Source organism: Eleutherodactylus coqui, chromosome 7 (assembly GCF_035609145.1).
Source record: "Eleutherodactylus coqui strain aEleCoq1 chromosome 7, aEleCoq1.hap1, whole genome shotgun sequence".
Taxonomy (NCBI): Eukaryota; Metazoa; Chordata; class Amphibia; order Anura; family Eleutherodactylidae; genus Eleutherodactylus; species Eleutherodactylus coqui.
In genome coordinates, this window is record NC_089843.1 from 208,973,361 (window position 1) to 209,550,076 (window position 576,716).

The window sequence follows — 576,716 nt, forward strand, 5'->3', positions numbered from 1 at the left end:
CACGCCGGCAGCCCATTGCTTTCAATGGAGCGGCTGTATTGCCGCTCCATTGAATTCAATGGGCAAACATCGTTCTTCTCTGCCACAGCTGTGCAGAGAAGAATGATTTGTCTTCTATATGTTCTCAATGGGGTCGGCGCTGCTGCCGCCAGCCCCATTGAGCGCATATAGAGAAGAGAACAGGAATCGCAGATCGCAGATAGGTGCGATCTGCGATTTTTTGTTCTATAATTTTTCGGACGAGCGCATAAAAAGCGCTCATGTGTCCGATACCATTGCGAAGCAATGGTTTAAAAAAATCGCCGGACGCATGCGCATGCGCAAATCGCGGCAAAAAACGCCCGTCTGACTAAGCCCTAATATAGCCTTTTGATATCTTATCTTACCACACCTTATGTAATCTTACTTTATTCTACCTTATGTTACCTTATGGAATCTTATATTACCATACCTTATGTAATCTTACTTTCTTCTACCTTAACTCACTGTGTGGTATTTTATCTTACTATACATTAAGTAATCTTACTGTACTCTACCTTGCTTTATTTTATGTTATACTAGCGTACCCGTCGCGCGTTGCTGCGAAGACAGACAGACATACATACATTCGTTTTTATATATCTAGATGACGGCAGCAGCGACCACTGAGGTTTTGTAGGCCGCTGCTTCCCCCTTGCAGGCTGAATAAAATAGCCGTTGTGTGGAACATCCAATTTATCCGGCTGCTGTGGCTTCTTGGGAAGATAGCCTAGTACATGTTTGCCCACTTCCAACTCCAATGGAGACTGACTGTAAATGGCTGGCGTGCTCTAGTATTTATGGTTCCAAGCTGTACGTGTCATTGCATACAGTCTGTCTATCTATCTATCTATCTATCTATCTATCTATCTATCTATGACATCAGGAAATGAGAGAATTAGATTCCGTACGTAAAATTTGAACGCTAATTCTTTGGCGCTTTGAATTGAATAATCGAGTTGGGACCCATTAACTTTTCCTATTTATTACATAATCAATGCTCGAGCCAAATTTCAAGTTTCTATGACATTGGGAAATGAGAGAATTAAATTCCGTACATAAAATTTGGCTGCTGTGGCTTCTTAGGAAGATATCCTAGTACTTGTTTACCCACTTCCAACTCCAATGGTAATTGGCTGGCGTGCTCTAGTGGTTCCAAGCTGTACGTGTCATAATAGAGCCTTAATGACATCACAATGCAGTTTATGAGAACATGTTGGGGCATGTTCGCGCGTTGCTGCGAAGACAGACATACATACATACTACGTTTTTATATATCTAGATGACGGCAGCAGCGACCACTGAGGTTTACCGCTGGGGTATGTCACTCTTATTACTAATGGGGGGAGTGTCACTATTATTACTGCTGTGGGATGTCACTATTATCGCTGGGGTGAAGGTGTCACTATTACCGCTGGGGTATGTGTACATGTGGCAGAAATGGGCAGGGCTCTTTCAGAATAGACCGGGTGCAGATTTTGACTGCTTTTTAGATGCGGAAATGCTGCAGAATTTTCCACAGAAATCTCCGCTGAGCACATTCTGCAGTATTTCCGCGTCCAAAAAGCAGTCAGAATCTGCACCCGGTCTATTCTGAAACAGCCTTGTCCTTTTTAGAACGACGGGGGTAAAATCATACGTTGTGATAAGCCCCGCCCCCTGACGTGTTGGCACTTTGCGATACATAAGTGGGTTTTGGGTTGTAGTTTGGGCACTCGGTCCCTAAAAGGTTCGCCATCACTGGCCTAGTACATGTTTGCCCACTTCCAACTTCAATGGAGACTGACTGTAAATGGCTGGCGTGCTCTAGTATTTATGGTTTCAAGCTGTACGTGTCATTGCATACAGTCTATCTATCTATCTATCTATCTATCAGGGTTATTGCATACAGTCTATCTATCTATCTATCTATCTATCTATCTATCTATCTATCTATCTATGACATCAGGAAATGAGAGAATTAGATTTTGTAGGCCGCTGCTTCCCCCTTGCAGGCTGAATAAAATAGCCGTTGGGTGGAACATACAATTTATCCGGCTGCTGTGGCTTCTTGGGAGAATATCCTAGTACTTGTTTACCCACTTCCAACACCAATGGTAATTGGCTGGCGTGCTCTAGTGGTTCCAAGCTGTACGTGTCATAATAGAGCCTTAATGACATCACAATGCAGCTTTATAGAACATGTTGGGGCATGTTCAAGGGCGTCCGATGTTGATGACATCAGTGATGACATCACAATAGCAGGTGGCTTACTTATTCGATCTACGTGGGGGGGGGGCGTAACTTTCGACGACGCTCGCGCGCCATTTATCGTAGGATATTTGTACTATGCCTATAATCTTCCCAGGAGTGTACTCAACAACTTCCCAAAGTTTCATGGCGATCGGATGAATGGTGTAGTAGCGCATAAAGGACAAACACGCACGCACGCACGCAGACAGACATACATTCAATTTTATATATATAGATTATCTAACCATACCTCATCTAATTTTTTTCTTTTCTACCTTGTTACCTTATCTTACCATACCCGATGTAATCTTACTTTATGCTACCTAATATAACCTTATAATATCTTATCTTATTATACCTAATGTAATCTTACTTTCTTTTACCTTATGTTACCTTATGGTATCTTATATTACCATACCTTATATAATCTTACTTTATTCTACCTTATTTTACCTTATGGTATCTTATATTACCAAACGTTATGTAATCATACGTTATTTTACCTTATTTTATCATACTTCATTAAATTTTACTGTATTCTACCATATTTCACCTTTTATCTTATCTTACAGTACCTTATGTAATCAAACTGCATTCTACCTTTTGTTACCAAATTTATGTAACCTTACTTTCTTCTACCTTACGTTACTTTATGGTATCTTATATTACCATACTTTATGTAATCTTACTTTCTCCTACCTTAATTAAACTTGTGATATTTTATCTTCGTATACCTTATGTAATCTTACTGTATTCTATCTTGTTTTACCTTTTGTTATCTGATCTTATCATACCTAATGTAATCTTTTTCTTTTCTACCTTATGTTGCCTTATCTTACCATACCAGATGTAATCTTACTTTATTCTACCTAATATAGCCTTCTGATATCTTATCTTAGTATACCTAATGTAATCATGTAATCTTACTTTCTTCTACCTTATGTTACCTTATGGTATCTTATATTACCATACCTTATGTAATCTTACTGTATTCTATTATGTTTTACCGTATGTTATCTTATCTTATCATACCTGATGTAATCTTTTTCTTTTCTACCTCATGTTACCTTATCTTACCTTACCTGATGTAATTTTACTTCATTCAACCTAATTTAGCCTTATAATATCTTATCTTACCATACCTTATGTAATCTTACTTTATTCTACCTTATCTTACCTTATGGTATCTTAAATTACCATACCTTATGTAATCTTACTTTCTTCTACCTTATGTTACCTTATGGTATCTTATCTTACCATACCTTATGTAATCTTACTTTCTTCTACCTTAATTCACCATGTGGTATTTTATCTTACTATACCTTATGTAATCTTACTTTCTTCTACCTTATGTTACCTTATAATATCTTATCTTACCACACCTAATGTAATCTTACTTTATTCTACCTTATCTTACTTTATGGTATCTTATCTTACCATGCCTTATGTAATCTTACTGTATTCTACCTTATCTTACCTTATGGTATCTTATCTTACCATACCTTATGTAATCTTACTTTCTTCTACCTTAATTCACCATGTGGTATTTTATCTTACTATACCTTATGTAATCTTACTGTACTCTACCTTGCTTTACCTTATGTTATCTCATCTCACCATACCTCATGTAATCTTTTTCTTTTCTACCTTATGTTACCTTATCTTACCATACCCGATGTAATCTTACTTTATACCACCTAATATAACCTTATAATATCTTATCTTACCATACCCGATGTAATCTTACTTTATTCTACATTATGTTACCTTATCTTACCATACCTTACATAATCTTACTTTACTATACCTTATTTTACCATATGGTATCTCATCTTACCAAACTTTAGGTAGTCTTACTTTATATTACCTTATTTTCCCTTATTTTAGATTATCTTACCATAACTTATGTAATATTACTGCATTCTCTCTTCTATTACCTTATGTTACCTTGACATAGCATATCTAATGTAATCCTACTGTATTCTACCTTATGTAACCTTATGAAATCTTATCTTGTCATATCTAATGTAATCTTGCTTTATTCTACCTTATGTTACCTTATGATTAGAGATGAGCGAACACGTTCGACCCCGCCCCTTTTTCGCCCGAACACCGAACTTTGCGAACACTTCAGTGTTCGGGCGAAAAAGTTCGGGGGCCGCCGTGGCAGCGCGGGGGGGTGCGGCGGGGAGTGGGGGGGAGAGGGAGAGAGAGAGGGCTCCCCCCTGTTCCCCGCTACTGCCGCCCGCGCCGCCGCGCATCTCCCCGCCCCCCGGCGGCACCCGGACCTTTACGCGCGAACACTGCAGTGTTCGGCAAAGCCGGTGTCCGGGTGCGGATGTGTCCGTAACGGACACGTTCGCTCATCTTTACTTATGATATCTTATCTTAACAAACCTTATGTAATCTTACGTTATTTTACCTTGTTACCTTATATCATCATACCTCATTATAGTTTACTGTATTCTACCATATTTCACTCTTTATCTTATCTTACAATACCTTATGTAATCAAACTGCATTCTACCTTTTGTTACCAAATTTATGTAACCTTACTTTCTTCTACCTTATGTTATCTTATATTACCACACCTTATGTAATCTTACTTTCTTCTACCTTATGTTACTTTATGGTATCTTATATTACCATACTTTAAGTAATCTTACGTTCTTCTACCCTAATTTACCGTGTGGTATTTTATATTACCATACCTTATGTAATCTTACTTTATTCTACCTTATGTTACCTTATGGTATCTTATATTACCATACCTTATGTAATCTTACTGTACTCTACCTTGCTTTACCTTATGTTATCTCATCTCACCATACCTAATGTAATCTTTTTCTTTTCTACCTTATGTTACCTTATCTTACCACACCTAATGTAATCTTACTTTATTCTACCTTATGGTATCTTATCTTACCATACCTTACATAATCTTACTTTACTATACCTTATTTTACAACATGGTATCTTATCTTACCAAACTTTAGATAGTCTTACTATATATTACCTTATTTTCCCTTATTTTAGATTATCTTACCATAATTTATGTAATATTACTGAACTCTATCTTGTTTTACCTTATGTTATCTTATCTTACCATACCTAATGTTATCATGTAATCTTACCATAAGTTAACATAAGTTAGAATAAAGCATCTTATATTACCATACCTTATGTAATCTTACTTTATTCCACCTTATATACCTTATCATATCTTATCCTACCATACCTTATGTAATCTTACTGTATTCTATCTTGTTTTACCTTATGGTATCTTATATTACCAAACGTTATGTAATCTTACGTTACTTTACCTTATGTTACCTTATTTTATCATACCTCATTAAATTTTACTGTATTCTACCATATTTCAGCTTTTATCTTATCTTACAATACCTTCTGTAATCAAACTGCATTCTACCTTTTGTTACCAAATTTATGTAACCTTACTTTCTTCGACCTTATTTTATCTTATGTTCTTATCTTACTTTCTTCTACCTTACGTTACTTTATGGTATCTCATATTACCATACCTTATGTAATCTTACTTTCTCCTACCTTAATTAAACGTATGGTACTTTATCTTATCATACCTAATGTAATCTTTTTCTTTTCTACCTCATGTTACCTTATCTTACCTGACTATTCAGCCTAATATAGCCTTTTGATATCTTATGTTACCTTATCCTACCATACCTAATGTAATCATACTTTATTCTACCTTATGTTACCTTATCGTATTTTATATTACCATACCTTATCTAATCTTACTTTCTTCTATCTTATCTCACCGTGTGGTATTTTATCTTACTATACATTAAGTAATCTTACTGTACTCTACCTTGCTTTATTTTATGTAATCTCATCTCACCATACCTAATGTAATCTTTTTCTTTTCTACCTCATGTTACCTTATCTTACCATACCCGATGTAATCTTCCTTTATGCGATCTAATATAACCTTATAATATCTTATCTTATTATACGTAATGTAATCTTACTTTATTCTACCTTATGGTATCTTATCTTACCATACCTTACATAATCTTACTTTCTTTTACCTTAGGTTACCTTATGGTATCTTATATTACCATACCTTATGTAATCTTACTTTATTCTAACTCATGGTATCTTATCTTACCACACCTTATATAATCTTACTTTCTTTTACCTTATGGTATCTTATATTACCATACCTCATGTAATCTTACTTTATTCTACCTTATTTCACCTTATTTTATCATACCTCATTAATTTTTACTGTATTCTACCATATTTCACTCTTTATCTTATCTTACAATACCTTATGTAATCAAACTGCATTCTACCTTTTGTTACCAAATTTATGTAAGCTTACTTTCTTCGACCTTATTTTATCTTATGTTCTTATCTTACTTTCTTCTAAATTATGTTACTTTATGGTATCTCATATTACCATACCTCATGTAATCTTACTTTCTCCTACCTTAATTAAACGTATGGTATTTTATCTTAGTATACCTTATGTAATCTTACTGTATTCTATCTTGTTTTACCTTATGTTACCTTATCTTACCTTACCTGATGTAATCTTACTGTATTCTACCTTATCTTACCTTATGGTATCTTATCTTACCACGCCTTATGTAATCTTACTGTATTCTACCTTATTTTACCTTACGGTATCTTATATTACCAACCCTTATGTAATCTTACGTTATTTTACCTTGTTACCTTATTTTATCAGACCTCATTATAGTTTACTGTATTCTACCATATTTCACCTTTTATCTTATCTTACAATACCTTCTGTAATCAAACTGCATTCTACCTTTTGTTACCAAATTTATGTAACCTTACTTTCTTTTACCTAATTTTATCTTATGTTCTTATCTTACTTTCTTCTACCTTATGTTACTTTATGGTATCTTATATTACCATAACTTATGTATTCTTACTTTCTCCTACCTTAATTGAACGTATGGTATCTTATATTACCATACCTTATGTAATCTTACTGTATTCTATCTTGTTTTACCTTATGTTATCTTATCTTACCATACCTAATGTAATCTTTTTCTTTTCTACCTTAGGTTGCCTTATCTTACCTTACCAGATGTAATCTTACGTTATTCAGCCTATTATAGCCTTTTGATATCTTATGTTACCATACCTTATGTAATCTTACTTTATTCTAACTTATGTTACCTTATGGAATCTTATATTACCATACCTTATCTAATCTTACTTTCTTCTACCTTAACTCACCGTGTGGTATTTCATCTTACTATACCTTATGTAATCTTACTGTACTCTACCTTGCTTTATTTTATGTTATCTTATCTAACCATACCTCATCTAATTTTTTTCTTTTCTACCTTGCTACCTTATTTTACCATACCCGATGTAATCTTACTTTATGCTACCTAATTTAACCTTATAATATCTTATCTTATTATACCTAATGTAATCTTACTTTCTTTTACCTTATGTTACCTTATGGTATCTTATATTACCATACCTTATCTAATCTTACTTTATTCTACCCTATGATATCTTATCCTACCATACCTAATGTAATCTTACTTTATTCTACCCTATGATATCTTATCCTACCATACCTAATGTAATCTTACTTTATTCTACCCTATGATATCTTATCTTACCATACCTAATGTAATCTTACTTTATTCTACCTTATTTTACCTTATGGTATCTTATATTACCAAACGTTTTGTAATCATACGTTATTTTACCTTATTTTATCATACTTCATTAAATTTTACTGTATTCTACCATATTTCACCTTTTATCTTATCTTACAATACCTTCTGTAATCAAACTGCATTCTACCTTTTGTTACCAAATTTATGTTACCTTACTTTCTTCTACCTTATTTTATCTTATGTTCTTATCTTACTTTCTTCTACCTTATGTTACTTTATGGTATCTTATATTACCATACCTTATGTAATCTTACCATCTCCTACCTTAATTAAACTTGTAATATTTTATCTTAGTATACCTTATGTAATCTTACTGTATTCTATCTTGTTTTACCTTTTGTTATCTGATCTTATCATACCTAATGTAATCTTTTTCTTTTCTACCTTATGTTGCCTTATCTTACCACACCTGATGTAATCTTACTTCATTCAACCTAATATAGCCTTATGATATAGTATCTTACCATACCTCATGTAATCTTACTTTATTCAACCTAATATAGCCTTCTGATATCTTATCTTAGTATACCTAATGTAATCTTACTTTATTCTACCTTATGTTACCTTATGGTATCTTATCTTAGTATACCTTATGTAATCTAACTGTATTCTATTATGTTTTACCGTATGTTATCTTATCTTATCATACCTAATGTAATCTTTTTCTTTTCTACCTTATGTTACCTTATCTTACCTTACCTGATGTAATTTTACTTCATTCAACCTAATTTAGCCTTATAATATCTTATCTTACCATACCTTATGTAATCTTACTTTATTCTACCTTATCTTACCTTATGGTATCTTATATTACCATACCTTATGTAATCTTACTTTCTTCTACCTTAATTCACCATGTGGTATTTTATCTTACTATACCTTATGTAATCTTACTGTACTCTACCTTGCTTTACCTTATGTTATCTCATCTCACCATACCTCATGTAATATTTTTCTTTTCTACCTTATGTTACCTTATCTTACCATACCCGATGTAATCTTACTTTATGCCACCTAATATAACCTTATAATATCTTATCTTACCATACCCGATGTAATCTTACTTTATTCTACATTATGTTACCTTATCTTACCATACCTTACATAATCTTACTTTACTATACCTTATTTTACCATATGGTATCTCATCTTACCAAACTTTAGGTAGTCTTACTTTATATTACCTTATTTTCCCTTATATTAGATTATCTTACCATAACTTATGTAATATTACTGCATTCTCTCTTCTATTACCTTATGTTACCTTGACATAGCATACCTAATGTAATCCTACTGTATTCTACCTTATGTAACCTTATGAAATCTTATCTTGTCATATCTCATGTAATCTTGCTTTATTCTACCTTATGTTACCTTATGTAATCTTACGTTATTTTACCTTGTTACCTTATTTTATCATACCTCATTATAGTTTACTGTATTGTACCATATTTCACCTTTTATCTTATCTTATAATACCTTATGTAATCAAACTGCATTCTACCTTTTGTTACCAAATTTATGTAACCTTACTTTCTTCTACCTTATGTTATCTTATATTACCACACCTTATGTAATCTTACTTTCTTCTACCTTATGTTACTTTATGGTATCTTATATTACCATACTTTATGTAATCTTACGTTCTTCTACCCTAATTTACCGTGTGGTATTTTATGTTACTATACCTTATGTAATCTTACTGTGCTCTACCTTGCTTTACCTTATGTTATCTCATCTCACCATACCTCATGTAATCTTTTTCTTTTCTACCTTATGTTACCTTATCTTACCATACCCGATGTAATCTTACTTTATGCCACCTAATATAACCTTATAATATCTTATCTTATCACACCTAATGTAATCTTACTTTATTCTACCTTATGGTATCTTATCTTACCATACCTTACATAATCTTACTTTACTATACCTTATTTTACCATATGGTATCTTATCTTACCAAACTTTAGTCTTATATTATATTACCATAACTTATGTAATATTACTGCATTCTCTCTTCTATTACCTTATGTTACCTTCTTGTATTTTATCTTATTTTACCCTATTATATCTTTTCTTACCATACCTTATGTAGTCTTACTGTATTCTTACTCATTTTACCTTGTGGTATCTTATTTACCATACCTTATGCAATCTTACTTTATTATACCTTATTTTACCTTATGGTATCTTATATTACCTAACCTTATGCAATCTTACTTTATTATACCTTATTTTATCATACCTCAATATATTTTACTGTAATCTACCATATTTCACCTTTTATCTTATCTTACAATACCTTATGTAATCAAACTGCATTCTACCTTTTGTTACCAAATTTATGTAACCTTACTTTCTTCTACCTTATTTTATCTTATGTTCTTATCTTACTTTCTTCTACCTTATGTTACTTTATGGTATCTTATCTTACCATACCTTATGTAATCTTACTTTCTCCTACCTTAATTAAACGTATGGTATTTTATCTTCGTATACCTTATGTAATCTTACTGTATTCTATCTTATTTTAGTTTGTGTTATCTTATCTTACCATACCTGTTGTAATCTTTTTCTTTTCTACCTTAGGTTGCCTTATCTTACCTTACCTGATGTAATGTTACTTTATTCAGCCTAATATAGCCCTTTGATATCTTATGTTACCACGCCTTATGTAATCTTACTTTATTCTAACTTATGTTACCTTATGGTATCTTATATTACCATACCTTATCTAATCTTACTTTCTTCTACCTTAATTCACCGTGTGGTATTTTATCTTACTATACCTTATGTAATCTTACTGTACTCTACCTTGTTTTACCTTAGGTTATCTTATCTAACCATACCTAATCTAATCTTTTTCTTTTCTACCTTATGTTACCTTATCTTACCATACCCGATGTAATCTTCCTTTATGCTACCTAATTTAACCTTATAATATCTTATCTTATTATACCTAATGAAATCTTACTTTATTCTACTTTGTGGTATCTTATCTTACCACACCTTATGTAATCTTACTTTCTTTTACCTTATGGTATCTTATCTTACCACACCTTATGTAATCTTACTTTCTTTTACCTTATGGTATCTTATCTTACCACACCTTATGTAATCTTACTTTCTTTTACCTTATGGTATCTTATATTACCATAACTTATGTAATCTTACCTTATTCTACCTTATTTTACCTTATTGTATCTTATATTACCTAACGTTATGTAATCATACGTTATTTTACCTTATTTTATCATACTTTATTAAATTTTACTGTATATTACCATATTTCAACTTTTATCTTATCTTACAATACCTTATGTAATCAAACTGCATTCTACCTCTTGTTACCAAATTTATGTAACCTTACTGAATTCTACCTTATTTTATCTTATGTTCTTATCTTACTTTCTTCTAAATTATGTTACTTTATGGTATCTTATATTACCATACCTTATGTAATCTTACCTTTCTCCTACCTTAATTAAACGTATGGTACTTTATCTTACTATACCTTATGTAATCTTACTGTATTCTATCTTGTTTTACCTCATGTTATCTTATCTTACCATACCTAATGTAATCTTTTTCTTTTCTACCTTATGTTACCTTATCTTACCTTGAACTTGATAAAGACCCTTGGATGGAAGGTTGAAACGTCGTGTGGGCACAATAAAGATTTATGCTTTTATTTAACCCATGGAGTGCTGCTCTCATACATACTTTGCTGCTGAAATTGTGATCCAGGATCTTTGATGAGCGTGCACCAGCTGGTGAGGACTGTATTCCCTGCATATTTGAAGGTGAAGTGTGTGCTGTGATCAGTGTTATATATTGGATTATCTTACCTTACCTGATGTAATCTTACTTTATTCAACCTAATATAGCCTTATGATATCTTATCTTACTATACCTAATGTAAGCTTACTTTATTCTACCTTATGTTACCTTATGGTATCTTATATTACCATACCTTATGTAATCTTACTGTATTCTACCTTGCTTTACCTTATGTTATCTTATCTTACCATACCTAAAGTAATCTTTTTCTTTTCTACCTTATGTTGCCTTATCTTACCTTACCTGATGTAATGTTACTTTATTCAACCTAATATAGCCTTATGTTACCTTATCCTACCATACCTAATGTAATCTTACTTTCTTCTATCTTATGTTACCTTATGGTATCTTATCATACCATACCTTCGCTAATATTACTTTCTTCTACCTTAATTCACCGTGTGGTATTTTATCTTACTATACCTTATGTAATTTTACTGTACTCTACCTTGCTTTACCTTATGTTATCACATCTCACCATACCTAATGTAATCTTTTTCTTTTCTACCTTATGTTACCTTATCTTATCATACCTGATGTAATCTTACTTTATTCTACCTAATATAACCTTATAATATCTTATCTTTCCCCACCTGATGTAATCTTTTTTTATTTTACCTTATAGTATCTTATCTTACCATACCTTATGTAATCTTACTTTCTTTTACCTTATCTTACCTTATAATATCTTATCTTACCATACCTTATGTAATCTTACTTTATTCTACCTTATTTTACATTATAGTATCTTATATTACCAAACGTTATGTAATCTTACGTTATTTCACCTTATTTTACCATACCTCATTAAATTTCACTGTAATCTACCATATTTCACTCTTTATCTTATCTTACAATACCTTCTGTAATCAAACTGCATTCTACCTTTTGTTACCAAATTTATGTAAGCTTACTTTCTTCGACCTTATTTTATCTTATGTTCTTATCTTACTTTCTTCTAAATTATGTTACTTTATGGTATCTCATATTACCATACCTTATGTAATCTTACTTTCTCCTACCTTAATTAAACGTATGGTATTTTATCTTAGTATACCTTATGTAATCTTACTGTATTCTATCTTGTTTTACCTTATGTTATCTTATCTTACCATACCTAATGTAATCTTACTTTATTCTACCTTATGGTATCTTATATTACCAAACGTTATGTAATCTTACGTTATTTTACCTTATGTTACCTTATTTTATCATACCTCATTATATTTTACTGTATTCTACCATATTTCACCTTTTATCTTATCTTACAATACCTTATGTAATCAAACTGCATTCTACCTTTTGTTACCAAATTTATGTAACCGTACTTTCTTTTACCTAATTTTATCTTATGTTCTTATCTTACTTTCTTCTACCCTATGCTACTTTATGGTATCTCATATTACCATACCTTATGTAATCTTACTTTCTCCTACCTTAATTGAACGTATGGTATTTTATCTTAGTATACCTTATGTAATCTTACTGTATTCTATCTTGTTTTACCTTATGTTATCTTATCTTACCATACCTAATGTAATCTTTTTCTTTTCTACCTTAGGTTGCCTTATCTTACCTTACCTGATGTAATCTTACTTTATTCAGCCTAATATAGCCTTTTGATATCTTATATTACCATACCTTATGTAATCTTACTTTATTCTAACTTATGTTACCTTATGGAATCTTATATTACCATACCTTATCTAATCTTACTTTCTTCTACCTTAATTCACCGTGTGGTATTTCATCTTACTATACATTAAGTAATCTTACTGTACTCTACCTTGCTTTATTTTATGTTATCTTATCTAACCATACCTCATCTAATTTTTTTCTTTTCTACCTTGCTACCTTATTTTACCATACCCGATGTAATCTTACTTTATGCTACCTAATTTAACCTTATAATATCTTATCTTATTATACCTAATGTAATCTTACTTTCTTTTACCTTATGTTACCTTATGGTATCTTATATTACCATACCTTATCTAATCTTACTTTATTCTACCCTATGATATCTTATCCTACCATACCTCATGTAATCTTACTTTATTCTACCCTATGATATCTTATCCTACCATACCTAATGTAATCTTATTCTACCTTATTTTACCTTATTTTATCATACTTCATTAAATTTTACTGTATTCTACCATATTTCACCTTTTATCTTATCTTACAATACCTTATGTAATCAAACTGCATTCTACCTTTTGTTACCAAATTTATGTAACCTTACTTTATTCGACCTTATTTTATCTTATGTTCTTATCTTACTTTCTTCTACCTTATGTTACTTTATGGTATCTTATATTACCATACCTTATGTAATCTTACTTTCTCCTACCTTAATTAAACGTATGGTATTTTATCTTAGTATACCTTATGTAATCTTACTGTATTCTATCTTGTTTTACCTCATGTTATCTTATCTTATCATACCTAATGTAATCTTTTTCTTTTCTGGCTTATGTTACCTTATCTTACCTTACCTTATGTAGTCTTACTGTATTCTACCTTATCTTACCTTATGGTATCTTATCTTACCATGCCTTATGTAATCTTACTGTATTCTACCTTATTTTACCTTACGGTATCTTATATTACCAAACGTTATGTAATCTTACGTTATTTTGCCTTATGTTACCTTATTTTATCATACCTCATTATAGTTTACTGTATTCTACCATATTTCACCTTTTATCTTATCTTACAATACCTTCTGTAATCAAACTGCATTCTACCTTTTGTTACCAAATTTATGTAACCTTACTTTCTTTTACCTAATTTTATCTTATGTTCTTATCTTACTTTCTTCTACCTTATGCTACTTTATGGTATCTTATATTACCATAACTTATGTATTCTTACTTTCTCCTACCTTAATTGAACGTATGGTATCTTATATTACCATACCTTATGTAATCTTACTGTATTCTATCTTGTTTTACCTTATGTTATCTTATCTTACCATACCTAAAGTAATCTTTTTCTTTTCTACCTTAGGTTGCCTTATCTTACCCTACCTGATGTAATGTTACTTTATTCAGCCTAATATAGCCTTTTGATATCTTATGTTACCATACCTTATGTAATCTTACTTTATTCTACCTTATGTTACCTTATGGAATCTTATATTACCATACCTTATCTAATCTTACTTTCTTCTATCTTAATTCACCGTGTGGTATTTCATCTTACTATACATTAAGTAATCTTACTGTACTCTACCTTGCTTTATTTTATGTTATCTCATCTCACCATACCTCATCTAATTTTTTTCTTTTCTACCTTGTTACCCTATCTTATCATACCCGATGTAATCTTACTTTATGCTACCTAATTTAACCTTATAATATCTTATCTTATTATACCTAATGTAATCTTACTTTCTTTTACCTTATTTTACCTTATGGTATCTTATATTACCATACCTTATCTAATCTTACTTTATTCTACCCTATGATATCTTATCCTACCATACCTAATGTAATCTTACTTTATTCTACCCTATGATATCTTATCCTACCATACCTAATGTAATCTTACTTTATTCTACCCTATGATATCTTATCCTACCATACCTTATGTAATCTTACTTTATACTACCTAATTTAACCTTATAATATCTTATCTTAGTATACCTAATGTAATCATGTAATCTTACTTTATTCTACCTTATGTTACCTTATGGTATCTTATCTTAGTATACCTTATGTAATCTTACTGTATTCTATTATGTTTTACCTTATGTTATCTTATCTTATCATACCTAATGTAATCTTTTTCTTTTCTACCTCATGTTACCTTATCTTACCTTACCTGATGTAATTTTACTTCATTCAACCTAATTTAGCCTTATAATATCTTATCTTACCATACCTAATGTAATCTTACTTTATTCTACCTTATCTTACCTTATGGTATCTTATCTTACCATACCTTATGTAATCTTACTTTCTTCTACCTTAATTCACCATGTGGTATTTTATCTTACTATACCTTATGTAATCTTACTGTACTCTACCTTGCTTGACCTTATGTTATCTCATCTCACCATACCTCATGTAATCTTTTTCTTTTCTACCTTATGTTACCTTATCTTACCATACCCGATGTAATCTTACTTTATGCCACCTAATATAACCTTATAATATCTTATCTTACCATACCCGATGTCATCTTACTTTATTCTACCTTATGTTACCTTATCTTACCATACCTTACATAATCTTACTTTACTATACCTTATTTTACCATATGGTATCTCATCTTACCAAACTTTAGGTAGTCTTACTTTATATTACCTTATTTTCCCTTATTTTAGATTATCTTACCATAACTTATGTAATATTACTGCATTCTCTCTTCTATTACCTTATGTTACCTTTACATAGCATATCTAATGTAATCCTACTGTATTCTACCTTATGTAACCTTATGAAATCTTATCTTGTCATATCTCATGTAATCTTGCTTTATTCTACCTTATGTTACCTTATGTTGTCTTACTGTATTCTACCTTATGTTACCTTATGATATCTTATCTTACCAAACCTTATGTAATCTTACGTTATTTTACCTTGTTACCTTATTTTATCATACCTCATTATAGTTTACTGTATTCTACCATATTTCACCTTTTATCTTATCTTACAATACCTTATGTAATCAAACTGCATTCTACCTTTTGTTACCAAATTTATGTAACCTTACTTTCTTCTACCTTATGTTATCTTATATTACCACACCTTATGTAATCTTACTTTCTTCTACCTTATGTTACTTTATGGTATCTTATCCTACCACACCTTATGTAATCTTACTTTCTTCTACCTTATGTTACTTTATGGTATCTTATCCTACCATACCTAATGTAATCTTACTTTCTTCTACCTTATGTTACCTTATGGTATCTTATCATACCATACCTTACCTAATATTACTTTCTTCTACCTTAATTCACCATGTGGTATTTTATATTACCATACCTTATGTAATCTTACTGTACTCTACCTTGCTTTACCTTATGTTATTATCTCATCTCACCATACCTAATGTAATCTTTTTCTTTTCTACCTTATCTTATCATACCTGATGTAATCTTACTTTATTCTACGTAATATAACCTTATAATATCTTATCTTTCCCCACCTGATGTAATCTTTTTTTATTTTACCTTATAGTATCTTATCTTACCATACCTTATGTAATCTTACTTTCTTTTACCTTATTATACCTTATGGTATCTTATCTTACCATACCTTATGTAATCTTACTTTATTCTACCTTATTTTACATTATGGTATCTTATATTACCAAACGTTATGTAATCTTACGTTATTTCACCTTATTTTATCATACCTCATTAAATTTCACTGTAATCTACCATATTTCACTCTTTATCTTATCTTACAATACCTTCTGTAATCAAACTGCATTCTACCTTTTGTTACCAAATTTATGTAAGCTTACTTTCTTCGACCTTATTTTATCTTATGTTCTTATCTTACTTTCTTCTAAATTATGTTACCTTATGGTATCTCATATTACCATACCTTATGTAATCTTACTTTCTCCTACCTTAATTAAACGTATGGTATTTTATCTTAGTATACCTTATGTAATCTTACTGTATTCTATCTTGTTTTACCTTATGCTATCTTATCTTACCATACCTAATGTAATCTTTTTCTTTTCTGCCTTATGTTACCTTATCTTACCTTACCTGATGTAGTCTTACTGTATTCTACCTTATCTTACCTTATGGTATCTTATCTTACCATACCTTATGTAATCTTACTTTATTCTACCTTATTTTACCTTACGGTATCTTATATTACCAAACGTTATGTAATCTTACGTTATTTTGCCTTATGTTACCTTATTTTATCATACCTCATTATAGTTTACTGTAATCTACCATATTTCACCTTTTATCTTATCTTACAATACCTTATGTAATCAAACTGCATTCTACATTTTGTTACCAAATTTATGTAACCTTACTTTCTTTTACCTAATTTTATCTTATGTTCTTATCTTACTTTCTTTTACCTTATGCTACTTTATGGTATCTTATATTACCATAACTTATGTATTCTTACTTTCTCCTACCTTAATTGAACGTATGGTATCTTATATTACCATACCTTATGTAATCTTACTGTATTCTATCTTGTTTTACCTTATGTTATCTTATCTTACCATACCTAATGTAATCTTTTTCTTTTCTACCTTAGGTTGCCTTATCTTAGCTTACCAGATGTAATCTTACTTTATTCAGCCTAATATAGCCTTTTGATATCTTATGTTACCATACCTTATGTAATCTTACTTTATTCTAACTTATGTTACCTTATGGAATCTTATATTACCATACCTTATCTAATCTTACTTTCTTCTATCTTAATTCACCGTGTGGTATTTCATCTTACTATACATTAAGTAATCTTACTGTACTCTACCTTGCTTTATTTTATGTTATCTGTATTCTACCATATTTCACCTTTTATCTTATCTTACAATACCTTATGTAATCAAACTGCATTCTACCTTTTGTTACCAAATTTATGTAACCTTACTTTCTTCTACCTTATGGTATCTTATATTACCACACCTTATGTAATCTTACTTTCTTCTACCTTATGTTACTTTATGGTATCTTATCCTACCATACTTTATGTAATCTTACGTTCTTCTACCCTAATTTACCGTGTGGTATCTTATATTACCATACCTTATGTAATCTTACTGTATTCTCTCTTGTTTTATCTTATGTTATCTTATCTTATCATACCTAATGTAATCTTTTTCTTTTCTACCTTATGTTACCTTATCTTACCTTACCTGATGTAATCTTACTTTATTCTACCTTATGGTATCTTATCTTACCATACCTTACATAATCTTACTTTACTATACCTTATTTTACAACATGGTATCTTATCTTACCAAACTTTAGATAGTCTTACTATATATTACCTTATTTTCCCTTATTTTAGATTATCTTACCATAACTTATGTAATATTACTGAACTCTATCTTGTTTTACCTTATGTTATCTTATCTTACCATACCTAATGTTATCATGTAATCTTACCGTAAGTTAACATAAGTTAGAATAAAGTATCTTATATTACCATGCCTTATGTAATCTTACTTTATTCCACCTTATATACCTTATCATATCTTATCCTACCATACCTGATGTAGTCTTACTGTATTCTACCTTATCTTACCTTATGGTATCTTATATTACCATACCTTATGTAATCTTACAGTATTCTACCTTATTTTACCTTATGGTATCTTATATTACCAAACGTTATGTAATCTTACGTTACTTTACCTTATGTTACCTTATTTTATCATACCTCATTATATTTTACTGTATTCTACCATATTTCAGCTTTTATCTTATCTTACAATACCTTATGTAATCAAACTGCATTCTACCTTTTGTTACCAAATTTATGTAACCTTACTTTCTTCTACCTAATTTTATCTTATGTTCTTATCTTACTTTCTTCTAAATTATGTTACTTTATGGTATCTTATATTACCATACCTTATGTAATCTTACTTTCTCCTACCTTAATTAAACGTATGGTACTTTATCTTACTATACCTTATGTAATTTTACTGTATTCTATCTTGTTTTACCTTATGTTACCCTATCTTACCATACCTAATGTAATCTTACTTTATTCAACCTAATATAGCCTTTTGTTATCTTATGTTACCACGCCTTATGTAATCTTACTTTATTCTACCTTATCTTACCTTATGGTATCTTATATTATCATACCTTATCTAATCTTACTTTCTTCTACCTTAACTCACCTGTGCTATTTTATCTTACTATACCTTATGTAATCTTACTGTACTCTACCTTGCTTTACCTTATGTTATCTTATCTGTGTGCATGTATGTCTAGAATTGTGTGCGTCTGTGTGCATGTATGAGTAGAATAGTGTGCGTCTGTTCATGTATGTGTAGAATACTGTGCGTCTGTTCATGTATGTGTAGAATACTGTGCGTCTGTGCTTGTATGTGTAGAATAGTGTGCATCCGAGGGCATATGTGTATAATAGTGTGTGTCTGTGTGCATGTAGGTGTACAATAGTGTGCGTCTGTGTGCATGTAGGTGTACAATAGTGTGCGTTTGTGTGCATGTAGGTGTACAATAGTGTGCGTTTGTGTGCATGTAGGTGTACAATAGTGTGCGTCTGTGTGCATGTAGGTGTCTATACATACTATACATACTATAGTGCATGTATGTGTATTACAGTGTGTGTCTGTGTGCATGTATGTGTATAATAGTGTGCGTCTGTGGGCATATGCATATAAAAGCGTGCGTCTGTGCGTATATGTGTAGAATAGCTTGGGTCTGTAGGCATATGTGTATAATAGCGTGCGTCTGTGGGCATATGAGTATAATAGTGTGCGTCTGTGGGCATGTATGTGTAGAATAGTGTGCGTCTGGGCGCATATACGTATAATAGTGTGCGTCTGGGCGCATATACGTATAATAGTGTGCGTCTGGGCGCATATACATATAATAGTGTGCGTCTGTGGGCATATACGTATAATAGTGTGCGTCTGGGCGCATATACATATAATAGTGTGCGTCTGTGGGCATATACGTATAATAGTGTGCGTCTGTGCATGTATGTGTAGAATAGTGTGCATCTGTGTGCATGTAGGTGTATAATAGCGTGCGTCTGTGTGCATGTATGTGTAGAATAGCGTGCGTCTGTGTGCATGTATGTGTAGAATAGCGTGCGCCTGTGTGCAAGTATGTGTAGAATAGCGTGCGCCTGTGTGCATGTATGTGTAGAATAGCGTGCGCCTGTGTGCATGTATGTGTAGAATAGCGTGCGCCTGTGTGCATGTATGTGTAGAATAGCGTGCGCCTGTGTGCATGTATGTGTAGAATAGCGTGCGCCTGTGTGCATGTATGTGTAGAATAGCGTGCGCCTGTGTGCATGTATGTGTAGAATAGTGTGCGCCTGTGTGCATGTATGTGTAGAATAGTGTGCGCCTGTGTGCATGTATGTGTAGAATAGTGTGCGCCTGTGTGCATGTATGTGTAGAATAGTGTGCGCCTGTGTGCATGTATGTGTAGAATAGTGTGCGCCTGTGTGCATGTATGTGTAGAATAGCGTGCGCCTGTGTGCATGTATGTGTAGAATAGCGTGCGCCTGTGTGCATGTATGTGTAGAATAGTGTGCGCCTGTGTGCATGTATGTGTAGAATAGTGTGCGCCTGTGTGCATGTATGTGTAGAATACTGTGCGCCTGTGTGCATGTATGTGTAGAATACTGTGCGCCTGTGTGCATGTATGTGTAGAATAGTGTGCGCCTGTGTGCATGTATGTGTAGAATACTGTGCGCCTGTGTGCATGTATGTGTAGAATACTGTGCGCCTGTGTGCATGTATGTGTAGAATAGTGTGCGCCTGTGTGCATGTATGTGTAGAATAGTGTGCGCCTGTGTGCATGTATGTGTAGAATAGCGTGCGCCTGTGCGCATGTATGTGTAGAATAGCGTGCGCCTGTGCGCATGTATGTGTAGAATAGCGTGCGTCCGTGCGCATGTATGTGTACCAAAACGTGCGTCCGTGCGCATGTATGTGTACCATAGCGTGCGTCCGTGCGCATGTATGTGTACCATAGCGTGCGTCCGTGCGCATGTATGTGTACCATAGCGTGCGTCCGTGCGCATGTATGTGTACCATAGCGTGCGTCCGTGCGCATGTATGTGTACCATAGCGTGCGTCCGTGCGCATGTATGTGTACCATAGCGTGCGTCCGTGCGCATGTATGTGTACCATAGCGTGCGTCCGTGCGCATGTATGTGTACCATAGCGTGCGTCCGTGCGCATGTATGTGTACCATAGCGTGCGTCCGTGCGCATGTATGTGTACCATAGCGTGCGTCCGTGCGCATGTATGTGTACCATAGCGTGCGTCCGTGCGCATGTATGTGTACCATAGCGTGCGTCCGTGCGCATGTATGTGTACCATAGCGTGCGTCCGTGCGCATGTATGTGTACCATAGCGTGCGTCCGTGCGCATGTATGTGTACCATAGCGTGCGTCCGTGCGCATGTATGTGTACCATAGCGTGCGTCCGTGCGCATGTATGTGTACCATAGCGTGCGTCCGTGCGCATGTATGTGTACCATAGCGTGCGTCCGTGCGCATGTATGTGTACCATAGCGTGCGTCCGTGCGCATGTATGTGTACCATAGCGTGCGTCCGTGCGCATGTATGTGTACCATAGCGTGCGTCCGTGCGCATGTATGTGTACCATAGCGTGCGTCCGTGCGCATGTATGTGTACCATAGCGTGCGTCCGTGCGCATGTATGTGTACCATAGCGTGCGTCCGTGCGCATGTATGTGTACCATAGCGTGCGTCCGTGCGCATGTATGTGTACCATAGCGTGCGTCCGTGCGCATGTATGTGTACCATAGCGTGCGTCCGTGCGCATGTATGTGTACCATAGCGTGCGTCCGTGCGCATGTATGTGTACCATAGCGTGCGTCCGTGCGCATGTATGTGTACCATAGCGTGCGTCCGTGCGCATGTATGTGTACCATAGCGTGCGTCCGTGCGCATGTATGTGTACCATAGCGTGCGTCCGTGCGCATGTATGTGTACCATAGCGTGCGTCCGTGCGCATGTATGTGTACCATAGCGTGCGTCCGTGCGCATGTATGTGTACCATAGCGTGCGTCCGTGCGCATGTATGTGTACCATAGCGTGCGTCCGTGCGCATGTATGTGTACCATAGCGTGCGTCCGTGCGCATGTATGTGTACCATAGCGTGCGTCCGTGCGCATGTATGTGTACCATAGCGTGCGTCCGTGCTCATGTATGTGTACCATAGCGTGCGTCCGTGCGCATGTATGTGTACCATAGCGTGCGTCCGTGCGCATGTATGTGTACCATAGCGTGCGTCCGTGCGCATGTATGTGTACAATAGCGTGCGTCCGTGCGCATGTATGTGTACAATAGCGTGCGTCCGTGCGCATGTATGTGTACAATAGCGTGCATCTGTGCGCATGTATGTGTACAATAGCGTGCGTCCGTGCGCATTTATGTGTATAATAGCGTGCGTCTGTGTGCATTTATGTGTATAATAGCGTGCGTCTGTGTGCATTTATGTGTATAATATTGTGCGTCTGTGTGCATGTAGGTGTATAATAGTGTGCGTCTGTGTGCATTTATGTGTAAAGTAGTGTGCATGTATGTGTAGATTAGTGTGCGTCTGTGCGTATATCTGTAAAAAAGCGTGCGTCTGTGGGCATATACGTACAATAGTGTGCGTCTGTGTGCATGTAGGTGTATAAAATAGTGTGCATCTGTGTGCATGTAGGTGTATAATAGTGTGCATCTGTGTGCATGTATGTGTAGAATAGCGTGCGTCTGTGTGCATGTATTTGTATAATAGTGTGCGTCTGTGTGCATGTATGTGTAGAATAGTGTGCGTCTGTGTGCATGTATGTGTAGAATAGCGTGCGTCTGTGTGCATGTATGTGTAGAATAGCGTGCGTCTGTGTGCATGTATGTGTAGAATAGCGTGCGTCTGTGTGCATTTATGTGTATAATAGCGTGTGTCTGTGTGCATTTATGTGTATAATAGTGTGCGTCTGTGTTGTGCATGTAGGTGTATAATAGTGTGCGTCTGTGTGCATTTATGTGTAAAGTAGTGTGCATGTATGTGTAGATTAGTGTGCGTCTGTGCGTATATCTGTAAAAAAGCGTGCGTCTGTGGGCATATACGTACAATAGTGTGCGTCTGTGTGCATGTATGTGTACCATAGCGTGCGTCTGTGTGCATGTATGTGTACCATAGCGTGCGTCTGTGTGCATGTATGTGTACCATAGCGTGCGTCTGTGTGCATGTATGTGTATAATTGTGTGCGTCTGTGTGCATGAATGTGTAGAACAGCTTGCATCTGTGCATGTATGTGTGGAATAGTAGGCATCTGTGGGCATATGTGTATAATAGTGTGCGTCTGTGGGCATATGTGTATAATAGTGTGCGTCTGTGGGCATATGTGTATAATAGTGTGCGTCTGTGGGCATATGTGTATAATAGTGTGCGTCTGTGTACATGTATGTGTATAATAGTGTGCGTCTGTGGGCATATGTATATAATAGCGTGCGTCTGTGTGCATGTATGTGTAGAATAGTGTGCGCCTGTGTGCATGTATGTGTAGAATAGTGTGCGCCTGTGTGCATTTATGTGTATAATAGCGTGCGTCTGTGTGCATTTATGTGTATAATAGCGTGCGTCTGTGTGCATTTATGTGTATAATAGTGTGCGTCTGTGTGCATGTAGGTGTATAATAGTGTGCGTCTGTGTGCATTTATGTGTAAAGTAGTGTGCATGTATGTGTAGATTAGTGTGCGTCTGTGCGTATATCTGTAAAAAAGCGTGCGTCTGTGGACATATACGTACAATAGTGTGCGTCTGTGTGCATGTAGGTGTTTAAAATAGTGTGCATCTGTGTGCATGTAGGTGTATAATAGCGTGCGTCTGTGTGCATGTATGTGTAGAATAGCGTGCGTCTGTGTGCATGTATGTGTAGAATAGCGTGCGCCTGTGTGCATGTATGTGTAGAATAGCGTGCGCCTGTGTGCATGTATGTGTAGAATAGCGTGCGCCTGTGTGCATGTATGTGTAGAATAGCGTGCGCCTGTGTGCATGTATGTGTAGAATAGCGTGCGCCTGTGTGCATGTATGTGTAGAATAGCGTGCGCCTGTGTGCATGTATGTGTAGAATAGCGTATGCCTGTGTGCATGTATGTGTAGAATAGCGTGCGCCTGTGTGCATGTATGTGTAGAATAGCGTGCGCCTGTGTGCATGTATGTGTAGAATAGCGTGCGCCTGTGTGCATGTATGTGTAGAATAGCGTGCGCCTGTGTGCATGTATGTGTAGAATACTGTGCGCCTGTGTGCATGTATGTGTAGAATACTGTGCGCCTGTGTGCATGTATGTATAGAATACTGTGCGCCTGTGTGCATGTATGTGTAGAATAGTGTGCGCCTGTGTGCATGTATGTGTAGAATAGTGTGCGCCTGTGCGCATGTATGTGTAGAATAGTGTGCGCCTGTGCGCATGTATGTGTAGAATAGCGTGCGCCTGTGCGCATGTATGTGTAGAATAGCGTGCGTCCGTGCGCATGTATGTGTACCATAACGTGCGTCCGTGCGCATGTATGTGTACCATAGCGTGCGTCCGTGCGCATGTATGTGTACCATAGCGTGCGTCCGTGCGCATGTATGTGTACCATAGCGTGCGTCCGTGCGCATGTATGTGTACCATAGCGTGCGTCCGTGCGCATGTATGTGTACCATAGCGTGCGTCCGTGCGCATGTATGTGTACCATAGCGTGCGTCCGTGCGCATGTATGTGTACCATAGCGTGCGTCCGTGCGCATGTATGTGTACCATAGCGTGCGTCCGTGCGCATGTATGTGTACCATAGCGTGCGTCCGTGCGCATGTATGTGTACCATAGCGTGCGTCCGTGCGCATGTTTGTGTACCATAGCGTGCGTCCGTGCGCATGTATGTGTACCATAGCGTGCGTCCGTGCGCATGTATGTGTACCATAGCGTGCGTCCGTGCGCATGTATGTGTACCATAGCGTGCGTCCGTGCGCATGTATGTGTACCATAGCGTGCGTCCGTGCGCATGTATGTGTACCATAGCGTGCGTCCGTGCGCATGTATGTGTACCATAGCGTGCGTCCGTGCGCATGTATGTGTACCATAGCGTGCGTCCGTGCGCATGTATGTGTACCATAGCGTGCGTCCGTGCGCATGTATGTGTACCATAGCGTGCGTCCGTGCGCATGTATGTGTACCATAGCGTGCGTCCGTGCGCATGTATGTGTACCATAGCGTGCGTCCGTGCGCATGTATGTGTACCATAGCGTGCGTCCGTGCGCATGTATGTGTACCATAGCGTGCGTCCGTGCGCATGTATGTGTACCATAGCGTGCGTCCGTGCGCATGTATGTGTACCATAGCGTGCGTCCGTGCGCATGTATGTGTACCATAGCGTGCGTCCGTGCGCATGTATGTGTACCATAGCGTGCGTCCGTGCGCATGTATGTGTACCATAGCGTGCGTCCGTGCGCATGTATGTGTACCATAGCGTGCGTCCGTGCGCATGTATGTGTACCATAGCGTGCGTCCGTGCGCATGTATGTGTACCATAGCGTGCGTCCGTGCGCATGTATGTGTACCATAGCGTGCGTCCGTGCGCATGTATGTGTACCATAGCGTGCGTCCGTGCGCATGTATGTGTACCATAGCGTGCGTCCGTGCGCATGTATGTGTACCATAGCGTGCGTCCGTGCGCATGTATGTGTACCATAGCGTGCGTCCGTGCGCATGTATGTGTACCATAGCGTGCGTCCGTGCGCATGTATGTGTACCATAGCGTGCGTCCGTGCGCATGTATGTGTACCATAGCGTGCGTCCGTGCGCATGTATGTGTACCATAGCGTGCGTCCGTGCGCATGTATGTGTACCATAGCGTGCGTCCGTGCGCATGTATGTGTACCATAGCGTGCGTCCGTGCGCATGTATGTGTACAATAGCGTGCGTCCGTGCGCATGTATGTGTACAATAGCGTGCGTCCGTGCGCATGTATGTGTACCATAGCGTGCGTCCGTGCGCATGTATGTGTACCATAGCGTGCGTCCGTGCGCATGTATGTGTACCATAGCGTGCGTCCGTGCGCATGTATGTGTACAATAGCGTGCGTCCGTGCGCATGTATGTGTACAATAGCGTGCGTCTGTGCGCATGTATGTGTACAATAGCGTGCGTCTGTGCGCATGTATGTGTACAATAGCGTGCGTCTGGTTGCATTTATGTGTATAATAGCGTGCGTCTGTGTGCATTTATGTGTATAATAGCGTGCGTCTGTGTGCATTTATGTGTATAATATTGTGCGTCTGTGTGCATGTATGTGTATAATAGTGTGCGTCTGTGTGCATTTATGTGTAAAGTAGTGTGCATGTATGTGTAGATTAGTGTGCGTCTGTGCGTATATCTGTAAAAAAGCGTGCGTCTGTGGGCATATACGTACAATAGTGTGCGTCTGTGTGCATGTAGGTGTATAATAGTGTGCATCTGTGTGCATGTATGTGTAGAATAGCGTGCGTCTGTGTGCATGTATTTGTATAATAGTGTGCGTCTGTGTGCATGTATGTGTAGAATAGTGTGCGTCTGTGTGCATGTATGTGTAGAATAGCGTGCGTCTGTGTGCATGTATGTGTAGAATAGCGTGCGTCTGTGTGCATGTATGTGTAGAATAGCGTGCGTCTGTGTGCATTTATGTGTATAATAGCGTGTGTCTGTGTGCATTTATGTGTATAATAGTGTGCGTCTGTGTTGTGCATGTAGGTGTATAATAGTGTGCGTCTGTGTGCATTTATGTGTAAAGTAGTGTGCATGTATGTGTAGATTAGTGTGCGTCTGTGCGTATATCTGTAAAAAAGCGTGCGTCTGTGGGCATATACGTACAATAGTGTGCGTCTGTGTGCATGTATGTGTACCATAGCGTGCGTCTGTGTGCATGTATGTGTACCATAGCGTGCGTCTGTGTGCATGTATGTGTATAATTGTGTGCGTCTGTGTGCATGAATGTGTAGAACAGCTTGCATCTGTGCATGTATGTGTGGAATAGTAGGCATCTGTGGGCATATGTGTATAATAGTGTGCGTCTGTGGGCATATGTGTATAATAGTGTGCGTCTGTGGGCATATGTGTATAATAGTGTGCGTCTGTGGGCATATGTGTATAATAGTGTGCGTCTGTGTACATGTATGTGTATAATAGTGTGCGTCTGTGGGCATATGTATATAATAGCGTGCGTCTGTGGGCATGTATGTGTAGAATAGTGTGCGCCTGTGTGCATGTATGTGTAGAATAGTGTGCGCCTGTGTGCATGTATGTCTATAATAGAGTGCGTCTGTGTGCATTTATGTGTATAATAGCGTGCGTCTGTGTGCATTTATGTGTATAATAGCGTGCGTCTGTGTGCATTTATGTGTATAATAGCGTGCGTCTGTGTGCATTTATGTGTATAATATTGTGCGTCTGTGTGCATGTATGTGTATAATAGTGTGCGTCTGTGTGCATTTATGTGTAAAGTAGTGTGCATGTATGTGTAGATTAGTGTGCGTCTGTGCGTATATCTGTAAAAAAGCGTGCGTCTGTGGGCATATACGTACAATAGTGTGCGTCTGTGTGCATGTAGGTGTATAATAGTGTGCATCTGTGTGCATGTATGTGTAGAATAGCGTGCGTCTGTGTGCATGTATTTGTATAATAGTGTGCGTCTGTGTGCATGTATGTGTAGAATAGTGTGCGTCTGTGTGCATGTATGTGTAGAATAGCGTGCGTCTGTGTGCATGTATGTGTAGAATAGCGTGCGTCTGTGTGCATGTATGTGTAGAATAGCGTGCGTCTGTGTGCATTTATGTGTATAATAGCGTGTGTCTGTGTGCATTTATGTGTATAATAGTGTGCGTCTGTGTTGTGCATGTAGGTGTATAATAGTGTGCGTCTGTGTGCATTTATGTGTAAAGTAGTGTGCATGTATGTGTAGATTAGTGTGCGTCTGTGCGTATATCTGTAAAAAAGCGTGCGTCTGTGGGCATATACGTACAATAGTGTGCGTCTGTGTGCATGTATGTGTACCATAGCGTGCGTCTGTGTGCATGTATGTGTACCATAGCGTGCGTCTGTGTGCATGTATGTGTACCATAGCGTGCGTCTGTGTGCATGTATGTGTATAATTGTGTGCGTCTGTGTGCATGAATGTGTAGAACAGCTTGCATCTGTGCATGTATGTGTGGAATAGTAGGCATCTGTGGGCATATGTGTATAATAGTGTGCGTCTGTGGGCATATGTGTATAATAGTGTGCGTCTGTGGGCATATGTGTATAATAGTGTGCGTCTGTGGGCATATGTGTATAATAGTGTGCGTCTGTGTACATGTATGTGTATAATAGTGTGCGTCTGTGGGCATATGTATATAATAGCGTGCGTCTGTGGGCATGTATGTGTAGAATAGTGTGCGCCTGTGTGCATGTATGTGTAGAATAGTGTGCGCCTGTGTGCATGTATGTCTATAATAGAGTGCGTCTGTGTGCATTTATGTGTATAATAGCGTGCGTCTGTGTGCATTTATGTGTATAATAGCGTGCGTCTGTGTGCATTTATGTGTATAATAGCGTGCGTCTGTGTGCATTTATGTGTATAATAGTGTGCGTCTGTGTGCATGTAGGTGTATAATAGTGTGCGTCTGTGTGCATTTATGTGTAAAGTAGTGTGCATGTATGTGTAGATTAGTGTGCGTCTGTGCGTATATCTGTAAAAAAGCGTGCGTCTGTGGACATATACGTACAATAGTGTGCGTCTCTGTGCATGTAGGTGTATAAAATAGTGTGCATCTGTGTGCATGTAGGTGTATAATAGCGTGCGTCTGTGTGCATGTATGTGTAGAATAGCGTGCGTCTGTGTGCATGTATGTGTAGAATAGCGTGCGTCTGTGTGCATGTATGTGTAGAATAGCGTGCGCCTGTGTGCATGTATGTGTAGAATAGCGTGCGCCTGTGTGCATGTATGTGTAGTATAGCGTGTGCCTGTTTGCATGTATGTGTAGAATAGTGTGCGCCTGTGCGCATGTATGTGTAGAATAGTGTGCGCCTGTGCGCATGTATGTGTAGAATAGCGTGCGCCTATGCGCATGTATGTGTAGAATAGCGTGCGTCCGTGCGCATGTATGTGTACCATAGTGTGCGTCCGTGCGCATGTATGTGTACCATAGCGTGCGTCCGTGCGCATGTATGTGTACCATAGCGTGCGTCCGTGCGCATGTATGTGTACCATAGCGTGCGTCCGTGCGCATGTATGTGTACCATAGCGTGCGTCCGTGCGCATGTATGTGTACCATAGCGTGCGTCCGTGCGCATGTATGTGTACCATAGCGTGCGTCCGTGCGCATGTATGTGTACCATAGCGTGCGTCCGTGCGCATGTATGTGTACCATAGCGTGCGTCCGTGCGCATGTATGTGTACCATAGCGTGCGTCCGTGCGCATGTATGTGTACCATAGCGTGCGTCCGTGCGCATGTATGTGTACAATAGCGTGCGTCCGTGCGCATGTATGTGTACAATAGCGTGCGTCCGTGCGCATGTATGTGTACAATAGCGTGCGTCTGTGTGCATTTATGTGTATAATAGCGTGCGTCTGTGTGCATTTATGTGTATAATAGCGTGCGTCTGTGTGCATTTATGTGTATAATATTGTGCGTCTGTGTGCATGTAGGTGTATAATAGTGTGCGTCTGTGTGCATTTATGTGTAAAGTAGTGTGCATGTATGTGTAGATTAGTGTGCGTCTGTGCGTATATCTGTAAAAACGTGTGTGCGTCTGTGGGCATATACGTACAATAGTGTGCGTCTGTGTGCATGTAGGTGTATAAAATAGTGTGCATCTGTGTGCATGTAGGTGTATAATAGTGTGCATCTGTGTGCATGTATGTGTAGAATAGCGTGCGTCTGTGTGCATGTATTTGTATAATAGTGTGCGTCTGTGTGCATGTATGTGTAGAATAGTGTGCGTCTGTGTGCATGTATGTGTAGAATAGCGTGCGTCTGTGTGCATGTATGTGTAGAATAGCGTGCGTCTGTGTGCATGTATGTGTAGAATAGCGTGCGTCTGTGTGCATGTATGTGTAGAATAGCGTGCGTCTGTGTGCATTTATGTGTATAATAGCGTGTGTCTGTGTGCATTTATGTGTATAATAGTGTGCGTCTGTGTTGTGCATGTAGGTGTATAATAGTGTGCGTCTGTGTGCATTTATGTGTAAAGTAGTGTGCATGTATGTGTAGATTAGTGTGCGTCTGTGCGTATATCTGTAAAAAAGCGTGCGTCTGTGGGCATATACGTACAATAGTGTGCGTCTGTGTGCATGTAGGTGTATAAAATAGTGTGCATCTGTGTGCATGTAGGTGTATAATAGTGTGCATCTGTGTGCATGTATGTGTAGAATAGCGTGCGTCTGTGTGCATGTATTTGTATAATAGTGTGCGTCTGTGTGCATGTATGTGTAGAATAGAGTGCGTCTGTGTGCATGTATGTGTAGAATAGCGTGCGTCTGTGTGCATGTATGTGTAGAATAGCGTGCGTCTGTGTGCATGTATGTGTAGAATAGCGTGCGTCTGTGCGCATGTATGTGTACAATAGCGTGCGTCTGTGTGCATTTATGTGTATAATAGCGTGTGTCTGTGTGCATTTATGTGTATAATAGCGTGTGTCTGTGTGCATTTATGTGTATAATAGTGTGCGTCTGTGTGCATGTAGGTGTATAAAATAGTGTGCATCTGTGTGCATGTAGGTGTATAATAGTGTGCATCTGTGTGCATGTATGTGTAGAATAGCGTGCATCTGTGTGCATGTATTTGTATAATAGCGTGCGTCTGTGTGCATTTATGTGTATAATAGCGTGTGTCTGTGTGCATTTATGTGTATAATAGCGTGCGTCTGTGTGCATGTAGGTGTATAAAATAGTGTGCATCTGTGTGCATGTAGGTGTATAATAGTGTGCATCTGTGTGCATGTATGTGTAGAATAGCGTGCATCTGTGTGCATGTATTTGTATAATAGTGTGCGTCTGTGTGCATGTATGTGTAGAATAGCGTGCGTCTGTGTGCATGTATTTGTATAATAGTGTGCGTCTGTGGGCATATGTGTATAATAGCGTGCATCTGTGTGCATGTATATGTAGAATAGTGTGCGTCTGTGCGTATATCTGTAGAAGAGCGTGCGTCTGTGGGCATATATGTACAATAGTGTGCGTCTGTGGGCATGTATGTGTATAATAGTGTGCGTCATGTATGTGTAGAATAGTGTGCATCTCTGTGCATGTATGTGTAGAATAGTGTCCATAATGTATGTGTAGAATAGTGAGCGTCTCTGTGCATGTATGTGTAGAATAGTGTGCGTCTGTGTATACAATAGTGTGCGTCTGTGTATATAATAGTGTGCGTCTGTGTATATAATAGTGTGCGTCTGTGGTGGTATACGTATAATAGTGTGCGTCTGTGGTGGTATAAGTATAATAGTGTGCGTTTGTGTGCATGTATGTGTAGAATAGTGTGCGTCTGTGCATGTACGAATAGAATAGTGTGCGTCTGTGCATGTATGTGTACCATAGCGTGGGTCCGTGCGCATGTATGTGTACCATAGCGTGCGTCCGTGCGCATGTATGTGTACCATAGCGTGCGTCCGTGCGCATGTATGTGTACCATAGCGTGCGTCCGTGCGCATGTATGTGTACCATAGCGTGCGTCCGTGCGCATGTATGTGTACCATAGCGTGCGTCCGTGCGCATGTATGTGTACCATAGCGTGCGTCCGTGCGCATGTATGTGTACCATAGCGTGCGTCCGTGCGCATGTATGTGTACCATAGCGTGCGTCCGTGCGCATGTATGTGTACCATAGCGTGCGTCCGTGCGCATGTATGTGTACCATAGCGTGCGTCCGTGCGCATGTATGTGTACCATAGCGTGCGTCCGTGCGCATGTATGTGTACCACAGCGTGCGTCCGTGCGCATGTATGTGTACCATAGCGTGCGTCCGTGCGCATGTATGTGTACCATAGCGTGCGTCCGTGCGCATGAATGTGTACCATAGCGTGCGTCCGTGCGCATGTATGTGTACCATAGCGTGCGTCCGTGCGCATGTATGTGTACCATAGCGTGCGTCCGTGCGCATGTATGTGTACCATAGCGTGCGTCCGTGCGCATGTATGTGTACCATAGCGTGCGTCCGTGCGCATGTATGTGTACCATAGCGTGCGTCCGTGTGCATGTATATGTATAATTGTGTGCGTCTGTGTGCATGAATGTGTAGAACAGCTTGCATCTGTGCATGTATGTGTGGAATAGTGGGCATCTGTGGGCATATGTGTATAATAGTGTGCGTCTGTGGGCATATGTGTATAATAGTGTGCATCTGTGGGCATATGTGTATAATAGTGTGCGTCTGTGTACATGTATGTGTATAATAGTGTGCGTCTGTGGGCATATGTATATAATAGCGTGCGTCTGTGGGCATATGTATATAATAGCGTGCGTCTGTGTGCATATATATGTAGAATAGTGTTCGGCTGTGCGTATGTCTGTAGAATAGCATGCCTCTGTGGACAGATGTGTATAATAGTGTGCGTCTTTGGGCATATACGTATAATAGTGTGCGTCTTTGGGCATATACGTATAATAGTGTGCGTCTTTGGGCATATACGTATAATAGTGTACGTCTGTGCATATATGTGTAGAATAGGGTGCGTTTGTGTGCATGTATGTGTACAATAGTGTGCATCTGTGTGCATGTATATGTATAATTGTGTGCGTCTGTGTGCATGAATGTGTAGAACAGCTTGCATCTGTGCATGTATGTGTGGAATAGTGGGCATCTGTGGGCATATGTGTATAATAGTGTGCGTCTGTGGGCATATGTGTATAATAGTGTGCATCTGTGGGCATATGTGTATAATAGTGTGCGTCTGTGTACATGTATGTGTATAATAGTGTGCGTCTGTGGGCATATGTATATAATAGCGTGCGTCTGTGGGCATATGTATATAATAGCGTGCGTCTGTGTGCATGTATATGTAGAATAGTGTTCGGCTGTGCGTATATCTGTAGAATAGCATGCCTCTGTGGACAGATGTGTATAATAGTGTGCGTCTTTGGGCATATACGTATAATAGTGTGCGTCTTTGGGCATATACGTATAATAGTGTGCGTCTTTGGGCATATACGTATAATAGTGTACGTCTGTGCATATATGTGAAGAATAGGGTGCGTTTGTGTGCATGTATGTGTATAATAGTGTGCGTCTGTGTGCATGTATGTGTAGAAGAGCGTGCGTCTGTGTGCATGTATGTGTAGAAGAGTGTGCGTCTGTGTGCATGTATGTGTAGAAGAGCGTGGGTCTGTGTGCATGTATGTGTAGAAGAGCGTGCGTCTGTGTGCATGTATGTGTAGAAGAGCGTGCGTCTGTGTGCATGTATGTGTAGAAGAGCGTGCGTCTGTGTGCATGTATGTGTAGAAGAGCGTGCGTCTGTGTGCATGTATGTGTAGAAGAGCGTGCGTCTGTGTGCATGTATGTGTAGAAGAGCGTGCGTCTGTGTGCATGTATGTGTAGAAGAGCGTACGTCTGTGTGCATGTATGTGTAGAATAGCGTGCGTCTGTGTGCATGTATGTGTAGAATAGCGTGCGTCTGTGTGCATGTATGTGTAGAATAGCGTGCGTCTGTGTGCATGTATGTGTAGAATAGCGTGCGTCTGTGTGCATGTATGTGTAGAATAGCGTGCGTCTGTGTGCATGTATGTGTAGAATAGCGTGCGTCTGTGTGCATGTATGTGTAGAATAGCGTGCGTCTGTGTGCATGTATGTGTAGAATAGCGTGCGTCTGTGTGCATGTATGTGTAGAATAGCGTGCGTCTGTGTGCATGTATGTGTAGAATAGTGTGCGTCTGTGTGCATGTATGTGTAGAATAGCGTGCGTCTGTGTGCATGTATGTGTAGAATAGCAAGCGTCTGTGTGCATGTATGTGTACCACAGCGTGCGTCCGTGCGCATGTATGTGTACCATAGCGTGCGTCCGTGCGCATGTATGTGTACCATAGCGTGCGTCCGTGCGCATGAATGTGTACCATAGCGTGCGTCCGTGCGCATGTATGTGTACCATAGCGTGCGTCCGTGCGCATGTATGTGTACCATAGCGTGCGTCCGTGCGCATGTATGTGTACCATAGCGTGCGTCCGTGCGCATGTATGTGTACCATAGCGTGCGTCCGTGCGCATGTATGTGTACCATAGCGTGCGTCCGTGCGCATGTATGTGTACCATAGCGTGCGTCCGTGCGCATGTATGTGTACCATAGCGTGCGTCCGTGCGCATGTATGTGTACAATAGTGTGCATCTGTGTGCATGTATATGTATAATTGTGTGCGTCTGTGTGCATGAATGTGTAGAACAGCTTGCATCTGTGCATGTATGTGTGGAATAGTGGGCATCTGTGGGCATATGTGTATAATAGTGTGCGTCTGTGGGCATATGTGTATAATAGTGTGCATCTGTGGGCATATGTGTATAATAGTGTGCGTCTGTGTACATGTATGTGTATAATAGTGTGCGTCTGTGGGCATATGTATATAATAGCGTGCGTCTGTGGGCATATGTATATAATAGCGTGCGTCTGTGTGCATGTATATGTAGAATAGTGTTCGGCTGTGCGTATGTCTGTAGAATAGCATGCCTCTGCGGACAGATGTGTATAATAGTGTGCGTCTTTGGGCATATACGTATAATAGTGTGCGTCTTTGGGCATATACGTATAATAGTGTGCGTCTTTGGGCATATACGTATAATAGTGTACGTCTGTGCATATATGTGAAGAATAGGGTGCGTTTGTGTGCATGTATGTGTACAATAGTGTGCATCTGTGTGCATGTATATGTATAATTGTGTGCGTCTGTGTGCATGAATGTGTAGAACAGCTTGCATCTGTGCATGTATGTGTGGAATAGTGGGCATCTGTGGGCATATGTGTATAATAGCGTGCGTCTGTGTGCATGTATGTGTAGAATAGCGTGCGTCTGTGTGCATGTATGTGTAGAATAGCGTGCGTCTGTGTGCATGTATGTGTAGAATAGCGTGCGTCTGTGTGCATGTATGTGTAGTATAGTGTGCGTCTGTGTGCATGTATGTGTAGAATAGCGTGCGTCTGTGTGCATGTATGTGTAGAATAGCAAGCGTCTGTGTGCATGTATGTGTAGAACAGCGTGCGTCTGTGTGCATGTATGTGTAGAATAGCGTGCGTCTGTGTACATGTATGTGTAGAATAGCGTGCGTCTGTGTGCATTTATGTGTATAATAGCGTGCGTCTGTGTGCATTTATGTGTATAATAGCGTGCGTCTGTGTGCATTTATGTGTATAATAGCGTGCGTCTGTGTGCAGTTATGTGTATAATAGTGTGCGTCTGTGTGCATGTAGGTGTATAATAGTGTGCGTCTGTGTGCATTTATGTGTAAAGTAGTGTGCATGTATGTGTAGATTAGTGTGCGTCTGTGCGTATATCTGTAAAAAAGCGTGCGTCTGTGGACATATACGTACAATAGTGTGCGTCTGTGTGCATGTAGGTGTATAAAATAGTGTGCATCTGTGTGCATGTAGGTGTATAAAATAGTGTGCATCTGTGTGCATGTAGGTGTATAAAATAGTGTGCATCTGTGTGCATGTAGGTGTATAATAGTGTGCGTCTGTGTGCATGTATGTGTATAATAGCGTGCGTCTGTGTGCATGTATGTGTAGAATAGCGTGCGTCTGTGTGCATGTATGTGTAGAATAGCGTGCGTCTCTGTGCATGTATGTGTACCATAGCGTGCGTCCGTGCGCATGTATAAAATAGTGTGCATCTGTGTGCATGTAGGTGTATAAAATAGTGTGCGTCTGTGTGCATGTAGGTGTATAATAGTGTGCGTCTGTGTGCATGTATGTGTATAATAGTGTGCGTCTGTGTGCATGTATGTGTAGAATAGCGTGCGTCCGTGTGCATGTATGTGTAGAATAGCATGCGTCCGTGCGCATGTATGTGTACCATAGCGTGCGTCCGTGCGCATGTATGTGTACCATAGCGTGCGTCCGTGCGCATGTATGTGTACCATAGCGTGCGTCCGTGCGCATCTATGTGTACCATAGCGTGCGTCCGTGCGCATGTATGTGTACCATAGCGTGCGTCCGTGCGCATGTATGTGTACCATAGCGTGCGTCCGTGCGCATGTATGTGTACCATAGCGTGCGTCCGTGCGCATGTATGTGTACCATAGCGTGCGTCCGTGCGCATGTATGTGTACCATAGCGTGCGTCCGTGCGCATGTATGTGTACCATAGCGTGCGTCCGTGCGCATGTATGTGTACCATAGCGTGCGTCCGTGCGCATGTATGTGTACCATAGCGTGCGTCCGTGCGCATGTATGTGTACCATAGCGTGCGTCCGTGCGCATGTATGTGTACCATAGCGTGCGTCCGTGCGCATGTATGTGTACCATAGCGTGCGTCCGTGCGCATGTATAAGTACCATAGCGTGCATCCGTGCGCATGTATGTGTACCATAGCGTGCATCCGTGCGCATGTATGTGTACCATAGCGTGCGTCTGTGTGCATTTATGTGTATAATAGCATGCATGTATGTGTAGATTAGTGTGCGCCTGTGTGCATGTATGTGTAGAATAGCGTGCGCCTGTGTGCATGTATGTGTAGAATAGCGTGCGCCTCTGTGCATGTATGTGTAGAATAGTGTGCATCTGTGTGCATGTATGTGTAGAATAGCGTGCGTCTGTGTGCATGTATGTGTAGAATAGCGTGCGCCTCTGTGCATGTATGTGTAGAATAGCGTGCATCTGTGTGCATGTATGTGTAGAATAGCGTGCGTCTGTGTGCATGTATGTGTAGAATAGCGTGCGTCTGTGTGCATGTATGTGTAAAATAGCGTGCGTCTGTGTGCATGTATGTGTAGAATAGCGTGCGCCTCTGTGCATGTATGTGTAGAATAGTGTGCGCCTGTGTGCATGTATGTGTAGAATAGTGTGCGCCTGTGTGCATTTATGTGTAGAATAGTGTGCGCCTGTGTGCATGTATGTGTAGAATATAGTGTGCGCCTGTATGCATGTATGTGTAGAATAGCGTGCGTCTGTGTGCATGTATGTGTAAAATAGCGTGCGTCTGTGTGCATGTATGTGTCGAATAGCGTGCGCCTCTGTGCATGTATGTGTAGAATAGTGTGCATCTGTGTGCATGTATGTGTAGAATAGCGTGCGTCTGTGTGCATGTATGTGTAGAATAGCGTGCGCCTCTGTGCATGTATGTGTAGAATAGCGTGCATCTGTGTGCATGTATGTGTAGAATAGCGTGCGTCTGTGTGCATGTATGTGTAGAATAGCGTGCGTCTGTGTACATGTATGTGTAAAAAAGCGTGCGTCTGTGTGCATGTATGTGTAGAATAGCGTGCGCCTCTGTGCAAGTATGTGTAGAATAGTGTGCGCCTGTGTGCATGTATGTGTAGAATAGTGTGCGCCTGTGTGCATGTATGTGTAGAATAGTGTGCGCCTGTGTGCATGTATGTGTAGAATATAGTGTGCGCCTGTATGCATGTATGTGTAGAATAGTGTGCGCCTGTGTGCATGTATGTGTAGAATAGTGTGCGCCTGTGTGCATGTATGTGTAGAATAGTGTGTGTCTGTGTGCATTTATGTGTATAATAGCGTGCGTCTGTGTGCAGTTATGTGTATAATAGTGTGCGTCTGTGTGCATGTAGGTGTATAATAGTGTGCGTCTGTGTGCATTTATGTGTAAAGTAGTGTGCATGTATGTGTAGATTAGTGTGCGTCTGTGCGTATATCTGTAAAAAAGCGTGCGTCTGTGGACATATACGTACAATAGTGTGCGTCTGTGTGCATGTAGGTGTATAAAATAGTGTGCATCTGTGTGCATGTAGGTGTAGAATAGCGTGCGTCTGTGTGCATGTATGTGTATAAAATAGCGTGCGTCTGTGTGCATGTATGTGTAGAATAGCGTGCGTCTGTGTGCATGTATGTGTAGAATAGCGTGCGTCTGTGTGCATGTATGTGTAGAATAGCGTGCGTCTGTGTGCATTTATGTGTAGAATAGCGTGCGTCTGTGTGCATTTATGTGTATAATAGCGTGTGTCTGTGTGCATTTATGTGTATAATAGCGTGCGTCTGTGTGCATGTAGGTGTATAATAGTGTGCGTCTGTGTGCATGTAGGTGTATAATAGTGTGCGTCTGTGTGCATTTATGTGTAAAGTAGTGTGCATGTATGTGTAGATTAGTGTGCGTCTGTGCGTATATCTGTAAAAAAGCGTGCGTCTGTGGGCATATACGTACAATAGTGTGCGTCTGTGTGCATGTAGGTGTATAAAATAGTGTGCATCTGTGTGCATGTAGGTGTATAAAATAGTGTGCATCTGTGTGCATGTAGGTGTATAAAATAGTGTGCATCTGTGTGCATGTAGGTGTATAATAGTGTGCGTCTGTGTGCATGTATGTGTATAATAGCGTGCGTCTGTGTGCATGTATGTGTAGAATAGCGTGCGTCTGTGTGCATGTATGTGTAGAATAGCGTGCGTCTCTGTGCATGTATGTGTACCATAGCGTGCGTCCGTGCGCATGTATAAAATAGTGTGCGTCTGTGTGCATGTAGGTGTATAATAGTGTGCCTCTGTGTGCATGTATGTGTATAATAGTGTGCGTCTGTGTGCATGTATGTGTAGAATAGCGTGCGTCCGTGTGCATGTATGTGTAGAATAGCATGCGTCCGTGCGCATGTATGTGTACCATAGCGTGCGTCCGTGCGCATGTATGTGTACCATAGCGTGCGTCCGTGCGCATGTATGTGTACCATAGCGTGCGTCCGTGCGCATGTATGTGTACCATAGCGTGCGTCCGTGCGCATGTATGTGTACCATAGCGTGCGTCCGTGCGCATGTATGTGTACCATAGCGTGCGTCCGTGCGCATGTATGTGTACCATAGCGTGCGTCCGTGCGCATGTATGTGTACCATAGCGTGCGTCCGTGCGCATTTATGTGTACCATAGCGTGCGTCCGTGCGCATGTATGTGTACCATAGCGTGCGTCCGTGCGCATGTATGTGTACCACAGCGTGCGTCCGTGCGCATGTATGTGTACCATAGCGTGCGTCCGTGCGCATTTATGTGTACCATAGCGTGCGTCCGTGCGCATGTATGTGTACCATAGCGTGCGTCCGTGCGCATGTATGTGTACCACAGCGTGCGTCCGTGCGCATGTATGTGTACCATAGCGTGCGTCCGTGCGCATGTATGTGTACCATAGCGTGCGTCCGTGCGCATGTATGTGTACCATAGCGTGCGTCCGTGCGCATGTATGTGTACCATAGCGTGCGTCCGTGCGCATGTATGTGTACCATAGCGTGCATCCGTGCGCATGTATGTGTACCATAGCGTGCATCCGTGCGAATGTATGTGTACCATAGCGTGCGTCTGTGTGCATTTATGTGTATAATAGCGTGCATGTATGTGTAGATTAGTGTGCGTCTGTGTGCATGTATGTGTCGAATAGCGTGCGCCTCTGTGCATGTATGTGTAGAATAGTGTGCATCTGTGTGCATGTATGTGTAGAATAGCGTGCGTCTGTGTGCATGTATGTGTAGAATAGCGTGCGCCTCTGTGCATGTATGTGTAGAATAGCGTGCATCTGTGTGCATGTATGTGTAGAATAGCGTGCGTCTGTGTGCATGTATGTGTAGAATAGCGTGCGTCTGTGTGCATGTATGTGTAGAATAGCGTGCGTCTGTGTGCATGTATGTGTAGAATAGCGTGCGTCCGTGCGCATGTATGTGTACCATAGCGTGCGTCCGTGTGCATGTATGTGTACCATAGCGTGCGTCCGTGCGCATGTATGTGTACCATAGCGTGCGTCCGTGCGCATGTATGTGTACCATAGCGTGCGTCCGTGCGCATGTATGTGTACCATAGCGTGCGTCCGTGCGCATGTATGTGTACAATAGCGTGCGTCTGTGTGCATGTATGTGTACAATAGCGTGTGTCTGTGCGCATGTATGTGTACAATAGCGTGCGTCTGTGTGCATTTATGTGTTTAATAGCGTGCGTCTGTGTGCATTTATGTGTATAATAGCGTGCGTCTGTGTGCATTTATGTGTATAATAGTGTGCGTCTTTGTGCATGTAGGTGTATAATAGTGTGCGTCTGTGTGCATTTATGTATAAAGTAGTGTGCATGTATGTGTAGATTAGTGTGCGTCCGTGCGCATGTATGTGTACCATAGCGTGCGTCCGTGCGCATGTATGTGTACCATAGCGTGCATCCGTGCGCATGTATGTGTACCATAGCGTGCATCCGTGCGAATGTATGTGTACCATAGCGTGCGTCTGTGTGCATTTATGTGTATAATAGCGTGCATGTATGTGTAGATTAGTGTGCGTCTGTGTGCATGTATGTGTACCATAGCGTGCGTCCGTGCGCATGTATGTGTACCATAGCGTGCATCCGTGCGCATGTATGTGTACCATAGCGTGCATCCGTGCGAATGTATGTGTACCATAGCGTGCGTCTGTGTGCATTTATGTGTATAATAGCGTGCATGTATGTGTAGATTAGTGTGCGTCTGTGTGCATGTATGTGTACCATAGCGTGCGTCCGTGCGCATGTATGTGTACCATAGCGTGCGTCCGTGCGCATGTATGTGTACCATAGCGTGCATCCGTGCGCATGTATGTGTACCATAGCGTGCATCCGTGCGAATGTATGTGTACCATAGCGTGCGTCTGTGTGCATTTATGTGTACCATAGCGTGCATCCGTGCGAATGTATGTGTACCATAGCGTGCGTCTGTGTGCATTTATGTGTATAATAGCGTGCATGTATGTGTAGATTAGTGTGCGTCTGTGTGCATGTATGTGTCGAATAGCGTGCGCCTCTGTGCATGTATGTGTAGAATAGTGTGCATCTGTGTGCATGTATGTGTAGAATAGCGTGCGTCTGTGTGCATGTATGTGTAGAATAGCGTGCGCCTCTGTGCATGTATGTGTAGAATAGCGTGCATCTGTGTGCATGTATGTGTAGAATAGCGTGCGTCTGTGTGCATGTATGTGTAGAATAGCGTGCGTCTGTGTGCATGTATGTGTAGAATAGCGTGCGTCTGTGTGCATGTATGTGTAGAATAGCGTGCGTCCGTGCGCATGTATGTGTACCATAGCGTGCGTCCGTGTGCATGTATGTGTACCATAGCGTGCGTCCGTGCGCATGTATGTGTACCATAGCGTGCGTCCGTGCGCATGTATGTGTACCATAGCGTGCGTCCGTGCGCATGTATGTGTACCATAGCGTGCGTCCGTGCGCATGTATGTGTACAATAGCGTGCGTCTGTGTGCATGTATGTGTACAATAGCGTGTGTCTGTGCGCATGTATGTGTACAATAGCGTGCGTCTGTGTGCATTTATGTGTTTAATAGCGTGCGTCTGTGTGCATTTATGTGTATAATAGCGTGCGTCTGTGTGCATTTATGTGTATAATAGTGTGCGTCTTTGTGCATGTAGGTGTATAATAGTGTGCGTCTGTGTGCATTTATGTATAAAGTAGTGTGCATGTATGTGTAGATTAGTGTGCGTCTGTGCGTATATCTGTAAAAAAGCGTGCGTCTGTGGACATATACGTACAATAGTGTGCGTCTGTGTGCATGTAGGTGTATAAAATAGTGTGCATCTGTGTGCATGTAGGTGTATAATAGCGTGCATCTGTGTGCATGTATGTGTAGAATAGCGTGCGTCTGTGTGCATGTATGTGTAGAATAGCGTGCGTCTGTGTGCATGTATGTGTAGAATAGCGTGCGTCTGTGTGCATGTATGTGTAGAATAGCGTGCGTCTGTGTGCATGTATGTGTAGAATAGCGTGCGCCTGTGTGCATGTATGTGTAGAATAGTGTGCGCCTGTGTACATGTAAGTGTAGAATAGTGTGCGCCTGTGTGCATGTAAGTGTAGAATAGTGTGCGCCTGTGTGCATGTATGTGTAGAATAGTGTGCGCCTGTGTGCATGTATGTGTAGAATAGTGTGCGCCTGTGTGCATGTATGTGTAGAATAGTGTGCGCCTGTGTGCATGTATGTGTAGAATAGTGTGCGCCTGTGTGCATGTATGTGTAGAATAGTGTGCGCCTGTGTTCATGTATGTGTAGAATAGTGTGCGCCTGTGTGCATGTATGTGTAGAATAGTGTGCGCCTGTGTGCATGTATGTGTAGAATAGTGTGCGCCTGTGTGCATGTATGTGTAGAATACTGTGCGCCTGTGTGCATGTATGTGTAGAATAGTGTGCGCCTGTGTGCATGTATGTGTAGAATAGTGTGCGCCTGTGTGCATGTATGCGTAGAATAGTGTGCGCCTGTGTGCATCTATGTGTAGAATAGCGTGCGCCTGTGTGCATGTATGTGTAGAATAGCGTGCGTCTGTCTGCATGTATGTGTACAATATTGTGCGTCTGTGTGCATGTATGTGTAGAATAGTGTGTGTCTGTGTGCATGTATGTGCAGAATAGCGTGCGTCTGTCTGCATGTATGTGTACAACATTGTGCGTCTGTGTGCATGTATGTGTAGAATAGCGTGCGTCTGTCTGCATGTATGTGTACAATTTTGTGCGTCTGTGTGCATGTATGTGTAGAATAGTGTGCGCCTGTGTGCATGTATGTGTAGAATAGTGTGCGCCTGTGTGCATGTATGTGTAGAATAGTGTGCGCCTGTGTTCATGTATGTGTAGAATAGTGTGCGCCTGTGTGCATGTATGTGTAGAATAGTGTGCGCCTGTGTGCATGTATGTGTAGAATAGTGTGCGCCTGTGTGCATGTATGTGTAGAATACTGTGCGCCCGTGTGTCATGTATGTGTAGAATAGTGTGCGCCTGTGTGCATGTATGTGTAGAATAGTGTGCGCCTGTGTGCATGTATGTGTAGAATAGTGTGCGCCTGTGTGCATGTATGTGTAGAATAGTGTGCGCCTGTGTGCATGTATGTGTAGAATAGCGTGCGCCTGTGTGCATGTATGTGTAGAATAGCGTGCGTCTGTCTGCATGTATGTGTACAATATTGTGCGTCTGTGTGCATGTATGTGTAGAATAGTGTGCAATTGTGTGCATGTATGTGCAGAATAGCGTGCGTCTGTCTGCATGTATGTGTACAACATTGTGCGTCTGTGTGCATGTATGTGTAGAATAGCGTGCGTCTGTCTGCATGTATGTGTACAATATTGTGCGTCTGTGTGCATGTATGTGTAGAATAGTGTGCGCCTGTGTGCATGTATGTGTAGAATAGTGTGCGCCTGTGTGCATGTATGTGTAGAATAGTGTGCGCCTGTGTGCATGTATGTGTAGAATAGTGTGCGCCTGTGTGCATGTATGTGTAGAATAGTGTGCGCCTGTGTGCATGTATGTGTAGAATAGTGTGCGCCTGTGTGCATGTATGTGTAGAATAGTGTGCGCCTGTGTGCATGTTTGTGTAGAATAGTGTGCGCCTGTGTGCATGTATGTGTAGAATAGTGTGCGCCTGTGTGCATGTATGTGTAGAATAGTGTGCGCCTGTGTGCATGTATGTGTAGAATAGTGTGCGCCTGTGTGGATGTATGTGTAGAATAGTGTGCGCCTGTGTGCATGTATGTGTAGAATAGCGTGCGTCTGTCTGCATGTATGTGTACAATATTGTGCGTCTGTGTGCATGTATGTGTAGAATAGCGTGCGTCTGTCTGCATGTATGTGTACAATATTGTGCGTCTGTGTGCATGTATGTGTAGAATAGCGTGCGTCTGTCTGCATGTATGTGTACAATATTGTGCGTCTGTGTGCATGTATGTGTAGAATAGTGTGTGCCTGTGTGCATGTATGTGTAGAATAGCGTGCGTCTGTCTGCATGTATGTGTAGAATAGTGTGCGCCTGTGTGCATGTATGTGTATAATAGTGTGCGTCTGTGTGCATTTATGTGTATAATAGCGTGCGTCTGTGTGCATTTATGTGTATAATAGCGTGCGTCTGTGTGCAGTTATGTGTATAATAGTGTGCGTCTGTGTGCATGTAGGTGTATAATAGTGTGCGTCTGTGTGCATTTATGTGTAAAGTAGTGTGCATGTATGTGTAGATTAGTGTGCGTCTGTGCGTATATCTGTAAAAAAGCGTGCGTCTGTGGACATATACGTACAATAGTGTGCGTCTGTGTGCATGTAGGTGTATAAAATAGTGTGCATCTGTGTGCATGTAGGTGTATAAAATAGTGTGCATCTGTGTGCATGTAGGTGTATAAAATAGTGTGCATCTGTGTGCATGTAGGTGTATAATAGTGTGCGTCTGTGTGCATGTATGTGTATAATAGCGTGCGTCTGTGTGCATGTATGTGTAGAATAGCGTGCGTCTGTGTGCATGTATGTGTAGAATAGCGTGCGTCTCTGTGCATGTATGTGTACCATAGCGTGCGTCCGTGCGCATGTATAAAATAGTGTGCATCTGTGTGCATGTAGGTGTATAAAATAGTGTGCGTCTGTGTGCATGTAGGTGTATAATAGTGTGCGTCTGTGTGCATGTATGTGTATAATAGTGTGCGTCTGTGTGCATGTATGTGTAGAATAGCGTGCGTCCGTGTGCATGTATGTGTAGAATAGCATGCGTCCGTGCGCATGTATGTGTACCATAGCGTGCGTCCGTGCGCATGTATGTGTACCATAGCGTGCGTCCGTGCGCATGTATGTGTACCATAGCGTGCGTCCGTGCGCATCTATGTGTACCATAGCGTGCGTCCGTGCGCATGTATGTGTACCATAGCGTGCGTCCGTGCGCATGTATGTGTACCATAGCGTGCGTCCGTGCGCATGTATGTGTACCATAGCGTGCGTCCGTGCGCATGTATGTGTACCATAGCGTGCGTCCGTGCGCATGTATGTGTACCATAGCGTGCGTCCGTGCGCATGTATGTGTACCATAGCGTGCGTCCGTGCGCATGTATGTGTACCATAGCGTGCGTCCGTGCGCATGTATGTGTACCATAGCGTGCGTCCGTGCGCATGTATGTGTACCATAGCGTGCGTCCGTGCGCATGTATGTGTACCATAGCGTGCGTCCGTGCGCATGTATGTGTACCATAGCGTGCGTCCGTGCGCATGTATGTGTACCATAGCGTGCATCCGTGCGCATGTATGTGTACCATAGCGTGCATCCGTGCGCATGTATGTGTACCATAGCGTGCGTCTGTGTGCATTTATGTGTATAATAGCATGCATGTATGTGTAGATTAGTGTGCGCCTGTGTGCATGTATGTGTAGAATAGCGTGCGCCTGTGTGCATGTATGTGTAGAATAGCGTGCGCCTCTGTGCATGTATGTGTAGAATAGTGTGCATCTGTGTGCATGTATGTGTAGAATAGCGTGCGTCTGTGTGCATGTATGTGTAGAATAGCGTGCGCCTCTGTGCATGTATGTGTAGAATAGCGTGCATCTGTGTGCATGTATGTGTAGAATAGCGTGCGTCTGTGTGCATGTATGTGTAGAATAGCGTGCGTCTGTGTGCATGTATGTGTAAAATAGCGTGCGTCTGTGTGCATGTATGTGTAGAATAGCGTGCGCCTCTGTGCATGTATGTGTAGAATAGTGTGCGCCTGTGTGCATGTATGTGTAGAATAGTGTGCGCCTGTGTGCATTTATGTGTAGAATAGTGTGCGCCTGTGTGCATGTATGTGTAGAATATAGTGTGCGCCTGTATGCATGTATGTGTAGAATAGCGTGCGTCTGTGTGCATGTATGTGTAAAATAGCGTGCGTCTGTGTGCATGTATGTGTCGAATAGCGTGCGCCTCTGTGCATGTATGTGTAGAATAGTGTGCATCTGTGTGCATGTATGTGTAGAATAGCGTGCGTCTGTGTGCATGTATGTGTAGAATAGCGTGCGCCTCTGTGCATGTATGTGTAGAATAGCGTGCATCTGTGTGCATGTATGTGTAGAATAGCGTGCGTCTGTGTGCATGTATGTGTAGAATAGCGTGCGTCTGTGTACATGTATGTGTAAAAAAGCGTGCGTCTGTGTGCATGTATGTGTAGAATAGCGTGCGCCTCTGTGCAAGTATGTGTAGAATAGTGTGCGCCTGTGTGCATGTATGTGTAGAATAGTGTGCGCCTGTGTGCATGTATGTGTAGAATAGTGTGCGCCTGTGTGCATGTATGTGTAGAATATAGTGTGCGCCTGTATGCATGTATGTGTAGAATAGTGTGCGCCTGTGTGCATGTATGTGTAGAATAGTGTGCGCCTGTGTGCATGTATGTGTAGAATAGTGTGTGTCTGTGTGCATTTATGTGTATAATAGCGTGCGTCTGTGTGCAGTTATGTGTATAATAGTGTGCGTCTGTGTGCATGTAGGTGTATAATAGTGTGCGTCTGTGTGCATTTATGTGTAAAGTAGTGTGCATGTATGTGTAGATTAGTGTGCGTCTGTGCGTATATCTGTAAAAAAGCGTGCGTCTGTGGACATATACGTACAATAGTGTGCGTCTGTGTGCATGTAGGTGTATAAAATAGTGTGCATCTGTGTGCATGTAGGTGTAGAATAGCGTGCGTCTGTGTGCATGTATGTGTATAAAATAGCGTGCGTCTGTGTGCATGTATGTGTAGAATAGCGTGCGTCTGTGTGCATGTATGTGTAGAATAGCGTGCGTCTGTGTGCATGTATGTGTAGAATAGCGTGCGTCTGTGTGCATTTATGTGTAGAATAGCGTGCGTCTGTGTGCATTTATGTGTATAATAGCGTGTGTCTGTGTGCATTTATGTGTATAATAGCGTGCGTCTGTGTGCATGTAGGTGTATAATAGTGTGCGTCTGTGTGCATGTAGGTGTATAATAGTGTGCGTCTGTGTGCATTTATGTGTAAAGTAGTGTGCATGTATGTGTAGATTAGTGTGCGTCTGTGCGTATATCTGTAAAAAAGCGTGCGTCTGTGGGCATATACGTACAATAGTGTGCGTCTGTGTGCATGTAGGTGTATAAAATAGTGTGCATCTGTGTGCATGTAGGTGTATAAAATAGTGTGCATCTGTGTGCATGTAGGTGTATAAAATAGTGTGCATCTGTGTGCATGTAGGTGTATAATAGTGTGCGTCTGTGTGCATGTATGTGTATAATAGCGTGCGTCTGTGTGCATGTATGTGTAGAATAGCGTGCGTCTGTGTGCATGTATGTGTAGAATAGCGTGCGTCTCTGTGCATGTATGTGTACCATAGCGTGCGTCCGTGCGCATGTATAAAATAGTGTGCGTCTGTGTGCATGTAGGTGTATAATAGTGTGCCTCTGTGTGCATGTATGTGTATAATAGTGTGCGTCTGTGTGCATGTATGTGTAGAATAGCGTGCGTCCGTGTGCATGTATGTGTAGAATAGCATGCGTCCGTGCGCATGTATGTGTACCATAGCGTGCGTCCGTGCGCATGTATGTGTACCATAGCGTGCGTCCGTGCGCATGTATGTGTACCATAGCGTGCGTCCGTGCGCATGTATGTGTACCATAGCGTGCGTCCGTGCGCATGTATGTGTACCATAGCGTGCGTCCGTGCGCATGTATGTGTACCATAGCGTGCGTCCGTGCGCATGTATGTGTACCATAGCGTGCGTCCGTGCGCATGTATGTGTACCATAGCGTGCGTCCGTGCGCATTTATGTGTACCATAGCGTGCGTCCGTGCGCATGTATGTGTACCATAGCGTGCGTCCGTGCGCATGTATGTGTACCACAGCGTGCGTCCGTGCGCATGTATGTGTACCATAGCGTGCGTCCGTGCGCATTTATGTGTACCATAGCGTGCGTCCGTGCGCATGTATGTGTACCATAGCGTGCGTCCGTGCGCATGTATGTGTACCACAGCGTGCGTCCGTGCGCATGTATGTGTACCATAGCGTGCGTCCGTGCGCATGTATGTGTACCATAGCGTGCGTCCGTGCGCATGTATGTGTACCATAGCGTGCGTCCGTGCGCATGTATGTGTACCATAGCGTGCGTCCGTGCGCATGTATGTGTACCATAGCGTGCATCCGTGCGCATGTATGTGTACCATAGCGTGCATCCGTGCGAATGTATGTGTACCATAGCGTGCGTCTGTGTGCATTTATGTGTATAATAGCGTGCATGTATGTGTAGATTAGTGTGCGTCTGTGTGCATGTATGTGTCGAATAGCGTGCGCCTCTGTGCATGTATGTGTAGAATAGTGTGCATCTGTGTGCATGTATGTGTAGAATAGCGTGCGTCTGTGTGCATGTATGTGTAGAATAGCGTGCGCCTCTGTGCATGTATGTGTAGAATAGCGTGCATCTGTGTGCATGTATGTGTAGAATAGCGTGCGTCTGTGTGCATGTATGTGTAGAATAGCGTGCGTCTGTGTGCATGTATGTGTAGAATAGCGTGCGTCTGTGTGCATGTATGTGTAGAATAGCGTGCGTCCGTGCGCATGTATGTGTACCATAGCGTGCGTCCGTGTGCATGTATGTGTACCATAGCGTGCGTCCGTGCGCATGTATGTGTACCATAGCGTGCGTCCGTGCGCATGTATGTGTACCATAGCGTGCGTCCGTGCGCATGTATGTGTACCATAGCGTGCGTCCGTGCGCATGTATGTGTACAATAGCGTGCGTCTGTGTGCATGTATGTGTACAATAGCGTGTGTCTGTGCGCATGTATGTGTACAATAGCGTGCGTCTGTGTGCATTTATGTGTTTAATAGCGTGCGTCTGTGTGCATTTATGTGTATAATAGCGTGCGTCTGTGTGCATTTATGTGTATAATAGTGTGCGTCTTTGTGCATGTAGGTGTATAATAGTGTGCGTCTGTGTGCATTTATGTATAAAGTAGTGTGCATGTATGTGTAGATTAGTGTGCGTCTGTGCGTATATCTGTAAAAAAGCGTGCGTCTGTGGACATATACGTACAATAGTGTGCGTCTGTGTGCATGTAGGTGTATAAAATAGTGTGCATCTGTGTGCATGTAGGTGTATAATAGCGTGCATCTGTGTGCATGTATGTGTAGAATAGCGTGCGTCTGTGTGCATGTATGTGTAGAATAGCGTGCGTCTGTGTGCATGTATGTGTAGAATAGCGTGCGTCTGTGTGCATGTATGTGTAGAATAGCGTGCGTCTGTGTGCATGTATGTGTAGAATAGCGTGCGCCTGTGTGCATGTATGTGTAGAATAGTGTGCGCCTGTGTACATGTAAGTGTAGAATAGTGTGCGCCTGTGTGCATGTAAGTGTAGAATAGTGTGCGCCTGTGTGCATGTATGTGTAGAATAGTGTGCGCCTGTGTGCATGTATGTGTAGAATAGTGTGCGCCTGTGTGCATGTATGTGTAGAATAGTGTGCGCCTGTGTGCATGTATGTGTAGAATAGTGTGCGCCTGTGTGCATGTATGTGTAGAATAGTGTGCGCCTGTGTTCATGTATGTGTAGAATAGTGTGCGCCTGTGTGCATGTATGTGTAGAATAGTGTGCGCCTGTGTGCATGTATGTGTAGAATAGTGTGCGCCTGTGTGCATGTATGTGTAGAATACTGTGCGCCTGTGTGCATGTATGTGTAGAATAGTGTGCGCCTGTGTGCATGTATGTGTAGAATAGTGTGCGCCTGTGTGCATGTATGCGTAGAATAGTGTGCGCCTGTGTGCATCTATGTGTAGAATAGCGTGCGCCTGTGTGCATGTATGTGTAGAATAGCGTGCGTCTGTCTGCATGTATGTGTACAATATTGTGCGTCTGTGTGCATGTATGTGTAGAATAGTGTGTGTCTGTGTGCATGTATGTGCAGAATAGCGTGCGTCTGTCTGCATGTATGTGTACAACATTGTGCGTCTGTGTGCATGTATGTGTAGAATAGCGTGCGTCTGTCTGCATGTATGTGTACAATTTTGTGCGTCTGTGTGCATGTATGTGTAGAATAGTGTGCGCCTGTGTGCATGTATGTGTAGAATAGTGTGCGCCTGTGTGCATGTATGTGTAGAATAGTGTGCGCCTGTGTTCATGTATGTGTAGAATAGTGTGCGCCTGTGTGCATGTATGTGTAGAATAGTGTGCGCCTGTGTGCATGTATGTGTAGAATAGTGTGCGCCTGTGTGCATGTATGTGTAGAATACTGTGCGCCCGTGTGTCATGTATGTGTAGAATAGTGTGCGCCTGTGTGCATGTATGTGTAGAATAGTGTGCGCCTGTGTGCATGTATGTGTAGAATAGTGTGAGCCTGTGTGCATGTATGTGTAGAATAGTGTGCGCCTGTGTGCATGTATGTGTAGAATAGCGTGCGCCTGTGTGCATGTATGTGTAGAATAGCGTGCGTCTGTCTGCATGTATGTGTACAATATTGTGCGTCTGTGTGCATGTATGTGTAGAATAGTGTGCAATTGTGTGCATGTATGTGCAGAATAGCGTGCGTCTGTCTGCATGTATGTGTACAACATTGTGCGTCTGTGTGCATGTATGTGTAGAATAGCGTGCGTCTGTCTGCATGTATGTGTACAATATTGTGCGTCTGTGTGCATGTATGTGTAGAATAGTGTGCGCCTGTGTGCATGTATGTGTAGAATAGTGTGCGCCTGTGTGCATGTATGTGTAGAATAGTGTGCGCCTGTGTGCATGTATGTGTAGAATAGTGTGCGCCTGTGTGCATGTATGTGTAGAATAGTGTGCGCCTGTGTGCATGTATGTGTAGAATAGTGTGCGCCTGTGTGCATGTATGTGTAGAATAGTGTGCGCCTGTGTGCATGTTTGTGTAGAATAGTGTGCGCCTGTGTGCATGTATGTGTAGAATAGTGTGCGCCTGTGTGCATGTATGTGTAGAATAGTGTGCGCCTGTGTGCATGTATGTGTAGAATAGTGTGCGCCTGTGTGGATGTATGTGTAGAATAGTGTGCGCCTGTGTGCATGTATGTGTAGAATAGCGTGCGTCTGTCTGCATGTATGTGTACAATATTGTGCGTCTGTGTGCATGTATGTGTAGAATAGCGTGCGTCTGTCTGCATGTATGTGTACAATATTGTGCGTCTGTGTGCATGTATGTGTAGAATAGCGTGCGTCTGTCTGCATGTATGTGTACAATATTGTGCGTCTGTGTGCATGTATGTGTAGAATAGTGTGTGCCTGTGTGCATGTATGTGTAGAATAGCGTGCGTCTGTCTGCATGTATGTGTAGAATAGTGTGCGCCTGTGTGCATGTATGTGTAGAATAGTGTGCGCCTGTGTGCATGTATGTGTAGAATAGTGTGCGTCTGTGTGCATGTATGTGTAGAATAACATAAGATAGAATATAGTAAGACTACATAGGGTAGAATAAAGTACAATTTCATAAAGTATGGTAGGATAAGATACTATAAGGCAAAACAAGGTAGAATACAGTAAAACTATATAAGGTATGGTAAGATAAGATACTATAAAGTAACATACAGCAGAACACAGTAAGACTACGTAAGGTATGGTAAGATAGAATGCCATAAAGTAACATAAGGTAGAACACTGTAAGAAGGTAGAATGAAGTAAGATTACATAAGGTATGGTAAGATAAAATATTTTAAGGTAATATTAGGTAAGTAAGATTACATCGGGTATGGTAAGATAAGGTAACATAAGGTAGAAAAGAAAAAGATTACATTAGGTATGATAAGATAAGATAACATAAGGTAAAGCAAGGTAGAGTACAGTAAGATTACATAAGGTATAGTAAGATAAAATACCACATGGTGAATTAAGGTAGAAGAAAGTAACATTACATAAGGTATGGTAGGATAAGATATTATAAGGTAACATAAGGTAGAATAAAGTAAGATTACATCGGGTATGGTAGGATAAGGTAACATAAGGAAGAAAAGAAAAAGATTACATGAGGTATGGTGAGATGAGATAACATAAGGTAAAGCAAGGTAGAGTACAGTAAGATTACATAAGGTATGGTAAAATAAGATACCATAAGGTAAGATAAGGTAGAGTACAGTAAGATTACATAAGGTATAGTAAGATAAAATACCACATGGTGAATTAAAGTAGAAAAAGGTAATATTACATAAGGCATGGTAAAATAAGATACCATAAGGTAACATAAGGCAGAATAAAGTAAGATTACCTAAGGTATGGTAAGATAAGATACCATAAGGTACATTAAGGTAGAATACAGTGCGACTACATAAAGTACGGTAAGCTAAAATACCCGAGGTAACTTATGGTAGAATAAAGATTACCTAAGGTATGGCAAGATAAGATACCATAAAGTAAGATTACATCAGATATGGTAAGATAAGATACCATGAGGTAGAATAAAGTAAGACTACATAAGGTATGGTAAGATAGAATACCATAAGGCGACATAAGGCAGAATACAGTAAGACTACATAAACTATGGTAAGATGACATACCATAAGGCAAAATAAGGTAGGATACAGTAAGATTACATAGGGTATGGTAAGATAAGATAGCATAAGGTAAAACAAGGTAGAATAAAGAAAGATTCCCTGCGGTATGGTAAGGGAAGATTACAATAAGGTAACATAAGGCAGAAGAAAGCAAGATTATATAAAGTGTGGTAAGATAAAATGCGATAAGATAGACTAAAGTAAGATTACATAAGGTATGGTAAGACGAAATACCATAAAGTAAAATAAGGTAGAATACAGTAAGATTACATTAGGTATGGTAAGATAAGATACCATAAGGTAAGATAAGGTAGAATACAGCAAGATTACATAAGGTATGGTAAGATAAGATACCATAAGGTAACATAAGTTAGAATAAAGTAAGATTACATAAGGTATGGTAAGATAAGATACCATAAAGTAACATAAGGTAGAATACAGTAAGATTACATAAGGCGTGGTAAGATAAGATACCATAAAGTAACATAAGGTAGAATAAAGTAAGACTACATAAGGTATGGTAAGACGAAATACCATAAAGTAAAATAAGGTAGAATACAGTAAGATTACATAAGGTATGGTAAGATAAGATACCATAAGGTAAGATAAGGTAGAATACAGTAAGATTACATAAGGCATGGTAAGACGAAATACCATAAAGTAAAATAAGGTAGAATACAGTAAGATTACATAAGGTATGGTAAGATAAGATACCATAAGGTAAGATAAGGTAGAATATAGTAAGATTACATAAGGCATGGTAAGACGAAATACCATAAAGTAAAATAAGGTAGAATACAGTAAGATTACATAAGGCATGGTAAGATAAGATACCATAAGGTAAGATAAGGTAGAATACAGTAAGATTACATAAGGCGTGGTAAGACGAAATACCATAAAGTAAAATAAGGTAGAATACAGTAAGATTACATAAGGCATGGTAAGACGAAATACCATAAAGTAAAATAAGGCAGAATACAGTAAGATTACATAAGGTATGGTAAGATAAGATACCATAAGGTAAGATAAGGTAGAATACAGTAAGATTACATAAGGCATGGTAAGACGAAATACCATAAAGTAAAATAAGGCAGAATACAGTAAGATTACATAAGGTATGGTAAGATAAGATACCATAAGGTAAGATAAGGTAGAATACAGTAAGATTACATAAGGCATGGTAAGACGAAATACCATAAAGTAAAATAAGGTAGAATACAGTAAGATTACATAAGGCGTGGTAAGATGAAATACCATAAGGTAAGATAAGGCAGAATACAGTAAGATTACATAAGGCATGGTAAGATAAGATACCATAAGGTAACATAAGTTAGAATAAAGTAAGATTACATAAGGTATGGTAAGATAAGATACCATAAAGTAACATAAGGTAGAATACAGTAAGATTACATAAGGCGTGGTAAGATAAGATACCATAAAGTAACATAAGGTAGAATAAAGTAAGACTACATAAGGTATGGTAAGACGAAATACCATAAAGTAAAATAAGGTAGAATACAGTAAGATTACATAAGGTATGGTAAGATAAGATACCATAAGGTAAGATAAGGTAGAATACAGTAAGATTACATAAGGCATGGTAAGACGAAATACCATAAAGTAAAATAAGGTAGAATACAGTAAGATTACATAAGGTATGGTAAGATAAGATACCATAAGGTAAGATAAGGTAGAATACAGTAAGATTACATAAGGCATGGTAAGACGAAATACCATAAAGTAAAATAAGGTAGAATACAGTAAGATTACATAAGGCATGGTAAGATAAGATACCATAAGGTAAGATAAGGTAGAATACAGTAAGATTACATAAAGCGTGGTAAGACAAGATACCATAAGGTAACATAAGGTAGAATAAAGTAAGACTACATAAGGTATGGTAAGACGAAATACCATAAAGTAAAATAAGGTAGAATACAGTAAGATTACATAAGGTATGGTAAGATAAGATACCATAAGGTAAGATAAGGTAGAATACAGTAAGATTACATAAGGCATGGTAAGACGAAATACCATAAAGTAAAATAAGGTAGAATACAGTAAGATTACATAAGGCATGGTAAGATAAGATACCATAAGGTAAGATAAGGTAGAATACAGTAAGATTACATAAGGCGTGGTAAGACGAAATACCATAAAGTAAAATAAGGTAGAATACAGTAAGATTACATAAGGCATGGTAAGACGAAATACCATAAAGTAAAATAAGGCAGAATACAGTAAGATTACATAAGGTATGGTAAGATAAGATACCATAAGGTAAGATAAGGTAGAATACAGTAAGATTACATAAGGCATGGTAAGACGAAATACCATAAAGTAAAATAAGGTAGAATACAGTAAGATTACATAAGGCGTGGTAAGATGAAATACCATAAGGTAAGATAAGGCAGAATACAGTAAGATTACATAAGGCATGGTAAGATAAGATACCATAAGGTAACATAAGGTAGAATAAAGTAAGATTACATAAGGTATGGTAAGATAAGATACCATAAGGTAAGATAAGGTAGAATACAGTAAGATTACATAAGGCATGGTAAGATAAGATACCATAAGGTAACATAAGGTAGAATAAAGTAAGATTACATAAGGTATGGTAAGATAAGATACCATAAGGTAAGATAAGGTAGAATACAGTAAGATTACATAAGGCATGGTAAGACGAAATACCATAAAGTAAAATAAGGTAGAATACAGTAAGATTAAATAAGGCGTGGTAAGATGAAATACCATAAGGTAAGATAAGGCAGAATACAGTAAGATTACATAAGGCATGGTAAGATAAGATACCATAAAGTAACATAAGGTAGAATACAGTAAGATTACATAAGGTATGGTAAGACGAAATACCATAAAGTAAAATAAGGTAGAATACAGTAAGATTACATAAGGCGTGGTAAGATAAGATACCATAAAGTAACATAAGGTAGAATACAGTAAGATTACATAAGGCGTGGTAAGATAAGATACCATAAGGCAAAATAAGGTAGAATACAGTAAGATTACATAAGGCGTGGTAAGATAAGATACCATAAAGTAACATAAGATAGAATACAGTAAGATTACATAAGGTATGGTAAGATAAGAGACCATAAGGTAAGATAAGGTAGAATATAGTAAGATTACATAAGGCATGGTAAGACGAAATACCATAAAGTAAAATAAGGTAGAATACAGTAAGATTACATAAGGCATGGTAAGATAAGATACCATAAGGTAAGATAAGGTAGAATACAGTAAGATTACATAAGGCGTGGTAAGATGAAATACCATAAGGTAAGATAAGGTAGAATACAGTAAGATTACATAAGGCGTGGTAAGATAAGATACCATAAGGTAACATAAGGTAGAATAAAGTAAGACTACATAAGGTATGTTATAAGATACCATAAGGTAAGATAAGGTAGAATACAGTAAGATTACATAAGGCGTGGTAAGATGAAATACCATAAGGTAAGATAAGGTAGAATACAGTAAGATTACATAAGGCGTGGTAAGATAAGATACCATAAGGTAACATAAGTTAAAATAAAGTAAGATTACATAAGGTATGGTAAGATAAGATACCATAAAGTAACATAAGGTAGAATACAGTAAGATTACATAAGGCGTGGTAAGATAAGATACCATAAAGTAACATAAGGTAGAATACAGTAAGATTACATAAGGCGTGGTAAGATAAGATACCATAAGGTAATATAAGGTAGAATAAAGTAAGACTACATAAGGTATGGTAAGACGAAATACCATAAAGTAAAATAAGGTAGAATACAGTAAGATTACATTAGGTATGGTAAGATAAGATACCATAAGGTAAGATAAGGTAGAATACAGTAAGATTACATAAGGCATGGTAAGACGAAATACCATAAAGTAAAATAAGGTAGAATACAGTAAGATTACATAAGGTATGGTAAGATAAGATACCATAAGGTAAGATAAGGTAGAATACAGTAAGATTACATAAGGCGTGGTAAGATAAGATACCATAAGGTAAGATAAGGTAGAATAAAGTAAGACTACATAAGGTATGGTAAGATAAGATACCATAAGGTAAGATAAGGTAGAATACAGTAAGATTACATAAGGCATGGTAAGACGAAATACCATAAGGTAAGATAAGGCAGAATACAGTAAGATTACATAAGGCGTGGTAAGATAAGATACCATAAAGTAACATAAGGTAGAATACAGTAAGATTACATAAGGTATGGTAAGACGAAATACCATAAAGTAAAATAAGGTAGAATACAGTAAGATTACATAAGGTATGGTAAGACGAAATACCATAAAGTAAAATAAGGTAGAATACAGTAAGATTACATAAGGCATGGTAAGATAAGATACCATAAGGTAAGATAAGGTAGAATACAGTAAGATTACATAAGGCGTGGTAAGATAAGATACCATAAAGTAACATAAGGTAGAATACAGTAAGATTACATAAGGCGTGGTAAGATAAGATACCATAAAGTAACATAAGGTAGAATACAGGAAGATTACATAAGGCGTGGTAAGATAAGATACCATAAGGCAAAATAAGGTAGAATACAGTAAGATTACATAAGGCGTGGTAAGATAAGATACCATAAAGTAACATAAGGTAGAATACAGTAAGATTACATAAGGTATGGTAAGATAAGAGACCATAAGGTAAGATAAGGTAGAATACAGTAAGATTACATAAGGCATGGTAAGACGAAATACCATAAAGTAAAATAAGGTAGAATACAGTAAGATTACATAAGGCATGGTAAGATAAGATACCATAAGGTAAGATAAGGCAGAATACAGTAAGATTACATAAGGTATGGTAAGACGAAATACCATAAAGTAAAATAAGGTAGAATACAGTAAGATTACATAAGGCATGGTAAGATAAGATACCATAAGGTAAGATAAGGTAGAATACAGTAAGATTACATAAGGCGTGGTAAGATGAAATACCATAAGGTAAGATAAGGTAGAATACAGTAAGATTACATAAGGCGTGGTAAGATAAGATACCATAAGGTAAGATAAGGTAGAATACAGTAAGATTACATAAGGCATGGTAAGACGAAATACCATAAAGTAAAATAAGGTAGAATACAGTAAGATTACATAAGGCATGGTAAGATAAGATACCATAAGGTAAGATAAGGCAGAATACAGTAAGATTACATAAGGCATGGTAAGACGAAATACCATAAAGTAACATAAGGTAGAATACAGTAAGATTACATAAGGCGTGGTAAGATAAGATACCATAAAGTAACATAAGGTAGAATACAGTAAGATTACATAAGGCGTGGTAAGATAAGATACCATAAAGTAAAATAAGGTAGAATACAGTAAGATTACATAAGGTATGGTAAGACGAAATACCATAAAGTAAAATAAGGTAGAATACAGTAAGATTACATAAGGCGTGGTAAGATAAGATACCATAAGGTAATATAAGGTAGAATACAGTAAGATTACATAAGGTATGGTAAGACGAAATACCATAAAGTAAAATAAGGTAGAATACAGTAAGATTACATAAGGCATGGTAAGATAAGATACCATAAGGTAAGATAAGGTAGAATACAGTAAGATTACATAAGGTATGGTAAGATAAGATACCATAAAGTAACATAAGGTAGAATACAGTAAGATTACATAAGGTATGGTAAGATAAGATACCATAAGGTAAGATAAGGTAGAATAAAGTAAGATTACATAAGGCGTGGTAAGATAAGATACCATAAAGTAACATAAGATAGAATACAGTAAGATTACATAAGGTATGGTAAGATAAGAGACCATAAGGTAAGATAAGGTAGAATATAGTAAGATTACATAAGGCATGGTAAGACGAAATACCATAAAGTAAAATAAGGTAGAATACAGTAAGATTACATAAGGCATGGTAAGATAAGATACCATAAGGTAAGATAAGGTAGAATACAGTAAGATTACATAAGGCGTGGTAAGATGAAATACCATAAGGTAAGATAAGGTAGAATACAGTAAGATTACATAAGGCGTGGTAAGATAAGATACCATAAGGTAACATAAGGTAGAATAAAGTAAGACTACATAAGGTATGTTATAAGATACCATAAGGTAAGATAAGGTAGAATACAGTAAGATTACATAAGGCGTGGTAAGATGAAATACCATAAGGTAAGATAAGGTAGAATACAGTAAGATTACATAAGGCGTGGTAAGATAAGATACCATAAGGTAACATAAGTTAAAATAAAGTAAGATTACATAAGGTATGGTAAGATAAGATACCATAAAGTAACATAAGGTAGAATACAGTAAGATTACATAAGGCGTGGTAAGATAAGATACCATAAAGTAACATAAGGTAGAATACAGTAAGATTACATAAGGCGTGGTAAGATAAGATACCATAAGGTAATATAAGGTAGAATAAAGTAAGACTACATAAGGTATGGTAAGACGCAATACCATAAAGTAAAATAAGGTAGAATACAGTAAGATTACATTAGGTATGGTAAGATAAGATACCATAAGGTAAGATAAGGTAGAATACAGTAAGATTACATAAGGCATGGTAAGACGAAATACCATAAAGTAAAATAAGGTAGAATACAGTAAGATTACATAAGGTATGGTAAGATAAGATACCATAAGGTAAGATAAGGTAGAATAAAGTAAGACTACATAAGGTATGGTAAGATAAGATACCATAAGGTAAGATAAGGTAGAATACAGTAAGATTACATAAGGCATGGTAAGACGAAATACCATAAGGTAAGATAAGGCAGAATACAGTAAGATTACATAAGGCATGGTAAGATAAGATACCATAAAGTAACATAAGGTAGAATACAGTAAGATTACATAAGGTATGGTAAGACGAAATACCATAAAGTAAAATAAGGTAGAATACAGTAAGATTACATAAGGCATGGTAAGATAAGATACCATAAGGTAAGATAAGGTAGAATACAGTAAGATTACATAAGGCGTGGTAAGATAAGATACCATAAAGTAACATAAGGTAGAATACAGTAAGATTACATAAGGCGTGGTAAGATAAGATACCATAAAGTAACATAAGGTAGAATACAGTAAGATTACATAAGGCGTGGTAAGATAAGATACCATAAGGCAAAATAAGGTAGAATACAGTAAGATTACATAAGGCGTGGTAAGATAAGATACCATAAAGTAACATAAGGTAGAATACAGTAAGATTACATAAGGCATGGTAAGATAAGAGACCATAAGGTAAGATAAGGTAGAATACAGTAAGATTACATAAGGCATGGTAAGACGAAATACCATAAAGTAAAATAAGGTAGAATACAGTAAGATTACATAAGGCATGGTAAGATAAGATACCATAAGGTAAGATAAGGCAGAATACAGTAAGATTACATAAGGTATGGTAAGACGAAATACCATAAAGTAAAATAAGGTAGAATACAGTAAGATTACATAAGGCATGGTAAGATAAGATACCATAAGGTAAGATAAGGTAGAATACAGTAAGATTACATAAGGCGTGGTAAGATGAAATACCATAAGGTAAGATAAGGTAGAATACAGTAAGATTACATAAGGCGTGGTAAGATAAGATACCATAAGGTAAGATAAGGTAGAATACAGTAAGATTACATAAGGCATGGTAAGACGAAATACCATAAAGTAAAATAAGGTAGAATACAGTAAGATTACATAAGGCATGGTAAGATAAGATACCATAAGGTAAGATAAGGCAGAATACAGTAAGATTACATAAGGCATGGTAAGACGAAATACCATAAAGTAACATAAGGTAGAATACAGTAAGATTACATAAGGCGTGGTAAGATAAGATACCATAAAGTAACATAAGATAGAATACAGTAAGATTACATAAGGTATGGTAAGATAAGAGACCATAAGGTAAGATAAGGTAGAATATAGTAAGATTACATAAGGCATGGTAAGACGAAATACCATAAAGTAAAATAAGGTAGAATACAGTAAGATTACATAAGGCATGGTAAGATAAGATACCATAAGGTAAGATAAGGTAGAATACAGTAAGATTACATAAGGCGTGGTAAGATAAGATACCATAAGGTAACATAAGGTAGAATAAAGTAAGACTACATAAGGTATGTTATAAGATACCATAAGGTAAGATAAGGTAGAATACAGTAAGATTACATAAGGCGTGGTAAGATGAAATACCATAAGGTAAGATAAGGTAGAATACAGTAAGATTACATAAGGCGTGGTAAGATAAGATACCATAAGGTAACATAAGTTAAAATAAAGTAAGATTACATAAGGTATGGTAAGATAAGATACCATAAAGTAACATAAGGTAGAATACAGTAAGATTACATAAGGCGTGGTAAGATAAGATACCATAAAGTAACATAAGGTAGAATACAGTAAGATTACATAAGGCGTGGTAAGATAAGATACCATAAGGTAATATAAGGTAGAATAAAGTAAGACTACATAAGGTATGGTAAGACGCAATACCATAAAGTAAAATAAGGTAGAATACAGTAAGATTACATTAGGTATGGTAAGATAAGATACCATAAGGTAAGATAAGGTAGAATACAGTAAGATTACATAAGGCATGGTAAGACGAAATACCATAAAGTAAAATAAGGTAGAATACAGTAAGATTACATAAGGTATGGTAAGATAAGATACCATAAGGTAAGATAAGGTAGAATAAAGTAAGACTACATAAGGTATGGTAAGATAAGATACCATAAGGTAAGATAAGGTAGAATACAGTAAGATTACATAAGGCATGGTAAGACGAAATACCATAAGGTAAGATAAGGCAGAATACAGTAAGATTACATAAGGCATGGTAAGATAAGATACCATAAAGTAACATAAGGTAGAATACAGTAAGATTACATAAGGTATGGTAAGACGAAATACCATAAAGTAAAATAAGGTAGAATACAGTAAGATTACATAAGGCATGGTAAGATAAGATACCATAAGGTAAGATAAGGTAGAATACAGTAAGATTACATAAGGCGTGGTAAGATAAGATACCATAAAGTAACATAAGGTAGAATACAGTAAGATTACATAAGGCGTGGTAAGATAAGATACCATAAAGTAACATAAGGTAGAATACAGTAAGATTACATAAGGCGTGGTAAGATAAGATACCATAAGGCAAAATAAGGTAGAATACAGTAAGATTACATAAGGCGTGGTAAGATAAGATACCATAAAGTAACATAAGGTAGAATACAGTAAGATTACATAAGGCATGGTAAGATAAGAGACCATAAGGTAAGATAAGGTAGAATACAGTAAGATTACATAAGGCATGGTAAGACGAAATACCATAAAGTAAAATAAGGTAGAATACAGTAAGATTACATAAGGCATGGTAAGATAAGATACCATAAGGTAAGATAAGGCAGAATACAGTAAGATTACATAAGGTATGGTAAGACGAAATACCATAAAGTAAAATAAGGTAGAATACAGTAAGATTACATAAGGCATGGTAAGATAAGATACCATAAGGTAAGATAAGGTAGAATACAGTAAGATTACATAAGGCGTGGTAAGATGAAATACCATAAGGTAAGATAAGGTAGAATACAGTAAGATTACATAAGGCGTGGTAAGATAAGATACCATAAGGTAAGATAAGGTAGAATACAGTAAGATTACATAAGGCATGGTAAGACGAAATACCATAAAGTAAAATAAGGTAGAATACAGTAAGATTACATAAGGCATGGTAAGATAAGATACCATAAGGTAAGATAAGGCAGAATACAGTAAGATTACATAAGGCATGGTAAGACGAAATACCATAAAGTAACATAAGGTAGAATACAGTAAGATTACATAAGGCGTGGTAAGATAAGATACCATAAAGTAACATAAGATAGAATACAGTAAGATTACATAAGGTATGGTAAGATAAGAGACCATAAGGTAAGATAAGGTAGAATATAGTAAGATTACATAAGGCATGGTAAGACGAAATACCATAAAGTAAAATAAGGTAGAATACAGTAAGATTACATAAGGCATGGTAAGATAAGATACCATAAGGTAAGATAAGGTAGAATACAGTAAGATTACATAAGGCGTGGTAAGATAAGATACCATAAGGTAACATAAGGTAGAATAAAGTAAGACTACATAAGGTATGTTATAAGATACCATAAGGTAAGATAAGGTAGAATACAGTAAGATTACATAAGGCGTGGTAAGATGAAATACCATAAGGTAAGATAAGGTAGAATACAGTAAGATTACATAAGGCGTGGTAAGATAAGATACCATAAGGTAACATAAGTTAAAATAAAGTAAGATTACATAAGGTATGGTAAGATAAGATACCATAAAGTAACATAAGGTAGAATACAGTAAGATTACATAAGGCGTGGTAAGATAAGATACCATAAAGTAACATAAGGTAGAATACAGTAAGATTACATAAGGCGTGGTAAGATAAGATACCATAAGGTAATATAAGGTAGAATAAAGTAAGACTACATAAGGTATGGTAAGACGCAATACCATAAAGTAAAATAAGGTAGAATACAGTAAGATTACATTAGGTATGGTAAGATAAGATACCATAAGGTAAGATAAGGTAGAATACAGTAAGATTACATAAGGCATGGTAAGACGAAATACCATAAAGTAAAATAAGGTAGAATACAGTAAGATTACATAAGGTATGGTAAGATAAGATACCATAAGGTAAGATAAGGTAGAATAAAGTAAGACTACATAAGGTATGGTAAGATAAGATACCATAAGGTAAGATAAGGTAGAATACAGTAAGATTACATAAGGCATGGTAAGACGAAATACCATAAGGTAAGATAAGGCAGAATACAGTAAGATTACATAAGGCATGGTAAGATAAGATACCATAAAGTAACATAAGGTAGAATACAGTAAGATTACATAAGGTATGGTAAGACGAAATACCATAAAGTAAAATAAGGTAGAATACAGTAAGATTACATAAGGCATGGTAAGATAAGATACCATAAGGTAAGATAAGGTAGAATACAGTAAGATTACATAAGGCGTGGTAAGATAAGATACCATAAAGTAACATAAGGTAGAATACAGTAAGATTACATAAGGCGTGGTAAGATAAGATACCATAAAGTAACATAAGGTAGAATACAGTAAGATTACATAAGGCGTGGTAAGATAAGATACCATAAGGCAAAATAAGGTAGAATACAGTAAGATTACATAAGGCGTGCTAAGATAAGATACCATAAAGTAACATAAGGTAGAATACAGTAAGATTACATAAGGCATGGTAAGATAAGAGACCATAAGGTAAGATAAGGTAGAATACAGTAAGATTACATAAGGCATGGTAAGACGAAATACCATAAAGTAAAATAAGGTAGAATACAGTAAGATTACATAAGGCATGGTAAGATAAGATACCATAAGGTAAGATAAGGCAGAATACAGTAAGATTACATAAGGTGTGGTAAGATAAGATACCATAAGGTAATATAAGGTAGAATAAAGTAAGACTACATAAGGTATGGTAAGACGAAATACCATAAAGTAAAATAAGGTAGAATACAGTAAGATTACATTAGGTATGGTAAGATAAGATACCATAAGGTAAGATAAGGTAGAATACAGTAAGATTACATAAGGCATGGTAAGACGAAATACCATAAAGTAAAATAAGGTAGAATACAGTAAGATTACATAAGGTATGGTAAGATAAGATACCATAAGGTAAGATAAGGTAGAATACAGTAAGATTACATAAGGCGTGGTAAGATAAGATACCATAAGGTAAGATAAGGTAGAATAAAGTAAGACTACATAAGGTATGGTAAGATAAGATACCATAAGGTAAGATAAGGTAGAATACAGTAAGATTACATAAGGCATGGTAAGACGAAATACCATAAGGTAAGATAAGGCAGAATACAGTAAGATTACATAAGGCGTGGTAAGATAAGATACCATAAAGTAACATAAGGTAGAATACAGTAAGATTACATAAGGCATGGTAAGATAAGATACCATAAGGTAAGATAAGGTAGAATACAGTAAGATTACATAAGGCGTGGTAAGATAAGATACCATAAAGTAACATAAGGTAGAATACAGTAAGATTACATAAGGCGTGGTAAGATAAGATACCATAAAGTAACATAAGGTAGAATACAGGAAGATTACATAAGGCGTGGTAAGATAAGATACCATAAGGCAAAATAAGGTAGAATACAGTAAGATTACATAAGGCGTGGTAAGATAAGATACCATAAAGTAACATAAGGTAGAATACAGTAAGATTACATAAGGTATGGTAAGATAAGAGACCATAAGGTAAGATAAGGTAGAATACAGTAAGATTACATAAGGCATGGTAAGACGAAATACCATAAAGTAAAATAAGGTAGAATACAGTAAGATTACATAAGGCATGGTAAGATAAGATACCATAAGGTAAGATAAGGCAGAATACAGTAAGATTACATAAGGTATGGTAAGACGAAATACCATAAAGTAAAATAAGGTAGAATACAGTAAGATTACATAAGGCATGGTAAGATAAGATACCATAAGGTAAGATAAGGTAGAATACAGTAAGATTACATAAGGCGTGGTAAGATGAAATACCATAAGGTAAGATAAGGTAGAATACAGTAAGATTACATAAGGCGTGGTAAGATAAGATACCATAAGGTAAGATAAGGTAGAATACAGTAAGATTACATAAGGCATGGTAAGACGAAATACCATAAAGTAAAATAAGGTAGAATACAGTAAGATTACATAAGGCATGGTAAGATAAGATACCATAAGGTAAGATAAGGCAGAATACAGTAAGATTACATAAGGCATGGTAAGACGAAATACCATAAAGTAACATAAGGTAGAATACAGTAAGATTACATAAGGCGTGGTAAGATAAGATACCATAAAGTAACATAAGGTAGAATACAGTAAGATTACATAAGGCGTGGTAAGATAAGATACCATAAAGTAAAATAAGGTAGAATACAGTAAGATTACATAAGGTATGGTAAGACGAAATACCATAAAGTAAAATAAGGTAGAATACAGTAAGATTACATAAGGCGTGGTAAGATAAGATACCATAAGGTAATATAAGGTAGAATACAGTAAGATTACATAAGGTATGGTAAGACGAAATACCATAAAGTAAAATAAGGTAGAATACAGTAAGATTACATAAGGCATGGTAAGATAAGATACCATAAGGTAAGATAAGGTAGAATACAGTAAGATTACATAAGGTATGGTAAGATAAGATACCATAAAGTAACATAAGGTAGAATACAGTAAGATTACATAAGGTATGGTAAGATAAGATACCATAAGGTAAGATAAGGTAGAATAAAGTAAGATTACATAAGGCGTGGTAAGATAAGATACCATAAAGTAACATAAGATAGAATACAGTAAGATTACATAAGGTATGGTAAGATAAGAGACCATAAGGTAAGATAAGGTAGAATATAGTAAGATTACATAAGGCATGGTAAGACGAAATACCATAAAGTAAAATAAGGTAGAATACAGTAAGATTACATAAGGCATGGTAAGATAAGATACCATAAGGTAAGATAAGGTAGAATACAGTAAGATTACATAAGGCGTGGTAAGATGAAATACCATAAGGTAAGATAAGGTAGAATACAGTAAGATTACATAAGGCGTGGTAAGATAAGATACCATAAGGTAACATAAGGTAGAATAAAGTAAGACTACATAAGGTATGTTATAAGATACCATAAGGTAAGATAAGGTAGAATACAGTAAGATTACATAAGGCGTGGTAAGATGAAATACCATAAGGTAAGATAAGGTAGAATACAGTAAGATTACATAAGGCGTGGTAAGATAAGATACCATAAGGTAACATAAGTTAAAATAAAGTAAGATTACATAAGGTATGGTAAGATAAGATACCATAAAGTAACATAAGGTAGAATACAGTAAGATTACATAAGGCGTGGTAAGATAAGATACCATAAAGTAACATAAGGTAGAATACAGTAAGATTACATAAGGCGTGGTAAGATAAGATACCATAAGGTAATATAAGGTAGAATAAAGTAAGACTACATAAGGTATGGTAAGACGCAATACCATAAAGTAAAATAAGGTAGAATACAGTAAGATTACATTAGGTATGGTAAGATAAGATACCATAAGGTAAGATAAGGTAGAATACAGTAAGATTACATAAGGCATGGTAAGACGAAATACCATAAAGTAAAATAAGGTAGAATACAGTAAGATTACATAAGGTATGGTAAGATAAGATACCATAAGGTAAGATAAGGTAGAATAAAGTAAGACTACATAAGGTATGGTAAGATAAGATACCATAAGGTAAGATAAGGTAGAATACAGTAAGATTACATAAGGCATGGTAAGACGAAATACCATAAGGTAAGATAAGGCAGAATACAGTAAGATTACATAAGGCATGGTAAGATAAGATACCATAAAGTAACATAAGGTAGAATACAGTAAGATTACATAAGGTATGGTAAGACGAAATACCATAAAGTAAAATAAGGTAGAATACAGTAAGATTACATAAGGCATGGTAAGATAAGATACCATAAGGTAAGATAAGGTAGAATACAGTAAGATTACATAAGGCGTGGTAAGATAAGATACCATAAAGTAACATAAGGTAGAATACAGTAAGATTACATAAGGCGTGGTAAGATAAGATACCATAAAGTAACATAAGGTAGAATACAGTAAGATTACATAAGGCGTGGTAAGATAAGATACCATAAGGCAAAATAAGGTAGAATACAGTAAGATTACATAAGGCGTGGTAAGATAAGATACCATAAAGTAACATAAGGTAGAATACAGTAAGATTACATAAGGCATGGTAAGATAAGAGACCATAAGGTAAGATAAGGTAGAATACAGTAAGATTACATAAGGCATGGTAAGACGAAATACCATAAAGTAAAATAAGGTAGAATACAGTAAGATTACATAAGGCATGGTAAGATAAGATACCATAAGGTAAGATAAGGCAGAATACAGTAAGATTACATAAGGTATGGTAAGACGAAATACCATAAAGTAAAATAAGGTAGAATACAGTAAGATTACATAAGGCATGGTAAGATAAGATACCATAAGGTAAGATAAGGTAGAATACAGTAAGATTACATAAGGCGTGGTAAGATGAAATACCATAAGGTAAGATAAGGTAGAATACAGTAAGATTACATAAGGCGTGGTAAGATAAGATACCATAAGGTAAGATAAGGTAGAATACAGTAAGATTACATAAGGCATGGTAAGACGAAATACCATAAAGTAAAATAAGGTAGAATACAGTAAGATTACATAAGGCATGGTAAGATAAGATACCATAAGGTAAGATAAGGCAGAATACAGTAAGATTACATAAGGCATGGTAAGACGAAATACCATAAAGTAACATAAGGTAGAATACAGTAAGATTACATAAGGCGTGGTAAGATAAGATACCATAAAGTAACATAAGATAGAATACAGTAAGATTACATAAGGTATGGTAAGATAAGAGACCATAAGGTAAGATAAGGTAGAATATAGTAAGATTACATAAGGCATGGTAAGACGAAATACCATAAAGTAAAATAAGGTAGAATACAGTAAGATTACATAAGGCATGGTAAGATAAGATACCATAAGGTAAGATAAGGTAGAATACAGTAAGATTACATAAGGCGTGGTAAGATAAGATACCATAAGGTAACATAAGGTAGAATAAAGTAAGACTACATAAGGTATGTTATAAGATACCATAAGGTAAGATAAGGTAGAATACAGTAAGATTACATAAGGCGTGGTAAGATGAAATACCATAAGGTAAGATAAGGTAGAATACAGTAAGATTACATAAGGCGTGGTAAGATAAGATACCATAAGGTAACATAAGTTAAAATAAAGTAAGATTACATAAGGTATGGTAAGATAAGATACCATAAAGTAACATAAGGTAGAATACAGTAAGATTACATAAGGCGTGGTAAGATAAGATACCATAAAGTAACATAAGGTAGAATACAGTAAGATTACATAAGGCGTGGTAAGATAAGATACCATAAGGTAATATAAGGTAGAATAAAGTAAGACTACATAAGGTATGGTAAGACGCAATACCATAAAGTAAAATAAGGTAGAATACAGTAAGATTACATTAGGTATGGTAAGATAAGATACCATAAGGTAAGATAAGGTAGAATACAGTAAGATTACATAAGGCATGGTAAGACGAAATACCATAAAGTAAAATAAGGTAGAATACAGTAAGATTACATAAGGTATGGTAAGATAAGATACCATAAGGTAAGATAAGGTAGAATAAAGTAAGACTACATAAGGTATGGTAAGATAAGATACCATAAGGTAAGATAAGGTAGAATACAGTAAGATTACATAAGGCATGGTAAGACGAAATACCATAAGGTAAGATAAGGCAGAATACAGTAAGATTACATAAGGCATGGTAAGATAAGATACCATAAAGTAACATAAGGTAGAATACAGTAAGATTACATAAGGTATGGTAAGACGAAATACCATAAAGTAAAATAAGGTAGAATACAGTAAGATTACATAAGGCATGGTAAGATAAGATACCATAAGGTAAGATAAGGTAGAATACAGTAAGATTACATAAGGCGTGGTAAGATAAGATACCATAAAGTAACATAAGGTAGAATACAGTAAGATTACATAAGGCGTGGTAAGATAAGATACCATAAAGTAACATAAGGTAGAATACAGTAAGATTACATAAGGCGTGGTAAGATAAGATACCATAAGGCAAAATAAGGTAGAATACAGTAAGATTACATAAGGCGTGCTAAGATAAGATACCATAAAGTAACATAAGGTAGAATACAGTAAGATTACATAAGGCATGGTAAGATAAGAGACCATAAGGTAAGATAAGGTAGAATACAGTAAGATTACATAAGGCATGGTAAGACGAAATACCATAAAGTAAAATAAGGTAGAATACAGTAAGATTACATAAGGCATGGTAAGATAAGATACCATAAGGTAAGATAAGGCAGAATACAGTAAGATTACATAAGGTATGGTAAGACGAAATACCATAAAGTAAAATAAGGTAGAATACAGTAAGATTACATAAGGCATGGTAAGATAAGATACCATAAGGTAAGATAAGGTAGAATACAGTAAGATTACATAAGGCGTGGTAAGATGAAATACCATAAGGTAAGATAAGGTAGAATACAGTAAGATTACATAAGGCGTGGTAAGATAAGATACCATAAGGTAAGATAAGGTAGAATACAGTAAGATTACATAAGGCATGGTAAGACGAAATACCATAAAGTAAAATAAGGTAGAATACAGTAAGATTACATAAGGCATGGTAAGATAAGATACCATAAGGTAAGATAAGGCAGAATACAGTAAGATTACATAAGGCATGGTAAGACGAAATACCATAAAGTAACATAAGGTAGAATACAGTAAGATTACATAAGGCGTGGTAAGATAAGATACCATAAAGTAACATAAGGTAGAATACAGTAAGATTACATAAGGCGTGGTAAGATAAGATACCATAAAGTAAAATAAGGTAGAATACAGTAAGATTACATAAGGTATGGTAAGACGAAATACCATAAAGTAAAATAAGGTAGAATACAGTAAGATTACATAAGGCATGGTAAGATAAGATACCATAAAGTAACATAAGGTAGAATACAGTAAGATTACATAAGGTATGGTAAGACGAAATACCATAAAGTAAAATAAGGTAGAATACAGTAAGATTACATAAGGTATGGTAAGACGAAATACCATAAAGTAAAATAAGGTAGAATACAGTAAGATTACATAAGGTATGGTAAGATAAGATACCATAAGGTAAGATAAGGTAGAATACAGTAAGATTACATAAGGTATGGTAAGATAAGATACCATAAAGTAACATAAGGTAGAATACAGTAAGATTACATAAGGTATGGTAAGATAAGATACCATAAGGTAAGATAAGGTAGAATAAAGTAAGATTACATAAGGCGTGGTAAGATAAGGGAAACACATGGTAGAACAAAGTAAGGTTATATAAGGTAAGATAAAATAGAATAAAGTAAGATTACATTAGGTATGGTAAGATAAGATACTATAAGGTAAGATAAGGTAGAGTACAGTAAGATTACATAAGGTATGGTACGATAAGATACTATAAGGCAAAACAAGGTATAATACAGTAAGATTACATGAGGTATATAGTAAGATAAGGTACCATAAAGTAAGATTACATTAGGTATGGTAATGTAAGATTCCATAAGGTAGAATTTTAAGGTAGTGATTTTCTTCAAGCGGTTCAACCAATTTATAGGTTATTATGACATCATCATCATTGTGAGGTCACAGCCAAGTCATAGAATGTTATTATGACATCATCACTGTGAGGTCACAGCCAAGTCATAGAATGTTATTATGACATCATCATTGTGAGGTCACAGCCAAGTCATAGAATGTTATTATGACATAAGGTGTGGTAAGATAAGATACCATAAGGTAGAATAAAGTAAGATTACGATGCTTATGATTTACACCCCAGGTGTATGTTGCTATGCGAACACGTAATTTCTAGGAAACGCAACTAGAACAGACTATCAATATCTCTGTCTGGACTAAGGAATCTAAGGGAGGAGATAAGGTGCAGCTTCCCCCTTATGAGTGGTGGGCATCGCAGGTGAAGCATTGCACATCTCAGGACCTTGCTAAGTCTTGAGAACTTGTGCAGGAGTATATTTCAGGATACCAGCATAAGACTGAACCCGTTAACCATTTCACTGCTAGCTATTTTCTATGAAGGTGGATATGTTAATATTAAATAAAGGGACACTTTCAGCAAGTAGCAGCAGAATAAACTAAGTTGTGCTGTTCGGGGGGGCCAGGGTATGTGGTTTTTATACTCACCTGCGCCTCGGGTACCATGGTGTCTACCCCGTGAAGTCCATGTGCAATCTGAAAGGTTGACTCTTTTCAGATCACTGTGCACGCACTCACCCACAGACTTTTATAGGAGAACGCACTCATAGCAATGTAAAAAGGGTCGCATTTTCAGACCGCACGTGGCAGATAGCATTGCTTACAAACCATATAGACTGTCTGAACAGCCACGAAGGACAGCGGTGAGGATGAGAGAGGGAATGCCTGACAGCGCATGGTGGGGCTATTAACTCCATAGACCCCTTATGTGCGCTCCTGTCTACATATATACTGCATGTACACTCACATTCACCAGCTACACATTTAAGCCCCTGGATTCTGATTATGACACCTATGTATTAAAAGAGTAGAATATTCGTTAATTGTAGGCGGTTTACATTTGAAATAACATATATTAACCCCTTAATGACGCGGCCCTTTTTTTTTTCCATTTTCGTTTTTTCCTCCCCCCTTTAAAAAAACCATAACTCCTTTATTTATCCATTGACGTCGCTGTATGAGGGCTTGATTTTTCCGGAGTACGATTGCTACGATACAAAACTTGTATCCTTTTTTTTTTTTATTATACTACTTTTTTTTTTTCAAAGAAATTTAATTTTTTTCAATTATTTTCTTCCGTCATTTTGTGCGCGCAATAACTTTTTTACTTTTCCGTCGACGTAGTTGACCAAGGGCTCATTTTTTTGTGGGATGTCCTGTAGTTTCCGATAGTACCAATTTGGAATATATACGACTTTTTAATCGCTTTTTATTGCGTTTTTTTCTGGGAGACAGGGTGACTGAAAAAGTGCATTTCTGGCGTACTTAATTTTTTTTTCGGACGACGTTCACCGTGTGGGAAAAATAATGCACTACTTTGATAGATCGGACTTTTACGGACGCGGCGATACCAAACATGTATTTTTATTTTATGATTTAGATTTTTTAATAATCGGTATGGCAAAAGGGGGGTGATTCAAATTTTTATAAGTTTTTTTTATTTTTATTACAATTAAAAAAACTTTATTGATTTTTTTTTTACTTTACTTTAAAGTCCCAGAGATGTCACAGCACAATCACCGCCCAATCTACCGCGTCCCCCTCTAGGCTGATTCTGTTCTCTTCCCAACTTACTTGCAGTATTGGATGAAGTAGTGTCATCTCCGCTGGTCTCAGATCTATGAGTCTCCTTCTATTCTCCTCTGTTATTCTTCATCTTCTTCAGGGAATTTCTTTCATCCGTTGGAGCTTTGGAATCTCTGACCTTTCAAGCCTGGAATACACAAGAAGTGATTTTCTTCAAGCGGTTCAACCAATTTATAGAAGGTTATTATGACATCATCATTGTGAGGTCACAGCCAAGTCATAGAATGTTATTATGACATCATCATCATTGTGAGGTTACAGCCAAGTCATAGAATGTTATTATGACATCATCATCATTGTGAGGTCACAGCTCCAGTATTCTACAAGTGCTTAAAGAGACAGTACAGAATTAATAACACGTGGCTGCTATCTTCCAGAAACAGCTCCACATCTGTCAGAGGATTGTTTCTGGTATTTCAGCTGAGTTCCATGGAAGTGAATAGAGCTGAGCTGCAATACCACTAACAGCCTGTTGACAAGTGTGGTGCTGTTTATCTTAAGAAGGTAGCTGCATTTACTCTAATCCTGGACAACGCCTTTAAAAGCTCTTCATGTTAGTCAAACAGTGGTTGGTGAAGGAACTTCTTGCAAAACCGATTTACTGCAGACTGCTGTAACATGCCATCTGCACCTTAGGAATATTTCCAAAATCTGTCCGTTACTCACCACGGACACGCTAAAGACACTCATTGTCGCCCTCATCCATTCCTGACTCGACTACTGCAACTCGCTGTTCATTGGCCTTCCCCATACCAGCCTATTCCCTCTCCAATCCATACTGAATTCGGCAGCTAGACTCATCTTCCTACCTAGAGCAGCACCGATCCTCTGGAACGCTCTACCCAAAACATCCGGACAATCCCCGTTGCGCGGAACTTCACGCACCTCTTCATGGAAGCATACCAAACCTCCTGATCTAGTCCCCCATCCCCACAGTACACCCCCTAAACCTGCTTATAGCTTGCAACGTTTGCCTATCATATACACTTCCCCGGACATCCTGACGCCGGCATGACGAATATCACGTCATCTTCCCCCCCGGCCTCTCCGATAGGCCACAGGCCATTTTTTTTCTTATCTGTACTGCGGATGGGCAGGCCGTTGCGGTTTGGACGGCCCTGCAGCGGGGACGGAGGGGTGCGGTTTGGACGGCCCTGCAGCGGGGAAGGAAGGGTGCGGTTTGGACGGCCCTGCAGCGGGGAGGGAAGGGTGCGGTTTGGACGGCCCTGCAGCGGGGAGGGAAGGGTGCGGTTTGGACGGCCCTGCAGCGGGGAGGGAAGGGTGCGGTTTGGACGGCCCTGCAGCGGGGAGGGAAGGGTGCGGTTTGGACGGCCCTGCAGCGGGGAGGGAGGGGTGCGGTTTGGACGGTGCCGCAGCGGGGAGGGAGGGGTGCGGTTTGGACGGCCCTGCAGCGGGGAGGGAGGGGTGCGGTTGGGACGGCCCTGCAGCGGGGAGGGAGGGGTGCGGTTGGGACGGCTCTGCAGCGGGGAGGGAGGGGTGCGGTTGGGACGGCCCTGCAGCGGGGAGGGAGGGGTGCGGTTGGGACGGCCCTGCAGCGGGGAGGGAGGGGTGCGGTTGGGACGGCCCTGCAGCGGGGAGGGAGGGGTGCGGTTGGGACGGCCCTGCAGCGGGGAGGGAGGGGTGCGGTTGGGACGGCCCTGCAGCGGGGAGGGAGGGGTGCGGTTGGGACGGCCCTGCAGCGGGGAGGGAGGGGTGCGGTTGGGACGGCCCTGCAGCGGGGAGGGAGGGGTGCGGTTGGGACGGCCCTGCAGCGGGGGGGAAGGGTGCGGTTGGGACGGCCCTGCAGCGGGGAGGGAGGGGTGCGGTTGGGACGGCCCTGCAGCGGGGAGGGAGGGGTGCGGTTTGGACGGCCCTGCAGCGGGGAGGGAGGGGTGCGGTTGGGACGGCCCTGCAGCGGGGAGGGAGGGGTGCGGTTGGGACGGCCCTGCAGCGGGGAGGGAGGGGTGCGGTTGGGACGGCCCTGCAGCGGGGAGGGAGGGGTGCGGTGTGGACGGCCCTGCAGCGGGGAGGGAGGGGTGCGGTGTGGACGGCCCTGCAGCGGGGAGGGAGGGGTGCGGTGCGGTTTGGACGGGGGCGCTGCAGCGGGGAGGGTGCGGTGCGGTTTGGACGGCGCTGCAGCGGGGAGGGAGGGGTGCGGTTTGGACGGCGCTGCAGCGGGGTGCGGTTTGAACAGTATCTTATCTTCCCACACCTTATGTAATCTTCCTTTATTGTACCTTATGTTATCCTATCTTACCCTATGTGATCTTACTGCATTATACCTTATGTTATCATATCTTACTATAACTTATGTAATCTATATATATAAAATTGAATGTATGTCTGTATGCGTGTCTGTCTGTCTGTCCTTTATGCGCTACTACACCATTCATCCGATCGCCATGAAACTTTGGGAAGTTGTTAAGTACACTCCTGGGAAGATTATAGGCATAGTACAACTATCCTACGATAAGCGTCGCACGCGAGCGTCGTCGGAAGTTACGTTCCCCCCCCCCCACGTAGATCGTTTGATTTCCATCACTGGATGTCTGCCAGTTAAAGCTGCATTGTGATGTCATTAAGGCTGTATTATAACACGTACAGAGCCACGTAGATAGTTCGATTTCCATCATTGCCACTTATTCTCTCACTTCCCGATGTCGTAGAAACATGAAATTTGGCACGAGCATTGACTATGTCATAAATAGGAAAAGGTAATGGGTCCGAACTCGATTATTTAATTCTATGCGCAAAAGAATTAGCGTCCAAATTTTACGTACGGAATCTAATTTTCTCGCTTCCCAATGTCATAAAAACTCGAAATTTGGCATGAGCATTGATTAGGTCATAAATAGGAAAAGCTAATGGGTCCCAACTCCATTATTCAATTCTATGCGCCAAAGAATTGGCGTCCAAATTTTATGTACGGAATCTAATTTTCTCGCTTCCCAATGTCATAGAAACTCAAAATTTGGCGTGAGCATTGATTATGTCAAATAGGAAAAGCTAATGGGTCCCAACTCCATTATTCAATTCTATGCGCCAAAGAATTGGCGTCCAAATTTTACGTACGGAATCTAATTTTCTCGCTTCCCAATGTCATAGAAACTCAAAATTTGGCACGAGCATTGATTATGTCATAAATAGGAAAAGCTAATGGGTCCCAACTCGATTATTCAATTCTATGCGCAAAATAATTAGCGTCCAAATTTTACGTACGGAATGTAATTTTCTCACTTTCCGGTGTCATAGAAACGTGAAATTTGGCACGAGCATTGATTATGTCATATATAGGAAAAGTTAATGGGTCCCAACTCGATTATTCAATTCTATGCGCAAAAGAATTAGCGTCCAAATTTTACGTACAGAATCTAATTTTCTCGCTTCCCAATGTCATAGAAACTCGAAATTTGGCACGAGCATTGATTATGTCATAAATAGGAAAAGTTAATAAGTCCCAACTCAATTATTCAATTCTATGTGCAAAATAATTAGCGTCCAAATTTTACGTACAGAATCCAATTTTCTCGCTTCCCAATGTCATAGAAACTCGAAATTTGGCACGAGCATTGATTATGTCATAAATAGGAAAAATTAGTGGGTCCCAACTCGATTATTCAATTTTAAGCGCAAAACAATTGGCGTCCAAATTTTACGTACGGAATCTAATTTTCTCACATAGAAACTTGAAATTTGGCACGGGCATTGAATATGTCACAAATAGGAAACGCTAATGGGTCCCAACTCGATTATTTAATTCTGGGCGCAAAAGAATTGGCGTCCAAATTTTACGTACGGAATCTAATTTTCTCGCTTCCCAATGTCATAGAAACTTGAAATTTGGCACGAGCATTGATTATGTCATAAATAGGAAAACTTAGTGGGTCCCAACTCGATTATTCAATTTTAAGCGCAAAACAATTGGCGTCCAAATTTTACGTACGGAATCGAATTTTCTTGCTTCCCGATGTAATAGAAACTTGAAATTTGGCACGAGCATTGATTATGTCATAAATAGGAAACGCTAATGGGTCCCAACTCAATTATTTAATTCTAGGCGCAAAAGAATTGGCGTCCAAATTTTACGCACGGAATGTAATTTTCTCACATACAAACTTGAAATTTGGCACGAGCATTGATTATGCCATAAATAGGTAAAGTTAATGGGTCCCAAGTCGATTATTCAATTCTAAGCGCAAAACAATTAGCGTCCAAATTTTACGTACGGAATCTAATTCTCTCACTTCCTGATATATATAAATAAATGTCTGTCTGTCTGTCCTTTATGCATTACTACACCATTCATCCATTTGCCATGAGACTTTGGGAAGTTGCTGAGTACACTCCTGGGAAGATTATAGGAATAGTACAACTATCCTACGATAGGTGGCGCGTGCGAGTATCGTCGACAGTTATGCCCCCCAGACAAAGATCGTTTGATTTCCATCTCAAGCACGAAAGCAAAAGGCATTACGAGCGACGGGATGAGTGTTCAACCAGAAAATGATGCATCCGCCGAACGTTTGGCAAGACAATTGCTGGATATGGAGAATGCTGAGGTAAAATGAAAGCTGTGCTGTGATTGGTGGCTATTTCTTATACTGCTGAGGTAACATGAAAGCTGTGCTGTGATTGGTGGCTACTTCTTATACTACTGAGGTAACATGAAAGCTGTGCTGTGATTGGTGGCTACTTCTTATACTACTGAGGTTGCATGAAAGCTGTGCTGCGATTCGTTGTTATATATTATACCACGGAGGTAACATGAAAGCTGCGCTGTGATTGGTTGCTATATATAATACCGCAGAGGTAACATGAAAGCTGCGCTGTGATTGGTTGCTATTTTTTATATTGCTGAGGCAGAATAAAAGTTGCGCTGTGATTGGTTGTTATTTCTCTTACTGCTGAGGTAACATGAAAGCTGCGCTGCAATTGGTTGTTATATTTTATACTGCTAAGGTAACATGAAAGCTGCGCTGTGATTGGTTGTTATATATTATACTGAGGTAACATAAAAGCTGCGCTGTGATTGGTTGTTATATATTATACCACTGAGGTAACATGAAAGCTGCTCTGTGATTGGTTATCTAGATATATAAAAACGAATGAATGTATGTCTGTCTGTCTTCGCAGCAACGCGCAACAGGTAAGCTAGTTTTATTATATATTATACATTATGTTACCTTTTCTTACCACGCCTTATGTAATCTTACTGTTTTCTACCTTATCTTTTCTTATTGTAGCTTATCTTACCATACCTTATGTAATCTTATTTTACCAAGCCTTATGTAATCTTACTTTATTTTACTATATGTTACCTTATATTACCATTCTTTATGTAATCTTACTTTGTTCTACCTTATGGTATGGTATCTTATCTTACAATACCTAATGTAATCATACTTTATTGTACGTTATGTTATCTTATAATACCTTTTGTAATCTTACTTTATTCTATCTCATGTTACCTAATGGAATCTTATCTTACAATACCTAATATTATCTTACTGTATTCTACTTTATGTTATCTTATCTTACCATACCTTATGTAATCTTACTTTATTTTACCATATGTTACCTTATATTACCATTCTTTATGTAATCTTATTTTATTCCACCTTATGATATGTTATATTACCATACCTTTTGTAATTCTACTTTATTCTACCTTATTAACTGGAAAATCTCTATAATTATCTTAAAAGGTATTCTAACTAAAAGCATTAAAGGGATATTTCAGTCCCAACAAGTCATCCCCCATCCACGGGGACAGGGAATATCCAGCCATTTGGCAGCTGACCAACCAATGGGACCGCTATTGATCACCAGAACGGGGGCCAAGTCCACACCTAAATGAAGGAAGTGCAGATTGGAAAGCACAGGCCGGGCAAGCACAGCGCACCCCACCCATCCAAAAGAGAGCGGACGATTCAGGAATTTTGGGCGTTGTCAATGAAATGAACACAGACCAACACAGCCACACATCATGCCATGGACAGTGGCCAAACCGCTAGGAACAGGAATACACCTTTTAAAACATTACCAAATTTAAAATATAAATATCCCATACATACCCTCCCCCCATATCCCACAACCCCCACCACCTCCCTCCCTATCAAACAAAGCCCCACTACCTCTCTCCCTATCTCACAAACCCGCACCACCCTCCCTATCCCACAAACCCATACCACGTCCCTCCCTATCAGACAAAACCCCACCACTTCCCTCTTATCACACAAGCCCCTACAACCTCCCTCCCTATTCCACAACGCTCCACCTCCTCCTCCTATATCCCATGAAACACCACCTCCTCCCCCATGTACCTTTTCAAGCTTCACTTCTAATTATTTACTATCACATTTCCAATAATACTGAATTCCTGTAATATTGTTGTGTAGGGAATTGACTTTCCAGCAATTGCACTACTACAGCCAGACTTGGCGCAGGTTACTCTGGGTAGCAGGGTCTAGGGACCACAGGTTTTTACCTCTTTAAACCCTGTACAGGGATCTGGACTTTTCTGCTACAAAACAACAAACACTGGAGTCAGTACTGGATAACAAGCAGAGATAAGCATCCAAGCAAATTAGAATCAACAAACAGAATTGGGATCAGGGCGATGTCAAACCAGGGGTACTGCAAGTCACAGATTGGGAGATGGAGTAGTTAATCCAAATACAAAAAAAATTGTTGGTGAATTGTTATTTTTGGAGACACTATTAACATTGGGGCCAATAATTAGGGCACTATTGCTACCTTATGGTATCTTATCTTACCATGCCTTATGTAATCTTACTGTATTCTACCTTATTTTACCAAATGGTATCTTATTTTACCATACCTAATGTAATCTTTCTCTTTTCTACCTTATCTTACCATACCTTATGTAATCTTACTGTATTCTACCTTATCTAACTTTATATCTTAACATACCTTAGGTAATCTTACCTTATTTTCTTATCTTACACCACCTTATGTAATCATACTGTATTCTACCTTTTGTTATCAAACCTTAAAGGGGTTGTCTCGCGCCGAAACGGGTTTTTTTCTTTTTCCATAGGCCCCCCGTTCGGCGCAGGACAATCCCAATGGATGTGTTAAAAAAAACAAACATATTACTTACCCGAATCCCCGCTCTGCGACGTCTTCCTTCTTCCTACTTCTTCCTTCACCAAGATGGCCACTGGGATCTTCACCCACGATGCACCGCGGGTCCTTTCCCATGGTGCACCGTGGGCTCTGTGCGGTCCATTGCCGATTCCAGCCTCCTGATTGGCTGGAGTCGGCACATGTGACGGGGCGGAGCTACAATGACCAGCTCCCCGGCACGAGCGGCCCCATTCACCAGGAAGAAGACCGCACAGCGCAAGCGCGTCTAAAAACGCCAGAAGAAAGCGAAATTAGACGGATCCATGGCGACGGGGACGCTAGCAACGGAGCAGGTAAGTGAATAACTTCTGTATGGCTCATATTTAATGCACGATGTATATTACAAAGTGCATTAATATGGCCATACAGAAGTGTATAACCCCACTTGCTTTCGTGAGACAACCCCTTTAAGTAACCTTACTGAATTCTACCTCATTTTATCTTATATTCTTATCTTACCATACCGTATGTAATTTTACTTTGTTCTACCTCATGTTGCCTTATCTTACCATACTTCATTAAATTTTACTGTAATCTACCATATTTCACTCTTTATCTTATCTTACAATACCTTATGTAATCAAACTGCATTCTACCTTTTGTTACCAAATTTATGTAACCTTACTTTCTTCTACCTTATTTTCTCTTATGTTCTTATTTTACCATACCATATGTAATCTTATTTTCTTCTACCTTATGTTACCTTGTGGTATCTTATATTACCATACCTTAAATTTTACTGTATTCTGCCTTATTTCACCTTTTATATGATCTTACAAAATCTCGTGTAATCAAGGTGATTCGACCTTTTCTTAGCAAATTTATGTAACCTTACTGAATTCTACCTTATTTTATCTTATGTTCTTATCGCACTGTCTTCTATCTTTTGTTACCTTATGGTATCTTATATTACTATACCTAATGTAATCTTACTGTATTCTACCTTATGTTACCTTAAGGTATCATATATTACCATACCTAATGTAATCATACTTTATTCTACTTTATGTTGCCTTATGGTATCTTATCATATGTTATGTAATCTTACTTTATTTTACCTTATGTTACCTTATTTCATCATACCTCATTAAATTTTACTGTATGCTAACTTATTTCACCTTTTATTTTATCTTACAATATCTCATGAAATCAAACTGTATTCTACCTTTTGGTACCAAATTTATGTTACCTTACTGAATTCTACCTTATTTTATCTTATGTTCTTATCTTACTGCCTTCTACCTTATGGTATCTTATATTACCATACCTTATGTAATCTTACTTTTTTCTACTTTAATTCACCATATGGTATTTTATCTTACTATACCTTATGTAATCTTACCTAACTATCTATACCTTATTTTACCATTATCTACCATTTACATTATTCTACCTTATGTTACCTTATCTTACAATGTCTTGTGTAATTTTACTTTATTCTACTTTATGGTATCTAATCTTACTATACCTTATATAATCTTACCTAACTATCTATACCTTATTTTACCATATGGTATCTTATCTTACCATACTTTAGCTGGTCTTACTTTATTCTTCCTTATTTTACTTTGTTAGCTTATTTTACCATAATTTATGTAATTTTCCTGTATTCTACCTTGTATCACTTTATGTTATCTTATCCTACCATATCTAATCTAATCCTACTTTATTCTACGTTATGTAACCTTTTGGTATCTTATCTTGTTATATCTCATGTAATCTTTCTTTAGAGTACCTTATGGTATTTTATCTTACCACACTTTATGTAATCTTACTTTCTTCTTTCTACCTTATGGTATCTTATTTTACCATACCTGATGTAATCTTACTTTATTCCACCATACATTGCCTTATTTTACAATACATCATGTAATTTTACTGAATTCTACCCTTTTTCATATCTTATCTTACCATAACTAATGTAATAATACTTTATTATACGTTATGTTGTTTTATCTTACACTACTTTATGTAATCTTACTTTATGTTATGTTATGGTATCTTATCTTACCATACCTTATGTAATCTTACTTAGGTAGGTAATAGGTATTCTAGCTAAAAGTGTTAAAGGGATATTTCAGTCCCAACAAGTCATCCCCCATTTACGGGGACAGGGGATATCCAGCCATCCAGTAGCCACCCAAACAACAGGACCCCTATCGATCACAAAAACGGGGGCCAAGTCCGCTCCCTAATGAAGGAAGTGCAGCCTAGAAAGCACAGGCTGGGCAAGCAAAGTGCACCCCACTCATCTAAAAGAGAGCGTCTGATTCAGGAATTTTTGACATTGTCACTGAAATGAACACTCCGACCACACTGCGCTGGCCCAACCTGAACCCCTCCTAAGCCCACCCCCACCCGATGGCCGAGCGGGCCCCCGTACCTACTAACTGGCGGGGGCCCCAGCGCCAGACCCTCACCAACAAACCAGTCAACCATCATGCCAAGGGCAGGGGTCAAACCGCTAGGAACTGGAATACACATTTTAAAACTTTACCAAATTTAAAATATAAATATCCCATACATATCCTCCCTTCCATATCCCATAAACACCCACCTCCCTCCCTATCCCACGAACCTCCACCACCTCCCTCCCTATTAGAGAATATCCTACCACCTACCTCCCTATTCCACAAACCCCCACCACCTCCCTATCTCACAAACCCCCACCACCCCACAACCCCCCTCTCTATCCCACAAACACCCACCATCTCCCTCTTAATCTCACAAACCCCACCTCCCTATTTCACAACCTCCCCACCCTCCCTATCCCACAAACCCCCACCACCCTCCCCATCCCACAAACCCACACCATCTCCCTCCCTATCAGACAAAACCCCACCTCCCTCCCTGTCACACAACCCCCCCACCTCTCCCTATCCCACAACCCCCCCACCTCCTCTTCCTATATCCCACAAAACACCTCCTCCCCCCATATACCCTTTCGAACTTCACTTTTAATTAGTTACTATCACATTTTCTATAATACTGAATTTCTGTAATATTGTTGTGTTGGGAATTGACTGTCCAGCAATTGCACTACTACAGCCAGACTTGGCGCTGGCTACTCTGGGTAACAGGATCTAGGGACCACAGGTTTTCACCCCTTAATCCTTGTACAGGGATGTGGACTTCGCAGCTACAAATCCCTAGGTTGCATTTCAGAGTAGTCGCTGACTGGAGGAGCAAACAGACAATGAATACAACAAGCCCTGGAGTCAGTCCTGTGAAATCAGTAGAGACAGGCATCCGTCCAAATCAGAGCAAAGAAACATAATCAGGATCAGGTCAAACCAGGGGTACTGCAAGTAACAGATTGGTATCTTATCTTACCATGGCTTATGTAATCATACTGTATTGTACCTTTGCTTATCTTAATTTACTATAAATTATGTAGTTTTACTTTATTCTACCTTATGGTATTTTCTTACCATACCTTATGTAATCTTACTTTATTTCACCATATATTCTTATCTTACAATACCAGTAATTTTGCTGAATTTTACCTTATATCACTTTTTCTTATCTTATCTTACCATACTTTACGTAATCTTTACATATTCTACCTTATTTTACCTTATAGTATCTTATCTTACCATACCTTATGTCATCTTCAAGTAATCTGAATTATGTTACTTATATTATCATAACCTATGTAATTTTACTTTATTTTACCTTAAGTTATCTTATCTTACCATACCCTATGTAATCTTTCTTTATTCTGTCTTACGTGTTTTGGGCCCAAAATAATAACTAATACTGACATTTATCAGTGAGTGTTTTTATGCATGCGGTTTGCTGTAGATGGTGGTCCTGGAGTTCAGGATGGCATGCTAGTGTGGCATACTTTTTTAATACAGGGCTATCCACTGTTTATTCGGTGTGGGTTGAACTCCGGTATGTGTGGCGCACATATCTATGGCGGTCATTCTTGGTATCAGTTCATATTGTGTGGACTCGGTTTGTCAGCAGTCACCCCCCCTCCACCCCCACCCTGGGTTGAATTGAGTAGCTGATCAATCAGTCTGCGCATTAACATTTTTGCTTCTCTATATTGCAATCTGGCTTGCATTGCATGCTACCTCGTTAAACGGTGATTGAGCCTTTCCTGCAGAATATATCTTCTCCCTCTCTGAGTTTAAGTCTTTTAGATTTTTTCCCTCACCTGTGTGGTTTTACTGTATTCTACCTCATGGCATCTTCTTACCATACCTTAATCTTACTTTATTGCACCTTATGTTACCTTATGTTATCTTATATTAACATACGTTATGTAATCTTACTGTATTCTACCTTATGGTATCTTATCTCACCATAGCTAATGTAATACTACTTAATTCTACTTAATGTTACATTATTCTACCTTATCTTTAACATATCTTATGTAATATTACTGTATTGTACCTTATGTTAACTTATCTTACTATACCTCATGTAATTTTACTGTCTATGTTCTTTCACCTTTCAATCTTATCTTACCATACCTCATGTGATCATATTTTGTTCTACCTTATGTTACGTTATGGTATCTCATTTTACTATACCTTATGTAATCTTCCTTTAATCTACCGTATGTTATGTTATCTTACCATACCTTATACAATCTTACTTTATTCTACCTTATGTTATCTCATCTTAGCACATCTTCTGTAATCATACTTTCTTCTACCATATGATGTTATTTTACCATACCTTATGTAATCTTTATATATTCTACCTTATTTAACCTTATGTTATCTTATCTTACTATTACGCAGTCTTACATTATTCTACCATAACATAAGGTAACATAAGGATTACAAAATGCATGGTTAGATAGGCTAACATAAGGTAGAATAAAGGAAGTTTAGATAAAATAGGATGTGATTAGGTAGCACAAGGAAGAATAAAGTAGCTTTCGATAAGATAACATTAGGTTAAATAAACTTAGATTACATAGGGTATGGTAAGATAAGAAAAAGCTAAATAAGGTAGAATTCAATAATATTACATGAGGTATTGTAAGATAAGGTAACAACATATGGTAGAATAAAGTAAGCTTACATAACTAATGGAAAGACAAGATACCATAAAGTTTCATAAAATAGAATAAAGTAAGATTACATAAGGTATGGTATGCTAGCAAAAGCTGTGCTGTGCTTCCTTCATTTGGGTGTGGACTGGGTTCCCGTTGGTCGGGCTGCTGCCAGTTGGCTGGTTATCCCCTGTTCTGTGGCAGGGGAATGACTTGATGGGACTGGAATATCCCTTTAATGCTTTCAGCTAGAATACCTATTAAGATAATTATAGAGGTTTTCCAGTAAATAAGGTAGAATGAAATAAGGTTACAAAAGGTATGGTAAGATTAGATATCCTAAGGTAACATAAGGTATAATAAAGTAAGATTACACAACCTATGGTACTATAAAATACCATAAGGTACAATAAAGTAAGATTACATAAGACATGGTAAGATAAGACACCTGAAAGCAAAACAAGGTAATACAGTTAGACTACATAAGGTATGGTAAGATAAGAAACTATAAGATAACTTAAGGCAGAACACAGTAATACTACATAAGGTATGGTAAGATAGAATACCATAAGATAACATAAGGTCGAATACAGTAAAACTACAAAAGGTAGAATAAAGTAAGACTGCATAAGGTATGGTAAGATAACTTACCACAAGGTAAAATCTATATATATAAAATTGAATGTCTGTCTGTCTGTCTGTTTGTCCTTTATGCGCTACTACACCATTCATCCGATCGCCATGAAACTTTGGGAAGTTGTTGAGTACACGCCTGGGAAGCTTATAGGCATAGTACATTTATGCTACGATAAATGGCGCGTGCGTGCATCGTCGACAGTTACGACCCCCCACGTAGATCGTTCGATTTCCATCATTGCCACTAATTCTCTCACTTCCCGATGTTGTAGAAACATGAAATTTGGCACGAGCATTGATTATGTCATAAATAGGAAAAGCTAATGGGTCCCAACTCGATTATTCAATTCTAAGCGCCAAAGAATTAGCGTCCAAATTTTACGTACGGAATCTAATTTTCTCGCTTCCCAATGTCATGGAAACGTGAAATTTGGCACGAGCATTGATTATGTCATAAATAGGAAAAGCTAATGGGTCCCAAATCGATTATTCAATTCTAAGCGCCAAAGAATTAGCGTCCAAATTTTACGTACGGAATGTAATTTTCTCACATAGAAACATGAAATTTGGCACAGGCATTGAATATGTCATAAATAGGAAAAGCTAATGGGTCCCAACTCGATTATTCAATTCTAAGCGCCAAAGAATTAGCGTCCAAATTTTACGTACGGAGTCTAATTCTCTCACTTTCTGATGTCATATATATATAAATGAATGCATGTCTGTCTGTCTGTCTGTCTGTCCTTCATGCATTACTACACTATTCATCCAATTGCCATGAGACTTTGGGAAGTTGCTGAGTACACTCCTGGGAAGATTACTGGCATAGTACAACTATTCTGCGATAGGTGGCGCGCGTGCGAGCATCATCAACAGTTATGCCCCCCAGACAAAGATCGTTTGATTTCCATCTCAAGCATGAAAGCAAAAGGCATTACGAGCAACGGGATGAGTGTTCAACTACAAAATGATGCATCCGACGAACGTTTCGCAAGACAATTGCTGGATATTGAGAATGCTGAGGTAAAATGAAAGCTGTGCTGTGATTGGTTGCTATTTCTTATACTGCTGAGGTAACATGAAAGCTGTGCTGTGATTGGTTGCTATTTCTTATACTACTGAGGTTGCATGAAAGCTGTGCTGCGATTCGTTGTTATAAATTATACCACTAAGGTAACATGAAAGCTGCGCTGTGATTGGTTGCTATATATAATACTGCAGAGGTAACATGAAAGCTGCGCTGTGATTGGTTGCTATTTTTTATATTGCTGAGGCAGAATAAAAGTTGCGCTGTGATTGGTTGTTATTTCTCTTACTGCTCGGGTAACATGAAAGCTGCGCTGTGATTGGTTGTTATATTTTATACTGCTAAGGTAACATGAAAGCTGTGCTGTGATTGGTTGTTATATATTATACCACTGAGGTAACATGAAAGCTGCGCTGTGATGGGTTGTTATCTAGATATATAAAAACAAATGAATGTATGTCTGTCTGTCTTCGCAGCAACGCGCGACGGGTAAGCTAGTAACATATAATAAAGTAAGATTACATAAGGTATGGTAGGATAAGATGCCATAACGTAACATTACATAAGGTATAGTAAGATAAGATACCATATTGTAAGATAAGGTATAATAAAGAAAGATTATGGTAAGATAAGATACTATAAAGTAACATAACGTAGAAAAACTAAGATTACATAAGGTATGGCAAGATAAGATATCATAAGGTAACACAAGGTAGAATAAAGTAAGGTTATATAAGGTATGGTAAGATAAGATGCCATTAGATAATAAAAGGATTACATAAGGTATGATAAGATAAGATAACAAAAGGTAACATAAGGTAGAATAAAGTAAGATGACATATGGTATAGTAGGACAACATACCATAAGACAAAACAAGGCCAAATACAGTAATACTACATATAGGATGGTAAAATAAGATATGATAAGGCAAAGTGAAATAGAATACAGTAAGATTACACAAGGTATGGTAAGATAAAATACCATAAGGTAACATAAGGTAGAATAAAGTAAGATTACATAAGGTATGGTAAGATAGAATACCATAAGGTAACATAAGGTAGAATAAAGTAAGATTACATAAGGTATGGTAAGATAAGATACAATGAGGTAACATAGGGTAGAATAAAGTAAGATTCAAAAGGTATGGTAAGATAAAATACCATAAGGTAACATAAGGTAGAATAAGGTAAGCTAACATAAGATATGGTAAGATGAAATACCATAAGGCAAAACAAGGCAGAATACAGTAAGACTACATAAGGTATTGTAAGATAAGATACCATAAGGCGACATAAAGTAGAATAAAGTAAGATTACATTGAGTATGGTAAAATAAGACACGATATGGCAAAGTTAGGTAGAATACAGTAAGATTACATATGGTACCATGAGGTAGAATAAGGTAAGATTACATAAGGTATGGTAAGATATGATACCGTAAAGTAAAATTACATCAGATATGGTAAGATAAGATACCATGAGGGAGAATAAAGTAAGGTTATATTAAGTATTGTAAGATAAAATACCATAAGGTAACATAAGGTAGAATAAAGTAAGATGACATAAGGTAAGATAAGATACCGTAAGGTAACATGAGGTAGAATAAAATAAGATTATATATTGTGTGGTAAATAAGATACCACAAGGTAAAATAAGTTGGAATACAGTAAGACTACATAAGGTATTGTAAGATAAGATAGCATAAGGCGACATAAAGCAGAAAAAAGTAAGATTACATTAGGTATGGTAAGATAAGACACCAAGAGAGAACATAAAGTAGAATAAAGTAAGGTTATATAAGGCGTGCCAAGATAAGATACAATAGGGTAACATAAGTTAAAACAAAGTTAGATTACATAATGCATAGAAAGATAAGATACAGTAAGGCAAAATAAGGTAGAATGTAGTAAGATTACATAAATTATGGTAAGATAACATACCATAAGGTAATAAAAGGATTACATAAGGTAAGATAAGATACCTAATGGTAAAATAAGGTAAAATACAGTATAATTACATGAGGTGTCGTAAGATAAAGTAAAATAAAGTAAGATTACATGAGGTATGGTAAGATAAGATATCATAAGATTATATAAGGTAGAATAAAGTAAGATCACATAAAGTATAGTAAGATAAGATACCATAAGGTAACATAAGGTAGAATACAGTAAGATTACATTAGGTATGGTAAGATAAGATACCATAAGGTAACATACGTTAGAATAAAGTAAGATTACATAGGATTTGGTAAGATAAGATACTATAAAGTAACATAACGTATAAAAAGTAAGATTACAGAAGGTAAGGTAAGAGAAAGCAAAAATGGATCAATAAAGTAAAATTATATGAGGTATAATAGAAAAAGAATAAATAAGGTATGGTAAGATAAGATACTATAAGGTAGAATAAAGTAAGATTACATAAATTACGGTAAAATAAGATATGATAAGGCAAGTGAGATAGAATACAGTAAGATTACACAAGGTATGGTAAGATATCATAAGGTAACACAAGGTAAAATAAAGTAAGATTACATAAGGTATGGTAAAATAAGATACGATAAGGCAAAGTAAGGTAGAATACAATAAGATTACATATGGTATGGCAAGATAAGATACCATAAGGTAACAAGGTAGAATACAGTAAGATTACATAAGGCATGGTAAGATAAGACACCATACGGTACAATAAAGTAAGATTGTATAAGGTATGCCAAGATAAGATACCATAAGGTAACATCAATTAGAATACAGTATGATGATATAAGGTATGGTAACATAAGATACCATTGGGTAACAAGGTACAATTAATTTAGATTATATAAGGTATAGTAAGATAAGATACCATAAGGCAAAATAAAATGGAATGCAGTAATATTACATAAGGTATAATAAGATAAGGTAACAGGAAAAAATAAGATAGACTACAATAAGAGGACATAAAATATGGCAAAAAACGGTGGAATAAGGTACTTTATTCTACCTAATCTAACCTTATAATATCTTATCTTATTATACCTAATGTACCTTATGTTACCTTATCTTACAATGTCTTATGTAATCTTACCATAAGGTAACATACCTTATTTTATCATATCTCATTAAAGGGGTTGTCCCGCGCCGAAACGGGTTTTTTTTTTTTCAACCCCCCCCCCCCCCCCCGTTCGGCGCGAGACAACCCCGATGCAGGGGTTAAAAAAGAAGACCGCACAGCGCTTACCTGAATCCCCGCGCTCCGGTGACTTCTTACTTACCCGGTGAAGATGGCCGCCGGCATCTTCTCCCTCCGTGGACCGCAGGGCTTCTGTGCGGTCCATTGCCGATTCCAGCCTCCTGATTGGCTGGAATCGGCACGTGACGGGGCGGAGCTACACGGAGCTACACGGAGCCCCATTGAGAAGATAAGAAGACCCGGACTGCGCAAGCGCGTCTAATTTGGCAATTAGACGGCGAAAATTAGACAGCAACCATGGAGACGAGGACGCCAGCAACTGAGCAGGTAAGTGAATAACTTTTGATAACTTCTGTATGGCTCATAATTAATGCACAATGTACATTACAAAGTGCATTAATATGGCCATACAGAAGTGTATAGACCCACTTGCTGCCGCGGGACAACCCCTTTAAATTTTTACTGTATATTACCATATTTCACCTTTTATCTTATCTTACAATACCTTCTGTAATCAAACTGCATTCTACCTTTTGTTACCAAATTTATGTAAGCTTACTTTCTTCTACCTTATTTTATCTTATGTTCTTATCTTACTTTCTTCTACCTTACGTTACTTTATGGTATCTTATATTACCATACCTTATGTAATCTTACTTTCTTCTACCTTAATTAAACGTATGGTATCTTATCTTACTATACCTTATGTAATCTTACTGTATTCTATCTTGTTTTGCCTTATGTTATCTTATCTTACCATACCTAATGTCATCTTTTTCTTTTCTACCTCATGTTACCTTATCTTACCTGACTATTCAGCCTAATATAGCCTTTTGATATCTTATCCTACCTTATCCTACCATACCTAATGTAATCATACTTTATTCTACCTTATGTTACCTTATCGTATTTTATATTACCATACCTTATCTAATCTTACTTTCTTCTACCTTAATTCACCGTGTGGTATTTTATCTTCGTATACCTTATGTAATCTTACTGTACTCTACCTTGCTTTACCTTATGTTATCTCATCTCACCATATCTAATGTAATCTTTTTCTTTTCTACCTCATGTTACCTTATCTTACCACACCTAATGTAATCTTACTTTATGCGATCTAATATAACCTTATAATATCTTATCTTATTATACGTAATGTAATCTTACTTTATTCTACCCTATGATATCTTATCCTACCACACCTAATGTAATCTTACTGTATTCTATCTTGTTTTACCTTATGGTATCTTATATTACCAAACGTTATATAATCTTACGTTATTTTACCTTATGTTACCTTATCTTACCATACCTCATTAATTTTTACTGTATTCTACCATATTTCACCTTTTATCTTATCTTACAATACCTTCTGTAATCAAACTGCATTCTACCTTTTGTTACCAAATTTATGTAAGCTTACTTTCTTCTACTTAATTTTATCTTATGTTCTTATCTTACTTTCTTCTACCTTACGTTACTTTATGGTATCTCATATTACCATACCTTATGTAATCTTACTTTCTCCTACCTTAATTAAACGTATGGTATTTTATCTTAGTATACCTTATGTAATCTTACTGTATTCTATCTTGTTTTACCTCATGTTATCTTATCTTACCATACCTAATGTAATCTTTTTCTTTTCTATGTTATGTTACCTTATCTTATCATACCCGATGTAATTTTCCATTATGCTACCTAATATAACCTTATAATATCTTATCCTACCATACCTAATGTAATCTTACTTTATTCTACCTTATGTTACCTTATGGTATCTTGTATTACCATACCTAATGTAATCTTACCATAACGTAACATAAGGTAGAATAAAGTATCTTATATTACCATACCTTATGTAATCTTACTGTACTCTACCTTAATTCACCGTGTGCTATTTTATCTTACCATACCTTATGTAATCTTACTGTACTCTACCTTGCTTTACCTTATGTTATCTCATCTCACCATACCTAATGTAATCTTTTTCTTTTCTACTTTATGTTACCCTATCTTACCATACCCGATGTAATCTTACTTTATTCTACCTTATGGTATCTTATCTTACCATACCTTACATAATCTTACTTTACTATACCTTATTTTCCCATATGGTATCTCATCTTACCAAACTTTAGGTAGTCTTACTTTATATTACCTTATTTTCCCATATTTTAGATTATCTTACCATAACTTATGTAATATTACTGCATTCTCTCTTCTATTACCTTATGTTACCTTGACCTAGCATATCTAATGTAATCCTGCTGTATTCTACCTTGTAACCTTATGAAATCTTATCTTACCATACCTTATGTAATCTTACTTTCTTTTACCTTATGTTACCTTATGGTATCTTGTATTACCATACCTTATATAATCTTACGTTATTTTACCTTATGTTACCTTATTTTATCATACCTCATCAAATTTTACTGTATTCTACCATATTTCACCTTTTATCTTATCTTACAATACCTTATGTAATCAAACTGCATTTTACCAAACGTATGTAACCTTACTTTCTTCTACCTTATGTTACCTTATGGTATCTTATATTACCATACTTTGTGTAATCTTACGTTCTTCTACCTTAATTCACCGTGTGGTATTTTATGTTACTATTAGAGATGAGCGAGCGTACTCGGAAAAGCACTACTCGCTCGAGTAATTTGCTTTATCCGAGTATCGCTGTGCTCGGGTCTGAAGATTCAGGTGCCGGCACGGAGCGGGGAGCTGCAGGGGAGAGCGGGGAAGAACGGAGGGGAGATCTTTCTCTCCCTTTCTCCCGCACGCTCTCCCCTGCTCCCCGCTGCGACTCACCTGTCAGCCGCAGCGGCATCCGAATCTTCAGGGATGAGCGGAGAGGTACTCGGATAAAGCAAATTACTCGAGCGAGTAGTGCTTTTCCGAGTACGCTCGCTCATCTCTAGTTACTATACCTTATGTAATCTTACTGTACTCTACCTTGCTTTACCTTATGTTAGCTCATCTCACCATACCTCATGTAATCTTTTTCTTTTCTACCTTATGTTAGTTACCTTATCTTACCACACCTAATGTCATCTTACTTTATTCTGCCTTATGTTACCTTATCTTACCATACCTTACATAATCTTACTTTACTATACCTTATTTTACCATACCCGATGTAATCTTACTTTATTCTACCTTATGTTACCTTATCTCACCATACCTTACATAATCTTACTTTACTATACCTTATTTTACCATATGGTATCTTATCTTACCAAACTTTAGGTAGTCTTATATTATATTACCATAACTTATGTAATATTACTGCATTCTCTCTTCTATTACCTTATGTTACCTTCTTGTATTTTATCTTATTTTACCCTATTATATCTTTTCTTACCATACCTTATGTAGTCTTACTGTATTCTTACTCATTTTACCTTGTGGTATCTTATTTACCATACCTTATGCAATCTTACTTTATTATACCTTATTTTATCAGACCTCATTAGATTTTACTGTATATTACCATATTTCACCTTTTATCTTATCTTACAATACCTTATGTAATCAAACTGCATTCTACCTTTTGTTACCAAATTTATGTAACCTTACTTTCTTCTACTTATTTTATCTTATGTTCTTATCTTACTTTCTTCTACCTTATTTTATCTTATGTTCTTATCTTACTTTCTTCTACCTTATGTTACCTTATGGTATTTCATATTACTATACCTTATGTAATCTTACTTTCTCCTACCTTAATTAAACGTATGGTATTTTATCTTAGTATACCTTATGTTATCTTACTGAAGTCTATCTTATTTTAGTTTGTGTTATCTTATCTTACCATACCTGTTGTAATCTTTTTCTTTTCTACCTTAGGTTGCCTTATCTTACCTTACCTGATGTAATGTTACTTTATTCAGCCTAATATAGCCTTTTGATATCTTATGTTACCATGCCTTATGTAATCTTACTTTATTCTACCTTATGTTACCTTATGGTATCTTATATTACCATACCTTATCTAATCTTACTTTCTTCTACCTTAATTCACCATGTGCTATTTTATCTTACTATACCTTAAGTAATCTTACTGTACTCTACCTTGCTTTACCTTATGTTATCTTATCTAACCATACCTAATCTAATCTTTTTCTTTTCTACCTTATGTTACCCTATCTTACCATACCCGATGTAATCTTCCTTTATGCTACCTAATTTAACCTTATAATATCTTATCTTATTATACCGAATGAAATCTTACTTTATTCTACTTTGTGGTATCTTATCTTACCACACCTTATGTAATCTTACTTTCTTTTACCTTATGGTATCTTATATTACCATACCTTATGTAATCTTACCTTATTCTACCCTATGATATCTTATCCTACCATACCTAATGTAATCTTACTTTATTCTACCTTATTTTACCTTATGGTATCTTATATTACCATACCTTATGTAATCTTACTTTCTTTTACCTTATGGTATCTTATATTACCTAACGTTATGTAATCATACGTTATTTTACCTTATTTTATCATACCTCATTATATTTTACTGTATTCTACCATATTTCAACTTTTATCTTATCTTACAATACCTTCTGTAATCAAACTGCATTCTACCTTTTGTTACCAAATTTATGTAACCTCACTGAATTCTACCTTATTTTATCTTATGTTCTTATCTTACTTTCTTCTAAATTATGTTACTTTATGGTATCTCATATTACCATACCTTATGTAATCTTACCTTTCTCCTACCTTAATTTAAACGTATGGTATTTTATCTTAGTATACCTTATGTAATCTTACTGTATTCTATCTTGTTTTACCTTATGTTATCTTATCTTATCATACCTAATGTAATCTTTTTCTTTTCTACCTTATGTTACCTTATCTTACCTTGAACTTGATAAAGACCCTTGGATGGAGGGTTGAAACGTCGTGTGGGCACAATAAAGATTTATTCTTTTATTTAACCCCTGGAGTGCTGCTCTCATACATACTTTGCTGCTGAAATTGTGATCCAGGATCTTTGATGAGCGTGCACCAGCTGGTGAGGACTGTCTTCCCTGCATATTTGAAGGTGAAGTGTGTGCTGTGATCAGTGTTATATATTGGATTATCTTACTTTACCTGATGTAATCTTACTTTATTCAACCTAATATAGCCTTATGATATAGTATCTTACCATACCTAATGTAATCATGTAATCTTACTTTATTCTACCTTATATACCTTATGATATCTTATCTTACCATACCTAATGTAATCATGTAATCTTACTTTATTCTACCTTACATACCTTATGATATCTTATCTTACCATACCTTATGTAATCTTACTGTATTCTATCTTGTTTTACCTTATGTTATCTCATCTCACCATACCTTATGTAATCTTTTTCTTTTCTACCTTATGTTACCTTATCTTACCATACCTGATGTAATCTTACTTCATTCAACCTAGTATAGCCTTATGATATAGTATCTTACTATACGTAATGTAATCATGTAATCTTACTTTATTGTACCTTATGTTACCTTATGGTATCTTATCTTACCATACCTTATGTAATCTTACTGTATTTCATCTTGTTTTACCTTATGTTATCTTATCTCACCATACCTAATGTAATCTTTTTCTTTTCTACCTTATGTTGCCTTATCTTACCATACCAGATGTAATCTTACTTTATTCAGCCTAATATAGCCTTATGTTACCTTATCCTACCATACCTAATGTAATCTTACTTTATTCTACCTTATGTTACCTTATGGTATCTTATCATACCATACCTTAGCTAATATTACTTTCTTCTACCTTAATTCACCATGTGGTATTTTATCTTACTATACCTTAAGTAATCTTACTGTACTCTACCTTGCTTTACCTTATGTTATTATCTCATCTCACCATACCTAATGTAATCTTTTTCTTTTCTACCTTATCTTATCATACCTGATGTAATCTTACTTTATTCTACCTAATATAACCTTATAATATCTTATCTTTCCCCACCTGATGTAATCTTTTTTTATTTTACCTTATAGTATCTTATCTTACCATACCTTATGTAATCTTACTTTCTTTTACCTTATTTTACCTTATGGTATCTTATCTTACCAAACGTTATGTAATCTTACGTTATTTCACCTTATTTTATCATACCTCATTAAATTTCACTGTAATCTACCATATTTCACCTTTTATCTTATCTTACAGTACCTTATGTAATCAAACTGCATTCTACCTTTTGTTACCAAATTTATGTAACCTTACTTTATTCGACCTTATTTTATCTTATGTTCTTATCTTACTTTCTTCTAAATTATGTTACCTTATGGTATCTCATATTACCATACCTTATGTAATCTTACTTTCTCCTAACTTAATTAAACGTATGGTATTTTATCTTAGTATACCTTATGTAATCTTACTGAATTCTATCTTGTTTTACCTCATGTTATCTTATCTTACCTAATGTAATCTTTTTCTTTTCTACCTTATGTTACCTTATCTTACCTTACCTGATGTAATCTTACTTTATTCAACCTAATCTAACCTTATAATATCGTATCTTATTATACCTAATGTAATCTTACTTTATTCTACCCTATGATATCTTATCTTACCATACCTAATGTAATCTTACTTTATTCTACCTTATTTTACCTTATGGTATCTTATATTACCAAACGTTATGTAATCTTACGTTATTTTGCCTTATGTTACCTTATTTTATCATACCTCATTATACTTTACTGTATTCTACCATATTTCACCTTTTATCTTATCTTACAATACCTTATGTAATCAAACTGCATTCTACCTTTTGTTACCAAATTTATGTAACCTTACTTTCTTCTACCTTATGCTACTTTATGGTATCTTATATTACCATAACTTATGTATTCTTACTTTCTCCTACCTTAATTGAACGTATGGTATCTTATCTTACCATACCTTATGTAATCTTACTTTATTCTACCTTATGTTACCTTATGGTATCTTATATTACCATACCTTATGTAATCTTACTGTATTCTATCTTGTTTTACCGTATGTTATCTTATCTTATCATACCTAATGTAATCTTTTTCTTTTCTACCTCATGTTACCTTATCTTACCTTACCTGATGTAATCTTACTTTATTCAGCCTAATATAGCCTTTTGATATCTTATGTTACCATACCTTATGTAATCTTACTTTATTCTAACTTATGTTACCTTATGGAATCTTATATTACCATACCTTATCTAATCTTACTTTCTTCTACCTTAATTCACCATGTGGTATTTTATCTTACTATACCTTATAAAACCTTACTGTACTCTACCTTGCTTTACCTTATGTTATCTCATCTCACCATACCTCATGTAATCTTTTTCTTTTCTACCTTATGTTACCTTATCTTACCATACCCGATGTAATCATACTTTATGCCACCTAATATAACCTTATAATATCTTATTTTACCATACCCGATGTAATCTTACTTTATTCTGCCTTATGTTACCTTATCTTACCATACCTTACATAATCTTACTTTACTATACCTTATTTTACCATATGGTATCTCATCTTACCAAACTTTAGGTAGTCTTATATTATATTACCATAACTTATGTAATATTACTGCATTCTCTCTTCTATTACCTTATGTTACCTTCTTGTATTTTATCTTATTTTACCCTATTATATCTTTTCTTACCATACCTTATGTAGTCTTACTGTATTCTTACTCATTTTACCTTGTGGTATCTTATTTACCATACCTTATGCAATCTTACTTTATTATACCTTATTTTATCATACCTCATTAGATTTTACTGTATATTACCATATTTCACCTTTTATCTTATCTTACAATACCTTATGTAATCAAACTGCATTCTACCTTTTGTTACCAAATTTACGTAACCTTACTTTCTTCTACCTTATTTTATCTTATGTTCTTATCTTACTTTCTTCTACCTTACGTTACTTTATGGTATCTCATATTACCATACCTTATGTAATCTTACTTTCTCCTACCTTAATTAAACGTATGGTATTTTATCTTAGTATACCTTATGCAATCTTACTGAATTCTATCTTATTTTAGTTTGTGTTATCTTATCTTACCATACCTGTTGTAATCTTTTTCTTTTCTACCTTAGGTTGCCTTATCTTACCATACCTGATGTAATGTTACTTTATTCAGCCTAATATAGCCCTTTGATATCTTATGTTACCATGCCTTATGTAATCTTACTTTATTCTACCTTATGTTACCTTATGGTATCTTATTTTACCATACCTTATCTAATCTTACTTTTTTCTACCTTAATTCACCGTGTGGTATTTTATCTTACTATACCTTATGTAATCTTACTGTACTCTACCTTGTTTTACCTTAGGTTATCTTATCTAACCATACCTCATCTAATCTTTTTCTTTTCTACCTTATGTTACCTTATCTTATCATACCCGATGTAATCTTCCTTTATGCTACCTAATTTAACCTTATAATATCTTATCTTATTATACCTAATGAAATCTTACTTTATTCTACTTTGTGGTATCTTATCTTACCACACCTTATGTAATCTTACTTTCTTTTACCTTATGGTATCTTATATTACCATACCTTATGTAATCTTACCTTATTCTACCCTATGATATCTTATCCTACCATACCTAATGTAATCTTACTTTATTCTACCTTATTTTACCTTATGGTATCTTATATTACCTAACGTTATGTAATCATACGTTATTTTACCTTATTTTATCATACTTCATTAAATTTTATTGTATTCTACCATATTTCAACTTTTATCTTATCTTACAATACCTTATGTAATCAAACTGCATTCTACCTATTGTTACCAAATTTATGTAACCGTACTGAATTCTACCTTATTTTATCTTATGTTCTTATTAGAGATGAGCGAACACGTTCGGCCCCGCCCCTTTTTCGCCCGAACACCTAACTTTGCGAACACTTCAGTGTTCGGGCGAAAAAGTTCGGGGGCCGCCGTGGCAGCGCGGGGGGGGGGTGCGGCGGGGAGTGGGGGGGAGAGGGAGAGAGGGCTCCCCCCTGTTCCCCGCTACTGCCGCCCGCGCCGCCGCGCATCTCCCCGCCCCCCGGCGGCACCCGGACCTTTACGCGCGAACACTGCAGTGTTCGGCAAAGCCGGTGTCCGGGTGCGGATGTGTCCGTAACGGACATGTTCGCTCATCTCTAGTTCTTATCTTACTTTCTTCTAAATTATGTTACTTTATGGTATCTTATATTACCACACCTAATGTAATCATGTAATCTTACTTTATTCTACCTTATATACCTTCTGATATCTTATCTTACCACACCTAATGTAATCATGTAATCTTACTTTATTCTACCTTATATACCTTATGATATCTTATCTTACCATACCTAATGTAATCTTACTTTATTCTACCTTATATACCTTATGATATCTTATCTTACCATACCTAATGTAATCTTACTTTATTCTACCTTATATACCTTATGATATCTTATCTTACCATACCTAATGTAATCATGTAATCTTACTTTATTCTACCTTATATACCTTATGATATCTTATCTTACCATACCTAATGTAATCATGTAATCTTACTTTATTCTACCTTATATACCTTATGATATCTTATCTTACCATACCTAATGTAATCTTACTTTATTCTACCTTATGTTACCTTATGGTATCTTATATTACCATACCTTATGTAATCTTACTGTATTCTATCTTGTTTTACCTTATGTTATCTTATCTTACCATACCTAATGTAATCTTTTTCTTTTCTACCTTATGTTGCCTTATCTTACCACACCTGATGTAATCTTACTTCATTCAACCTAATATAGCCTTATGATATAGTATCTTACTATACGTAATGTAATCATGTAATCTTACTTTATTGTACCTTATGTTACCTTATGGTATCTCATATTACCATACCTTATGTAATCTTACTGTATTCTATTATGTTTTACCGTATGTTATCTTATCTTATCATACCTAATGTAATCTTTTTCTTTTCTACCTCATGTTACCTTATCTTACCTTACCTGATGTAATTTTACTTCATTCAACCTAATATAACCTTATAATATCTTATCTTACCATACCTAATGTAATCTTACTTTATTCTACCTTATCTTACCTTATGGTATCTTATATTACCATACCTTATGTAATCTTACTTTCTTCTACCTTAATTCACCTGTGCTATTTTATCTTACTATACCTTATGTAATCTTACTGTACTCTACCTTGCTTTACCTTATGTTATCTTATCTCACCATACCTAATGTAATCTTTTTCTTTTCTACCTTATGTTGCCTTATCTTACCATACCAGATGTAATCTTACTTTATTCAACCTAATATAGCCTTATGTTACCTTATCCTACCATACCTAATGTAATCTTACTTTATTCTACCTTATGTTACCTTATGGTATCTTATCATACCATACCTTCGCTAATATTACTTTCTTCTACCTTAATTCACCGTGTGGTATTTTTTCTTACTATACCTTATGTAATCTTACTGTACTCTACCTTGCTTTACCTTATGTTATTATCTCATCTCACCATACCTAATGTAATCTTTTTCTTTTCTACCTTATCTTATCATACCTGATGTAATCTTACTTTATTCTACCTAATATAACCTTATAATATCTTATCTTTCCCCACCTGATGTAATCTTTTTTTATTTTACCTTATAGTATCTTATCTTACCACGCCTTATGTAATCTTACTTTATTCTACCTTATTTTACATTATGGTATCTTATATTACCAAACGTTATGTAATCTTACGTTATTTCACCTTATTTTATCATACCTCATTAAATTTCACTGTAATCTACCATATTTCACTCTTTATCTTATCTTACAATACCTTCTGTAATCAAACTGCATTCTACCTTTTGTTACCAAATTTATGTAAGCTTACTTTCTTCTACCTAATTTTATCTTATGTTCTTATCTTACTTTCTTCTAAATTATGTTACTTTATGGTATCTCATATTACCATAACTTATGTAATCTTACTTTCTCCTACCTTAATTAAACGTATGGTATTTTAGCTTATTATACCTTATGTAATCTTACTGTATTCTATCTTGTTTTACCTTATGTTACCTTACCTGATGTAATCTTACTTTAGTCAACCTAATATAGCCCTCTGGTATCTTATCTTACCATACCTAATGTAATCTTACTTTATTCTACCTTATTTTACCTTATGGTATCTTATATTACCAAACGTTATGTAATCTTACGTTATTTTGCCTTATGTTACCTTATTTTATCATACCTCATTATATTTTACTGTATTCTACCATATTTCACCTTTTATCTTATCTTACAATACCTTATGTAATCAAACTGCATTCTACCTTTTGTTACCAAATTTATGTAAGCTTACTTTCTTCTACCTAATTTTATCTTATGTTCTTATCTTACTTTCTTCTACCTTATGCTACTTTATGGTATCTTATCTTACCATAACTTATGTATTCTTACTTTCTCCTACCTTAATTGAACGTATGGTATCTTATCTTACCATACCTTATGTAATCTTACTATATTCTATCTTGTTTTACCTTATGTTATCTTATCTTACCATACCTAATGTAATCTTTTTCTTTTCTACCTTAGGTTGCCTTATCTTACCTGATGTAATCTTACTTTATTCAGCCTAATATAGCCTTTTGATATCTTATGTTACCATACCTTATGTAATCTTACTTTATGGTACCTTATCTTACTATATACCTCATGTAATCTTACTGTATTATACCTTGTTTTGCCTTATAGTATCTTATCTTACCATACCTAATATAATCTTACTTTTTTCTACCTTATGTAGTCTTACTGTATTCTTATGTTACCTTATGGTATGTTATCTTACCACACCTTATGTAATCTTACTTTATTCTACCTTATCTTACCTTATGGTATCTTATATTACCATACCTTATGTAATCTTACTTTCTTCTACCTTAACTCACCGTGTGGTATTTTATCTTACTATACCTTAAGTAATCTTACTGTACTCTACCTTGCTTTATTTTATGTTATCTCATCTCACCATACCTCATGTAATCTTTTTCTTTTCTACCTTATGTTACCCTATCTTATCATACCCGATGTAATCTTACTTTATGCTACCTAATTTAACCTTATAATATCTTATCTTATTATACCTAATGTAATCTTACTTTCTTTTACCTTATGTTACCTTATGGTATCTTATATTACCATACCTAATGTAATCTTACTTTATTCTACCCTATGATATCTTATCCTACCATACCTAATGTAATCTTACTTTATTCTACCTTATTTTACCTTATGGTATCTTATATTACCAAACCTTTTGTAATCATACGTTATTTTACCTTATTTTATCATATCTCATTAAATTTTTACTGTATATTACCATATTTCACCTTTTATCTTATCTTACAATACCTTCTGTAATCAAACTGCATTCTACTGTTACCAAATTTATGTAAGCTTACTTTCTTCTACCTTATTTTATCTTATGTTCTTATCTTACTTTCTTCTACCTTATGTTACTTTATGGTATCTCATATTACCATACCTTATGTAATCTTACTTTCTCCTACCTTAATTAAACTTGTGATATTTTATCTTAGTATACCTTATGTAATCTTACTGTATTCTATCTTGTTTTACCTTTTGTTATCTTATCTTATCATACCTAATGTAATCTTTTTCTTTTCTATCTTATGTTGCCTTATCTTACCTTACCTGATGTAATCTTACTTTATTCTACCTAATATAGCCTTCTGATATCTTATCTTAGTATACCTACCTGGTGCCGACAGACGGAGTTCAGCGCGGCAGGCTGCAGTTCTCCTGAACTGCTCTGAACAGCTGTTAGTAGTATTCAGCAGCCGGGGATTTAAAATCCCCGCCTGCTGAATAAGATGCCTCTGAATGGTCACAGCCTGACCAATCAGAGGCCAGCCCTCACTCACACCCATTCATGAATTCATGAATGGGTGTGAGTGAGGGCTGGCCTCTGATTGGTCAGGCTGTGACCATTCAGAGGCATCTTATTCAGCAGGCGGGGATTTTAAATCCCCGGCTGCTGAATACTACTAACAGCTGTTCAGAGCAGTTCAGGAGAACTGCAGCCTGCCGCGCTGAACTCCGTCTGTCGGCACCAGGTGAGTATATATATATTTTTTATTTTTACACATTTCTGGATGAATTGCAGGAAAGGGCTTATATATTTAACCCCTTTCCGACAATTCATCCCACAATCGCCGGCAGCCCATTGCATTCAGTGGAGTCGGCTGTATTGACGGCTCCATTGAATTCAATGGGCTAACATCGTTCTTCTCTGCCACAGCAGCTGTGGCAGAGGAGAACTTGCTGTGTCGTTCCCATCATTTTCTTGAATTGCCAAGATTTTCACACATGAAAACCTTAGCGAGCATCGGCGAAATACAAAAATGTTCCGGTCGCCAATTGACTTCAATGGGGTTCGTTATTCGAAACGAACACCCGAACATCGCGGGAAGTTCGTTTCGAATAACGCGAACCCGAACATTTTGGTGTTCGCTCATCTTTACTTATTTTCCCTTATTTTAGATTATCTTACCATAACTTATGTAATATTACTGCATTCTCTCTTCTATTACCTTATGTTACCTTGACATAGCATATCTAATGTAATCCTACTGTATTCTACCTTATGTAACCTTATGAAATCTTATCTTGTCATATCTCATGTAATCTTGCTTTATTCTACCTTATGTTACCTTATGATATCTTATCTTACCAAACCTTATGTAATCTTACGTTATTTTACCTTGTTACCTTATTTTATCATACCTCATTATAGTTTACTGTATTCTACCATATTTCACCTTTTATCTTATCTTACAATACCTTATGTAATCAAACTGCATTCTACCTTTTGTTACCAAATTTATGTAACCTTACTTTCTTCTACCTTATGTTATCTTATATTACCACACCTTATGTAATCTTACTTTCTTCTACCTTATGTTATTTTATGGTATCTTATATTACCATACTTTATGTAATCTTACGTTCTTCTACCCTAATTTACCGTGTGGTATTTTATGTTACTATACCTTATGTAATCTTACTGTACTCTACCTTGCTTTACCTTATGTTATCTCATCTCACCATACCTAATGTAATCTTTTTCTTTTCTACCTTATGTTACCTTATCTTACCACACCTAATGTAATCTTACTTTATTCTACCTTATGGTATCTTATCTTACCATACCTTACATAATCTTACTTTACTATACCTTATTTTACAACATGGTATCTTATCTTACCAAACTTTAGATAGTCTTACTATATATTACCTTATTTTCCCTTATTTTAGATTATCTTACCATAACTTATGTAATATTACTGAACTCTATCTTGTTTTACCTTATGTTATCTTATCTTACCATACCTAATGTTATCATGTAATCTTACCATAAGTTAACATAAGTTAGAATAAAGTATCTTATATTACCATACCTTATGTAATCTTAGTTTATTCCACCTTATATACCTTATCTTATGTTCTTATCTTACTTTCTTCTAAATTATGTTACTTTATGGTATCTTATATTACCATACCTTATGTAATGTTACTTTCTCCTACCTTAATTCACCGTGTGGTATTTTATCGTACCATACCTTATGTAATCTTACTGTACTCTACCTTATGTTATCTCATCTCACCATACCTAATGTAATCTTTTTCTTTTCTACTTTATGTTACCCTATCTTACCATACCCGATGTAATCTTCCTTTATTCTACCTTATAGTATCTTATCTTACCATATCTTACATAATCTTACTTTACTATACCTTATTTTACCATATGGTATCTCATCTTACCAAACTTTAGGTAGTCTTACTTTATATTACCTTATTTTCCCATATTTTAGATTATCTTACCATAACTTATGTAATATTACTGCATTCTCTCTTCTATTACCTTATGTTACCTTGACCTAGCATATCTAATGTAATCCTGCTGTATTCTACCTTATGTAACCTTATGAAATCTTATCTTACCATACCTTATATAATCTTACATTATTTTACATTCTGTTACCTTATTTTATCAGACCTCATCAAATTTTACTGTATTCTACCATATTTCACCTTTTATCTTATCTTACAATACCTTATGTAATCAAACTGCATTTTACCAAACTTATGTAACCTTACATTCTTCTACCTTATGTTACCTTATGGTATCTTATATTACCATACTTTGTGTAATCTTACTTTCTTCTACCTTAATTCACCGTGTGGTATTTTATGTTACTATTAGAGATGAGCGAGCGTACTCGGAAAAGCACTACTCGCTCGAGTAATTTGCTTTATCCGAGTATCGCTGTGCTCGTCCCTGAAGATTCGGGTGCCGGCACGGAGCGGGGAGCTGCAGGGGAGAGCGGGGAAGAACGGAGGGGAGATCTTTCTCTCCCTCTCTCCCGCACGCTCTCCCCTGCTCCCCGCTGCGACTCACCTGTCAGCCGCAGCGGCATCCGAATCTTCAGGGATGAGCGGAGAGGTACTCGGATAAAGCAAATTACTCGAGCGAGTAGTGCTTTTCCGAGTACGCTCGCTCATCTCTAGTTACTATACTTTATGTAATCTTACTGTACTCTACCTTGCTTTACCTTATGTTAGCTCATCTCACCATACCTAATGTAATCTTTTTCTTTTCTACCTTATGTTAGTTACCTTATCTTACCACACCTAATGTCATCTTACTTTATTCTGCCTTATGTTACCTTATCTTACCATACCTTACATAATCTTACTTTACTATACCTTATTTTACCATATGGTATCTTATCTTACCAAACTTTAGGTAGTCTTATATTATATTACCATAACTTATGTAATATTACTGCATTCTCTCTTCTATTACCTTATGTTACCTTCTTGTATTTTATCTTATTTTACCCTATTATATCTTTTCTTACCATACCTTATGTAGTCTTACTGTATTCTTACTCATTTTACCTTGTGGTATCTTATTTACCATACCTTATGCAATCTTACTTTATTATACCTTATTTTACCTTATGGTATCTTATATTACCTAACCTTATGCAATCTTACTTTATTATACCTTATTTTATCATACCTCATTAGATTTTACTGTATATTACCATATTTCACCTTTTATCTTATCTTACAATACCTTATGTAATCAAACTGCATTCTACCTTTTGTTACCAAATTTACGTAACCTTACTTTCTTCTACCTTATTTTATCTTATGTTCTTATCTTACTTTCTTCTACCTTATGTTACCTTATGGTATCTCATATTACCATACCTTATGTAATCTTACTTTCTCCTACCTTAATTAAACGTATGGTATTTTATCTTAGTATACCTTATGCAATCTTACTGTATTCTATCTTATTTTAGTTTGTGTTATCTTATCTTACCACACCTGTTGTAATCTTTTTCTTTTCTACCTTATGTTGCCTTATCTTACCTTACCTGATGTAATGTTACTTTATTCAGCCTAATATAGCCCTTTGATATCTTATCTTACCATGCCTTATGTAATCTTACTTTATTCTACCTTATGTTACCTTATGGTATTTTATCTTACCATACCTTAAGTAATCTTACTGTATTCTACCTTGTTTTACCTTAGGTTATCTTATCTAACCATACCTAATCTAATCTTTTTCTTTTCTACCTTATGTTACCTTATCTTACCATACCCGATGTAATCTTCCTTTATGCTACCTAATTTAACCTTATAATATCTTATCTTATTATACCGAATGAAATCTTACTTTATTCTACTTTGTGGTATCTTATCTTACCACACCTTATGTAATCTTACTTTCTTTTACCTTATCTTACCTTATGGTATCTTATATTACCATACCTTATGTAATCTTACTTTCTTCTACCTTAACTCACCGTGTGGTATTTTATCTTACTATACCTTAAGTAATCTTACTGTACTCTACCTTGCTTTATTTTATGTTATCTCATCTCACCATACCTCATGTAATCTTTTTCTTTTCTACCTTATGTTACCCTATCTTATCATACCCGATGTAATCTTATTTTATGCTACCTAATTTAACCTTATAATATCTTATCTTATTATACCTAATGTAATCTTACTTTCTTTTACCTTATGTTACCTTATGGTATATTATATTACCATACCTAATGTAATCTTACTTTATTCTACCCTATGATATCTTATCCTACCATACCCAATGTAATCTTACTTTATTCTACCTTATCTTACCTTATGGTATATTATATTACCATACCTAATGTAATCTTACTTTATTCTACCCTATGATATCTTATCCTACCATACCTAATGTAATCTTACTTTATTCTACCCTATGATATCTTATCCTACCATACCTAATGTAATCTTACTTTATTCTACCTTATTTTACCTTATGGTATCTTATATTACCAAACCTTTTGTAATCATACGTTATTTTACCTTATTTTATCATATCTCATTAAATTTTTACTGTATATTACCATATTTCACCTTTTATCTTATCTTACAATACCTTCTGTAATCAAACTGCATTCTACTGTTACCAAATTTATGTAAGCTTACTTTCTTCTACCTTATTTTATCTTATGTTCTTATCTTACTTTCTTCTACCTTATGTTACTTTATGGTATCTCATATTACCATACCTTATGTAATCTTACTTTCTCCTACCTTAATTAAACTTGTGATATTTTATCTTAGTATACCTTATGTAATCTTACTGTATTCTATCTTGTTTTACCTTTTGTTATCTTATCTTATCATACCTAATGTAATCTTTTTCTTTTCTACCTTATGTTGCCTTATCTTACCTTACCTGATGTAATCTTACTTTATTCTACCTAATATAGCCTTCTGATATCTTATCTTAGTATACCTAATGTAATCATGTAATCTTACTTTCTTCTACCTTATGTTACCTTATGGTATCTTATATTACCAACATTATGTAATCTTACTGTATTCTATTATGTTTTACCGTATGTTATCTTATCTTATCATACCTAATGTAGTCTTTTTCTTTTCTACCTCATGTTACCTTATCTTACCTTACCTGATGTAATTTTACTTCATTCAACCTAATATAACCTTATAATATCTTATCTTACCATACCTAATGTAATCTTACTTTATTCTACCCTATGATATCTTATCCTACCATACCTAATGTAATCTTACTTTATTCTACCCTATCATATCTTATCCTACCATACCTAATGTAATCTTACTTTATTCTACCTTATTTTACCTTATGGTATCTTATATTACCAAACCTTTTGTAATCATACGTTATTTTACCTTATTTTATCATATCTCATTAAATTTTTACTGTATATTACCATATTTCACCTTTTATCTTATCTTACAATACCTTCTGTAATCAAACTGCATTCTACTGTTACCAAATTTATGTAAGCTTACTTTCTTCTACCTTATTTTATCTTATGTTCTTATCTTACTTTCTTCTACCTTATGTTACTTTATGGTATCTCATATTACCATACCTTATGTAATCTTACTTTCTCCTACCTTAATTAAACTTGTGATATTTTATCTTAGTATACCTTATGTAATCTTACTGTATTCTATCTTGTTTTACCTTTTGTTATCTTATCTTATCGTACCTAATGTAATCTTTTTCTTTTCTACCTTATGTTGCCTTATCTTACCTTACCTGATGTAATCTTACTTTATTCTACCTAATATAGCCTTCTGATATCTTATCTTAGTATACCTAATGTAATCATGTAATCTTACTTTCTTCTACCTTATGTTACCTTATGGTATCTTATATTACCAACATTATGTAATCTTACTGTATTCTATTATGTTTTACCGTATGTTATCTTATCTTATCATACCTAATGTAGTCTTTTTCTTTTCTACCTCATGTTACCTTATCTTACCTTACCTGATGTAATTTTACTTCATTCAACCTAATATAACCTTATAATATCTTATCTTACCATACCTTATGTAATCTTACTTTATTCTACCTTATCTTACCTTATGGTATCTTAAATTACCATACCTTATGTAATCTTACTTTCTTCTACTTTAATTCACCATGTGGTATTTTATCTTACTATACCTTATGTAATCTTACTGTACTCTACCTTGCTTTACCTTATGTTATCTCATCTCACCATACCTCATGTAATCTTTTTCTTTTCTACCTTATGTTACCTTATCTTACCATACCCGATGTGATCTTACTTTATGCCACCTAATATAACCTTATAATATCTTATCTTACCATACCCGATGTAATCTTACTTTATTCTACCTTATGTTACCTTATCTTACCATACCTTACATAATCTTACTTTACTATACCTTATTTTACCATATGGTATCTCATCTTACCAAACTTTAGGTAGTCTTACTTTATATTACCTTATTTTCCCTTATTTTAGATTATCTTACCATAACTTATGTAATATTACTGCATTCTCTCTTCTATTACCTTATGTTACCTTGACCTAGCATATCTAATGTAATCCTACTGTATTCTACCTTATGTAACCTTATGAAATCTTATCTTGTCATATCTCATGTAATCTTGCTTTATTCTACCTTATGTTACCTTATGATATCTTATCTTACCAAACCTTATGTAATCTTACGTTATTTTACCTTGTTACCTTATTTTATCATACCTCATTATAGTTTACTGTATTCTACCATATTTCACCTTTTATCTTATCTTACAATACCTTCTGTAATCAAACTGCATTCTACCTTTTGTTACCAAATTTATGTAACCGTACTTTCTTCTACCTTATGTTATCTTATATTACCACACCTTATGTAATCTTACTTTCTTCTACCTTATGTTACTTTATGGTATCTTATCCTACCATACCTTATGTAATCTTACTTTCTTCTACCTTATGTTACTTTATGGTATCTTATATTACCATACTTTATGTAATCTTACGTTCTTCTACCCTAATTTACCGTGTGGTATTTTATCTTACCATACCTTATGTAATCTTACTGTACTCTACCTTGCTTTACCTTATGTTATCTTATCTTATCATACCTAATGTAATCTTTTTCTTTTCTACGTTATGTTACCTTATCTTACCTTACCTGATGTAATCTTACTTTATTCTACCTTATGGTATCTTATCTTACCATACCTTACATAATCTTACTTTACTATACCTTATTTTACAACATGGTATCTTATCTTACCAAACTTTAGATAGTCTTACTATATATTACCTTATTTTCCCTTATTTTAGATTATCTTACCATAACTTATGTAATATTACTGAACTCTATCTTGTTTTACCTTATGATATCTTATATTACCATACCTTATGTAATCTTACTGTATTCTATCTTGTTTTGCCTTATGTTATCTTATCTTACCATACCTAATGTTATCATGTAATCTTACCATAAGTTAACATAAGTTAGAATAAAGTATCTTATATTACCATACCTTATGTAATCTTAGTTTATTCCACCTTATATACCTCATGATATCTTATCCTACCATACCTTATGTAATCTTACTGTATTCTATCTTGTTTTACCTTATGGTATCTTATATTACCAAACCTTATGTAATCTTACGTTATTTTACCTTGTTACCTTATTTTATCATACCTCATTATATTTTACTGTATTCTACCATATTTCAGCTTTTATCTTATCTTACAATATCTTATGTAATCAAACTGCATTCTACCTTTTGTTACCAAATTTATGTAACCTTACTTTCTTCTACCTAATTTTATCTTATGTTCTTATCTTACTTTCTTCTAAATTATGTTACTTTATGGTATCTTATCTTACCATACCTTATGTAATCTTACTTTATTCTACTTTATGTTACCTTATGGTATTTTATATTACCATACCTTATCTAATCTTACTGTATTCTATCTTGTTTTACCTTATGTTACCCTATCTTACCTTACCAGATGTAATCTTACTTTATTCAACCTAATATAGCCTTTTGTTATCTTATGTTACCACGCCTTATGTAATCTTACTTTATTCTACCTTATCTTACCTTATGGTATCTTATATTACCATACCTTATCTAATCTTACTTTCTTCTACCTTAACTCACCTGTGCTATTTTATCTTACTATACCTTATGTAATCTTACTGTACTCTACCTTGCTTTACCTTATGTTATCTTATCTGTGTGCATGTATGTCTAGAATTGTGTGCGTCTGTGTGCATGTATGAGTAGAATAGTGTGCGTCTGTTCATGTATGTGTAGAATAGCGTGCGTCTGTTCATGTATGTGTAGAATACTGTGCGTCTGTGCTTGTATGTGTAGAATAGTGTGCATCCGAGGGCATATGTGTATAATAGTGTGTGTCTGTGTGCATGTAGGTGTACAATAGTGTGCGTCTGTGTGCATGTAGGTGTACAATAGTGTGCGTTTGTGTGCATGTAGGTGTACAATAGTGTGCGTCTGTGTGCATGTAGGTGTACAATAGTGTGCGTTTGTGTGCATGTAGGTGTACAATAGTGTGCGTCTGTGTGCATGTAGGTGTATAGTAGTGCATGTATGTGTATTACAGTGTGTCTGTGTGCATGTATGTGTATAATAGTGTGCGTCTGTGGGCATATGCATATAAAAGCGTGCGTCTGTGCGTATATGTGTAGAATAGCTTGGGTCTGTAGGCATATGTGTATAATAGCGTGCGTCTGTGGGCATATGAGTATAATAGTGTGCGTCTGTGGGCATGTATGTGTAGAATAGTGTGCGTCTGGGCGCATATACGTATAATAGTGTGCGTCTGGGCGCATATACATATAATAGTGTGCGTCTGTGGGCATATACGTATAATAGTGTGCGTCTGGGCGCATATACATATAATAGTGTGCGTCTGTGGGCATATACGTATAATAGTGTGCGTTGTGCATGTATGTGTAGAATAGTGTGCGTCTTTGTAAGTATGTGTAGAATAGTGTGCGTCTGTGTGCATGTATGTGTAGAATAGTGTGCAATTGTGTGCATGTATATGTATAACAGTGTGCGTCTGTGTGCATGCATGTATGTGAATAGTGTGCGTCTGTGTGCATGTATGTGAATAATAGTGTGCGTCTAAGTGCATGTATGTGTAAAAAAATGTGCATCCGTGTGCATGTATGTGTATAAAAGTGTGCGTCTGTGCGCATATGTGTAGAATAGTGTGCGTCCGGGGTCATATGTGTATAATAGTGTGCGTCTGTGCATGTATGTAGAATAGCGTGCGTCCGTGCGCATGTATGTGTACCATAGCGTGCGTCCGTGCGCATGTATGTGTACCATAGCGTGCGTCCGTGCGCATGTATGTGTACCATAGCGTGCGTCCGTGCGCATGTATGTGTACCATAGCGTGCGTCCGTGCGCATGTATGTGTACCATAGCGTGCGTCCGTGCGCATGTATGTGTACAATAGCGTGCGTCTGTGCGCATGTATGTGTACAATAGCGTGCGTCTGTGTGCATTTATGTGTATAATAGCGTGCGTCTGTGTTCATTTATGTGTATAATAGCGTGCGTCTGTGTGCATTTATGTGTATAATAGTGTGCGTCTGTGTGCATGTAGGTGTATAATAGTGTGCGTCTGTGTGCATTTATGTGTAAAGTAGTGTGCATGTATGTGTAGATTAGTGTGCGTCTGTGCGTACATCTGTAAAAAAGCGTGCGTCTGTGGACATACACAAACAATAGTGTGCGTCTGTGTGCATGTAGGTATATAAAATAGTGTGCATCTGTGTGCATGTAGGTGTATAATAGCGTGCATCTGTGTGCATGTATGTGTAGAATAGCGTGCGTCTGTGTGCATGTATGTGTAGAATAGCGTGCGTCTGTGTGCATGTATGTGTAGAATAGCGTGCGCCTGTGTGCATGTATGTGTAGAATAGTGTGCGCCTGTGTGCATGTATGTGTAGAATAGTGTGCGCCTGTGTGCATGTATGTGTAGAATAGTGTGCGCCTGTGTGCATGTATGTGTAGAATAGTGTGCGCCTGTGTGCATGTATGTGTAGAATAGTGTGCGCCTGTGTGCATGTATGTGTAGAATAGTGTGCGCCTGTGTGCATGTATGTGTAGAATAGTGTGCGCCTGTGTGCATGTATGTGTAGAATAGTGTGCGCCTGTGTGCATGTATGTGTAGAATAGTGTGCGCCTGTGTGCATGTATGTGTAGAATAGTGTGCGCTTGTGTGCATGTATGTGTATAATAGAGTGCGTCTGTGTGCATTTATGTGTATAATAGCGTGCGTCTGTGTGCATTTATGTGTATAATAGCGTGCGTCTGTGTGCATTTATGTGTATAATAGCGTGCGTCTGTGTGCATTTATGTGTATAATAGTGTGCGTCTGTGTGCATGTAGGTGTATAATAGTGTGCGTCTGTGTGCATTTATGTGTAAAGTAGTGTGCATGTATGTGTAGATTAGTGTGCGTCTGTGCGTATATCTGTAAAAAAGCGTGCGTCTGTGGACATATACGTACAATAGTGTGCGTCTGTGTGCATGTAGGTGTATAAAATAGCGTGCGTCTGTGTGCATGTAGGTGTATAATAGCGTGCGTCTGTGTGCATGTATGTGTAGAATAGCGTGCGTCTGTGTGCATGTATGTGTAGAATAGTGTGCGTCTGTGTGCATGTATGTGTAGAATAGCGTGCGCCTGTGTGCATGTATGTGTAGAATAGCGTGCGCCTGTGTGCATGTATGTGTAGAATAGCGTGCGCCTGTGTGCATGTATGTGTAGAATAGCGTGCGCCTGTGTGCATGTATGTGTAGAATAGCGTGCGCCTGTGTGCATGTATGTGTAGAATAGCGTGCTCCTGTGTGCATGTATGTGTAGAATAGCGTGCGCCTGTGTGCATGTATGTGTAGAATAGCGTGCGCCTGTGCGCATGTATGTGTAGAATAGCGTGCGTCTGTGTGCATGTATTTGTATAATAGTGTGCGTCTGTGTGCATGTATGTGTAGAATAGTGTGCGTCTGTGTGCATGTATGTGTAGAATAGTGTGCGTCTGTGTGCATGTATGTGTAGAATAGTGTGCGTCTGTGCGTATATCTGTAGAAGAGCGTGCGTCTGTGGGCATAAGTGTACAATAGTGTGCGTCTGTGGGCATGTATGTGTATAATAGTGTGCGTCATGTATGTGTAGAATAGTGTGTATCTCTGTGCATGTATGTGTAGAATAGTGTCCATAATGTATGTGTAGAATAGTGAGCGTCTCTGTGCATGTATGTGTAGAATAGTGTGCGTCTGTGTATATAACAGTGTGCGTCTGTGTATATAATAGTGTGCGTCTGTGGTGGTATACGTATAATAGTGTGTGTCTGTGGTCGTATACGTAGAATAGTGTGCGTCTGTGTGCATGTATGTGTAGAATAGTGTGCGTCTGTGCATGTACGAATAGAATAGTGTGCATCTGTGCATGTATGTGTACCATAGCGTGGGTCCGTGCGCATGTATGTGTACCATAGCGTGCGTCCGTGCGCATGTATGTGTACCATAGCGTGCGTCCGTGCGCATGTATGTGTACCATAGCGTGCGTCCGTGCGCATGTATGTGTACCATAGCGTGCGTCCGTGCGCATGTATGTGTACCATAGCGTGCGTCCGTGCGCATGTATGTGTACCATAGCGTGCGTCCGTGCGCATGTATGTGTACCATAGCGTGCGTCCGTGCGCATGTATGTGTACCATAGCGTGCGTCCGTGCGCATGTATGTGTACCATAGCGTGCGTCCGTGCGCATGTATGTGTACCATAGCGTGCGTCCGTGCGCATGTATGTGTACCATAGCGTGCGTCCGTGCGCATGTATGTGTACCATAGCGTGCGTCCGTGCGCATGTATGTGTACAATAGCGTGCATCTGTGTGCATGTATGTGTATAATTGTGTGCGTCTGTGTGCATGAATGTGTAGAACAGCTTGCATCTGTGCATGTATGTGTGGAATAGTGGGCATCTGTGGGCATATGTGTATAATAGTGTGCGTCTGTGGGCATATGTGTATAATAGTGTGCATCTGTGGGCATATGTGTATAATAGTGTGCGTCTGTGTACATGTATGTGTATAATAGTGTGCGTCTGTGGGCATATGTATATAATAGCGTGCGTCTGTAGGCATATGTATATAATAGCGTGCGTCTGTGTGCATGTATATGTAGAATAGTGTTCGGCTGTGCGTATATCTGTAGAATAGCATGACTCTGTGGACAGATGTGTATAATAGTGTGCGTCTTTGGGCATATACGTATAATAGTGTGCGTCTTTGGGCATATACGTATAATAGTGTGCGTCTTTGGGCATATACGTATAATAGTGTACGTCTGTGCATATATGTGAAGAATAGGGTGCGTCTGTGTGCAAGTATGTGTACAATAGCGTGCGTCTGTGTGCATGTATGTGTACCATAGCGTGCGTCTGTGTGCATGTATGTGTACAATAGTGTGCATCTGTGTGCATGTATGTGTATAATTGTGTGCGTCTGTGTGCATGAATGTGTAGAACAGCTTGCATCTGTGCATGTATGTGTGGAATAGTGGGCATCTGTGGGCATATGTGTATAATAGTGTGCGTCTGTGGGCATATGTGTATAATAGTGTGCGTCTGTGGGCATATGTGTATAATAGTGTGCGTCTGTGGGCATATGTGTATAATAGTGTGCGTCTGTGTGCATGTATATGTAGAATAGTGTTCGTCTGTGCGTATATCTGTAGAATAGCATGCCTCTGTGGGCAGATGTGTATAATAGTGTGCGTCTTTGGGCATATACGTATAATAGTGTGCGTCTTTGGGCATATACGTATAATAGTGTGCGTCTGTGCATATATGTGAAGAATAGGGTGCGTTTGTGTGCATGTATGTGTATAATAGTGTGCGTCTGTGTGCATGTACGTGTAGAAGAGCGTGCGTCTGTGTGCATGTACGTGTAGAAGAGCGTGCGTCTGTGTGCATGTACGTGTAGAAGAGCGTGCGTCTGTGTGCATGTACGTGTAGAAGAGCGTGCGTCTGTGTGCATGTACGTGTAGAAGAGCGTGCGTCTGTGTGCATGTATGTGTAGAAGAGCGTGCGTCTGTGTGCATGTATGTGTAGAAGAGCGTGCGTCTGTGTGCATGTATGTGTAGAATAGCGTGCGTCTGTGTGCATGTATGTGTAGAAGAGCGTGCGTCTGTGTGCATGTATGTGTAGAAGAGCGTGCGTCTGTGTGCATGTATGTGTAGAAGAGCGTACGTCTGTGTGCATGTATGTGTAGAATAGCGTGCGTCTGTGTGCATGTATGTGTAGAATAGCGTGCGTCTGTGTGCATGTATGTGTAGAATAGCGTGCGTCTGTGTGCATGTATGTGTAGAATAGCGTGCGTCTGTGTGCATGTATGTGTAGAATAGCGTGCGTCTGTGTGCATGTATGTGTAGAATAGCGTGCGTCTGTGTGCATGTATGTGTAGAATAGCGTGCGTCTGTGTGCATGTATGTGTAGAATAGCGTGCGTCTGTGTGCATGTATGTGTAGAATAGCGTGCGTCTGTGTGCATGTATGTGTAGAATAGCGTGCGTCTGTGTGCATGTATGTGTAGAATAGCGTGCGTCTGTGTGCATGTATGTGTAGAATAGCGTGCGTCTGTGTGCATGTATGTGTAGAATAGCGTGCGTCTGTGTGCATGTATGTGTAGAATAGCGTGCGTCTGTGTGCATGTATGTGTAGAATAGCAAGCGTCTGTGTGCATGTATGTGTAGAATAGCGTGCGTCTGTGTGCATTTATGTGTATAATAGCGTGCGTCTGTGTGCAGTTATGTGTATAATAGCGTGCGTCTGTGTGCAGTTATGTGTATAATAGTGTGCGTCTGTGTGCATGTAGGTGTATAATAGTGTGCGTCTGTGTGCATTTATGTGTAAAGTAGTGTGCATGTATGTGTAGATTAGTGTGCGTCTGTGCGTATATCTGTAAAAAAGCGTGCGTCTGTGGACATATACGTACAATAGTGTGCGTCTGTGTGCATGTAGGTGTATAAAATAGTGTGCGTCTGTGTGCATGTAGGTGTATAAAATAGTGTGCATCTGTGTGCATGTAGGTGTATAAAATAGTGTGCGTCTGTGTGCATGTAGGTGTATAATAGCGTGCGTCTGTGTGCATGTATGTGTAGAATAGCGTGCGTCTGTGTGCATGTGTAGAATAGCGTGCGCCTGTGTGCATGTATGTGTAGAATAGCGTGCGCCTGTGTGCATGTATGTGTAGAATAGCGTGCGCCTGTGTGCATGTATGTGTAGAATAGCGTGCGCCTGTGTGCATGTATGTGTAGAATAGCGTGCGCCTGTGTGCATGTATGTGTAGAATAGCGTGCTCCTGTGCGCATGTATGTGTAGAATAGCGTGCTCCTGTGCGCATGTATGTGTAGAATAGCGTGCGCCTGTGCGCATGTATGTGTAGAATAGCGTGCGTCCGTGCGCATGTATGTGTACCATAGCGTGCGTCCGTGCGCATGTATGTGTACCATAGCGTGCGTCCGTGCGCATGTATGTGTACCATAGCGTGCGTCCGTGCGCATGTATGTGTACCATAGCGTGCGTCCGTGCGCATGTATGTGTACCATAGCGTGCGTCCGTGCGCATGTATGTGTACCATAGCGTGCGTCCGGCGCATGTATGTGTACCATAGCGTGCGTCCGTGCGCATGTATGTGTACCATAGCGTGCGTCCGTGCGCATGTATGTGTACCATAGCGTGCGTCCGTGCGCATGTATGTGTACCATAGCGTGCGTCCGTGCGCATGTATGTGTACCATAGCGTGCGTCCGTGCGCATGTATGTGTACCATAGCGTGCGTCCGTGCGCATGTATGTGTACCATAGCGTGCGTCCGTGCGCATGTATGTGTACCATAGCGTGCGTCCGTGCGCATGTATGTGTACCATAGCGTGCGTCCGTGCGCATGTATGTGTACCATAGCGTGCGTCCGTGCGCATGTATGTGTACCATAGCGTGCGTCCGTGCGCATGTATGTGTACCATAGCGTGCGTCCGTGCGCATGTATGTGTACCATAGCGTGCGTCCGTGCGCATGTATGTGTACCATAGCGTGCGTCCGTGCGCATGTATGTGTACCATAGCGTGCGTCCGTGCGCATGTATGTGTACCATAGCGTGCGTCCGTGCGCATGTATGTGTACCATAGCGTGCGTCCGTGCGCATGTATGTGTACCATAGCGTGCGTCCGTGCGCATGTATGTGTACCATAGCGTGCGATCGTGCGCATGTATGTGTACCATAGCGTGCGTCCGTGCGCATGTATGTGTACCATAGCGTGCGTCCGTGCGCATGTATGTGTACCATAGCGTGCGTCCGTGCGCATGTATGTGTACCATAGCGTGCGTCCGTGCGCATGTATGTGTACCATAGCGTGCGTCTGTGCGCATGTATGTGTGCAATAGCGTGCGTCCGTGCGCATGTATGTGTGCAATAGCGTGCGTCTGTGTGCATTTATGTGTATAATAGCGTGCGTCTGTGTGCATGTATGTGTAGATTAGCGTGCGTCTGTGTGCATGTATGTGTCGAATAGCGTGCGCCTCTGTGCATGTATGTGTAGAATAGCGTGCGTCTGTGTGCATGTATGTGTAGAATAGCGTGCGTCTGTGTGCATGTATGTGTAGAATAGCGTGCGTCTGTGTGCATGTATGTGTAGAATAGCGTGCGCCTCTGTGCATGTATGTGTAGAATAGCGTGCGTCTGTGTGCATGTATGTGTAGAATAGCGTGCGTCTGTGTGCATGTATGTGTAGAATAGCGTGCGTCTGTGTGCATGTATGTGTAGAATAGCGTGCGTCTGTGTGCATGTATGTGTAAAATAGCGTGCGTCTGTGTGCATGTATGTGTAGAATAGCGTGCGCCTCTGTGCATGTATGTGTAGAATAGCGTGCGCCTGTGTGCATGTATGTGTAGAATAGCGTGCGCCTGTGTGCATGTATGTGTAGAATAGCGTGCGCCTGTGTGCATGTATGTGTAGAATAGTGTGCGCCTGTGTGCATGTATGTGTAGAATAGTGTGCGCCTGTGTGCATGTATGTGTAGAATAGCGTGCGCCTGTGTGCATGTATGTGTAGAATAGCGTGCGCCTGTGTGCATGTATGTGTAGAATAGCGTGCGCCTGTCTGCATGTATGTGTACAATATTGTGCGTCCGTGTGCATGTATGTGTAGAATAGCGTGCGTCCGTGCGCATGTGTAGAATAGCGTGCGCCTGTGTGCATGTATGTGTAGAATAGCGTGCGCCTGTGTGCATGTATGTGTAGAATAGCGTGCGCCTGTGTGCATGTATGTGTAGAATAGCGTGCGCCTGTGTGCATGTATGTGTAGAATAGCGTGCTCCTGTGCGCATGTATGTGTAGAATAGCGTGCTCCTGTGCGCATGTATGTGTAGAATAGCGTGCACCTGTGCGCATGTATGTGTAGAATAGCGTGCGTCCGTGCGCATGTATGTGTACCATAGCGTGCGTCCGTGCGCATGTATGTGTACCATAGCGTGCGTCCGTGCGCATGTATGTGTACCATAGCGTGCGTCCGTGCGCATGTATGTGTACCATAGCGTGCGTCCGTGCGCATGTATGTGTACCATAGCGTGCGTCCGTGCGCATATATGTGTACCATAGCGTGCGTCCGTGCGCATGTATGTGTACCATAGCGTGCGTCCGGCGCATGTATGTGTACCATAGCGTGCGTCCGTGCGCATGTATGTGTACCATAGCGTGCGTCCGTGCGCATGTATGTGTACCATAGCGTGCGTCCGTGCGCATGTATGTGTACCATAGCGTGCGTCCGTGCGCATGTATGTGTACCATAGCGTGCGTCCGTGCGCATGTATGTGTACCATAGCGTGCGTCCGTGCGCATGTATGTGTACCATAGCGTGCGTCCGTGCGCATGTATGTGTACCATAGCGTGCGTCCGTGCGCATGTATGTGTACCATAGCGTGCGTCCGTGCGCATGTATGTGTACCATAGCGTGCGTCCGTGCGCATGTATGTGTACCATAGCGTGCGTCCGTGCGCATGTATGTGTACCATAGCGTGCGTCCGTGCGCCTGTATGTGTACCATAGCGTGCGTCCGTGCGCATGTATGTGTACCATAGCGTGCGTCCGTGCGCATGTATGTGTACCATAGCGTGCGTCCGTGCGCATGTATGTGTACCATAGCGTGCGTCCGTGCGCATGTATGTGTACCATAGCGTGCGTCCGTGCGCATGTATGTGTACCATAGCGTGCGTCCGTGCGCATGTATGTGTACCATAGCGTGCGTCCGTGCGCATGTATGTGTACCATAGCGTGCGTCCGTGCGCATGTATGTCTACCATAGCGTGCGTCCGTGCGCATGTATGTCTACCATAGCGTGCGTCCGTGCGCATGTATGTGTACCATAGCGTGCGTCCGTGCGCATGTATGTGTACCATAGCGTGCGTCCGTGCGCATGTATGTGTACCATAGCGTGCGTCCGTGCGCATGTATGTGTACCATAGCGTGCGTCCGTGCGCATGTATGTGTACCATAGCGTGCGTCCGTGCGCCTGTATGTGTACCATAGCGTGCGTCCGTGCGCCTGTATGTGTACCATAGCGTGCGTCCGTGCGCATGTATGTGTACCATAGCGTGCGTCCGTGCGCATGTATGTGTACCATAGCGTGCGTCCGTGCGCATGTATGTGTACCATAGCGTGCGTCCGTGCGCATGTATGTGTACCATAGCGTGCGTCCGTGCGCATGTATGTGTACCATAGCGTGCGTCCGTGCGCATGTATGTGTACCATAGCGTGCGTCCGTGCGCATGTATGTGTACCATAGCGTGCGTCCGTGCGCATGTATGTGTACCATAGCGTGCGTCCGTGCGCATGTATGTGTACCATAGCGTGCGTCCGTGCGCATGTATGTGTACCATAGCGTGCGTCCGTGCGCATGTATGTGTACCATAGCGTGCGTCCGTGCGCATGTATGTGTACCATAGCGTGCGTCCGTGCGCATGTATGTGTACCATAGCGTGCGTCCGTGCGCATGTATGTGTACCATAGCGTGCGTCCGTGCGCATGTATGTGTACCATAGCGTGCGTCCGTGCGCATGTATGTGTACCATAGCGTGCGTCCGTGCGCATGTATGTGTACCATAGCGTGCGTCCGTGCGCATGTATGTGTACCATAGCGTGCGTCCGTGCGCATGTATGTGTACAATAGCGTGCGTCCGTGCGCATGTATGTGTACCATAGCGTGCGTCCGTGCGCATGTATGTTTACCATAGCGTGCGTCTGTGCGCATGTATGTGTACAACAGCGTGCGTCTGTGCGCATGTATGTGTACAATAGCGTGCGTCTGTGTGCATTTATGTGTATAATAGCGTGCATCTGTGTGCATGTATGTGTAGATTAGCGTGCGTCTGTGTGCATGTATGTGTCGAATAGCGTGCGCCTCTGTGCATGTATGTGTAGAATAGCGTGCATCTGTGTGCATGTATGTGTAGAATAGCGTGCGTCTGTGTGCATGTATGTGTAGAATAGCGTGCGCTTCTGTGCATGTATGTGTAGAATAGCGTGCATCTGTGTGCATGTATGTGTAGAGTAGCGTGCGTCTGTGTGCATGTATGTGTAGAATAGCGTGCGTCTGTGTGCATGTATGTGTAGAATAGCGTGCGTCTGTGTGCATGTATGTGTAAAATAGCGTGCGTCTGTGTGCATGTATGTGTAGAATAGCGTGCGCCTCTGTGCATGTATGTGTAGAATAGTGTGCGCCTGTGTGCATGTATGTGTAGAATAGTGTGCGCCTGTGTGCATGTATGTGTAGAATAGTGTGCGCCTGTGTGCATGTATGTGTAGAATAGTGTGCGCCTGTGTGCATGTATGTGTAGAATAGTGTGCGCCTGTGTGCATGTATGTGTAGAATAGTGTGCGCCTGTGTGCATGTATGTGTAGAATAGTGTGCCCCTGTGTGCATGTATGTGTAGAATAGTGTGCGCCTGTGTGCATGTATGTGTAGAATAGTGTGCGCCTGTGTGCATGTATGTGTAGAATAGTGTGCGCCTGTGTGCATGTATGTGTAGAATAACGTGCGCCTGTGTGCATGTATGTGTAGAATAGCGTGCGCCTGTGTGCATGTATGTGTAGAATAGTGTGCGCCTGTGTGCATGTATGTGTAGAATAGTGTGCGCCTGTGTGCATGTATGTGTAGAATAGTGTGCGCCTGTGTGCATGTATGTGCAGAATAGCGTGCGTCTGTCTGCATGTATGTGTACAATATTGTGCGTCCGTGTGCATGTATGTGTAGAATAGCGTGCGTCCGTGCGCATGTATGTGTACCATAGCGTGCGTCCGTGCGCATGTATGTGTACCATAGCGTGCGTCCGTGCGCATGTATGTGTACCATAGCGTGCGTCCGTGCGCATGTATGTGTACCATAGCGTGCGTCCGTGCGCATGTATGTGTACCATAGCGTGCGTCCGTGCGCATGTATGTGTACCATAGCGTGCGTCCGTGCGCATGTATGTGTACCATAGCGTGCGTCCGTGCGCATGTATGTGTACCATAGCGTGCGTCCGTGCGCATGTATGTGTACCATAGCGTGCGTCCGTGCGCATGTATGTGTACCATAGCGTGCGTCCGTGCGCATGTATGTGTACCATAGCGTGCGTCCGTGCGCATGTATGTGTACCATAGTGTGCGTCCGTGCGCATGTATGTGTACAATAGCGTGCGTCTGTGTGCATGTATGTGTACAATAGCGTGCGTCTGTGCGCATGTGTGTGTACAATAGCGTGCGTCTGTGTGCATTTATGTGTATAATAGCGTGCGTCTGTGTGCATTTATGTGTATAATAGTGTGCGTCTTTGTGCATGTAGGTGTATAACAGTGTGCGTCTGTGTGCATTTATGTATAAAGTAGTGTGCATGTATGTGTAGATTAGTGTGCGTCTGTGCGTATATCTGTAAAAAAGCGTGCGTCTGTGGACATATACGTACAATAGTGTGCGTCTGTGTGCATGTAGGTGTATAAAATAGTGTGCATCTGTGTGCATGTAGGTGTATAATAGCGTGCATCTATGTGCATGTATGTGTAGAATAGTGTGCGCCTGTGTGCATGTATGTGTAGAATAGTGTGCGCCTGTGTGCATGTAAGTGTAGAATAGTGTGCTCCTGTGTGCATGTATGTGTAGAATAGTGTGCGCCTGTGTGCTTGTATGTGTAGAATAGTGTGCGCCTGTGTGCATGTATGTGTAGAATAGTGTGCGCCTGTGTGCATGTATGTGTAGAATAGCGTGCGCCTCTGTGCATGTATGTGTAGAATAGCGTGCATCTGTGTGCATGTATGTGTAGAATACCGTGCGTCTGTGTGCATGTATGTGTAGAATAGCGTGCGCTTCTGTGCATGTATGTGTAGAATAGCGTGCATCTGTGTGCATGTATGTGTAGAATAGCGTGCGTCTGTGTGCATGTATGTGTAGAATAGCGTGCGTCTGTGTGCATGTATGTGTAGAATAGCGTGCGTCTGTGTGCATGTATGTGTAGAATAGCGTGCGTCTGTGTGCATGTATGTGTATAATAGCGTGCGCCTGTGTGCATGTATGTGTAGAATAGTGTGCGCCTGTGTGCATGTATGTGTAGAATAGTGTGCGCCTGTGTGCATGTATGTGTAGAATAGTGTGCGCCTGTGTGCATGTATGTGTAGAATAGTGTGCGCCTGTGTGCATGTATGTGTAGAATAGTGTGCCCCTGTGTGCATGTATGTGTAGAATAGTGTGCGCCTGTGTGCATGTATGTGTAGAATAGTGTGCGCCTGTGTGCATGTATGTGTAGAATAGTGTGCGCCTGTGTGCATGTATGTGTAGAATAACGTGCGCCTGTGTGCATCTATGTGTAGAATAGCGTGCGCCTGTGTGCATGTATGTGTAGAATAGTGTGCGCCCGTGTGCATGTATGTGTAGAATAGTGTGCGCCTGTGTGCATGTATGTGTAGAATAGTGTGCGCCTGTGTGCATGTATGTGCAGAATAGCGTGCGTCTGTCTGCATGTATGTGTACAATATTGTGCGTCCGTGTGCATGTATGTGTAGAATAGCGTGCGTCCGTGCGCATGTATGTGTACCATAGCGTGCGTCCGTGCGCATGTATGTGTACCATAGCGTGCGTCCGTGCGCATGTATGTGTACCATAGCGTGCGTCCGTGCGCATGTATGTGTACCATAGCGTGCGTCCGTGCGCATGTATGTGTACCATAGCGTGCGTCCGTGCGCATGTATGTGTACCATAGCGTGCGTCCGTGCGCATGTATGTGTACCATAGCGTGCGTCCGTGCGCATGTATGTGTACCATAGCGTGCGTCCGTGCGCATGTATGTGTACCATAGCGTGCGTCCGTGCGCATGTATGTGTACCATAGCGTGCGTCCGTGCGCATGTATGTGTACCATAGCGTGCGTCCGTGCGCATGTATGTGTACCATAGCGTGCGTCCGTGCGCATGTATGTGTACCATAGCGTGCGTCCGTGCGCATGTATGTGTACCATAGCGTGCGTCCGTGCGCATGTATGTGTACCATAGCGTGCGTCCGTGCGCATGTATGTGTACCATAGCGTGCGTCCGTGCGCATGTATGTGTACCATAGCGTGCGTCCGTGCGCATGTATGTGTACCATAGCGTGCGTCCGTGCGCATGTATGTGTACCATAGCGTGCGTCCGTGCGCATGTATGTGTACCATAGCGTGCGTCCGTGCGCATGTATGTGTACCATAGCGTGCGTCCGTGCGCATGTATGTGTACCATAGCGTGCGTCCGTGCGCATGTATGTGTACCATAGCGTGCGTCCGTGCGCATGTATGTGTACCATAGCGTGCGTCCGTGCGCATGTATGTGTACCATAGCGTGCGTCCGTGCGCATATATGTGTACCATAGCGTGCGTCCGTGCGCATGTATGTGTACCATAGTGTGCGTCCGTGCGCATGTATGTGTACAATAGCGTGCGTCTGTGTGCATGTATGTGTACAATAGCGTGCGTCTGTGCGCATGTGTGTGTACAATAGCGTGCGTCTGTGTGCATTTATGTGTATAATAGCGTGCGTCTGTGTGCATTTATGTGTATAATAGTGTGCGTCTGTGTGCATTTATGTGTATAATAGTGTGCGTCTTTGTGCATGTAGGTGTATAACAGTGTGCGTCTGTGTGCATTTATGTATAAAGTAGTGTGCATGTATGTGTAGATTAGTGTGCGTCTGTGCGTATATCTGTAAAAAAGCGTGCGTCTGTGGACATACACGTACAATAGTGTGCGTCTGTGTGCATGTAGGTGTATAAAATAGTGTGCATCTGTGTGCATGTAGGTGTATAATAGCGTGCATCTATGTGCATGTATGTGTAGAATAGTGTGCGCCTGTGTGCATGTATGTGTAGAATAGTGTGCGCCTGTGTGCATGTAAGTGTAGAATAGTGTGCTCCTGTGTGCATGTATGTGTAGAATAGTGTGCGCCTGTGTGCTTGTATGTGTAGAATAGTGTGCGCCTGTGTGCATGTATGTGTAGAATAGTGTGCGCCTGTGTGCATGTATGTGTAGAATAGCGTGCGCCTCTGTGCATGTATGTGTAGAATAGCGTGCGTCTGTGTGCATGTATGTGTAGAATAGCGTGCGTCTGTGTGCATGTATGTGTAGAATAGCGTGCGCTTCTGTGCATGTATGTGTAGAATAGCGTGCATCTGTGTGCATGTATGTGTAGAATAGCGTGCGTCTGTGTGCATGTATGTGTAGAATAGCGTGCGTCTGTGTGCATGTATGTGTAGAATAGCGTGCGTCTGTGTGCATGTATGTGTAGAATAGCGTGCGTCTGTGTGCATGTATGTGTATAATAGTGTGCGCCTGTGTGCATGTATGTGTAGAATAGTGTGCGCCTGTGTGCATGTATGTGTAGAATAGTGTGCGCCTGTGTGCATGTATGTGTAGAATAGTGTGCGCCTGTGTGCATGTATGTGTAGAATAGTGTGCCCCTGTGTGCATGTATGTGTAGAATAGTGTGCGCCTGTGTGCATGTATGTGTAGAATAGTGTGCGTCTGTGTGCATGTATGTGTAGAATAGTGTGCGCCTGTGTGCATGTATGTGTAGAATAACGTGCGCCTGTGTGCATCTATGTGTAGAATAGCGTGCGCCTGTGTGCATGTATGTGTAGAATAGTGTGCGCCCGTGTGCATGTATGTGTAGAATAGTGTGCGCCTGTGTGCATGTATGTGTAGAATAGTGTGCGCCTGTGTGCATGTATGTGCAGAATAGCGTGCGTCTGTCTGCATGTATGTGTACAATATTGTGCGTCCGTGTGCATGTATGTGTAGAATAGCGTGCGTCTGTGCGCATGTATGTGTACCATAGCGTGCGTCCGTGCGCATGTATGTGTACCATAGCGTGCGTCCGTGCGCATGTATGTGTACCATAGCGTGCGTCCGTGCGCATGTATGTGTACCATAGCGTGCGTCCGTGCGCATGTATGTGTACCATAGCGTGCGTCCGTGCGCATGTATGTGTACCATAGCGTGCGTCCGTGCGCATGTATGTGTACCATAGCGTGCGTCCGTGCGCATGTATGTGTACCATAGCGTGCGTCCGTGCGCATGTATGTGTACCATAGCGTGCGTCCGTGCGCATGTATGTGTACCATAGCGTGCGTCCGTGCGCATGTATGTGTACCATAGCGTGCGTCCGTGCGCATGTATGTGTACCATAGCGTGCGTCCGTGCGCATGTATGTGTACCATAGCGTGCGTCCGTGCGCATGTATGTGTACCATAGCGTGCGTCCATGCGCATGTATGTGTACCATAGCGTGCGTCCGTGCGCATGTATGTGTACCATAGCGTGCGTCCGTGCGCATGTATGTGTACCATAGCGTGCGTCCGTGCGCATGTATGTGTACCATAGCGTGCGTCCGTGCGCATGTATGTGTGCAATAGCGTGCGTCTGTGCGCATGTATGTGTACAATAGCGTGCGTCTGTGCGCATGTATGTGTGCAATAGCGTGCGTCTGTGTGCATGTATGTGTATAATAGCGTGCGTCTGTGTGCATGTATGTGTAGATTAGCGTGCGTCTGTGTGCATGTATGTGTCGAATAGCGTGCGCCTCTGTGCATGTATGTGTAGAATAGCGTGCGTCTGTGTGCATGTATGTGTAGAATAGCGTGCGTCTGTGTGCATGTATGTGTAGAATAGCGTGCGCCTGTGTGCATGTATGTGTAGAATAGCGTGCGCCTGTGTGCATGTAAGTGTATAAAATAGTGTGCATCTGTGTGCATGTAGGTGTATAATAGCGTGCATCTGTGTGCATGTATGTGTAGAATAGCGTGCGTCTGTGTGCATGTATGTGTAGAATAGCGTGCGTCTGTGTGCATGTATGTGTAGAATAGCGTGCGTCTGTGTGCATGTATGTGTAGAATAGCGTGCGCCTGTGTGCATGTATGTGTAGAATAGCGTGCGCCTGCGTGCATGTAAGTGTAGAATAGTGTGCGCCTGTGTGCATGTATGTGTAGAATAGTGTGCGCCTGTGTGCATGTATGTGTAGAATAGTGTGCGCCTGTGTGCATGTATGTGTAGAATACTGTGCGCCTGTGTGCATGTATGTGTAGAATAGTGTGCGCCTGTGTGCATGTATGTGTAGAATAGCGTGCGCCTGTGTGCATGTATGTGTAGAATAGCGTGCGCCTGTGTGCATGTATGTGTAGAATAGCGTGCGCCTGTGTGCATGTATGTGTAGAATAGTGTGCGACTGTGTGCATGTATGTGTAGAATAGTGTGCGCCTGTGTGCATGTATGTGTAGAATACTGTGCGCCTGTGTGCATGTATGTGTAGAATAGTGTGCGCCTGTGTGCATGTATGTGTAGAATAGTGTGCGCCTGTGTGCTTGTATGTGTAGAATAGTGTGCGCCTGTGTGCATGTATGTGTAGAATAGTGTGCGCCTGTGTGCATGTATGTGTAGAATAGTGTGCGCCTGTGTGCATGTATGCGTAGAATAGCGTGCGCCTGTGTGCATGCATGTGTAGAATAGCGTGCGTCTGTCTGCATGTGTGTGTACAATATTGTGCGTCTGTGTGCATGTATGTGCAGAATAGTGTGTGTCTGTGTGCATGTATGTGCAGAAAAGCGTGCGTCTGTCTGCATGTATGTGTACAATATTGTGCGTCTGTGTGCATGTATGTGTAGAATAGCGTGCGTCTGTCTGCATGTATGTGTACAATATTGTGCGTCTGTGTGCATGTATGTGTAGAATAGTGTGCGCCTGTGTGCATGTATTTGTAGAATAGTGTGCGCCTGTGTGCATGTATGTGTAGAATAGTGTGCGCCTGTGTGCATATATGTGTAGAATAGTGTGCGCCTGTGTGCATGTATGTGTAGAATAGTGTGCGCCTGTGTGCATGTATGTGTAGAATAGTGTGCGCCTGTGTGCATGTATGTGTAGAATAGTGTGCGCCTGTGTGCATGTATGTGTAGAATAGTGTGCGCCTGTGTGCATGTATGTGTAGAATAGTGTGCGCCTGTGTGCATGTATGTGTAGAATAGTGTGCGCCTGTGTGCATGTATGTGTAGAATAGTGTGCGACTGTGTGCATGTATGTGTAGAATAGTGTGCGCCTGTGTGCATGTATGTGTAGAATAGTGTGCGCCTGTGTGCATGTATGTGTAGAATAGTGTGCGCCTGTGTGCATGTATGTGTAGAATAGTGTGCGCCTGTGTGCATGTATGTGTAGAATAGCGTGCGTCTGTCTGCATGTATGTGTACAATATTGTGCATCTGTGTGCATTTATGTGTATAATAGCGTGCGTCTGTGTGCAGTTATGTGTATAATAGTGTGCGTCTGTGTGCATGTAGGTGTATAATAGTGTGCGTCTGTGTGCATTTATGTGTGAAGTAGTGTGCATGTATGTGTAGATTAGTGTGCGTCTGTGGGTATATCTGTAAAAAAGCGTGCGTCTGTGGACATATACGTACAATAGTGTGCGTCTGTGTGCATGTAGGTGTATAAAATAGTGTGCATCTGTGTGCATGTAGGTGTATAAAATAGTGTGCATCTGTGTGCATGTAGGTGTATAAAATAGTGTGCATCTGTGGGCATGTAGGTGTATAAAATAGTGTGCGTCTGTGTGCATGTAGGTGTATAATAGCGTGCGTCTGTGTGCATGTATGTGTAGAATAGCGTGCGTCTGTGTGCATGTATGTGTAGAATAGCGTGCGCCTGTGTGCATGTATGTGTAGAATAGCGTGCGCCTGTGTGAATGTATGTGTAGAATAGCGTGCGCCTGTGTGCATGTATGTGTAAAATAGCGTGCGCCTGTGTGCATGTATGTGTAGAATAGCGTGCGCCTGTGTGCATGTATGTGTAGAATAGCGTGCGCCTCTGTGCATGTATGTGTAGAATAGTGTGCTCCTGTGCGCATGTATGTGTAGAATAGTGTGCGCCCGTGGGCATATATGTGTAGAATACTGTGCGTCCGTGCGCATGTATGTGTACCATAGCGTGCGTCCGTGCGCATGTATGTGTACCATAGCGTGCGTCCGTGCGCATGTATGTGTACCATAGCGTGCGTCCGTGCGCATGTATGTGTACCATAGCGTGCGTCCGTGCGCATGTATGTGTACCATAGCGTGCGTCCGTGCGCATGTATGTGTACCATAGCGTGCGTCCGTGCGCATGTATGTGTACCATAGCGTGCGTCCGTGCGCATGTATGTGTGCCATAGCGTGCGTCCGTGCGCATGTATGTGTGCCATAGCGTGCGTCCGTGCGCATGTATGTGTACCATAGCGTGCGTCCGTGCGCATGTATATGTACCATAGCGTGCGTCCGTGCGCATGTATGTGTACCATAGCGTGCGTCCGTGCGCATGTATGTGTACCATAGCGTGCGTCCGTGCGCATGTATGTGTACCATAGCGTGCGTCCGTGCGCATGTATGTGTACCATAGCGTGCGTCCATGCGCATGTATGTGTACCATAGCGTGCGTCCGTGCGCATGTATGTGTACCATAGCGTGCGTCCGTGCGCATGTATGTGTACCATAGCGTGCGTCCGTGCGCATGTATGTGTACAATAGCGTGCGTCCGTGCGCATGTATGTGTACCATAGCGTGCGTCCGTGCGCATGTATGTGTACCATAGCGTGCGTCTGTGCGCATGTATGTGTACAACAGCGTGCGTCTGTGCGCATGTATGTGTACAATAGCGTGCGTCTGTGTGCATTTATGTGTATAATAGCGTGCATCTGTGTGCATGTATGTGTAGATTAGCGTGCGTCTGTGTGCATGTATGTGTCGAATAGCGTGCGCCTCTGTGCATGTATGTGTAGAATAGCGTGCATCTGTGTGCATGTATGTGTAGAATAGCGTGCGTCTGTGTGCATGTATGTGTAGAATAGCGTGCGCTTCTGTGCATGTATGAGTAGAATAGCGTGCATCTGTGTGCATGTATGTGTAGAATAGCGTGCGTCTGTGTGCATGTATGTGTAGAATAGCGTGCGTCTGTGTGCATGTATGTGTAGAATAGCGTGCGTCTGTGTGCATGTATGTGTAGAATAGCGTGCGCCTCTGTGCATGTATGTGTAGAATAGTGTGCGCCTGTGTGCATGTATGTGTAGAATAGTGTGCGCCTGTGTGCATGTATGTGTAGAATAGTGTGCGCCTGTGTGCATGTATGTGTAGAATAGTGTGCGCCTGTGTGCATGTATGTGTAGAATAGTGTGCGCCTGTGTGCATGTATGTGTAGAATAGTGTGCGCCTGTGTGCATGTATGTGTAGAATAGTGTGCGCCTGTGTGCATGTATGTGTAGAATAGTGTGCCCCTGTGTGCATGTATGTGTAGAATAGTGTGCGCCTGTGTGCATGTATGTGTAGAATAGTGTGCGCCTGTGTGCATGTATGTGTAGAATAGTGTGCGCCTGTGGGCATGTATGTGTAGAATAACGTGCGCCTGTGTGCATGTATGTGTAGAATAGCGTAATAGTGTGCGCCTGTGTGCATGTATGTGTACAATATTGTGCGTCCGTGTGCATGTATGTGTAGAATAGCGTGCGTCCGTGCGCATGTATGTGTACCATAGCGTGCGTCCGTGCGCATGTATGTGTACCATAGCGTGCGTCTGTGCGCATGTATGTGTACCATAGCGTGCGTCCGTGCGCATGTATGTGTACCATAGCGTGCGTCCGTGCGCATGTATGTGTACCATAGCGTGCGTCCGTGCGCATGTATGTGTACCATAGCGTGCGTCCGTGCGCATGTATGTGTACCATAGCGTGCGTCCGTGCGCATGTATGTGTACCATAGCGTGCGTCCGTGCGCATGTATGTGTACCATAGCGTGCGTCCGTGCGCATGTATGTGTACCATAGCGTGCGTCCGTGCGCATGTATGTGTACCATAGTGTGCGTCCGTGCGCATGTATGTGTACAATAGCGTGCGTCTGTGTGCATGTATGTGTACAATAGCGTGCGTCTGTGCGCATGTGTGTGTACAATAGCGTGCGTCTGTGTGCATTTATGTGTATAATAGCGTGCGTCTGTGTGCATTTGTGTGTATAATAGTGTGCGTCTTTGTGCATGTAGGTGTATAATAGTGTGCGTCTGTGTACATTTATGTATAAAGTAGTGTGCATGTATGTGTAGATTAGTGTGCGTCTGTGCGTATATCTGTAAAAAAGCGTGCGTCTGTGGACATATACGTACAATAGTGTGCGTCTGTGTGCATGTAGGTGTATAAAATAGTGTGCATCTGTGTGCATGTAGGTGTATAATAGCGTGCATCTATGTGCATGTATGTGTAGAATAGCGTGCGTCTGTGTGCATGTATGTGTAGAATAGTGTGCGCCTGTGTGCATGTATGTGTAGAATACTGTGCGCCTGTGTGCATGTATGTGTAGAATAGTGTGCGCCTGTGTGCATGTATGTGTAGAATAGTGTGCGCCTGTGTGCATGTAAGTGTAGAATAGTGTGCTCCTGTGTGCATGTATGTGTAGAATAGTGTGCGCCTGTGTGCATGTATGTGTAGAATAGTGTGCGCCTGTGTGCATGTATGTGTAGAATAGCGTGCGCCTGTGTGCATGTATGTGTAGAATAGCGTGCATCTGTGTGCATGTATGTGTAGAATAGCGTGCGTCTGTGTGCATGTATGTGTAGAATAGCGTGCGTCTGTGTGCATGTATGTGTAGAATAGCGTGCGTCTGTGTGCATGTATGTGTAAAATAGCGTGCGTCTGTGTGCATGTATGTGTAGAATAGCGTGCGCCTCTGTGCATGTATGTGTAGAATAGTGTGCGCCTGTGTGCATGTATGTGTAGAATAGTGTGCGCCTGTGTGCATGTATGTGTAGAATAGTGTGCGCCTGTGTGCATGTATGTGTAGAATAGTGTGCGCCTGTGTGCATGTATGTGTAGAATAGTGTGCGCCTGTGTGCATGTATGTGTACCATAGCGTGCGTCCGTGCGCATGTATGTGTACCATAGCGTGCGTCCGTGCGCATGTATATGTACCATAGCGTGCGTCCGTGCGCATGTATGTGTACCATAGCGTGCGTCCGTGCGCATGTATGTGTACCATAGTGTGCGTCCGTGCGCATGTATGTGTACAATAGGTTGCGTCTGTGTGCATGTATGTGTACAATAGCGTGCGTCTGTGCGCATGTGTGTGTACAATAGCGTGCGTCTGTGTGCATTTATGTGTATAATAGCGTGCGTCTGTGTGCATTTATGTGTATAATAGTGTGCGTCTTTGTGCATGTAGGTGTATAATAGTGTGCGTCTGTGTGCATTTATGTATAAAGTAGTGTGCATGTATGTGTAGATTAGTGTGCGTCTGTGCGTATATCTGTAAAAAAGCGTGCGTCTGTGGACATATACGTACAATAGTGTGCGTCTGTGTGCATGTAGGTGTATAAAATAGTGTGTATCTGTGTGCATGTAGGTGTATAATAGCGTGCATCTATGTGCATGTATGTGTAGAATAGCGTGCGTCTGTGTGCATGTATGTGTAGAATAGCGTGCGTCTGTGTGCATGTATGTGTAGAATAGCGTGCGTCTGTGTGCATGTATGTGTAGAATAGCGTGCGTCTGTGTGCATGTATGTGTAGAATAGCGTGCGCCTGTGTGCATGTATGTGTAGAATAGTATTTGTAGAATAGTGTGCGACTGTGTGCATGTATGTGTAGAATAGTGTGCGCCTGTGTGCATGTATGTGTAGAATAGTGTGCGCCTGTGTGCATGTATGTGTAGAATAGTGTGCGCCTGTGTGCATGTATGTGTAGAATAGTGTGCGCCTGTGTGCATGTATGTGTAGAATAGTGTGCGCCTGTGTGCATGTAGGTGTAGAATAGTGTGCGCCTGTGTGCATGTATGTGTAGAATAGTGTGCGCCTGTGTGCATGTATGTGTAGAATAGTGTGCGCCTGTGTGCATGTATGTGTAGAATAGTGTGCGCCTGTGTGCATGTATGTGTAGAATAGTGTGCGCCTGTGTGCATGTATGTGTAGAATAGTGTGCGCCTGTGTGCATGTATGTGTAGAATAGCGTGCGTCTGTCTGCATGTATGTGTACAATATTGTGCGTCTGTGTGCATGTATGTGTAGAATAATGTGTGTCTGTGTGCATGTATGTGCAGAATAGCGTGCGTCTGTCTGCATGTATGTGTACAATATTGTGGGTCTGTGTGCATGTATGTGTAGAATAGCGTGCGTCTGTCTGCATGTATGTGTACAATATTGTGCGCCTGTGTGCATGTATGTGTAGAATAGTGTGCGTCTGTGTGCGTGTATGTGTACAATATTGTGCGTCTGTGTGCATGTATGTGTAGAATAGCGTGCGTCTGTGTGCATGTATGTGTAGAATAGCGTGCGTCTGTGTGCATGTATGTGTAGAATAGCGTGCGTCTGTGTGTGTGTATGTGTAGAATAGTGTGCGTCTGTGTGCATGTATGTGTAGAATAGTGTGCGTCTGTGTGCATGTATGTGTAGAATAGTGTGCGCCTGTGTGCATGTATGTGTAGAATAGCGTGCGTCTGTGTGCATGTATGTGTAGAATAGTGTGCGCCTGTGTGCATGTATGTGTAGAATAGTGTGCGCCTGTGTGCATGTATGTGTAGAATAGCGTGCGCCTGTGTGCATGTATGTGTAGAATAGTGTGCGCCTGTGTGCATGTATGTGTAGAATAGTGTGCGCCTGTGTGCATGTATGTGTAGAATAGTGTGCGCCTGTGTGCATGTATGTGTAGAAAAGTGTGCGCCTGTGTGCGTGTATGTGTAGAATAGAGTGCGTCTGTGTGCGTGTATGTGTAGAATAGTGTGCGCCTGTGTGCATGTATGTGTAGAATAGTGTGCGCCTGTGTGCATGTATGTGTAGAATAGTGTGCGCCTGTGTGCATGTATGTGTAGAAAAGTGTGCGCCTGTGTGCGTGTATGTGTAGAATAGAGTGCGTCTGTGTGCGTGTATGTGTAGAATAGTGTGCGCCTGTGTGCATGTATGTGTAGAATAGTGTGCGCCTGTGTGCATGTATGTGTAGAATAGTGTGCGTCTGTGTGCATGTATGTGTAGAATAACATAAGATAGAATATAGTAAGACTACATAGGGTAGAATAAAGTACAATTTCATAAAGTATGGTAGGATAAGATACTATAAGGCAAAACAAGGTAGAATACAGTAAAACTATATAAGGTATGGTAAGATAAGATACTATAAAGTAACATACAGCAGAACACAGTAAGACTACGTAAGGTATGGTAAGATAGAATGCCATAAAGTAACATAAGGTAGAACACTGTAAGAAGGTAGAATGAAGTAAGATTACATAAGGTATGGTAAGATAAAATATTTTAAGGTAATATTAGGTAAGTATGATTATATCGGGTATGGTAAGATAAGGTAACATAAGGTAGAAAAGAAAAAGATTACATGAGGTATGGTGAGATGAGTTAACATAAGGTAGAAAAGAAAAAGATTACATGAGGTATGGTGAGATGAGATAACATAAGGTAAAGCAAGGTAGAGTACAGTAAGATTACATAAGGTATAGTAAGATAAAATACCACATGGTGAATTAAAGTAGAAAAAGGTAACATTACATAAGGCATGGTAAAATAAGATACCATAAGGTAACATAAGGCAGAATAAAGTAAGATTACCTAAGGTATGGAAAGATAGAAAACCATAAGGTACATTAAGGTAGAATACAGTGCGACTACATAAAGTACGGTAAGCTAAAATACCCGAGGTAACTTATGGTAGAATAAAGATTACCTAAGGTATGGCAAGATAAGATACCATAAAGTAAGATTACATCAGATATGGTAAGATAAGATACCATGAGGTAGAATAAAGTAAGACTACATAAGGTATGGTAAGATAGAATACCATAAGGCGACATAAGGCAGAATACAGTAAGACTACATAAACTATGGTAAGATGACATACCATAAGGCAAAATAAGGTAGGATACAGTAAGATTACATAGGGTATGGTAAGATAAGATAGCATAAGGTAAAACAAGGTAGAATAAAGAAAGATTCCCTGCGGTTACAATAAGGTAACATAAGGCAGAAGAAAGCAAGATTATATAAAGTGTGGTAAGATAAAATGCGATAAGATAGACTAAAGTAAGATTACATAAGGTATGGTAAGACGAAATACCATAAAGTAAAATAAGGTAGAATACAGTAAGATTACATTAGGTATGGTAAGATAAGATACCATAAGGTAAGATAAGGTAGAATACAGTAAGATTACATAAGGTATGGTAAGATAAGATACCATAAGGTAACATAAGTTAGAATAAAGTAAGATTACATAAGGTATGGTAAGATAAGATACCATAAAGTAACATAAGGTATAATACAGTAAGATTACATAAGGCGTGGTAAGATAAGATACCATAAAGTAACATAAGGTAGAATACAGTAAGATTACATAAGGCGTGGTAAGATAAGATACCATAAAGTAACATAAGGTAGAATAAAGTAAGACTACATAAGGTATGGTAAGACGAAATACCATAAAGTAAAATAAGGTAGAATACAGTAAGATTACATTAGGTATGGTAAGATAAGATACCATAAGGTAAGATAAGGTAGAATACAGTAAGATTACATAAGGCATGGTAAGACGAAATACCATAAAGCAAAATAAGGTAGAATACAGTAAGATTACATAAGGCATGGTAAGATAAGATACCATAAAGTAACATAAGGTAGAATACAGTAAGATTACATAAGGTATGGTAAGACAAAATACCATAAAGTAAAATAAGGTAGAATACAGTAAGATTACATAAGGCGTGGTAAGATAAGATACCATAAAGTAACATAAGGTAGAATACAGTAAGATTACATAAGGCGTGGTAAGATAAGGTAACATAAGGCAGAAAAGAAAAAGATTACATTAGGTATGGTAAGACGAAATACCATAAAGTAAAATAAGGTAGAATACAGTAAGATTACATAAGGCATGGTAAGACGAAATACCATAAAGTAAAATAAGGTAGAATACAGTAAGATTACATAAGGCATGGTAAGACGAAATACCATAAAGTAAAATAAGGCAGAATACAGTAAGATTACATAAGGCATGGTAAGACGAAATACCATAAAGTAAAATAAGGTAGAATACAGTAAGATTACATAAGGCGTGGTAAGATGAAATACCATAAGGTAAGATAAGGCAGAATACAGTAAGATTACATAAGGCATGGTAAGATAAGATACCATAAAGTAACATAAGGTAGAATACAGTAAGATTACATAAGGTATGGTAAGACGAAATACCATAAAGTAAAATAAGGTAGAATACAGTAAGATTACATAAGGCGTGGTAAGATAAGATACCATAAAGTAACATAAGGTAGAATACAGTAAGATTACATAAGGCGTGGTAAGATAAGATACCATAAGGCAAAATAAGGTAGAATACAGTAAGATTACATAAGGCATGGTAAGACGAAATACCATAAAGTAAAATAAGGTAGAATACAGTAAGATTACATAAGGCATGGTAAGATAAGAGACCATAAGGTAAGATAAGGTAGAATACAGTAAGATTACATAAGGCATGGTAAGACGAAATACCATAAAGTAAAATAAGGTAGAATACAGTCAGATTACATAAGGCATGGTAAGATAAGATACCATAAGGTAAGATAAGGTAGAATACAGTAAGATTACATAAGGCGTGGTAAGATAAGATACCATAAGGTAACATAAGGTAGAATAAAGTAAGACTACATAAGGTATGTTATAAGATACCATAAGGTAAGATAAGGTAGAATACAGTAAGATTACATAAGGCGTGGTAAGATAAGATACCATAAGGTAACATAAGGTAGAATAAAGTAAGACTACATAAGGTATGGTAAGACGAAATACCATAAAGTAAAATAAGGTAGAATACAGTAAGATTACATTAGGTATGGTAAGATAAGATACCATAAGGTAAGATAAGGTAGAATACAGTAAGATTACATAAGGCATGGTAAGACGAAATACCATAAAGTAAAATAAGGTAGAATACAGTAAGATTACATAAGGTATGGTAAGATAAGATACCATAAGGTAAGATAAGGTAGAATACAGTAAGATTACATAAGGCGTGGTAAGATAAGATACCATAAGGTAAGATAAGGTAGAATACAGTAAGATTACATAAGGCGTGGTAAGATAAGATACCATAAGGTAACATAAGGTAGAATAAAGTAAGACTACATAAGGTATGGTGAGATAAGATACCATAAGGTAAGATAAGGTAGAATACAGTAAGCTTACATAAGGCATGGTAAGACGAAATACCATAAAGTAAAATAAGGTAGAATACAGTAAGATTACATAAGGCGTGGTAAGATGAAATACCATAAGGTAAGATAAGGCAGAATACAGTAAGATTACATAAGGCATGGTAAGATAAGATACCATAAAGTAACATAAGGTAGAATACAGTAAGATTACATAAGGTATGGTAAGACGAAATACCATAAAGTAAAATAAGGTAGAATACAGTAAGATTACATAAGGCGTGGTAAGATAAGATACCATAAAGTAACATAAGGTAGAATACAGTAAGATTACATAAGGCGTGGTAAGATAAGATACCATAAAGTAACATAAGATAGAATACAGTAAGATTACATTAGGTATGGTAAGATAAGAGACCATAAGGCAAAATAAGGTAGAATACAGTAAGATTACATAAGGCGTGGTAAGATAAGATACCATAAAGTAACATAAGATAGAATACAGTAAGATTACATTAGGTATGGTAAGATAAGAGACCATAAGGTAAGATAAGGTAGAATACAGTAAGATTACATAAGGCATGGTAAGACGAAATACCATAAAGTAAAATAAGGTAGAATACAGTAAGATTACATAAGGCATGGTAAGATAAGATACCATAAGGTAAGATAAGGTAGAATACAGTAAGATTACATAAGGCGTGGTAAGATGAAATACCATAAGGTAAGATAAGGTAGAATACAGTAAGATTACATAAGGCATGGTAAGATAAGATACCATAAGGTAACATAAGGTAGAATAAAGTAAGACTACATAAGGTATGTTATAAGATACCATAAGGTAAGATAAGGTAGAATACAGTAAGATTACATAAGGTATGGTAAGATAAGATACCATAAGGTAAGATAAGGTAGAATACAGTAAGATTACATAAGGCATGGTAAGATAAGATACCATAAAGTAACATAAGGTAGAATACAGTAAGATTACATAAGGCGTGGTAAGATAAGATACCATAAAGTAACATAAGGTAGAATACAGTAAGATTACATAAGGCGTGGTAAGATAAGATACCATAAGGTAACATAAGGTAGGATAAAGTAAGACTACATAAGGTATGGTAAGACGAAATACCATAAAGTAAAATAAGGTAGAATACAGTAAGATTACATAAGGTATGGTAAGATAAGATACCATAAAGTAAAATAAGGTAGAATACAGTAAGATTACATAAGGCATGGTAAGATAAGATACCATAAGGTAAGATAAGGTAGAATACAGTAAGATTACATAAGGCATGGTAAGACGAAATACCATAAAGTAAAATAAGGTAGAATACAGTAAGATTACATAAGGCGTGGTAAGATAAGATACCATAAGGCAAAATAAGGTAGGATACAGTAAGATTACATAAGGCATGGTAAGATAAGATACCATAAGGCAAAATAAGGTAGGATACAGTAAGATTACATAAGGCGTGGTAAGATAAGATACCATAAAGTAACATAAGGTAGAATACAGTAAGATTACATAAGGCGTGGTAAGATAAGATACCATAAAGTAACATAAGGTAGAATACAGTAAGATTACATAAGGCATGGTAAGATAAGATACCATAAGGCAAAATAAGGTAGGATACAGTAAGATTACATAGGGTATGGTAAGATAAGATAGCATAAGGTAAAACAAGGTAGAATAAAGAAAGATTCCCTGCGGTATGGTAAGGGAAGATTACAATAAGGTAACATAAGGCAGAAGAAAGCAAGATTATATAAAGTGTGGTAAGATAAAATGCGATAAGATAGACTAAAGTAAGATTACATAAGGTATGGTAAGACGAAATACCATAAAGTAAAATAAGGTAGAATACAGTAAGATTACATTAGGTATGGTAAGATAAGATACCATAAGGTAAGATAAGGTAGAATACAGTAAGATTACATAAGGTATGGTAAGATACTACAAAGCAATATAATGTAGAAAAAGTAAGATTACATAAGGTATGGTGAGATAAAGGAAACACATGGTAGAACAAAGTAAGATTACATTAGGTATGGTAAGATAAGATACCATAAGGTAACATAAGAATACAGTAAGATTACATAAGGTAGAAAAAAGTAAGATTATATTAGGTATGGTAAGATAAGATACTATAAGGCAAAACAAGGTATAATACAGTAAGATTACATGAGGTATATAGTAAGATAAGGTACCATAAAGTAAGATTACATGAGGTGTGGTAATGTAAGATTCCATAAGGTAGAATTTTAAGGTAGTGATTTTCTTCAAGCGGTTCAACCAATTTATAGAAGGTTATTATGACATCATCATCATTGTGAGGTCACAGCCAAGTCATAGAATGTTATTATGACATCATCATCACTGTGAGGTCACAGCCAAGTCATAGAATGTTATTATGACATCATCATTGTGAGGTCACAGCCAAGTCATAGAATGTTATTATGACATAAGGTATGGTAAGATAAGATACCATAAGGTAGAATAAAGTAAGATTACGATGCTTATGATTTACACCCCAGGTGTATGTGAACACGTAATTTCTAGGAAACGCAACTAGAACAGACTCTCAATATCTCTGTCTGGACTAAGGAATCCAAGGGAGGAGATAAGGTGCAGCTTCCCCCTTATGAGTGGTGGGCATCGCAGGTGAAGCATCGCACATCTCAGGACCTTGCTAAGTCTTGAGAACTTGTGCAGGAGTATATTTCAGGATACCAGCATAAGACTGAACCAGTTAACCATTTCACTGCTAGCTATTTTCTATGAAGGTGGATATGTTAATATTAAATAAAGGGACACTTTCAGCAAGTAGCAGCAGAATAAACTAAGTTGTGCTGTTCGGTGGGGCCAGGGTATGTGGTTTTTATACTCACCTGCGCCTCGGGTACCATGGTGTCTACCCCGTGAAGTCCATGTGCAATCTGAAAGGTTGACTCTTTTCAGATCACTGTGCACGCACTCACCCACAGACTTTTATAGGAGAACGCACTCATAGCAATGTAAAAAGGGTCGCATTTTCAGACCGCACGTGGCAGATAGCATTGCTTACAAACCATATAGACTGTCTGAACAGCCACGAAGGACAGCGGTGAGGATGAGAGAGGGAATGCCTGACAGCGCATGGTGGGGCTATTAACTCCATAGACCCCTTATGTGCGCTCCTGTCTACATCTATACTGCATGTACACTCACATTCACCAGCTACACATTTAAGCCCCTGGATTCTGATTATGACACCTATTTATTAAAAGAGTAGAATATTCGTTAATTGTAGGCGGTTTTCATTTGAAATAACATATATTAACCCCTTAATGACGCGGCCCTTTTTTTTTTCCATTTTCGTTTTTTCCTCCCCCCTTTAAAAAAAACCATAACTCCTTTATTTATCCATTGACGTCGCTGTATGAGGGCTTGATTTTTCCGGAGTACGATTGCTACGATACAAAACTTGTAGCCTTTTTTTTTTTTATTATACTACTTTTTTTTTTCAAAGAAATTTAATTTTTTTCAATTATTTTCTTCCGTCATTTTGTGCGCGCAATAACTTTTTTACTTTTCCGTCGACGTAGTTGACCAAGGGCTCACTTTTTGTGGGATGTCCTGTAGTTTCCGATAGTACCAATTTGGAATATATAAACGACTTTTTAATCGCTTTTTATTGCGTTTTTTTCTGGGAGACAGGGTGACTGAAAAAGTGCATTTCTGGCGTACTTAATTTTTTTTCCGGACGACGTTCACCGTGTGGGAAAAATAATGCACTACGTTGATAGATCGGACTTTTACGGACGCGGCGATACCAAACATGTATTTTTATTTTATGATTTAGATTTTTTAATAATCGGTATGGCAAAAGGGGGGGTGATTCAAATTTTTATAAGTTTTTTTTTTTTTATTACAATTAAAAAAACTTTATTGATTTTTTTTTTACTTTACTTTAAAGTCCCAGAGATGTCACAGCACAATCACCGCCCAATCTACCGCGTCCCCCTCCAGGCTGATTCTGTTCTCTTCCCAACTTACTTGCAGTATTGGATGAAGTAGTGTCATCTCCGCTGGTCTCAGATCTATGAGTCTCCTTCTATTCTCCTCTGTTATTCTTCATCTTCTTCAGGGAATTTCTTTCATCCGTTGGAGCTTTGGAATCTCTGACCTTTCAAGCCTGGAATACACAAGAAGTGATTTTCTTCAAGCGGTTCAACCAATTTATAGAAGGTTATTATGACATCATCATCATTGTGAGGTCACAGCCAAGTCATAGAATGTTATTATGACATCATCATCGTGAGGTTACAGCCAAGTCATAGAATGTTATTATGACATCATCATCACTGTGAGGTCACAGCCAAGTCATAGAATGTTATTATGACATCATCATCGTGAGGTCACAGCCAAGTCATAGAATGTTATTATGACATCATCATCGTGAGGTCACAGCCAAGTCATAGAATGTTATTATGACATCATCATCCTGAGGTCACAGCCAAGTCATAGAATGTTATTATGACATCATCATCATTGTGAGGTCACAGCTCCAGTATTCTACAAGTGCTTAAAGAGACAGTACAGAATTAATAACACGTGGCTGCTATCTTCCAGAAACAGCTCCACATCTGTCAGAGGATTGTTTCTGGTATTTCAGCTGAGTTCCATGGAAGTGAATAGAGCTGAGCTGCAATACCACTAACAGCCTGTGGACAAGTGTGGTGCTGTTTATCTTAAGAAAGTAGCTGCATTTATTCTAATCCTGGACAACGCCTTTAAAAGCTCTTCATGTTAGTCAAACAGTGGTTGGTGAAGGAACTTCTTGCAAAACCGATTTACTGCAGACTGCTGTAACATGCCATCTGCACCTAAGGAATATTGCTAAAATCTGTCCGTTACTTACCACGGACACGCTAAAGACACTCATTGTCGCCCTAATCCATTCCTGACTCGACTACTGCAACTCGCTGTTCATTGGCCTTCCCCATACCAGCCTATTCCCTCTCCAATCCATACTGAATTCGGCAGCTAGACTCATCTTCCTACCTAGAGCAGCACCGATCCTCTGGAACACTCTACCCAAAACATCCGGACAATCCCCGTTGCGCGGAACTTCACGCACCTCTTCATGGAAGCATACCAAACCTCCTGATCTAGTCCCCCATCCCCACAGTACACCCCCTAAACCTGCTTATAGCTTGCAACGTTTGCCTATCATATACACTTCCCCGGACGTCCTGACGCCGGCATGACGAATATCACGTCATCTTCCCCCCCGGCCTCTCCGATAGGCCACAGGCCATTTTTTTTCTTATCTGTACTGCGGATGGGCAGGCCGTTGCGGTTTGGACGGCCCTGCAGCGGGGAAGGAAGGGTGCGGTTTGGACGGCCCTGCAGCGGGGAGGGAGGGGTGCGGTTTGGACGGCCCTGCAGCGGGGAGGGAAGGGTGCGGTTTGGACGGCCCTGCAGCGGGGAGGGAGGGGTGCGGTTTGGACGGTGCCGCAGCGGGGAGGGAGGGGTGCGGTTTGGACGGTGCCGCAGCGGGGAGGGAGGGGTGCGGTTTGGACGGCCCTGCAGCGGGGAGGGAGGGGTGCGGTTTGGACGGCCCTGCAGCGGGGAGGGAGGGGTGCGGTTTGGACGGCCCTGCAGCGGGGAGGGAGGGGTGCGGTTGGGACGGCCCTGCAGCGGGGAGGGAGGGGTGCGGTTGGGACGGCCCTGCAGCGGGGAGGGAGGGGTGCGGTTGGGACGGCCCTGCAGCGGGGAGGGAGGGGTGCGGTTGGGACGGCCCTGCAGCGGGGAGGGAGGGGTGCGGTTGGGACGGCCCTGCAGCGGGGAGGGAGGGGTGCGGTTGGGACGGCCCTGCAGCGGGGAGGGAGGGGTGCGGTTTGGACGGCCCTGCAGCGGGGAGGGAGGGGTGCGGTTTGGACGGCCCTGCAGCGGGGAGGGAGGGGTGCGGTGCGGTTTGGACGGGAGCGCTGCAGCGGGGAGGGAGGGGTGCGGTTTGGACGGCGCTGCATCGGGGAGGGAGGGGTGCGGTTTGGACGGCACCGCAGCAGGGAGGGAGGGGTGCGGCTTGGACGGTGCTGCAGGAGGATGCAGCTCCGCGGAACGATAGATAATAAGGGGTATATCCCCCATAAGTGGCCCCTATAACCCCTCACACCAGGGAGCCCCCTGGGATCGGCGCTCCGGGGCTACAAGGGAACCAGGAACATCGCGGCCTACTTGTAGGATTCCATGTGCCGACTACGCTGCCATATCTGCGAGTGTACATCCAGCGGAGGTCCCCGGGGCTTAGCAGGGTTCAGCAGAGGGGTCTCTAGCCTCCCATTCCTGCCATCAGAGCACCGGAGCCCAAACGCGGCAAGAGCCCCCCGCTGAATGCCCGACTACACTGAGAGACAGGAGGCCAGCCGGTACTCACCGGTCCACTATGAGGGGACATCCAGGCGGCGCTGAGGTGGTGACTGGAGCCCCCGAGAGTGCAGTGAGTGGGGCTGCCGGGACTCTGAACGGGGCGCTGTGGCATCACTGCTGCAGAACTTCACATGTCGGCAATATAGTAAGAACTCTGCCCCCATCTAGTGGCCGGATATGGTATTGCAAGCACTGTATAACCACTGTATAACCTCAATACTATTGTCAGTACATGCAATACATATGCTATTCTCCTTATATATATATATATGGAGGAAGCACTTATCACTGCCTAACTCACTGACTGCCTGACTCAATGACTGACTCCCTCAATGACTGACTCACTAACGCAATGGCTGCCCACCTCACTGACTGACTAACTCACTGATTAGTGATGATGCGTGAAAAAAATATGCAGCATGTCCATTCTTTTCTTTCTCCATTGGGGCCGGCAGCAGTAGCGCCAGACGCATTGAAAGCAATGGTAAAAAATTGCGAACCCTGGTACGGCTGTGACAGCTGCGGCGGGGGATTCCTTAAGACCCGTGGTGATGCGAGGTTGTCGCATCCAGGAGTTTCCACATGTTTTCAATGGGGCCGCAGCGCAAGCCCCATTGAGAACAGTGGAGAAAATGGCGATCTCCTGCCTGCTGTAACAGCCACAGTGGAGATGAAGGGAACCGGCGCAGGGAAGCAAGGCTGTCGCATCCAGGGGCTTCCACGTGTTTTTAATGAGGCTGGCGGCAGCAGCGCTGGCCCTACTGAAAACAATGGCAGGACATCCCAATCTAATTGCCGCGGCTGTGACAGCCGCGGCGGGGATGAAAGGTGCCCCCATAGTGATGCGAGGCTGTTTACATGTGAAAACGCCTCACATTCAGGGGTTTTCAGAAGGATTGCGAGGGCGATATCAGACCGTGAATCACATTCCGATATCGCCCTCGCCAGTGTGGAGGAGCCCTTAAACACTCTCAAGCAAAAATTCTGTTCTGAGGGCTTATTTAGACAACCGTTTATCGGCTCGGTTTTCACGCAGGGGGTGGGGGGGAGGATGGAAGAGCCAGGAGCAGGAACTATTTGCAATGAGAGGGGCGGGACGGGGGCAGAGCTAAGCGGCGGGACCTCTGTGTCTCCAGCCGGCTCTCGCGATGTTATCACGAGAGCCCGGCTGGTTGCTATGGCAACAGGACGCCGGTATCTGGCTATAGTAAGCGATAAGGCATGGCAGGGAAGAAGCCCTGCCATGCATTATCGCAGCGATCTGAAGTGCTACAGTAAAAGTCCCTCAGAGGGACACAAGTGTTGTAAAAAAAAAGAGAAAAATAAAGTTCAAAAAATAAAAATGTAAAAAAAAAAACGTTAAAAGAACCTTTTTTTATGCTTTTTCTCATATTAGCATAAAAAAATGTTAAAAAAAATTTAAAACACCACATATTTGGTATCGTCATGTCCGTAACGACGCGTACAATACATTGAACACACTTTTTATCCTGCACGGCAAAAAGCGTTAAAAAAATGCTAAAAAACTGAGGCAAAATGCTAATTTTTAGGTACCAATAAAAACTACAGCTCGTCTCGCAAAAAATAAGCCCTCAGAGAGCTCCGTCCATGGAAAAATAAAAAAAAAGTTATAGGACTTTGAATGCAGTGAGTTTAGAAAAAAATGACATTTCCCAAAAAAGGGTTTTTATTATGGAAAAGTGGAAAAACCTAAAAAAATAACAATTTTGGTATTGTTGTAACCGTACCGACCCGCAGAAAAAAATGTGTTGTGTCATGTATGCTGCATAATTAACGCTTTACAAAAAAACCAAAAAATCTACGGCAGAATTGATGCGTTTTCTCTCCCTACGATCATAAAAAAAATAATAAAAGTTTTACAATATAGTCTATGTAACCAAAAATGGTACCAATAAAAAATACAGTTCGCCACGCAAAAAACAAGCCCTTATACGGCCGCGTCGACGGAAAATTAAAAAAGTTATGGCTTTTGAAAAATGGAGATGGAAAAATACCAAAAATCGCTTGGTTCTCAATGCCAAAATAGGCCGTGTCCTTAAGGGGTTAAATTGTTGTCTCAGCTGTGGTGGAGTGAGGCCATGGTCATTGGAGTTCTGCTGCTAAAGTGTTTTCGTTGTTTAATTCTGCTGTAATGCAGAGTGGTGCTTCTGATTGTTAGGTCGGCTACCCATGTCTATCGCCCTCATGTTATTCCGAGCAGACGCGGGCATCGCTCTGCTACTCCTGTATGAATGGACCCTTTGCTTCTACTTTCTATCAGCAATGCAGGAGTTAAGCCTCCTCGGTGCTCTCAGCACAGCTGCAGGGTAAATGGCTATTAAGAGATAGCAGTCTGCGCGGCCTGATCCCTGTACAGGGGCTAAAGGGTGAATACCGGGGAACTGGCAGGATAATGCCCTTAAATTTAGCCCAAAGTCAAACTGGTTGGTTGGCACAGTGGATCCACCCTCACTGTCCGCCACACTGTTGTCCGTCTATGTTTTCTTTCTCTTAGGTGCTAGAGTAAAGGCCCATTTACACAGGATGAATGTCGGCAAGCCGATGCCCGACACTCGTCCCTATGTGTCCTCGCTCCCGTGCTGCTGCGCAGGAGCGAATATCTCTGGCTCGCTCAGCAGGGGGGTGGAGGCGGCTGGGGGATATTTCACTCCTCCCTCTCCCTCGTTCTGATCTTGCTCCAGTTTGTCTGTCTTTTTTTAATTGGGGTGCCCAGAACTGGACACAATATTCCAGATGAGGTCTGACTAAGGAAGAGTAGAGGGGGATAATTACCTCATGTGATCTAGACTCTATCCTTCTTTTAATACATCTCAGAATTGTATTTGCCTTTTTTGCCTCTGCATCACACTGTTGACTCACGTTCAGTCTGTGATCTATTAGTATACCCAAGTCTTTTTTACATGCATGTGCTGCTGCTTAGCCCAATTCCTGCCATTCTGTTTGTGCTTTTATGATTTTTTTTTTGCCCAAATATAGGACTTTAAATTTCTCATTGTTAAAACCATTCTGTTAGTTGCCACCCACTGTTTAAGCTTGTCTAGATCTTTTTGAATCCTTTCTCTCTTCTCTAGTGTTAGCTATCGCTTCTACCTTTGAGTTGTTGGCAAATTTGATCAGTTTCCCCTCAATTCCCTCCACCAGATCATTTATCAAAATGTTGAACAACACTGGGCCCAGGACACATTCTTCCACTTAGATGTACAGCTATTTATGACCACTCTTTGAGTACCATCTCTCAGCCAGTTGTGAATCCATCTAACACTTGCCTTGTCAATCCCATATTTGCTCTTTTTTTTCAATAGGGATGGTACGAGATACTTTGTCAAATGCTCTACTAAAATCAGGATATACTATATCTACTGTATTTCCCTGATCAACTCAGTCAGTGATTCTGCCATAGAAGGGAATTAGATTAGTCTGGCATGACTTGTTTGTTACAAACCCATGCTGGTTCTGGTTAATTGCTCCATTTTTATCCAAGTACTTGCATACAAGCTGTTTATTAATTTATTCAAAGATCTTTCCTGTTATAGAAGTCAGGCTCACAGGCCTGTAGTTTCCTGGGTCAACCTTTTTGGCTTTTTTGAAGATAAGGGCGACATTTGCCCTTCTCCAATCTTCTGGGACTTCTCTTGCTTTCCAGGAATTTTCAAAAGATTATGGCAAGTGGTTCAGCAATTACCTCTACAGCTTCCTTTAGTATCCTAGGATGCAATTTATCTAGACCTGGAGACTTGAATTCATGTAAGTTATCTACGTATTCCCTCACCATCTCTCTGCTTACAGATAGCTTGCATTCTTTTATTCCTTCAATGGCACACGGAAGATCAGTTGATGTTACATTTATTTTCTGAAAGAAAACAGATACAAAATAGGAATTTAAAAGTTCTTCTCAACATCATTTTTAACCAACTCACCATTTTCATTCTGTAAACATCCTATAGCTTTTTTGACTTTTCGTTTGCTTTTAACATACCCCAAAAATCCATTTGTATTGCTGACCATGGACATGCTAAAGACTCTCGTTGTTGCCCTCATCCATTCCAGACTCTATTACTGGAACTCTCTGCTAATTGGCCTTCACCGCACCAGGCTTCCCAATCTCCAATCCATATTAAATGCGGCAGCTAGACTCGTCTTCCTATCCGCTTTCTAGATGCCTCTGCACTATGCCAGTCACTGCACTGAGTGCCCATGTATTACAGAACTTAATTTAAACTCATTATCCTCACTCACAGCACTCTCCATGGCACTGCGCCACCGTAATCACCTCCCTTCTGTGCATACATCACCCAGCTTACGCACTTCGATCTGCCAAGACAGTCAGACTATATGTCCCCCTAATACGAACCTCACATTCTCACCTCCAGGACTTCACCAGAGCAGCACTGACGCTATGGAACACACTACCCCAAGACATCCGGACAATCCCTGACGCTCGGAATTTCAGTTGTGCCCTAAAGACCCATCTCTTCAAAGAAGCATACCAAATCTCCTAATTTAGTCCCTGCCCCCAAATGACGCCCTCCTGTTCACTGTTTTTTATCCCTGCCTTCCAAAAAAAATTAGTTAAAGTTGTACAATACATTATATGTACACAAAAATGGTAGCAATAAAAACTACAGTTTGCCACAAGAAAAAAGAAGCCCTCGTATCACCATGTTGATGGGGAAAAAAAGTTATGGCTTTTGAAACATAAAGATGAAAATTCAAGTAGAGTGTTATACTACACAATGCCTGAGGAAGAGATCTAATCTGTTTGAAAAGAAAGCTTGTGTAATCTACTCAGTCAATGAAAAAGTCTGATCCAACAGCTTAATTTATTATCTGAAATCTATTCAACTTTCTGAGTTTTCTAAAAGCCCACATTGCTTTAGTTTGTCTATATCGCTGCGTCTTCTCGTGGCAATACCATGATTTTGTAGTGCTACAAAGTCGCATGTGGCACTACATGCGAGGATTTTTTTGGGAGGGCTTGAAATATAAGCCCTACCCTGGAAAAAAGCCCTAGCTGCATCTTATCCCCAGTCCCAGCACTGGTCTTCTTCATCTGTTCTGGCTGGGGATTGAAAAATCCCCGCCTCCTGGAAGCACTGGCTATGATTGGCTGATGTTAGCCAATCAGAGCCAGCACTTAATGAATGGCTGTGATTGGTTCATCAAGCGCTGGCTGTGATTGAGTAAGCATCAGCCAATCACAGCCAGCGCTTCCAGGAGGCAGGGAGTTTTCAATCCCCGGCCAGAACAGATGAAGGAGAATAGTGCCATGGACCCGGGGAGAAGATGCTGCTGGAAATGACAGCGCCAGAGAAGTGATGTATGTGTTTTTTTTTTTTCTTGCAGCCAGGACTTAGATGATCTCCTACTGTCAAAGTTGCATCGCACCACATGAAAATCATGTTTTCGTGCGATGCAATGCAACAGAGAGGAAGGCTCACGAGTCGCGGAGATATTGCTGGGCCCACAAGATTTTTGTGTCGGAATGTCGCATGCTACAAAACATCACACGTGTGAAATAACTCATTGGAAAGCATGGGCTTCACATACATAAGATTTGTAGCATTGTAGCAACACGACAAAATTGTTCGACTTTGTCATCCATGTGAAGGAGGCCTTAAGGAACCCATGCACACTGTGCTTCATCCACATACGGATCACTGCTAACTGCCAGTTGGCACAGAGACGACTTATTGTTTTAATTGGCAAGTCCAGGTACCACCTGGCAATCAGCACTCATCTACATGCAGTTGGGTGGATCAACCTTCAGTGTGTATGGGCGCCCTTATGAAAAATGAAAGTCAGTGATGAAACTATCATTTATCATTGATCAGGAATTATGATGCTGTAAAAATATCGATAGCACAATTAATAAGTGTGAATGTTGTTTATTGTGGTATTTGCACATGGCGTTGCTGTCTAGCGCACAGTCTGTTTTTGGGCTTCAGTGATGTGAAATGTGCTCTCAAAAATCATACGCTATTGAATGACAGCTGAGAGCTGCCTCTGATTGGTCCCTGCGCTCAGCCAATCAGAGGCAGCACTTACTCACCCATTCATGAATTCATGAATGGGTGAGTGAGAGCTGCCTCTGATTGGCTGAGGGCTGTAACCAATCAGAGGCAGCCCATTCAGCAGGCGGAGAAAATCCCTGCCTGCTGAATACTACAGAGAGCAGTTCAGGAGAACTGCCGGCCGGACGCGGCTGAACTCCGGCTGCAGAAAAAAGGTGAGTATACTTTTTTTTTTATTTTTACACATTTGCAGGATGCTTTTCAGGGAAGGGCTTATATTTTAAGCCCTTCCCCAAAAATTCATACAGCGCTTGCCGGCAGCCCATTGCTTTCAAGGGAGCCGGCTTTATTGCTGGCTCCATTGACTTCAGTGGGAGAACATTGTTCTCTGCCACAGTTGTGGCAGAGGAGAACAATCTTTAGTATATGTTCTCAATGGGGTCGACGCTGCTGTCGCCAGCCCCATTAAGTGCATATACAAGCACCGATTTGCGCAGAATGCAGTTACATGCATTCTGCGAATCGGTGGGTCATATAATTATCAGCACATCCGCATCCAAAACGGACATGTGACCGATTTCATTGCTATGCGTTGGGTCTATCAATCTGCAGATCGCAAGCGTGTCTGCAAATCGGACCCAAAAACGCCCGTGTGACCGAGGCCTCAGTATCAAAATTATACAGAGGTGGGAATCACAGCCAGAAGAAGTTTTCATGGCGGTCTGGGCCAGAGGAAAAAGATGGAGAAAGCAAACAGCAGAGAGGACATCACCTCTGCGCTTCTGCGATTTTTGTGCGATGCGATTTTAACATTAGAAAGGCCCATTGACATTTACAGTAAAAAAAACGCAGCGATATCGCAGCATTAAAAAAACGCTAGTGGGTAAAAGCCCTTACTGTGACTGGATAATACCAACATATTGTGTACAAACAATACCGCCACATTGTAAGTGAATATTACCCATAAACTCGTCAGATCAGGCAGATTGCAGAGTATCGCCACTATGCAGATTAGACACATTAATAAAATACTGTTCTGGTACAGAATAAACTATTAAATCTAGTGAATCACAGGTGATGTCCTCTCTGCTGTTTGCTTTCCCCATCTTTTTCCTCTGGCCCAGACCGCCATGAAAACTTCTTCTAGCTGTGATTCCCACCTCTGCATAATTTTGATGCTAAGACATCTTTAACTGATGCTGTGAGTTCTGGTCAGCAGCCCCATAGTTGGTCCGGGATACTTCTCCACATTGCTGGCGCAGAAATGCACATGTGTAATGCGTTCATCTGAAACTAGCCTAATTATTATTAATTATGCAGGTACTTCCAATAATCACAGATGCGATCTTTGTTTTCTTCTCTATCTGGGCTCAGACAGCCATGAAGACTTCTGCCAGACACAGTTTAGCTCGGAACACTTTCCTCATCCTGCACTATCCCTAGTTCCCCTATCAGTGCCTCATTATAGTAATAGTGCTTCTGTAGTCACATGAAATCATAGTGCCACCTCTGTGGCTCTACAAAATAATGGTGTCTCTGATAGTAATAGTGATCCCACTGTGGCCCTGATAGTAATATTGACCATGCTGTGGACCCTGATAATAGTGCCTCTACTGTTGCACCTGATAGTAATAGTGACCCCACTGTAGCCCTGATAGTAATAGTGACCCTACTGTGGCCTGATAGTAATATAGACCATGCTGTGGACCCTGATAATAGTCCCTCTACTATGGCACCTGATAGTAATAGTGACCGCACTATGGCCCTGATAGTAATAGTGATGCCACTGTGGCCCTGATACTAATATTGACCATACTGTGGACCCTGATAATAGTGCCTCTACTGTGGCACCTGATAGTGATAGTGCCCTCACTGCGGCGTCTGTTCAGATTTATGTGACAGCACCCAGATTTCTCCCTTCTTCATCCGGCAGAGACAAGGTTCCCAACGGCTCTAGCTGAACTTTCTAGAAAGAAAAAAAGCCCTTTACTGACTGTACCTAGGTTTGCCTGGTATTAGTGTATCTTGACGCCACCTGGAATTACTGTACCTGATTGGTAGACAGCTTCCTCGGCTGCAGGTCCTGGAATGTCAGTAAAAAATGTGTAGAAAAGGCATACAGCGGGGGCCACCGCTGCAGCCGCGCACCTCGAGCAGCAAGTGGCTTCCCCAGCAGGGTGGAGCAGAAGCCGGAATCCCTCGCCCGTGACTGCACAAGCGCAGTGCACCGCAGGCAGTAGGGAAGTGCAAGGCAAGTTACTTTGGCAGGAGGGGCTGTGAGCGAGCACTGATGCATCCGCCGGAAGGGAGCGAAGAGTCAGCGTCCGGCCCTACCCACTGTGCATTTTGTCGGGAGTGGGCGTGAGGGAGCAGTAATGGGGGGGGGGGCGAAATGGAGCGGAGCGCCGGGCACGAAAAGGTGTGAGCCGGCGGCTGCCTATGACCCTATGGCCAGGACCAAGCACACACGCTGCGGCGTGTGGATTTATTAGTGGCAGCGCTGCAGGCTTACACAGAGGGTTACTATTCTGCTTAGTCTTACATGATGACATGTAAATGCTGACATGTTACCACTGTAACATGGTAGCACTTGCATGTCATCATGTAAGGCTAAGCAGAATAGTAACCCTCAGCGTAAGCCTGCAGCGCTACCACTAATAAACCCATACCGTGCGACTAGGACCTTCGTGCCTTTACCGTATCAGAAGGGGGCTTTCCTCCTGTCACATCCCTAGCTTCCGGTGGCGTCAAGCTACACTAACACCGGCTTGCCCTTTCTCCCCATCCCCAGCTGGACACCCTAGGCACTGGACCTCAAGTTTCTAGCAGGAAATATGGCCATGGGCACAGCCTATAACCATTTCTGACAGTGTGATCTTATAAATAAGTTGTTATATAATCATGCAAACCTGAATCTAAGGGTAAAAAACAGTAAGCTCTGCCTTTATAAATATTTAAAACTACTTCTTGCCACAAAAAAAACAGATCAGTTTCTTACCAACACAGAAACAAATTAATGAATAGTGTATTCGAGGGGCCTTATTTTGTTATGCAAGGCTTGATTTCAATTAAGGTGGCTAATATTTTGAAACCAAAAAGTTGTGTTGCTTGGAAGGTGAATTTTATGCAGATGAACCTAGGAAGCTTCAGGTGTCCTTCAAGTCACTGCTCCAGTACCGACATCTACTTACAATTTTATGAGCTGTTCTCAGAGGTAGAGCAATTGGATTCCGTGCTTTAAAACAGCATCCGAAAGTAATTTGTTTTGCAAAATAGAGATAAACAGTAAAGAGATTTCCTTAATGGCAATCACATTTCTTCTACAAAATGCATGTGGCAGGTGCTAACCTAGAGGTTATTTTACATGTGCACAAGGATATGCATTCATATGTATGAGAGCATGCATAATTACTTACCATTTGTAGGAATATTAGAAAATAGTACATAGTGTGAATGCATTCATTTGAACTGGAAAATAAATGCAAGAAAAAAAGATTTTCTCAGACAGCTTGCACTTTGGTTTGGCGAATCAGTACTGCCTCCGAGAAAGAGGCCATAACAGTAACACAGTCAGCTTTCATCTGTCGCCGGTACTTAGGGGGCATCTGGGGATGGCATATTGTTATGGTGCATCTGTGGCTGGAACTTGCCGTATATGAACTTTGAAATTTATGAGGGCTTCTGTTCTCGGTACACTGTTACGGGAGATCTTTGGGACCACTCAAAAAGTTGTATAAGTTCATATTAGAATTCAAGGGAGGTTTGCGTTTACCTATTTTTTTTTTTCATTTCTACATTTCAGCAGGTCGGGAAGGGTATCAGAAAGAGCACCTAGAAGATGAGTGAGGAGACTCATGCTACTCTGGGAAATATGCAAATAAGGAAGCTGGAACAATACCTATGCAGTGCCACCTTTTGGAAGGCAGCATCCCTGCATGTCAATGTTAGACTCTTTATACAAGCCTTATAACAATAACTGGGAACAATGATAATGACGGCTTGGTTTTCAATTCCCAGTTATTGCTTTAAGGCTTGTATAATCTAACATTGGCTTGCAGAGATGCTGCCTTCCAATAGATGGCGCTGCAGATGGATTGTTCCATCTTCCTTAGGGCTCAGTCTCATGGGCGCATCCGGGCGCCGATGCGCCCGTGTTACTGCAGGATAAGACAGCCGCACTGCAGGTGTGTACGACTCTCTGCACCGCCGGAAGACAGAACACATGACCGACTCCATTGCCAGTCACGTGTTCTTTCTTCCGGCAGTGCGGAGAGTCGTCCGCATCTGCAGTGCGGACGGCTTCTTCGTGCAGTAACACGAGCGCATCCGGGCACATGCGCAGACCGGCTGTGCGGCGCGAGCACGCCGGAGCGGCCCCATTTAACGGGACAGAAGAGCAGACTGCGCAAGCACGTCTAATCGAGGGAGAAGAAGGCTTCGTTCAGCGCCATGGAGACGGGGACGCCAACACCGGGGGGGGGGGTAAGTATATAACTTCTGTATGGCCAATATTTAATGCATGATGTATATTACAAAGTGCATTTATATGGCCATACAGAAGTGTATAACTTCACTTGCTTTCGCGGGACAACCTCTTTAATAGCGGTCTACAAATATCTGAAGGGCTGTCACAGTGCAGAGGGATCAGCCCTATTCTCATCTGCACAAGGAAAGACTAGAAGGAATGGGATGAAGCTGAAAGGGTGGAGACACAAATTAGATATTAGAAAAAACTTTCTGACAAGGAGGGTGATCAATGAGTGGAACAGGTTACCACACGAGGTGGTGAGTTCTCCTTCTATAGAAGTGTTCAAACAAAGGCTGGACAAATATCTGTCTGGAATGATTTAGTAAATCCTGCACTGAGCAGGGGGTTGGACCCGATGACCCTGGAGGTCCCTTCCAACTCTACCATTCAATGATTCTATTCTATGACTACACTATTGCTTGCTGCTTGGCCTGACCTTTTGCTTGGACTTTGTTTCTGCATCTGTGTCACCAGCCCTGACCTTTGCCTGTCAAGCTACTACACTCCTGTTCACACGATCAGGTACTGCACTTGGGCCCTATGCAGCATCAGCAGCCACACCATAGGGACTATCTATGTGAGTAACAGCCTGGAAACTGCAGCAAAGACCGTATCCTGCTTGGTGAGGGGTCACGGGTAAAAACTAGAATTCCCCAGGTGCTACCTCCTCAGATAGCATAAAGCCAAACCGATGTGTGGAACATAGTATGCAAGGCAGAAAAAAGATGTCTATCCAGTTCAGCCTGTTTCCACCCGCCTTGTTGATCCAAAGGAAGGTAGAAAAAAACCCAATGAGGCAGAAGCCTATATACCCCATTTTGGGGGGAGAAATTCCTTCCCAACAACATAAAGGTGTAGTGTACAGAAGTTCATGTATGGAAGTTTCTGGAAGGTGCTGAATGCTGTATGTAGTTTCGTGCTTATGTGTCTTGTCAGTCTGTTTTATGTGGCATGAATATGAAGTGTATTGCCTAGCTGCAGCACTGAACTGGTTACCGTCTGGGTTATGTCTGGAAATGAATATAAATGTGTGAGCAAGATGCATGATTGGAGCTTTTGAGTCTTTAGGGTTTTCTGAGCGTTGCGTTTTGGAGAGTGTCTGGTTTTTGGCTTTTTGGAGCTGTACGAAGGGTGCTGTAGCCCACATGCAGGCACCTTCAACTTGCATGTGGTGAACATGGAGGAAAAGGAGAGGTGGCCTAGAAGTCTTTCCCTAGGAACCCTACCGTGTGTCTGAATGAGAACTCAGCCGTGCAGATTTTCCGCACTAAAGGTCATGTGAATGACCGGTAGAGCATTTGTGGTCTCCTACGGAGCATCTTTTCCAGGAGTAGTGTTACACAGATAACCTGGACTGTGGGCCCGGTGTCATCCTGTGTCTGCCTCCCTGTCCTCGTCACAGTTTTCTAGCTGCACTGGTGTGTTCTTCGTTTATTGCTTCACTCAAGGTCTTGTAATTGATACAAGTATTCTCAAGTGAAGTTCTCATTGTCGACCGTTCCCGGCAATGGCAAGTTTTAACTACTCTCCATGTGTGTGTACTTTATTACAACTGCAGCTTTACGGCGGTGGAAGGAACAGTGGCGTCACCCTAACATTTGTTGAAACAAGTAAGCAATCAAACCCCCTTTAATAGCCTTCTGTCGGCCTCTGGGACTCATTCCTGGTTACTCTCTGGGTGGGAGATGGTAGTGCAACCGTGACAAGGTCCTACTCTAATCCGCCATCTCCTAGGCCAAGACCCGCTCCTCGGGTGCTGCAGTGGCAGTCAGAATAATCCCTGGATCAACATTTCAAAGTTCCTACCTGACTCCAAGACCCAGATTAACAACCCCTCTGGTTATTTAATGTCTATATCCTGCAATGTCATAGCACTCCAAAAAAACATCTAGTCCCCTCTTAAACTCCTCCATTGATTTTTGCCATCACCACGTCCTCAGGCAGAGAGTTCCACAGTCTCACTGCTCTTACAGTAAAGAACTCCCTTCTATGATGGCGATGAAACGTTCTTTCCTCTAACCGTAGAGGATGCCCTCACAGTCCTGGAAATAAACATCATGGGAGAGATCCTTATATTGTCCCCTAATGTATTTATACACAGTTATTTGGTTAACCCTTAACCGTCTTCTTTCCAGGGTGAATAATTCCAATTTCGATAGCCTTTCTGGGTATTCAAATCCTCTCATTCCGTTTATTAATTTAGTCGCCCTTCTTTGAACCCCCTCCAGTACTGTAACATCTTTCCTGAGCACCAGTGACCAGAACTGTACGCAGTATTCCATGTGAGGCCTGACAAGTGCCTTATATAGTGGAAGAATAATGTTCTCATCACTCGCCCCTATATCTCTTTTAATGCACCCCAAGACTTTATTTGCCTTTGCAGCAGCTCACTGGCATTGATTGCTCCAGGTAAGTCTGCAGTCCACTAGTACCCCCAGGTCTTTTTCCATATCACTTTTCTCTATCAGTAACCCATTTAGTGTATATTGGTGACATTCGTTTCTCCTGCCCATGTGCAAAACCTTACATTTATCAATATTTAATTTCATTTCCCATTTTCCTACCCAAGCCCCCAGCTTTTCTAGGTCCATTTGCAGCTGTCTATTGTCCTCTGTTGTATTAATTATCTTGTATAATTTTGTATCATCTGCAAATATCGATATTTTACTGTGCAGTCCATCTATCAGGTCATTGATAAATATATTAAATAGTATGGGGCCTAATGCTGAACCCTGTGGCACCCCACTATCAAAAGTGTCCCAATCAGAGTACGAACCATTTATTACCACCCTCTGCTTTCTATCTCTGAGCCAGTTTTTTACCCAGACACACGTTTTCACCCAGTCCGAGCTGCCTCATTTTATATATTTACCTATTATGCGGCATGGTGCCAAATGCTTTAGAAAAATCTAGATATACGAGATCAATAGACTCTCCTGGGTCCAGCCTAGAACTTACTTTGCTGTAGATGCTGATCAATTTTTAATTTTATTTGACTTAAATTTTACATTTGTTATAGTCCTCTTAGGGAACTTGAGCTAGCAATTGTTTGATCGTTTCTACAATATACTGTAATGCTTCATTATTGCAATATTTTGTATTTTTAACCTTCACTTGGCAGCTCTGGGAGCTTTCACTAGGCTCAAGGCTACCATAGCAGCCACTGGCATCCTGCAATCACATAACAGAGCCCCGATGGTGTATTGGAGGGGCGACACCACCCCTTTGCTGTGGAACGGCAAGCTGCTCCCACTGCTGGTGTAATGCTTAGGGAGGACCATCACATATGAGAGACAATCACCTCTAGTAGTGGTACGAAGGACATTGACAGCCCAGCGATATGTTTAGCACATCATGCAGCCAAATCATGGCAGGGCTTCAAATTAGCAGTCACAAGATTTATCGCCAATGGAACATGTATGGGACCATCTTGGACGCCAACTTTGACAGTCTATGAGTTTGCACGATCTAGAAGCTCAGTTACAGCAAATGTGGGCTAATATGCTGCAGGATACTATACAGAACCTGTATGCCCCACATGCCTCCCGTATCACATGTTGCATCCAGGCTAGGAGTAATCAACCCGAGTTATTGGAATAATCAGGTCAGGAGTGATCAATTTTCCTTCTGTCTGTTTTCCTGAGCGTCCAACTTTCGCAACCATACGTAGTTATAGGAAAGACGATTGCATTGACCAGTCCGGTTTTTGTTGTAATGCTAATGTGCTTGCTTTTCCAGGTCTTTTCCACTCTTTGCATTCCATTCCTACCAAGTGTAATCCGTTTCTTGATCTCAGGTCCAGATTGCCCGTTTCAATCGATTTTGGATCCAAGGAAGATGAAATCTTGGATCGTCTCGACTTCTTCGCTGTTAGTTTTTATGTTCCCTGTACCGTTGCCTACCGCGGTCATGACTTTCATTTTCCTGCTGTTGAGGTACAGTCCCAGGCGTTCGCTTTCCTTTTGCACTCGTTGGATAAGGTATTCCAGGTCCCTTTCTGCCAGTAGGGTGGTGTCATCTGCATATCGAAGGTTGTTGACATTTCTGCCACCAATTTTGTCTCCGATTTCTAATTCATCCAAATTGCATCGCCTCCTGATTGTTTCTGCATACAGATTAAAAGGACTGGTGATAGAATGCAGCCTTGCCGTGCGCCTTTCTCGATTCCGATCCAATCCGTGTTTCCATAAGCCGTCCTGACTGTTGCTTCTTGATTTTTGTAAAGTGACCTTATAAGCTGTTCAGTATGTTCTGGGATGCCCATTTGCTTCAGACACTTCCAAAGCTTGTCATGTTCGACACAGTCCAAAGCTTTGCTGTAGTCGATAAAACACATGTACACGTCCTTCTGATACTCCCGGGTCTTCTCCATGATCCAGAGCAGGTTCGCGATTTGGTCTCTGGTGCCATGTCCTTTGCGGAAGCCACCTTGAATGTCCGGAAGTTCCTATTCAACAACTGTTGCAATGCATTTTTGTATGATCTTTAAAAGAATTTTGCTGGCGTGAGGTATGAGGGCGATGGGGCAGTAATTGGAACACTCTTAAACATGACCTTTTTTTACCATTCATCTTACCTTACGATAAAGCGTCCAGTCCTCCCCTCCCAGGGAAGCAGGAGTATCTGTTTTAAATGATTAAAGAAGGAGGTAAGTGTCCTTTACCCGCTGCGGACCCTATGTTTTCTTTGGCCACTTTTCCTATAAATATCCAGTTTGCATCCCCAATCAATACCATCTTGGAAGAATCTACTAGTATTAGCAAAATATACATCTGAGTGCGGACGTTATACAGATCGGTATCCACACCGCCTGGGCTGTGTATGCATCTGATTACCCTGGCTTGATTACTGTAGCATATATGCTATTGACACTTTTTATTCACTGCCAGATATTGTTTATCTGTTTGTCATTGCTAGTTACAGTATACGTCATCTATTTGAATACAGGTATATTATTGCACCTTGTGCAATGTATATATCATACGATTTTGTTACATCCGCTTTCTTCTGAGTGATTTCCACTTTATTTGGCTTGATTTTATTTACGGTTTAAATAAAGATGAGTTGTTCCTAGTGCATGCTTGCGCTGTGTAACATTATACAGGAGTTGTGTGTCAATTTTATAAGCTGTCAAAATATAATATAAATTTTCTCATTTTCAATTTCTGGACATTTTTTCTAATATTTTTCTATACAGTGCCGCACAAATGGTATCCAAATGAACCTTGTTGTTTTACATATTGATTTCCAAATAATAGAAATCCCACCGAATCTCCATCCTGTCAGTTTTGGAGTTCATTGATATATTCATAGTCAAAGCAAGGAAAATGTTCATTCCCCAGGCTGTGTTTCTTTGTCGTCTAACTATTCCCCAGGCCAAAAAATATTATACTGCAATTAATTAATTAAATAGTTTGAAAATGCATTTAAACAGGTTGTCTCATCATGGACAACTTTGTGAAGTTGAGAGCCGCTGAGGCAATTAGTCCATCTTCTGAGACCACCAGAAAGCAGAGGTTTTTTAGGGAATGATGCAGCAAGTGTCTTTTTTCCCATATAGTGCCCACTATGGGTAATATGTAATACTACATGGAGGGACATTTAGATGAACTGACGTTCCTGTACTGTGCTCGTACATGGGCTGGTTGAGTCCACCTTAGTGGGAGTCTCTACTCCTCAGTGACTTTCTGCTGTAGCTTACAAAGCAAGGGCCCAATGGGGACCCCTACTGTGAGGCCATATGCCATAGTAGGGCACTTGGAAAGGTGTTGCCCTAATAGAACAAACCCTTTAACTATCTATGAGTTAAAACATAGCTTTTTTTTTTTACAATAATTGAAAAATTAAAAAACAAATATACCAAAACACCAGGTCCTTTGTAGCAGAAGGTACACAGTAGCGCAAGATTAGTGGAGCAAAGGGAAATCGTCAATACGAGACATTGAAAGGATAATATACCATCAGTGGTATTCTCTTCCTTTTCCTGGCCCTGTTCACCGTAATATAGAAAACAGAGCACTCAGCCTAAAAAAAGATAAACCTTTCCAAGAAGTCTATCTGTATTGCATTTACAATTATTCCATTTGTAAGAGGGGTGAGTGGTTCCTCGCTCCCCTCTTACACATTTCAGCGTCTTACCGTAGTTGCTTGGACCTGTGGCTCTGATAGCTGTGCTAAGCCTTGCCCTCCTCTGGTCTTTGATGTGGCTGGAAGGGGGATGGGGGGAAGAATTGACAGGGTGCTTCAGATGGCACAGAGGAGAGTCCCCTCTACTGGCCAGTGCCATGACTGTAAATAGGGGAGATTACTCGGCACTCCAAGTACCAGAAAGTTGAGCGCACAGAAACACTGTCAAGTAGTCTCCGTACTCTTGGTGATATCAGCGCTGAAACAGCTAGTGGTCACTCTTGTGAGGAGACAGCTCACTGTAACAACAGTAATTGGGATAAATCCCCACTCACCACTTAAATACTTGGCAAAGTTTGAGTGGCACAGCAGTGGAGTTAAGGGGCCAACAGAAGCCTTACAGTGGTGGAGACTGTTTTCTGGAGGGGCAGCATAGCAGTTTTGCCAAGATGGGATGCTACGAGAGGACCTGAGTTTAGCAACAGACAGTGTTATATCATGAGGGCCCTGACAACCCCTGGGCCAAAGATGGAGAAGTGGTGCTGGAGGACAGAGTAGCCAGTTTACTGGGGCAAATGACCCCACAGCCTGTGAGAGTCTCCCTCCCCGCAGAGTCCCAACATTGAAGCATCGATACCAAAGTTGAAGTGCAACCTGACCATCAGTGTGAAAGAGAAGGGCCAGTGATATACAAAGGCCGAGACTTGGTGAAACAGATGCCATGTGGTCGTAAGTGCACTTCTTTTCCTGGGACTGTATTCTGTTAAATCCCTGATCAGGTGGGAGAAGTTGGACTTTGTGGAACCATTAAAAAGGGTTAATGCGAGCAAGCATAGTTAAATATGGTGCCATAGGTATGCAAGGTCTTACACGTAGCTGTTAGGTTAATGTAATATTATACGAATGTGGAATATTTATGCCAATTGTAATCTGGCAGTATGGCATCTGATAGAGGTTGGCAGTTTGAATCTAAAGCCAGATATGTGATGACGACCATTGTGAAATTATGTATACAACATTGTGTGTCCTGTGTGCTAAAGGCATAGCTCCTACAGAGTGTTAGAGGACAGGTCTGAAGATATGGAAACTGGCTGTGCTGAATTTGAGTGCAGTGTAGTATGGCCATCTTTTGCTATAACAAAAAAAGCCTTCAAGTGGTACACACTAGAGATGAGCGAACCTACTCGGTTCGGGTGTTTTTGGACTCGAGCACCGCTATTTCCGAGTAACTGACTCAGTGCTCGAGTCCAAAAACACCCGAACCGAGTAGGCTCGCTCATCTCTAGTACACATGTTTCTAGTTTCTAATTGATATATAGTACTCAAGTGATGAACTACATTAACGTGGCAACTATTTTCTTTTCTTTTGTAAGAAGGAACATTAGTTTCCTTACTATTCAACAATGCATTGCATGTTTAAAGTATTTATGTCACGGTCCAGAAATTGTATTCTAACGCAACAAATACGTCAACTTTCTGTTATTCTTTGTTTATTATAAAACCCAATAAAAGTTATTGAATATAGGAGTTAGAGATCAGCGAGTATACTCGCTAAGGTACATTACTCGAGCGAGTACTGCCTTAGCCGAGTATCTCCCCGCCCGTCCCTAAAGATTCGGGGGCCAGCGGGGGGAGAGCGGGGAGGAACGGAGGGGAGATCTCTCTCTCCCTCTCTCCCCTCCTCTCTCTCCTGCTCCCCGACGCAACTCACCTGTCAGCCGCGGCGGCCCCCGAATCTTTAGGGACGAGCAGGGAGATACTTGGCTAAAGCACTACTCGCTTGAGTAATGTGCCTTAGCGAGTATACTCGCTCATCTCTAATAAGAGGCCATTTTCATCATCTGCTTTGCTGCTACCACTTTCAAGTAAAGTATATGCTGATATGTTACACCGAATATGCTAATGATAAATTAGGTTTAGAGTAAATAGTTGGTTTGCTGTCACCTGAAGAAAAATACAGATGAGTGATGTTATGACAAAACATTTAAGTATAAAAGAACCCTTCTATGGCACATATGATTTTGGTAAAGTTAGTTTTGGTCTGTCACCGCCATGCCATCATGTATCCAAATGGTAAAAAGAAGCATCCAGGTTTACAAAGTAGAAAAATAGCCTTTATTCTCCCATGACATCAAAAGTCAGACAGCAACGTTTCGACTAGATGGTCATTGTCAAGCTATCCCCAAATGCAGAATAACCCCCCTTAAAAGGTCACTGCGGGGCAAACATCACCAATCACAAGAAAGGTAACCACCCCTTACTTAGACAAACATATAACATCTAGTCCAGACTGTTATCCTCCTGTGTTGTTGATCCAGAGGAAGGCAAAAAACCCCAAGAGGCAGGAGCCAATTAGCCCTTGGGAGTGAGGCCTAACAAGTGTAACTCATTAAAACATTAAAAACCATGTGAACATGTACCAATTATAGACATAGAGACATATGTTGCTTGTGCCGCCATGCTGATCCCTCCATGTCTCGTCACCAGCTCCCGGTGGCTCCTGATTGTACTGCGCATGCGCGGTCACATCAGTCAATTCTCATGATGCCGCAACATCTTGTGTGTGGCGTATATAATTAGCGTCGCTAACGCAGGGCGCGCCATTTTGTGTATGGCAAAATACACTCAGTTTATTAAGAAAATAATCCATATAACTTCAATATATTCCCGTATTTTTCCAACACACATGTGGTTTATTAGTGTAAAAAAGGGATTAGCAAAACAGTATTAGTGCAGCTAAACTATTCATGAAACTCTGAGATGGCATTCAGTACAATATAAAGATTGTGGCGCTTTTGGGATCGCTTCCTTTCTAAGTAATCTGGTACAGGTTTTGTGTGTGTTTCTCTATCTTCTGGCTCTGCTGGAAGTGGTATTAGGTGAGATATGCCTCACCTGTGGGTAATTTGTCAGGACTATTTAACCTGGCCTGGTACTTGGCTTCAGTGCTGTTTAATTTCAGTCTTCCTCTGGCTGTGGAGGAAGCCAGAGGTTTGTACTGGATCTCCTGTTTGCCAGAGTATTCTCAAAGCTAAGTACAGCGGTTATTATCTTCTACATCTTGTTTGCCGTGGAATTCTCCTATCCCCTGTAGGGTCAGCTAGTGGCCTAGGTATGTGGTCAGGTTTGCCCTTCTCAGGGCAGGATACCTGTATATAGGCAGGATGCTTCCCTGGGTAAGGTTCTTTAGAGACAAGGTTTTCCTTGTTGTGGTTGTCTTTATTGTTTACCACTGTTTGATGTGCATTTGTGTGAGTATTTCACTAAGGGTTCAGTAATACTGCATGGAGCACTAAAGAAGACAAGTGTACTGTGTGGGGGTACTGAGAAGAGCACTGATGCAGCAGGATGCCAAATTTGTGTGCACAGCTCAGTTGTGGCTGGAAAGAGTCATCATGGTGGTCTGGGTCCAAATAAAAAGGGAGAGTGGGTAACTGCACTCAGTGATGATATTTATTTGTGTTTCATGGGAGGTAACTGCGTTGTAATAATTTTTCGGATGCCATTATTTATTGCACTATTTTGAGGCATATTACCATGCATAGATACACAGCTGAACTGCTGTATCTAAGCCTCTCGACTTTTATCAAGCTTTTCTTATACATGCTGTCTCTTTTGTATATTTTTTTGGAAAGGGGGGTTGACATGCAGTATGTCTTGAGTTGGTGTTCCAGATCTTTGTAGACCTATGCAATGTCCCTGATTGCTAGTGCTGCAATTATAGGCAAACAGATTTACCCGTCCTGAAGACCAAGTCATGCACTTGACTTCACCTCCCTACAGATGTCCTCCTCCATTATCTGCTTTTGCTCTGAATGCAGCACAGAGGGCGCATTTTTGACTGTGTTCTTAGAGGGCCAGTGTGCATATCAAAATACCGTCCCTGCCAATAGTCTGTCAACCATGGATTTATCAGACATCCTTTCCCTATGGAGAGTGCCTGAGTAATGTGTTCATTTTAGTCTTGCTCAAGCTGCTTCTGAAGTTTGTCCTGATTTTCTGGCTCCTGACATTGGCTAGTCCTGACTACGTCCCCAACTCTGCTCCTGACTCCAACTTAATATACTGACTACGCTTCTGTCAGCTACCAGCCATGACCCCTGGCTTGTTTGACTGTTTGGAATGTCTTCTCCATGACTTGACTTCGGGCTTTGTTTTTGTGCTGAAGTGTGCCATCTGCCCTGACCTAGACTATCTGACTACGCTCCTGTTCACACCATCGGGTACCATGCCTTGGTCTAAAGTAGCATTAGCTGCCATACTACTTGGACCACTTCCTGGATATGGGCACCCCATAGCAAAGCCCATATCTCTACTTGTAGGTTTAAAGGGTGAAGACTATGGTACCTCAGGTGGTGCCTCAGAATTTGTCCCAAAGCCAAATCAGTGTGTAGCACATTTGGATCTACGTCCGTTGTTTCTGGCCAGATCTTTTACTCAGCAGATTGACTAAACAGCCACAGTGCAGGGCAAAAAAGTAAGCGAATGCTTACATTTAATTACCTGTCAGTCTCCCTTTAGCAGCAATCACTTCCATCAAACATTTCCTATAGTTGCAAATGAATTTTGCATAACATTGAGAAGGATTTTTTTTACCTTCCCACCCTACAATTTTGTTTCAGTTTATCAATATCTTTAGGGTGCCTAGTATTCACAGCCCTTTTCAGGTCATGCCATATTGTCTCAATAGGCGTAAGGCCAGGACTCTGACTTGACCATTCCAACACACAGATTTTCTATTTCAAGCATTCTTGAGTTACTCATCCAAAGTCTCTTGTCAGCTTGAGATCTTGGACAGCTGCCCTTACATTCTCCAGTAAAATGTTTATATACAACTTAGAATTCATTGTTCACTCAATGATCATAAGGCATCCATGCCCTGAGTCAACAAAGCAGGTCCAAATCATGATCCTCCTTCCACTATGCTTCACAGTTTGGATGATGTTTTGGTGTCAGTTCGGATGATGTTTTAGTGTTGATGTGCAGTGTTTTTTTCCCCATCCAAACATAGTGTTGTGCATTTGAGCTAAAAGGTTCCTCTTTTGTCTGATACCCTTGGGTTTTTTCCCGCTTCTTTCAGAATTGCCCATTGTGCTCTTGGAGTGATCCAAACAGGATGCACACTCTTCTGGAGAGGAGCAAGAGTCCGGAATTGTCTCCAAGAGTAGAGTTTACAAATAACTATTCAGAATACAATAGCAACCATTTCAGCCTTTTGAGTTCATTAGCCTGTGAAACATTGTAATTGTATTGTGCTTTCAGATATAAAACTGCAGGTGTTGTACAAGTGGCAAAACTTAATTATCCAAAATACAATAAAGGTAGAAATGAATTCTCTTTATAAAAGTCTCTTGTTTGCAGTGGAGAAATCAATGGAATAAAATACATAAAGTATTTTCACTTGCATTTAGCAGATTGCAAAATATCATTGTTGCTATATCAAGAGATACAGTAGCATTGCAATTAATTAATACCGTATATACCCGAGTATTAGCCAACCCGAGGATAAGCCGAGTCAAAAAACTGGTAAAACTTATTGACTCGAGTACAAGCCTAGCTATACTCCAGTATATACTAGGTAAAGAAAAAATGCAATACTCACCTCTCAGCCGGCATCTGTGTCCCCGGCGCAATGGTCTCGTCGGTGGTGCGGCAAGCTGCTTGAGAATTCTTTCCGCTGTCATCTCCTTCCTCGGCTTTGAATTCCCCGTCCGTCAGCGCTGTGTAGGTAAGCGCTGTGATTGGATCGAGTGCCAGCCAATCACAGCCGGCGCTCGAAAAAACCAATCACAGCCATTCAGTAATGTCATTCACTGTATGGGTTGAATGATCGAGTGACAGCTGTGATCGTCTGGAACTTGATCCAATCATAGAGCTTACTTACACAAACCTGACAGTGGGGGAATTCAAAGCAGAGCAGGGAGATGACAGCGGAGAGAATTCTCAAGCTGCTTACTGCACCGCTGGGGAGACCATCATGCTGAGGACACAAACGCCGGCTGGGAGGTGAGTATTGTGGGTTTTTTTTTTACTTCACTCAAGTATAAGCCGAGGGGGGCTTTTTCAGCATTAAAAAAGTGCTAAAAACTAGGCTTATACTCAAGTATATATGGTAATTATAAATGTAAAAATATAGTCTCATTTTGTCCACTCAAGAGTATACAATTGTATGTACTAAAAGATAGAAATATATTTAAAGTTTCTTTCGCGAACACGACTTCAAAGCATGTATGACTAACTTTTTTTTTTCTTTGGTACATATGTTTTCTAAGTTCTAAATTGGGGTTGACACTATTTTCAACAATAAGTAGGATCATGTTAGATTATCAGCGATATTACACATTTAATTGGTTCTGACAGTGTGCCTCAGCAGCAACATGGTGTCCTACTAAGTTTGAACCAAGGACATCTATCAATCTAAAACAATAGCATCAACCAGGGAAATCTAATTGAAGAGTTATTGAAGCTTTAATGATGTGAGAGTGAAATAAGGAAGCTTCAGGGCTTTACTTTTCCTTGCATTTTTCTACCTTTTAGATGAGCAAAATGAGTAATATTGCCAAAGGGTTTTATTGTCATTTTTTATCACTGTAGGCATGACATTCTGCAAATGAGCAATATGTGCTGGGAGATATATCATTATTGAGAAGTTTAATAGGTTGTACCAAAAATGGGATCCTGCGTAATGGTTATGGTAATGCTAGAATAGCAACATTAATTTATTGTTCAAATCCTTTTTTTTTTTTTTTAGTGATAATCCAAACAAAAAAAGCATTAAAATAATGTTTTCTCTAGCAATACAAAGTACAAATGGTAAAACGACTGTAAATGATCAAACATTTCTAATATTAGTATTTTGCTCTTATAGAAACTCTCTCGAGTCCAGAATTAATACCCCTCTTGTAGTCCTGCTGAATGATTACCAGATGAATGATTATGATCAATATTTCTGGGAACAATTCTTCTATTTATTGTGTTTCGCTGTCAGTGAGAGATGCATAGCTATCCGAGATACTTTATGGAACCAGTCAACTAATATAAAACTTTAATTGATGCAGTTCACCGCTATTGGTATGACAAATACACTAGAGATGAGCGAGCATACTCGTCCGAGCTTGATGCTCATTCGAGTATTAGGGTGCTCGAGATGCTCGTTACTCGAGACGAGCACCACGCGGTACTCGTCTCGATTAAACGAGCACTGACCATTGAATTCAATGGAGCCGGCAATACAGCCAGCTCCATTGAAAGCAATGGCCTGCCGGCAAGCGCGGGATGAATTGTCGGGAAGGGGTTAAATATATAAGCCCTTCCCTGCAATTCATCCAGAAATGTGTAAAAAAAATATATATATACTCACCTTGTCCCGGCAGAACGATGTTAGCCCATTGAATTCAATGGAGCCGGCAATACAGCTGGATGAATTTCTGGATGAATTGCAGGGAAGGGCTTATATATTTAACCCCTTCCCGACAATTCATCCCGCGATCGCCGGCAGCCCATTGCTTTCAATGAAGCCAGCTGTATTGCCGGCTCCATTGAATTCAATGGGCTAACATCGTTCTGCCGGGACAAGGTGAGTATATATTTTTTTTATTTTTACACATTTCTGGATGAATTGCAGGGAAGGGCTTATATATTTAAGCCCTTCCCGACAATTCATCCCGAGATCGCTGGCAGCCCATTGCTTTCAATGGAGCCAGCTGTATTGCCGGCTTCATTGAATTCAATGGGCTAACATCGTTCTTCTCTGCCACAGAGAACGATCTTTATGCTGACAGTGGGGGGGGGGGTCTCACTCTTGCCACTATTGTGGCTTAATAGTCGGACCTGGGAACTTGAGATGCAGCCCAACATGTAGCCCCTCGCCTGCCCTATCCGTTTCTGTGTCGTTTCCATCACTTTCTTGAATTTCCCAGGTTTTCACAAATGAAAACCTTAGCGAGCATCGGCGATATACAAAAATGCTGTAGTCGCCCATTGACTTCAATGGGGTTCGTTACTCGAAACGAACTCTCGAGTATCACTGAAAGTTCGACTCGAGTAACGAGCACCCGAGCATTTTGGTGCTCGCTCATCTCTAAAATACACCCATTCTCAAAATAATATCAAGCACCTAGAAGAAGTTGTTGGAATTGAATGAAACTTTGGTAGGTGTGTGACAAAGGTAGCATATGTAAAGGTTGTCATGAGACCAAATGTCCTTCAGCCAAGTGCTTGGAGATGTCTGACAGACACAGGGGCCTGTAACGATGGCGTCCCTGGTCTCTGGATGACAGACAATGAAACAGTTGGAGCTGTTAGTGCTTGTCAGACAATCAGGTGATTCTCTCTACTGGTGGCCTGTCGAGGGAGTCCTGAGCCCAATTGCCTTGTGTGTTTGCTCTCACGTATCCACTGGTCCCAACACCTCCTAACAGTCTAGTCCAGGGTTCCCAACTCCAGTCCTCAGGGACCACCAACAGGTCATGTTTTCAGGATATCCCATGGTAAGAACACCTGTGGCAATGTCTGAGGCACCGACAATAATTACATCACCTGTGCAATACTGAGGAAATCCTGAAAACATGACCTGTTGGTGGTCCCTGAGGACTGGAGTTGGGAACACTGGTCTAGTCAGAATAGGGAATTCATCGGTATAACCATCCAGCTTCTTGCATTCCAGTAATGCGTACCCTCTCAAATTCTAGAGGTGTCTAGTGGTCAACAAGCTCTACACAAGTGGAAGAAGAGGTCACTACATAGAAGGAGCCTCTGAGAACCACTTTTAGAGCCTCAGGAGGCAAGACTGTTTATCTAATCCCACCACCTCATATCTGCCTGAGATGTAACTGCATGCCAAATTTTGCAACAAAACTACAACTACAACTTTTTACAAAGAGTATAGAGGATTAGCAGCCATAGATTGAATTTTAACTATAAGTTGCCATGGGAGTCTTTAGGGTTATTTTATCTGCATAGCACTGCTATATTGACAAAGCATCTTTTATCAATATGTCATAACATTGATTCTGTTCAGTGGGCAAAACGTCTCTAATTTCCTCTTGTTGTTTTGACTTTTGTTGTGAAGTGATATTCTGTATACTGCACAAAAAGACACTGAACATAAAAACTCAACTTTTTCATTTAAACTTTTTAACAACTTTCAAATTGAAATTTATACAGCAAAAGCCAAGTGATATTACATCTGGAGGCACCATAGGAGGTTGATGAAGTAAATATAATAAGCACAGGATGAAACCAAGTTATTCTGATGAAACTGTTGAAGGCACAGTAGGATTGATTTAGGATTCATTGGATTCTACTTGGACTTTCCATGGCAAATTTTGTGCTGAAATTTTGGGCATTACTAGCATAAAAAATGATGGACAATATGTTTGATTTATGTATGTACTACTTTTCGTAAGTGTAAATCCGACTTAATTATATGACTAAGGGTGCATTCATTCACTGTCGTATGCGATGGCCCTCGATACCATCACACCAGCAGAGGGCAGTGTGCCGCTCCACAGCAAAGACAGGATTGAGGCGCTCACACCGAGGTCTCCAGACACAAATGCAGCCATTGTCAGTGCCCAAACAAAACCTGCATTTGCAGCAAAACAACAACTCCTTTTTGGGACTTGATTTTTCTGAGTGTATACAATTTATCTACAGCCAGTGGCATACTGTACTGCTCTGCTAAAGTGAACCTGTCATGTTTTATAGACATTTCATTGCATATAAATATGTGTATGTATTTCATTGTTGCAATGGTACAGATTATTATTGCATTATACTGTTACAATTATAACCGTTAAACCTCCATTGCAAATTTTGTTTATTTGCGAAATGTACAAAACGTTCAGCTGTTTCTTTAAGAATAATCAAACAAGAACAATTTAAATAGCTCCCCACAGCTAATATAACAAGTGGTTTCTCCACATTCAACACAAGATGAAACTTTTAATGACTGCTACAGTTTCAGAATGATTTAATCCACTCATGACAAGCATGTTTAATATTCTTTAAAGGGGTTGTCTCGAGGCAGCAAGTGGGTCTATACACTTCTGCATGGCCATAATAATGCACTTTGTAATGTACATTGTGCATTAATTATGAGCCATACAGAAGTTATAAAAAGTTTTTTACTTACCTGCTCCGTTGCTGGCGTCCTCGTCTCCATGGTGCCGACTAATTTTCGCCCTCCGATGGCCAAATTAGCCGCGCTTGCGCAGTCCGGGTCTTCTCCTCTTCTCTATGGGGCTCCGTGTAGCTCCGTGTAGCTCCGCCCCGTCACGTGCCGATTCCAGCCAATCAGGAGGCTGGAATCAGCAATGGACCGCACAGAAGCCCTGTGGTCCATGAAGACAGAGGATCCCGGCGGCCATCTTCAGCAGGTGAGTATGAAGACGCCGGACCGCCGGGATTCAGGTAAGCGCTGTGCGGGTGGGTTTTTTAACCCCTGCATCGGGGTTGTCTCGCGCCGAACGGGGGGGGGGTTTAAAAAAAAAAAAACCCGTTTCGGCGCGGGACATCTCCTTTAATACTTAGTAGACCTCCTTTTGCTAATATGATCTGCTGCAAAAGGTCAATGGCCTTCATTTCACTAAGAATCTTGGGTTTGCATGCCGCAACTTCTTCTCACCTTCTTCAAATCCCATCAAAGATTTCTATCGGGTTTGAGTCAAGCAATTGTGATGGCCACTATAATCTTTCAGGACTTATTCTAAAAACCAAGCCTTGGTGGACTTTGATTATCCTCTTGGAAGGTGCAATGATCCCCAAGCTCCAGCCACCTCACGGAAGGCATGATGTTTTCTCCTAGGATTTCCTGACACTTGATTGAATCCATCTTGCTTTCCACATGCGGCAGGTTTGCAGTGTCAGAGCAACCAAAGCAGCTACAGAGCATCACTTAGCCATTGCCATGCTTCACTGTAGGCTGGGTATTCCTTTCAGCGTATGCTTCGTTCTTCCTCCACCAGACAGAATCATAAAACTTCTGTGGATTAGTTTTGAGCATATTGAAGCAGATTTTTCTTGTGCTCTTGGATCAGTAGACATCTTGGAGTTCAGACCTTCAGCATCTAGTATGTGTCTTATTGTGCAAACGGAAACCTCAGTGGCTGCTGCCACCAAATCTTGCTGCAGTCACTTGAGGATTTATGACCACCTGTCTCCTCAGGAATCTGATGGCAGCCAGTGACAGCCTCTTTTTTCTGTCATGTCCAGACAGAAACTTTTTGGATCAATCTTTGACTTAGCCACATCTCTCTCATGCAATCAAACATCATAATCAGCAATGCCATAGCCAGTCTAGATATCTGATGTGTTTTATCTCAGGCACACCTGAGGCAACTAATGAAGCCCATAATTAGTTGCATCAGGTGTGATTTTATGAGAGTCTATTCAGGGGGTTGAATAATCTTGATACTACAATAGTCATTAAAAGTGACATTTTGTGTTCAATTTAGAGAAACCACTTGTTAGGCCTCCTGCAGATGGCCGGGTCGGATCCCGCTGTAAGAATTAGGACATGCCGCGATTTGTTTTTTCCGCGCGTGTTTTCACATGGTCAAAGTGCAGCTGTCTGTATAGGATTGCATTATCTAATGTAATCCTACGGCAGCGGGCACGGGCGGAAATTCTGCGGGAAATCCTGCCGTGGAATTTCTGCCCATGTGCAGGAGGCCTTCTATTAGGTTTGTTGAGCTATTTAAATTGTTCTTGCTTGATTATTTTTTTTTTTTTGCAAAAAACTGAAATTTTGTAATTTTGACAAATAAACCTAATGGCAATGGGGTTGAATAATTTTGATTGTAACTGTATACCAGTGCCCAACACAATAACAAAAAATGGCAGGTCATCATAGTGTCTTCTAAAGTGCATATAAGGGACTGTTACTTGTTGGTTGTGATATTCCAAATGGATATATTGGTTTATTAGAAAGTTGAGTGAAAGGTGCTCTATAAAAATCACATCATGCTAGACAAGCAAGATGAATTGTAAATAAAGTCCTGCGCTCATCAGAAGTGTGCAAATTAAATAAAGTAAGGGCACTTACTTGAGAAGGGGAGTCTTAATATATGATAGACCCAATCCTTGTGAAAGGTTCCAGGTGGCAGGTAAACCGAATAGTAGATAAGGTTCCAAAAAGTATACGGTATATTCAGAGATAGTTTGTCAGGTCCATAACATCCAATGGACAAACACAGTGATGCAACGCGTTTCACAAGCATAAAAGAATTCAATCGTCAAAGCTCACACCTGAGCAGAAGAAGCCGGAAGTTTGGGTCATCATATGTATCTATCTGTTAGAATGTCCTTGTGGCCTCAGATATATAGGACGAATTATTAATACTCTAAGAACTAGAATCAACCAGCACTGTTCCAATATATCTAATGGCTACCTGAAACAGTGTTTTGAGGCATTCTTTGAGCATCTCAGCAAAGATGTCACTCTGTTGAGAGTAACCCTACTAGAGAAAGTAGGATCTGGCCAGTTTTCTTGTTTAAAAATTAAAGAAATATACTGGATATTCCTCCTGAATACATTGATTCCTAATGGCCTGAGTGAGGTTTTGGAGGTTTTGGAGAAGCGTTTTTTAAAAATAGGATTTTATATACATAATATCTTTATATCTTAACACTAGTGATGTATCTTCCCGCTCGACTCTAAAGATTCAGGGGGGGGGGGGAGCGGCGGGGGAGAGCGGGGAGGAGCGGAGGGGAGATCTTTCTCTCCCACTCCCCACTCCCCGCCGCAACTCATCTGTCACCCGCGTGGGCTCCCGAATCTTTAGAGACGAGCGAGGAGATACTCGGCTAAGGCACTACTCACTCGAGTAATGTGCCTTAGCGAGTATACTCGCTCATCTCTACTTAACACGATTATTATATTTGTTATATCTGATTATTCTTATATTGATATCTTTTTACATATGAATACTATTTTACCCCATTGGTGCTTATATAAGTCCTTGTGATATATAATCTCTTGATGAAATTACATTAATATTATGTTTTTTATTTCACCACAGAGAAATGTAATGTATTTTACAATGTTTTTTACATTATTGTAATTCATTTTGATTCTTTTATGCATCGTTTTTAATCGTCAGAATCTTTTATCTTCCTCTCTTTGTGATATCTATAATTCTTTTTAATATATATATTACTATACTAGCATGTCAGTTCCAAATTTTATCAAAATTGTATTTGTTCTGTATGATTTCACTTTCATTTTTTCCATTTTAACAAATGTGTTTATTCTTGTTTATTTTCAATGTACTGATAAAGTTCGTCTCTATTTGCACGTCCGCCATGAGGGTACAGCGTGCGCGTTGCTCGGGGATGTCATGCACTTGTCCTGTCATCTCTCTGGGGTGTGCGCCTTTGCTTCCGTGCAGTGGAGCACATACACAAGCGCATATTTGGAGTGCAGCGCCAAACCTCCGACTACTTAAAGGGGTTGTCCCACGCCAAAACGTTTTTTTTTATTCAATAGCCCCCCCGTTCGGTGCGAGACAAACCCAATGCATGTGTTAAAAAAAAAAACCGTTTAGTACTTACCCGAATCCCCGTGCTGCGGCGACTTCTTCCTTACCTTACTAAGATGGCCGCAGGGATCTTCACCCACGATGCACTGCGGGTCTTCTCCCATGGTGCACCCTGGGCTCTGTGCGGTCCATTGCCGATTCCAGCCTCCTGATTGGCTGGAATCGGCACACTTGACGAGGTGGAGCTACGAGGAGCAGCTCTCCAGCACGAGCGGCCCCATTCACCAGGGAGAAGACCGCACAGCGCAAGCGCGTCTAATCGGGCGATTAGACGCTGAAATTAGACGGCACCATGGAGACGAGGACGCTAGCAACGGAACAGGTAAGTGAATAACTTCTGTATGGCTCATATTTAATGCACGATGTATATTACAAAGTGCATTAATATGGCCATACAGAAGTGCTGAACCCCACTTGCTTTCGCGGGACAACCCCTTTAAGCTCAGACACGCGCTTTGAGAATTGAATTCTTGTATGCTTAAGAAAGGTATGTTACACCGAAATGCGTTGTACCACTGTGTTTGCTATTGGATGTTATGGACTTAATAACCTATCTCTTAATATATACGTTTTGGATCCTTATCTATTATTGGGTTTATCTGCTGCCTTGACCCTTTCACAAAGGGCTGTTCGGGGCACAGATTGGGACATTCAAATGTTGCTGAAAGCAGCATTTAAAGGGTTTACAGCAGCAAGCAGCATTCACGCTGATCATGGCTGTTGCTGGCGGGTGACAGCTGTTGACACAGCTCCTGATCCCGCTTCATACAAACCCCTCATCTTCATGACTTAAATAAACGTCATGGTTTTTTAAGGAAGTAAACGCTGATCTTAATATGATTCTCCTAATATCTGAAGAGGTACATGCCCCTTTATCTACTAGGCACATCTTAGCACCTCCATGTGCCTCCACACCTGGAAAACTTTTGTGCAAATGCTGCTTGTGCTCAAATATGAAACCCTTCATCGATTCCCCCATATAGTCTCTTATGACATCTTTAACCCCTTAAAGGGGTTGTCCCACGCCGAAACGTTTTTTTTTTTTTCAACCCCCCCCCCCCCGTTCGGCGCGAGACAACCCCGATGCAGGGACTTAAAAAAAAAACAGCACAGCGCTTACCTGAATCCCCGCGCTCCGGTGACTTCTATACTTACCGGTGAAGATGGCCGCCGGGATCTTCTTCCTCCGTGGACCGCAGCTCTTCTGTGCGGTCCATTGCCGATTCCAGCCTCCTGATTGGCTGGAATCGGCACGTGACAGGGCGGAGCTACACGGAGCCGGCATCCTGCACGAGAGGCTCCATTGAAGAAAGCAGAAGACCCGGACTGCGCAAGCGCGGCTAATTTGGCCATCGGAGGCCGAAAATTAGTCGGCACCATGGAGACGAGGACGCCAGCAACGGAGCAGGTAAGTATAAAACTTGATAGCTTCTGTATGGCTCATAATTAATGCACAATGTACATTACAAAGTGCATTAATATGGCCATACAGAAGTGTATAGACCCACTTGCTGCCGCGGGACAACCCCCTTAATGCCACAGGACTTACGTTTTCAGCCTGGCTGGGTGATAGTTAATGCAATAGATCTATGCTCGAATTAATTTATTTTTGATTTTCCAATCATATCTGCTGGAAGTTGTTTTCGACTATTTACTACTCTTTCAACAAAATGTACTGTTTGTCAAAAAAACGCAAGCAGCTAGAAGGAGTTATCATTTTGCTGCAAAACCCGGCATGCAGTTACATCTCATGTAGATGTACAAATGATTAGAGTTGTGGCATGATTAGATGAATGGCCTTGCCACCTAACGCCCTAAAAGTGGTTCGACCCCTTGACCTTTAAAAAAGCTCTTATAGGCTACTTCTGTATATTGGACCTCTTTTTTTCCCCTTGTGTAGAGCTGATTGGCCGCAGCAGTCACGTGCTTCCGCCCAGCCATCTACCCTGAACCCGGGGTGGTGTGAGCTGCTCAGCTCTGAGGGGTGAATATTTATTTTTTTATTTCATAGTGGGTCCAGCTGCTGGAAAAGTTTTTCTAGTCCTGTTAAAACCATATAAATGATGCTCTGACCGGAGAACATGGTAAAAGAAAACTTAAATATTGTTTCACTTCTTCCAAGGAACATCTGGGACTCAATCCATGTTTTTCATGAATGTAAAAATCTGAAAAAGAAGGAAAATATATTCACCAGGAAAAAAAAGTTAGATTTAAAATGTTCGAAAAGTCCATTCAGCAGCTTTGAGCAATCTCCCAGAAAATATAGGGACAAGAATTGTTTTTCTTTCATTGGCAGCTATTGATCCAGGAATTTGCTGGTCTGTCTCATTAACACTTTTATTACCCTGTCAATCACACCAGCACTTGTGCTTACCAAAGGCTGAAAGGATTTACAGTTATTAACAAAACTGCTTGATGCCTGGAGGTGAAGAGAAATGGTAAAGTTCTAAAAGAAAAAAAAAAAGGCTGGAATTTTTTAAGTTTAAAGTTAAAACTAAGTTAAAAAGCCGTAAGGCAATACATTTTTAGCTGTTATTTGTATTTTCTAATTTGTAGATGGGAATCTATGGAAATAATTTATTTTGTTTTATGTGTTAAGTCTATTGCTCCAAGCAATGAATAAAGCGTAACTTTTATGCCTTGCTACATTTCTAGGCTGGTGTAATTACAACAGGTGCTTGTGCTACATTTTATTCAAGATGTTGCCTTAAAGTTTCAGTAAGATAAAATAATTTGACTGGTGGAGCATTGCAAAACTGCAGACACTGGGGTGCAATTTTTTTTTTATTCTTAGTTATAATACATTTTATTTGCTTTTAATTACTAATTTGTATTTTCTTGCATTGTCTTCCTATTGCCTTAAAGGGGTTGTCTCACGCCGAAACGTTTTTAAAAAAAAATTCAATAGGCCCCCCGTTCGGCGCGAGACAAACCCAAGGGATGGGTTAAAAAAAAAAAAAAGTTTATTACTTACCCGAATCCCCGCGCTGCGGCGACTTCTTTCTTCCTTTACCAAGATGGCCGCCGGGATCTTCACCCACGATGCACCGCGGGTCTTCTCCCATGGTGCACGTGGGCTCTGTGCGGTCCATTGCCGATTCCAGCCTCCTGATTGGCTGGAATCGGCACACGTGACAGGGCGGAGCTACGAGAACCAGCTCTCCGGCACGAGCGGCCCCATTCACCAGGGAGAAGGTCGGACTGCGCAAGCGCGTCTAAAAACACCAGAAGACAGCGAATTTAGACGGATCCATGGCGACGGGGACGCTAGCAACGGAGCAGGTAAGTGAATAACTTCTGTATGGCTCATAATTAATGCACGATGTATATTACAAAGTGCATTAATATGGCCATACAGAAGTGCTGAACCCCACTTGATTTCACAAGACAACCCCTTTAAGCTGCCTTCACATCTGCGTTGAAACCTCCGGCCGGAGGTTTTGTCGCAGATCCAGCACAAAATACCAGAAGAAATAGCGCTGCATGCAACACTTTTACTTCCTGTGAAATTCTGGGCAAAAATTGAATGGATCATTATTGTCAAATGGGGTCTGTTTGGCGCTGTTCAGTTCCAACATACGATGGACCCATTCGGCCAGGGGATTCCCCTTTCTTGCTCCTACAAGGAAGCAGGAAAATGGAACTCCCACCGCAGATGAAGATAGCCTTAGCTCTTACTAGGGTCTCCTCCTAGTAAATAATTTTGAAAGCTGTGCTAAAACACTTACTAAACTCAGAGTATTTGTTCGCTGAAAAGAGTTTTTAATTCATTGGCACATCTAGAAGGGTACCTGGAATACTAAGTTCATGAGCGGCATCACATGTCATTACAAATAATTGCAAGAACTAATAAAATCCCATGAGAGATTCAATGCATTCCACCCCACCATAAACCTGACATTAAGCTACTCCTATACAGAAATAAACTTTTTGCACACCACTGTAACAATTTCAAACATCTCAATACAGACATTCCTGTACCGAAACCCGATTGATCGGCATACCTCAGATGGGACAGTTCCTATCCCAATCACATCAAAAATCCATTGTCTACAGCCAAGCCATTAGATGCAACTGGATCTGCTCCAACCCAACAGACAGAGAGGAACATCTATACCATGTTAAAAAGACATTTTTAAATCGGGGCAACCATCTGACTTCAATTGATGACCAAATCACCAGATCCACTAGGATACCCAAAAATCAACTACTCTTATACACAGAGAAGAAAGAAAACGGTTGTGTACCTCTAGTAGTGACCTATAATTTACAGCTAGAGGTACTAAAGGAAAACCACAAAGAAATTACATCATAGGCTAGACAAGAATGACCGTCTGAAAACCATATTCCTGGCCCCTCCCCCCTCCCCTTTTGTGTTGCAGACAACCTCCAAATTTGAGGCACTTTATAATGCATTGCCCTCTGACACAAAAGGAACTTATCCTTGCAATGTAAGGAGCTGCAAGACCTGTTCACATGTACGGACCATGGACACGATACAAATCTCCGACATGCAGGACTATAAAATCCCAGGGACATAATAATAATAATAATCTTTATTTGTATAGCGCCAACATATTCCGCAGCGCTTACATAGACGGGGGGGAATACAGAAAGACAAAATACAAACATTACAGAACCACGGTTACATATAGTAATCAGTTGATGGAAACAATAGGGGTGAGGGTCCTGCTCCAACGAGCTTACATACTACAAGTAATGGGGTGATACAGAGGGTAAAGGGGCTGGAGATGTGCACAGTATGGCGAGGTGGAGAGTGAGCGATGCTATACACATAGACAATGGTCAGACATTTAGCCGTGTGACGGCAGAAACGCTGTGACTGCAGGAGCGGTTTATGATGGCTAGCAGGGATTGCAGTCAGTAGGTCAGGGAGCATGTTATCAGGCGGAGTACAGAGAGGTTTGTTTAGGGAATGCGGTATGCCTCCCTGAAGAGGTGCGTTTTTAGAGCACGCCTGAAGTTCTGCGAGTCCTGGATTGCTCGGGTAGCCTTTGGTAGTGCGTTCCAGAGGACCGGTGCTGCTCTGGAGAAGTCTTGGAGGCGGGAATGAGAAGTTCGAATTAAAGGGGCGCTCAGTCTGGTTTCATTAGCAGAGCGGAGAGCCCGGGCTGGTTGATGGATTGAGATGAGGGAGGCGATATAGGGTGGCGCTGCACTGTGGAGGGCTTTGTGGATGAAGGTAGCGAGTTTGAATTGAATTCTGTATTTAACGGGCAGCCAGTGCAGTGACCGGCACAGGACAGAGGCGTCCGAGTAGCGGCTGGACAGGAAGATGAGCCTGGCTGCCGCATTCAGGATGGACTGGAGAGGGTAGAGTCTGGTGCAGGGGAGGCCGATCAGCAACGAGTTGCAATAATCGAGCCGGGAGTGGATGAGGGCGACAATAAGCGTTTTTAACGTCTCCACAGTGAGAAAAGAGCGGATTCTTGCGATGTTCTTGAGGTGCAGCTGACATGTTCGGGCCAGAGATTGGATGTAGGGGGCAAAAGAGAGATCAGAGTCAAATATGACTCCAAGGCAAGGGGCGTGTTGTCTAGGAGTTATGGTGGCGCCACACACTGAGATGGAGATGTCAGGAGGAGGTCGGTTAGTGGAGGGTGGAAATACCAGTAAGTCAGTTTTAGAGAGGTTTAGTTTTAGGTAGAGAGAGGACATGGTGTTAGAGACAGCGGACAGACAGTTAGTGATGTTTTGGAGGAAGGGTGCAGAGATGTCACGGGCAGAGGTGTATAGCTGGGTGTCATCAGCGTACAGGTGGTATTTGAGGCCAAAACTCCTGATGGTTTGTCCAATAGGGGCTGTGTAGATAGAGAAGAGAAGGGGGCCAAGAACCGAGCCCTGGGGGACCCCAACAGCAAGGGGAAGAGGAGGGGAGGTAGAGCCAGCAAAGGAGACACTGAAAGAGCGGTCAGATAGGTAAGAGGAGAACCAGGAGAGGGCAGTGTCCTTTAGGCCAATAGAGCGTAGCATACTGAGGAGGAGTTTGTGGTCAACAGTGTCAAACGCTGCAGAAAGGTCGAGGAGGATCAGTAGGGAGTAATCGCCCCTCGATTTGGCTGTCAGTAGGTCATTGGATACCCTAGTAAGGGCAGTTTCTGTCGAGTGTTGAGGTCGGAAGCCAGACTGTAGGGGGTCTAGGAGAGAGTTCTCTGATAAATAGCTTACAAGGCGGGAGTAAACTAGGCGTTCTAGTAGTTTGGAGATGAAGGGGAGGTTTGAGATGGGTCTGTAGTTGGCAGCATCAGTCGCGTCCAGAGTCGGTTTCTTTAGCAGTGGGGATATGATGGCGTGTTTGAAAGAAGAGGGAAAGATGCCAGAGGTCAGAGAGAGGTTGAATATAGTGGTGAGATGGGAGATGACCACTGGGGAGAAGGAACGGAGGAGGTGTGAGGGGAGAGGGTCGCTAGCGCAGGTGGTGGGGCGAGCAGAGAAGAGCAATTTGGAGACTTCTTCCTCTGTTGCTGGTCTGAGTACAGACAGTGAGCAGGAGCTAGATGCAGTGCTGACAGGACTAGGGTCAGGGCTAGTCTGGGATTGGGAAGTTATTTCCTGACGGATGTCGTCTATTTTCTTTTTGAAGTAAGCAGCCAACTCTTCAGCACTGAGATCCGTCACTGGGGGCTGCGGTTTTGGGCTGAGAAGGGAGTGAAAAGTATCAAAGAGCCGTTTAGGGTTGTGCGATAATGAGGAGACTAGAGAGGTGAAGTAGACTTGTTTGGCATGGTGGAGGGCGAGGTTGTAGGTTCTGAGCATGAATTTGTAGTGGAGGAAGTTTGGTGCCGTTTGCGATTTCCTCCACAGCCGTTCAGCACTTCTAGAGCACCGCCGGATGAAGCGTGTATGAGGTGTGAGCCAGGGTTGCCGTGTTCTACATCGAATGGCTCGGGTTCTGGGGGGCGCTGCTTCATCCAGGGCATGTTTGAGAGCGGTGTTGTAGTGAGCGGCAGCCAGGTTGGGGCAGGAGAGGAGAGAGATGGGGGACAGAGAGCACTGTAGGGATTCAGCAAAGTCCTGGGTGTGAATGGCCTTAAGGTTCCTGTAGGTACTGTAGGTAGGTGGGTCTGGAGAGATGGTAGGGAGCGTGACAGAGAAAGAGAGGAAGTTATGATCCGAGAGCGGGAGAGGGGAGTTAGTGAAGTTGGAAACAAAGCAGAGACGGAAGAAGACCAGATCAAGAGTGTTGCCATCCCTGTGAGTGGGAGAGGCTGTGAGTTGAGAGAGACCAAGGGAGGAGGTGAGCGAAAGAAGCTTAGAGGCAGATGGGGACATAGGGTCATTAGTGGGGATGTTAAAATCACCTAAGATGAGGGTTGGAATTTCACAGGATAGGAAGTGGGGGAGCCAGGCAGCAAAGTGGTCCAAAAACAGGCGAGGAGCACCTGGGGGGCGATAGATAACTGCTACTCGCATGGACAGTGGGCGGAAAAGCCGTAGCATATGTACCTCAAATGATGGAAAAGTGAGTGAGGGTACAGGGGGGATGACCTGGTAGGTGCATTTCGGGGAAAGAAGAGCACCTACTCCTCCGCCACGCCTGTCATCTGGTCTCGGGGTATGGGAGAACTGCAGGCCATTGTAAGACAGTGCAGCAGGGGAGGCCGTGTCAGACTGCTGTATCCACGTTTCTGTGAGAGCTAGCAGGTTTAAAGATTTAGCAGTAAAAAAGTCATGGATGGTGGGGAGTTTATTACATGCTGACTGGCAGTTCCAGAGGGCACATTTAAAGGAGTCAGGGGAGGCTATGCATGGGCTATCAGTTGGGCTTGGGGATTTTCTTAGTGAGTCAGGTAGGGGGTGATAGCTAGGAGCAGTGGAGGGTGGGCCAGGATTGGGAGAGATATCCCCAGCAGCTAGTAGCAGCAGGATAGAGAGGGTTAGCAGATGGCTAGGAGATTTATGAGGGCGGCTGTTATTTTTGTTAGTGGCACTAGGGGGTTTGAGGCTAAGCAAGAAGGTAAAGAGTGCATGAGAGCTGTGCATAGGCAAGGACAGGAGAGAGGGGCTAATGTGTATAGAGTGCCCCAGAGGTGGGCACTTGAAAGAAGTTCTGAAACTGAGAGCAAGAATGAGAACAGAGGTGACAGCATTAGCGATAGCTTTGAAGTGCAAAGTATTTAGGCAGAGTTTGTGGCCTACCTGTCTCCTACCATGTCGAACTGGCATGGTCAAACTGTCTCATACTTTCTACAGCATACTTCATAACAGCATTATATTCGCGTGGCAGCCACCCGCGTGGCATGCATGCTTACACTGATATTATAGTAAAAGTTTAAGGTATGACTAGGAAACAGCTGGGAGTGGCTAATCTGGTTCCAATTGACTGGCCAGCTGACTTTAGCATTGCAAACCTAATGACCAAAAGGGGGGGGGGTGAAATTTATTGCTCTCCTTAGATAAGGACATTCACATGTTCCACGTCCGATGTTGTGTACCTGATCCTGTGCAGTAAATGTCCTGTTGGGGGCCATTATGTTGGAGAAACAGGAAAAAAAATGAAAGCGAGGATGATATCTCACCACCACACAATTAAAGAGAGAAAGACAGAATTCCCTGTGGCGGAGCATTTTTCTAGCCACAGACACAACATAGAACACATGAAAGTTACTATACTAAAAGCCATTTCAAATCTCAGCGTCATAGAAGAATTTGGGACTACAAGTTTATAACCATCTTTGACACTGTCAAGACCGGAATGAACCTTGGAGGGGGCTTTTTGCATCAGTGGAGAATATAAGAAATTCGGAGCAAAGATAACACGCTAGCCTGGTGACCCCCTAACATCAATTTAGAGACCATAAAACTTTTATATCCCTTATCAGTGGACTAATTATTTACTCCCTTGTTCATCCTGTTCTGTTATTATTTTAAGTGCAAATTAATCACACCATGTTTGTGCCTTTTTATATGTATGTATGTAGTGTGTGTGTGTGTGTGTGTGTGTGTGTGTGTGTGTGTATATATATGTAAAAGGTACCATATCTACAAGATTACTTGGTTTATCTTACTGAGAACAATCCCATTATACAAATAATGTGACATGACATTGCAAAAACATCATTCAGAGGAGAATTATTTAATGCTTTGTAGTCTGTTATGGAAGTGAATGACAATATCCCTAATAATATTGGCAATGTATGGCAGGGGCTTTGCACTGTAGGTATTATATATTTGGAAAGTGTATTACAGAGTAATGACTAAACTCTTATTACACTATTTTTATAGCCAATGTAAGGCATTATTTGGGCACTACACTGACATGCCAAAAGTTATGTGACTGCAGTATGTAAATTGATTATGAAGTGGTATTACCCCAAGTAATAGATTGGCAATGCCCACACCTGTGCAAGCTGTGAGGTGTTAACCTCTGAGTGAGGTTGAACACTGGCCAGCGTGCTGATGTCAAGGTGATATGAATTATCAGAGTTTGAACTAGGCATGATACTGGGTGCGAGAGAGATGGGACATTCCATTTCCGAAGTTGTTTAGGCATTTAGCATTCGTCAATCCACAGTGTTAAATATGTACTGGGAAAACCTCATTGAATGCATTACCACTAGAGATGAGCGAACGTACTCGTTACGAGTACTTACGCACCCGAGCACCGCCATTTTCGAGTACAGCAGTACTCGCGCGTAAAGATTCGGGGGGGCGCCGTGGCGGCACGGGGGGTAGCAGTGGGGAGTGGGGGGGGGGAGAGAGAGAGGGCTCCCCCCTGTTCCCCGCTGCTCCCCCCCGCACCGCCGCGCCTCTCCCAGCCCCCCGGCGCCCCCCGAATCTTTACGCCCGAGTACTGAAGTACTCGAAAATGGCGGTACTCGGGTGCGTAAGTACTCATTACGAGTACGTTCGCTCATCTCTAATTACCACCCCTCCATGGACAGTGCAGAAGCCACCCACAGGTGCTTAATAATCATGAACAATGGCATCTGGCTAGAATTGTCCATGCAAATAGACATGCAACTCATCAGAAATCACATCCACATTGAATGCAGAAGGCCCAACACACATATCTCATAGGTCAGTGCAGCAATATTTAGCCTCCATCAAATATGGGAGCAGTAGACCCACCACAGAGCTCCGTTAATACCATGGCACCAGATACAGTGACTCACTTGGCCTCATGAGATTGCTAACTGAGCCCTAGAGGTCTGGCAACATTTTTCATGGTCCAATGGTAAAATTGATCTTTCAGCATGTTGCTATATAAACGTTACAAATCTTTATAAAATTCTGCAAGGTTTATGTCTAGACTTACTTAAAGGAGATGTCTCGAGGAAGCAGTGAATTTTTTTTTTTTGCCCAGTCCCCCTAATTAAGCATACATTACTAAGCCCCCCTGTAAATGACTTTTCTAGCTGGTTTGTACTTACCGTTCCAGCGTTTCAGCAACTTATAAAAGTTTCCCCAAGATGGCCGCCGGCTTTTTTCCCGTCGCTTGCTGTAGCCCGACGTGCGCGCTCCTGAGACGCTACCAGCTGTGTCTCCATGACAACACGACGCCCCGCAGCCGCTGACCGGACCCCTGGAGTGAATACGGCCGACCAGTCACCCACCGCCAGGCAGCAGGTAACCGGCGCAGCCCCCCCCCCCCCCCGCGCTACCGCCCCGGCTCCCCCGCGCTACCGCCCCGGCTCCCCCGCGCTACCGCCCCGGCTCCCCCGCACTACCGCCCCGGCTCCCCCGCGCTACCGCCCCGGCTCCCCCGCGCTACCGCCCCTCGGCCCAGCGCTAGGCCCCGGAGCCTAGCGCTAGGTTCCGGAGCCCAGGTGAAGGCCCCGGAGCCCAGCGCTAGGCTCCGGAGCCCAGGTGAAGGCCCCGGAGCCCAGCGCTAGGCCCCGGAGCCCAGCGCTAGGTTCCGGAGCCCAGGAGAAGACCGGACTGCGCAAGCGCGTCTAAAAAAGCAAGCTGCCAGCGAATTTAGACGGAACCATGGAGACGAGGACGCTAGCAACGGAGCAGGTAAGTGGAATAACTTCTGTATGGCTCATATTTAATGCACGATGTATATTACAAAGTGCATTAATATGGCCATACAGAAGTGTATACCCCCACTTGCTTTCGCGAGACCTCCCCTTTAAAATTAGACATTATACGGGAACTATTTCTAATATTTAAAAGCTATTTGAAACAATTCACATTTTATGACAAAGGCCCCCTGCACACGGGCGGAAACTCTGCGGCGGGATTTCCCGCAGAAATTCTGCCCCTGCCCGCCTGCATAGGATTGCATTAAAGTTGTAAATGAGCGATTTAAAAAGTGTTGTACGCATTAAATTAATGGGCCGCAACACTGGATCCATGTCATATTCATTGAAATGTCATATTGCACTGACTTCTGTAGGTAAAGCTATTAGATTATTGACATATTTGTTTCACTGGAATACATGAGCTCTGTAGTTATTATTTTCTTTCAGAAGCTAAGAAACACATAAAACAAAGTGCTCTATTTCACTTGGCAACATTGTTCAAAGAAAACTACCTTTCAAATACAAGGAATGAAAAAAAGAATCTTCTAAGTAGGAGATTATGAGTAACGATTGACAATTCACTGACTGCATTGAAACCAAATTAGTCGTAAAGCAAAGTCCTAATGGTGTCAGTATGCTTAGCAGTTGGACGAGGCATGATCAAAGACTGCAATTGCTTTACAGTGAATTGCTGTTTCTTTTATTAAGTACTAGCTTACCCGTCGCGCGTTGCTGCGAAGACAGACAGACATACATTCATTCGTTTTTATATATCTAGATAACAACCAATCACAGCGCAGCTTTCATGTTACCTCAGTGGTATAAAATATAACAACCAATCACAGCGCAGCTTTCATGTTACCTCAGCAGTAAGAGAAATAAAAACCAATCACAGCGCAACTTTTATTCTGCCTCAGCAATATAAAAAATAGCAACCAATCACAGCGCAGCTTTCATGTTACCTCTGCAGTATTATATATAGCAACCAATCACAGCGCAGCTTTCATGTTACCTCAGTGGTATAATATATAACAACGAATCGCAGCACAGCTTTCATGCAACCTCAGTAGTATAAGAAGTAGCCACCAATCACAGCACAGCTTTCATGTTACCTCAGTAGTATAAGAAGTAGCCACCAATCACAGCACAGCTTTCATGTTACCTCAGCAGTATAAGAAATAGCAACCAATCACAGCACAGCTTTCATTTTACCTCAGCATTCTCAATATCCAGCAATTGTCTTGCGAAACGTTCGGCGGATGCATCATTTTGTAGTTGAACATGCTTGCTCGTTATGCCTTTTGCTTTCGTGCTTGAGATGGAAATCAAACGATCTTTGTCTGGGGGGCATAACTGTCGACGATGCTCGCACGCGCGCCACCTATCGTAGGATAGTTGTGCTATGCCAGTAACCTTCCCAGGAGTGTACTCAGCAACTTCCCAAAGTTTCATGGCGATTGGATGAATGGTGTAGTAATGCATAAAGGACAGACAGACAGACAGACATACATTCATTTATATATATCAGGAAGTGAGAGAATTAGATTCCGTACGTAAAATTTGGACGCTAATTCTTTTGCGCATAGAATTGAATAATCGAGTTGGGACCCATTAGCTTTTTCTATTTATGACATAATCAATGTTCGTGCCAAATTTCAAGTTTCTATGACATTGGGAAGCGAGAAAATTAGATTCCGTACGTAAAATTTGGACGCTAATTCTTTGGCGCTTAGAATTGAATAATCGAGTTGGGACCCATTAACGTTTCCTATTTATGACATAATCAATGCTCGTGCCAAATTTCATGTTTCTACAACATCGGGAAGTGAGAGAATTAATGGCAGTGATGGAAATCGAACGATCTACGTGGGGGGGTCGTAGCTGTCGACGACGCACGCGCGCCATTTATCGTAGCATAAATGTACTATGCCTATAATCTTCCCAGGAGTGTACTCAACAACTTCCCAAAGTTTCATGGCGATCGGATGAATGGTGTAGTAGCGCATAAAGGACAAACACACAGACAGACAGACACGCAGACAGACACATGCATACATTCAATTTTATATATATAGATTTGCCTGTTTTTACAGAGTCAATACATTTCACAGATTAAGTGTTAAAAATGAGTTGAAGGTTAACTTTAATATAAGTGGTAGGTAGGAAAAACTATACTTTACTGGTAGTAGTATTACAGATAGTGCCAGATACAGAACCGCTCCATAGACTTATATTGTTGCAGCTAAATCGTATTGGCAGTGTTTTGGACACTATTAGTCCTTCATCAGGCAGGAATGGCAGTGGAGACAAGGGTTCTTCTGAAGGGCATTATATTACTTAGGGGTTAAATTTAAAGGGGTTGTCCCGCGGCAAAATTGTAAATTTTTTCTCTGCCCATTCCCCCTCCTAAAGCATACATGATTATCTACCCATGGAAAGCGATTTTAAAGAGAGTTTCTACTCACCGTTAGATCGTTTCATGAAGTTATAAAAATTCCTCTTCCAAGATGGCCGCCGCCATTTCCCAAGGTACACTGCTGGTCTTCTCCCATGGTGCACTGCGGGTTTTCTCCGATGGTGCACTGTGGATGTTCTTCTCCATTGGCTGATCGGCACCATGTGACGGGGCGGAGCTAAGCGATGATGCTGAGAAGGGGAGGAGCCAGGACGCAGCTTGTGAGCAAGGACCTTCCAAAAGGGGATTCCGGTCTGCGCAAGCCTGACTGTTCGTGCGACCAGAGAAGAAGTTTGATCGTCGCCATTGAGACGGGGACGCCAGCACCGGAGGGGGTAAGTGTATAACTTCTGTATGGCCAATATTTAATGCACAATGTATATTACAAAGTGCATTTATATGGCCATACAGAAGTGCATAACCCCACTTGCTTTCATGGGACAACCCCTTTAAGAATCTATGTATTTACCATGATTTCACAGAGGCCAAATTCTGGGCCCAATGTAACAAGTGCTGATCGAAATTCATGTCCATTGGTGCTTGCTTAATTTTCCTTTACATGAGCAGAGAATCGTCTTATGGAAGTGAATGATCACTAATACAATTGTCCATACCCATAGGCCAACTATACTTCTCTCTTCTCATGTGGGGAAATGTACTGCTGATTTGCTCATTCAGCGGCTGATCATTGATCCATTAACATGATGTGATTGTCAGGCAAACGGGCATTCAGAGGAGCGCCCAATGGCCCGTGTAGAAGGACCATTGGGCTCAAAATTGAAAAATACTAGACTTTCCAATATTCTCCCATAGACTTGAATTTATGTTTTTATGCCAATGCATAGCCAATTCTTCTTTCAGTCTGTGCCTAAATGCAACTGCTACCAGCTATCTTAGCTGCTGGAACCCCGATCTCCCAAAGATGGGATTTCCATTGGTCAGACCCTCACCTATCAGACAAATGATAATATGGGAAAACTCCTCTATTTGAAATCCTTGTAGAGACCATGACTTTACAGATACAAATAGAGAGGGTGTTTCAATATTTTTGAAATAGGCAGTGAAGATTTTGGATTTTTTCAGTTCATAAAACCATTCTGTTTGAGGCATATTTTGTCAGTAAGCTCTGATGAGTGTGAGGACAGACAAGCAATGGAAAACAGCTATCAGGATCGGCGGTGATTGGGGTCTCCATGCCCGAGTCGCCGGTCCTGTCAGCCGGGCTGCTGGGGTGCAGCGCAGGTTAGCCCTGATGCTGGTAATCTCCCTGGCCGCGGTATTCATGGACGCCGCTGGGTTGCTAGGGACGCTGTGGGTGCCGTTCCACGCCGCGTCCTCATTGCTATGGCAGCCGGGCACGCCCGCTCTGTCTCTCCCTGTTAGCAGGATCCGGAGGCTGGTGCCCCCAGCATCCCTGATTGGATCTTGTTGCTGTCAGACTCTCCACCCCAATCAGCTGCTGGGGTGGGAGTTCTGACAGCATTTAAGCTGCTCAGTTTCAAGCATTATTGCCAGTGTATGTTAGGTATTCCAGCTGCACCCGTGTTTTCTTGTATTGACTTCCGCTTTGACTCTCTGCTTTTTGCACCCGGCTTTGTCTTTCGCCTGATCCTTGGTACTGCGTTCTTTCCTGTTGCCGACCCGGACTGTCTGACCTGCCTGTGTTGTTTGTCTCCATGTTTGCTTGTGGTCTGACTCCCTGCCCCTCTTCCATAGTGAGCCTAAGGACTGTCACCCAGTTGTTGCCCTGGGATTTAGCCCAGGGGGGCAAGTAGGTAGGGACAGGGGTGGCGGGCAGTTTAGGAACTTCCTGTACCCAGACCCTAGTCCCTTAACAACAGCAAATAAATAAAAAAATAAATCTTGGTATTTGTATAGCACCAACTTATTCTGCAGCGCTTTCAGGTAATTATTACTTATCACCCCCCACCAAGCTGGGTTCTCATTTTACCGACCTCGGAAGGATGGAAGGCTGAGTCAACCTTGAGCCGGCTACCTGACTCACACGGGGATCGAACTTGCAACCTTCATCTTAAAGGGGTTGTCCCGCGCCGAAACGGGTTTTTTTTTTTCAATAGCCCCCCCGTTCGGCGCAAGACAAACCCGATGCAGGGGTTAAAAAAGAAAACCGGACAGTGCTTACCTGAATGCCCGCGCTCCGGTGACTTCTTACTTACCTGGTGAAGATGGCCGCCGGGATCTTCTCCCTCGGTGGACCGCACGGCTTCTGTGCGGTCCATTGCCGATTCCAGCCTCCTGATTGGCTGGAATCGGCACGTGACGGGGCGGAGCTACAAGGAGCCGCTCTCCGGCACGAGCGGCCCCATTCAGAAAAGAAAAAGACCGGACTGCGCAAGCGCGTCTAATCGGGCGATTAGACGCTGAAAATTAGACGGCACCATGGAGACGGGGACGCTAGTAACGGAGCAGGTAAGTGAAAAACTTCTGTATGGCTCATAATTAATGCACAATGTACATTACAAAGTGCATTAATATGGCCATACAGAAGTCTATAACCCCACTTGCTTTCGCGGGACAACCCCTTTAATATTTAGCACTTTCTCAATGGATGAACTTTAGGAAGTTTGTTTGACTATACCTTGAATAGTAAAGTCAAAAGGAAACTCCTAACTCCAGATCTGTAATGTCTATCTTGTGAAAAACAACATGGCACTGCTAAGGCAGAAGTATATGACCTCAAAGGAAGAAGGAGGGGTTATATGCAGAAAAGAATTATGGAAATTTACAATAATTTACAAAATCAGGTATGCATAAAACAAATATAACAATGACTACAAGGCGTCAGCGGAAGCACAAGAATATGGAACACTCAATACAAATAACTGCTTATTAGCTGGAACAGCACACATATTGTCTAAAATAGCCTTATTAAGATGTTATGCCAGGGTCTTTGCTAAGATTTTCCCATATTTTTATCACTTGGGGTTATACACTTCTGTATGGCCATATTAATGCACTTTGTAATATACATCGTGCATTAAATATGAGCCATACAGAAGCTATTCACTTACCTGCTCCGTTGCTGGCGTCCCCGTCTCCATGGCTCCGTCTAATTTCGCTGGCTTCTTGCTTTTTTAGACGCGCTTGCGCAGTCCGGTCTTCTGCTCTGAGCACGAGCCGCTTCAGTGTGCTCGCCGCTACAGCTCTTCTGCGCATGCGCAGATGAGCTGTATCTTCTCGGGAGCGCGCTGGAGCGGCCATTCTGCTACCATCCTCTCTTAGAGGAAGGTGCAGAAACTTGAGCCGCCCAGCCGTGCCGCCCAGCCGCCCAGCAGAGCCGCCGAGCCGTGCCGCCCAGCCGCCCAGGTAAGTGATGGGTGACGGACTGACGGGGGTGACGAGTGACGGACTGCCGCTGTGGCCCCGGAGCCTACCGCTGGGCCCCGGGGCCTAGCGCGGGGGAGCCGGGGCCTAGCGCGGGGGAGCCGGGGCCTAGCATGGGGGAGTCGGGGCCTAGCGCGGGGGAGCCGGGGCCTAGCATTGGTTACCTGCTGCCTGGCGGTGGGTGACTGTGGCCCAAGAGCGTGTGCCGTGGTCGGTAGCCGCAGTGGGTCCGGTCGGCATCTGCGGGGCGTCTGGTTGTCAGGGAGACACAGCTGGTGGTGTCTCGGGAGCGCGCACGTCGGGCTACAGCAAGCGACGAGAAAAGAGCCGGCGGCCATCTTGGGGAAACTTTTTATAAGTTGCTGAAACGCTGGAACTGTAAGTAGAAACCGGCTAGAAAAGTCATTTACATGGGTGATTAGTAATGTATGCTTAAAGGGGTTGTCCCGCGCCGAAACGGGTTTTTTTTTCCCCACTTCCCCCCCCGTTCGGCGCGAGACAACCCCGATGCAGGGAAGTAAAGAAAGTTTACCGGAGCGCTTACCTTAATCCCCGCGCTCCGGTGACTTCAATACTTACCGCTGAAGATGGCCGCCGGGATCCTCTGTCTTCGTGGACCGCAGCTCTTCTGTGCGGTCCACTGCCGATTCCAGCCTCCTGATTGGCTGGAATCGGCACGTGACGGGGCGGAGCTACACGGAGCCACTCTCTGGCACGAGCGGCTCCATAGAAGACTGCTGAAGACCCGGACTGCGCAAGCGCGGCTAATTTGGCCATCGGAGGCCAAAAATTAGTCGGCACCATGGAGACGAGGACGCTAGCAACGGAGCAGGTAAGTAAAAAACTTTTTATAACTTCTGTATGGCTCATAATTAATGCACAATGTATATTACAAAGTGCATTATTATGGCCATACAGAAGTGTATAGACCCACTTGGTGCCTCGGGACAACCCCTTTAATAAGGGGGACTGGGCAAAAAAAAAAAATTCACTGCTTCCTCGAGACAACCCCTTTAACCACATACGTAGTTAAGGGATAAAAAGCAGCATCTAGATACTTTCACAATGTTAGAACCCATTCACATATTCAGACCCTATTGTATAGCCTATGAGGTGTAGAAAGTGTCCTCTAGGGGAGGGGCGCCAGCGACACACTGGACTCCAACCAACCGGTCTATTCACGGAAAACTTTTATTCTCCAACACAGCAAAGCATTGGCACCGTGTAGGGTGCTCCAGTCCACACAGGCATACGGCTAGTTTGTACCATACCAGGTACACAGAGGTTTTCCTCCTCAGGCTGTCAGGCATAAAGTCCATATGCACACGTACAATTCCTGGTCTGTGCTAGACCCTGGGGCTAGCAGCCCTCCCAGCTCCACTGAGCTGGCTCTCTCAGCCAAGATCCTCCCTGACTGTAGCTGAAATGCAGACTTATATCCCACCTCCTGACCACACCTGTGGGTGTTTTCACTTACCTCAGGCCCCAGAATGCCTGTCTGTTGCCCTCTACAGGCCCTTTTCTGTAGTGCACCTCTACAGAGGCTATTCACTTTAATGATTTATCACAAGGACCATAGGTCACAGATGAGAATAGGACATGCAACGGTTCGTGGTAATTAGATAATACACAAGTGGGTGTCTGTGTTCAATGCGAATTAAGCCCGATTTTCTCAGGCATGAGACTTGTAATGTGAATCCAGCCTTAAGGCCCAATGTCCACAGGCGGATTTTAATTGCGAAAACCATGCAGGGCACCCAAGTGGACGATACGCGTTTCAAGCCACCCATGGGAAAACATGGGCACCTGCAGCTGAATTAAATCATGTGAATTTGATTTGTGGATCATTGGATGCGGAAATCAAATCGCAACATGCTCCATTTCAATGTGGTTCCAGCATGGACGGCTTCCCTTGAAGTCAATGGAAGCCATTCGATCTGTGGCCCGTCCGCAATTGACATTGCAGGCAGGCCGCGACTTCCACGGGAAAGCAGGAGTTTTAAAAAAAACTACTGCACATGTGCGGCGGCATGGCAGAACTTCCACACACTTCCACAGTGAAGAACCGGACAGGTATGCACGTGGGCAGGTCCTTGGCCGGGGGCAGGGTCGGATTCCACTGCCATCTCCCACATGCAGAATCTGACCCGCCCGTGAACATGAGGCTTAAAGTGGTTGACTGCAGTTGTAAACCAGCAAGTTGCCAGAGAACTCTTAAAGCAGATATGAGACTTTATAAAAGTGTGGTAAGTCCAGCTCCTTTTGTTATTTTGCACAGTTAAAGCTATAAGGGAATTGTTGTCTGTTAATCGGACAACCCCTTTAATTTGTAGCCCGTAGTTTAAAGTTTCTATTTTTTTTAAATAAGTTAAAAATAATAAATACCAGAAAATATAATTCAGTTGTGACATTAATTATGGGAGCTGCTTTTTTCACCTGTTTGAATTTAAAGGGGTTGTCTCACGAAAGCAAGTGGGTCTATGCACTTCTGTATGGCCATATTAATGCACTTTGTAGTGTACATCGTGCATTAAATATGAGCCATACAGAAGTTATTCACTTACCTGCTCCGTTGCTAGCGTCCCCGTTGCCATGGTTCCGTCTAACTTCGGTGTCTTCTTGCTTTTTTAGACGCGCTTGCGCAGATGGATCTTCTCCCTTCGGCTGGTCTTGGAAGCATCAGCGTTTTGGCTCCGCCCCCTTGTACGCGTCATCGCGTAGCTCCGCCCCATGACGTGTGCCGGTTCCAGCCTCCTGATTGGATATCGGCCTCAAAGTTTTGTACACTTATCATAAGAATTAGGCATGTGAGAGGAATTACAGTGATCTTTGTGGCGAACCGTATCTGTGAACCCATGTAGTATAGATTATAAATGATGGATCGATGTGAATAGCGCACGTACCATTGGCTGTTTTTCCATCATTACACATGGTTTCCTGCACAGTTTATTAAACGTCAGAATCAATACGTTTCTTTTACCATGCCCTCCTGTTATCCGTTAATGAATTGATATCTGCTTTGCAGACAAAATAACACTCAGCAATACAAGAAGTTAATTATTCATCTATTAGTGGCCAAAGATAATTTCTAGCATATAAACTATGACCAGGTAAGGAATCTAGTACTTATGTTTCTGCTTATTTTGGGCTGCATCATTATACTGGATTTATGAAAAGTAGTTTTTATGCACTATAAAGTATTACAACTTTGTAGTAAGCTTTATATTTCAATTCTCTCAATTTTCAAGATTTATACTTGCTGTTAGTGAATGAAAACATTCATTCAGTTGATGAAAATCTATCCTGCTCACACAGATGATGGGCTCAGTAGGATACATAAGCTTTATTCAGTGTCCATATAGTGGAAAAGTAGTGAATTTATTCAGGCATTACATAAAATCCATACAGATGATTGCTTACGCCAGAGGCGTAACTTGAAGCTTCTGGGCCCCGGTGCAAAACCTGTAACAGGGCCCCCAACTATAATGCTTTATTCATAGTACTGGGCTCCCCATATGGAGAAGAAAGGCCTTATGGGTTCCCTAAGGCCCCTGGGCCCGGGTGCAACCACATCCCCTGCACCCCCTATAGTTACGCCCCTGGCTTACGCATTTCAGGCTTCTTACATGCTCTTGCTCCTAGCATGAGCATGTAAGAGGTAAACCTGGCAGGAGGAAACCCAGTTACATGTAAGTGAGTGGCTGGGCCTGTTGCTGTGAATTCTCACCTGAGGATTAGAGACTACAAGTTATTCTGGACCACTTTTGGCCTACAGATTGTAACATGGGTAGACCCAAGCATTATACCTTGGATTTATTTAGTGATCGGAGACTGTGACCCAGCCTGCCTGCTAAGCCCTGCAAATGCCTAGTATCAGAGTACAGTTTGCTGCACTGTGTATGTAGAATAGAAACTGTTACTAGTGAAGCTATAGAAACTATCTTTAAAGGGGTTGTCCCGCGCCGAAACGGGTTTTTTTTTTCAACAGCCCCCCCGTTCGGCGCGAGACAAACCCGATGCAGGGACCTAAAAAAAAATCCACACAGCGCTTACCTGAATCCCCGCGCTCCGGTGACTTCTTACTTACCGGTTGAAGATGGCCGCCGGGATCTTCATCCTCGGTGGACCGCAGCTCTTCTGTGCGGTCCATTGCCGATTCCAGCCTCCTGATTGGCTGGAATCGGCACGTGACGGGGCGGAGCTACACGGAGCCGCTCTCCGGCACGAGCGGCCCCATTCAGAAAAGAAGAAGACCCGGACTGCGCAAGCGCGTCTAATCTGGCGATTAGACGCTGAAAATTAGACGGCACCATGGAGACGAGGACGCCAGCAACGGAACAGGTAAGTGAATAACTTCTAATAACTTCTGTATGGCTCATAATTAATGCACAATGTACATTACAAAGTGCATTAATATGGCCATACAGAAGTGTATAGACCCACTTGCTTTCGCGGGACAACCCCTTTAATAAAAAATATTAAAGCACAATGCAAGATAAGGCTATGGGGACAGACAGAAAATTGGAGTCTGCGCTGCTGAATCCCTCTGAGTATAAACACAAGTATAGAAAGAACAAAACCGCTTACTTGAGGAGGGATCCCCCAACATGGAGACCCCTCATTGATGTGATGTGCCCGTAGATGTTGCACCACCAAGTGGATCTTCTATCAGGCTGGATCTTTCATGGAATCCTTGCAATCAGGACTCTTTCACCAATCTTCTTTTTTGGAGGTTTATTGGTATAAACACAAATACAGCAGACAAATAACAGACCCAATAGGTATGGGGTCTGGCGGGTATTGCAATGCGTTTCGGTGTACTTAGACACCTTTTTCAAGCACGCACTTACAGCACAAATGTGTAGTATTTATATAAAAAAACACAAATCACTTCTATCGAACGCTGCCCCATTCGGTCGCTTGCTGACGTCACCGGTGTTGGCCCCAGGATGACGCCGTCCTTGCGTCTCCCCATATTGGAACATGCTGTGTATTCCACTGTGCACGCATGCGCCCTCCCCCTGGGTCATGTAGTTACGTGATCCTTGGAGCAGGATGTAGCGCTAATGCGTTCCACTGAAGGCGCATGCACATGCTGAATACACTGTTTCACAGTCATATCTAAAACCGGAAAAAAACAGGCAACCTAGGTTGTCAGAGACATCCAAAGTACAATCCATACACAAGTTCATACTATACATATACCTTACTTTTGGCCTTTTAATAAATTATTGGGGATGTTTATATGCTAACTAGCTATAAAATATACCTATGTTATTAAATATTAAAATATTATTTAATAGTATACAATATAATCTGAAATTCATTGGATCTTTTTGGGTTTATACAGAGAGAACCATATAGGTCCAAGGGGCTTACGTGTCCCTATTCGTTCAGCATTCCCCAATGACCCAACATTCATGGGAGTATAGGAGGTATGAGGGGAAGAAGGAGACACTCTAGAGTGAAGGTACCTGCTTGCCCCCAGGTTTGTATCCCCATTTGCTTGCCTATTCCAAGGGAGAATAGGGGGGAGATGGAACAATACCTCTGCAGCGCCACCTTTTGGTTTCTGACTTGGCTTTCAATTCCCAGTCATTGTTACAAGGCTTGTATAAAGATTCTAACATTGACTTGCAGGAATGCAGTGGTGCTGCAGAGGTATTGTTCAATCTCTCTTTTTTGCATATTACCCAGAGGAGTATGAATAGCCTTCTAGGTGCTTCCCCGAAGGAGAAAAGATAGCGTTTCTAACCCACGTGTAAAAGAGGAACAGATAACATCCACAAAATGGCTAACAGATTGATACAGAGGGAGAGAGGACTCTGCCCACAAGGACTTGCAGTGAAAGGGGGTGAAGAGACAGTACGTCAAGGTAGAAGGTGTTCATCTTACACGGTAACAGGGTTACTGAAGGTTGTAGACTTGTCTAAAGAGGTGGGTTTTCAGGTTCCTTTTGAAGCTTTTCAAAGTGGTGGAAAGTCCGATGGGTTGACATTATGAGTTCCATAGTGTAGGTGACACACAGGAGAAATCCTAGAAATGATTATGTGAGGAGCGCATTATAAGTCAGTAGAGGATGAGGTCTTGTGAGTACTGAAGGTTATGAGCGAGGAGGTAGCAGGAGATTAGGTCAGAGACGTATGGAAGAGACATGTTTAGATGACCTTGTATGTCATCGATAATAACATGAACTGGATTCTCTGGGTAATAGGCAGCCAGTGAAGGGATTGGCAGAGGGGAAAGACAGGAGAGTAATGGGGAGAGAGGTAGATAAGCCGAGCAGCAGAGTTGATGATGAATTGGAGGGAAGCAAGGGCATTGGAAGGGAGGCCACAAAGACAATGTTTCAGTAGTCTAAATGAGAGATGATGAGCGCATGCATTAGCATTTTTGTTGACTTGGGGTTGAGGAAAGATCATATCCAAGAGATGTTTTTGAGCTGGAGGTGGCAAGAGGTAGTGAGGGCTTGTATGTGTGGTGTGAAGGAGAGGACAGAATCAAATGTAACACTAAGACAATGGACTTGTGAAACTAGTGAAAGTGTGGAGCCATTGATAGTAATGGATAGATCTGTGGAAATGTAGAGTGATTTGGGGGAAAGAGGATTTCAGTTTTTTCCATTTTAAGTTTTAGGAAGTGAGAAGAAAGGAGGAAGATATAGCCGCCTTGGGATCTTGGATAGCAGAGACATAACATGTAGGCCAGAGTGGTAGATTTGAGTGCCATCAGCTTAAAGTGGGCACTGAAAGTCATAAGATTGCATGAGGCTGCTCTGGAGGGGATTAATTGTTTTAATACAATGATGATGAATTGTAGGATCCTTGACATCGTTCTTTACTGTTTGTATGTATATGATCAGTAATTGTTGCAAATATTTCAAAAATTGTGTATATTATAAATGTTGTATAGCTCACGTTACACATTGGAGTATATGTATTGTACGTATGCTGCTATACCCAGGTGGCTATTTTGCATAATTATTAGATTGTTACTTTACATGATGGAGCTGCATTCCTCTATACATACATGGACATTGCACTTATGCCCCATTCACATCTGTGTTCGAGCTCCATTAGGGCTTTCCGTTTCTCTGTGCCATTTTTGGAATAGAGAAACTGAAGTTAAACTAAGGCCTTAGTCAGACGGGCGTTTTTTCGCACGATTTGCGCATGCGCATGCGTCCGGCGTTTTTTTTTTAAAAACCATTGCTTTGCAATGGTATCGGACACATGAGCGCTTTTTATGCGCTTGTCCGATAAATTATAGAACAGAAATCGCAGATCGCACCTATCTGCGATCTGCGATTCCTGTTCTCTTCTGTATATGCGCTCAATGGGGCCGGCGGCAGCAGCGCCGAGCCCATTGAGAACATATAGAAGACAAATAATTCTTCTCTGCCACAGCTGTAACAGCTGTGGCAGAGAAGAACGATGTTTGCCCATTGAATTCAATGGAGCCGGCAATACAGACGGCTCCATTGAAAGCAATGGGCTGCCGGCGTTCGTGGGATGAATTGTCGGGAAGGGCTTAAATATATAAGCCCTTCCCTGCAATTCATCCAGAAATGTGTAAAAAAAAAAAAAAAAATAAATATATATACTCACCTTGTCCCGGCAGACGAGTTCAGAGCGGCCGGCCTGCAGTGGGTGTGAAGGGGGTGTGAGTCAGACCTGCCCCTGATTGGCTCAGCGCTGAGCCAATCAGGGGCAGGTCTCACTCACACCCATTCATGAATTTATGAATGGGTGTGAGTGAGACCTGCCTCTGATTGGCTCAGCGCTGAGCCAATCAGGGGCAAGTCTGACTCACACCCCCTTCACACCCACTGCAGGCTGGCCGCGCTGAACTCCGTCTGCCGGGACCAGGTGAGTATATATATATATATATATTTTTTTAACACATTTCTGGATGAATTGCAGGGAAGGGCTTATATATTTAAGCCCTTCCCGACAATTCATCCCGCGCTCGCCCGCAGCGCATTGCTTTCAATGGAGACGGCTGTATTGCTGGCTCCATTGAATTCAATGCGCTGGACAGCTCCGGCCCGTTTCTAATGAAACGCGGCTAGGAGCAGATTTTTCGGACGATTTTTGGGCCCCGGTCACGCGATTTGCGGATGCGCATCCGTCATGCGATCCGCAAATCGCGCTAAAAAATGCCCGTGTGACTAAGGCCTAAATGTAAACAAATCTGTTCTTCCCCATTGAAATCAATAATAGAAAAAAAATAGAAATGCTTCAGTTTGAATCAGTTTCGTTTGACTTCTGTTTTTTTTTTACAGGACAGACAGTGCTGCAGACTGTGCTTTTTGGTCTTGTTAAAAAACAGAAGTGAAATGGAAACATTTTGGGTTTTTTTTCTTTCATTGATTTCAATGTGAAAAAAACCGGATAAGTTGAAATTCAGTTTAACTTCAGTTTCTCTGTTCCAAAAATGGAACAGAGAAACAGAAGACCCTAATATAACTGAAATACAGATGTGAAGGGAGTCTTACTTGCATGAAACAGGAGAAAATGGGGGAGGTGAACATCTGGTAAGTAGACTGACGAGGGAGAAATAGATAAGTATAGAATTTTTCTTTTTTAGTGACCGAACCCCTTTAAGGTGGATAGGCCAATGGACATTGGTAGATGGGACAATATGATTTGATCAAATTATATACCAAGAACCTTGCATTATTTAATGGGGTTAGAGTATTTATTATAGGTATGTCTACTTCTGATAGTAAATGTATTTTTCATGCTGCTGCCACTTTTTAGTTTTTGCTTCTATTATATCTTTAAGGTAACTCGTTGGCATCAGAAGTCCTGGATAACCCCTTTAATGAACAACATCCTGATTATGAAAAGCATCTAATCTCAGATTTGGGCGAACTGAGAATTATATGCAGGGATAAAGGGTTTTTCCAGGCAGCGCCTTCCAGGATACACTAGGGTTTGAGTGGAAGTGCCACCCTGTGTAGTGGCTGGTGCTTGTAACTGCAGGTGCATCTCTCATTGAAATCAATGGGAGTTGCACTTGCAACTGCAGGCTGGGGTCCCATTGATTTCAACGAGTTCTGTGCCCGTAATTACGAGTGCCGGCCACTACACAGGGGTCAGGGGAGCGCTTCTGCTCTGAACCAGGGTGTATCACCATGGGCACTGCCTAGAAAACCCATTTAAGTTTACTATTCATTGTTGCTCAGGATGAGTCCTTCATATTTCTACTATTTACAATTGTACATGTGTGATCCTTTTTTTTTTTTGGCAGTGTTAACAAACCCCATGAATATGTTGAAAGAGGACACAGCGAGATAACGAATCTGCTTCTTATTCTACACAATATCTTTGGAAATGCTTCTTATTCTACGCAATATCTTTGGAAATAGTGGTCTGCAAATAGCTGGATGATCACAGACACAGAAAATAATTAGTGCTTTGTGAATGAGTAGACCGTCAACAGTCAAGGCTGCAGAAGTACTCCTTGATTAATATCACTACTGAATAATTTCCACATATACTTATGTTTTTAAGGAGAGACAGGCTGTTAAGTACCTAATAGCTTGTGCATTTGCCTAGGTAGATTATTACTATGTAGAGGCCATGGTTGATTTGTGTGTAAAGAAAGTGGTTTGAAATTCATGGCATGTACTCATGTGCTGCAGAAAACGCACATAAATCCAAGAAACAGATGGAAATAGGGCTTATGAGAGGCCAAAGTGTTTTCTAGCAATGCTGTAAACAGAAATAATATTTTCTACCTCGATAAAATGTGCTAAAAGCAAAGTGAGAAATTATATGAATAAAACATAATTAAAATCTGCCAGACATGGCAGAAGATTGGCTTTCCAAATGAGAGCAGTTTTTTATCCTTGTTGTGGCTTTTATTATTGTTTTTAAGAAAAAATTGAAAATATGGGTTATTTTTTTTGATCAAATCATTTTTATTGCCATTTTTCTTATTTTTAAAAGAGAACCATTCAACAACTATACCGCCCCATCCTCCTCCTCACCAAGGTCAATACACTGGAAGACCTTGAATATGCATTCTTTAGAGTGATTGCAAGTGATCATATTGAAGTTCAACAGTAAATAGCAGGTCTTTATATATGAATTAACATATCATCGAAAATCTTGCATTTCTACCCCACACTTCAATAAAAGGGCAAGACAAGTAAAGCTAATAACAATCTTTAACTATGCCAATACACTTCTACCAGAGGCTGGCTTCCCCAGAAACCTGTATAGGCCATATTACCCAGAAAGAAGCCATGTTACCTAACCCAGCAGCTAACGTTCCTGACGCCAGCCATTGACACCAGACTGTAAGTGCCAAAAAAATATTTAATCAAATGTAAGCCTACTCTGTAGCCTAACCATGACCCATCCTTTACCCTGGTCTTACTACAACTGCTAGTTTTTGATATCCATTTTTGGATAACAAACAGCATGGAAAAGGAGGACAGTGGCGACGATCACCCATCATTGGAGGAGTCAAGCTTAACCACTGCTATAGTAGAGCAAGAGGCTAGCCCATCCACATGGAAGACAGCACCAGCCAAAGAAGTGGCAAGTGATGAAGCAGTACCTTGAAGAAGAAGGCAAGCATGGGTGCTTCCGTCAACTACTCATGAAGTTGATCAGCAAGTACTACCCTTTTTGGCAACCCATAGGAACACCAACTGGGCCAACAATTTTGGTCGTACTAGCACCCCACAGATTTGCACCCCAAACGACCTTCACCGGTTTATTCAAGGCATGCAGACCACCAAATGACCCTCAGGAGTACTCCAAGGCAATAAATCAAATACAATATAATAAGGGGAGACAAGCATCCCCAACTGCCACACCAGCACCACCACCTCACCACTACTTTCAGGGTCCTCATGAGGGTGGGTTTTATTATGGCCCTGAAAGTTCTGCTGCCTTTTACAGGTGGGAAAGTAATCATGCACCTGCCTATCAGGGTCCACACCCAGAAATTCCACCAGGTTTTGGATATACCAGTGGACAGTCACCTTTAACATTTTTATTTACATTTTTTTCTGTTGTGTATTAAATGATTGAGAATTGCTTGTTCTTTATATATCTGGTCGTTCGGTGTTTTCATTCTTTGACATAAGGCATAATAAATGCATTAGATATTTAAATTTATTTGTTGACTTTAAAAGATCACAAAATTTTGCACAAGGTCGGCTTGTGCAAAAAATTAGCTACTTTTAGATCTGTACGTCACTCTGCGCCAGTTTCCCAAAATGGGCACTTGGCTTGAAGAAGGGAGCCTGGTCACCCAGGTCCACACAAGAAAGTTGCAGAAATTCAACCAGAAATCTATACATGCTTCAAGCTGTCATAGATTTCTGTCTTGGAACGGTGAGGTGCCAACATGTGCCTGATATATGACGAGGCATGTGGCACTTCATATAGTAGGTGCATTGTGCACCAGCATTGAAATACTAAACTAACTAACTGGAATGGGAACAGGAAACAGAAAAAACTTAGCGACTTCCACGAATGGATTCCAAAAATAAACGGACAGCTCCCTTGGATGAAATGAAGTAGTCCGCAAACTGGTCTCAGACTCTGAGCAGATTCGCAGGATTTTCCTGATGGTGAGAAGTCAGCTGCAGATCACCCATGGAGTCTAATATGCAGTCATGAATCCTGCTGAAGTTGTGTAGAACCACACAAGCTTGTATGACAGCAGTCACCTCCTCTAAAATCACAGAGGTGAGGGGAAAAAACAAAGACATTCACAGAAAAAGCCAAAAATACAATAGCTGAAGGTCTGCAAAGCACACACGGTCGCCATAGGTACGATCGCCATAAGGCAGGCACAATTGCCATCGGCACAATCGCCGTAGGGCAGGCGCAATGGCCGTAAGCCCTGGAGATATGCAGTCAGCCAGACAATAAAGTGGGGGAGCAGCTGTTATTAGCAGGCTATTAGTATATGCAGTCACTCCTCCCCAATCTGGGCTGGGTTGAGTGGGTGACTGCATATTAGCCTGCCAAGAACAAGCTGCTCCTCCACTTTATTGTCTGGCTGACTGCATATCTCCAGGGCTTACGGCCATTGCGCCTGCCCTACGGCGATTGTGCCTGCCTTATGGCGATCGTGCCTATGGCGACCGTGTCTGCTTTGCAGACCTTCAGTAATTGTATTCTTGGCTTTTTCAGTCACCTCCTCTAGATACAGCTGAATAATACCCTGGAAAACTTGTCACTTACTTGTGAGAAGCCCGAAAACGCACTCAATGTACCGGTGTACCCTAGTGAGTCTGTAGTTTAAGATTCTCCTTCACATGTCAAGGTCATGTTGGGAAAAAGCACATGTTCCGAAAGTCAAAAGCCCTGACCATGATGAGGGGGTAGGTGGGCCAGAGGATCTAGGAAGGCTGTGGAGTTGTAGGAGTGCCAGTTTATGTGACTAAAGCTGTTGTCCCATTCTCGAATCCCTGAAGATGTGAGCATCTATGGGTCCTCTACAGGCCCCAATGTCCACAACTATAAATAGGATTTCAGAAAAGCATTCTAGCATCTTTACTTTCAAAAATACTACTACTAAATACTTACTGTGCATACAGGAAACATGAGTCCCCGATGATGACTATGGAGGGCCAAAGGTCAGGATGCCTAGGATGAGAGGCAGGGAGTTCTTCCTCCTCTAGCCTTGTCCCTCTACATAGGACAGGTGGCTGGTTGGGCGTTGGCAGAGGAGATGGGCCAGGTAAGTTGGAGCAGCTCTGCCTGTAGATCCTCGTCTCCCACACTTTGTCCATCTTATTGCCTTACTGCCAGCCCTTGACCAAGGCTTTTCAGCCACATCTATTGTTTCCCTCAATAAACTAAATCCAATGATGTATCAGACAAGGATTCAGCCCTTGTGAAGAGTGGAGGGCCTTTGAGGCAATCACAGCTGGAAACAGCAAAAAAACGTTTCTTGTCAACTTCATCTTAACTTATGCTACAACATAAATTAGCAACATTAGGAAGTGCTTACGCTTAATTTGGCTCAGAAGAGTTTGGTCTCTCTTCAGACTTTCCAACTCTTGGACTCAAATAGTAGAAATAGTTTAAGCAACTTAGTTCAATTGCAAAACATTAACATCTGCGTTAGGGCTTTGTTCAGGGTTTTCGTCTCTCTGGTCCATTTTTGGAGGAAGGAAACTGAAATAAAACATTAAAAACTGATCATTTTTTTCCCCCATTGAATTCAATGGGGTTTCAAAAAAAATGCAAAGCAAATGGAAAGGCTTCAGTTTGCTTCTGTTATGTTAGGTTTCAGTTTTTTTGGATAGAAAAATAGCGCAGTCTGCAGCGATATTTTTATATCCCAAAAATGGAACCCTGACAGAGTAAAAGCAAACCAAAGCCTTTCCGTTTGCTTTCCTTTTATTTTAATGCCCTATTGAAGTCAATAGGGGAAAAAAATTGAACTTTTTTTTTCCTTTCTCTACTCAAAATACAGAGCAAAGAGACAGAAACCCTGAACCGACCCTAACACGGGTGTGAGAGCAGCCTAACTTCTCTTGATGGAGCCGTACTTTACTTAGTTCAGGTGCGCAGTACAGCGATCCTCAGGGTGATGCTTTATAAAAACATGGCTGACTTCGACTTTACCCTGCTCTGGTGTGGTCAGCAGCCGACTTTGTTCCTACTGTATCTGACCCTCTGTGGTCACAGTCTTGATGTCTTTTAGCTCACACACTCAGTCACATTAGTCTAACCCTACTATGAGTTATATTCTAATCATTTGAGAGTTATGTTTAATCCTGACAATAAAATCCACATAAAGTATTCCCGGACAGATCTGATTGCTAATTATTAGGATCACCTCTTCAAGGAGGATAACAAAATTAATTTTCAAGTAAACACAGATCCTTCTAGAAGTGTTATCAAGTGGGAAATGGATGCATCTGATAACAGAATAGTAGGCCAGATGCAGAGCACACCATGGTCTAAAACCATCTCCATCAAAGTCTTTTTGATAACCGATCTATGTTCTTATGATCAAAGAGGGGCTTCACTCGCTTTTTGCATCTCGAACGCCAGGATTTCTGGTCTCAGGGAACAGCAACATTCCATATTGTTTCAAATTATCAATATTTTACCACCCCCCCCCCGTCCACCATTTTGGCATCTATAAATTGAGAAAACTATTCTTTGGGACAGGGCAGGCATATTATCGCAGTAGGAGGCTTCCATGGGGAGATATGATCTAAGTAAAATTATGTCCTGCAATTGTTCTTTCTTTTGCATCTGATTAGCCATTCACCTCACACATGTTATGTCTTACTGACGCTGGATTGGAGCCACAGGTGTAGTAGCCGTGCCAGTCAATGGAGAGTAGTCAATATAGCCGGGAGTCATTATTGGGAAGTCATGGTATGCAGTACAATGGATTGAGATGGAAGCGTAGTCAAATGGAAGCCAGAGGTCAGCAGCAGTAGGTATTGGTAAGCAGGATCTCTTAAAAGTCATATACCAGGCTCACATGCTAGGTAATGCAACTTTTCATGGATCTCCACAAAGGATCTCAACCAATCTAACTAATAGTAGGTCTTTTATTTTAATCCCTATTATTTGCATAACTATATTGCTTACTTTGATACCACGGAAAAAAGTTTGGGGAATATTACTGCTTTTTTTATTCAAGCAATCCCATATACATAAAGTGTCAGTACAGTGCAGCGTTTCAGCAAGTCTGCCTTCATCTAGTACAGTGATACGTAAAGTGCACAGATATATATATATATATATATATATATATATATATATATATATATATATATGCCTTCCTCCTACTTTTACTGTTTGCACAACAGTTGTACATAATTGACAATCACATTTCCAGGTAACTTGGTATACACAATGTTACAAGCGATAGCACACATCCGGCCAAAGTACACAATTTTGGAAATATATCACACGTGTACATTGATATTTAAAGCTTTGTTTGCTGCCTCCCAGTCATTGTTCGGATCCTGTCTTTGTCTTCATAGTCTGTATCTCTGTCTCTTGCCCTTCTGTGTGTGTGTGCTTGTTTATTGCCTTCCTCTACTTGCATCATTCCCGTCTCTGTGGTTTTTATTGCCCTGTCCTGTGTCCTACCAGGAATAGTCAGACCTGAGAGGAAAACCATGTGGCCATCCTTGTTAGGGCGGCTACCCCACTTTTAGGCAGGGGTACCCCTGCCTAAATGATCAGAAAAGGGTGAGATTTCCACCCTGACCACCAAGGGTCAGCTGCCAAGCCTAACCGGTAGGTTGGCATGGTGGGTTCACACTCACAGTCTGTAACATCCTCCTATTTTCCTGCATGTCCTTCTTTCCGTTTTCCTCTTTGTTCTCCTTCTTATACTTCTTCTCCTTATTGCCATTGTGTCACTTTGTAATGATTGCTGTCAGCACGACTGTTCGATAAGCACAGAAAGCACATGTGTTTTGCGTACCCCCACTGTAGACCGAACAGGAGTGCCACAGCCTTCAGATCACCACAAATATCCCAGTTATAATTTGAAAAGTTGATCAGCTTCTAGAGTAGTTCTATTGACGCGTATGCTGTTTTCATTCACACAGCATGAGCAATGGGAACAGAAGGCTTTGCGTTGCCATTGTTCAGCAATACAGCTTTTAGGCTAGCTTTGCCAGAATCTATAGCACTGCTCAACTACATAGTCGCAACCTAGCTCCAACATAAGGCCATTCAGAAACAAATGTCCTTTTCCAGCTCGTAATATGATGCTAATTTTGCATAATGATCAGGAAAGTGTGAAGTTGTACATTTTTGTAGTAAATTCCATTTCTGTAATCTGGAGACTCAGCGCTGAGCCAATCAGAGGCAAGTCTGACTCACACCCCCTTCACACCCCCTGCAGGCCGGCTGCTCTGAACTCCGTCTGCCGGGACAAGGTGAGTATATATATTTTTTTATTTTAACACATTTCTGGATGAATTGCAGGGAAGGGCTTATATATTTAAGCCCTTCCCGACAATTCATCCTGCGCTCGCCGGCAGCCCATTGCTTTCAATGGAGGCGGCTGTATTGCCGACTCCATTGAATTCAATGGGCAAACATCGATCTTCTCTGCCACAGCTGTTACAGCTGTGGCAGAGAAGAATGATTTGTCTTCTATATGTTCTCAATGGGGTCGGCGCTGCTACCGCCGGCCCCATTGAGCGCATATAGAGAAGAGAACAGGAATCGCAGATCGCAGATAGGTGCGATCTGCGATTTCTGTTCTATAATTTATCGGACGAGCGCATAAAAAGCGCTCATGTGTCCGATACCATTGCAAAGCAATGGTTTTAAAAAATCGCCAGACGCATGCGCAAATCGCGCGAAAAAACGCCCGTCTGACTAAGGCCTTAGGGTGAGTTCACGCGAGCGTGTTTTTGTGCGTGTATACGCATGCAAAAAAACACGCTTGTATTTGCAACAAAGCATTCCCTATGGTGTGTGCACATGTCCATACTTTGCAGGTGCGTGCCTGCAAAGATAGGACATGCGTGCACCATAGGGAATGCAGTCATTGTTTTCAATGGAGCCCCGGCTGCAGCAGCCGCGGCTCCATTGACAACAAGCATACAGCTGTGTTCACGCGTGTTTTTGCTCGTACCTAGATACGCACGTATGTACGCACCTAAGTACTCACAAAAACATGCTCGTATGAACCCACCCTTAGACAGTAAAGGGGTTAATTTGAGTATACCAGCAGACCTAAGGGTAAGTCCACACATTGCAGATTTGCTGCGGAATTTCATCTGTGAATGTACAGCATAATGCAGTGGTGGCGAACCTCTGGCATGTGTGCCAGAAGTGGCACGCAGAACCCTTCCTGCTGGCACGCATCGCCGTCGGCCTCTCACCACGAAAGTGAATACCGGATTCCCTGCCGGTATTCACTCACTGCACTGCTAGCAGTGCTGATCCTGGCCCCACTGTGATGTCAGTGTGAAGCCCGGATTCTCCTCCCCCCTCTCCTAACGTCTCCTACTTGGTTCCGCAAGAGCAGGGAAGGAGGCGCCCGGCAGCACTCTGACGTCAGTGTGCACCTGCGATCAGCGCTGCTAGCAGAGCCCCGGGCAGAGGGGCAGCGGCGCTTCCACGAGGAGGAGAGGGAAAGTATGTGGGTCTCGGGGGGAGGGAATGGGCGGCCCCTGTGGGGTATCATTATTACACTGGGGCAGCTGTGGGATGTCACTATAACACTGAGGCAGTTGTGGGATGTCACTATTACTACTGGGGGCTGCTGTGGGGTGTCGTTATTATAATGGGGGCTGCTGTGGGGGTGTTCTTATTACACTGGGGGCCGCTGTGGGGTGTCGCTATAACACTGGGGGCCGCTGTGGGGTGTCACTATGATACAGGGGGCTGCTGTGGGGTGTCACTATGATATTGGGGGCTGCTGTGGGGTGTCACTATGATACAGGGGGCCACTGTTGGAGAGTCACTATTGCCACTTGGGGGTGTCACTATTACCGCTGAGGGGGGGGTCACTATTATCGCTGGGGCCGCTGGGGGGTGTCACTATTATCGCTGGGGAGGGGGGGGGTCACTATTATCGCTGAAGTATGTTTACATGTGGCGGAAATGGGCAGGGCTGTTTCAAAATAGACAGGGTGCAGATTTTAACTGCTTTTTGGATGTGGAAATGCTGCAGAATTTTCCACAGAAATTTCCGCTGAGGACATTCTGCAGTATTTCCGCATCCAAAAAGCAGTCAAAATCTACATGAAGTCTATTTTAAATAGGTCCTGTCCTTTTAAGAAGGACAGGGGTAAAATCCTATGTTGTGATAAGCTCGCCCCCTGACGTGTTTTACCACACAACCACACAATTAACACAACTAAAACCATTAAATGAGTTGACTTAAAGGGGTTGTCCCGCGAAAGCAAGTGGGTCTATACACTTCTGTATGGCCATATTAATGCACTTTGTAATGTACATCGTGCATTAAATATGAGCCATACAGAAGTTATTCACTTACCTGCTCCGTTGCTAGCGTCCCCGTCGCCATGGATCCGTCTAATTCTGATGTCTTCTTGCTTTTTTAGACGCGCTTGCGCTGTGCGGTCTTCTCCCGTTCTGCTCGGTCCAGGCACGAGCGGCGTTTTGGCTCCGCCCCTTCTACGCATCATCTCGTAGCTCCGCCCCGTCACGTGTGCCTATTCCAGCCAATCAGGAGTCTGGAATCGGCAATGGAACGCACAGAGCCCATGGTGCACCATGGGAGAAGACCCGCGGTGCACCATGGGAGAAAACCGCAGTGCATCCCTGGGAAAGGACCGGCGGCCATCTTGGGAGAAGATTTTTTTAAAGTCCTTATTTCGTCGGATCAGTAAGTAGCAAGCGGCTTAAAAACCGCTTTACCTTGCTATTTTATGCCAGGGGGGTGACAGGGGGAATGGGGTAAGGTAAAATTTTGAGGTTTGCTGCGAGACAACCCCTTTAAAGTTTGCAGCAAATGTTAAACATTCCTAAGGCTAGCCTCACACAGTGTTTTATAGGTCTGTCCCTGCACTCCATCTCACATGCTGAAAATGGCATTGAGATGGAAACCTGGATGGAATTATAGCCCTTAACATTTGACCATTTTTGTACAGGTTTCACAACATTTCCGGATCTTTCAGTCTTTTTAGAAGGGTGGAAAAACCTCGTCCGCTGTGCTTTTCTATTCTAAAAAAACTGAAAGGTATGGAAACCTTGTGGAAAGGAAATCAAAGTAGTATTTGCTTCAAACATTACAGGCTGCGATTCAAGTTTCCATCTCAATGCCATTTTCGGAATCTGAGACGGAGATTGGCAACAGAGGCAAATGCATGTGAAAAGAGCTTAAGTGCCAAGTTAATGTTTGCTTGGAAAGTCCAAACAACATGTACCAATTACTAGCCAGAATTAAGCCAAAAAGCCAGTGTTTTTCAACTGGTGCATTTGTTTTTTGACAAATTTTTAATATGCATTTTTTTTTGGAATTTTTATGTCCTACCTATGCCAAAACTGCTGAAAAAAGTCAAACCTACAGAGCAGCTGCGATCACAAAAATAGGCCAAAAAAATCTGAGAAATGGAATAAAGTTAGCAAAAAACGGCACCGATTGTGGTGCATTTAAAGGTAACCTATCACCTCTTATAAGCAACATAAAGTAAGTTATAGTGCTTCCAGGATAAGGTCCCACTGAATCCAGGGTTATAACTTTTATGCATACTCCCTGTTCCCGTACTGTGACCACGAGAAGCCATTGTTTCATCTATCAGCATGCCTACTTCACTATTCTGTAAGGAAGTGTGCATGCATGGACTACATGGAGAGAGTCACACTGATATACAGAGCACAGACTTCCTGGCGTGAAAACGCAGGAATGGGGAGCCAGGTAAGTATAAAAATGACACCTATGGACACCATGGTGCTTATAGAAGGTGACAGGTTCCCTTTTGACATCTTCCTATTGACTTCCAGCTAACATCGGACCACAATGTTTTTTTTTTTTTCAAAAAGTTGCAAAAGTGCAAGGAAAAACACCACAATAAAATGCAGCATTTTTCCTAAAAAACACCATCTGTGAAACTCTAAAATGTATCATTTTTTTAGACACTAATGAAATAAAGGTATTCAGCCTATATAAAGTTAATTTCATGTATTTCAATTGTATAGAGTGAATTAATTTACATGCTCCAATAAAAATATTCCAATAAAGCTGATATCACCATTACCTGTGCGGGAAATGAGTTAACTTTTAGGTTCTCCTCTGTAATCGAAATATGATGTGTAGCCATCAGCCGGAACACAATCTCTGCCGTGTAAAATAAACACAAGGGACTCACAATTGTAAATCCACAGCTAAGAAAAGAGCGATATACTTCATTGTTTTCTACCTGAATCTAAAATACTATTTTTTGATGATTGCTGCTTCTCTTGCATGGAATCACCTGCAAAATACATCATACAGTTTCATTCTGAGAACAAGATGGAGAGGTAAAGGTCCCTTCAAGAAGATTAAAGCATGAATAATTGATTTGTCAGACAGCTAACATTAATAAGCTTCTTGCTTCTGCAACTTCTGAAGGATATTTTCCATCAATTGTTGCACAGAGGAAAATCAGAACAGCATTACGTTTCCCTGAGCGAACTGGTTATAAATTTTACAAAGTGTTGATATCGGTGTGTAAATGGGAGATTCAGAAAGAGATTACAAAATTAGATTATATAAACTATGGAAGGGAAATTAGGAGGAAGCCAATCACAGAAAAGCAACTAAACAGCAAAATATCAGAAAATACCATCATACATTGAAACTAGAGGTTAGAAAATGAAATATTTTATTACTCTGCATCCAGAATGCTAAAATATTAAAACAATATTTTTTTTTAAGATACAACTGTGAAAAGCGCCATTGATTTTTTTTACTTCATTCCTCAGTCAGAAGTGCTGCAATAGAATACAAAAGCCTTATAAATAAATTAATATATTTGAAGGAATAGTGGCAGACTTAAAAGTCGAAATGCTGACCTTATTGTTAGGATAAATGGGATACTGTATAAATGTAATAGGTTCTGATTTTGAAACTGTCACCTCAGTCATGTAATATGTCTTCATTAATGTCAGACATCGGTCTGGTTATTTGTGGAGGTAGAACCCAGAGAAACCTGGTTTTCACCCTTGAACCCTCCAAGTGGGATATGGTCTTTGCTGTGAGACCCTCAAGTCGTTATTCACACACAACTAGTAATATGGGTCAAGACACTGTACCTTAAAGGGGTTGTCCCGCGCCGAAACGGGTTTTTTTTTTTTCAATAGCCCCCCCGTTCGGCGCGAGACAAACCCGATGCAGGGGTTAAAAAAGAAAACGGGATAGTGCTTACCTGAATCCCCGTGCTCCGGTGACTTCTTACTTACCTGGTGAAGATGGCCGGCGGGATCTTCTCCCTCGGTGGACCGCAGGTCTTCTGTGCGGTCCATTGCCGATTCCAGCCTCCTGATTCGCTGGAATCGGCACGTGACGGGGCGGAGCTACAAGGAGCCGCTCTCCAGCACGAGCGGCCCCATTCAGAAAAAAAGAAGACCGGACTGCGCAAGCGCGTCTAATCTGGCGATTAGACGCTGAAAATTAGACGGCACCATGGAGACGGGGACGCCAGCAACGGAACAGGTAAGTGAATAACTTCTGTATAGCTCATAATTAATGCACGATGTATATTACAAAGTGCATTAATATGGCCATACAGAAGTGTATAGACCCACTTGCTGCCGCGGGACAACCCCTTTAAGGTCTGAACAGAATCATAGTCGAGAAACAGGCTGTAATTAGGACTGGCAGCACAGGTGTAGTAAGGAGGTCCAACATGAAGGTCAGGGAAAGTAGCAGGCAATAACGAAGTCCAGAATACAAAGCCGAGGTCAGGGAGCACAGAAGTCAAAATAGTCAAAGCCAAGCAGGGGTTAGAACCAGAACAAACTAAAACCAGGAGGTTTATCGAAAATGTTAGTAGAAGAACAATTGCCTAGGCATCATCCATCCTAGGGTGTGGATGCCTGATGTAGAGAGTGCAGGAACAGGATTGAAGGGGGACAGTTTTAGGAAGCATGTCTTCTGGTCTTCTAAGTAAAGGAGCACAAGCTCTTTGAGCAGTGGAGAGAGAAGAGGCAGAGGAGACATGGTAGGGAGGTGCCAGAGCCAAATGTGGAGGATCCTAAAAACGGCCTAGGTCAATACTGACTCCAGCAACCGGTGAGACACAACGGTAGTGCGCCCTATCAAATACCCATAAATGGACTTTGTGGTATTTTGCTGTAATTTATTACTTTTTAAAGTAGTTGAAAATGACAGTTTATTAGTTGACCATTGTAAGGTCACAAGTAACCAGTAACAATCCACAAACATATTGTACTTTCCTGTACTGTAATATTGAGAAGTTATGTATATACTTTTTACTAATTTAAATGAGATATAGATATATATATATATATTATTTTTTTTCTCCTCAGTTTTAATTTTCTGTTCATGATTATGGGAGCAACCATCTTGGCTAAACAGCTGTTTCATTCAAAGATATGATTTACAGCAGACGCATGGACCATAGGGTTTTGTAGACTGCGGATGTATATTTGACTTTTATGGAAGTGGGTATGCTTTGATTTCTGCAGACGTCCTTGTGCCAGTAGGGGTAAGGGGTCAGCTATGACAATCTCAAGCTGTGAATGTTGTAAAAGTGAAAGAGCTTAACAAAGCTAAACGTTTAAATTACTGTAAATGGTTGTTGACTGTGATTGCTGAAGGACTTTTGGACTCATTGCTGTACTTTATGTTGGACGAAGCATCGTTTCATTCATCAGGTCACAAGAATTCACAAAACACGAGGTACTGGTCAACTGAAATACCTCAGTCGTGAAACACCACTGCACAACTAGAAATATGGTATTGGTAGTTTGCAACCACCGTTGACTACCCTCAAATATCCATGTTCACTTTGAAATGATCACAGAGTCGGCCACGTCAAGGCTTCCAGGATAAGGATAACCCAATTTATTCCAAAAAACATGCTTCTTGATAAACGAGTTTCTATATATCTGAACCAAACTTTTTTAAGGCATAAATAGTAATAATGAAGTAGCTTAAGACAAAATTAATAATACTTCATTTGTCATTTCACTATCATTGAATTAGTTGGTAAACTAGACCATTGCCACATTATTTTGAAGGAGAAACCATGACTAGTGCTGTGGTGGCCTGTCTAATGTCCAAAGCAAATACGACACCATATAGCAAATGATTACAGTACCATATTACCATAGATTATATAAAGTGCAATAAAAAATATATATTAAATATACCCAACCCATAAAAGGTGTAAATAATCCGCATAGGCCCCGACGTACCTTACCAAGCCTCTACTTTCCTATGTCTCCCAGGTCTATTGCTATTCAGTTACTATAGGCTAGCATCAATATTAATGATTTGTTGTTGTGAAACCACTATTATTTCTTTATAGCTATATTTACTTTACATTATATTGTGTTCACATCTTTTTAGGCTAGTTTCACATTGCTGACATTAGTTTCCATTGTTTGGCTTCATCCTCAGAGCTGAACAATGGAAAAACTTGAAGTGCTGGAACAACACTGCCCAGACCCCATTAATAATAGTTTGAGAAAGAAGGATGGAGAAAACACAATTGTCCTAGAAGCTTGGATCCCAGATGAATGTCTCGTTGCCAAAAAGCCCCAGATAGAGTTGCAAAAATTAGATAGATAGTGGAGGTGCTACCAACTAGAGGAACCCACCAATGGTAGGCACGCCAGATATGTGAGGAGCAAAAGGAAAGAAATTGGTGGAAAGGCGTGACTCTCCAAAAAAGGTAATAGGATGTTATATCCAACTTCTCTTTTATAAAATAGATGAAAAACCAGCATAAGATACACGTTTCGGGGTGAACCCCTTCATCAGTCATGCTGGGTAGAACATCACTCTTGAGACTGGATAAATATGAATCCCAAAAGTTCTGGTGATACGAATGGCGGAAGAATCCAGGACTGGGGATACAAGGAGAAATGGAAGATGGAAGGCTGGCCCCAGTCACTGATATTTCCAGTCCCAAGAGTGATGTTCTACCCAGCTTGACTGATGAAGGGTTTCAACCTGAAACATGTATCATATACTGGTTTTTAATCTATTTAATAAAAGAGAAGTTAGATATTACGTTCTATTGCCCTATAACTTTTTTGGGAGAGTCACACCTATCCACTAGTTTCTTTCCTTTTGCTTCTTACATTAACTATAGTTTGACTTCTAGCATGCGGGAAAATTTGTGCTGAAGGCTTCAAACATAGCTTCCGAAGCAGATGTGAACCTAGCCGTACTATAAACATGTTTTAATGTACAGAGTGTATGGGATGTTAAATACTCTTGTATAAAAAGGTCTTAACGCATCATAGAAGTCATACCTTTATTGGCTAACCAGAAAAATTATATTTGCAGTCTTTCAAGGCTATTTTAGGCCTTTTCGTCAACAGAGAATTGCAGTTAGAGCTTCGTTCTTGGGGTAATTTTAAAGCTAAGACCCTGATCCTGATATCGTATTCATGGCACTCATTTAAAGTCACGGTTTTGAATGCTTTACAAATGTTTGACTGTGTGAACAACCTTCAGAAAAGAGATATGCAGAATACATAGTAATGTGCTGCTTAAGTGTTACAATGTTAATAGAACTCATACGGATACAGTATGTTGGAATTAAAACAACCAGTTCAATTGAATATGCCTTCCACATTTGGTAGCTGAAACTTGAATGTGCGTGAAACAGGAATCTAAATTCCTTGTGCACTAATTCTGTTAAATTTCCAAGGCTTAATTGGATATTTCACACTTCGTCCTTTTCTCCTTGACCTTATACCATAGCGGTCTGGATATTTTCCCAGCTTAATAAATGAGAGAAAAATACCCGATGTAAAATGTGCCTGCTGTATGACATGTAATGTGGCATCCATCATAATTAACCCAAACGCCTCTGTTACAGGGAAAGGTTGGGACCCCATCACATCTGGCTTCCTGTTGGAAAAATCGTATGTAGGTTTAGCTGATAACTGTGCTTTGAATGATCTCAAGGGAACTGGAACTGGCAAAAAGATGAATTATCTGTCACTCACAAGAAATGCCTTAGCAAGGAAAATAATCAGACAAACCTCGCCGTATTTTTTTTAAATTTCCCATTATTTATTTATTTCTTCTTTTTCGTACCCTTGAAATTGGTTTTCGCTTTGTACCTTCATTCAATCCGTAGGGAAAAAGCAGTAAGAAATATAATTAGGGAGCAAACTTCCCATTTCTCTGAGCGTTTCTATGAGAACAAATTGTTAGTTTTCTTTGTAATGTTACCCTGCCACATATGAAGCTGAATGTAATGCAGTAGTGCAATCAGTAGAACCCCATTATGAAATGATGAGTGTCTTTGGCTCCTTTTAGATGACCTGATTATCGTTTGAACAAGCAAGTGACGTCATCGCTAGCTTGTTCGCTCTCGTGCAGTCTGTTTTGACGACCAGATACAGCGTTGGCACGTTCAAACGAGAAATCGTTTAGAATCGTTCAGTCTTTCATGAGAAGGGCTGAATGAGCGCTGCTAAAACCCAATGCAGGGGCGTAACTATAGAGGGTGCAGGGGATGCGGTTGCACCCAGGCCCAGGAGCCTTAGGGGGCCCATAAGGCCTCTCTTCTTCATATAGGGAGCCCAGTACTATGCATAAAGCATTATAGTTGGGGTTTGCATTGGGGCCCAGAAGCTTCAAGTTATGTCTCAGTGCAGCATGGTTTAGGTATGGGTACGGGTACAGATACAGATAGAGGGGGGCCCAGCTCGCCTTTTGCATCAAGGCCCCTGAGCCTTTATTTACGCCCCTGACCCAATGATAAGTGAACGAGTCAACAATGTTTTTTATGCCTGCATAAAATGAACAGCAAACGAAAAGTGAACAATTATTCATTGTTCGTTCATTGGCTAGCATTTAGACTGATGATTCTAGTTCACTTTGGCTCATTTGAATGACTTTTTGATAATCATTCTGTCAGGGAAATTCTGCATATAGCACCAATCAGGCCCACCCCAATGCCCCGTTGCCGGCGGTAAAGAAGAAACACCACACACGGAGGTCTGGTATAGTTCCTCACACGGGGAAATAACTGCGCCCTTTATTACAGATTACATGGGGCTTTATACTCCTTGTCACATCACTAGAAATGTGTAATGGTTCTTATTGGCCCAAATCCACCGCTTAACCATATATGTGATGTCCGCAGTTCCGCCTGAGGCAGTGTTAGTCATATACGTAGTTAAACAGTCGTTATCTTGATACGGCGCTTCTGGGAAAACAGCTAAGCACGCGGCCTTTGTATCTGGTTCTGTATCATCTCTGAATTTCTGGACACATCTCTCTCAGCCTTGCAAAGCCTTGGGATATCTGATATGATTTTTAAGGCTACATATTAAGTTTTTCTCATTTTAGCATTGCATAGAACTTGCATACAGGTATAAAAGCATAAAAAAACATATGGCAATATATACATATACCCTCACAATTCCATCTAAAAGCACCTTTTGTAGTTTGGGAAACAATAGATATGATAGTTCGTTTTCTGCTTTCAGTATGTAAAGTGTGTTATTATCTGGGGAAAGTATCTTTTCTCAGACTAGATCTCTCCTCATATTAACAGTAACCCCTTCCTGCTCCATGACGTACCGGTACGTCATGGAGCGGCGGGGTATGTATGAAGAGAGGTTGCATGGCAACCTCTCTTCATACAGAGCGGGCGTCAGCTGTTTATAACAGCTGACACCCGCGAGCAATAGTCGCTCTTTGGCCGATCGCGGCTATTAACTATTTAAATGCCGCTGTCAATTCTGACAGTGGCATTTAAATCCCCCGAACGATGTTCGGTGGTCCTGCACAGCCCCCCCGCAGTGAGATCGGGGGAGCCGTGCAGTTGTCATGGCAGCCGGGGGCCTAATGAAAGGCCCCAGGGCTGCCTTACCAGACTGCCTATCAAGCCATCCCCGTAGGGTGGCTTGATAGACTGCCTGTTAAATTGCAGTATGACGTAATGCTATAGCATTACGTCATACTGCAGGAGCGATCAAAGCATCGCATGTTAAAGTTCCCCAGGGGGACTTCAAGGTAAAGTTTAAAAAAAATCAATAAAGTTTTTTTAATTGTAAAGAAAAAAAAAAGGTATAAAAGTTTTAATCACCCCCTTTTTACCATATCTATTATTAAAAAATCAAAATCATAAAATAAAAATATGTATTTGATATCGCCGCGTCCGTAAAAGTCTGATCTATCAAAGTAGTGCATTATTTTTCCTGCACGGTGAATGTCGTCCGAAAAAAAAAATAAAGAATGCCAGAAATGCACTTTTTTAGTTACCCTGTCTCCCAGAAAAACGCAATAAAAAGAGATCAAAAAGTCATATGTATTCCAAATTGATACTATCGGAAACCACAGCACATCCCGCAAAAAATGAGCCCTTGCTCAACTACGTCGACGGAAAAATAAAAAAGATATGGCGCGCACAAAATGACCGCAGAAAATAATTGAAAAAAATTAAATGTCTTTGAAAAAAAAAAAGAGTAGTATAGTAAGAAAAAACCTATGCAAGTTTGGTATCGTAGTAATCGTACTAACCCATAGAATAAAGTTATCATATCACTTTTGTTGCCGTTTGTGAACCGTAGAAACAAGACGCACTAAAAATGATTTTTCATTTTACTCCCCTTAGAATTTTTTAAAAGTTTTCAGTACATTATATGGTACAGTAAATGGCACCATTGAAAAATACAACTCATCCTGCCAAAAACAAGCCCTCTACAGCGACGTCGATGGATAAATAAAGGAGTTACGATTTTTTTGAAGGGGGGAGGAAAAAACGAAAATGGAAAAAGAAAAAGGGGCCGCGTCATTAAGGGGTTAAAATCTGTATCTATTCTTGAAGGAAATTTAGGTTTAAATTAAAACTCTAAAGCGACGGGGCAGTTAATCTTGTAACGAACTCCATGAATCTAGAAACTTTTCACTTGGTCACGAAGATACTGTGATGCCTATATTTGATTCTTCTGCTTGCTGCTGGTGGATGTTAATTAGAGACTTTACTCCTGTTTCGACCTGCTTTGAGAATACAACCTAAGCCTCTAAGGCAGAGGTTCCCAATAATTTGTGAGTAATATTCAACTTTGATGGTGGGAAGCCACATTCAAGTATAAGCATATGACACATGCAGAAACAAAGTCATGAAATTTTAATTTGTAGATAAATATTTCAGTTTGAAATTTGAAACACTGTTATTTTATCATTAAGTTATCATTGTTCTGGGTAGAGAATAAGCTGGCCATATTCTTAGTATGAATGTCATATTGCAACCAGTGTGCATAGTCATACCTTAAAGGGGTTGTCCCGCGAAAGCAAGTGGGGTTATACACTTCTGTATGGCCATATTAATGCACTTTGTAATATACATCGTGCATTAAATATGAGCCATACAGAAGTTATTCACTTACCTGTTCCGTTGCTAGCGTCCTCGTCTCCATGGTGCCGTCTAATTTCAGCGTCTAATCTCCCGATTAGACGCGCTTGCGCAGTCCGGTCTTCTCCCTTCTGAATGGGGCCGCTCGTGCTGGAGAGCTGCTCCTCGTAGCTCCGCCCTGTCACATGTGCCGATTCCAGCCAATCAGGAGGCTGGAATCGGCAATGGAATGCACAGAGCCCACGGTGCACCATGGGAGAAGACCTGCGGTCCACCGTGGGTGAAGATCCCGGCGGCCATCTTCGCAAGGTAAGTAAGAAGTCACCGGAACGCGGGGATTCGGGTAAGTACTATCCGTTTTTTTTTTTTAATCCCTGCATCGGGTTTGTCTCGCGCCGAACGGGGGGGGGGCTATCGAAAAAAAACAAACCCTTTTCGGCGCGGGACAACCCCTTTAAGGCTACTTTGATGAGCCACATAGTAGGGGCTAACGAGCCGCAGGTGGCTCCTGAACCATTGGTTGGGAACCACTGTGCTAAGGCAAGCACTATTGTTGTCAGTTGATCGTGCTCGATTCTCTACACTATGCTGCATTGGTTATAACTGTGACCATCACTTGCTATAGTCTGACACTGTCACCACTTACTGCAGTTTAAGAACTTGTGTCATTGATAAGGGGTAGGGTAATATCCTTCAGTCAATTTCTTCATACATTTCCAAGAGAAATATCAAAAGAATGGCAAAATGCAGAACCAATGACTCTTTGTGCATTTCGGTCTGTGGATACATAGTTGCTTCAACGGATGCTTCTGCCTACCGGCAGGTTTTTATGCGTGTAGAAAACCCCCCAAAATTCCATTTGATTCTGTGCATACATAAACAGTAAATGTGCAGGTTTCCTGCGTAGTTCCTGCATATTAACACACACTCATTGACTTCAATAGGCTGTTTCGGTACATACTACGTACAAAGGTAGGACATGCAGTGGTTTTTTTTTTTCACGCAACCACAAGCGTAAAAAATAAGTGCATAACACACTGCGGATTTCCATTCATATGAAAGAGCCCTTAGGGCTAGGGCTATATGGCAACTTTGGTCACAACACAGGTCACACAGTCAAAGATCATAGTATAGCCCTGCAGCTTGCCAATGTAATTGAATTCAATACAGTTGAGTTGGGGCTCACAGCTTACGACAACCATGACTCAAAGATCATAGGAAATCCAAAAATTGCTTTCCTGTTATCTGCCAGTTGTGGTATTGGTTATTTGTGAGTCACAATGCGACTGCATTGACTTCCATTAAATTGTGAGGTCGCATGGATAGACTGCAATTTTTAGCCTCTGACCTCCAAAGTCACCAGATTTGACACAGATGTGACAAAATCCACATTCTGAAGGGTTTCTTTCAGACTCTGCATTGTAAAATCCACTTGTGGATTTTTCCAACTTACTGGGCAAAATCCACATGGAAATCCACTGGTCTAACAAATAAAAATCTTTGGCAGTCACATGTTATTTCATTGAAATATGTATCAGGAAAATCCCATGCTGATTCCCGCCATGTGAATAGAGCCTAAAAGAAGTCCATTTAGAAACTAATTTAAATATTTAAATTCTTACCTTCTGCGGCTGGATTCTAAAGAGGGGGAAGGGAGTTGGATGCTAATTATCTATAGTTGACTGACAGTTTTTGCTAATGGCTACAACTCTCGTATAAATTCTTGTGATTTTCATTAATTGAATGCACACAAGTTTTACACACCAATTACCAGCTAATAATAACATAGTCATTGATTTTAGTCTATTAGATTTTAAATTGCAGTGTTCCCAAGAGTGTTTTAGCAGGTAATGAGTATGCCATTGTAAGCATTGTTAGAACAATAGGGGGTAGGCGCACATTCAGCTCAGCCGTTGACTCATTACATGTACAATGGGTCTGGAGAATCATAAAACATTATATAAGAGATAAAGGGGCATACCATCTAAAAGCTGTCATTGAAATATTTTTTTTGTGTAAATCTGAACTCATAAATAGGGAATATAAAGCTTATGGATAGCTGTTTTTGCAGTTTTTTACCCATGTCTACAGATAGTCCCCGACTTGCGAACATTCGACTTACGAATTGCGCAAGATACGAACAATCTGTCCTGCACAGTATGATGTCATGCTATGGCATGACATCATACTGTGCAGGGACCGGACAAGCCTGATAGAAGCCTGTCCGGTCAGATCGCGGCTGCTAGGCAGCCGGGGGCCTTCTGAAAGGCCCTAGGGCTGTCTATGCAGAGCGCCTATCAAGTCGTCCGCTTGATAGGCGCTCTGCATAGGCAGCCCTGGGGCCTTTTAGGAGGTCCCCGGCTGCCTAGCAACCACACAGCGTCCCGCGATCTCATCGTGGGACGCTGTATGGAGCCCCTGAACGTCGGGTGCTGGCTGTTTCTTACAGCGGGCACCCGGAGGCAGCAGTTCCGACGAGCCACGGGCTCGTCAGAACTGTTAACACTTTAAATACCGCTGTCAGAGCGGTATTTAAAGTGTTAACAGTTCCGACAAGCGGCACGGCTCGCGCTACTGCTCCAGCCGGGTGCTTGCTGTAAGAACAGCCGGCACCCGACGTTGTATGGAGCGGGATCCACCCGCGATCCCGCTCCATGCAACCATTTGTTTGACTTGCAAACAAACGGACTTGCAAACAGGCTCCTGGAACGGAACCTCTTCGCAAGTAGGGGAGTAACTGTATTTGTTTTGAGAAAAACTGATGGACATCGTAAACTTGGTCACAGATGCAACATATGCCATACGATCTGTATAGGGAAGGGTTGATAAAATACTCTCTAGTTATATTCCTCTAAGGGTGGATTCAGACATGGCTTAAAAATATGCTACAAAATCTGCAACAGCTTCATTATTGTTAGCCGTTTAGACGTTCACGACCTTCGGTGATCCTAAAGGCGAGCTCCCTCCATGATTTTTGGTTTTGCACTGCTTCTTTCAGTTGTGTGATCTCCATGCCAGTACCTTTGGCCGTCAGGTCTTTTGCCACTGAGCTGTCTAACCATCATAGATTTTTCTAGTGACTCTGCTCGCATTACATGGCCAAAATGCGTGAGCCAGAGCCAGTCATCTTGTCCTCCATGAGTCTGAGCCCGGCCATCTTGCCCTCCAGTGATATATTGGGTCTTATATGATTCAGGACTTCCCTGTTTGTTACTTCCGCCTTCCAGGGCATACACAGCAGCTTTTGCCAGCCCCACAGATCAATCTTCCTATCAGCTTTTTTCACAGTCCAGCTTTCACACCCATACATGGCTCTGGGGACAGATTTTGTCCATGTTTAGCATCGCGCTTCGCCCCAATGCTATCCTACGTTTTATCTCTGGCAGGCACAGGATGTGCCCAGCTAAATGGAGTTGGCATTCAATGACTCGGGTGTAGAGTGGCTGTTTCAGGGTGGCGTAAAATTTTTTTTATTCGTAACCCAGTAATGGTAAGTTACCTTCAACAGGCAATAAATACATCGTTATTGAAAACATCAAGTCACCGGTTGATACATGTGGCCACTCTCCATGTTTCAAATGCATAGCCTGACAGAAAAATAAAAAAGGAATCATAAAAGACAGGTATAAAAAAAACCAAAAAGACGAAAAATATCAGGTGTTCAAGGGGTTAATTCAGGCACATAAACTAAGACATACCAATTTTATCTTTATACCTCTGTGGCCAGCTATGCATTCATAACTTCTAGGCAGAGTTGGAAACTGTCCTTATAAGGGTCCTCCGGGCCTGGAGAAACAAAGTTGGCCGAATTGCTTCTCTGACTATCTGATGCACACTGTGTAATAGTATACATAGGTAGTCTACGACACTACATGCTGATCTGATTGGCCAGCACTGCTCTTGTGGACAGCAATGGTTAATCAAAGCAGGTGTAGCGTCTTAGCCTAATGACACATACTAATACACACTGTATGTACATCAGGCTGTTCGAGAAGAGGTGAGGCCATCTTTGTTTCTCCAGGTCACTTTAATTCCTGGACAATTTTGTAAGAACAGGTTGCTGCATTTGTGATTTTGTTGAATTCTGGGTTATTTTGCAGGTTATTGTGATTGGAAATATAATTTTTCAGTTCACAATAAACGCTACTGTCTTCATATGCGTTCCCTTGTGGCCAACTATACATTCTGAATAGAGATGAGCGAACGTACTCGTAAAGGGCGATTGCGCTATCGAGTATCGCTATTTTCGAGTACCTGGCTACTTGGGTGAAAAGATTCGGGGGGCGCCGGGGGGCAGCGTGGTGCAGCGGGGGTAGCAGTGGGGAACAGGGGGGAGCTTTCTCTCCCCCCCCACTCCTCTCTGCAACCCCCCGCTCCACCACGCCGCCCCCCATTGCCCCCCGAATCTTTTCACCCGAGTAATCAGGTACTCGAAAATAGCAATGCTCGATTGCGAAATCGCCCTTTACGCGTACGTTCGCTCATCTCTAATTCTAAACCATAGCTGCCTAGTGCAAATCTATTATTTCAACCTGCATGCCGCTATTTCTAGGCTTCATGACGTCATCGAGCCTTGAAGGGTCTCATTTCAAAGTTATATAGCATTGGTCTCTATTTCTCTTATCAAAATGGAGTTGTCATTTGTCCTGCCCTAGCGACCAATATATTTATTAAGGTACAATATAGGAAGAGAAACAGAAAAGCAGTTTTCTCCCTGCATAGAACCATAATGAAACTTTGATAAATCGCTACATTAGACTTTTACCTAGAAATAGTTCTAAAGCGCCTGTTCTTGCCTCTGGGAACATACATTTACGCAGGCCAAATTGCATACTGTCTATCAGCAGTAAAAAGGATGCATAAATATTTTGATCAGTATCTTATCAACCCAATGAGTTGTGCTATTAAGTATCATGCATGCAAGTATGATATTCATCTTAAATATTAATTAATAGATTAGCTGTGTGCTGTCTTATACAAATTACATTTTAAAGTGAGGTGAAATCTGGGACACTTGCAAATTTCGTCTGCCATCAAAGGAAGGCAAAGCCTAAGCATTCCTGTAGGAGAGGAAGCTATTTCCATGTTGATTAATATCACAGCTAATGATTGTTCCCCTAGGCTTCAATGATGCCGGAGAAAAACTCATTCGATGTCTGGATGACAGATAAAAGGAGCTTTGTTCATTGACTGAGAACCCAAAACACAAACCTCGCAGTGTTTGGTTTAACAGCACTGTCAGGAAATGTTACAGAAGGTAAATCTCTTAATTTAGCTCCATCTCACTTCTCAAGTTCTGTGATAAAAGTTCATGGGGTGTTGTATTTTTAAACACAGGCCAAAGTCAAAGTAACACTGCTTATGATGGAAAGTGTCAACTACGGTATAAAGACTAAAGAAAACGGAATGGTAAGGATTCCTGCCAGGAACGTCTGCCTACTTTAGAGTTACCGAGGCTTTGAGAATTGTATTTGCATTATGTTTGAAAAGAAATGTTCTCCGAGTATAATCAATATTTCTAATCCTATGTTCACACTTGGTTGACTTTCTCTCCCTGTAATGATACATTTCAGGAAAAAGACAAGACGCGTCCTTGTGAGTTTTCTACAAAAATGCTAAATATAAAATGAGCAAAGAAATAAAGTGCTTATCATATTAAATATTGTGCTGCAGATCTCCAGGCTAGTTGTGTCCTTACCACCCACTCTTGGCTGTGTCTCCTGCTGTCTCTGGAGATATACTTTAAAGCAGATATGAAACTTGATGTTTCTGGGCCCCGAACCACAATAAAATATCTAATATGGGGCTGCCCAACTACCATATGTCATTTATAATACATGCTTATGTGGTAGAAGGACTAGTGAGTTTAACGAGTTTTTCTGCCTATGAATGAGTCGAAAGGCTGGAGCTTTAGTAATGGTCTTGACCAATCACATGGACTGTTGCACAGAAGTGACTGGAAGGTAAACTGACAGGCCAATCAACTGTAGAGAGGTCTGCTAAATTATCTATTCTGGAAGAACATAATCCGAAATGAATATTCATGCCATTTTCATGCTGATGAAATTAAGGAAGTTAATTAGGAGCACATGATGAGAACATTGAATTTCCTCATTACAAAACACTGTTCTCACCAAACATACAAAATTGTGTACCGTTCAGGGCAACGGTACACAAGTAGGACATATCAGAGCTTGAGCAGATTTAAAGGAGGGCAAATAAAGTAATAAATGGAATGGGCAGACTACAACACCCAGAGAGGTTATCAAATTTGGAGTCATTCACTTTAGAAAAATGATGGCTGAAGGGCGACTCAACAACTATGTGTAGATATATCGGACAATACAGAGATCTCTTCCATGGTCTGTTAATACCCATGACTATTGCTGTAACAAGGGGGCACCCTCTACATCTAGAGGAGAGAAGGGTTCTACACCAACATAGAATGGGGTTCTTTACTGTAAGAGCGGTGAGACTATGGAATTCTCTGCCTGAGGATGTGGTCATGGTGAATTCAATAAGGAGTTTGAGAGGCCTGGTCGTCTTTCTGGAGTGTCACCATATCACATATTATAGTCATTAATTACTTCAAAAGAGTTTTTGATCCAGGGATTATTCTGATTCCCAGACTTGGAGTCAGGAAGGATTTTTTTCCCCCTGTAAATGAGGAAAATTGGTTTTGCACCAAACATACCTTCTGAATATATGACCAAAAAGTTCAGCTTTGTTCTCATCAGACTATAACATGTTCTTCCACATACTGTTGGCAGACTTTGTGTAGGTTTTGGCAAAACACAACTGGGCTTTGATGTTTTTTTCTTCGTTAGAAAAGGCTTCCGCCTTGCCATCCCAGCCCATAGCACAGAAATTTGAAGATTACGGGAGATGGTTGTCACATGCTCTACAAAACCAGTACTTGCCAGAAAATCTTGCAGCTCCTTTAATGTTGCTGTCGGCCTCTTGGCCACCTCCTGGACCAGTTTTCTTCTGGTCTTTTCATCAATTTTGGAGGGCTGTCCAGTTCTTGGTAATGTCACTGTTTAATGCCAAATTAAAACTGACTACTTTTAACCTGAGTTTAACACTTTTCAATCGAATTTTTCTGCCGCCCCCCCCCCCCCCTTCCCTGCATACTCCACAGCTTTTATTTATTTTGGGTGGAAAGGAGGTTGGTTGATTACTAAGGCCCATTTACACCAGCCGACGATCAGTACAAAATCAGTCATCGGCGATCGTTTTAGTGATAATCGGTGCGTGTAAATGTGCGCCCATGATGTGCTTTTCCAGCACTGCTGGCTGATTGTTAAATTCAGTCCAACCTAAAAATCATTGTTCACTCCTATCAGCAGTTCTCCACAAGGAGTGCTGATAGCATTGTCTCCCCATGGAGAACAAAGGATCTGAGCACAGATAATAGCCCTCGGGCTAATAACTGCTTTCATTGAAGGCTTCATTTGCACATCTAATTGGTACTTAAGTAGCTGAGTATGCAAAATGATCGCTCAAAGCTGTCAATCAAACTGTGGTTTGAGCAATCTTTGAGTGATCATCGGCCCGTGTAAACCAGCCTACAGTCACATTTCTTCCCAGTACTTAAAGTTCTTTACATTTATTGTCAATGTACTCACTGTCATTCTTCACCTTGCTCCCTCGGGTACGCACACTCCTGAGGAGCTGTGCTAGGAGGGACTAAATGCAGCATCCAAAATATTTGAAGAAAATGGAGACGATAGAAACTATCCTTGAAGAATGGGGTTTGGTCTAACCGTTCCTCCCTAAAATAGTCAACTAATTGCACGTTCAGTATTACACCAAAGAACTCCTTAAAGGGGTTGTCCCGCGGCAGCAAGTGGGTCTATACACTTCTGTATGGCCATATTAATGCACTTTGTAATGTACATTGTGCATTAATTATGAGCCATACAGAAGTTATAAGAAGTTTTTCACTTACCTGCTCCGTTGCTAGCGTCCTCGTTTCCATGGAGGCCGTCTAATTTTCGGCGTCTAATGGCCAAATTAGACGCGCTTGCGCAGTCCGGGTCTTCTTCTTTCCTCAATGGGGCCGCTCGTGCTGGATGCCGGCTCCTTGTAGCTCCGCCCCGTCACGTGCCGATTCCAGCCAATCAGGAGGCTGGAATCGGCAATGGACTGCACAGAAGCCCTGCGGTCCACCGAGGGTGAAGATCCCGGCGGCCATGTTCAGCAGGTAAGTAAGAAGTCACCGGAGTGCGGGGATTCAGGTAAGCACTCTCCGGTGTTCTTTTTTAACCCCTGCATCGGGGTTGTCTCGCGCCGAACGGGGGGGGGGGTTGAAAAACAAAAAAAACCCGTTTCGGCGCGGGACAACCCTTTTAATTTCTTCTGCCGAAACATCATTCCATGAGTGCTACACTGAAAATGTTGTCAGTGGAATCACCATTGGTATTCTCTCTCTTGCATACATATTTGTTGTGGGCGAAATTTCACCAAAAAGATCATCTGAAAAAAGCTGGAAATATTCAAATTCAGTTTTTGTCTGAGAACTTTGAGAAAGGATGAATCCCTGTTGTGTAACAGAGGATGAGAACTTTTTAAGATCTCCATTACGATAAACCTTCCGGCTACCTGTTACAAGTTGTGTATTACCCTCACTTTCTTCTTCATCAGTAGATTCAAATTCACTGGAACTAATATCACTGCATACAGGAACACTTTCTTCATGCTCACTTTCATCACTTAACTCTTCTTCACCTTCACTGTCCTCCATAATACACCTTACAATATCTTCATCACTTACACACTTCATCCCTGCCATTCTCCTACAAGCAGAACTGCAAGATAATAGCATGTGGTCACACAACTTCTGAGAATCAACTTGTGTTGTCTGCTGGCTAGAGCCGGTACTACAAGAAAGCCAGGAAAAGTCCCGGATAGGCTCCAACAGTGGAACAGGTGAACAAATGCAGAAAAAAAAAACATGTTGGATATCTTCTGACATCGGAGCGGTACAGGAAAATCATGATGTCAGACGAAGTCCGAGTTTAATCGGAAAGGGTTAAATGTGATTGGCTAATTCTGAACACAACCAAATCCCCAAATACAAGAGGATGTTCACACTTATACTACAACATTATTTTACTTATTCCACCTTAGATGATTTCAGTCTGTTTTTGAAGAGATTACGGGCCACACTGAAGATGCAAATAAACCTGAAATAATTAACCCTTTCCAATCCACTGTCAGACGTCTAAAGACATTCTGATTGAAGGCTGTGCAGCTCCGATGTCGGAAGATGTCTGGCAGGGTATTCTTACTGTATATTACTGGCTGCTCTGTTGTCGGGGGCCTCTCCAGCATGTCCCATACCGCAGTACTGGCTCTAGCCAGCAGATGGCGCCATTGTATAACGGCAGAAAGAGAAAGCCCCCTAGGGAACCCTGAATCCAAAATTGGATTGCAAAGGGTTAATCTTTGTTGGATTTTTTTAACATGACAAAAACATGGCATTTTAACAGCGGTGTGTAGACATTTTATATCTACTGTATGTCAATGCAAAATGTTAGTGTTTCATTTTTAAAGCATTTATAAAGATTTCTGACATTCTGTTTTCATTTTGTCATTATGGAGTATTGAGTGAAAAATGATGGGGAAAAACTTGCCCCAACATAACACAATGTAAAAAAGTGAAAGGGTCTGAAGACTTTTTGAATGTATTGTATATCATTATCCTAGTAAGCAGTAACACTATTGGCCTTCGCTGCAGCAAACCCTGAAAATATGGTATTTTTCTATAAAAAGGGGTTTTCGAGGAATATTTTCACTCATCTGTAAGTAGTTGCACATCTTAATTCCTAATGTGATCCTAGTGCTTGACAGCCAGTCATGCGGTGCGCTGGCATTAGTTTCATGATTCCTCTGCGGATTTCATATCTGTAGGGTAATCCAGCTATTCTATGTTTCCATCCATGACTGCCCAACAACTGCAGAAATGCAAATCTGCAAGGTGGACGGTTAGGACCAATTGTGGAGGCATCTAGTGAAACCATGCACGCTTAAAGGGGTTGTCCCGCGCCGAAGTCAAAAATTTTTTTTTCAACAGACCCCCACATTGTGCACAGTTAAAAAGAATCCATTTGTTATTTAAAAAAAAAAAAATTCGCTTACATGCATCCCCATTCTGCAGCTTTGAAGATTCTTCTTTTCTTCTTTCAAAGATGGCGCCACTGGTCTTCTCCCACGGTGCACCGCGGGTCTTCTCCCATGGTGCACCGTGGATTTTCTTCTCCAGTCTTGCATTCCACTGCCGATTACAGCCACTTCATTGGCTGATTGGCACCACGTGACGGAGGCGGAGCTACGATGACGCGGAGAAGAGGGAGGAGCCAGGACGCAGCTCGTGAACCCGGAGGGAGACAGAAGAGGAATCCTTCAGTGCGCAAGCCCGACTGTTCGTGCGATCAGAGAAGAGGCTTCATCGTCGCCATGGAGACGGGGACGCCAGCGCCGGAGTGGGTAAGTGTATAACTTCTGTATGGCCAATATTTAATGCACGATGTATATTACAAAGTGCATTAATATGGCCATACAGAAGTGTATAACCCCACTTGCTTTCGCGGGACAACCCCTTTAAGTATGAGCATATGATGTCCCCAGGCAAATTGGATGTAGCGAGCAGCGCCATCTAAAACAGTTCATGGATGGTGTGTTGTGGGCAGAATTAGCGCTAGCTGCAATGCCAGCACCAAGGCTGTTGTTTTTTTTAGGAGAGCAAGGTCAGAAGTGATGCAGCAGAAATCAAGCTTCTAAGATATTGTGCGTAGCAGTAGCAGACAGCTGAATGGAAGACACTAAAATTATGTAACAGGTGGATATATTGGAACATATAGGACTGATTTAGTTGTTTTTTGGAAATTGACTACAGCCTTGGAAATCCCCTTTAACAGTTCTCTACATCCTATCCAACAAAAAGTGAAACATTCCTACACGCAAAGGGTTACGTTTTTTCAACCCCCTTGCAAACTGATCTTTGAATATGAAATCTAAATGATTAAAGGGGTTGTACAAAAATTTCCAGTTATCCTCTATCCGCAGATTAGAGGATAACCTACTGATTGGCTGAGACCCCCGCCGATCTCAAGAATGGGACTGTCCCACTCTCCTATCACTTCTCCCTCCTCAGTGGTGTCCCTCTGAATGGAGTGCCATCTGCACATGCGCAGTCAGCTCTCCATTCATTTCAATGCGGCTGATGGAAATACCCAATCAGGTATCTCTGAACTTCCACTGTAAGTACGTGGAGCGCTGCTGTGCTTCATTCAGTCTTCTTCTCAATGGAGGAAGGGGGGGGCAGTAACCCCACAGTGAGGAGGATAGGGGATAACTTAGAAATTCTAGTGCAAATACTTTAAAACATTGATTCTGAGATGAAAATGTATCCATTCTGAATTAATATTAATTATGAAAAAAATATGGTATTAAAACAGATTATCATACAGCATCAATAATACACAGAATTATAAGGCTGGTGTAACATATTTTCGGCTTAGTCGGGCAATTTTAAAAAATGTCTGTATGATTCAAGTATTCAAGAGTACTTGATATTGCTTTTTTACTTCCAGCCTAATTTCTGAAGTATCTCTTCATTAAAGCTGAAGAGCGGCTAAAAATATTCAATAACCAGTCCTTTAAAATGAAAATAAGACCTTTTTCTCAATTGCTAAACCTATATGCATCTATCTATCTATCTATCTATCTATCTATCTATCTATCTATCTATCTATCTATCTATCTATCTACCTATCTCATATCTATGTCATATCTATCTATCTTCTTTTCCGATTATCTATGGCTATTGAATGGCTAAAGTCAAAGACCATTGGTCTTCACCAAGGCTCCTCTCAAATATGCGAGCATGTGCTGCCCTACAGATTGAAGTACTCAGATACCGAAATTCCAATTTACTAGGACTAAGAGCAAGAAAGAACAGGTTCAAAGATCATAACAATTCAATCACCAAGAAGAAAAATTATTTATCAGAGTTTAAATAAGGGTTTAGGAAACAGAAATAAAAAAAAGCAGAGCCCAACACAATATTAGAACGGTAAAAAATGATCAAAGAAATCAAGAAAAAAATACTAGATTTAAGCAATAGTGAAATGGGAAGGTCTTACCAATGACTGCAAGATTTACATAGTCTGTTCTCAGAGACATAACTTGTTATTCCAAGAGATCAGATAGGATGAGTACCAGAAAATAGCCTATAAAATGTAGGTTGCAGCCTCCGAGTGCCTAAGAATCAGATGCTATAACAATAAACCAGGGCAGAAAAACATTAGCAGACATTTCTGAAAATAATTCACTCATGTCTTTCACTCAACTACAACTATTTTGATCCTTTCAACTGCTCTTAGCCTTGAATGATCAATTTCCCCGTTTCAACTAAAATTTCTAAATATCCCACAATAAGTATATTAAAATCTCAAGGACCTAAGGGACTAATATCAGTACTTTATACACACCTATTATCAGCCAAAATTAGCCATAACCCGCTATCTATATATGATAAATGGAAATTCCACATTCCCACATTGTCATCAGAAGATTGACTAGATCTAATTGATTCCTATTTGCTTGTATTCCCGGCCAATAATAAGTTAATACAGTTATATATCATACATTAATCATATCTTACTCTTGTCTGACTACATAAAATGGGCAAAATTCCTATGTCAGCCTGCCACAGATGGCTGGAGAGGTACAAGGAATACCTAGTATAGGTAAAGACTGATGCCCTCTGACAAACTATGGGAGGTGAAGGTTGTGCCCTAAACTGAAATAGGGTAGGGGAAAAGCCTTACCTAGAAGCAGGGTGATCGTTCTGACAAGAACGGCCCCGCAGTCTTCACTTAGGGCCTGTCTATCCCTGACAGAGCACAGGAAAGGTGAACCGAAAACTTAATGCACACAGAGAACAATAAACGTAAACAGAAAAGACTGACCAGAGAGATAAATACAATACAAGACAGGAAGGCACTAGGCAACATGAAGACAGGAGAAGTACAAAACGTAGAGCGGGAAAGCACTTGGAAATGGAACACCAGCACTACGGTAATGAGACTAAGATCCAAGCTCAGCTAAATAGGAAGCTGATGCTTTGCAGCTGAACTGGAACACTGCAGAGATTAACCCCTGCACTGCTGAAAAGAAATGTACAGCAGTTCAGGTTACCGTGGAAACTGGACGACACCTACGTCTGCTGGAAGTAACCAGAGGCAGGTAGGTCTGAGACATAGGCCTAATAGTACCCATTCCTTACGCGCTCTCCTGCGCCTGCCGGTCCTTTGGAAAAATCTCTGAACAAGGCGAGGAGCATTAACATTCTCTGGACCATAATCTTTCCAAGCTACCAAAAAAGGTCTTATTTCTAACCCTTTCAATGTCCAGAATATCTTTGATCCCATAGGTATTCTCCACATTGATCTGGGTTGCTGCTGGTCTAGCAGTTCTGGAAAATTTATTGAAAACCAGTGGGTTGAGCAGTAAGACATGAAATGAATTAGGGATACGCAGGTAAGCGGGATGGCGTAATTTGTAGCACACGGGATTAATTCTATTCAACACCGTGAATGGTCCCAAAAAATGCGGAGCAAGCTTGCAGGAGGGAACCTTCAACCTGAGATGCTTGGACGAAAGCCATACCTTGGCCCCTGGGGCAAACAGAGGCAGAAGTCAGCGCTTGCAATCTGCAAACCTCTTCATCTGGGTGGTTGCTCGCTCAAGACTTTTGCAGATGAAGCCTTCTGCAAAACTTCTGCAGATGAAGCTGCTGCCAGAACCTCGGATTTGCAGGAAATGGGCAAGGGATTCCTGGGCTGCTGATCATACACGATGGACCTTTTTTTGGATTCACTAATATGCTGGTTATGAGAACACTCCGCCAAGGGCAGCAGACTGACCCAATCATCCTGATGAACGCTGGTAAAATGGTGTAGATATTAGTTAGAATCTGATCAGTAAACTCTACCTGATCATTGGTTTGAGGGTGGTAAATGGAGGAGAAGTGTAACGAAATCCCCATGAGCTTACAAAGGGCCCTCGAAAACCTGAAAGTGAATTACACCCCTCTATCAGAAACAATGTGCAGTGGAAATCCATGTAGCCAGGAGATATGCTTGACGAAATTCTCCGCTAGCTATCTGGCAGGTGGTAGTCGAGACAAAGGAACAAAGTGTTCCATATGTGACAAATTTGTGCAGATTGATCTGGTCGTTTGACCGTGCATAAAGAAGAGACAACAGAAATTCATTTTTTTATATGTATAAAGATAATGTATGATGTATTTTTAATGCATCAAATTCTCCAAGTTCAAAAAAGTGAGAGAAGACTAGCTGGTAAGAGAATTAATATTTTTGTCTTGTTCCTTAATGCCCTAAGTGATTGACAATACAGCATAATGAGTCAACAACGATGATAATAGTATATGTGGATAAGAGTAAATCATCCTCTTTATTGAAACAATCCATAACATGAAACACTTAAAAAGGCAGCAAATAACACCCATAGATAGTAGAAGCCAGTTTCACTCTAAGAATAAATACATACCATAGTAGTGGTTGCCATAAAGAATACTAACAGCACGTGGTAATCACAATTACATTCTGTTTGTAGCAACCACTGCTATTGTATATATAAATCTTAGTGAAGCTGGGTTTTATGGGTTTTATCGGTTGCCTTTTTAACTGATACATGTTATGGAGTGTTTCAATACAAGGGATTTATTCATTTACATCTGTGTTGTGTATACCATTATTGTAGGTGTTGTACCTCATCCAGCAGGCATATGCTATTCTGCTTGGTTATATGAACCCTACGATAATACAAATCCTGCATAATGAGCAATCTAATGGATAATTAGTAGAGATGAGCGAGCACCAAAATGCTCGGGTGCTCGTTACTCGGGACAAAAATTATCGCGATGCTCGACGGTTCGTTTCGAATAACGAAAGCCATTGAAGTCAATGGGCGACCCGAGCATTTTTGTATATCGCCGATGCTCGCTAAGGTTTCCATTTGTGAAAATCTGGGCAATTCAAGAAAGTGATGGGAACGACACAGCAACGGATAGGGCAGGCGAGGGGCTACATGTTGGGCTGCATCTCAAGTTCCCAGGTCCCACTATTAAGCCACAATAGCGGCAAGAGTGGGCCCCCCCCTCCCAACAATTTTTACTTCTGAAAAGCCCTCATTAGCAATGCATACCTTAGCTAAGCACCACACTACCTCCAACAAAGCACAATCACTGCCTGCATGACACTCCGTTGCCACTTCTCCAGGGTTACATGCTGCCCAACCCCCCCCCCCCTGCACGACGCAGTGTCCACAGCGCACACCAAACTGTCCATGCGCAGCCTTCAGCTGCCCTCATGCCATGCCACACTCATGTCTATTTATAAGTGCGTCTGCCAGAGGAACCGCAGGCACACACTGCAGAGGGTTGGCACGGCTAGGCAGCGACCCTCTTTAAAAGGGGCGGGACGATAGCCCACAATGCTGTACAGAAGCAATGAGAAATATAATCCTGTGCCACCGCCATCAGGAGCTTCACACGTGGGCATAGCAATGGGGAACCTATGTGCCACACACTATTCATTCTGTCAAGGTGTCTGCATGCCCCAGTCAGACTGCGGTTTTTTATAAATAGTCACAGGCAGGTACAACTCCGCAATGGGAATTCCGTGTGCACCCACAGCATGGGTGGCTCCCTGGAACCCACCGGCTGTACATAAATATATCCCATTGCATTGCCCAACACAGCTGAGGTAGTAATGTCGTGCTTAATGCAGGTGGGCTTCGGCCCACACTGCATGCCCCAGTCAGACTGGGGTTCTTTAGAAGGGGAAACAGATGCATTTACAACTCCCTGTGCACCCACAGCATGGGTGGGTGCCAGGAAGCCACCGGCGGTACATAAAAATATTCCATTGCATTGCCCAAAACAGCTGAGGTAGTAATGTCGTGCTTAATGCAGGTGGGCTTCGGCCCACACTGCATGCCCCAGTCAGACTGGGGTTCTTTACAAGTGGACAGATGTAGTAACAACTCCCTGTGGACCCACAGCATGGGTGGGTGCCAGGAAGCCACCGGCGGTACATAAATAAATCCCATTGCATTGCCCATCACAGCTGAGGTAATGTCGTGGTTAATGCAGGTGGGCTTCGGCCTACACTGCATGCCCCAGTCAGACTGGGGTTCTTTACAAGTGGACAGATGTAGTAACAACTCCCTGTGGACCCACAGCATGGGTGGGTGCCAGGAAGCCACCGGCGGTACATAAATAAATCCCATTGCATTGCCCATCACAGCTGAGGTAATGTCGTGGTTAATGCAGGTGGGCTTCGGCCCACACTGCATGCCCCAGTCAGACTGGGGTTCTTTACAAGTGGACAGATGTAGTAACAACTCCCTGTGGACCCACAGCATGGGTGGGTGCCAGGAAGCCACCGGCGGTACATAAATAAATCCCATTGCATTGCCCATCACAGCTGAGGTAATGTCGTGGTTAATGCAGGTGGGCTTCGGCCCACACTGCATGCCCCAGTCAGACTGGGGTTCTTTACAAGTGGACAGATGTAGTAACAACTCCCTGTGGACCCACAGCATGGGTGGGTGCCAGGAAGCCACCGGCGGTACATAAATAAATCCCATTGCATTGCCCATCACAGCTGAGGTAATGTCGTGGTTAATGCAGGTGGGCTTCGGCCCACACTGCATGCCCCAGTCAGACTGGGGTTCTTTACAAGTGGACAGATGCAGTTACAACTCCGTGTGCACCTACAGCATGGGTGGCTCCCTGGAACCCACCGGTGGTACATAAATATATCCCATTGCAGTGCCCTACTCAGCAGAGCTAACGTCAGATACAATACAGGTGGGCTTCGGCCCACACTGCATGCCCCAGTCAGACTGGTAATATGTACCTTAACAGTAACCTCGTTGGTGGTAATGTGGTGGTGACTGCGGACCTGGTAGCGCGGTTTTATGTAGTTGGTTTTCGGAATGTGGCCAGAATTAAGTGGGCCGTGGCGGGGGGGATGGTGGTGGTGCTCTCTTGTTGTGTCGTTAAAGGTGAAATTCTTGGACTGCCACCAGACGGACCAATGCAAAGGTATTTGCCAAGAATGTTTTCATTGTTGGAGGAGGAGGGGGATGTTTTGGAGGCACTATGTGTCCTCTACACGTGTCCGTAGTTATATGCACCTTAACAGTAACAGCATTGGTGGGAAATGGCCTCGCCGCCATCATGTCTTTGTGAAGCCTGTGTTTCCACACCCCAGTGACATACCATTAGCAGCGGTATAGGCAGAGCCCAGAATTATTAACATTTCAGCGGTAGCATTAGGGACAGGCCCCACTAACATATCACTAGCAGCAGTATAGGGGGAGCGCAGTCTTAGTTCCATTTCAGTAATAGTAGCACTCAAGACAGGCCCCAGTAACATTCCCATTGCAGCAGTTTAGGGAGATAACAGTCTCTTTCACATTTCAGTAGCTGCAGTATAGACAGGGCCCCAGTTACATTTATGTAGCTAAAGTGTAGGCCAACCCCACACACCTTTCTGTACCATGAGTGCAGGCGAAGAACATAGAAATTACTATGATTACACTGTAGGTGAGGGCCCAAAAAAATTGGTGTACCAACAGTACTAATGTACCTCAGAAAAAATTGGCCATGCCCAACCAAGATGGCAGGTGAAACCCATTAATTGGTTAATTAATTAATTAATTAATTGGTAACTAGGCCCGGAGGCAGCCCAGTTTAACGAAAAATTGGTTCAAGTTAAAGTTTCAACGCTTTTAAGAGCATTGAAACGTATAAAAATTGTTTAGAAAAATTATATGAGTGAGCCTTGTGGCCCTAAGAAAAATTGCCCGTTCGGCGTGATTACGTGAGGTTTCAGGAGGAGGAGCAGGAGGAGGAGGAGGAATATTATACACAGATTGATGAAGCAGAAATCTCCCCGTTTTGGATGGTGAGAGAGAACGATGCTTCTTCCGTGGGTGCAGCCTACGTATTGCTTAGGTATCGCTGCTGTCCGCTGGTGGAGAAGAGAAGTCTGGGGAAATCCAGGCTTTGTTCATCTTGATGAGTGTAAGCCTGTCGGCACTGTCGGTTGACAGGCGGGTACGCTTATCTGTGATGATTCCCCCAGCCGCACTAAACACCCTCTCTGACAGGACGCTAGCCGCAGGACAAGCAAGCACCTCCAGGGCATACAGCGCGAGTTCAGGCCACGTGTCCAGCTTCGACACCCAGTAGTTGTAGGTGGCAGAGGCGTCACGGAGGACGGTCGTGCGATCGGCTACGTACTCCCTCACCATCCTTTTACAGTGCTCCCGCCGACTCAGCCTTGACTAGGGAGCGGTGACACAGTCTTGGTGGGGAGCCATAAGGCTGTCCAGGGCCTTAAAGAGTGTTGCACTGCCTGTGCTGTACATACTGCTCGATCTCCGCACCTCCCCTGCTACCTTGCCCTCGGAACTGCGCCTTCTGCCACTAGCGCTGTCGGATGGGAATTTTACCGTCAGCTTGTCCACCAGGGTCCTGTGGTATAGCAACACTCTCGAACCCCTTTCCTCTTCGGGAATGAGAGTGGAAAGGTTCTCCTTATACCGTGGGTCGAGCAGTGTGTACACCCAGTAATCCGTAGTGGCCAGAATGCGTGCAACGCGAGGGTCACGAGAAAGGCATCCTAACATGAAGTCAGCCATGTGTGCCAGGGTCCCTGTACGCAACACATGGCTGTCTTCACTAGGAAGATCACTTTCAGGATCCTCCTCCTCCTCCTCCTCAGGCCATACACGCTGAAAGGATGACAGGCAAGCAGCATGGGTACCGTCAGCAGTGGGCCAAGCTGTCTCTTCCCCCTCCTCCTCATCCTCCTCATGCTCCTCCTCCTCAACGCGCTGAGATATAGACAGGAGGGTGCTCTGACTATCCAGCGACATACTGTCTTCCCCCGCCTCTGTTTCCGAGCGCAAAGCGTCTGCCTTTATGCTTTGCAGGGAACTTCTCAAGAGGCATAGCAGAGGAATGGTGACGCTAATGATTGCAGCATCGCCGCTCACCATCTGGGTAGACTCCTCAAACTTTCCAAGGACCTGGCAGATGTCTGCCAACCAGGCCCACTCTTCTGAAAATAATTGAGGAGGCTGACTCCCACTGCGCCGCCCATGTTGGAGTTGGTATTCCACTATAGCTCTACGCTGCTCATAGAGCCTGACCAACATGTGGAGCGTAGAGTTCCACCGTGTGGGCACGTCGCACAGCAGTCGGTGCACTGGCAGATTAAACCGATGTTGCAGGGTGCGCAGGGTGGCAGCGTCCATGTGGGACTTGCGGAAATGTGCGCAGAGCCGGCGCACCTTTACGAGCAGGTATGACAAGCGTGGGTAGCTTTTCAGAAAGCACTGAACAACCAAATTAAAGACGTGGGCAAGGCATGGCACGTGCGTGAGGCTGCCGAGCTGCAGAGCCGCCACCAGGTTACGGCCGTTGTCACACACGACCATGCCCGGTTGGAGGCTCAGCGGCGCAAGCCAACGGTCGGTCTGCTCTGTTAGACCCCGCAGCAGTTCGTGGGCCGTGTGCCTCTTATCTCCTAAGCTGAGTAGTTTCAGCACGGCCTGCTGACGCTTGCCCACCGCTGTGCTGCCACGCCGGGCGACACCGACTGCTGGCGACGTCCTGCTGCTGCTGACACATCTAGATTGTGAGACAGAGGTTGCGGAGGAGGAGGAGGAGGAGGGTGCTTTAGTGGAGGAAGCATATACCGCCGAAGATACCACCACCGAGCTGGGGCCCGCAATTCTGGGGGTGGGTAGGACGTGAGCGGTCCCAGGCTCTGACTCTGTCCCAGCCTCCACTAAATTCACCCAATGTGCCGTCAGGGAGATGTAGTGGCCCTGCCCGCCTGTGCTTGTCCACGTGTCCGTTGTTAAGTGGACCTTGGCAGTAACCGCGTTGGTGGGGGTGCGTACAATGTTGCGGGAGACGTGGTCGTGCAGGCCTGGGACGGCACATCGGGAAAAGTAGTGGCGACTGGGAACTGAGTAGCGCGGGGCCGCCGCCGCCGCCATCATACTTTTGAAGGACTCCGTTTCCACAACCCTATACGGCAGCATCTCAAGGCTGATAAATTTGGCTACGTGGACGGTTAACGCTTGAGCGTGCGGGTGCGTGGCGGCGTACTTGCGCTTGCGCTCAAACACTTGCGCTAGCGACGGCTGGACGGTGCGGTGCGAGACATTGGTGGATGGGGCCGAGGACAGCGGAGGTGAGGGTGTGGGTGCAGGCCAGGAGACGGTAGTGCCTGTGTCCCGAGAGGGGGGTTGGATCTCAGTGGCAGGTTGGGGCACAGGGGGAGAGGCAGCGGTGCAAACCGGAGGCGTTGATTGGCCTTCGTCCCACCTTGTGGGGTGCTTGGCCATCATATGTCTGCGCATGCTGGTGGTGGTGAGGCTGTTGGTGGTGGCTCCCCGGCTGATCTTGGCGCGACAAAGGTTGCACACCACTGTTCGTCGGTCGTCAGGCGTCTCTGTGAAAAACTGCCAGACCTTAGAGCACCTTGGCCTCTGCAGGGTGGCATGGCGCGAGGGTGCGCTTTGGGAAACAGTTGGTGGATTATTCGGTCTGGCCCTGCCTCTACCCCTGGCCACTGCACTGCCTCTTGCAACCTTCCCTGCTGCTGCCCTTGCCTCCCCCTCTGAAGACCTGTCCTGAGTAGGCGTTGCAAACCAGGTGGGGTCAGTCACCTCATCGTCCTGCTGCTCTTCCTCCGAATCCTCTGTGCGCTCCTCCCTCGGACTTACTGCCCTTACTACTACCTCACCGATAGACAACTGTGTCTCATCGTCATCGTCCTCCTCACCCACTGAAAGGTCTTGAGACAGTTGCCGGAAGTCCCCAGCCTCATCCCCCGCACCCCGGGAACTTTCCAATGGTTCGGCATCAGTGACGATAAACTCCTCTGGTGGGAGAGGAACCACTGCTGCCCAATCTGAGCAGGGGCCCGAGAACAGTTCCTGGGAGTCATCCCGCTCCTGAGCATGTGTCATTGTAGTGGAGTGAGGAGGCTGGGAGGAAGGAGGAGCAGCAGACAGAGGATTCGGATTTGCAGCAGTGGACGGCGCAGAACTGTGGGTGGACGATAGGTTGCTCAAAGCACTTTCTGCCATCCACGACAGGACCTGCTCACACTGCTCATTTTCTAATAAAGGTCTCCCGCGTGGACCCATTAATTGGGCAATGAATGTGGGGACGCCAGAAACGTGCCTCTCTCCTAATCGCGCAGCAGTCGGCTGCGATACACCTGGATCAGGAGTTCGGCCTGTGCCCACACCCTCACTTGGCCCTCTGCGTCCTCGGCCGCGTCCATGTCCTCTAGGCCTATCCCTACCCCTCAGCATGCTGTATTACCAGTGATTTGATTTCCCAGCCAGGAAATAAATTGGCGCAAGCCTGCAGGCCTTTTTTTTTAAAGGAAAGGCCCACTGACTATATTCAATCAATAATAAATGTGTTGTGGCCCTGCAGTGTGTCACAGAACTGCAGTCTTGCACTGTTATGAACTGCAGCAGAGCGGTGATTTCCCAGCCAGGAAATAAATTGGCGCAAGCCTGCTGTTAAACTTAGCTGGCTGCGTATGATTTTTTTTAAGTTCTCCACCCAGCACACATGTACCCAGAACGCTGAGGACTGTCAGAGGCAGGCCAAATAGAATTTTTTCCTTTTTTTTTTTTTAAAGGAAAGGCCCACTGACTATATTCAATCAATAAAATATGTCTTCTGGCCCTGCCTACACAATTCTGTCCCTGTTGTATTACTGCAGGGCGCAATGCTCTGCACGGCCGATTTGGAAAAAAAAAAAGTGCAACACTGCTAACAGCAGCCTCCACACTACTGCACACGGTTAGATGTGGCCCTAAGAAGGACCGTTGGGGTTCTTGAAGCCTACACTAACTCCTAACACTCTCCCTGCCTAACCACCACTTCTGTCCCTGTAGTATTACTGCAGGGCGCAATGCTCTGCACGGCCGATATAGCAAAAAAAAAAAAATGTGCACCACTGCAAAAGGCAGCCTCCACAGTACTGCACACTGTTAGATGTGGCCCTAAGAAGGACCGTTGGGGTTCTTGAAGCCTACACTAACTCCTAACACTCTCCCTACAGCAGCTCCAACACGATACCACTGTCCCTGATCTCTGTCACAACACATCTGAGGCGAGCCGCGGGAGGGGCCGATTTTTATACTCGGGTGACACCTGATCTCCACAGCCACTCACAGCAGGGGGGTGGTATAGGGCTTGAACGACGCAGGGGGAAGTTGTAATGCCTTCCCTGTCTTTCAATTGGCCAGAAAAGCGCGCTAACGTCTCAGAGAGGAAAGTGAAAGTAACCCAAACATCGCGTGGTACTCGTTACGAGTAACGAGCATCCCGAACACCCTAATATTCGCCCGAGCATCAAGCTCGGACGAGTACGTTCGCTCATCTCTAATAATTAGGTTTATTTTCCTATCTATTATTGTGCTTGCATAGAGTAAGTATGTAGGTCTGGAAATTCCGCAGACTCTTTCCCTTTGTTACAGTTTATCTTGTGGCCTTGTGCAAATTACAAAAAGAGCTCTTGTTTTGCTGCAAAACGTGGCATATAGCTACATCTCAGGAAGATATGCAAATAGTTAGAGCTGTAATGTTATTAGATGAACAGTCTTGCCGCCTGAGGACCTTAGCCTATAAAAACGCTCTCAGAGGCTACTTGTATGTAGTGATCTCTTTTTCAGGTTGTCTATAGCTTGTTGACCACTAGACGCCTCTACAATGCAATCAAAGATATTTCCCTCAGTTAACCGAATTTGAAGGGGTATGCATTATTAGAATGCAAGAAGCTGGATGGTTGTATAGACAAAATGCCCACCTCCTGTGTCGTTCTGACCAGATTATTAGGAGTTGTTGGAATAAGTGGATGTGTGAGGGCACACAAAATAGCAGAGCTCAGGATGCCCTCGTCAAACCACCAATAGAGAGAATCATCTGATCATCCGACAAGCACGAGCAGCTCCAACTGTTTTGTTATCCACCATCTAGAGACAAGTGACACCATTTTTACACCTCCCTGTGTCTCCTGGAAGCATTTCCAGGTGCCTGGCTGAAGGACATTTGGTCTCACAGTGCCCATTCTAGGACTATGGTGAAGTAATGTGTAATATGACTTTAAGACCACGAGGATGGAAGGACAGAGGGGATTGCTTTGTGTTGGCACTCCTTTCCTTGTAATTCGACAGCTCTCTGGTCTGTATCCATCCAGAGGCCAGTGTAGCAGCAGTAAGCGAGTGAAGATGCAGACAGGAAGTCCGCTTGTGTGGCCTTGCCTCTATGGGACTCCAGAGCAACCTGCCTGGGTGCCCAGGGTTCCTCAAAGACCACTGGACAAAACTCCTAGAGAGCGCATCTGCTTTGACATTTCAACTACCAGGACAATATGTGACTACAAAGTCGAAACGTAAAAATAACAATGACCACTGAGCCTGTTTAGGGTTAAGTCTCTTAGCCGATTCTAAATGTATTAGATTTTTGTGATCTGTAAAAACTGTCACCTTATGTTGAGCCCCTTCAAGGAGATGCTGCCACTCCTCGAAGGCCCATTTAATAGCCAACAGCTCTCACCTGTGTCATAATTTTGTCCAGTCAAGGAAAATTATACGAAATGGAAGCACAAGGGTAAAGATTCTTCAACTCAGTAGTGCCCTGAGACAGAACTGCTCCTACCCAACCTTTGAGGCTCCAAAGGTTTGGATAAATCCGGCTGTATAAGAATAGAAGCTACTGCAAAACACCTCTTCAAGTCATAAAAAATGTGTACTGCTTTCGGAGACCATTTAGAACAAAAAGAACCTTTCTTGGTCATATTCATCAATGGTTTAACCATTGTATCCATTTTATGACTTGTTTCCATCCTATATGCTTCAGTCTGTTATATCATATTTTTGTCATTTTCCTTTACAAGGACTTTGCAAACGTACTGGAAAACCTTGATTATTGAGCAACTTGACACAAGAAAAGCAGACTGACAACCTTGGTGTTATCAGCACCAGTTCTGCAAGACAAAGCCATATCTTATTTTGTACATGTTTGTTTTATACAGATTTTTCGCACGATAGAAGATACACTTGTTTTAATTTACCCTATAAATTGAGATGCAGCTCTAATAAAGGGGAGATGATTTCCAATCACATCTAATGTGTGTGTGATTTGTCAGCTTTCTCGATTCTCAAGCATTTAACTATTAGTTTGGATACCTGAAAACATACCAATTAGTAAATATTTTTTCTAACACTAGCTAACCACACAAATCTTTAGTGTGCTTTCAGATTCTTTGGCTGAACCCAGTCCAAAACAGCTCAGACTTTATCTGGATCCATCTTGAAACCACCCTGGGTTATAACATGCCGCAGAAAAACGATCTCCTGTATGGTAAAAATACACTTTTCCCTTTTAGCAAACAGATCATTTTTGCAAAGTGCTTATAACACCTGATGAGCATGTAAAATCTCATAATCAGGAGTAAAAATAAGAATATCATCTGGATAAACTAGCACATACGTCCAATAGACTTCTGAAGCACTTTGTTTATGAAGGCCTAAAGCTCTGCGGGAGCATTAGTCAAACAAGAAGACATCACCGGATTCTCAAAATTCCCTTTGGTAGTGTCGAAGATCGCTTTCCATTCATCTCCCTCTCTGATGCATATTAAGTTGTATACCCTGCGCAAGTTCTACTTAGAGAATGAGCTGGCACCAATTAACTGGTTAAATACATTGGGAATGAGTGGTAATGGATAGGGGTTGCACATAGTGATCTTATTAACCCTTTAAGGCTGTTTTGGTCTATTAGGACCAGACACTTTATAGGAATTTTACCCATGTGGTGGTTGTACTGCCCTATTTTTTCCTTCAGTAACCAGAATTATTTTTGCTGCATTTTCTTCTGCAACATATGCCCCCTGCACATGGGCGGAAATTCTGCGGTAGGATTTCCTGCAGAATTTCCGCCCATGGAAGCTGCCATAGGATTGCATTAAAAAACGCAATCCTAGGCAGATGGCCGCGATTTGTCCAAATGAAATCACACGCGGAAAACAAATCGCGGCATGCTCTATTTCTGTGCGGGTGTCGCAGTGGCCCGCACAGAAATGTCACTCCCGGGCCGCCGACTCCGCTCTACGCATGCGCCGGCTGGCCGGCACATCAGAGAGCCAGAGCCGTGGGAGAAGGTGAGACCCGCACTGGTCCCTGCAGGGGTGCGGGTCAGGTCCCGCTGCCAGAATTCTGGCAACGGGATCAGAAACGGCCATCTGCAGGCGGCCATATAGGTCTATTTTTTTAGATCTTTTTCACTTTTATAGTTTTTTTTAAATTAGCATATTTACACTAAAATAAAGTATGGCAATGGGCTATCATTTTGTTTTGGGGATTTGTTGGCCTAGAGGAAACCTCCTCTTAACCTCCAGGCTAACTAGTTTCACAACTGAGATTCCCAGAGAGGATTACGTTACCTTCGACCTCGGGGTAATGCACACCTCAACGAGGACAGATACAAAACTGTGTCAACACAGGACAAATGGGAAACGAAATGCTGCAATAAAACTTCTATTTAACAAAGGAAAACACAAAATAAGAGGGAAAACTGACCCTGCTCCTAACTGGGAAAGGTCTCTGCATAAAAGCAGACTGACCACTCTGACAAGTGTGAACCTGCTGAACTCCTCTTGGCCTGCTACCTGACCCTAACACGGGGCAACAGAGAAGACAGAATCACCGTACAAATAACCAAGACAGAGAGAAATAATCCGCAACTTGACTGAAATATGCACAGCTAACTCCAGGAGGACTTGACACAGCTCCAACCACCATGCCCTACTGAACTGTAATAAACAGTAATGAGCTAAGGGAAGGGTAGGTATATAAAGCCCTCCCTACCAGCTAACAGATAGAAAAGAGAAGAATGCTTACCTAATAAAACCTATCTCAGAGGTGGGGGACTCTGATGGAAATATCAGCATGCAGCTATATGGATACAGATAGTAGCAGGTAACCCCCACACAAAATGTGTCAACCAGCAACCTGTATAGGAGTAGAGTGATTAGTCTCCTTCGACATAGTATTTAACGTACCACGACACCATTGCAACCAACAAACCACGACAGTGACAATCTGTGGACAGCAATTTTCAGGTCTCTCCAGAGGTGTTTGATTGGGTGCAATGGGAGTGAGAAAAAAATGGCTCAAGGTACAACGACTCCAAAAAATGATGATGATGAGATATAAAGATTTTATTATATAAGGATTAAAACCAGCATAACAAACGCGTTTCGAGGAATACTCTCTTCTTCTGTAATTGCTGGGGAAAGACACGCACAATTGTACCACTATTCACAACGAACTATATACATCCACCCAAGGAGTAGCTCCACCACTTTACTTTCACCCTGATTAGGTACAAGTCAGGGCTCTGCCTGGGCTACTCAAGAGCATTCACTAAGCCATCCCTCAGCCACTCCTGTGTTGTCTTGGCTTTGTGCTTAGGGTCATTGTCTTGTTGGAAGGTGTACCTTCTGCCTAGTCTGAGATTCATTGCACTCTGGATCAAGTTTTATTAAAAATCTCTTTGTACTTTGCTCCATTCAGCTTTCCATCAACTCTGACCGGTGTCCCTGTCCCAGGAACTGAAAAACACCCCCACAGTATGATGCTGCCACCACCATGCTTGACTGAAAGGATTATATTGGGCAGGTGATGAGCAGTGCTGTTTCCTCCTGACATGATGCTTTGACTTGAGGCCAAAAACTTAAATCTTGGTTTCATCAGACCAGAGACTGTTTCTCACAGTCTGAGTGTCCTTTTGGTTCCTTTTTGATAAATTCCATGTGTCTTTCATGTGTCTTTTATTGAGGAGAGGCTTCTTTCTGGCCACTCTGCCATAAAGCCCAGATTGGTTAACCTTATGAAAGTTTCTGCTATCTGTGCACAGGATCTTTGCAGCTTAGCCAGAGTGAGCATTGGATTCTTGGTTACCTGACTTACTAAGGCCCGTCTCCCCTAATTCCTTAGTTTGGTGGGTCGGTCAACTCTAGGAAGAATTGTGGTTGTTCCAAACTTCTTCCATTTAAGAATTATGGATGCTACTGTGCTCTTGGTACCTTTCAGCACAGCAGATTTTTTTCTTTTGCTGCCTTTTCCAGATCTGAGTCTCCACACAATCCTATCTTTGTGTGCCACAGGCAGTTCTTTCCTACTCATGCCTTGGTTTTGGCTCTCAGGTGCATTGTGAGTTGTGAGACCTTATGTTGCAGCCGTTCGGAGGTTCCCACCTTGCTTTCAGGCCAGACCAGGGTTTAGCAGTATTCCTACCTCTCCTGGAACTGAGGGGTGTGGTGGTTGCAAGAGTAATGTCAGTCCTCGCCTGGTGCTGAGTAGCTCTGCTCCTATTTAAGCAGTGCTAGTATTGACTCCTGTGCTGGTCAATGCTTCAGTTGCCGCTGGACAGCTGCTGAGGAACACATCCTGGCTGAAGCTCCTACGTGCTAGCTAAGTTCCTATTTCTGTTTTGTTAGGTTTTCTGTTTCCCTTTCTTTTGTTCTAGGGCTCCCTGATAGGGACTTGTCAGTGGCCCAGGCACGCGTGCAGGTCCGCACCTATCACAGCGACTGGCCCGCCGAGTAGGCAGGGCCGCCTTCCGGGTTAGGGGTTTATAGGGAGAGGATTTTCCGTAGTTTTATGTTTCCTTTGCACAGTTGTGCCTTTTCGTTTGTTTTGGATATTGCATGTCCGGTTTGATGCAACACCTTATTTAAACAGGAGTATATCTTTAAACTTATGTCCAATCAACTGAATTAAAGGGGTTGTCCCGCGAAAGCAAGTGGGGTTCAGCACTTCTGTATGGCCATATTAATGCACTTTGTAATATACATCGTGCATTAAATATGAGCCAAACAGAAGTTATTCACTTACCTGTTCCGTTGCTAGCGTCCTCGTCTCCATGGAGCCGTCTAATTTCAGCGTCTAATCGCCCGATTAGACGCGCTTGCACAGTCCGGTCTTCTCCCTTCTGAATGGGGCCGCTCGTGCTGGAGAGCTGCTCCTCGTAGCTCCGCCCCGTCACGTGTGCCGATTCCAGCCAATCAGGAGGCTGGAATCGGCAATGGAACGCACAGAGCCCACGGTGCACCATGGGAGAAGACCTGCAGTCCACCGTGGGTGAAGATCCCGGCGGCCATCTTCGCAAGGTAAGTAAGAAGTCACCGGAGCGCGGGGATTCGGGTAAGTACTATCCGTTTTTTTTTTTATAACCCCTGCATCGGGTTTGTCTCGCGCCGAACGGGGGGGGCTGTTGAAAAAAAAACAAACCCGTTTCGGCGCGGGACAACCCCTTTAACCACAGGTAACTCCAATTAAGGTGTAAAAACATCTAAAAGATGATCAAGAAAAATGGGAGACCTCCCAGAGCTTTATTTCAAGTGTCATACCAAAGGTTCTGAATACTTATGTCAATGCAAAATATTAGTTTCCATTTTTTTAAAATATTCAAAGATTTCTAAAATTCTGTTTTCACTTTGTCATTATGGGGTATTGAGTGCAGAATAAAGGGGAAAAATTGAATTTTTTTCATTTGCAAAAGGTCACAACTAGAGATGAGCGAACGTGTTCGGCTCCGCCCCTTTTCGCCCGAATACCGAACTTTGCGAGTACTTCCGTGCTCGGGCGAAAAAAGTTCGGGGGTTGCCGTGGCAGCGCGGGGGGGGGGGTGCGGCGGGGAGAGGGAGAGAGAGAGGGCTCCCCCCTGTTCCCCGCTGCTGCCGCCCGCGCCGCCGCGCCTCTCCCCGCCCCCCGGCGCTCCCCGAATCTTTACGCGCGAACACTGAAGTCCTCGGAAAAGCCGGTGTTCGGGTGCGTAAGTCCTCGTTAAGAACACGTTCGCTCATCTCTAGTCACAACATAACATAATGTAAAAAAGTGAAAATGTTTGAAGACTTTCCGGACCCACTATATGTAAATTGTTTCATTATGGTACGTGTCACAAGAAATACCATAATTTGATCATACAAGTATTAATTGCTTAAATGGAACCTTTTTAGCAATAGAAAGATTTTATATGACAGATTATACATTTGATGTTGTCATGTTGCTTTGGAGAAATATTATGGAAAGACAACTTAATAAGTTATAATGTGTCATATGTATTATCAAAGGGACATAATTAATTAGCTTTCTAGTCTAGTGGAACCATTCTTGACTAATATGTTATCTAAATGCATACTACCTAATGAATATCTCCCAGAAGGTTCATAATACACAAGTACATCGTTGAACTGAATTTAAAACTAAATATTTTCTGTAAAACACAAAGTATTTAAAATAACCAACAATGCTCAGATGAAAAAAACAACACAAAAGGCAAAAATAAAAGACAATCTTCATATAAAGTCGATTTACAAGTGAAAACTTTGATGGGTATATGGAATAAAAGCAGCTTACCTTCATGATGAAAATATTTGCATGCAATCCATGAAAACAAACACCCTATGGCCGCGGTCAGACTAATGATTTTTTTTGCGCACCTATTAGAACCATTGGTTTCCTATGCAGTGTTCACATGTCCGTTTCTTTGGAGGTGCAAAATACTCGCACCTGTAAAAGATAGAATATGTGTGCCTATAACGCGTGCCGGTAAGGTCCGTGCTGCACGTAAAGACATTGTGTGCTGTTACAGAGGCGACAAGGGATGAGGGATCTCCCAGAGGGTTCCGTTAATCCCCGTAGGGAGTCGCCTCATCACTGAACACTGTGACAGCACTGTCACAGTGTTCACTGATGAGGGGTCTGCAGCGGGGACAAAAGAATCCCCTGTTACAGCTGTCACAGAGGACCGTGATGCTATCCCATTGCTTTCGATGGGGCCGGTGCTGCTGCCGCCCCATCGAAAGTACTGGGATGAAGGCAACCCCTGTAGTGATAATTTTCAGGGGGTGGCTTTAAATATAAGCCCTACCCCGAAAATCATCCCTATCTGTTAAAAACAAAAAATGTAACTCAGCTAGAAGCGCTGTCTGTCTCTACTCCCCATCCCCGTCAGTCTTCATCTGTATTATGGTGGCCAGGAAATGATAAAAATCCCCGCCTCCAGAAAGCGCTGCCTATGACTGGCTGAGCACTGTGACTTTGATGTGGTACCATCTGCCACATCCAAGTGTACCTTATTGGATGGGTGCCTAGCTCTAAAAGTCACCTCTAGACCTATCCTATGTTCATTAATTTTAGATCATCTATTCTCAGAGCTAGATATCCCCTTTAGGGTTGGAACTCTTACTTGAACATTACAAAACACAAATCTTAATTTTCAATCATTCTTTAGTTGATTTATTTATGTACTTTGAGGTCATGTACTGATAAACTGATGCAGAAGGGCAGGCATATATACCATGTAACCGCCAACATGCAGATGGACAGAATGCTACATGGAGGAGCAGCTTACACATGTGCAGGACACTGATGAGACAGCCACTTACAGGAACTCCTTATACTGAAGGGGGTGACTGCTTAGTGTTAATTCCTGTACAGAAAAGTAGATACAAGGTGTCAGGCTGCATGCTACGTGTAGTGTTGCATCAGTTTATCAGTAAGTATATTGCCGCTTTCTGTAACTTTTTAGTCTGTTTGAATATTCCTCTTCTGTGATTTGTACTTTGAGGGAAATCTATTAAAGGGGTTGTCCCGCGCCGAAACGGGTTTTTTTTTTTTCAATAGCCCCCCCTGTTCGGCGCGAGACAAACCCGATGCAGGGGTTTAAAAAAAAAAACGCATAGTACTTACCCGAATCCCCGCACTCCGGTGACTTCTTACTTACCTTGCGAAGATGGCCGCCGGGATCTTCACCCACGGTGGACCGCAGGTCTTCTCCCATGGTGCACCGTGGGCTCTGTGCGTTCCATTGCCGATTCCAGCCTCCTGATTGGCTGGAATCGGCACCCGTGACGGGGCGGAGCTACGAGGGACAGCTCTCCAGCACGAGCGGCCCCATTCAGAAGGGAGAAGACCGGACTGCGCAAGCGCGTCTAATCGGGAGATTAGACGGCTCCATGGAGACGGGGACGCCAGCAACGGAACAGGTAAGTGAATAACTTCTGTATGGCTCATAATTAATGCACGATGTATATTACAAAGTGCATTAATATGGCCATACAGAAGTGTATAACCCCACTTGCTTTCGCGGGACAACCCCTTTAAGACTAGCATTTCAAATACCGATCTTAATAATATTTCCACTAGCACACGACGCACCTTATACGTGAAGAGGCATATCGCTCTTCATGCATTTGGTGCATCTCGGTTCTTCCATGCACCTACACAGAAATGTATGCCAAACCTAATCTGGCATTCATTTCAAGTATAATTTATATCAGTTTTTGGTATAAATTATACATAAATGTGTTATTCCAGGCAGCCACGACCCTTCAAAAAGTGGCAAACAATTTTTGTTCAATTTCCAATTTGAGCAATAATTTCCAACATTTTTACACTAGGAAACCTAGCTCTGCGTCTGAAGTATCCATATCTTTCATGTACCGATGTTCTTTTTGTTTTTTATTACTTGGCGCGTAACATAGAGCCGTGGGTTTTGAAGAAAATCATCAGTCTTGTGCAAACACAAATGGCTGTCTTATAATTTTACATTGGATACAAATCAGCATCTTTAAGGGAAGGCAGGATGCATGAAGCAAAATAAAAGATATAGCAGTACAGTTCTTAGGTTTTATTCAGAGGGCGTACTTTATGTCTCTGTGCTGTTCATGTATTTCATGGACAGCACAAAGACCCCCATTTCAGCCTATGAGGCCATACATATTGACAAGTTTTCACAGGCGCTATACAAGAGATGCCCTCACAGTCTGACAGATTTGGAGCGCTTTTACAAGGAAGAGTGGGCAAAGATTGCCAAGTCAAGATGTACCATGCTGATAGACACAGACCCAAAAGACTGAATGCTGCATTAATTAAAAGGGTGCATCAACAAAGTATTAGTTTTTGGTTGTGTATATTTATGCAACCACAATATTTTAGTTTTTTTCTTTTACCTTTTGTACCCTGAAAGGTTATAGTTTGTTTTCAATGTACAGATAATGGGTAACATTAAGGCTGGGTCCACATGGACTGGATTTGCCATGGAATTTTCGTGCGGACCCTCTGTCCAGCCTCTGTTTAAACACTTCCATTGAAAGAGAGCTCACCACCTCCCATGGCAACCTGTTCCACTCATTACAGATATATATTTGAAATCTTAACAGATGTTGTGGAATGCTCCATTGATTATGTGAAAACATTTGCTACACTGCTATTGTCGTCCACAAGCATGAATGAGAGTAGCACATACAATGTCTGCGGAGAAGTACAGCACACAGATGGGTTATTTGCGTGCTATCTGATGTTGCGCCCGAGATTCTTGGGTATGACTCGCAATAGAGCTGTTTGGCCAGACGTGGCTGAACTCCGGCTGCAGCGGAAAGGTAAGTATACATTTTTTTTTTATTTTTACACATTTTAGGGTGATTTTCAGGTAAGGGCTTATATTTTTAAGCCCTTCCCGAAAATTCATCCTGCTCTCGCTGGCAGCCCATTGCTTTCAATGGAGCCGGCAGTATGGCCGGCTCCATTGAATTCAATGGGCTAACATCGTTCTTCTCTGCCACAGCTGTTACAGCTGTGGCAGAGGAGAACGATCTTTATGCTGACAGTGCGGGGGGGGGGGGGGTCTCACTCTTGCCACTATTGTGGCTTAATAGTGAGACCTCGGAGCCCGAAATGCAGCCCTGCATGTTGCTCCTCGCCTGCCCTATCCATTTCTATGTTTTTTACATGACTTTGGTGATTTGCTAAGATTTTCACAAATGAAAACCTTTGCAGAGCACCAGTCATATACAAAAATGCTCGAGTCGCCCATTGACTTCAATGGGGTTCACAACTCGAAACGACCTCTTGAGCATCACTGAAAGTTCGACTCGAGTAACGAGCACTCAAGCATTTTGGTGCTCGCTCATCTCTAGCCAAGAACAATGCCTCTATGCAGAAAGCCCTCTATACCAGGACAGGTATCCTTAATCAAGAAAGCCAGACCAAAAAGCGCTTGACTCACATCAATATAAAAGGGTCCTGTAGGACAATTATATGTCCCTGTGACTTTAAATCCTGGAAAATATTCAATTTTCTGCCAAAAGACTGGATAAACCAGTAATATATGCCAATCAAAGAGGCGATCGTTATCACAACCAGCAAATCTAAAGGAGATCGTTATCACGACCCAGTTCTATAAAACGGTTCGACGCGTTTCCACCAGTAAGCCTGGTTTCGTCAGGAACCAAAAAGAAACTGCCAGCAGCCACATCAGTAAGCTGCTGCAAAAAGAAACTAAGATTTCTGATCCTCGTATAACTAAAGCTGGGTGAGTGATAGCCGATCTTACCTAGCTGCAGCTATTCTAGCATAGCATTCACACCCCATCCCGGCCCCAAGGTAAGAGCAGAAAATAACAAAAAGAGTAGCAGCACCAGCCCTTATGGTAGGCTGGCGGCTAGTTGGATATATAGCATAGATCTCCTTTGGGTGTTTTATTTGATCAATTAAGAAGATGTATTTTTTAACAATGGCTATCCTTCATTAATATGAGCCCCAAGCCTTTGGTGCATGAGATATACATGATATCTGATGAAGAATAAAAAAGTATTTCTCTAGATTTTGTGGTTGCATTAAATTTTCTAACTTTTAAAACATTTGACTCTGTTACCTTTATACATTGTAATAAGCATTGAGGTAGCATTGCAGTTAAATGTACAGAGACTCTCTCTAAGTAGGACAATTTTGCAATCTTTTTCCTGTAAATGACATTTCAAAACAGTCACTTGTACATTTTTTGGAGTGATGTTTCACATTTTCTGTAATTAACAAGTATTATTCAGTGTAAGTGCATTATTATCATGGGAAAGCTAAAAGACTTTTATTTTATTCATTTCACAGTTTGAATGATATATTACATGTGGAGATAAAAAATGTTCCTCGTGAAGTTATGTCTTTCTTTAACCCACTGTTGCAGCCATTTTTCATCCCTGTGTTGCCAGAGCTATAGCTTTCTTTGGGTCAACATAGGTGTATGTGGGCTTTTTTGTAGAATAAGTTGTATTTTTGTATCTATTGTACCAAATAAATCTTGGTATTTGTATAGCGCCAACTTATTCTGCAGCGCTTTCAGGAAATTATTACTTATTACCCCCCAGCAAGCTGGGTTCTCATTTTACTGGAAGGTTGAGTCAACCTTGAGCCGGCTACCTGAATCAAGTGGGGATCGAACTTGCAACCTTCAGGTCGTATGTGAGAGCTTACACTCTGCGCAAACTTTGACAAATTTCAAGTGGAATGGTACTAAATGGACACACAATCTTGTCATTGTTTTTTGGGTTTCATTTTTATGGGATTCACTGAAGAGTAAAAGTGTCATGCTAACTGTATTCTTTGGGTCGGTGCAACTATGGTGATACTAAATTTATATAGTTTTCTATGTTTTACTACTTTTAAATAATTAAATTCACTAAATTCAGTCCCCAATAATTTTTTTTCCATGCCTTTTTCTTTACCTTTGGCATTGCATTTATTTTTACAGCTTAAACCATGTAAGGTAAAAACGTAGTAATATAGTGTGTAAGGCTAAATAAAGACATAAGTCCATCCAGTTCAGCCTACTATCTTGCAATCCTGTTGATTCAGAGGAAAGCAAAATACTCCATGAGGTAGAAGCCAATTTCCCTCATTTTAGGAAAAAAAATTCAAATCATAAACCCCTCCCCCTTTCTGTTTTTTACAATCTCTTCAGAACACACTGTAACCATGTAAGTTAACCGCCTAGTTACGGTAAGTTAACCGCCTTTTGTACACCCAGGTCTCAGTTATTCCCACTGTGTCATAGTTTTCCTCAAGCATTATTACTTCCAATTTGTCAATCTTATTGTTCAAACTTCTAGCTTTAGTCCCAATAAAGTTTGGAGGTTTTTGGCTATTTTTTAATTTGAAGTTTACCCCTATTGACTATTTTGCCAGTTCTAACTGTACTACTCCACCCCCATTTTCTTTACTTAGGGCTCTTTCACACTGAATGATTATTGTTCAGATTCCCACTGGGTTGTAGGAATCTGAACAATAATTGTTTAGTGTAAATCAAACAATGGTCGCCCTGTGTAAAAGGTAATTGTTCATCTATGAATGACTGCCTGTTTACTATGAATGGAAGCGGGTGGATGGAACAATCTCTGGTGCGCTCCACCTGTATTTATTGAGCCATCTTCGCACCTGTGTAAAAGCACAGGGGTGATTATTGTTGGGGAAGCTGTCAGGCACTTCTGTGCCCAACCATCATTCCATATGAAAGGGCCTTTACTTATATACCCCTCTTTCTCTGCTGTTGCCTTAACCCCTTCTAGCCATCTTCTCCTCAAGCACAGCTGCATCCTCTCCAATCAAATGGAACCCATCCATATAGTAAAACATGTAGCTAACAGCAAAGTCGGCCCAGTTCTCCAGAAGCCCAAATCTCTCCTTCCTACACCTTGAGCTACTTTTTTACCTCCATAATCTCCTGCTGCCTTTCTGGTGTGGCATGAGGTACAAGTTATATTTCAGAAAAATACTGCTTTGAATTTCCTTGCCCTAAGCTTATGACCGAGGTCTCTAAAATAATTGTTAAGGACCTTCCGCCTATTTCTAACTTCTTATATGCAAATATGTACCATGACCACTGGTTTCTCACCAGTCCCTTACAGTAATCTGTCAACCTGATCTATGGTATGTCAAACTTGAGAACCAGGAAGACATCACACTCTTCGGTGATCCTGCTCTTCATGGCAGATTGCCCTGTTAGTCCCCTTAGTAATTGAGTCCCCCACTACTAGCACCTGTCTAGCCTGTCTTGCAATGCTACTTTTTGATGAAGCAGACTACTTCCTGGTGGTCAAAGGACAGGTTGTGCTGCAGTAGTGATAACCCTGTAATGGCATTCTCCTCATCTGCCAACTTTGCAAACTTGTTGGGGTGTTAAGGACTGGCTTGCCCAACACTCTTCCCTCTATCCCTCCTTCTGTCACCCAGCTAGTTGCCTGATTATTCTGCATTCCCATTCTACCATGTATCCCCACATCTGCCCCAGCAAGTATCTGCTCAGGGAGTAGCAAACTATTTTCCTTGTTGTCAGTGCAGCTCAGTGTTGCAAGCTGCTCATTTAGATCCAGAATCTGGGATTCCAAATGAACAATATGCACACATCTCATACAGCAGTATGCACCCTTGAACGTCTGTTCAAGAACTGCATACATAGTACAAGATGTACACCGAATGCCATTGTCAATCATGGAGCACATTATAAATGGAGATCATACAGAAAAAAGTCAAGTAATCTATACAAGTAAAAAATAACAGTAAATAGACATAACTCCCTAAAGTCACTTAATCTTAAATCACACACGTAAAACACACTTTAATTCTAAACACACTCACATGCTCCCACACTCACTTTTTCCGTTTGCATAAATAGCTCTCAGCAGCAGTAAACTCCTTCAATGAATCGTCTGTTTGAAAACATTAAAGGGGTTGTCCCGCGAAATCAAGTGGGGTTATACACTTCTGTATGGCCATATTAATGCACTTTGTAATGTACATCGTGCATTAATTATGAGCCATACAGAAGTTATTCAATTACCTGCTCCGTTGCTAGCGTCCTCGTCTCCATGGATCCGTCTAAATTCGCTGGCGGCTTGCTTTTTTAGACGCGCTTGCGCAGTCCGTTCTTCTCCTTTCAGCACGAGCCGCTTCAGTGTGCTCCCCGCTACAGCTCTTCTGCGCATGCGCAGACGAGCTGTCACTGCTCGGAAGCGCGCTGGAGCGGCCATTCTGTACCATCCTCTGTTAGAGGAAGGTGCAGAGCCGCCCAGCTGTCCCGCCATCCTGCCGTCCTGCCGCCCAGGTAAGTGATGGGCCGGGGGGGGGCTGCCGCTGCGCCGGGGGTGGGCTGCGCCGGGGGGGGCTGCCGCTGTGATGGGGGGGCTGCCGCTGCGCCGGGGGCGGGCTGCCGCTGTGATGGGGGGGCTGTCGCTGCGATGGGGGGGCTGTCGCTGTGCCGGGGGGGCTGCCGCTGTGCCGGGGGGGGGGGGGGGCTGCGCCGGTTACCTGCTGCCTGGCGGTGGGTGACTGGTCGGCCGTGTTCAATCCAGGGGTCCGGTCGGCGGCTGCGGGGCGTCTGGTTGTCAGGGAGACACAGCTGGTAGCGTCTCGGGAGCGCGCACGTCGGGCTACAGCAAGCGATGGGAAAAGAGCTGGCGGCCATCTTGGGGAAATTTTTATAAGTTGCTGAAACGCTGGAACTGTAAGTACAAACCAGCTAGAAAAGTCATTTACAGGGGGGCTTAGTAATGTATGCTTAATTAGGGGTACTGGGCAAAAAAAAAAATTAACTGCTTCCTCGAGACAACCCCTTTAAGGTTACTATAAACTAAATAGACACTTTTAATATCACATAGTGTAGTGGCCCAGTACAAGCTTTCCTGCCTCACTCCATAATGTCATACACGTATGTCTTCTGTAGATGCTCTGTGCAAAACTGTCTTGTCATTCTGTTATGTGTATTGCACAGCTGCAGCGTGTGATGGGTTATGGTCTGCAAAGTGTGAGCTGACTGTCTGGTAAATGTATCAATTTATGTCCTGTCACGTGGTATGAGAGAGGCTATAAATGTGTGTGACTGAGAGCCGAAAAGGAGTTCCATCTTGACTTTCATCTAAGTTACATCACGTAAGGTAAAGCACAGAGGCATATGAGGGCACCTTCAGCCCTCAAGTGTTGAAGATGGAAGAGAAGGAGAGATTTCCCGAATGCAAGGATCAGCATGATCAGTAAGAGAGCCCTCAGAGAGAGAGAGTGAGAGCATGAGCCAGTTCTAAGGTTTTCCTACACAAGGCCCAGTGCAGAGGTACTCTTCTTCTACTCAATTATTCACGCCCACGCATCCTAAAGTCTGGGATTGCTGTGTTGAGGTACTCATTTTCAAGTCTGTCTGCATATATTTTTAACGCTACCTGCACTTGGAGCACTGTCTATCTTTACCTTGTATTCTTGGAGTGTTTATTCAAGTAAAGTTATTCCAGGCCCTGACCATTCCCAGGGACATGAGGTACTGTATCACAGTCTGTGGCTCTTTTATTTCCCCGCTGATGTTCATGTTGGTGGGTATGGAACGGTGACGTCACCCGTGACAACCACAATTCCTGTTCCACCATCTATTGGGCATTCCTATACTAGGGGTGTCAGGAAGAGGCCCAGCACTGCCCTGGCCTTGCCTGCGTGCATCCCTCCAGGAGGAAGCGTGGCAAGTGCCACCGTCACAAGCCAGCATCTTGCCTTCTCAGGTCCTCAGGGCCTGCCATGTGTCTGGGGTCACCCTACGGGACACTGCAATAGAACCAAAGCTGATTAACAGGTAGACAACCAATATGCATAGTAGCATAGGTTTAAGCTAAAAGTTTTTGCTATTGCACTTTTTTGTGACATTAGGGTCACATGACTGCCCATTGTTTAACGTTGTATCAACTAAATGAAATGGCTGCAAATCCAGTAGAGAAGGCTATTTGTGTGTTGTAATTAGAAAAAACAAACTTTGATACTGTCATACAGCTGCATTTTAGAATGCAATATAGTAAACTTCCACCTACTAGGCAGCCTATCTATGATTGGAGGGAACAATTTCAGAACACTGGTTGTTTATGCAAAGGGAAAAGATTCTGTTTGTGATTTTAACATTCTTGTAATGTTAAAATCACGATCGCGCAAAATCGCAATTTACCGCGAAATCGTGATTTTGCGCGATCGCGATTTTAACATTACAAGTCCCATAGACCCCTGCAGAAAAAAAAACCGATGCGAATTTCGCAGTGTAAAAAAACTGTAGTGGGTAGTCACCCTAAGGGCGCCTACTCACTTGCGTTGCCGATTTTCGCGCTAGAAAAACGCAGCATGTTCGTGCGTGTTCAGCGTTTTTTGCGCGTTTTACGCGGAGTTTTTTGCGCGTTTTTTGCAGCCCTCCATTGACAATCATGGGTGCATTAAGAGAAAAATAAGGAGACATACACAACTGACAGTTCCTATGTGAAAAAAACCCACGAAACGGAAAAAAAACCCCAGATGGACAAGAACACATTCTATACTAATTGCTCTTGAGAAAAAACGCAAAACATCACAGGAAAAAAAATCGCAAGTGGGTAGGCACCCTAAGGGTGTTTTCACACGACAGTCTTTATGTTCAGTTTTTTGTGAGCCAAAACCAGGAGTGGGTCCAAAATACGGAATTCATGCAAATCTTTCCATTACACTTTCTCTCCACTCCTGGTTTTGGCTCGCAAAAAAACGAACATAAAAACTGTTGTGTGAAAGCGCCCTAGGGGAATAGAAAATCCAAGAGAAATGCTTAAGCATGTGCAGGATTTACCGAAGGTTAAAGCTTTTTGCATTGCATTCCATACGAAAGGTGTACTTATATACTTTTTTCATAAGAACATAGTGGCTGGAAGAATTGACGTAGACATGTTAAGCGAGTGACTATGGTGGATGCACAATAAATTTCTCAAAAAGGCCTCATTACCCTAGGCTTTATAGTTTCTGAGAAAAGAACCCTCTTGTATTGTGTTTTTTCACAGATATTTGCGCTTAAAATTCAATAATCAAATTATGACACCTTTACTTTTCCTATTTAGGATCTAAAGGATTGTCATGTCAAATTTCCAATTTGAACAACACCGGGAAGTTAGAGAATTAGGGGCAAGTCAGTCAGGGAGTGAGTCAATAAGTGTGGGTTTTCGCATTTTTATATATCGATATATTGTTATGTATGCTGCTGGGATCTGTAGTTCTAAGCTTCCTAGCAACACAGCCCTCACAGGGTTAATTGATTTAGCTGGCTGGGTGTGGTACTTCCTGCTAGCCAATCTCCTGGGTCTGTGCTCACATATAAACCCAGCTCCTGGTTAGTCTCTGGCTGGGTCATGTTACTTCTGTGTTCTGTAACTTGTTATCAGGTATGTGTAATTTGTTCCCACTCTGTACTGTGTTTGCAAGTAGGTCCGGTTTTTCTGTGTGATTGTGTGCTCTGTCCTGTTCCTGTTGCAGCTGTCTGTGTGATTGTGTGCCCTGTCCTGTTCCTGTTGCAGCTGTCTGTGTGATTGTATGCCCTGTCCTGTTCCTGTTACAGCTGTCTGTGTGATTGTGTGCTCTGTCCTGTCCCTGTTGCAGCTGTCTGTGTGATTGTGTGCCCTGTCCTGTTCCTGTTACAGCTGTCTGTGTGATTGTGTGCTTTGTCCTGTTCCTGTTGCAGCTGTCTTTGTGATTGTGTGCTCTGTCGTGTTCCTGTTGCAGCTGTCTGTGTGATTGTGTGCTCTGTCGTGTTCCTGTTGCAGCTGTCTGTGTGATTGTGTGCTCTGTCCTGTTCCTGTTGCAGCTGTCTGTGTGATTGTGTGCTCTGTCCTGTTCCTGTTGCAGCTGTCTGTGTGATTGTGTGCTCTGTCCTGTTCCTGTTGCAGCTGTCTGTGTGATTGTGTGCTCTGTCGTGTTCCTGTTGCAGCTGTCTGTGTGATTGTGTGCTCTGTCGTGTTCCTGTTGCAGCTGTCTGTGTGATTGTGTGCTCTGTCGTGTTCCTGTTGCAGCTGTCTGTGTGATTGTGTGCTCTGTCGTGTTTCTGCTGCAGCGTGCTGTGTGATCTGTGCTTAGTCCTGTTTTAACTAGATTTTTCCTAGTTAATTAACTTTTAAAGGGGTCACGCTATTGGAATGCGAGAAGCTGGAGGACTAAATGCCTACCACATGGGCCATTCTGACCAGACTGTTAGGAAATGTTGGGACCAGTTAATGCATGAATGTATGATCTATATTTGCGAAATTTCTAAACTGCGACAGTGTTCACACCGACCACTGCGTCAAATAATAGGATCACACTCAGGGGCATAACTAGAGGTTCAAGGGCCCGCATGCAAAAGTTCAGCTCTCCCCTCCTCCATCTGTACCTATACCCAGAGGCGTAAATTGAAGATTCAGGGCCCCAATGCAAAATCTGTAACAGCCCCCCCCCAACTATAATGCTTTATTCATACTACTAGGCTCCCTATATGGAGAAGATAGGCCTTATGGGCCTCGTAAGTGTCCTTGGTGCAACCACATCCCCTATAGTTACGCCTCTGATGACACTGTTGATTCCTTAGAGAAAACATTTTGTTGCCATCTCACTATCATCAGAAGAAGGAACTGAATAAACAGCAAGGAGGAAAGGGATGGGGTAGGATTATAAAGCTCTCCACACCTGCTGATAAGAAGAGCAACTAGAAACCCACACCCCCAGGCCTCTCCCTGGTATGACTAAAAGTCAGCATGCAACTATGCAGCATACAAAGAGATAGCAGCAAAAATCTCTGCACAATGTGCATTAATCCTTGCCCTGCATAGCAGTAGGGCGATAGGTCTGATCCTGCGTCACAGCCACCATGCCACGATGCTGTTACAACCAACAAGATGCAATATAAGGCTACTGTAATGGAGATCTCTAAATGCTGTCAACTGCACCTAAGGTGGGATGGCCACCCCATAATCATATACAGAAAATAGAATTTAAAAAATCTACAACCAGAAAATAACAGATTAGAAGAAATTGAATATATTTCACTATCTGGTTATAATTAGTAAAAAAAAAGTATAGGTGATACATTCCCTTTCAGAGCTTATTAAGTTAATTTTCAGTCTCAGAAAACCCTTTTAAATTCCTATTAGCTTTCACATATGGTAAATTTGTGTTTTAGTCAGATTAAAGGTTGAGTAGGAAATCATATTGTACAATATTTACTTATATTATACTATTTAGGGAAAATTGCAAGTTTTGTGACTATAAAAAATACTATTCTTGTGTCAAACTGAGGAAATGGATTAGGATTCCTAATATTGTATACTTAAATACTCCCTGTATGATTACATCTGATTTCTCATTCACATCAATACAATTTACCTGAGATTATCACAGTATTAACTCCAGAGAATTATTCGGAAATACATATATTGCAATCATTCATTTGTGCAATCAGTACACTTTTAGTAATTAAAGGGGTTGTCCCGCGCCGAAATGGCTTTTTTTTCTTTTTTCAATAGGCCCCCCGTTCGACGCGAGACAAACACAAGGGATGGGTTAAAAAAAAAAAAGTTTAGTACTTACCCGAATCCCCGCTCTGCGGCGACTTCTTACTTACCTTACCAAGATGGCCACCGGGATCTTCACCCACGATGCACCGCGGGTCTTCTCCCATGGTGCACCGTGGGCTCTGTGCGGTCCATTGCCGATTCCAGCCTCCTGATTGGCTGGAATCGGCACACGTGACGGGGCGGAGCTACGCGATGACGCGTAGAAGGGGGTGGAGCCAGAACGCCGCTCGAGCCGAGACCCAAGAGAAGGGAGAAGACCCTTCTGCGCAAGCACGTCTAATCGGGAGATTAGACGCTGAAATTAGACGGCACCATGGCGACGGGGACGCCAGCAGTGGAACAGGTAAGTGAATAACTTCTGTATGGCTCATATTTAATGCACGATGTATATTACAAAGTGCATTAATATGGTCATACAGAAGTGCTTACCCCCCACTTTCTTTCTCGGGACAACCCCTTTAAACCCCGGTGGTAAAATATGAAGAGTATTATGTTGTTTTAATCACTTGTTCTGAAAACATAAAAAACTCTTTTATTGCAAAAATAAAAACATTTTAATGACCATTTGTTTTAGGAGACCGAACACGGCTATTACACATTATACGTTACGTGACACACATCTGGTAAGTTTCAACTTTTTTGAAGTCCTATATTAACCCAGTTCCAAGCACCCTATGTCAATTAACATGGGCTAGTCCTTGTGCCGGTAACCCATTTCCTTAGTAAATAGTTTGACATCAGCGTGCTGGATAGCTCCTCCTGACTCCTAGTCCCATGCTCATTGTCCTTGTCTCCTCTTCCTAATTCCGCGTTTCCCGTGTCTTGTTCTTTCGGGATGAGCTCTCTATATAAACCTGGCCCTGTTCTCTCCTTCCTTGCATGTCTATTGTACCCTGTACCTCTAATCAAGCTATCCTCCCTCGTGCCTGGATAAGAGATGTGAAGTGCGCCACAAGGTCCGTCTTGGGAAGTTCTTCAAGTACCAGTATCCAATCCCCTAGGATAAAGGGAGAGCTGCAGGATGGATCGAGGGTCTCTCTAATGCAGAGGGACCCCCCGGAAACAAAGAGAACAATGTATTGTTAGGAAAAATTTGATCCTGCGCTACCGGGTACGGTACTGTGCAGGGTGTATATATACTATACACTCCGTGCTGTGAATCAAATGAACACTTACTTGGCAGGAGGGGGGTATGATGTCCAAGCTCTCCCTCCTATAAGTGATGACTCCAACTTTATCAACGGAACAAACAGTTTAATAGAAGGCAGCGCGTTTCAGTGCCCGAACAATGGCACCTTTCTCAAGCCAAATCATATAAAAGTAACTTACATGTACTTACATATATATAGGAATAAAAAGTTCAAAAGGTCCACTCCATCGCCCTAGTGAAGAACTTTTCCCAGGGAAAGGCGTAAATTGAACCTCCTGGGCCCTAATGCAAAGCCAGTAACAGGGCCCCCAACTCTAATGCTTTATTCATAGTACTGGGCTCCCTATATGGAGAAGAGAGGCCTTATGGGCCCCCTAAGGCTCCTGGGCCCGGGTGCAACTGCATCCCCTGTATCCCCTATAGCTATGCCAATGCTTAGCAGACGTCTTCTGTGTTCTAACATTGTACTGCAATGCTGTGAGCTGGGTTATCAAGATGCGCCAGTTTTGTTAATGATGGCTATATCTGTAGGTTGGTCCTCAAGGGCTCAAGAGTCATGAAGGTTCAACTACTTTCAATATCTCTATTGTGTAGTGACACACTAAGGCTAATTGCTATCCCACTGGAAACTTACTTTCTATCTTTGATTTGCAGTATGTATATCCATTTACTCTATGAAATGCATTAATAACTATTTTGCTATTATGTGACTAACCTGCCTTTGAAAAATTGTTTTATTCGCGTAATACATGCCTATAATGCAAAGAATTACAATATTATATGCCTTGGTTTACATGACATTAAGTTCGCTAATGTAACTTAAAATGTTCGCCGTATAAAAAAACAGCTTGTAATTACGATAAAAAGCATTACTGATGGTATATAATTTCCACAGTATGAAGGAATATTTCATCTTATCTGCTTTTCTCTTCTCACACCGTTCTTTGACAGAATAATATTTTTACTAATGGAAGATAATCATAGCTTATTACGCAGTTTTTCTTCTGTGTATTTTCTTCTTTTACTGATATGCAATATCTTCAATTGACAATGAGAGTCATCATTACTATACCCGTTGCTACACAGAAGACTGTATTAACAGTCATTAAATTATATGATACTTTGTGGACAGTCCGTTGTCCTTGAAATAACGGGAGCATGAATAAAAGGCTTATAAGATGATCAGTATCAAGCTCCAAATAAGTATAGACAAAAAACTTCCTATTGAGTAAATTAAAAACAAAATGTACAAAAATGCATATTAACAATTTAGCTTTGTGTCTCTATCTGGCTAGCCATCTGCACCTATCTATCAGATATTTATCTATATTAACCCTTTCCAATCCACTGTCTGACCTCTGAAGACATTATGATTTAAAGGGGTTGTCCCGCGCCGAAACGGTTTTTTTTTTTTCAATAGCCCCCCCGTTCGGCGCGAGACAAACCCGATGCAGGCATAAAAAAAAACAAACCGTCCAGTACTTACCCGAATCCCCGCGCTCCGGCGACTTCTGTCTTACCTTGTGAAGATGGCCGCCGGGATCTTCACCCTCGGTGGACCGTAGGTCTTCTGTGCGGTCCATTGCCGATTCCAGCCTCCTGATTGGCTGGAATCGGCACACGTGACGGGGCGGAGCTACGAGGAGCTGCTCACTGGCACGAGCGGCCCCATTCAGAAGGGAGAAGACCGGACTGCGCAAGCGCGTCTAATCGGGCAATTACACGCTGAAGATTAGACGGCACCATGGAGACGAGGACGCTAGCAACGGAACAGGTAAGTGAATAACTTCTGTATGGCTCATAATTAATGCACAATGTACATTACAAAGTGCATTAATATGGCCATACAGAAGTGTATACCCCCAATTTGTTTCACGGGACAACCCCTTTAAGGCTGTACAGCTCCGATGTTGGAAGACGTCCGTCGGGGTTCTCTTACTGTATATTGCCAGCCTCTCTGATGTCGGAGCCTATCCAACGTGTCACCTCATGCAGTACTAGCTTTAGCCAACATATAGTGCTGTTCTATAACAGTAGAAAAAGAGTAAGCCCGCTAGGAAAACCAGGATACAAATTGGATTAGAGAGGGTTAAAACACTTAGGACGAAAGTCCCTTTTACATGGAACGATTATTATTGTTCATAAAATCATTCAAAAGAGCCAAAATGAATGCTAATTGTCAGTGTAAAGCCGCCAACTATCGAACAACGGACAATAAATTGTTCTCTTTTCACTCATAGTTCATTTTATGCAGCATAAAATCATCGTTGGCTCGTTTACTAATCGTTACGTTTAACCCTTTCCAATCCACTGTCTGACGTCTTAAGATATTATGATTTATGGCTGTACAGCTCCGATGTTGGAAGACGTCCGTCGGGGTTCTCTTACTGTACATTGCCAGCCTCTCTGCTGTCGGAGCCTATCCAACGTGTCACATCATGCAGTACTGGCTTTAGCCAGCAGATAGCGGCGTTGTATAACGGCAGAAAAAGAGTAAGCCCTCTAGCAAAACCAGGATACAAATTGGATTAGAAAGGGTTAAATACAGATCATTCAGTCTCTCCCAGTTATTTATACAGTGAATGAAAATGACTGAACAATTTCTCATTTGAACGAGCCAACGATGTATCTGCCAGTCTAAACAGGCTGCCCGAGCGAACTCAGACATCCTTTGCTTGCTCAAATGAGAAATAGGCTGGTCTAAATGGACCCTAAGCTTTTTGTAGAGATCCTTAAAGGGGTTTTGTCATTAAAAGAAAAAATATCTAAACTTACCTATTCCTTCCCTGTCTGTCTCCTTATCACATCTTCTCCTGGTTGAGCTTCACCAGTGCCCCAGGTCAGCTCACTGCAGGCTGGGCCCAGCTTGTCATGAAGACTGCTTTATGACAAATTCCTTCCTGCTGGGTCAGTGAAGGTCACATCCCTGTGCTGTAGCTTCACTGCCTAGGAAGGAATTGTAATCTATTTCAGAGACAGTTTGCATGAGCAATCTCTGAAGAAGATAGGCAGTCCTCCTGCTGGCCTGTGAGCTGTGACATACCGTACATTGGAAGACTGCCAACCAAATGTACGTAACCTCACAGGAAGGCGAAGAATCAGGCAGCTGGAGCTGAAGTGAGCCTTCGGACTGCAGGAGACAGGAGAAGATAAGGGAGGCAAGTAGAGCATTTTTCTTTTTTAGTGACATAACCCCTTTAACTCCTTGGAGCCATCTACCATACATTTTGGACACTATTGCTATATCTAGTTTCAAGAAAAAAACTATTCGAACCCTTTATTTGCATTTCTTTATTGATTACTAGAGATGAGCGAGCACCAAAATGCTCGGGTGCTCGTTACTCGGAACGAACTTTTCGCGATGCTCGAGGGTTCGTTTCGAATAACGAACTTCATTGAAGTCAATGGGCGACCCGAGCATTTTTGTATTTCGCCGATGCTCGCTAAGGTTTCCTTGTGTGAAAATCTGGGCAATTCAAGAAAGTGATGGGAACGACACAGCAACGGATAGGGCAGGTGAGGGGCTACGTGTTGGGCTGCATCTCAAGTTCACAGGTCCCACTATTAAGCCACAATACCGGCAAGAGTGGCCCCCCCCCTCCCAACAACTTTTACTTCTGAAAAGCCCTCATTAGCATCGCATACCTTAGCTAAGCACCACACTACCTACAACAAAGCACAATCACTGCCTGTATGACACTCCACTGCCACTTCTCCAGGGTTACATGCTGACCAACCACCCCCCCACGACCCAGTGTCCACAGCGCACACCAAACTGTCCCTGCGCAGCCTTCAGCTGCCCTCATGCCACACCACCCTCATGTCTATTTAGAAGTGCGTCTGCCATGACGAGGGACCGCAGGCACACACTGCACAGGGTTGGCACGGCTAGGCAGCGACCCTCTTTAAAAGGGGCGGGGCGATAGCCCACAATGCTGTACAGAAGCAATGAGAAATAGAATCCTGTGCCACCGCCATCAGGAGCTGCACACGTGGGCATAGCAATGGGGAGCCTATGTGCCACAAACTATTCATTCTGTCAAGGTGTCTCTGCATGCCCCAGTCAGACCGGGCTTTTTAATTCATAGACACAGGCAGGTACAACTCCCTATTGTGAAGTCCCTGTCGACCGATAGCATGGGTGGCTCCCTGGAACCCACCGCCGATACACAAAAATATCTCATTGCATTGCCCAACACAGCTGAGGTAGTAATGTCGTGCTTAATGCAGGTGGGCTTCGGCCCACACTGCATGCCCCAGTCAGACTGGGGTTCTTTACAAGTGGAAACAGATGCATTTATAATTCCCTGTGGACCCACAGCATGGGTGGGTGCCAGGAAGCCACCGGCGGTACATAGAAATATCCCATTGCATTGCCCAACACAGCTGAGGTAGTAATGTTGTGCTTAATGCAGGTGGGCTTCGGCCCACACTGCATGCCCCAGTCTGACTGGGGTTCTTTACAAGTGGACACATGTAGGTTAAACTCCGTGTGCACCTACAGCATGGGTGGCTCCCTGGAACCCACCGGCGGTACACAAAAATATCCCATTGCATTGCCCAACACAGCTGAGGTAGTAATGTCGTGCTTAATGCAGGTGGGCTTCGGCCCACACTGCATGCCCCAGTCAGACTGGGGTTCTTTACAAGTGGAAACAGATGCATTTATAATTCCCTGTGAACCCACAGCATGGGTGGCTCCCTGGAACCCACCGGCGGTACATAAAAATATCCCATTGCAGTGCCCAACACAGCTGAGGTAGTAATGTCGTGCTTAATGCAGGTGGGCTTCGGCCCACACTGCATGCCCCAGTCTGACTGGGGTTCTTTACAAGTGGAAACAGATGCATTTATAATTCCCTGTGGACCCACAGCATGGGTGGGTGCCAGGAAGCCACCGGCGGTACATAGAAATATCCCATTGCATTGCCCAACACAGCTGAGGTAGTAATGTTGTGCTTAATGCAGGTGGGCTTCGGCCCACACTGCATGCCCCAGTCTGACTGGGGTTCTTTACAAGTGGACACATGTAGGTTAGACTCCGTGTGCACCTACAGCATGGGTGGCTCCCTGGAACCCACCGGCGGTACACAAAAATATCCCATTGCATTGCGCAACACAGCGGATGTAACATCAGCTGTAATGCAGGTGGGCTAAAAATTCATTTGATTACACTGTAGGCGAGGGCCCACAAAAATTGCTGTATCAACAGTACTAATGTACATCCAAAAAATTGGCCATGGCCAACCAAGAGGGCAGGTGAAACCCATTAATCGCTTTGGTTAATGTGGCTTAAGTGGTAACTAGGCCTGTAGGCAGCCCAGTTTAACGAAAAATTGGTTCAAGTTAAAGTTTCAACGCTTTTAAGCGCATTGAAACGTATAAAAATTGTTTAGAAAAATTATGAGTGAGCCTTGTGGCCCTAAGAAAAATTGCCCGTTCAGCGTGATTACGTGAGGTTTCAGGAGGAGGAGCAGGAGGAGGAGGAGGAATATTAGACACAGATTGATGAAGCAGAAATGTCCCCGTTTTGGATGGTGAGAGAGAACGTAGCTTCCATCCGCGGGTGAAGCCTACGTATTGCTTACGTATCGCTGCTGTCCGCTGGTGGAGAAGAGAAGTCTGGGGAAATCCAGGCTTTGTTCATCTTGATACTCCCTCACCATCCTTTTACAGTGCTCCCGCCGACTCAGCCTTGACTGGGGAGCGGTGACACAGTCTTGCTGGGGAGAAATTAAGCTGGCCAGGCCCTTAAAGACTGTTGCACTGTCTGGGCTGTACATGCTGCTCGATCTACGCACCTTCCCTGCTACCTGGCCCTCGGAACTGCGCCTTCTGCCACTACCGCTGTCGGCTGGGAATTTTACCATCAGCTTGTCCGCCAGGGTCCTGTGGTATAGCAACACTCTCGAACCCCTTTCCTCTTCGGGAATGAGAGTGGGAAGGTTCTCCTTATAGCGTGGGCCGAGCAGTGTGTACACCCAGTAATCCGTAGTGGCCAGAATGCGTTGAATGCGAGGGTCACGAGAAAGGCATCCTAACATGAAGTCAGCCATGTGTGCCAGGGTACCTGTACGCAACACATGGCTGTCCGCACTAGGAAGATCACTTTCAGGATCCTCCTCCTCCTCCTCCTCCTCCTCCTCAGGCCATACACGTTGAAATGATGACAGGCAACCAGCATGGGTACGGTCAGCAGTGGGCCAAGCTGTCTCTTCCCCCTCCTCCTCATCCTCCTCATGCTCCTCCTCCTCCTCCTGAACGCGCTGAGATATAGAGAGGAGGGTGCTCTGACTATCCAGCGACATACTGTCTTCCCCCGGCTCGGTTTCCGAGCGCAAAGCGGCTGCCTTTATGGTTTGCAGGGAACTTCTCAAGATGCATAGCAGAGGAATGGTGACGCTAATGATTGCAGCATCGCCGGTCACCACCTGGGTAGACTGCTCAAAGTTTCGAAGGACCTGGCAGATGTCTGCCAACCAGGCCCACTCTTCTGAAAAGAATTGAGGAGGCTGACTCCCACTGCGCTGCCCATGTTGGAGTTGGTATTCCACTATAGCTCTACGTTGCTCAGAGAGCCTAGCCAACATGTGGAGCGTAGAGTTCCACCCTGTGGGCACGTCGCACAGCAGTCGGTGCACTGGAAGATTAAAGCGATGTTGCAGGGTGCGCAGGGTGGCAGCATCCATGTGGGACTTGCGGAAATGTGCGCAGAGCCGGCGCACCTTTACGAGCAGGTCTGACAAGCGTGGGTAGCTTTTCAGAAAGCGCTGAACCACCAAATTAAAGACGTGGGCCAGGCATGGCACGTGCGTGAGGCTGCCGAGCTGCAGAGCCGCCACCAGGTTACGGCCGTTGTCACACACGACCATGCCCGGTTGGAGGCTCAGCGGCGCAAGCCAACGGTCGGTCTGCTCTGTCAGACCCTGCAGCAGTTCGTGGGCCGTGTGCCTCCTATCTCCTAAGCTGAGTAGTTTCAGCACGGCCTGCTGACGCTTGCCCACCGCTGTGCTGCCACGCCGCGCGACACCGACTGCTGCCGACGTCCTGCTGCTGCTGACACATCTAGATTGCGAGACAGAGGTTGAGGAGGAGGAGGAGGAGGGTGCTTTAATGGAAGAAGCATACACCGCCGAACATACCACCACCGAGCTGGGGCCCGCAATTCTGGGGGTGGGTAGGACGTGAGCGGTCCCAGGCTCTGACTCTGTCCCAGCCTCCACTAAATTCACCCAATGTGCCGTCAGGGAGATGTAGTGGCCCTGCCCGCCTGTGCTTGTCCACGTGTCCGTAGTTAAAGGGGTTGTCTCGCGGCAGCAAGTGGGGTTATACACTTCTGTATGGCCATATTAATGCACTTTGTAATATACATCGTGCATTAATTATGAGCCATACAGAAGTTATTCACTTACCTGCTCCGTTGCTAGCGTCCCCGTCGCCATGGTTCCGTCTAATTTTGGTGTCTTCTTGCCTTTTTAGACGCGCTTGCGCAGATCCGTCTTCTCCCTTCTTCTCCCTTCGGCTCCGCTCGGCAGCATCGGCATTTTGGCTCCGCCCCCTTGTACGCATCATCGCGTAGCTCCGCCCCATGATGTATGGAAATCACGAGGTTATTCCCTGTATTACCAGAGGTCGCGTCCCTGCGTGGGCGATCTTCTATAAAGACTGAGACTATGCAAATAATAAACTCAGAGTTCATTACTTCACCATATACCGTGTATGGTCAGTACTTTGACTCTCAAGGAGCGCTCCTGCTTAGGTCAATTCGGAACCGGACAACATCACTGACCAGTCTGTTTGAGCAGATTAACCCTCGACAGTTCTTGGCGCCCAACGTGGGGCGGGGCTTACCTTTACGGGACATCGCAACCAGTAGACTGAAACCAACTCCTGGCCCGTTGACGTGGATACTGGATTCTGAGACCCCAGACTGAAAACACCGGTGTAAGAGGTAAGAGCTTATCTTACTATTATACAGTCTGGATTCTTTAGATCTGTGTGTCTCTAACGGACTAGAGGTTAGTTGTTGCCTGTTTCCTATATTTTCTGCCCCGTCCATATTTTAGAGTGAATAAGTTCATTTAACTGTCCTAGACGGAAGAACTCACTCATTGGGACTTAAAGAGTCATGAAGTCTGGTCTCCCCTGAATCCTAGTGTTTGAAGTTGACCACGTTTTAGTTCTGTAAATCTATTCCGGGACAGGGAACTGTGTGTTCCCAGATAGTCTCAGTGATTATCTTAGTTTACTGTGTGAAATATACGTCCTGTATACTTAGTGAAGAATAGTTGGAAGTGGTCAAGATGGGTTCTGAACAATCTAAGATATATCAGACTCCTATTGAGATAATTAAAGATAGAGAAGGGGAGGACATTTGCAGACAAGCCTATAAAGTTTACAAACGTATAGGCCTTAAGAAGGCGGGAACATTCAATTATGAATTTTGGTCACAATATGAGGATAAGCATAGAAAGGAAATAAGAAATAAGGGTTTGGAAAAAGGCATGAAGGCTATTCTGGACTGCTCTAAAACAGCAGAAGACGAACACTGGGACTCCGAGTCCCGAGGCAAGGGCATTTTAGTTTATTGTCCTACGGCCCGGCCACCAATAGACGTTCCCATGGAAACCCCTACGGTTCCATTAGTCTCTCCTGTCGTCCCGGCCGCTCCACCAATGTCTCCAAATAATCCCTTTAATTCTCTGTATCCCAATTTGCCGCCCCTGCCTCCTATGTATCCACAGGCTACTGCCCAGATGGATACACCTCCCTACAGCCCTCAATCAGGATCCCCGGGCCCTGAAGTAAATAGAGGTCCGGCTTGGGATTGTCCACGTTGTGGTCAACAGAATTCCTGTTTTAGAGAACTCTGTACGGTATGTGGGACTCCACGTCGCAGGGATCAGTGTAGACAACCGATTCCCTTGTTCCCAGTTACAACCTCCACTACCCATTATAGAGAACCAAACAGATCGAGTCCACCATTGGGCACGGTCAGACAAGAGGACACTGACAGACCATCGTCTTCTAATGACAGACCCACGGACGCACATAGACCAATTCCCGGGTCTACAGTCACTACATGGTGACCCTGGAGCGCCACAGACCAGATGGCACTGTGTCAGCAACTGCCGATCCCCAGACAGAGCCAGCAGCTTTCCATAGAAAGTTGGAAGTCATACAGAAAAACTACTCTGCCACTTGGACAGACATGGAATGTCTTATGAATGTAAAATGTCCTCTGGGCCTTTACAATAGTATTGCTCAATTTTGTGGTCTTGAAGATCGCCCAGATGACCCCCAGACATTACTTAGTGGTACTCAATATGTGGACAAGGTTAAAGCCTGGTTTAAGGACAAAGCCCAAGAGAGACGTACAGCCCTAACCCAGTGTAGACAGAACAAGGGCGAGTCTATTGAATGTTACTTTGGCCGTTTAGAGGAAGTAGGCAGAGATCTGGGTTTATATGATTGTCCAAAAACCATACGTAATGCTGCTTTTTGTGAAGCCTTTATGCAAGGAATAGATAAGCGCCTGTCCGAACACGTTAAAGCATGTACCCCCGATTGGCGACAGGCCAGACCGCGTGATCTATATAAGAAAGCTGTAGGATTTGTCATGGACACAGAAGACCACGCAAAGGGTGTTATGGTTAAACATTACACCATGGAGGGGGACACAGTCCGACTTAACGACCCCAGGCGGGAGACCCGTAAGTGTTATAACTGCGGGAAGACTGGACACTTGGCCCGTAATTGTAGAGCCCCTAAACGCACTAGACAGAACACGTCAGACGAAAGGGGGCAACAGGGAAGTACGGCCAATACCACATCATCCCGCCCACAGGGAAATAACGGGTATACCAATTACCAATGAAGGTCTGGCACTCCTTCCCCCGTGTCCCTTATAGTTACTGACACATGTGGACCACAAATATTTCAGCCTCTAAAAATCCAGGGGAAGGAGGTGCCCTTTTTAATTGACACAGGGGCCACTAAATCATGTGTCAGTACCTCACAAGTCAATGACCTTAGTATTCCTCTCTCAGACTCCATAGCCATAGCCGTTGGAGTGTCCGGTGAACCAACACCCATGCGTGAGACCGAGCCCATAGAAGTCTCCTTTCAAGGGTCACGAGTCCTCACTCGCTTCCTGGTGTCACCCGCTGGGGATTGTATCATGGGAACCGATGTGATGGGACCCCTGGGGTGCTGTATTCAGCTCCATCCTTCCGGTGAGGCTCATGTCAGTACCTCTGCGGCCGACCACCAAGTATTCTGTCTCATGGCAGCAGACTTGGTCACTCCGCCTCCTTCTTGTACTGTATATGTGTTGACCCCAGAAGATACACAGGTTCTCTCAGCAGTGCCAGAGACCCTATGGGCAAAAGGGAAGACAGACTTGGGCCATCTCCACGTACCCCCAGTCATGGTATATCTCAAAGATGGGGAAAAAGCCCCCATGATCCGCCAGTATCCCCTAGCCATGGCACAGGAAGATGCAATAGCCTCCACTATTACAGAGTTATGTGCCTTGAATGCTTTAAAACCTTGCGTCTCACCCGCTAACACGCCACTCTTCCCGGTTAAAAAGAAAGGGAAGAAAGGCGAACCTGATACCTACCAGATGGTTCACGATCTAAGAGAAATTAATAAGGTGACCATCCTAGAAACACCTTTGGTCCCCAATCCCTACACTCTGTTGTCCACCATACCTTCCGGAACCTGTTGGTACACTCTGGTCGATTTGGCCAATGCATTTATGTCCGTCCCGCTCCACCCCGATTGCCAGTACCCGTTTGCCTTCACGTTCCGAGGAAAACAGTACTGTTGGACTGTCCTACCACAAGGGGCACAAAACAGCCCAAATCAATTCACCCGATGTATGAGGCTTGTACTTGATGCATGGACGGTCCCACCAGGTGTGGCCCTGCTTCAGTATGTTGATGATCTCCTACTCTGTGCACCGGACAGACCTACCTGTGTTGCGGCCTCACTCAGCCTCCTTTGTTTTCTTGCAGATAGCGGGTGTAAAGCCAGTAAAGACAAATTACAGTTTTGCAAATCTCATGTTGTGTTTCTTGGTCACTGCCTAGGTCCTGGTACAAAACACCTCACGCCAGAACGTACCAAGGTGGTGGAGGACATGCCACTCCCTACCTCCCATGCTCAGTTGCGGACATTTCTGGGGTTAGTTTCATATTGTCGGCCATGGATTCGCTCTGCCTCCATGACCATGCAGCCTCTGTACGACTGCCTGAGTTCTAAGCCATTTGCTTTGTCTCCGGAAGCCGAGTCAGCTTTCCATCAGCTGAAAATACAGATTACCAGTGCTCCAGCACTGGGTCTGCCAGACTATGATAAACCCTTCCAGATGTTCGTGACTGAGATGGCGGGACATGCTACTGCCGTCCTCACACAAGAGCATGGTGACAAAAAGCGCCCTGTAGCATACTACAGTGCACATCTTGATGCAGTAGCCAGGGGTTCACCCTCCTGTGTAAGAGCAGTTCTGGCTGTACAAGCACTACTTGAGAAAGCTTCTGAGGTGGTCCTAGACTACCCTCTTGTGGTCCTCACGCCCCATGACGTACATGGAATTCTGACACAGGTGAGCCGTAGACATCTGTCTCTTGCTAGACAGGTTAAAATGGAACTTGCAGTACACTCTTCATCCAATGTCTCATTTCAACGTTGCACAACTTTGAATCCGGCCACCTTACTGCCATTAGGTGACACTGATTCCAAAGGGGGAGTAAGCACAGGGGATCAACTTTTTGTCAATTCCCTAGGCGAAGAGGAAGCTTTTGACACCGAGCACCAGCATGACTGTGCTGCTCTGATGGAGCAGGAGACAGCTGGATTTGCTCATGTCACAGATAAGCCTCTCCTGAACCCCCACCTTGAAATGTTTGTGGATGGATCACGATACCAGAATGAGATGGGCAGATTTGTGACAGGGTTTGCTGTAGTATCAATGAATGAAGTACTGATAGGCCGCGCCTTGCCCCCACATATGTCAGCACAGGAAGCGGAGCTGTGCGCTCTGACCGAGGTCTGCAAGTTAGCCCGGGGAGTCACTGCTAATATCTACACGGACTCCAGGTACGCGTTTGGCGTTGCGCATGACTATGGGCCGATTTGGCGCGCGCGGAGCTTCCTAACAGCTCAAGGCAGACCGATAAAGAATGGCGAGGCAGTAAGTAGTTTAATGTCAGCTATCATGCTCCCGAAGCAGGTAGCCATAATAAAGGTAAAGGCACACACCCAAGGGGACTCCTTGGAAAGCAGAGGCAATGAGAAGGCAGACGGAGCAGCTAAGGCTGCAGCCCTGCTGGACTGGAGGGCATCCGTGTGCAGAGTTCAGACCAGGTCCTGCCCAGCGGAGGAGGATCCTGATCCCCCTGCCAAGGACCAGACCCTCTCTGTCCCACTACAGAAGGAGGTGGACCTACTCCCCTCAGGGCAAGAGCAGGAGCGCTGGGCAAGTGCAGGGGCAGTAAAAGGAAATGAAGGTTGGATGATGGGTTCCCGTATGTGTTTACCTGCGGCTGCCTATCCTAGTATGGCCCTTTTGGCTCATGGAAAGGTGCACGCTTCTCGTAATGCCATGGTAGCCCTGGTGGAGAAAATGTGGTACGCTCCGGGATTTGACAGGATGGCAAAGGCATACGTCAAGGCTTGTGAAATCTGTGCACTACACAACCCCGGTCAAGTAGTAAAGACCCCTCGGAAGTGCACTCCACGACCTTTGTACCCCTTCCAGAGACTACAGATAGATTACATCCAGCTGCCCAGATCAGGAAGGTATGAGTATGTCTTGGTATGCATTGACCTCTTTTCTGGGTGGGCTGAGGCCTACCCGGTCACGAAGGCCACTGCCCAGGCCACTGCAAAAAAACTTGTGTCAGAGTTAGTGTGCAGATTTGGGGTACCAGAGACCATTGAGAGCGACCGTGGTACTCACTTCACTGGTGAGGTAATGAAGGAAGTCATGTCCGCCTTAGGAGTAGAGCAGGCCTTTCACACCCCCTATCATCCGCAGAGCTCCGGAAAAGTAGAAAGACTCAATGGCACCCTCAAACTTAAGATACAGAAAGCCATGGTTGAAACAGGAAAACCTTGGCCCGAGTGCCTACCTCTGGCCCTCTACTCAGTACGGACCACGCCAAATAGGAAAACAGGACTGTCTCCTTATGAGATTCTCTTTGGCTCCGTGCCTAGGTTAGGACTGTATCACCCACAAGCTCTATCCCTGGGTCATGATAAAGTTACTTCCTTTGTGCAGGACTTATGCCAAAAGCTAAAAATAACGCACGACCTAGTTTTCTCTTCTATTGCAGACCCTGATAGTTTGGAAGGATCCCACTCTCTGAATCCCGGAGATTGGGTGGTGGTAAAGAGACACGTCAGAAAGACTTTGGAACCTCGCTTTGACGGACCATACCAAGTGCTGTTAACCACTCCCACCTCGGTCAAGCTAGAAGGCAAACCCACTTGGATCCATGTCTCACACTGCAAGAAAGTTCCAACGCCTCAGCACCACGAGGGGGGTGGAGAGTAAGCCCAACCCAGGGTGGGGGAGGGGGATGGCAACCTGGACACCAGCATTGATAGTCTGGATAGGTGTATTATTTACCGTTTGTTTTCTTGGACTATTCTCTTTTCGGGACAATTCCTCATCAACTGTCGATGTAAGAAGAAGATGGACTGTTTGGGCGGAAGGACACCCCAACATGTGGGAATACTTTGCAAAAGACGTACTAAACATCTCCCACATGTGCATGCCCAACCTGCGGAGTGGGGAAGATATTTTACGGACTTGCTTACTGTCTATCCCCACTCCAATAAAGACACTTCGCGATATATATTCAATAGTGCATAACGATAGTGATGTGGAAGAGAGCAATGTTATTCAGGAAAATACCTTTCTTAATGTATATGAATATTGTTCCTATTGTGATGCGGTCAAACATACACTTTATATTTCACACAAACAAATGGTAAGAGATTTGTTTAGATTCAGGAAAACAGTAATACATTTTAAAAAGTCAGATGTCGGCTGTGATCTTGGGACTTGTTCCGATCGCCATATTTGGGGTCAGGAAGGAATTTTTCCCTTTTATACAAGGATAATTGGCTTTTTCCTAAAAGGGTTTTCGCCTTCCTCTGGATCAACTCAGCCTCAAAATTCCCCATAATTGTCATGCTGTTGTGTATATATATAGTAATCAAAGTCATAATCTCTTGTGTGAGCAAATGTACGGCAAAAGCCTTTACAGCCCCTGTGTAGGCCGACCCCTGCTGGATGAAGGCAGAACATACGGCGGTTCCTTCCAGTCTTGTCACTAGGTAGTGTAGGGTCAGGGTAACGCGACCTGGACGTGTTCACCACTAGGACTATCTCCAGGAGGGACATTGGTGTGGGTGAAGATTAGGGAATCCCCTGCCGTGCGTACCTGTGCACGCTACTAGTATTGTAACATCATACTAGTGACGCCTTATATGGACTAGTCGACCAATAGGACCTACCTCGACTATGACTTTTCAAAATAGAACTGGATCCTGCGTGTGTCTTCCTGATGTCCAAAATGGGGGAATGATAAGGGCCAAGAGGGGCTGTAAAGGAATTAATATATGTAGCTTATCAAAAATGAGTATATATATATCAATCTATTTTAGCAAAATGAATATATTGCAATATATTGTATGTGTAACAGAAGTCATGACTGTTTTGAGGAAGAAGCCTGTGGCTTTCTGTCTACACTGAAGGTCTACGTCTGACCAAAGTGGAATCAGGAAGTCACAAGAGCAGATGTTCATAAATGTAGCAAGACATGGCCTAACCGCAAAGAGGTTGCTAGCTCTTTCTGTCTAAAAATAATGTGCGCGTCTGAAAGTCATGTGAAATCAGCTATTTCTTAAATGTCAAAGTTTATTGAATGATTAAGTCATACGTTTTTAAGATGTATGGAAATCACGAGGTTATTCCCTGTATTACCAGAGGTCGCGTCCCTGCGTGGGCGATCTTCTATAAAGACTGAGACTATGCAAATAATAAACTCAGAGTTCCTTACTTCACCATATACGTGTATGGTCAGTACTTTGACTCTCAAGGAGCGCTCCTGCTTAGGTCAATTCGGAACCGGACAACATCACTGACCAGTCTGTTTGAACAGATTAACCCTCGACAGATGTTTACTAATTGTATTTAACCCCTTAACGCTACAGGACATGGGTTTACTGTCTAGCTATGGGGTACTTAACTCAACAGGATGTAAACTTACATCTTGTGGATGGCGTGGCTCAAAAGCTGAGCCCGTGTCATTCCGCAGTGGGAGCCAGATGTTACTGATAACTAGCCTTCCACTGTAACAGCTTCATTGATAAGGCCCTCTATCTATATAGATCACAGCATGTAAAGGGTTTACAGAGGGAGGGCACTCCCTATGTGATGTCATCAGTTCTCTGCAGATACTGGTGTCCAGGCCTGCCACTGCCATTGATTTCTATTGAAAGGGTTAAGTCATTGCAGTACAGAAGTACAAAAATGCATTATCACAATGATCATAGCTTTTATGGTTTGAGTTCCCTACTGGGACAGGAAAAAAAACATAGTGTGAAAAAAAAACTTGTAAAAAATAATAACAAGTAAACAGCCATTCGCACATTTTCCCTCTTTTTTAGAAGAATGCTTATTTTGTCATCTTTACCCCCAAATTGTACCAATAAGAATTACAGATTGCAAAAAACAAGCACTCACTGATCTCTGTCAATTGAAAAATACAAAAAGTATGCGACTTTGAATGCAATAATGTAGAAAAAGTAATAATTTCTAGAAAAGGCTTGTAATTGTGCAAAAAGGAAAAACCTAAAAAATATAATTAATTTTGGTATCATAGGCGTACTGACAAGCAGAAAAAATGTCATTTATGCTGCATGATTAACGCTGTAAAAAAAGAAAACAAAACTGTGGCAACATTTACGTGGTTTCTCTCTGTGCCCTAAAAAAAAGTAATAAAAGTTTTACAATACATTTTATGAAGGGTGACTGAAGAGTTCTCGGGCCACCCATGAAATACTTGTCCTAGCTAAATGTCAGTTTAGCATTAGCAACTAATAGTACATTCCTTTTGATAGGTTACAAACCAAATTTTTCATTAATATCTTTTTTTTGTTTCAGATATTGGAGTTTGAAGTGTCCGAGGTGTACACATCTTGAAAAATGGAAAAAGAGAGCAAGCGTGCGGTCATCCAATACCTGTTAAAAAGGGCATGACTTCACAGTAGATCCATAATGACATGATGGAAACATTTGGGGAGGATTCCCTTTCCTATTCCACTATGAAAAAGTGGGTGGCGGAATTCAAGCGGGGCAACACCTCTGTCCAGGATGCACCTTGCAGTGGAAGACTGGTAACGGCCAGTACGGAGGAAAACATCACTGCAATCCAGGATATCATCATGGCAGACTGGCGTGTGACTGAATGCTACATTGCTGAGAGAGTGGGAATATCTCAGGAACACTTTGGACACATCATAAGAGTTGTACTTGACATGCACAAGGTCTCATGTTGATGGTTCCCAAGAATGTTGACAACAGAAAACAATAGCCAGAGACATATCATGTCCACCAAAAACTTGACTCATTTTGAGGCAGATCGTGTGACATTTCTCAAACATTTTGTGACAATGGAACCCCCAAGAAGTTCAAGTCAGTCCCATCAGCTGGCAAGGTGATGGTCTCTGTTTTTTGGGATTCGAGGGGTGTTATTCAGGCTGAATACCTGAAAAAAGGTGAAACAGTGAACAGAGCATATTATGCTACTCAACTAATGCGTTTGAGGGAGGCCATCAAAGTGAAACACGTCGGGCTGTTGACCAAATGAGTGCTCTTTCATCAGGACAATGCGCCTGTGCACACATCTGCCATTGGGATGTCTGCCATCGAATCCTGTGGCTTCGAACTGCTTCGGCACCCACCTTATTCACCCGATTTGGCCCCCTCTGACTTTCATCTCTTCCCTAAGCTCAAGAAACATCTAGCTGGAACCCATTTTCAATCAGATGATGACTTCATGGCTGCAGTGGAGAATTTTTTTGCCATGCAGGAGAAACGTTCTACAAGGAGGGTATAATGGGCCTGCAGCACTGGTGGCAAAAGTGTGTGGCCCTAAAAGGGGACTACGTTGTATCCATAAACATTTGGACTACTGACAACCTTTATTGGGTGGGATGAAACTTTTCAGTCACCCCTCGTATGTATAGTACTCAAAAATGGTACCAATAAAAACTATAGTTTGCCTTGCAAAAAAACAAGCCCTAATTTGGCCGTGTCAGCAGAAAACTAGATAAGTTAGAGCTTTCGAAAAGTGAAGATGAAAATCCCTCAAAAATTGTATCCTTTGGGCCAAAATAGGCTGTGTCCTTAAGGGGTTAAAAAAGAAATGAACAGTACAACAGTTTGCATGTTATTAGTTTACCTAGAATGTGTTAACCCTTTCCAATCCACTGTCTGACGTCTGAAGACATTATGATTTAAGGCTGTACAGCTCCGATGTTGAAAGACGTCCGTCGGGGTTCTCTTACTGTATATTGCCAGCCTCTCTGCTGTCAGAGCCTATCCAACGTGTCACCTCATGCAGTACTGGCTTTTGCCAGCAGATAGCCCTGTTGTATAATGACAGAAAAAGAGTAAGACCATTATGAAAACCAGGATACAAATTGGATTGGAAAGGGTTATTCTATAATTGTGAAGAAATCAAGGTAATTCCGAAGGGTTCACTTTTTCTTGAAGCGGTCTGCGTGAAGCTGCAATATACTTGTGCACATGCACCTTACGTATGGTGACTAGAGATGAGCGAACGTACTCGTCCGAGCTTAATACTCGTTCGAGTATTAGCGTGTTCGAGATGCTCGTTACTCGAGACGAGTACCACGCGATGTTCGAGTTACTTTCACTTTCATCTCTGAGACGTTAGCGCTAGAGATGAGCGAACGTGTTCGTCCGAGCTTGATATTCGTGCGAATATTAGGGTGTTCGGGATGTTCGTTATTCGTAACGAACACCATGCGGTGTTCGGGTTACTTTCACTTCCTTCCCTGAGACGTTAGCGCACTTTTCTGGCCAATTGAAAGACAGGGAAGGCATTACAACTTCCCCCAGTGTTGTTCCAGCCGTATACCACCCCCCTGCTGTGAGTGGCTGGGGTGATCAGGTGTCCGCCGAATATAAAAGTCGGCCCCTCCCGCGGCTCGCCTCAGATGCCGTGTGAGTTAGATGAGGGACAGTGCTGTTTGTACCGGAGCTGCTGTAGGGAAAGAATTGGTAGTTAGTGTAGGCTTCAAGACCCCCAAAGGTCCTTATTAGGGCCACTGATAGCTGTGTGTTGGCTGCTGTTAGCAGTGGCAATTATTTTTTTTCTCAAAATTGCCTCTGCAGAGCGTTGCACCCGGCATTAGGGACAGAAGTGCTGCATAGGCAGGGAGAGTGTTAGGAGTGAGTGTAGCCTTCAAGAACATCAACGGTCCTTTCTAGGGCCATATTTAACCGTGTGCAGTACTGTGCTGGCTGCTGTTAGCTGTGCTGCATTTTTTTTTTCTTCTCAAAATCGCCTCTGCAGAGCATTGCACCCTCCATTGATACTGCAGGGAAAGAATTGTGTAGGCAGGGCCACAACACAGTTATTATTCATTGAATATACGCAGTGCTGCCTTTTGGTGGAAAAAAACTGAAAATGATTGTATTTGTCCTGCCTCTGTCCGTCCTAAGGGCGGTGGACACGTGTCGGCTGCATGTGCAACGTTTAAAAATCAGACGCACCCAGCTACGTTTTACTCCTGGCTTCGCCATTTGCTTTCCTTAATTGGGAAAAAAAATACCTGCTCTGCCAGAGTTAATAACTCTGCTACCCTCACGTTCTGTGCCACATTAGCAGGGCCACAGCACAGTTATTAAACTTCTCATGTTCATTGAATATACGCAGTGCTGCCTTTTGGTGGAAAAAAACTGAAAATAATTGTATTTGTCCTGCCTCTGTCCGTCCTAAGGGCGGTGGACACGTGTCGGCTGCGTGTGCAACGTTTAAAAATCAGACGCACCCAGCTACGTTTTACTCCTGGCTTCGCCATTTGCTTTCCTTAATTGGGAAAAAAAATACCTGCTCTGCCAGAGTTAATAACTCTGCTACCCTCACGTTCTGTGACACATTAGCAGGGACACAGCACAGTTATTAAACTTCTCATGTTCATTGAATATACGCAGTGCTGCCTTTTGGTGGAAAAAAACTGAAAATAATTCTATTTGTCCTGCCTTTGTCCGTCCTAAGGGCGGTGGACACGTGTCGGCTGCGTGTGCAACGTTTAAAAATCAGACGCACCCAGCTACGGTTTACTCCTGGCTTCGCCATTTGCTTTCCTTAATTGGGAAAAAAAATACCTGCTCTGCCAGAGTTAATAACTCTGCTACCCTCACGTTCTGTGCCACATTAGCAGGGCCACAGCACAGTTATTAAACTTCTCATGTTCATTGAATATACGCAGTGCTGCCTTTTGGTGGAAAAAAACTGAAAATAATTGTATTTGTCCTGCCTCTGTCCGTCCTAAGGGCGGTGGACACGTGTCGGCTGCGTGTGCAACGTTTAAAAATCAGACGCACCCAGCTGCGTTTTACTCCTGGCTTCGCCATTTGCTTTCCTTAATTGGGAAAAAAAATACCTGCTCTGCCAGAGTTAATAACTCTGCTACCCTCACGTTCTGTGACACATTAGCAGGGACACAGCACAGTTATTAAACTTCTCATGTTCATTGAATATACGCAGTGCTGCCTTTTGGTGGAAAAAAACTGAAAATAATTCTATTTGTCCTGCCTTTGTCCGTCCTAAGGGCGGTGGACACGTGTCGGCTGCGTGTGCAACGTTTAAAAATCAGACGCACCCAGCTACGGTTTACTCCTGGCTTCGCCATTTGCTTTCCTTAATTGGGAAAAAAAATACCTGCTCTGCCAGAGTTAATAACTCTGCTACCCTCACGTTCTGTGACACATTAGCAGGGACACAGCACAGTTATTAAACTTAGATTATTCATTCACTAGAGGCAGTGGGGCCTTTCGTTTTCAAAAAACGGAAAAAATTATATTTGGCTGCAGTCTTGCGCCAATTTATTTCCTGACTGTGAAATCAAATCACTGGTAATACAGCATGCTGAGGGGTAGGGGTAGGCCTAGAGGACGTGGACGCGGCCGAGGACGCGGAGGGCCAAGTCAGGGTGTGGGCACAGGCCGAGCTCCTGATCCAGGTGTGTCGCAGCCGACTGCTGCGCGATTAGGAGAGAGGCACGTTTCTGGCGTCCCCACATTCATCGCCCAATTAATGGGTCCACGCGGGAGACGGTTATTAGAAAATGAGCAGTGTGAGCAGGTCCTGTCCTGGATGGCAGAAAGTGCTTCGAGCAACCTATCGTCAACACGCAGTTCTGCGCCGTCCACTGCTGCAAATCCGAATCCTCTGTCTGCTGCTCCTCCTTCCTCCCAGCCTCCTCACTCCACTACAATGACACCTGCTCTGGAGCGGGAACACTCCCAGGAACTGTTCTCGGGCCCCTGCTTAGATTGGGCAGCAGCGGTTCCTCTCCCACCAGAGGAGTTTATCGTCACTGATGCCCAACCATTCGAAAGCTCCCGGGGTCCGAGGGAAGAGGCTGGGGACTTCCGCCAACTGTCTCAACAACTTTCTGTGGGTGAGGAGGACGATGACGATCAGACACAGTTGTCTTGCAGTGAGGTAGTAGTAAGGGCAGTAAGTCCGAGGGAGCAGCGCACAGAGGATTCGGAGGAAGAGCAGCAGGACGATGAGGTGACAGACCCCACCTGGTGTGCAACGCTTACTCAGGAGGACAGGTCTTCAGAGGGGGAGTCAAGGGCATCAGCAGGGCAGGTTGCAAGAGGCAGTGCGGTGGCCAGGGGTAGAGGCAGGGCCAGACCGAATAATCCACCAGCTGTTTCCCAAAGCGCCCCCTCGCGTCATGCCACCCTGCAGAGGCCGAGGTGCTCTAAGGTCTGGCAGTTTTTCACAGAGACGCCTGACGACCGACGAACAGTGGTGTGCAACCTTTGTCGTGCAAAGCTCAGCCGGGGAGCCAACACCAACAGCCTCACCACCACCACCATGCGCAGACATATGATGGCCAAGCACCCCACAAGGTGGGACGAAGGCCGTTCAGCGCCTCCGGTTTGCACCCCTGCCTCTCCCCCTGTGCCCCAACCTGCCACTGAGATGCAACCCCCCTCTCAGGACACAGGCACTACCGCCTCATGGCCTGCACCCACACCCTCATCTCCGCTGTCCTCGGCCCCATCCAGCAGTGTAGTTCAGCGCACCGTTCAGCCGTCGCTTGCGCAAGTGTTCGAGCGCAAGCGCAAGTACGCCGCCACGCACCCGCACGCTCAAACGTTAACCGTCCGCATCGCAAAATTCATCAGCCTTGAGATGCTGCCGTATAGGGTTGTGGAAACGGAGTCCTTCAAAAGTATCATGGAGGCGGCGGCCCCGCGCTACTCAGTTCCCAGTCGCCACTACTTTTCCCGATGTGCCGTCCCAGCCCTGCACGACCACGTCTCCCGCAACATTGTACGCGCCCTCACCAACGCGGTTACTGCCACGGTCCACTTAACAACGGACACGTGGACAAGCACAGGCGGGCAGGGCCACTACATCTCCCTGACGGCACATTGGGTGAATTTAGTGGAGGCTGGGACAGAGTCAGAGCCTGGGACCGCTCACGTCCTACCCACCCCCAGAATTGCGGGCCCCAGCTCGGTGGTGGTATCTGCGGAGGTGTATGCTTCCTCCACTAAAGCACCCTCCTCCTCCTCCTCCTCCTCTGTCTCGCAATCAAGATGTGTTAGCAGCAGCATGTCGCCAGCAGTCGGTGTCGCGCGTTGTGGCAGCACAGCGGTGGGCAAGCGTCAGCAGGCCGTGCTGAAACTACTCAGCTTAGGCGATAAGAGGCACACGGCCCACGAACTGCTGCAGGGTCTGACACAGCAGACCGACCACTGGCTTGCGCCACTGAGCCTCCAACCGGGCATGGTCGTGTGTGACAACGGCCGTAACCTGGTGGCGGCTCTGCAGCTCGGCAGCCTCACGCACGTGCCATGCCTGGCCCACGTCTCTAATTTGGTGGTTCAGCGCTTTCTGAAAAGCTACCCACGCTTGTCAGACCTGCTCGTAAAGGCGCGCCGGCTCTGCGCACATTTCCGCAAGTCCCACACGGACGCTGCCACCCTGCGCACCCTGCAACATCACTTTAAGCTGCCAGTGCACCGACCGCTGTGCGACGTGCCCACACGGTGGAACTCTACGCTCCACATGTTGGCCAGGCTTTATGAACAACGTAGAGCTATAGTCGAATACCAACTCCAACATGGGCGGCGCAGTGGGAGTCAGCCTCCTCAATTCCTTTCAGAAGAGTGGGCCTGGTTGGCAGACATCTGCCATGTCCTTGGTAATTTTGAGGAGTCTACCCAGGTGGTGACCGGCGATGCTACAATCATTAGCGTCACCATTCCTCTGCTATGCATCTTGAGAAATTCCCTGCAAACCATAAAGGCAGCTGCTTTGCGCTCGGAAACGGGGGCGGGGGAAGACAGTATGCCGCTGGATAGTCAGGGCACCCTCCTGTCTATTTCTCAGCGCGTACAGGAGGAGGAGGAGGAGCATGAGGAGGATGAGGAGGAGGGGGAAGAGACAGCTTGGCCCACTGCTGACGGTACACCGGCTGATTGCCTGTCATCCTTTCAGCGTGTATGGCCTGAGGAGGAGGAGGAGGAGGAGGATCCTGAAAGTGATCTTCCTAGTGAAGACAGCCATGTGTTGCGTACTGGTACCCTGGCACACATGGCTGACTTCATGTTAGGATGCCTTTCTCGTGACCCTCGCGTTGCACGCATTCTGGCCACAACGGATTACTGGGTGTACACACTGCTCGACCCATGCTATAAGGAGAACCTGCCCACTCTCATTCCCGAAGAGGAAAGGGGTTCGAGAGTGTTGCTACACCACAGGACCCTTGCGGACAAGCTGATGGTAAAATTCCCAGCCGACAGCGCTAGTGGCAGAAGGCGCAGTACCGAGGGCAAGGTAGCAGGGGAGGTGCGGAGATCGAGCAGCATGTACATCCCAGGCAGTGCAACAGTCTTTAAGGGCCTGGCCAGCTTTATGGCTCCCCACCAAGACTGTGTCACCGCTCCCCAGTCAAGGCTGAGTCGGCGGGAGCACTGTAAAAGGATGGTGAGGGAGTACGTAGCCGATCGCACGACCATCCTCGGTGACGCCTCTGCCCCCTACAACTACTGGGTGTCGAAGCTGGACACGTGGCCTGAACTAGCGCTGTATGCCCTGGAGGTGCTTGCTTGTCCTGCGGCTAGCGTCTTGTCGGAGAGGGTGTTTAGTGCGGCTGGGGGAATCATCACAGATAAGCGTAGCCGCTTGTCAACCGACAGTGCCGACAGGCTAACACTCATCAAGATGAACAAAGGCTGGATTTCCCCAGACTTCTGTTCTCCACCAGCGGACAGCAGCGATACGTAAGCAATACGTAGGCTGCACCCGCGGATGGAAGCTACGTTCTCTCTCACCATCCAAAACGGGGACATTTCTGCTTCATCAATCTGTGTCTAATATTCCTCCTCCTCCTCCTGCTCCTCCTCCTGAAACCTCACGTAATCACGCTGAACGGGCAATTTTTCTTAGGGCCACAAGGCTCACTCAAATAATTTTTCTGAACAATTTTTATAAGTTTCAATGCGCTTAAAAGCGTTGGAACTTTAACTTGAACCAATTTTTCGTTACACTGGGCTGCCTCCAGGCCTAGTTACCACTTAAGCCACATTAACCAAAGCGATTAATGGGTTTCACCTGCCCTCTTGGCTGGCCATGGCCAATTTTTGGGATGTACATTAGTACTGTTGATACAGCAATTTTTGTGGGCCCTCGCCTACAGTGTAATCAAATTAATTTTTAGCCCACCTGCATTGCAGCTGACGTTACCTCAGCTGTGTTGGGCAATGCAATGGGATATTTCTATGTACCGCCGGTGGCTTCCTGGCACCCACCCAGGCAGTGGGTCCACAGGGAATTATAAATGCATCTGTTTCCACTTGTAAAGAACCCCAGTCAGACTGGGGCATGCAGTGTGGGCCGAAGCCCACCTGTATTACGCACGACATTACTACCTCAGCTGTGTTGGGCAATGCAATGGGATATTTTTGTGTACCGCCGGTGGGTTCCAGGGAGCCACCCATGCTGTAGGTGCACACGGAGTGTAACCTACATGTGTCCACTTGTAAAGAACCCCAGTCTGACTGGGGCATGCAGTGTGGGCCGAAGCCCACCTGTATTACGCACGACATTACTACCTCAGCTGTGTTGGGCAATGCAATGAGATATTTTTGTGTACCGCCGGTGGGTTCCAGGGAGCCACCCATGCTGTCGGTCGACAGGGACTTCACAACAGGGAGTTGTACCTGCCTGTGTCTATGAATTAAAAAGCCTGGTCTAACTGGGGCATGCAGACACCTTGACAGAATGAATAGTGTGTGGCACATAGGTTCCCCATTGCTATGCCCACGTGTGCAGCTCCTGATGGCGGTGGCACAGGATTCTATTTCTCATTGCTTCTGTACAGCATTGTGGGCTATCGCCCCGCCCCTTTTAAAGAGGGTCGCTGCCTAGCCGTGCCAACCCTGTGCAGTGTGTGCCTGCGGTCCCTCGTCATGGCAGACGCACTTCTAAATAGACATGAGGGTGGTGTGGCATGAGGGCAGCTGAAGGCTGCGCAGGAACACTTTGGTGTGCGCTGTGGGGGGGAGGGGGGGGGGGGCGGTTGGGCAGCATGTAACCCAGTAGAAGTGGCAGTGGAGTGTCATGCAGGCGGTGATTGTGCTTTGTTGGAGGTAGTGTGGTGCTTAGCAAAGGTATGCCATGCTAATGATGGCTTTTCAGAAGTAAAGTTGTTGGGAGGGGGGGGGCCCACTCTTGCCGGTATTCTGGCTTAATAGTGGGACCTGTGAACTTGAGATGCAGCCCAACATGTAGCCCCTCGCCTGCCCTATCCGTTGCTGTGTCGTTCCCATCACTTTCTTGAATTGCCCAGATTTTCACACATGAAAACCTTAGCAAGCATCGGCGAAATACAAAAATGTTCTGGTCGCCCATTGACTTCAATGGGGTTCGTTATTCGAAACGAACCCTCGAACATCGCGGGAAGTTCGTTTCGAATAACGAACACCCGAACATTTTGGTGTTCGCTCATCTCTAGTTAGCGCGCTTTTCTGGCCAATAGAAAGACAGGGAAGGCATTACAACTTCCCCCTGCGACGTTCAAGCCCTATACCACCCCCCTGCAGTGAGTGGCTGGCGAGATCAGGTGTCACCCGAGTATATAAATCGGCCCCTCCCGCGGCTCGCCACAGATGCATTCTGACATAGTTCAGGGACAGTGCTGCTGGTGCCGGAGCTGCTATAGGAAGAGCGTTAGGAGTTATTTTAGGCTTCAAGAACCCCAACGGTCCTTCTTAGGGCCACATCTAACCGTGTGCAGTAGTGTGGAGGCTGCTTTTTGCAGTGTTGCACATTTTTTTTTTTTGTATATCGGCCGTGCAGAGCATTGCGTCCTGAGGTAATTTTACATTGTCCAGGGCCAGTAGTAGTGAGGCAGGGACAGAAGACATATTTAGTGTATATAGGCAGTGGGCCTTTCCAAAAACATTTGGGAAAAAAAATCTATTTGGGCTGCCTGTGACCGTCCTCAGTGTACTGCGTCTCTGCTGGGGGTAGTTGTCCTAATTCATACGCAGCCAGCTAAGTGTTACAGCAGGCTTGCGCAAAATTCTTTCCTGCCTCTGTGTTGCCTCTTACATCACCGCTGTATTCCTGTCCACAAGTGTACTGGGTCTCTGCTGGGGGTAGTTGTCCTAATTCATACGCAGCCAGCTAAGTGTTACAGCAGGCTTGCGCAAAATTCTTTCCTGCCTCTGTGTTGCCTCTTACATCACCGCTGTATTCCTGTCCACAAGTGTACTGGGTCTCTGCTGGGGGTAGTTGTCCTAATTCATACGCAGCCAGCTAAGTGTTACAGCAGACTTGCGCAAAATTCTTTCCTGCCTCTGTGTTGCCTCTTACATCACCACTGTATTCCTGTCCACAAGTGTACTGGGTCTCTGCTGGGGGTAGTTGTCCTAATTCATACGCAGCCAGCTAAGTGTTACAGCAGGCTTGCGCAAAATTCTTTCCTGCCTCTGTGTTGCCTCTTACATCACCACTGTATTCCTGTCCACAAGTGTACTGGGTCTCTGCTGGGGGTAGTTGTCCTAATTCATACGCAGCCAGCTAAGTGATACAGCAGGCTTGCGCAAAATTCTTTCCTGGCTCTGTGTTGCCTCTTACATCACCGCTGTATTACTGTCCACAAGTGTACTGGTCTCTGCTGGGGGTAGTTGTCCTAATTCATACGCAGCCAGCTAAGTGTTACAGCAGGCTTGCACAAAATTCTATCCTGCCTCTGTGTTGCCTCTTACATCACCGCTGTATTCCTGTCCACAAGTGTACTGGGTCTCTGCTGGGGGTAGTTGTCCTAATTCATACGCAGCCAGCTAAGTATAACAGCAGGCGTGCGCAAAATTCTTTCCTGCCTCTGTGTTGCCTCTTACATCACCGCTGTATTCCTGTCCACAAGTGTACTGGTCTCTGCTGGGGGTAGTTGTCCTAATTCATACGCAGCCAGCTAAGTGTTACAGCAGGCTTGTGCAAAATTCTTTCCTGCCTCTGTGTTGCCTCTTACATCACCGCTGTATTCCTGTCCACAAGTGTACTGGGTCTCTGCTGGGGGTAGTTGTCCTAATTCATACGCAGCCAGCTAAGTATAACAGCAGGCGTGCGCAAAATGCTTTCCTGCCTCTGTGTTGCCTCTTACATCACCACTGTATTCCTGTCCACAAGTGTACTGGGTCTCTGCTGGGGGTAGTTGTCCTAATTCATACGCAGCCAGCTAAGTGTTACAGCAGGCGTGCGCAAAATTCTTTCCTGGCTCTGTGTTGCCTCTTACATCACCACTGTATTCCTGTCCACAAGTGTACTGGGTCTCTGCTGGGGGTAGTTGTCCTAATTCATACGCAGCCAGCTAAGTGATACAGCAGGCTTGCGCAAAATTCTTTCCTGCCTCTGTGTTGCCTCTTACATCACCGCTGTATTCCTTTCCACAAGTGTACTGGTCTCTGCTGGGGGTAGTTGTCCTAATTCATACGCAGCCAGCTAAGTGTTACAGCAGGCTTGCGCAAAATTCTATCCTGCCTCTGTGTTGCCTCTTACATCACCGCTGTATTCCTGTCCACAAGTGTACTGGGTCTCTGCTGGGGGTAGTTGTCCTAATTCATACGCAGCCAGCTAAGTATAACAGCAGGCTTGCGCAAAATTCTTTCCTGCCTCTGTGTTGCCTCTTACATCACCGCTGTATTCCTGTCCACAAGTGTACTGGTCTCTGCTGAGGGTAGTTGTCCTAATTCATACGCAGCCAGCTAAGTGTTACAGCAGGCTTGCGCAAAATTCTTTCCTGTCTCTGTGTTGCCTCTTACATCACCGCTGTATTCCTGTCCACAAGTGTACTGGGTCTCTGCTGGGGGTAGTTGTCCTAATTCATACGCAGCCAGCTGTGTTACAGCAGGCTTGCGCAAAATTCTTTCCTGCCTCTGTGTTGCCTCTTACATCACCGCTGTATTCCTGTCCACAAGTGTACTGGGTCTCTGCTGGGGGTAGTTGTCCTAATTCATATGCAGCCAGCTAAGTGTTACAGCAGGCTTGCGCAAAATTCTTTCCTGTCCCTGCTGTGCGTTCCGTAAGCGAAGTCAGCCTCCAACCACAGGCCAATAAGCGGCACATTTAATTACGGCGTTCTGTTTCTGCACTACTGGTAATACACCATGCTGAGGGGTAGGGGTAGGCCTAGAGGACATGGACGTGGCCGAGGACGCGGAGGCCAAAGTCAGGGTGTGGGCACAGGCCGAGCTCCTGATCCAGGTGTATCGCAGCCGCCTGCTGCGGGATTAGGAGAGAGGCACGTTTCTGGCATCCCCACATTCATCTCACAATTAATGGGTCCACGCGGTAGACCTTTTTTAGAAAATAAGCAGTGTGAGCAGGTCCTGTCGTGGATGGCAGAAAGTGCATCCAGCAATCTATCGACCACCCAGAGTTCTGCGCCGTCCACTGCTGCAACTCTGAATCCTCTGGCTGCTGCTCCTCCTTCCTCCCAGCCTCCTCACTCCATTACAATGACACATTCTGAGGAGCAGGCAGACTCCCAGGAACTGTTCCCGGGCCCCTGCCCAGAGTGGCCAGCAATGGTTCCTCTCCCACCGGAGGAGTTTGTTGTGACCGATGCCCAACCTTTGGAAAGTTCCCGGGGTCCAGGGGATGAGGCCGGGGACTTCCGGCAACTGTCTCAAGAGCTTTCAGTGGGTGAGGAGGATGATGACGATGAGACACAGTTGTCTTATCACTCAGGTAGTAGTAATTGGAGTAAGTCCGAGGGAGGAGCGCACAGAGGATTCGAAGGAAGAGCAGCAGGACGATGAGGTGACTGACCCCACCTGGTTTGCTACGCCTACTGAGGACAGGTCTTCAGAGGGGGAGGCAAGTGCAGCAGCAGGGCAGGTTGGAAGAGGCAGTGCGGTGGCCAGGGGTAGAGGCAGGGCCAGACCGAATAATCCACCAACTGTTTCCCAAAGCGCCCCCTCGCGCCATGCCACCCTGCAGAGGCCGAGGTGCTCTAAGGTCTGGCAGTTTTTCACTGAGAGTGCAGACGACCGACGAACAGTGGTGTGCAACCTTTTTCGCGCCAAGATCAGCCGGGGAGCCACCACCACCAGCCTCACCACCACCAGCATGCGCAGACATATGATGGCCAAGCACCCCACAAGGTGGGACGAAGGCCGTTCACCGCCTCCGGTTTGTACCGCTGCCTCTCCCCCTGTGCCCCAACCTGCCACTGAGATCCAACCCCCCTCTCAGGACACAGGCACTACCGTCTCCTGGCCTGCACCCACACCCTCACCTCCGCTGTGCTCGGCCCCATCCACCAATGTCTCTCAGCGCACCGTCCAGCCGTCGCTAGAGCAAGTGTTGGAGCGCAAGCGCAAGTACGCCGCCACGCACCCGCACGCTCAAGCGTTAAACGTGCACATAGCCAAATTTATCTGTCTGGAGGCTTTCAAAGGCATGATGGCGGCGGTGGCCCCGCGCTACTCAGTTCCCAGTCGCCACTACTTTTCCCGATGTGCCGTCCCAGCCCTGCACGACCACGTCTCCCGCAACATTGTACGCGCCCTCACCAACTGCCAAGGTCCACTTAACAACGGACACGTGGACAAGCACAGGCGGGCAGGGCCACTATATCTCCCTGACGGCACATTGGGTGAATTTAGTGGAGGCTGGGACAGAGTCAGAGCCTGGGACCGCTCACGTCCTACCCACCCCCAGAATTGCGGGCCCCAGCTCGGTGGTGGTATCTGCGGCGGTGTATGCTTCCTCCACTAAACCACCCTCCTCCTCCTCCTCCTACGCAACCTCTGTCTCGCAATCAAGATGTGTCAGCAGCAGCACGTCGCCAGCAGTCGGTGTCGCGCGGCGTGGCAGCACAGCGGTGGGCAAGCGGCAGCAGGCCGTGCTGAAACTACTCAGCTTAGGAGAGAAGAGGCACACGGCCCACGAACTGCTGCAGGGTCTGACAGAGCAGACCGACCGCTGGCTTTTGCCGCTGAGCCTCCAACCGGGCATGGTCGTGTGTGACAACGGCCGTAACCTGGTGGCGGCCCTGCAGCTCGGCAGCCTCACGCACGTGCCATGCCTGGCCCACGTCTTTAATTTGGTGGTTCAGCGCTTTCTGAAAAGCTACCCACGCTTGTCAGACCTGCTCGGAAAGGTGCGCTGGCTCTTCGCACATTTCCGCAAGTCCCACACGGACGCTGCCACCCTGCGCACCCTGCAACATCGGTTTCATCTGCCAGTGCACCGACTGCTGTGCGACGTGCCCACACGGTGGAACTCTATGCTCCACACGTTGGCCAGGCTCTATGAGCAGCATAGAGCTATAGTGGAATACCAACTCCAACATGGGCGGCACAGTGGGAGTCAGCCTCCTCAATTCTTTACAGAAGAGTGGGCCTGGTTGGCAGACATCTGCCAGGTCTTTGGAAACTTTGAGGAGTCTACCCAGATGGTGAGCGGCAATGCTGCAATCATTAGCGTCACCATTCCTCTGCTATGCCTTTTGAGAAATTACCTGCAAAGCATAAAGGCAGACGCTTTGCGCTCGGAAACAGAGGCGGGGGAAGACAGTATGTCGCTGGATAGTCAGAGCACCCTCATGTCTATATCTCAGCGTGTTGAGGAGGAGGAGGAGCATGAGGAGGATGAGGAGGAGGGGGAAGAGACAGCTTGGCCCGCTGCTGAGGGTACCCATGCTGCTTGCCTGTCATCCTTTCAGCGTGTATGGCCTGAGGAGGAGAAGGAGGATCCTGAAAGTGATCTTCCTAGTGAGGACAGCCATGTGTTGCGTACAGGTACCCTGGCACACATGGCTGACTTCATGTTAGGATGCCTTTCTCGTGACCCTCGCGTTACACGCATTCTGGCCACTACGGATTACTGGGTGTACACACTGCTCGACCCACGGTATAAGGAGAACCTTTCCACTCTCATACCCGAAGAGGAAAGGGGTTCGAGAGTGATGCTATACCAAAGGACCCTGGCGGACAAACTGATGGTAAAATTCCCATCCGACAGAGCTAGTGGCCGAAGGCACAGTTCCGAGGGCCAGGTAGCAGGGGAGGCGCAGAGATCAGGCAGCATGTACAGCACAGGCAGGGGAACACTCTTTAAGGCCTTTGACAGCTTTCTGGCTCCCCAGCAAGACTGTGTCACCGCTCCCCAGTCAAGGCTGAGTCGGCGGGAGCACTGTAAAAGGATGGTGAGGGAGTACGTAGCCGATCGCACGACCGTCCTCCGTGACGCCTCTGCCCCCTACAACTACTGGGTGTCGAAGCTGGACACGTGGCCTGAACTCGCGCTGTATGCCCTGGAGGTGCTTGCTTGTCCTGCGGCTAGCGTCTTGTCAGAGAGGGTGTTTAGTGTGGCTGGGGGAATCATCACAGATAAGCGTACCCGCCTGTCAACCGACAGTGCCGATAGCTTACACTCATCAAGATGAACAAAGCCTGGATTTCACCAGACTTCTCTTCTCCATCAGCGGACAGCAGCGATACCTAAACAATACGTAGGCTGCACCCGCGGATGGAAGCATTGTTCTCTATCACCATCAAAAACGTGGACCTTTTAGCTTCATCAATCTGTGTATAATATTCATCCTCCTCCTCCTGCTCCTCCTCCTGAAACCTCACATAATCACGCCGAACGGGCAATTTTTCTTAGGCCCACAAGGCTCAGTCATATAATTTTTGTAAACAATTTTTATACGTTTCAATGATCATTAAAGCGTTGAAACTTTCACCTCAACCAATTTTTATTTTAACTGGGCTGCCTCCTGGCCTAGTTACCAATTAAGCCACATTAACCAAAGCGATTAATGGGTTTCACCTGCCCTCTTGGTTGGGCAGGGGCAATTTTTCTGACGTACATTAGTACTGTTGGTACACCAATTTTTTGGGGCCCTCGCCTACAGTGTAATCCAATTAATTTTTTGCCCACCTGCATTAAAGCTGACGTTACATCAGCTGTGCTGGGCAATGCAATGGGATATATTTATGTACCGCCGGTGGCTTCCTGGCACCCACCCATGCTGTCGGTCCACAGGGAGTTGTAACTGCATGTGTCCACTTCTAAAGAACCCCAGTGTGACTGGGGCATGCAGTTTTGGCCGAAGCCCACCTGCATTTAATCGGACGTTACCTCAGCTGTGATGGGCACTGCAATGGGATACATTTATGTACAGCGGGTGGGTTTCAGGGAGCCACCCATGCTGTGGGTGCACACAGAATTCCAATTGCGGAGTTGTACCTGCCTGTGACTATTTATAAAAAACCGTGGTCTGACTGGGGCATGCAGACACCTTGACAGAATGAATAGTGTGTGGCACATAGGTTCCCCATTGCTATGCCCACGTGTGCAGCTCCTGATGGCGGTGGCACAGGATTATATTTCTCATTGCTTCTGTACAGCATTGTGGGCTATCGCCCCGCCCCTTTTAAAGAGGGTCGCTGCCTAGCCGTGCCAACCCTCTGCAGTGTGTGCCTGCGGTTCCTCCTCATGGCAGACGCACTTATAAATAGACATGAGGGTGGTGTGGCATGAGGGCAGCTGAAGGCTGCGCAGGAACACTTTGGTGTGCGCTGTGGGGGGGAGGGGGGGGGGGGGCGGTTGGGCAGCATGTAACCCAGTAGAAGTGGCAGTGGAGTGTCATGCAGGCGGTGATTGTGCTTTGTTGGAGGTAGTGTGGTGCTTAGCAAAGGTATGCCATGCTAATGATGGCTTTTCAGAAGTAAAGTTGTTGGGAGGGGGGGGGCCCACTCTTGCCGGTATTCTGGCTTAATAGTGGGACCTGTGAACTTGAGATGCAGCCCAACATGTAGCCCCTCGCCTGCCCTATCCGTTGCTGTGTCGTTCCCATCACTTTCTTGAATTGCCCAGATTTTCACACATGAAAACCTTAGCAAGCATCGGCGAAATACAAAAATGTTCTGGTCGCCCATTGACTTCAATGGGGTTCGTTATTCGAAACGAACCCTCGAACATCGCGGGAAGTTCGTTTCGAATAACGAACACCCGAACATTTTGGTGTTCGCTCATCTCTAGTTAGCGCGCTTTTCTGGCCAATAGAAAGACAGGGAAGGCATTACAACTTCCCCCTGCGACGTTCAAGCCCTATACCACCCCCCTGCAGTGAGTGGCTGGCGAGATCAGGTGTCACCCGAGTATATAAATCGGCCCCTCCCGCGGCTCGCCACAGATGCATTCTGACATAGTTCAGGGACAGTGCTGCTGGTGCCGGAGCTGCTATAGGAAGAGCGTTAGGAGTTATTTTAGGCTTCAAGAACCCCAACGGTCCTTCTTAGGGCCACATCTAACCGTGTGCAGTAGTGTGGAGGCTGCTTTTTGCAGTGTTGCACATTTTTTTTTTTTGTATATCGGCCGTGCAGAGCATTGCGTCCTGAGGTAATTTTACATTGTCCAGGGCCAGTAGTAGTGAGGCAGGGACAGAAGACATATTTAGTGTATATAGGCAGTGGGCCTTTCCAAAAACATTTGGGAAAAAAAATCTATTTGGGCTGCCTGTGACCGTCCTCAGTGTACTGCGTCTCTGCTGGGGGTAGTTGTCCTAATTCATACGCAGCCAGCTAAGTGTTACAGCAGGCTTGCGCAAAATTCTTTCCTGCCTCTGTGTTGCCTCTTACATCACCGCTGTATTCCTGTCCACAAGTGTACTGGGTCTCTGCTGGGGGTAGTTGTCCTAATTCATACGCAGCCAGCTAAGTGTTACAGCAGGCTTGCGCAAAATTCTTTCCTGCCTCTGTGTTGCCTCTTACATCACCGCTGTATTCCTGTCCACAAGTGTACTGGGTCTCTGCTGGGGGTAGTTGTCCTAATTCATACGCAGCCAGCTAAGTGTTACAGCAGACTTGCGCAAAATTCTTTCCTGCCTCTGTGTTGCCTCTTACATCACCACTGTATTCCTGTCCACAAGTGTACTGGGTCTCTGCTGGGGGTAGTTGTCCTAATTCATACGCAGCCAGCTAAGTGTTACAGCAGGCTTGCGCAAAATTCTTTCCTGCCTCTGTGTTGCCTCTTACATCACCACTGTATTCCTGTCCACAAGTGTACTGGGTCTCTGCTGGGGGTAGTTGTCCTAATTCATACGCAGCCAGCTAAGTGATACAGCAGGCTTGCGCAAAATTCTTTCCTGGCTCTGTGTTGCCTCTTACATCACCGCTGTATTACTGTCCACAAGTGTACTGGTCTCTGCTGGGGGTAGTTGTCCTAATTCATACGCAGCCAGCTAAGTGTTACAGCAGGCTTGCGCAAAATTCTATCCTGCCTCTGTGTTGCCTCTTACATCACCGCTGTATTCCTGTCCACAAGTGTACTGGGTCTCTGCTGGGGGTAGTTGTCCTAATTCATACGCAGCCAGCTAAGTATAACAGCAGGCGTGCGCAAAATTCTTTCCTGCCTCTGTGTTGCCTCTTACATCACCGCTGTATTCCTGTCCACAAGTGTACTGGTCTCTGCTGGGGGTAGTTGTCCTAATTCATACGCAGCCAGCTAAGTGTTACAGCAGGCTTGTGCAAAATTCTTTCCTGCCTCTGTGTTGCCTCTTACATCACCGCTGTATTCCTGTCCACAAGTGTACTGGGTCTCTGCTGGGGGTAGTTGTCCTAATTCATACGCAGCCAGCTAAGTATAACAGCAGGCGTGCGCAAAATGCTTTCCTGCCTCTGTGTTGCCTCTTACATCACCACTGTATTCCTGTCCACAAGTGTACTGGGTCTCTGCTGGGGGTAGTTGTCCTAATTCATACGCAGCCAGCTAAGTGTTACAGCAGGCGTGCGCAAAATTCTTTCCTGGCTCTGTGTTGCCTCTTACATCACCACTGTATTCCTGTCCACAAGTGTACTGGGTCTCTGCTGGGGGTAGTTGTCCTAATTCATACGCAGCCAGCTAAGTGATACAGCAGGCTTGCGCAAAATTCTTTCCAGCCTCTGTGTTGCCTCTTACATCACCGCTGTATTCCTTTCCACAAGTGTACTGGTCTCTGCTGGGGGTAGTTGTCCTAATTCATACGCAGCCAGCTAAGTGTTACAGCAGGCTTGCGCAAAATTCTATCCTGCCTCTGTGTTGCCTCTTACATCACCGCTGTATTCCTGTCCACAAGTGTACTGGGTCTCTGCTGGGGGTAGTTGTCCTAATTCATACGCAGCCAGCTAAGTATAACAGCAGGCTTGCGCAAAATTCTTTCCTGCCTCTGTGTTGCCTCTTACATCACCGCTGTATTCCTGTCCACAAGTGTACTGGTCTCTGCTGAGGGTAGTTGTCCTAATTCATACGCAGCCAGCTAAGTGTTACAGCAGGCTTGCGCAAAATTCTTTCCTGTCTCTGTGTTGCCTCTTACATCACCGCTGTATTCCTGTCCACAAGTGTACTGGGTCTCTGCTGGGGGTAGTTGTCCTAATTCATACGCAGCCAGCTGTGTTACAGCAGGCGTGCGCAAAATTCTTTCCTGCCTCTGTGTTGCCTCTTACATCACCGCTGTATTCCTGTCCACAAGTGTACTGGGTCTCTGCTGGGGGTAGTTGTCCTAATTCATATGCAGCCAGCTAAGTGTTACAGCAGGCTTGCGCAAAATTCTTTCCTGTCCCTGCTGTGCGTTCCGTAAGCGAAGTCAGCCTCCAACCACAGGCCAATAAGCGGCACATTTAATTACGGCGTTCTGTTTCTGCACTACTGGTAATACACCATGCTGAGGGGTAGGGGTAGGCCTAGAGGACATGGACGTGGCCGAGGACGCGGAGGCCAAAGTCAGGGTGTGGGCACAGGCCGAGCTCCTGATCCAGGTGTATCGCAGCCGCCTGCTGCGGGATTAGGAGAGAGGCACGTTTCTGGCATCCCCACATTCATCTCACAATTAATGGGTCCACGCGGTAGACCTTTTTTAGAAAATAAGCAGTGTGAGCAGGTCCTGTCGTGGATGGCAGAAAGTGCATCCAGCAATCTATCGACCACCCAGAGTTCTGCGCCGTCCACTGCTGCAACTCTGAATCCTCTGGCTGCTGCTCCTCCTTCCTCCCAGCCTCCTCACTCCATTACAATGACACATTCTGAGGAGCAGGCAGACTCCCAGGAACTGTTCCCGGGCCCCTGCCCAGAGTGGCCAGCAATGGTTCCTCTCCCACCGGAGGAGTTTGTTGTGACCGATGCCCAACCTTTGGAAAGTTCCCGGGGTCCAGGGGATGAGGCCGGGGACTTCCGGCAACTGTCTCAAGAGCTTTCAGTGGGTGAGGAGGATGATGACGATGAGACACAGTTGTCTTATCACTCAGGTAGTAGTAATTGGAGTAAGTCCGAGGGAGGAGCGCACAGAGGATTCGAAGGAAGAGCAGCAGGACGATGAGGTGACTGACCCCACCTGGTTTGCTACGCCTACTGAGGACAGGTCTTCAGAGGGGGAGGCAAGTGCAGCAGCAGGGCAGGTTGGAAGAGGCAGTGCGGTGGCCAGGGGTAGAGGCAGGGCCAGACCGAATAATCCACCAACTGTTTCCCAAAGCGCCCCCTCGCGCCATGCCACCCTGCAGAGGCCGAGGTGCTCTAAGGTCTGGCAGTTTTTCACTGAGAGTGCAGACGACCGACGAACAGTGGTGTGCAACCTTTTTCGCGCCAAGATCAGCCGGGGAGCCACCACCACCAGCCTCACCACCACCAGCATGCGCAGACATATGATGGCCAAGCACCCCACAAGGTGGGACGAAGGCCGTTCACCGCCTCCGGTTTGTACCGCTGCCTCTCCCCCTGTGCCCCAACCTGCCACTGAGATCCAACCCCCCTCTCAGGACACAGGCACTACCGTCTCCTGGCCTGCACCCACACCCTCACCTCCGCTGTGCTCGGCCCCATCCACCAATGTCTCTCAGCGCACCGTCCAGCCGTCGCTAGAGCAAGTGTTGGAGCGCAAGCGCAAGTACGCCGCCACGCACCCGCACGCTCAAGCGTTAAACGTGCACATAGCCAAATTTATCTGTCTGGAGGCTTTCAAAGGCATGATGGCGGCGGTGGCCCCGCGCTACTCAGTTCCCAGTCGCCACTACTTTTCCCGATGTGCCGTCCCAGCCCTGCACGACCACGTCTCCCGCAACATTGTACGCGCCCTCACCAACTGCCAAGGTCCACTTAACAACGGACACGTGGACAAGCACAGGCGGGCAGGGCCACTATATCTCCCTGACGGCACATTGGGTGAATTTAGTGGAGGCTGGGACAGAGTCAGAGCCTGGGACCGCTCACGTCCTACCCACCCCCAGAATTGCGGGCCCCAGCTCGGTGGTGGTATCTGCGGCGGTGTATGCTTCCTCCACTAAACCACCCTCCTCCTCCTCCTCCTACGCAACCTCTGTCTCGCAATCAAGATGTGTCAGCAGCAGCACGTCGCCAGCAGTCGGTGTCGCGCGGCGTGGCAGCACAGCGGTGGGCAAGCGGCAGCAGGCCGTGCTGAAACTACTCAGCTTAGGAGAGAAGAGGCACACGGCCCACGAACTGCTGCAGGGTCTGACAGAGCAGACCGACCGCTGGCTTTTGCCGCTGAGCCTCCAACCGGGCATGGTCGTGTGTGACAACGGCCGTAACCTGGTGGCGGCCCTGCAGCTCGGCAGCCTCACGCACGTGCCATGCCTGGCCCACGTCTTTAATTTGGTGGTTCAGCGCTTTCTGAAAAGCTACCCACGCTTGTCAGACCTGCTCGGAAAGGTGCGCTGGCTCTTCGCACATTTCCGCAAGTCCCACACGGACGCTGCCACCCTGCGCACCCTGCAACATCGGTTTCATCTGCCAGTGCACCGACTGCTGTGCGACGTGCCCACACGGTGGAACTCTATGCTCCACACGTTGGCCAGGCTCTATGAGCAGCATAGAGCTATAGTGGAATACCAACTCCAACATGGGCGGCACAGTGGGAGTCAGCCTCCTCAATTCTTTACAGAAGAGTGGGCCTGGTTGGCAGACATCTGCCAGGTCTTTGGAAACTTTGAGGAGTCTACCCAGATGGTGAGCGGCAATGCTGCAATCATTAGCGTCACCATTCCTCTGCTATGCCTTTTGAGAAATTACCTGCAAAGCATAAAGGCAGACGCTTTGCGCTCGGAAACAGAGGCGGGGGAAGACAGTATGTCGCTGGATAGTCAGAGCACCCTCATGTCTATATCTCAGCGTGTTGAGGAGGAGGAGGAGCATGAGGAGGATGAGGAGGAGGGGGAAGAGACAGCTTGGCCCGCTGCTGAGGGTACCCATGCTGCTTGCCTGTCATCCTTTCAGCGTGTATGGCCTGAGGAGGAGAAGGAGGATCCTGAAAGTGATCTTCCTAGTGAGGACAGCCATGTGTTGCGTACAGGTACCCTGGCACACATGGCTGACTTCATGTTAGGATGCCTTTCTCGTGACCCTCGCGTTACACGCATTCTGGCCACTACGGATTACTGGGTGTACACACTGCTCGACCCACGGTATAAGGAGAACCTTTCCACTCTCATACCCGAAGAGGAAAGGGGTTCGAGAGTGATGCTATACCACAGGACCCTGGCGGACAAACTGATGGTAAAATTCCCATCCGACAGAGCTAGTGGCCGAAGGCACAGTTCCGAGGGCCAGGTAGCAGGGGAGGCGCAGAGATCAGGCAGCATGTACAGCACAGGCAGGGGAACACTCTTTAAGGCCTTTGACAGCTTTCTGGCTCCCCAGCAAGACTGTGTCACCGCTCCCCAGTCAAGGCTGAGTCGGCGGGAGCACTGTAAAAGGATGGTGAGGGAGTACGTAGCCGATCGCACGACCGTCCTCCGTGACGCCTCTGCCCCCTACAACTACTGGGTGTCGAAGCTGGACACGTGGCCTGAACTCGCGCTGTATGCCCTGGAGGTGCTTGCTTGTCCTGCGGCTAGCGTCTTGTCAGAGAGGGTGTTTAGTGTGGCTGGGGGAATCATCACAGATAAGCGTACCCGCCTGTCAACCGACAGTGCCGATAGCTTACACTCATCAAGATGAACAAAGCCTGGATTTCACCAGACTTCTCTTCTCCATCAGCGGACAGCAGCGATACCTAAACAATACGTAGGCTGCACCCGCGGATGGAAGCATTGTTCTCTATCACCATCAAAAACGTGGACCTTTTAGCTTCATCAATCTGTGTATAATATTCATCCTCCTCCTCCTGCTCCTCCTCCTGAAACCTCACATAATCACGCCGAACGGGCAATTTTTCTTAGGCCCACAAGGCTCAGTCATATAATTTTTGTAAACAATTTTTATACGTTTCAATGATCATTAAAGCGTTGAAACTTTCACCTCAACCAATTTTTATTTTAACTGGGCTGCCTCCTGGCCTAGTTACCAATTAAGCCACATTAACCAAAGCGATTAATGGGTTTCACCTGCCCTCTTGGTTGGGCAGGGGCAATTTTTCTGACGTACATTAGTACTGTTGGTACACCAATTTTTTGGGGCCCTCGCCTACAGTGTAATCCAATTAATTTTTTGCCCACCTGCATTAAAGCTGACGTTACATCAGCTGTGCTGGGCAATGCAATGGGATATATTTATGTACCGCCGGTGGCTTCCTGGCACCCACCCATGCTGTCGGTCCACAGGGAGTTGTAACTGCATGTGTCCACTTCTAAAGAACCCCAGTGTGACTGGGGCATGCAGTTTTGGCCGAAGCCCACCTGCATTTAATCGGACGTTACCTCAGCTGTGATGGGCACTGCAATGGGATACATTTATGTACAGCGGGTGGGTTTCAGGGAGCCACCCATGCTGTGGGTGCATACAGAATTCCAATTGCGGAGTTGTACCTGCCTGTGACTATTTATAAAAAACCGTGGTCTGACTGGGGCATGCAGACACCTTGACAGAATGAATAGTGTGTGGCACATAGGTTCCCCATTGCTATGCCCACGTGTGCAGCTCCTGATGGCGGTGGCACAGGATTATATTTCTCATTGCTTCTGTACAGCATTGTGGGCTATCGCCCCGCCCCTTTTAAAGAGGGTCGCTGCCTAGCCGTGCCAACCCTCTGCAGTGTGTGCCTGCGGTTCCTCCTCATGGCAGACGCACTTATAAATAGACATGAGGGTGGTGTGGCATGAGGGCAGCTGAAGGCTGCGCAGGGACAATTTGGTGTGCGCTGTGGACACTGCGTCGTGCGGAGGGGGGGGGGGGGAGTTGGGCAGCATGTAACCCAGGAGAAGTGGCAGCGGAGTGTCATGCAGGCAGTGATTGTGCTTTGTTGGAGGTAGTGTGGTGCTTAGCTAAGGTATGCATTGCTAATGATGGCTTTTCAGAAGTAAAAGTTGTTGGGAGGGGGGGGCCCACTCTTGCCGCTATTGTGGCTTAATAGTGGGACCTGTGAACTTGAGATGCAGCCCAACATGTAGCCCCTCGCCTGCCCTATCCGTTGCTGTGTCGTTCCCATCACTTTCTTGAATTGCCCAGATTTTCACAAATGAAAACCTTAGCGAGCATCGGCGAAATACAAAAATGCTCAAGTCGCCCATTGACTTCAATGGGGTTCGTTACTCGAAACGAACCCTCGAGCATCGCGATCATTTCGTCCCGAGTAACGAGCACCCGAGCATTTTGGTGCTCGCTCATCTCTAATGGTGACATAATAAGTCTTGTCAGCTATTAAAGTTGATTATTTATCATATTTTTCCCTACTACTAGTATAAAACTACCTATTTTGCAGTTTGTGTGGTTTTAATGTTCTTTCTGCTTTATCAGCAAATGTGTTCTTTCCAGGCGAAAGCAGTTTCCCGGCATATCTGATAAACAGTCGTGCAGGTTGACTGCCTTGATTTCCTATAAACCTTTTCTTTTTTTGCTATGTCATTGTAGATTAATGTTATTTAGATATTAGCAGTTAGTGAAAGAGGTTGCTTTATAATTACACCTTGGCTAACCTCAACAGTTTATCCAACTTTGTATTGTTTTCAAAAGCTGCTAGTAAAAAGTCCATTTTTGTAAACCTCCACCATTAACATTTATAGCCGTGGCTCAAGTAAATTGTAGCATAAAAATAGACTTACGGTAGGCTTGTCTGTATTCTGGTGTTACCTCCAATATGACCTCAATCTCTTCTCTACAAGGTCTTATGACCTTCTGTATATAGTCATTACTGGGGTTGGGAAAGCATTGGAGGCTACTGCATTTTCATCGATTTGGTCTCTCTCATCCTAAAAGATAACATGCTAGAAAGGTTAATTTGTATTCTTCCTATGTGACTTAGCTTTATCAAATCAAAAAGAGCAGTTGGTGATTTTTTTTTCTGGTAAATTATTTTATTTTTGTGTTCATTACACATATTTTAGCATTTAGTGAGAGATGGATAAAAAAACAAGTATCAAATATGTTTCAATTTTTTATTGAAAAATGAGTAAACAACGTGGCACCACTAAGGTCTTAAGCTTTAGGTTATGCTAAAAGAAGATTAAATGTAAAAATCATTAATATTGGGCGGGAGAGGAATATTAAGTGAATCTTTCTTTTTCTATAACAGTTTGTTCTAGTTTGATCTAGCACATCGGTAAGGTTCAACTGTTGATCTTTAAAATTAAAAGGGTTGCCTGAGAGTTTTACAAATCAAATTAACTCCAGGAAATGTAACAAACAAGACAGTTATGAGCAGCTGGAATGTTGTGTTTATTCATCTCCTATCTATTTTTTTGTTGGGCAGTTGCTGTGCAACTATCACACAGCTAATCCATTACAGTGGGTCAGCTGGCCTCACTGCTGAACCTCATGCTCATTTCGAGAGGCCTTCCTGATTGGTTAGCCTTTCTTTAAATATTCCTGGCTTCTGCATTGTGCTGCTGATTATAGTGTCAGCTAGGTGCATATAAATCCAGTGTTTCTTGTATGCTTTAGCTTCTTGTAACCAGTTTAGCTATACTTTTATTTATGTGGGTATTTTTATTACAGTCCTTGCTTCTAATCCTTGTAGTTTGCTGTTTACTTGATTCCTTAGTTTGGCTTTCTTGTCTTTGGGTTTTGTGTGCCATTTAAATGAGGCGATTATCGATTAAAATTCATTCAAACAAATTAATTTGAGTGATAATCGTGAAACGTAAATGCAAAAAAAAAAATCGCTCACTATTGGTTCACAGGTTTTTATCGCTGACTTTCACATAGAAGATGAAGCACTCAACGAGAAGCCAGCGATCCAGTGGTGAAGTCTGTCAGTCTAATCACTCTGCACGACTTTAGCGGTGCTGTCAGCGCTTGTGCAGTTGTTTAACCAACTGTTGTACCATGTAAAAGGGCCATTAGTGTTCTCTTATTGTTTGTTAGAGTTACTGTTTCAGGTAGGGTTTACTTTATGAATATTGTTAGAAATATTCACCGACAATAATGTTTCATTTTAGGGCCGGCTTCAGGGATAGATTAGGGGAGGACATAGGAAAAGCTAGGCTAAGGCCTTAGTCAGACGGGCGTTTTTTCGCGCGATTTGCGCATGCGTCCGGCGATTTTTTTTTAAAAACCATTGCTTTGCAATGGTATCGGACACATGAGCGCTTTTTATGCGCTCGTCCGATAAATTATAGAACAGAAATCGCAGATCGCACCTATCTGCAATCTGCGATTCCTGTTCTCTTCTCTATATGCGCTCAATGGGGCTGGCGGCAGCAGCGCCGACCCCATTGAGAACATATAGAAGACAAATCATTCTTCTCTGCCACAGCTGTAATAGCTGTGGCAGAGAAGAACGATATTTGCCCATTGAATTCAATGGAGCCGGCAATACAGCCAGCTCCATTGAAAGCAATGGGCTGCCGGCGAGCGCGGGATGAATTGTCGGGAAGGGCTTAAATATATAAGCCCTTCCCTGCAATTCATCCAGAAATGTGTAAAAATTAAAAATATATATATACTCACCTTGTCCCGGCAGACGGAGTTCAGAGCGGCCGGCCTGCAGTGGGTGTGAAGGGGGTGTGAGTCAGACTTGCCCCTGATTGGCTCAGCGCTGTATTGCCGGCTCTATTGAATTCAATGCGCTGGACAGCTCCAGCCCGTTTCTAATGAAACGCGGCTAGGAGCAGATTTTTCGTGTGATTTTTTTTTTTTTTGGCCCCGGTCACGCGATTTGCGGATGTGCATCCGTCATGCGATCCGCAAATCGCGCGAAAAAACGCCCGTGTGACTAAGGCCTTAGGCTCAGTTATTATTCACCATAGCTCATGTGCTTCATTATCTGACTACCACTTATGACCACTCTTTGAGTTCGATCACTTAGCCAGCTGTGAATCCACCTAACAGTTGCCTTGACAATCCCATATTTGGTCATTTTTTTCAATACGGATGGTATTAGAAAAATCACCGCAAAAAAATCATGCATAAAATGAGGGTTAACAGGGCACAAAAAGTTTTTTTTTTAACTTTGTGGACTCCTCATAGCTCAGCATTTGTCAATAATCATGGAATCTTACGCTCTCCTTACCTTACCTTTGCTACAACATCCTCACCAACTTAAACCTTTAATAATAGATAAATCAAACACGGACAACCAGGTTGGAACAAAAAGGCCGCGGTCTTTATTGATGGGATTTTATTAACACTTGGGGATCAAATGAAACAACACCATTAATAATAAATACCGTCTTTAAGACGCGCTAAAACCAACCACAATCCCCAAGTCCCCTTGCCCACCCGCCTAATGCGGGCTACAAATCCCCATCAATCAACCGCGACAGCCTGCAGGGAGGGAGGGAGGGAAGCTGCTTTACAGCCAAAGATGCCCGGTACCTCTTTGCTGATTACTTAAATGCCCTCTGTTCACAGCCCCCTCCACTCCCGTTATCCAATCACATAGGTTTCAACCACACCACTCCTGCCCAGCAACGGGCAGAGCTTCCCGCTCTTTTTAGGCCACCAATCAACGCCCGCTGCCAGCTTTACCTCAAAACAGCCTGGCAACGACACCCCGGCCAATCACAGCGGGAGACCATTACCAACTATTACCTGACAGAATGACCTGAGAGCCAAGTTCATTAACCTTTTAATCACCATAGCAGTATACATTATGGTCCCACATAAACCTATTGTATAACACCAGAACGCTCCCAGATCCCATGCGGATCTCCCTCCTGAGCGTCACTCGATCCGTACATGGAATCTTACGCTCTCCTTACCTTACCTTTGCTACAACATCCTCACCAACTTAAACCTTTAATAATAGATAAATCAAACACGGACAACCAGGTTGGAACAAAAAGGCCGCGGTCTTTATTGATGGGATTTTATTAACACTTGGGGATCAAATGAAACAACACCATTAATAATAAATACCGTCTTTAAGACGCGCTAAAACCAACCACAATCCCCAAGTCCCCTTGCCCACCCGCCTAATGCGGGCTACAAATCCCCAACAGGCCATGTCATAACCAATGACAAGGCCCCCCCCACAGACAGCGCAGCCTTTTCAACCATTGCCTGTAAATCAGCATTAAAAATGTCCAAACGAATGTCTGACAAATGGACTAAATCGTCCCTGAACAGACCAGCAATGAATCCCTCAAGCTCTGTATGCCTAAAAGCAAATCCTGAAAAACTACCTAAAAACCTTGCCATGACATGATTCACTCTTTTCGGATCCTCTCAATATACTTAAACTCCGGCAATGTCAACAACAAACGCGGAATTATTTCTGAAAATACAAAACCAAAACCGAACTAGGGAACCTATCCCTAACCCTCACCCATCCCAACTTCATTTCCCTTAACAGCGCTAAAGTGCTGCCCTTTCCAACATTGTTACCTCCCAAATGAATGATCAGAATATCAGGTACAGGCCAAATAGCTAGCTTTGGAATCAGCTCTGACATCAATGAGCCCCAACGCATACCTCGGCGTCCGGCCCAATAAATAACGAAGTCCCAAGAGCTCGGAATAACAACGCTCCGCAGCACGCTGCTTAGCCCAGAAGACAAACGAATGGCCAACTATCCAGACAATCGTTCTCATAGGACCTGCAAAGAGAGAAAAATTAAACAGCCATCTGTCCGGTCGCCACATAACTTAAACATTTCTTTAAAACCATATTAAACTAAAACCTCGATACCGATTGTCCATCTGCATGCATAAGCAGCGAACCTGGAATCAGGGGCCGCATCGACAAAAACGTCTGATACGCCTTAACCGGACATAGATCTGCACACTCATTCGCAAACAGCCGAATCCACACCCCTCTCCCCGACCTGTCAGTCTTCGCATGTCTCAAGAGAACTTTGATAAAATTCCCGTGATCAGAAACATCCGAACACAGCAGCGGAGAAAGTGATGTCCTGGCTAAAGATAAAACTCCCCCATCCTTAATGCCCCAAAGTAGGCCAACAAAAAGGCGCACTTAAACAACTGCACCTCATAAGCTGACCTACATACGGATGGAAGGGAACGGACTAATTTTCCCAGTGAAACAAATGAAATAGCCGACCACTTATCTGGAGAACATGCCACAGATTTGTAACCTTTTAGTAACTGCTTAATCTGGAACAGAGCATTAATGGGTAGAAGGTTTTTCCATTTCTGAAAGAAAGAAATCCCAGCCAATACCTTAACTACAGAATTATATGACAACTGGGACTGCAATTTCTCACACACATAGCCAATAAAACATTGCACCTCCTGCGTATCATCCAGGAATCCTTTCCTTCCACAAAAGAGTACCCAATCCTTCCATGCCGCCACATAACCATGCCACGTCCTAGGTGAGACAGACCGTGACAGAATCGAGAAGACTAAATCGTCTGCAGATCCCAAAGGCAGTCCGGACAACTGACTCCCACAAGATCCGCTCCGGGCAACGCTTCCCTGAAGGACTGCATCTGTAAGCAAGATAAAAATCCAGCAGTCCCACTAACGCAACTTACACCCTCTTTAATGCGCAATATTATATTAAATTTTAAACATAAGCGGACCAACACACGAATAAGCTGCATTGCCAATTCTGATTTATCAGACACACAATTAAGCGCGATCGCCAACCTTCTGTCATCTGAACAGAAGCAAATCCGCCTGTTGGCTAACTGTTCGCCCCATAATTGCAACAACACTGCAAAAGGAAATAGTTGAACTAGCAATCTATCCTTGATAAACCCGTTACCTTTCCAAGCCGCATGCCAACACCCCGCCGACCAACTCTGCTTATAAATTACACCAAAACCAATTGCCGACGCTGCCACTCCTATGCCGAGCTCATCAGCCTGTACCACTGATTTGAACGCAGACTGACCATTAAAATCAACTAAAAATTTGAGCCAAACTGCCAAATCCTGCTTCAGCCCTGCTGACAGCCGAACATGCGACGATGGCGATTTCAATCCTCTCATCGCCTCGAATACCCGCCGCGAAAAGCCCCGGCCTAAAACAATCACCCTTGCCGCAAAGGCAAGCAGTCCAGCTAGTTGCTGTAAATCTTTCAAAGTGGCCTTCTTTCTGTGCAAAATTTGACTAAACAAAGCCGACAACCTCAACACCTTAGCCATAGGAAGTTGAAAATCATAGCGACAAAATCAATTACTACACCTAAAAATTCCAGACGTTAATATGGAAAAACTGTTTTTACCCACTGCAAGTGGAACACCAAATTGCTGCATTCTGGATATAAAGCCCTCTAAAACCAACTCAAACTCTGAGCTGCCGGCCTTCCCAATGAACAAGAAGTCGTCCAGGTAATGCATTACACCAACACCTGGAAACTCTTGCCTTATAACCCACTCCAAAAAGAGGAAAATAATTCAAAATAAAAACACGAAGCCTTAAACCTCATGGGCAAAGCCATATCGAAATAAAAACAACCTTCAAATTGAACCCCAAAGAGTTAAACCCGGCCTGGCACACAGGCAACAACCTGAACGCAGATTGAATATCCACCTTGGCCATTAATGCTCCGATCCCAAACTGACGCAACAAAATCAAAGCATTGTCAAACGATGCATATTCTACCGGAAACTCATCCGCATTAACCTCGTCATTCAGAGAACCACCTTCCGGATAAGACAAGTGGTGTATCATCTGGAAGGAGTTAGGCTCCTTCTTCGGAACCAAATGTAATGGAGAGATACGAAAATTTTGAAAAAGAGGTGAAACGAATGGACCTGCAACCCGGCCCTCTTGGACCTCCTTCAAAATCTTCTCTCTCACAACAGCAGGACATTTAGTAACAGAGACCAAATTATTAGCCCATAAACAACCTGGTCCTTTAAATTCTGGTACAAGAATCCATTACGAAAACCCTCCTTAACGAGGTTGGCCTTCCAACGGACAGGGGTACCTCTCTAACCAGGGTAGCATGCTTGCCAGCCTCACCGGAGTCGTGGCCCTTGCTGGGAGCGTCACGTGACAGCGATGCAGCTGGAAAGGAGGCAGCCTTTTAAAACATTTAATGGCCGGGTGTAATCCGCCACAAAAGGAGCATTCATGCTTATATTTGCAATTAAGCAGCCATTTACATTGACCCTCATTAAAAGCAAAGCACACCCCCCGGCGCGTGGGCGTGTTGCTCGCCCCCTGCTGCCTGTACAAGATAGGAGGCTTTGCAGGCAACAGAAGGTTTAGCCACAAGCCCACATCCTTCACTCCCCACTTCAAATGTGGATAAATAGCAAGCTTTGACGGAACATCATGTCATAACTAAACCATGCTTCCTAACCTAACTAAACCTTCCTGTATGCTCCCAGGATAATGTCAACATGTTGGAACAAACCAGCCGCACTCACTTGCGACCGTTCCAACAATACCGCAGCGTAAATACAGAACGCCTGAAGCCAGCTGTTAAAATGCCTCGGGCGTCTAAACTCCTCCTCTTTCTCCTCCGGTTTTTTATCCGCCTTCACCGATTCCTTTCCCACAGGCAGTAGGGACATCACATCCACAAACTCGCCTTTCCATATCCGTTCCTTAACCGATAGAGGCAGATGAAAACCCAAAGGAGAAATTTCACAAACCAGCGCTTCTGTGAAGCACGAGTGATTCACCCCTGCTGCCCTGTCCAACTCCGGAATCACCGGAATTGTATCCCAGGACATTGCAGGAGCCAAGCACCCCGCTCCAGGTCCGCCTTGACCTGGTGATTTCGGCAGCTGAGACCCCCTCTCCCCTGCCTGCGTTATGCGTGACAAACGCAGCAGCAATTCCTCCAGGGGAGGGTTAATCTGCTGGATAGGATTAAGGGGCTGGGAAGGGTTAAGTGGTTGGGCAGAGCTAAGGGGCTGGGAAGGGTTAAATTATGCATAACATTAGCCAACAGTGATGAATTCACCAGCCCTCGCCTGGGAAGCTGGCTGGGGAGGCATAGCTGGCTGCCGAGCATGCACATGCAGCATAGGGTTAACCTGCTTGGAACATACTCCGGGCCCTGAAGGATCCATAAACTGATGGGGGCCAACAGGCAGGGAGGAAACTGTATGCAGGAGAGAACATATGGACCCTAGTGTCTCCCCCTCCCTCCCCCCTGTTCCAGCACTGCCCGCAGCATAAATGCCAGCCCCCCCCCCCCGGCCCCCAGCGCGCTCACCGTTAGATGTCCCTTCACCGGCACCCTGTTCACGAACGGCACCTGCCTCGGCTCTGCGACACTTCCTGCGCAGCCCTTCTCCTCGCGCTTCTCCTCCTCGGTGGCGTGCAAGCCCTGCTCCTCTTCCTCTGGCGCTTCTGTGATGTCATCTCCCGGGGCCTCTCTTCTCCTTCCGGAGCATACAATCCAGGGTCCACTGTAGCAGACAGCTCAAGCACATCCTGTTCAGCGCCCTCTAGTGTTTCCTGCTCTACATCACCCATGTTAATAACAGGATCCTCTGGTTCTGGCTCCAGAACCCCGGCTGACAAACCGAAGTGCTCACTGATGGCAAAGGCAAGGTCAAGCAGCTGTGTAGCCATTCTTCACCTCCAGCCGACTCCGCTCTGATGACTAACTGCCGCAGTAAGTCCTCCATCCTCACAAAGCGTCTGTATCCAAGCTGCTTTACAGCCAAAGATGCCCGGTACCTCTTTGCTGATTACTTAAATGCCCTCTGTTCACAGCCCCCTCCACTCCCGTTATCCAATCACATAGGTTTCAACCACACCACTCCTGCCCAGCAACGGGCCGAGCTTCCCGCTCTTTTTAGGCCACCAATCAACGCCCGCTGCCAGCTTTACCTCAAAACAGCCTGGCAACGACACCCCGGCCAATCACAGCGGGAGACCATTACCAACTATTACCTGACAGAATGACCTGAGAGCCAAGTTCATTAAAGGAGATGTCCCGAGGCAGCAAGTGGGTCTATACACTTCTGTATGGCCATAATAATGCACTTTGTAATGTACATTGTGCATTAATTATGAGCCATACAGAAGTTATAAAAAGTTTTATACTTACCTGCTCCGTTGCTGGCGTCCTCGTCTCCATGGTGCCGACTAATTTTCGCCCTCCGATGGCCAAATTAGCCGCGCTTGCGCAGTCCGGGTCTTCTCCTCTTCTCTATGGGGCTCCGTGTAGCTCCGCCCCGTCACGTGCCGATTCCAGCCAATCAGGAGGCTGGAATCGGCAATGGACCGCACAGAAGCCCTGCGGTCCATGAAGACAGAGGATCCCGGCGGCCATCTTCAGCAGGTGAGTATGAAGACGCCGGACCGCCGGGATTCAGGTAAGCGCTGTGCGGGTGGTTTTTTTAACCCCTGCATCGGGGTTGTCTCGCGCCGAACGGGGGGGGGGGGTTAAAAAAAAAAAAAAACCCGTTTCGGCGCGGGACATCTCCTTTAACCTTTTAATCACCATAGCAGTATACATTATGGTCCCACATAAACCTATTGTATAACACCAGAACGCTCCCAGGTCCCATGTGGATCTCCCTCCTGAGCGTCACTCGATCCGTACAAGGGTTAGCGTGAACACAGACAAAACTGTGCTGTAAACATAAATTGTGTAGCGGTAACAATCATGGATTCACTGCTGAAGATTTCCCTCATCAGTCTGAATAAGCTGACAGCCTATCACTGACAAAATGCTTATTTTTCTGTATTGATCAGTGTAATAACACTTGAGTGGTGATACGTCCCCCACATCATTTGTCATGTAGAGCATTTTACATTATGAATCAATCATGGCCGTAGAAAAGACAACATGATGGCGCACGTTTATTTTGACAAGGTTATTCTTTAACATTCTAAAGAGTAATTTAATTATAACCTGCGTCGATGTTTTAGCCATCAGTACAATATTTGTATACATTATTAACTCTAAGGACAGCGCTCTGACAGGAAATATGCCTACTTGATAGATGGAACTATGAGTAGGACTAACCTGGTGTGATGGATATGCCAGACAGCACTCCCTCACACCATCAATCCTAGAAGAAGGCGTTAATATAATCAATCACTGATTATTTTGTCGTTCGGTTGCCCTGTCCCAAATGGGCATCAAAGCTGGAGAACACACTGGTTTTGTCCCAGAGATCCAAATGGTTCCGGTTCAGTAATCACAGTATATGGGCTAATGCCCATGGACAGATTTCTGCCACGCTTCACACGGCGAAAATCCGCAGCTATTCGGTTCTGTTGATCCTAATAGCTCAATGTTCACGCTGCGGGATTCTACCGCGGAATTCTGCAGCGTGAAAGAAAGGGCGGCATGCACTAATTGCTGCGGGAAAATGCGCGGCTGGCTTACATTGCAGCACAGTGGAAGTGTTGCGTGATTACGTGTCACTGCCCACCGCTGGCTGTGTCATTGCCCACTGCGGGTGCGTCATGCGCTGTACTGCGCTGGCTCGCCAGATGGGACTCACACGGCAGATCCGGAGAGGTGAGTATGGGGTCTTTGGGGGGGCGCCAGGTCGGACTCTGCTGCGATATTCCACTGGCGGAGTCCGACACGGCCCTGGGCATGAAGCCTATAGAAAGAAAAAAAATCTAAACATATTAACTGTAACACGTTTCAGCACTGTGCAAAGCGCTATTTTCAAGCATACATGCACAGCACAAAGCAGGGAAAGGTCCGCAGATAAAGATACCATCAGGGGAGAAATCCAGGGGCCTTAGTTAAATGGGTTGTCCCGCGCCGAAACGGGTTTTTTTTTTTCAATAGCCCCCCCGTTCGGCGCGAGACAAACCCGATGCAGGGGTTTAAAAAAAAAAGAACGGATAGTACTTACCCGAATCCCCGCGCTCCGGTGACTTCTTACTTACCTTGCGAAGGTGGCCGCCGGGATCTTCACCCTCGGTGGACCGCAGGTCTTCTGTGCGGTCCATTGCCGATTCCAGCCTACTGATTGGCTGGAATCGGCACACGTGACGGGGCGGAGCTACGAGGAGCAGCTCTCTGGCACGAGCGGCCCCATTTAGAAGGGAGAAGACCGGACTGCGCAAGCGCGTCTAATCGGGCGATTAGACGCTGAAAATTAGACGGCACCATGGAGACGAGGACGCCAGCAACGGAACAGGTAAGTGAATAACTTCTGTATGGCTCATAATTAATGCACAATGTACATTACAAAGTGCATTAATATGGCCATACAGAAGTGTATACCCCAACTTTGTTTCGCGGGACAACCCCTTTAAGTAATTTCATCTCCCCTCACCGATCGGATCCTTGAGGGGAGATGAAACTTTAACTTTTTAAACTTTTTTTATACTTTTTTTTTCACTTTACATGACCGATATTATCCTCATACCGCGCCCCTGATGACATCTCCCTGCTCTCGGCTATTTTTGACAGCAGGGAGATTTTAAATCCCTGGGCCTTCCAGCCTTCTGCGCATGAGCCCGCCATTTTGCACAGGCGGTGTTAGGTCCAGATCGCCGTGGGACATTGCAGAGGCCGGAGGTGAGTAGTTTCAGCTCCCCTTATGGATCCGGGGCTTTAGCCTACAGGGCAGGTGTGTTTTTATGGCCCTGTAGATTAAAGCCCAGACACCCAGGACGTAAAAACCTGTATATATTTTAACACTAAGGTGTTAAAATGCTCTAGGACAGTGAAGGAAAAACAGAATTATTCTTCTATGGTTAGATTATAGATTCAGCGATATAATCCATACATACTTGGCTGGTGCTATATTTCTGTAGCTACTCTGGAAATTGGAGAAACACTGATTTCAGACTGCAGCTAACTTCCTATTCTTTACTTCTTAATATTTCACAAATACAATATACTTGGACTGCCTAAAGCTGATAATAAACAAGGGCTTTCTGATAGATCTAAAGTAAAATTGTCTCTTAGACCCACAAATGGTTCAAATGATCTACTCGACTGCTCGGGGCGAAGAAATGTCTGGCACCAATTAAATGTGATAAGAGAACATATTTCAGCTGTCATCGTGACATCTTATTTTTGTCTTGTAACAAATAAGAATCCCATGAAGGCAGGCTGTAGGTCTTTCTTTTTGTATTTTGTTGTGTTCTACGTCCTACTTTGTATATTTCTGCATCCTATTTTTATATTTCATGTATAATTTGGCATTTGTATTTAAAAGTATGACAAGAAAACAGCAATTACATTTTTATACACATTACCTTTATTTCTATAAACATATTTCAATTTCAAGCTTCAGAGCATGGTAGTTCTGTAGAAACTGTTTGGGTAAGAATACAAGGAGAGAACAACAGAAAGGACACCATTGTAAGATATTGTTGACCCCTTTTCTGCATCAGATGGCCAAGTTCCCCCCAAAAAGTACTGCCTTTTTTGTATGGCTTTTGAGCTATAATCATTGTGTGTAAACCCTTTTATCTTTCACTTTTCAGCTGAATGATGATTTTGAGGTGAGCATAAAATCCATCATTCAGCTGGAGAGAGATAGTATGGACCACATGCTGTGTTCTCCATGGGAGCAGCTGAATACATTGTATTCAGCCAACAGCCCATGGCAGCCTGTGCAAAGATAATGCAGCTGAGTGCAAAGTCCAGACCACAGGCTGGGATTTGCAAACAGCTGCTGGAGGCTTATTTGTACGCAAATGAAGCTGATAAAGTGCTAATGGGCATTAGTGCCCATTAGTACTTTATGCAAAATGATCGCTAGAACTGTCAAACATTTTTAATCCCTTGAAAGATGGTCTTTGTGTGTAAATGAGCCTTAATTCATAAGGAATATTTACACATAATGATCGTCATTCAAAATTCACTTAAACAAAGAAAAGCGCGCAATAATCGTTAGGTCTAAGTGCGAACCATTGTGCACTTTTCGTTTATTGCTCAGTTTAAACCTGCATAAAAATGATTCGTGGCTCATTCTCTTCTCATTACGTTTAAACACTCCCTGCTCAGTGTTCTACATAGAATATGAGTGAAACATTCTGCATGAGCGCAAACAGCTGCAAACAAATTAGCAGTGAAGTCACTCGCTCGTGTGCTCGTTCAAATGAGAATCGGCTTGTGTAAAGGGGGTATTACTAACATGGTTGAGGAAGTAACTGTGGCTGGTGCCTTAGGAGGCAGCGATCATACTATTATTGAATTTTGAACAGCAAGCGGAGGAAGACCTGACAGGACTCAAACGTCAAGGTTGGATTGCAGAAAGGCAGATTTTAATGAACTCAGGAAGAGGATAGGAAGAATCCAATGGCTGGATGTTCTTAAGGACAGAAATGCACAAGAAGGTTGGGAAATATTGCAAAATGAGAATCTCAAAGCACAATCATTAACAATCCGTGTTTATGTCCTGACAGGGTAGTAGTTAATACAACAGAATGTAAACCTATGTCCAGTGGATGGCAAGGGCTCAGAAGGGAGTCTGTGCCATCCTGCAGAGGGAGCCAGCTGTGTCTGACAGTTGGCCTCCAGCTGCAACTAAAGAGAATGGTGAGACACCTATCCCCACTGTTAACGCCTTAAATGCCATGATCAATGTAAATTGTGGCATGTAAAGGATTTACGGAGGGAGTATGCACCTTCTACAACATCATTGGCCCTCAACTATGTCATTGCGGAGGGTCGATGGGATGCCAAAAACTGGTGTCTGGGCCTACCATGGCCTTTGATTGCTATTGTGAGGGATAATGAATTGCAGTACTTCTGTACTGCAATTCATTATGATAGAAATCAGAGCTATTCTGCTTCAGGTCTCCTACAGGTTCAGAAAAGGGTAAAAAAAATGTCTGAGAGCTTGTTTTTTGCGATTTAGTGAATCCTGCACTGAGCAGAGGGTTGGACCAGATGACCTTGGAGGTCCCTTCCAACTCTACCATTCTATGATTCAAACTTTAAGATTTATTCAATCTTTTTCTAGGAGTTGAGAGGTGACCAAAAAAAGCACAATTCTGGCGTCGTTTTTTTTTCTGATGGCGTTCACAGTGTGGGAGACATAATACATTATTTTGCTAGATCTGACTTTTATGGACACAGCAATAGCAATTATGTTTTTGGCTTTTTGGTTGTGATTAGAGATGAGCGAGCACGCTCGGGTAAGGCAGTTACTTGAGCGAGCATCGCTCTTCTCGAGTAACTACATTCTCATCTGAGCAGGCTTAGGGGGGGCGGCGAGGGGTAGCAGGGGGAAGAGAGAGATCTCTCACACTCTCCCCCCCCCGATACCGCCCGCTTCCCGCCACCACCACCCCGAGCCTGCTTGATCGAGAAAGTAGCTACTCGAGAAGAGCGATGCTCGCTCGAGTAACTGCCTGATCCGAGTGTGCTCGCTCATCTCTAGTTGTGATCATTTAATGTAAATATGGGGAAAAGTTGTTGATTATTATATTTTATTTAATAATTAATACAACTTTTTTATACTCATTTTAAATTTTTTATTTAGTGGGACTTAAAAGAGTATAATCCAATACCATAGTACTGCAGGCAATGTATCAAGATGTGCCACAAGGATGGCTTAATAGGCAATCAGCTATGGCAACCCTGGGACTCCTGAACTCAGATCACGGCATTTAAATGCCGTTATCAGAATGGACAGCGTAATTTAAAGGGTTAACAACCGCGATCAGTGTTTATGCTGATCCCAACTGTCGTGGGTGGGTGTCAGCTGTCAAAGATGTGATATTAATTCTTGTATTTGACAGTTTTGGCTGGAGAAATAACAAATGTGATATTTTTGTTCCACCTCAATATTCACCAGCTATAGGAATCAGGCATACATTTTTCAGGTTAGTGTGTAAATCATGTTATAAATAGCCGTTTAAGACTATTTTATGTAAGAAAAATACTAAAAGTAATTTGTGCACTCACAAAGAATTTACATGCCAACAGGGTGATACAAAACATAAAGGAATAGAGAAATCATTTTCTTGTCTGTAAGCCAGGATCTCTTACCACAGTATCGTTCTTTTGGGGCTAACTGAAGTGTTTATGTAGACTGTAATTTGTGAATGGTTTATAGCAAGAGAATAGCCAGATTTACCTTTCATCTGCATCATAAAGCATAATATGATACAGGACTACATCTGAATTCACATTGAGTTACATCAATAAAAAGGTGTTTTATTCTTTGGAATCATGCTGCTGTTGGATTTAATGAAGTATTTCAGTATAACAAATCTCATTTATGATGTATTCCCACTAGAAATCTTAGAGACCTTATGCCTGGCTAATGAAGCACAAGAGTTTGGCTCCTTCAAGTAGAATTTAAATTATGCCCAGAATGCATAGAGGAACACATGAAAAGCTTCCTCCCAGCTTTTGTACTTCCTAAATATGACACAATATTGTCACCATTGTTAAAGTTGCATGTAAGGGGTCATAACTGCAGCGATAACATCCCCATGAAAACAATTAAAAAATATTAAATAATATTTAATTAAATAATTTTAAAAATTGACTTAAAGGGGTTGTCCCGCGCCGAAACGGTTTTTTTTTTTCCAACCCCCCCCCCGTTCGGCGCGAGACAACCCCGATGCAGGGGTTAAAAAAGAACACCGGACAGCGCTTACCTGAATCCCCGCGCTCCGGTGACTTCTTACTTACCCGGTGAAGATGGCCGCCGGCATCTTCTCCCTCGGTGGACCGCAGGGCTTCTGTGCGGTCCATTGCCGATTCCAGCCTCCTGATTGGCTGGAATCGGCACATGACGGGGCGGAGCTACACGGAGCTACACGGAGCCCCATTGAGAAAAGCAGAAGACCCGGACTGCGCAAGCGCGTCTAATTTGGCCATTAGACGGCGAAAATTAGACGGCAACCATGGAGACGAGGATGCCAGCAACGGAACAGGTAAGTGAAAAACTTTTGATAACTTCTGTATGGCTCATAATTAATGCACAATGTACATTACAAAGTGCATTAATATGGCCATACAGAAGTGTATAGACCCACTTGCTGCCGTGGGACAACCCCTTTAATCAAATATATACCACACTGATGGCAAAAATTAGAACCATTGTATGCAATACCCAATAGGTAATTCATGTATGATGTTACTTAGTAGAACAATTCTAAACCAGGTTGATATAGCCTTAGTTCCAGATACAATAAAGGATGCATCTAAGATAAAATAAAAAAACAATACACTAGTATGTCCCTACAGTTACCTTAGGTCCTATCCCTAAACTCTGCAATACTAAGTAAAGGATATTGACAGTAAATATAAATCAATCACAACTCCATCAGTCACAATCCCTCCATAGTGGAAAAGAACAAATAAAACAAAAACCAATAATATCCAGCGCTCTAAGTGTTTAAAATACAAAGTATAAAAACCAAAGTAGTGAAACATACAGATACTCACTCAATAGGGGGCACGTCCGGGAATTCCCTGACTTTGATATCCAGGAATGTCAAGTTAAAATGCGTGCTCTTCTTCAAAAACACTGGGCTCAGTCCAACGGTGTGTAGATTATTAAGGAAATCTTTATTATATATAATCAAAAGGTTCAGTAGAGTGCATAGTGCTACGCGTTTTGGAGAATTTAACTCCTTTTTCAAGAACAAGAAAACTGCCAAGATGCATTAGTATAGTGACAAATCTGTGAGTTGGTAATAACGTGGGGGCAGAGTTTAATTTAATTACGTATCTACTAGAGATGAGCGAGCACCAAAATGCTCGGGTGCTCGTTACTCGAGTCGAACTTCCCGCGATGCTTGAGGGTTCGTTTCGAGTAACGAACCCCATTAAAGTCAATGGGCGACTCGAGCATTTTTGTATATCGCCGATGCTCGCTAAGGTTTTCATTTGTGAAAATCTGGGAAATTCACGAAAGTGATGGGAACGACACAGAAACGGATAGGGCAGGCGAGGGACTACATGTTGGGCTGCATCTCAAGTTCCCAGGTCCCACTATTAAGCCACAATAGCGGCAAAAGTGGGCCCCCCATCCCCGCACTGTCAGCATAAAGATCGTTCTCCTCTGCCACAGCTGTAACAGCTGTGGCAGAGAAGAACGATGTTAGCCCATTGAATTCAATGGAGCCGGCAATACAGCCGGCTCCATTGAAAGCAATGGGCTGTCGGCGAGCGCGGGATGAATTTTCGGGAAGGGCTTAAAAATATAAGCCCTTACCTGAAAATCATCCTAAAATGTGTAAAAATAAAAAAAAATGTATACTCACCTTTCCGCTGCAGCCGGAGTTCAGCCGCGTCTGGCTGGCAGTTCTCCTGAACTGCTCTCTGTAGTATTCAGCAGGCATGCATTACCAGCGACTGGAAATCGCATGGCACTCTCGAAAATGGTCGTCCTCCCAGTGTTCAAATCATTGTGTATTTTCATCTGGTGTGAATGCCTGTTTCCAGAAGTGGACTGGATTGTTGACAATTAAGATACATGATAAAAGGAAATGTAAAAACAGTACTGTGCCTAAAATACATTAAAAAAAGTAAAACAGAACAAAGGAACAATAGGAAAAAAAACATTTTAAATGCAATATAATGTAGAACAATAACAATATTTGAAATACAAATGTTATAAAAAAACAATTGGAAATAGATGGAATGGAAAAAACAGAAGTATTCCTGTAATAAAATATGAATTAGCAAAAGGTATAAGGCTATGGGCATTGGGATAAGGACCCGCGATTAATAAAAATTACATAAAACAATATAAAAATGGACGATATACAAAAAAACCCATAAAAATATTTTAAAAACTGTTTTCCAGAGGAGGGGTACATTAAGAATTCAGGCTTCATTTTCACATCCGTTTTGGGGAGACGAGCAGCATTTTACCAATGTTCGTAAATATCAGTTCTGCCGGGATTGCATGCGTTATACTTGGTGAAAAAATGCTTGTGGACATGTGCCCTAAGAAAATGTAAGCTAATATATATATATATATATATATATATACTCTTATATTTTCACAGCGTTTTAACACATTTTCAGCCATTTTAAATAAAATATTTTTGAGTTGGACAACCACTTTAAACAGTCATGGGATAAATGTATATCTATCCTAAGAGAAAAGTAAAAAAGAATATAGCATAAGGACAGACTAGATGGACCATGTGATACTTTTCTGCTATCAATATTGGTCACCAGTACAAACAAACTTCTTCTGCGGAGAGGTGGGAGAGACTGAAAGCTGTGGTGAATCAGAGGCTAGAAATTCTTATTTGGGCTTGTGTGGTGGTGATAAGAAGGTTACCTGCAGAGAGTGCCCAAGTCCATAGAGAGAAGTGGTTTAGTTCCTGTGCCAAGCAGGACTTGGGGAATGGAACACAAAGCAGTTGGTGAGGTTACAAGATGTGTAGGCTGTCGCCTATGTGGTGAAGACTGAAGTGTATCATCAGCCTGAGCGGTGAGCTTTAGGAAATCTGCTAGGGTTGTGAGAATAGTCAGGAATCAGTGGAGGGGGTGAGTGTTACTGTGCTTATATTTGGGGAAGGCTCTTTTTAGGTCATGCTGGGAATTGGGCAAGAACCCTGTTTTTGTGGGCCAAGCAGAGATACATACCTCCCAACTTTCCAAAAATAGGGAGAATGCAAAGCATGCTGCGACACTTTTTTCATCTTAGTGCCACACAGATAGTTCCCCTAAAAATAATAGTGACCCATAGTGTCCACACAATAATAGTGTCCCATCACAGTCATAATGCTTACTTAGTGCCCTATCATAGTCAGGGTGCCCACTTAATGCCACCTCACTTTCATAATGTTACCTTAATCTGCCCTCACAGTAATGATGCCCCATTATAGTCATAATACTGCATTAGTGCCCGATCACAGTAATGATACCCCTTAGATGCCAGCAGTTGCTGTGATCTGCTGGTAGAACTCTGGTCTGCAGCAGCATCACTTCTTCAAGCACTTCCCTTTCTTCTTGGCCTGCTCTCCAATCCAAGTCTCTCTATGGCTCCATCCTCTATACTCCACATAGCGTCACGCTCAACTGGCTTCTGACTACTGGCACTGGAGAAGAAAACCTGCAATGGAGAAGAAAACCTGTGGGTCACTCGTCCTTCTTGACCCAACCTCACCCTGTCTGCAACGATGGGTAAGTGAACACTTCCCCTCCACAATTTTCTGACAACAGCCACAAAGTGAATGGTGGAGCAAGAAGCTGATGACTCCCTTCTCCGCCAATATATTCAACCACATCCTGAGGTTGCAACTACTGTTGAATTGGGGATATTCAGCAGACTTCTCACGACAATGGTACAGTGCCCGAAATCGGGGACTGTCCAGCCTATTCCAGAATGATTGGGAAGTGTGGACAGCTACAATAACGTCTGCTTGCCATGTTGGACGACATTCCTAGACGACATGAGTAGATGACAACCTCGAATTGCAGGGAGCTGCAACACAGAGGCAGAGCCCTGGAGATGCAAAGGGATTTGTAAGGTCGAGCAGGCTGCTATTGTAATGTTCCAATTAGCACCTCATATGACAATGATTTCAGAAGAGCTGCACTCCATTTAATGAGGATTAGTAAAATAGCTTGTGCTCACTTAAACTAATTACAAGTTAACATTAATGTAAATTATTGTATTTACACAAATGTTTTAAACCTTAACGGAAGCTCCGTGGTTCTTAAACTTGCTGCATCGACTGTGTGTTACCACTAGGGATTAGCGATTAGACTTGCTAGTTTCAAGATTTCAGAGACCTTGTGTGATTTGCATGTCTCCGCATCAATTGCCATGATCATTTTTAGAATTTGCTCATCTACTTAGGAACGAAGAATTGATTGTTGCAAGATTGAATGGAATCAATTATATAAGAGATATTGTATTTTCAAACATTTGCTAATTTGCTGAAGATGGGAAAGTCAATTTGATAGATTTGAGATTGTAAGTGAATCAGTATCACTGGTCACACAATAGACAAAGCAGTAGAATCCATACTAATATTATAAATGTGAAGGTAACTCTGTCTGTCTGTTACCTTTTCACGGCTGAACCGCTGAAGCGATTTTGATGATATTTGGCAGGGAGATAAGCTGACATCTCGAGGAAGGACATAGGCTACGTTTTATCCCCCAAATTTATAGAGCTCTCTAGGGAACAGGACAAGAGAGATTTATTGGGTCATGCGCAGGAACTCTAGCGCCACGCCGTGCGACGAGGTGATGGGGAAGAGGGTGCACATCATAAGCTAGGCTTCCCCAAATGGGCAGACACATGAGGGCAGACGTCGTTGCTGCACATATGCGATTATTAAGCTAGTAGGGATACCTGGCATTGCCCTGGATTAAAACTTGAACAAAAGAAACATTAAAATGGATTGAGATTTTAAAATCTGTGTTGCCCATAGCAACCAATCACAGCACAGCTTTTATTTTGCCTTAGCAGTATAAAAAATACCAACCAATCACAGCGCAGCTTTTTTGTTTTACTTCCGCTCTGTAAGAAAAGGTTTCCTTTTGATAATCATATTTCATATCTATTTTTTGTTTCTCGTTTAATATGTCGAGCAAGCACAAGTCAGATCTAGCGCCTAGCAGAGCTCGAGCTGTAAGAATTACTAGAACCCGAGTATCTGATGACCGCGCTGAGGCAAGGAGGCATCAACAAGCTGAAAGACAAGCTGCTGTTAGATCAGTAGAGACCCCGGAGCAGTCTCAGGCCTGGCGGACTTTAGATTATGAGTGTCACATGTCTCTTAGAGCTACAGAGACATTGGAGCAATCTCAGGTCTGCCGAACCCCAGATGCTGACCATCACACGTCTCTCAGAGCTAGAGATACATTGGAGCAATGTCAGGTCCGCAAAACTTTAGATGCTGACCGTCACACGTCTTTTAGAGCTACCTAGACATTGGAGTAATCTCGGGCCCGCCGGACCTTAGATGCTGAGCGTCATGAGTTCCTTAGAGCTGCCAAGCCCCTAGAGCAAACCCGGGCCTGTCAGATTTTAGATGCTGAGCGTCATGTGTCTCTGACAAGCTAGTACAGTATATATCAGTTGCTGACTTTCATGCATCTTGTAAAATGGGCTTGGAAAAACTGCCCAACTTTTGAACGTAGTCATGTGTGATGCTTTTCTGTCCAGTGTAGAAGACTAACAGGGACAGAAACTCTGTGAGATGGAGACCAAAGATGTCTCCGTCTCACATATCTTCCTTTATGACGACGTGCAGGTTCTGTCTTGGGTTCCATTCCTATGCATTTTTCTGCATGAAGGATGGAACCAGTCTGAAAAAGAGAAACATCATATGAAAGAAATCCTACCCATCTGATGTAATTCCACAGAAGAGCTACCGTAGCAATAAATGCTCATAAAAATTTAAGTTGGCTATGATTGCAAGGTCTCAGAAAACACAGTGTATCGCAGTTTATTGCATATTAAGATGCTCAGCTTCAGACAGGTAAGCATACCTATGCTGACCTCTGTACATTGCCAAAAGTGCCTTCAAAGGGCACATGATCATCAGAACTGGACCATGGAACAATGAAGAAGGTGGCTTGAGGAGTCACATTTTTTTTTATATCAAGCGAGCTGTTAAATTGCAAACAGGGACATGAACAAGTATCTCCTTATCTGTGTACAGGTGTATGCTGTAATGTCAAACTGGGACATGAACACTCAGCAGAGTCTTCCTGGCATGTGAACTGCAGAACTGCAAACAGGACAAGAAACTTGCCGGCAGGCGAACTCAAACTGCAGGACAGAGAGACAGACTACATAATTGCGGGCAGAAACAAACCAATGGCTGATAAACACTCAAAACACGCACCAAGCATACCCACATGTATAAACAGATGGAATAGATAAAATACAAGTTATTAGTTCATATTTTGGCCAAGATACATAAGCCCGTGAGCCCACTTAACGGGTCCTCGTTATCTCGTGGGTCTCTAACCTAACAAGACAACTAACCCAAGGAAACCTGCCTGCAATATGAGGCGATCGTCCCAATAAGGACGACCCCGTGCTGGAACCTAGGGACCTACTTCATTCTAGATGATAAAGGACACACAGTAAGACACAGTTCACACCACACATACCGAGAGCTGCACAGACATGCAAGAGCATGACACTGTTCACACTGAACATCCTGAACACTGCACAGACACCTCATGTCCAGCCACATGCGCAGACACACAGGAGTACCACACTGTCTGCACTGAACAAACAGAGAAAAGGTCAGCAGCCTGTGGCAGAGGAGCAAGCCACACCCAGCCAGCTCAATCAACACCACCTGTGAAGCTATGCTGCTAAAAACCCATGTAGTACAATGGATCCCAGCACGTACCCTAACAGTACCTCCCCCCTAAAGTGGGGCCTCTGGAGATGCAGGTACCTAACACACAGGGGTCTAAGAAATCCACCCCAGTCAGCTTAATCAACCACCCCCTCTGGGGCTGAGTAGCTGGAAACCCATGTAGTATCATAAATCCCAGCAGAAACCATAACTCGTGCACAGCTTGCAGAGATGTGTCTGTTGCAGTGTCCATGTGCTGACTTTTATGGGTGAAAGCATAGGAACAGGGAGCCAGACTCCTTTGGACCTGCCCTCTGAGCACCATAACTTAGTTTATGGTGCTACTAGGTGACAAGTTGTCTTTAAAAGAACTGCATCTTCAGAGGTCTTGTGGAGTCCATTACTCAATGAGTCGAAGCTATTTCAGTGACAAGAGAAGGATCTATACAATACAGATAGTTTGTACATGGGAACGTTTGAGTTACGAACATTGCAAGATACGAACAACCTGTCCTGCAGTATGATGTAATGCTATGGCATTACGTCATACTGTGCAGCAATTGGATAGGCAGGCTATCAAGCCATGCCATAGGCACAGCTTGATAGGCACTCTGCATAGGCAGCCCTGGGGCCTTTCAGAAGTCCCCTGGCCTCCATGGCAATCACACAGCATTCCGTAATCTTATCGTGAGAGGCCATACGGGACTCCCGTACATCGAGTGCAGACTGTTTCTTACAGCTGACACCAGCGGCAGCAGTTCCGACAGGCCGCTCATGGGAACTGACACCGGAAGCATTAACAGTTCCGGTGAGCGGCGCGGCTTGTCGAAGCTGCTGCGGCCGGGTGTTGGCTGTAAGAACAGCCTGATCTGACGTTGTATGGTGCGAGATCCACCCGCGATCCCCCTCCATACAAGCATTTGTTCGGAATAAAATGCACTTACGAAGAGCTTCCTGGAACGGAACCTGCCTGTAAGTAGGGGATTATCTGTATTAGGCAAATGGTTTTAACCCTTTCCAATCCAATTTGCCTCCTGGTTTTCCTAGTGGGCTTACTCTTTTTCTGCTATTATACAATGGCGCTATCTGCTGGCTAAAGCCAGTACTGCATGAGGTGACACGTTGGATAGGCTCTGACAGCAGAGAGGCTGGCAATATACAGTAAGAGAACCCCGACGGACGTCTACCAACATTGGAGCTGTACAGCCTTAAATTATAATGTCTTCAGACGTCAGACAATGGATTGGAAAGGGTTAAAGGGATTTTTCAACCCAGTGAAATCTATTGCAAACAGCTGACAATAGTATAAAATAAGACAAAGGATAATACTAAACTTAAAAATGTCCTGCAGTTCCTGTGTAGATTCTTTCCTGGACTCCCTTTAGTTTTTGTTTACCCAGCTCCAGAAATGTATTGTTGTCTTGATGGGTGGCAGTGGAGACCACAATGCTATTGACACATCACCAGTCGCTGCAGGGATCACATATCAATATGCCACATCATCGCTAGAACCGGGGGAAGTAAAAACCGACAATGGACCAAGTAAGTGTTGCCATAGGAGTAGCAGGGGACTAGTGAGGTGACAGCTAGGACTTCTTCAGACAGCGTATGTGCAATTGTGCACACTTCAGCGCAACGCACTTGCGCCGTGAACAAAGTTGATTGCATATTGGCGAATAGTAGTGCATTTTTTTGCGCATGCAGGGCCTGCTCGCATGCGTGCGCATCACACCCTGTCCGTGATTTAAAAGGCCTTTTAGCCTAATGAGGTTTAGATGTGTTCTGTTTTTTTATGGAATTGCACAGTATACTGTGCATTCGCACACCTCCCATATACTTCCATAGGCCCTGGGTGCGAAATACGCAGAAAAAGAGAGCGTTCCTATTTGCGCATATAAAAAAGGGAAATAGGAACAGATTAGAGATGAGCGAGCACGCTCGGATACAGCAGTTACTCGAGTGAGCATCGCTCTTCCCAAATAACTGCTTACTGGTCCGAGCATGCTCAGGGGACGGGGGTGAGCGGCGGGCTGCGGGGGGGGGGGGGGGGGGAGAGTGAGGGAGGTCTCTCTCTCCCGCCCTCCGGCCGCCACTCACCCCCGCTGCCCCCCCCCCCGAGCACGCTCGGACCGGTAAGCAGTAACTTGAGAAGAGCGATGCTCGCTCGAGTAACTGCTGTATCCGACCGTGCTCGCTCATCTCTAGAACAGACCCATAGATATCAATGGGTTCTATTCTCTGTGTATTGCACACACAAGTTATGTGTGCAAATATGTCCATGCGAAGGAGCCCATACTCATGCTGTTATTTTACACCATTCTCAGCTGTTTGTAAAAGATTTCATGAGGCTACAATGCCCCTTAGCGACCTTTCGCATGTGCAGAATATTTTGGCAAGATGCACCTAAAGACGCAATATAATCTGCTCCAAATTTCTTCTCCGTAACCCGTAATAGGTGGGAATTTTGGTGCAGAATTTTCTGCACCTTTGGGGCAAAAACACATGGGCGCATGCGCTAATACACTCACCGCTACAGAGCAAACCAGCTTATTTTCGGACTATTCAAACTCCGCACTAGTGTGTAAAAAAAGAATGAAGATAGGCCCTGCCCTATCTTTCTCGCACATAGTGTTAACGCATGAGAATCACGTGAAATCAATGGCTTTGTTTTGCTCTGTTATGCGGATGTGGTTTTTAGATTCCGGTGTGGATATCAGATTCCAAGCATATCAATTTATCCTGCGGATTTTCACTACGGATTTAACCCTTTGCATTTCATAAGTGGAAATCTACTGCAAAGTCACATGAAAATCCATTGCAAATCTGGATGTCCAAATCCGCTGAAGAAAATATGTCCCACAAGGTCGTAATGCTGTGGTTGATTGTTCCATGTTTCACTGTTTCACAGATGAAAGAAAATCCATTATAGAGTTGATATGGGATCTTTTAAAATATTACTGAATTAATGATAAGATTTCCTTTCCTTGGTGACAATAACCTATTTTGAAAAAGTAATAAATTTCAGTCATTTTGACACAAATATCACATGAAGGGTGCATTCAGACGACCGTATATCAGCCGGGTATTCACGCCGGCCGATATACGGCGTCTCTCTCTCTGCAGGGGGAGGAGGCTGGAAGAGCCGGGAGCATTGCTCTCTGCCTCCTCTCCACCCCCCTGCACTATTTTTAATGAGAGAAGGCGAGACAGGGGCGGGGCTAAGTTCCGGGAATTAGCCCCACTCCATCCCGCCTCCTCTCATTGCAAATAGTGCAGAGGGGTGGAGAGAGGGTGGAGAGGAGGCAAAGAGGGGACGGGAGCTCAGAGCTCTGCTCCCGGCTCTTCCAGCCTCCTCCCCCTGCAGAGCGAGGCGCCGTATATCGGCTGGGCGTGAAAACCCAGCCAATATATGGTCGTCTGATTGCACCCTTAATCACAAGCATTTAAAGGTGGTTTCACATCTGCATTTGAACCTCCATCGCAGATCTGACACAAAATACTGGAAGAAAAAGTGCTACATACAGCATTTTTTCTTCTGGCATAAGAGCTGGGCAGCTGAGTCGAAAGCAAATGGACCCCATTATAGTCAATGGGGTCCGTTCGGCGCTGTTTGGTTCCGTCATAAGACAGATTTATTCGGCCAAGGGATTCCCCTTTCCTGTTCCCTTAAGGGATGCAACCAGAAATCCCCAATGCAGATGTGAAACCATCCTAAGGTAAACATGAAATTAGGCAGTGTGTCACGGTTTCTAGTGACATGCAATATCCTTCAGCTTATCCATAGGACAAATGTGCAATCCTAAAAGACACAGTGGTCAATTACAATTCCCAAAGTAAAATCTAGCAACATCCGTTTGTTGCTCCTAATGGACAAAACTTACCCTTTGGTGCATGTGTGAAGGTTGTTCTTCAAGCACTAACTGTTCTGTCTGTAATTAAAAGTAAATGTACTTACAAAACCCTACTCATATTCTTTATAATCCCCTTAGGATCATTTAACAGACAGAAGGGGTCAGTCGAGAAGACAAATGAAGTCTCAGTCTCCTCTCTTGCTACAAGTCTGTAAACACAATGCTCAATTGATTGGGCGATGTTACATTAGAAGTCAATGAAAAATTAATTAGCTTGACTAAAGTGAGCACTTTGCAGCTTTGTTGTTCTATGTATTTGATACCTTCCACTTATTATTTATGGCAACCGGAGACATGGGGTTCAAGATGTCACATTTACCAAGTCGAGAATGAAACTTAGACAAATTCTAATGAGCTGAAAACAATAAAATATCTCATGTACTTGTATAAAAGTGGATACAGTCTATCGGGTGAAGCATTAAACCGAATCATTGTTCTATTGGTATGCCTTACTGTACAGTAAATGCTTCTTTCAGACAGATCAGTCACAGACATAATGAACTTCAATGCTGTGAACACAGAACAGATTTGTTCTTCAGCAAAGGACAAAACTGCATGTGAGGCAAAATATCCATTAATTTAATTTTCGACAACTTGTAGCTTAGGCTAACCATAGACAGTTGTGTGACTTACAGTACTTATAAATTTATACCTGAGACAGTTAAAGGGGTGTTTCACTGTATTAACCCTCTCCAATCCACTGTCTGACGTCTAAAGACATTATGATTTAAGGCTGTAGAGCTCCGATGTTGGAAGACGTCCGTCGGGGTTCTCTTACTGTATATTGCCAGCTTCTCTGCTGTCAGAGCCTATCCAACGTGTCACCTTATGCAGTACTGGCTTTAGCCAGCATATAGCGCCGTTGTATAACGGCAGAAAAAGAGTAAGCCCCCTAGAAAAACCAGAATACAAATCGGATTGGATAGGGTTAAAGTAATCACTTAATTTATGTGATACTCAACAGGTGTCATAGCCTTATCAATCAGATATGCCTAATTATTGTTTTAATGCATCAGAGAAGAGTACATTGGGAAACACTCAAATGATGTGTTATGATCGTGTGGGCTAATAAACACAGGGCCCACACGATCGTGACCAAGGATGAATACACACAGGTTTCAGGCAACTGGCCCTGTGCTACAGGGAGGATGACATGGCCCCACCTGAGCGGGGACATTGCTCCAATAAAGGCTGGCTCAGTGGTCTTCGGATCTAGGCCCTAGCTGCTCCTAGGAACCATGCCACCAGAACAGGACACATACACATGCCACATGACAGGGACAAGTGGACAGAATAAGAAGACACACAGAGCCAGAAAACACATTATACAACAGCCAGAATGCAACCAGTAGTAGAAGGTGTTAAGTTATATATAAATACCAGGTATTAGTTGAAATTTTAATCAAAACATGGAAGCTAGCGGGCCACTTCACGGCTCCGGGCTATACTGCTAGTCCCTACACTAATCAGGAGTCCAGTGGCACTTAATACAGTTCACACCGCAAGCTGCAACAGCACAGACAACAGAATACAAGTCACACTGCAAGCTGCAACAGCATAGATAACAGGACACAAGTCACACTGCAAGCTGCAACAGCACAGACAACAGAACACAAGTCACACCGCAAGCTGTGCAGAACAGACAACAGGATACTGGCTTACAGGCACTGGCTTACAGCAGACTACAACATATAGCGCAAACCAGACGGACTCCACATGCACACAAATGAAACTCACAACAAGTCTAAGTGTCCTCATACAGGGGGGATAGACAGTCAGCCACCGAGCTGACATAGGGAACTGCATCAGGGATCCACCAATTGACACACAGACGAGACATAAGATGTTTGGAGGCCGCACCTGTCAGGGGAAGGAAAGAGGGGATCTGCATATAATATAGACAAGGACTACAGGTGTCCAAACCGTCTTTGCGAAGCAGAGAGAGACAATAGACTTACATGCAAACACAGCTCGGAGTGGGAACAAAACAGATACATGCAAACAGTACAAAACCAGCATCATCTACTGACAGGGGCTGGGTTTATATGTGCTGCAGGCTAAAGGGGATTGGCTGCTGGAGAATACCACACCCAGCAAGGTCAATTAACCCAGACCTGTGCAGCTGTGCTGCTAGGAACCTTAGTACTACAGATCCCAACAGCACACCCTGACACAATGTTTCCAAGCTCTTCTGTTTTATTGATGTAATGCAAGAGGTTATATAGTGTGGCATTTCCCACAGTCAACAATTCAAAGTCCACATCATGTGTGATACTTCTATCTTAGTAAAACATTACAAAGGTTGATTAGGAGAAAACATATGAATGTGTATGTTTAACATGCTTTTAATATGAGTTGTATTGCCATGTTGATCATCTGCCTGTGCATTTCTAGTGATTACACCACTCTTAAGGCTGCTTTCCCACCTGCATTAGGCCTCAGCTCAAGTTTCCATCTCTCTGCTCTTTTTCTGGAGGAGATAAACTGAAATGAAACTGAAAAAAAGTTGTTTTTTTTTCCCCCATGGATTTCAATGGGTTTTCAAAACAAAGCAAAGCAAACAGAAAGCCTTTCCGTTTTTTTTAAACCCCATTGAAGTCAACGGGGAAAAAATTGATCAGCTTCTTCCATTTCATTTCAGTTTCTTCCCCCCTAAAAATACATCAGAGAGATGAAAACCCTGAACTGAGCCCTAATGTACGTGTGAAAGCAGCTATAGTCATAAATGATCAGTGTGTGTCAACATTTTTAAAACAGTCCTGGCTGCAGTCCTGGTCTCAGCCTGGTTGGTTGGTAAAGTGGATCCACATTCCATAAATCCGTAACAGTATTCTGAGGCCATGGATCCTGGTATCTTCTTGGGTGTGAAAGTCATAACAGAAGATACACGTATGCCATGTATATCTGTGCTGTGTACATGTTCTCTGTGCTAGGCCACATGGATAAATCCTGTACGTCCTTTTGTCAGTCTGCTTTATTTCTGGTTCCATATCTGTATATTTGTCTGTGTGTCTGTGCTGGGTTTGTTGTAGGCCTTATGATCTGTCTATGCTGGCATGGTCGCCAGTTCTGATTTTGTATCTGTCTGTGTGCCTTAATAGCCTGTCAGTCCCCTCTCGGTGTCCCAGCACCTTTAGGATCTGTCAGAAGCCAATCCCAGCTCTAGACTGCATTCCCTACTTCCAGCTGGACATAGCTAACCAAACTCCTTGTACCCTCAGCGACAAGCCATGGACTGCCCACTAGGGAAATAAATTTACAGCCTTTGATTTGGATCCAGGATTGATAGATTCAGAGCAAGGAGGGGGCGCAAGGAGAGAGGTACTGTCAGATCACTACTCATGTCTGCCGCCCTTATGTGGCTCCGGGCAACTGCAAGCACTGCTCTGCTCTCCCTGTCTGCTTTTGCCCAGCACTGAGAGAGTTATCCAGCTCTCTGGCTCTCAGCTCACCTGTGGTGTTAAATAGGCGTTACTTCTCTACTTAAGGTAAACTGTGGCACTTCCTTTAGGCCTCAGAATTCTTGTGTCTTAGGTTCTGACACTCAGCTTTCTTTGGTAACCTACTTCCGTCTGTGTTCTTTCTGTGCTGTCTTAATTCTGCCTCATTCTCTGAGTTCTGTATATGCAGTCTGAGTTCTGTCTGAATTCCTGGAATTCCTGAGTCTGAGTTCTGTCTGTGCCATCTCAGTTCTGCCCTGCTCTCTGAGTTCTACATATGCAATCTGAGTTCTATCTGTATTCCTGAATTTGTGCCTGGATTCTGTTTATGCTGTCTGAGCTCTGCATCTGTCTGTATGTTTGTTTTCTGTCAGTTCCTATTCCTGTTTATGGTTTGCCCTTGTCCTTTCCTGCATCTGTGTGCTCCTCCATCTGCTGCCAGTTCCTACGTTTATTCCCCCATCAGTGATAGTCAGACCCTAAGTTCCAGGGCTGGGTGCCATTATCAGGGCAATTGCCTTGCTGGTAGGTAGGGGGTTTCCATTCCCTCTGCAGCCAAGGGTCAGTCACTCCTTTCCTGGTCTATTCCCTCTATCTGAGAAGTCAGCTGCCAACCACACCAGGACAGGTCCAGACTTGGTTAGTTGGTCCAGTGGATCCGCATTCCCTAATCCGAAACACTTGGTTCTGGACACTATATTTCAAGGGATCATCCCATTTTGCCCACTTTGGAAAGGAAGATGTATAAAAAAGAGGTTGTTTGAATACGTTTGAGGACATGTGGGGAAGATGGTCTGATATATATAATGGACAGTTCACATTGAGTGCTGGTTGTATTGAAACATTGTAGAAAAGCTGTTGGGATTTAAGGGGTGAGGGAGGGAGGTAAGAAGGTGGAGAAGAGTTAGTATTTTTTTCCTTTTTGTATGTGTCTAATTTTTTTTTGTCATTGGGAATGGAGAAAAATATGATTTGCCTAAATACAGTTATAATTAATTGTATTGTTTGGGTGGGGTCATGATATATTCCATGTATATGTAAAAAAGTATAGAAATCAAAGGGTAGTTGTATTGAAATATAAATTCAATAAAAATTATCTGATTTACAAAAAAACCAAAACTTGGTTCTAAACACTATATTTCAGGAGGTCATCAGTGTGCCTAGCCTACCCATGCAAATTGTGGGTCTTCAAGGGAAGGTAGCCTCACATTGATTCTTCAGGACAGATGTTCTCTCCATCTAACCTTTTCACCTCAGGAGTTTCTCTATTGTTTTCTGGCACAACTTCTGTAGACTAAGTCTGCGCCTATTTCAGTACTCACAGCCATTCCTTCTTACTCCTACTAACTCTGAATAGAACCTCCTCCTGACTCCTCCGTACAGCAGCACATTGTGGCAGAGCTCAGAATTGCAGCACAGCTCCTATATTAGTGTCAGACTCTTCCTGGGCCTATGCTGACACCAGTCTCTTTCCTCCCAACTTGCAGCCAGGACATTCTCTTTCCTTGCAACCCACAACACTGTGTTTGGTGGTGACTATATTCACAGCGGCACGTAAAGCACGAAAGAAAAAGGGGAAACAGAGAAACACAAGAGGGCAAATAAAGTCACTCCTAATGAGGGTAGTAAGGGTTACTTCGCCTACACATTGGATTACTGTATACAGAATCTCGTATAGAGAAGACGTTCCATCCTCATTCTAGAATACAAATCAGCCAGATATACAGACATAGAACCAGCAGCACATTTCTGAGAGATGTGAGGTCAGAGCAAAAAAAAGTTTGCAACATAATAAAAGAATAATATAAATACATTTATGACATTCTTTAAGGCTAGATAAGAACAGAAAAGTAAAGCAATGTATATTTATAGATACTAAAGATAATTTGTATGTTATGTAGGTATGCAAACTATGCAATGATTTTCCAAGTTGAGTCTAGGATATAAGCATGGATTAGTTTATTCATTTCCTTGAATTACTTTTTTTTTAATCAGATCATTTTTATTGAAATTAGGCAAATGCAACAAAAAAAAAAAAAAGAAGAAAAACCTAACTCTTCTCCACCTTCTGACATTTCTGCCTTTTGTCGGCTTCACACAGGCAAGGACGAGATTTGTGCATTGTGAGATGCACAAATATGAACCCCATTCTTTTGAATGGGGTCATACACATAAGCGAATTTTTTTTCCCCTGCATGGCACCACGATGCAGGATTCAAATTGTGCCAGGTCCTATCTTGTGCCTGCTCTCAGATTGCACTATGCACCGGGCACCCCAATTTTTTTTAACTCCTGTTCCCCCGTGCTCCCGCGACGGGAGCAGAAATTCAGGTGCGGGTGTGTCGCGGATCCGGACGGCTCTCTGCTTTAGGCCGGCTTCACACAGGCAAGGACGAGATTTGTGCATTGTGAGATGCACAAATATGAACCCCAATTCTTTTGAATGGGGTAATACACATGAGTGATTTTTTTCCTGCATGGCACCACGATGCAGGAATCAAATCGTGCCATGTCCTATCTTGTGCCTGCTCTCAGATTGCACCATGTTCAAATTAGACACAATGTGAGGTCTCCCATTGAAAACAATGGGAGAAGCCCCACAAACCTCCGTAGTGGTTGACAGCCGAGAATCGCTTCTTTCCTAAAGTGATGCGAGGCGGTTTTCACCTTGCATCCCCAGGGATTTCACATTGATGGTGAGGGTGATATCGGGCCATGAATCACAGACTGATATCGCCCTCGCCAGTGTGAAATTTGCCTTACCCCGTTTTTCTATGATACCTCAATGCAACCAGCACTCAGTATGAACTATCCATTATCCACATCAGACCATCTTCCTCAAATGTCTTCAAACATAGTCAATTTGCCTCTATATATATATATTCCCCTTCACAAGGATATAAACTCTCATATTTTTGTTACAAAATCTCCTACTGTTGGGGGAAGGGGGGGGGGGGGGCAGTAATCAGCTTCCGGCCTGAATGCTCTCTGAATTCCCAAAAGAGTATGCCCATCAAGCCCATCAATAATACTCAGTGTACTAATTCTGAGATTAAGACCAATATCAACAAGATATATATGTCTAATTATCTCTAGAACCCAATTCCAAAATTCACGCAATTTTGCACAATCCCAGACCTTAAAGGGGTTGTCCCGCGAAACAAAGTGGGGTTATACACTTCTGTATGGCCATATTAATGCACTTTGTAATGTACATTGTGCATTAATTATGAGCCATACAGAAGTTATTCACTTACCTGTTCCGTTGCTGGCGTCCCCGTCTCCATGGTGCCGTCTAATTTCAGCGTCTAATCTCCCGATTAGACGCGCTTGCGCAGAAGGGTCTTCTCCCTGGTGAATGGGGCCGCTCGTGCCGGAGAGCTGGTGCTCGTAGCTCCGCCCCGTCACGTGTGCCGATTCCAGCCAATCAGGAGGCTGGAATCGGCAATGGACCGCACAGAAGACCTGCGGTCCACCGAGGGTGAAGATCCCGGCGGCCATCTTCACAAGGTAAGTAAGAAGTCACCGGAGCGCGGGGATTCGGGTAAGTACTATCTGGTTTTTTTTTTTAAACCCCTGCATCGGGTTTGTCTCGCGCCGAACGGGGGGGCTATTGAAAAAAAAAAAAACCCCGTTTCGGCGCGGGACAACCCCTTTAAGCATTAAATCTGCACCATTCATGTAACATTTTAAACTGTCTAAGTTTAATCTAACACCCATGTTAAACAACTTTAATGGAGTTTGATAAACTCTCTGCACTAAATACAATTACGATACTTGTTGATTTTCAGATAGAGATATCATTGGAATCATAGGCAGCACTCATTTATCTTCGCTAATTGAAATAATTGATATGGCTGCACATATATCTCACTAAATGCCATTTTCAAGTCACCAGATGTCCCTGTGGCTACAGTAATTCTTGGATATTACTACAGAGACATCTGACATTCAGGCTTCAAATCTATATTGGCCAGAAAGTTCTATTACATATAATTGGTTTACAAGTTTTATTAACTGTTCTAACAAACAACTTTTTTCAAAAATGCAACTTAAAAATTAAAAGTTATTTTAGAAATAATTCCCCTGATATTACAATGTTTATGGCTCTACACATATAATGCCCCCCCCCCCCCACAAATGGCATCTGTGAAGACTGGCTTATAACCGAGCATATTGCTAAACTAATGTCCAAGAAATGAAGCAACTACTGAGTTTGTAAAGAGACAGCTATTTATCTTGTGTTGGAGTTAATCCATCTACTGTTGGAACTCATCCATCAACGAGTGCCCATATGTGTTACCCAAAGCAGGTCTGTCTTTATCAAATATTAAGAAGAAAAGTTAGACTATGTTAAAGAAATGAGCACTATTTTTACACTGTATTTCTTATATTACTGCCCCAGTTTCACAAGCATAGCTAAAGGTTCAGCATGAGGGGGATTAAACATCCTATTGTTTCCATCAACTGATTACTATGTAACCATGGTTCTGTGATTTTTGTACTTTTGTTTTTCTGTATCCCCCTGTCCATGTAAGCCCTGCGGAATATGTTGGTGCTATAAAAATAAAGATTATTATTAGAGATGAGCGAGCACCAAAATGCTCGGGTGCTCGTTACTCCAGCTGAGCTTTTTGTAATGCTTGAGAGCTCGTTTCGAGTAATGAACCACATTGAAGTCAATGGAAGACTCAAGCATTTTTCAAGGTGCCCGATGCTCCGGGAGGGTGGCTTCACACGAGTGTTTTTTTGTGTGTGCATAGGTGCGTACATACGTGCGGACCTATGTACGAGCAAAAACACACGTATGTGTAGCTGCGTGCATTGTTTTCAATGGAGCCGCGGCTGCTGCCAGCAGCTCCACTGAAAACAATGGTCTGCCGGCACCTCTGAAATGGTTTTCATGGAAGGGCTTTACATATAAGCCCTTCCCTGAAAAGCAAGAATTTTAGTGTAAAAAAAAAAACCAAAACAAAAAAAAACTTACCTCTCCGCCGCTGCCGCGTCCCCCGCGGGGATGAAGAACACATCTGCCGCATGGGGCAGATGTTTCCTTCATCCTCGCTAGTAAAAAGAATTCCCTGCTGCTACATCTGCCACATTTGTGACAGATGCAGCAGAGGAATTCTTCAATTCCCTACCACAGCTGTCACACATGACAGCTGCGGTAGAGGATCCTGCTGCTGGCTCCTGGTCATTGGATTTCAGAGAAGGGCTTTAAATATAAACCCTTTCCTGAAAAAAACTGTAAAAGTATTGTCAATTAATAAAAAAAATGCATACCCACCTTCCTTCAGCTGCCGAGGCTCAGCCGCATTTTCTCTGTGCTGTCCCCAGCTCTGTAGTGCTGTTCTATGAGCAGGCAGAGATTTAAAATCCCCGCCTACTGAAAGAGCTGATTGTGATTGGCTGAGGCGCTCAGCCAATCACAGGCAGCTCTCAACGAATGAATGAAAGATAGGACATGCGTGACTGAAATGCACACATCTAAAGACTGTGCTACATGAAAACGTAGGACTTAACCTATCTTTGATGGGGAGTTTACATAGACTCCTATAGAGATGGATAACAAGGGAGGGAGAGGAAGATTAGCAGAGCTCTCCGATTGTTTAGTTTAAATTTCTAAACGATGGAAATGGGAGACAAAAGGAGATTAGGGGGGTGGGAGTGCTGCCATGCTGCTAAAGCCAGAAGCACATTTTAAATATCCCGCTGTAAGGTCCTGTTAGTCACTGAAGGGATAAAGGGGACTTTCCGGGGATGTAAAATACTACACATGAAATCCTAAGCTTAAGAAGACCATTGTAAACATACAATATAGAAGGAGAATATGTATTCCCCCTTAACCCTGCCCTTAACTCTACATGTGGTGCAAAATGAAAAAAAAAAGTGTCAAGACGGATGCCTCTGACAGATACCATCAGTCTGATATCCGTTACCACAGGCTCCCATATTAAAAAATATGTATCTTTAATGTATACTTTTGTTTATTGGATGACTATAATGAATGCCTTTGACAGATGCGGTCCATCAAATATCCATCGCCCATAATCTCCAATGTAAAAAGAAAATATATATTTAATCAGTAGGCTTTTTTTACTAGATCGTATGCAAATGTATTGTTTTTGTAGCATGAGAAACTGGAGTTCTTAACAAAATGCAAACCAAGGTAATGTAAAGAGAACATACCAAAATTTGAGTCAATATAAAGGACTCCCAAATAGGAAAGGCCTCAGGCAGATTCAACCATCGACCTATCATGGAAAAGACTGCTGAGGCCTCTGGAACCACTGGACATGGCACCACCACAACTGCTTGGTGCAGCACAGATACATCACTGGCCGGAATGACATCTCATCTAGACTTGCGTGAACAATCAACAAGGGTCTTTATTTGACCAATGGCAAACAGTCTCTCGTGGAGAATATATGGTTTTCCTGTAGGGTCTTCTTTGCTGGGTCATAAATGTAAGGAGGCCTCCGTCATCAAGGCATTCCAGTAGTGCTGAGTGTGTTGCACCAAGTTACACCATGGAGGTGTCGATGCTTCTTCTAAAATGCCCCATTTCCGGTAGCTCTCTGGAACTCCAACTTGGACTACAGTATTCTCACAGCGTCCATTTCCATTACTTTGCTGAATCATCTTGTCCTCCCCCTGGACCTTTCATATCTCCTGCCATGCTGTTTTCAGTTATATCATGCTCTTTTGAGCCTCTCCTCCTTTGCATTTACGTATCCATGTGTCCAGCACCTAGCATTTTTCACAGATTATTCTTTTTTTAAAACTCTGCAAATGGATGCTTAATCTATCAGCTACTTTGAGCCCTATAAGCTAAGCTTATTGGCACAAAGTATCTGACCCACTGAGTTCTGGGATATAAGTTTTATACTTAAAGGGGTTGTCTCACTGGAACATCAAAATTTTACATTAGCCCATTCCCCCTGTCACCCCCCTGGCATAAAATAGCAATTTAAAGCGGTTTTTAAACCGCTTGCTACTCACCGATCTGACAAAATATGCAGTTATAAAAATCTTCTCCCTAAGATGGCCGCCGGTCCTTTCCCAGGGATGCACTGCGGTTTTCTCCCATGGTGCACCGCGGGTCTTCTCCCATGGTGCACCATGCGCTCTGTGCGGTCTATTGCCGATTCCAGCCTCCTGATTGGCTGGAATCGGCACACGTGACGGGGCAGAGCTACGATGACGACGAGGTGACCAGCTCTCCGGCACGAGCGGCCCCATTCACCAGGCAGAAGCACGGACTGCGCAAGCGCGTCTAAAAACGCCAGAAGACATCAGAATTAGACAGAGCCATGGAAACGGAGACGCCAGCAACGGAGTGGGTAAGTGAATAACTTCTGTATGGCTCATATTTAATGCACGATGTACATTACAAAGTGCATTAATATGGCCATAAAGAAGTGTATAACCCCACTTGCTGCCGCGAGACAACCCCTTTAAACACTTTGAACACCATTCACCTGTATCAGCACTGAAACCATCTGCTGCAGTGCATTGAGTGGCGTGCTAAGTAGTCCTCCCATTATAAGTTCAGAATGAGAGGACCACTTAATGCTAAAACCGGGGATCTGGAAGAGAAGGTAAGTATGAAGCATAAATCCCTGAACTCAGTGGGTCAGCTACTTTTAGACCATAAGTCATATAACATCCATATATTATATCTGGCATAATCAAAATACTAATGACCACCTGTCCATCCGTGAGTGAGTTACATGCTCTGCTTCTGATCACATGACAGTGACATCAACAAAGGTCCTAAAACATAAAACATGCAGAGCCTAACAGCAGCCCTGTTCTTACAGGACCTGTGATGATGTCACCATCATGTGATCAGTCACCTGTACTCTGTGTGAGTGAGTTACATGCTCCGCCCTTAAACACATGATGTTGACATCATCACAGGGCCTTCATCCCTGTGCAGATTACAGGTGGACTATATCCTCTACAAATCCCTGTGGCCTCACTTGTTATAAAATACTAATGACCACCTGTCTGTAAGTGAGTGACTATGTGATTTACATGTGAAGACGCCACCATCATGGAAACAGTCACCGGAGCTCTGAGCTCCGCCCCTGATCACAAGACGTTGATGTCATCACAAATCCTTCACTTTATTAAAAACCTGCAGAACTGGACAGCAGCCATCTGCTGACAGGACCTGTGATGATGTTACCATCATGTGGTCAGTCACCTGTGTGGGAGTAGTCTGCGGTCACATGACTGTGCTGGTTGTAATCGCTGTTGTATGAGATGAAAAATGTAAGTAGCAGAGCTGTATGTGATGTACATGTACCAAAGCTGTGTGTGCGTGACGTGCATGTAGCAGAGCAGTGTGCTATAATTTCCTAATAATTACTAGTCAAAATACTAATGACCACCTGTCCATGAGTGACTGTGTGAGCGACATGTGATCTATCACCAGGGCTCTGAGCCCCACCCCTGATCACATGACTGTGACATCATCACAGGTCCAAAAACAGCAGCCAAGTGCTTACAACTCCAATCCCTTTCACTATATTATATTAGTAAGAGACGCATTGAGCCACCAGAAACACTGGTATTATAATTTCCTAATAATTACTAGTTAAAGTGTTAACGAACACCTATCTATAAGTGATGAGTGACTGTGTGCGTTACATGTGTGAAACATACAGCATTAGACCTCCATTTATTTCAATGGGTTCTTTCACACTAGCATTTTTGGGCAGAGTATTTAATGAGTGCAAAATCGCATGCTGTATGTTCTATTTTCGGTGTTGTAGCGGGTATTTTACGCACTACATCGCCCATTAAAATCAATGGGTTGCGTAAAAAAAAGCAGTAAATACACAATCGCATGCCTAAGGGCGCCCACCCACTGGCGTTTGCGATTTTCGTGCGTGAAAAATGCAGCGTTTTCGGCGCGTTTTGGTGCGTTTTTGGTGCGTTTTTCGCGGCTTTTTCGCGGCATTTTCGCGGCTTTTTCCGTTAATTTACATTGACATTCATGGGGACAGTTCCTATGTTAAAAATTGCAACGGACTGAAAAAAAAAACGCCAGTGGACAGGAGTACATTCAAAACTAATTGCTCTTGAGAAAAAACGCAAAACGCAAAGGAAAAAAAATCAACAGTGGGTGGGCGCCCTTATGCTGCATTTTACTGTGCTTTCTACACAGGTTACTATTAGAGATGAGCGAGCATACTCGCTAAGGCAAACTACTCGAGCGAGTAGTGCCTAATGCGAGTACCTGCCCGCTCGTCTCTAAAGATTCGGCTGCCCGTGTGGGTGAGAGGTGAGTTACGACGGTGAGCAGGGGGGAGCGGGGGGAGAGAGGGAGAGATCTTCCCTCCATTCCTCCCCGCCCCTCCCCGCCCCCCGCCGGCAGCCGAATCTTTAGAGACGAGCGGGCAGGTACTCGCATAAGGCACTACTCGCTCGAGTAGTTTGCCTTAGCGAGTATGCTCGATCATCTCTAGTTACTATGCCACCAGCAGGGGAAAAAAAAGTTGTGACATCATCAGCTTGCTTGCTTGCGTTGTTATTGTGCAAAAATACGCATGCAAAAACACAGGCCAACGTGCACAAAAACGCAGATCTGCACGTAGTAAAAACTGCGATGCTCGGCCACGAAATATGAGCTGACAGGAGTCAATAAAAGAACAAGGACTTTCATTGATCCAGGCACCCGAATGTGTAGACACTGAGTGTAGATACATGCGAGAAATAGCTTGCGGCATGCTCTATTTCTCGGTGTACCATCTATTGGGAGCCTTATCTTTTTGTATGGGCAGCATAAATATTGTGTACCGGTGGCGATTCATACGCAACCCTGCTATGAAACATAGCAGGGAATTAAAAAAAAAAAGTCACACTGCCGTTGACTGCGTGCGCCAATTGAAATGGGAGCCTAATGAGTTCTAGATGTGTTCTTTTTCCTGCACAATTTTGCAGTGTTTCGCACATCTCCTAGAAGATTGTGTGCGCATTTGCGCATCCCTATTGACTTCTATGGGGACTTTGGGTGCACAAATGGGCAGGAAAACACACGCATGTGAAATCAATGGTGTCTATTCTCTGCATATTGCGCGCACAAATTTTGTGTGCACAAATATGCGTGCAAATACGCCCTTGTGAAGGGGGCCTAAAGCTCAGCAAATTGGCCGCAAGTGATAGTGAATAAGTCGTCATGGCCGTGTATAAGTAACCTGTAGAGATGAGCGGGCACCCAAATGCTCGGGTCCGCGTTATTCGAGCCGAGCTTTTCATAAAATCCAAGAGCTCTACTTGAGTAACGAACCCCATTAACTACAATGGGAGACTCGAGCATTTTTGTATGTGGGACGCCGGGTGTCGAGCTTTTTTTCCCCCTAGGTCTCTCTCTCTCTCCCCTGCCTGCCAGACAAAAAATTTGCCATTGACATGCGCTGCGTCGCGGCAGGGAGGGGCCAAAATAGGCACTTCATAGCGGGGAGGAGCCAAAAACTGGGGCGGGGTCGAACACGGCTTGATGCTCGCTCGAGTAACGAGCACTATCGAGTATGCTAATACTCGAATGAGCATCAAGTTCGGCAGAGTATGTTCGCTCAACTCTAGTAACCTGCATAGAAGAATGACTGCTTATTTCCTAGAACTATTTTTAGGTTTTTTTTGTTTTATGTTTTTATTTGTTAATATGTTAATTGTAGATAACAAATTTAGGCTGAGTTCACATCAGTGTTTAGTTTTCCTGCTCCGTCCTAAGTGCCAAAAAACATGATAAAAAACACGAATTTAATGAAATACCCATCGGCTTCAATGGAAATTATTTACTTTCAGTTTGCTTAACTTATTGCAAAAAATAGCAACTACAGCATGTAAGCAGATGACAAGGGCATGGGGCTCTACCTGTCACCCGCAGTGTAATTGCAGGGTACCAATGGGTTCCAATGGCAGCCAGAGGACCGACAAAGGACTAAAAAATAGTGCAAAAAATCCAATAAAGTTTAATAAAAAAAAAAAGTCAACATAAAAAAGCCAGTTTTAAATGGATAAAATACCCCCAATTATTTTTAAAAAAGCACCACAAAATAGATATTAGATATAACTTCCCAAACAAAGAAAAGATTTTGTGCATTTACCATGCATGGTGAACTCTGTAACCTCAAAATGGTGCCAATAATAACGACAATTCTTCTCGCAAAAAGCAAGACCTCACAAGTGCCATTGCCAGAAAAATAAAAATGTTCTGCGTCTTAGAATAAAGCGATGCAGATTCAATTGTTTTTCTTTAAAAATATGTTATTATGTAAAGTAGTGAAAAATAAAAGAAATGTATTTAAACTTGGTATCGTAGTAATTGTGTTGATCCAGATAAGGAAAATAGTGTTTTATTGTTACAGAATAGTGAATGCTCTATACAAACCCCCAAAACAATGGACATTTTTTCCATCTGCCTTCCCAAAAAATGTAATAAAAATTCTACAACACTTTATCTATTCCCCAGAGTGGGGACATTAAAATATACAACTTGTCCCAAAAAACAAGTCCTCATATGGCTATGTCAATGGGTTATGGCTCTTGTAATGAAAACCGATCGCTTGGTACTTACGGCACAAAATAGGCTGCCCTCTAAGGCGGGAAAAAGCATCTGTCATGGCAGAAGATCAAGTATATAAAACCATATTGGGAGTCCCTGGACTGAAGAAAACAATTGTAGGGCCTATTCGACTACCCCTGTTTGAGAGATGGGCTGTAGCAAGAGACTGACGGCTTTATTTTCTTAAAACTAAGACTGTTAGGATTTAGGAGCCATGAAATAACATCATAATTTCTCATAATAATAAATCCTAATTAAATTAGTGTGCCATGTTAATATTCATTTCCAAAATGTGCTGTAAAAGGCACTATAAGTATCATAGAACGGTAGAGTTGGAAGGGACCTCCGGGGTCATCAGGTGCAACCCCCTGCTCAGTGCAGGATCACTAAATCATCCCAGACAGAAGTCTGTCCAGCCTCTCTATGAAGACTTCCATTGAAGGAGAACTCACCACCTACCGTGGCAACCTGTTCCACTCATTGATCACCTAAGTGATCAATGAGTAACTAACTAATGTATAGTTATTCGCAGACCCCTGCTGATCTACTATTGATGACCCATCCTACGGATAGGCCATGAGTAGTTTACAACTTGAAAACCCCGTTAAGGTTGGCCACTTTAATGTTCCCAAATATGCTATAAGCAACTTACTAATGCATAGTCAATAGCAGATTACCACCAATGTCCTCCTCTGACAAGTGATGGACATTGCACAGTCTTCTGCATTGACTGCACAGGGCTCCTGTCCTGAACATGGCTGCTGATAGAGGGGAACATAATTCTCATGTCCAACATCCAATTGTAAAACATTTCACATGTAAAACTGCTGCATGCACAACATAGTATTGCTTAATTTGAGGATGCAGATGGTCCTGGGGGGTCACATGCAACTCTATCAGTAACTATGTTCAGAACAGGACCACGGTGCAGTGTGGAAGACTGTACAAACAAGGGGGCACCACTTGTCAGAGGAGGACATTAGTGGCGACCTGCTAATGACTTTACATTAATAAGTTGCTCATAGTGCTGTTTCCAGCACATTTGGGAACATTAAAGTGGCCAATCTTAAAGGGGTTGTCCAGTTGTAAACTATCAGCAGAGGTATGCTACCTGGGAGCCCTGTCATTCTGCTATTTGCCGGGCCAGTCTGCTTGTGCACTGAGCTGATTGTTGAGGAAGCAGACAGCTCCATTCTTACTGCAGTGGCCAGGGTTGTTACTACAGGCAAAGTTCCCAATTGAAGCAGAAGTGTGTGATACCAAGATGGCCACTAACATGGGAACAGAGCTGTCTGCTTCCTGCAAAAATTAGATCAGCGTGCGAACACATTGGCCTGAGAGAAGCTGAATAGTGGAGGGTCCTGTGGATAGGTTACCAATGGTTTCCAACTGGACAACCCCTTTAATTAGCTATCAAGAAGGAATTTTAGGTCAAGAAAAGCTGGTGACCATTGCATGGGAGCAATAGGAGGAGGAGGGACATCATACTACAGCCACCACCATTAGGTTAGAAGACATTAAAATTGGTACCATACCTAATCAGATCTGGTCTCCATTAGAGAAAGTGTCTACTTAATAGCAGAAATAAGTTAAATTGAAGTCTGGAGAACACAAAGAATTGGCCATGTAGGTATAAAAGAAAAGTTTATGTACACGTATTGCGACGAACGCACATTATAATTCATACAATGGTACAAACTACTTCTAGAGATGTCAATATTTCAGATCTCCTGCTTTCCTCTATTGTGTTCTTCATCCCTTTAGCCGAATGAGGATTGGGAGCAATGACTTTGGTATCTTTGAACTGCAATACTTTGTGAAGTCCTGTACAATTTGCATGTTACTTGCCAAGTCTTTTGACACAAAATGTTATACGGATAAAGTACACGATGAAGACAAAAAAAGTGGCGAGGTCTGATCCAGCAAAACTATCTGCTTAAACTTCATGAATACCAAATGCCGAGAAAATGCTGTTGTGTGATTGAGCTGCAATTCAAGCACAATGAATGATAACGAATGCCCTGCCTCGGCAGGATAATAGAGGGCCCACTTGCTGGCAGTGATTCAGACACTGTCTCTTTTATCAGTCTGCTCTGCTGGCCCTGACCTTAATCCACTAAATTCACATCCCCAGCTGGTCTTTAAACTGCCTCATTAGTGGCGCACCATTGGGCATCTCCCATGACAGCCATCCAATAGGACAAAAGTGACATGGGGCTACAGACTGTAACTGAGTGGCAAGTATTATCCAGAAATATGAGACAATAAGGAATGCAGGAATGAGTGAGCATGGAATACCATGACACAAAAGGAATTTTAGTACTATGCCATCCCATCTGCCAAGGTGGCTGCTTGACTGATTTAACAAGCTTAAAAAAAATAAAAGGTATAATGAGTTTTGCACATGCAATGAAAATAGAATGAAAATTGCTACATTTTATTTAAAAAACTAGTCATGTTTAGCTGGATGCTACAGAAAAAGTTTATTATGTTGAATAGTATATGTAGGGCTAGGATAGTTTTTTTAGTCAGCTGATTTGGATCCCTTTCCCTACTGATAGTCTCTTGGTTTGTTTTTTATATTTACTTCCAAGTACAGAATCTGATCAATGATAGTTGGAGCTAGAAACGTGACTAAATGAGTAAACAAACCAATAGTGCCTAAAGTGCCTTCCAACAAAAGCCAATGGGAAGGGAGTTTTGCTAACCTGGATTATCCTTCCTGACAAAGCACCCCAGAAATATTGATTTTTTTTTTTTTTTACAAAGCATCTTCATGTAGAAAATGATGAGAACTATTTACATTAAAAGTACATAAATTATATTTTGCGTTCTGTAGAAGAGAACAGAATGGAAATGTCTGTGTATTAGTGTAGACAACGGAATCCAAAGAGCTGATTAACTGGGATCTCTTTACTATAATTGTGATTGTGGAGCAGTTGACTTATAGAATGCAAAGAAACAAATAAAATGTAAATACTTCAAGTATAACTATGCTTTTTAAAAACTCTTAAAATATCTTAGCCCTTTCAAATCCACTGACATCTAAAGACATTCTGATTGAAGGCTGTACAGCTCCAATGTCGGAAGACGTCCGGCAGGGTATTCTTACTGTAGATTACTGGCCGCTCTGTTACGGAGGCCTTTCCAGCATGTCACATACCGCAGTACTGGCTCTAGCCAGCAGATGGCGTCATTGTATAATGGCAGAAAGAGAAAGCCCCCTAGGAAACCCTGAATCCAAAATTGGATTGCAAAGGGTTAAGCCCCATTTACACTTAAAGATGATCGCTCAAAATTCGTTCAAAAGACAGGGAGAATGACAGTTTGACTGATCATTTTGTATAAGCTGCTAATGGGCACTAATGCCCATTAGTAGCTTATTAGCTTCATTTGCATGTAAATGAGCTATATGTAGATAACAGCAGGTGCTCCTTGTACACAGACTGACTGTCAGGGGCAGAAGTGTGAGACAGCTATCCCAGCAATAATCCCTCCTGTGCTTTTACACAGGAGCTTTCATCGCTTAGGGCCCCTTCACATGAACATATGTATCCGTGTATTTGCATGTTCAATATGTAGAGAATAGAACCCATTCATTTCAATGGGTTAATTCTCTTTTTTGTGCATGTGAACAAAAACGCAGCATACTCTATTTTTGTGCCCTTTTGTAATAATAATAATAATCTTTAGTTGTATAGCGCCAACTTATTCCGCAGCGCTATGTGTACCAAAGGTCCCCATAGAAGTCTATGGGAGGTGCACAAATGCATGCAAAATATGTGTGTAAATGCGCAACAAGCTATGCAATTCCATGAAAAAAATAACACATGTGCGACTCATTAGGCTAAGTGGCCTTTTAAATCATGGCAGGGGTGTCAAGCTCGATTATGTGAACGTACAGTAATATGCACCAATACATGTGTGAAAGTGCATTGCTCACAGCGCAGTTGCGTTGCACTTATGCGAGCTTTTTTGTGCATCCACTCATGTGAAAGGGCCCTTAACCCCTTAACGACCAGCCCATAGTGTTTTTACGTCCTCCCGAAGTGGGCTTTATTCTCTGAGGACGTAAAAACACACCTCCTGCAGAGAATAAAGCCCCTCGGGCTCCGGACGTGACAGCTCCATGCTGTCGGTGTCCGCAGGTAGCCGACAGCATGGAGCTGTCATCCTGGGCTGCAGGGACCCCCCCCCCGGCATTGCGATTGGCGCTATCCAATGGTACCGGTCCCCGGTACCGCGATCGCCGTTATACAATGGATAACGGCGATCGCGGAAAAGTTGAGAAAAAAGTAAAAAAAAGAAAAGCTTTACCTCCCCTCATGGATCGGATCCATGAAGGAAGGTGAAAATACTCACCCCCCTTCCTCCGTGTCCTCCGGCCGGTGTCGGGACCATCCGCTGGCTTCTGCGATGTGCCGATGTGGCACGCATGCGCAGAAGGCCGGCGAGCCTGGCAAATTCAAAATCTGTCACAGATAGCCGAGTGCAGGGAGATATGACTGGGGACCGCTGTATGTGGTTTCCAGTCATATGATCACCGTTATCCATCGGATAACGGTGATCATATAAAGTTAAAAAGTCAAAAAAAAAAAGTTAAAAGTTAAAAAAAGTTTGCGATCGGTGAGAGGAGATGAAACATCTTCTCGGAGGCTTCCGCATTTGAATCCAGATGCGATTATCCTCCATGGACCCTTCCGGCTGCTGCGCATGCGCCCGCCGGCAAAATGCCAGACACATTCGCAGGAGCCAGGGAGCCCAGGAAATTTTAAATCCCCTTGCTCCCAGCGACCAACTGTCGCTAAGTGCTTGGAGCAGTGACCGGTGGCCTCGCTGAGCGGTCCCCGCTCACGTGATAAAGTAGCGATCTAACATTAGGCCGGTCATGCATGACCGGAGAGGAATTACGGGTTCTGCATGCGCTTGATCAGCGGTAATCCACGGATCAATCGCATGCATTGGATTACACAATTCCCCCCAATTAGCGGGTCGAAATTGCGTAATCCACTCGCAGAAAACAGAACACAGCATGCTATATTTTACTGCGGATATCCGCGACCTAGAGCCCATTGTGCTCTATGACTGCAGATATACCCGCAGCCCATGTGCAAACACATTGTGAACGGGCTGCGGGTACCCGGGTCATCTCTAAGCGACGGCGCAGGAAATATAAACAAAAAACGGTGTACTGCGTATGACCGCCTGTGTGACTAGGCAGTTATGCGCAGTACATTACGCGGCCATACGCAGGGTCACAGCCGGGCTCACAGCTGGGATCCGCTGCGGGCCTCCGTAAGCGGATTCTGCATACGGGCGTGAGAGCCTGGCTTTATTTAGATCGCTACCTATAATCCGTAATTTACAAGAAGCCCTGGGAACGCTCGCCTTCATGCAGTTCCAGGAGCAGCTTGTTGAGCGCCCTCTGTGTGAGACCGCTGCACCGCAGCAAGATTACAAAAGCCTCACAGAGCGCCACTTTTTACACCCCATCCCCGCCGCTGAGGTCACGAAATAACCCCCAAAAAGCAAGAGAGGGGGTGGGGGATACCCAGTTTTCTTGCCCCATGTGCCCATCCCAAGCAGCCTCCGTAATTACCCCTGTCTTCGGACATAAAACACAGTTTATATTATTACTTTTATCTAATATTTAGGGAATGCCAAAAAATGGGGATGGTGGGGGGGGGGGGGTTAGTATTTTTAGGAAGTCAATTTATTTTCCGTATAAGTGGGCAATGGGGCCTGGAGTTTATTCAGTTGTACCCTGAAATCCAGCGGGCATTCCCTCCATTATCGGCCTAGCCATGTGTCCTGTAAGTAGTTTAGGGCCACAATGGGTATGTTTCTGAACACGGGACAAACAGAGGAATCCATTTTGGGGTGAACGTCTTCATTCCTATGTACACCGTACAAAAAAACTGTTTTTAAATTGACACAATTGCCAAAAAAATGAAAATCATAATTTTTTCCTTCTGCTCGACTTAGATTCATTCAAAAACTATGAAGTCAAAAAACTCATCGTACCACTAGATAAATTCGTTAAGGGGTCTACTTTTCAAAATGGGGTCACTTGTGGGGGTTATCCATCGTTTTGGTCACTCAAGGGCTCTACAAGTGGGCAATAGGGCCTAAATCTCCTTCAAGCAAAATTTCTGTTCCGAAAGCCACCGGTTGCTCCTTTCATTTTGGGCCCAATTGTGCATACAGACGTAATACTAGGGCCACAATGGGTATGTTTCTGAGCACAGGACAAACAGGGGTATCCATTCTGGGGTGCAAATCCTCATTTTCATGTGTATTATAGAAAAAAGTCCTGTCTTTAAAATGACATATTTGCAAAAATATGAAATTTTAGTTTTTATCTTCTAAATTGCATTGACTCCTGAAAAAAAACCTGTGGGGTCAAAATACTCATAACACCCCTCAGTGAATACGTTAAGGGGTGTAGTTTTTAAAATGGAGTCACTTGTGGGGGTATTAGAGATGAGCGAACGTGTTCGGCTCCGCCCCTTTTCGCCCGAGCACCGAACTTTGCGAGCAATTCCGTGCTCGGGCGAAAAAAGTTCGGGGGTCGCCGTGGCAGCGCGGGGGGGTGCGGCGGGGAGTGGGGGGGAGAGGGAGAGAGAGAGGGCTCCCCCCTGTTCCCCGCTGCTGCCGCCCGCGCCGCCCGCGCCGCCGCGCCTCTCCCCGCCCCCCGGCGCCGGCCGAATCTTTACGCGCGGACACTGAAGTCCTCGGTAAAGCCGGTGTCTGGGTGCGTAAGTGTTCGTTTAGAACACGTTCGCTCATCTCTAGGGGGTATCTATCATTTTGACTCCTATGAGCTTTTCCAATCTTGGTTTGGTGTAGGAAAACAAAGTGTTCCTCAAAATGCTGAAAAGTAATGTTAAATTTGTACGTCTCCTAAATGGTTAAAAAAAAAGAAAGTTTTTCCAATATGCGCCCAAAATAAAGTAAACGGATGGAAATATATATCTTAGCAAAAACTTCTATATTATGTTTGCACATATTTGAGATATTGCAGTTGGAAATGTGAAAAAATGACGATTTTTTCAAAATTTTCCCAATTTTGGCGCTTTTAATAAATAAACACAAATTCTATCAGTCTTTTTTTTCCCGCCTAAATGAAGTACAACATGTGGCGAAAAAACAATGTCAAAATCGCTTGGATATGCAAAACCTTTCTGGTGTTTTTCCATGCTAAAGTGACACATGTCAGATTTGCAAAATTTGGCCAGGTCATTAAGGCGCAAACAGGCTTGGTCACTAAGGGGTTAAGGAATGGAAGTGGAGTGGGTCTGGGATTGTTCTGGCCCGATCGCCTCTATTCCCAGTAAACAGACCATCGATCATTGTTTTTATTTTCATTCCTGCACAAGCTGAACACTGAATGAGTTATCATATGTCGTTTGGATCACGCAGGCATTTACATGAGGGATTAGTGTTCAGATTCCCGCGATCCAGTGAGGCTTTTAGAAGCATGTCAAAAGTTTTGATCCCTGGGGTCTGATTCTTTAGACCGGCACCGACCGCTAGAACAAGCCAGCTGAGGTGCTTTGACTTCTTGCTAACTGAAGAGGGGGCCGTAGACTTTCTATTGAGCCCGTCTTCAGCTATTATGCAGTGGCAGTGCTCAGCTGGCTTTTTAGAGCATTTGGTGGGGGTCTCAGCAACCGCATCCCGGCGATCAAAAGTTTTGTAATGTCCCTAAAACATGTCAAAAGTTTTTAGAAAGTGCAATTACACTTTAAAGAAAATTTGCAATTACTGTATTACATTTTACAATGATGACTTGCCAATAGACATAAATAATAATCTAATTTTAACAACCTCTACAAAAAATGCAATGTGTTGCTTTATAATGATAATTAAAAAACTTAAATGCATTAGGGGTGTTTTTAATGGACTTTTTGCATATACGTGAAGCGTAAATGGGAAAGCCTATACAAACACAAGCAATTCAAGCATACAGTATTTGTACCTTTTTAGCGTATCTGTTAAACATATAGCCATTAGAGATGAGCGAGCACCAACATGCTCGAGTGCTCGTTACTCGAGTCGAACTTTCAGTGATGCTCGAGAGTTCGTTTCGAGTAACGAACCCCATTGAAGTCAATGGGCGACTCGAGCATTTTTGTATATGACTGGTGCTCCACTAAGGTTTTCCATTGTGAAAATCTTAGCAAATCACCAAAGTCATGTAAAAAACACAGAAATGGATAGGGCAGGCAAGGAGCAACATGCAGGGCTGCATTTCGGGCTCCGAGGTCTCACTATTAAGTCACAATAGTGGCAAGAGTGAGCCCCCCCCCCTCCTCCCCGCACTGTCAGCATAAAGATTGTTCTCCTCTGCCACAGCTGTAACAGCTGTGGCAGAGAAGAACGATGTTAGCCCATTGAATTCAATGGAGCTGGCAATACAGCCGGCTCCATTGAAAGCAATGGGCTGCCGGGGAGCGCAGGATGAATTTTTGGGAAGGGCTTAAAAATATAAGCCCTTACCTGAAAATCATCCTAAAATGTGTAAAAATAGAAAAAAAATGTATATTCACCTTTCCGCTGCAGCCGGAGTTCAGCCGCGTCTGGTCGGCAGTTCTCCTGAACTGCTTTCTGTAGTATTCAGCAGGTGGGGATTTAAAATCCCCGCCTGCTGAATGAGCTGCCTCTGATTGGTCACAGCCTCACCAATCAGAGGCAGCTCTCACTCACTCATTCATGAATTCATGAATGGGTGAGTGAATGCTGCCTCTGATTGGTCCCTGCGCTGAGCCAATCAGGGGCAGCTCTCAGCTGAATGACAGCTGAGAGCTGCCCCTGATTGGTCCCTGCGCTGTGCCAATCAGAGGCAGCACTCACTCACCCATTCATGAATTCATGAATGGGTGAGTGAGAGCTGCCTCTGATTGGTGAGGCTGTGACTACTCAGAGGTAGCTCATTCAGCAGCCGGGGATTTTAAATCCCCGGCTGCTGAATACTACTCACCGCAGTTCAGGAGAACTGCCGGCCAGACGCGGCTGAACTCCGTCTGCCGGGACAAGGTGAGTATTTTTTTTTTTTTTTACTATTTACACATTTCTGGATGAATATATTTTTAAGCCCTTCCCGAAAATTCATCCTGCGCTCGACGGCAGCCCATTGCTTTCAATGGAGCCGGCTGTATTGCCGGCTCCATTGAATTCAATGGTCAGTGCTCATTTAATCGAGACGAGTACCGCGTGGTGCTCGTCTCGAGTAACGAGCATCTCGAGCACCCTAATACTCGAACGAGCATCAAGCTCGGACGAGTATGCTCGCTCATCTCTAATAGCCATACATTTGTGTTGTTATCCATTAAATATGTATACTTTTTTGTTCTTTTTTAAACATTTGAGAGCAAACAATTTATGTGTTAAACGTATGCAAACATTAAACAGCATACTGGTGAGAGCCCCGGGCATCAGAAGTCTGCCAACCTGATATTACTCACCTATCTTGAGGACAGGTCATCAGTAGCATACTCCTAGAAAACCCCTTTAAGACCCATCACATAATAGGAATTACTGAATGGAGATCTTGCGCTCGTTTACTAAGTCCGGCATTTCCTGTGCCGGGCGTAGTAAGATTTTCCCTAGTGCACGGTGCGCTGGATTTATGAAGAGGCGCACACCTCTTCTTCTATTGAGTGCATCCCTGACACCTCCATGCGCCTTGACAGAAATGTATGTGTGGTCCTGACAAGGCATACATTTCTGGCATAATTTACACCAGTTTGTGGTGTAAATTATACATAGAGCTGTCATTTTGGGGAAGCCCTGCCCCCTTTTGACAATCCCTGCCCACTTTTTGGAAAAGTGGCAGGGCACAAGAGGAAGAAAAGTCACAACATTTTTGTGCAAATTGGACTTGTGCAAAAACTTGCAGCTTTTATCAGTATCATTTTCTGCTGTTCTCGCTATTCAGAAAGTCAGGTCAGGAGGACAGTTTTTCTGTTGTCATCCATTTTCAGTCTAAAGGACAGCCACAGTCCTCCACAAGCGGGACATGAAGTCCTGCTAACTGGTTTCACTCTGCATTCAGTCTCATTTTCCACTTCATAGAAAAAGACTTTGTCTACAACTTTTTTTTGCAGCCATATTATTGATGTTGTGCCATGATGTCTCAATAGGTAACTAGCAAGTATCGTGCACAGTCACTGCATGTTGGATTGATTTTCAGGGAAGGGCTTATATTTTAAGCCCTTCCCCGAAAATCACTGCAGGGCTTGCTGGCAGCCCGTTGCTTTCAATGGAGCCGGCTGTATTGCTGGCTCCATTGAATTCAATGGGAGAACATCGCGCTCCTGTGCTGAAGCTGTGACAGCTGTGACAGAGGATTGCGATCCTCACTATATGTTCTCAATGGAGTTGGCGCTGCTGCCGCTGGCCCCATTGAGTGCAAGGTGAAACCACTGGATGCGACAGCATCCAGTGGTTTCACATACTGAAAACACCGGTTTGCCACAGTTACATGCGTTCTGCGAACCAGTGTCCTATAATTTTTGCAGCAGGCGTTTTTCCGCATGTAAAATTCGCACATGTGACCGCTGCTATTGAAAAGAATTAGTTCTATCTAGAGCGATCTTTTTTCATGCAAAAAAAGCCCGTCAAAATGCCCATGTGACTGAGCCCTAAAAGATGGGCAGCTGAGCAAAAAGTAAACAGACCCCATAATAGTCAATGGGGTCCATTCGGTTCTGTCATAAGATGGATCCAATCCTTTTCCCGCTCCCTGAAGAGAGCAGGAAACTGGAACCCCTGACACAGGCATGAAACCACCCTAAGGGTTCTTTCACATGGGCGTATATCAGCCTCGTTTTCATTGCCAATCAATATACTCCACCCAGAGGTGTAACTTGAACCTCCTGGGCCCCCATGCAAGATCTGTAACAGGGCCCCAACTATAATGCTTTATTTATAATACTGGGCTCCCTATACGGAGAAGAGAGGCCTTATGGCCCCCCTAAGGCTCCTGGTCCGGGTGCAACCGCATCCCCTGCACCTCCTATAGTTACGCCAGTGACTCCACCCATCTAAAGCATTGGTTTCCAATGCCTCAATTCATATGGGCGTTTGTCTGCTGTGTAAAAGCGCCCAGCCAGCCAAGATAGCACATACGGTGGACATTCTGGTCAAGTGCTTTTACGCCTGCCGGAAAAGATATCTGGACCTATCTTTTCTGGCCGGAATACAGCTGCTGCCATAAACTCTTATGGGAGCCTATGACAGCTGCTGGAGAAGGGAGGTGGGAGGGGAGTTTAGCGGCGTGTGTGCTAAACTCCCACCCCCTTCTGTCCTCCTCTCCGCTCCTTGCGGGCTGTTTGCAATGGGAGGGGGTGGGATCGGGCAGGAGCTAGTTGCTAAGCTCCCGCCGCATTCCGCTCCCTCCCATTGCTGGCAGCCAACAAGGGGCAGAGAGGGGGCGAAAGATAGCACACTAGCTCCCTCCCCATCCTGCGCCCTCCCCTTGCCAAGAGCCAGAGAGGGGGAGGAAAGGTTGAGGCAGTTTTTCGGATCGTAACCTGTTGTATACTGAGTGGGTGCTTGCCATCTTTGACAACCAAAACCCGTATGCCACAACTGCAATCGGAGTTAACTTCCATTGCAGCTGTTAACCCTTTAAATTCTAGTGACAATTTTGACAGTAGCATTTAAATGTAGGAATGTCGTGAATGCCCCTCCATGATGAGATCGTAGATCTTAGGGTGCCCTCCAGGTGTCTTGAAAGTCCAATAAAATAAAAAAAAATCCTCTGCGCTCTTTAGGTACGGAGATAGCGGTCACCAGGTATAATCCACAATATTCATTTATTAAAGGTTGCCAAAGCTTTTTTCTTTTATTGGACTTTCCTCTTAACCTATACCCACTGGTACAGTGGGATATACCTTCTGACGACTCTCCTAGTTTCTACTGGGATACAGATGGGATTGGAGTAACACCAGTTACTAATCAAAGTGACGGTGGACTTAAAGGTGCAGGTGGGGCATCCTGCCAGAACCCCACCTGGCATCGGGTAAGTTCAATTTTTTTGTAATAATCTGGATATGATTTGGTGGTCTTTGAAGTGCTGTCCAATACATTGTCTGTATTCTCCAGGTGTCATGGTGGTTTGGGAACCTTCTGAAGGCCTCCAGGGCTGCCTGTACGGTTGCCTATTAAGCCATGACAGTAACACGTCTTAAGAGCATGGTGGACAAGATGTAGTATAATAAATGCTATAGTTATTAATAGATTCACCTGATAGGGCATTATAGGGTGAGCTACAAGTCCATATACCTTCCTGGAAAACTTGAAACTGCCATGGACCCATGATGATCGATTACCTGGGGATCCCAACATATGAATACTGGGATTGGGGAGGCATTTCCTCTTCTCTGTCCTTTATGTATGTGTATTTTCTTTTGTTCCTAGCTGTATTCTTTTAAGGATATTGAATAAAAGATATGTTTCATAATTGCATGAATTTCTTAGTTTTGTGTATATTATGGGATTAAAATGCCTCCTCCAAAAAATGGGTGTTGTTGACATCTTGGTGACAATAAAAAACTTTTTTTTTACATATGGAGCCATTACTTTTTCATGTCAACATGCGCTCCACGTTGAGCCGTCTCTGCAAACCTGAATTAATTTATACATGGAGAAATAAAAAATAGGCTTCCACCGCTGGCAAACTGCCTTGAGTCCGACTATTTATTTTTTAAAACATATAATTTTTTAAAGAATATATTCCAAAGTGGAAAATAAAATAATAGCAACTCTTATACAATTTAACAGTTATTAACTGCCTAGCTTGACTACTAGCAGGTAAAATAGGCAATGCAGAATGAGGCAGCTTGTTAAATGGGAATGACTAAACAGCCAGCACATGTTTCAGCTGCTGATTTCAATATTTCAAGAACACATACTGTGACAACATAATAGCATTTTAAATAGCGAATATACACTCATATATTTGTACCCAACAGCCTGTCATGAGGAGTTACAACATGCTGAATTTGATTATCTCAGAATGCAAGTTAATGTCTGAAGGTTAGAACCAGCAAAAATGATGCAGATAACTGTATTAACTTTTTTTCTGTTTTGTATCCATTTGAAGAAGACAATGTGTACACTGTTTAATATACGGACTAAAAGTTACTATATGTAATAGGATATATCCACTGCTAATTTTCCAAAGCTTAAAGGGATTTTCAAGGCGGCGCCCAGTGCCCAGCTGTATCCGATTTGGAGTGGACCCCTGGATAGTGGCGGGCACTCATAACTGCAGATGCAGCTCTCATTAAAATTGCAGCCGGCCAATACACAGGGGTCAGAGCAGAGGCTTCTGCTCTGACCCCAATGTCGCCCGGCACTGACAGCCAAAGCTGCTTGGAAAATCCCTTTAAACATGTCCTTAACCCCTTGAAGGGGTTGTCCCGCGGCAGCAAGTGGGTCTATACACTTCTGTATGGCCATATTAATGCACTTTGTAATGTACATTGTGCATTAATTATGAGCCATACAGAAGTTATCAAAAGTTTTATACTTACCTGCTCCGTTGCTGGCGTCCTCGTCTCCATGGTGCCGACTAATTTTCGGCCTCTAATGGCCAAATTAGCCGCGCTTGCGCAGTCCGGGTCTTCTGCTGTCTTCAATGGGGCCGCTCGTGCAGAATGACGGCTCCGTGTAGCTCCGCCCCGTCACGTGCCGATTCCAGCCAATCAGGAGGCTGGAATCGGCAATGGACCGCACAGAAGCCCTGCGGTCCACCGAGGGAGAGGATCCCAGCGGCCATCTTCAGCAGGTGAGTATGAAGACGCCGGACCGCCGGGATTCGGGTAAGTACTACCCGGTTTGTTTTTTTAACCCCTGCATCGGGGTTGTCTCGCGCCGAACGGGGGGGTGGGGGGGGGGTGGGGGGGTGGGGGGGTGTTAAAAAAAAACAAAAACCCGTTTCGGCGCGGGACAACCCCTTTAACATCCTACATAATGATAGCACATTGTTCTACTGTACCATCATACTATTTTGACGTAGTGAAGGCAAGGGTTCAGAAGCTGTGCCTGCACCATCTTTTGCAAGTGGTGCTTAGATGCCATGGTAAATGCTGATCTCGGGATCAAAATGGTCTTCCTCTGTCAACCTATCGACCCTTCTATTGGAATATAAAGAAGATAGTGCTGATTGGTTGCCATGTCAACCAGGGCCCTGTCTGTGATGGGGCCTGCCCGTCTACCACATATGGATGCCTAAAGGCAGCTTCACAAATGACATAATTGCTGTGGGCATTCTGCAATGGAAAATCTGCAACAATTATGCTGAAAAACCACAGTATCAAAATCCACGTTTTTCCTTGCATATCTGCTGCAGGATTTAACCTCTGTGTTTCAAAGGTTGAAGTCTGCCAGAAAAATAGAGATGTTGTGGATTTTCAACAACGCCATAGATTTGTTGCAGAAAATTACTGCACAATGTGAAGGAGATTTCTGCAATCTTCTCCTCTTGGCTTGTACTGTAAATGCTGTGGAATTTCCACAGCAAAATCCGCTGCAGAGTATATGATCCAAGTGAAGATGGCTTAATATGCTGTCTGTCACATCTACAGTGATAGTTATAATACACTGCAATAAAGAGGTATTGCAATGTATTATATAAGTGATCAGAGGATCGCATGTTCAAGTCTCTTACTGGGATTTAGAAAAGCACTTAAAAAAAAGTAGAAAACAATGTTTGAAGAAATAAAAAAATCTCAGTACTACTTACAAAAGTTCCAAACTCAAGTGTATTTATTGTTCAAAAGTAGTAAAAAAAAAAGCTATATAATTTTGGATACTTCATAATTGTAACAACCCACTAAATAAAGTGAACCTGCCATTTATGCTGTATGGTGAACGGCATAATCCTCACCCCCACCCCACGCCATACCAAAATACAGCCAGAAGAATTGCATGCAATTTTTTGATGATGGCTGTGATTTTTACAGGCACTTTTTTGGTGGTATTCTTTATCTGGACTGATATTGCTATGAAGACTTCTTGCAGCAATAACCTTTCTCTGCATCCTGTAAGCTACCCCTAATTCCCGTCTATGTACTCTCTGCCATAGTACTAATGCCCCATCTGTAGCCCCACAAATTAACAATGCCTCTTTGTGGCCCCATATACATTTTAGATTTAGAACTGTTTATACTTCTCATCAAGTATGGGGTCAGCTGCTTTCAGAATGTACATGCAAGAGGTTTTGATAATGAATTTATAATGGCTCAATGGCTGCGACAGGGTCGTGGAATAACGGCCATAATGTGGAAACAGACTGGCGGCACAATGTCAGTCCGAGCCACATTATGACACTTTTAGAGTCATATGTCTGTTATTTCTTAGGGTTCCCCTGTCATTACAAAGGGTTCTTTGGAAGTCATATGTGGAGAATTCCTTAGGTGTTTTGTGTTTCCCCTGGCTGGCCAATCTACTATATTGGAGGTTTATATATTCCAGCTGCTTCTGAGTGCTGCTTATTCATCTCATGTTGGTGAAGTTGATGTGGTCCACATACCCCTGGGTGCAGCCATCTTAGTTAAAATAAGTAGCTGGGCTATTTACATTTGCGTATATATATATATATATATATATATATGTATATATATATATATATATATATATATATATATGTGTGTCATTTCTGCCATAGCCTGAGTTGTGTCTATTGCATTTCCATCCGTTTATAGGCACTCCCTGTTTCTACCTAGGGACAGTGCAGGTAGCGGCAGGTTTGGGATGTTGGGCAGCTCTTATCAGGGCGATTGCTCTGCTTTAGACAGTGATTTTCCCTCTTCTAGCTGATAGGGCTAGATTTTCCCTTTTTTCCCCTTAGTTTTGTTCAGTGCTGATTTTAGTGTTATACATGGTGTAGTGTCCCAGAATAACATCCTGGCTCAATCCAAAAATGTCATACATGTATTTTCTCATGTGAATGCACCATGTAAAACTGTCATGTTAATTTTCTGTATGTATGTCGCACAGCTGCAGCGTCTGAAGGGTTAACTCCCATAAAATCATTGCCTGTCAGCTCTGCTGCTGAATGTATCTATCCTATTGTGTCATGTGGTACAGGTGAGGTGATAAGTGTGAGTGTCTGATAGCGGGAGTGGTTGTTAATGATCATCCATCTACCCATGCTGTTGGAGGACCCACAGTGAGGCAGGGAAGCACCTTCAGCTTCCTTGCACTGAAAATGGAGAAGAAAGAGAGAATGTGCCGGGTGCATTAGGTTAAGCCTTTCTTCAGTAATTGCCTACCAGAGTCTATGTAGAGAGACCCCTACCTTTTACCTCCTCCGGAGCGTACCCAACTCCCAGGACCGGTGACATATAGATAACGTGGACTATAGGGCCGTATTGTTCTTGTGCTTTCCTCCCAACCTCTGAGCTTCTGCCTGTAATTTTATGCAAGCGCATTATACCTGTAACTGCCTGTTTTGCAAAGTTTATCTAAGTAAAGTGTTACCGGGTCTCAACCATTCCTGAGGTCCCGAGATACGACGCACAAGCCTCTGTGTTTATTGCTCCGCAGTACAGAACAACTGTGTGGGAATGGTGGCGTCACGATGGCAACACCGTGACAAGGACTAGGCCTCTGGCCATACGGATAATAAGTGGAATTGTAGCGCACACTAGTACCATACACGTGTGTTGCACGTGGGACTAATGGATGTTTATTTGTCCCGTGTGAGCACTGCTTTGCGTCCATTCTGGGTGTGGTGCTTTAACGCTCAGTGCGGATGTAACATATTTATATATATTTATTATATTTAGAATAAGTTCTGACTCTTCTTTAAGTCACATACCAGTAAGACTATGGCAATGTTATAATGAAAGCTATATATTAGCAATGACCTTTTTATCATATGTTAATTCATTCATGAGTATTTCCTGTGTTCATGCACTATATGGAGACCTATAGCAATATTAATTCTGTTTTTTTCTCCATCTGAGCACAAAATGGAAATTCTGAAAATGATGAAGTCTGGGACATCCAACTAAGTAGCAGCAACCTGGACCCTAAATCTGCCACTCTGGGCCTTCTTCTTTGTCCTGTGTAGCCATCAATCTGCCACTATGTTTACATGCATCTCTTCCACAGTAAACATGGCAGCAGATTGTTACCTACAACTTCCAGCATGCATAGAGCTTGTTTACTGGGCAGCGCTGTAGCTCCGCCCACAGCCCACAGGTCCTATAGCGCTGCACATGGCTTACAGGTCCTACAACTTATCAGCACCAACCTCCCTTTCACTCAGAGTGCCAGAGAAAGCGGCTGAATCCGACAGACCAGACCATCCAGCACTCTGAACTGCACATGAGTAATACAGCGCAGTGTTTCCACTCCTTTCCTCCCATCATGCACTGCTCACAGGAAGTTGAAGGCTAGGAACAATGAAGGAAGTAGCAAATGCAGACAAGATGTCAGAAAAGTGGAGATATTTTTCAGGTGGAGGGTCACATGACAGATAGAAAATGAAGAAAGCAGTTAGACCCGGTACAGTGAGCCTCTTACAACATGACTTATTGTGATGATATGCATTAGATTTTAAAATGTCTGTGCTCAGAATATCCCTTTTAGATCCTTCAGAGAACCTTCTGAATGCTATATTTGCATATCAACATAAGACAGGGGATATGCATAGCTCTTTTTCATTCAGAGGTGTTACATAGCTTGGGGTTTTTGGTTTATTAATGAGTAGAGATGAGCGAACGTACTCGTTTCGAGTACTTACGCACCCGAGTACCGCCATTTTCGAGTACTTCAGTACTCGGGTGAAAAGATTCGGGGGGCGGGGAGAGGCGTGGCGGTGCGGGGGGTAGCAGCGGGGAACAGGGGGGAGCCCTCTCTCTCTCCCTCTCCCCCCCACTCCCCACTGCTACCCCCCGTGCCGCCACGGCGCCCCCCGAATGTTTTCGTCCGAGTACGGAAGTACTCGGAAATCGCGGTATTTGGGCGAAAAAGGGGCGTGGTCGAGCACGTTCGCTCATCTCTATTAATGAGTACATTACGATATTAACCCAGAGTAAATTCTTCAAAAGCCTGGTAACGATAATGTAATGTGGAATGTGTTAAAGCAGTACCAGATATCACCTATAAAGGTCACCACAGTAGTCTATTTGGCAGAGAAAGGGTGCCTCTAATTGTTAAGCTGAAGGCACCTGGGAAGTTTCAGTAAGAGGAGTAGGTGTGCTACTCCCATTCAGCATGAAGCTTCTGGATAGGACAGACATGAGAACCAGGCTGTGTATGGGAGAGACTCTATGCTGCCACAAGATTAATGGCAATGGACTTTGAGTGTGCTGATTTTGATGAGATGAACTGTGATATGTTTAAGCATTAGGCCTTTCTGTTAGTCAGGGATAATGATAATGATGTATAGTTAGTGGCCAGATGGCCAGGGTTTATTTTTGTATACTGATTAATGTACAGTTTGAAGTACTGTAAATTGTTGCTGTGATGCAATACAACAATTAGGCACCAGACTTTAAGAAAGTTCCAGTTGTTAGGTGATTTACTGAGAGTGTTCTCACCATCTTATGCGGAAAAGATCACGGTCCCGAGAAGTGACTAATCCCCTATTGTCACAGGAGATTGTTCTTTATGATCACAGACTATATGATGTTATTGTCATACATGAGCAGTGTATTAGCTATAAAGATTTTACCTATAACATATCCTTCATAATCTTGGTCTTCTTATATGTGGCAGAAAGACATTTTGGGCTCTTTCAGGATCCAGGACTTGGGTTTCACAACAGTAGTTTTGCCCCTGTATACAATACAAAGAGACATTCTGAGAGACAGTATAAAGTATTGATTAATCTATGTGCTCTGTTTTTGCTAACCTAGCTATAGCTTATTCTAATTACATCACATTTTTGCTTCATAAACCCTTGTTTCTGCTACTTTCACATGAAAGCAATAGCTCACTAGGTTATAGATTGAAGTGTGATTGTTCTCAGTGAGAGAAACCAAGTAATCTTGTAGATATGATACCTTTTAATGGTTAACAAAAATACATGATGTTACAGCAAGCTTTTGGATCTTCCTCAGGCTAAAATGAAACTGGTTAGGATGGGGCACATACATAATATACAAATGCAGAGAGGACAGGCCCTTCCCACCTTTTTTAGGATATAGATTGTTCTGCTGGACGTGGTCATGTATGCTGAGGAATTTCCCATTTGACCATTTTATGTGTTATGAGTTGGACGAGTCTCAATAGTTCCCAATTTCAGAGTCTCTCTTGGGTCATCCTAAAGTAGATGAGTTGGCAAATACCTATGATGAATTGCTCAAGATGACATAACCTAACTGTGGCATGTTGTAAGCAAAGAAAATGAAACAATTATGTGGCGGAATGTAAGTCTTGACTTTTGCCCTTTTTCTACTCTACGAATACAAGCTGTGGTGGAGCAAGTTGAATACTGACGACAAGTAAGAATATAGAGATACAGTATATGGGTCAATGTTCTTTGCACTTATTAATGTATATTATTAAATTGTATAAATTGTGCATATGTTACACCCCTCAAATATGGATATATATATATATATGGGTGGTATCTTTTCTACAATGATCATTTTTGCATTCAATTGTACATATTATCATTTAAAGTCATGTTTCACTTCAGGACTTAAATAATTAAAGGGGTTGTCCCGCGAAAGCAAGTGGGGTTATACACTTCTGTATGGCCATATTAATGCACTTTGTAATATACATCGTGCATTAAATATGAGCCATACAGAAGTTATTCACTTACCTGCTCCGTTGCTAGCGTCCTCGTCTCCATGGTGCCGTCTAATTTCAGCGTCTAATCTCCCGATTAGACGCGCTTGCGCAGAAGGGTCTTCTCCCTTCTCTTGGGTCTCGGCACGAGCGGTGTTCTGGCTCCGCCCCCTTCTTCGCATCATCGCATAGCTCCGCCCCATCACGTGTGCCGATTCCAGCCAATCAGGAGGCTGGAATCGGCAATGGACCGCACAGAGCCCACAGTGCACCATGGGAGAAGACCCGTGGTGCATCGTGGGTGAAGATCCCGGCGGCCATCTTAGTAAGGTAAGGAAGAAGTCGCCGCAGCGCGGGGATTCGGGTAAGTACTAAACGTTTTTTTTTTAACACATGCATTGGGTTTGTCTCGCGCCGAACGGGGGGCCTATTGAATAAAAAAAAAACCTGTTTCGGCGCGGGACAACCCCTTTAAGTATACATCTTAACCCCTTAAGGACCGGGCTATTTTGTACCTTAACCCCTTAATGACACGGCCTATTTTGGACTTAAGGACGTAACAATTTTTGGCGGATTTTCTTCTCCATTTATCAAAAGTCATAACTTTTTTATTTTTCTGTCGACGCGGCCTTATAAGGGCTTGTTTTTTGCGTGGTGAACTGTAGTTTTTATCAGTGCCACTTTTGGGTACATTGACTATATTGTAAAACTTTTATTTTTTTTTTAATGATAGCAGGGAGAGAAAACGCATCAATTCCGCCATTCTGAGTGTCGGTACGGTCACAACGATACCAAAATTCTTACATTTTTTAAAGTTTTTCGACTTTTCTGCAATAAAAACCCTTTTTTTGGAAATCTTTTTTTTTCTTAATCGCTGCATTCAAAGTCCTGTAACTTTTTAATTTTTTTATGTACGGAGCTCTATGAGGGCTTTTTTTGTGTGACGAGCTTTAGTTTTTATTGGTACTATTTTGGGGTACATACAGCTTTTTTGATCACTTTTATTGCGTTTTTAGGGGGGCAAAATGCTAAAAATTAGTTTTTTAGTGTTTTTTTTTAAACACCTTTTTCCTGTGACTGACAGCCAGCTCCCGCTGCGGGATAGCGCGAGATCATAAGTGATCTCGCGCTATCCCCAGGACGTAAGTAAACTTACACCCTGGCGCGGGAAAGGGTTAAAAATACTTAAAAAAAAAATATATATATATAATATATTTTGAGAAATATAGAAATATACTATACTTTCAGATTGCGATCGTTATCCCAGAAAGAATTAATACTGTAATTTAAAGGGGTCTTCCAATATTAAAAGTATTGGTGACAGTATGGGGACAAACTATGGCTGCACGTTTCTTCCCTACTGGTCTTCTGTTTACATCGGCTGCATCGGTACCGTGTGTTGTTTACTAGAGATGAGCGAGCGTACTCGGATAAGCACTACTCGCTCGAGTAATTGGCTTTATCCGAGTATCGCTGTGCTCGGGGCTCAAGATTCGGGTGCCGCTGCGGCTGACAGGTGAGTCGCAGCGGGGAGCAGGGGAGAGCGGGCGGGAGAGAAGGAGAGAAAAATCTCCCCTCCATTCCTCCCCGCTCTCCCCTGCAGCTCCCCGCTCCGTGCCGGCACCCGAATCTTTAGCCCCGAGCACAGCGATACTCGTATAAGGCCAATTACTCGAGCGAGTAGTGCTTATCCGAGTACGCTCGCTCATCTCTATTGTTTACCCATGTGACTAATGCAGCCACTAGGAGGCCCAACAGGGACATCGACAGCGACGTCCTATAAACCTGACACTTTACTTGACACTTTAGTAAGAGCGGTTTCTGTAGAATGTAGAGAGTAAAAGCTAGACTGTAAGGGATCAGGAAGAGAGTTTTCTCAGGGATAGCTTATTAGACAAAAGCAGACCACACATTGGAGAGGTTTGGAGATTATGGGGAATTAGAGACAGGCCAATAGTTGGCAGCACAGGAGGAGTCAAGAGACAGGTTCTTTGGTAATGGGGATAGGACTGAGTGTAACAGATAAAAAGATAAAGGAAAGAGACAGGTTTAATATGTTGTAACTGGTAACCGATGATAGTCGTGGAAAGACATTTAAGGAAGTGAAAGGGAATAGGGTCATTAATGCAGGTAATAGGGCAAGAAGAAGGGAGAAGCCTAGTGACTTCTTATTCTGTTGTTGGGTCAAATGCTGAGAGTAAACGAGAGGCGGTGCAGGAGAGAAGGGGATCAATAATTGGGAACTGGGATGTTATTTCCTGTCAGACGTTGTCATTTTTCTTTTCTTAAATAGGCTGCTAGATCTTCAGCGTTGAGATCCATCATGGGGTGGGGGCTGTATTCTAGGACAGAGCAGGAAGTATATTGGAGATCAGCCATTGGACCATTCATTTCAAGTTCCAAAAAGATTCTAAACATCTTCGCTGGCATGTGTCTTCTTGTCTCTTTGTTTCCACCGTGTGGGAATATCAATACATTTTCAATTCGACCACTATGTTCATCGCTGTCAGGTCTAGATCTAGACACTTCTTTAGCAGGCATCTTTTTGCTTAAGTAGAAATATGTGTTCTACACACTGTATAATACCTTGCTGCACGTGAAAGACGAAATCCAAGTCCCATCACCAGAAAGGAGATTCACGACATATGAAGACTTGCAATGAATATCCAATTTATGTTCCTTCAAGAATTATTTATTTTCCATCATATATTTGTGTCTATTTTCCAGTAGAAATTCATATAGCAATATGTATTCAGAATATGAAAAAATTACATTCAAGGCATAATCAACAGCATTCCAGTTACTCGCATAGCAGGCAAAGCATTAATTTATAGCATGATGCATATGTGTCAAACCCAAGGCCCGTGGGCCGAATCTGGTCCGCTGCATTAATTTATGTGTCCCGCCAGCCTGCAACTCCGGTCCAGTGGTAGGAATGCAGTCCGACCTCCCCCAATAGTGTCTGTGTGTCCTGCCCTATTCGCAGCGCATATGCAGAGGGAAAAGGTCAGCAGTCACTGCCACCGCTGGACAGAACCTGCAGGCTGGGTGAGAGGAATGCCAATAGGGCGTCGCTATTACTACTGGGGGGGGGGGGGGGGTGTTAACGTATCAACAGCAGAAAGTCTGCCTCAAAACCTGCACCATTTAGTGTGGGTTTTAGGGCTTATTCAGATGACCGTATATCAGCTGGGTATTCACGCCCACCCGATATAGGGCGTCTCTCTCTGCAGGGGGGAGGCTGGAAGAGCCAGGAGCAGTGCCCTCTCTGCCTGCTCTCCACCCCCTCTCTGCCCCTCTGCACTATTTGCAATAAGAGGAGGCGGGACGGGGGTGGGGCTAAGTTACATGAATTAGGTCCCCCCATATCCTGCCTCCCCTCATTGCAAATAGTGCAGAGGGGCGGAGAGTTGGCAGAAAGGGGGCGGGAGCTCTGAGCACTACTCCCGCAGAGAGGGACGCCATATATCGGCCGTCGTGAATACCCAGCCGATATACGGTCGTCTGAATAAGCCCTTATTGTGTATTTTTGTGCGCAATTCTTCCCCTCATTGAGAAGAGGTGAATTATTCAGCAGAAACGTCAATAAAATGAACATGCTGCAGAATTAAAAATAAATAAATCTTGTTTTTTTTTTTATAGTGCCAACTTATTCCACAATGCTTTTGGGTATTTTTTTTTAAACTTATGACCCCCGCCCCACCAAGTTGGGTACTCATTTTACCAATGTCAAAAGCATGGAAGGTTGAGTCAACCTTGAACTGGCTACCTGAACCAAGTGGGGATTGAACTTGCAACCTTCAGGTCGTGAGCAAGAGCTTAGGATTGCATTTCTGCTGCCTTAACACTCTGCACCACACAAGGCTCTTAAAATCAGCATCACATGATTTTCGAAATCCCGTACACTTTGCTGCTACTGTAAAAGCCATGGAATTTCCATTTGGAGGCTCCGCATGGCAATTCCACAGCAAATCTGCCCCTTTTCTACCCAGCATAAAAAATTTTTTCCAGGCAGCCCCAAGGTCGGAGCGAGTTCTATTATCTGTAGTCTGTGCAAAATCGCCCATCTGCAGGAGCCCTTAATGACTCCTTCTATTATCACATCTCCATCCTCAGCAACATTGGTGATATGTTAGCTGCATATCCCACCTTAGTTCCTGACTCTTCAGTGCTGCACAAGTCCTGCTGATGTTCAGTGTTTGCATTAATACTTTATTGAAATGCGAAAATGAAAAAGTTTTCAATATTTGCAATAGTATTAATGGAATCTGAGATGGAGAATTTCTCGAGCATGCCAATATGCCTTTTCATATTTACAATGTTTAGTAAGATCTAATTAGAATTGGTAATTAAATTGCGGTCATGTTCTTCATTCCGTCGTTCGGAGCCCATTTCCAGCAAACATTTCTGCAGTGTTATTTCAAGTGTAGAAGTTCTCCCACATCTGATTAAATGAAATATAATCGTATTATTGCTGTAAAGTAGGATACTTAGCTCAAAAGAAACCATAGTTTAAAGGGTGATCCTGTTTTCTAGCATGTGTGAGTGAATGAATACCAATTACACGTTTGAGCAGATTTCATTAGTCGGATTCTGAAGTAAAATGTGCCAACAATATGCTAATCCTTTAAGCCTTTACTCATTTGCTGTGTAATTTTTATTTAGCTCAGTAAGTTTTGTTTATTTAACATGAAAATAATGTGTTGAAAAATGTCCCGGGTTAACGAGTCTGTATTTTTTAATATGATGCTGATTATGGCTGGTCGAAGTCAAGAGCTACTGTAGGTAGCTAAATACAGTATTCTACCTAAGTAATTGGACATATTTCCATATGTTAATACTCCATGGGATCGCCTTTGGCCGTAATGACATCGGAACTCTCTGTGGTATACTTTCTACTAACATCTGATACACTTCAGCTGGTATTTCCCTCCATTCATCCTGCAAACTTTTCTCAAAGAAGTTGGACACTTTTCATACTTCCTGACCCATCATTCCAGTTCATTCCAAAGATATTCAATATGATTCAGGACAGGACTCCATGCAGGGCAGTTCAATCGTGGAATATCCATATACTCAAACCAATGTAAAGCAGTGTTGGATGTGTGAAAAGGTGCGTTGTCTTGTTGGAAGTATGGCTGACCATTTCCAGAGTGTTGCCACATTATGGGGAGCACATTGTTTTCTAGAATGTCAAGGTACACTTCCATGTTCATGGTTCTTGCCACTACAATCAACGGACCCAGAGCAGACCACATAAAACATCCCCGTATAGGGGCTTGTCTTTTGCGCGATGAACTGTAGTTTTGGTGCCATTTTTGGGTACATAAACCATATTGTAAAACTTTTATTTTTTTTTTATGATAACAGTGAGAGAAAATGCATCAATTCTGTCATAGATTTTTTTTTTTTTTTACAGCGTTAATCATGCAGCATTAATGACACATTCCATTTTTTCTGTGGGCTGGTACGATTACAACGATACCAAAATTCTTACATTTTATTTAGGTTTTTCCATCTTTTTTGCAGACGCTAGTCATTTTTCTTGATCTTACGTACTCCGTTCAATTAATCCTATTGGTAACTGAAGAACTTTTGGGATTAAGGCACTTTTGAATGAAGAGTTGTAGATCGTGACTATATCGTGTGGTTCTATGCATTTAGTTACATTTGCTCCTGACGAATCGCGCAAGCGAGGAAACGCGTTGAGCACAGCATATATGGGAGAAAAGAACCAAAAAAGAGATTATTCGTCTCTTTGTGACTAATTTAATAATTTTTTAAGGGGTTATAGATACTTCATTTACTTGATCTGTATATCTAGTAACCAGGGCGAGTGAGCGCATAAAACACTATCGGGTGCGCACTCATTCACAAAAACTGGTGTGAAACTTAACCAGAGCTCTACAAAATGGTCTGTGCATACTTCACAACAGATTGTCTTGAATAAAATGTTGGTGAAGATGACCAATGAGGTATACAGAGAATAAGAAGACACACTATTTGCATACTTGATTAACAGTTCTTTTATGAAAGCTTCTTTCCTGATTAGGATTTTTTTAGTATATAATTTATTAAAGGTTAAGTTTTATATAAAAAAAATAAAACTGTAAGTGGTGTAACGCTCCAAAATGAACTCACTGTAGGTATGGCTGGAGGCCTAAACTTTGACACGGTGACAGCACACTCCATTTGGACACTCCGGAAGATGGCGCAGAAATAATGGAGACCAGTCCAGTTTAGTGTAGTAATCTGAGAGTGAGCAGGTTTACTAACTTTGGTCTTTGGCAACAACGGGTTAACTTTTCAATTCTCTGAAGACGTATTTAGAGTAGGTATTCAAGAATGCAGTAATAAACAAGCAAGATACAATAATATTGATTTGATGATACTCTAACTTCAACGCTCTCTCTTATTTTCCTGAAGATTTGATTTATCAGACAATTTCCCCACTATTGAAGTCAGATAAAACAATTTAGTTAGATTTAACTGTAGGACTATATGAAGCAGAGGGACAAGTGACTGTAGGGCTAATCCTGGTTTTATCTTCACCGGGTAGCCGTAACTCATTATTAGATGAAGATGGACCTCTGAAAGGATCTTCTATGGTCTCTGCTGTAAGATGCCAAGGGAGCAGGTTAGATCACCACACTCTACCTTGGGTAACGATAAATTGCTCGAATACTCCTCCTAGACGACTAAGGAACTGCTACCGCTCCTCACTCGCTCCTGGCTGAGTCTGCCTAACTGCTCGGCATCACTTCCTTTTATAATCTCTCTCCCGCACTCTTGCATAGGGACCTGTATCTGCTTCCCGCCCTTGGGCTCTGCCCCAGTAAGATTAAACCTGACTGTCAACCAATGAGAGACCCGCTGACATCAGAGTTGAGCTCTATTGCTCAGAGCAGAAGGCAAGACACAAGGTCTCTCCCACAGAGGGCACCTTCTGGATCCAGGGACGGCATTCAGACAGTTGAGACAGGACAAGTGCACCGTGAGTGTTCTGTAGAACCCGCTGGGCCATTACAGTGGCACCAGAGAGACAGTTTTCTGGAGGAGAGTTACTGTAGTTTGCAAAGTTTTTATCCCATGAAGCACTGCAGGCATCACTAGGCCCTTAAGTCCGGGACAGATAGGAGCAGAACACAAAGGTTGGACCGACAGATATCTGACAATTATGATACATCCTGTTGATATGCTATAAATATTAGAGATGAGAATATGCCTTTAAGTTAAAGGTAGACGTCAGGAATACGCTTGGATTATACTTTCAACGCGCCTAAAAACCATAGTGTAAATGATCCTAATCCCGCCATATATTCTAAAAATTGCTGTGGAATTATGTGTGTAAAATATATATATATACATAAATATGCAAATAATTTTTTATGGGATTGAGGTTAAGGCAAATCATATGACTCGGAGTGTGTGCCCCTGAGTTTTTAAAACTCCAGGAACGCTCCTGGTGTATTGCCTTAAAGGGGTTGTCCAGGGTTAGAAAAACATGGCTGCTTTGTTCCAAACACAGCCACCTTTATCTGTGGGTTGCATCTTGCATTGTAGCTCAGTTCCCATTCACTTCACTGGAGTTGAGCTGTAATACAACACACTACCTTATAGACAAGGGTGGCGCTGTGTTTGGAAGAAAGCAGCCATTTTTTTCTAACCCTGGACAACCCCTTTCAGACTCGGTGCACCCGCCGTAGCTTCTTAAGGCCAGTTTCACATGGGCGATTGCGATATCTCCGCAAGAAAATCGTGGTGATATCGCAGCTTTGTTCACACGATTTTTGAGCGTCAGTGTTGCTTTTTCTTGTGAAAAATCGTGCATCGCTGCTGCTGCAATTTTCTCGCACGATAAACGTGATTTTATCACGAGAAGGTTAAGAGGAGTTAACATTTAATGTGAAAAATGTATTGCATCGCACGAAAATCACAAGTTTGTGTTTTGCAATGTGAAAAACAAGGAGGCTCCATCGGAAAACATGGAGATAAAAAATAGCACATTGCAGAAGGATAGAACGTGCTGCAATTTTTGCAACATCGCATCAGTGAAAACATCGCTAATGTGAAGGAAATCATCGAAAGGCATGGGATTCACAAACATGCGTTTTCTCGTGCTATCGCATCATCGGAAAACTGCGTGATCTTGTCGCCTGTGTGAAACCGGTCTAACAAGTAGCAATAGCTCACAAAGCTCCGGGCCTTGGGAGAATTCCATACTACAACATATTTCCTATGAAAGCTGAATTCTAATTTCTACTAGAGAATTCTGAAGAATACAGTTTTATGGAGTGAAAGAGTCTGCTGTAGGTTATCGCTTGTAGGTATAGTAGCTGCATTGCAGTCCTTTACATGGTGACACTGCTTAGTTGAGTTATTTGTATGGAACGACCATTTATAGTCCTACTTCTAGTTTTTGTTTTTTTTTAGAATTTCCTTATTAAAAAATATCCAGAGTTTTAACAACACTTAGGCCCCCTTCACATGAGCATACGCGTATTGGTGCATGCCTGATCACTGCCAATACGCGGAATAAAATGCTGTTTTGGGTGCGCATCAGCGTATTTTATTGTAGGTTTTGCACCCACAAGGCATGTTCTTTTGTGCGTGGTAAACAAAGATGCACCAATGAAATGTCTAATTAGTCTAAGGAGTTCCAGATGTTTCTTTTTTCCTGCGCAGTTATGCAGCATCCGAGGAGCGGGGTGCAGTTTAGGCCTTGTCACAGTGACTCTACCAATTCCCATCCAGAGGGTAACCGGTGACACGTCCAAGGGCCGAGGGCAGGTTAAAAAATGGGGAACCCAACACTGGTTTACTTTAGTCCTGTTTTGTGTCACGCGTGACGCCATCGTCTCTTCTGCCGCGAGGGAATTCCTGGATGGCGGAGTAAACTCACTCTTGCATGGCCTCCGTGGAGGAATTCATAGTTGTCAGAGTAAATCCACACACACAGGTCTTTGGAGACACAGTCTCTGGAAACGGACGGGAGACTGGTCGCTTTACTTGTAACAACTTATTGACAACTCCAAAATAACGGCAACAGGAAAACATGCAAACATATCAAAGTGGTGTGACAGGGAGGACTCACGGGTGAACAGAAGAAACACACAGTCTTGTTATCTGTAGGTCCTGATCCCAACACTCTCTTCTCTCCCACACTCTACTGGTCAACACTCACATTTGATAAACCAGGGTGCGCTGCATGGCGGTTCCTCATTTTCTCACTTTCAGTACGGAAGAAGTCCTTTAACATCTCCTGGGTACAGCAGTCCCAGGGCAGACTGGGGACTCCTTTCTGCCTTTTTCATTCTGGGCCGGACAGGCTGAAGGTGCCTGTGTGGTCCTCTTGTGAGCTCAGAACAGACCGAATCGCCTTGCACGCACCTTGCAAAATACATATATCACCCAAGGTCACGTGACAAACAAACAGATACATTTTCCAGACAGTCAGCTAAAATACCAGACACTTAACCCTTTCAGTGCTGCAGCTATGCAATACACATCATTCACGCAACGCAGAAGACACTGACAATACATAGGCAAATGCATGCATACAGTTATGGAGGGGTCCCGTTGTACCGGGCCACTACAGTTACACACTGTTTCACACATCTCATAGTGTATTTTTTGCGCATTGTCTTCTATAGGGACTTTGGGTAAATAGGGCTTGCAGGTTGTTTTTTTTTTGCAAGACCACAATGCGCAGGAAAAATACATGCATGTGAACAAATACATCGAAATCAATGGGTTTCATTCTCTGCATATTGTGTGCGTAAATACGGCCGTGTGAAGGGGGCCTTAAGCAAAATAAAAGTGATTTAAGGTTGCTTTCACATAAGCATCATGGGTTCTGTTTTCCTGCTTCGCCTGGCCGAACGGATCAGTCTTATGACGGAACTGAAGACAGCTGAATGGACCCCATTGACTATAATGGGGTCCGTTTGGTTTCCGCTCAGCTGTTTAGCAAACTGGACATAAAAGTATTGCAGGTTCCAGCTTAGATGTAAAAGCAGCCTGAAGCCTCTTTCACATGACCGCATGCGTTTTTACACTCGCCTGATCGCGCCGTAAAATTGCATGAAAGAAAAATAGCCGCGATCAAGTCCTGATCCTAATTAGCATTTTTTCATCCATTCACAAGGGCGTCTGCAGAGTATCAGCAAAAAGTACGCTGCAGCGTGGAAATGCCTCAGTTGGCAGAAATCCTCGTAATGACTGCCAATGCTTAAAATAGAGCCAGCTGTAATCTTTCCAAGAATCTTTGCAAGAAAACTCCCTCCCTCTCCCTTTTTTTTTCAGCTCCCATAGAAGTCTATGGGAGCTTCCAGCATATCTTGGTCGCCGATGTCCTATTTTTCATGGTGCATTTTTTTTTACGCACCCAGAAATGGCTCATCTGAATACATTGGAAGCCAATGCTTTCGATGGCTGTGATTTTTGAACGTAGCTGAAATAGATGCGTATATACGGTCATGTGAATAAGACCTAAGGCCCAATATCCACGGGCAAATTTGGTTCCCACACGGACGGCTTCCATTGCAGTCAATGGAAGCCGTCTGATTCTGTGGATAACACGGGAAAGCAGGAGATAATTAAAAAATCTCTACTGCACAAGCACGGTGGAGCGTCGGCCGGCGCTTCTGCACACATCAGAAGTGAAGACCCGGACAGGTAAGCACTGTCCTTGGCCGTGGGCAGGGTCGGATTCGCTGCGGGCTCTCACATGTGGAATCTGACCCGCCTGTGGACATAAGGCCTAAGGCGAATAGAAACAAAAGTAACAGATGCCAAGTATCTAACATTGTACTTGACTTTCAGTATAACCATAAGAACCAAACAAGTATAGATTATAGGGTACAAGTTGTGAAATATACATGGTGAATTACAAGATCTAAAAAAGGGGTAGAGTGAGGCAGAGTAAGGTACCGTAAAATAAAGCATCCACCACCAATAAATAGAAAATACAAAAAGGAAAGGCTTGAATATAATTGCGACATTCTACATTGCAGTTAGGGCTTCTTCACACGTCCATATATCGCCTGGCCGATATACGGTGTCCCTTTCCCTTTAAAAATCAATGGGTTCTATTCTCTGCATATTGAAAGCGGCCTAAAACTTTCTTTCCCCAACTTTTAATTTCAACCTATCCAACATGATAAGGTGCGGGTGAAGCTAGAAAGACGCTATCTTGGACTGTTGGATAATGATGCTGCGGGCATTTAATAGTTCATTGTACCTTTTTATGAATCAAAGACATAAAGGATGAACCTAGTTGACTTTCATGGAATGATCGGCATCAGTGTAGTCGAGCTTCAGTCAAGTATTATGATGAAAAGCTATCAAGACCCATTTTTTAAGCTGCAGCAAAATTATGATTTGTATGCTGTACAGCACAACAATGACTGTGTGCATACAGATCAGTGAATACCAATCATAGCTTCTAGTTCTTCAAAGCAGGAAACACATCTAACAATAAGATCAAACAGCTAAGTTTCCAGCAAAAAAACTACTTTTTTTTAAAGTACTCGGAAAGTTTAACTGAACTCAATTGTTTGGGAGGTCACTTACGTCTGGTCTATATGGTATGGGTATCCACTTGTCTTTTTAACTCATGAATACACAGCTTGCAAACACTTCAAAAACTATTTCCAAATAACCCGATTATGGTGTTGTTCACACTGACATAATTACAGGCGTACATTTGCCCATTGATTCCCATTGGAAAAAAAAGTAAACCACATGGAGTACTTTTTTGTGAGATGTGTCTTTTGGATTAGCGTAGTCGACTACAGGGGATGAACAGAAATATGGAAACACTGTACGAAATGCATGTCTTAAGTTACATGGGATTATAATTCATATTTCAATAAGACATGTAGAAACCAATATTAAGTGGAGGTAATATGACACAGATGGTGCCGGACAGAATTGAACATCGGCCCAAGCAACAAGGTTCCATTGGTCAGTGGTTTGAGCCACTGAGCTGCTGTAACCAGCTGGCTCCCAAAACCACCCAGAGCAGGGCAAGAGGTGAAATAAACACAAATTTGGTGGGAAAGCTGTCAGCCAAGCAGGGGTAAAAAAAAGGCAGCTCAGTGCTAATGATTAATATCCCATGCATTTCATATGGTGTTTCCATATTTTTGAAAAATGAAAGTTAGGTGCCTAAGCAGGACATGAAAAAATAAAGATAAGTTACTGTTTATTCTCGAGTATAGGGCGACCCATATACAAGTTGAGGCAAATAAGTTTACCACAAAAAACTGGGAAGACTCGAGTATAAGTCTAGGGTGGGAAATGCAGCAGCTACTGGTACTGGATACGTGGGAATATTCCCCATGGGGAGTCCCCTTGTCACTGAACACTGTGACAGCACTGTCACAATGTTCAGTGACAAGGGGACTCCCTGCGGGGAGTAAAAAATCCCCTGCCACAGCTGTGACAGCAGTACCAGAGGTTCGCAAAGCTTTCCCATTGATTTCATTGGGACACAATTGCTGGTGGCCCCATTGAAAGCACTAGGATGTCAGCATCCTCACTGTGATTTTCGGGGAAGGGCTTTAAATATAAGCCCTTCCCTGAAAATCATCCCTAGCTGTAGTAAAAAAAAATATATATATATATTCACCTTTCCTCTGCTGCTGGGGCTCAGGCGTGTCTAGCCGCTTGTCATCCCGGCACTGAAAGGGCTGCGTCTAATTGGCTGAGCGTTCAGCCAATCACAGGCAGTGCTCAGCCGTTCATTGAATTAAAGCTGAGCGCTGCCTGTGATTGGTCACAGCGCTCAGCCAATCACAGGCAGCGCTCGGCTATTCATTGAATTCAAAGAATGGCTGAGCGCTGCCTGTGATTAGCTGAGCGCTCAGCTAATCAGACGCAGCCCTTTCAGCAGGCGGGGATTTAAATCCCTGCCTGCTGAAAGGACTTCATTACAGTGAGGGTACCCAAGCAGCTAGACGCGCCTGAGTCCCGTCAGCGGTGAAGAGGTAAGTATAGATTTTTAAACTAGGGATGTCTTTAGGGGAAGGGCTTATAATTAAAGCCCTTCCCTGAAAATCACCGCAGGGGTTGCCGGCAGACCATTTCTTTCAATGTTGCACATTGATAAATCACCCGCGGATCACGTTATGAAAAGCTTTCCATAGGCTAACTATGGAAAGTGCAGCCTAACATCCATGAGCGGAGAATCATAGCGATTCTCTGCTTGCAGGATTAAAATTGCGGCATGCTGCAGTTTGCCGCGATTCTCCACCGCGAGCCTATCTTCTAGATAGGCTCATCGCGGAGACCTGTCAGTGCTCCTCCTCCTACCCAGTGGCTTGATATTGCTAGCAATATTCCGTCACGGCCATGAACAGGCAGCCTAAAAAATAAAATAAAAAATATTCACTTTCAAAATGCAACATTCTGAAAAGTGAAATTTTCCTTTTGGAATGAAGACTCCAAACACGCCTAGTCATGAAAGAGTTAAAATAATTATTAGAACCCAGTATGTGTGTAAGTTTTCACATTTAACAATACATTAGTTAGGCCTTGTATTTTCTCTTGTTGCATAGTACACAGCATGTTTTTAGTGAATGGGGATGCACACATTTTCACATCTATATTGTATATTGCAGTGGCCAGGGTCAAACCTTTAGTGAGGGTGACAGCGGGGAACAAAATGGTGGGTCACAATGGCTCTACCGTTTCCTCTCGTAACATCCTAAAACACAGTCTATCAGCATGAAGGGGTAAAAGCTAGCAGCTGTGCCAGCAGAGAAATGATACCTTAACTGTTGACGTGATGCCAGTGCCCCTTTCCAGTAACGAGTCAATGAAACCAAATATAAAGTCCACAGTCAAAGTGCAGTTTTAAAACCGGAGGCACACGTTTTTTACTGGATGTTTCCAAATTTGATTTTTGCAAGTACATGACTGCAACAGTCTCAAGTACAATACTACTGGCACTTTTTCGTTTCACCACCTTCCGACACAGTTGCGTTAGACAAACACACTTTCCTCGAGATACCGGTGTCATCAATCTCAGTTATCTGATGGAAGGTTCTGGGGAGAGCGCTCCTGACATGGAGAGACAAACATCAGTAGTCCTTTCTGACTTTTCACGCCCTTTTCTCGCTGACCTAGCGGCATTCATGAGGCAAAACACTCACGCCAGACTTGTCCTCCGACTTGCAGTAGTGGAGTCGGTACAGTCCCTCTACTCCGTAATTAAGCAGGGGAGTGTGTAGCATTCTCCACCAACTCGAATGCATCTTAAAGTTAAATGAGAAGAGTGCGGGCCTAACCTAGAAGGAAGTGTCAGAGCTTCCTTCTCCGACTACATCTCTCCGTACCATTCTCCTCTCCCGAACCAACTCCGCCTCCAATCACTCTACAAATCACATCTCACAGAGCAGGTTATGGAGACAGTCACACGGACACCACCAAGATTGGTGACACTTACACAAGACATTGACCCTGAAATGTCACCTCAAATGACAAAAAAAAACAATGACCACGTAGACACAACATACACGAATGCACAAGGACAAGCACAGAAGTAGAGGATCCCTAACTCTGGGCTGCTACAATATCCACATGACTCAATATGCATCATGGTCCATCAGACCATAGAAATCTGTGGGACCTAAAAAAAACAATTAAAGATACATGATTCTGCCATGACTGAGAATCTGAAGCAACTTTCTATTGTTACAAACTAGGATAGTGCAGCCTTTGTGTCAAGACAGGATTTACCTAGACTAGATTTCTAGTATAAGCCCCACATAAAGAGGTACGATAAATAATTTGCTGTTTTTGGGCTTCTACAATCTAGCCCCTAGAACAGTGATGGTGAACCTTTTAGAGACCGAGTGCCCAAACTACAACCCAAAACCCACTTATTTATCGCAAACCCAAAACCCACTCATTTATCGCAAAGTGCCAACATGTAAGGGGGCGGGGCTTTTCACAATGTACAATTTTACCCCCATCGTTCTAAAAAGGACAGGGCCGCTTCAAAATAGACAGCGTGCAGATTTTGAATGTTTTTTGGATGCGGAAATACTGCACAATGTCCTCAGTGAAAATTTCTGCGGAAAATTCTGCTACATTTCCATATCCAAAAAGCAGTCAAAATCTACACGCTGTTTATTTTGAAACAGCCCTGCCATCCCACAGCGGCCCTAGTGTAATAGCGACACCCCACAGCGGTCCCCAGTAGTAATAGTGACAACCCACAGCAGCCCCCAGTAGTAATAGGGACATCCCACAGCGGCCCCCAATAATAGTGACACCCCACAGTGGCCCCCAGTAATAGTGACATCCCACAGCAACCCCCAGTAATAGTGACACCCCACAGCAGCCCCCAGTAATAGTGACATAGCACAGCGGCCCCAGTATAATTGTGACATCCCATAGCTGCCCTCAGTAGTAGTAATCGTGACATCCCATAGCTGCCCCGAGTAGTAATAGTGACACCCTATAGCAGCTCCCAGTAGTAATAGTGACATCCCACAGCGGCCCCCAGTAATAGTGACACCCCACAGTGGCCCCCAGTAATAGTGACATCCCACAGTGGCCCCCAAGTAATACTGACATCCCACAGCAGCCCCCAGTAATAGTGACACCCCACAGCAGCCCCTAGTAATAGTGACATCCCACAGCGGTCCCCCCTCCCTCCCTTACTCACTCACTCACAGTTGTGGTCCTACTGCGCCTCAGCCTCCGCAGCTCCCAGAGTCGGCGCTGTCCTCTGTCCTGGTGCTCCCAGCCTTGCCGCTGTCCTGTATGCCGGGGCCACTGGGCAGGGTCTGCAGTACCTTTGCCGTTGCTCTCAGCCTCGCTGCCCTCGGTCCCACCGCTCTCAACCTCGCAGCGGTCCTCTGCCCCCAGCCAATTGGAAGCTGGGGGCGTGAACCAGTTGCTTGCAGGTGTATTATGTCTCCACCCCTTACTTTCGGTGGTGACATAATACACCAGTACTGAGGGCATATTAACTTTTTCTACAACACTTCTGCCCTATTCAGCAATTCCAGCAACCTGATTGGTTGTTTGGGTTGGCTGATTCACCAAACAACCAATCAGGTTGCTGGAATTGTTGAATAGGGCAGAAATGTTGTGGAAAAGGTTAATATGCGTCGGGGGAGGAGGATCCTGGCTGCACACTGACGTCACAGTGTGCGCCGGGATTGGTGCTGCTAGCAGCGCAGCTGAGTGAATGCGTGCAGGGGAGCCGCGGTCCCTGTCGGCATTCACAAGTGGTGAGCGGCTGTGACGCGTGCCATAGGTTCGCCACCGCTGCCCTAGAAGTTGTCGTTTTGCTGCAAACCCGGCATGCAGTTACATCTCAGGCAGATATGCAAAGGATTAGAGTTGTGGCATGGTTAGATGAACAGTCTTGCCACCTGAAGCCCTAAAATTGGTTTCACCCTTGGCCTATAAAAAGGCTCTCAGAGGCTACCTGTGTGTAGTGGACCTCTTTTTCCGCTTGTGTATAGCTTGTTGACCATTAACATGCCTATACGACGCAATCAAAGAGGTTTTACCCAGTTAACAGAGATTAAGAAATTGCATATAATTGGAACATGAGAAATTGGATGACTGTATTGATGAATTGCCCACTACTTGGGCAGTTCTGACCAGACTCTTAGGAAGTGTTGGGACCATTGGGCGTGTGAGGACATGCACACGAGGCGACTGCGCTCAAGACATCCTCGACAGACTGCCAGTAGAGAGGATCATCTGATTGTCCAATAAGCACAAGTAGCTTCAGCTGTTTCTCTGTATGACATCCAGGGACAGGTGGCACCATTGTTTACAGGCCTCTGTGTCTTTCAGAACCATTTCCAGGCATTTGGCTGTAGGACATTTGGTCTCATACCACCCATTATGTGTATAGCTTTTGACTCCCACCCACCATCACTTCTGTTTGCAGTGGTGTCGTGAACAACGAAATTTGATTGATACAGAGTGGAACATGGTAGTTTTCAGTGAGAAATCCAAATTTGGTTTGGGCACTGACTTTGGCCATGTTCGTTTATGGAAACCCAGTAGATCAGACAATCCTCTCTACTGGTGGTCTGTCTTCATCCTGAAGCTGATTGTCTTGTGTGCGTGACCTCATGCATGCACTGATCCCAACACCTCCTAACATTGTGGTAAGAATGGCCCAGGTAGTGGGCAATTTGTCACTACGACCATCCAGCTTCTTGCATTCCAATAGTGCGCCCCTTCTCTGGGTGAAATCTCTTTGATTGCATCGTAGAGGCATCTAGTGGTCAACAAGCTCGACAAAAGCAAAAAAAAAAAGGTTCACTAAACACAAGGAGCCTTTTTTCATACGCCAACGATGGAGCCACTTTTAGGTGGCAAGATCTCTCTCACTCTCCCCCTCACTCCTCCCGCTCTCCCCCGCCACGAGTAGGCAGATACTCGAGAAGAGCGATGCCCGCTCGAGTATCTGCCTTTACCTCACATGCTCGCTCCTCTCTACTCTAATCATTTGCATATCTGCCTGAGATGTAACTGCATGCCAAGTTTAACATCTCCTTCTAGGAGCATTATTATTATTTTTTTTTTTTTTTTACCAAGACTGTATTTAAATAATCAAATTTTTGTAAAATACTAATCTGCATCTTGCAATTGTCCTTGAGTTTGGTAAAAAGCACAGAAAAGCAAATTGAAACCGTTAGCTAAAATCAGATCTCCCACAAAGCTCGCATAGAGTTAAACTGTTTTACAGTTGTTGGCAAAAATAAAAGCTTCTTCACATCGGAAAGCTTCCTTCTAAAATAGATGCCCATTGACCGTAAGCACAGCGATGACCTACATTTTGCAAATTCGAAAAAAAAAAGCTCGCATTTGCAGAGTATAATGGTAAAATTTACATGTAAATCAGCCGACCAATCCATTCCATCCAAATCGCTGCCGAACAATTATTCTAAATACTATATACAAGGAGTTGCAAATCACAGTTCTCGTCCGAACCTATCATTCAGTCACTTAAAGAAATAGCAGGCTAAGCTGAAGGACCATATTATTTCAGCGATCTGTCATGTTTCCCCGTAAAGCTGATTAATAATTGGTTCAGTAAGTAGAAGCGAGTGCCTTAAAATCAGTCATCATAAAATCGTGCTTTCTCCTCATCTTTGCTCCTTGGCTTGCTTCTTTTCCCCACGCTTCGGTGCATCATGCCAAACTGCAAAGCGCTTGCGCATTAAAACCCCTTGATCTGTGAATAATGCACTCACCGCCCCCCCCCCCCCCTTATCAAAAAAAAAAGCCCCCTGCCCACAGGGACTGAATTTCAAGGCAGATCTCTATTAGCTTATTTTGATGTTTTTATCCTTTCGTGATTGGGAACCATTCTCTGCAGCCAAAACAGACACATTTCCGAGGGCGTTGAGTGAATTTTTAGATCTCCTTAGAGGAGTAAGCTTAAATAAAACATTAGGCCACTGCCAAAGCTGACTGGCTTGAGTGATGTAACATCTCATGCGGTTCATGCATTTCAATGTAAGTTTACACTCGTGTGAACATCAGCTCTGCCATCCTGTATGGCTTTAAGTGAAGGTTTGCACGCAAACATGGCCTCCACGAAAGTTACCTCAGGCTAAAGCACTTCCATCATCGATAAAATTAAGTATTATACCGGGTCTCCAGTGGTTAACTCTGCCTCGGATTCGACTCTGGCTGATGTTTTATTAATGACGTGAGATTGTCCTTTTATTTCCAGTCTCCCGCAGCAGGTGAGATTGTCATATCCACTAAAAGAGAACGAGAGAAGATTGCCAGGCACTCGCGTGGATTGTTTCCACAGTTCTTAATTTCTGTTGAGAGGCACGCAATATAAACAAAGTTTTGCTTAACTGCGGGAACATTTGTCAGGGCTTTGATACACACAAACTTCCACTTCAGCACTATGAAAACATTGCATTTTTTTAAAACCCAAGAGCTCAGAGCTTATTCTGCCTCAGCAACACATTTTCTGGCTCTTTTCATAGGCTGGCTGCTATGCAGCTATATTGTAAAATGAGTTTTCTTCATTCTGTTTTAAAGACGGGATTTAAAAAAAAATTCTGCCTTTAAAACAATGAATAAACTTTAAATGTTACTTAAAAATAAATCATTGTTTCAAAAAATGTCATTACACTAACGCTTTATAGAAATAAGCATCATTGTGGTATTGCAAGGGGCGGACAAAAATATGGAAACACCATACGAAATGTATGCCTTAAAATCGGTCTCTACATGTCTTATTGAAATATGATTTATAATCATATATCATTTAAGTGGAGGTAATATGATATAGATGATGCCCGGTAGGTACCATTGACCAGGGGTTTGAGCCACTTAGCTGTTGTTAACAGCTGGCCCCCCAAAATCATCCAGAGCAGGCCTAGAGGTGAAGTAGACACAAATTTGGTAGTAAAGCCAAAGCAGGGATAAAAAGGGCAGGTCAGTGCTAATGGTTAAAATCTGGAAATGAGCGAGCACCCAAATGCTCAGGTCCTCGTTATTCGAGTTGAGCTTTTCGTAAAATTCGAGAGCTCTACTAGAGTAACGAACCCTATTGACTACAATGGGAGACTAGCATTTTTGTATGTAGGCCGCCGGGTCCCAAGCTTTTTTTTTGGGGGGGGGGGGGGTTGTCTCTCTCTCTCTCTCCTCCCTGCCTGCCAGCCAAAAGATTTGCCATTGACGTGTGTGCTGCGTCACGGCGGGCAGGGGCCAAAACATGCATGTCACAGTGGGGAGGAGCAAAACTGGGGCAGGGTCGAACACGGCGTGATGCTTGTTCGAGCAACGAGCACCATCGAGTATGCTAATACTAGAACAAGCATCAAGCTTGGCAGAGTACGTTCGCTCAAATCTATTAAAATCCCATGCCTTTCGTACGGTGTTTCCATATTTTTGTCCACCCCCTGTATATATTCTTAATAAAGTAAATATATGTAGTTTTTTCTAGAGATTGATATTGTTTCTAAGAACACCTTATGTGCCATGCAATACTAGCCAGAGAGATTGTTTGCCTCATTTGGATGAGCTTATGGAAAATCTGACTTAGATAATGTAGATGTGACCACCTTCGTTTTGACCTCCAGCAACTTCTAGAGAATACAGCAGAATTCCTTACCAGGAGAATTTGAGACAAGCCCTCTTCTACTGTGGCAGGTAAGCATCTTGACTTCTGACAGCACCCATATGCCAGTAGGAAACAAGCTATCTTTTTCTGTCAACCAATAGCAGACTTTCATTTAAGATGCATGGGTTAAGCATGGTTCATCTCCTCTTGTCTGCCTGTCTTGCTTTCCAGTCAAAAAAAATTCTGTGCTACAAGCTTTAGAGGAGTTATTTCTTAAGTGCACAATAGAAGAGGTACCAAAGAGCCACTTATCTGCAGAGTTTCAGTACAAACATTTTCCTGCTCCCCAAACCAGGTAGGTGGTTCAGTACCTAAAAAACTAAACCAAATGGGGCACTTCAGGATAGAATCCACCGAGTCAGTTGTAAGAGGGTGAATTACCCATGCATATATCTATGTATATTATTGCTGGACTATATATATGTTCTTGTAAGTACCTTAAGAAAAGGTCACATGACTGTTCTTTTTACTCTAACTTTGCTGCTGTGGATAAACTGGGAAGGAGCTAGCTGTCCATTGATTGGCTAGCAGGATAGGTATAAGTGGCAGGTCCTGGGTGACTCATCTGCTTTTGCAGACAGCAGAGAACCTTGTCAGGAGTGAGCTGCCCCAGTGCTACTTGAAAGCTGGGTTTTCCTCTAGCAGAGAGAGAAAGAGAGCAACTTGAATTCCTAGAGTGGCACTAATTAGTTTTTGCAACTTGAGTGCCAGAGAGAGGTCTGCTGATCATCCAAGGAAATATCAGCTGCAATTACCGACTGCAAGTGTCTAGCTGTCACTGAGAAAGGCCACCAGTGAGAGCAAATAGACATGGTCAGTATCTGGATATTCAGGTTTCATTGGCAAATAATCGTGAGTACCACTACACAGGCTCATCACCAGTACAAGAGATTATTTTGACCATGACTATGCAGCCTCCCCAAAGGTCCTGTGCTAATACTTTGTTTAAGGGATAGTGGCTGCATATTTCAGTTAGTGGATTTAGTCATTTTTTAAATCAAAGTTTCTGTAAGACTACATTTACTTCAGAGGAGACTTCCATTTTCAAACACATCTTTGGAGCTATTTACAGCGGGCTCAATATTAAATACATAACATTAAGGACACCCTATTTGTAGGATATGGACTGAGTTATAGCTTTAATCAAATGTTACTTAACTGCTTGCATTGTACCCAAATAATACTGTTGTATGTTTTTGCCATATTATGCTTTATCATACTTTCAGTAAATCATTGTTTGTTTAAAGGGGTTGCCCCCTCCCCCTCCACACTGCCCCCACACACATGCCACCCCACAGTGTCCCCCTCCAGTGCACCCCCACAGTCCCACACCCCTTCACAGTGTCCCCCTCCAGTGCCCCTTCTCCCCCGCAAGCCACCAGCTGACAGCTCTGACCAGCACCCAAGCCACCAGCTGACGGCTCCGACCAGCAGCACCTCCCCCACCCAAGCCACCAGCTGACAGATCCGACCAGCAGCATCTCCCTCCCACTACTGGCTGACAGCTCCGACCAGCAGCTCCCCCGCCTTCCCCCTCCCATTCCGGGACTACTGACTGACAGGTCTGTCACCCCTACACCTCCCCACCCCCACCCCTGACTACTGACAGCTCGCAGCACCCCTCCCCTGTAAGAGACCGGCACTCCACTCCCCCTCCTCCACTCCCCTTACCTGTCAGCTGAAGATCCCGCGGCCGCGCGGCCCCTGCAGGCAGACCAGAGCTTCCTGAAGCAGCCGGCCGAAGAAGATCTACTGCGCATGCGCGGAGTAGAAGAAGCGCGTCCCTGTGCAGAGAATACCTGGAGCTGGCCCGACAAGAAGAAGAGAAGACTTGTGGGATGCAATGGCAACCGAGGAGCAACACAGGGGGGGCACCCCAAACGGTAAGTGAATAACTTCTGTTTGCCTAATTTACAATGCACAATGTATATTACAAAGTGCATTGTATTGGGCAAACAGAAGTAATGAGATTCATTCTTCATGGCCGGAGAACCCCTTTAATTGAACTGGCGTAAAGCCTCTCCATAAAGCGTTATATTCTTCATCTGCAACCAATTTCACAGCGAAACCTTTACTAGACTCAAGAGTCTATATGATATACCTTGGACTTCAAGGATTCAGACCTTCATGTATCATGGCCGAAACTTACAGTAGGTTTTAATTCATTGCAACCAGATATGGAAGCCAGACTCATCATTATCAATGTGAAGTTTGCCCCTTTGTTATATCCACAGCCCCCAGGATTTTTACCAAACTGGTCCTGACTATGCTATGCAGACTCCACAGACAGGTAATTGGAATTGGTTCCATACTTAAACAACTGCTTGATAAAGATAAGCCTTTGTCTTAATTCTACAGAAGCAAATGAATCACATCATGTTATTTCTGCGTTCCTTCGACTAGATACTAAACTTAATATGATACAGACTCACTCTTTCAAGAGATGTTGATTTCTGGTATTCATACTGGACTTTGAGAAGATAACTCTCAGGGCGCCCACCCACTGGCGATTTTTTTTTCTTTGCGTTTTGCGTTTTTCCGGCAGAGCCATTAGAATTGAATGTACTCCTGTCCACTGGCGTTTTGCGTTGCGTTGCGTTTTTTAACATAGGAACTGTCAGTTGCATATGTGTCCTTATTTTTCTCCTAATGCACCCATGAAAGTCAATGGAAATTAATGGAAAAGCCGCGAAAACGCCGAGAAAACGCGGCAAAAAACGCAGCGAAAAACGCGTGAAAAACGGTCAGTCAACATGCAGTTGGGTCAGGGCACTCATCACTAATTTGGGCACTACAGTGCATCCCCAATATAATTATGAGTGTGAATGAGGCTTGTCTTGGAGGGGAATGGTGTAGCAAGAAGGTTTTTTTCGGTGCTATGAATGCACATGCCTTAACACAGCCGGAGGCAACTACTGTAACACAGATAGAATGTATAAGCTATTTAGCCCAGCCACTGAGCCAGAAGGCATCCATAAGATAGTTTGTCATATAATTGGAGACTCAAAATATTATTTTTTAAAATATACAGTATATTCAGACCTGCATATATGTAATTCGTGACATTGAAAACTATACAGATGGTGCTCAATCTATGATCTGCTCAGGGGAAATCAATGATTGAGCAATATAATGTATCTAATTATTCAGGACATTTATCTCCCTAGATAAGTAAAATGCATTACAGAATTTGTGACAGATACAAATGACTAATTATGGCATATTTTAGCTGTATGCAAAGTAACTCCCCGGAAGACTCAAAATTATAATATACCATATCTAACATGTTAATCATAGACTTTATAACAGGGTCACAATATTCTTAGTGCAGTGATCTGATAATACCATTTGTAGCCTGAGGGATATTTAAAAAATAGCAGTAAGGGTGGTTTCACATCTGTGTTAGAACCTGTGGTCGGAGGTTCCGCCACAGAGCCGTCACAAAATACAGTGCTTGATCCTCTGGATAAAACCAGGCAGCTGAGTGGAAAGTGAATGGACCACATTATAGTCAATAGAGTCCATTTGGGGCTGTTCGGTTCCGTCCTAAGATGGAGCCATTCAGCCAGGAGATTCTCCTTTCTTGCTCCCTGAACGTGACAGGAAAGCGAAACTCTGCATGCGTGAAACCACCCTAAGAATTGTGTAACTCAGAGACATCATGGCCTTGCCAAAAAAATTGGAACCAAGACAGCTAGCCTACCATTAGACTATGCCATGTTCCTATGTAGTAAGTCATCTTTGCATCTCAAGAACCAAAGCTGCGAGGGACTGTGACAGTTACACCTACTATAGCTACCGTATATACCGGGTAGCAAGGGCGTAACCATAGGGGATGCAGAGGATGCGGTTGCACCCGGGCCCGGGAGCCTTAGGGGGCCCATAAGGCCTCTCTTCTCCATATAGGGAGCCTAGTAGTATGAGTAAAGCATCATAGTTGGAGGCCCCATTACAGATTTTGCATTGGGGCCCAGAAGCTTCAAGAAGTAGATATACTGAGGTGACAGACAAAGACCTTGTGAGACAAGAAATTTATTAAAACTAGTGCAAAGAACAAGTGGAGCACTCCTCATAACAACCAATCAGATTACTACTTTCATTAGCTACTTCAGGATCTGTGAAACATGAAAGCCGAAGTTTGATTGGTTGCTGTAGATAACTGCTCTACATTTCCCTTGCACTAAAGCTAGATGTACAATAGTATTAATTAGTATTAACTAGTATTACTACTAGTTGTCTCCCATCTCACCACTATATTCAACCTCTCTCTGACCTCTGGCATCTTTCGCTCTTCTTTCAAACACACCATCATATCCCCACTGCTAAAGAAGCCGACTCTTGACGCAACTGATGCTGCCAACTACTGACCCATATCTAATCTCCCCTTCATCTCCAAACTATTGGAATGCCTGGTTTACTCCCGCCTTGTATGCTACCTATCAGAGAACTCTCTTCGCGACCCCCTACCCTCTGGCTTCCGACCCCCACACTCGACAGAAACTGCCCTTACAAGGGTGTCAAACGACCTCCTGACGGCCAAATTGAGGGGCAATTACTTCCTACTGATCTTCCTCAACCTCTCTGCAGCATTCAACACTGTTGACCACAAACTCCTCCTCAGTATGATTCGCTCCATCAGCCTACAGGACACTGCTCTCTCCTGGTTTTCCTCATACCTATCTGACCGCTTGTTCAGTGTCTTCTTTGCTAGCTCTACCTCCCCTCCTCTTCCCTTTGCTGTTGGGATCCCCCAGGGCTCGGTCCTCGGCCCCCTCCTTTTCTCTATCTACACAGCCCCTATTGGACAAACCATCAGGAGATTTGGCCTCCAATACCACCTCTACGCTGACGTCACCCAGCTATTCACCTCTTCCCCTGACATCTTTCCTTCAGAACATCACCGACTGTCTGCCCACTGTCTCTAACACTATGTCCTCTCTCCACCTAATACTAAACCTCTCTAAAACTGACCTACTGGTGTTTCCACCATCTACTAACTGACCTCATACTGACATCTCAATCTCAGTGCGTGGCGCCACCATAACTCCCAGACAGCATGCCCGCTGCCTTGGGGTCATATTCTATGCCGATCTCTCCTTTACCCCCTACATCCAATCTGTGGTCCGAACATGTCAGCTGCACCTCAAGAACATCGCAAGAATCCGCTCTTTTCTCACCATGGATACACTAAAAATGCTCACTGTTGCCCTCATCCCCTCCCGCCTCGACTATTGCAACTTATTGCTGATCGGCCTCCCCTGCGCAGACTGTACCCTCTCCAATCCATCCTAAATGCGTCAGCCAGGCTCATCTTCCTGTCCAGCCGCTACTCGGACGCCTCTGCCCTGTGCCGGTCACTGCACTGGCTGCCTGTTAAATACAGAATTCAATTTAAACTCCCTACCTTCATCCATAAAGCCCTCCACAGCCCAGCGCCACCCTACATTGCCTCCCCCATCTCAATCTATCACCCAGCCTGGGCTCTCCGCTTTGCTAACGAAACCAGACTGAGGGCCCCTTTAATTCGAACCTCTCATTCCTGCCTCCAAGACTTCTCCAGAGCAGCACCGGTCCTCTGGAATGCACTACCAAAGGCTATCCAGGCAATCCAGGACTCACAAAACTTCAGGCGTGCTCTAAAAATGCACCTCTTCAGGGAGGCATACCGCATTCCCTAAACAAACCCCTCTGTTCTCCGCCTGATAACATGCTCCATAACCTACTGACTGCAATCCCTACTAGCAACAATCTACTGCTCTTACAGTCATACCGATTCTGCCGGCACACTGCTGAATGTCTGACCGTTGTATGTGTGTATAGCATCCATCACTCTCCACCCCGCCATACTGTGCACATCTCCAGCCCTTTACCTTCTGTATCACCCCATTATTTGTAGTATGTAAGCTCGTTGCAGCAGAACCCTCCCCCCTATTGTTTCCATCAACTGATTACTATGTAACCGTGGTTCTGTAATTCTTTGTACTTTTGTCTTCCTGTATCCCCCTGTCTGTGTAAGGAATATGTTGGCGCTATACAAAAAAAGATTATTATTATTTTTAATTAAGAGACTTGGGGCAACTTGCATTGGACACCAGTTCGATATACATGGACACAGGATATGCATTAGCTAGTCCTATTTCTTGTCTGGGAAACATCAGATAGGAACAGGACATGTCATGAATTTTTTAGGTGGACCATTAGTTTGTGTGAAAAAATGCCTATGTGTATAGCCCCAAAGGTTATAATGGGACTGTGTTCTGTCTGTGGACAGCACATAGCCCAAAAATGCGTTAGCATGCCGGAGGTCTAATTTTGATAAATTTTTCACAATGTGCTTTTAGTATTGGTAATAATGAATTCAGGACAAACTTTGCAGAACTACTTTAGTATATGGCTTGACAGAGAAGAGTAACACGCATAGTACCATACAGTATGTTTAATCATTTGAACATTCAACAGTCCATAGAATAAAATGGGGGACTCAATTTTCCCTATTACGTTTTCAAATGGCACCAAAATGCAAATCAGCAAACTCAGATGGAAGTACTCACTCATCTCTAACTGGTACTCATTAGGGTATGGTCCGAAAAACTGTCCTTTTGGTGGTTGATAAGAGGCTACTGTGTGGCAGAAAGGACTGGTTAGCTGCAGCTCACTAATGATTTATGTACTTACTGACTTTGCATGATTAATGGCCATGCAGTTTTCCTAAAGCTAAAGGGATTTTTCAGGACTAAGATATTGATGACCTAACCTCAGAATAGATCATCGATATCAGATGGGTGGAGTCCTCCATCTGGGATTCCCGCTGATCTGCTGATTGAAGAGGCCGTGGTGCTAAAACAGATATATCAGGAGCGCTAACAGGTCCTCTTTAACAATTGGCTTCTCAAAACTGTTTTTTGAGGTACACTGTCCCTTTAATACTTGACTATATTATTGATTTCCAGCTATGCATTACCAGCCACCGTTTTTGGAAAGCTTTTCTTGTTACAGTTTACTGTATGCACTGGTAGGTTTTAAAGTAATGATAGCAACATTCCTTTGTGCCAGATTACAGCAGAAAAATCTATGGAATTGGCATCCTTACATTCAATTTATAGCACAGATTTGGAAAATAGTTTAAGTACTGTTAGTCATACTGACAGTTTTAGACTCCTTTTTTGGCTGGTGAAACGGTGTTGCATTATGGAAATATGCTCACGGCCTAGTACTTGATTTCTTTGAAGAAATCCCTAATGATGTAACTAAATCAGAGCCAATTAGGCCAAACGGGGACATGAACCCTTATAAAAAAAAAAAGCTGCCAGTGCTTAGCACACAGTTTCAAAAAGCAGCTTTGCAAATGAATTCGAAATGGGGATTTGATGATGAACTTACAGGCAGGATATTCAAATGCAGTCTGAAAAGTATGTGACTAGAAGTTCTAAATCTCTCTTTCATAACAGTGTGTCTGGTTTTATTCGAGAGAACTGTATCGGAAGAAAGGCATTGACTATAAAAGACCATGCTCTAACTGTAGGAGTCGCAGTGGTTGCAATTGTGACCGTGCCCCTAAGCCAGAGGGTTCACAACACTATGTTGTGTAGCTGCTTGCCTGCTTCAATTGAACACCAAGAGGGGAAGGTTGCGACCCAACGTTTGGGCTAGCTGTGGTCGGCTCTATCAAGGGAGACATTAATCACTTCCCCTTATATTCCCTGGCACAAACCTATTGTTTCATTTGCAACATTATAATATGGCACTGTATTTAGTGGGGGGCAAAATAAATGGTGCAGTTGTTTTAGGGAGCACTATATTGTTTTCTGGGGGTACTATGCGGCATCATTATTTTATAGTGACTGTATATGTGGCACTGATATATTGGGAAACTCAACATGAAACTTATTTTCAGAGTGTGCGGTATATTGACAATGTTATATTCAAGAGACACAGCGTGTGGCAATGGTATTTTCAGGAAGTGCAGTGTAAGGTAATGGTATACTCAGGAGACAGTGTGTTTAGTACTGTTTTATTTAATGGCACAGTGAAGCACTATTTTGTCTTTATATAGTGTGTAGAGATATGCGGCAAAAGAGAGGAGCCAAAGGCATTGGTGACAAGCTAGGTGGCGATATGCCATGGCAGGGCGAAGTCATCATGATGGTCTGGTCTACAGGGAGAAGAGAATGACTCCAATCAGAGGAGACATGTGGCAACACCAGAGAGTAGTGTGGTGAACCAGTTTAAAACTCTATGCTGGGGGAACCACAGAAGTTGACAAAATCTATCAGATATTACTTGTCGGGACTGTTGCCCAAGGGTGTAAGCTGTAAGAAACAGTTGACACCCGCGATGTAAGGAGGGAGATCACAGCGCGATTTGCCTCCATACACGTCCTGCAATGGGAGGACGTAAAAACATGATAGGGTAACATAGTATGCTAGGCTGAATGAAGCAAATGTCCATCTAGTTCAGCCTGTTTCAACCCTCTAGTTGATCCAGAGGAAGGCAAAAGCCCCAAGGGGCAGAAGCCAATTAGCCCATTTGGGGGAAAATTTTACTCCATTTAGTGTATATTGGTGACATCCGTTTCTCCTGCCCATGTGCATAACCTTACATTTATCCACATTGAACTTCATTTGCCATTTTTCTGCCCAAGCCCCCAGCTTGTCTAGGTCTGTTTGTAGCCGCACATTGTTCCCCGTTGTATTAATTGTCTTATATAATTTTGTATCATCTGCAAATATTGATATTTTACTGTGCAGTCCCTCTATCAGGTCATTAATAATTACTGTGCAGTCCCTCTATCAGGTCATTAATAATTACTGTGCAGTCCCTCTATCAGGTCATTAATAATTACTGTGCAGTCCCTCTATCAGGTCATTAATAATTACTGTGCAGTCCCTCTATCAGGTCATTAATAATTACTGTGCAGTCCCTCTATCAGGTCATTAATAATTACTGTGCAGTCCCTCTATCAGGTCGTTGATAAATATATTGAACAGAATGGGGCCTAGTACTAAACCCTGTGGCACCCAACTAGCAACAGTGGTCCAATCAGAGTATGAATCATTTATTACCACCCTCTGCTTTCTATCTCTGAGACAGTTTTTTACCCAGATACACGTTTTCGCCCAGTCCAAGCTGCCTCATTTTATATATCAACCTATTATGCAGTACGGTGTCAAATGCTTTAGAGAAATCCAGATATACGAGATCAATAGACTCTCCCAGGTCCAGCTCAGAACTTACTGCATCGTAGAAGCTGATCAGATTGGTCTGACATGATCGACCCCTTATGAAACCATGCTGGTGAAGGGTTATTTCGTTGTTCTCCTTGAGGTATTCTAGGATGGCATCTCTCAGAAACCCCTCAAATATTTTTCCAGTTATTGAAGTGAGACTTACCGGCCTGCAGTTACTAGGCTCTCTTTTTGACCCCTTTTTGTAAACTGGAACCACGTTGGCAATGCACCAATCCAGTGGTACAACCCCAGTCTTCATAGTGTCCATAAATATAAGACATAGTAGTCTAGCTATCAGATCACTTAGTTTCCTTGGAGCCCTTGGGTGTATTCCATCTGGACCTGGCGATTTATTGATTTTAATCCTCTTTAACCGGCCCTGCACTTCCTTCTGTGTTAGATATGCAATATGTAGTGGGGGGTTCATTCTATTCCCCTGCATCTCGTGTGACATTTCCTTTTCGTTCATGAATACACTTCAAAAGAAACCATTTAATAGATTTGCCTTTCCCCCATTGTCTTCTATGATTTCTTCTGCATTATTCGTTAAAGGGCCAGTGCTCTCAGTGCAAATCCGTTTGCTTTTAATATAGTTGAGGAATAGTTTAGGGTTATTTTTGCTCTCATTGGCGATCAGTCTTTCTGCCTCCTCCTTAGCAATTTAGATATTTTCTTTACATATTTTGTTTTTTTCCTGTATGATTTTAGCGCTTCTTTGCTGCCTTCTTGTTTTAGTAGTTTAAACACTTTCTTTTTTTGTTTATTGGCCCCCCTTACAGTCTTGTTGAGCCACATTGGTTTCCTTCTACGTGTAGTTCTTTTTTTTAAGGGTATGCACTGCTCACAGTTCATTCCCATTAGTTGTCTGTACTGATATTTTTGAGGATGTTGTCTCAATTAATGTTGCCAATAGCAGTTCGGAGCTGATCAAATTTTGCTTTACTAAAGTTTAGTTTTCTTGTTGTTCCCTCGTAAGGTTTCTTATTGAATGACAGCTGAAAATTAATTATATTGTGGTCACTATTTCCCAAGTGCTCCTCAACCTACACCCCCGTTATACGGTCCGGTTTGTTAGCTAGTACTAAGTCCAGAGTGGCCCTCCCTCTAGTTGGTTCCTGCACAAGTTGGGAAAGGTGGTTATCTTCAATTGTTTACAAGAACCTATCACCCTTGTGAGATTTGCAGGTTTCATTTTCCCATGTTATATTTGGATTATTAAAGTCCCCCATAATAATTACTTCATTGCTGTTTGACACCTCTTCTATCTGCCTTAATAATAAGATTTCAGTTTCTTCTGTTTCTTTTGGTGGTCTATAGAAAACCCCTATTAGTACTTTGTTATTTTTTCTACTTGTATTTCTACCCACAGAGATTCCACGTGTTCATCTCCTTCCGTAGCCTCGGCATTAAGTACAATTTAACATACAGACACACCCCTCCCCCTTTCTGTTCACCATGGTCTCTTCTGAAGAGATTGTAACCCTGTAAATTCACCATCCAATCGCACTTATAATCAAGCCATGTTTCCGTTATTCCAACTATATTGTAATTTTCATCAGTCATTCTCACTTCAAGCTCACCCACTTTGCTGATCAGACTTCTTGCATTTGTAGCCATACTATTTATATGGTTATTTTTGTTCTTTAAATTCATTTTGCTGCTAATGGTACTATTGGCTGTTCTGTCAGTTCTAACTGTACTAACCCCACCCCCCGCTCGACCCACATTTCCATTACTTGGACCCAGGTCGCTATCTACACTGTCTACCCCCCTGTTTATCTTTTTGCCCTCCCCCAGTCCCTAGTGTAAACATAGGGTGGTCACTAAGGGGTTAATATTTTTGAATGAAAGTATATGAGAAAGTTTTAGTAACATTATAAACAAAACCTTTTCTATTTTAGTGTTGGCAGTGTGTAATAATGTTTTAGGCTTTGGGGAGAAGAATAATGTATGGGCCCCATAGCGTATGCTGATACATCCTGGGTTCAGCTCGGCTCAGCAGTTTTAGGAAAGAGTTTGGCCAGTCCTCATTTCAATACATGCTGTCATAAGTAAAGACTGACACTGAAAGTGAGATTCTGGAAAAGCCTGGCCAGGGTGGGTTATAGGCTTTGTCTTAACCAAAGAAGGAGTTCATTGTGGTGCTGTCATACAATCACCAGTCTGGGTTACTGATGTTTATAGTCTACTCTTTATTGGAGTCAGTAGATACTCTCTTTACTGGGTGGTTGGAGATCTAATATAATGGGTTAGTACACTTGGAAATTACCTCTTTGGACTTTTACTCTGTTTTCGAAGGATGCCGGAATCGGCTTTCTTTAAGTAGGGGATAACTGTAGTGGCCAATAGTTGGGGTGTCCTTGGTTGGTATATATCTGTCTCTTCAGTATTTGTCATTTGTGTATCTGTGTGTACTTGTGTATCTGTGTGTTCTATGTTGGTGCTAACAAGCTTTAGAGTGGCAAATCTGTCTTCCCTAACTTGTTGTTGTGTGTGGCATTGTGGGAGTTCAGGAGAAGTTGGGAGGTGGAGTGGAGAGTAGAGGACAGTGCAGAGATGTAGTCGGTGGAGGAGGACATGTCAGCGGGAGGCTGAAGCTCCTTTTTGCTTTTGCCTGCATGGAGCAATGGGCCTATCTCATTTACCATGGGATATATCCCCTCCGGGGACTGAAGCTCAGAGTAATAGTTCCTGTTATGACAAGTCAGAAGAGGTAACTAGCAGTAAGGAAAAGCAGAGTTGTGTGTTGACCCACCATGTCAGGAGTGTACCCCCAGGGATCGTCTATCAGATAACTTAGACTGAAGACACCTAGATTTCGGGAAGAAAAGTGCTTCCTAGGAAAACAAGTGTGTGTGTAACAGAGTTGAATCAAAAGGAAGCCTGCCAGAAGTGTTATGTAAGAAGCTGTCAACCTACTTTATTCTTGGAAAGTCAAAGATAGATTATGTGAGTAATGAAGAACTGAGTACCTTTGGTTTGAAAACTATTTCTTTGTCTGCGGACTCTTTCATTTGATTACGAGCAACCATTTGCTTGAAAAAAGGTAGTGGCATTATGTGACAACACCGTTAGGACTAATTACCTTTGTTCACATCTGCCTGTCCTCTTTGCACAGCGCGTGCCCGAGCTGGGCCACATTCCGCCATTGTCGGGGAGAGATCACAGAGCCACCTGTGATAACCACTTTGAGAACCCCCTTGGTCTCCTCCGCTACAGCCGACCTTCCACTCGGATGCCGCACCTGTATCCTACATATAGTGCTATTATGTATTAGAATTGCAAGTCTGTTATTCACTCATTAGTCTGCTTTTACTAGGCTGACAGAAAAGCGGATAGTCTCTGTTGTGAGTAAACTGAACCTCTCCCTGGCCAAAGCCTCACTAGGTGTGTACCTGAACCTGTATAACTTTTGCTCTATGCACTAGCCTAATACTGATTTACTGTGTGTAACTACAATCTGGGATGATTAACCCTTTCTGTGCTAAACCACCCTTTGTAAAAAAAAACATTGAACAGTAGGTAAGAAAGCACTTACAATTCAATCAACACTACAAAAGCATAAGTACATATTGCCAACATTATCACATAGCAAGAATTCTCATTGTGGTGCCGAAGTCTCACTGTAGATCACACTTTCACTTTGTTTCAATTCCTGTTTCCTCCTAGCAGCATTAATGATTACTTGAAGTCTTATGATACTGGAGTTGTGAATGAGACGCTTCATTTTTTTATGTAGTAAAGCTGCCAATTCCTTTTGGCAAAACATCTTCCAGATCTTGTAAATTCTGCTTTTTTGAGTTACCTCTCCAAAGTGACTCAACGATGAGGTTAGGAGACTCTCTTATATTTTGGATCATTGTCATATTGGAAAGTCCAAGTGCAGCCCATTACCAGCTTTCTGGCGGATGGATGCAAATTATTCTCCATTATTTTCTGATAAAATGCTGCATTCACCCTCCATCAGTTTTGACAAAATTCACTGTGGCTTACATCCCCTAAAACAAATCCACCTCCTTGCTTACTGGTGGCGACGGCATGCTTCTCTTTATAGACTTTGTTGACTCCACTGTAATATTTATGGAAGTGACCTTAAAAATCTATTTTGGCCTTATCATTCTAAATCATTTTGTTCTAGGAGTTTTATGTAAGTGCTGTTCGGTGTGTTGTAAACTGACGGCTTTGTGGCGTTGCTGCTTCAGTGAGTTTTTTTCTGGCAACTTTACCATGCCTACCTTTTTGGATCGGGAAAGGTATCACCTCTCCTTAAGGAGAGCACCTAGAAGGTATATAAAGAGACACCCAGGAGGTGAGTTAGGAAACTTAAAAGGCTTTGCATGGTCCTCTGGGAAATATATGCAAATAAGGAAGATGTAACAATAACACCTTCTAGGTGCTCTAGTTAAAGGGGTTGTCCCGTGAAACAAAGTTGGGGTATACACTTCTGTATGGCCATATTAATGCACTTTGTAATGTACATTGTGCATTAATTATGAGCCATACAGAAGTTATTCACTTACCTGTTCCGTTGCTGGCGTCCCCGTCTCCATGGTGCCGTCTAATCTTCAGCGTCTAATCGCCCAATTAGACGCGCTTGCGCAGTCCGGTCTTCTGTCTTCTGAATGGGGCCGCTCGTGCCAGAGAGCGGCTCCTCGTAGCTCCGCCCCGTCACGTGTGCCGATTCCAGCCAATCAGGAGGCTGGAATCGGCAATGGACCGCACAGAAGACCTGCGGTCCACCGAGGGAGAAGATCCCGGCGGCCATCTTCACAAGGTAAGTAAGAAGTCACCGGAGCGCGGGGATTCAGTTAAGCACTATTCGGTTTTTTTTTTCTATCCCTGCATCGGGTTTGTCTCGCGCCGAACGGGGGGGCTATTGAAAAAAAAAAACCCGTTTCGGCACGGGGCAACTACTTTAAGGAGAGATGATACCCTTCCCGAACCAACATCATGGGCCTTGCACTAGCAAAGTCAGAAACCTACTACACACTGATGAGGGGTGAATACCCCGAAACACCTGTCTGTGTATGGTTTTATGGCTTTTGGTTAATTCCCAATTATTGTTATAAAGACCTGTTGTTACGCTTGTCAGCTCATAGTTAATTTTGCCAGCACACCTTGTTCTGTCCAGACGGGCCAGGGTTAACAGCTCCTGTGCCTTTCAGTCAGGTTAATTACCCTGCTATGTGTCTGAGAGGTGTGCTGGCGATTGACAGGTCTATCTACCTATCAACTCCTCCCGCCTCCTATAATATCTAGCTCTTGCTGCTTGATTATTGTTCAGTGTTGTTTAGTTTGCAGTGTCCTCTGAGTAGTCTAGTGGCTCTGACCTGCTGAGTGTCGGTCCTGTACTTTGTGGTGCTTTTCAGTGCCCGCTGTGTAGCCCAGCTACTCTGACCTGCTGGTAGTCTGGCCCTGGTACCTTGTGCCTTTTCCTCACTGTGCTAGCCAGTCTGCCTTTGTTTTTATCCTGCTTCAAGCAGCTTGTCCGTTTGACCTTTCTATTGTCTGCTTTACTTTCTGTTATCAGCCAGGGGTTCCAGTCTGCCTCTGGTTGTATCCTGTTTCTGTCAGCTTGTCTGCTAGGCCTCGCTGTTGTCAGCCAGGCCTTTCCATCTGTCTCTGTCCTGTTTGTACTATTCGTGTTGGTTTTGTCATCTGCCTTTCCTGTCGGTGCTAGTGGGAAGCTGTCTCTTTCATAGGTATGGCGGTCCCTGCCTGTCCTCCCCTAGGAAGCGTAGGGTCAGAGTTGGTGGCCTGGACGTGTCCACCATCAGGGCTATCTCCAGGAGGGGACAATGGTGTGGGTGAGATCAGGGAGCCCTGCGCAGTGCGTACCTAGGCACCCCACTAGTACCGTTACATCTGTATAAAGGATCTGACATTGATTTGCAGGAATGATGTCCTCCAGTAGAGGGCGCTGCAAAGGTAATGTTCCATCCTCCCTATTTGCATACCTTTTTGGATGAAACATACAAGTGTTTCTCATCAGCTAAGAAATTCATTGACTATTTATACACAAGCATTAACTGCAATCACATACAAGTGAGAATACCTACTGTACTCATCATTGCCACCTCATCCTCTATGTGTCAATATGAATATATACATTAATTGTCCCCTTTTGTTAAAGACAGCCACTTTATTACAAACATCTGCTCTTTCACAATTGGAACTTCCTTGTATGGAAATTAGACATGTTGCCTTAGAGTGCAGCATAGAATCAAGTGAGCAAGTTTTGCATGGATAATTTTCACACTAGAATAGGAAAATCAAGCGGTCTGAGCGACTTTGTACAAGGCATGGCCATTGGTGATTGAATAGCTGGAGCTAGAATTTCAAAAACTTCTAATCATATGGGATTTTCCCATGTCACAATGTCGAGAGTATGCAGAGAATGATGTGATCGAGGTTAAACATCCAGTGAAAGTGGTTACTGTGAATATAAACAGCTTGTCGACAAAAGGGGTCAGAAGAGAGTGTCAAGAATCATGTCTGACACACAACTCGTCATTCCTTAGCATGGATGTGCTATAAGAGGAGATGACCAGTTTGAGTGCCATTGTTGTCTAAGAGAAACAAAAAGGCAAAACTGTAGTGGGCAAACATTGTACCATTGAGTAGCGGAAAAACATCACTTGGTCAGATGGATCTGGATTGAATACAATATCGTGAGATGTTAATGGAAGCCTTGAAAGACTGCTGTTCAGAACATAACCACTAAGTGGCCATACATAGACAAATACAGGTTAGACATTTCATGACAGAGTATTACAAAATCATGTTTCTTTGTCCAAGGATATCTAAGGATTAGAGATGAGCGAGCATTGTCCTTAGCGAGTATCTCCCTGCTCGGGAGAAAAGGTTCGGGTGCCGGAGCGGGTGACAGGTGAGTTGTGGCAGTCAGCAGGTAGGAGCGCGGGAGAGAGAGGGAGAGAGAGATCTCCCCTCCGTTCCTCCCCGCTCTCCCCCGCAGCTCCCCGCCCACCACCGGCAGCCGAATCTTTGCTCCCGAGCGTGCAGGTACTCGCTAAGGGCAATGCTCGATCGAGTAATTGCCCTTAGCGAGTATCTCTACTAAGGATCTATTAGATTCAAGGTAAATCTGTAAATTATTGATCTGGGCTATAATTACAGTTAGTTTTCTGCATGTATGTTAATTTCTAACATAAAGCCTGAGCTCATGAATACCTGCTGCGTGCACTAAATCCCAATTATATCTATGTAGATAGTAAGTGATTTGTTCCGTTCTTGACATTTGGGCCGTGTTTATAATTGGATATACAGTGCATAGTGTGCTTCTTGTAGACAGTTTTACGCCTGCTTACTGCAGTGATTAATTACATTCAGTTAACTTGATTTTAAAGTAATAAAAATGTAAATGCAGAGATGGAAATTCGGAAGCCAAAACAAGCCTTCAATTATTTTTACTAAGGATTCATTTTGGCCTGACCCATATTTATGATTTGTTGCCAAATAAATCATATAGAACTCCATATAGTATGTTACAAAGAGATGCCAGTTGAGCGAACATGCAGAAGAAACAAAAGACATGCATATTGATGACCTCATTGTAACAGCTGATGTAAGATAGGGCTTTCTCATGCTACTTTCCGTATACAGTACATAGTAATGGTAGATTATAATAAGGCCGGGCTCACACATCCGTAAGCGTGAAACCCTTTGTGGGTCATGCAGCGTTCTATTGCTGTGGAGGCGGTTGTGGCCCGGCGTGCTGCTGCGTATGGCAGCAAAATTGTACTGCACATGATAGCATATCTCATACATGCCGTCCATACGCAATGTAATTGTGTATGGGCGTGCGTATATACGTACCCATAGACAACAATGGGCTCTATCTAGAGATGAGCGAACGTACTCGTAACGAGTACTTACGCACCCGAGTACCGCCATTTTCGAGTACTTCAGTACTCGGGCGTAAAGATTCGGGGGGCGCCGGGGGGCGCCGGGGGGCGGGGAGAGGCGCGGCGGTGCGGGGGGGAGCAGCGGGGAACAGGGGGGAGCCCTCTCTCTCTCCCTCTCCCCCACACTCCCCACTGCTACCCCCCGTGCCGCCACGGCGCCCCCCGAATCTTTACGCCCGAGTACTGCAGTACTCAAAAATGGCGGTACTCGGGTGCGTAAGTACTCGTTACGAGTACGTTCGCTCATCTCTAGCTCTATCATATGTATATACGCGGCAAAATACAATATGCTGCATTCTTTTTTGCATGTTATGCAATTCTGACATGCTAATGTGACTGGAACTGCATAAGGCAATGTAATTGATTGCGTGAGAATTACCGTGTATTGCAAAGGTGTACAGCGCATGCGCAATACGCGGTAACCATACACCCATGTGAACCCGGCCTAAGGATGATTGGGGTGGCTGTCCAAGGCCCAAAGCTGTCCAATTCTCTCCTATTAAAAATGTGTTAGTGAGTAGCATTGCAACCATAAAGGTTCCCCACAGCACCCCACACTGGGCCTGCAGCACAAGTTTAGGGGCAACACAACCCCACTCCTAAATCTCTGGTCACTGGTAGAGGAGGAGGTTAAAGGGGTTGTCCCGTGAAAGCAAGTGGGTCTATACACTTCTGTATGGCCATATTAATGCACTTTGTAATGTACATTGTGCATTAATTATGAGCCATACAGAAGTTATTCACTTACCTGTTCCGTTGCTAGCGTCCTCGTTGCCATGGTGCCGTCTAATTTTCAGCGTGTAATCGCCCGATTAGACGCGCTTGCGCAGTCCAGGTCTTCTGCTTTTCTCAATGGGGCTGCTCGTCCCGGAGAGCGGCTCCTGGTAGCTCCGCCCCGTCACGTGCCAATTCCAGCCAATCAGGAGGCTGGAATCGGCAATGGACCGCACAGAAGAGCTGCGGTCCACGGAGGGAGAAGATTCCGGCGGCCATCTTCAACCGGTAAGTAAGAAGTCACCGGAGCGCGGGGATTCAGGTAAGCGCTGTGTGGATTTTTAGGTCCCTGCATCGGGTTTGTCTCGCGCCGAACGGGGGGGCTGTTGAAAAAAAACAAAAAACGTATCGGCGCGGGACAACCCCTTTAAATTTGTTAATTCACTCACACTGCCTTCTAACGCTGTGCATAGTCTTTCACAGGCTCACAGCAGAACATCTTCACTAGTCCCCCAGCTCCAGTACATGGAGTACTTTGAGTGCTGGAGCCAGAGGGGGAGTGAAGACTTTATGCTGTGAAGATTGGGGGCAGTGTTAGAAAGCAATGTGAGTGCATTAATCTCCTCCTATAACTACGGCTGGAGTTTTAGGAGCAAGGCAGGACTCTATTGTCAATGACAGAGGAGCCCTATACTACTTAAGGCACAGAAATTAGTTCTAATTGGGGCCCAGAGGGGATCCTATTACTAACTAGGGCACAAAGGAGAACCTATTACTAAGTGGGGCCACAAAGGAGGTCACTTTTACTAGCTGGGGTCAGAGAGGGGGTTCTTTTACTAAGTAGAGACACCCTGGGGGTTCTATTAGTAGGTGGAGCTTTACCGGGGTCTTATTACTAATTGTAGTCACAAAGTGTCAAATTACTAGGTCGGGGTACACATGGGATCCTATTAATTAGTGGGGCCACAGTCACTATTACTAAGGGGGACCATTGTGGGCGCATCACTACTATCAGGAGATACTAAAAAATTGTTGACTAGGGTTTGCAGCAGCCAGATGGGTAGAGAGTGCAGAGGCGAGTTGTGGTTGGGAGAAGTCTCGATGGTGGTCTGGGCCCAGAGAAAAGAAAACTGAATACAGAGTCTAAACAGCTGTGATCACAGGAGGTAACTGCACTGTAATCACTATCATTGTGTAGAGCCTGTAATTGAGTATTTCATATGATTATTGTATTATTTTTAGAGGAATACTGAAGCTGAGCCACTGTATATAAGCCTGCTACATTATAAAGGTTGTCTTATATAGCATATTTAATTTTTTTGGTGGGGATAAGGCAAATTCACATTTGGTGGACTTACTTTGGATATTGCACAGTGGAAAGATCCATAAAATCCATGTCAAAATCCACACCATTTGGTACAGCTTTTGACATGAGCATTCCTTCAAGCCAATGTTAGACTCTTTATACAAGCCTTGAAACAATGACCGGGAATTAAAAGCAAAGCCAGACTCCATGTACAGACAGCTGTTTCAGGGTGTTTGCCCTTCATCAGTGTACGGTAGGAGTCTGGCTTTGCTAGTGAGAGGCCTGGGACGGGGGTCAGAAACGCTATCTTTTCTCCTTAGGGAGAGCATCTAGGTGGTGAGTGAGGAGACTCAAATGGCCCCCGTCCCAGGCCTCTCACTAGCAAAGCCAGACTCCTGCTGTACACTGAGGAAGGGCAAACACCCTGAAACAGCCGTCTGTGCATGGAGTCTGACTTTGCTTTTAATTCCCGGTCATTGTTACAAGGCTTGTATAAAGAGTCTAACATTGGCTTGAAAAAATGCTGCCTTCCAACAGGCGGCACTGTGGAGGTTTCATATCATCTCCCATATTTGAACTGCTGTTGGAAAACACTGGTTTATGAGATTATCTATGGATATGCTATTAAAGGGGTTCTGACATGAATAATTTTTTTATGCTTTAGCAGCCATTGTTCCCTGGTCTGCCTAATGGACCCAGGGAACCCATGGGTTAATGGCTGCTAAAGCATAAAAAGTTAACACTTACCTTGTCTTTTGTTATTGTTGACATCGGGGGGTCAGCTCCCGGCAGGCAGTCTTCTTCCTCCAGCACCCGCGCCGCTCCGGGATCGCGCGCATGCGCAGTAGAGAGGTGCCCTCTGACAGGAGTCAGGACGGGCTGCGTCTTCACTGCGCATGCGCAGCACTCCGGAGTTTAGCCGGACGGACGGGCCGCCCACAGCAAGCACTGCTTGTGACGTGCTTGCTGTGGCGGTCCGTCCGTTGACCTCGGAAGTGCCTGACGGACGGACCAGAGCAGGAAGCGGTCTTTTTGACCGCTCCTGCTCTGCTTTAAGGGCACAGAAGATGATGCCGGCTGGAGGGGACATGCCTGGCGATCGGGCCAGGCCAGGCAAGGTGAGTACAAATTTTTTTTTTTCATGTCAGAACCCCTTTAATGTGTTTTGCAGGATTGCCCTTTAAGCTTACTTCAAAATGTACTTCAGTGACAATAGTTAATAACTAGAGATGAGCGAGCACCAAAATGCTCGGGTGCTCGTTACTCGGCACGAAATTATCGCGATGTTCGAGGGTTCGTTTCGAGTAACGAACCCCATTGAAGTCAATGGGCGACCCGAGCATTTTTGTATTTCGCCGATGCTCGCTAAGGTTTTCATGTGTGAAAATCTGGGCAATTCAAGAAAGTGATGGGAACGACACAGCAACGGATAGGGCAGGCGAGGGGCTACATGTTGGGCTGCATCTCAAGTTCACAGGTCCCACTATTAAAGGGGTTGTCCCGCGCCGAAACGGGTTTTTTTTTTTTTCAACCCCCCCCCCGTTCGGCGCGAGACAACCCCGATGCAGGGAAGTAAAGAAAGTTTACCGGAGCGCTTACCTTAATCCCCGCGCTCCGGTGACTTCAATACTTACCGCTGAAGATGGCCGCTGGGATCCTCTGTCTCCGTGGACCGCAGCTCTTCTGTGCGGTCCATTGCCGATTCCAGCCTCCTGATTGGCTGGAATCGGCACGTGAAGGGGCGGAGCTACACAGAGCCGCTCTCTGGCACGAGCGGCTCCATAAAAGACTGCAGAAGACCCGGACTGCGCAAGCGCGGCTAATTTGGCCATCGGAGGGCGAAAATTAGTCGGCTCCATGGGAACGAGGACGCTAGCAACGGAGCAGGTAAGTAAAAAACTTTTTATAACTTCTGTATGGCTCATAATTAATGCACAATGTATATTACAAAGTGCATTATTATGGCCATACAGAAGTGTATAGACCCACTTGCTGCCGCGGGACAACCCCTTTAAGCCACAATACCGGCAAGAGTGGGCCCCCCCCCCTCCCAACAACTTTTAATTCTGAAAAGCCCTCATTAGCAATGCATACCTTAGCTAAGCACCACACTACCTCCAACAAAGCACAATCACTGCCTGCATGACACTCCACTGCCACTTCTCCTGGGTTACATGCTGCCCAACCGCCCCCCCTCCCCCCCACAGCGCACACCAAAGTGTCCCTGCGCAGCCTTCAGCTGCCCTCATGCCCCACCACACTCATGTCTATTTAGAAGTGCGTCTGCCATGAGGAGGAACCGCAGGCACACACTGCAGAGGGTTGGCACGGCTAGGCAGCGACCCTCTTTAAAAGGGGCGGGGCGATAGCCCACAATGCTGTACAGAAGCAATGAGAAATATAATCCTGTGCCACCGCCATCAGGAGCTGCACACGTGGGCATAGCAATGGGGAACCTATGTGCCACACACTATTCATTCTGTCAAGGTGTCTGCATGCCCCAGTCAGACCGCGGTTTTTAATTCATAGACACAGGCAGGTACAACTCCCTATTGTGAAGTCCCTGTGGACCGACAGCATGGGTGGCTCCCTGGAACCCACCGGCGGTACATAAAAATATCCCATTGCATTGCCCAACACAGCTGAGGTAGTAATGTTGTGCTTAATGCAGGTGGGCTTCGGCCCACACTGCATGCCCCAGTCAGACTGGGGTTCTTTAGAAGTGGAAACAGATGCATTTACAAGTCCCTGTGGACCGACAGCATGGGTGGCTCCCTGGAACCCACCGGCGGTACATAAAAATATCCCATTGCATTGCCCAACACAGCTGAGGTAGTAATGTTGTGCTTAATGCAGGTGAGCTTCGGCCCACACTGCATGCCCCAGTCTGACTGGGGTTCTTTAGAAGTGGAAACAGATGCATTTACAAGTCCCTGTGGACCGACAGCATGGGTGGCTCCCTGGAACCCACCGGCGGTACATAAAAATATCCCATTGCAGTGCCCATCACAGCTGAGGTAGTAATGTCATGTTTAATGCAGGTGGGCTTCGGCCCACACTGCATGCCCCAGTCAGACTGGGGTTCTTTACAAGTGGACAGATGTAGTAACAACTCCCTGTGGACCCACAGCATGGGTGGGTGCCAGGAAGCCACCGGCAGTACATAGAAATATCCCATTGCATTGCCCAACACAGCTGAGGTAGTAATGTCGTGCTTAATACAGGTGGGCTTCGGCCCACACTGCATGCCCCAGTCAGACTGGGGTTCTTTACAAGTGGACAGATGTAGGTTAAACTCCGTGTGCACCTACAGCATGGGTGGCTCCCTGGAACCCACCGGCGATACACAAAAATATCCCATTGCATTGCCCAACACAGCGGATGTAACATCTGCTGTAATGCAGGTGGGCTAAAAATTAATTGGATTACACTGTAGGCGAGGGCCCACAAAAAAATTGCTGTATCAACAGTACTAATGTACATCAAAAAAATTGGCCATGGCCAACCAAGAGGGCAGGTGAAACCCATTAATCGCTTTGGTTAATGTGGCTTAAGTGGTAACTAGGCCTGGAGGCAGCCCAGTTTAACGAAAAATTGGTTCAAGTTAAAGTTTCAACGCTTTTAAGAGCATTGAAACATATAAAAATTGTTTAGAAAAATTATATGAGTGAGCCTTGTGGCCCTAAGAAAAATTGCCCGTTCTGCGTGATTACGTGAGGTTTCAGGAGGAGGAGCAGGAGGAGGAGGAGGAATATTAGACACAGATTGATGAAGCAGAAATGTCCCCGTTTTGGATGGTGAGAGAGAACGTAGCTTCCATCCGCGGGTGCAGCCTACGTATTGCTTAGGTATCGCTGCTGTCCGCTGGTGGAGAACAGAAGTCTGGGGAAATCCAGGCTTTGTTCATCTTGATGAGTGTAAGCCTGTCGGCACTGTCGGTTGACAGGTGGGTACGCTTATCCGTGATGATTCCCCCAGCCACACTAAACACACTCTCTGACAAGACGCTAGCCGCAGGACAAGCAAGCACCTCCAGGGCATACAGCGCGAGTTCAGGCCACGTGTCCAGCTTCGACACCCAGTAGTTGTAGGGGGCAGAGGCGTCACGGAGGACGTTCGTGCGATCGGCTACGTACTCCCTCACCATCCTTTTACAGTGCTCCCGCCGACTCAGCCTTGACTGGGGAGCGGTGACACAGTCTTGCTGGGGAGCCATAAAGCTGGCAAAGGCCTTGGATAATGTTCCCCTGCCTGCGCTGTACATGCTGCCTGATCTCTGCGCCTCCCCTGCTACCTGGCCCTCGGAACTGCGCCTTCTGCCACTAGCGCTGTCGGATGGGAAGTTTACCATCAGTTTGTCCACCAGCGCCCTGTGGTATAGCATCATTCTCGAACCCCTTTCCTCTTCGGGAATGAGAGTGCAAAGGCTCTCCTTATACCGTGGATCGAGCAGTGTGTACACCCAGTAATCCGTAGTGGCCAGAATGCGTGTAACGCGAGGGTCACGAGAAAGGCATCCTAACATGAAGTCAGCCATGTGTGCCAGGGTACCTGTACGCAACACATGGCTGTCTTCACTAGGAAGATCACTTTCAGGATCCTCCTCCTCCTCCTCCTCTTCCTCCTCCTCAGGCCATACACGCTGAAAGGATGACAGCCCAGCAGCATGTGTACCGTCAGCAGTGGGCCAAGCTGTCTCTTCCCCCTCCTCCTCATCCTCCTCATGCTCCTCCTCCTCCTCCTCAACGCGCTGAGATATAGACAGGCGGGTGCTCTGACTATCCAGCGACATACTGTCTTCCCCCGGCTCTGTTTCCGAGCGCAAAGCGTCTGCCTTTATGCTTTGCAGGGAACTTCTCAAGATGCATAGCAGAGGAATGGTGACGCTAATGATTGCAGCATCGCCGCTCACCACCTGGGTAGACTGATCAAATTTTCCAAGGACCTGGCAGATGGCTGTAAATAATTGAGGAGGCTGACTCCCACTGCGCCGCGCAAGTTGGAGTTGGTATTCCACTATAGCTCTACGCTGCTCATAGAGTCTGGCCAACATGTGGAGCGTAGAGTTCCACTGTGTGGGCACGTCGCACAGCAGTCGGTGCACTGGCAGATTAAACCTATGTTGCAGTGTCCGCAGGGTGGCAGCGTGCGTGTGGGATTTGCAGCTGATCTTGGCGCGACAAAGGTTGCACACCACTGTTCGTCGGTCGTCAGGCGTCTCTGTGAAAAACTGCCACACCGTAGAGCACCTTGACCTGTGCAGGGTGGCATGGCGCGAGGGGGCGCTTTGGGAAACAGTTGGTGGATTATTCGGTCTGGCCCTGCCTCTACCCCTGGACACCGCACTGGCTCGGCTCGGCCTGTGCCCACACCCTCACTTGGCCCTCCGCGTCCTCGGCCGCGTCCACATCCTCTAGGCCTACCCCTACCCCTCAGCATGCTGTATTACCAGTGATTTGATTTCCCAGGCAGGAAATAAATTGGCGCAAGCCTGCAGGCCAAATACAATTTTTTTGCAAATTTGCAAAGGGAGGGCCCCACTGCGGATATTCAATGAACAATACGTTTAATAACTGTGGTGTGGCCCTGAAAAAGTGTCACACAACTTTAGTGTAGCAGAGTTATTAACTCTGGCAGAGCAGGTATTTGCCAGTCAGGAAAGACAATGGCGCAAGCCTGCAGTAAACCGTAGCTGGTTGCGTTTGATTTTTGTACGTTCTCCACGCAGCACACACGTACACGGAGACCTTAGGACTGACACAGGCAGGCAAAATATAATTAATTCGCTTTTTTGCAAAGGGAGGGCCCCACTGCGGATATTCAATGAACAATACGTTTAATAACTGTGGTGTGGCCCTGAAAAAGTGTCACACAACTTTAGTGTAGCAGAGTTATTAACTCTGGCAGAGCAGGTATTTGCCAGTCAGGAAAGACAATGGCGCAAGCCTGCAGTAAACCGTAGCTGGTTGCGTTTGATTTTTGTACGTTCTCCACGCAGCACACACGTACACGGAGACCTTAGGACTGACACAGGCAGGCCAAATATAATTAATTCGCTTTTTAGCAAAGGGAAGGACCCACTGCGGATATTCAATGAACAATAACTGTGTTGTGGCCCTGCCTACACAATTCTGTCCCTGTAGTATCAATGGAGGGTGCAATGCTCTGCACAGATGATTTTTTGAAAAAAAAAAAAAATGCAACACTGCTAACAGCAGCCAGCACAGTACTGCACACGGTTAAATTTGGCCCTAGAAAGGACCTTTGAGGTTCTTAAAGGCTACACTCACTCCTAACACTCTCCCTGCCTGAGCACCACTTCTGTCCCTAATACCGGGTGCAATGCTCTGCACTGCCGATTTTGAGAAAAAAAAAAAAAAAATTCCACTGCTAACAGCAGCCTGCACACAGGTAGATGTGGCCCTAAGAAGGACCGTTGGGGTTCTTGAAGCCTACACTCACTACAAACACTCTCCCTACAGCAACTCCAATAGAACAGCACTTTCCCTCACTAACTCACAAGGCATCTGAGGCGAGCCGCGGGAGGGGCCGACTTTTATACTCGGGTGACATCTGATCGCCCCAGCCACTCACAGCAGGGGAGTGGTATAGGGTTTGAACGTCACAGGGGGAAGTTGTAATGCCTTCCCTGTCTTTCTATTGGCCAGAAAAGCGCGCTAACGTCTCAGAGAGGAAACTGAAAGTAACCAGAACACCGCGTGGTACTCGTTACGAGTAACGAGCATCCCGAACACCCTAATATTCGCACGAATATCAAGCTCGGACGAGTACGTTCGCTCATCTCTATTAATAACTGGAGAGGAGACCAACTGGTCAACTGAAACAATACATGACCCTAGACAAAGCATTTGTGAAACCTACGTTGGGTGATCCCTCCTATATTATTTTCACATGCAGTTTACTCATATGTGAAAGATGTAATTACTATGGGAGGGACGTGTAATTTATGCATTTTTTGGCACCAGCACTTTATTGGTATTACTTGAATGAATATATGACTTTGATTTGTGGCATGCATATCAGGACAATGTTTCATATGGAGCACTCTCACTTTATTTTGCCACAATGATTACGGAGGGTTACCCTCCATGTCCAACATGTCTGCTGCTATTTTATATGTGTTTTGTATGCGCTATTAGTAAAATATGACAGTTTTTAAGTTTAATTCTTATTGATTTTTTCCCACTAATCCATCCAACATGGTTTCTAGTTGGTGCTTCACATCTAACATTAATATGCTGAATTTATCTCTCAAATATATTAAAGAAAATTCTAAGTATCGTACCGTTTTACCAGTATATAAATTATGTATCTAATAGGTGCCAAGAACATTAAAACAGCAATATACGTCTTTTCTCACAGTTGCTATTAATCCATACGCTGAAGAATACTTGGATGTATTTTAAAGTGCGCATATTAGGTTAATAGTTTTTTTTGTGGAAAGCAATACTTCAAAGTCTGGTGAACAAAATTACTTTCCTGGTTGAGAGTATATATAACAGCAATATCTTTTTCTTCTAGCTAACAACTTAGTTGACAGCAGTAGTGTTAGAATCTATCTGTATAGAGTTGTAGGAAGCTGTTAAAGGGGTTGTCCCGCGAAACAAAGTTGGGGTTATACACTTCTGTATGGCCATATTAATGCACTTTGTAATGTACATTGTGCATTAATTATGAGCCATACAGAAGTTATTCACTTACCTGCTCCGTTGCTAGCGTCCTCGTCTCCATGGTGCCGTCTAATTTTCAGCGTCTAATCGCCCGATTAGACGCGCTTGCGCAGTCCGGTCTTCTTTCTTCTGAATGGGGCCGCTCGTGCTGGAGAGCTGCTCCTCGTAGCTCCGCCCCGTCACGTGTGCCGATTCCAGCCAATAAGGAGGCTGGAATCGGCAATGGACCGCACAGAAGACCTGCGGTCCACCAAGGGTGAAGATCCCGGCGGCCATCTTCGCAAGGTAAGTAAGAAGTCACCGGAGCGCGGGGATTCGGGTAAGTACTATCCGTTTTTTTTTTTCAACACATGCATCGGGTTTGTCTCGCGCCGAACGGGGGGGCTATTGAAAAAAAAACAAAACGTTTCGGCGCGGGACAACCCCTTTAATTTCATTCCTGAATGTAGATTACCACTGCTATTTGAGTACTGTATTTCACAAAATATCGAGCACTGTATGGTTGTATGATTTCGACACTGCATACCATTATTTTTTATATTTCTTACTGTGGCATGGATTATGAATTCTACTCAGCAGTATTATGTAGGCTTTGTATTACATGATTTTATAGGCTCTTATGTAGGTGTTGCCTATGCATTCAGTGGTTCAGATCCAATGAGTTTTTTGGCTAAAAGACAAAGCCTAGCTATACTCATTCTATGGAGAAGTACTGTAAAAAATTCTGGTATGTAGAAGGCTTATGCTTCCTGAAAGACACAGCGGCTATAATACTCTTAAAGCACAATTCCAGGGAATGAACCCTGATAACCCATCCTGTTTCTAATTAATTGTACCTTAAGGACCAGACATCCATAGGAGCCCCAGTTACAGGGGAAAGCAACCCATGTAGTGACATTAGACACTTGCAGAGCTGGCCAGGGTCTAGTATGACCCTCCAGCTCTGCTGTAGCAGGGAACCCTGGCAGTCACATGACTCCCAGGCTCCCATAGTGAAAGTTACACTTTACTTTCACTTTCTAGTACACAGTGCCCATTGAGCACTGTGTACTCAGGAAAGCATAAGGCAGAAAGGGTTAATAACCCTCCTGCCTTCTCCTCCGGGTTATCAGCTGTCACTAACAGCTGATAACCCATCCTGTTTCTGATTAATTGCAGAGCCAGGAGGCTTAAAGCGCCGCAATAATTTTACATACGGCGGTGCTTTAAGCCCAGGACCAGGTGCCGTAAATTTACAGTGCCTGGTCCTAATCGGGTTAAAAACCTTACATTACTTTGATTTGCTTGTGTGCAGTGCTCTTTTGGAGCCTTACCCTTTAAAGTTCAAAGCCTTTTCTGCTGATGGCATTTCCCTCTTTCTAACTCACTAACAAGAAGTTTATATAATTATCTGCCATGTTAAAAACACAGTAGAGCTGCAATCTACATCAGTTACTGTCTCTACAAGCCTAGTAGCTTGCATTACTTTCTACTCCTCTTCTCTCATCTCTTAGTACATTTATATGGGGACAACCTTTTCACAAAATGGAGAGGCTAACAGACAGCCTGTTTGAATCAGTGCCAATGCTGCTGTAATCACAGTACAGAGATTAGCAGGGAGTAAGTAAAAAAAAACATCTGTAATCCACTCATGCTCTGCCCTGTATTGAAATAAATGAAGCAGGTATCCTGCAAGTTAATGATGATAATAAAAAGTATAGAACACTAATTTTTAAAAACTTAAATTTACACTTGAGGTGTGTATGTGTCACGTGGGACCTGAAGTACTATAGACTTTCAGGAACATATTGCTGCAGGTGGGGTTGATTTGGCTGTCTGATGGTGTGCCTTTATCCAGCCAGCCATTCATCATTGATCTGTGCACATAAATACCATCCCCTCTTGCTAGAGGGTGCTGGTCTCTATATACCTCAACATCTCCTAACTAAACCTGGGTGTTAGGATGCATGTTGTTCTTTGTTCCTTTTGTGTCTGGTTCTGCCCAAATGCTTTGTGGTCTGCATGCATGTCATTTTGTTTATTTTTTGTCTAATATCCCATGTGTGAACTTTATCCTATGTCTGATCCACCCATCTATTGGTAGTCAACCAAAAGTTGTCCGGTTCAGTCCCCTTCATACATTGGCAGGTGGATGGTTGGGCCTTGTCCTATTTTGTCCATCTGTACATCTGTAGGTATGCAGACACTTTGTGTGAAGGATTTCCTATGTTTGAATCCCCCTGCATCTGTGTTGTATTTCCCTTGTCGGGTGCTCCCACTTATTACCATCTAGGGTGAAATGGTTGGCCCCTAAGCTCCAACATGGGGCCATCCTTGGTAGGCCATCCCACTTGAAGGCAGGGTTTCCCCTTTCCTTTGTTGTAGTTGTCTTGTTAGAGTAGAAACAATGAGGTCCCTTGACATGAGCTTATGTGCTTTGGTCAAAATACAAACCAATACCTTATACAAACTTAATTCATATTACCATCTGCTTCCATATTAGTACATTTGGTAAGTATTTTGTCTCTTTTCATTGCCTGTGTTGCTGTTGTTTGCATGTTCAGTTTAGGTTTTGGTATGTATGATATCCGTTCGTTTGTATATTATTTTCCTTTCCTGCCCAGCCTTTTAGAGATTGCGTTCGTGTTGGTCACTGTTCACACGGCCTGTGCAAAAGTATGCTAAGAAGTTTGTGAATAGATTAATAGAGGAACCCTTTAATCTTTATTTTAATCTTTAATCTCTCCTGGTGCCGCAGAAGAGTAAGCAAGTACCACATTTAGGCTGACTGCACGGATTTGCATTGCGGAATCCGCAGTCATTGTCTGCATCACGGATCCACAGCAAATACTGTTCCTTACATCCCATGGAGAACCGCTACTTCCTGCACATTTGTGGAAAGCAATTGTGGTTTCCGCGAGCAGGGGAAAAACCGCAGCATGTTCCATTTTTGTGTGGGCTCTGCAAGGACGGCTTCCATTGAAGTCAGTGGAAGCCGTCTGACCCGCCGCCCATCTGCAATTGACACTGCAATAGGTCACGGATACCCGCGTCATCGCTTAACTTTCAAAAAGATTTGAAAAAAACTCTTTACTGTGCATGTCAGACAGCTCACTGGCCAGACCATCTGCAGTACAAAAGAAAAGAAATAACAGGTACGCGCGGACTCTGGCCGGACACAGGGTTGGATTCCGCTGTAGAATCCCGCATCCGGAATCGGACGCGTCCGTGTGCAGCCAGCCTTAATTGGTATTTTACAAAACAGCTGGTTTTGTATGGTTTCTTACAAAATATAATGGGTTCTGCCTATTAGGGATATGACGTCCAAAGTAAAGAAGACCCTAAAGAAATTCAATTATTTGTGCCCTGTTGAGGCAGATCCTATAGGTAATACATTAAAGTAGTTAAAAGACTTACCATTAATTATTCGTAATAACGAATATCTAAATTTAGATTTATGCCTTTTATTTTTTGGACTATAAAGTGCAAACTTTAGCAAGAAAATTTTTTGCCAAAATGTTTGTGTGTCCAATAGTGCGAAATCAGTGCCTGCTTGTACTTTCCTTCAGGCAACGTGCCACTGTTTTCCTGTCTGTCTATGCTTTCCTCCTTCTCTCGTGGTGCCTCTGTGGCTGTCTGCTTCTCTCTACACTGCATGGTGTCAATTCTTTCACAGTTCACTGCTAGATGAATATCATGCCGCACTGTTCAAGATCCTGCCATATGACATGTAGGAACACTGAGTGGAGTGGTGAAGCACCAAGCTGAACTGCACTGGACAGTCTCTCTTCTCCACCCTATAATCTCCTGTCACGAACATCTAAGGGATTATCATATGTCTTCAACAACGCTCGTCCGATTGTTAGAAGTTATGGACCTTTAAGACAAGCCGATTTTCATTTCAATAAGTGAGTGACATCACTACTAACTCATTCACACTTTTGCAGCCTGTTAAGACAAGCAGAGGCATCGTTAGCTCTTTCAAACGAGAATCATTTAGAATCTTTTAATCCCTTATTTAGCAAATGAGAAGAATTAAATGATTGCTGTTTAAACTGAACGATAAGCAAACAGTGGTTTTTATTCCTGCATAAAATGAACGACGAGCGAAAAGTGAATGATTCTTGCTTGTCATTCAGTCGTTGGCTCACGTTTAGACCAATTGATTACCATTTGCTTTCACTCATTTGAACAATTTTTTGAATGATAGTTATTCCATCTCAATGCACCTTTTAAAAGGAAGGCAGTCATGCTTTGCAATGGGGCACCTGATTACTATAGGGAATAAGTTGTAAAGGTCCTCCTTAATTAGGCAACTAAACATTATATGCTGAAGGATAAAGAAACTTGGTGTCATTATTATACTGATTAATTTCATCAATATGCATAATCTGGGGGACTAATATATGTAAAAGATGGATTTATATTTATTTATCACCATTGCCGTCTTTGCAATTGTAAGTTTTATTGTATTCCATATTCATATTGTGTTGAATTATTGTAAATAAAGCATGTGCCCCTATAAAAACTGTTGCCTGTCAATCAATAAACAGACAACTAGTTGTGTGGTTTGTTGTTAATCTCCCAAACTCAGCTTAAACTCTAACTAAGAATTTGGACCACAGAAGCATATTATATAGCAAATAGTTGGTTTGCACTAACAGAAAAGAAGAAGGAGCAGGACTTTTATGGGTCTTAGACCATTTTATACATCAATTTTAGTGGTATTGGTGCTTCAGATCTAACTAATTCAGACTTAAACCAAACTTTTTAATGAAGTTTGGCGACCTGGCTGAATTGAACTTTTCATAAGTTGGCTCAACACTACTAGTAGATATAACAATGATATAAGGACTTGGGGGCTTCTTAACATTTACTGTACTTCATTTCTGTCTTTGCTTTTAATTAGTATAAAATATTTTTTTAATAATTTTTTTTGCGATGCGAGAGTGAGTGAAAACGCATGATACTGAAACAAATGTTTTTCAATGGGTTCATTTTCATTTGCAATGTTTTCAATGTAATCTCGCATCGCGAAGAAGAATGGGCGATATCGTCCATTGTTTTCAATGGGACCAACGGCACCAGCGCTAGCTCCATTGCAAACATAGGGAGAACATTGCGCTCCCCTGACACGATTGTGACAGCTATGGCAGGGGATTCCTTCACCCCCGCGCGAACCACCTGATTGGCCACAGCGCTCAGCCAATCAGAGGCAGCGCTTTATGGGGAAAGGGATTTTTCAATCCCCGCCCTTCAGAACAGAGAAGAAGACTGCCGGGGCTAGAGAGAAGAGCCAGGGGCTCTACTAGGCGAGTTAAACTTTTTTTTTTACTTTATTTTACAGCTTGCTATGATTTTCAGGGAAGGGCTTATCTTTCAAGTCCTTCCCCAAAAAATCATTGCTGCAAACCCACTGCTTTCAAGGGGGCTGCAGCAGTGCCAGCCCTATTGAAAGAAATGGGATAGCATCACTGTCTTCTGTCACAGCTGTGGCAGAGGATTTCTTCATCCCTGTGGTCCCCGCGGGGTTGAAGGAATCCCCTGCCATAGCTGTCACAGCTGTGTCAGAGGACAGCAATGTTCTCCCTATGTTTTCAATGGGGCTACGCTGCTGCCACTGGCCCCATTGAAAACAATGGGCGATATCGCCCATTTTCCTTTGCGATGCGAGATTACATTCAAAACATCGCAAATGAGAATCAAACCATTGAAAATCATTGGTTTCATTATCATACGTTTTCACTCACTCTCACATCGCAAGGCTATCGTATAGCAAGTTGGTGTCCACCCTTATAGTTTAAAAAATATGGAAATCATTGAACACATTAGGGAAGATTTATTTTGATTGACATTTCATACACCAGCCTGAATCCATATTTTGTTAGAACATAATGTGCCAAATTTATTAAGAAGGCCCCACCTCTTAATACATTTTTGAACATCTCTGGCTCTCATTACCTCAGAAAAATTTAATCTGTATCTGCTATGACCAGGCATAGAGTTGCACTATAATGTGCATCAATTTCTGGTGTGATATTTATCTATAGGTCCACTGAAGACCATGCCCCCTCTTGGTTAACCCTGCCCACTTTCCATTTTGAAAGTGGTAAGAGATGTAAAAGATTGTACATATTTTGTGATACAAATTGGTTAATAAATTCCAGTCTTTTGTAATAAAGCACATTTAGAGGACTTGTAGTCCATAGCAATCAGAATTCACGTTTCACTTTAGAAAGTGAATAATAAACTCTTCTGGCTGTGGACTGCCTGAGACTGACTCCCTCTCTGGTTTAGTGCCAACCTAATGGAAGAGATGTATTAACAATGTGCACCAATCTTCCCCTAGTTCTGCATGTGCCCTTTTACTGAATATGATGCAGAAGACTAAAGTCCGATTTACCTTTTTCTACTTAGATTTTGTATCACATTTGGACATTTTATAGCATGCACATTTTTAATGCATTAGGCAGCAAGAAGTGGTTAAAGGGGTTTTCCCGCGAAACAAAGTGGGGGTATACACTTCTGTATGGCCATATTAATGCACTTTGTAATGTACATTGTGCATTAAATATGAGCCGTACAGAAGTTATTCACTTACCTGTTCCGTTGCTAGCGTCCTCGTCTCCATGGTGCCGTCTAATTTTCAGCGTCTAATCGCCCGATTAGACGCGCTTGCGCAGTCCGGTCTTCTTTCTTCTGAATGGGGCCGCTCGTGCCGGAGAGCGGCTCCTCGTAGCTCCGCCCCGTCACGTGTGCCGATTCCAGCCAATCAGGAGGCTGGAATCGGCAATGGACAGCACAGAAGACCTGCGGTCCACTGAGGGTGAAGATCCCGGCGGCCATCTTCGCAAGGTAAGTAAGAAGTCACCGGAGCGTGGGGATTCAGGTAAGCACTATCCGTTTGTTTTTTTTTAACCCCTGCATCGGGTTTGTCTCGCGCCGAACGGGGGGGCTATTGAAAAAAAAAAAAACTGTTTCGGCGCGGGACAACCCCTTTAAGAATGTTAACATCTACTGCATTAATTTACAGTATAAAATAGATTAAATTCAATTTTGTAATTTTTTGGTGGATTAAACTGCTATTTCTTGGCAGAGAAGTGGCTGTGCACGACTGGTCACTCTTCCTTGGAGCTCTTTGCCTATCTCCCGTTCAACTTAATGTACAGTAGCCCTGCATGCATAGTCAAAATTCTTCTCAAGATTTCAGTAGCCCTAGTGGTTGTCCCTTCACTATTAAGTCTTTAATGGTAAAATTGCCCCACCAAAAAAAGCGTATCGCTATCCATTGGATAGGAACTATGTATAAGATGGGTGCAGTTTGACCACTGGGACAACCACCAATCTCAAGAGGAAGAGTCTTGGAGGTCCCCAAATGAATGGCGGACCGATATATTCAATTTAATGGGACTGTTGGCCATAACTGAGTACGAATGTTATCTGGGAAGTTCCATTTAAATGAAAGGAGCGATAATATGCTTGCGTGACCACCATTCCATTCATTTGGGGACACTCTAGACCTACATTCTCATTATCATGGGGGTCCCAATGGTTTCTCTCCTGTGGATATTGGATAAGTTTTTTTGGTGGGACAACTTCTTTTTGTTCTTTATTTTCCTCCTTTTCCAAGTATCATTTATGTATTGTATTACTTTGATAATGCACATTAAAGGTATGTTCGTTTGATGAAAATATGCCAAGAAAATGATGACATTGAACAAACTACATCACAGAATGGTAAACAACAGCGCAGAAATGGTTTAATTAAATATTGATTTTTGTTCAGATTAGAACTCAGTGGACATCATGTCTTCTTTCAACCCAACTAGCTGTATGATTGATTTTAGCCAATATTAGCTTCATATGGATTAGAAATCAAGCATCCAGCCCTCCAGTGACTTATAAATTCTCCTGTATTGAAAGTAAAATCTTTTATAATAAAATAGCATATTTGGATTGTACTTCCCTAGAATTCTTAGAAGGAAACAACATCTGTTTTTCCGAACATCCCCTATCTCAAAGACAATATTATATGAAAGAGAAATGTTTGTGGTAAACAACCAATCAATGATTTTGTTCCACTTGGTGATAAAACGATGGTGGTAGAGTATGTCATATTCTACTGTCAGTATTTTCCTATGTATTACCTACAGTCGTTCAGCATCTTTGAACAGTATTTGCTGACTGCTTGGCATATAAAGGTCAGTCCATATCACTTTCATTCTACTTTATGGTTCCATAGAGCCGTTGGATGGTTGGGCATTGTGTCCATATTGTGCTGCTGCAATGCTCCTGTATAATGACCATGTCAAAGAGGTTTCCATGATTAGAATTGAATGGCTTATGTCCATATTAACTGGCATCATAGATATTTGTTTTTCACTAAGGCAGAAATTTGTCTGTAAATTAGTTTGTAGAAGCCCTTCACAGTTACAAACACCTAAAATAATCTTTTATTGATACTAGTTAAAATCTTGGGCTGACAAAGACAAACTAACACAGAACACATCAAAAAACTTCCAACTCAACACCGTGTTATAGGCAGTAGGCGGCACTAACTGTCACAGTACCAGTGGAAATCTATCTAAAGTTGAGCATGGTGATCGTCCCCTGCTCTCTGCATTGATCTAAGCTATATAGAGGCAATTATTAGCTCCTCTTACTGACTGTTTCCATTGGATACTTATACCCTGTACTAGTGGAAATCTATCTAAAGTTGAGCACTAGTATGGTTGATGGTTCCAGTCACTTACCTTGATCTGATTATATAGCTCTCATCACACATTATAAGAGTTACTAATATATCTGATAGTTGGTGTGAATATATAACATACTGGTTCCTGATGAAGTGTCTGCACGTGACACAGAAACGCGTCAAACCGAACCCACATAATTTTCAATCCGAATTTTCTGACATTGGAACCACAAATATATACTGATACAAATAAGATCCTTCTTTCAAGCCATCATAATTTTAACCTTGATGATCACACCTTGAAACATCCACGTTTGGGAATATAATTATTATTTACCACCAAAACGAAAAACAGGGATCCATTTTTTGTTTATATTGTCCACTCAACAGGTTACTTTGTTGATTTGAGGTTGTAGTCCATCAATTATTCTGTGCTTGCCAATTGGCATGATTGGACAACTGCGACAAATCTGACACTATCACCCTCAATCGGCTATGGCGACAGTTAGTGCCGACTACTGCCAATAACACGGTGTTGAGTTGGAAGTTTTTTGATGTGTTTTGTGTGAGTTTGTCATTGTCAGCCCAAGCTTTCATCATAGATATTTGAAACTAAACTTACTGGACCTAAATCCATTATTAATACCCTTATAGCCTTAGGGTGTATTCATATGAAGCAAGTATTATTTGGTCTTAGGGTGTATTCATATGAGGCGAATACAATGTAGGCCCGTGAAAATCTGCTGCCTCTGATTGGCTCAGCGGGACCAATCAGATGAGAGGCAGCAGTCACTCACCCATTCATAAATTCATGAATGGGTGTGTGAGTGGAATCTGCCTCTGATTGGTCAGGCTGTGACCAATCAGAGGCAGCTCATTCAGCAGGCGGGGATTTTAAATCCCCGGCTGCTGAATACTACTCACAGCTGTTCAGAGCAGTTCAGGAGGACTGCCGCTGGCCGCGCTGAACTCCGTCTGCCGGGACCTGGTGAGTATATATATATTTTTTACTTTTACACATTTCTGGATGAATTGCAGGGAAGGGCTTGTATATTTAACCCCTTCCCGACAATTCATCCCGCGATCGCCGGCAGCCCATTGCTTTCAATGGAGCCAGCTGTATTGCCGGCTCCATTGAATTCAATGGGCTAACATCGTTCTGCCGGGACAAGGTGAGTATATATTTTTTTTAATTTTTACACATTTCTGGATGAATTGCAGGGAAGGCTTATATATTTAAGCCCTTCCCGACAATTCATCCCACAGAGGAGAACGATCTTTATGCTGACAGTGTGGGGGGTGGGGGGGTCTCACTCTTGCCACTATTGTGGCTTAATAGTGGGACCTGGGAACTTGAGATGCAGCCCAACATGTAGCTCCTCGCCTGCCCTATCCGTTTCTGTGTCGTTCCCATCACTTTCTTGAATTTCCCAGGTTTTCACAAATGAAAATACAAAAATGCTCGAGTCGCCCATTGACTTCAATGGGGTTCGTTACTCGAAACGAACTCTCGAGCACCACTGAAAGTTCGACTCGAGTAACGAGCACCCGAGCATTTTGGTGCTCGCTCATCTCTACTTACAAACTTTCATTCAGCAGCTCTCATATCTTTCAGTTAAGCATTAAAAATTGTAGAATTTTTTCCCCCAAACTTATTGACCAACAATCACTGGGCAATTAAAAGAACTAGACGTGGTGACTATTGTATGTTTCGAAACAAGCTTCATTTGGACCACCAACCGCTGACATTTAAGTGGAGCCCCACTATATTTTCCAAGAAACTCTTCCTATTCTCCAGATGGAACATTTGCTGTATATACTTGTTTTATATATTATGAGCACAATAAAAGAACTCAAAAATTTGTCAGTTTTAACAGGACATGAATTTGTTTGCTCTCCCAGATTTCTCTTTCCAGTCATGCTAAGTTCCCCAGCTGGGAAAACCTTGCTTGAGTGTTGATCCAGTGTAACGATCAAGTGGCTTTGAGAAAAATTTCGTAAAATTTGAGAGCTCTACTCGAGTAACAAACCCCATTGACTACAATGTGAGACTCGAGCATTTTTGTATGTGGGATGTCGGGTGCCAAGCTTTTCTTTTTTTTTTTTTTCTAGGTTCGTCCGTCCCTCTCTCTCTCCCCTGCCTGCCAGACAAAAGATTTGCCATTGACGCGCGCTGCGTCACGGCCGGGAGGGGCCAAAACAGGCAAGTCACAGTGGGGAGGAGCCAAAAACTGGGGCGGGATCGAACACGGTTAGATGCTCGTTCGAGTAACGAGCGCCATCGAGTACGCTAATACTCGAACGTGCATCAAGCTCAGCAGAAAATGTTCGATCAACTCTATTTAAAAACCCTTGTGATGGTATAAAATAACAGAAGAAGAAACACTTACCATATCCCTACTTATGCCTCCCGTGACCCCGGCCAATCTCAGCTCATCCTGGTCCAATGATGATGTGTCGACATGATGTGTCAAAGTCATGCTACAGTTAGTGATTGGCTGTAGTGTTTATGTGTTATGTCAACACGTCATTATTGGAACAGGAAAAAGAGAGACCTTTTAAAGAAACTTCCTATAAACTGAGCTTGTATACTGAAAGTAGGTGACCCGCTGAGTCCAGGGATGTAAGTGTTATATTTGATCTCCCCCATCATTCCCCCGATGTCAGTGGTGAAAGCCGCTGTTCAATGTATTGAATGGTGTGCTTAGTAGTACACCTATTCCAACTTTATAACGGGAGGACTACTTAGCAGCAGAACTACCATGTCATGTAATGTATTTTCCATACTAACTATCAAAGCTTCCCATACAATGTGTATCCTTGCTAGCGTTATTTAGACTGAATTGCACATTTTATATATTTTTTTGTGCATTATGACAACTCAGTGAAGATTACTCAGTAGACGTAATGTAATTGATGGACTTTGATAAGTGAAAAACTTAGTTCTATTACAGTGATTAATTCTGCGTTTGCATAACACAATTTAGCAGCAACAGAATTAAACAACCCTTAGTCTTAAAGGGGTTGTCCCGCGCCGAAACGGCTTTTTTTTTTTCAATAGGCCCCCCGTTCGGCGTGAGACAAACACAAGGGATGGGTTAAAAAAAAAAAAAGTTTAGTACTTACCCGAATCCCCGCTCTGCGGCGACATCTTACTTACCTTACCAAGATGGCCGCCGGGATCTTCACCCACGATGCACCGCGGGTCTTCTCCCATGGTGCACCGTGGGCTCTGTGCGGTCCATTGCCCATTCCAGCCTCCTAATTAGCTGGAATCGGCACACGTGACGGGGCGGAGCCACGCGATGATGCGTAGAAGGGGGCGGAGCCAGAACGCCGCTCGTGCCGAGACCCAAGAGAAGGGAGAAGACCCTTCTGCGCAAACGCGTCTAATCGGGAGATTAGACGCTGAAATTAGACGGCACCATGGAGACGAGGACGCCAGCAACGGAGCAGGTAAGTGAATAACTTCTGTATGGCTCATAATTAATGCACAATGTACATTACAAAGTGCATTAATATGGCCATACAGAAGTGCTTAACCCCACTTGCTTTCTCGGGACAACCCCTTTAAGCAATCTTAGGCTACTTCAACATGGACGTTTTTTCTGGAAATAAGACCCATTGATTTGCACATCGATCCTTTTTTACTGTAGTCAGTGAAAAGTAAAAAAAGAGTAGAAAAAAATGGAAGCATGTCCTATACTTGTCCAATTTTCTGATGAGTATAGCTCATGTCAACATCCGGCGTTCAGCGCATGGAAGAACACACGAATGGGATGTCCGAGGACTGTCCGATAAAAGTTGTGCTTGAAAATCTCACGTGCAATTTTTAAATCGCTTGTGTTCAAGTCGTCTCAGGCCTTCACACCTGCATTGGGGGTTCCATTTTCCTGCTCTGTTTGGGGAACAAGAAAGGGGAATCCCCTTGGCTGAACGGCTCCGTCTTACGACGGAACTGAACAGTGTCAAAAGGACCCAATTGACTATAAAGGTGGTCTGTTCAGTTTCTACTTAGCTGCTTGGCTCACTACTGGAAGTACTTTCGGTATTTCATGCCGGAACAGCAAAGGAAGCTCCGACCAGAGGTTCCAACATAGATGTGAAACCACCTTAGGGGATCTTGGAAGGAATTATTTAATTTGCTTAATATTGTGTTTTATTTTCAACTTTTTAAACCAAACCAACCAGGAACTTGCCGAGAATATGTGTATATATTCCAGAGAGTTGCTAAGAGATTCGACTGTGTGAGATCTGACACTGATGGTGATCACATACTGTAATTTCCTAAGCCATATATTGTAGCTACATAGATTGTCAAAGTGTGCACTTAAGACATAGACTTTAATCATGGTTAGAAAGCAAGCTGGCAATCTTTGAAATTACATTGTTTTGTGACATCTCACCCAGGTATGATTCCAAATGCCATAAGTCATTATTGTTCAAATAATCAAGTATAATAACATAAAGTAAGGCATCTTAACAATCAATACTGTAATAGTGTAACTCATCAAATCAGTAAGCTTTATTGATTCCTTTTCCTACATCTTTGCCATAATGAAGGACCTCGTCTTTCTTCACAACCACAAACATAGTTTTCAAGAAAACAGAAAAAGCCCTTTGTGATTTTTAGGGAGTAGGAAAACATTTTATCTAAAAGGGCCAACTCTATATTGTGTTATTTTTTAAGGATTTTATATCAATAATATATCAGTTTGGTAAAGTATTTTCTATAACCCAAAGAGGGGGTTTCTGGGTCCAGGATATTGATGACGCTATCCTGAGGATATATTTGGTCCTTAATATATGTGATTGGTGGAAGTCTGCCATCCAAGATCCCCATCACTCAACTATTTGAAAATGCCACGCCGCTCAGGTGAGCCTCTGCCAGTCCAGTGATGTCATGTTCATTCATCAGATGGCTATTAAGCAAATCAGTCCCACTCAAGTGAATGAGATTGAACCGTTCAGAAATGCACAGTGCTGTACCTGGTATACAGTGAAGAGGTGATAATACTCGCCCGAGTGAAGCGGCCTCTTCAAGACGCTGATTGACAGGGTGTCTCAAATGCAGACCTTCACTGATTACATAATGATGACCTATTATAAAGGCTCATTTACATGCAAAGACAATCTTTCAAATGATTGAAAGGTTGACTGTTTCAGCGATCATTTTGCATAAAGTACTAATGGGCACTAATGCTAATTAGCACTTTATCAGCTTCATTTGCATGCAAATGAGCCTCCAGGAGCTGCTTACAGAACACAGCAGGTTCTGTAATCAGCTCCTTTGTTCTCAAATGGGCTGTCAGCTGAATACAATGTAATCAGCTGCTTCCTTGGAGAACACAGCTGTGCGGCGCGAGCACGCTGGAGAGGCCCCTTCAACGGGACAGAAGAGGCAGACTGCGCAAGCCCGTCTAATCGAGCCAGGAGAAGGATTTGGTCGGCACCATGGAGACGGGGACGCCAACACGGGGGGGGGGGGGGGACCCCCTGTAGGTAAGTATATAACTTCTGTATGGCCAATATTCAATGCACGATGTATATTACAAAGTGCATGTATATGGCCATACAATTTACCTTTACTTTATTTTGCGGGACAACCCCTTTAATTCTGATGTAACTTAATGGTTGCAATGCATTGTACATACAGTATTTACTTGATTCATGTATAAAAAAAGCATGTGAACCCATAAAAATCACCCATGGTCCTTGCTGTATACAAATAAACATGCTTTGCAGGCACAAAAGAGGCTAACTTATTCTGCACATAAGCAGTGCTTAGGTGTGCGCCAATACACATACGCTCATGTGAAGGGGGCCTTAAAAACAAGGGTTTCTCATCATGGTACATGTGTGTGAAAAAAATCATATGTGCTTCCAATAGTTAATATGGGAAAAAGCAAGTAGCACTTGTATGTAAATCGCATGGCATATTCGTGCAATGCAATTTTTTTTCACGCCCCCATAGTAAATTATGGGTTATTCTCACAATATAATCTACAAGAAATATGTAGGAAATGCTACATTTTTTTGATTGCAAATGAAAAATTGCTCATTTAAATTAACTCCCGCAATCGCACAGAACTAATGTCTAAATATTAACTATGTAAATTCAGCCCTACTATAGGACAGATATTCTGATATGAGTTTGATTGGATGCACGGTGTTTCACATTTTCTACTATTACCCTGAAAATAAATTGCCGATAGTTTATGTCCTATTTCCACCATATTAGCTGCTCTCAAGTTCCCTCCCTTTCCCTATTCCAGAAAGTGCTGCCTCTGATTGGCTGAGTGCTGAATAACAGCTGAGCTCTGCCTCTGATTGGTCGCAGAGCTCAGCTTTTCTAACAGCAAGGGATGATTTTCGGGGTAGGGCTTATATTTCAAAAGATAAAATCATCACTGCAGGGGTTGCCTTCAACCTATTGCTTTCAATGGGGTAGCAGCAGTGCCGGCCCCATTAAAAGCAATGGGATAGCATCGTGGTCCTCTGCCACAGCTGTGACACCTGTGGCAGGGGATTATTTTGTGCCCATGGGGAGTCCCATCATCACTGAACACTCTAACAGTGCTGTCATAGTGTTCATTGGTGAGGCGACCTTCGTGGAGCAGCTGCGCCTCTACAAGCACAGCTGCTCCAGTGAACGGACATCTGAAACGTTGCCCGTTGAAGGCCTGCGCATACTATTTTGGGCATATCCACGGAGCGCATTTTTTTGTGCACATAAGCACGCAAAAAAAAAAAAAACACTCGTCTGACTGAGCCCTGAGTTACAGGATTTTGTTTTTGATATCAAAACACATCTGAATGAAAATCCTGGGAAAAGCATTGTGAATTTTTTTTGCGGTGCCTTTAAATGTAACCAAAGGGTCCTTCATTCTATAGGGAGCAGTGATTCAGGGTTGATTGTGATTTAGTTTGACTTCTGTGCAGCTTCACACGTGAACGGAATCAGACTGCTGAGTCATTCTGAGCCACGCACACAGCGTCCAATAGACTGGACAGTTCTAAACTGGAAAAACAAAAATATTCAGAGTAGATTTTTATTGTTACATATAAGAGTATATACTTCCTTAATCCTGGTATACTCTACATTATGACAAGTTTTCCACTAAATTGGACTGCTTATGGAGCCTCTTGAATGTATGACTGCCATCCTACCATCAGCCTCATTGGACAGGATGATCAATTTTCATGTCCGAGTCAGGAGACCAAGCACTTGACACAAGTCTCTATTGATATCAATTCAGTGATGGTGTTGTCTAGATCTGTGAAAAATGTGGCTGAGCTTCAGCTGCTTAAAGGGGTTGTCTCGCGAAATCAAGTGGGGTCATACACTTCTGTATGGCCATATTAATGCACTTTGTAATGTACATTGTGCATTAATTATGAGCCATACAGAAGTTATTCACTTACCTGCTCCGTTGCTAGCGTCCTCGTCTCCATGGTTCCGTCTAAATTCGCTGGCGGCTTGCTTTTTTAGACGCGCTTGCGCAGTCCGGTCTTCTGCTCTGAGCACGAGCCGCTTCAGTGTGCTCCCCGCTACAGCTCTTCTGCGCATGCGCAGAAGAGCTGTATCTTCTCAGGAGCGCGCTGGAGCGGCCATTCTGCTACCATCCTCTCTTAGAGGAAGGTGCAGAAACTTGAGCCGCCCAGCAGAGCCACCCAGCTGCCCAGCAGAGCCGCCCAGCCGCCCAGCAGAGCCGCCCAGCCGCCCAGGTAATTGATGGGTGACGGACTGACGGGGGTGACGCGTGACGGACTGCCGCTGTGGCCCCGGAGCCTACCGCTGTGGCCCCGGGGCCTACCGCTGTGGCCCCGGAGCCTACCGCTGGGCCCCGGGGCCTACCGCTGGGGAGTCGGGGCCTACCGCTGGGGAGCCGGGGCGTAGCGCTGGGGAGCCGGGTGTAGCGCTGGGGAGCCGGGGCATAGCGCTGGGGAGCCGGGGCCTAGCGCAGGGGAGCCGGGGCCTAGCGCGGGGGAGCCGGGGCCTAGCGAGGGGGGAGCCGGGGCCTAGCGCCGGTTACCTGCTGCCTGGCGGTGGGTGACTGGTCGGCTGCGTTCAATCCCGGGGTCCGGTCGGCGGCTGCGGGGCGTCTGGTTGTCAGGGAGACACAGCTGGTAGCGTCTCGGGAGTGCGCACGTCGGGCTACAGCAAGCGACGGGAAAAGAGCCGGCGGCCATCTTGGGAAAACTTTTTATAAGTTGCTGAAACGCTGGAACTGTAAGTAGAAACCGGCTAGAAAAGTCATTTACATGGGTGATTAGTAATGTATGCTTAATAAGGGGGACTGGGCAAAAAAAAAATGTCACTGCTTCCTCGAGACAACCCCTTTAAGTCAGCTGCAGGCAGTTGGAGACCATGCTGTTTGTGGAATAGGCCTGAACTTCTCCCAACTACTTTCCCATCTTCATTTAACCAGACTTCAACAAGATCCTGGGAGTTTGGTTTTGGGAAGAAAGAAGCAGCCAGATATTCTTGGTAACATTGCTTGGCCACAGTCAACTAAAGGATCAGACTGTGGAGCCTCAGACAGCTTGCCCTGAAGGTAAAGAGTTGTGTTTGGTACAATAAGATTCTGTCTGTGCTTCAATACATACAGTAGAGCAAGCCAGTCCTCTACCTGAGGTCACCTTCACCAGGCCATTACCAGTACTGTATTTTGCTATGAGGCAAATGGACAAATCAAAATGGATGCAGGAGTGGGAAGGAGATGCAAGAGTGTGAAGGAAGCTCTGACATTTCACCTCTGCTGCAGGTCTCTTTTATGTGTAACTGCAGTAGGCAAGCTGGTCCATGTCCAGCTTTGTCTTCTTTAACCTGCTTCTCTGGATGAGGTTGGTTTGAGACAGGTTTTACGAATACAGCTTGTACATTCCCTGGTACTATCAAGATTTTGTTAATAACCAAAGGTTGACCAACAGATACAAAGATCTGGCCATGCAACTTTCCATGAAATGTAGGGTTGCCCTAGGTGCCTGTTCACTGAGGAAAGGATCCTTCACTTCTGGTTTTGCATTTTACACAAGCCCTGTTGGATGTCCTGGAAAACATATCTCAGGAGTAGCCTATCATACTAACTGGTGTGTTATGGAGTGTTCCATCAGATTCATACAGCTGAGGATATCTATGATGCCTTGTGCCTTATGAACTAATAAAAGGACTCTTTGTGGCTTGCCTGGGTGTTTGTCTATGGCAGCTGCAGGCTAGTTTATTGCCTGTTCGGAGATTATGGCATTGTGGACAGTTCAGATGTTGATAAAGAAGAGGATTGATATGTCTTTTTTCCCCTTTCCCAAGGTATACTGGAATACTGTGTCCAGTTCTGGAGAAGAGTTACCAAGAGTTACCAAAGTAGAGCAAGTTCAGAGAAGAGTTACCAAGATGGTGAACAGTCTGCAAATCATGTCCTATTAGGAACGGTTAAAGGATCTGGAAATGTTTAGCTTGCAGAAGAGAAGGCTGAGAGGAGACTTAATAGCGGTCTACAAATATCTGAAGGGCTGTCACTGTGCAGAGGGATCAGTCCTATTCTCATCTGCACAAGGAAAGACTAGAAGCAATGGGATGAAACTGAAAGAGAGGAGACACAGATTAGATATTAGGAAAAAGCTTTCTAACAGTGAGGGTGATCAATGAGTGGAACAGGTTACCACAGGAGGTGGTGAGTTCTTCTTAAATGAAAGTCTCCAAAAAGAGGCTGGAGAGACATCTGGGTTGATTTAGTGAATCCTGCATTAAGCGGGGGTAGGAACTGATGATCCTGGAGGTCAACTCCAATTTTACCATTTTATGATTATATGAAGGCGTATCTGTATTGCCATAAAGCGTTAGAGCTGTGATTTCCCCCCCTCCCTTTCCCCTTTTTCCTACTTCACCTTCCTTTGTCACCTGTCTGCTGCTTGGTGAGTGATGTATAGCCCTATTAGAATGTTGGTTCAGAGCAGTATATAACATATAGTCATGGGCGGATTGCGAAAGAAAAAAATTGCAAAGTGGCTGTTAAGGTTGTACGTCTGGGTCCTGTGCTTCTACAGGTTCCCTTGGGCACACCTTCACAGGTAGGGGTTAATTGAGCTGGTTGGGTGTGGTATTCTCCACCAGCCCATGCCGCAAATAAATACCAGCAAACTCTGGTGAGAGAGTGCTGGTCATTTTAGTGTTTAACTGTTAATCACACTCAGAGCATGATTGTCGGTAGCGTCCTTCTCCTGCCCTAAAGACAGTCTGGACACCTGCTGTCCCTCTCCTCCTTGCGTTCTGAGGTGCGTGCATTGAGTAGTGTGTAGTACGGTGACCACATAGGTGCAGGCGGCCCGCCAGTTTCTTCCTATCCCTGGGGGTGGTGGCCTCCAGACGTCTTATGTCCTATGTATGTGTCAGATGGGTGATGCCTGACACTGTTCCCTATGTCAGCACGGCGGCTGACTCTCTCTATTCCCCTGGTGTGAGTACATTTGGACTAGCTATGGTTTACCATCTGTATACATGTGAGCTCTGGGTGGGGTTCCCGTTATATGTTGTACGCACAACCATGTTTGTTGGTGTGAACAGTGACATGTGTGGTATGTCTGTGCAAGTGACCAGACATGTGCTTTATGTGTAGTCTTGTTCGATGTGGTATGTGTTACACTGTGTATTGGGGTGAACAGTGACGTATGTTATGTCTGTGCAAGTGGCCAAGCATGTACTTTATGTGCAATCCTGTTCTGTGTTCAATGTGTGTGAACAGTATTGTGTCCTGTGTGTGTTTAGTGCATCTCTCCACATTCCTGATCAGGATAGCTAGGTCCCAGAAGAAGACAGTGGGGCCGACCTTATCAGGACGACTACCCCACTTTTAGGCAGAGGTTCTCCACTTTCCCTGATTAGTAAGGGACAGGGGTCCTTCCATCTTTGCCTGGTCCTTTGCATTACTATGTAGTGATTGCAGTTTTAAGAAGGACACAATCCTGCGTCCGCAGGGAGGTATGGTGCTTTGTTGTAGGTGGGCCCAAACCAGCAGCAAGTGGGGTGAACACAACTAGGCAGGGGTAAACAAATTGCTTGCTGCAGACTCCCACTCAGTAATAATCACCCATATAGACCCCATTTAATAATAATGCTCCAGCCCCCACTCAATAGTGTTGCCCTTTAGATATAGTAAAAAAAATACCAATACTCATCAGTTCTGGTGTGGCGCTAGTTGGCTTTATGCAATGTTTTAGATGTAAATAAAAGCTTACAATTATAATGATGCATATCGAACAATGTGATCACGCGTGCACGTCACATGATCGCTCTACCTGGAACTCACCAGATGAGCTGTACGGGTGTGGACTGCAGGGGCCAGGAGCTGGAGGAGCGGCACAGCAGCACATGTATTACTTTTTTTTACATTTCACCAAAGAACCTCCTCCCCTCCAAGGCCCAACATGAGTTTTCCTGGGGGCCTGAATGACTAGGTTGCCCCCGTGTACAGTGCAGGATTTTTTGCCTGTACTATATTTTATTCTCTCGTACGACAATTTATGTATGTGACATTTTATGTTTGCCCTTGATGACTGATAGACATAAAGCTGTATTTATATAAAAATAAGAAAATCTCAGCACTTTCTCTTCCTCTTGTGGGAGCTTCTGAGTTGGCTGACAAGAGCTAATTTGCATTCTTTTTACCTGTGGAACATTGCCTGAAAACCAAGTCTCCATATACCTGCTGTGCCAACTCAATATGAACCAATACTCCAGTAACTTTGAGTAACATCTAAGACATTGCATCCAGCCAGCTAATACCTTGTTCTATAATAATGAGTAAGAACACTGAAAGGGTTCTCTCTACAGTTCTCTCCCCGAGCTATATCGGTTCTGAGTATTAAAAATGCTTGGGATTTCATGCGCTTTTTCAGTCATTTTTTTAATGGTCTCGTACCCACGAACGTCATTTTCCATGCTGCCAGCAGCACACAGAATGAGCTTCTACCGTGTTTCTCCGAAAATAAGACAGTGTCTTATATTAATTTTTGTTCAAAAAGGTTTAACTTTTTTACATGTATAGCTGCCTGGACACTATTTAAATTGACTTTTAGCTTAATTAACTGTTAGCAGGGCTTAATTTTGGAGTAGGGCTTATATTTCAAGCATCCTCAAAAAGCCTGAAAAGTCATTTTGCATCCTCAAAAATTCTGGACAGTCATGATATGTCTTATTTTCAGGGTATGTCTTATTTTCAGGGAAACAGGGTATCAGGGACCAATATGTTCCTATAGAAGCATTCACATGAAAGGAATCTAACGAAGATAGGACATGCAACTGCAGGTCGCATGTAGCTCCGTGGTGTGCACAAAAGATAGGACATGTACTGTCTTTGCTGCGTGCTTTCCATAGGCTCCTATGGGAGCCTTGAAAGCATGCAGCTCACACCTAGAATCGTGTGAACGGGCTACTGCTTGTAGCTAGAAGCAGCCTATTCACGCGATCTTTACAGCTCCTATAGCCGCGATCTTTTTGTTCACACGAACTTTCCGTTCGTGTGAACGAGGCCTATAGGTGACATTTTTGAGGCTGCTTTCACATCTGTGTTGGAACCTCCATCACAGATCCAGCACAAAATGCTGGGCAGCTGAGTGGAAACCAAATAGGCCCCATTATGGTCAATGGGTTCCATCATAAGACGAATCCTGATTGGCCATGGAATTCCCCTTTCCTGCTCCCCGAATGAAGCGAGAAAACCAAACCCCCGACACAGAGGCAAAAGCAGCCTAATTCATACATTTTTGCATTTTTTTTTCCATGCATTTCTGTATTTCTATATAGAAGCTTGTGGGAAATTGCATTGAAAAGCCACACCTAGACCATGCTGCATTTTTTTTTTTTTTAAAGCCACTGATTCAAGAAAAAAAACATATTGTTATGCATTTTTATTTCAATATGAGCTGTAAACTAATATATGGTTGAAATATTAAAAAAAAAGTTAGAAAAACATTAGGAAAAATCCAATGCAAAAGTGGTGTTTTCACTTCCTCAAAATCTCCAGACAACAGGGACACCAGGTTCAGGATAAAAATTCTCTTCTTTCCTTAAGTGTCCTACCGAACCCTCAGAGCATTACGCAAAGCTATTTTGTGGATATGTAGTCCTTTTTTGAATGTTTCTCCCATCTAGTGATGAGCGAGCATACTCGCTAAGGGCAATTGCTCGAGCGAGCATTACCCTTAGCGAGTACCTGCCTGCTCGAGACAAAAGGTTCGGCTGCCGGCGGCGGACAGGGAGCTGCAGGGGAGAGCGGGAGGGGGGGGGGGGGACGGACGAAGGGGAGATCTCTCTCTCCCTCTCCCCCCCCTCCCCCCTGCTCACTGCCGCAACTCACCGCTCCCCCGCGCTGGCACCCAAACCTTTTCTCTCGAGCGGGCAGGTACTCGCTAAGGGCAATGCTCGCTCGACCAATTGCCCTTAGCGAGTGTGCTCTCTCATCTCTACTCCCATCTCCTCCTCCACTCTCCACTTTTCCATTGTTTGTAAGCTGAATGCTTTTCAGAAAAAAATTAAGCAAAAAAAATAAATTTTTCTTCCTAAAAATGTGTGAAAAACCCTTAATATTGCTATTTTCTCTAATGGACTTTCGATTTGTTCAATTTGTGTCTAAGAATGTAACCAGATTTAGAAGCAAAATGTAATTTAAAAATACTGAGTTTCAAAGATATTCCCACTTATAATTACTTCCACAGAAGGAATGCCAGAGAATATTTGTGTCATCCTCCAGGGAGGGGAAGTGCATATCGCCAGTTGGAGGTCATTCAGAATTGAATGTTTTGACATTCACTTAAAGGACAGATTGTACCTCGAGATATTCTTCTCACCTGACAGAGCAAATCCTCCACATTTGACCCGGTGTATTATAGTAGTAATTAAATTCACCTCTAACAATATTACAGAGGAGATACTATACAAGGGATTCATTAGATTTTTGACATTTTATTTTTTACGTTTTTATAGCTTTCAGTCATTTCTGTATGTTTTTTTTATTGCCATTGTGCAGCTGAATTCACTCACCAACAAATGTATAAAAAGTTATCGGTTCACCGCAGTTTTTCTTAGTACCTTTTGGGTCGGGTACCTATTTCTAGGGGATGGTCCGTTGTAACACTAGTGAGTGGCTCAGACATGGCTGCAATGCGGCTGAAAACCATTCGGTTTTTGTAATTCTGCTTTTTTTTTTAATTAACCCTTTGCAATCCAATTTTGGATTCATGGTTTCCTGGGGGATTTTCTCGTTCTACCATTATACAATGGCGCCATCTGCTGGCTAGAGCCAGTACTGCGATATGGAACATGCTGGAGAGGCCCCCGAAAACAGAGCGACCAGTAATACACAATAAGAATACCCTGCCGGACGTCTTCCGACATTGGAGCTGTACAGCTTTCAATCAGAATGTCTTCAGACGTCAGACAGTGGATTGGAAAGGGTTAACTGTTTAAAAAATCGCTGTACAGTGGTTAGGCCTCTTTCACACAAGTGTCATTGTGATGCAGAGTAGGTGCATCAAAAAATTGCATGTAAAAGAACCTATGGTTTTTTTAGACACGCCTAAAAAAAATCATGCTTCAAAAGATAGGACATAGGTGCGATTTTTTTGATGCCGAGGTTTCTCTCTACCAAAAGATGGGGCTTGTCCTATCTTTTGACAGCACAACGCCAGCGGCACCATAATCTCCTATAGGAGATTATGCGAGCAGTCCGGCAAAGGGAGGGGGGAGGAAGATTAGCAGTGGGAAGCGATAGAACAATTAAGAGAATCCCCACAGAGATGAATGGAGTCCCCATGGGGATTCCCTTAAATCCACGCACTGTTAAACTCCTTCCTCCTCCCATTGCTGGCCACCAGAATAATGAAGGGAATCCTTACTGTGATTCACTTCATTGTTCTGGCGCTCAGGGGATTTCGGGGCTGCGATGTCAGTGCACTTCAAGATGCCGCAGCCAGCCGTGTGAACTCATGAAGAATAGTCGCAACTTGGTCACGGCTATTCTTTGTTCACGCAATTTAGCGCTCTGATAGACATGATTTTTAGCAAGGCTATCAGAGCGCTAAAAGGACATTCATGTGAACGAGGCCTTAACCTGTAAAATCGCGCATCCATTATCAATCAACAATCAATTAATAATTAATTTTTAAATAGTCAATTTGAAAATTGCATAGACTTGCAAAAAAAAAAGCTCACATGGTTTTCAGCCTCATTATTTCTCTGCCTCAGGGCTTATTCACATGTCCGTATATTGGCCGGGTTTTCATGCCTGGCCGATTTACGATGTCCCTTTCTGCAGTGGGAGGAGGTGAGCTGGGAGCAGTGCACTGAGCTCCTGCCCCCTCTCTGACCTTCACCACTGTTTGCAATGGGAGGGGCGGGGCTAAGTTTCTCCCCGTCCCGCCCCCTCCTATTGCAAAAAGTGGCAAGGGGCTTAGAGGGGGCGGAAGGAGAGGGCACACAGTGGGCAGTAGCTCAGTGTACTGCTTCCGACCCGGCCTGCCTTCCCCCCTGCAGAAAGGGATACCGTATATCAGCCTGGCGTGAAAACCGAGCCAATATACGGACGTGTGACTAAGCCCTTACCCCATGATGGCCGCTACGTGAGACCATATTGTGAGGGTCAAGGCCCAAGTATTCAGAATGTTTTTGGATTATGTAAAACTAATACTTACTGAATTGAGACAAACTAATGCCCCATTTACATCAGAATCAGTAGGCTGAAACCTGGAGAGCAACAGAGAAAAGGTTTAATGGAAACATTTGTATCTCTTTCATATCTTACATCCACTCCTGGCTTTGCCATACAAATACTGTTGCAAACTGCTGATCAAAATGCAGAAGTGTGAATGAGCCCTAATGCAAATTAATTGTTTTAATCCCACTGCTTGCTATAGATATGAAAGTGATCCATCAAAATGTCACTTCCTTTAGGTTTTTAATGACAAAACATAGTATATGTCGATAAAGTAAAGACGACTGCTGGAGCGTGAATTTGGTCTACATCTTATAATATACTGGCAACGATTGTGTGGTCAGAAGAAAGAAGAAATACTTAACTAAGAGGGCTACTACTTCATCCTCACAGTAGGGAGACATTCCTTCCCGAACCAGTGCAAAGCAATATAGGATTAATATCATAGAACATTTGCTTGAGAAGTACATGCTAATCATGATAGATGAAAATGCCATTTCAATCCATTCCACTTTTAAATCTAGTTAATGAACTTTTCATATCTACCTCCTGGGGAAATGCATACGGTCGCCTAAAGTCTCTGCCTATATCATCAGACCTGTAAGTTTCATGCTCAGTTTTTATTCGGAAGAAAAAGCCATATTTTTTAAAATCGAAAATAGAACATTTTGATAAATAAACAAATTAGATACATTAGAAAATGGAAAAATGAAAGTCGATAAATTGTCATTTTTAGTAGTAATGAATTAATAATTATTTGGTGCAAAACAGCGTCTTGCATTCACAGATGTTGTCACACAGTGCCTGCTACCTTCTTGCATAACATATAGACTTAACCCTTTGCAATCCAATTTTGGATTCAGGGTTTCCTAGGGGGGCTTTCTTTTTCTGCCATTTTACAATGGCGCCATCTGCTGGCTAGAGCCAGGACTGCAGTATGTGCCATGCCGGAGAGGCCACAGACACCAGAGCAGCCAGTAATATACAGTAAGAATACCCTGCTGGATGTCTTCTGACATTGGAAGCTGTACAGGCTTTAATCAGAATGTCTTCAGACGTCAGACAGTGGACTGGAAAGGGTTAATTTAATCAGTAGTCACAGTTCTCACTTAAAGGGGTGTCATAGATGAGGGGTTCCCTTCTTAGGAACCCCCCCCCCCCCCCCTCCATTAGCTAAAGTAAAGAGCACCAGTCTCTCCAGAAGACACAATGCAATCATGTTTTATATGGTCACTTAAACAAGCATTGTAATGCACCAATTAATCTGCACTTCTGCTACAGCGCTTTGTGTTGGACGCTATGGTCTTCTGTGCTCCTTTGACCCCAACAGTGCCACTTGGTTTCTCTGTATAATTCATTATTGCTTTCAGTAAGAGAAATGAAATAATCTTGTAGATATAATTCCTTTTAATTGCTAACAAAAATAAATATGTTACAGCAAGCTTTAGAGGCTACTTAGGCCTTAGTTGCCTTGAAAGCTTGCTGCAAAATCGTGTACGAACTGATCTGCACTTTTGTTACAGTGCTTTGTGTTGGATGTTATGGCCTTTTGTTATCCTTTGACCCCAACGGTGCCACTTGATTTCTCTGTATAATTCATACTCACAGAAAAAGAAGCCAAGTATGCATTCCCTGATACGTTGCAGGACAGGCTTAATCATCATGTTTCCTGATAGCATGGAGAGAACCAGATTGTAATTTGAGGGAGCAATTGTTCAGTGCCAACTAAAATGCAGCCACACACCTCAAACCAAATTGGGGGAGGGGTGACTGCAGACAAAATAGTCTGCACATGTGAACCGATATCAAAGATGTCAGCCATAGATAAATGTGCCACGTTATACAGTATTGTAACCCATACTGGCAAAGCAGTGGATTGCCCTGTATCACCACAGTGCGCCACACTGGTGTGACACTCTGGGGTCCCTCAGCAGCTATAGCAAAATGCACAAAAAAAACAATACTGATAAATGCGGGTGTTCGTTATCATTTTGGCCAAAACACATAAGCTGATGGGCCATGGCAAGGCCACAATGCGACCTTCACAACATATACTATCTCACTGTTACCTAGATTAAAATCACGGGAGCCACTTACTACGAGCTCATACAGCGAGCAACTGGCAATTCACAGCACGTTGGCTCTGTATCCAGCCTAGGTAAATAGCCAGCTAATCACCCCCAGGTGTGACTACATTACATCACACCTACTGAGCTAGAAGGTGCAGAACCAAGTCAAAACCCCGCACCGGACTCAGTCAATCTGGCAGCGATCTCAGCACTGCTGCAACAGCAGCAAGCTTTAGAGGCTACTTATGTCTTAGTTGCCTTGAAAGCTTGCTGCAACATCATGCTCGGTATGGGGTCGTGTAATAGCACGTATTGCTGGGCTGCACTAGCATTTGCAAGCACAGTTGAGCAATTACCATAAAAATGTGTAATAGCACCCTTAATGTAGTGGTAACTGACAAATATAGAAACATACAAATCAATGTATTGCAATGTTCTGAAAGTCTGAAATGTTCCAGAAAGTCCTTTATCAGTTTAGAACTTCAGTTAGTCAATATGTTCTCAATGTTATGTACTCTAGAAAGGAAAAAGTTGAATTAAAATTTTTGTGAGGCCAACTGTACGTTTTAGCATTCTTATTTCCACAGTGCACAGCAAGAATAGGGAGTTCTCAATATGGATTAAAGGGGTTGTCTCGCGGCAGCAAGTGAGGTTATACACTTCTGTATGGCCATATTAATGCACTTTGTAATATACATCGTGCATTAATTATGAGCCATACAGAAGTTATTCACTTACCTGCTCCATTGCTGGCGTCTCCGTCGCCATGGATCCGTCTAATTTCGCTGTCTTCTTGCTTTTTTAGACGTGCTTGCGCTGTGCGGTCTTCTTCCTGGTGAATGGGGCCGCTCGTGTCGGAGAGCTGGTCATCGTAGCTCCGCCCGTCACGTGTGCCGATTCCAGCCAATCAGGAGGCTGGAATCGGCAATGGACCGCACAGAGCCCACGGTGCACCATGGGAAAGGACCCGCGGTGCATCGTGGGTGAAGATCCCGGCGGCCATCTTGGTGAAGGAAGAAGAAGGAAGACGTCGCAGAGCGGGGATTCGGGTAAGTAATATGTATTTTTTTTTTTAACACATCCCTTGGGGTTGTCCTGCGCCGAACGGGGGGCCTATGGAAAAAAAAAAACCTGTTTCGGCGCAAGACAAACCCCTTTAATTCATATAAATATTTTCCTATTTTCCATCCTGAACCTCAGCTCCTCCTGTACTTTATATCATTCCCTTTCCCCACCACATATCAAGCTTTTTCATCAATGAAATAATGTCAATTGTTATGGAGGCTTTCATGGTATGAGAAGTGGCTGCTTCTGAACTGAAGAAGAAATACAACTAGCGATAAAGAGTAAAGTGGATGGATTGATGTCTACTGCAGTTCTATAAAATGACATACTGTGTATACTTATTTTGCATTGTTTTATTTTTACCAGATTACTACAGTATATATGTTGTACAGTATGTGACACTCTGTGAAGTGCAACAAAGACATGGGGGGGGGGGGGGGGGGCATAAATCTACTGGAGAGTTGGAGAATGAAAGAGCAAGAGGCAGGAAAAGGTCTCCAATTTTCACAAAATGAACCAAAACAGTCAACACTAGGAATGGAGTTATTTGCTTGGTTTAGCCACTTAGAGACAGTCTCTATAGTTTAAGTATTTAAAGCAACCGAATATCAGTCTTCTCAAACATAAGAGGCACAGTACTTGCATTACAACAAATGTATGAGGGCAATGGTTCAGAGTTACGGCTCAACTCCATTTTTGCCTAAGCTATTCTTCCCAGTTACTTGATATACAGTCAGTGCTCTCTCTCTCTGTCTCGAACATGTTGCCAGCAGCTCCAGTCCCAGCCCAGACTGATTTGGCCTCCTAACTATTGCAGATCTACTCCCGATCCCATTCTTGGTTCTTGTACCCTTTAACCTTTGTGAATTATTGTGTCAATGTAAGGATCTGGTTCTGGGTTGGAGCCTCTTTATGCAACCAGTACAGGCCAATAGCGTAGCCAGTGGTCAGTTCATGGGTAGTATCGGTTGTAGTACACTAGGAGCAGATACGTAGTATAGTCAGGGTGAAGCCAGTGGTCAGTACATGGGTAATAACAGTTGCAGTACAATAGAAGCAGACAGGTAGCATAGTCAGATGAAGCCAGTGGTCGGTACACACATCTATCCATTTGCAGTGTGACGGGCGGGCATGTAGTGGAGTTCGACTACAGGCTTGGAGCACAATAATCTTGCAAAGAGAGAGAGACAGGGCCAGGTTTATATAATGTAGCTAATCAAGGGACAGTGTTGGATCAATCAGGGAAACAGGAGCAGGGAATCAGAACCAGGTCATACTGTGGAGCTATCCAAAGGGCTGGACAGCTCAGCCAGTAGAGCCGCTGCCTGGAGTACAGGAGTTCCTGGGTTTGAGTCCTAACAGGCACACACTTGCCAGAAATTCTTACACTAATGCTCTTTCTCTGACTACCAGTACCACTCTAACTCATTCAACTCTGTGGTAAAAACTACTCTTAAATATAGAACCACCACAAGACCGCATGAGCAACACATCATGTCCATACCTCTGCATCCTCATGCTGGTTGAGTCTTTCTATCATCAGATTCCCCACTGATTATGAAGTGTAGGGATATTATTCCCTAGTACCATGTTGGAATGGGCACAGTTGACTCATGCACCTGAGAACGATTGTGCTGTACAACACGACATTGTTTTTGTCATGTAACAGGTAAAATACACAGGTTATAAAAATATAAGGCTATTCTCTCTGAAACCTGTAAGGAAAGACACACATATACAAAATCCAGCATAGCTTGGTATAAACTCCAGTCCCATATGTCATGAGAGCTCCTCCTCTCCTTAAATATCCTTTAATTATATCATTATTGTGTAAAGTTTTTAATACATGGAAACATGATATTGCCTCTCCCCTTTGCCCACCCCCATAACAGCTTTTACACTACATTGTAAATAAAAAAAATATGCTCACCTAATACTCGGTTCTCCAACCATGAAGGCCAGCAGCTGTCTTCTCCTTCAAAGTATCAGGACAAAAGTGCATCAGAATTAAACTTCAATAAACCATTATTAGTAGGCCCCAAGGGAAGGTGGAGATCTACTATAGTCACCTTGGGCAATGACGCATGTTTGTCATGACTCCACAACCTTATTTGAGTGCGATGTAACATTTTCTCCCCCAATTAAGACTACTTAATGAGTCTGATGTATTCTCTAACAATGGGAATCTAAGATTCCTTCATATAATATGGTTTAATTTCTACACTTTGACCAACTATGACTATGCACTAAGCCTGGTGTTATCAGAAAGTAAAAGATGACCTTTTTCCCCAGGAGCCTTCTAATAACACATGCCAGGAAATGAAATGCACTATACTTTTCAGCTTATTATACCTTACTGAATAAATCAAGTATTTTCTCTGCTTTCATATAAATAGAACAGTTTAACAAGAGGAGATCATTGATCTAGAAAACTAGTGCGAGAGCATAATAAGTAAAGAGGAATTCAGTGTCAGATTTCGGATCCTTGAGCCAGTACAGTGAGTCGAACATAGGCACATCTAATTTTAATCATAAAATTAAAGGGGTTGTCCCGCGGCAGCAAGTGGGGTTATACACTTCTGTATGGCCATAATAATGCACTTTGTAATATACATTGTGCATTAATTATGAGCCATACAGAAGTTATAAAAAGTTTTATACTTACCTGCTCCGTTGCTAGCGTCCTCGTTCCCATGGTGCCGACTAATTTTCGGCCTCTAATGGCCAAATTAGCCGCGCTTGCGCAGTCCGGGTCTTCTGCTGTCTTCAATGGGGCCGCTCGTGCAGAATGCCGGCTCCGTGTAGCTCCGCCCCGTCACGTGCCGATTCCAGCCAATCAGGAGGCTGGAATCGGCAATGGACCGCACAGAAGCCCTGCGGTCCACAGAGAGAAAGGATCCCGGCGGCCATCTTCAGCAGGTGAGTATGAAGACGCCAGACCGCCGGGATTCGGGTAAGTACTACCCGGTTTGTTTTTTTAACCCCTGCATCGGGGTTGTCTCGCGCCGAACGGGGGGAGGGGGGGGGAGGGGGGTTAAAAAAAAAAAACCCATTTCGGCGCGGGACAACCCCTTTAAATCCCTAAATTAATTTTAATCATAAAACCTTTTGTTATCATTGCACTTGCAGGAAATAATCAATAAGGGGAAAAAGATTTATGTAAATCAATCCCCAAGAAATAGATCAGAATGGCAAGTTATTAATGCTTTCAAGTCAGCTCCATTGTATAAGAGCCTGCACCAACTGGATGATCCTCCGGTACCCTACTGAGCCAGGCCAACCTTGGAGGCATCTGCTAAAGTGGGTGAACCACATGTACAGGTGTGTTCTTCCTTACCTTTTCTCTTCACTCGACATATTTTGAGAAGTGTTTTGCCGGATGCCCAGTTTTGGAAGAAAAGAAAACACGACCTGGCGATAGCTTGTTGGGAGATGCATATGTTACTTTTCTGTGTATGATGTGAGTCTCAGCTGTCGAGGGTTTTACTAAAATATTGTGATTATATACTGAATTTGCATTAAGAAAAATTTGAGTCCTTAAAGGGGTTGTCCCGTGAAATCAAGTGGGTCTATACACTTCTGTATGACCATATTAATGCACTTTGTAATATACATCGTGCATTAAATATGAGCCATACAGAAGTTATTCACTTACCCACTCCGTTGCTGGCGTCCCCGTCTCCATGGCTCCGTCTAATTTCTGTGTCTTTTGGCTTCTTTAGACGCGCTTGCGCTGTCCGGTGTTCTGCTCGTGCTCGCGCCGGAGAGCTGATCTTCTCCGCGTCATCGTAGTTCCGCCTCCGTCACGTGGTGCCGATCAGCCAATTAGGTGGCTGTAATCGGCAGTGGAACGCAAGACATCCATGGTGCACCATGGGAGAAGACCCGCGGTGCACCATGGAAGAAAACCGCGGTGCATCATTGGGAAAGGACCGGCGGCCATCTTTAAAAGAAGAAAAGAAGAAACTGCCCGAACGGGGATGCAGGTAAGCGATTAAAAAAAATAAAATAAAATAACAAAGGGATTGTTTTTAACGGGGCACAATGTGGGGGTAGGGAGAAAAAAAAAATGTTGATTTCACTGCGGGACAACCCCTTTAAAATTTGCAGAAAGTTAAAGGCAGACACATCTATTATTTAAATATTTTACAATCAGAACTTGAAGAACTGTAAATCGCATAGTTATATCATGGTTAGAGATGAGCGGGCATACTCGCTAAGGGCAATTACTTGAGCAAGCATTGCCCTTAGCGAGTACCTGCCTGCTCGGAAGAAAAGATTCGGGTGCTGGCGGGGAGGGGGGACGGGGGACGGAGGGGAGATCTCTCCCCCCCCACCTGCTCACTCCCGCAACTCACCGCTCCCCCGCGCCGACACCCGAATCTTTTCTTCCGAGCAGGCAGGTACTCGCTAAGGGCAATGCAATGCTCGCTGAGTAATTGTCCTTAGCGAGTATGCTCGCTCATCTCTAATCATGGTCTTTTCAACTTCATTGGTTGGCAATGAACTATTTGGGTTTCATCTATTCCGATAGAAGGACAATAACCTTTTGTTTTTTGGTAATAAAAACTCTACATTAATGTTTTACCCCACAATTTATGATATTATGTGTTTTCATGGATCTGTTTTGTTTTGATGAATCTTGCAAGCTTTTATGGCAAGTTTTAGCACTTACACACTGAATGGTTCACCTTAAGTGGCATTTAGATCGATGAAAATATTAACCCTGTTTTTCCTCTTTCATGGTCTGCTTTAGAGAAGCAATAGACATTAATTGCCATATACTATATAGCAGAATCTTAGTAATCTCAGTTAAAGTTAGCTGTCTTTAGACATGAGTAAATCTCACAATTTCACTTCCCCATTGTTTGTCCAACATGTAAATCAAACCTGTTGGCTGACAATCACAAAGCTAGTGTATCAATTCTATCATCTTTAGTTATTTTATAAAGATGAGTGTCACAAGTATCAGCTTTAAAACACAAGCACATAGACTGAGAATGTTAGCTAATATAAAGACATTCTCAATTTATCATTATGAGGAAATAAATAAATGAGCATATCACCATTAACCTTGTATTTAAAGGGATTTCAATTCTAAACTATGGATGGCTTATCATCAGAATAGGTTATCAATAGCAGACTGGCGGAAGACCCGTCGCTCCCCGGACCACTTGCAGTCAGCTGTGCACTTGTGCACTGAGCTGATTTCTGCAGGAAGTAAACAGCTCCATTATTGCTGCAGTGGCTTGATTTGGCATTGCAGGCTGGCACTGCAGTAAGAATGGAGCTGTCTACTTCCTGCAGAAAACAGCTCAGTGCACAAGCACACTGGTCAAGTGAAAAACTGATGGGTGGGGGTCCTAGGTGATGGACCCCCTCCAATCTACTATTGATGACCTGAGGACAGGCCACTAATTGTTTATAAATGGTCAACCCCTTCATAGAATGTATGCCTTCCTCACTATTGTGTTCTGCCTTGTCATGGAAGCATATGGGATATTGAGGAAAGATGTAATTGATAATACAATAAGAAATTGACAAAATGACAATTAATATAGATGAAATCAGGTTTTCTCTAAACAATGATAGGACACTCGAGGAGGACCTCCCAGTGCTGAATAGGAAGCCCGAGAAGATAAAAAGCAAACACACCTCTCTACAGCTTAGTATTTGTAAGTAATCCAGTATGTATATATATATATATATATATATATATATATATATATATATATATATATATATATATATATATATATATATATATATATATATATATATATATATATATATATACATTACACACACACTTTTTCTAGGGGGAACCTCACACTTCTGCCATAGGTTTGAGAAAACATGATTACAAGTAAGCATTATTTCCATTTTATCCCCTCACTCAGCTATTTATTGACAGCTGAGAGCTGCCTCTGATTGGTCACAGTGCTCAGCCAATCATAGGCAGCCCTTTCAGCAGGCGGGTTTTTTATTTGTTTTATAAACAAGTAAAATTCTTGAACCAGTGTTATACATTTTATTTTTGTCAAAAACAATTGTTTTGGCACCAAACACATATGAACTATAATTAGAGATGAGCGAGCATACTCGTCCGAGCTTGATGCTCGTTCGAGTATTAGGGTACTCGAGATGCTTGTTACTCGAGACGAGCACCACGTGGTACTCGTCTCGATTAAACGAGCACTGACCATTGAATTCAATGGAGCCGGCAATACAGCCGGCTCCATTGAAAGCAATGGGCTGCCGGCGAGCGCGGGATGAATTTTCGGGAAGGGTTTAAAAATATAAGGGAAACGATCTTTATGCTGACAGTGCGGGGGGGTCGCACTCTTGCCACTATTGTGGCTTAATAGTGAGACCTCGGAGTCTGAAATGCAGCCCTATCCATGTCTGTGTTTTTTACATGACTTTGGTGAATTGCTAAGATTTTCACAAATGAAAACCTTAGCGGAGCACCAGTCATATACAAAAATGCTCGAGCCACCCATTGACTTCAATGGGGTTCGTTACTCGAAACGAACTCTCGAGCATCACTGAAATTTCATCCCGAGTAACGAGCACCCGAGCATTTTGGTGCACGCTAGAGATGAGCGAGCACCAAAATGCTCGGGTGCTCGTTACTCGAGACGAACTTTTCGCGATGCTCGAGGGTTCGTTTCGAATAACAAACCCCATTGAAGTCAATGGGCGACCCGAGCATTTTTGTATATCGCCGATGCTCGCTAAGGTTTTCGTTTGTGAAAATCTGGGCAATTCAAGAAAGTGATGGGAACGACACAGCAACAGATAGGGCAGGCGAGGGGCTACATGTTGGGCTGCATCTCAAGTTCCCAGGTCCCACTATTAAGCCACAATAGCGGCAAGAGTGCCCCCCCCCCTCCCAACAACTTTTACTTCTGAAAAGCCCTAATTAGCAATGCATACCTTAGCTAAGCACCACACTACCTCCAACAAAGCACAATCACTGCCTGCATGACACTCCGCTGCCACTTCTCCTGGGTAACATGCTGCCCAACCCCCCCCCCCACGACCCAGTGTCCACAGCGCACACCAAACTGTTCCTGCCCAGCCTTCAGCTGCCCTCATGCCACGCCACCCTCATGTCTATTTATAAGTGCGTCTGCCAGAGGAACCGCAGGCACACACTGCAGAGGGTTGGCACGGCTAGGCAGCGACCCTCTTTAAAAGGGGTGGGGCGATAGTCTACAATGCTGTAAAGAAGCAATGAGAAATCCAATCCTGTGCCACCTCCATCTGGAGCTGCACACGTGGGCGTAGCAATGGGGAACCTATGTGCCACACACTATTCATTCTGTCAAGGTGTCTGCATGCCCCAGTCAGACCGCGGTTTTTTATAAATAGTCACAGGCAGGTACAACTCCGCAATGGGAATTCCGTGTGCACCCACAGCATGGGTGGCTCCCTGGAACCCACCAGCTGTACAAAAATGTATCCCATTGCAGTGCCCTGGACAGCAGAGCTAACGTCAGATTAAATGCAGGTGGGCTTCGGCCCACACTGCATGCCCCAACCTGACCGGGGTTTTTAATTCATAGACACAGGCAGGTACAACTCCCTATTGTGAAGTCCCTGTGGACTGACAGCATGGGTTGCTCCCTGGAACCCACCGGCGGTACATAAATATATCCCATTGCATTGCCCATCACAGCTGAGGTAATGTCATGTTTAATGCAGGTGGGCTTCGGCCTACACTGTATGCCCCAATCAGACTGGGGTTCTTTAGAAGTGGACACATGCAGTTACAACTCCCTGTGGACCCACAGCATGGGTGGCTCCCTGGAACCCACCGGCGGTACATAAATATATCCCATTGCATTGCCCATCACAGCTGAGGTAATGTCATGTTTAATGCAGGTGGGCTTCGGCCCACACTGCATGCCCCAGTCAGACTGGGGTTCTTTAGAAGTGGACACATGCAGTTACAACTCCCTGTGGACCCACAGCATGGGTGGCTCCCTGGAACCCACCGGCGGTACATAAATATATCCCATTGCATTGCCCATCACAGCTGAGGTAATGTCATGTTTAATGCAGGTGGGCTTCGGCCCACACTGCATGCCCCAGTCAGACTGGGGTTCTTTAGAAGTGGACACATGCAGATACAACTCCCTGTGGACCCACAGCATGGGTGGCTCCCTGGAACCCACCGGCGGTACATAAATATATCCCATTGCAGTGCCCAACACAGCTGATGTAACGTCAGCTGTAATGCAGGTGGGCTAAAAATTAATTTGATTACACTGTAGGCGAGGGCCCCCAAAAATTGGTGTACTAACAGTACTAATGTACCTGAGAAAAATTGCCCATGCCCAACCAAGAGGACAGGTGAAACCCATTAATCGCTTTGGTTAATGTGGCTTAATTGGTAACTAGGCCTGGAGGCAGCCTAGTAAAAATAAAAATTGGTTGAGGTGAAAGTTTCAACGCTTTAATGAGCATTGAAACGTATAAAAATTGTTTACAAAAATTATATGACTGAGCCTTGTGGGCCTAAGAAAAATTGCCCGTTCCGCGTGATTACGTCAGGTTTCAGGAGGAGGAGCAGGAGGAGGAGGATGAATATTATACACAGATTGATGAAGCAAAAAGGTCCCCGTTTTTGATGGGGATAGAGAACGATGCTTCCATCCGCAGGTGCAGCCTACGTATTGTTTAGGTATCGCTGCTGTCCGCTGGTGGAGAAGAGAAGTCTGGGGAAATCCAGGCTTTGTTCATCTTGATGAGTGTAAGCCTGTCGGCACTGTCGGTTGACAGGCGGGTACGCTTATCCGTGATGATTTCCCCAGCCACACTAAACACACTCTCTGACAAGACGCTAGCCGCAGGACAAGCAAGCACCTCCAGGGCATACAGCGCGAGTTCAGGCTACGTGTCCAGCTTCGACACCCAGTAGTTGTAGGGGGCAGAGGCGTCACCGAGGACGGTCGTGCGATCGGCTACGTACTCCCTCACCATCCTTTTACAGTGCTGCCGCCAACTCAGCCTTGACTGTGGACTGGTGACACAGTCCTGCTGGGGAGCCAGAAAGCTGGCAAAGGCCTTGGATAATGGTCCCCTGCCTGCGCTGTACATGCTGCCTGATCTCTGCGCCTCCCCTGCTACCTGGGCCACGGAAATGCGCCTTTTGGAATTCGGCCACTAGCGCTGTCGGATGGAAAGTTTACCATCAGTTTGTCCACCAGCGCCCTGTGGTATAGCATCATTCTCGAAACCCTTTCCTCCTCAGGAATGAGAGTGGAAAGGCTCTCCTTATACCGTGGGTCGAGCAGTGTGTACACCCAGTAATCCGTAGTGGCCAGAATGCGTGTAACGCGAGGGTCACGAGAAAGGTATCCTAACATGAAGTCAGCCATATGTGCCAGGGTACCTGTACGCAACACATGGCTGTCCTCACTCGGAAGATCACTTTCAGGATCCTCCTCCTCCTCCTCCTCCTCCTCCTCTGGCCATACACGCTGAAAGGATGACAGGCAAGCAGCATCTGTACCCTCAGCAGTGGGCCAAGCTGTCTCTTCCCCCTCCTCCTCATGCTCCTCCCCCTCTTCCTCCTCCTCAACGCACTGAGATATAGACATGAGGGTGCTCTGACTATCCAGCGACATACTGTCTTCCCCCGCCTCCGTTTCCGAGTGCAAAGCGTCTGCCTTTATGCTTTGCAGGGAACTTCTCAAGAGGCATAGCAGAGGAATGGTGACGCTAATGATTGCAGCATCCCCGCTCAGCATCTGGGTAGACTCCTCAAAGTTTCCAAGGACCTGGCAGATGGCTGCCAACCAGGCCCACTCTTCTGTAAATAATTGAGGAGGCTAACTCCCACTACGCCGCCCATGTTGGAGTTGGTATTCCGCAATAGCTCTATGCTGCTCATAGAGCCTGGCCAACATGTGGAGCGTAGAGTTCCACTGTGTGGGCACGTCGCACAGCAATCGGTGCACTGGCAGATGAAACCGATGTTGCAGGGTCCGCAGGGTGGCAGCATTCGTCTTGGAGTTGCGGAAATGTGCGATGACCCGGCGCACCTTTCTGAGCAGGTATGACAAGTGTGGGTAGCTTTTCAGAAAGCGCTGAGCCACCAAATTAAAGACATGGGCCAGGCATGGCACGTGCGTGAGGCTGCCGAGCTGCAGAGCCGCCACCAGGTTACGGCCGTTGTCACACACGACCATGCCCGGTTGGAGGCTCAGCGGCGCAAGCCAGCGGTCGGTCTGCTCTGTCAGACCCTGCAGCAGTTCGTGGGCCGTCTGACTCTTCTCTCCTAATCTGAGTAGTTTCAGCACGGCCTGCTGACGCTTGCCCACCGCTGTGCTGCCACGCCGCACGACACCGACTGCTGGCGACGTGCTGCTGACACATCTTGATTGCGAGACAGAGGTTGCGTAGGAGGAGGAGGAGGAGGGTGGTTTAGTGGAGGAAGCATACACCGCCGCAGATACCACCTCCGAGCTGGGGCACGCAATTCGGGGGGTGGGTAGGACGTGAGCGGTCCCAGGCTCTGACTCTGTCCCAGCCTCCACTAAATTCACCCAATGTGCCGTCAGGGAGATATAGTGGCCCTGCCCGCCTGTGCTTGTCCACGTGTCTGTTGTTAAGTGGACCTTGGCAGTAACCGCGTTGGTGAGGGCGCGTACAATGTTGCGGGAGACGTGGTCGTGCAGGCCTGGGACGGCACATCGGGAAAAGTAGTGGCGACTGGGAACCGAGTAGCGCGGGGCCGCCGCCGCCATCATGCTTTTGAAAGCCTCCGTTTCAACAAGCCTATACGGCAGCATCTCCAGGCTGATCAATTTGGCAATGTGCACGTTTAACGCTTGAGCGTGCGGGTGCGTGGCGGCGTACTTGCGCTCGCGCTCAAACAGTGGCGCTAGCGACGTCTGGACGCTGCGCTGAGAGACATTGCTGGATGGGGCCGAGGACAGCGTAGGTGAGGGTGTGGGTGCAGGCCATGAGACGGTACTGCCTGTGTCCTGAGAGGGGGGTTGGATCTCAGTGGCAGGTTGGGGCACAGGGGGAGACGCAGTGGTGCAAACCGGAGGCGGTGAACGGCCTTTGTCCCACCTTGTGGGGTGCTTGGCCATCATATGCCTGCGCATGCTGGTGGTGGTGCCTCCCCAGCTGATCTTGGCACGACAAAGGTTGCACACCACTGTTTGTCGGTCGTCAGGCGTCTCTGGGAAAAACTGCCACACCGTAGAGCACCTTGACCTCTGCAAGGTGGCATGGCGCGAGGGGGCGCTTTGGGAAACAGTTGGTGGATTATTCGGTCTGGCCCTGCCTCTACCCCGGGCCACCGCACTGGCTCGGCCTGTGCCCACACCCTGACTTGGGCCTCCGCGTCCTCGCCCGCGTCCACGTCCTCTAGGCCTACCCCTACCCCTCAGCATGGTGTATTACCAGTAGTGCAGAAACAGAACGCTGTAATTAAATGTGCCGCTTATTGGCCTGTAGTTGGAGGCTGACTTCGCTTACGGAACGCCAGCAAATAATTTTGTGCAAGCCTGCTGTAACACTTAGCTGGCTGCGTATGAATTTGGAGAACTACTACACCCAGCACAGACCCAGAACACTGAGGACAGTCACATGCAGCCCAAATAGATTTTTTTCCCCAAATTTTTTTGCAAAGGCCCACTGCCTATATTCAATCAATATGTCTTCTGTCCCTGCCTAAGCGCTTCTGGCCCTGGAGTATTACTGCAGGGCGCAATGCTCTGCACGGCCGATATACCAAAAAAAAAAAAAGGGGAACACAGCAAAAAGCAGCCTCCACAGTACTGCACACGGTTAGATGTGGCCCTAAGAAGGACCGTTGGGGTTCTTGAAGCCTACACTAACTCCTAACGCTCTCCCTACAGCAGCTCTAACACGATAGCACTTTCCCTCAGCTATGTCAGAACGCATCTGTGGCGAGCCGCGGGAGGGGCCGATTTTTATACTCGGGTGACACCTGATCTCGCCAGCCACTCACTGCAGGGGGGTGGTATAGGGCTTGAACGTCGCAGGGGGAAGTTGTAATGCCTTCTCTGTCTTTCTATTGGCCAGAAAAGCGCGCTAACGTCTCAGAGATGAAAGTGAAAGTAACCCGAACAATGTGACATTGTCTATAACCATGACCTACTAAAAATATGCTTGTGACAAAATGAGACACAAGGGAAGGGCAGGATGAAATAAACAATGGAGCACCATCTACTTTGACTTAGATGTATGTATTAAATCGTTCTGACGGGCCAGAGTTGTAACTATCAATCATACCTTTCTACTAGTTCATACCCCTATAAACAAGAATGTAGATCACTCTGCATAATGTAGATTAGATCATTTAGCCTTGTATCCAAAACAAAAGACCTTGCCCTTGCACTTTAGCCCTGTGATTTATTATTGTATGCAGGTATGATTATATGAGCTATCCTACTATATTGGATATGATATAAAGGCTTCATAAAACTTTGTCCCATATGTTTATGTTACGGGAAGGCACTTTAGGTTTTTATGTTTTCAACATGGCTCGGTTTACTTTGTATCTATTTGACCTAATGGTTTTATTCTGCTTTCATATTTTCTGTAATTAATGAAAGATTAAATTGCATTAATTAGTACTTTTATGTATTGATATACTGGAATTTATAAATTATGTTTGGAATATTGACCTGTTAGTTAAAACCATATTGATCCGTGTACACAAGTTAAAACACAAGCAAGGCATTGGGGATACTATTGTATCCCAATGTAGGACACAACACTACTTACAAATGAGACAGGTTTTAAAATGATTTAAACAATGCAGAATTATTTTTGCCTTATTTTTTAAAAAAAGTTTTCCATATGGCTATAATACTCTATAATATAAACGTAACTCAAAATTACTTATTATTTACCTTCCATTGCAACCCCCCAACACAGCTTACATTAGTGAAAGGGACTATATCACCAATTTTATTTTTATTAAGTAAAACTAGATTTATTTTTGGATTGTAGAATGTTTTATTCTGCTGTCTATACATGACTACGGGGGTGGCCATCATTCCTGGGCTACATTTAATAACATTTAAAGCGGTTACAAGATATCATTTACAGCAGCCTCATGGGCCATTCACACAATGGACAAGAAGGGACCCATTGCCTTGTATGGGACACAGACTTGCATGCTCTATGACCTGAGCAGGGGTCATTTTGCAGGGAGGAGAGTAGATAGTTAAAACCCATCACCTATCATGAATGGTGGATCCTTTGCTATCTACATATAGGTGTTTACCTTCCATTGTAATCCTGTCTGCGATGTTAGTGAGATGACTGCTGCAAAAATTTCTCTACAGATCAGGAAGTATCCGACTACTAGACTCTGTGTGTGAAAAATATAGGATTTAAAAAAAAAATACAAATTGTGACCAAAAATTGAAAAACCAAATCACCAGAAAATTCTAAAAAAATATGCTTAACACAAAAATGGGATTTATTTGATAGGTCACTGTCTGATGCCACATTCCCTTTCAGTATCCTATACTACAAAATTGCTATATGGTAGACATTTCATAATAAGGGGTTAACTAGGAAGTTTATAACATGTTTAAACGACAATGTAAAGTATGCATGCCATAGCAATAAGTAAACCAGAAGAGTTAAGCATTTTGGCTTCGGTCCAAGGACTTAAGTACGATGCTGCTACGTTGCTTTCAATCTAGACGTGTAGCACAAACCAGTGTGAAACATCTTAGACTACAGTATGATTGCCATGATTTTCAGAGACTCTTGCATTTTAGCATAATTAAGTGGCAGCGTCACAAGGATAACAGCAACGGCAGGTAGAAACGTACACGATTATGTAGCAATATTTCCAATTGATGCAATGGGATACAATAATGACAATAGATACATTACCCACACATCACTTTACATTGTCGTGTTTCTGCCTATGTTTTATAAGTGTTGTAAAATCAGCTGCGTGATCGTTAAGGAGCGTATTAGATAATTGCAACAATGTATAACACAAGTAGCAACATCCGATCTGGTGCCATGTTCCATGTCAATGAAAGCTCTCCTTTTTGAAATACAAGGGACTGACGTGTACAGCTGAGAGATATGCACTGCATGAGAGGCTCACGGTATTGTTCATCATTCATTTAGCTATCATTCATTTTCATAGCAAATTTAAAATGAACTCGTAAGCTATTATTAGTTAAAAGCCACAGCATTCTAGAAAAAAATTATCATATATATATATATATATGCAATAATTTATTTTATTACATGAAATAAGTAGATCACAGCTAAAAAAGACATTTTACAGCTTTATGGTCACACGATATTTTCTAATCAGGCTTAATTTTTATCCAAAAAGTCATAATATTAAAATAATTAATCATGTTGTATATATAAATATCAATAGAATTTAGTACTTTAGTATAGAATACAAATATACCGCATCTACTTGCCTCTACCTAACTAATTAATCTGCACAACACATCATCCAACTATTTTGATGGTCTCCAGGAAAACTGTGAATTGACATTTAACTTTCCTTGAAACGAAAATCAAGTGGTAGTAGTAGTCAACCAGACTATATCATCACTGGAGAATGAATCAAAATATGACATATACGTACATAAGAGATTTATAAGAAAGCAATTCTAATGACCTTTTAAAAATCGAAGTTTTTGAATTCTATCGCAAAAGACAAAACGTTACCTCTTTTTACATTCTTCTTAAGCTTTTCCTTTTGGCAGCGGTGTCCATAGAGCGAGAGAGTATTTGAAAGATTTTTTTTTTTTTTTTTTTTACACAGCATGACAGAAGCTGAAAAGCCTTAATCATGTGCACCAATCTGTAAAGTGCAACATTAAAAGACGGAGCTTTCTAAATCACTCTTGTCCACCAATTACTGGACTACAATTAGGAGTTCTTGAACTAATAAAAGCTAATTGCACTATGGATTTTTTTTTTTTTATAGAATATTCACTATGTTGGACATCATTTTTTTTTCTCATCCTAATAGTATGGGAACACATGAAACTGTGCTGGAACGGCACTTTTATTGCATGGTTCAGCACATTTTTATTCTGATAATAAACTGCCCGGACAACCTACCCCCTGAGGTGAGGTTTAGGGTCAGCCCCATTTGGTACAGCCTCCCTGATCTTGCTGCACATACATTGCTCATAAAGATACATTTTCTTTATACTATGCATGTTTTCGATATTTTTTAATTAAAGGAGTTGCAGAATAGTGGACATTTAATACTCATGTTATTTCCTCATTATAATTATTTTTTTATGTGGCTTTGCATAAAACAAATTTTTACCTTCACTGATGATGAATCTCTGCGGCTTTGAAATAGAGTCTATAAATTATTGATGTTGATATTCGCCTTTTCTTATGAAGAATTCTTTCTTTTATAATAAATGTAAACAAATATATTTATTTCTATCAAAAACAAATTTCGGGAGATTAAAGCAGTCTAAATACGGCAGTTTTGTAAGTTGAAGTTGAAAGTTTGAAATTGAAATGATCTTTTAGAAGAGTTAGTTTTTAAGGAAAATGTTAAAAAAAAAAATATATATATATTTTTTATCAGTTGGATCGTACCATTGAAATATTAATATCTATTTATTTATTGTGACAATTTGTTAAACTATTAAGGGAAAAATATCACAACTTCTTTCAGTGAATTCATAATTAAAATGCTAAGCTTTCCCATCCGTCTTTTCATTTTTATGGAATTACGGCCATAAGTCAACTTTTTGTTTTACGTGATGTTATTTATTAATAGTTGCATTTCAAATGCTGGTTTTAATATGATGCAAGATGGGCCTAATGTATGAAAAGGTATATCTTCATAAATTAGGCGCATCTCAGGCTGTCCATTCATCAAAAAAAAAATCTACACTAGCTACAGAGTGGAGTAGATGTCTGGTATAGTTTCCACCAGCTTGTGGAGTAACTTTTACATAATTCTGTTGGGCGGAGGCATTTACACCCCCTCCCAACAGGCCACACCTTCTTTTTTTTTAAAGCTGGCATACATTTTAAAAAGCACCACATTTTTCGGACAAGAATGGCTTGTGTCAAGATTTGATACTTTTTTACACCACTTGTTCCATGATACATGCCCCCTGTGTCTTCTTAGAATCGAGGAGAAATAGAAAAAAATAAATTAAAAATTGATGCACTTTATGGCATTAGTATACTAACCTGTCTATATATATATATCTTACTAAGCATATGTATTTTTATCTATACATATACGTATATATATATATATATATATATATATATATATATATACATATATATATATATCTATATATAGATATATATATATACGTATATATATATAAATATATATATGTATCTCTTACTAAGCATACGTATTTTTGTGGATACAACACTTTTAAACCTCAACTTGACAATAAACTACTTCTGCTTTAAATGATGTCTCCATCTTGATTTTCATTTTTACTGAAAAATAGTTTTAATCAAATGTCTCAACTCTAATTTTTAAGTGTCAAAAAATCCTGAAAAGCAAGAAAAATCTCATTTCATATTTCCACAAGATGTATTTTTTGCAAAGTAGAATTTTAAGTACCGAACATTACAGATGGGAAATCCATCTGTTCTTTTAATATGTCAAAATTCATCATTAATTTCTATACGAAGTGTAAAAAAACTGCTCAAAAATATGCTAACTGCCAAAAAATTTCAAAGAGCCATAACAATGGGATGCTACAGTGAAAACAGATGGAAAAACGAAATTGGAAAAGGTGAAGTTAGAAAGGTGTAAAAGGGATTAACGAATCTAGAGCGAAAAACAAATAAACAAAAGCTTAACCAAATAGAATGAATGGCGTGTTTACAGAAAAAGGATTTAAAGGTTTTAGTTAGCGAAATGCAATTATTGTGTGTGAAGGTAATGAAATAGAAACTAACAAAGTGATTAAGTCGGGAATTAAGAAATTGATGTACGTTCAAGTTGTAGATTCCATCATCGACATCACATATTCTTGTATTCCTTTCTTATTTATGAAATCTTCTCAATGTCAAAATGTTTTTTTTTTTTTCCTAATCCTTTTTCTACTTCTTCACAATTGGGAAATGTGATTAGAGAATAATATCCAATTAACAGTGAGATATTCAAATGCCGAATTAATATATCCAATTGGTCAAATATAGTTTGGAAATGAGAAGATTGCATTGCCCTAGATTTCTTAGATATAAAGTGTAGAGAATGACATAGATCTCTGCTCTGAAACAATGTACTGGTTGGATTGCAGTATAGCGTGCAAGCCGTGTGCTGTCCTTGCATTACTCTGTCAGCTTGGTTAAATGAGTCGATACAAATACATCCCTTGAGTGAAATGGGATGTGCCTCTCTGTTTGTTGAGGACAGTATGTCTATAGAAGTTAATGTCCCTATGCTCACAAGCAGTTTGAAAAAGTAGAGGCAGAAAAAACAGGCAGAGAGTGAAAAAAAAGATCGTCTTTGTAGTTGTAGTCTCACAACTCAATGTGATGTTTTGAAGGTCAGAATTAAGTGTATAGAGTATGTGACATTGCTTTTTTAATTCACATATAGAGATATTACATGCTACAAAATATAATTTAATATTGCCTCTAAATTTCCTTAATTGGAACTTATTAATGAGGTTGATACATTTACTATGTTTGCATTTACAATTAAATATGATTACATAAAGCTAATCTGTCAAGGGCCTACTTAAGATGCCATAAGGAGTTAAAGGGAATCTGTCACCGTCTTTTTACAGTCCTCCCTGAGAGCAGCAAAGGATACTAATGCTCCATTTACACGGGACGAATGTGGACACTTGTCCCTGTGTATACTCGCTCCCGTGCTTCACAGGAGCAAGTGCTGGCTCTCTGACAGAGTGGCCAGCAGGGGGCCGGGGCGGCTGTAGGAGATTTCACTCCTCACTTTTCCCTACCCCTCTTCATTCACTTAACACAGCGGACGTTCAGTACTGAACGGCTACTGTTTACACTGAACGATCATTTTATGCAGCCTAAATGATGGACGATGATCTGCGTATTGATTGTTCAGTGTAAACAGTAGCCGTTCAGTACTGAACGTCCGCTGTGTTAAGTGAATGAAGAGGGGTGGGGGAGAGTGAGGAGAGAAATCTCCTACAGCCGCCCTGTTGTGAAGCAATGAAACTCGCCAGTGGTGTAACTTTAAGCTCCTGGGCGCAAATGCAAAACCTGTAGCCGAGCCCCCAACTATAATGCTTTGTTCATAGTACTGGGCTCTATATATAGAGAAGAGAGGCCTTAAGGGCTCCCTAATGTTCCTGGGCCCGGGTGCAACCGCATCCCCTATAGTTACACCAGTGATACTCGCTTCTGTGCTACAGCACGGGAGTGGATACATGCAGGGATAAGTGTTGGGCATTATATGCCTGACAGTCGTCCCATGTAAATGGGGCTTAACAGTCACACTGATTACAGTGATATGTCTGTTGTAAGTGTCTGTGCAGTAGTTTGGGAGAAACTTGCATTTTAGTAGTAGCAGCCACACATAGAGGACTAGTCCTCAATATTCATGTACTACAGCTATTCTACCCAATCCACTGGCCCAAGATTGACAGCTTTATGCCCAGTAATAGGCAGACAACTGTCAAGCGATGCCTGGAGAGTGGTATGATGGGGTAACTATAGCTTGTGAATATCAAGGACTACTTCCTGTAGTCCTCTATGTGTGGATGCCACTAGTAAAATACAAGTTTATCCCATACTACTGCACAGATAGATAGGGCAGACAGTCTCCTTTAACCGCTTAAGGACCAGGCTGTTTTGGTCTTAAAGGACCAGACACTTTTCAGGGAATTTACCCATGTGGTGGTTTTACTGGCCTATTTTTTTCCCTTTCAGACGAGTGTGTGCGTGTGCGTACATAGGTGCGTACAAAACCATGTGTCTATAAGAAACACTGATTCGCTGTGGTGTGTTCACATGTCCATGTTTTACTGGCATGCAAATTCATGTACCTGCAAAACATAGGTCCATGGTTTATGTCAATATTCCCCAGCGGGGAGTCACCTAGTCACTGAACACTGTGACAGCAAGGTCACAGTGTTTAGTGACAAGGGGCTCTGCACAGGGAGTAAAGAATCCCCTGCCACAGCTGTCACAGTTGTGACAACTGTTGCAGAGGATTTGTTCCTCCCCATGGGGAGTAAAGAATCTTCTGCCACAGCTGTGGCAGAGGTATTCTTCATCTCTGTGGGGAGTCCGCATTTCACTGAACACCGTGACAGTGCTGTCACAGTATTCAGTGACAAGGGGACTCCCCGTGAGGCTGAAGAATTCCCCTGCCACAGCTGTCACACCTGTCACAGCTGTGGCAGAGGATCACAATGTTCTTTCATTGCTTTCAATGGAACTGGCGCTTCTGCAGCCCCATTGAAAGAAATCGGCTGCCGGCAAGCCCTGCAGGGATTTTCGGGGAAGGGCTTTAAATATAAGCCGTTCCCTGGAAATCATCCCTAGAATGTGGTAAAAAAATAAAAAACACTCACCTCTCCACAGCTGCCTGGGCTCAGACGTGTCCAGCTGAGTCTTCTCCCTGCACTGCTCTGAATCTCTTTCAAAAGGCAGGGATTTAAAATCTCCACCTGCTGAAAGGGCTGTATCTGATTGGCTGAGCGCTCAGAAGCGCCGGTCCCATTGAAAGCAATGGGAGAACATTGTGATCCTCTGCCACAAATGTGACAGGGGAATTCTTCAGCCTCGCATGGAACCCCCTTGTCACTGAACACTGTGACAGCACTGTCACAGTGTTCAGTGACAAGGGTAATCCCCACAGGATGCCCTGCCACAGCTGTCACAGCTGATTACAATGGGAGCGGGCGGGAGCTAGTTGCTAAGCTCCCGCCCTGTCCCCTCCCATTGCTGGCAGTTGACAAGGGGAGGGAGGTTAGCACACTAGCAGAGCTAAACTGTCTTTCCCCGCGCAACAGTATCACGTTTGTGCGCCCATTCACACGATTTTCAATCTCGCTGTGGCCGTGACACGGTTGACCAAAAATCACCTATGCCCATGTGAATGAGCCCTTAGTGTGACTGCCAGAGGATTTATACTGATAAATTAATGTCTTTATTAAGGGCATTCATGGATTATAAGTAAGCATTGGGTATATAAAAAAAATAAAAAAAGATTTTTATATCTATCTATCTTTCTATCTATCTATCTATCTCATATCTATCTATCTATCTCATATCTATTTATCTCATATCTATCTATCATCTATCTATCTATCTATCTATCTATCTATCTCACTATCTATCTATCTATCTCATATCTATCTATCTATCTCATATCTATCTATCATCTATCTATCTATCTATCTATCTATCTATCTATCTATCTATCTATCTATCTATCTATCTCATATCTATCTATCTTTCTATCTATCTATCTCACTATCTATCTATCTATCTATCTATCTATCTATCTATCTATCTATCTCATATCTATCTATCATCTATCTATCTATCTATCTCACTATCTATCTATCTATCTATCTATCTCCTATCTATCTATCTATCTATCTATCTATCTATCTCATATCTATCTATCTATCTCATATCTATTTATCTCATATCTATCTATCATCTATCTATCTATCTATCTCACTATCTATCTATCTATCTATCTATCTATCTATCTATCTATCTATCTATCTATCTATCTATCTATCTCATATCTATCTATCTATCTCATATCTATCTATCATCTATCTATCTATCTATCTATCTATCTATCTATCTATCTATCTATCTATCTCATATCTATCTATCTTTCTATCTATCTATCTCACTATCTATCTATCTATCTATCTCATATCTATCTACCTCATATCTATCTATCTATCTATCTATCTATCTCATATCTATCTATCTAATATCTATTTATCTCATATCTATCTATCATCTATCTATCTATCTATCTCACTATCTATCTATCTATCTCATATCTATCTATCATCTATCTATCTCACTATCTATCTATCTATATCATATCTATCTATCTATCGTTCTATCTATCTATCTATCTCACTATCTATCTATCTATCTATCTATCTATCTATCTATCTATCTATCTATCTATCTCATATCTATCTATCTCAGATCTATCTATCTATCTATCTATCTATCTATCTATCTATCTATCTATCTATTTATCTATCTCATATCTATCTATCTCAGATCTATCTATCTCACATCCGTCTATCTATCTATCTATCTCATATCTATCTATCTCAGATCTATCTATCTATCTATCTATCTATCTATCTATCTCATATCTATCTATCTATCTATCTATCTATCTATCTATCTATCTATCTCATATCTATCTCATATCTATCTATCTCAGATCTATCTATCTATCTATCTATCTATCTATCTATCTATCTATCTATCTATCTATCTATCTATCTCATATCTATGTATTTATCTATCTATCTTCCTCATATCTATCTATCTATCTATCTACCATCGGTGACTTTCTAATGTACTCTAATCCCACAAGGCCACTTTTTGTGCATTTTCAATAGTGTTAATGGACATATGACCTGTTTGGTTAAAGAGCAGAGTAGAACGTCTTATTAATATATGATTAGATTCTCTCAAGTGCTTTTTTCCTTCAAGCAGTTGCTTTCCAGAGCACTGCTCGTGACAAATTTTGCATAATGTCTTCTAGTACAACATTATTAAAATTTAAAGAAGACTATATCACAGTGGCCATCATGAAACATTTAAAAGCCCTTCCAGATTCCTTGCCTAGGCAAGAAATAATCACATTCACTCAGTCTCTGGCATATTTTATATCCTTAGGAAAAAAGCGATTAGAAATAAAATGCACGAAGCAACAACATTATACGATAATGTAAAGGATGTAGAAAACTCATACTTTGTTACATACAAGCATTATTCTCTAATGATCCATTTGTTTACAATGAATGCTCTTTTTTATATATATATATATATATATATATATATATATATATATATATATATATATATATATATATATATATATATATATATCAGTTGCATCTGTGCTGCTAGGCAGAGGGAGAGGACATGAAAGCTGAGGGCCTAACAAGAGCAGACACCAATTAAGCCCCTGTTAATATGCTGCCTGATTGACGTATTACAGTGTATTATAAGAGCAATTTCAAAAAATATAATAGAAGTTCAAGAAGGGTTTTTGAAAAATAATGAAAAAATTCCAAATTAAAAAACAAAGACTGCGTTAAAGGGGTTGTCCCGCGCCGAAACGGGTTTTTTTTTTAATAGCCCCCCCGCTCGGCGCGAGACAAACCCGATGCAGGGGTTTAAAAAAAAAAAAAAGCGGATAGTACTTACCCGAATCCCCGCGCTCCGGTGACTTCTTACTTACCTTGCGAAGATGGCCGCCGGGATCTTCACCCACGGTGGACCGCAGGTCTTCTCCCATGGTGCACCGTGGGCTCTGTGCGTTCCATTGCCGATTCCAGCCTCCTGATTGGCTGGAATAGGCACACGTGACGGGGCGGAGCTACGAGGAGCAGCTCTCCAGCACGAGCGGCCCCATTCACCAGGGAGAAGACCGGACTGCGCAAGCGCGTCTAATCGGGAGATTAGACGCTGAAATTAGACGGCACCATGGAGACGGGGACGCTAGTAACGGAACAGGTAAGTGAATAACTTCTGTATGGCTCATAATTAATGCACGATGTACATTACAAAGTGCATTAATATGGCCATACAGAAGTGTATACCCCCACTTGCTTTCGCGGGACAACCCCTTTAATATTGAGAATATTTAAAGCATAAAACCCATATACATACCGATTTTTCAATAATCGGGCTCATATGCATGGAGTGTCAATGTAGTGTGCCTATACTCTTCTTCTAGTGTAGCTGTAAGGCCTCATGTCCACGGGTAGGTCGGATTTTGCGTGCGAAATCTCTCACGGAATCTGGCCCATGACCACAGCGGGTGACCCTGCTTACCCGTGCATGCATGCAGCAGCATCTGTGCAGACTCCTCTTATTCCAAGTTATCTGTTCTGCGGATGGTTCGCTCGGCTCACCGTCAGACATGTTCAGTACAGATTTTTTTGGAATCTCCTACTTTTGAAAGTTCACAATGTACTTCGCTTCCAAAATTCTACATAGGGCCAGTCTCTCTTTCAGGATCAAGTTAGGATATCAGCTTGACAACTGGGATGAGATCAATAACGCTTGCTCTTCCTCCTCCCAAATCTTCAGTTCTGATTGCAGTCCCATAGGGCAAGGCAATTCCTACAGCCTACTAGCCTCTTGGGCCTTTCAGCATGGTGTATTCCACCATCTCTCCAGACTGCAAGTTATGGAGTCTCATGGACAGCTCATCCTTGTTTACAGAACAGAAATACACAAAGAAATGTCCGCCTTTCTTATTTTCTTCCAGACAGCCATATCCATGGCAGACACTGAACTAGATAACAGTTCTGGTACACGTGTGCCTCTGCACCAATCCCCTAGTGGGACTAAATAACAGCCTTCGGACAATCTCTATCCAGACACTCACTCTAGGCTTCTGATAGTACTACTGTTCGGTCATATACCTCCTTAAGTTGACTCAACACAGCTTCTTTATTTTGCAGGCAACACAACTGTGACCAGACAAGAGTCTGAATAGCTTTCAGCCTTCTGGACTGCAAAACAAGGATAGTGATGGTATTGGCACTGGGTTCACTTAGGCCATACACAGACCCATCTACTTGGTGTCTCTGCTTGTAATGCTGCCGCCACAATGCCTCCATGCTAACTGCATGCTTTACTTAACTGTATGCATCATATATATACATTAAGACTAAAACTACACAATGGTTTTGGCTGCAACAAGGCTTGCACGACCACAGATCGTTGTGTAGCCCTGTAACCTCGCATTTTTATTGCAAATTGCTGCAATGCAACCCATAGATCGCAAGCAATCAAATGGAGTCTGCAGGTCATAATTGTAGTAACTTATGAATCACACCACAACCCTATTTATCTCAATGAATGGGTAAGGTTTAGAGATGAGCGAACGTGCTCGGCCCCGCCCCTTTTTTTCCCGAATACTGCGATTTTCGAGTACTTCCGTACTCGGGCGAAAAAATTCGGGGGGCGCCGTGGTGGCGCGGGGGGTTGCAGCGGGGAGTGGGGGGGAGAGGGAGAGAGAGAGGGCTCCCCCCTGTTCCCCGCTGCTACCCCCCGCACCGCACCGCCTCTCCCCGCCCCCCGGCGCCCCTCGAATCTTTACTCGCGAGTACTGAAGTACTCGAAAATGGCGGTACTCGGGTGCGTAAGTACTCATTACGAGTACATTCGCTCATCTCTAGTAAGGTTGCATCACTTCACAGTGATCTTTTTTCATGGTCAGAGTTGCCATGAAGCCGATGGCTTATAAAGTGCACATTCACATAATATAGGAAGTTTCTTTTCTTCCTTTACAGGAAAAATGCTGATATTTGTGACAAACTTTTCTAGCACTGAGTGTAGCTCCCGTAGGGTGACCTCAGGCACAGAGTGTACATTGAAGAGCTGGGAGGGCAGGATGCTGGCTCGTCGCGGCAGCACTTGGCACACTCTCTCCTGGAGGGACGCACATAGCCTCGGGCAGGGCAGTGCTGGGCCTCTTCCGGACACCCCTAGGATACGGATGCCCAATAAACTGGAGAACAGGGATAGCAGAGGTCACAGGTGACTCCACCGTTCCGTTACCCACTGGTATGACTTTTGGCAGTAAATAAATGGAGCCATAGACAGAAGTAATGTACCTCAGGTCCCTGGGAAACTTTACTAAGGTAAAATGTTACGGCACTCTGCCCCCCGAGCGCCAGTTGGGGTGCCCTGATCTCCTGCACCCCACTGTCCCTGCCTACTTGCCTCGGCCCTGGCTAACCCCAGGCGGACAACTGGGCGGCAGTCCCTGCACTGGCTAGGGACCTGGCGACTACCTAGATGGAACTACTAACAGGGGACAGAGTGCCGACAGGAGAGGCAGGTGTAACAGACCAACAAAAACAGACAGAGTGAATCAAGGCTGGAGGTGAAGCTCACAGGCAAACGAAGGATACTGACAAGCAACTAGGACAGACTAGAATAGACCTGACTAGAGGCTAGCAGAACCAATAACTGGCAGTGAGTTCAGGTCACTGCCAGTCTTTTAACTAAAAGCCTCCGCCCCGGGGCGGAGAGTGGGAGGAGCCGACTCTCCCACTGTTGCATAAGGGAGGTGGATGAGAGCGGGCGGCACCCTACGGGCGGACACGCCCACGCCGCAGCACGCCGGCTGCTCCACGCTGCTGCATGCTGGCTGCTCCACGCCGCCGGGAGATCCCTGACAGCACAGCTCCGGGACGCCGAAGCCGAGCTCGAAGCGGCGCGCGCCGGCCGCGGGACCCAGCGCCGCCCTGCATGGTAACATTACCCCCCCTCTGACGGGGGACCTCCGGGCCCCCGGAAACTCGACCAGGCTTATCTGGAAAACGACGGTGGAACCGCCGTACCAACACGGGAGCATGAACATCACATGCGGCCACCCAGGAATGATCTTCTGGTGGAAAACCCTTCCAGGCCACCAAGTATTGTAGGATTCCTCGACACCGACGAGAGTCCAGTATCTCCTGGACCTCATATTCGACTTCATCCCGGACCAGGGTGGGTATCACCGAAGGGACAAAAGGTTTCAGCAGCGACTTATGGAATACCCTGTGAACCCTCCATGTGGCTGGCAACCCCAGCTCGTAGGCGAGTGGGTTCACCACACGTGTGATGGCAAACGGCCCCACGTAACGTGGCGCCAGCTTCAAGGACGGGACCCGCAATTTGAGATTTTTGGACGACAGGTATACCTTCTGTCCCACCCTGTACGGTTCAGACACAGACAGACTCTTCCCACTGCGCAACTGCATACGGGCCCCCGCTGCCTCCAAGTTTCTCTGCACCTCTTTCCATACTCCCCGAAGCGTATCTGTGGCGTCATCCGCTGCCGGACAGGGCGACGGAGTAGGGATTGCTGTAAGGAAGCGAGGATGCTGACCGTATACACTAAAAAATGGAGACACCCCAGTAGAAGAACAAAGGCGGTTGTTTAGTGCAAACTCTGCCAACGGCAGGAACTCTGCCCACTGGTAAGCCTTTTCGCTGGCAAACAACCGCAAATATTGCACTAAGTCTTGGTTCTTCCGCTCAGTCTGACCATTAGTCTGCGGGTGGAACGCTGACGAGAAGGAAAGCGACGTTCCCAGGTTTCTGCAGAAGGCACGCCAAAACTGCGACACAAACTGAACCCCGCGATCAGATACAATATTTTGGGGAACCCCATGTAGGCGAATTATTTCCTTTACAAAAATCGTGGCAAATTCTTTTGCCGAGGGTAGCTTTTTTAACGCCACAAAATGTGCCATCTTTGAGAACCGGTCGACCACCACTAAGATAGTGGTGCACTTCTGGGATTCTGGTAGGTCAGTGATGAAATCTACTGATAGATGAGACCAGGGACTGGAAGGAACCGGTAGTGGTCTCAGGGGACCCTCCGGAGGACGCCGCCGACTCTTATTGCGAGCACAGACCGAGCAACCCCTCACAAAGTTGCGGATCTCCTGAGACATGCCTGGCCACCAGAAGTATCGGGAGCAAAGCTCCAGGGTCCCCTGGAACCCTGGATGCCCGGCGAGAGCCGACGAGTGGGACTCATCCATGACTCTAGGGCGTAGGGTCTCTGGCACAAACCATCTGCCCTCCGGCACCCCTGACGGAGCGTCCTGCTGAGCATCCTGTAGTTGAGGGACGAAGTTAGACTCTAACACTGCCACCACCACGCCGGGGGCTAAGATATTCTCGGGAGTCAGGGTCCCACTGTCTGGTACCCCGAAACTCCGTGACAGGGCGTCCGCCTTCACGTTCTTCTCTCCGGGGATATATGTCACGACGAAGTTAAACCTGGCGAAGAACAACGCCCACCTGGCCTGACGAGCAGTGAGTCTTTTCGCATTGGCGAGATATACCAGATTCTTGTGATCAGTATATACGGTAATTGGGTGTCTAGCACCCTCAAGATGGTGTCGCCACTCCTCCAGAGCCCATTTGATAGCCAACAATTCCCGGTTACCCACGTCGTAGTTGCGCTCTGCTGAATTGAACTTTCGCGAAAAGAACGCACATGGGCTATAGCCAGACCTCCCACTGACTTCCTGCGACAATACAGCTCCTGTCCCCACTTCCGACGCGTCTACCTCAATAAAAAAGGGTAGTAGTGCGTCCGGCTGTATTAGCACCGGGGCAGTCGTGAATGCCTTTTTTAGACGGCTAAAGGCCTCAAGGGCTGCAGGCGACCACTTACCCAAGTCAGCCCCCTTCTTAGTCAAGTCGGTCAGAGGTTGAGCAATAACTGAGTAATTTCTAATGAATTTGCGGTAGAAATTTGCAAAACCTAAGAACCGCTGGAGAGCCTTGAGGTTGTCGGGTCTGACCCATTGGGAGATTGCTGCTACTTTATCAGACTCCATCTGAATCTCTGTGGGGGAAATTACATAACCAAGGAAGGATACTTGTTTAGAGCCAAATGTACATTTCTCTAATTTGACAAAGAGTTGATACTCGCGCAAACGGGTCAGGACTAACCTCAGGTGCCGCACATGTGAATCCCAGTCAGGTGAGTACACCAGGATGTCGTCCAGATAAATGACCAGAAATACCCCCAGGAAGTCGTGGAAGACTGCGTTCATAAAACCCTGAAACACAGCGGGGGCATTACAGAGTCCAAAAGGCATGACCAGACATTCAAAATGTCCTAACGGGGTGTTGAACGCTGTCTTCCATTCATCTCCCTCTCTGATGCGAATTAAATTGTAAGCCCCCCTTAAGTCCAGTTTGGAGAACCAGCGAGCCCCTACCACCTGATTCAACAAGTCAGGAATTAGGGGCAAGGAGCACTGGTTCTTCACAGTGATTTTATTCAAGGCCCGATAATCCACACAAGGCCTTAGTGTCCCGTCCTTCTTCTCTACAAAGAAGAGACCTGCCCCGGCAGGGGACCTGGACGGCCGGATATGTCGGTTGGCCAGAGCTTCCGAGACATAGGACTTGAGGGCTTCGTGCTCACGACCGGACAGATTGAAAATGGCTCCCTTAGGGATGGGACCGTCGGGAATCAGGTCGATACCACAGTCCCACTCCCTATGAGGGGGCAGAGCCTTAGACAGTCGTTTGGAGAACACATCCTGAAAGTCTGACAAATACTCCGGAATGAGCACCGTATCTGCGGAGCACACAGCTATGGTAGACAGGTGATTGTGACACGATGACCCCCAATGAGTCAATTCCCGGGTGGACCAATCAAATTGGGGGTTGTGCAGTGCCAACCAGGGCATACCAAGCACCACATCAACCGACATTTTTTCCATAACCAAGAAAGACAGTTCTTCCGAGTGGAGGACCCCCACCGTGAACTGTAATCTTGGGGTCCTCCATCGTACCAAGCCTGTAGAGAGAGGGGTGGCATCAATGCTGGTAAAATGAATTGGCGTCTTCAACGCCACAAATTCCGCCATCAGAGAACGGACAAAACCCAGACTTATCAAGTTAGCGGCTGCTCCGGAATCAATAAACGCCCGCCCTGATCGGGAAAAATCCCCGAATCTAACATGACACGGTACCAAAAGTTTAGGAAGTACCTGAAGTCCTAGGCGATCCTCCCTGCAATCGCCTAGGACTCGGAGTTTTCCGCCGGTCCCGGCTGCGGGCGTTGAGACCTCAGTGGGCAGGTTATCACCCGATGTCCAGCTTTCCCGCAGTAGAGGCAGAGACGATGCAACAAACGGATCCGGCGTCGCTCTTTGGGGTCCAGCGGGTCCACCTCCATCGGATCGGGCGCAGAGACTGGTAAGGAGGAGGAGGGACCAGGGCCACTGACCTCCCTGACTCTACGGGTCTGCCTGTCCTGCTTCCTAGACCTGAGCCTCCTATCTGCTCTCACCGCTAGCTCCATAGCCTCCCTTAAGGACCCGGGAACGGGATGGGAAATTAACAGGTCTTTAACTGCGTCCGAGAGGCTCTGCAGAAAAACGTCCTTCAGCGCGCTATCGTTCCATGTCGTATCCCCCGCATAGCGTCTGAAGTTGGAGCAATAGTCCTCCACACACGACAACCCCTGCCGCAGCGCCAACAACCGTGAAACCGCCAACCCCGCTCGGTCCGGTTCGTCGAAGATACCCCCGAGTTCCTGAAAAAAGGAGTCCACGGACTGCAGGCAGGAGGAACCCTCGGGGATGGAGAAAGCCCATGTCTGTGCCGAGCCCCGCAGCAGGGACATTATCAGCCCGACCCTCTGAGCCTCCGACCCGGAAGAACGGGGACGCATGCGAAAAAACAGGCGACACGCCTGTCGGAAAACAAAAAACTTGTTCCTCTCCCCAGAAAACACCTCGGGAAGAGGGCACTTGGGTTCGGGGCTGGTTGAGGCGTCCGACCCCTGCGACACTCCCCGCTGCTCCTGGGCCACCATGCGGGCGGATAAATCCTGGATCACAGGCACCAGGGCCTGCAGCTGGTTCGCGAGGGAACTGATCGCCTCCATGACAAAAACGGTTTTAAAGGGCCAGTTATTATGTTACGGCACTCTGCCCCCCGAGCGCCAGTTGGGGTGCCCTGATCTCCTGCACCCCACTGTCCCTGCCTACTTGCCTCGGCCCTGGCTAACCCCAGGCGGACAACTGGGCGGCAGTCCCTGCACTGGCTAGGGACCTGGCGACTACCTAGATGGAACTACTAACAGGGGACAGAGTGCCGACAGGAGAGGCAGGTGTAACAGACCAACAAAAACAGACAGAGTGAATCAAGGCTGGAGGTGAAGCTCACAGGCAAACGAAGGATACTGACAAGCAACTAGGACAGACTAGAATAGACCTGACTAGAGGCTAGCAGAACCAATAACTGGCAGTGAGTTCAGGTCACTGCCAGTCTTTTAACTAAAAGCCTCCGCCCCGGGGCGGAGAGTGGGAGGAGCCGACTCTCCCACTGTTGCATAAGGGAGGTGGATGAGAGCGGGCGGCACCCTACGGGCGGACACGCCCACGCCGCAGCACGCCGGCTGCTCCACGCTGCTGCATGCTGGCTGCTCCACGCCGCCGGGAGATCCCTGACAGCACAGCTCCGGGACGCCGAAGCCGAGCTCGAAGCGGCGCGCGCCGGCCGCGGGACCCAGCGCCGCCCTGCATGGTAACATAAAAGTTCTGGATACAGGCACAATTTATATAACATGGGCAGTGCAAGAAAAAGAAACAGACTTGAGAGTACCTCCACCAGGTGATCTCAGGCTTCAGGACGGCTGTATGTGAAAACCAAATTGGTGTACCCCTGCGCGGTGATTCCAGACTTCAAAATGGCCGCATAGGAAAGACAATTACAGAGTACCTCTGCACTAGGCCAAGTCATATGCACCCTCTCACTTGCTTATGCTCTCTTTCTCTCTCTCTCTGTTGGGAACTCTCTCAGCCACGGTTGCTGTCACACAGGTAGTCAGGAACCGCTCCTCTTCCTCAATTCTTCACTACATGAGGGTTGAAGGTACCCTCATGCAGCCAGCACTCTCTCTCAGGAACCCAGAAGAAACTCGTTTCCTGCTCTTACACACTCCTATTTATATTCTCACTCATACGACGTGACAAGACAAATTAATACATTGCAAGCATCTCCCAGGTTCATGCATACACTTAACTCCTAACTTGCTGCAGAATGTTCAACTTATCGTATGCTTCGTTACAGACATGACGATACCAAATATGTGGAATTCTTTTAATGCTAATATGAGAAAAAGAACAAAAAAAAGGGATTTTTTTCCCATTTTTCTTTTTCGTACATTATTTTTATCTTTTATTTACACCATTTGTGTCCCTCTGGGGGACTTACATCATAGCACCGATGATCGCTATGATAAGGCATTGCAGGACTTCTCTCCTGCAATGCCTTATCGCTTATTACAGCGATCATAAGCAATGGTAATACAGGACGCCTGTAGGTGGCGTCCTGTTACCATGGCAACCATCCGTGCTTTCTGCGATTACATCACAAGAGCCTGATGACATCACAAAAGGAGCGCGCTCCCTCTGTGAACCCTTCCCATGCCACGATCTACATAGATCGCGGCAGGGAACTGGTTAACAGCGGGGCTCGCATCTCCGATGCAGCCAGCTGTTGCAGCAGGAGGCCGGCTATCAGTGACAGCCGGCTCCCGCTGCTGGATAGCCTGAGATCCCTTTTGATCTCGCGCTATCCACATGACGTAAGGGTACGTCCAGTTGCGAGAAGTACCCCGCTGCCAGGACGTACCCTTACGTCCTGGAGCAGGAAAAAGGGGTTAATACTGTAAAATAAGGTAAGCACTGGAGAAAATGTAGAAATAAATAACAGCTAACATAAACTTTATTTACAAAAAAAGTAGCCAAGGAACAAACATGCTTTATATTGTTATAATGTGTATTTTATCACTAAGTATTGGTAGCAGACATCTGTTATATACAAGATACAATGTAATGAGAGATAATATTCTTCTGATTACAGCTCCAGTTATGCACATGGGGCTATGCTAGCATCATCAATCAACATTATTCACAGTCCCTTGCTTGCATTAAACATTAGGTCTAAAAGTTTCGCTTCCACAGCCAGATTGTTTGTCTTGTTTAAATGATGGTAAATCAATGAATGTGAAAATAAGTCAGAGCTTACTAGCTAAGCAAACAAAGCAGTATAAACCATGGAACGCACTGTCTGTAAAGCAATATTGTTTCTAGAACACTTTCATATTTAACTTTCAAGATCATCCAGTGCAGGGCATAGCTAAAAGCTCATTGTGCAAAAGTTCATCTACCCCCCTTTGCCACGCCCCCCGCTGGTCAGGGCTGGCGAATTGGATCTGCCTGGAACTTGTAGCTGCATTACTCTTAAGCGGCCCATCGACATGTCACATGTCAAGGCAGGGTGAAAGGAGCAAAGTATTGGATAACAAAGAGCAAACAATGGGATGATAACAACTGAGCAATAAAATGGGTACTTGCAAGGACCTAGGTATAATAAATAGAGATGAGCGAGTATACTCGTTAAGGACAAATACTCGAGCGAGTATCGTCCTTTTCGAGTATCTGCCTGCTCGTCTGCAAAGATTCGGGTGCCGGCGGGGTGAGCGGTGGGTTGTGGGAGTGAGCAGGAGGGAGCAGGGGAGGAGGGAGAGAGAGATATCTCCCCCCCCCCCGTTTCCCCCCCGCTCTACCCCGCCGCCACCCGAATCTTTGCGGAGAAGTAGGCAGATACTCGAAAAGGACGATACTCGCTCGAGTATTTGTTCTTAACGAGTATACTCGCTCATCTCTAATAATAAACTGTGATCTCTAAATTACTAATGCACACCAATCAATATCATTAACCATTGAAGGTCACGGCCACCTTTTTTTATTGCAGGTTTCTCCTTCCCACTTTCAAAAAATCATAACTCTTATTTTTTTGTCAACATATGAGGGCTATTTTTTTGCACGACGAGTTGTGTGTTTCAACGGTACTATTTAGGCCTCATGTCCAGGGTAAATTAATATTTAAAATCCGCAGCATTTTTCCCGCACGTGGATCCGCGCCCCATAGGGATACATTGGACACCCGCAGGTAGTTAAATACCTGCGGATGTCATTTTTCCCGTCAGGCGCGGGTCCACGTGTGGGAAAAAAAAAAACACGACATGCTCCATTTTCATGCGGGTGTCCTGCGGGGACGGCTCCCGCAGGCTTCTATTGAAGCCTATGGAAGCCGTCCGGATCCGCGAGAGACCCGTACCAGAATTAAAACTCACCTCTTCGGACAATGCGGTTCTTCCTTCCTTACTGGCCGGATCTTCTTTCTTTGGCCTGGTGGATGTGCACATCCACCGGCCCGAAGAAAGAAGATCCGGCCGGGAAGGAAGAAAGAACCGCAGCTTCCGGAGAGGTGAGTTTATTCTTATTTTTTAACCTCATGTCCGCGGGGCAGGAGGGACCCGCTGCGGGATTCTCCATGAAGAATCCGTGGCGGGCCTGATTTTCCCCGTGGACATGAGGCCTTAGGGCGCCCACCCACTGGCGTTTGCGATTTTCGTGCGTGAAAAACGCAGCGTTTTCGCAGCGTTTTTTGCCGCGTTTTCGCGGCTTTTCCATTAATTTCCATTGACTTTCATGGGTGCATTAGGAGAAAAATAAGGACACATATGCAACTGACAGTTCCTATGTTAAAAAACGCAACACAACGCAACGCAAAACGCCAGTGGACAGGAGTACATTCAATTCTAATTGCTCTGCAGGAAAAACGCAAAACGCAAAGAAAAAAAAATCGCCAGTGGGTGGGCGCCCTTAATGTACCATATAATGTACTGAAAAATGTTAAACAATTTTTAAATGGCGGAAAATGGGGAAAATTTCGCCATCTTTGCAGGGGGATTGTTTATAAGGTGCACACACTGAGGCGAAAATGACATGACTTTATTCTGCCAGCTACTCTTAATTCGTACAATTACGACAATACCAAATTTATTTAGTTTTTTTTTGCTGTACTACTTTTAAAAAATAAAATAATCAAATCACTGCCTCTGATTGGCTCAGTGCAGGGACACCTGAGAGCTGCCCCTGAGCCAATCAGAGGCAGCCCTCACTCACCCATTCATGAATTCATGAATGGGTGTGAGTGAGGGATGCCTCTGATTGGTCAGGCTGTGACCAATCAGAGGCATCTCATTCAGCAGGCGGGGATTTTAAATTCCCGGCTGCTGAATACTACTCACAGCTGTTCAGAGCAGTTCAGGAGAACTGCAGCCTGCCGCGCTGAACTCCGTCTGCCGGGACCAGGTAAGTATATATATATTTTTTATTTTTACACATTTCTGGATGAATTGCAGGGAAGGGCTTATATATTTAACCCCTTCCCGACAATTCATCCCGCGATCGCCGGCAGCCCATTGCTTTCAATGGAGTCGGCTGTATTGCCGGCTCCATTGAATTCAATGGGCTAACATCGTTCTGCCAGGACCAGGTGAGTATATATATACTTTTTATTTTTACACATTTCTAGATGAATTGCAGGGAAGGGCTTATATATTTAAGCCCTTCCCGACAATTCATCCCGCATACGCCGGCAGCCCATTGCTTTCAATAGAGCCGGCTGTATTGCCGGCTCCATGGAATTCAATGGTCAGTGCTCGTTTAATCGAGACGAGTACCGCGTGGTGCTCGTCTCGAGTAACGAGCATCTCGAGCACCCTAATACTCGAACGAGCATCAAGCTCGGACGAGTATGCTCGCTCATCTCTAGTCCTCTCCCATTATTGACATCAGCTTTTCTTCTCTATCCAGCTCAGACCACCATAAAGATTTATTTCAACCAAAACCCATCTCTGCATTCTCTCCATATCCTGTTGCTACTCCCAAAGCCTCCTACAAACTAATAGTTCTTCTCATTTTGACCCACAAAGTAATAATTTCTCTTTGCAACCCTCACAAGCTAATGGTGACTACTTTGTGCTCCTGAGAAATAATAGTTCCTTACTGCACCCCCACATGGTTATAGTGCCCCCTTGTGCACACCTGCACATTTATAGTGACCCCTCTGCACCAGCACATGATTATAATGACCCTCCCCATGACGCAAAACAAAAGTTTTAGGGTATTCTTCACACCTTGACACAGTTATAGGATCCTCCTAATCTAATGTTCCCTGCCTACACTCCCACACTCATGCCCACAGCACAGGTCAGTACCTTCATATCTTCAGTCACTGTGACATCTTCACTCTGCTGTTGCTGCCTTGGTACTGTAGCTTGACTTAAACTTTTAATATTTTCTTTCTGATTTCAAAACCTTATTAACCCTTTCCAATCCAATTTGTTCTCTGGTTTTCCTAGGGGGCTTACTCTTTTTTTGCCGTTATACAACGGCGCTATCTGCTGGCTAAAGCCAGTACTGCATGAGGTGACACGTTAAATAGGCTCCGACAGCAGAGAGGTTGGCAATATACAGTAAGAGAACCCCGACGGACATCTTCCAACATCGGAGCTGTACAGCCTTAAATCATAATGTCTTCAGAGGTCAGACAGTGGATTGGAAAGGGTTAAACCTTTTTGTATATTTTTCTATTTCTCATTGTGTACTTGAACTTGTGATCACTTGATCGATTGTAGCATATATTGCAATATTTCAGTATTGAAATATATAGTAATTTTTAGTGTTGCTAATTAAGCTCTGCCACAGGTAGAGCTTAATAAGCATCCATGCACAGCAGGCCTCGGAACCTTCACTAGGCTCTGCCACACTAACCCTGTGATTTCATCCCAGAAGGCCGATGAGGTCCCCCTTCTCCACCTGACTGTTTAGGCATATGCTTTGTTTTAACTGTGGAATCTAAATGGTTAACTGTTACGACTGGAGCTAACTTCAATTGCAGCAGATACCAGCGGCTGTCAGCTGTCAAAAAAAACCCCCAAAAACTAAGGCCGGGCTCATCCAAACGGGTCAGATTCTGCTTCCGGATATCTGCATCGAGTGATCACGGAAACAAATTGCGAATGGTTGCATGTGCGTGCGTTTTTTCACGCGGATGTATGCAAATGGACAGATTATTATCTGCGTAGAAGAAAGCTCGCAAGCAGGGAATGACATCAGAAAATCGCACAGTTGACCGCCTAGTCGATAATATTCAATGTTATTGCGTATGCACTGCAGATTGCACACATCCATAGAGATCAATGGAGCCCATATGCGCTAAAATAGAGCATGCTGCGATTTTTCTTCCACTCACAGAATCCGCAATTCCTACCTGCATGTCAGAGCGAAGTCTATGCCTCTCAATTCCCGCGTATCGTCCGCACAGATGGCAATCGCTGAGTCTGCCAGTCAAATATAGTCGTGTGCGACCGATTCGATACCCTAGAAGTAAACAATGAAGATTTCCATTGTATCGCAGCTAGCAGAGATCTGGAAAAACATGACAAATTGATACAGAAAGTGTTTTGTAAATTGTATAACCATTCAACACTAATTTGCTAAAACTAAAATGTTACTTTAACCCTTTCCAATCCACTGTCTGCCCTCTGAAGACATTATGATTTAAGGCTGTACAGCTCCGATGTTGGAAAATATCAGTCGGGGTTCTCTTACTGTATATTGCCAGCCTCTCTGCTGTCGGAGCCTATCCAATGTGTCACCTCATGCAGTACTGGCTTTAGCCAGCAGATGGCGACATTGTATAACAGCTGAAAAACAGTAAGCCCCCTAGGAAAACCAGGATACAAATTGGATTGGAAAGGGTTAAGGCATATAAGGGCATCCAGTCAGATAAGCCTCTACTTCTGCTCTATTCAGTAGTCATTGCAGTTACATGAAGTTCAGCATGATGTTTTCTATGTCTGGTAATTACTGGTCAAGAGCAGATAGCAAGACTAATGTTCTAGTGAGTGATTTGGCGGACCCATGGCTTGACAATGCTCACAGGAGTTTTACTTCGTCATTATGTATCTTTGTTTTGATTTATTGCTTGGAGCATTATCTTAATTTGTTGTGATTCATTTTATTTGTTCTGCGCCCCTAATTCCCCTCTCACCCCTGAAAGATAAGGATTTTATTTTTAGTCACTTAAGCCTTAAGACAAAGGCAATTACTGCCATTGCATCCATTAGATGCAGACATAAACAGCAAAGAATATTTCTGCTTCAGCTAATGCGCTGTTTCATTTTTCATATAAAAAAAGTAATAGTCATCGTAAGGACAACTTCATATATCAAGTCCGTGGCCTAATTATGCAATGGTTAATAATGGATTTTTTGTGAAAATCTGCCTTTGTACTAAAGTTAAATCTCCGAACATCTAATGCTGAGCATGAAACAAACAGTATTTATCATAACTGTAAGAAAGTGTAGAAAGAACAGATTATATTTTATTTTAGCTTTTTATAATTACACCTATTTGTCAATGTAGCAGTTCTTACACTTAGGCCTAATAGATCCAATTCTGCATGTTGTGATTTAATGTTGCATGGACAAGCATAGTAAGTTAAGGGAAAATATACATTATTTATAAGAAAAGTTTATTCGCTTTAAATGGGCTTTAAAATGTAGTCTGGATGAGGGGTGTAGCCATAGAGGGTGCAGAGGTAGAGGTCGGACCCAGGCCCTAGTGGTTCAGGGGGCCCAAAGGCCCTTGTGCCACACAAGCAGACACCAGTGTTATAAATCACCCGAGGTGGAGAGGGGTATTTGGGACACTGATTGCACTTGGCTGCTGGTGCGAATCGTTTGGCCGGATCATGGCACTCAGGGATGGAAACATAACTGGTAACTGGATGAAGCAGCAGCACAGGATTTAATTGAATGCAACTAAGGTCGGTTTCACACGGGCGATAAAATCACGTGATTTTCTCGCGATGCGACAGTGCTATAAATCGCATGAATGTGAAGCCCATGCTTTCCAATGGGTTCCTTCACGTTAGCGGTGTTATGTAGGCTGCTACACTGCAAAGAAAAAAATCACGGGTTGCTAAAGATTGCCGCAATTTGCGATGTTTTGTAGCCCATATTTCTCTATGGAGCCTTCCTTTCTATGCATTGCATCAAAATGCGGTTTTCGTGCGGTGCAACTTTTACAGTAGGAAATGCTACTGCACAAAGCCTTCAAATAAGCCCTCGCTGCTTAAAAAATAGGAAAAAAAATACATCACCTAACAGCTGCTGTTCACTCCACCGTGTCTTCTCTGCAGGTCCCCGGCACTTGCTTGTAATTTTCTATCAGCACTTCCTGGTCAGGGGTTCAAATTTCACTGCCTCCAGGAAGCACTGGCGGTGATTGGTTCTTGAGCTCCGCGACTCAACCAATCAGACCCAGTGCTCAATGAACCAATCACAGCCATTCCTTGTGTTATTTTTTCACAGCATCCTGGCTATTATGATAGCCAAGACTCTATTTTCTACATAACAAAGTAACATTGTATGTAAGGCCGAAAAAGGACATATGTCCATCCAGTTCAGCTTATTACCCCGTAACATTGATCCAGAGGAAAGCAAAAAAAAAAAACAAAAACAATGAAGTAGAAGTCAATTTTCCCCATTTATGGGAAAAAAAGCCTTCCTGACTCCAATCTGGCAATTGGAATAATCCCCAGATCACCGACCCTTTTGAAGTTATTAGTGATTATAACATGTAATGTAGTATTGCTCAAGAAAGGCATCCAGGCGCCCCTTGAACTCTTATTGAATTCTCCATCACCACGTCCTAAGGCAGAGAGTTCCATAGTCTCATTGCTCTTACAGTAAAGAACCCCTTTCTATATCGGTGTAGCAACCTTCTTTCCTCTAGACATAGAAGGCGCCCGCATGTTATGGTTTCAGTCCTGGGTATAAATAGATGATGGAAGAGATCACTGTATTTCCCTCTGATATATTTATATATAGTTATTAGAGATGAGCGAGCACCAAAATGCTCGGGTGCTCGTTACTCGAGTCGAACTTTCAGTGATGCTCGAGAGTTCGTTTCGAGTAACGAACCCCATTGAAGTCAATGGGTGACTCGAGCATTTTTGTATATCGCCGATGCTCGCTAAGGTTTTCATTTGTGAAAATCTGCAAAACACAAGAAAGTGATGGAAACTACATAGAAACGAATAGGGCAGGCGAGGAGCTACATTTTGGGCTGTATCTCAAGTTCCCAGGTCCCATTATTAAGCCACAATAGCGGCAAGAGTGAGACCCCCCCCCCCCCACTGTCAGCGTAAAGATCGTTCTCCTCTGCCACAGTAGTAACAGCTGTGGCAGAGAAGAACGATGTTAGCCCATTGAATTCAATGGAGCCGGCAATACAGCCGGCTCTATTGAAAGCAATGGGCTGCCCGCGTACGCGGGATGAATTGTCGGGAAGGGCTTAAATATATAAGCCCTTTCCTACAATTCATCCAGAAATGTGTAAAAATAAAAAATATATATATACTCACCTGGTCCCGGCAGAACGATGTTAGCCCTGGAGCCGGCAATACAGCCGACTCCATTGAAAGCAATGGGCTGCCGGCGATCGCGGGATGAATTGTCGGGAAGGGGTTAAATATATAAGCCCTTCCCTGCAATTCATCCAGAAATGTGTAAAAATAAAAAATATATATATACTTACCTGGTCCCGGCAGACGGAGTTCAGCCGGCAGGCTGCAGTTCTCCTGAACTGCTCTGAACAGCTGTGAGTAGTATTCAGCAGCCGGGGATTTAAAATCCCCGCCTGCTGAATGAGATGCCTCTGATTGGTCACAGCCTGACCAATCAGAGGCATCCCTCACTCACACCCATTCATGAATTCATGAATGGGTGAGTGAGGGCTGCCTCTGATTGGTCAGGCTGTGACCAATCAGAGGCATCTCATTCAGCAGGCGAGGATTTTAAATCCCCGGCTGCTGAATACTACTCACAGCTGTTCAGAGCAGTTCAGGAGAACTGCAGCCTGCCGCGCTGAACTCCGTCTGCCGGGACCCGGTAAGTATATATATATTTTTTATTTTTACACATTTCTGGATGAATTGCAGGGAAGGGCTTATATATTTAAACCCTTCCCGACAATTCATCCCGCGATCGCCGGCAGCCCATTGCTTTCAATGGAGTCGGCTGTATTGCCGGCTCCATTGAATTCAATGGGCTAACATCGTTCTGCTGGGACCAGGTGAGTATATATATATTTTTTATTTTTACACATTTCTAGATGCCGGCAGCCCATTGCTTTCAATAGAGCCGGCTGTATTGCCGGCTCCATTGAATTCAATGGTCAGTGCTCGTTTAATCGAGACGAGTACCGCGTGGTGCTCGTCTCGAGTAACGAGCATCTCGAGCACCCTAATACTCGAACGAGCATCAAGCTCGGACGAATATGCTCGCTCATCTCTTATAGTTATTAGTTCATCCCTCGGTCGATATAAAAAAGTATAGTCCATGTCTAAAGTGAAACAGTTTAAAGGGGTTGTCCCGCGCCGAAACGGTTTTTTTTTTTTCAATAGCCCCCCCGTTCGGCACGAGACAAACCCGATGCAGGGGTTAAAAAAGAAAACGGGATAGTGCTTACCTGAATCCCCGCGCTCCGGTGACTTCTTACTTACCTGGTGAAGATGGCCGCCGGGATCTTCTCCCTCGGTGGACCGCAGGTCTTCTGTGCGGTCCATTGCCGATTCCAGCCTCCTGATTGGCTGGAATCGGCACGTGACGGGGCGGAGCTACAAGGAGCCGCTCTCCGGCACGAGCGGCCCCATTCAGAAAAGAAGAAGACCGGACTGCGCAACGCGTCTAATCCGGCGATTAGACGCTGAAAATTAGACGGCACCATGGAGACGGGGACGCTAGCAACGGAGCAGGTAAGTGAATAACTTTTGATAACTTCTGTATGGCTCATAATTAATGCACAATGTACATTACAAAGTGCATTAATATGGCCATACAGAAGTGTATAACCCCACTTGCTTTCGCGGGACAACCCCTTTAAGATCTGCTTGAAATTTGCTTCCACTTGATAGCATGATCTGTGGCTAAATCTACATAAAAGAGGATTTTCTACCTGAGCTTTATGGTTTAGAAGGATTTGAAAGTTGAGAGCAGGCTGGGGTAAGGTGTGTCTCAAAGGGCTAATTAAAATATTACACGAAACCTGGCTATTGATATGTTTAAGATAACCACATCCAGAGTTGGTGTGATTTTTCTACTATCTGGATATCTGGCCAATTATCTTTAACCTTTGAGTCACATAGAAAGGAACAGCAAGCAGTCCTGCCACCACTTTAATAGACTCATTTACTGTATAAAAGAGGTGTCAAACAAATTTTTACAGACAGCCACATCAGCCTTATGGTTACCTTCAACGGGCTAATTGTAATTGTAAGATGTATAGTAATAGTGACCCCCATACCGGTCGCAGTAGTACAAGTGGCCCATAGTGGCCCTAGTAGTAATAGTGGCCCCAGTAGTAATAGTGACCCCAGAAGTAATAGGGTCTCTCATAGTAGTCCCAGTAATAAGTGACCCCCATAGTAACTCCAATAATAATAGTGACCCCCATAATGGCCCCAGTAGTAATACTGGTCCAATAGTTGCACCAGTAGTAATAGTGTCCCCAGTTGTAATAGTGTCTCTATAGTGTTCCCAGTTGTAATAGTGACCCCTATAGTGGCCCTAATAGTAATAGGGTCATCCCATAGTAATAGTGACCTCTATAGTGGCTGAAGTAGTAATAGTGTATCTCCCATAAGTAATAGTGTCCTCCCATAGTAGCGCCAGTAGTAATAGTGCTCTCATAGTGACCCCAGTAGTAATAGTGACCACCCATAGTAACCCTAGTAGTAATAGTGGCCCCCATAGTGGCGCAGAAGTAACAGAGTCCCTCATAGTGGCCCCAGTAGTAAGTATCCTCTATATTGGTTGCCAATATAGTAATAGTGGGTACAGTAGTAATAGTGTTCTCTAAATTCACCCCAGTAGTAGTACGTGAACCCCATAGTAGTCTTAGTAGTAATAGCAACCCCCCCCCCCTCCCCTATTGGCCTCTGGCTGGCCAGCATCCTTACAGGTATTCCAATCACCCAGCCTACAGCTCAGGTCTAGCAGCACCCACAGCTGAGTCTATGTGTGCTGACCACTTCCACAGGGGGAGAAGGAGGAGAGGTCAACGGTCACAAACTCTGCAATGCTGTTGGTGGACCACATAAAATGAGGTGGGGGGCTAGATTTGGCCCGCAAGCCTTGTGTTTGACATGTGTGCTGTACATGATGCCACTATATCTACGTAGACTCAGTGTCGTTAGAGCATAGTTGGTTTTGAAACGTTAACTCAAAAGTAACAACCTACATTTACTATATTTCTTCTCATTTTTGGAAAAATACAAAGATATCATTAGTTCTTTAGACTTTTTATCTTTTAAAGGGCATTTCTCACCACTCATACTGGAGTAGTAACCCAGAAATCGTTTTTTATTCTGCTGTGTGCTGTATGCAAATTAGCCATCTGAGGGGATTTAATTATGAGGCTTTCTTAATTTAGTGCTCCTCAATCCCTTTCTTTGGCTCTTGATTTGCAGCTCACATGTTCCCTAGCATCACACCTGAGCTGTCAATATCTGTAATATTTTTTTAGACTGCGCAAAGTTTATTTTAAAAAAAGGGATTTTTATTATAAAAAAAGGGATTTTTACAATCTACGCTAAAAAACTTGTAGTCTTTAAGTATTTCATTTAGCCTCCACTTTACAGAAAATATTCATTATATTTTTTATCTACTAGCTTGGCAATTAACTGTATGCCAATTTCAGTATGTGACACAGTTTCAATGTGTGCCTTTGTGAAGTGCAGTTCTTATTAAATGATTAGCCATTAACTCTGTTTTATAATAAAATAACCGCACATTATTACATACCCACTTCCATGTGCTAACATAAAACAAAAGAAAAAGATGACATTTAAGAATCGTAAGTCTTAATTTAGGTACCGTTGTGATTAGACAGTTTAATATAATATCTGATAAATAGACTGCATGTCAGACATTTCATTCTCTTTTAATCAAACTTCGTAGCCTACTAAATTAATCACCCCCCTGGGGTAGAGTAGCAGATTTCCAATTTAGACATAGAGGATTATTAATAATGTAAAATTCTTCTGGCACATTTTTTGTTCGCCTTTCCTTTACAGAATCATATAATCTGACTATTTTTAATATTAAAATATAAGTATTTCACCTGGCTTTGGTAAACTCTATTTAAATATTATTCTTCTTATTTACATATTTTTGAATTAAACATAATATTGTAAATTTGATGTTACTGACAACTCTTAACTCTTTTCTGTAGCATATCGTGGATTTACGGTGCAGGTTGCTTTGTACAAGTCGTATTAGCATACAGGACTTTATATATGTGATCTCCTGAGCATTGCAATTCAATCGTCAGTATGAATGGTGTCAAAGATACGAGAGACTGGTCACCAGTAACTCTGGATTACTTCTTACATATCAACAACAAATATGGAATTCAGGATAACAGTTATTTGTATTACAGCTTATACAAAGTAAGTGAACCCCATAGTAGTCTTAGTAAGATTCTCATGCATTGTTCAGTCATTGGCTTGCATTTAGACTTAACGATTATTGTTCACTTTTGCTTGTTTGAACAATTTTTTTTAACAATAGTCATTTTGTCTAAAAGCTCCTTAAAACCTTGATTATAGCTAGCCATACACACCAGATAGCTACTTTTCGAATGCCTGTTTGACCAATGGCTATTTCTTCTGACCATTTTTTCCCGCTCCCATACACATGCGTGCTCAGCTCAGCCAAAACAAAGGCACTGTGAGACGGTATTTAAAAGTTTCTTGCAAACTTTGTTTGAACTTATAGTACAATATGAATTGGCCAAGATGGGAAAAGTCCATAGGTTTATTCGGTACTCATGGGGTAAATCTCTCTTAAATCAAATAGTTTCAGCAATAGAGTTGAATTGAAATACCTAAACTTCTCCTAGTGGAGAGGCACTTTACTTTTTACAAGTGCATGGTGTAGTGGTTCTCAGGGTGACGGCTTATAAGAAAATGCCCCACTTCCACTTTACCCAGTTTAGCCCTTTGCTCTACACCAGCTGCTTTTGAATGGGTGATGCATTGTCACGGATGATGGGATGCGACACAGAATACAATGCAGAGGATGGAGTTACAAAACAGTAAACCTCCTGTTTTAAACTAACTGAAATCAAACAGTTTGTAAACTGTTCCTAGGACAATTAATTATTCACTGTACCGTTATATAATACTGACTACATTACATCTAAAACCTATAACTTTCATGTTTTGCGTAACTGGAAAAAACAATATTTCACACTTTGTATAAGGTTCTTATAGCATCAGTAACCGCAGTGTTCTGCACACTGTAAAAAATAACAATAAGTCCTTCCACAACCTACAGGTTTGCAAAGTTTCCAATAGTAATGTCCACTAGGTCTAGGTTTGATATTGGAGAAATTTACAATTGCAGTCATCTGCTAAGTGTTTGAACCTTGCCAGTAATAGTGTTCAAGCAAATAGTGTTTGCTATGCTACACTGCTAGCAGGTCTGCCTAACTTTTACAGTCACTCTGAGTGTGCACACTATTTTGGCTTTTAATGAGGATGGCCCTACTTACGATCCAAAGTGGATGTCCCCTGAAATGTCCTTACTTGTTCTAGTCTGGTTGTATAGTATCTCTAGTTAACATGCAACAACTTCTCCATCATCTCTTGATTATGTCCATTCAATTTTAATATTCACTTGATTCCATCTTTCACCAGTCCTCTCTGTAGCAGTCCCTGTTTCCTTGGTTCACTCTCACTCTAGTACCTGTAGATCATTGCATCCAACTTTCAGAGTCCCAGCACTACCTGCTCCACGGGCCTGCAGCACTGATTGCTGCTTTACTCCTTTTGATCTCTGAGCTGAACTTCCCTCCTGTGAAGTAGCTACAGTCCTTTTTAGCTGGCTGCAGAACCTTTGGTGATGCCATAGTCATGAAACTAGGTTAGTGACAATGTGACCTTTTTGCAGGAGGTGGGGACTTGTTCTGTCACCATTTTTTCTGTATTGTGGATGGACCTGGCGGCTCGCCATGGTACATGTGCAGTACAGTTTTTTCTTTTAATTTTTTTCTTCCCTGCGCCGTCGCTAGGCAACGATGCGGAATCCACGACCTGTCTGCAATATTCATTGCAGACGGGCCACGGAGCCCACATGAAAATGGATTAAGCTGCGATATTTCCTCTGCGAGTGGATATCGCAATTGATTTCTGCTTGCATGTAGGAAGCAACGGATCTCCATAGGAAATAACAGATTCGCGGTGTGGATGCCGACTGTGGATTGCGCAGCAAATATCCACCCATGTGAAGGAGGCCTAGAGCTCCCTACTTTATTCTCCAGGTTGAGGTGCTGACTGTAGTGGGCGGGGCTTAGCTGCTACAGCTGTGAGCTACTCAGAGCCACTTGTAAGGGGAGAGTAATTAACATCTACTCCAAAATTAATATGAGTGTAACGATATTGGCAAATACTGGTGAAAAGTGGCCTCCTCAAAAGGCATGAGTTGACAGACTTTTCAGGTGAACCTCCACTGTTTGAATATACCGTCTTGCTGAGTGATGGGAATGTTCCCAGAACTTTAAAACTATAGCACTAGGAGCACATGCCATTGTCTTCAGTTGTAAAACAGTGATTGTTTTTTTCTGTTATCTACATTTCCAATTCTTTTAGAAAATGCCGGTGGTGTCTAAGGAAAAATGGAGGAAGGGAAGACCACTGAACATGGGATTGATCATTGCAACATGATTATTTTTGATGTCCTCACCAGGCCTCTTGGCAATGGTGGTATAGGTGTAGTTGAATGACTGCTACAAACCTTCCAAACATCCCATTTTTCAGGAAATTGTCATACAAGGCAGACCAAAAAGGAGCAGGGCTTATGCAAGTCTACTTCAAAATAGGCATTCTGTAAGGTTGTGTGGGCGTTTTTGAATGGATTGAGGCAGGAGTTAAAAAGTCTCTTGAATGGTGATTTAAAAGTTGGGAGGTATGTCTGTGTGTCCAAAATTGGACTGCTGTAATGACAGGGAGAGGGGAGCAGTTTTTGGGGGTGCTAAAATTTTTATTGCTATTGCAGTGTAAATAGACTTCCTGTGTGAGAGCTAGATTGTTGTCTGGCAACATACAGACATCTCTGTCAACCTTGAATGGACTCTGGTGAAGAAATACTACAACAGAGATACCCATTTAGGGGCAACAGTACTCTCCCTCTGCGATAGAATCAGCACAAATTCTGGACCTTAGTTCTCCAGAAAAAGAGGGTTGCGTTCTTATAAAAGAATGGAGACTTATTGCGGGCTTCATAGGCTGTAGTGATTACAAGAAAAATAATACAAAATAATAGTTTCACTTGTCATTAGTGATGAGCGAGCATTGCCCTTAGCGAGTACCTGCCCGCTCGAGAGAAAAGGTTCGGCTGCTGGCGGCGGGCAGGGAGCGGCGGGGGAGAGCGGGGAGGAACGAGGGGAGATCTCTCTCTCTCCCTCTCTCCCCCCCCACTCCCCCTGCTCACCGCCGCAACTCACCTGTCACCCGCACTGGGCAGCCGAACCTTTTCTTTCAAGCGGGCAGGTACTCGCTAAGGGCAATGCTTGCTGATCACTACTTGTCATCTGTCTTGAAAAAAAACGCGGGAAGATAGGTCCTGCCCTACCTTTTCTGCACAATGCACTACATTTGGGAAAATTACGGCATGTCCTATCTTTTATCGGCCGTAGTATGAAGAGCTGAAAAAAAAGCTAGTGAAAACGAAACCACTGAAATCCATTGAAATTGATTATAATGGCTGCATAAGGGGAGAAAAACATTCCCATGTGAAGAAGCCCTCAGGTTGGTTTTAGACAGCTGTATGCTCAACTACGCCTGCTGCTACGGAGTGTAGTTGTGCATGAACGGATTTTTTTTCTACCTTCTTGAGCTCTCCAAAATCCACCCCATAGTGCAGGCTTTTTAAAGAAGTTGCGGGAAGATATGGCAAAAGAGTACGTGCGGGAAAGATGGGGCAAATTCTATCTTTTCTCTCCCATACAACTAATGGGCGAGAAATCCCGATAGTGAGAATGAAGCCACTGAAATCAATGGTTTTGTTTTGTCCTGTTATGTGGCCGAAATTATCATGGCTGCATAATGGGAAAAAACCCCTTTAGGCCTTAGTCAGACGGGCGTTTTTAGCCGCGATTTGCGCATGCGCATGCGTCCGGCGATTTTATAAAACCATTGCTTTGCAATGGTATCGGACACATGAGCGCTTTTTATGCGCTCGTCCGATAAATTATAGAACAAAAAATCGCAGATCGCACCTATCTGCGATCTGCGATTCCTGTTCTCTTCTCTATATGCGCTCAATGAGGCCGGCGGCAGCAGCGCCGACCCCATTGAGAACATATAGAAGACAAATCATTCTTCTCTGCCACAGCTGTAACAGCTGTGGCAGAGAAGAACGATGTTTGCCCATTGAATTCAATGGAGCGGCAATACAGCCGCTCCATTGAAAGCAATGGGGTGCCGGCGTGCGCGGGGTGAATTGTCGGGAAGGGGTTAAATATATAAACCCTTCCCTGCAATTCATCCTAAAATGTGTTAAAATAAAAAAAAATTGTATACTCACTAGAGATGAGCGAACGCGTTCGTCCGAGCTTGCTATTCGTGCGAATATTAGGGTGTTCGGGATGTTCGTTATTCGTAACGAACACCATGCGGTGTTCTGGTAAATTAAACTTTCTTCCCTGAGACGTTAGCGCTTTTTTTTGGCCAATATAAAGACAGGGAAGGCATTACAACTTCCCCCTGCAACGTTTAAGCCCTATACCACCCCCCTGCTGTGAGTGGCTGGGGAGATAAGGTGTCCGCCTGATATGAAAGTCTGCCCCTCCCGCTGCTCGCTATGGATGCATTCTATATGCGCTCAATGGGGCCAGCGGCAGCAGCGCTGACCCCATTGAGAACATATAGAAGACAAATCCTTCTTCTCTGGCACAGCTGTAACAGCTGTAGCAGAGAAGAACGATGTTTGCCCATTGAATTCAATGGAACCGGCAATACAGCCGACTCCACTGAATGCAATGGGCTGCCGGCGATCGCAGGATGAATGGTCGGAAAGGGGTTAAATATATAACCCCTTTCCTGCAATTCATCCAGAAATGTGTTACACTAAAAATATATACCGGCGTATAAGGCGACCGGGCGTATAAGACGACCCCCCAACTGTCACCTTATACGCCGGTAATACAGTGGAGAAAAGAATAAAAAGCATTACTTACGTTTTTAGATGATCTGCGGCGCTCCTGCAGGCTGTCGCTCCCTCCTAATCCACGGCAGAGTATTCCTTTCTCCACGAAAGACTTTAAATCCCTGCCTCCAGAAAGACACGTGCCTTCAGCCAATCACAGCCAATGACAATGATGTCATTGAATGGCTGTGATTGGCTGTGTTTCTGGAGGCGGGGATTTCAAGGCTTGAAATCCCCGCCTCCAGAAACACAGCCAATCACAGCCATTCAATGACATCATTGTCATTGGCTGTGATTGGCTGAAGGCACATGTGCTTCTGGAGGCAGGGATTTAAAGTCTTTCGTGGAGAAAGCTTGTCTGCCGTGGACCAGGAGGGAGTGACAGCCTGCAGGAGCGCCGCAGATCATCTAAAAACGTAAGTAATGCTTTTTATTCTTTGCTCCACTGTATTACCGGCGTATAAGGTGACAGTTGGGGGGTCGTCTTATACGCCCCGTCGCCTTATACGCCGGTATATATTTTTAGTGTAACACATTTCTGGATGAATTGCAGGAAAGGGGTTATATATTTAACCCCTTTCCGACCATTCATCCTGCGATCGCCGGCAGCCCATTGCATTCAGTGGAGTCGGCTGTATTGCCGGTTCCATTGAATTCAATGGGCAAACATCGTTCTTCTCTGCTACAGCTGTTACAGCTGTGCCAGAGGAGGACGATCTTTATGCTGACAGTGGGGGGGGGGGGGGGGGGGGCACTCTTGCCGCTATTGTGGCTTAATAGTGGGACCTGTGAACTTGAGATGCAGCCCACCATGTAGCCCCTCGCCTGCCCTATCCGTCACTGTGTCATTCCCATCACTTTCCTGAATTGCCCAGATTTTCACACATGAAAACCTTAGCGAGCATCGGCGAAATACAAAAATGTTCCGGTCGCCCATTGACTTCAATGGGGTTCGTTGTTCGAAACGAACCCTCGAGCATCACGGGAAGTTCGTTACGAATAACGAACACCCGAACATTTTGGTGTTCGCTCATCTCTAATACTCACCTTTCCGCTGTAGCCGGAGTCCAGCCGCGGCCGCTGTCAGTTCTCCTGAACTGCTTCTTGGCACTAATCAGCCGGCGGGGCTTTAAAATCCCCGCCTGCTGAATGATCTGCCTCTGATTGGTCACAGCCCTGACCAATCAGAGGCTGAAAACACTCACACACCCATTCATGAATTCATGAATGGGTGAGTGACTGCTGCCTCTCAGCGCTGAGCCAATCAGGGGCAGGTCTGACTCACATCCATTCATGAATTCATGAATGGGTGTGAGTGAGGCATGCCTCTGATTGGCTCAGCGCTGAGCCAATCAGGGGGCAGGTCTGACTCACACCCCCTTCACACCCACTGCAGGACGGCCGCTCGGAGCTCCGGCTGCCGGGAGAAGGTGAGTATACAATTTTTTTTAATTTTTACACATTTTAGGATGCATTGCAGGGAAGGGCTTATATATTTAAGCCCTTACTGACAATTCATCCCGGGCTCGCCCGCAGTGCATTGCTTTCAATGGAGTCGGCTCTATTGCCGTCTTCATTGAATGCAATGCGCTAGACAGCTCCGGCCCGTTTCTAATGAAACGCGGCTAGGAGCAGATTATTGGGCGATTTGCGGGCGACTTGCGCGCACCGGTCACACGATTTGCGGACGCGCATCCGTCATGCGATCCGCAAATCGCGAAAAAACGCCCGTCTGACTAAGGCCTTACTGTGTTTAAGCCCCAAGAGATATAAGTTGATTTGTCCTTTTAGTCTTGGTCCATGTCTTCATTCTGTGTTTGTTATACGCCCCCCCCCCCACCGCCCGCGCATCATGTTAAATGAAGCATTTTCTTTTTACTAGCCTGTGGAAGTTCTACCAAAAAAAACCTTCTAACAACATTTCGTGTAGCGCACCAACTAACCTAAGGCCAGCCCTGTTCATTGGTGATTCATTCCGGATTTGGCTTCACTAGATGTTTATCTAAACGAGTGACAACTGCTAAAGAATTTTTGTTCCAGAAAATGTCAAATTCTAACCTTACTTGTAATGAAATCAAACTAATATGTTTATGTTCACTGAACTTCTCGAATGACTCATTTGTCACTTGTAAGCAGAACCGCGACATATTCTAAAGAAGTTTATATTGTCTGATCAAAGAGCGAATAACAGAGAACGCATATCTATAATATCCGCTCATGTAATATAGATTCCTCTACTTGTCACTTTATGAGCGATGGAGATACCATGACCTTATGTACCGCAATACTTCTCCTTCTGTATGTTTCAAGAAACTACCATACAGATATCTGACAAGTTAAGGAAAACTACTCATGGTATATATCTCGGTGTGTATGCATTGTTAACCACTTAACATCACAAAGGCATAAGGTTACATCCTGACTGCGGGGGTCTTAACGCAACAGGACATTAACTTACGTCCTGTTGTTGGTGTGGGTTTAGTAGTGAGCCCACGCCATCCCATAGCGGGAGTCGACTGTGGCTGACAGCCAACCAGCTGCTGCAACAGTGGGGATTGGTGAGAACACCCATCATCACTGTTAACGCCTTACATGCCACAATCAATGTAGATCGCGGCACGAAAAGGGTTCACTGAGGTAGAACGCTCCCTTTATGATGTCATCATCCCTCCTCTATATAATATCGTCCGGGCTTCCCATGACCTGTGATCACTACTGTAAGCGATAATACAGTAATGAAATACTACAATGCATTATCATAGCGATTATAGCTTTTCTGGTTCACGTCTCCTGCAGGGACATAAACAATTGTGGTATGTCCTATCTTTGGATGTTCACTCAGAACACCTCACTCAGGAAACACACATTGTGATGTGCATGTGAGTGCGATGTGAGGTTTTCCATTGAAAACAACCACACTGGTGAGTCGCTACCTGAAATGATGGGAGGCATTTTTTTTTTTTTTTAATCTTCCCATTCATGGGTAGAGATGAGCGAACATACTCATTTAGGGCAATTACTCGATCGAGCATCGCTTTTTTCGAGTAACTGCCTACTCGGGTGAAAAGATTCGGGGGGCGGCATGGTGGAGCGGGGGGTAGCAGTGGGGAACAGGGGGGAGTAACTGATTAGGCAGTTACTCGAAAAAAGCGAGCACAGGGATTATTAGTACCATATAGAAGTAGTCCTTAGTGCTACCAGATAATGCCAAAATAAAAACACTATATGTTTTTAAAAACAGTGCCATAAAAATGCAAATGACTATATTATAGCATAAGTCATAGTACAATTTGTACAGTTTAGCCCCTTGAGTGGCACGCCCGGAAATTTTCCGGGACAAGCTCCACTGCTCATAGCGACATAGCCCGGAAGATTTCCGGGCTATGTATCACTATGGGAGCTGCAGAGCACAATGCCACAAGCTGTGACCGTGTGCTCTGCCTGCACAGACCCACAGAGAACAAAGCAAGGGCTTTGAAAAACCAGCAGAAGATATTGCCGTTATGCCGGCAATCTCCTGCTTTGTTTACAGGTTGCCATAGAGACCATCGGCTTGTCAGAAGCAAGCCGATGGTCTCTGTGGCAGGGAGAGCTTGGTGCTTGGCTGTCAGAGGACAGCTAGGTACTAGCTCTTATAGCAGAGATCAGAGAAAACCTCCGATCTCTGCTGTGTTAACCCTTTACATGCTGCAGTCTATTTGACTGCAGCATGTAAAGGGCTGTCACTGCAGGATGTAAAGGGCTGTCACCATCGGACCCCCGGAATGTGATCAGGGGTCCTGATGGGTCCCTGTGGAAGTCCCCTAAAGGGACAAAAAAAAAAGTAAAAAAAAAAAAAAAGTAAAAAAATTATAATTTTTTTTTAATAAAAACACTTGTCTCCCTTTACTTTGTAAAAATCAAAAATACAATCACACATGTGGTATCCATGCGTCGTAATGACCCAGAGAAGGAAGTTAATACATTATTTAACCCCTTAATGACATGGCCCCTTTTTTTCTTTTTTCCCCATTTCTTTTTTTCCTCCCTCCTGTTTAAAAAATCACAACTTGTCCCGCAAAAAACAAGCCCTCATATGGCCGTGTCAATGGAAAAATGAAAAAGTTATGGCTCTTGAGACGCAACTGCAAAATTAGTTGAAATTCAATGATTTGACCATTTTAAAAAACCTGCCCTGCTGGGCACGACAGGGTGGTAGGAAACCCGCCACTCAAGGGGTTAAGGCCCAGAACTTTACAGGCGCTTTTTTAAAGCTTTTTAAAAAAAATAATCAGGAAATATCAATACAGCTGGCAAACCGTGACATCACAGCATAGAAAGAAAGGTAAACATGAGCTTTTTACCCCTTAAGGTTTCCTACACATGGGTGAGTGTGATACCAGGCTGTGAAACTTGGCCTGATATCGCTCTCGCCAACGTACGATTTACCCACGAATAGAGATGAGCGAACGTACTCGTTTAGGGCAATTACAAGTTGTCTTCATACATTTTGTACTGTATTGTTGATATTCTAAACTTTCAACATGTCTAAGGCCGGCTTCATAGGCAGAGAATAGAACCCATTGATTATAATGGATTGGTTCATATTTCTGTATTTTGGTCAAGCAACAAAAATAGAACATGTCCTTTTTTTCTGCATATTTGCGCACAAAAGGTCCCCATAGAAGTCAATAGGAGGTGGGCAAATGCACGCAAAATACGCAAGGAGATGTGTGAAACACTGAATAACTGCGCTAGGAAAAGACCACATCTGGAAATAAATTAGTTTAGCCATTTTAATCAGTGCATTTGTTTGCCACGCACAAATTAACATGCCCTGCAAGGGGCAAAAATTACAGCAAAATTCACCAATGTGCATGCAGAAAAAAAAAAGTTAATTCCTCGAAAACTGAATGCTCAGGTGCAGCCTTAGGGCGCCCACCCACTGGCGATTTTTTTTTCTTTGCGTTTTGCGTTTTTTCTCAAGAGCAATTAGAATTGAATGTACTCCTGTCCACTGGCGTTTTTTTTTGCGGTGCGTTGCGATTTTTAACATAGGAACTGTCAGTTGCATATGTGTCCTTATTTTTCTCCTAATGCACCCATGAATGTCAATGGAAATTAATGGAAAAGGCGCGAAAACGCCGCGAAAACGCGGCAAAAAACGCTGCAGAAAACGCACGCAAAACGCGGCAAAAACGCGCTGAAAACGCTGCGTTTTTCATGCACGAAAATCGCAAACGCCAGTGGGTGGGCGCCCTTAGGGTGAAGTCAGACAAGCGTATTTTTGCGCGCGCCCATATGCGCAAAAAATATTGCATCCGATAGAACCATTGTTTTCCTATGAAGTGATCACATGGCCGGGAAGGTCTGTACTGCGCGTAAAGATTCCCTGTGGGGAGTCTCCTCATCAATGAACATTGTGACAGCACCCTCACAGTGTTCAGTGACAAGGGGACTCCCTGCAGGGAAGAAGAAATCCGCTGCCACAGCTGTCAGAGGACCACGATGCTGTCCCATTGCTTTCAATGGGGCCAGCGCTACTGCAGCTGGCCCCATTGAAAGCAATAGGATGCAGGCAACCACCACAGTGATTTGCAGGGAAGGGCTTGAAAACTAAGCTCTTCCATGAAAATCATCCCTAGCTGCTGTAAAAAATAAAAAGTATTTATACATCACTTCTCCGCTGCTGTACAGCTTCGGCGTGTCTTCTCACTCGCTTCTCCAGCACTGTTCTGAAGCTTCTTCTCCTGCCAGGGATTCAAAAATCCCCGCCTCCTGAAAGGGCTGTGCCTGATTGGCTAAGCGCTCAGCCAATCACAGGCAGCGCTCAGCCATTCATTGAATGACAGCTGAGCGCTGCCTGTGATTGGTCATGGTGCTCAGCCATTCATTTAATTCAAACATCTATGGGTGTACTGCGTATTTTAACTCCACAGTTTTTGAATGAATCTAAGCAAATTAGAAGGAAAAAATTAAAATTTTAATTTTTTTGGCAATTGTGTCATTTTAAAAACAAGTTTTTTTGTACAGCACACAACAGAATGTTGACTTTCACCCCAAAATGGATCCCCGTGTTTGTCCTTTGTTCAGCAATACTCCCATTATAAATTATAAATTCCAGGCCCCATTGCTCACTTGTGCAGAAAAAAAAATTGACTCCTTAAAAAGAATACCCCCATCTTTTATGGCATTCCCTTTATCTTAGATAAAGGTAATAATGTAAAGCTGTGTGGTATGTCCGAAGACAAGAGTAATTACAGAGGCCTGGTTGGGATGGGCCCATGGGGCAAGAAAACTGGGTATACCTCCTCCTCCCATACTGGCTGCAAACCAGAGTCTTCTTTTGGAGGTATTTCTTGACCTCAGTGGCAGGGATGGGGTGTAAAAATTGGCGCTCTGTGAGGCTTTGTAAGCTGAGGTGTGGCGGTCTCAAACAGAAGGCCCTCAACAAGCTGCTCCAGAAACTGCAGTAAGGCAAGCCTTCCCGGGGCTTCTTGTAAAATACGTATTACAGGTAGCGATCTGAGTAATGCCGGGCTCACACGGCCATAGGTGGAATCCGCTGGTGGAGGCCCGCAGCAGATCCCAGCTGTAAGTCTGTCTGTGGTCCTGCGTACGGCCCCGTAATCTACTGCCTTTACTGCATACTCACACAGGCGGTCATGCACTGTACACCTTTTTTTGCTTATATTTCCCGCGCCGTCACTTAGCGATGACGCAGGTACCCGCAGCCCGTACACAATGTAATTATGTATGGGTTGTTGTAATATCTGCAACTTTAAAGCACAATGGGCTCTATGTTGTGGATATCTGGTAAAATAGAACGTGCTGCGTTCTGTTTTCTGCAAGTAGATTTCATAATTCCGACTCGCTAATGTGAGTGGAATTGTGTAATCCAATGCATTTGCAATTTCAACACACTTAATACTGTAATACAGCAATATAGAGTTAATATAATGCTGTCATTGGGCTCAGTCTGGCTAGCGGTTTTTTAACACATATATAGGCGCGTTAAAATAAAAAAGCCGGACGCACGTGAAAAAAGCGCGTGACTGAAGCTAAAATTCACACATAAATAGTGCGGCCCCATTGAAAGCAATGGGAGAGGATCGCTATCCCCTGCTGTGGCTGTGACTCCTGCAGCAGGGGATTTCTTGGATGTGAAACCCCTGGATGCTGTCACATCCAGGGGTCTCACCTTGTTGTCAATGGGGCCGGCGGCAGCAGCGTTGGCCCCATTGAAAACATAGGGAGAAGATAGCGCTCCTCTGCCATGGGGAGTCCCCTCATCCCTGAACACTTTGACAGCACTGTCACATTGGCTGAGCGCTGTGATCAATCATACCCATTCAATGATGAATGGCTGTGATTGGTCACAGCGCTCAGCCAATCAGAGGCAGCACTTCCAGGAGGCCGGGATTTTTCAATCCCCAGCCAGAAGAAAATGAAGAAGAAGAGTGCAGGGGACCTGGGGAGAACACGCACCGAAGTCGGACAGTGCTTCTAGGTGATGTTATTTTATTTATTTTTTCCTGCAGCTAGGGCTTATTTAAGGTCTTTGACAGTAGGATTTCCGTGTTTTTGTGTGAAGTGAAAAACACTGTCCTGTCTTTTGAAGGTGCAAATTTTAAGCACTTGTAAAAAACGGACTTGTGACCGCTTCTTTCGGAAAGCATTGGTTCTAATAGAGCCATTATTACGTCTACGGCTCCGGTCCATAGGGCTCTCCTAGGTTGCCACTTCGGTAAAACAGCCCTTGGCCAACAATCTATTAATCCAGACGCACAATACTACGGGGCAATATTTTCTAATCATCTGCATCTAGTATTTTCTCACACATCTGAGTTTTCATTTAAAAGTCCTGTAACAATATATTGGTAGACGCGTAGTTCTTACTTTCCCAAATGAATCAGTACATTTTTCTAAAATTAGTGTGCTGAGCATATTTTTTTAAAAAGTTTCTATTCTCGGTAGATTCTAAGCAGCTATATAAGCACAGCTGTATTTTCAAGGGTCATGCAAATTCAACACTTCCTGACTTAGCAAAACAATAGCTTTTCCATTGCAAATTATTTTTAATAGCTGTGGCCACTTTGATTGACTAAAATAACAATGCATGAATACACACAATTAAGTTCATATGCAAATTACGGAAGCCTCTGGGAATTTGTAAAGATAAGCTTTGGTTTAAATAAATGACAGCGACTATGGAGAAAGTACAACTTCTAAAAAAGTGAGATGTTAAGGATTTATGTCTTTCTACAAGGACGTTTTACAAGTTCTCTAATACTACTTCATATTCCAGTTTTGTTCTCAGTACCGTTATCATTTCTGTTGGATATTCCCATTACATGACATTTTTACAGGGTCTTGTATATCTTTAAATCCATGTATAATCAGAATTGAAATAGAAGCAAATGACACTCAACAGATGGATAAGTAAATCTTTGACCACTTTTTCCGTATGGTAGTCAACGGTGTTCTGCCATTATAAGAATATCCAAAATCTACAAAGTAGAATGAACAGTGTATGAATGAACAGATTTAGGTCTGTTAGTAGATGATGGAAACACAAGAAGTTCAGTTTTTGAAATATTCGGTTTCAGGTAGAGAGAGGACATAATGTTGGAGACAGTGGACAGATCACTGATCTTTGTAGTAGGGAAGTAATCATGTCACAGCAAAAAAGTACATGATGAGGATGATGTCCTCCATGACGTGTCCGTCGATGGCGACATCCTAGCTTTTGCCATGCGTTCGAATGTGTGACGCTAAACCGAACTCGGTCCGTCTGGTCACAGGTGGCATAGCATAGTAGTCCACTAAAATTGTAGGAGGGCTTTAAGCAAGTTTCTTGAATTTGACATTTGGTGTCAAGTTCTTCAAGGCGGGATTGTTCAAAGGCATTAGTGGCTGTTTTGACAGCATTTCGCCATCCTGGTCTTTGCTGAGCAAGCTCCTCCTAAGTGTCATGTGGAAAGCCGCAGGACTTAAGGTGCTGCTTCAAGACATTCTTACATCTAAGGTATTGGCATTCCTTCGTGCATTTTCCACAGATAAGTTCTGAATAAAACACAGCTTTGGGCAGTCTTAAAGAGTCCATCTGCACCACATGTCCACACCATCTAAATTGTTCCTGCAATAGGCATGTATTTGTAAAGGAACTACGTTTGAGATGCATAGAGCAGTAAAGGTAATATAATTGCCTTATAAATTAGGAGCTTAGTTTGTAATTTGAGGTTGTGCGATTTCCAAACACATTGATTGAGTCTGCCAAAGGCAGCAGCAACCTTGGTGTAATGTCTTATCAGCACTGGATAGGAGCCGTGGGTGTAGTTGCTGTGCGGTACCAGAGAGTAGTCAGGAAGCTGTTATCGGGTAGTCATGTTTGCAGTACAGATGGATGAGGCAAGAAGCGTAGTCAGAAGGAAGCCGGGAGTCATTATGGGGTTGTCACGTTTGTAGTACACCAGCAGGCTTAAGAGGTGATGCTTGATCAAGGCAAATAGCACAATAATCTCGAACTGAGGGAGTGACAAGGCCAAGATTTTATAGGAAGTCCAATCAAGATAGAGGCGAGGTCAGGACCTCAGCAGGAGGTCCTGGGTTCGAGTCCCAATTCTTGAAGAGATTTCCGACTCGAGACGATTGTCGCTACGTACTGAGCTTCCAAGATAACAGAATGTTGATACTTCTATCCCTTTGTCACTGAGGAGAAGTGCGTTATCTCCCATAGATGTAGTTGTTTCAGAACCTTGGTTTTTGATGCATTTATTACAAGGCCAGATTTGCAACACGAGTCATCTAAATCGCTCAAGTATAACTGCAAGTTTTCCATGCTATAAACCATAAGGCTAACATTGTCAGCAAACACTTCCTCAAGTACTGACCATTGTTCCACCTTGTGTTTAGTTTTACAGTGAGACAAGTCAAAGACAGCCTATCGAATGTCATGCTAGTCATCATTTGTTCACAACATTCTTTCAGGGAATCGTTCAGCATAGCAGCAAAATAGTAGAAGCCATTACACAACCTTGTTTCATGACACTGGTGACTGGGAACTGATCTGTAAGCTCGTTCTCATGTTGTACATTGGCCATCATGGAATTGACATATCATGTTGACTTTTCAAGACATCCAACCTTCTGCAAAGCTATCCGTAGTGCGGACCTTGGTACTTGATTAAAGACTTCTTCGAGGTCAACAAAACACATAGAGAGGTTATGGTGTTGTTCTGGGCTTTTTTCAACGTACCATGATGTAGTCTAGTAGATGCCAATGCTTGGAGCGAGGATGCATCGACGATGTTTTATATTTCTCAGATAATCGAAAGAAAGTATGAGTGATGCTGAGGTCAAATTCCATGCGGAGAGTTAGTAAGACTGTACCATTTGCATTACTTTTTCCAACACCGTGTAATCTTAGTACATTGTTCCAGGCCAGATATGCGGTCCCTACTCCCACGTTAAAGTCTCTGAGCAGAACAATCTTATCGATTGAAAGGATATTTAGCAAAACTCTCTGTAAGTCTTCATAGAATTTAGCCTTGTCCACAAATATTGCATCAATCATGCCTCTATTCAGACGGAAGCCACTCTGAATTTCAGGGAGCAACTTCCCAGCAAACGTATCAAGGCGGCTGTTAATGATATGAGCCAGTACATTTCACGTTTTAGAGACAAGAGCAATGCTTCTATATGATCCAAAATCTGACATATCTCCTTGTCCATTGTAAAGTTTGCAGATGGAGGCATTTTCCAGTCTTGTGGTATGGTTTCCAGTCTCCAGATTATCAGAACCAGTTCAGACTATTATATATAGTTCTGTGTTCATCCATCCTGGTCTCTTTAAATGCTTTTAGTTCTTCCTTCTTTTAGGGATAGTTAAAGGGGTTGTCCCGCGCCGAAACGGGTTTTTTTTTTTTCAATAGCCCCCCCGTTCGGCGCGAGACAAACCCGATGCAGGGGTTAAAAAAAAACCGGATAGTGCTTACCTGAATCCCCGCGCTCCGGTGACTTCTTACTTACCTTGCGAAGATGGCCGCCGGGATCTTCACCCTCGGTGGACCGCAGGTCTTCTGTGCGGTCCATTGCCGATTCCAGCCTCCTGATTGGCTGAAATCGGCACGTGACGGGGCGGAGCTACGAGGAGCCGCTCTCCGGCACGAGCGGCCCCATTCAGAAAAGAAGAAGACCGGACTGCGCAAGCGCGTCTAATCGGGCGATTAGACGCTGAAAATTAGACGGCACCATGGAGACGGGGACGCCAGCAACGGAGCAGGTAAGTGAATAACTTCTGTATGGCTCATAATTAATGCACAATGTACATTACAAAGTGCATTAATATGGCCATACAGAAGTGTATACCCCCACTTTGTTTCGCGGGACAACCCCTTTAACGATTGTGCTTTGAGTATCTCAGTTCACAATATTTTCCAACATTTATGGACATTTCTGTCCTTAAAGGGGTTGTCCCGCGCCGAAACGGGTTTTTTTTTTTTCAACCCCCCCCCCCCCCCCCCGTTCGGCGCGAGACAACCCCGATGCAGGGGTTAAAAAAGAACACCGGAGAGTGCTTACCTGAATCCCCGCGCTCCGGTGACTTCTTACTTACCTGCTGAAGATGGCCGCCGGGATCTTCTCCCTCGGTGGACCGCAGGGCTTCTGTGCGGTCCATTGCCGATTCCAGCCTCCTGATTGGCTGGAATCGGCACGTGACGGGGCGGAGCTACACGGAGCCGGCATCCTGCACGAGCGGCCCCATTGAGAAAAGAAGAAGACCCGGACTGCGCAAGCGCGGCTAATTTGGCCATTAGACGCCGAAAATTAGTCGGCTCCATGGAAACGAGGACGCTAGCAACGGAGCAGGTAAGTGAATAACTTCTTATAACTTCTGTATGGCTCATAATTAATGCACAATGTACATTACAAAGTGCATTAATATGGCCATACAGAAGTGTATAACCCCACTTGCTGCCGCGGGACAACCCCTTTAAGAACATCCAGCCATTAGACCCTTGTTTTGGATTATTAGATTATTAGGTAGTAAGAAGATGAGAAAGGTGAAATACGCTTGTTTGTCATGTTGAAGGGCGAATTTGTAAGTTCTGAGCATGAATTCGCAGTGGATGAAATCTGCAGACGTTTGTAATTTTTTCTATAAGCTTTAAAATACACCTAGAACATTGCTGAAGGAAATGTGTTTGATGTATGTGCCAGGGTTGCCACTGTGTGTGTGGGAGGGTTGGAGTTTGGGGGGAGCTGCTTTGTCCAGGTTCACGTTTGAGAGTTTTATTATAATGTTTGACAGCTAGATTGGAACAAGGGAAGGAAGAGATTAAGGACAGCGATAACTGTAAGGAGCATGTTAATAGCCTGTAGATTTCTGCATGTGCAATAGGTATGAGGGTCCAGTGCAAGACAGGAATACTTGATAGTAAAGGAAAAGAAGTTGTGTGCGGGAGAAGAAGTAAGAAGTGAAAGGCCTAAGGAAGAGGTAAATGTTGAGAGACAAATGAGAAAATCTGGTGGTCAGTGAAGATATTAAAATTGCCCAAAATGAGAGTTGGATTTCACAAAATAAAAATTGGGGAAACCAGGAAGCAAAGTGATCCAGAAGCTGTCATGGAGGCCTGAAAAGGTGGTAGACAACTGCCTCTCACAGGCAGAGTTTATGGAAGAGTGTAAGGGTGTGGTTCTCGAAACAGAGAAATGTGAGTGAGGGTACTCGGGGGCTAACCTGGAAAGTTCATTGTGCCTGTTCTTAGGCCAGGAGGTATGGAAAAAGTGTAGCCCATCATAAGAAAGAGCAGCAAGGGAAGCAGTGTTAGAGTGCCAGGGTGCTGAAGATAAGATGCAGCATCAAGGTTTTTGCCACAGAGTGACTTGAATACATGCTTTGGCCTGTGCATCAGATCCTAGGCCAGAGAACTGTGGGAAGAGTGTAGCTGTAGGCAAAGAGACCTCATACCAAGATAGTCATCTGGGATATCACCCCTGTATCAGGGAAGTCCTCCTTGGTACTAGCAGTAGGAGATACCAGAAACTTTCTATTTAGCTCATCTTTGCTTTGAAGCCACAAGGATTGTGACCTATAGACTGACTGTATTTGCAGTATTAAAAAAAATGCATCCCCCTGTGGAGTATTCCTATATGTGTACAGTAAAGGTTTCATGTGCTGCTAATATAGTTGAGCAAACGTACTCTTCTGAGCTTGATGCTCGTTTGAGTATTAGCATACTCGAAGGTGCTCGCTACTCGAGCGAGCACCACGCCGTGTTCGACCCTGCCCCAGTTTTGGACCCTCCCCACTGTGACATGTCAGTTTTGACCCCTCCCCACTGCTACGCTGCGCACGTCAACGGCAGTTTGTGGCTGGCTAGGCAGAGGAGAGAGAGAGAGCAATAAAAAAATAAATAAAAAAAAGCTCGGCACCCGGTGGCCCACATACAAAAATGCTCAAGTCTCCCATTGTAGTCAATGGGGTTCGTTACTTGAGTAAAGCTCTCGAATTTTACAAAAAGCTCGACTCGAATAACGAGGACCCGAGCATTTGGGTGCTCGCTCATCTCCAACTGCAAACTGAAAGTTGCCTGTTTTTTCTGTCCCATCCAAAAGAGCCTTTCGTTGCACTGGCATTTCTGGGGTGACTGGCATTCTTAATAAAATTCAGTATATTCTAGTTATGGCATTTTTTAAACATTTTTCTCCATAGCTTTGTCAATTGAACATCATAAAATGTTTCAACTCTAGTAAAGTTTTTCCATGACATTCAATTGAAAGTTATTTTATGATAGCAGAGTACATATAAACTGTATAGGATATTTCAGATGTAAGATACAATGTTGTAAAAAATACAATATCGAAAAAAAGAATTTAAACTAAATCTCTATGGCCAGCATGAACGCTGCTGTAATATTTACATGCATTTGCCTAAAATAGAACCTACAGATATTTTTTTTCCAAAATGTAATATTCTATATATATCAAGCACAATACTATATAATAGAAAATAGCATATCTATAGAACATTTTAACCAAAAATTAAAGCGAGGCCATTACAGCCCATGATAAACATGTACGTAGCCCACAGTGTATAATCAATCTTCTATTAAACTCAAGTGTCCTCAGGCATCGTTTTGACATATCTGGGACATGTTGGCATCTAAAAATGTCTCATAAATTGGTTCATCAGCAAACGTTTGAAGGACAATAATGAATTCATCTGAACATTTTATGGTTTTGCCTTGAGCCACTTTTTGTACAGTATACGTATCCAAAAACTTCAGAAAAGTTTAACATTATAGAAAAATGGCATCACTGATGTTACCATCCAGAACTGAATTGCATTCTCTTTTATTTTCTGTAATCGCCCTATAAAAGTCGTAAAATCCATGTTTAATAATATTTTTGGTCCCTGAGAAAAGTAGTTGATGCTTGCTCAAGTTTCTTTTAACTTATCACCATCTAGTACCCTGTTTCCCTGAAAATAAGACATACCCTGAAAATAAGACATTTCCAAAATTTTTGAGGATGCAAAATGATTTTTCAGGCTTTTTGAGGATGCTTGAAATATAAGCCCTACTCCAAAATTAAGCCCTGCTAACAGTTAATTAAAAAAAGTCAATTTAAATAGTGTCCAGGCAGCTACACATGTAAAAACGTTAAACCTTTTTGAACAAAAATTAATATAAGACACTGTCTTATTTTCTGGGGAAACACGGTAGTATGTTGTTCAGTTCTGAATGTTGTGTGTGTTACTATTGAGGATGCATGTGACATATCATCTCTAAGGCGTCTAACTTTTGATATGTTTGCTATACATTGGGTTAGCATTGTCTCGCTTAATATTGTCAACTCATGTTTCAGCGTGACCAAATAAGATTATTATGAAGACGAACAGAAATAAGTAATTTGAAGAATTAATGCTCCACAGATTTTGGAAATTGACACAATTAGACAAGCTGACACACCCTCTGCTTCACAGGCTTTCTTTCCAGCATTGAATAAATCAAGGAAGACAATGATCCAACAAAAAGAGCACTTGGTGCATCTGCATCCTGACAATCAAGGAAATTATAATCCAATGCATTATTCAAAAGGATATTGGGCTAATTTACTAATCATCTCCACGGGTCACATCTAAAGTGGAATATTATTAAGTATAAATAACATTGGGAAGAGTTTCATTATCATTTGTAATTGTGAGAGATCTATTTAATTTGTTGAACCCTGCTGCCTTAGGCACCTGTTATATAGTAGCTGTAAATGAAAGACCCTTCGGCTGTCTTCTTCTGAAATTAGAAAACAAAAACTTAAAATAAGGGCTCATGAACACTGGCATGGAGCCAGTAATGAATTGCACAGACCCTGTGTAGCTTCCTTTGAACAGAGCCATGTAGACAGGACTGTATTTGCCACTAGGAGGTCCAGTGCCTAGGGCGGCTTCTTACAGGGGGTGGCCATGGCGGTATTGCTAGCAGACAGAAAAATGTTTTTTTCAACCCCCTCCCTTGCTTCTTACTGGACATGCTAGTAAATTTGGTGTCTCTACAGGGGAGGGGCATGTAGCATTTTCTACAGAGCAAAGAAAGTGAGGGAAGCAAGCAATGCTCCTTATGCAAAAGCATCCCTGATTGGTTCTGCTCAAACCGCCTGCATAGATATGGTCAAGGAAGAAGACTGCCGCAGTCAGTGGTTGGACTTCGGACTCAGGAAGGAGTGTGTAAGTTATCAGTATTTACACTGGTGTTTACATATGGAAAGAATGTCCAAAGAGGAGAGAAGGGAAGCACAGCCAACATAGGAGCTGTAGCTGGCTGATTCTAATCTAACTACATATCTTGTAGCTATTCTATCTATCTGTCTATCTCTCTGATAGCTATCTCCTATCTATCTCATTATCTATCTATCTCCTATCTATCTATCTATCTATCTATCTATCTATCTATCTATCTATCTCATATCTATCTATCTCCGATCTATCTTTCTGTCTATCAATCTATCGATCTCATATTTATCTATCTGTCTGATATCTATCTATCTATCTATCTCATATCTATCTATCTGTCTATCTATCTATCTCATATCTATCTATCTATCTATCTCATATCTATCTATCTATCTGATATCTATCTATCTATCTGATATCTATCTATCTGTCTATCTATCTGATATCTCTCTATCTATCTATCTCCTATCTATCTATCTATCTATCTATCTCATATCTATCTATCTGTCTATCTATCTGATATCTATCTATCTATCTCATATATATCTCATATCTATCTATCTATCTATCTGATATCTATCTATCTATTTCATATCTATCTATCTGTCTATCTATCTATCTCATATCTATCTATCTATCTATCTATCTATCTCATATCTATCTATCTATCTGATATCTATCTATCTATCTGATATCTATCTATCTGTCTATCTATCTGATATCTCTCTATCTATCTATCTCCTATCTATCTATCTCCTATCTATCTATCTATCTCATATCTATCTATCTGTCTATCTATCTGATATCTATCTATCTATCTCATATATATCTCATATCTATCTATCTATCTGATATCTATCTATCTATTTCATATCTATCTATCTATCTCTGATCTATCTTTCTATCTATCTCTCCATCTATCCATCTATCTATCTAATATCTACTTTTTCTTTCTATCTTGTATCTGATTATCTTGTATCTATTCTATGTATTTTGTATCTATTCTAGCTCCCATATCTGTTTATGATATCAAAAATATAAAAAAATATACATAATTATTATTCATATAAGTGTAGTGATCCGCTCTATAACACGGACATGTTATTTATCCTGAAAACAATGCCACAATTGCTGTTTTTTTTTCATTCCAGCTCCCCAAAAACTGCATAAATAATGTTTTCTTTATGAATAAAAACTACAGCCTGTTCCACAGAAAAAAGCCTCACACAGTTTAGTCAATAGATAAATAAACAATTTATGGGGCTCAATCTATGGCGACACGAAAAAGAATTTCTTCAGAAAAATGATTTTTTTTGTAAAAACGTTGTATATCATATTAAAAATATATAAACTTGGTATTGCTGTAATCCACTGACTAAGGTTTATGTTATTTATACACGCCATAATAGAGAATGCAAAATATAAACTACAATAATGGAATTGCTGTTTTTTTTCTATAACCCTCCACTCAAAAAGAAAACAATTCAATACATTATATGTCCCCCAAAATGGTGCCATTAAGAAATACAACTCATTCCACAAAAAACAAGCCCCTTTCCACTACATCTACTAAAAAATTAAAACTGAATGGCTCTCAGAAAGCAATGCAAAAACAAACAAATCGAGCGTTTAATAGGGGCTTATTCCGACTTGGTGCTTAGGGCAGCATGAGTTGTAATTAGGGCCCTGCATGCATACAGGCTCAGTAGACTCTGTGTATGTCTGTTACATGTCTACTGTAGATGTAGTCACAGTTGTGCTAATACTGGACCCTTTCAGCCTTAATCCGACTGCTAAAATGAAGTGCAGAGTCTAAGGGATTCCCTGACATTCACCCTTTAATCCCGAGAGAGCTATCTTTACTTTGCTACAGAAAATTCCCAGGTTGCAATCCCAGACTGGCAGTCATAGAACAACGTATAGCAAAGTCACTAAGAGAGAGCAAGATCAGGAGCAAAGCCTAAGTCAATACCAAAAAAGTACCATAAGTACCAACCGTGGATCAAGAGGGTAAAGCAAGATACAAGCCAAAGTCAGCAGCAAGAATAAAAGCTAGAGGATATATAAGAGTAGCAGGACCTGCAAGGAAATACCTCTGTCTTCAGGCAGTGATTCAGAGGTCTGACGGAGGATTTACGGCAAGTTAAGGGCTTGTTCACACGGGCTAGTTTTTTTTTAATCAGATAATTTTTGTTGAAATTATATTTTTGAATACAATTACGCCTTAATTTCTAAATATTTATACATTTATGGGCATAATATACATAGAACATATCATTACCCACCCAAACAATACAATTAACGAAAACTATATTTAAGCAAATCATAATCTCCCCAACCCCCAACAAAATAGATTGTAGACACATACAAAAAGGGGAAAAATCCTAACTCTTCTCACTTCTCTCCAAATCCCATTAACCTTTCTAAAATACCTCAATACAATCAACATTCAATGTGAACTATGCATTATATACAGTCTTTGTAAAAAAAAAAAAATCAAGCACCTAGAAGTTGTCATTTTGCTGCAAATATATGAGAGTAAAAACCCCCGAAACAGCTGTCTGTGTATGGATTCTGGCTTGGTTTTCAATTCCCAATCATTGTTACATAGAACTTTATAAAGGGTCAGACATTGATTTGCAGGAATGCTGCCATCCAATAGGTGGCACTGCTGAGGTATTCTTCCATTTTACTTATTTGCATACAAAATCAGTCAAATGCTGTAGGGAGACCGGCAGCACTTTATGCATACACCCGTGGACAGGAAGCCTAAGTACACCCGAGTTTCGGAAGAACGTAGACCCAAACCAGCGGCAGTGTTGAATAATCATTTGAACAGATTAACTTAAGTTTATATCTTTGGATCCTTCATACCTAGGTTGTGCCACTGCTGCGGAGAGGGGGAAGTGCAAAGGAGCTGCAGGCACCAGAGAGATGGCTTCAACTCCAGTGATATAGCGGTGATCCAGCCCCACTGATAGGGAAATGTATAAGGGTCAATCCCAGCCCCCTTTGGCAACTTGTCTGAAGATTCTGAAGGTGCATGAAGATTTGAGCTGCACCACAAAGATGTGGCAGAGTGTTAACACAGCAGAGTGATGCAGCAGAGATCAGCAGCCAGAGACATAGTACAGAACATTCTTAACCCCTTAGTGACGAAGCCTGTTTGCACCTCAGTGACGGAGCCAAATTTTGGAAATCTGATATGCGTCGTTCAACGTAGCATAACTCCGTAAAGGCTTTACATATCCAAGTGATTCTGTCATTGTTTTTTCGCCACATGTTGTACTTCCTTTTGGTTGTAAAACGAGACTGATATAATTTGTGTATATTTATTAAAAGTACCAATATTGGAAAAATTTTGAAAAAATTTACATTTTCAACTGTAATATCTCAAATATGTCCAAACATACCGTACAAATTTTTGATACGATATATATTTCCATCTGTTTACTTTATTCTGAATGCACACTTGAAAAACTTTTGTGTTTTTTTTTAACCATTTAGAGGACGTACAAATTTAACATTACTTTTCAGAATTTTGAGGAACACTTTGTTTTCCTGCACCAAGCCAAGTTTGCAAAGGCTCATGAGTGTCAGAATAATAGATACCCCCCCCAAATGACCCCATTTAAAAAACTACACCCCTTAATGTATTCACTGAGGGGTGTCATGAGTATTTTGACCCCACCAGTTTTTTTCAGGAAATAATTCAATTTAGAGGAGAAAAAATAAAATTTCATATTTTTGCAAATATGTCATTTTAAAGACATATTTTTTTCCTATAGTGCCCATGAAAATGAGGATTTACACCCCAAAATGGATACCCCCGTTTCTCCCGTGTTCAGAGACATACCCATTGTGTCCCTAATCTTATGTCTGGATGCACAACGGGGCCCAAAATGAAAGGAGTAGTCGGTGGTTTTCAGAACATAAATTTTCCTTGAAGACATTTTAGGCCCCATAGCACTTTTGTAGAGCTCTTGAGCGCCGAAAACCAAAGAGAACCCCCACAAGTGACCACATTTTGAAAACTAGACCCTTTAACGAATTTATCTAGGTGTGTACTGCCCATTTTCACCCCACAGTTTTTGAATGAATTCAAGCAAAGCAAAAGGAAAAAAACGTTATTTTCGTTTTTTTGGCAATTCTGTCATTTTAAAAACAGCTTTTTGTGTACAGCACACACATGAATGAAGACTTGCACCCCAAAATGGATACCCCTGTTTGTCCCGTTTTCAGAGACATACCCATTGTGGCCCTAATCTTATGTGTGGATGCACAACGGGGCCCAAAATGAAAGGAGTAGTCGGTGGCTTTCAGAACAGAAATTTAGCATGAAGGTGATTTAGGCCCCATTGCCCACTTGTAGAGCCCTTGAGCGGCCAAAACGACAGAGAACTCCCACAAATGACCCCATTTTGAAAACTAGACCCCTTAACGAATTTATCTAGGGGTGTACTGTGTTTTTTTACCCTACAATTTTTAAATAAATCTAAGCAAAGCAGTAGGAAAAAAATTACAATTTTTATATTTTTTTGGCAGTTGTATCAATTTAAAAACAGTTTTTTTGTACAGCGTACATAGAAATGAAGACCTTCACCCCAAAATGGATACCCGCGTTTGTCCCGAGTTCAAAAACATACCCCTTGTGGCCCTAATCTACTTAAAGGACACATGGCAAGGCCTATAAAAGAGGGAACACCCGTTGGATTGCAGGGCACAACTGAATAAATTCCAAGCCCCATTGCTCATTTGTACGGAATAAAAATTGACACCTTAAAAATACCCCCCCCCCCTCCGCGCTCTTTTCGGCGTTCCCCAAATCTTAGATAAAAGTAATAATGTGAACTGTGTAGTATTTCCGAAGACAGGGGTAATTACGGAGGCTGGTTGGGATGGGTACATGGGGCAATAAAACCGTGCATCCCCCCTCCTCTCATGCTTTTGGGGGGCATTTCTTGACCTCAGTGGTGGGTATTGGGTGTAAAAAGTGGCGCTCTGTGAGTCTCCGTAAGCTTGATGAGGTGCGGCAATCTCACACAGAAGACGCTCAACAAAGTGCTCCTGGAACTGCAGGAAGGCAAACGTTCTCGGGGCTTCTTGTAAATTGAGTATTACAGGTAGCGGTCTGAATAATGCCGGGCTCACGCAGTCGTAGGTGGAATCCGCTTGCCAAGGCCCGCAGCGGATCCCATCTGTGAGCCGGCCGTGACCCTGCATACAGCCGCGTAATGTACTGCGCATAACTGCCTACTCACACTGGCGATCATGCGCAGTACTTTTTTTTTGTTTGTATTTCCCGAAACGTCGCTTAGCGATGACGCAGGTACCAGCAGCCCGTATACAATTTGTATATTGTGTAAGTAATTCAGATCCACACAGCAGGTCTGATCAGATTACTCTTGGCTTTTTTTTTCCTTCCATGGTCATGACAGCATCGAAACGTTTCGACCTGTCAATTGGGCCTTTCTCAAGCTACTTACACACCTTTCATGCTGCTCTCCCTATGTTGGGCTTTCTGTGATGTATAGTTGTGTATTAGAAGAATGATAAAAGATGCTGATATTCAAGTCCCCTAGTGGGACAAAAATACAAATTTTAAAAAGGAATGAAGAAATAGTAAAAAAACCCACTAAAAATAAAAATTTCAAAGCCCCACCTTTGTCCCTTTACTATGTAAAAAAAAGTATATAGAAAGAAATCACATATAAGGTATCTCTGTGTTTGTAATGACCCAGAGAAAAAAGCACATTATCTAACCTGTACAGTGTACGTCCTGAAAAAATTACAAAAAAAATGTTGAAAATAGTAAATTTTGCCTATCTTGCATTAAAAAGAAACGGAATAGAAAGTGGTCAAAATGTCACATGGATCAACCAATGGTACCATTATAAAGTACAACTCAAAAAGTTCAATATCCACCGTAAGTTGTCAATTGTTTATTTATTTTATTTTGTTCTATGTTGACAATTAAAGCTAATGTGCTACATATATAATTGTTAACTACTGCAATGCAAATATTCAAAGATGTTGAATATGTAAGACACAATGCATTCCCATTTTATTTAATTGAATTATATCAGTAAACTAATAAGTGGATTCCACCCTGGGGGAGTATACTTTCTTAATGGCAACATGTACATTAGTGATGAGCGAGCATACTCAGTAAGGCAATATACTCGAGAGAGCATCGTCTTTTTCGAGTACCTGCTGGCTCGTCCCTTAAAGGGGTTGTCCCGCGGCAGCAAGTGGGTCTATACACTTCTGTATGGCCATATTAATGCACTTTGTAATGTACATTGTGCATTAATTATGAGCCATACAGAAGTTATCAGAAGTTATTCACTTACCTGTTCCGTTGCTAGTGTCCTTGTCTCCATGGTGCCGTCTAATTTTCAGCGTCTAATCGCCCGATTAGACGCGCTTGCGCAGTCCGGTCTTCTTCTTTTCTGAATGGGGCCGCTCGTGCCGGAGAGCGGCTCCTCGTAGCTCCGCCCCGTCACGTGCCGATTCCAGCCAATCAGGAGGCTGGAATCGGCAATGGACCGCACAGAAGACCTGCGGTCCACCGAGGGAGAAGATCCCGGCGGCCATCTTCACCAGGTAAGTAAGAAGTCACCGGAGCGCGGGGATTCAGGTAAGCACTATCCGGTTTTCTTTTTTAACCCCTGCATCGGGTTTGTCTCGCGCCGAACGGGGGGGCTATTGAAAAAAAACAAAAAACGTTTCGGCGCGGGACAACCCCTTTAAGATTTGGGGGGGCACGGGGGTTGGTGTCGGCGCGGTGCAGCGAGGCAGAGCAGGGAGGAGAGTGAGAGGGATCCCTCTCTCTCTCCCTCCCAATCCCCTCTGCAACCCCCCGCTGAGTGTATATATATATTTTTTATTTTTTACACATTTTTGGGATGAATTTCAGGGAGGGGCTCATATTTAAAACTAGAGTTGAGTGAACGTACTCTGCCAAACTTGATGCTCATTCGAGTATTACCATGGTTGACCCCGCCCCAGTTTTTGGCTCCTCCCTGCTGTGACGTGCCTGTTTTGGCCCCTCCCCGCCATGACGCAGCGTGCGCGTCAATGGCAAATTTATTGGCTGGCTGGCAGGCAGGGCAGGGGGGGGGGGGGAGGAGGAGGAGGGGGGGAAAAAGAGAGAGAGAGAGACAGAGAGAGAGATATGAAAAAAAAGCTCGGCACCCGGCGTCCCACATACAAAAATGCTCGAGTCTCCCATTGTAGTCAATGGGGTTCATTACACGAGTAGGGCTGTCGAATTTTACGAAATGCTCAACTCGAATAACGCGGACCCGAGCATTTGGGTGCTCGCTCATCTCTATTCAAGATGTAAATGTAATTTGATTACGCACATTTTTTTAATATCGTAACGTGAGTTGATGATTTGTTTTGTTTATGTTTTTGATTATGAAAAAAAAACTATTGTAATAAAGTACAACTCATCTCCTTTCACAGCACCGTTGATAAGGAAAGAAAAATGTTAGGAGTCTTTGAATGTAACGAAAAACAAAAAATACTTTTTTTTTTATAAAGTGAAAAAAGTTGAAAGAAAAACTGCACAAATTTGGTATTGTCATAATCGTACTAAAAATAAAAACATGAGAGAATTGCAGATTTTGTTAATCTTACCTCTAGAAAAAAATGGAATAAAAAGCAATCAAAATGTTATATGTTCGCTAAAATTAGATAAATGAATCCAAGAGTTATTTCTGCAAAAAAAACAAGCCCCAATAGAGCTCCGTTGATGGAAAAATAAAAATGCTATGGCTCTTGGAATGCGGCAACACAAAACAAAAATCCTTAACAAAAAGTGTTTTTTGTGTACAAAAATAGTAAAACATAAAAAACTGTATAAACTTGGTGTCGCCCGGAATTGTACTGACCCAGAGAATAATCTTACCACATTTTTTATTTTGCACACTGATAGGGCTCAGTCAGACGGGCATTTTAACATGCAAATTTTTTGTGAGCAGAATGCAAATGCACAAAAATTTGCATGACTGAAGTGGGTGGCGCGAAGAAAAGAACGCACTTAGCCACATTTTTCCGCACATAAAATGCGCTGCCTGCTATGCTGTCACAGCCGCAGCAGGGGATTCTTCAGATGTGAAACCCCTGAATACTGTCACATCCAGGGGTTTGACCTTTGGTCAGTGAGGCCGGCGGCAGCCCCATTGACACACAGAGAACATTGCAATCCTCTGCTACAGCTGTGGCAGAGGATTTCTTCATCTCCATGGTGAGTCCCCTTGTCACTGAACACTGTGACAACATTGTCACAGTGTCCAGTGACAATGGGACTTCCATCGGAGATGAAGAAATCCTCTGCCACAGCTGTCACAGCTGTAGCAAAGGATCACGATGTTCTCCCATTGAATTCAATGGAGCCAGCGCTACAGCTGAGAACTGCCTGTGATTGGTCACAGTGCTCAGCCAATCAGAGGCAGCCCTTTCAGCAGGCGGGTATTTTAAATCACTTCCTGCTGAAAGCACCTCAGAGCAGTGCAGGAGAAGACCCAGCTGGATGCACCTGAGACCTGGCAGCGGCAGAGAGGTGAGTATATATATTTTTTTACACATTTTAGGGTTGATTTTCAGGGAAAGGCTTATATTCAAAACCCTACCCCGAAAATCATTGCAGGGCTTACCAGCAGCCCATTGCTTTCAATGGAACCGGCTGTAGCGCCGGCTCCATCGAATTCAATGGGATAACACTGTGCTCCTCTGCCACAGCTGTCACAGCTGTGCCAGAGGATCGCGATCTTCACTATATGTACTCAATGGGGTCAGTGCTGCTGCCGCCGGCCCCATTGAGAACAAGGTGAAAGCCCTGGATGCTGTTTCACATCTAAAAAAGATGGATGCCGCTGTTACCTGCGTTTTAAAATCCGCTGCGCATTTTTGTGTGCAGGTAAATGTCGGGCATCTGCTCGCTGCCGTTGAAAAGCATTGGTTCTATATAGATGCGGATCACAAATGCAGGTAACAGACGCGCATAAAAACGCCTGTGTGACTGAGCCCTAACCATGAAATGCAAAAAACAAACGGCAAAATTTCTTTTTTCCTCTAATCCCTCTAAAAAAATTATTAAAAGTTATACAATATATTATATGTACCCAAATATGATGCCATTAAAAAATACAACTAATCTCGTAAAAACGAGCCTGCATATGGCTATGTCAATGGAAAAATTAAAAACTTTTCTCTATCACACCTATTTTATGTTCTACAAAGTACCAACTTTATTAATAGTATAAAAGCACCCATAGGAAGACAGTATTTTTCCCAGAGACCCGAGCTATCATTAATATTTTAGATAGCGGAGTAATTTCCCCTATGCATTTTCTTTCTTGAATTTATTAAACTTAAGCTTATCATCACAGTAAAATGGCGAGTTCTAAATTTTATAAGTATGAAAGCTCTCATAATTTGATGAATGTGAGAGATAGTGATTGATAGGACAAGATGGCAGCAGGAGTGAGATAAAAATGGGAACATGTTCACTGATATTAGAGTGGATTTAACTCATGAAAACCGTATTAAAGCAACTTAAGAAGAGATGTACATTAAAATAACTGTAATTATATTATTACTAGAGAAGAGCGAGTACCAAAATGCTCGGGTGCTCGTTACTCGAGTCGAGCTTTTCATAATGCTCGAGAGCTCGTTTCAAGTAACGAACCCCATTGAAGTCTATGGGAGACTCGAGCATTTTTTAAGGTGATTGATGTTCTGCATAGGGGAGGGTGTGTGATTCACCTGAAAACATCAGAAAGTGATGAAAACACCACAGAAACGGATAGGGAACGGCAGGGGCAGCATGCATGGATGCATCTGAGGCTCCCAGGTCGCACTATTAAGCCAAATTGTGGGCAAGAGCCTGGTAGTCACCCCCCTAACAATTTAGTTGGGCCAAATCAGCAAAGCACATGCGCTAGCACATCTTAGCTAAGCATCACACTAGCTACAACCAAGGACAATCACCGCCTGCGGGTGACACCACTGCCTCTTCTCCTGTGTTACATGCTGGCATTGCTGTCCAATCCCCCCCAGGATGCAGACACGAACCTGCGTTCACAGTGTACTGAAATTTTTCCCGGCACAGCGTCCAGCTGTCCCCATCCCAGACGGGGTAAGGCGCACCCCTTCACCTACTCAGTAGGCCACAGCGTACTGAAATTGTTCCCAGCGCAGCATCCAGTTGTCTCCATCCCAGACGGCGTAAAGTACACCCCTTCGACTACTCCGTAGGCCAGAGCATACTAAAATTGTTCCCAGTGCAGCATCCAGCTGTTCCCATCCCAGACAGGGTAAGGCGCACCCCTTCGCCTACTCAGTAGGCCACAGCGTACTGAAATTGTTCCCAGCGCAGCGTCCAGCTGTCTCTATGCCAGACGGGGTAAGGCGCACCCCTTCACCTACTCAGTAGGCCACAGCGTACTGAAATTTTTCCCAGCGCAGCTTTCAGCTGCCCTCATGTCACACGCTCGTTTGATAGCCACACTACCCTCATGTCCATTTATAAGTGCGTATTGGATGAGGAGGAACAGGAGATACACACTGCAGAGGGTTGGCAGGGCCTGGCAGTGACCCTCTTTGAAATTGTGGGCGATAACCCACAATGCTGATGTGAATTGCTGATAAATTAACATATGATCATAATTCCAAGCCCATCCAAAACCCGTCACAAAATTTCATAAGCCACAAACGTGGGCATAAAGGGGACTCAGATGCCAGTACTTCTACACATCTCCACAATTCAACAACCCAGTCTAAAACAAAAGATTTTTTTTACCCAGAGTGCAGGTGAACCCCTGAAAGTTTTGTTTAGCAAGAGTGCAGCTGAAAACCAGAAAGATTTTTACAGCGACAGCTCGTACTTGCTTAATGGAATCCAGGTGGCAGTCCACCGACAGGCAAGCTACCGCCTGTCCCAGCCCCTGCCTCTCCCCCACTGTTAATCAGTGTCCCAGGGAAAGACAGCATGAACTGTAAAGAAATTAGTGGCCAAAGATGGACACCGTGCTGGGATATGTTTCCGTATGCCATGTGACTAGAGATGAGCGAGCACCAAAATGCTCGAGTGCTCGTTACTCGAGTCGAACTTTCAGTAATGCTCGAGAGTTCGTTTCGAGTAACGAACCCCATTGAAGTCAATGGGCGACTCGAGCATTTTTGTATATGACTGGTGCTCCGCTAAGGTTTTCATTTGTGAAAATCTTAGCAAATCACCAAAGTCATGTAAAAAACACAGAAATGGATAGGGCAGGCGAGGAGCAACATGCAGGGCTGCATTTCAGGCTCCAAGGTCTCACTATTAAGCCACAATAGTGGCAAGAGTGAGACCCCCCCCCGCGCACTGTCAGCATTAAGATCGTTCTCCTCTGCCACAGCTGTAACAGCTGTGGCAGAGAAGAACGATGTTTGCCCATTAAATTCAATGGAGCTGGCAATACAGCGGCTCCATTGAAAGCAATGGGCTGCCGGCGAGCGCGGGATGAATTTTCGGGAAGGGCTTAAAAATATAAGCTCTTCCCTGAAAATCATCCAAAACTGTGTAAAAATTAAAAAAGTATATATACTCACCTTGTCCCGGCAGACGGAGTTCAGCCGCGGCTGGCCGGCAGTTCTCCTGAACTGCTGTGAGTAGTATTCAGCAGCCGGGGATTTAAAATCCCCGGCTGCTGAATGAGCCGCCTCTGATTGGTCACGGCCTCACCAATCAGAGGCAGCTCTCACTCACCCATTCATGAATGGGTGAGTGAATGCTGCCTCTGATTGGCTCAGCGCAGAGAGCTGAGAGCTGCCCCTGATTGATGCTTGTTCGAGTATGCTCGCTCATCTCTACGTGTGACCCTTTTAAAATTGTGCTTCATAGCTGACAAATCGCAGACAAATTAATGTATAATTGTAAGTACCATCCCATGCCACCTCCGTCGCAGCATTTCATTAGCCACAAATGCCAGCATAGGGGGGACTCAGAGGCCACTACTTCTACATTTTTAATGAAGAAAACAATCCATTTTAACCCCTTAGTGACGGGGCTATCATAAAACTACGTCCTGCTGTTGCAGGATGTGTATGGAGGGAGGTAGCGGCGCTATCTCCCTCCATACAGCACGGGCGTCAGCTGTTTATTACAGCTGACACCCGCGGGCAATAGCCGCACTCGGCCGTTCGCGGCTATAAACCCTTTAAATGCCGCTGTCTATTCTGACAGTGGCATTTAAATCCCCCGAACGCTGTTGAGATCGGGGGAGCCGCGCAGGTGTCATGGCAGCCGGGGGCCTAATGAATGGCCCCAGGGCTGCCTTAACAGACTGCCTATCAAGCCATCCACACAGGGTGGCTTGATAGACTGCCTGTCAAAAAGCAGTATGATGTAATGCTACAGCATTACGTCATACTGCAGGAGCGATCAAAGCATCGCATGTTAAAATCCCCTAGGGGGACTTCAAAGTAAAGTGAAACAAAAAAATCAATAAAGTTTTTTTAATTGTTAAAAAAAAAGTTATAAAAGTTTAATTCACCCCCCTTTTGCCATATCTATTATAAAAAATCTAAATCATAAAATAAAAGTATGTATTTGATATCGCCGTGTCAATAAAAGTCCGATCTATCAAAGTAGTGCATTATTTTTCCTGCACAGTGAACGTCATCCGAAAAAAAAAGAAAGAACGCCAGAAATACACTTTTTTAGTTACCCTGTCTCCCAGAAAAAATGCAATAAAAAGCGATCAAAAAGTCATATGTATTACAAATTGATACTATCGGAAACTACAGGACGTCCCGCAAAAAATGAGCCCTTGGACAACTATGTCGACGAAAAAATTAAAAATTTATCGCGTGCACAAAATGACCACAGAAAATAATTGAAAAAAATTAAATATCTTAAAAATACAAGTACTACAGCAAAAAAAATACTGTATAAGTTTGGTATCGTAGTAATCGTACTCACCCATAGAATAAAAATATCAGGTCGTTTTTGTTGCAGTTTGTGCGCCGTAGAAACACGATGCACCGAAAGATGGTGGAATGTCGTTTTTTTTCCATTTCTCTCTGCTTAGAATTTTGAAAAAGTTTTTCAGTAAATTATATGGCACAATAAATAGTGCCATTGAAAAATACAACTCATCCCGCAAAAAACAAGCCCATATACAGCTACGTCGATGGATAAATAAAGGAGCTACGATTTTTTTAAAGGGAGTAGGAAAAAACAAAAATGGAAAAAAGCAAAAAAGCTCCGTCACTAAGGCGTTACAAAGAAGAAATTTTTTTTACCAAGATTGCAGGTGAGAACCTGAAAAATTTTTTGAGCGAGAGTGCAGGGTAATTGTTTACCAGGAGTATAGGTGAACCCCTGAAAGATTAGTTTACCAAGAGTATAGGCGAACCCCTGAAAAATATGTGTACCAAGAGTATAGGCAAACCCCTGAAAGATTTGTGTACTAAGAGTATAGGTGTACCCCTGAAAGATTTGTTTACCCAGAGTGCAGGTGGACCCCTGATATACTTTTTTTTTAACATAGAGCTCGTACTTGCTTAATGGGATCCAGGTGGCGGTCCACCGTCAGGCAAGCTATCGCCTGTCCTAGTCCCTACCTCTCCCTGAGGGACTTTTTAACCAGTGCCCTAGGGAAAGACAACATGTACTATGAAGAAATTAGAGTTGCCAAACCAGGACAATTCATTCTGTCTCAGTATCAGATAGCTGGACACTTCACTGGGATACATTTGTGGACTCTGTGGGCGTATGAAGCTGGGACCAGCACGTTTGCTGAACTCTAGTGGTGAACCTATTCAAAATTGGGGAAGAGAACCTGGAGGTGGCACTCAGAAAAAATTGTTTTGACAGAGCCTGGAGCAGCCCTCCGAAAAAAATGCTTTTTACAGAGCCTTTTGGCCCTTTGAAGAATTGGCTGTTCAGCGTGCTGACATGCTGGTTTAAGAGGAGATCAGAGAAGGATAGACCAAGCTACTTTATACTTTTTTGGGGTGATAGAGGGTGCATGGTTTATCAGTTCCAGCTTAAAGATACTTTATGTTAAGCTGCTTTCCACCGGTGGAGAAGAGAATTCTGGGGAAATCCAGGCTTTGTTCATCTTAATAAGGGTAAGCCTGTTGGCGCTGTCAGTTGTCAGGCGGGTACGTTTATCCGTGATAATCCCCCCAGCAGTACTAAACACCCTCTCTGATAACAGGCTAGCAGCAGGGCAGGCCAGCACCTCCAAGCATACATCGTATGTTTGTGCCACGTGTCGAGCTTTGATACCCAATAGTTGTATGGAGCAGAGGGATCACGGAGGATGTTGGTACGGTCGGCTATGTACTCCCTCACCGTCTTTTTACAGTATTCCCTCCTACTTAGCCTAGACTGGGGAGTGGTGACACAGTCTGGCTGGGGTGCCATAAAACTGGCAAAGACCTTGGAGAGTGTTCCCCTGCCTGTGCTGGACATGCTGCCTGTTCCCCTCATCTCCCCTGCTAGTTGACCCACTGAGCTACGTCCTCTACTGCTAGCATTGTCAGATTGGAACTTTAGTATCAGCTTTTCCACCAGAGCCTTGTGGTATTGCATCACTCTCGTACTCCTTTCCTCTTCGGGAATGAGAGTAGAAAGGTTCTCCTTATACCGTGGGTCGAGAAGGGTAAAAACCCAGTAATCCATGTTGGCCAGAATGCGTCTAACGCAAGTGTCATGGAAAAGGCAGCTTAACATGAAGTCAGCCATGTGTGCCAGAGTCCCAGTACGCAACACATCGCTGTCCTCACTAGGAGGATGACTCTCACTCACTCTCCTCCTCCTCCTCCTTTTCAGCCCATACACGCTGAACAGATATGAAGGAAGTAGCATGGGTACCCTGAGCATTGTGGGCAGCAGTCTCTTCCCCCTCCTCCTCCTTCAATATGCGCTGAGAAACAGACCTGAGGGTGGTCTGGCTATCAAGCAAAGTATTGTCATCCCCCATCTCCTGTTCTATCCGCAAAGCGTCGGCCTTAATGTTTAGCAGCAAACTTCTCAGCAGGCAAAGCCGCGGGATGGTTACACTGATAATGGCCGCATCGACGCTCACCATTTGTGTTGACTCCTCAAAGTTTCCTAACACCTGACAGATGTCAGACATCCATGCCCACTCCTCTGTTAAGAACTCCGGAGGCTGACTACCACTCCAACAGCCATGTTTCAGCTGGTATTCTACAATGGCTCCACGCTGCTTGTAAACCCTGGCCAACATGTGCAAAGTTGTATTCCAGCGCGGGGGCATGTCGCACAACAGTTGGCGCACCAGCAGCTGGAAGTGATGTTGCAGTGTCCTGAGGGTGGCAGCATCTGTGGTGGACTTTTTGAAATGTGCGCACATGCGATGCACCTTGCTGAGCAGCTCAGAAAAATTGGGGTAGTTTTTAAGAAAGCGCTGAACCACCAGATTGACCATGTGGGCCTGGCATGACACATGTGTTAGTCTGCCAAGCTGCAGAGCCGCCACCAGGTTACGCCCATTGTTACACGACCATGCCTGGTTGGAGGTTCAGCAGCGAAAGCCACAGATCTGTCTGCTCCATTAAACCCTGTAACAGTTCTTGGGCGGTGTGCCTCTTGTCACCTAAGCTCAGGACTTTTAGCACGGCCTGTTGAAGCTTCCCCACAGCAGTGCTGCAGGGCCTCGAGCTACTGACTGAGGTTGACATGCTCACACATGGTAATTGAGAGGTGGAGGAGGAGGAGGAGGGGTGTGAAGGAGGTGGCATAATAAGCCTGAAAAACCATCACCGAGGTAGGACCTGCAATCCTCAGTGTGGGTAGCACATAAGCGGACCCAGGTTCAGACTCGGTCCCAGCCTCCCCCAGGTTAACCCAATGTGCCGTCAGGGAGATGTGGTGTCCCTGCCCGCCAGCACTTATCTACATGTCGGTGGTTAAGTGGACCTTCCCAGTAACCGTGTTGGTGAGGGCACAGCTGATATTCCATGACATGTGCTGGTGTAGGGCGTGGATGGCAGAGCAGGAAAAATAGTGACCACTAGGAACCGAGTAGCGAGGGACAGCCGCTGCCATAAGGTTGTGGAAAGCCTCAGTTTCTACCAGCCTATATGGCAGCATCTCCAGGCTCAGCAGTTTGGAGATATGCACATGTTGCGATTGTTCATGCGGGTGGGTTGCTGCTTATTTGCTCTTGCGCTCTAATGTTTGTGTTATGGACAGCTGAATGCTGCGCTGGGACACATTGGTGGAGGCAGTGGAGGACCGTGCAGGTGAAGGGGTGGGTGCAAGGTGGGAGACGCTTGTGCCTGGATCCTGGGAGGGGGATTACATCTCAGTGCCAGCATTTGACACAGGGGAAGAGGCAGTGGTGTGAACCGCAAGCGGTAAATGGCCTTCGTTCCACCTCGTTGGGTGCTTAGCTATCATATGCCTGCGCATGCTGGTGGTGGTCAGGCTGGTAGTGGTGGCTCCCCTGCTGATCTTCGTGCAGCAGAGGTTGCACACCACTGTTCGTCGGTTGTTCACTCTCTCATTAAAAAACCTCCAGACCTTCGAACACCTAGCCCTCTGCACAGAAGCTAGCCGCGAGGAGGTGCTTCTCCCTCTGGCCACCCCACTGCCTCTTCCAAACTGTTCTGGTGCTGCACCTGCCTCCCCCTCAGAAGCTCTGTCTTCAGTAGGCTTTCCAACCCAGGTCAGGTAAGTCACCTCAAAATCCACCAGTTCTTCCTCTGAATCCTCAGCCTGCTCCTCCCTCAGACTTACTGCCCTAACAAGAACCTCACTGACAGACAACTGTGTCATCATCATCAACAAATACCGCTTGAGACACTACTTGGAAGTCCCCTACCTCATCACCCTGAGACCGTGAAAGGTTCAAATTTTGGGCATCGGTCACGACAAACTCTTCAGGTGGCTCATGAACTGTTTTTCTGACTCAACGAAGGTACCTGAGAACAATGCCTTTTCTGAATCTCTCCTTTTCCTGGAGTGACTAGGCTGGGAGGAAAGAGGATCAGTGTGAGGATTCACAGGTCCAGTCCCTTGGCTAGCGCGAGTGCACTGCGTGGAAGACTGGGTGGTGGATAAATTACTGGACACGTTATCTGCTATCCACGTCATCACCTGATCACACTGTTGTACTTTTAATAATGGTCTACCACGCGGACCTGCAAACTGTGAGATGAAGCTAGGGAGCGTAGATATGCGGCGTTGTTTCACCCTGCCCAGGACCTTGGCTTCTGCCCACACCCTCATTCGGATGCCCACATCTATGTCTTCGTCCTCGACCTTTACCGCTAGTCTTCATCAGGTTGTATAATGCACTGAGTCAAAATGCTATGCAAACTGTGAGGTATTTTGCACACGCTTTAAGCCCAAAATAGACACTGTGAACTGCCTACAATCTTGTTATATACTGTGGATCAAAAGGACGCCCCAGGGGTATATTACTTATGCTTTAAACCCAAAATAAACAGTGTAAACTGCTTGCAGTCTTGTTAGATAGTGTGGATTGACAGGACACACCCAGTGGTTAATTTGCTATTCGCTTTAAGCCCAAAATAGACACTGTAAATTGCCTACAGTCTTGTTAGATAGTGTGGATTGACAGGACACACACAGGTGGATTTGGCGTACGCTTTAAGCCCAAAATGGACACTGTAAACTGCGTACGGTGTTGTTTGATAGTATGGATCGACAGGACACACCCAGTGGTTAATTTGGCGTACGCTTTAACCCCAAAGTAGACACTGTAAACTGCGTACAGTCTTGTTAGATAGTGTGGATCAACAGGACACACCCAGGGGTATATTGCATACACTTTAAAGGGGTTGTCTCGCGGCAGCAAGTGGGGTTATACACTTCTGTATGGCCATATTAAAGGGGTTGTCCCGCGCCGAAACGGTTTTTTTTTTTTTTTTTTAACCCCCCCCCCCCCCCCGTTCGGCGCGAGACAACCCCGATGCAGGGGTTAAAAAAAACAACCCGCACAGCGCTTACCTGAATCCCGGCGGTCCGGCGTCTTCATACTCACCTGCTGAAGATGGCCGCCGGGATCCTCTGTCTCCATGGACCGCAGGGCTTCTGTGCGGTCCATTGCCGATTCCAGCCTCCTGATTGGCTGGAATCGGCACTTGACGGGGCGGAGCTACACGGAGCTACACGGAGCCCCATTCAGAAAAGAAGAAGACCCGGACTGCGCAAGCGCGGCTAATTTGGCCATCGGAGGGCGAAAATTAGTCGGCTCCATGGGAACGAGGACGCCAGCAACGGAGCAGGTAAGTATAAAACTTTTTATAACTTCTGTATGGCTCATAATTAATGCACAATGTACATTACAAAGTGCATTATTATGGCCATACAGAAGTGTATAGACCCACTTGCTGCCGCGGGACAACCCCTTTAATGCAGTTTGTAATGTACATCGTGCATTAAATATGAGCCATACAGAAGTTATTCACTTACCTGCTCTGTTGCTAGCGTCCCCGTCGCCATGGTGCCGTCTAATTCTGATGTCTTCTTGCTTTTTTAGACACACTTGCGCTGTGCGGTCTTCTGCCTGGTGAATGGGGCCGCTCGTGCCGGAGAGCTGGTCCTCGCAGCTCCGCCCCGTCACGTGTGCCGATTCCAGCCAATCAGGAGGCTGGAATCGGCAATGGACCGCACAGAGCCTACGGTGCACCATGGGAGAAGACCCGCGGTGCATCGTGGGTGAAGATCCCGGCGGCCATCTTAGTGAAGGAAGAAGGAAGACGTCGCAGAGCGGGGATTCGGGTAAGTAATAAAATTTTTTTTTTTCTTAACACATCCTTTGGGGTTGTCCTGCGCCAAACGGGGGGCCTATGGAAAAAAAACAAAACGTTTCGGCGTGAGACAACCCTTTTAAGCCCAAAATAGACACTGTAAACTGCCTACAGTCTTGTTAGATAATGTGGATCCACAGGGCACACCCAGAGGTTAATTTGGCGTATGCTTTCAAGCCCAAAATAGACACTGTAAACTGCATACAGTCTTGTTAGATAGTATGGATCAACAGGACACACCCAGTGGTTAATTTGGCATATGCTTTAAGCCCAAAATAGACACTATAAACTGTATACAGTCTTGTTAGATAGTGTGGATTGACAGGACACACCCAGAGGTATATTGCATACACTTTAAGCCCAAATTAGACACTGTAAACTGCCTACAGTCTTGTTAGATAGTGTGGATTGACAGGACACACAGGTGGATTTGGCGTACGCTTTAAGCCCAAAATGGACACTGTAAACTGCGTGCAGTCTTGTTAGATAGTATGGATCGACAGGACACACCCAGTGGTTAATTTGGTGTACGCTTTAAGCCCAAAATAGACACTGTAAACTGCGTACAGTCTTGTTAGATAGTATGGATCGACAGGACACACAGGTGGATTTGGCGTACACTTTAAGTCCCCCAAAAAATAAAACAATTAAAAATAAGAGGAATTTTGTTACTTTCTATCTAGTCTGTGTACACCAGTAGCAGTATACTGTATAGAGCCGGTAACACTATGCAGTATACAGCCAGGATGCTTGTGAATGCTTTTTGCGCACTGCTGGTCCCAGCCAGCCAAACTGCTGATGCACTAAAGTGGAGTTGTAGTCCTAAAAAGGACTGTTGGGTTCTTTGCAGATGGATCCTTGCCTAAACACTCCTTCTAACCTACACTAATGCTCTCCCTCATTCACAGCAGCTCTGTCCATCAGCTGATCCAGCCTGCGTGTTAGTTGAACATCAGGTGACCAGAGTTTTCATGCTCGTAGGTCAACTGATCCGGCCAGGCAGTCACTGCTATAGACATGCACGGGGTTGGCACGTCATAGCAGGAGGTACTGAAGCCTTCCCTGCATGTTCATTGGCTAAAAAAAGCTGCTAAACCTGTGGGGAGGAGAGGATGACATTTTCTCGAGCACCGCGTGGTGCTCGCTCGATTAATGAGTACCTTCGAGTATGCTTGGACGAGCATGCTCGTTCACCTCTAATTAGTAATAATTTTGGATTCAGTTTGAATTCAAAATGGAATGGGATTATAACAAAGATTTAAATTATTCTAAATATGGACTCTGCCCGTAACTATGATTTGGAAATATCAGAGCCTAATTGTAGCAAAAAAAATGGAAAGCATTAAAATACACTTTTGATAAGGTTTGAATAATTATAAAAACCCAAACTTATAACTTTCCAGCTGTCTGTAATTTAAAGAGAAACAGTAGCCTATATGTCCCATTTATTCCATTGAGGAATACCATGTATCTAGCAGACTCTTGCTTGTGCCATACATTGGGGAATGTCAGCTCAATTGACATCAATAATAAAAGAAAAAAAAGCGCTCCATAGTGCAGGATTAACGGAAGACTGGCAATAAATAAATAGATAACATTCACCTGTAAGGGTTGCGTTCATGGCGCAACCCGTGCAGAGAAGATAGTGCAACTGCAGCCCCTCCAGGGAACATGGACAAACTGACCCCAGGCACACCGAGAGAAGAAGAGGGGAAAAAGAGAAGGACCATGGTGCTGTTGCACAGGAAAGCCAATCAGGATGAAGTTAAAATGTGTGATCTGATGAAAGCTTTGTTCCGGCGATGAAATGCATCATCGAAATAAAGGATTTTTTTTCTTCACGGTTGGCTTTCCTATGCAGCAGTGCCGTGGTCCTCCTCTTTTTTCCCCCTTCTTATCTTAGCTCAATGGTCAGTCATCTTTTTGGGTAAGATGATTGGAATACGCATGGAATGAACTCTGAAACACTTAATGGTAGTTCAAATTAGTTCGCAAAAGCTTTACTTATGCTTCTTCACTCACAGAATGCAATTCATACACTACAGTGCAAAAATAAACCTTGGTCATCTGACTACCAGCAAAAAATATAGCATTCCTCGCTATCAAGATGTAGGTCTATTGCCTAAACCCTTAAAATCGAGCTATGAGATGCATCTTTACAGCTCCTACAGGACTTTGGCTAAAGTTGGTTTCAGATGAATGTGGTTTTCTCCTGTTATGTGGCCGTGATAATCAAGACAGTTTAACGGGACAAAACGAAATCACTGATTTCAATTGATTTCAGTGGTTTCGTTTTTACTTTTTGTTTTCTCAGCCGTTAATTGTATGGTAAGAAAAGATAGGAGCTGCCCTATGTTTCCCTCACATAGTGCATATATCGTTTAGAGAGGCTCGGGCAGCACCTATCTTGCTGCAGCTTTTTTCAAACTCCTGCACTCTGGCACGAAGTTGGAAATGCTGGCAAAGGGGAAGAAATTTCCCTCATTGAGGCACAACTACGCTCCGTTCTGGGCCAGTGCAGTTGTGCCTAAGACTGTCTGAGTCTGATATTAGCCTGCTTCTTTCCCCCCATTGGGCGCATTATGATAAGTGCTTAGGTCCAAAGGAACTTTTACACTTACCTGCTAATTGTTCTCAGTAGCCAGCACAGCTGCAGGGATCACCATTTCCCTTCTGACCACTTTTCTACACTTTGACCTCTTAGTGGCACAAAGACACTATTGCACTGACCACTGACAACTTTGCCATGCCTACTATTTTTCTTGCTGCAAAGTAACACAGTGTGTAAGGCTGAAAAAAGATATACGGTCATCTAAAGGCCCATTTACACATAACGATTTTCGCTTAAAATTAGTTTAAATGACGGAAAATGAGCCGTAATTGTTACATGTTGTTATAGTAATAATATATGTATGCTTTTGTATATATATCTATATGAGATAGATAGATAGATATGAGATAGATAGATATGAGATAGATAGATAGATAGATAGATAGATAGATAGATAGATAGATAGATAGATAGATACATAGATAGATAGATAGATAGATATGAGAGATAGATAGATAGATAGATATGAGATGGATAGACAGATAGATAGATAGATAGATAGATATGAGATGGATAAACAGATAGATAGATTGGAGATAGATAGATAGATAGGAGATAGATAGATAGATAGATAGATAGATAGATAGATAGATATGAGATGGATAGACAGACAAATAGATAGATAGATTTGAGACAGATAGATAGATAGGTGATAGATAGATAGATAGATAGGAAATAGATAGATAGATAAATAGATAGGAGATAGATGGATAGATAGGAGATAGATAGATAGATAGATAGATAGATAGATAGATAGATAGATAGATAGATAGATAGATATGAGAGAGAGAGAGAGAGAGATATGAGAGATAGATAGATAGATATGAGATAGATAGATAGATATGAAATGGATAGACAGATAGATAGATAGAATGGAGATAGATAGATAGATATGAGATAGATAGATAAATAGATAGATAGATAGATGGATAGATAGATAGATATGAGATGGATAGACTGATAGATAGATTGGAGATAGATAGATAGATAGGAGATAGATAGATAGATATGAGATGGATAGACAGACAAATAGATAGATAGATAGATTTGAGATAGATAGATAGATAGATAGATAGATAGATAGGAGATAGATAGATAGATAGGAGATAGATAGATAGATAGATAGATAGATATGAGATGGATAGATAGATTTGAGATAGATAGATAGGTAGATAGGAGATAGATAGATAGATAGATAGATAGATAGATAGGAGATTGATAGATAGATAGATAGATAGATAGATAGATAGATAGATAGATAGATAGATAGGAGATAGATAGATAGATATTGGTAAATCTTCCTTCTTAGTGAATAGCTAACATCTAGATGGTTAACTTGTTCATGTTATACACTGGTATGTACTAGCCGTTAGTACATACTCCTACAAATCCTTCCCTGGCTTAGGAATGTTCTAAGATAGTGGGTTCTGCCCCCCTCCATTCAGAGAGAAGCTATAAAAACAATGAACACAGAGTAAGCCTACTCTCCTTCTTAATTTTCGTTTCTTAGGAATCATATGTTTAGTAGTAAGTGTAACGCGCACCTCAAGGCGTTAACATATTAGCACTTAGAGCCAATCATGAGTTTTTATGATTTCAGGGGCATGTTATTCTGTTGCTGCATCATGTAGTCTGTATTTATACCATGAGGATGTTAATGAAGCAGAAGAGCTTCATTGTTGTATGATACTAGCTGGTGTCATGTGTCATTTATTTATGCACACAACTTCTCAAATACAATTTGGATCAGACGATGAAACACTATATGGAATTCCTTTGATTCCCCTAACAGCTTGGCGCCCACATCACAGGGATATCAAAGGCAGAGAATTTGTTTATCTGACCACCTAGACTCGAGATTTAAATGATTAAACAATAGGAGAAAGACTGCAGTTATGAGGTGAGTCATATGAATAATATGTATTATATACCTCATCTCCTTTAATTGTTTCTCATCTATTTAGAGTTCTGTGTTAGGTAAGTAAATTCACATATGGGTTTCTGTTTGTGTAACTTATGGCCTCTCACCCTTAGCAGATAAAAACCCTGTAAAAAGTGTTTCATTGTACTGTTTGGGTGCTGTGTAAAGTCTGTTGTCTGCCATTTATCCGGGTTTCCAGTGTCTGACGAGACACTGATGGTATGCTGAGCATAGTCTCAAAGGTCTTATAAAATGTTATTCCAAGCAAAGGTATACATCCTTGCTGAATAATGGGAGGATCTAGGAGTAGTACAGTAGTACAGGTTTGCAGCGTATATGGGTTATTAAATGGGTAATATAGGCAGCAAGCTGACGGATGTTAAAGAATGTTACACAGCACCACAGATGGTAGCCAATATGGAAGGGAAAAAGAATGCAAACAAGTTGAAAAGGTTGATTACAGAATGTAACTCAGGAGGTAGGCTTAAGGAGTAGAGATGAACGAGCACCCAAATGCTCGGGTCCTCATTTTTCGAGTCAAGCTTTTCTTAAAAATTCAAGAGCTCTATTTGAGTAAGGTACCCACTGACTTCAATGGGAGACTCAAGCATTTTTGTATGGGGCCCGCTGGGTGCCGAGCTTTTTTTTTGGTTCGTGTGTTCTCTCTCTCTCTCTGAAACGGCACAGCGGGGAGGGGCCAAAACTGGGGTGGGGTCGAACATGGCGTGATGCTCACTCAAGTAGCGAGCACCATCGAGTATGCTAATACTTGAACGAGCATCAAGCCCAGAAGAGTACGTTCGCTCAACTCTATTAAGGAGCCTTTCTGGAAGAATGTGCTGACAACAGGATAAAGGCTTATGGAATGCAATGGTTGCTTGACGTCAATTTTCTAAACAAGTGACTGTGGGAAGATTGAAAGAGCACTGGAGTGAAAATGGCAGATACGTGTATAACTATTGTGTCCTGGGGAAGAAGGAGGAGGTGACTTCTTCTGTTGTGGTTGATGGGAAGTCAAATGATGATTCTGCTCCTTCTGAGGAGGAGGCAGCACCTGACGTGCTTGCTCCTATTGTGCCAGCCCCACTGCCCCCATACAAGCACTCGGGATAGACTTGTTGGCATTGAACACAAAAGAATGAGCTGTGGTAAGATGCCTGCCTGTCCCTTACCAGCACCCAATCAGGTCATGCCCCTGGTGGTCATTTCAGTGCTAGTCATGACCCTCGTGCCCATTTTAGAATCTGCTGTAACATTACCTTTGTAACAGCACCATCTTAGCTCCACAGCAGGCACAGTCTGGCTTCACACCTTTCATAGATATTCTTTTACCTGGCAACCCAATGCTTGCACTGGTAGTAGTCTATGGCAGCCCACACCATAGACAGCATAACACCAATGATGAGTGTGTTCTCTTAATTGCGTAGGAATATTCAGAGCCCCTCCATCCTGGCTGCTGCCATTTTTTACACCAGCTATGGATGATTTTCAGGGAAGGGCTTATATTTCAAGCCCTTCCCCTAAAATCACTGCGGGGGTTGCCTGCATTCCATTGCTTTCAATGGGGCCGGCTGTGGTAGTGCCAGCCCCATTGAGAACAATGGGATAAGTTAATGATTATCTGCCACAGCTGTGACAGCTATAGCAGGGGATTCCTTCATCTCCGCGAGGAGTCCCCTTGTCACTGAACACTGTGACAGTGCTGTCACAGTGATTAGTGATGAGGGTACTCTCCGCGGGGATATTTTAAGTGCAGCACGGACCTTGCTGCTACACGGATGTCCTAGCTTTTGCAGGTGCGAGTATTTTGAGCCGGTAAAAGATGCACATGTGAACACTACATAGGGAAACAATGGTTCTATCAGATGCACATTTTTTGTGTTTATAGGCGCGCACAAAAAGACGATCATCTGACTTCCTCTTCAAGCTGATTGCCAGCGCTTACTACATAGTACCTGTTACAGAGTATGGTACAGGTGATTGCATGTTCAAGTGATCACAAGTTCAAGTCCCCTAGAGGGACTAAAAAAAAATTCCACAGCCCCACAGGGAATAGTGGTCAGCACACTAATGTGCGCAAAGATTCGACCAAGTGCTTTTTTTCTGCTGTGACGCTCGCTTCGGTCACTCTAATGTTTTTAAGCATGTGTTTTTGCGCACATAAATTCGCACATAAAAACGTCCATCTGACTGAGCCCTAAAATGGTAGCAATGAAAGCTACAGATCACCCCACAAATTGATACAGGCAAATTAAGAAATAAATAAAAAAAGTTATTAGTCTCAAAACATGGTGATGGAAAGCAATTTTTTAAAACCGTTTTTATTTTTTAAAAGTAGTAACATTTAAAAAAAGTTATATAAATTTCATATCGCCATAAACATACTTATCTGCAGAATAAAATGAACATGTCATTTTTACTGCACCTTAAATGCCTTCCAAAATGGTGTAATTTCTTTTTTGTTTTATTTCCCCTCACTTACAAATGTTTAAAACTTTTTCAGCACATTATATGGTGCATTAAATGGTACCATTAAAAATCAAGCTGCCTCTTGATGAATTCATGAATGGGTGAGTGAGTGCTGCCTCTGATTGGCTGAGAGCTGTGACCAATCAGAGGCAGCCCATTCAGCAGACAGGGATTTTAAATCCCTTCCTGCTGAATACTACAGAAACCAGTTCAGAAGAAGAGCCGGCTGGACACAGCTGATCTCCAGCAGCTGCAAAAAGGCAAGTATATATATTTTTTTATTTTTTACACTTTTTTGGTTGCTTTTCAGGGAAGGGCTTATATTTGAAGCCCTTCCGCAAAAATTAATACAGCGCTTGCCGGCAGCCCATTGCTTTCAATGGAAAAAACACCCGTGTGATTAAGCCCTAACTTTCGTAATTCTGAAATTTAAAAAATGTCTGCTTTATTGCAAAAAATGAAACATTTGAAAGTGAAGCCCTAGAATTACTGAAAAAAATACTAAGCCAATTAACATTGATATTAGTTAAAACCATCATGTTGAGGGGTATAATATAGTGTACACTCAGCAATAAAGCGGTTAAAAGAAAAAAGCATTGATACAGGGTGAATATAAAAAATCAGTTAAACACTGGAAATGAGGAAGTGGTGCTTTCAGTGTGAATAGTGGTTGTAAAATCATGAATCTTGCCAATTTTGAATTGTCTATTTCAATGCTAAATGAGTTTTGATTCGGCCTTGGTGTTTAATTATTAGTTGTAGTTATAACACAGTCTACTTTCAATGCTCTGAAAATTCTCTTTGAAAGCAAATTTCCAAGGTTTATTGAGTGACAGGGCTCTGTGTGGTGCCTGCAGACTTCTATTGTCCTTAGATGACCTCACGCAGTTTACTGACACTCCGACATACTGCAGTGTATTTTGCTCTTCACACAATGCATGAAACTAAAGTTAAAGGGGTTGTATGAGATTAGAAATGATGGGTTTATTCACACGATCGCATTCATGTGCATTGAGCAGGGAATTAAATGCATTGCTTACAAGGGGCTCATTCACACTTTGCAAGGGGCTCATTCAGCTTTGCACACGCATTTCATGCGTGCAAAAAAATCCGCAACGTGCTCTATCTTTCTACCCTTTTTTTCACCCAAGGCCCCATAGAAGCCTATGGGGGTGTGTAAATGCGCACCCGATCCCCGCAAAATTGTGCAATGAACTGTGCAAGTTCGCTGAGAAATGGATAACATCAGGGACTAATTAGGCTGCACAACCTTTTCAATCACAACACAAAAAGTCACGCAATCGTGACCTATGCTCATGGAAAGGAACCCTAAGGGTTTTGGGAAAGCAAAACGAAAAAAAAGCATCGCTTGTCTTCAATGCTGCATTTAGACGGAACGATTATCGTTCAGATAATGGTCCAAATGGGAGGAACTGAATGATAATTGTTCGCTTAAAACACGAGCCAATGAACAAGAATCATGCGGTTCTCGTTCGTCATTGAGTCTCAGGGGGCATAAAAATAACATCGGCACATGCACATCATGCAGTTGGAACAATGATCGATAAGTGAACACGAACTGCACGATTTTCAACAATAATGATACAGTCTAAACAGATTGCCCTAGCAGAAACGAGCTGATGACGTCACCAGTTTATTTGGGCAAATGAGAATCATGCAGTTCTTGTTGTGTCTAAAAGGAGCTTAACAGGGTTATCCAAGATAAAAACAAAGGTCTACTTTTCTCCAAAGCTAGCATCACTCTTGTTAATGGGATATGCCTGGTATTGCAGATCATTCCTTTTCTTTTCCCTTTGACAAGAGTGCACCCTTCTTCTCATCACTGGTGGGATGCTTCCCCCACCCACAATGACATCACATTGAATGGAGCAATTGTCAAGCACACGGAGTTTGTCAGTTCCGCCCAGTTCTCCAGGAGCCTAGTTACATAGTATCTGAGGCTGAAAAAATGGCACACGTCCATCCAGTTCAGCCTAATTTCCTATCTGGTAATTTATTTTTTTTTTACTATTATTATTATTCTAAAGTTTAGTTTTTTTTTGTAGAAATAAATGACATGTAAATACTAATGTAGCAAATAGGACCATGAGGTGTACTGGTTTTTATTTAGATCTAAAAATACATATATAAAACAGATCAATACTCTAGTATTTTAAGATGTAAAGTAGACTTAATGGATAGATAAAACCAATTCTAGATGGAATAACTATATTTAAACAAAATGTTTTCTCCTATCTCATATCTATCTATCTATCTATCTATCTATCTATCTATCTATCTATCCCATATCTATCTATCTCATATCTATCTATCTATCTATCTATCTATCTATCTATCTATCTATCTATCTATATATCTATCTCATATCTATCTATTTATCTCTCTATCTCCTAGCTATCTATCTATCTATCTCAATCTCATATCAATCTATCTATCTCCTATCTATCTATTTATCTATCTATCTATCTATCTATCTATCTATCTCATATCTATCTATCTCATATCTCTATCTCTCTATCTAATATCTATCTATCTATCTATCTATTTATCTATCTCATATCCATCTCTCTCTATCTAATATCTATCTATCTCCTATCTATCTATCTATCTATCTATCTATCTATCTCTCTATCTCCTATCTATCTATCTATCTATCTCAATCTCATAGCAATCTATCTATCTATCTCATATCTATCTATCTATTTATCTATCTATCTCCTATCGATCTACCTATCTATCTCTTATCTCATAAATATCTATCTATCTCCTATCTAGCTATTTATCTATATTCTATCTCTTATCTATCCATCTCATATCTATTTATCTAATAATCTATTTACTTATTATCTATTTATGTATTATCTATTTATCCATCTTTCTCATATCTATCTATCTATCTATCTATCTATCTATCTATCTATCTATCTATCTATCTATCTATCTATCTATCTATCTATCTATCTATCTATCTATCTATCCCATATCTATATATCTCCTATCTATCTATCTATCTATCTATCTATTTATCTATCTCATATCTATCTATCTCTCTATCTAATATCTATCTGTCTCTCTATCTCATATCTATCTATCTCATATCTATCTATCTCTCTATCTAATATCTATCTGTCTACTATCTATCTATCTATCTATCTATCTATCTCCTATCTATCTATATATCTAGCTATGTCATATCTAGATAGATACATAGCAGATAGATACATAGATAGATGGGAGATAGATAGATAGATAGGAGATAAGATATAGATAGATAGATAATACATAAATAGATAATAGGTAAATAGATAATAGATTATTAGATAAATAGATATGAGATGGATAGATAAGAGATAGATAGATATGAGATAGAGAGACAGATAGATATTAGATAGAGAGATAGATAGATATGAGATAGATAGATATGAGATAGATAAATAGATATATAGATAGATAGATAGGAGATAGATAGATAGATACGGAGATAGATATTTATGAGATAAGATATAGATAGATCGATAGGAGATAGATAGATAGATAGATAGACAGATAGATATGAGGTCGGATTTAGATGGATAGATATGAGATAGATAGATAGATAGATAGATAGATAGATAAGAGATAGATAGATAGGAGATAGATGATAGATAGATAGATAGATAGATAGATAGATAGATAGATAGATTAGAGAGATATGAGATAGATAGATATTAGATAGATAGATAGATAAATATGAGATAGATAGATAGGAGATAGATATGAGATAGATAGATAGATAGATAGATAGATAGATAGATAGATAGATAGATAGATAGATAGCAGATGGATAGATAGATATGAGATATCTATCTATATATCTTCTATCTATCTATCTATCATTTCTCATTTCTCTCTCCATAAAGAGATATATACCCTTTGTCTGCTTTGTACTGCAGTCTGTCTTACTTTAACATATTATCAGTTACTATTTAGAGTGGAATAAACTGTCTTTTAATCACATAATATCCTAATAGAAGTTTAGAAGACTAAAGCTGCTCATGTTATTTCTTGTTATATCTACAGACATTTTAAAGTAATAGTTCAGTTAATTTGTAATGTCAAATAGTCAAAGGAAACCTGTAATATCATTGCTTGATGACCTCTCAACATTTCTGAGTTCCAGCCTTATGTAGTTATCTAAAACTCCGGAGGAAACAACATCGCCATCTATTGGTAGTCTGCTGTACTGTGCATAAAATATGGACCTAGTACAAGGCTGTTGTGCTTAATGGTTAATCACTATAGCAAAGATTAAATATAGTTCACTCCCTACTGGTAAAACATAAAAGTATTTTGTCGTTAAGTATTTTAGCTGCTGAACCGAGAAAATAATTGACAAGAGCTGAGAAAGTACAACAGCCCGTGCGTTTTAACCCAATCATTGCAGAAGGAGAGCTACTAGTAGAGCAGCTAAAAGTAAGAACTCGTGGTCAGATTGCTAATTTTGGAAAAGGAGCTTTTGTAAGTTCATGCATAAAGTATTGTAGGTGGCAAGGCTTTTATCACTGATCTTGCTTTATAATAAGAACAAAAATTATCTGACAGTGGTAATAACTCTGCCCACAGCCCCTATGTATAACATTCAAAAACACATATGAGCCTTACTGACACTTTAATGTTTTATTACATGCAAATTGTAATACTTGAGAAATCTTTTTTGTAGAATTATCCTCAAAAATATTGGTTTTAGTTCAATCCAGCCCATAATTATAAAGATTATTTCGTATTTATGCATATTAAAATAATGTTTTCTATCACCAGATATTCTAGGACTAATGTTAGAAAAGTGCCATTTGCTGGTTCTATTCTATGTCCACCTCAATAATTATTCCGAGGTGGTCACACATGCTCAGTTTTGTTTCTGTCTCTTCTTCATTGGCTACGTGGAGGTTTCCCAGGTGTGGTGAGCAGCTGGTTCTGAAGTTGCTGCAACTCCTCTGATGTCAGAAGAAATGCTGAGCAAGTGATAAGAGTGAGACACTATTACTACAATAGAACAAGACTGAATATGTGTGACCACCTTTGAAAATTTACATTTTCAGACAGCAGGTGGCGCTAGTCTAACATTACTCCCTGAATATGTGGGAAAAGAAGCATTTTTTAATAAGTGGAAATACCAAAAATGTTTATAATTATGACCTGTATTCAGCCATAAACAATATTTTTCATAGGACAACCCCTTTAAGCTGATCTCACGGTGCCAATTCTCTGGCAGAGCCACCATGGGTGAAAAGGAATATTTACACAGATCCCATTGAAATCAATGGGTGCTCAGTGTAATGCACAAAAATGTGATATCACTTGTAAAGAGACACTCTCTACAGCCACCCTTTGCTTTAATGGGATGACTCCTTTGTTTACTCTGCCAACTATTTTAAAGGGGTTGTCCCGCGAAAGCAAGTGGGGGTATACACTTCTGTATGGCCATATTAATGCACTTTGTAATGTACATCGTGCATTAATTATGAGCCATACAGAAGTTATTCACTTACCTGTTCCGTTGCTGGCATCCCCGTCTCCATGGTGCCGTCTAATCTTCAGCGTCTAATCGCCCGATTAGACGCGCTTGGCAGTCCTGTCTTCTGTCTTCTGAATGGGGCCGCTCGTGCCAGAGAGCGGCTCCGTGTAGCTCCGCCCCGTCACGTGTGCCGATTCCAGCCAATCAGGAGGCTGGAATCGGCAATGGACCGCACAGAAGACCTGCGGTCCACCGAGGGTGAAGATCCCGGCGGCCATCTTCACAAGGTAAGTAAGAAGTCACCGGAGCGCGGGGATTCGGGTAAGTACTACCCGTTTTTTTTTTTATCCCTGCATCGGGTTTGTCTCGCGCCGAACGGGGGGGCTATTGAAAAAAACAAAACCGTTTCGGTGCGGGACAACCCCTTTAAGGCCCCTTTATACTTGGGGTATACAGTAGCTATATATTATATTTACACTATCATATGTACTTTAAAATGAAAGCATAAAACAAAAAAAGACAAGTTAAGAGAAATAAAAATAATGGATTAACTTTGTTTCACCAAATTAAATCTAGATTTTTGACTGCTCAAAGAAGTTGCCTCTAGCTGATATAACAGTTTTACACAATTGCATTCAGATATTGTTCAAGAATTTCTTTCCAACATTGTTCCAAAAGCAATACTCTGGATCTGGTTTTCTTCCATCTCTGCTCTGCTTCCAACTTCACTAACTCCCCTCCCCCACTCTCGGATCATAACCTCCTCTCTTTCTCTGTCAAATTTCCTAGTATCTTCCCAGACCCTCCTACCTCCTGTATGTATAGGAACCTTCAAGCCGTTCACACCAAAAATTTTGCTGAGTCTCTACAGTCTTCTCTGTCCCCTATCTCTCTCCTCTCCTGACCCAACCTGGCTGCTACACATTACAACACCACTCTAAAACATGCCCTGGATGAAGCACCGCCCCCCATAACCCAAGCCATCCGATATAGACCGCGGCAACCCTGGCTCACGCCTCAAACTTGATTCATCCGGCGGTGCTCTAGGTGTGCTGAACGGCTGTGGAGAAAGTCTCAAAAGCCTGCAAACTTTCTCCACTTTAAATTCATGCTCAGAACATACAACCTTGCCCTCCACCATGCCAAACAAGTCTACTTCCCCTCTCCTGTCTCCTCACTATCCCACAACCCTAAAAGACTCTTTGACACTTTCCACTCCCTGCTCAGCCCAAAATTGCAGCCCCCCATGACAGATCTCAGTGCTGAAGAGCTGGCTGCTTACTTCAAAAAGAAAATTGACAACATCCGGCAGGAAATAACCACCCAATCCCAGACTAGCCCAGACCCTAGACTCGTCAGTACTGCATCTAGCTCCTGTTCACCGCCTGTACTTAGACCAATAACAGAGGAAGAATTCTCCAGACTGCTCTCCTCCACTCACTCCACCACCTGCGCTAGCGACCCTCTTCCCTCACACCTCCTGCGGTCCCCTTCCCCAGTGGACATCTCCCACCTCACCACTATATTCAATCTTTCTCTGACCTCTGGAATCTTCCCCTCATTCAAACACACTATCATATCCCCGCTGCTAAGGAAATCAACTCTTAACTCGATCGATGCTGCCAACTATCGACCCATCTCAAACCTTCCCTTCATCTCCAAACTACTAGAACGCCTGGTTTACTCTTGCCTTATAAGCTAAGAAAATTCTCTTCTTTACTCTCTACAGTCCAGCTTCCGCCCCTACACTCGACAGAAACTGTCCTGACTAAAGTGTCAAACGACCCCCTAACAGCCAAATTGAGGGGCGACTACTCCCTACTGATCCTCCTTGACCAATCTGAAGCATTCAACACTGTTGACCACAAACTTCTCCTCAGTACGCTTCACTCCATTGGACTAAAGGACACTGCCCTCACCTGGTTCTCCTCCTACATGTCCGACCGCTCCTTCAGTGTCTGCTTTGCTGGCTCTAACTCCCCTCCTCTTCCCCTTGTTGTTGGGGTCCCCCAGGGCTCACTCCTTGGCCCCCTACTCTTCTCCATCTACACAGCCCCAATTGGACAGACTATCAGGAGATTTGGTTTCCAGTATCATCTCTATGCTTATGATTCCCAGCTATACACCTCCTCCCGGGACATCACAGCAAGATTCCTCCAGAACCCCACCTGTCTGCTGTCTGTAACACTATGTCCTCTCTCTACCTAAAACTGAACCTCTTAAAAACTGACCTTCTCCTGATTATGCCCTCTACTAACCGACCTCATTCTGACATCTCCATCTCAGTGCGTGCCACCACCATTATTCCCAGACAGCACACCTGCTGCCTTGGGGTCATATTCAACCCCGATCCCTCCTTTACCCCCTACATCCAATTTCTTGCGCGAACATGTCAACTGCACCTCAAGAACATCTCTAGAATACATCCTTTTCTCATGGTGGACACGCTAAAAACGCTCACTGTTGCTCTCATCCACTCTCTGCTCGATTATTGCAACTCGCTGCTGATCGGCCTCCCCTGCTCCAGACTCTATCCTCTCCAGTCCATCCTGAATGCGGCTCATCTTCCTGTCCAGCCTCCTCTGCTCTGTGCCAGCCATTGCACTGACTGCCCATCAAATACAGAATACAATTTGAACTCACTACCCTCATCCACAAAGCGCTCCACAGCACCGCCCCACCCTACATTGCTTCCCTCATCTCAATTCCCCACCTCTGCTTTGCTAATGAAATCAGACTGAGTGCCCCTTTAATTCGAACCTCTCTTTCCCTCCTCCAAGACTTCTCAAGAGCAGCACCGGTCCTCTGGAATGCGCTACCAAAAAATATCCGAGCAATCACTGACACACTTAACTTCAGGCGTGCTCTAAAAACGCACTTCTTCAGGGATCATACCATATCCCCTAAACCAAACCCCTCTGTACTACACCTGATAACATGCTCCCAGTCCCACAGAAAGCAATCCCCACTAGCCATAATCAACTGGCAACTGCAGTCATCCTGATTCCACCACTATACGGCCTGACCATTGTCTATGGGTATGGCATCCCTCACTCTCCACCTCGCCATACCGTGCACATCTCCACCCCCTTTACCTTCTGTATCACCCCACTATTTGTAGTATGTAAGCTCATTAGAGCAGGACCCTCACCCCTACTGTTTCCATGTTGTTGTGTGGGTTTGAGTTTGACTTTGCTGGTGGTTTTGGATTTTTGTATTTGTCTCCTCTAACACTGGTGGGAGTTGTTATGGGTGTCTTTTACTTTGGAAGTACACCTAAGGGCAATTAGGGAGCATTTTTATTTTCACCTTGCTGTGGTTCTGTGCTGTTCAATTTATGTAGTCTTCTTCAGTAGGTGTAGGTGAACATTGCTGGGTTCTGTGGTTCATCAAGCAATTGGGTTCTGTGATTTCGCAATCAACTCTTAAAGATAAGTACGGTGGTTTGTTTTGTGGAGTTTGTTTAGTTGCGCAGTGGTAATCTTTTGCAATAGGTTGCAGGGATGGTGAGTGCCCAAGGAACATGGTTGAATGCATCCTTAGCAGGACCGGTCATTTACTATTAGTTAGGGACGGTCACCTTCTATAGCCAGTAGGGAAAGTTCTCTTCTTCTTTGTTTTCATTACCACACATACCATATACAGTATACTCAAGTATAAGCCGACTTATTCAGCACATCATTATGCTGAAAAAGCCCCCCCCCCCCCTCGGCTTATACTTGAGTCGTGAGTTTCTCCCATTGCTTTTTCATGGGGCTGCGGCTGCTGCCAGCGGTCCCATTGGCAGTAATGGATTACCTGCACCCCTACAGTCATTTTCAGGGAAGGGCTTTAAATATAAGCGCTTCCCTGAAAATCACCACTAGAATGTGTGAAAAATAAAAAGAATATATATACTCACCTGTCCGCCGGTGCTGGGGCTCAGGTGTGTCTAGCCGCTTGGGTCCCATCACTGTAATGAAGTTCTTTCAGCAGGCAGAGATTTAAAATCCCCGTCTGCTGAAAGGGCTGCGTCTGACTGGCTGAGCACTCAGCCGATCACAGGCAGTGCTCAGCCATTCAATAAATGACAGCTGAACACTGCCTGTGATTGCTCACATCACTCAGCCAATCAAAGGCACTGCTTAGCTATTCTATGAATTCGATGAATGGTCGAGCGCTGCCTGTGATTGACTGAACGCTGTGACCAATCACAGGCAGCACTCAGCTGCCTGAGCCATGGCAGCAGCGGACAAGTGAGCATATACCGTATATACCGGCGTATAAGACGACTTTTGAACCCCGAAAAATCTGCTCTGCAGTCGGGGGTCGTCTTATGCGCCGGTAATACAAAAAAAAAAAAAGTGTAAAAAAAAAAAATTTTATTACTCACCTCCCACGGCGTTCTGTCGCGCTCCGGCAGGATGTCGCTCGCTCCGGCAGGCTGTCGCTGGCTCCTCGTCCCCGCCGCAGCATAGCTTTCTGAATGCGGGGCTTGAAATCCCCGCTTCCAGAAAGCTAATACACACGCCGGCAGCCATGACAGCATTGAATGGCTGTGATTGGCTAAAGCACACGTGGCTTCAGCCAATCACACTATTCAATGACATCATTGAATGGCTGTGATTGGCTGAAGGCGCACGTGTTAGCAATCACACCTATTCAATGATGTCATTGAATAGTGTGATTGGCTGAAGCCACGTGTGCTTTAGCCAATCACAGCCATTCAATGATGTCATGGCTGCCGGCGTGTGTATTAGCTTTCTGGAAGCGGGGATTTCAAGCCCCACATTCAGAAAGCTATGCTGCGGCGGGGACGAGGAGCGAGCGACAGCCTGCCGGAGCGCGACAGAACGCCGTGGGAGGTGAGTAATAAAATTTTTTTTTTTTTCTCCACTGAATACCGGCGTATAAGGTGACAGTTGGGGGGTCGTCTTATACGCCCCGTCGCCTTATACGCCGGTATATACGGTATATTTTTTTCACCAGCTAGGGGTGATTTTCAGGGAAGGCCTTATATTTAAAGCCCTTCCCTGAAAATCAATGCAGGAGTTGCCAAGTGCCTTCTGATAGTGTAGGAAACTGTACTGACTGCCACTTTGGCTTTCTTGGCAATTTCTCTGTAGGACAGACCTACATTTCTAAGGATTATTATTGTTTTTGTCTCTTCTTTGGTTAATTGTCTTTTTCCTAGCATTATGATAGCAATGTGCTTTGTCCGAAAGAGCAAAACTGTCCAAATCCTGCCCTAGAGGGTGTTCTAATGCAGTCTGTACCAACACTGGTTATATAATCAAACGTTTGAAAGTAATTAACTTTAGGAATGTTTTGCATCCAATTTCAAACCATAATCTGCTTTCCGTGCTGCAGATCTGCTGCCCTTAATGTATTCCCTGAAAAAAGCCCTTTGGTTAAAATCATAAATTTAGACTAAGGCCTTAGTCAGACGGGCGTTTTTTGCCGCGATTTGCGCATGCGCATGCGTCCGGCGATTTTTAAAAACCATTGCTTCGCAATGGTATCGGACACATGCGCGCGTTTTATGCGCTCGTCCGAAAAATTATAGAACAAAAAATCGCACATCGCACCTATCTGCGATCTGCGATTACTGTTCGCTTCTGTATATGCGCTCAATGGGGCCGGCGGCAGCAGTGCCGACCCCATTGAGAACATATAGAAGACAAATCATTCTTCTCTGCCACAGCTGTAACAGCTGTGGAAGAGAAGAACGATGTTTGCCCATTGAATTCAATGGAGCGGCAATACAGCCGCTCCATTGAAAGCAATGGGCTGCCGGCGTGCGCGGGGTTAATTGTCGGGAAGGGGTTAAATATATAAACCCTTCCCTGCAATTCATGCTAAAATGTGTTAAAATAAAAAAAAATTGTATACTCACCTTTCCGCTGCAGCCGGAGTCCAGCCGCGGCCGCTGTCAGTTCTCCTGAACTGCTTCTCGGCACTATTCAACCGGCGGGGCTTTAAAATCCCCGCCTGCTGAATGATCTGCTCTGATTGGTCACAGCCTGACCAATCAGAGGCCGGTTTCACTCACACACCCATTCATGAATTCATGAATGGGTGAGTGACTGCTGCCTCTCAGCGCTGAGCCAATCAGGGGCAGGTCTGACTCACATCCATTCATGAATTCATGAATGGGTGTGAGTGAGGCATGCCTCTGATTGGCTCAGCGCTGAGCCAATCGGGGCAGGTCTGACTCACACCCCCTTCACACCCACTGCAGGACGGCTGCCCGGAGCTGCAGGCAGAAGGTGAGAATGCAATTTTTTTTTATTTTAACACATTTTAGGATGGATTGCAGGTAAGGGCTTATATATTTAAGCCCTTACCGACAATTCATCCCGGGCTCGCCCGCAGCGCATTGCTTTCAATGGAGACGGCTGTATTGCCGTCTCCATTGAATGCAATGCGCTGGACAGCTCCGGCCCGTTTCTAATGAAACGCGGCTAGGAGCAGATTTTCGGGCGATTTGCGGGCGACTTGCGCGCATCGGTCACGCGATTTGCGGATGCGCATCCGTCATGCGATCCGCAAATCGTGGCAAAAAACGCCCGTCTGACTAAGGCCTAATGTTGCATTTTAGGTTAATATTTCATAATTTTTTATGTTTTGAGCTTTTTTTGAACTTTTGAACCATTATTTCACGTTATTTGCTGGACTTGAACTGTGTTAATGTAAAAAGTAACTGGAAACATTGAGGTGCTCTAAAACTTTTGACAAGTAGTGAATGTGCAGAGACTGCAATTATGTACAGGCCCCTATACCTAGGAGGGCCCCGAAGCCCATCTGTAGCATAAGCAGATGCTATCATTATATGGTGTTTCTGAGTTCAAATTTTGTATTAGGCCCCGATAACTTAACCCTTCGTGACAAGGCCTATTTTAAGCCTAAGGACGCAACAATTTTTGGGGGATTTTCATGTCCACTTTTCAAAAGCCATATCTTTTATATTTGTCCATTGATATCGACATATAAGAGATTTTTTTTTTGCGTGGCAATCTGTAATTTTTATCGGTACCATTTTCTGGGTACATATATTATTTTTTTTAGAGGGTAGTGAGAAAAAACACATTAAGTCTGCCATTGTTTTTTTAAAAATTAATGATGTCATTTTAATCAATGATGTCATTGAATGGCTGCGATTGGTTAACCCAGCGCCGGCTTTCTTTGGCTGACGCCGCGCTGAGTTAGCCAATCAGAGCATTAGCTTTCTGGAGGTGGGGCATTTAAGCCTCGCATCCAGAAAGCAATGCTCTGTCAGCGTGGAGGAGGGAGTGACAGCCTGCAGCAGCGTAGGTGAGTATTGATTTTTTTTTTCCTACAGCGTATTCCCGGTGTATAAGACGACCCCCGACTTTGGAGAAGATTTTCCTGGGTTAAAAAGTTATCTTATACGCCGGAAAATATGGTATATATATATATGTATATATATATATATATATTAGTTTTTTCCAGTTCTGCACAAAAAGTCCCATTTTTTGGAAATTATTTTTGTTTTGCATTGCTGCATTCAAAGTCCCATAACTTTTTTATTTTTCCCTCCGTGGAGCTCTACTACGTCTTTTTTTTTGCATTACAAGCTGTAGTTTTAATTAGTACTATTTTGGGGTACATATAGATTTTTTAATCACTTTTATTGCATTTTTTATGCAAAATGATCAAAAAAGGTAATGTAGCTTATGTTTCTATCTCTTTTTTACAGCGTTTGCTGTGCAGGATTAAGGGCTCCTTCAGACAGATGTATTTGCGTGCGTTTTTGCGTGTGAAAAATATACGTGTGCAATACGCAGAGAATAGAACCTATTAATGTCAATGGGTTTTTCACGAACTATTATTTTGTGCGCATTTCAGTCGTAAAAAAATGAGTCCTGCTATATTTTCATGCGTATTTGCACACCAAGGATCCCAATAGAAGTCTATGGGAGGCACGCAAATGCGTGCATAAAACGCAAAGGTATGTGTGAAACACTGCGCAAAACCGGAGGGAAAGGAAGACATCTGGACCTCATTAGGCTAAATGGCCTTTTAAATCATGATGCGGGTGCATTACACATGCATATGAACAAGGCCTCCATAAGCAAAAACGTACACTATTATGCGCCGATACGTGCACAAATCAACCTAGTTCACTGCAAATATGTTGTGCTGAGGCAAGCATAGGAGGCTGGAATTGGCACATGTGATGGGGGCGGAGCTACGTGATGACGCGTACAAGGGGGCGGAGCCAAACACAGCTGCTGCCGAGCCGAAGGGAGAAGACCCATCTGCGCAAGCGGTCTAAAAAAGCAAGAAGACACCGAAATTAGACGGAGCCATGGAGACCGGGACGCCAGCAACGGAGCAGGTAAGTGAATAACTTCTGTATGGCTCATATTTAATGCACGATGTACACTACCGTTCAAAAGTTTGGGGTCACATTGAAATGTCCTTATTTTTGAAGGAAAAGCACTGTACTTTTCAATGAAGATAACTTTAAACTAGTCCTAACTTTAAACAAATGCACTCTATACATTGCTAATGTGGTAAATGACTATTCTAGCTGCAAATGCCTGTTTTTTTGTGCAAAATCTACCAAGGTGAATAGAGGCCCATTTCCAGCAACTATCACTCCAGTGTTCTAATGGTACAATGTGTTTGCTCATTGGCTCAGAAGGCTAATTGATGATTAGAAAACCCTTGTGCAATCATGTTCACACATTTGAAAACAGTCTAGCTCGTTACAGAAGCTACAAAACTGACCTTCCTGTGAGCAGATTGAGTTTCTGGAGCATCACATTTGTGGGGTCAATTAAACGCTCAAAATGGCCAGAAAAAGAGAACTTTCATCTGAAACTCGACAGTCTATTCTTGTTCTTAGAAATGAAGGCTATTCCATGCGAGAAATTGCTAAGAAATTGAAGATTTCCTACAACGGTGTGTACTACTCCCTTCAGAGGAAAGCACAAACAGGCTCTAACCAGAGTAGAAAAAGAAGTGGGAGGCCGCGTTGCACAACTAAGCAAGAAGATAAGCACATTAGAGTCTCTAGTTTGAGAAACAGACGCCTCACAGGTACCCAACTGGCATCTTCATTAAATAGTACCCGCAAAACACCAGTGTTAACATCTACAGTGAAGAGGCGGCTGCAGGATTTTGGGCTTCAGGGCAGAGTGGCAAAGAAAAAGCCATATCTGAGACTGGCCAATAAAAGAAAAAGATTAAGATGGGCAAAAGAACACAGACATTGGACAGAGGAAGACTGGAAAAAAGTGTTGTGGATGGATGAATCCAAGTTTGAGGTGTTTGGATCACAAAGAAGAACGTTTGTGAGACGCAGAACAAATGAAAAGATGCTGGAAGAATGCCTGACGCCATCTGTTAAGCATGGTGGAGGTAATGTGATGGTCTGGGGTTGCTTTGGTGCTGGTAAGGTGGGAGATTTGTACAGGGTAAAAGGGATTCTGAATAAGGAAGGCTATCACTCCATTTTGCAACGCCATGCCATACCCAGTGGACAGCGCTTGATTGGAACCAATTTCATCCTACAACAGGACAATGACCCTAAACACACCTCCAAATTGTGCAAGAACTATTTACAGCAGAAGCAGGCAGCTGGTATTCTATCGGTAATGGAGTGGCCAGCGCAGTCACCAGATCTGAACCCCATTGAGCTGTTGTGGGAGCAGCTTGACCGTATGGTACGCCAGAAGTGCCCATCCAACCAATCCAACTTGTGGGAGATGCTTCTAGAAGCGTGGGGTGCAATTTCACAAGCTTACCTCAACAAATTAACAGCTAGAATGTCAAAGGTGTGCAATGCTGTAATTGCTGCAAAAGGAGGATTCTTTGACGAAAGCAAAGTTTGATGTAAAAACAATGTTATTTCAAATACAAATCATTATTTCTAACCTTGTCAATGTCTTGGCTCTATTGTCTATTCATTTCACAACGCATGGTGGTGAATAAGTGTGACTTTTCATGGAAAACACAAAATTGTTTGGGTGACCCCAAACTTTTGAACGGTAGTGTATATTACAAAGTGCATTAATATGGCCATACAGAAGTACTTAACCCCACTTGCTTTCGCGAGACAACCCCTTTAAGGCCTCTTTAACATGTGTGACAGTGATATCGCCGCAAGAAAATCACAGCGATATTGCATCTGTGGTTTGTGCAATACTGCTACATATATTTGGTGTGATATCGCAATTTTGTGTCGCTACAAAGTTGCGTGACTTTGTAACGCTCTTTTTGCCGGGATTTACGGGAGGCTTGAAATATAAGCCCTACCCTGAAAATAAGCCCTGGCTGCATAAAAATACAACACATCACCTAACATTTGCTGTCGGCTCTGACACGCATCTCCTCGGCAGCTCTGGCAGACTCGCTTGTAGTTTTTAGTCAGCACTTCCTGGTTTGTAGCTTCAAAATCCCCGCCTCCAGGAAACACTGGCTGTGATTGGTTCTTGAGTGCAGCAGCTCAGCCAATCACTGCAGAGCTCATTGGAAAGCATGGGCTTCACATACATGCAATTTGTAGAACTGTCACATTGCAAGAAAATCACACGATTTTTGTCGCCAATATGAAACCGGCTTTATTGTATGGGTTATTATTTTTGCAATGATACCACACATGTTCTCTTAAAAAAAAAAATTACACAAAGAGAGGAAAGTGTGCAAAACAGATTTTTTTAATTACCATTTATTTTACACTTTTTTTTTACAATTTTTTTTTTTTTTACATTTTGTATTTCCCTATATGGGACTAGAATCTGCGGACCTACACTCGCTATTATTAGCGATCATAGGCCATGGCAGACTCAGACACGAATATACAGCATCCAGTTGGCATGGCAATGGATCGGCCCTCCATGATTAAGTAGCATTAGGCCAGTAATGTTATGTTGGGAGTGCCCTCCCTGTATGAACTCTTTACATGACACTATCGTTATCGATTACGGCATGAAATGGGTTGACAGTGGGAGGCTAGCTCCCACTGCAGATGGCTCGGACTCAGCTTCTGAGCCTGCACTATCCATGGGATGTAAACTGACATCCATTTACTGCTTCCCACCTAGATGTAAGTTTACATCCTGTGGAAGGGAAGGGTTAAACGTATGCCAATGATTCACACCTGATATGTGGGGTGGTATTGTTGCATAGCAGTTAAAAAGTATACATTTGAAGAGGTTTTCTCATGTACTATATGTGGACATCTTAGAGGGGTGTCCCCCAACTCAAAACCTAAAACCAATGACCTAAAACAGAAAGTGCTCATTAAAAATTACTTCCACTCTGGTGAGCATGAGCCGTCCATATACTATGGCTAATGCAAGGAAAATGTCTACATACCTGAGTTTTCTCCTTAGCAAAGTCAACTTTTGGGAGCTCGAACCATGGCAATCATGTGATCATGGCATCAGTTCCCAAATGTAAGAGGTTGTCTTTAATAAGACAAGCCCATTAAGTGCATAAGACTTTATAGTTTTTAGTAAAGCTTATTTATGTACGGTAAAAAAATCCAGATTTGTTAGGTCTGCTACCCGTGTCTGCCGCCCCCTTGCGGTTCCGGGCAGACACGAGCATCGCTCTGCCCCTCCCATGTGTATGAACTCTTTATGTCTGTTTTCTTCCAGAACTGAAAGAGTTTATCAGTTCTCTGGCTCTCAGAGAAGCTGTGGGGTTAATAGGCATTATTTTCCTATTTAAGCTAGGCTGAGGCACTTCCTCCTTGCCAGAGAATTGTTGTGTTAGTCCCAGCTTTCCTAGGTCGCTTGTTCCTTTCTTTTTGCCTGATTGATTCTGCACCTGTATCTGTATTCTGTTTATTGGTTGTCTCCCTGTCTCTCTACCTTGTCCCATTTGGCTCTGTCATCCCGCATAACCTCCCCACTCCTCTCCTCTTAGTCTGCCCTTTGACTTGCATTTTTGCTGCATCCTAACACTTCTCTCTTAACCTGGTGTGAGCCTGCCCGAGTCACCCATCTTTGGCATCCTGTACCTATTCATGTGTGTACCTTTGTTTACCATCTGATCCTGTCCCTGTCCTTGCTTGCGGCTTTGTGCACTTCTGCCTGCTGCCTAATCCGATCCTGGTACCATTCCTGGTTCTGTGGTTCATACAGCCCTGTCCTGTGGTATTGGTGCATCTTGTGCCCAGTACTTCTCTCCTGTGTCCCGTTAGGGATAGTCAGGCCTTAGAGGAAAACAGTGGGTCTGTTTTTATCAAGACACCTACCCCGCTTATAGGCAGGGGTTCCCCCATCTTCCTTATTAACAAAGGGCTGGGATTCCCATCTTATCATAGAATGGTAGAGTTGGAAGGGGCCTCCAGGGTCATCTGGTCCAACCCCCTGCTTAGTGCAGGATTTACTAAAACATCCCTGACAGATATTTGTCCAACCTTTATTTGAACACTTCCATTGAAGGAGAACTGACCACCTCCTATGGTAACCTGGATGTTATCCACAATATTTTTTCCTTAGCACATACAAGGCACAAGATTAAATACAACCCAACCCTATCATTTAAGCAACCCAAAGTCCAAAGAAAAATGAAAGAAGCACACACAGCATGGGAGGAATTGTGCTAAGCAGCAGCACATGTGAAAAAACTTGGGTATACTAATAGATCACAGACTGAACATGAGTCAGCAGTGTGATGCAAACACAATTCTGGGATGTATTAAGAGAAGGATTGAGTCTACATCACGTGAGGTAATTATCCCCCTCTACTCATCCTTAGTCAGACCTCACCTGGAATATTGGGTCCAGTTCTCGGCACCCCAATTAAGAAAGACCTAGACAAACTTAAGCAAGTTCAGAGAAGAGCCACCAGGATGGTGAGCAGTCTACAAATCATGTCCTATGAGGAATGGTTAAAGGATCTGGAAATGTTTAGTTTTCAAAAAACAAGGCTGAGAGGAGACTTAATAGTTAAATATCTGAAGGGCTATCATGGTGCAGAGGGATCAGCCCCATTCTCATTTGCACAAGAAAAGACTAGAAGCAATGGAATGAAATTGAAAGGGAGGAGACAGATTGGATATTAGAAAAAACTTTTTGATAGCGAGGGTGATCAATGAGTGGAATAAGTTGCCATGGGAGGTGGTGAGTTCTCCTTCAATGGAAGTCTACAAAAAGTGGCTGAGCAGACATCTGTCTGGGATGATTTAGTGAATCCTGCATTGAGTAGGGGGTTGGACCATATGACCCTAGAGGTCCCTTCCAACTCTACCATTCTATGATTCACCCTGCCTGCTATGTTGAGTAATCATGGACTGGCCAGACTGTTGGGGTTGGTATCCCTTTCTCCTCCCCCTTTTCCTGTGACAATTACATGTCATTGTCTCTGAGGCCTTATAGCCTCTATTCCAGCAGGCAGACAAAAGGAATGTTCATACTGATCAGTGCCTCATCATGACTAACAAATTTGGTCGCTTCCTTAAAGCAGGCTAAGGGCTCAGTCACACGGGCGCATCGGCACCCGTACACAGGCGACGATGCACCCGTGTGACTGAGCCCTTACTGCAGGAAGAAGACGGCCATACCTCAAGACGGCCGTCTCTCTGCAGCGCTGAAGAAAGAACACATGACCGGCAATGAAGCCGGTCACATGTTCTTTCTCCCGGCGCTGCAGAGAGACGCCCGTCTTGAGGTATGGCAGTCTCTTTCCTGCAGTAACATGGGCACTGATGCACCAGTGTGACTGAGCCCTAAAATGGCACACACATCTTTGATCTGCAGCCACTCCACAGGCATCAAGTGACTGACCTTCATACGGTATCCGCTAATGGCATACCCTATCTGATACTTCATGATTACTCTCTGCTGCTGGCTTAGCCTCTGCAACATATGCAACATGGAATTCCACAGTGTAAGCACGTCAAAGATGACACGGTTGGATGGTAGCCCGGACTATCGCTGTACCTCCATCAAATAGAGGCAGCTGAGTGTAACATAGTAACATAGTAATATAGTTTGTTAGGCCGAATGAAGACAATGTCCATCTAGTCCAGCCTGTCTATCCTCCTGTGTTGATCCAGAGAAAGGCAAAAAACCCCAAGAGCAGAAGCCAATTAGCCCTTTTGGGGGAAAAATTCCTTCCCGACTCCCTAATGGCAATCAGAATGTTCCCTGGATCAACCCCTAATAGTTCCTACCTACCTGTATACCCGGATTAACAATTAACCTAAGATTTATAACCTATAATATCCTTCCCCTCCAGAAAGACATCAAGTCCCCTTTTAAACTCCTCTATGTATTTTGCCATCACCACTTCCTCCGGCAGAGAGTTCCACAGTCTAACTGCTCTTACAGTAAAGAATCCCTTTCTATGTTGGTGATGAAACCTGCTTTCCTCTAGACGTAGCGGATGCCCTCTCATTACCATCGCAGTCCTGGGTATAAACAGATCATGGGAGAGATCCTTGTATTGTCCCCTCATGTATTTATACATAGTTATTTGATCACCCCTTAGCCGTCTTTTTTCTAGAGTAAATAATCCCAATTTTGATAGCCTTCTGGGTATTCCAGTCCCTTCATTCCATGTATTAGTTTAGTTGGCCTTCTTTGAACCCCCTCCAGAACTGTAACATCTTTCCTGAGCACCGGTGACCAGGACTGTGCGCAGTATTCCATGTGGGGCCTGACTAGTGCCTGGTATAATGGAATATTAGATATAGCGGCCTAGCTATCTCGTCATTTAGTTCCATTAGTATCCTTGGGTGTATTCCATCTGGGCCTGGTGATTTGTCGATTTTAGTCTTCTTTAATCGCTTTCGCACTTCATCTTGTGTTAGGTATGACATATTTTGTGAGGGGTTCATTTTATTACCCTGCATCTCGTGTGGCATTTCCTTTTCATTTGTGAATACACTTGAAAAGAAACTGTTTAATAGATTTGCCTTCCCTCCATCATCTTCAATGATTTCCCCTGCATTATTTGTTAAAGGGCCAGTGCTCTCCCTGCAAATCCTTTTGCTGTTAATATAATTGAAAAATAGTTTCGGGTTGTTTTTGCTCTCTTTGGCGATCAGTCTTTCTGCCTCCTCCTTGGCAAATTTGATCCTATCTTTGCATAATTTGTTTTTTTCCCTGTATGACTTTAGCGCTTCTTCGCTGCCTTCCTGCTTTAGTAGTTTGAACGCTTTCTTTTTTTCGTTTATTGCTCCTCTTACCGTCTTATCGAGCCACATTGGTTTCCTTTTAGTTGAGATTCTTTTATTTTTAAAGGGAATGAATTGCTCACATGAGGTGATTAGGATCCTTTTAAACTTTTCCCATTTGTCCTCTGTACTGGCATTTTTGAGGATGTTGTCCCAATTAATGTTATCAATAGTAGTTCTAAGCTCATCAAATTTCGCTTTACTTTAGTTTTTTTGTCGCTCCCTGATAAGGCTTCCTATTGAATGACAGCTGGAGTGTGAAAGCCGAAAGTGTGAGTTTCCTGTCCTTTTTTAGCTGTGAATGTAAACCTGGGTAATTGTTTTGGAAGCCCTGCACTACCATGTTAATTACATCGGCCAGGCATGGTACATGTATGGGATTGCAGAGGTGAAGTGCTGCCAGCAGGTTTGTCCCTGTTACATCCACCGGGTGTACTAAGTGCCTCACCCCAGCACAGATGAGAGATTGTGTCCTTTTAAAACTGCAAACTCTCACAGCATTGGCACTGACAAACCACACCTCACCTCTCCAGGCAATGATGGAAGGACTCCAGTCTCTAACTAACCAGGGAAAGTGGGGCACCCCTGCCTAAAAGCGGGGAATTGTCCCAAAAAGGACAGCCCACTGTCTTCATCTGGGACCTGGCTATCCATGATTAGGAACCTAGAGAGATACACAAGACACAACACTGTTAACACTCTGAACACAACAGTTCACACCTCATTTCTGGGCACCTGCACAGACATACGGAACAAGTCGCTGTTCAGACCACACACATTGGTTATGCAAACCACATAGAGCACGTCCGGCCACTTGCACAGACATATAAAACACGTCGCTGTTCACACCAACATATCAGGTTGTGCATACAACAAAGAACCAGAACCCCATCCAGAACTCACATGCATATGCAGCATCCAAAGAGCCGGCCCTAGCTTATGAGACAGCAGGGTAGAGTTTGCTCCTTGTCACAGGACTTCACTGTCTCCCACCCGGAGGGTAACCAGGGACACGTCCAAGGGGCCGAGGGCAGGCTATTAAATAGGGAAACCCAACTGCGGTTTACCTTAGTCACTTTGTCACGTGTGACGCCAATATTCCGTCCTCTGTGGTGAATTCTAGACGATGGAATAAAGAGTCCACACATGCAGAGTTGGCTTTTTAAAGGCAGAACCAGGAACAATGGGTAAAGCCATTTACTTGTAACACAACTTGGATAAACTCGGAAACAGTCCAACACAGTTTTACATCCACCGGCAATACATTGGTGTAGGAGAACACATGGTGTGACAGGGAGGAATCACTGGAAGACAGAGGGATTACACAGGCCTAGTTATCTGTGGTTCTCTGGTCCTGGACGCTCTTCTACTTACACTCTCCAACTCTCTACCAGTACACACTCAAGGAGAAGGACATACACTTAGTGCCTCACGGCAGGGTCCCACAGACCTGCAGCTTTTCTCTTGCTTCTTAGTTCCAAAGCTTGTTATGCTGTGCCTCTGGGTAAGGGCTATATGGCCAAGGGCTTAAACAGATGGGCATGTTTAAGCCCTGTTATGCATCCGTGAAAATCACAACTGTGTAACAGGACAAAACCAAACCATTGACTTCAATGGTTTCGTTTCCACTATCGGGATTCTCGCGTATTATTACTATGTGCTAGAAAAGATAGGGCTTGCCCTATCTTTCTTGCCTGTAGTTAAGACTACATTCGAGAAAGATAGGACAGGACCTATCTTCCCGCTTTTTTCCCCAAACTTGTGCACACTAGCGCAGCGTTTGAATAGTTGAAAGAAAAAAACAGTTAATGCATTGATACGCTTCGTATTAGCACATGCTGCATGTGCTTTTGCCCTAAGGCTGGATTCACACGAACGTATATTGGCTCGGTTTTCACGCCGAGCCGATATACGTTGATAAGGGCCAATAGGGGCTGTAAAGAAAGTAATAAATGTCGCTTATCAAAAATGAGTACCGTATATATGCTTATCAATCTATTTTAGCAAAAAGAATATTTTAGCAGTATATTGTATGTGTAACAGAAGTCATGACTGATTTTGAGGAAGTAACCTGTGGGTTTCTGCCTACACTGAAGGTCTACGTCTAACCTATTGGAATCAGGAAGTTCTAAGGCCAGATGTCTCGGGATGTAGCAAGACAGGGCCTAACCGCAAAGAGTCATCAGTTCTTTAAAAATTAATATGTTGTCTGAAAGTCATGTGAAATCAGCTATTTCTTAAAAGTCATATATCAAGCCTAAATGTCATAAGTTTATTGTCAGATATAGAAGTCATGAGTTTATCATGAGGTTATTCCTTGTATTACCAGAGGTCGCATCCCTGCGTGGGCGATCTTCTATATAAACTGAGACTATGCCAATAAAGACTTAGAGTTCATTACTTCACCATATACCGTGTGTAATGGTCAGTACTTTGACTCTCAAAAGAGCGCTCCTCCTGCTTAGGTCAATTTGGAACCGACAACATAACTGACCAGTCTGTTTGAACAAATTAACCCTCGACAACGTCATCCTCATCTGCGGGGGGGGGGGGGAGGATGGAAGAGCCAGGAGCAGGAACTGAGCTCCGGCCCCCTCTCTGCCTCCTCTCCGCCCCTCTGCACTATTTGCAATGGGGAGAGGTGGGATGGGGGCGGGGCTAATTCGATGAATTTAGCCCCACCCCCATCCGCCCTGCCTCCTTTCATTGCAAATAGTGCAGAGGGGCGGAGAGGAGGCAGAGAGGGGGCGGGAGCTCAGTTCCTGATCCTGGCTCTTCCATCCTCCCCCCCCCCCACTGCAGATGAGGACGACGTATATCTGCTCGGCGTGAAAACCGAGCCGATATACGTTCGTGTGAATCCAGCCTAAGTCGTATAATACAGGTGTCCACTGAAACTGCTGCTCATATGCAAGATGGAGAACATATTTGATGACATCAGCAAGATGCCCTGGCTGTTGATTGACTGACCTCTGCAGCAAGTATTATGCGATAATCATCATAAATCGGTTCGAAATAACTCAATTAGATTTTGCAAAAATCGGGACGATTTTATCGCTCAGCTGATCAAAATGAGCAACACTAATTATGGCTTTCTACCTCAAGTCATTTCTGCTCTTTCATGCCACATGCCACATGCCAATAAAGAGTCGTAACCTTAACTTAAGCGAAAAAGCAAAATTGAGCATTTATAAGAAAGCAGCAATGGATGAATCCTGTCCTTTCTCTCACACCTTATACTTTCCAAAAATAAAAGGTATTTTTTCAAGGATCTGTGGATTTTTGTCTTCATGGTGAAGCAGCAGGAGCAGCAGTATAGTTTTTCCGGTTTAATAAAGCTGTCAAATTTGACATGCGACTATCCTCTGCCTCTGCCTATCTCCAGCAGGATGAAGGGATTATGCAGATGACTTGCAACATTGTGTCTTACTAGGAAACATTGTCCTGAATACTTGGCATAGTCTGAATCTATTTCCATTGCCCTGAATGCCGAGAGCTATGAACTCTCTCGAAAAGGATAAACACCTCAACAAAGCTGTTAAGCAGCCCCACTAAATGGTTCTGGCAGGCATAAACTTTCAGTGGACGAGCAAATACAATTTGCTTTTTTTCTTCCTTTCTTCATAAACCTTTGAAGTTTCATTCATGCTGAGTGCAAAATGAAAATGTTGATTGAAGCTGCTAGTATTTTTGGAAATATGTTGCATTTCTTATCGTTTTATATGTGCAATATTTGCTATCCATTTCACTTTACTTACCAATAGGCAATTGGTTTTATAATTAGCCACCCTATAGGAAATGTGTGCAATTAGTTTCATTATAATTACTCACAATCTTACTACAATTCAGGTTATTGTTTGCAATTAGCGTCGTTTAAGCTACATGTGTACGCTGATCACTGTTAGTACCTTCAGTTTTCTAAGCAGCAGGGCATCTCCAGTACCTAAATACACCTGCGTATAAAGCACATAATTGCATTATTTTCATAAGATGTTTGCTTTATATTCTCAGAATGTAGGTTGTCATACTGGTAGACAACTATCCGGAGCTTTTAAGAAACAGTAAAAAATTTTTGAGTGTTTACATCTGACTTTAATGGTGAAGTCTGCATGAGGGCGCCTTCAGACGACCGTATATTGGCCGGCTGCTGATATACGGCGTCCCTCTCTGCAGGAGGAGGAGGCTGGAAGAGACAGGATCAGTGCTCTGAGCTCCAGCTCCCTATCCACTATTTGCAATGGGAGGGGGGCGGAGCGAAGTTCCTGCCCCTCCCATTGCAAATAGTGGCAAGGGGCGGAGAGGGGGCGGGAGCTCAGTGCACTGCTCCTGGTTCTTCCAGCCTCTTCCCCCTACAGAGAGGGATGCCGTATATCGGCCGGGCATCAAAACCTGGCTGATATACAGTCATCTGAATGGACCCTGAAACACAATTGCTGTGGATTTTACCTGCAGATTTGGATAAGTAAAATATAAAATTGTAATCTAATTAATGTACCTGGAAATTGGTGAGTTTGGTCTTACTATAAGGGCAAAACTAAGCTCGCCGCTATGGAGCATAGTTGTGCATGAACAAGTTTTTCTTCCTTGGACTTTTCAAACTCAGCACTAGTGTGCGCGAGTTTGAATAAAGCAACGGGAAGGTAAGTCCTGGCCTATCATTCCTGCATGTAGTATTAACGCGCGAGAAAGATAGGGCAAGTCCTATCTTTTCTGGCCTGTACTATCAATGGGCGAGATTACTGCTAGTGAAAATGAAGTCATAACGGGACTAAATCACGCCCATCTGAAGAGGCCCTAAAAAATACATTTTTCGTAAAGGGGTTTGTCTGGTTGCTGGACAACCCCTTTTTAATAGGACCCCCTTGGGGCAAAATAATAAACAGAGAGATACATATGCCTCCACCAGGTTAGCACTGAAGCCCGCTGCAGTCCCGTAGATGATGTCATAGGAATTCACATGACTTCAGCATCCAATCAGAGGCTGCAGCATCACATTCTTGAACTCCTGGCATCACGGCACTCAGAATGTAAGCACCATTGCCAGGAAAATGGGCGGTGATGCTGAAACCTTTCATTGGCTAGAGCGGTCACCTGATTTCCTTTCACATCATCTGTCACAGGAATCTACGGGACTGCTGCAGACTGCAGTGCTCAATTCCGGCATTCATGGAGGGGTAAGTATATTCCTGTGTGTTATTTTACCCCTAGGGGGTCCTATTGAAAATCGGTCATCCAGTAACCGGACAACCCCTCTTAAGGGGTTGTACCACAATTACAATTTGCCCCTATCTATAGAATAGGGTATACCTTGCTGATCAATGGGATTTCACCACTAAAGACCTGCTGATCTCCAGAACCAGAATCCTGTGTCCCACTTTCCTGTTACTCTGGGAATCGCCTCGACAAGTGATGTCACTGTTACTGGAGTCCTGGTCAAGCATGCACAGTCATTAGTCCATTCATTTCAATGAGGTTATAGATATAGCAGAAAGTAGAATCTCCACAGTCCCATTGAAAATGAATGGAGTTCTAATGCACTTGCATGGCAAGTGCTCCATTTATACCTCTCTACACTGTGGGGGGATAGGGGAACACTAGTCTCTAAATCAGCAGGTGTTTCAGCAGTGAGACCCCATCAATCAGCAGGTTATCCCCTATCCTATTATTTTGGCATTGTTTTTGTATGTAAACCACTGAATGAAAGTGAGTTTTAGGCACAAATATATTTTAATGCATTAAAAAAATAATATTCCTGTTTGTCACAAAGTTACATTAAAGGTAGGCTTGGCTGTCAACAGTCCATTGAGACAGTTGCAATTGGTTGTCTGCTTTCATTAAACATATAGGGTTTGGGGGTGCACTTACTTTTCAAGGCATGTAATTCCTGTACTTTATAGACCATTATTTTAAAAAATCGCTGCTTAATACAAGATTTTTGGTCCCTTCAGTTTTGGTGATTTTATATGAACTCTCCACGTGTTAAAATTTTATTTTTTGGAGGTATTGTGGTTCTATATCCCATTTGAGGTATGTGGGCCAATCAATATGTTTTCAGTACAGGGATTTCTGTATTGAGTTGATTAAAATTTTTATTGTGGTTTCCAAAAAGTTGATTTTTGTATCTGAGTAGATCAATGTCAGCTTTATGATGGGGTGAAATGCAATGAATAGTTTATGGAATTGTATAAGTTCCTGTTCGGAGTCAGTCCTGATGATTATGATGTCATCAATGTAGCAGAAGTAGCCTAATGGTTTGCAGGAGCAGAAGGCCAGGAGGTCATTCGCCAGTTTTGCCATGAAAAGGTTGGCATATTGCGGTGTCTTTTGACTGCACATGATCCAGTTTGATGTAGTATCTTGTGTCGGTCAGTTGTCTGACACTGTCTGATATGTTCATGAGTACAGTTTCTACCCCAAGCATATTAAAAGTCCATTATCTACAGCCAGGCTCTCAGATATAATTGGATCTGATCTAGCAGAACAGACAGGGATGAACATTTACATGATCATAAAAGGACATTTTGAAATCAGGGTGTTACATTCGTGCAGGGCTTTTTCACCTGACCAGCACAAATGTTTCCAACGTGTCCCAATTATTGTTCTTAATGGACCAACATAACACCAAAAACATATTAAAATGTCCATAATGGACCACTACAGGAACGGGATTGTGATCCCTAAAAACATGAGTTTGGCGTTACCAGCCTAAAAGCAGGGCAATCGTCCTGACAAGGACTGCCCCATGTCATGTACCTAAGGGCCATAGCCTGTCCCTAGTGGCAATATAGGGAAATATATATATATATATATATATCTCAGGTGGTAAAGCTAATATAACTCAGCAGTGGTAGAGGACAGACAGAAGACTATCCACACCGAACATCACAAACAACACAGAATTTAGGTTTCCAAACCAACAGACAGAAAGGATTCAAGTGTTCAACAACCATATGAATGGGTTGAGGACTAAGGCATCAGACAATACCCACCTGAGAGGGAAGTGACTATGGCATCAGGCATCACCCATTTGATACAGTAGGGACTATGGCATCAGACATCATCCATCTGATGGAGAAGGGACTATGGCATCAGACATCCCACAACTGATGGAGTAGGGACATCCAAAGTCTGGAACCATACCTGACAGAGGGGAAAAGGAAGATGGACGACAGGGCAAAGGCTTTCAACCACACCTAAGGAACGATCACATAGACCAAGCTGACATAAAGATGCCTCCACTAGCTGTTGCAGATGGCAGACCATAACACTGGGCTACTATGCCACTTCAATTAATGATCAAATCACACAGGCCACCACGATACCCAGAAGTCGTTTACTCCAATAAAAGGGAAAAAAAACTATCATATACTTCTGGTAATAACCTACAACCACGGTTGGAGATACTAAGAAAAGCTTCAAGGAATCTCCACCAAACCCTACACAAGAATGACCGACTGCAAGTCATATTCAAAAACCCTCCCTCCTGTGTTACAGGCAACCTTCAAATCTGAGGAAATCTATGATCAGGAGTGCATTACCCTCCAACGCACAAAAAGGAACTTATCCCTGCAATATAAGGAGCTCTAAAACTTGCTCACATATTCTCACCACAGACAAAGATATGGATCCTCAACACGCAGTAGGAATATAAGATCCCTGGGACATTGTGTACCTGATCCTGTGCACTAAATGCCTGATTGAGGGTCTTGATGTGGGAAAAATAGGACCAAAACTGAAAGCAAGGATGAGGGCTAATCGCTGCACAGTTATAGAAAGAAAGACCAAGTTACCTGTGGCTGAGCATTTTTGTTAGCCAAAGACATAGCATAGAATATATGAAGGTTATTATATTAAAAGGCCCCCTTTTCTATACTCTAAGAGATGTTACATTTGTGCTTTTTGGCGCATATCACTAAATTGATTTGCACCAAAAAAGGATCCAGCAGAATTCTGGCACAACACCAATAGGAAATGTGCCCCAAAGTTTGTATCAATGGATTTCAGATGACACTTCATGGTATTGCTGGTACCTAAAAAGTATTGGGCATGTTTTGAATCATCACAATAATGCTAGCACTTCCTGTATCACTTGTGTTGTGTTCATTGATATAACCTGAGCAAAGATAATACCCTGTAACCATCTGTACACTCAGGAAACAGGTTTTTAGATACAGTTAAACTTCTAGCCTTCATTGGACAATAGCGTGAGAAACTAAACAGGCCAATAAAGAATGATGAGGTTTGTTTAGCACTTACATCTCTAATGACTCTCCGAGCACGCAGCCCATCATTAACAAGTATTACAAAAGATTTATAAACCTTAGGATGAAGAAGACTGTATAACTTGAAGATTTCCCGAGCAAGATTATAGAAGCAACATTCATAGTTTAGTCAAAGTATGTGAAAAAGACAATATCAATATTAACCCTTTAAGGACCGAGTGCAGTAAATATATGATGTTTGGTCCTGGGCTTTAATCCCGGGCTGATAGCAGAAGTGTGGCGCGAGATTAAAGCTCTTGCAATCAAACAAGAGCAGGTCGGGTTCTTGGCTGTCAGGCACAGCTGAGGACCCGGAGGAGAATTGAGAATCTGCATTCTCCTTTCCATGATACACAGCACTTAATGAGTGCTATGTACTGAAGAGTGAAAGTGGAAGTATTACTTCCACTATGCAACCCGGTGATCTCATGACCGCCAGGTGCCCCCCTGCTACAGCAGAGCTGCAGGGTCCTAGCAGACCCTGATCAGTGTCCCTGTAACTGGGGCTCCTATGGATTCGGCTTATATGGATGCCCCAGCTACATTGGAAAATTAAGAAATTTGAAAAAAAAAAAAGAAATACAATGTGAATGTTCCCCCAGAGCTCTTATATGACGTCATGATGGACTTAGATGGTAAAAAAAAAATAATTACAAAAATAAGTTTAAAAAAATGACAGAATGAAATAAAAATATATACAAAAAAAAAAGAAAACGCCCCTCTGCCGACGCCAACCAAAACCGTCACCTTCTGCATCCTGTATTCCAAACTATACAAAATACATATCAAAACATACAAAACAAAATGAAGAACCCATTCCATAGTTTATTTTAGTGTAAATATACTAATTTGAAAAATAAACTACAAATAAAAAATATATATTTTTTTTAGTTTTTTACCCTAAATAAAACTAAAAAAGGGGGAAAAAACATAGTGACAATAATTTTGGTAGCTGAAGAAAAATACATAAGGCAGTAAAATCACCACATGAGTAAAATTGCTAAAAAGGGTCTTATCCATTAGGACCAAAACATCCTGGTCCTCAGGGGGTTAAATACTAAAAGACACAGTGTGGTAGTAACATGTTTCCCACTCAGGTTCATAGAAGCCCAGCAAGATTTTGTAAATTAATTTACAATGTTATAGGCGAACTATACTGAATATATTTCAATGAATTTAAAAGCACCCTAATAAGAAAAAAAGATAAATTTATGTATCAATAATCATCAGATTTCATCACCAACATAGAAAGGGGTTCTTTACGGTAAGAGCAGTGAGACTGTGAAACTCTCTGCCTGAGGACGTGGTGATGGCAAAATACATAGAGGAGTTTAAAAGGGGACTTGATGTCTTTCTGGAGAGGAAGGATATTATAGGCTATAAATCTAAGGTTAATTGTTAATCCGGGTATATAGGCAGGTAGGAACTATTGGGGGTTAATCTAGGGAACAGTCTGATTGCCATTAGGGAGTCGGGAAGGAATTTTTCCCCCAAAAGGGCTAATTGGCTTCTGCTCTTGGGGTCTTTGCTTTCCTCTAGATCAACAACGCAGGAGGATAAACAGGCTGGACTAGATGTACATTGTCTTCATTGAGCCTTACATACTATGTTACTGTGTAAAGACCCTTTTGCACTGAAAGATTATGGCTCGAAAAATCGTTCCATTTGAGCAAAAATGAACAATAATCTTTCAGTGTAAACGCAGCCAATGATCAAACGACGAATAATCAATCGTTCACTTTTCGTAAATTTTATGCAGGCATAAAACTCATCATTGGCTCATTCACTAATTACTCGGTTTAAACACCGATCCTTCAGTCATTCTTATTCACCTATACAGCGAATGAAAATGACTGAATGATTTCTCATTTGAACAAACCAATGATGCATCTGCTGTATACACAGGCTGAACGAGCAACCGATAATATCATTCGCCCATTCAAATGATCTATCAAGTGGTGTAAATAGACCCTAACATAATGGGAATACGGCATAAAACAGTTTTTATATACACAGTCTGCTGTGACAAAAAATGACAATAAATATACATTTGCTTATGCGCTCTTTCCCACAAGTGTAGGCGTTTTTACGCATGCTTGCTGGGGCCATAAAAACGTGTGGACATCCGCACAAATCTAACGTTTGTGCGCCCGTTCAGGCGGCATAGGCCTGGCCTCCCTTTCCCTCCCCCTCACTGGCTCACCTCCTCTGTCCTTCGCTCCAGCTGTTTGCAATCGGAGTGGGGGGGGGGGGGATGGAGCTAAGCCCCCACCCCCGCCCTGCCACTTGTCCGCAGCTAGCAATGGGAGCAATAGTAGCTTAGCTCCGCCCCCACCCTGCCTCCTCCCATTGCAAATAGCCGGAGGGGAGGAGAGAGGGGGAGAGAAGGGGGGAGGGGGAGTTTAGCAGTCGCATTACTAAACTTCCTCCCACCTCCCTTCTCCGGCCGCTCCCACAGGAGTCTATGCAGCGTCCTACGTATTCTGGCTGGGAACATAGTTCCAGAACTATCTTTGCTGCCCGTCATAAAACCACCCGGTGCTATATTTGCCGCCCGGGCGCTTTTACGCCGCGGGAATATGCTGTGTGATCTGAAGCATTGGAATCCAAGTAGAAGGAAGCGATGTGATGCATTGAAAGAAATGCCTCAGGATGTCAAAAAGTCCAAAAGGTAAAAAACTCCACACAGTAAACAATACTGAAAAAGATATATACTACGTAGTTTAAAGCCACTCTGTCCTGAAGAATTAATAGTTTATCTTCATATAAGGGTCACAAGTGACTCTAAAATGGATAAAACATAAAGCCTATAACAATTCAAAAACAAGATATTGATATGGGACACAGAGGCCCCCTCATTACTATTTGAGCCCATGAGGCATGTATCAGTCCAACACAGCAGAGACTGAAAAGTAGCCTTATGAGGGAACAAAGGAGGAATGTGATGACTGCAAATAGGGATGATGGTTTGGGTGGTTGACTTTCTGCCCATTGGTGGCAAATCAATTGCCGTTCCCCAAACTGTTTGTCACAGTAAAAGTAATGGGGGTGATGGTGGTAGCCCCCTGGATGTGATGGTGTGGCAGTGCAAATCCCAACTGAGAATGTCCAGGAGAGGCAGTTGTGCTCATGGTTTACTCGTAGTACTAAGCTTGGTGATTGCCTTCATCTGTCATCACAGACGTATTTCTCCGTAAATCAAACAGTTGCTAAGTGGTGGCTGTAATTCCCCCAGGCTGGCTTCGCCTCTGTACTGCAGTTCTTAGGCTCTCTTTGCACCAGCTGGATCTCACATTTGCATCTTTCTTTTTTAATTTGTTTTACTGAACAAAAAAGGAAAGGCAACGAAAAACAGCATATATCCGATGCTCAAACATATCCATTGCATATATAGATACAGTGAATAGAAAAGGCCCGTACACATACACAGTGCTGTGATGAAAAATACGTCTCGAATAGATATCATCAGATTTTTATGCAAAAGTAACAGTCCTCAAAGAGTCCGGATCAGGTGTCATACACTCAAGGGAGAGACAGTATCTTAAGAGTGCACGGCCTAAGCGGAGGAGCACCGGCCACCCCATTTATGAGAACATTTGTCAGGGCAATTTTGATTTTTGCATACAATTTTTTCAAAACAAATGTTGTGGTTTAGCTTAGACTTCCAAAAAGTTAACGTTGAAGGTCAATCCATTAAATAGCAATAGCTTTTCTAGCAAAAAATAGTCTTCTCTAATAAAGATGCAATGGTCGTGTTGCCATTTCTCATTATCCGTATTCCAAACAGACAAACAAAGGGTTTGAAACGGACTGGAATACCAAGAATAGAAGAGACAAGATCAAGGAACCCCCCCAGATCATACGCCAAAAAATCAGCAGGTGTGTGATAACATTGAGGGCATGTCAAAAATGGAATCATGCCTATTTATAGGAGCCGTTGAGGGGTCAAATATGCTTGGTGTAGAATACATGACTGAATGATTTTGTTATTAGCAGCTGGTGAAACTAGGGTGTGTGACTCCAAGATCTTGGACCATATATCATCATCAATTTCAGCTATGTGGCTCTGCCACCAAGAGCATGCAAACAAATAGGCCAAGGACACGCCAACATTGGGGAGATGTGTATATATGACAAAATGACAGAAACCAAATCACGAGGACCTTGAGACAGCACGACTCCTATTAGGAGGTACCTGGAGGTAGGTCAATGTGCAGGGGAGGAATTGTGTAGAGAGGGTGTGTTGTAGTTGGAGAAACCTATAGAACCCAGTTCTTAAGATTCAATAGTTACTTTCATGAAAAGAGCACATAACACCATCTGGGTAGAAGTCCACTATAAAGGGGCTCAATAAACATTTCAAAAAGAAGAGGGGAGGGGAGTGGCCCTAGCAGGTGCCACGGTGGGGAGCAAAGGCTGGAGAAGAGTAAGCATTAAGGGCTACATTTTCCCTTGGGCATTTATAAAGAATTGAGCACCATCACAAAGATCTCTCTCCAAAACCAAGCCTCCTAAAATGCTCATCAATAGGGGCCACTCAACTGAATCAAATCACATTTACATCGTTAAATGTACGGATGTTGCCTGAGGAAGACCCCGATACGGGGTTGAAGCATGTAGCTTGTTAAAACTGTATTTTGTCAAATAGCAACCATATTTTTTCACATATGGTTTTTGACAAGGTGTTTTTTTGGGAGCAATACCCAGTTCTGTTTCCCTTTGGATAATTTACCCGATTTGATACTTTGGGGAAGGCTTTCACGGTGCACCAGGTCAAAGGTTTGCAGCTCCATTATACAGGATACAGATTAGGTATCTGTTCTATTTCTCTGAAGCATTTTCATGTGGTTGTGCTCATATTTAGCACAACCCTCCCAGGGGAGCAGACCTACCATTCATTTTTCACTTCTGGTTATTCCAACGTTACTACACTTAGATAATGCCTATCTTTTTCCTCCACTCTTTTGTTCTTTCCTCCCTGAGAATTGTTGATGTAGGGTTAACAGGTATAGCATCCTCTGTACTCCAGACACTGGAGTAACAGGAATTAGCCTTAGCCTAGGTTTGTTACCCCTTTCCTGCTCTAACCTAGTAGTGAGCGACAGGTCGGCACACCCTCACATGAGGAAAAGGACTAGTTACTTACTGCATGAATTCTCTTTAGCTCTCTAACTATACTCTGGGTATGGTCCCTTCTAGAACCTAAGCTCCACCATTTCATTAGCATAGAGCTAAGCCATCTACAAACAAACTGCTGCAGCCAATGACATTACTCAGTGATGATTGCTGAGCACTATTGTTGGCTGCAGCAGCAGGTTTATGGGATGTCACAGCAGGGGAGGAGCAGGGAGTGGTAAGTATCATCTGATTTGTTATTTTACAGCTTGGGGGACCTGGCGAGAGAGCTTTACTTAACTCGGACAACTCCATTAACTCCTTAACACCAAAAGGGCGTAGCTGTACATCTTGGCAGAGAGGTACTTAGCACAACAGGATGTACAGTTACACCTTGAGAATAGCGCAAAATCAGAAGAGATCTCATACTATCTGGCAGCAGGAGCTGGCTGTCACTGATAGCCGCCCCCCCCCCCCCCTGCAACAGTACTAGTGCATCAGGACAGCAACCCCTGCTGTTAATCCCTGCCGCGATCTATGAAGAAGTGATCGTGGAGAGCCTGACGGGTTGCCATGGCAACAGTATGCCAGATACAGGCGTCCAGCATTGCCAGTGCTTATGATCGCTAATATAGGTGATAAGGCATTGGAGGACAGAAGTCTAGCAATGCTTTATCATAGGGATCATAGGTGTTGTGGTACAAGTCCCCTACAGGGACATAGAAAGTGTAAAAAAAAGATAAAAATAATGTAAAGAAAAGAAAAATGGAAAAAAAAACTGCAAAAAAACCCCTTTTTTGTAACGACACGTTCAATAAATTGAATGTGCTTTTTATCCTGCACCGCAAAAAGGGTAAAAAAAAAACCTAAAAACTGCGGCAAAATGCTTATTTTTTTCATTTTGCCTCCCATAAAATGCAATAAAAGTGATCAAAAAAGCTGTATGTACCCCAAAATAGTAACAATAAAAACTACAGCTCGTCTCACAAAAAGCAAGCCCTCGCAGAGCTCCGTCTATAGAAAAATAAAAAAGTTCTAGGACTTTGAATGCAGCAATATAGAAAAAATAATAATCTCCAGTAAATGTATTTTTATTGCAGATAAATGGAAAAACCTAAAAAAAAAATATAAGAATTTTGGTACGGTTGTAATCTTACCAACCTGCAGAAAAAAAATATTGTGTCATTTACGCTGGATGATTAAGGGTGGCTTCACACGAGCGTGTGTTTGTGCGTACATAGGTGCGTACATATGTGAGCACCCCTGTGTATGCGGGTGCGTGCTTTGCCTTCAATGGAGCCGCGGCTGCTGTCAGCGGCTCCATTGAAGACAATAGTCTGCCGGCACCCCTTAAATGTTTTTCAGGGAAGAGCTTTATATATAAGCTCTTCTTTGAAAAACTACCATTTCAGTTTTAAAAAAAGAATATATATATATATATATATATATATATATATATATAAACCTAAAAAAAATCTGTACTGCGCATGTCCGACAGCAGCTCCTCTGAGCCATCCTCAGTACAGAAAAAGAAGAGAAAAGTCAGGTACGTGGGGTCGCCGGCCAGGCACAGGGTCGAATTCCACTGCAGGTCTCGCAAGCAGGATCTGACACGTTCATGTGCAGGCGGCCTCAGGTGTAAATGCTCATCAGATATCAGTCATGTCCTCAAATGTATACATGACTGATGTATGTATATATACACACAAAAAATAGCTAATAAAATAAGGATATCAATGAACAGAAGACATTTCAATTAATGAAAGCCAAATGTTATATAATCTGCAAGGCAATTGCTAATAGAAAAAAATTTGCAATTTTTATTAGAAAAAAATTTGCAATTTTTATTTAAAAAAAATTTCATTAAAAAAATGTATAAACTTGGGAACAATTGATATCTGCCGTTATCTAATGCCTTTATTGTAAACATTTAGGATAATAACAAAAATCTTAACATTTATTACAGTTGCTAAATCTACAATATTATTATACATATATTGCCTAAAGTGAATAATAAATGCAACTTGTTTAATACAAATGCTTAAAAACTGATTTCCAAATCTATGCAAATGCTAAGAAAAAAGATTCAAAGTGCATATAAGAATAAGAATGAGATTTATATCCAGTAGGTGTCATGAGTGAATGTATATGTGTAGGAAAATAGGTAAGAAGAGAAATTCCCAATTGAGAATTCAAAAACATGTGCAGTGTACTAAAATGATGCAGCAGATCAAATAACAAAATGCTATGTATGATGTAGAGTATTAATAAACAGAAAAAAATATATGTATGTAAGACTTGGTAACACAATCAAGATAAAAATTACCCCCATTCATTCTACACGCTCTCATCAAAATCATGTGAATAAGAAAATACAGTTTAACTAAAATGAGAAAAAGTGAAAGTGGACAAAAATTTGACTACAGTGCATGCTGTGGGTATAAAAAAGTTAAAGGGGTTGTGGGAGTGCAGTACACAGAAGGGGCTGCAGACAGGACTTCTGATACTTCAGTGAAAAGTCTGTTCCTGTCACACTCAAAGGGGGTAAGCTGGCTGCTAGCCAGAGAGGCGGTGATAGAAGCTGCATCAGGAACTGGGAGCTTGCGGTCTGGTGCGGACCAGTCTGGGGACTATCACACCAGTCTGATGGAGGAGGACACCCTCCAGACGTCCTGGGCGGGGTTAGTAACTGGGACCCAGGGGGTTTTGGACCCCGGAGATTTTAAACTGCATATGAACTGCGTTACTGAAGTGCTGTGGCATAAATGTTGGCAGGCACCAGATGTTTTAGAAATTGCAATCTTCTGGAGTATTTCTATGTGGTTGGTTCCCATGTCCGATCTGAGAGGTCGGCGATCCACTGGCAAGTGAACCCCAGGTTGCCGCAGACTTTTCTAGTAGAAAGCTATTGGTGATCTATCCTCAGAATAGATGACCAATAGCAGATGGTCAAAAAACAGTCCATAGCACAGTGGCCCAGTTTGATTGTGTAGCTTTCTCCCATTCACTCTAATGACAATAAAACAAAAAGCTAAAATCTACTGATGTAAAACAATAGAAATAGGCCAAAGGCTCACAAACATATTATCAATCCACGTGCTGTTTGTTTAAAAAACAGACTAGGCTTGAACATACCCAATGCTTAAAGGGGTTGTCCTGTGGCAGAAATGTAAATTTTTTCTCTTCCCAGTCCCCCTTCTAAAGCAAACATACTACACTACCCATGGAAAGCTTTTTTAAAGAGCGTTTCTACTCACCATTAGCTCGTTTCGTGAACTTATAAAAATTCTTCTTTCAAGATGGCCGCCGGTCCTTTCCCAAGGTGCACCGCGGTTTTCTCCCATGGTGCACTGTGGATGTTCTTCTGCTGTCTGAGGTCCATTGCCGATTCCAGCCACCTCATTGGCTGATCGGCACCATGTGATGGGACGGAGCTACGCAATGATGCTGAGAAGGGGGAGGAGCCAGGATGCAGCTCGTGAGAAAGGACCTTACAGAAGGGGATTCTCGTCTGCGCAAGCGCGACTGTTCCGGCGACCAGAGAAGCAGTTTGCTCGTCGCCATGGAGACGGGGACGCCAGCACCAGGAGGGGGTAAGTGTATAACTTCTGTATGGCCAATATTTAATGCACAATGTATATTACAAAGTGCATTAATATGGCCATACAGGAAAATGTTTTCTTGTGCCCTGGCGCGTCGTTTAAGTTAATTCCCGCATTGGGAGTGCGTGCTAGCTCAAGCTTTTATTTGCTTCACTAAGAGCATATATTATGTTTTGACGAGCCGGGTGGATACCATGCTCAGACCCATTCTGTGTTTGTATGTATGTTTATATGAAAAATTTCAATAAATACTGATTTTAAAAAAATAAAATAAAATATGGCCATACAGAAGTGCACTTGCTTCTGCGGGACAACCCCTTTAAGACTAATCCAATAAAGAAGTATGACACTGTGAGAGAAGTTATAATATTTTCTGTCCTCCATCTTGTCCTGTAATTTGCTTTTCTTCTCTTGTTTCTCTGTCTTTCCTCAGTACATATTAAGGTATTATGTTTGTTTCTATCACAGGAATACAAGGCTGTTTTCTAAGGCCATTTACTGAGTCTCATGAGAAACAGCTTCAATCGGCCTGAGAGAAGTCCTGCCTCTAAAAAGATGGCGCCCCAACGTGGGGTACGTGTTGAGTTTTTAATAACCAATCATAATAAATGAATTATAATAAATTAGGCACATTCAGAAGTGAGGCGTCTTCCAACCTCGTTTCAGATGTCTTTGTATCAATACTTCTGCTTATTAATAAATAGGACGACTTCCTATCACATTCAATCCTGTGTATGATTTGTAAGCTTCCTTGAGCTCGAAGATTAACTCTTAATTTGGCCACCTGAAAACAAACCAACTAGTGAATATTTGCGCTAACACCACCTTCTGATAAAAGAGTAATATTAGTTGACAGGAACCCTATAATCTCTAACAAGGCTAACTACAGAAAAGATGGGAGAAGAAGCTTGGAAAGTTAGATTCAGTATGTAATCTTACCTGGTGATGACAATGAGTTGTTCCTCTGTTGAGATACACTGATGCATGTTGCTATTATGAAATGTAATTTCAGGGCACAGCTTCTCCAGCAAGTGGTCAAAAGTGTCAATGAACATACAGCAGATGGAATGCAATTTTACTAGTTACTGCCATAGGTGCTCATATAGTGGGTGAAAGTGGCCTTTTAGGACCCGTTGTGAAATGAGTACTTCATACCGCGTGTGACAATGGCCTTTCAGGGCTCATTGTGGAAATGATTGGATGAACCCAAAATCTCATCTTTATTTTCTCTGGCACTTTCGGTGTTTTTGTTTTCAAAACCAATATGGCATTTTCCAGGCAGTTTGTACTTGGCTGTAGGAGAATCCCCAGATCGTAGCCTGCAGAATAGTCACCGACTGGCAACAGTTGAATGGATGGAGAAAATATATGTAAAATAGAGGATGGAGCAATATAGTCACTTGAAATAATACTGCAGTTATCAGGAAGGCTTTCAAGGATCCAGGGAACAGAATCATTTATGCTGCAAGTTCTAGACGTAGTATGGGAAAAGAACTGTAGGTGCGTAGCCAGAGGTCCGGTCAGGATCAGACTACAACCACATGTACAATTACGTGTGTTTGAGTTGCACCAAAGCGGTTAAGGTGCAACTAGCATCGGATAGTGCATGGACACCTGTCTATATGCTGTCCGAGTCACATGGACACAGCCCATTGACGTGTGTTAGCATGTCTTCTTTCTTGTCTGTTATATGCAAGACATTTACTGCGAGGGCCCCGTGGCAGCTTATCTGTGTCTATTTTCTTATTTTGTTACATTATTTTCAATATAATGTTTTTATTGTTATTGTTCTGTATGAATTCGGGCCATAAATTCTGCAGCGGTAATCTGTCCGAGGCCATTAGCCCTTATAGTTTGCTTAAAAGGCTGCTGGAAAGCAAGGGATCTTCTAGAAAGCTGGTGGAATTATGATAGAATTAAACAGTTTTTGTTCGATATATTTTCATGAATTTAGAAAACTTGTATGTGGTGCATTTTTCCAACACCAGAACTGGCGCTTCTTAGCTTTGGATTATAGGTTAGTCCTAGAAAATTCAAATGTAAAGTTATAGAATCCCATATGCTGCAGTAAGGAAGTGCTGTCGATTTGGGGTTAACTCTTTGCAGTAGAAACATTGGTGGGGAAAGTTATGATAAAGAATTTAGTCACTATAGTGGATGGAATGTATGGATGAATGATTTCCTATTTATTCTTTGAGGCCCCTTCTTCTAATACATGGATGTCTGATATATTACAGTTAGAGATAAGCGAGCATTGCCCTTAGCAAATACCTGCCCGCTTGAGAGAAAAGGTTCGGCTGCTGGCGCGGGTGACAGGTGAGCAGGGGGGAGCGGGGGGGGGGGGGAGAGAGGGAGAGAGAGATCTCCCCTCCGTTCCTCCCCTCTCTCCCCCGCCGCTCCCTGCCCGCCACCGGCAGCCAAACCTTTTCTCTCGAGCGGGCAGGTAATCGCTAAAGGCAATGCTCGCTCGAGCTCATCACTAATTACAGTATATGTGCATATACAGTATATTTGTCTCTGTTTGCATTCATCTATCTATCTATCTATCTATCATATATATATATATATATATATATATATATATATATATATATAATGAAAAAAGTTGTAACATTTCTTTTGAAATCATAATTTTTCATTGATCTTAAAACTATTATTCTAGGCTGTGACTATTGATGACTTATCTTCAGGATAGGTCATCAATAGTTGATCGACAAGGATCCACCACTCGGTAGTACAGCGGGGCCGGATGTCCTCATCAGGGTCAGAGTAGGAAGTCTAAGAGGAAATTTAAATCAATGGTTCTGCATTGGGGAGGAGGGTAGGCCATTAATAGTAACCCCCCTTCCCCCCCCCCCCCCCCAAAAAAAAAAACTTTTAAGAGCCTGAAAAGAACTGTAGTAGATTTTGCTTTTCATACAATTGTCTATGTTTCTGAATTGGCTAGAAAGTTGGATTGCAATGAAGTAACAACCAAAATCACACACCTAATAGCCTTGCATTACAAAGATGTAGAGTTTCTACATTAGTAATTTGCCTATTATTTTCTCATGATTTGTGTCGAAGATTCACAGTATTTGGTGAATACTAAACATTGCGATTAACCCTCAGAAAATTGATACAAATTGTCAAACCATTATTATCATACTTGTGTACGGCATCAGATTTCCATCTACACCCCATATATACAATCATTCAATACATAATAATACAGGATAATAACTTGGGCACAGGTCTAGTGTAGCATGATGCCAGCAGCAAAGCCTCTAGACCATTTTAACCATTTATGGAGTATCTGATGCATTGACAAGATTCATGACAAAAAACTGAAAATCTGTTTAAATTTGTGGAATTTGCAACTTTGCATTACACAAAAAGAAGAGGTTCTATATTGGATTTCACTTCAATAGTTTAGCAATAACTCATTCCCATCTGTGCCAAATGAATTAATGAGATAATGGCATATTCCCTGCCATGTTACATGTTCTGCTTGATGGCACTGCTTGCTGCAGCTTATTGTTCCATCAACTGGTTCCTATCATTTTGACAGCCCAATCCTGTATTAGAGCGAACTGAAATATCAGTCCCTTGTTTGTAAAATTGCTGAATAGAGGACTTATCTAAAACTAAAATGTGATCTTTGTTCTTGTCACATTATAATAGGGTCATATGTTAGACAATATAGTAACATAATATGTTAGGCCGAAAAAAGACATATGTCCATTTAGCTCATCCTATTACCCTCTAATGTTGATACAGAGGAAGTAATAAAGCCTTAATGAGGTAGAAGCCAATTTTCCCCATTTAAGGGTAAAAAAATTCCTTCCCGACTCCAATCTGGCAATCAAAATAATCCCTGAATCACCGACCCTTCTGAAGTAATTAGTAACTGTAACATGTAATATTGTATCACTCCAGAAAGGCGTCCAGGCCTCTCTTAAACTCTTTTATCGAGTTGGCCATCACCACGCCCTCAGGCAGGGAGTTCCATAGTCTCACTGCTCTTACAGTAAAGAACCCCTTTCTATGTCGGTGTAGTAACCTTCTTTCCTCTAGACATAGAGGCACCCCCTTGTTACAGTCACAGTCCTTGGTAACAACATAACCCCGCAAAAACTTCATGAATGAATAGCTAAGGCTATGTGTCATTGGCTAAGCACTCAGCCAATAGCTAAGCATTAGCTGCTATTGGCTGAGCCCTCAGCCAATCTGCACAGCCCTTTCAGAGGCGGTGATTTTTAAATCCCCGCCTGCTGAAAGAGCTTAATAGCAGTGCAGGGGAGCCAGCAGGAGGATGCGTCTGAGCCCCGGAGAGGTGAGTAAATTTTTTTAAATTTTTTTAAACACTTTTGGCTGATTATCGGGGAAGGGCTTATATTTCAAGCCCATCCCCGATAATCATTCCGCGGGGCTTGGCAAAAACCATTGCTTTCAATGAGATCGGCAGCAGTGCTGATCCCGTTGAAAGCAATGAGATAGAATGCCGTGGACTTCTGTCACAGCTGTGACAGCTGTGGCAAAGGATTCCTTCATCCCCACAGCTGTGGCAGAAGTCCCCGGAATTCTGCATCTCTTTTCAATGGGGCTAGCACTGCTGCCGCTGGCCCCATTGATAAGGCTGGCGATATGCCGGCGTGATGCCGATATTCCGGTGTGATGCCATTTTTTTTCTCGCACTGCGCTTCGAGACTTTAACTCTACTCTCGCAGCGCAGTGGAGAAAAAAACGCCAGTGGGTGTCCACCCTTAGACCTATAAATGTGAAAATGTCATCTCAAATGTGGAAGAATAAAGCATTATGTGTCCCACAAAAGGAAATATTTGTGTAGAGTACAGAATAAACATAAAAATTACCTTTACACTGCAGCATTCCAAAATATGAAATTTTGCTCTGGGCATCGAGACCCCGTATGCCCTCCATGATGAAATGGTTAATATTACGTAGGTGGGTTCATTCACTTGTTTATGAAGCCCTGACCTTTTCCATACTTCTAGTGTGTTACAACAAACTCTATCAGTAGAGATCAGACAGATGGTAAAATAAACCTGTACAATTATTTATGGTTCATAAAAGCAGATCATTTTGTTCAGCCTGGTGCAAGTAGACTGAAATCAACAAACATGCCGGGAAATAAAATGGGAAGTATTACATTTGCATTTTTCTGCATTCATTCTCCCACAAATAATAAAATCTGCAATTGAAACCAATTTATCTTGCTCAGTTATATAGCTGTTTAAGCCTTAACCATATAAAGTGTTCAGATCCATAAGCGTGTCCATACTGTTAATTATAGGAGTGCAGTTAAAGATATTCAACTTGTCTTCCAGCCAACAGCTGTATGGGCTTGAAAAGGCAGAAATTTCCTTAGTTATCACTTGTCCTTCCTCAGTCTACTTGAAAGATCATACAAAGTTAATATAGCATTAAACCACCTGCCTAATATTGAATAGGTATCCCTCATCCCACTAATGAAATAGGTCTGATCCTTCGACATACAGACTCTGCAAGACCTCCACAGGTATCCTGTGTTATCTGTCAACAAGACATTACAGTTAGCAATAGATCCTTCAACCCTTTCCAATCCACTGTCTGACGTCTAAAGACATTCTGATTGAAGCCTGTACAGCTCCGATGTCGGAAGACATCCGGCAGGGTATTCTTACTGTAGATTACTGGCCACTCTTTTGTCGGGGGCCTCTGCAGCATGTCCCATACAGCAGTACTGGATCTAGCCAGCAGATGGCCCCATTGTATTATGGCAGAAAGAGAAAGCCCCCTAGGAGACCATGATCCAAAATTAGATTGCAAAGGGTTAAAGGGGTTGTCCAACTTTGAACTAGTTGATGACCTATTCTTGGAATTTAATGGCAACAGTGCCATGAGTTGCTGCAGAGTGTATGGAGTTGCATGCTTCCGGCAACACAACAACTCCATACATGAGCGCACCAGCCGGGCGAACAGCTGATCATGGGGGTTTGGTGGTGGACTCCTGCTGATGAACTATTGACAACCTATTCTATGGATAGGTGGCCAACCCCTTTATGTCTGTATGTTGTGAGGTGCGGCCCCCATGGGTCATATTTGCTTGTCCGAAAATGCGCGATTGGATTGAGTTCTGTGAAATTTAGAGATGAAATCAACGCTTTTAAATATTTCTTCTGTAAGCCATTCTTGAACAATCTTTGCAGTCTGATAGGGTACATTATTCTGCTAAAATAGGGTAATGCCAATAACACGTTTAGGATCAGACACTGTAAATTTATGGCGCCTGGCCCCGGGCTTAAATCCCAGCCATAAGTAAAATTATGCGGGGATTTAAGCCTCCTTCCTCTGCAATCAATCAGAGACAGGACAGGTTGTCAGTTGTTAGTAACAGCTGATAACCCAGAGGAGAAAGCGGGAGGGGTTTTTAATCCTTTCTGTCTTCTCCTTCCCCGAGTCCAACAGAAGTGTAACTTCCATTACGGGAGCCTGGGGGTCACATGACCGCCGGGGTTCCCTACTACAGCAGAGCTGGGGGGTCGTACTAGACCCTGATCAGCTCTACCAGTGACTAATATCACCGCAGGGGATGTTTTTCCCTGTAACTGGGGCTCCTATGGATGCCCCAGCTACAGTGGGAAAGTGTCAATGCGCCCGTGTGACTAAGCCCTTTGGGATTAAACTATCCCTAGTTCGAATCCCGACACTGTGAGTGATTATATTCCATTACTCCAAGATATTGAGAATGATTTAACCAATTTTCTAAAATACGAAGCATTATAAGTCAGCAGGATAGTAAACATCAAGCTAATAATAATTTCAAAAATTCTATATGTGTTTCCGAACCTCCTTATCCCTGTTCCTGTGTCTTTCCTCCAAGAAATACCAACAATTCTTAATAAACATATTTCCATCCATAAAGGCGGATTAGGCTTACCACAAGTTTTTTATTCCTACTATGAAAGCACTTTTTTTAAAATGTAAAGAAAGAATCTAAAAGTAGAAAACAAAATCAATACTTTTTGACTCTTATATTCAGTGCAGTAGAAATGTCTGTTATACATGGTAGGAAAAAGCTTCTGCACAGCAACTAATAGAAGAATCAGTGATCAGGAAAAGCTGTGCTACTGAAAGGTTAAACAACATATCTTATGAATTGCTAAGCAAGTCCTTCTACAGTGTGTAAACCGTGGGAGAAGGCGGACAAACAAAGGATAGCATCTCCTGTTATTATTTGTATTGACCTCATGCAGTGTGTAATGACCTCACTGTAGAGATGAAGCAAACACTCCTGTGTCTTCACGTTGCTCGAAACCTCAGAGAAAATTTTATGTCTAGATAGAAGAAACCAACCAATATGAGTAGAAAAACACTATTTTTTGTGTAATAATACCAGAAAGACAACGATACAACTGAAATAATTATTCTCGAGGCAAGGAGTGCAGAGTTTCTCAATTTCTCATAGACATCCCTTCCATGATTAGAGATAAGCAAGCATCGCTCTTCTCCAGTAACTGCTTGCTGGTCAGAGCAGGCTCGGGTGGGCAGTGGGGGTGAGCGGGGGACGGCAGAGGGTAGCAGGGGGAGAGTGAGAGAGATCTCTCTCCCCCCCCCCCCCGCAACCCCCGCCACCCCTCTGAGTCTGCCCGGACCAGTAAGCACTTACTCAAGAAGAGCGATGCTCGTTCGAGCAACTGCTTTAACCGAGCGTGCTCGCTCATCTCTAATAATGATATAAATTGTGGAATACTCAGGAAATCTTGTAAACATGACTTGTTGCGGGTACTTGAGGAAAGCACTGATGTAGGCTGTGGGAAAACTACTAAAATAACCTGCAATTATGCCCTAGTTGTCCTTTAGAGTCACATATATTTATATATCTAAGACCCCCTGCACACGGGTGGAAATTCTGCATTAAAAAACGCAATCCTTGGCAGACGGCTGCGATTTGTCCGCGTGAAATCACACGCGGAAAAGAAATCTCGGTATGCTCTATTTCTGTGCGGGTCTAGAAGAGGCCCGTACAGAAGTGTCATTCCCGGCGCCCCAGCTGCGCTCTGCGCATGCGCCGGCTGGCCGGCAGCTGGTGCATCACAGAGTCGGAGCCATTGGAGCAGGTGGACCCGCACGGATCCCTGCAGAGGCACGGGTCGGGTCCTGTTGCGAGAATTCTCACAGCCGGATCTGACCCGGCCGTCTGCAGGCGGCCTATTACAAATGGATTTTTAGCATCAAATATTATGGGTGTAAAAACATATTAATCATGAGCCACTTTTACTCCTTAGAGATCATCATATGTGTGGCTTGGGCAGTCGGGTCCATGGCCATCCACCCTGCCCATTATGCGTCCCTGAAGAGTAATAAAAAAGTGAATGGAAAAAAAAGTTTTTTCTATTCTTAAACCAAGTTTTCTTTTTTGTTTCATTTATTCTCTTGTGGGAATTTCGTCCCCTTATGTTTGTAACAATTGATATAAATTCTACAACTTTGATAGGCTAACAAAATACAAAAAAAAAAAACTACATCCACAAAAATACAAAAAAAAAACTACATCCACATCTGTGAACATCAGTCTATATAATTACATCATTGAGCTCTCAGTTCAGAGACAACCCATTATGGAGTAAAAAAAGTCAGTTCTTTTGGAGCTCTGGAAAACCACTGAAAAACCTGGAGTCGTAAAAATACACATAGGTGACAAGAATATTACTGATTGCTTAACCCCTTAATGACATGGCCTATTTTAGGCTTTAAGGACGCAATGATTTTTGGCGGATTTTCATCTCCATTTTTTAAAAGCCATAAATTTTTTATTTTTCCGTCGGCGCGGCCGTATAAGGGCTTGTTTTTTTGCATGTCGAACTTTGGTTTTTATTGGTGCCATTTTTGGGTACATAGACTGTATTATATAGAAAAAAAACATCAATTCTGCCATGGATTTTTTTTTTAAGCGTTAATTACGCAGCATAAATGACACATTACATCTTTTTCTGCGGGTTGGTATGATTATAACGATACCAAAACTCATATATTTTTTTAGGTTTTTCCAATTCTCTGCAATAAAACCCTTTTTTGGGAATCTTTTTTTTTGTAAATCACTGCATTCAAAGTCCTATAACTTTTTTATTTTTCCATGGATGGAGCTCTGTAAGAGTTTATTTTTTGCGAGACGAGGTGTAGTTCTTATTGATACCATTTTGGGGTACATATGGCTTTCTTGATAACTTTTATTGCGTTTTTCTGGGAGGCAAAATGCTAAAAATTAGCGTTTTTTTATGCTTTTTGCTGTGCCGGATAAAAAGAAGACTCAATGTATCATACACGTCATTACGGACACGATGATACCAAATATGTGGGATTTTTTTTTTGTTAATTTTTTTATGCTAATATGAGAAAAGGCACAAAAAAGGGTTTTTTAAATATTTTTTTTGCATTTTTAATTTTTTGTACATAATTTTTTTCTTTTTTTCTTACACCATTTGTATCCCTCTGGGGGACTTACATCATAGCACCGATGATCGCTATGATAAGGCATTGCAGGACTTTTCTCCTGCAATGCCTTATAGCTTATTACAGCTTATTACATGCTCCCTCTGTGAACCCTTCCCATGCCGCGATGCACCCCCGCTGTTGCAGCAGGAGGCCAGCTATTGGTGACAGCCGGCTCCCACTGCTGGATAGCGCAAGATCTCTTCTGATCACACGCTATCCATATGACGTAAGGGTATGTCCAGTTGCGGGAAGCAGCCCGCAGCCAGGACATACCCTTACATCCTGGAGTGTAAAGGGGTTAATGTTACTACTGTAGTTTCTATAGCATTGTATATGGCATTGCATACAAAAATGTTACCATTCACATTAATCCCTGTCCCAATCGAGCTCACAATCCAATTGTCATAAGCTCAATGTCATATGAATCCAACTGACCTATCAGTACGGTTTGGAGCTTAGGAGGAAACCAAGGAGCCTGGAAGAAGCCCATTATATACATGAGTAGCGCTTACCAAATCCATGTAGATGCTGTCCTCGGTGGGATTTTACTTCAGCTCCCCAGTGATGTAAGGCATTGGTGCTAACCACTGAGCCATCATGCTGTCCCCAGTTATTTATGGTCAAATATATAAAAGGGTTAATTCTGTGTTGGTTACCTGTTATCTGTATTACTTTATTGTACAATGCTTTTGTATGAGCATTCAAATATTAAGTATGAACTTTTAGTTGCCCAACACTTTTCACATTACAGTAGGCAAACTTTTTTCCCTCTACAGCCGTATGAACACTCATCATGTGAAAGAAACCCGTTTTATTTTACGTCGGGCCTATTTTTTTGTCTATTACAAGAGTGAAATGATATAAAAAAAAATAAAATATCAAGATCTGATTCATTGAATTCTAGATTAAATAAAATCTCTGTTGGTTTTAAATGGTGCAACAAAGGATCTAACCTCCTTTATGGCTCTCATTATCCGAGGCAAGCAGCCTCTATGGGCAATCCTACACCCCACACCTGCAGCGCAGACTTCTAAATCCTTTCACAAATTTAATAAAGACTTCTTTTCTCTTCACTTTCGTATGTGTAGGCATCAGAGCTAATAGGCTTCTCACTGTGCCCCAGATACAATAGCGTCTCAAGAAAAAAAGATCAAGGATAACTTCCTTCAAGTTAAAACATTTTTTTCTGCAAGAAGCTATTTTTCAAGTAATGAAATGACACTAAATCTTAAACACCAACTTCAAGACAAGACATTGAAGAAATATATATTTAAGTTTTCTTTTCGGCTTTTTTTTTCACAATTAGATAAAGCTATCAGCCAAAGTAAAGAATGCCTCTACAAGTAACATGCTGAATGTATTTCTACAGGCTATCCCAGAAGTGTAAGTGACCTGATGAGATTATATAATTTATACCGCCAGATCCTGGAAGTGATGTCAAAATCCAGGGACTCCCTACAGTCTCAGACAGTCTTCTTCTTTACAAAATCCCCACTGCACAGTATGTCCTTCAGGCATTGCCTTTCGAATTCAAGGGGAGAAGCAAATTTTACACATCTTTGTCTTGTCAATAAGAGTTAACAGAAAAGCAAAGTAACATGATTTCTCAGACCTGCTTACGGATATGTGTGCTACTGAACCAGCCAGCACTGGGCTTGGAACAGTCGCAATCATAAATGAGTCCTACCGTAGTAGTAAGTTTTGGCTTATGTCATTTACTTGCTACTTGGGAAAAACTAGGGGGGGATACATTTGGTAGGGTTGGATAAGGGATAGTGAATATGATTGGAGATGTGAAATGGCTTAAAGAAAATAGGAAAATTAATGGGATACATTGGGTGAGTATGGTCTGGTTTATACTGTAGTGGTGGAAAAGTGAGGGATTATGAAGACTCACCTATTAGCATTATGAGCCACAACACCGGCCTATCTCTTTA

At 43.1% G+C, this 576,716-nt stretch overlaps 1 long non-coding RNA gene across 1 annotated transcript; it reads right to left on the reverse strand.

Moving 5' to 3' along the window:
* Positions 1-306,088: 306,088 nt before the first annotated feature.
* Positions 306,089-311,654, reverse strand: LOC136573109 (uncharacterized). The gene is made up of 2 exons (XR_010785854.1): positions 311,090-311,654; positions 306,089-307,544 (listed from the first exon to the last, which is right to left on the reverse strand). It is a non-coding gene; the product is annotated as an uncharacterized lncRNA (long non-coding RNA).
* Positions 311,655-576,716: the final 265,062 nt, after the last annotated feature.